Genomic DNA, 515,550 nt, shown 5'->3' with positions numbered 1-515,550 from the left:
CAAGCCAGGACTGCTTTGCAAGCGGGGAACCCCTGAGAACTGTCTGTTCGGGGTGGGGGTCGGGTCCCTTTAAGCACAGCCCTCGGCTAGCCTGAGACAGCAGCTCCACGCTATAAGTCCTCATCTGATGCCCTGCCGGCACTGCTTCCGGCCATCCTTAACCCCGGTTCAGGGTCCACTCTGTGTGGACATGCTAGTTCGAATTAGCAAAACGCTAATTCGAACTAGTTTTTTAGTCTGGATGCGTTAGTTCGAATTAGCTTAGTTCGAATTAACTAATTCGAACTAAGTTAGTTCGAATTAACTTTGTAGGGTAGACATACCCTCACTGAGGGAGAGCAAAGCATTTGTGTGTCTGTGTGCTCTGGTTGCCCTCACTCGGGACACCACAGCACTCTGCAACATGGAGACAAAGCTTCCCGTGGACACTCTGGTACTTCTTGTGGACGCATTGCTGTCAGCATGGCTGCACTTGCTGCAGGCTGCCATCTGGGAGGTCCATCGGGGGGCTGTCAGTATCCAGGAGGCCCTGCGAGAGAACATCCACCCTGAGGAGCACTCAGAGCCTCCCTGGTTTTCCCCACTCGGGGCTTGTGCCTCATTCCTCCCTCACATCCTTCCACTTACCCATACTCCCCCCAACCCTTCTTCCTAATGTCAAATAAATAACACGTATATTCAAAAATTTAACAAAACTGAGGGGGGGGAGATGAAACTCTGGGGAGACTGTGGAAAGGAAACGGGAGAGGGGAGAAGAGAGGAGGGGAGGGGGAAACCTGGGAGGAGGGAGCTGGAAGGGGGAAGCAAGAGGAGCAAGGGGAAGCTTGGGGTAGCAGTGGGGGTCTCGCCAGGCCAACTGTCTCTGAGCACAGTGGGTGCGGGGGCCTCGACGTCCCCGAGGCATGGGGAGGAGGGTGTGGAGGCTGAGGAGGGTGTGGAGGAAGAGGCGGGAAGAGGAGGAGTGGGAGGATGAGTGGTAGCTGGGGAGGCAGCAGGTGCTGGAGCTGCACGAGGCAGCATGCTCTGCACCAGGATCTGCAGATGTTGGCAGATGGCACAACCCTGGGAAAGCAGCTCCTGCCTGTTACACTTTGGTTCGGTGATGTGGTGGAAGCCTCAAGGGTTAAAGCCGATTACCCAGTGAAAACTACTGGATGATGGTGTAAAACAAATGATCTTTATTAAGTGGAATGATTCTTTTATCAAAACCAACAATTAGAAAATGGTTTTTTTAACTAACAATTGCCCAATGCTTTTACAGGGTAGAAAACTTGAACACAACTATACATAACTGATTACAATTCCTAGATTACAATTTACTTATATTAAATCACTATCCCTAATTCGCTTAATGCAGCGCAGCATACAAACAAAAAATACAAAAAACAAAGCTAAAATAATAACAATAAAAAGACCACCTACAGCCAATCCTTCCAATGTTACTTTAGGACAGCTGGCGGAGTTAGTCATTGATTTTTTGCTGTTACAGGTTAACAACTCCTAGGTTTTTCTTCTAACACTTGTACTTAGACTAAAACATAACACTATCGCACAGCACAAAATTACACTATCTATACAATGCAACTTGCTTATACCTCACAAGATTACAAGACGAATAGTGATAGAAATGTAGCCGTGTTAGTCTGGGGTAGTTGAAGCAAAATGCAGGACAATGTAGCACTTTAAAGACTAACAAGATGGTTTATTAGATGATGAGCTTTCGTGGGCCAGACCCACTTCCTCAGATCAAATAGTGGAAGAAAGTAGTCACAACCATATATACCAAAGGATACAATTTAAAAAAAATGAACAAATATGAAAAGGACAAATCACATTGCAGAACAGAAGGGGGATGCGGGGGGGTGGGAAGGGGGAGGAAGGAAGGTAAGTGTCTGTGAATTGCTGATATTAAAGGTAGGGAGAGTGGGATGTTTGTGAGTTAATGGTATTACAGGTGATAATTGGGGAAACTGTCTTGGTAATGGGTGAGAAAGTTCAAAGACTTGTTAAGTCCTCGTTGGTAAGTGTCGAATTTTAACATGAATGACAGTTCAGAGGATTCCCTTTCAAGTGCAGATGTAAAAGGTCTTTGTAGCAGAATGCAGGTGGCTAAGTCATTTAGAGAGTGTCCTTTCTGGTTAAAGTGGCAAGAAACTGTTTTCTCTTTGTGATCTTGTCTGATATCTGTTTTGTGGGCATTAATCCTTTGGCGAAGTGTCTGAGATGTTTGTCCAATGTACATAGCAGACGGACACTTTCGGCACATGATAGCGTAGATTATATTTCTGGATGCGCAGGAATATGTGTTCTTGATCTTATAACTCACTTGGTTAGGTCCAATAATGGTATCAGCAGAATGAATATGTGGACAAAGCTGGCAACGGGGTTTGTTGCAAGGGAAGGTACCAGGGTTGGTATTAGTGTGGTATGTCCTGTGGTGGTTGGTAAGAATCATCTTGAGGTTAGGTGGTTGTCTATAGGAGACTATGGGTCTGTCTCCCAGAGCCTCTTTGAGTATGGTATCCTGTTCCAATATAGGCTGTAGTTTATTGATAATGTGTTGGACAGGTTTAAGTTGGGGGTTGTAGGTGATGACAAGTGGTGTTCTATTGTTGGTTTTCTTGGGTCTGTCTTGAAGTAGATGGTTTCTAGGTATTCGTCTGGCTCTTTCAATTTGCTTTTTTGTTTCTCTGGGTGGGTAGTTGAGATTTATAAATGCTTGGTAGAGATCCTGAAGCTTCTGGTCTCTGTCAGTGGGGTTAGAGCAGATGCGGTTGTATCGAAGGGCTTGGCTATAGACGATGGATCGTGTGGTGTGTTCTGGATGGGAGCTGGATGCATGTAGGTAACTGTATGAGTCAGTGGGTTTTCTGTAGAGAGTGGTGTCTAATTTTCCATTGTTGATTTGTACGGTGGTGTCCAGGAAGTGGAAAACCATCAAGAATGACATTTCTAACTTAGATCGTCTCATCTCAAGACAAACATCCACACCGACTGACACCTTGCAAGACTTTTGTTCCACCAGACAAGAAATCTACTATACACACTTCTATTCCCTACAACAGAGAAAAGACAATAAATTTTCTAACCTGCTCCATACCACTGGCTACAACAGCAACTGCCTCAACCCACCGGATAATATTGTTAACCTCTCCAGCTACAAACTCAATCCAGCAGAAGAGTCTGTCTTGTCCCGGGGTCTCTCTTTCTGCCCCACGTCCCCCACAAACTGGATACAATTTTGTGGTGACCTTGAGGCTTTTTTTCGCCGCCTCCGTCTCCGAGAATATTTCCAAACCACCACTGAACATCAATCTGACCTACCAGATCCCCCCTACCAACACCAAAGGAAAAATAATTCTATATGGACTCCCCCTGACGGTCGGAATTACAATCTGGATTTCTATATACACAGCTTCCGCAACAACGCACAGACTGACATTATTCGCAAACGACAACAAGCGACACACAATCTTAGCCGCGCTGAACACCATGCCATCCAGAGTCTCAAAAACAACCTGGACATTGTAATCAAACCAGCTGACAAAGGGGGTGCTGTGGTCATTATGAATAAGGCCGACTATAACCAGGAGGCAACCAGACAACTCTCGAACACCACATTTTACAAACCTCTCCCCTCTGATCCCACCTTGGACTACCAAAAGAAACTACACTGTCTCCTTAAAAGCCTCCCCACAGCTACTCGGGAACAAATCCTCACAGAATCACCTTCTGACCCCCGACCAGGATTGTTCTATCTACTTCCCAAGATCCATAAACCTGGGCACCCCGGACGTCCCATCATCTCTGGTATTGGCACGCTCACTACTGGTCTATCCAGCTATGTAGACACTCTTCTCAAACCCTTCGTAACCAATACCCCCAGCTATCTCCGAGACACTACTGACTTCCTAAGGAAACTACAAAACATCGATAACCTCCCCAATAATACCATCCTTGCCACCATGGATGTAGAAGCTCTATATACCAACATCCCACATGAAGACGGATTACAAGCAATTAGAAACACTATCCCAGAGGACACTACTGCCAACCTGATAGCAGACCTATGTAACTTTGTTCTCACCCACAATTATTTCCGGTTTGAGAACAACTTATACCTCCAGATCAGCGGCACAGCCATGGGTACACGCATGGCCCCACAGTATGCTAACATCTTTATGGCTGACCTAGAACAATGTTTCCTCAACTCCCGTCCCCTTTCACCCCTCCTCTACCTACGGTACATCGATGACATCTTTATGATCTGGACACATGGCCAAGAAACACTGGAGATATTCCACAGAGATTTCAACAACCTACACCCCACCATCAACCTCAGCCTGGACCATTCTACACGAGAGATCCACTTCCTGGACACCACCGTACAAATCAACAATGGAAAATTAGACACCACTCTCTACAGAAAACCCACTGACTCATACAGTTACCTACATGCATCCAGCTCCCATCCAGAACACACCACACGATCCATCGTCTATAGCCAAGCCCTTCGATACAACCGCATCTGCTCTAACCCCACTGACAGAGACCAGAAGCTTCAGGATCTCTACCAAGCATTTATAAATCTCAACTACCCACCCAGAGAAACAAAAAAGCAAATTGAAAGAGCCAGACGAATACCTAGAAACCATCTACTTCAAGACAGACCCAAGAAAACCAACAATAGAACACCACTTGTCATCACCTACAACCCCCAACTTAAACCTGTCCAACACATTATCAATAAACTACAGCCTATATTGGAACAGGATACCATACTCAAAGAGGCTCTGGGAGACAGACCCATAGTCTCCTATAGACAACCACCTAACCTCAAGATGATTCTTACCAACCACCACAGGACATACCACACTAATACCAACCCTGGTACCTTCCCTTGCAACAAACCCCGTTGCCAGCTTTGTCCACATATTCATTCTGCTGATACCATTATTGGACCTAACCAAGTGAGTTATAAGATCAAGAACACATATTCCTGCGCATCCAGAAATATAATCTACGCTATCATGTGCCGAAAGTGTCCGTCTGCTATGTACATTGGACAAACATCTCAGACACTTCGCCAAAGGATTAATGCCCACAAAACAGATATCAGACAAGATCACAAAGAGAAAACAGTTTCTTGCCACTTTAACCAGAAAGGACACTCTCTAAATGACTTAGCCACCTGCATTCTGCTACAAAGACCTTTTACATCTGCACTTGAAAGGGAATCCTCTGAACTGTCATTCATGTTAAAATTCGACACTTACCAACGAGGACTTAACAAGTCTTTGAACTTTCTCACCCATTACCAAGACAGTTTCCCCAATTATCACCTGTAATACCATTAACTCACAAACATCCCACTCTCCCTACCTTTAATATCAGCAATTCACAGACACTTACCTTCCTTCCTCCCCCTTCCCACCCCCCCGCATCCCCCTTCTGTTCTGCAATGTGATTTGTCCTTTTCATATTTGTTCATTTTTTTTAAATTGTATCCTTTGGTATATATGGTTGTGACTACTTTCTTCCACTATTTGATCTGAGGAAGTGGGTCTGGCCCACGAAAGCTCATCATCTAATAAACCATCTTGTTAGTCTTTAAAGTGCTACATTGTCCTGCATTTTGCTTCAAGATTACAAGACATGATTAATACAACTTAACTACTGACTAAGCTAACAATTGATAGATTTAAGTAATACTTACAAATCCAGCAATGATAACAACATGAAGACACACAAAAACTCGGATCATGCTCAGGACTCGCGCACCCCTATCTTTGACTCAAAGGGTGAGGAAGGCAGCCTCAGGGTGATCAATCCTTCAGCTGGGAAAAAAAAAAACACGTGCCCTCAATACACGGAACCTCCCCGAACAAAGGGGTTGAGGGTCTTTTATAACATAACCTGATATCCGGTACCTTATTAGGGTCAGTTCCCTGGCTGGGCCTGATAGGCTGGTAATGAGGTAACGTGAAATACTGCCCTATAGGATTTTTCATGATGACCGCCTGATGGCCCCGTGGACAGTGCTGGGTGTGGGCATGGTTAGTGTGCATGGCAATTGCATCTTATATCCCTATGCCTACCTCCCTGCCTTCAAGGACTGGTCAAGAGAGTCTTATTTATCTCTTGTAGCTGTGTTCTATTTTTTCATGCTCACCTCCCTGTTCTATGATGCCTACAAGGCCAAATTCCATTTACAGAAAGCTGCATTGTGCTTCCCATGCTTTTCTGAGTATCTTACGGTCTGTTTTCAGTGAGGGGCCTAGTGTGGCAGGATGGGCGATACGTGAAGGCCATGATCAGAAAAGGCCTGCTTTACTACACTGCCGGAACTCCCAATCGTCTTGCACCCAGAGCTCCAAGGTGCAGTGCAGGGCTCACAGGGCCCTCAGGTGCTGCTGTCGATACCCCTGCAGTGTTCGGGTGGACCTGCAGAGCCCTCGGGTGCGGGAGGATGTCCCGGGCAGAGTGGTGCACCCTGCACACGCAGCTGGTGTGGCTGTGGAGAAACAAGAGAAGTGGTCAATTCTCCCTAGGGACACAGTGGGTGAATCCCAGCCCACCTCTGCTAGGTGAGGATGACCGTGCCCTGCACCGTCAGAGTTGATGTGCTTGCACAGAGGTCATGGTCGGAATATCCGGCTATCCCCGGGAGTGGGAGCTGCCACGAGACCGCACCCATGCCCCTGTGTTGAGTATAGTGCAGCTGAGGTGGGGGGGAGATGTCCCCTGCTTCTGCGTAGAGGGGGCTTGTGAACCAAGGACATCCTGCTGTGTCCCACCCCGGGATCAGGAGCATGTCATGTTTCTTCACACATGCATGTAGCTATCAGGCCAAGGCCCCTGTGTGGCAGGCAGCTGGAGCCACCTGCCCAGGGGTCGCACGACACATGCTTACACATGCACAGGTTGCTGCGTGATCTGTGGTAAGCAAAGCCGATGCACATTGTCCCTGGTCTCCCTCCCTGCCCTTGCCCTCCTATCCCAGAAGGGGACAGTGATGTCACTCACATATTATGGCCTCCCCTGATGACCCTGGTGACTCAGCTGCTGGGACAGCTCAGGGGTCCTGGCGGCATGGCACCCTCTGTGGTGGCTCCTGCAGCTCCTCCTCCATGCCCTGGTCAGGACCCTCTGCTCCCGGATCATTGCCCCCTGGGGTGGCACAGACCGTCCTGCCCCCCATTATGCGGTCCAGGGTGTCAAAATGGGGACAGGTGTCTGCCCCTGTTTTGGGGAGCTGCCTCGTGTGGCCCTGGCGTATGCCTGCCACAGCTCTTTAATTTTCATGCGCACCTGCCCCTGGGTGCGAATGTGGCCTGTGGTGGCCATGGTGGCAGCTATGCGGCTGTACATGGCTGCGTTCCTCCATCTAGTGCGGAGACTATGGACATTGGAGGCTTCCCCCCAAACCTCAATGAATTCCTTGATCTCCGCACTAGTTCAGGAGGGCGCCTGCCATCTCCAGCCCCTGGCTGGCTCCTGGGAGCTGGGGGACTGGGCGGTGGACAGCTGGCTGGCACTGGCTGCCTGGCTCATACTGGGACCACTGGGTCAGGGTCAGTGACTGCTGGCTCTGTGTTGGCAGGCCTGTAACTAGCACATGCACTGTGGCCAGAGTCTACCCCTTTAAGGGCTCCAGGGCTGGGGGAGAGGAGAGGAGTTTTCCTGGTTTGGCCCAGAGTGGCCACCAGGGGAAACTGGGAAGGGTTGGAGGCCCCCTATTTCGAAATTAGCATCTAGTCAGCACTTATTTCGCATTAGCTATTTCAAATTTGGCGTTATTCCTCATAGAATGAGGTTTACCAAATTCGAAATAACTGCCCCACTATTTTGATTTTATATTGAAATAGCAGTTTGCCTGTGTAGATGCTAGGAAAGTTAATTCGAAATAACGGCTGTTATTTTGAATTAACTTTGATGTGTAGACATACCCAGAGAGACATGACATAAGGAGGTTCCAATAGACCTCTACTGAAGTTCTTTTAGAGTATATTTCATGCACCCCATCCAGATACAGCCAGTTGTGGTTCCTGGTATAGACCTCTATTGTGTCTTTTAAAGACACAGTCCATATGATTTCTGAAATGAATGCAATATTCCTGCTTTCTAAATAAACAGTATCTGCTCCCTTGTTTTGCTTAGCAAGCTACAGAGGTATATATGGGGGAGGGAGGCTATTGCCTCACTCTTTACCCATCATTCCATGCCCTGATAGGAGAAGTTGTGGACTAGGAGAAATTTTGTCAGGGTTCACATGCAGGTGTGCTGTAAGGGAAGGCTCATCGTACCATTTCTTCCTTATTCTGCCACTCCTCAATCCTCTGGCAGGTCCAGACAGAGTCTTGGTCTTAGTTTCCAAATATGATAGTGGCAACTTCTTTAAGAACTGCTTTGGGTAATGACTACAGTTTACTGTAAAACAAAGCAACAGTAGCCACATGAAGACAAATTTCTTCCAAGTTTTACACAAACAATGCATATATTTTATTCCTTAAACGTCCACGTTCATGTGCTGGGTTGTTTATCAATGCTCTTTTAAAAATCCTTTAGAAACACTCTGAAATGTGCTGATTTTATTTTCATAGTACTGTAATTCTAATAGTATTTAAGTTTCAATAGTAGTAAATTTTGTGATAGAAACCATGTTTTATTGAATAAAAATGATACGTGGTTCTAGCAAAAAATTTGCTGGAGAGATGGTTGAAAAAAGAGGGGGTTCTAGTAAAATCTCTTCCCCCTCCCCTGAAATGTTGGAATAAACATGGTATTACCTGCACTGCTTATACACTTTATGTGCCAGGTAGTCCCAGATGTCTAATAATAAAGTTGTAGCCTAATTAAATCCATGTCAAATGTCTCCTGTCCTTCTTTCAGGGTTACAATAACTCTCATACTATTTTTTAATAGAATATTTATTCAAGATTTTTTTAATTTACCAAACAGAAAACTGAAGTTTTTACTACTATTTCTCCCTCTTTTCTAGATTTGAATCACATTAAATCCTTTAGAGCCCAAGCAAGTCACATGCTGCTCTTCCTCCTAAGTTCCACAGCTGCTCTCAGAGATATTGTCTGATTTATGTTGGCTTTAAACTACAGGAAATGCTGTTTATCTCTCCTCCAATTTGCCCAGAATTAGTCCACAGAAACCTACTTGGATAGCAACCAGAAACAGCTAGTAAATACCAAATTCAAAACCACTGTTAGGAATACTGTTTTAGAACTAAGTTATTAATGGTTGGCAACCAGTTAAAATAATTATTTAAAAAATTTAAAGGAAACAAACCAGATACTTTTGCTGATGTAAACCAATATAATTCAATCAAGACATAATATTTACATTAGCTGTTTCTCCCATGGCGATTTAAATAACTCCAAGTCCTCATGTCACACAACTGGAAAATATATCCTTTTGTAAAATGAAAGGACTAGTCTGCCTTTGTTTTCTTAATGATACACAGATCAATAATCTGGGTGATGCATCAACTGAGTTCTTTAAAGGGTATGCTTATTATATAATGCTAGTAGTGTGAATATATTAAACAAGCCTATAAAATTCATTTGACCTCTAACTTGGTTTAACAAGTAAAATAAAGTACAGCAGTTTAATGTAACCATTTCAATGTGGTCCACAACATACCTTCTTTTAATTTATTGATTTTAAATAACCATCTCAGTCACAAAATATTCAAGTGACAAGTCTAAAGAATTGGATTCAATATCCATAGAAAAGATATAGTAGATGTAGAATCAATAAAAAACTAGCCATTAATATGCCTCAACCCTGACTTCAAAAGAACATTTCCAAGGCGAAATTATTTGCCATGACTGCTCACCCCTTAACCTCTCCTGTAAAATGATTAACTAATGCCAGTTATGACTATTGATGTAGACTGTTGAAATGAGGTATCTACTCTGGACATAGACTGCCAACCTGAGTTAGAAGATGAATCATTTGCATAGAGATAAAACTTTATATTTAGCAGTACCTGTCCTTTGTAATGTATAATATCATACTACACAAGTTCAGAAGAACAAATATCTTGGTTTTTGGAGCCAAATAGCTAGGGAAGCCTTACTTAATCTAGCTTGACATTTGGTAATGTTGGAATTTCCACTCATCAACTCCTACAGTGGAAACTGAGTGGGGAAAGATGAAAATAGAATGTAAAATAAACAGCAATGTAGGAAGTGAAAAAATATTCACACATTTCACAATTTGAAATCTTCCATCTAGCTGCCACTTCCTTTTAAAAAGTATTTTATTAAAATAAGAAGTGAAAAATATTAATATTTTACTAGTTAATGATTCTCGACATTACCACCTGCTTCTTTTTGGTTGCTAGGAGAATTATGTCTAATGCAATTCAGTCCTCCATAAATTAAGTTATTCTGAAGTAAAAACAAGCATTACAGGCCCAAATGTGTTTTATCTAAAACAAACATTTTATCTTCAGAATTTAAAAAATATATACCATTCCTGCATTTCAGCCTGTCTCTCTGACATTTCCTGCATTTTTCACCATTAATTTAAACATAACAAGCCCAAAATCAAACTTCTTGTGTTCCTTCCCAAACCTTCTCTGTTCCTCCATTTCTGATTACTATTAATACCACTGTCCACCCAGTGATTCAAGTCTTTCATCTGAAGGTCATTTTTGTTTCTTCCTTTCATTTTTGATAAACATGGCTGGGGTGTTTCCAAATTGTTTGTTCTTCTTCTGCCATATCGGCCTGAATCCTTCTAACCATACAATTCAAACTTTCAGTCAGGCCCTTATTCCCATTATGATTATTGTAATCTCCTCCTGGCCCCACTGACTTCCAGTTCTTATTAAATACTGTCACCACATCGCCCTTTTTAGAATCTCTCTGCTGGTTCCCTTGTCACCTAACCACATTCAAGATCTTTATTTTACTTTCATCTTTCCCCCTTATGTATTTGCCCTTGTCTCTTGTCAAGTGAGTCCCCCCAGCCATAAGACAATGATCCAAGTTTTAATGAGCCATATTTTAACCAACATAAGAACAGCCATATTGGGTCAAATCAAAGGACCATCTAGCCCAGTATCCTGTATTCTGACAGTGGCCAATGCCAGGTGCCCCAGAGGGAGTGAATAAAAATAGGTAATCATCAAGTGATCCCCTCTTCTGTCACACATTTCCAGCCCCTGACAAACAGAGGCTAGGAACCCCATTCCTACCTAGTCTGGCTAATAAGTATCAATGGACCTAACCTCCATGAATTTATCTAGTTCTTTTTTGAATCCTGTTAAAATCCTGAACTTTACAAGCTCCTCTGGCAAGGAGTTCCACAGGTAGACTGTGCTCTGCATGAAGAAAAACATCCTTTTGTTTCTTTTAAACATGCTACTATTAATTTCATTTGGTGACTCCTAGTTCTTATGTTATGGGAACAACTACATAACTTTTCCTTATTCACTTTCTCCATACCTGTCATGATATTATAGATGTTTCTCATATTCCACCTTGTTTTCCTCTTTTATAAGCTGAAAAGTCCAAATCTTTTTAATCTCTCTTCATATGGCATCCTTTCCAAACCCCTAATCATTTCTGTTGCCCTTTTCTGAACCTTTTCCAATGTCAAGATATCTTTTTTGAGATGAGGCAACCACATCTGTACACAGTATTCAAAATGTGGGCATACCGTGGGTTTATATAGAGGCAATACGATATTCTCTGCCTTATTCTCTATCCCTTTTTAATGATTCCTAATATTCTGTTTGCTTTTTTGACTACCACTGCACATTGAGTGGATGAACTATCCAAAATGACTCCACGATCTCTCTCTTTGAGTAGTTATAGCATAATGGGGCGGTCGATAAGAGCTTCCCTTGTCGACCGCGGAGCGTCCAGACTACCGCGCTGTGCTGCTAAAGAGTTGATCGGAACAGCGTGGCAGCCATTTTGATGTAAATGAAGCGGCGATTATTTAAATCGCCGCTTCATTTCCGTATGTCTAGAAACCTCATCTACATGGCTCTGTCAATGGAGCCATGTAGTCTAGACATACCCTAGCTGTTCACAGGATAACCCAGATTATGTGCCCCAAAGGAGCAATATATACCAGTTTACTAGTTTGACTTTAAATTACTGATTCTGTAAAATCACACAACAGTGATGAGCAATTAGAATAAAACAAAAACAGGTTTATTTAAGCAAGAGTACAGTTCTCTAGAAATGAGAGAATGTTGGAAACAACTGGTTACATTACAAAACCAAATAATAAAACTCAACGCTAGTTCTAAATGTATTAATATTTATCTTTCCTATCAAATAAAACAAATTTTCCCCAGAAACCTGAATCTATTGTAGAGCTAGCTGGCTTACATGCACCTGGGTCTAATTTTTATGAGAACCTCGTGATCCCCAGTGAACCAGATCACAGTATCTTTTCCAAGTCTCTGTTATACTGAAACAATCTATTCATAGGCAGGACAAAACTTGTCTGTTATAAACTTTTTTTTCAACCTCTAAGTGGTTTCAGTTGTTTGCAATTGTCTCTGATGGTTTTCCATTGAAAGTTTTGGCATGAAGCAAGGCTAGATGGTTGAGTTTAGCATTGGTTCACTAACCTGTGTGACTGAGCCATCACCAAGACCTATTAGCCTTTCATGGCTGACTCTAAGTCCATAAAGCATACTTTTAATACAAATATATTATTCGTTAAATATTAACCATATGTATATCTCACAATGATTATGAGTCTTGATAAATTTTCTGTAGACATCTTACATGTTACCATTTATAGATAAATATTCTACAAAATGTATTTGTAGTGAGTTTGTCAAGTCTGAAGTGAGAGGGTTGGGTTTTTTTTGTTTTTGTTTTTGTTTTTTGTTACAAAGAATAGGGGATTCTTTGCCAGGAATCCTGAGTGTCACAATCATTCCTTTTGTTTAATCTACACAGGAACCTGTTAGAGTTAATGAGATCTGATGGCATTGTCTTTATTAGGCTGTTGACATTCTATATTTCTAGCTCATCTGATCAGAATCTGGCTGGGATTGGGAGTTGGATGACAGCTAGTGGAGGTCCAATCTAGACAAAATGAAGATAAATATGTTAGATTGATACAATCATCAGTAGAAAAATCAGAGAATTCATTAACCTCTTTGACTGTGATTCATGCCCAGTACTAAGCTACTCCTGTACATGCAGACATCAGTTGTAGGCAAGGCAGCTTTTTTCCATGTGCTTGGTGAAAAGAGTGAAATTTATTTTAAAGGTAAATTTTTTATAGTTATCAATGCCACCATCAGGGTTCAGACAAGGCTGATATATGTCCACCCTCTGCACCAGTACTTCTGAGGCTGCTCTGAAGCTGTGAAGAAAATCAGAAGATGTGAACCTATGGTGTAACTAGTGCAGGGATGTCTATGTGAGTTTGAAAAGAGCTCAGGGTATGTCTAGACTACATGGCTCTGTCGCCAGAGCCATGTAGATTAGTTTATTAGACATACCCAAATGAAGCCGCAATTTAAATAATTGCCACTTCATTTAAATTAAAATGGCTGCCGCGCTGTGCCAATCAGCTGTTTGTCGGCTCAGCACTGTAGTCTGGACGCTCTGCAGTCGACATCAAAGGCATTTGTCAACCTCTCTGGTATGGTGACAGAGCCATGTAGTCTAGACACACCCTCAGTGTTGATCATGTAAATGTCAGTATTAACTATTTTATTACTTGTATCAGAAAGGACAGGATTACAGATCGGCAAGATTTACTATGAGTGATGTCTCACTTGGTTACCTAAAATGGATAGTAATTGGGAAATGTCAGCAGTCTTTCCCCTCTTCTGTCAAGAAGGAGCTGAGTTCAGAAAAGTCTGAGTATGCTCAAGAAAGAACTACTGAAAGGAGTGTAGTATCAGACAAAGTGGGTCTTTGCTCATGAAAGCTTGTGCTCCAATTCATCTGTTAGTCTATAAAGTGCCCCAGGACTCCTTATCGCTTTTGAAAGGAGTCAAGTTCAGGAAGCCCAAAGGATCTCAGAGCTGCACAATAATATTTTGGACATCTACACAATCTGCTGTGAATACTGTCTTGTTTTGGTAACTGACATGGGCACAGTTAATTTAGTGGGCAGAGCTTGAAAGAGCGCCACCACATGTTTTGGAGGTTTTTTTTCTTTCTTTCTGAATGTAATTTGGGCCTCAGTAATAAAATTGACTCTTCCACTTGCTTCTGGTTCATCATACCTCCAATGTGTTGACCTTCTCAGTAGGCAGTGAGGCTTATTTATTTGCCTGGGTGCTAGGAAAAGGATTCTCAGTCAGAGAGAAATGATGGTTGGATGAGAAATGTCACTGTTTTGTAAAGGGATTTGGAGGGAAAGGATTCCTTAAATGGAGTATGGCTTTCTACATTAGTCCTTTTATTTTAAATGTTGAGATATGGATGAGCAGTTTCTAATTTAAGTGGCTTATTTAAAGTTGGTTTTAGAAAGAAGAAAATATTTTCATTTGAAAACAGAAAATTTCTGCCTAAGAAAATTTATGATTGATTATGCAACTTTTCCAAACAGTGAAATTACACAAGCAGAGGAGTTCACATGTCTACCTGGATAAAAAGCAGAAATGTAGAAAAAGTTGGAAAGAGTCCCTCAATGTCTGCCCCTACAACCAAATGAAAATGTTTGTTTGTGTTTTATTCCTCTATATGATTCTAGCTGATGATCTCTGCTTTTTGACCTAGAAGAAGGTAGACCCCACTCCAAACTGCTTGAACAAAAATCATTTCAGACTCTGAATTTCTTTGAACCAAGTGCATTACAAAAATTCTTTATAATTAAATATTCAATTTAAATCTTAAAATATTGTTAGAACTTCAATGTTTGATCTTGTTCCCATTTAATTCCTTGGCCTTTTTGCTCAAGCTGATCAAAAATAATTATTTCTCAATTTTTTGGCCAAAAATATGTCAACAAAAAGCAGCCACTGTAAAAAGATATGTAATCAAAAACTCATTTTCTATCAAAACCCAATTTCAACAGATTTTTTTTACCAGTCCCGATTTTTGGCATTGTCTGTAATGGTAGGATGATCAGCTGCCATTTTTCTTGAATGCTAATAATGTAGAATCTGCCAATACTCTTCAAAATAGAAGCTTAAAAAAATGAGATATAAGTAAACCTGTGCTTTTAACTTATCTCATGTTTAGCTTATGTTTAAATATTGCAACTGAACTGTGCATTGATTTGGTGGTGTTTTTCATTAATCTTTCTTTTGCAGTATGGCTGCAGTACCCGTGAACTAATAATTTTGATAAAAGCACTGTCACATATTCTTCATAGCAGCCATATTCTTTATTAGCTAACAAGAATTTTTATCTCAGTTGCTGCTGGATTCAAACTACTTGATCTCTGAAACAAGAATCCCATGGAGGAATAATGAGAAATGAGAGGGATAAGAGATTAATCTCATGTGCTGTGTACACATTTGAAAATAGACAATGTCAATATGAAAGCAAAGTTAGAATGATGGGAAAGAATGTAGTTGTAAAATTTCTGGAAGTTTTTGCTGAAATACCATTATAGATGACCATTCCCAGGAGAGTGAAGTGACTGACTTTATATAGTCTCATTGTCAGTGGTTACAGATCAAATGTCAGCCTCTCTGCTGAAGGGTATTCTTTGTCTCACAGGATTCACACAAATGCTGTTGCTGTGGCATCATTCCTGAATAGTCAGTGAATCACTGCATTACTTTATTGCTGGAAAAATATAATACAATGGTGAGAAATGCAGGGTGGCCCAGTTCAGGACAACTGCACCTGTATTCCCTCTTTCTGGCCCAACAAGGGAATGCAGTTTTAGATTCCCACACCCCAGGCATTGCCTTCTTTAGGTGGAGGCTCACATCTCTCTCTCTCTCTCTCTCTCTCTCTGTCTCGCTTTGTCTCTGTCTCTGTCTCCTGACCAGAATTTTTCAAGGGCTGCACAATTTCCTGCCTACAGTGAGTTCCTCAGCAAGGTAACCTGTACAAAGAGGCCTGCTTTCTCCTCTGAGGCTATACCTATAAACAGCTTAATTGCCCACAGTTAGCAATTACTGTTCAGCCCTTTCTAAGCAAACACATATTCTTAAAGTGAAAGAATTACAGAGAAAGCCATTTTAAAATAATTAAAGAACTTGCAGACATTCTCTCTCTCACACACACACATTCACACCCTTCCTTTCTGGCATGTGATCAATCCTTCAAATCCCATCAAAAGAGCCAGATTAGCCTTTTGAGGGCTCCCATGGGGAACAAACATGGTCCCTGAATCCCACCTCCAGCCCTGCTCACTGTGGTGGAGGGCTAATAGTTCTTCTGCTGCAACTGAGGCTCAGCACTTCTCTGACCTAGAGGCTATGGTAGGGAGAGAGTAATCCTCTGGTTTCAGAGCAGTGGCAGGGGAAGGGAGCTTCTCCAGCCCCAGGTGCATAGCAGGCACTCTGCCCCCCACCACAGTCCTATGTTCAGAGGAGCTCTTTGCCCCCCACCCTATCCCCAAAGCCTGAGACATTATGATCCCCTTCCCAATGTGCTACAGTAAACTCAGTACTGACCACCAAGGGGCTTTTCTATGGTTACAGGTTCATTACAGTTAGCTCACAACAGGAACACCCATGAATCATTCATTTTTTCTTATATACAATTTGGGCCTTTTATTTGTCCTCATGTCACAGGTGATTAGAAAATAAAGGTCCCCTCCTCAGGGTGAAGCTTCAAGAGGCTGAGTTTTTGCATAACCAAAGAGAGAGGAGGGATATGTTTGCACAGATCTCCCCCTAGAGATTTCTTGGCACTTGCTGTAAAATAGTCATTGGAAGATTGTAACACTTCCCAGGCTGTAAATGTAGCTCCTGGAGAAGCTACATACAATCCTGCAAGAATACACAACTGTTTAATTGTTAATACAATGGACTCCACAGCTCTTTAAACTTAATTCAATAAGATCTCCTGGCCATACTACTCACAGAAGGAATATTCAGTAAGTATCAAAAAACGAGGGGAAAAAAAGACAGGTATAACTTTTATTTCTCTTGAGTACTCCCCTATGTCCTAATAGAATAGTAGTAACTGGTACTATTATGAAAGCCCCTTGTTAGTACAGTTACTACACAAGCCTCTTCCATCTGAGGCCTCTAGTGAAATTTATAGCCGCCTCCCCCCATCTGAGGTGTTGCAGCGATACCACTTTCCACCTTCCCTCAGTGTCAATTCCCCACATTCATCACCCTTCTCCTTACTGGAGAGAGATCAAGGGAACACGGAAAAGTGTAAGTTGCAGCTCTCTATGCCAGAATGAGTGATTCCAATCTCCAGAACCAATAATGTGGTGTATGTAATCATCAGGTATTAAGCATGACATTTTTATCCTGGTTGTATGTTGAGTACATAATTGTTTCTAATTTGTGTTACTCTACTGATTTTCTTTTTTCTAAAATAAAGGTAGGAAGGTGTGTACAGGAAAATATCTTTATGACAGAATGAGCTTTCCAATCATTGATCACTTTTAGGCTCATGAAATGTTTAGAAAGCATGTCAGTGAGGTGTTAAAGAATATAACTGTGTCTTCAATATTTGCCCAGATGATACTTGGATTTTTCTCTTTTGAAAGACATAAATAAGGGTACGTCTAGACTACCGCGTTTTGTTGACGGAAGTTTTGTCAACAGATACTGTCGACAAAACTTCCGTCGACAAAGAGCGTCCAGACACATTGAGTTCTGTCAACAAAGCAAGCTGCTTTGTCGACAGAACTCCGTAGTCTGGACGCAATGTTACAGAGTTCTGTCGACAGAAGTTGTTATGCCTCGTAAAATGAGGAATACCAGCATCGACAAAACTGCTGAGTTCTGTCGACGTTATGTCGACAGAACTCAGCGGTAGTGTAGACGCTGGTATAGTTTTGTCGACAAAAGTCCACTTTTGTCGACAAAACTAGGTAGTCTAGACACACCCTAAGACTACTGTTTTAAAAAATCCCACTTCTTTCATATAGGCAAATCTACTTACAAAAGATTATCTCCTTGGACTTTTTCCTTTTATAATGGGATAGGTGAGAACAACAGGGATGCAATTTTTACAGTTGTGTTCTACACAATGAATCTATATCTATATATGAGAGAGTAAAAATTCTGTGAGCACTTCAGTGATGGTTTTATAATCATAGCCATTTCATTGGTCTCTCTTTGAAAGTCTCCATCATCTCATAGGCATCTATATTCTGATAACTGCAAGAGAGAAGAAGGTCCACAGGAAGCTTCAGTATAATGAGTCATATAGCTAGTGGTGGGTGTATGTGTGGGAATCTGTTTCTTGGTAATGAATAGTAGAGGTCACAGTCCATGCAGAAATGAAACACTATTCTTTTAGATCCTGATTAAATATTTCAGATTCAGATAAAAATTAGTTACAAGGCAAACAAGCTTTTAGAATTTTCCCTGATAGCACTTAAATTATTTTTCTAAACCAAACCACGATGAAATTAATATACAAATAATCTTTAATTTAGTTAGCTTAATGCCTGCATTAAAACTTCTTGTTCTACTTCTCTTTATCTAAACTTTTCAAATAAATACGTTTTATAAGATCTAGCAGAAGAATTTTTATGCATATAGGTCCCAATCCAATTCCCAGGCTATGTCTACACTAGGATCGGAGGTATCCCAGAAAAACTGCGCTGCATCAAGGGAATGCGTCTGCTCTTCCACTTTTTCTTTGCAGAAGAGCAGTGCGTTCTTTCTGAAACCCTGTTTTCCTCCTTCCATGAGGAAGAAGGGCTCTTCTGAAAGAGGAGGCTTTTCCAAACTTTGGCCCAGTGTAGACAGGCCAAATTTCAGAAAGCCTCTTCTGAAAAAACTATCAGAAAAAGCACAATTTGTATACCTTTTTGCAATAGACCGGTGTAGTCTAGACATAACCCCATTGACTTAAGCAAAACCTGGATAAGACTGCAACTTTTGGAGTGTGTCGTGTCTGTTTACAGGCTCATGTTATAACTTTGTTCATTTTACTCTAAAAAATATTTTAACACACTGAGTAATCTGTTACATCACAGTCACAGGAATAGCGAGTTAGGTGAATATCTGGAAAAGGAAACAGAGTGCACTAAAAAAAATCCAACAGCAGCCAAGTGTATCTGCTTCCCAAACCACAGAGCAATTATATAAATACAGACAAAAAGGATAATCTTATAAATACCAGGCACAAAAAAGGTACAAAGCAATGCAATTTTCAAACTTTTTACTAAAACAGTATCATACAAATTTAGCTCAGTTTAGGGTTTCCAATGAGGAAGTAGAAAAAGAAGAAGGAGAGTTTAAGAATAGTTTCTATAATTAAGACTCTGTCATGGAACTGTTGTGAAATATTTCAACCTTTTTTTGTCAGGAAAAGATCAAGTTCTCAAAAGGGAAGTTTTCTGAGAGTCAATGAAAGCATTTTCTCAGGTCAAAGATGGAACTTTATGAAGGAGGGAGCAAGGAAAGAAACACACCAAATCCACCCAAGAATAGCTAATAGCCTGCTGGTTGGGACAGTTTGCTTAACTCTGAGCAATGACATGAAGCTGGGTCCCAGCATCCCAGATGAGACCAATAGCCTGTTGGTTAGAGCAGTTTGAGGTGGAGATTCTCTTAATGTCCCTGACTGGAGGGCTATGTCTACACTGGCCCCTTTTCCGAAAGGGGCATGCTAATTTTAAACTTCGTAATAGGGAAATCCGCGGGGGATTTAAATATCCCCCGCGGGATTTAAATAAAGATGTCCGCCGCTTTTTTCCGGCTTGTAGAAAAGCCGGAAAAGAGCGTCTAGACTGGCCCGATCCTCAGGAATAAAGCCCTATTCCGGAGGATCTCTTATTCCTACTTCGAAGTAGGAATAAGAGATCCTCCGGAATAGGGCTTTATTCCTGAGGATCGGGCCAGTCTAGACGCTCTTTTCCGGCTTTTCTACAAGCCGGAAAAAAGCGGCGGACATCTTTATTTAAATCCCGCGGGGGATATTTAAATCCCCCGCGGATTTCCCTATTACGAAGTTTAAAATTAGCATGCCCCTTTCGGAAAAGGGGCCAGTGTAGACGTAGCCGGAGCTGTTCCATTTCATATAAATAATTAAATTATAGGTAGGGCACCTCCAGCGGGTTGGCTGCATGTGGATTAGCCGCTGGCAGAGTTCCAGTTTGTTTACCTGAGTGTTTGCAGGCATGAAGCCACACAGCTCCCAGGCCATGTCTAGACTGCATCTCTCTGCCCACAGAGGGATGCAAATCAAGCACTTCAGAAGTGCAAATAAGCCCGGGATTTAAATATCCCGGGCTTCATTTGCATACTCACGTTTGGGTGCTGTGCTGATTACGCGCCCCTTTGAAAGTGAAAGTAAAGTGTAGCCGCGGCTCTGCCAACAGCAGAGAGCTTTTTCAGCAGATCCTGAACTCCTCATTTTTTGCATTTCTTTTTCCAATTTAGCATTGCAGTGTAGACCTAGCCTCTGTAGCCCTTGACTTTTTCAGACTACTCTACCCTTTCAAGAATCTGATTTGTCTTGCATAACCCCACATTTCATCTCATTTTAAAACTACTTGCTTACAAAAATCAGACATAAAAATACAAAAGTGTCAAGCCTACTATTCCTGAAAAATTGCTTACTTTTTAATTTTTATCGCATAATATAAATTAATTATGATATAAATATCTTATTTACTTTTCAGTGTATAGAGCACTTTTCTGTGTGAAATTTTAGTTTATACTGAGTTCTCCAGTGCTTTTTAGGTAGCCTGCTGTAAAATTAGGCAAATATATAAATGAGTTGATGTACTCCCTGGAAGACCTATACATACCCCAAGGAATGGGGTATTTCTGATTCAGAAGCACTGATTTAAATAGTGTTGCAGGTGTGAACAATGCTTTATGGGCAAATATGAAACAGCAATATCCCTTCATTAAGGCAGGTGCCTACAAATTATATCAAAATCTGACAACAGATATGGGAGGTCTGAGTAAATCTGCAGTAAACTGAAGGGACATAATTCTTGGAGGCATAGTTATCTACAATGGGCAGGAGGCAGAAGCTCAGTTCATTGTGGATTTCAAGTAAGTTCCTTTGTTTTGTGTATTTACAATACAGTAAGGAACAGGCTGCATTACTACCCAGTTATAAGGCTTTTCTGCTGGATATAATTTGAAATCTTCATTTAGGATACATGGGAGTGTCCGAGCAGCTCACAATTCTTAATGTATTTGTCCTCACAATACCCCTGTGATATTGGGAAGTGCTGTTATAGTGTATGAGTATGTACAGCACCTAGCACAGTGGGGTCCTTAGATTGATTGGGGGACTCTAGGTACTGTTGTAATACATGTAATGAATAATATAAGATAGTAAATAACTCATAGGTGAAACCACTCAGAATCAACCTTTAAGATTTGTCACTTGAAACATTTGATGTAAGCAAAGTTGAGGGGCTACAGAGCCAAATATGTTCATTAATAAATCATCCTGATCAGAGTCATATTGAATGCAACCTCCTACCAGTTTCTGTACATAGATCACAGCAGATGAAGAATAGGGTAGTTCATAATTCCAGAACAGAGGTATTCTATCTTCCTTGAAATTTTAGTGCCTCAAAAGTTGTAGTGACTATATTCCAAGAATATAGCAATACACATACCAGATCAGACCAGTCTCTGATAGTATCTAGTACCAGCTGCTTCAGAAGATGTAAAACCCCACAATAAACAATTCTGAAATCCCAGCCCACGCCACTTCCTGTGGCTTCCCTTGGCTGCAAGGGACAAAATGGAGCCAATGGGAGCCACGAGGCTCTGTGGCCGCTGCACCGGTAAATAAACAAACCGGGGCGGCCAATTAATGTGTTTCTGAGAGTGATTCTGCAGAATACTTTCAGAAACACTGCACTAGACCATACAATCCCAGTGATTATTTTTACTCTCTTGATGTTCAATGTCTTTTCCTCTCCATCCTGAGTTTATTATCAGGAGTATTTATGTGTTATTGGAGACACAAGTCTTATAGACTTTCTGGTTTTGACTTTTTTTTCTGAATGTTCCATTGATCTTGCTACACATTTGTTTTTTCATCTTCAAGTTTTTTGAAAAAGGTGAGCTAAAATTTTACATGCAACTTGTAGATATATTTTCAGTGAATTATTATTACATGGGGAGTCATGGAAGAACATATTGTAAATGGTTTAGGATACATAGCCCAAACTTCAATAAAATATATATTTCTACTGTTTTCATGAGAACAAATCTACCCTGTACCTGGCTGTGTCTAGACTGGCAAGATTTTGCGCAAAAGCAAGTGTTTTTGCGCAAAAAGTTGCCGCCTGTCTACACTAGCCGTGAGTATTTGCGCAAGAGCATTAACGTTCTAATGTATGAAATCAGGGCTTCTTGCGCAAATACTCTGACGCTCCTGCTCAGGAATAAGCCCTCTTGCGCAAGTGTTCTTGCGCAAGAGGGCCAATGTAGACAGGCAGCTAAGACATTTTGCGCAAAAGCAGGCTAAATGGAAAAAAGCCTAGTGGCCACTTGGATGCTCCGTACCTGCAAGCCAGCTCCTGACTTCCTGGTAACCCGAGACCCCTTAAAGGCAGACGCAACCTGCAGAGGCCACGAGAGGCCTGCAGAGAGCTCTGCCACACGCCCCCACCCCAACAGCCACCCCAGAGCACGATGGCAGCTCCGGGGGGGAACAGCCACCCGCACTCCCAGCCCAGGAGGTCCCAAGGGGCCAAAAATGGAGGGCCCTGTCCTGGTCCCTGGGGGAGCTGGAGGCCCTTTTGGACCTCTGGGAAGAAGAGGAGACCCTCCACGTCACCCACTCACGTCGCCGCAATGCAGACATTTTCCACCGCATGGCCCAGGCGTTCGCCCACCAGGGCCATCCAGCCCGGACCCACAAGCAAGTCCGGGCTAAGGTAAAAGAACTGCGCCTGGGCTATGTCCGGGCCAGCAAGGGCCAGGGGGCAGGAGCCGACACCTGCCCCCACTACCGGAAGCTCTACCACATCCTGGGCCAGCCAGAACCTCAGGGACCGTCCATCCCTGTGGGCACCAGCATGCGCCCCCCCTCCCCCGTCACCAGGACCAGCGAGGCGGGGGAAGAAGGAGACACTGCCAGCAGGTTGGAGGATGAGGCCAGCACCAGGACCCTCCATGTGGAGGCCCCCTCCGGCAGCCTTGACGTCTCCCATGCATCCTCGGAGGCTGGGGAAGGATCCACCAGTGAGTTTGGCACTTTGCACTCACAAGGGTGGGGGGGAGCCAGGCACCCGGAGGGGGGAGGGAGATAGCACGTCACTCAGGCCATGTGAGCTGAACGCTGTGTATCATTACCAGTATGCAGCACATGCAACCACGTGCAGCCTGGAGACCAAGCGGCATGTGGCCATGGCAGGCACCTCCAGGGCATGCCTGGGACCATGCTGCTCACACACATCTGGTGGGACCAGGGGGGAAGGGTAGATGCCTGCTGGAACCAGCCAGGGCCCCAGGGGCTCAGGCCAGAGCCCACACCTCCTCAAGGGTGCAACACACAGAACGGCACACTGTCCCATGCCTGACTGTGAGGCACAGCCAGCTGCTCCTGGGAAAACCGCAGTATCACAGCCCTGTGAGCATGGCCCCCACTGAGACCCTCGACTGCTCCCAGTGCTTTGGCTGGCCCCCTAAGGGAAGTCCCCACTGCAGCCACACATGTCCTAGGGCTACTGTGTGTGGTGGCCAGTGGGAGGGGGAGAAGGGAAGTGCTCAGGCCGGCCCTAGGGCCACCTGAGTTTTGCTGCAAGGATGGTACACTCCGCAGTCACTCTCCTGGTTCCATCCAGGAGACATCCCATGTGATGGGGATCTGAGAGCCCAGACCATGTCTGCCAGATGTGCTGCCAGGCACTGTGTGGGGATTCATCTCGCTTCCTGTCAAACACCATTGATTAGCCCAAAGCCTCACAGCCTCTACCGGCAGGGAGTTCCACAGGTTAACACAACACAAGCGCCCTCCCACCCTCCATGGGGCCAGGACACAGACCGGTGCTTACAATACATGGAGGAGGTCCCTACTCCAGGGGCAGTCCTGTATGCAAACATACAACACGGGGGAGGGAGGAGGGTAACTGAGTGGGCCCAAGCCACACTACCGTGGTGTCACCTGGGCTCAGGGGGGAGGGCACGGGGTGTGGGGACAGTGGCCGGGCTGCCTGACTGACCCATCTTTTCTTCTGTTCCCTGCAGCAGGACCAAGCACAAGCGGGAGACCCTCTAGCCTTGCGGCAGCAGCAGCAGCAGCACCCCCCAGCCGCCCAACCACCAAGGTGGCGGGTCCAGCAGCGGGACCAGCTCCTTCGGCACCACATGCAGGCCGTCGAATGCGTGGAGGCAGCCATCACGTGGCGGGTGGAGGCGGACCTGGAGTGGTGCCAGGAGGCCTGGGGCGCCTTCCAGGCCCAGTGCGTGTGCATGGCGGATGCCATATCCATGCTTATCACACACATTGGCCATGCCATTCACTTTGGCATGGCCTTGCCCTATGCACCCGCCATCCCTCCCCTAGCACTGCCCATGCCCCCTCCTGCCCCTGCCCCTCCTGCAATCAGGGCCGTCCTTAGGATTTATGGTGCCCTATGATTATTAAACTGGTGCCCCTATGACTGACTTGCTCTTCCATCCCTACTCCCTCCCCTTCCCAGAAACCCCAGCAGCCAATCCCTTCCCTCAGATTGTGCTGCAGGCAGTGCATTCAGCTCTCTAGGACCCAGCCCTACATGCTCTACTGCTCTACTGCTTCCTGTCATAGGCATGCACAGCACATTTCATTAGGGTGTGCACCCAAAGAATTTTTTTTAAATGTACTCTTTGACCCCCCCCCCCATTAGCCACACCTCTGACCCCCGTTAGCCACGCCTCTGGAGGCAGCACTCTCGGGGCAAGATGGACACATGACCAAAAGTAAAAGGTGTCATGTGAAACCCCCCCACCAAAGGACTTTTCCCACCATCCTCCTATGAAATCCCCCCTCATGCGACTATCCTGCAATTGCATTAACCCAATGTGTGTGACATTAACCTCAGGGGCGGAGAGGCTGGGGGAAGTGTTCCATCTCAGGCTGTGTCTAAATTGGTGTGATCTTGCGCAAAAGTAGTCGCTTTTGCGCCAAAACTTGCTGCCTGTCTACACTGGCTGCAAGTTCTTGCACAAGAACACAGTAGGCATCCTACATCTCCCCCCTCGCCATTGTAAATAAAACATTCCAAGTTTGTGTTTAAAAAAAACTGTGTTGTATTTTATTGGGAGGTAAGGGGAGGGGAGGAGGAAAGGAAGGAGATGGGAGGGAGTTGTAAAGGGAGACAGAGACAGAGGCCTACTATGGGGCCTGGGAGAACATGTCTGTCAGAGCCTCCCGGATGCGGCGGATGGCAGCTGTGCAGGGCTGTTCGTAGGCCTGGCCCTCACTTGCCATCCATGCCAGGAGGAAGGCTTCCCCCCTCTGCTCCACAAGATTGTGGAGCACACAGCACGTGGCCACTAACTCCGGGACATTCCGCTCACCCATCTCAAGATGGGTGAGCAAGCAACGGAACTGGGCTTTCCCGAAGGCACACTTGACTTGGTTGCGGGCCCGGTTGAGGCTGTCGTTGAACCAGGCCCAGTTGTGGTCCCCGACCCGTGTAGGGCCACATTAGCCAGGGCAGCAGGGGGTAGGCCATGTCCCCCACAACACAGGTGGGCATGGGCACGTCCCTGACAGTAAATTCCCATCAGAGGAAGTAAGTGCCAGCCTCCAGCCTGAGAAACAGGCGGGAGTTGCGGAGGATGCAGGAGTCATATGCCCTGCTGGACCTGCCCACATAAACGTCCAGGAAGCGGCCACGGTGGTCCACGAGGGCCTGGAGTACAATGGAGAAGTACCCCTTTTGGTTAATAAAATGGGCCACTCGATGATCCGGGGCACGGACGGGGATGTGGGTTGCATCCAGGGCTCCTCTGCAGTGGGGGAACCCGAGGGCAGTGAAGCCGGCCACTGTAGCCTCCACGTTGTGCAGGAGGATGACTCTCGGGAGCAGGACGTCATTGATGGCATGGAGGACCTGCAGAGAGGTGAATAAAAACACAGGGGAACACATCACATAAGGTGGGGTGAGTGTGTGCTCCCTTGGCCCCCGCCCTCCCGTGATGCCCTCTGTCCTCATGCACACCAGGGTCCCCTCACCCCACGGCCCATCGCCCACCAGCAGGCCTGTGCAAGGGAGGGACGGCCCAAACCCCTGGGTGACCCAGCCTGGAGTCTTGCCTGTCCCTGAGCGTGGAGTGCAGCACCCTCTCCCCACCCCATTCCCCACTTCCTCTGGGGCTTACCTCTAACACGACGGCACCAACGGTTGATTTGCCCACCCCGAACTGGTGTGCCACCCATCAGTAGCAGTCGGGGGTGGCCAGCTGCCACAGCACGATGGCGACCTTCTTGTCGACAGGGATGGGTGCCCGCAGCCAAGTGGTGATTCTCTGGAGCACAGGGGTAAGCCAGGCACATAGCTCCAGGAATGTCTGCTTTCGCATGCAAAAGTTCTGGAGCCATTGGTGGTCATCCTATTGCCCCAGGACCAGCCAGTCCCACCAGTTCGTACTGGCGTCCAGTCTCCGCTGTGGCCTCTCCACGCTGGGGTGGAGATGCCACAGGGGTGCCATGGCCTCCCTGGTGAGGGTGTCCAGAGTGATCTGCACCTCCAGGAATGCAGCAGCCTGGAGCACCAGCTGCAGGCACTCCAAAATGGCCGGAAGGGGCTAGAGCAGGCACATGGCCACCCCTGGCTCCATGGCATAAAAAACAAAGTAGATAAAAAAAAATAGGCAAAGGCACTAAAAGGCACAAGGCAGTGGTGTCCAAAAAGGCAGAGGGCAACCACAAAAACTGCTCCGGCTGTCAGTCCCTGCAAGAGGTCCTATAGCACGCAGCAGGAGAGAAACAGCTGTCCAGGGAGATCCCTTTAAGCATGTGTCTCAAAGGAGCTCTAGCCCCCACCCCCGGAAAGGGCTGGTGCCCTTTTGCCCTCTTCAAAATGGTTCCGGGCTTCTGCTTTTGCGCAAAAGCGTCCCGCCAATATAGACGCGCTTTTGCGCAAAAGTGCATCGTTCTAACGATGACTCCGGGACCAATCTAGACGCTCTCTTGCGCAAATGCTTTTAACAGAAAAACTTTGCCGTTAAAAGTATTTGCGCAAAATCATGCCAGTCTAGACGCAGCCCTTCTGTTTACATTAAATGTTTTGCTGCTGCTTCACAAAGTGGAGGGAGGTGGGTCAAAGACGCACACGATTGCATGCAAAGTAAGGATGTTAAGGACTAGTCAACTATCCAATAAGCAAATGCTTATCCCTCCCCCGCCCCCACTGCCTCTATCAGATAGAGGCAGCAAAGGAGGGAGAGGGAAGGGGGAGTACACAGAAACTTCTCCTCTGCTCTAGGGATCTGCAAGAAGGAGTGAGAGGGAACAGTAAGCCAGAGAAGGAGTATGGGATCAGGAGGTATCAGTTGGAAGAGACAAAGGAGGGAAGACCTCTATGTATTGGTAGATCAAAAGATAACTGTGAGCTGCGAATGTGATGCAGACATGAAAAAAATTAATGCAGTACTCAGCTGCAACAGGTGAAATGTATCCAGTAGCAGCAGTGGATATAGGGCAGGGCGAGTGGGGCGGCTGCCGAGGGCCCCGCGCTTCAATAGGCCCCACGCACATGCCCCGCGCACACTACTTACGGTCAGCTGCTGCCAAGGTGTATGCGCAAAACATTACTTCCGGTCAGCTGCTGCCAAGGCACATGCGTGAAATTGTGCCGCCCCGGGCAACCACGGCACTGCCCTGGGCCCTGCAAAATTATCATCCGCCCCTGTAAGTTGGACTCCATTCGTAAGTTGGACTCCATTCATTTAAATGTGACCACCCTGTTCATAAGCGCGGATCGCACATTCGTAACTCGGGGACCAGCTGTAATGAGCTTAATAGGAGGTTGGTGGTAAGTACGAATGGTTGTAAGTCAATGTGTTCGTAACTCGGAGACCACCTGTATGAGGTACTGGTATGAGCTCATCTGGAATTCTGAGTGCAACTCTGGTTTCCCATGTTTAAGAAAGATGGATTTTAACTGGAAAAAGTGCAGAGAAGGGTTACTAAATGATCTGAGAATGGAAAATGTATCTTGTGAGAAGAGATTCAAAGAGCTTGGCTTGTTTATTCTAACCATAAGAAGGCTGATGGAAAGTATGACAACTTACTAAAAATACATTAGAGTGATAAATGCCAGTAAGTGACAGGAGTTATTTAAGTTAAACACCAATGTGGACACAAGAACAGGATATATTCTGGCCATCAACAAGTATAGGCTTGAAAGATGAAGATTTTAAACCATCTGAGGAGTGATGTTCTGGAGCAACCTTCCAAGAGACTTAGTGGAGACAAAAAAAAACATATTACTGGCTTGATCGATTGACCATGATAAGTTATGGAGGGAACGATATGATAAGATTGCCTCTTTAGAGGGAGAGCCCTGTGGCAGTTTTAGCAACAGGAGAACCTGGCAATGCAACTATACTGAAGCTGAACAATCGGGCAGGATGTTTTGAGCCAGCAAGGAAGGAAAGACCTGAATGCAGAAAGGCCAGAGTTCATGCTGCTCCCCAGGAGGATCCCTTGGGTATGAAAATGGTTCCTTCAGACTGTTCTGTGGCTGGGCAAATCTTTCCCCTGAAGACATATTTACTGGGATAAAATTTTGCAAGGTTCCCTGAAGTATTCTGCACCTTATGCTCTCTTGTGAGTTCCACTGTGAGGAGAAGAGAGCCCATTCCAGAATTAGGACCTAGGTAACATTTCTGCATTCTTCAGACTCTAAGCTGCCTTTTAAAGGAAAGGTGTATTTTATATGAGGACATCTCATTGCCACATGAAAATCATTATAGTATATGAAAATTAACCACCTTAAATCCAAAGGAAAAAATGAGGAATCTACCACCTTCATAATCTGATGATGTAGTTGGAGAACTATAAAATTTAACTCAGCTTTTGAATACCTGAGAAAAGCATTTCCGGAAAATCATGCCAGTCTAGACATAGCCGATGTGTGTCTGGGGCAATTGAACTTCAAGCTTGTATCAAGATTGTTTGCAATGTTTACATTAAAATTTACTCCCAATGTAACTTTGCCAACCTTTCTTCAATGCTAATGATTCTACAGTATGTATCCATAATTTTATGTTTGCATTTAGTTTATTAATGCTGGAGTCAATATGTTCTTTAGCCTGCTTGGTAAATTGAATGAACTGTTCTATGTGTCCAATTTTAATGTGATCAACTATTGCAGATTGTTGATTTTAGTCCCTTGTGTATATTTTTGTCTCTTGCTATATAAATATTTTTACAAAATCTTGCTAGGTTCTGAACTATATAGAAACAGTACTAGTCCAATGCAAAACAACCAACACATGTACTGAGCAGATTATCCCAGTGAAGATGTGTTTAAAGGGTTCTGGTTAATTTTTGTATTTACTTTACTGACCACAAGATGGCATCATTTAGTTTTAATAATTTGGAAATGCTCATCCAACAAAACATCAAAGTCAAAACTATTTCTTAAGCCCACAGATTTGGGAAATTAATTAAAACACGTTTATTTAAAAATGAAAACAAATAAGCTTTCAAAGCAAATCATTGGGAAGGAATGGACTTTGAAAACAGTAAGTTTTATTAAACCAGTACGTCTAAACATTAGATAAGTAAACTGGAGGCAAAAACCTAAGAACCAACAACAACCAGGAACTCAAACCTCTTTAAGTTAAGAACTGTCACGCATGATATTTAATGTGTATTAAAGGAAACCTCAGCAGTAGAATATGTTGTTATATGACTGTGAGGGGGATGTATTCCTCACACTGGCCCTGAAAGTGTTGAATTAGGTCAGGCCAACCCAATCAGCCCATTAAGCTGCAAATGGAGGAAATTTAGGCTGAATGGAAGGCACTGACTGATTAGGTAGAAGCTCACCTGTGAGGAAATTGTTGCAGCTTGTATAAAGCCAGACGGCTGTAAGGCTGAAGAAAGTGGTGGGGGGAGGGAGAAAGGAGTCCTTTAGAGAGAATTTAAGCAAGCCTGATAAGGATTAGTTTGGACTAGTGGCATGGATACATTTTGCACTTGTCTCCTAAGATGTCTCTCAGTCACAGGTTTGGGTAAAATGGCAGCTCTTTGAGACATACAAGCCTTCTGAGACAGTAGCACTTACATAGGAAAATAGATGCCTGTTCTGAGTCAGAAGGGAAGATAGAGAGGGAAAGATACTGTTAGAGGTCAGGAAAAGAGAAGGAAATGGTCACATAAAAAGGAGAAGGGAGGAAAACAGGATGTGGAGAAGGAGCTGATGGTGAAACAAGGAAGATTTCAGTTGCTGAAAATAACCATCCAAACATTCAGGGCTTATCCACACCGCAAACTGTTGGAATCTCCTCTGTGATAAGGTGGCTATGCTGGCTAAACAAAATTTCTACCTTCAAGAATCACTAAAAATCTTTCTGAAAATAATACTTATGAACAATGGAAACCTGATTAAATCCTAGACTTCTCTGAAAAATCTTTAGAAAATGTTGTTTAAATGTTCTCTGTTAATCATTGTGTAACCTGCTTTTCATCTCACACGTTTTATACCACTAAAATCCCATTGGGTATACAGTATTTAACAGGTACTGATCCTTTGTGAAAGGATTGTGTGATTCAGTTTCCCTGATGCCATATTAGCGTATACTAGAGGTGGGAGTTTCTCTACAGATAAAGAGCCTAGGGCTGTGTCTACATTGGCAAGATTTAGCGCAAAAGCAGTCACCTGTCTGTCTACACTGTCCGCAAGTATTTGTGCAAGTGCACTTACTTTCTACTGTATGAAATCAGTGCTTCTTGCTCAAATACTCTGATGCTCCTGCTCAGGGATAAGTCCTCTTGCGCAAGTGTTCTTGAGGAAGAGGCCAGTGTAGATAGGTAACATCAATTTCTTGCGCAAGAAAGCCCGATGGCTAAAATGGCCATTGGAGCTTTCTTGTGCAAGAAAGCGTCCACACTGGCATGGATGCTTTTGCGCAAAGGCATATGCCAGTATAGACGCTCTCTTGCACAAATACTTTTAACGCAAAAACACTTGCGTTAAAAGTATTTGCGCAAACTCATGCCAGCGTAGACATAGCCTATGGGTTGAGAAATCCCAAACATGGAAGGAAGGCTAATGTAAAATATTTTAGCGATGAGTTCTTGGTTAATAAAGGCAAACCGAGAAAGGGGATGAGTTTCGATACCACAGTGCATATGCAGTGTTCCTAGAGCAGGTTGTGAAGGGAGCCTGTCTCCCCACATGCTTTATTTCTGATAATGCAGTAATAATAAACAAGCTGATGTGTATGTGCACCATTGTCTACTAATAGTGTGCTCAGCTATGTGCAATAGAGTTTAGGGACATCATTTTCCTGACAGCTATACTGGTGAAAACCCTCTTTGAAGTCGATCGGGTATGTCTATATTTAGTGTAAACCCAAATTCTGTCTCAGGTGTGAGCTTAAGCCTCACTACTGTCCATATACAAATCTGTGTGACTTGGCTCATCAACAAGCACTAGCTCACAAATCCAAGGCCCATTCATGGGGAATAGTTCTAAGCCAGTATCCCACTAACACTCTTGTTCACGTCCTGTCATTCTGAAACATGTATAGCTCAGGACCTCAGTCAGAAGATCTGTGTAGTACAGTATGGATGAATTAGCATCGTAGTGAGCCTTGGATCCAGTAAAAAAGAAAAGCATTTCCGGAAAATCATGCCACTGTAGACGTAGCCGATGAGATTTTAGTGGTTTAAAACTGGTATAAGAGACAAATCAGGTTACACTATTGTCAATAGCTAATATTTTAAACACAACATTTTCTAAATATAAAGTTTATCAAGGAACATCTCCCCTGAATGGTTTCTATTATTCATAGGTATTATTTTCAGAAAGATTTTTAGTGAGTCTACAAGGGAATAATTCTGTTTAACCTCAAATTAAAAATGGTGAGGAGTATCCCTTTATTCTTGTAGCTACAAGCTAGCTTCCTTTTCAGGAAATGCCTTTCAGCCATCCAGTTCTACCTTTTCTATACTATATTACAGTACGATGGGGGAAATTTCAGATAAATATGTTCTCTGAAAAATGCTATATATGACTGACCTGAAACTATACATGAATTGACACACTGAATAGTTTTAGCCCAAAAAAATGTGAGGGGATTCATTCACAAAGCGACTTAGACACTGTTCATGATAGCAGTGGTGGTAGTGCCAAGCTGTTGCCCTTGCAACTCCTAGCCCCATAATTAAAGTACTTACCTATATGTGAGAGACCAGGGATTCAAGCCCCAACATTAGAGCAAGGACTTGCAGTTAGTTAGATCTTCCATGTCCCAGAGAAGTGTTCATCTTTCTTAATCTCTTTTAGTGAACCTGTGGATTTTATAAGTAATGAAATATTCTTTAGCCCAGACAGAAGTAGTATTGGAAAATTATTATAACGTGGTGGTTAGGTGGCTTATCTGAGTTCCAGTCCCTGCTCCAATTAACATGTAATTAATACAAAGTGGAACAGCATCAACAAGAGACATTCTTTAGTTTGTGCACTCATTTGCTATGTAGGAGGCTCAAGTATAAGTCCTTCCTCTGAATCACAGAGAGAGGATCTGAGGGCACTAACCACAGGGCTACAGGACCAGGGAACCTCTCCCTTCTCTTTTATGAATGGCATTTCCAGATCTCTGTTGCTTTTAAAATAAAGAATCAATTAAAATGCCTGAAACCAAAATGAAATATTTTGTTTTGGGTTGACCTTTCCTACTTTGAGCAGTGAACCAAAACAGCTAATTAGCCACATAGCTTTATATTACAGCTTAAGTTTAGACAAAGCCCTAAAAGTATCGGCCTACATGAAATAAAGTGGCTCAGAGGAGGCCCTCCAAATTGGTTTCCTGGATAAGATGATAGAATGACTCTCACTGGGAAAGGGAGTATTTGTGGCTGATCTTCCAAGTGGCTCCTGGGAAACAAAACACTCAGCGTGAGAGAGTAGAAGAGAATAGTAAATGCCAAGAGATTGTCAGAAGATTCAAAAGGCTTCAGATGTCTGACGAGTTTTACCGTATCATTCCCTAAAGAAGCAATGCAGGTATTAGCTTTAGGCAACAGATAGCCATAATAACTAAGCAAAACTACACAGAAATATTATAGTGCTTTAACTCTCTTTTAATGTGTGTGCAAGTCATCATTTGCATGAATAAATAATATTTCTCAAAGATACTTTGGGATATCTATATTGAAGGTATCATCCAATGCAATGCTCAGTTGTATCTTGCATTTCTTTCAGTATATGACAATGGATTCTAAGGTGTGGAAGAGAGAAAACAAAAGAGGTTATCTGATTTATATCCAACTTTTGAATTGAAAACACGTTTTTTCCTATTGGTCTCTGGTGAAATGTCTGTTCTTAAAAGCTCTTTAAGAGTGGCCTTTGTCTAAAACAGCTTTGAATGGATTTTGGAGGATAATGCTTTGTGTGATAGCATTAGGTCAAAATGCAATAAAGAAAATTTATATTGCAAATAAGACCATTTTTAATCCAGTGGGTCAAGCCAGATGCAGTGATGCAATCATTTTAGATAATGCAATCTCTCTTGTCATTGAATCCACAATAAATATTGTGTTACTTGGTTTGCTTAACAGAACAGGAACATAATTCTCACTATTTAAAGTTCCACTGGGAACAAAAAAGCTAATTGCAATTCTCATAATCAAATAGCTAGCAGAATGCAATGTATTTATTGCATCTAGATAAAAAAAATCAATAGACTGATTGATTGTTAATTCTCTGCCAAAGCACTATATATATTATCCAAAACAGTATAAAAGTACAAAAGAAATAATTCAATACCCTGTACTGAATTCTGAGTTAGATTTAATTCTGTTCCTATTGAAATCAATGGGAACTTTGCTATTGCCTTCTATTAGAACAGGATTGGATCCATTGTGTCTTAGTGAGTTATAAAATGTCCAGAGAGGAGCAGATTGCCGTGGTGATCTGCAGAGACTGCTGTTTTGAATTACAGAGTCAGCCATGCAGTTCAGCTTGGAAATAAGACAGACACAGTGTTCACCATTAGAATCTATCTGCTATTTTAATTAAGAGATAATGTCACTGGACTATAACTCTGTTCCGGGATAAGTCTCCTGTTGCTGGATGATGCCAAAAAGCCAAATGCATTTACTGAACATAAACACTGAGAGGCAAAATCTTCCAAACTTCGAGACATTTTTCCTTAGGATATCAGTCCATTTCAATGTTTCTGTTACAGCAGGAGCTCAGAAAATAGGCTAGATCAGTGAATATGGATGCATCATAGTGACAGTTGTTTATCATGGACCAGTCTGTGTCTTCCCATGGTAAAATCCACAGGAGAATTCCTCACATTCTTTCATCAGAGCATTATGCAATTGCCTCTCCCCTCCCTAAGAAAAGGTCTGACTCCAAGCCTCATGGTTTGTTAAAGGCCAGGTTCATTTGCACAAAGACTGCAGCTCTGGACCCCTTCGTGAATGATTCTACTATGTAGAAAGGATCCACTGAAAAGGTGGTAGGACCTGGGCTGTTTTTATCTCAGCAGAATTCTTATGTTCCTGCTGAGTGTCATGAGGTACACAAGTCATGTCTCTGCAATTCTGTCCAACCTGTCATCGTCCTCTTCCCTTCCACTCATTATAAACAAAGACTCCAGTTCAGAAAATCACTTAAGCATATGATGAACTTTAAGCTTTTTAAATGTTTCTAGGTCCTGTCCTGAATAGGGGATGTTTTCCTGAGTTGGGTCAAATTCCTAGAACCATTGAAGAACTTATACTGGGATCAGTATAGTGAGGACCAGTGTCACTAATGGACATTGCCATACATGGAACTACGGGAAACAATCCTTCTCATACTAATATTAAGAAGCTTCATTCTAATGTGTTTAAAGAACAAACAGATTTCAAGGCCAGAAGGGACTATTTTGATGATCTGATTTGACCTCTAGCCTACGCGGGCCATAGCACTATCCCAAAATAATTCCTAGAGTGTATTTTTTAGAAAGACAGAAAATCTTAACTTTGAAAATTGTTACTAATGGAGAACCTACCAGGTCCAATAAGTTGTTCCAATGGTTAATTATTCTCGCTGTTAAAAGTATATACCTTATTTGCAGTACAAATGTGTCTAGCTTCAACTTACATCCATTAGATGGTGTTATAGCTTTCGCCACTATCACTAGAATGAAGAGCCCATGTGCATACTTATAGACTATAATCAAGTCACCCCATAGCCTTCTCTTTGATAAGCTAAATAGATTGAGCTCCTTGAGTTTATCACTACAAGGCATGTTTTCTAATCTTTTAATCTTTCATGTGTCTCTTTTCTGAGCCTTCTCCAAATGTAGAAACCAGATATAGACACAGTATTCCAGGAGAAGTCATACCAGTTTACCAAGTAATTAAGATCACTCTTTAAGTGACCTGTCCTCTTTGCTATTTACCATCTGAAAACTTTGTTAGTGAGGATTTTTATGTTTTCTTCCAGGTCATTAATAAAAATGGTAAATAGCATATGGCCAAGAATTGATCCCTGTGTGACCCCTGTAGAAACACTATCTATTAACTAACGTTTAATGTGTGCCATACTAATTTTACATACATTTTAGAGTTTTTTAATCAGTGTCATGTAGTACCAAAACAAATGCCTTGCAGAAAGAAAAGAAAATTACATCCCTATTACTTTTATTTTCAAAACTTGTAATCACATAAAAAAAGATATCAAATTAATCTGACATTCTACTTGAAATACAACCTTTCTGACTGGCATTACTTACATTTCCCTCCTTTCCTTCTTTATTGATTGAGTCATATATGATCCCAGTCAAGATAATGGAGTGGCAGTACAGTTCTATAATTACTCGGGTCATCCCATTTACCCTTTTTAAAATATTGGCACAACATTAGCTTTATTCAGGTCTTCTGGAACATCGCTAAGTATACCAAGGCTTGTTGAAAATCAACATTAAAGGTTCAGGAAGCTCCTCAGATAGTATTTTAAAATTTTTGAAGTCAAGTTATCCCAATTTCTTTATTAAAAATCTCTAATTGTAGTAGCTGCTTCACAACTCCTGAGATACTAGTGAAATGGAAAGAGCATTGTCATGATATAACAGCATCATTTTTTTTCCAAAATACACAACAGAAATAATGTATTGAACGCTTCTGCCTTTTCTACATTATAATTGATAATTCTACCATTTACATCGAGTAATGGACCGATATTATCGTTAGGGTTCTTTTTTCCCTAATATACTTAAACTTCTTTCTTAAGTCTGCTGAACATAGATTTCATTGCATCTCCTTGCTTTACTTACCAATTTTCTATAATTCCCACTTTGTGATATATCTTCATTACTATCAGCTTCCACTTTTTTTTCAATGTTATGCCTTCTTCTTCAATTATAAGATTCTGGCTTTCGGGTCACCTAAAATGTTCTGAAACAATTCCCAGTTATCATTGAAACATGTTTTATACTTTGTCCATTCAGAAACAGACCCATATTATTAGCAGTTATTTGTATTATTGTAGCACCTAGAAACCCCAGTCATGGACTAGTGGCTAATTATATTAAGTGCTGCATAAATACAGAAAATACAATCCCTGTCCCCAAGGAGCTTACTGACTAAGTAAAGCTGCACTCTGGGGCCTGGTCTATACTAGACCAGGAAGGTCGGTTTAAGGTATGCAACTCCAGCTATGCAAAATAAGTAGCTAGAGTTGGCTTACCTTAAGCCGAGCTGTGATGGCATCCACACAGTAGGAAGACAATGGGAGCATATGCTCCTGTCAGCTTCCCTTACTCCTTGAAGAATGAGGAGTACTGGACACCAGCAGGGGTTGCCCTCAGCATTCGATTTACAGGGCTACAGTAAACCTACTGAATTGAATGCTAGAAAATTGACCTCCAGAGGGTTGATCTTCTCACTAGTATAGACATGCCCTAAGTAAACAGAGGGATAGCTCAGTGGTTTGAGCATTGGCCTGTTAGTTCTAGGGTTGTGAGTTCAATCCTTGAGGGGACTATTTAGGGAGTTGGGGAAAATCTGTCAGGGCTGGTCCTGGGTCTTGTTGTGAAGGCATGGCTCTGGACTTAATGATCTCTCAAGGTCCTTTCCAGCTCTGTGAGATGGTATATCTCCATATGTTATAAAGCTTATGGTTATCACACTTTTTGAAAAAATATACAAGTCAGATTTTTTCCAAGAGGCTGTGCTCTTGTATGTGATTACACTTTTAATCTGTAAATATGCCTAAGTATTCAAGAATCTAATTGGTGGACACCAGTTTCAACTGGTATGAAAAAATGTGTCTATTTGTATATTAAAGAATGTAAAACCCCAACACAAAAGGGAACACTGCAGCAGGAACACTGTTGAACAAAAAGACAAATTATCTGTTTCTAAACACTATTATGGGCTGGTATTGTCAAAGATGTCTAAGATATTGAGGCCCTCAGTTTCCTTTGATAGAATACCAAAATAATAGAATAGTTATGGGAATTGCCCTTAGCCATCTTTGAAAATACTGACCAATGATATTTCATGTTTTCTTTAAATGTCAATTAAAGCAGGGTTTTATAAAAATAAACAGTCTTTTATAATTCTTATAGATCAATCAATTTCAAGACAATGAAAATGTTTGCAATGCCAGAGCACAAACAAATTATAAATTTCAGAAAATTACTAGAAAAACTTTATAATGGTGAGATTTATAAGGCTGTGAAATAATCTTCCTATGGAAACATTTGAAGCTGCATTCTATTAGACATTTAAAATTGAACTGGAGAATGCATTAGGAAATGTACAATTGGGTCTCACTAAAGCAAGATTGGTCCACACTTGGAGCCTGATTCTGAAAAAAATAGATTTTTTATAATGTATCATTTTTTATCATGCTCAAATGTTAACTACTAAGGTAATTTTTAAGGGATAATATTGAATCTAATCTTGTGTCTTGAACAGTGATTGCAAAAGACAAAAGTTGTGAAGGAAAAAAGTAAAGATGCTAATGGGAACATTCTTTTCTTTCTACCCTGAATAACTGTGATTTGTTTGATGAATGTAAAGACTAATAGAAAAACTGAATTGGCCTGAATCTTATTTACACTATAACTAGAGCCCTGCAAACCCGCAGAAATCTGCTTTATATTTTCAGGTATCCACATCTGCAGATGTGAATGCAGATATCCATGGTTCATTTTCACGGTTATGGATGTGGATACAAATTTTGTATCTATAACCCTGCAAATTTGCAGCTATCTGCTTTATGTGTTTTATATCCTCAGCTCATTTTTGCACATACAGATGTGGATACAAAATATTGTATCCGCACAGGACTCTGACTATGGCCCCTTTATGTTATGCTGGCAGTGTAAAGAAGCCTTAATATTGGGGTAAATTTTCTGAGTGAGATAAAGGGTCTTTACTGTAAATGAGAATCAGACTCATTGTGTTCAAAGAAAACAGAGTAAAATGAGCACAATATGAAGAAAATGAAGTGCATTTTTCTGAAATAAATGCTAATACTATAGAAAAGAGAAAGGTCAAATGTGACATTTAGTCAATAGACAATGCATAGGAGGCCAACTTTGAACATGAGTCAGGTATCATTGAAACTTACCAATTAGTCTTAAAACTGATAAGCAGGTCCCAGGTCTATAGGTCTACTATTCCTATAGCTAAGATCTTTCTGTTACATATATTTTAGATACAAAAACTCAGATCTAGTATCCTCAGACTATTTAAGTCATCAAGGCACTAAATGCATTCTTAACTGCACTGTTGAAAAAATGGAAATCACACCAGACACTCTAAAAGCGAGGGAAGAATACATACTGAATCCAGTATGACATTTTCCCCTTCTCATGCAAATTCAAAATACAAAAGAAATAGCAAATATTAATAGTTATTATTAGCTTGCCTGAATGTCCAGATGGGACAAAAATGACAATTCAAGGTAATAGAGAATTTTTATGAATGTAGCTAAGATGTGTTATTAGACAAAATAATAACTGTTGAATGCCCAGGAACCAGAGTACAGTAGAAACTGACACCATTTAAAGAATTTCCCCAGAAATATTACAGAAGCTGGCAGGCATACTAGTTCATTTGTTGCAAATAAATTGGCTGTCTTGTGTTTGAATTTGGGCTGCCCTATTCACTTAAACTGAGGTGTTTCAAATGCTAGAAAAAATGGTGTTAAATAATAATTAAAGGTAAAATGTTCTTGATTATTGTGAATGAAGCTAAGAATATAAAGATTTCGGTAATGATGAGCTAAAACTATAATGTCAAGATTTATTAGAGTGTAATTTTCTTTCTTTCATAATGGTAGACCAGTGTAATGCAAACATCTCTGAAGAGTCTAAATTATGTTCACAGCCTTTGGCCACAGACTTAAAAACCGAACAATTAATTGATCTAAGCTTTGGAAAAGCCTCAGTTTTACAAAGAAATGAATGTTAAAATAGTATCATCAGTAGCCTTGATTTCTTCTTGCTTCTTTAGCACACTTGTGTTAATGATATATAGTTTGCTTACAATAACACAAATAAGTGAATAACAAAATCAGAGCTTAAATTAAATGAAATTAATCCAGCCATGCTCAAAAGGGCACTTCCTGTATATTTACTGCAACAAGAGGGTAGAAGGTCAGGCATGGAGAAAGTATATCAGATATAGAGCCAGGATTGCAAGTGTGTGGACGTTTTAAATGTGAATTTAGTGTTAATGAAAGGTGTCAGTCTATTTGACCTCAAGAGAGGAACTGGTAATGCCCAGTGAGTACAGTAACTCGTCCCACCCTGGGGAAATACCAAGCAAATCTATGGTCAACTAAGCACACGTGTGAAGAAAGAAAATGAGAGGAGCCATATACTCAGCAATCAACTAAATGCAAAAACAACAAAAAGTAGGAATAGGGTCAGGCAGAAGAACAATGGTAGAGTGCCATTGGAAAACACCAGTCAAATAATTTCAAAGGGAAAGGTGTGTAATTGACAGCCCTAGCAAAAATGATCATCTGAGTCACAAAACAGGTAGCCAGTGGCAGTGCAAACTCCCCACATATTGTCCCATTAATGAGGTTTAGAGTTATTCCAAAATCTATTGAAGTCAATGGGAGGTGATAACCAGGCTCCTGGAAAACGTGGAGAGGTTAGTTCCTCCTCCATAGTCTATTTAATCCTAAACCACAAGACAGGCAACAAGGGTGTCATTAGACTTAATTGTTCTGGTATTTGTTATATAGGCACCTGACCATTAGAAACTGGTGGGAGATAATTCATTTCACATAGGCCAAAAGTACAGCTTTTTGTATTCAACCCTTGACTGTGTGGTTTGTGAAGTGAGCTATTCAGCTCTTTGTAATTAACGAAGTATCATTCAGTCAACCCAAACATACACATGTTCACTTGCATGAATTTTATCAATGTCTTTACATAAAGAGTACTCTGATAGTACACAGTACTGTTCCTGTGAACTTCCCTGTGATCACTGCTTACTGAACTGAAAACAAAGAATCCACACAACATACACGGTTAGATTTCATTTTTATTTCATATTGAACGGTCTATGAATAAAGTTATTTATTAGACTTCACTTGTATCATCTGTGACATACTGAAGTATCTATCAGAGCCTTCTCCTCTGAAGAGTGTTAAAGATTTAACATACTGAGTGACAGCATGCTCATTAAATAATAGAAGGGTTTGGATGACTTAATCCAAATAAACAAAGTTTTCAAATGTTTTTGTAGAAAATGTTGCAAAACAAATCCCCACAGGAACTCTAGTATTCTGATGTTTTCTCTTTGCTAGGTTATTAATGAATATGTGCAGTTGGTTCACATGAGTCATGCAGAGTTGCAGTAGATTCTTGTTTTCTTAAATGCCTCCTTGAAGTGTGTGTCAATACAGCAAGGTTATAACTACCAGACACAGAGAGAAAATAGCACTGACAAAGATACATTAACATTTGAAGTTCAGCAATAATATTTGGTGCTCTAAATATTTAATACACAGTGTGCTTTCTCACTCTAAAATGAAATATTACTTTTATTGCATTATAACAATGCATTCCATTATGTGAGGCTCAATTTGTGGAACTTCACCATATTAAAATTACCATAAACTGGAATTATGTTTAAAGGTTTCCAGAACAAACATTAAAATGAATCCTTGATTACCCAGGAAAGCCTCATTTTGATTGTTTCAAAATATTATTTTCTACAGAAAAAAAGAAGTCTAGACTTTTGAAGGGACTACCTTTTATTCACTCACATCATAAAAATCCATCTTTTAAAAGTAAAATAAAATTGAAATGTAGTTTTTAAATAGCCACATTTCAACAAGCATATCAGTAGGAAAAATACTGGACAAGCTAGTAGAGGAATGGTTAAGCTAAGAGATTTTCAAAAGACAGCAGTACTGTGTGATATGCAAAATACTATCATTGACAATCTCCCAGCATCAAGGCATGCTAAACAGTGGCTCTATCTATTTCATAAGATGTTCTTTTCTGCAAATGTGTGAGGGGAAAATTAAATTAGTGAATAAATGTACTCTGTTTACAAATATGGAGAGAAAAAATAGCATTATTACACCCAGTGGAACAACATCCCCTCCCTCAGTACAGACATTTAATATTCCCTTCTTAATCCTTTTAGAAAGCAAGAGAACCCCAAGAGATCTCACACATGAAACATTAAAATGCCTAGGATTATTTTCTTTAGATATATATTTTAAAACCTCACTTTCATAAAGAATAACTGAACATGTAAGATATGATTTAACTATGGTATTGTTTTCATTTAAGGAAGATAGTGCTTCAGAGGACCTAATACATTTGAGGGAAAACATAAGGATTAACATCTCATTTGGTAACAAAATCTAACATAACAAATTTATGGTACTTGTACTCTAATCTACCAACACAAGAGTTCAAAATATCAAATGAATGATATATGCCTCAGATTATTTGGAAGTTGTAATTCTACAAGAAATTCAGGAAACAATCTCCCTGCATACATTATTTATTAATTTCAAATGACTGAATCCTTCAATTTAACTAATAATTAGCCCGAAATAAATGTATTTAAATGATATTTCAAAGATATCTATTTTAACTGTATAGAAATCTGAAGCAAGTCAGATTTTTAAAAAAATGTTTCAAAATGCTATGACTTTCAATTAATGTATGGTGAATACAGTGGGTACCAGAGTCAGTTCTAGTTGCCATGACAACAGACACTGAAAATTTAAACATCCAGCGGCAGGCTGAATTCCCTGCAAGAGAGCTATACCACATTAAAATTATATACTATTGAAACATTAAACAGATATACGTGCAAACTGTTTTTAAATAGACAGCTTAATTACAGTTTATAAACAATAGGGGTATTTAGACACCCTGTTTATTATTTCAATTTAAAAAGTGAACTGAAATTTGCTTAATAAAAAAAATCAAGATGCTAATTACCAAAAGGTACTTGAAAGAAGAATATAGATATTATTTTAAATTATGCATTTAAAAAGGTGCAGTTAAACTGACAATCCATCATTCTTACTGAATAAGAGAGTTACTAAATTAGGGTTAGATATTATTCACATACAAAAAAGGAAATCTATAGTGTAGGTAGTCAGGCTAATGCACATTTCTAATATGCAGTGATTTCTGAACCCTGATGATGAATAATGATTCCTCAGAAGGTTTTTTAACAAGCTATAAAATTACAGCATTTAAATGAGTGCACTTTGTACTCCATACAATTTTGATGTAGTCAAGCCTCATCAGCATTTCCTCAGATACACTTCTCCATTTTTTCCAGTCAGGAAGATACAAATAATGTATATTAACTAAATGAAAGTAAAGTATTTCACTAGATATTGCCAAATTTTCCAGTAAAACAGGCAAAGAGATATCCATAAAACCTGGTCACTATCCATATTTTGTATTCTGGAAATACCTAAACCTTTTACTGCACATGGTCTCTTCGAGACAATTTGGTTTAAGTGGTTGTCCTTTAAGTAGATCACATCAGTGTGGGCCACTACCTCACAAAGCTTATATAATATCCATTCGGTAACAGCTGAAACCAAAGAAGGTTTAATTAACTGTACTCACTTCTTGATGCCTTCAGTGCACACATTAATTCTAATGAAAATATTACCTTGATTTACCATCCTGCTGGTTTACTATCTCCTGTTTTAAAATTCCTGAGAGAACTCTCATCAGTATTTTGACACCTTCAGCCGTAGCTGGTGTCCCTCAAGTTGTAGGACTGGGGCTTCATTTAGCAATGTTTGGTTTTTCTAACTTAAACCGTATCTCAGTTTAAATGATCAGAAATATATGATAAATGTAATAATACTTTACACTAATATTGTACCTTTCTTTCAAAGATTTTCAGTCTCTTTAAAGAAATTAATGAATTTCATGACACACACCCAGGAGGTGGTACACACACAAATCCCTTATGTATAAATTCAGTCTTTATTCATGCAAGAAATGTGGCCAGAAACGTGTAGATACTTGCTTCCATACAGTAGTGTTGGAAATAGGGATACTGGGACTATTGCCACACCCCCTGGTTTGAAGAAATAATAACAAACCCAAATACATTGTTTCCCTCATCAGCATGCCACTATCACAATTGTTTCAGTACCCCTGCCTGCACAGCTTGCCAATCTAAACTCTCACTTCTGCAAACAGCCACAGACCTCTAGTTCCTTTAAGAGCAATAGTTGTTATTATTTACTAATGTATGCAGAGCAGGATTGGGACCTCACTTAAGCAGCAGTACAAAACAGTAATGGAGTATTAGCAGTAATGTTAACCCAAAGTATTAAAAAATCATGAGTTTGACTTTCAAATTGTGAAATTGAAAACAAACCAATGTCCCTTTTTGTTGTTTAGGCATGGAGCTTTTAGGGTACCAGGTTTTCTTGCTTTTCTCCACAAGTATGAGAGTTAGAAAGTTACTATTTTTAAAAGATGGAATCTGATATCCTCACATAATCACAGGATTCCAAGCACTGGGGCTCTGTGGACTCATGATAACATTGTGGCAATGCTGCATGAGCTTAACTGTATTGAGCTAATTATTTGAATTGGGTGCACTAGCATTGGGGATGAGAGAAGCCTTTGCAGGGCTGCTGCATCCATCCCCATCTACATATGCAAGGCACCACTCCCTGTCCCCAAACACATTGACTAGCTATACAGGGAGGAGTAGCCTACTCCAGCTATAGGCCCTCATGAAAAGTACATCCCCCAAAGAGCAGTGGGAAACTGAGAAGCAGATTGTGATTCCAAGTCACCATCTGGACTGCTCCTGGGGCAGCATGACAGCATGTTGCATAATGTGCCTTTCATTAATCTCTCAATGAACATTCAGAACATGAGGATAACAGTTTGTAAATGCAGTCTTATCTTAAATGTACCGATAAAGAAACTGGTGGGATTTTTAGAAATGTCTGAGCAAGTTAGGAGCACAAATCCCATTGGTCTTCAAAGTAATTCGCTGACATTTTTGAAACCTCCACTCACTGAATTTTATAGAGGAGGAAGCACAGATCAGTTAATACTTACATTGCAAGTTCTTTGCAGCAAGGGACTTTTAGTGTTAGATATTTATTTGGCACAATAGGGCACTAGCCCCTAAGCGAAAGAAAGATCATAATAATGTCAACACTTCACCCTTTGTTACATAAGACATGGGGAGAACTGGAAAGAGAAGCCACATGTGCTGTGTCTCCATTCACAATTTTAGCCCAAAGTACTCTTTTACAAGAATCTTTCAAACAATCAAGCATGCACTGAGGACACTCTTCAAATACAGCCAACATGCTAAGTTTTACATGGATAGCACAAGCCTTCAAAGAGTTAGCTACAAAGGACAACAGTTCACCAGATCCTGCCTTCTGCGATCACAAGAAATTGATGACAATGGTTGTGCCAATCTAATCCCTGTAAGAACGTAAGAACAGCCATACTGGGTCAGACCAAAGGTTTGTCTAGCCCAGTATCCTGTCTTCCGACAGTGACCAATGCTAGAATGCCCTAGAGGGAGTTAACAGGTAATCATCAACTGATCCCTTTCCTGTCATCCATTTCCATCCTCTGACAACAGAGGCTAGGGACATCATTCCTACTCATTCTGGCTAATAAGTATTGATAGACCTAACTTCCATGAATTTATCTAGTTCTTTTTTGAACCTTGTTAATGTCTTGGTCTTCACAATATCCTCTGGCAAGGAGTTCCACAGGTTGACTGGGTGCTCCATGAAGAAGAACTCCCTTTTGTCTGTTTTAAATGTGCTACCTATTAATTTCATTTGGTGACCCCTAGTTCTTATGTTATGGGGTGAACCTTACCTAATCAGTGGAAATGAAGTGGAAGATACATTTAACCTCCCCCCGCAACTCCTGCTAGTAACTAATCTTCCACATGGAAGCAATATCTCATTATCCTTCTTTCCCCAACAATGAATTTTATATACACATAATACTTACGCTGAAATCCATCAGCATTTTCATTGAGCACTCTATTGAGCTTAATTTTTTAAATGATCTCTGTCACTAAAGGCATTCGGAATGTTTCCATGGTTTGGTGTCATTAACAATATTTTGTCTTGCAGGTGCAGGCCTTCTCTATAAATCATTCATTAATAAACAAATTGGAACTGTCAGCATTTCTTCCACAGAGTCATGTTTTCATAGAATATATAGATCATAACTAAAATTTAATTCTGTTTTTAACTTGTCAAAGATTAAGTCTTCCAATGCTTTTCAGTAGTCTTTTAATTATACAAGTACACAAAGCTATACAAATTTTAAAACACTTTTGCAGCAACAGATCCTATTGGCATACTGAGTCAACTCTCTTCCCTCCTTTCCATAGCCAGCTCTCACATTCCTGTCTCTAAATAAAAACACATTTTAATAGCGTCATAAATTAACATAAGCTCCCATTCTACCTCTCTAGACTGTAAGCAAGCATACCATTGCCTTGACAATCATTTATGACTTCAAATATCTAGTGACAAAATTAAGTAGCACATACAGAATAGTAAGGGCGATTTTTTAATTAAGACAAGAAGAAGAAAAGTGGATTCTGCAATGCAGTAATGAAACTTGTATCTCTGAAAACTAGGCTATCATCAGCCACTCTTACAACACCTTTTCAAAGCTGTTATTCTAGGGACACTAAATCCTCTCCTTTAGGAGGTCTATGGGACCTACTCGCTAACATACTAGCCAAAAATTTGTGCCTTCCACTCCAAAAATAGAGCCTAATTTTTAAGAATGTGCCTCTCTGCATTAAGGGGCTCTTAATTCTTATTTATAGAACTGGGCCAAATGTATGAAGTTGGGTGATAAATTAGCCCAATATTGTGACATTGGGGAGGAGGTTAATGCTGAGTATATTTTCTCTCCAGTTTTCTGGACCAGTTCCAGAGTTTCTTCTGAATAACAAAAGAATGTATTAGTCAGACTGTTAAGAGAGGATGATGATTCAGTCTAGCTCACAAATAAGCCTGTGCTAAAACAATGCAAGAGTAAGAGTGTTTTCTGTATGCAGAGTTCTGGAGACCTGTTACACAGAGATTACATACATACCATAAAACCATATCATTTTGAATGGGACTACATCAAAGCACAAGTAATAATAGCAACAACCTGCATTGTACATATTCTAGTGAATGATTCCAATTATTCCAAAGTTCATTACATATGAATCACTAACTCATCACTAAAATGGATCCATTTCAAGGGTGGAAAACAGCAGTCTTTCTGCACTAGCTGTATTCCATAACCATTATATGTTGTCAATGTCTTACAAAAATAAATGTTCTTTTTGATAAAAGACATAGTAGAAATATTACGTGCTTACAGCAGAAATGGAGATAGAAACAAAAACAATGTCCTTTTTGTAATTATTTTTATTTTGAACAAGAATGTACTGCAGGAATTCTCTAAGTTTACGTACAATTTATTAAAATCTTTCTCAAAATTAAATTTAAAATTCCTACCTTCTTTATATTTACTTCTGCTCAAAATGTTGCCCAGTTTCTTCCTATTGTTCTATCTGGCCTAGTGCCATCTTGCACACACTGCAAATATTTAATATGAAGACTATGAAAGAGGCTAAAGAGAGGCCTCGAGACAGGAAGAATCCAGGAGCTCTGTGATTAAGTCACAGAATTTTATTTCATTCGCTGTGTTGCCGAATGATGTAATTATTAAATAAAAGCACATCCTTGAAACTGAAACTCTCTTTGTCCTCAAAATTATTAAAAATGCAGCAATACACTTTGACTCCAAGGTCTCATATTGCAGCCACCGTTCCTTTGGCAAAGAACAACTGGTCCCTGGCAATACTGCTTCTTAATCATCCAGAAGGTTTGCAATTAACCAAAGAAAGACACTCCATCCCAACTACTTCCCCGGAGGCTGAGTGCATTATATCTGGTGTATGTCCAACCTCCGCTGCTGGCCACTTTTATAGCAGCACTTTGTTAAGAATAAATAATGGAACAGAATATTGTTCTAGGAGAGTGCCAAAATATTTATGGACAAATGTTGCTGAGGTCAAGCCAAGATGCTTATCCTCTAAGATGTGGAAAGATTGATCTGCAACAGCATTCTATGGAATCCTTTGGGTCATTCTGATGAAATATGCATTTCTTTATACTTGATGGAAATAATGTGTTTATGTTTATTATGTGGGTAGCATAGGATTTAATATTCATTTCCTTGCTCTTAAGTGCTTGGACTTTCTAAATGATGTAAAAGGTAAATACATTGTTGTCAATGTGTACCATTAACTCATTTTTAAACACATCTTTTGGGGGTGGGATGGTCTATAGCTATTTATTTACATATTTCCCTTTGTGTAGGTAAATGATGATAGTGTTAAAATTTGGAATAAATGGGATTAACGGATCATTAACTTGTTAAATTAGAGAAATGAATTGTGCTGACCAAATCCAATAATGTCTCCTGATGAGCTCTGCCTTGTTCAATATGCCTCTGACAATATATGTATAATCACTACATGGCCAACTTAGCCACACGTGTGTCCAGCTCAGCAAATGGAAAAAGCACTGCTAAAATAAACTAAAAATTTAGCTGTTAATGTGTCACACATACTGCAGTGTTTTTCATCTTCAGAACTCAAAGCTCTTTACAAACAAAAGTCAATATCATTAACTCAGTTTTACAACTGGTTTAACAAGTACAGATATCCAAAACAATTTTCAGTGAGAGACACTATGCCTTGGTGGATGAGGAATGAACATGTCAGATCAAGATTCTGATTCTGGTTCTGCCACCAACTTCTTATGTAACTTTTGGCAAATCACTTAAATGCTGTTCCTCATTCAATTGTATTTATACTTCAGGAGCACCAAAGGGCACGTCTACACAGCAGGGCAAAAGTCAGATTAAGCACATAACTTCAGCTACATCAATTGTGTAGCTGAAGTCGAAATAGCTTAACTTGACTTTTGGCACTGTCTACGCATCAGGAAGTCAAAGGAAGAACACTCTTCTTTTGACTTTCTTTACTCCTTGTGAAATGAGGATTAAAGGAGTCGGAGTAAGAAGTTATCCAGCTCGCCATTATTTCAAAATAGTGGCTTGATGTGCAGATGCACTCTTTGTTATTTTGGAATAGCTGCTGTGTAGACATAGCTTAAGAGACCCATTCATAGATCAGGACCCCACTGTGCGAGGCACTATACAAACACAGAACAAAAAGACAATCCTTGTCCTCAAACCCTTAAAAAGAGAATTTTTGTTTTCTAAGCACAATCAGACAATAGCAGGTAACTTGAATCCTCTGTACACACACAGGTACTTGTTTAAAGTCTATTGCTGTCATGGGAGTTTCTTGTAGGAATCTGATCCAAAGTCTATTGAAATCATTGGAAGAACTCCCATTCGACTTCACAAGGTTGTGAGTGTGTGACTGTGGATCTGTGATGGAATACACAACCTCCATGCTATATCTGAAGAGCAATACTGTGCTCAGGTAGTCCTCCTTTCTGAGGATGCTCTAGCAAGGAAACAAGTTAACAGAAGCTCTTGAGACTCAACCAAAGGGTTCTGAGCGGACTACAGGAAAGATGAATCCCTTCTCTAGGAAGCCAGTCAGAAGGTTGAACCTGAGAAAGGACCACAGAGCAGGTATAGTCCACAGCAGTGCCTTCTTCAAACACTACTCCTTTGAGAATCAGCTGGTCCTGTAGGGCTTTGCTCAGTTGGATATTTTGGCAAGCTATTGACTGTTTAAGCTATAAGGGCCATGTCAGAAACTAGAGAAGCGCATAGCTAGGAAGTGGCCAAAGGTGGCAGATTTAAGCTCTATTCAGGGCCTTCGGATGGAACTTTGTGGAAAAGGAGGACCTGGCTCCCCTCACTATACCTTTAGGCTGTGTGTAGACTGGCAAGCTTTTCCACAAAATCATTTGATTTTGCAGAAAAACTTGCCAGCTGTCTACACTGGCCTCTTGAATTTCTGGGAAAGCACTGACGATCTCATGTAAGATCGTCAGTGCTTTTCTGGAAATACTATGCTGCTCCCATTTGGGCAAAAGTCTTTTTCCGAAAGACTTTTGTGCAAAAGGGCCAGTTTAAACAGCACGGTAGTGTTTTCCACAAAAAAGCCCCGATCGCGAAAATGGCGATTGGGGCTTTTTTTGCGGAAAACTGCGTCTAGATTGGCCACGGACACTTTTCCGCAAAAAGTGCTTTTGCGGAAAAGCATCCTGCCAATCTAGACATGCTTTTCCGAAAATGCTTTTAACAAAAAACTTTTCCATTAAAAGCATTTTCAGAAAATCATGCCAGTGTAGACGTAGCCCTATAGTGCTTAGCAACAAGCCATTCCTGAACAAGGAATTGCTGAACAAGTCAGAAGAAGTAATTGGTCAAATAACTATTTATTGTGAATATCAGATGGACAAGGAGGGTGGGGTAATATCTTGTACTGAACCAACTTCAAACTCATTGTGAATATGATGATAGTAAATAAGGGAGAGAGAGTCTAATTAAACTAAGTATGTGGATATGTTATAGTAAAGTAGGCAAGAAACACCCTGAATGAATAAGCTTGCCTTACCCAATCTGCAAAAGTGATTTGTCTATATGCACTCTGCAAAGCAATTGGTCTTCACAGGTAAGAAGTATGGATGTTAGTAGCTAGGTATGTAAACAGTGTTGTGTGTGACATGATCTAGAAATGTGGTATCACCGAGTACTCAGCCCCCTGCAACTGGCCCTGTCCAGCATGGGCAAAGAGCTATTACATGCTTAAGAAAATATCTTGAGTGACTAGCTGGAGTCAAACTGAGTTTTCAGGATCCCAGAGAACTGGATAAAGTGCTTTTCCAGAACTGGTGATTAAGAGGACAAGCCAAGGGGAAAGGTCTCAGAAGGTATCCCAAAAGCTCCCTTAAAGACAAAGCCCTAGATGCAGCTAGAGGTCAAAACACTACTGGCCTAACCTCTACAGTTCCTCTCCCATGGAGACAAGAGGCTGGAAGTCAAGTATTCTAACTACTAGACCATTAAGCTCTTTGAGTTCCCAGCCCAGTACTGCTGTAACTCAAGCTGCTAACCTGAGTTAGGCTGTGTCTACACTGGGCCACTTATTCCGGAAAATCAGCCGTTTTTCCGGAATAAGCTGTGAGCTGTCTACACTGGCCCTTGAATTTCCGGAAAAGCAACGATGCTCTACTGTACAAAATCAGCCGCTATTCCGGAAAAACTATTCTGCTCCCGCTCGGGCATAAGTCCTTATTCCGGAACACTGTTCCAGAAAAGGGCCAGTGTAGACAGCCCAGTAGTCTTTTCTGGAAAAAAAGCCCCGATCGTGAAAATGGCCATCGGGGCTCTTTTCCGGAAAAACGCGTCTACATTGGCCACAGACGCTTTTCCGGAAAAGCAGCCTGCCAATGTAGACGCTCCTTTTCCGGAAAAACTGAAAACGGAATAGTATTCCGTTTTAAGCATTTCCGGAAATTCATGCCAGTGTAGACACAGCTTTACTGTGCCTTTACTGCTAGTGCAGTCAGCCATGCTACCACTTAAGTCAATGGCAAAAGTCTCTGTTTGACATTAGTGGAGGCATTCCTACTGAAATCAGTGGGTGGAAGTGGACATCAAATTTCCCATGCAAGATAAAATTAAGAAAGTTTAACTAAATAGCATCTATTTTCTTTAAATATAAATGGTTCATGAGTATTGCTGGAGATTTAAAAACATGGAAAGCTTAAATGGTAGTGAAAAGCAAGTCACCTTAGCTAGAGAGAAATAATGAAATATTAGACAAAGGATAATTTTCAAATCAGGTTAAATTCAAAAACATGTTGATAAGTTTTCTTCAAATGTTGCAGGTCCATTCTCCTTTTCTTTCAGTGGAACTCCGGTATCCCGAAATAGTGCTGCAGTGTAGATGTAGCCAAGAAGAATGAAGCAAAGAGACATGGTGTCTCTAGTATTACTCCTTGGGGAATTCTGCATACACACACAATTCAACACAATATTTTAAAATTTTGCAAAATTCTGCATATTTTATTTCTTAAAATAACACAATATAATCATGCTGGCTTCAATTATTTTGATAATTTATTTAAACCACAGTACAATGGATGGAGAATGGGATTGGAGAACATTGGTAGAAATCCCCAAAGCCTGCCCCTCTGTCTGATAGTACTGTAGATAGTATTGACTTTAGTTATGAGTCTCCAAATATATGCAGCCATATGCTCAGTGTTATATCATAGTCAACTGTGGAGAAAATGAGGACTGGAAGCTCAGACTCACAATTTATATTGACTACTGACCATCTACAGAAAGGTTGGTTAGCCAACAGTTCATGGACCATATTTTTCAGCCTAAAAATTAGACTAGTTCTAATACATTAAGCAATTTATAAGATCATTCTGTCCTTTACATCACTCTGGCAATGTAATGGAGCCTTAACATCCCATCTCCTAGGTATCCCGCCTTCCTAATTCCAGATCCTGTTCCATCACTGGAGAAACTGGTGTTGGCTGACTGGCTGCTACACAGGAACACAAGGGATTTGGGGGGGAGGGGAAGGAAAGGGAAGAGAATAAACAGGACTCCAACCCACCACCTTAAAATCCCCAGGCAAATGCACAATCCATAGGCCATTCCAGAACTCATCACAGCTTCCTTTAGTCAGGACATCCCTTATCCTGCCTTCCTAATACCAGAGCCTGCTGCATCCCTGGGGAAACTGGTGTTGGCTGGCATGTTTTATACTCTTCACTAAGAACAATGGGAATAATTCACTAAGCAAGCAGGCTGCTACATTCTACTCTGCCTGAGGGGACAATGTGCCCTGTGCCTGCTGCCTCAGAAATACCCGAAAGCCCTGTCCCTCCACAGCAAACATGTTGCAAGCATAGTTTCTCTTTCTCTCACACACATACAAGGCTGCCCAGCCTTTCTTCCCTGGCAGTGATTTTACATTTGTTGCCTGCTCTCAGTGCCCAAGCCAACCTTCCTGCACTGCTGGGGAGGGACTCCTAATCACTCTCGTGGTTTCCCTTTACTTCCTATCAAAAGTCATTTTTCTGAAGCAAAGCAAATATATCTGTGGTGGACATAAATTCTGCACAGGCACAATGATGCAGAATTCCCCCAGAAGTACCAGCATGCAGATTCACCTTCTCATGTAGTCTCCTTCTGCAGAAAGGGGGTAAGTAGTGAATGCAGTTGCAGTTCACTGAGAAAAATAAAACACAGTTTACGTGAGGAAAATGTTTGAGGTGAAGTAGCTGAAGAAAAAACTGCAAACACTGTTCCAGCCCTTAGCAAAAGTCACTGGTGTTAGCAATAGCCTGAATACATCTTAGAGAATTTCAGATTTACTATAACATTTGAGTTGAAAATTAATCTAACCAATTAATCATGTATTTCGCATTTTTGATACGGAGTCTTTGAGGCTAGCAATGCAACATTTTTTTTAAATGAGTGTTGGTGAAGATGCAGTCATGATGGCTCTGCAGACAGATTTTGTTTTCCACGAAACAATGTGCCACAAAATACGTCAAACCTGTCCTGCATGAACCACCTCTCTGTGTTAAAAGATTATTCAGTTTCTATATGTTATTATCCAAGATGAAGCAGGGACATGTCCAGATATAGACCTGGATCAGGTTTAAAATGAGGCTTACTGTTTGGGCTTGTGGCCAAATGTGGATATGGTAAGATTCATAGGCACATAAATCTGGGAAGTTGTTGTCACAAGATTTCAGCTAAAAAAAACAGCCAGTGAAAATCTCAAAAGTTCAGTCAAACATAAGTGCTGCGTAAGAAGTGTATTCCCATCAAACAGCGAAGAGGTTTAAGTTTGCTCAGAGCTTTGTCCCTGCATCAACGAAGAATTTAAACAAATACTTAAGTGAAAACATGCATTTGAGTTTGTGTTTTTTCTGAATAGAAATGGATGTAAGCATGTGCTTAAGTGCTTTGCTGAGTAATGGCCTGATAAGGGAAAAACAATCCAGAGGCTTCCTATGTTTTAGTGGTTTTTGATAGATACACACAAATAGTATCTGCTGTCTATAGAAAGATTTATATCTTTCATGCTAGCTTCTGAATAATGGATAATGAACATGGTAATTTATGCAAGGTAACGAGGACAAGTGTAACAATTTATTTTGAGACTGCTGAACAATCAGAGTGAAAGAACTGTGTACAGCATAATGCTTATATTGTAGCTCAGAGACCTACTGATATTAATGGCATTTCCAAAGTATTGTAACTTATCCCCAAGTTTCTTCATACCTTATACTGAGTATTCACATTTTCTATCTGTGGTTGTGATAGACTGCACGTAATATGCTTGCATTATTTGCAGATACTGGGCCATGTGGATCTAGGCCCACCCAAAGCTAAAGGTCCATCCTCTCAAACTGAGGGGAAGGAGCCATTAGACTCAGGCCACATTAGACTCAGGCCATGACTAAATTCTGGGGATAATGAAAGAAAAAGAGACAGGATTAAGATCAAAGGTTTAAAATCAGGATTCCAGAGGGGAACACACAGCAGAGAATCCCAACAGCACCTATCCCGCCTCAAAACCATCTAAAGAGTCCAGGAACACTATCCAGAGGAACTCTCCATGAAGTATTGATTGGACAAAGGACCCAAAATAGGCATCACAGTCATAGAGCAACTGCCATCCAGCTTCCTCCTCCTGGAGTGAAGGATGTCTAGCTTGGCCAGCACCAGGAGGAGGTTGATTCCTAGATATTGTGACTTTGTGGGGCTGCTGACAGGGTATGCCTAAATGAGAAAGTGAGGGAAGAAACGGAGCCAGAACCTTAGTTAGGGATTGTAGTGGAACTGTAAGAGGGACTGCAACCTAATGCACCCTGCAGAGATGGGCTTCGGGATCTCCATCTCACCACTGAAGGAACAGGTGTCTGGGGAGTTTGTGGACTATGTCAGATACACAGTCATGCTTATAGCTCCTTAGAGAAGCTGCCAACTATTATGTGAGCAGAGAAGCTCATGGGCCATGGGTAAGGTGGTCTGGAGGGCCCAGATAAGGATCAGTGGGGACCACCCTCCCTGCAGTATCCTCTTTAAGAAAGCAAGAGAAGAAGGGTTGCCCTCACCTCCTAGAGCACATGAAGGGGATGCCCCATGAGCTGGCCAACCACTGTAGAGCCTGCCCAGTCCCTCTGATCATAGTTTAGGAGCTTGCCAACTCTGGTGACACCAGGCAGGACCATTCTCTGCCATACCAAGGGGGACGCCACCACCTGCATACTAAGCTATGGATTATGTAACAGGGATTCTGCAAGATCGTTGTCCTCGGTAGCTGCTATGGAATCAATCATGGAGCTAGCTTGCAGATCCTGAGGAAGTCCTGATAGTAGACAAGCAATTTGGAGAGTTTGGGGGAAGGCCTCTGTCAGCCGAAATGGTCAGGGCAGTGTGTGTGTGTGTGTTACACCCAAGTCTTCAACTGCTGAGACGCAAAGTCTCGTTTCAGTGGGCAGCCTAGGAGGCTGGAGGGCGCCCCGAAAAATAGTTTAACGTCTGTGACTTTACTGCTAGGACCGGGGTCCCGTCGCAGAGGGCAGCCAACAGGCTCTCAGGCGCCCCGGTGTGTGTGTGCGCTATACACCCGAGACTTCAACTGCTGAGACCGGGGTCCCTTGCAGTGGGCAACCTGGAGGAGGTTGATGGGTACCCCAATAAGTTTATAGGGAGAGCTTATAACACCTCAGATTTTAGCTGCTAGAATCCAAGATTCCTTCGCAGCGGGCAGCCTTAGGGAAAGACTGAGAAGTGCCCCAATGGATCTGCCACCGGGGAGTGACACAATCCAAAACACCCAAGCTCTCCCTATACCTGTCCCTTTGACCAGCTGAAGTTCTTTTGTTTGTGTTCGGTTCAGGTACAGCAGCATGGGTTCAAGTCAGAAGCTTGACACTCACTGGCTTATTATAGGAGAAAGAAAGAGAAAATAAAATAAAAGAAACTTGGTTCAATATATATATATTTTATAAGTGAATGAGGGCATCCCACTTATTCCCAAAGTTTATAGCTAAATCACCTTACCAAAGGCAGTTTACAATAGGAATGAAGCAGTTTGCCTTAAGAAACTATAATAAAGTAACTAAACTTATAACAGAGAGACAATTAAAATGTACACATAAAGAAAACACATTGCAGGTACAATTCTCACCCCTGCATTCCAGACTTGGTGTGGCCAGCGTCTTTCTCTCAATCCCCTGGGAAGAAGTAGGGCGAGGTTGGGCATCCCACGGACCTCAGGAGACAATCAATACCTGCCAGCAGGTGTAGGTGATTGGAGCTCAAATGGGGTGGGCAACTAAACCCTCTTTATACCCCTTGGGTCACATGGGCTTCTTCCTGGTCTCAAGTGGCAAATTAGGAAAAATGGCTTTGAATGCCAAGTTTCCCACGAAGGGTGCAAAGCATAATTCACACCTGGGAAGATGCAGACAATGGGCACCTCTGGTATGTGATGGGCAAAGATTCCTCTCCTGAGACAGTGCAGGCGTGTCAACTACTGATACTAGCCATCACGGCGATGGGAGGCCTCCCAATCATCAGCTAGCCCATTTACTGTCTGGTTTCTGTTTATGGTAGAGTCAGGGACAGGCACCACACCTGCGTTCTCAGGGCATCAAAGGCTGACTGCCTTTCTGTTGCTCTCTGGGGGGGGGGGGAAACAAGATAGGGTTAGTGGAAAAACAAGATGGGGTTTGTGTCTGGCTACAGCCTCTTACATGGAGATAAGAGCTGCCAGTTATAATGGAGCCCTTGATTGAGAAAGTCAGGCATCAGCACCCTCTGCTCTGGACTAGCTGCACTGTAATAAAGTGCCTGGAGATGTACCTGGCTGCACATGCAGACCATGCCCTGTCTGCCCTTTCCCAGGAGGCAGCTCAGAGCACCAGCAGTTTCCAGGGGCAGGCTCAGTATGTTTAACCAATACTAGAACATGGATGGGACCAGCACTCTCCCCTGAAGTGAAAAACACTGGAGCAGCCCCATCCAACTTGGTCAATTCAGTTCTCCAGCTGGGAGGGATCAGTGGTGGAAAGGTTTATACCCAGATAGAGCTATGGACCTGTGCCCCATCAGATCATGCAGAATAGAGGTGGAAAGGTGCCCCCCTGTCAAACATCCCCAACCATTAGACTAATTTCTGACCCACTTGACCCAAGTGGCAGGTTACATGCTTATGCTGCCTTACTTCTGAAATCATCTGAATGAGGAATAATATTTAATGACACCAACCATAATAATTTTATATTAATTACAGGTAGTTGCAAATTTGAAATCTGGATTTAGATCCAAATCCAATTTTTTCAAATGAAGGAGTGTTTGGATTTGTTAGTGGTGGTCAGCCTGTTACAGGAAGAAGCCTGTGATAAAGCACAAAAACTGCCCATCAGCATAGAAGGCATTAGAAAGAGCTTTGGGGCCCAGCTAGCCCCACCCCATCGCTAGCCTGCCTGCCAAGACATCTGCCGGGAACCAAGCACTGTCTTCCAGGCCAAAAAGGGCTGAGGGGCACCCAGCCTAAGAGAAACAGGTGTGACTGAAGCATAAAGACATTGCAGGGTTCTGACCCCTTCAAAGTTATGGCCCCCAGGATCCATAAGGGGGCACTTCTCTTCTTGTGGTAGCTTGTTTCTAGGACTATAGGTCTGTGCCCCAAAACTGAAAGGGCAACAATAGGAAATAGCCCACAGCAGTGGATCTAGATTCTGATCAGGGGAGTTCCCAGCAGGGAGATTGACTTACACAAAGCCTTTGGGCTGGGACCCTGTGACTGGATGTTTGCCCTGCACTGGCCATTTAAGGACAAAACCCCAGCCCTGAGCAAGGGCTGAGAGCAAAGCCCCAGCTGAGGCAGTTCTGCTAATGAGGGCACAGCTGGGGACTATATAAAGGACTTCTGGAGGGGACGAGAACTGAATGCTGCTCTGGACAGAGTAGTAGGGACCTGACTGCTAGGGAAGCAGGTGGCTTCTTGGAGCTAGTGCAGTGCAAAGGAAGGCCAGCACAGCACAGCACAGCAGCTCTGGCCAGGCAAGCTCCCAGGCTGCAGAACTTGAAGAAAGGCCTGAAGCTACTGGGGCTGTGAGGGGTGGCTATGGTAGGCAGGGGCATCAGGTCCATACCCTCTTGCCAGTGATGAGTGGCCATTACAGACTGCAGCTTGCCCCAGAGGTAGGGGCTAAATGAAGACTGGCAGTGAGTCACTGAGGTGAGGTGGGTGCAGGGTAACTGGGTGTTCCCTGGGAAGAATAAACACCCTCTAGAAGGGGATGCAGAGAGACCTGAGTGGGCACAGCCAGAGGGCAGTGTCCTGAGGAGGATGCAGTGGACAAGAGAAACAAGGGGAGACACCACCTAGAGGGAGGCACTCAGCAAGGAAGATGAGCTAATTCCCAGGACTGCCGCCTGGAGGTGCCAGGGTGATGAGTCAGACCCATATCCCACCACTGCCTTAAAGACTGGAAAGACCTCAACCATAGGGGCAGGAAGTCAAGCTCTCCAATCACTGGGCCAGTTGCCATTCCAAACTCCTTGGCTACGTCTACACTGGCATGATTTTCCAAAAATGCTTTTAACGGAAAAGTTTTCCATTAAAAGCATTTTTGGAAAAGCGCGTCTAGATTGGCAGGATGCTTTTCTGCAAAAGCACTTTCTGTGGAAAAGCGTCCGTGGCCAATCTAGACATGCTTTTCCGCAAAAAAGCCCCGGTTGCCATTTTTGAGATCGGGGCTTTTTTGCAGAAAACAGTACTGTGCTGTCTACACTGGCTCTTTTGCACAAAAGTCTTTCAGAAAAAGACTTTTGCCTGAACGGGAGCAGCATAGTATTTCCGGAAAAGCACTGACAATCTTACATGAGATTGTCAGTGCTTTTCTGGAAATTCAAGTGGCCAGTGTAGACAGCTGGCAAGTTTTTCCGGAAAAGCGGCTGATTTTCCGGAAAAGCTTGCCAGTCTAGACACAGCCCTTGGTTACAAGACCCATGAAGTTCAAATCAGTCTGTGGATCTGCACCTGAAGGTCCACATAGTTCAATGGCTGGGGCAATGAGTGTGTTATTTGGGTCAATATCTAATATTACTTTTATATATTTATAGCAAAAGAGATATCAAAGTACCATACGAGATGTGACACAGCCCCATAACTTACCTTTATGAAGAGTAAAGACTGTTTCTATATTTCTATCTGCAGAAACCAAGCTGACTTTCTCAATAACATAAGACGACATGCAATTCCAAAAAGCATTATAAACAAGTGCAGATTCATACAGAATAGTTTAAAAATAGAATAACAAAATAAATGATGGGGTTTTCACACACAACAAATCGTGCTAAAAAAAGAGTACAAGAGAAAAAAACATACCAGAAAGCTGTGCTGATTAGGAAGTGGGCAATTTAATTTCTTGAAGAGTAAAAAACTCCAGCACCAATTAATTTGCTTCATGCAGAGCCCTGCTGTTTTCTCTTCTGTCCTCAATCACTGTTTACTTCATAAAATAGCCACCCACCTAGCTCCTTTGAGTATTTAATTTCAGCAGGATTTTCTTTTCACAAGGTTGTTTGTACAGCTAAGTCTTATTCTGCATTTTATATGTAAACACATTGCTTTGGCCCATAGGAGCAATGGGATATTTCAAGTCAGAAACAATATTGTTTCACTATTTGACCTTTTTACTGAACAAATCATTTCATTGTCTTTTGTTGAGCTAGCATGCATGCTCAGGGCCTGATCTTCCTTTCCTTTTCCAGCCATCTCTCTCAATGTCTTCAGAGAGTATTGAGCACATAAGAAATGGAAAACTATGGGTACATCTACACTGTGGAGCTATTTTGGAAAACCTGAAATAGCTATTCTCCATCTACTGAGCAGCCTGTTATTTCAAAAAAGATTTTGAAATAACAGGCAGCTTATTCTGACATCCTCTTAACCCTCATGGAACAAGGGTTACCAGGAATTTTAGAAGAGCGAGTTATTTTGAAATTTGGCACTGTGTAGACAGTGCCAAACTAGGAAGTAAGCTATTTTGAAATACACTTGAAATAAGCTACATTATTTGAGTAGCTTAAATTGCGTAGCTTATATTGAGCTAAGGCTGCTGTGTAGATGCACCCTTTGAAACCAGTGCTTGTGTATGCAGGATGCAGTACTAAGCAACATAGGAGGAGTCTAGAGAACTAGACTGTGCTTTTAGGATGAGGTTGCCAGAACGAATTAGTGCTAGATTAGTATGGAGACACACACAGGCAGAGTACTAACAGGCACTGTACTTGAGAGCGGTGTAAGTAGCGTCAGCTCATTATGAGGAATTAGTCAGTCCAATGTCTACGCCAGATTGACAGAAGTTCTGGAACCCACATGACTGACTGAAAGAAAATTCCAACATAGCTTCAGCATGAAACAACTTCTAACAGTGTGGCTGCTTGGTCACCAGTGATGGGAGGATTATAGGGCAGATCTAGCTCAGAATTCCCTCAGCATCCCCAGAAGGCTGAGAACTTGGTCCCAGTACCATCACCTTGCCAGCAGGCATAAGGAAGCGTTCTGTGGATTAGGAGGGCTGTACAGGCAGCATGTATGGAGTGTCTTGCGCTCTGGTTATTCTCACCATTAGCTGATGCATATTACATCAGCCCCGAGGCTGCTTTACCCTATATCTGAAATTGGGGCTGAACAAGAAAATAGACAACTGGCACAAAGCTGACACATGGTGAGTTCTGTAGAAAGTGTGGTCCAAAGTACTTTTATACTTTATTTTACACAAGATGAGTAATACTTTAAATTTATCATTGTATAATGTCCAGACTTTTCAGGCTAAAGGTTTTATAATAAATTGCCAGCTTCAGAAGCAGAAGTTGAAAACAGTCACCCTTTTCCAAAATGCCATGACTTTCTCAGGTTAGCTGGCAGAGGCAGATTGGGTGGTAGAGCCATGACTCAGTCTGAGACAGGAGGGTTGGTAGTACCCAGTGCTTTTTTTTATGATGTTGCTGCCTGGTACGCAGTACCGGCGCTTCTAGTCAGAGCTCAGCAACTTTTCCCTTGGAGTACCAGAACCTTTTTTTTTTAACGAAAAAAGCACTGGTAGGTCCAATAGTTGCATTTTTTACAGAAGTGCTTGACCATGAGGCATTACAAGGGTGCACAAAGAGGAGGAATGCCTCCAGCTCCATTTCAGCCATCTTAAATTAGAGCAGCTCCATTGATTAGCACCATCTTTGCATACACACAAATAAAAATAGAACATAATCAAGTAATGAAACACCATGTAAATAATGCACATGCACACGCAGGGATGCAACTAGCTGTTTGGGCGGGAGGAATGAAAGATCATTTTGGACCGGACCCTCCCCCTCCCCGTCATTGCTCACCTCTTGAGCATTACTACTTAGCGAATGATAATTATTTTTCTTCATCTTCTCAGTGTATGAAAGAGTGATTAAATAAGCTTGTGTAGTTTTAATTGTGCCTAGACTCAGGGCAGAAAGGTTTGGGAGGATCAGAAATAGGGGCAGGGCGGCTGGAGGCTCAGGGAAGGGGGATTTAGGGTTCAAGAATCAGGGGCAGGGATCTGAGACTGAGTATGGGGGGGGCAGCAAGAGTAGTATTTTAGGGAGGAGTGCAACCACGTACACCAGGATGTTGCTGCACTTCCTGATCAGGGAACAACAGGAAGTGTGCAGCTTGTATGAAGTCTACTCTGCCACTCGGCTGGGTAGCCAGAAGCAAGAGGAAGGTGCGCACACTGCACACTTGCCCTTGCTCTCTCGTTGATGGTTTGGGGAAGAAGAGCAGTAGAGTTCTGGCTAGGGAAGGTGGGCTAGACTGCAGCTTCATGTAAAGGGGGGGAGGGTCTAGAGGCTGGGGCAGCTCAGGAGTGGGCAGGCTCTCCCCAGTAGCCTGCGGGAGAGCCCTGGGAGCAGTTGCATCTGAGCTTCCCTGTGGCCATACGCCTGCAAGCACTGCATGTCCTGCGTGCCCCCTAGTTTCGCCCTTGCACATGCATGGGGGGCTACGTCTACATTGACGTGATCTTGTGCAAATGCTCTTTAATTCGAGAGTTCTTGCGTTAAAATAGTTGCGCAAGAGAGCCTCTATATTAACCGGGACTCATTGTAATAACGATGCGCTTTCGCACAAGAGAGCATCTACATTGGCGGGACGCTGGCTCCATGGCACAAGAGGAGAGTTGAGGTCAAAAAATTAGCTAATGGCACTAAGGCGCAAGGCTGTGGTGTCCAACCCCTGGTTAATGCATTCCATGCCCAGGGGCAGGCAAGACTCCAGCCTGGGGTGATGGGGAATGCCCCGTCACCCAGGGGTTTGGGCCATCCCTCTCTTGCACAGGCTTGTTGGTGGGGGGGAGGGCTGTAGGGTGAGGAGGCCCTGGTGTGTGTAAGTGTGAGGACAGAGGACATCACGGGGAGGCGGGAAACCCCCCATGGGAGCACGCACTCACCTTGCCTTATTTGATGCGTTCCCCGGTGTTTCTGTGCACCCTTCTGCAGATTGTCTGTGCCATCAATGACATCCTGCTCCAGCGAGTCATCCGCCTGCAGGACATGGAGGCTACAGTGGCCGGCTTCGCTGCCCTGCGGTACCCCAACTGCGGGGGAGCCCTGGATGCAACCCACATCCCCGTCTGTGCCCCGGAGCATTGAGTGGCCCATTTTATAAACCGAAAGGGGTACTTCTCCATTGTACTCCAGGCCCTCATGGACCACCGTGGCCGCTTCCTGGACATTTATGCGGGCTGGTCCAGCAGGGCACATGACACCCGCATTCTATGAAACTCTGGCCTGTTTGGCAGACTGGAGGCAGGCACTTACTTCCCTCAGTGGGAATTTACTGTCGGGGACGTGTGTTGTGGGGGATGTAGCCTACCCCCTGCTGCCCTGGTTAATGTGGCCCTACACAGGGCAGACAGACCACAACTGGGCACGGTTCAACAACCACCTCAACCAGGCCCACAACCAGGTGGAGTGTGCCTTCAGCCCCCTGAAAGCCCAGTTTTGCTGTTTGCTCACCCATCTGGAGATGGGTGAGCGGAATGTCCCCAAGGTAGTGGCCACGCGCATTGTGGAGCGGAAGGGGGAGGCCTTCCTCCCGGCATGGGTGGTAGGCAATGGCCAGGCCTTCGAACATCCCCGCACAGCTGCCATCCTCCGGGTGCTTATCTGGGAGGCCCTGAAGGAGATGTTCTCCCAGACCCCACAGTAGGGTCACCTCTGTCTCCCTTGACATCTCTCTCCTATCCCCCAACCCTTCCCTTCTCCCCTCCCCTTACCTCCCAATAAACAACCAAAACAGTTTTTTTGGGAAAACAATGTTTGGAACTTTATTTACAATGGGGGGGACGGACGTAGGGTGGGAGGAGGCTCTGAACGGGGAGTGGGGGGAGCTACTGCTAGGGGGGGTGGCCCCTGCGACTGCCTCTGCGGGGGCAGACCAGGACGTGTGGGTCAGGCTGCATTGGGGCACGAGGAAGTAGGCAGGAGGGGACATTGCGGGAGCAGGAGGGGGCCTGGGCATTGCCATGAAAGGGATGGTGGGTGCATGGGGCAATGCCATGCCATAATGCACCATGTGCCCAATGTGTGTGGTGAGGGCAGTGATGGCATCTGCCATGCGCACACACTGGGCCTGGAAGCAGCCCCAGGCCTGCTGGCGCTACTCCAGGTCCGCCTCCACCTGGTGTGTGATGGCCACCTCAATGAGTTCAATGGCCTGGACGTGCCACTGAAGCAGTTGGTCCCACTGCTGGACCCGCCGGCTTGGTGCCTGGGCGGTTGAGGGTGTTGCCGCTGTCACAGGGCTGGAGGGTCCCCCGCTCCTGCTTGGTCCCACTGCACAAAACAGAGGAAAGTATGGGTCAGTCAGGCAGCCACTATCCCCATGCCCTCCACCCCTGAGCCCAGGTGACACCACAGTACTGTGGCTTGAGCTCACTTGTTCTCTTCCCGCCCCCCATTGTATATTTGCATACAGGACCGCCCCCGGAGAAGGGTGCTTCTCCATGTATTGTAACCACCGGTCTGTGTCCTGGCCCCTTGAGGGACTGGGGGGAAGGGGAAGGGCAAGGGCACGTGTGTTGTGTTAACCTGTGGAACTCCCTGCTGGGGGAGGCTGTGAGGCTTTGGGCTAATCAATGGTGTCTGACAGGGAGCAAGATGAATCCCCACAACGGTGCCTGGGAGGACATCTGGTAGACGTGATCTGGGCCTCAGATCCCCATCACGTGGGATGTCTCCTGGACGGAACCGGGGGTGACTGGGGAGTGTACCATCCTTGCAGCAAAACTCAGGTGGCCCTAAGGCTGGCCCGAGCGCTTCCTCCCTTTGCTAGCCCTCACACACATAGGCCGGGGACATGTGTGGCCACAGTGGGGACTTCTCTCAGGGGGCCAGCCAAGGCACTAGGAGCAGGTGAGGAGCTCAGTGGGTGTGTAGCTGCGGTTTTCCCAGGAGCAGCTGGCTGTGCCACACAGCCAGGCATGGAACAGTGTGCTGTTCTGTGTGCTACACCCTTTCCCGGAAGGTGTAGGCTCTGGCCTGAGCCCCTGGGGCCCTGGCTGGTTCCAGCCGGCATCCACCCTTCCCCCCCCCCCCCAGTCCCACCAGATGTGTGTGAGCAACACGGTCTCAGGCGTGCCCTGGAGCTGCCTGCTGTGGCCACATGCCGCTCGGTCACCAGGCTGCACATGATTGCACATGCTGCTTACTGGTAATGCTACACAACGTGTAGCTCGTGCAGCCTGAGTGACGCTCCCTCCCCCTCGGTCACCTGGCTCCCCCCTGTCCTTGTGAGAGCAAAGTGCAACACTCACCAGTGGATCCTTCCCCGGCCTCCAATGACGCACAGGAGACATCCGGGCTGCCTGAGAGGACCTCAAGCTGCAGGGTCATGGTGCTGCCTTGGTCATTGTCCTCCTCTGACCCACTAGGTAGCTCTGGGTCATCCCCCACCTCGCTGGGCCTGGTGAGAGGGCGCCTGCTTGTGTCAACTGGCACCAATGGTCCCTGGGGTGCTGCCTCGCCCAGGATGGCATGGAGCCCTGGTAATGGGGGCAGCTGTCAGCTCCTTCCCCCTGTCCCTCACTGGCCCGCACATAGCCCAGGCGTAGCTACTTGACCTTAGCCCGGACCTGTTCTAGGGTCTGGGCTGGATGACCCTGGTCGGAGAGCACCTGGGCCATTCGGCAGAAGATGTCCGCATTCCACCGATGGGCACAGACACTGTGGAGGGCCTCTTCATCAGCCCAGAGGTCCAGGAGGGCCTCTATCTCCCCTAGGGACCAAGAAGGGGTGCACTACTTTGTGCCTCTTGGGGCCTCCTGCACTGGGAGTGCAGATTGTTCCCCTACTGGAGCAGCCATCCTGGGTGGTCTGGTGGCTGTTGGAGGGAGCAGAGCCGTGCAGCAGAGCTGGGTGGCAGAGGTGCCAAAAGTGCTTCTGCCTCATGGTCTCTGCAGGCTGCGTCTGCCTTTAAGGGGGCTCGGGTTACCAGGAAGTCCGGAGCTGCCTGTGCGTACGGAACGTCCAAGTGGCAGATAGGCCTTTTTTCCGTTTGGATGGCTCCTGTGCAAAATCTCTTGGCTGCCTGTCTACACTGGCCTCTTGCACAAGAACAGTTGCACAAGAGGGCTTCTTCCTGAGTGCAAGCGTCAGAATTCTTGCGCAAGAAGCACTGATTTCATACATTAGAACGTCAGTGTTCTTGTGCAAGAACTCATGGCCAGTGCAGACACAGCCAGGGATAGAATTAAAATGACACAATCTTAATTCTGACACACAACTTTTGAGTGCTTGACTTTGCAGTCCAAATGTCCTTCAAATGCAGACTTTTTAAAATGTAACTATATATATACACCTTTTAAACAATTAATCACTGAAAATGAACTATCTGCTAGGTCCATTTCTAATTCTCTGCTAGAAGGTTTATTCTGAACTTCAGAACTCACTTTCAGCAAAAAAACAAAAAAAACAACACCCACACCCTAGGAATTATGATGGGTCCATTTGTTTCACCCCAAAAATGAGGTGTATGAATAAACACTTGATAATTTTAGAGGTTATGACATGACTCAGGAGTGTGTTTACTCTTTAGTCATTTTGCTTGTTTTATTCTCCAAGTGGAAAGAGGAAAAATAATTCACTTGAGGAATCCAGCTGTTAGGATGTCAAAGCAATTGCCAAAGAAGTATTAACAAACTCCTAAAAATCAGCAAATTAACTACATCTGCCTAAAAGAGAACCCTTGTAGAAATGATACATTATACCATGTTTTCAGGTAACTCATTGGCCCACAGAATATCTTGTGAGTCTGGAAAAGCAGACAACCACTGATTGCTTTGTGGGGTAGGGGGGGACACTGCCAACTCCAGCATTGAAATCCATGTCTCTGTACACCTTGCTTTTTTTTTATCAAACTCCACTCCTTTGATTTTTACACCATAATAATTCTAATGGTTTCTGACCAAATATAAGATTCTCTATTATATACCAGTTTGTATAACTTGTTTATAAACAATAACAGAACTGTCAATTTTAATATCTGACAGGGACTCTGCAGACTTTCTTTGTGTATCTTGATTATATTGGGAATTTCATCATAATCTCTGACTTCATCCTTACCCTGTACCCAAAACCAAGGACATTTCAAAAATTGAACACCCTGATACTTAGTGAGTTAAAGCCTAATATGTCAAATGGCATTCAAAGAGTTATTTGAAGGCCATCCTAAAAATTAAGCCAATCATTGTATTAATTATATTGGTTATCCACTTGCTTATCTTTTGTTAGCGATTATGTGATATATACGACCCATTAAATACCTGATGAAATACACTTAGGCCGTTACCATTTTACATGAGGTAAGTTCACTTAATCATTGTCTTACCTCTTTATAATGCTTTAAGGTGATCCAAAAGAGCAGGTGAGTATCTTCTTGCCATCTATTGGCCTCCTAACTCTAGAATCCTTGAAAGTCACAAATGTATTATACACTGAATGAGAAATTATATTGCATGAAGCAAGGACCACACAAAAAGAGATGAAATACTGTTTCTTAGGTGGTTGTTGTGCAAAGTCTTCTGTTGCAACATATCAAGATTTTCCTCACAAGCTCTTACAGGTCTTTCCAAAGAAACACTACAATTTTGAGTAACTTCCCTTTCTTTATGGCTTACAAAACAGAGGTTTGTCAGTTAGTCTTCCATTGAGTTACTGTTTAACAGACATGCCTCAAGGAAGGGAGAAGAAGAGAATAAATTGGGGTTATATCTTCAGCTGTTCTGCTATTGTTGGGTCACTGTATCAGGTGAGCATATTGTTTTCAACAAGTAATCAAGCCCGCCAAACCTGTGCACATTCCTATAACCATACACAGGGTGCAGTACACACATCTTGTATCAGATCTGCAAAATTCCTTGAGACAATCTTTTTCTCCCATGGCAGAGTGGTCCCTCAAAAGCCATGCTCCCATGCTACCTTTCCTCCTCCTCCCCCACACACATACTTATCTTCAAAATCCTTTGCTGCAGTTTGCTAAAAAAAAGGAGAGACAAGAATCCTCATTATCTTATGCCTCACAGCTCAAGCAGGGTCATGAAAGGGAGATGCTGCCTCAGGACAGCTGCTATCCCTGTGATTTCACCCCTCCCAACTCAGTCCTCTCCCTGAAATGCACCTGGCTTCCAGGGATTTTGTGACAGAGTAACTATTTCCATATTCCAGGGGTATGTCTAGACACTACATGCCTCTGCCAACAAAGGCATGTAAAATAGGCTACCCGACATAGTCAATGAAGCCGGGATTTAAATATCCCCAGCTTCATTAAAATAAAAATGGCTGCCGCGCTGTACCGACTCAGCTGATCACTGGCACAGCGTGTGAGTCAAGACATGGATCAGTGGATAAGGGAAGCCTTTGTTGACCGCTCCCTTATGCCTCATGAAACGAGGTTTTCAGGGGCGGTCGACAAAGGCTTCCCTTGTCGACCGATCCGCATCGATCAGCTGGGCCAGCACAGGGTGGCAGCCATTTTTATTTTAATGAAGCCGGGGATATTTAAAGCCCGGCTTCATTGACTATGTCGGGTAGCCTATTTTACATGCCTGTGTTGGCAGAGGCATGTAGTCTAGATATACTCTCTGTGTAGTCCATTTCAGTATTTGTAACCACTATCTGGCAGTGCAGTGAGGCCTAAACCACAGATTATAGCCTTTTGAGATCCTCAAAGATAGTTGAGCAAGTATGATGTGAGAAGTATTTGTCGGTAAACTGTAGAGTTGGCTAGAAAATGGAAATAACTTCTGAGAAATATTAGTATTTTAAAAAAAAAAACCCTGCCCCAAACTTGGTTGAACCATTAAAACTGCATAGGAAGGGTTTTCAAGAAACATTCCATTTCATGGGTGAAATTAATAAAGTAGTTCTATCCCTCTTTCTGGAGAGGGAGAGTACCCCACAGCTCAGCTCAGAGCCAGTTTTCTTTCTCCAGAGCCAGAGAGGCTGAGAGGGATAGTCAGGAGGCTAAGCAGCCTTGGCAACATTTAGGAAAACTTTTGTCAATTTCACTGGCGAACCATGAAATTGGCAACAGTCTTCCAGGAAAGCAGCTGAGGATCTATCATTTTGTTTTTTTCCAAAATGAAAATAGAATTTTTTCAGCAAAACTAATTTTTTTTATTTTTCAAAAAGATCACTTTTCATTGGGAAATTGTTCTGATATTTTATTTTTAGAAATCAAATATTTTATCATATGCTTTATTTCTCTGCTAGCATAAATCTGACTCTTAGACTGTTTTTGGTTCTTATGTGGTTTTCGTTTGAAGCCAAAGAATCATATTTGTGCTTCCTGATTAATTTGTTTTTGCCTATTCAATTGTAAATCTAGTTCTTTTACATGATGTCTGAGCTGAGAAGCCTACAAAAATACATATGTTCCTTTTTTCACCTGCTGTGATAAAGTTAGCTGGGTAAATGGAATGTGAGGTCTGTGGGATCATGTCATTTGGGCTATGTGTTCAGTGCATTCTTTTTTTGGAAAAAGATACGCAAATTGCGAACTGCAATTTATGTACTTTTTTCTGGTTTTTTTTTTTTTTCAGAAGAGGCTTTTCTGACATTTAGCCAGTCTACATGGGCTCAACTGTGAGGAAAACCTCCTCTTTTGGAAGATCCCTTATTCTTCATAAAATGAGGAATACGGGGCTTCCAAAAGAACGTGCCCACTTTTTCGGTAACTGTTCTGGAAAATTGGATGTGTTCCCTGGACACGGCAGAGTTTTTCATCCCACAAAAACTCTGTAGTGGAGACATAACTGTGGTGTGTGAGGATGCTACATACTTAGCATCTAAATTTGCTTCGGTCTTACTTAGCATGGAACATCTTATTCCAGTATTTAATTAAAACATTTATTTAAAATGTAAACATTTGGTATTCAATTTAAAATGTTAATTACTAACGCCTCTACCTTGCAAAGACTTAGGCTATGTCTAGACTATGCTAAAGTTTTGAAAGAGGATTTTGCATATCTTCTTCCGATCTCACTTTTGAAAGCAGAGCTAACGAAAGCAAAAGTAGTTTGGACGCGGGTTTTTTGACACCCCCCCTTTTTTTTCAAAAAGCTGCGAAAGTGAGATCAGAAGAAGATATGCAAACTCTTTGAAACTTCAGCATAGTCTAGATGAACCCCTAGGCATATGCTTAACTTTACTGCTCAACTTCACATGCCTAAGCATTTTGGGGACTGGTTCATGAAAGGGTCTGTTCATGTCCTTTTATTAGTAGTAAAGACCTGAAGAATTTTATGTATTAAAAATGTTTATTTCTGATGGGGAGCGTATCTGAAACCATTGTGACTAGAAATCTTTTTCACAGATCCCTGCTGTGGCTGCCCTAGCTTCTACTAGATGGAGTCTTTGGCCAGATGGTGTCTGTAGTTCCCTCCCCGCCAAGTCGACATACTTGTCAGTTCATCTCATTTATTACCTGTATTCACTGTTAGCTGCTTCCAGAGCTGACTAGAAAATGGATTTTCTGCCCCAAGAAAAATTTCAAGATTCCGTTCCCCCCCCCCCGCCCCAGATTCTTTCAGTTTAGTCAAAACAGCATTTTCCACAGGAAAGCTGTTTTGATTAACATTTTCTGACCAGACCTAGTTCCATACTAAAGCCAGTCCTGTTCCAATCATACATGTGTTAATAGGTTTGTTTTACTGGCCACGGCATTAGGCACTATATTAAAATGACCAGATTTATTTCTGGGAAGGAGGTTGAAATTGTGACTAACATTGCCACCAGGCATCGGGAATTCTGGGTTCTAATCACAAACCCTCACACTGTTTTGCTGAGACATTTAAACAACACACCAACAGTCCATGTTTTTAAAAAATGTGTTCAATTTTTATGTGCGGATGTGGATTGGACGTCATTGCTGGCTGCCCAGCTCCCATCCAGAGGCTACTCTTGTACAACTCCATGTTCTACTGACCATGCTTTTATCCCCTTTCACTAAATATTACACTCACACTTCTTTCTGATTTCAAGCACTACAACACCCTTCTCACAGGTTGTCTTTAGCCGAGTGTAGCCTGTCAAGGACCACAATGGCAACTGCCATGAAAGAAATCCCCAATAAGAGGAAGTGAAGCTAATGAATTCTGTTTGTGTGGTATGGTGAATTACTGCATTGTCAAGTATTTGCCTTGTTGTTGTAGGCAGTTATTTCCAGAATGACCCCACAGTGTTACTTTTTGAATACATATTCTCAAAACATCCTTTGCTCCTGTCCATGAGAAGCCACAGCACCTCAGCTTTTCAGGACATGGAGCTCTCCTAGTCATGGAGAACAGCACATTCCACCTGCAGCAGCATTCTATTTGTGAGGGCAGAGGTGGCGAATGCACGGTAGAAAGCAAGACAGGTAAGGCCCTCATGCCAGCACTCTTTCTCTAGATACCTTATGGGGAAAACGGTATATCAAACAGATACAGCACTGGACAACACAGATCTGAGTCTGTCCCTAACAAACAAATGCCTGGCCAGAGTGTCAAATGCTCTTTGAAATAATCACTGGAGGTATCCAGGTAGATGACACCCCCTGCCATTATACACCAACAGAGGGAGATCACCTGTTTTTAGACAACAGAGAAAATCTTTTTTCTCAGGAGATAGGGGCCATGCTGGAACAATGGATTTCTGAAGGCTCTGTAACCTTAAAAACTTCACCCAGAAGCAAAATTAGAGGCACAATAAAGAGATGAGGGTGGATGGGTCCTTAGCCCAGCTTCTTTTGAATTATGACAAACATGTAGAGAAGTCAATGGAGGGCTGCTCACTGACAAGCTTCACTTGCACTTCTTAACTTTGCTATGCTTTCATTACTGCTAAACTGAGGGCAGCAGGATCTGCCTGTTTATCCCATTTCCACCACACGCCTGAAAAAAACAAACTTTAAATCAGACCATCAACCAGACCACAGCTTCCACTCAGCCGCTCAGAGCATTCAAGCCCAAGAGTGATACGGAAACCTAGATGCCCAACGCTACCCCATTTGAAGATCCTCAATATGGTCATCCCCTTCTTACCCCCCAGATGTCTCTTCAAATGACCATTTGCATCCAGACACATTTTTTGAAAATTTTGGCATTATGTTTATGAAATGTTTTTACATATTTGGATGGAAAAAATCATTGTGAAAGTTTCCAGAAATGAAAGGCAAAGTATTAATCCACTGCATTGTCTAATGCCCTCGTCTAAAAATGAATAAAGAATATACACTTCTGAGCATCAAAATCAAGTTTCTGCTTGCAGAGAATTTTTATAGACAAGTTATTAACTTCAGAAAAATGTGCTTGAAAACAAAAACACAGACAGATCCTTAAAAGAAGCAGTCTGGCAGATGCCCATATATTTATGTTAGTGGTGTCAAATTACAAAATTAAATCAATTGAAAACCTACCAATTTACACATAAGAGTTTCCTGCTTTGATGTCCAATGCCTTCTTTACTTGCATCATTTTCTCAGACTGTTTTAAAAATCAGTTACTCATTTTTGTCAGGATGAGAGTCACTTTGTGTTGTAGGTTTTTGTGAATGTCAGGAACTGAACTTGTCAGCTTTAGCTATGAAGTTTTGCTATTTGCAAGAAAGCCTATTTGTTCCTTGGCTATCAGCCTGCTGTGCCTAGTTTTGCCCTTATATACAGGTAGTTCTTTCAGCTGCCAAAGGTGATACAGTATATGTTCATGGATAAGGGGAAGAAAGAATTCTGTGGCTAAGAAGCGTACACTGTTAGAAGAAGTACTATTGGATGCCAGACTTTCATTGGCTTGACTTTGTTACATAATCATCTCCTTGCAACTGTCTTCTGTTACTGAAATTTTATGCAACCTGACAGCCTTGATGGGGTTGAAGTAATAAATGCATGCTGCCAATGCTTAAGGAAATTTTATCTTATCATCATATTTATCAGACTAAATGTGATGCCAGATATAGTCTTCTTCCCAGGCTGATACCAGCACAGCAGCAGAAATGTCACTCCCTCTGCCTCCAGGGACTATTCTGTAGCACACATTTGGCATTTTAAAAATTTGTGTCACATGGCTCAGTGAGTCCAGACGCATTCTATAATGTGAGGCAGCAAGTTGGGTAACTTACAGCATAGTGGGTTTCGTATAATAATATTGTTCATAGATATTGTACATATGGAACTGCCTCCTACTCCTGAGTGATAAGTAAACACATGGGCAGCCAAACCAGGCATGTTCCTAGAGTCCAAGCTACCTGTAAAATTAGGCTCCATGTTCTACTGGAAAAAAGCAAGATGCCAAGTTAAGGAAAAATCTCATGAGTATATAAAGCTGTCACACACAAAACTTTCCTAATGCAAACAGGGCAAGCATATTATGAAGGAAAAATTCGTAATACTCAGCAAGAATCACAACTAGAACCCAGCAACCCTACAGATAATATTGCCATTTTGGGGTATGGTCCAGTATATTTAAATACTGTGAAAAGCTCATCTATTCCACTCTGTTTGCTAACAAAGACTAACCCCTTGTTAAAAAAAACAGTATTTAACTTTATTTGTTTATTTCAATTTATTCAAAAAAAAAAAAAAAAGCTTGCTTCTACTCTAGTTTTATATCAATTACTGATCATTGTTGGCCCAACTGAAACAGAGCTTTATATAAAGGTCAACTTCAATACAGTTATAAATATTCTGAGTTAGAATTCCACATAACTTATTATTTTATGGATATGTGTATTTATTTAAATATACCATGGTAACACTTAGAAGCCCCAACCAAAATCAAACCTCCATTGTACTAGATGTTATACAAACACATAGTAAAAGATTATTTTTACCCAGCAGTAGCTGTAGTTTAAAGAGACATGATAAACAAAGACAGAGAGAGAGAAAATATCACAATTTTACAAATGAGGCAACAAGATAGAGAGAAAAGGTCACAGCAAAAATCCATAGCAGAGCTAGGAACTGAATGTAGTTCTTCAGTGTCAAGTCCAGTGCCTTAACCACAAGACCATCCTTTATCTCTGAAACACATTAGTTAAGTTGACTGTAGTGCAGAATTATTACATTGGTCACTGAAATAATAGCAAAGACGAATGGTAAAAATTATGATTTCTTCAGCAATGGAAAAATTCTCTCATTTCATTCAGCTTCTCCCCAGTTCTGGGTTCCAGATGAATCTTTTACATGTGCTTCACCACAACCAGGGTGTAAAGCTTACTAAACCAGTCTTTTTCATATGAGATTTCCCTTGCAGGGTCAAGAATAAAGGTCTGTTTGAGGCATGGCTGGGGTTAGGGATGTGGGCAGAGCACCTCCACATTCCAGCCATTCTTGTCTGATATAACTGGACTGTGAAGCCTTTTCAGCCAAGCACAATTTACAGTAGCTCTCAGGCTGCTCTAGTTTAAGTCCCATGGGGTATGTCTACACTAGCTCGCTAGTTTGAGCTAGGTAGGCAAATGAGGGCAACCGGAGTTGCAAAGGAAGCCCAGGATTTAAATATTCCGGGCTCCATTTGCATGTTCCCGGGCGCCACCATTTTTAAATCCCCCTTAGTCCGAACTCTGTGCCTGCGGCTACACGCAGCACGGAGTAGGTAGTTCGAATTAGAGATCCTAATTCAAACTACCTACTCTGTGCTGCGTGTAGCTGCGGGCACGGAGTTTGCACTAAGAGGGATTTAAAAATGTCGGCGCCCGGGAACATGCAAATATTTAAATCCCGGGCTTCATTTGCAATTCCGGTTGCCCTCATTTGCCTACCTAGCTCGAACTAACGAGCTAGTGTAGACATACCCTAGCTGACCACAGGATCCAGAAATCTGAAAAAGTGGAATACATCTCTTCTGTTTTGTCCCTCCTCCTAAGCAGTACTGAGCTTAGTTTGGCCTTAGCTAACATCTGCAATTTCTATTCTTGTTTTCTTGTTAAATAGATATCTTATTGAATTATTCTTTGGTGTTTAATGCATACTAATATATGTATCTATAGCCCTTCCCTGGCTGGAGAGGCCAAGGTAGAAGAATTACTATTTAGCCATTAACTTGTCTTTGTACTGACATGCACATTGGAAAACATAATCCCAACGGGTACGTCTACACTACAGCGCTAGTTCGAACTAACTTAGTTCGAATTAGTTAATTCGAACTAAGCTAGTTCGAACTAACGCATCTAGAACTAAAAACTAGTTCGAATTAGCGTTTTGCTAATTCGAACTAGCAAGTCCACATTGAGTGGACTCTGAACAGGGCTTAAGGATGGCCGGAAGCAGTGCCGGCAGGGCATCAGAGGAGGACTTAGAGCGTGGAGATGCTGTCTCAGGCTAGCCGAGGGCTGCGCTTAAAGGGTCCCGACCCCCACCCCGGACAGACAGTTCTCAGGGGTGCCCCGCTTACAAACCAGTCCTGGCTTGGAGTGCCCGAAGTACCCACACTGGGCACATCACACCACTCGGCCATCACCCCGGCTGCATCTCCCCTGGGAGAGGGGAAGAGAGAGGCTGGGAGAGGGGAGGGGGAAAACTGGGAGGAGGGAGCTGAAAAGGGGAAGCAAGGGAAAGGAGGGGGTGGGGAAACTGAAGGATCAGGGATGGGGGTCTCGCCGGGCCGACCGCCTCCCAGTACAGCGAGGGAGGGGGCCTCGGCGTCCCCGGGGGGATGGGGTGGAGGGTGCGGAGGTTGAGGTGGGGGGTGTGGACATTGAGGAAGAGGTTGTGGGGGTTGAGGAGGGAGAGGTGGGAGGGGGAGCAGGAGTGGGAGGAGGGACAGCAGTTGGGGGGACAGCTGGTGCAGGATCAGCACGGGGCACCATGCTCTGCAGCAGGAGCTGCAGGTTGGTGCTCAGCCCTCGGAGCTCAGACAGCAGCTCGTGGCAGACCTGTAGGTCTTCCCACATCCACGACCGTAGTGTGCGGTGCACGGCTTGCAGGGCCCCAAGGTGCTGGTCCCCGTATTCCTGCTCCGTGCTGGCAGTCCGGAGCAGGCCGCGGGTGCGGGAGCATGTCCCGGGCGGGGTGGTGCGCCCTGCACGAGCAGCTGGTGCAGCTGTAGAGAAAGAAGAGAAGGGGTCAGTTCTCCCTGGGGACGCAGAGGATGATGCCCAGCCCCCTCCCCAACTCCGCAACGTGAGGGTGACCATGTCCTGCACCATCACAGCCGCTGTGCTTGTACAGAGGCCATGGTCAGGATGTCTGGCTCTTCCCGGGACTGGGAGCTGCCCCAAGACCGCACCCATGTCCCTGTGCCATGTATAGTGTGGCCGGGGCAGCGGGGGGGGGGGGAAGGAGAGATGTCCCCTGCCTCCGTGTAGAGGGGACATGTGAAGGGAAATCATCCTGCTGGGTCCTGCCCCGGGGTCGGGAGCATGTCACGTCTCTTTGCACAAGCATGTGCCTATTGGGCAAAGGCCCCTGGGTGTCACGTAGCTGGAGCCACCTGCCCAAGGGTGGTATGGCACGTGCTCGCACGTGCACAGGTGTCTGCGTGATCCGTGGAAGGCATGGCCCACGCACGCGGTCCCTGGTCTCCCTCCCACCTCCCCCCCCGAACTACTTAATTCAAACTACTTACCTGGTACAGTCTCCCTGGACGACGCTGCTGGCGGTGACCCTTCTGGTGTGCTCAGGTCAGGGCCCTCTGGTCCCGACTCGATGTCCCCCGGGCTGGCACGGACCGCCCTGCCCCCCAAGACTTGGTGGAGGGCAGTGAAGTAGGGGCAGGTGGCAGCCCCTGCAGTGGCACCGCCTCTTGTGGCCCTGGCGTACGCCTGGCGCAGCTTTTTAATTTTAATGCGCACCTGCTCCTGGGTGCGCCTGTGTCTCCTGGTGGCCAAGGCGGCTGCTATGCGCCCATAGACGGCCGCATTCCTCCTCCTAGTGCGGAGATCATGGACGTTGGGGGCCTGCCCCCAAACCTCAATGAGGTCCATGACCTCCACACTAGTCCAGGAGGCCGCGCACCGTCTACGGCCCCTGGCTGGCCCCTGGGTGCTGGGGGACTGGGCAGGGGACGTGTCACTCGCACTGGCTGCCTGGCTCATGGTGGGGCCACTGGTTCGGGGCAGAGACTCCTGGCAGGGCTGGCTGACTCTAGTGCCGTCTGGCCAGAGTCTACCCCTTTAAGGGCCCGGGGCTGGGGGAGAGGAGAAGAGTTTTCCTGGTTGTGCCCAGAGAGGCCACCAGGGGCAACCTGGGAAGGGCTAGCCTCCCACTAGTTCGAACTAAAGGGCTACACAGCCCTTAGTTCGAACTAGCTAGTTCGAACTAGGCGTTAGTCCTCGTAAAATGAGGTTTACCTAGTTCGAACTAAGCGCTCCGCTAGTTCGATTCAAATTCGAACTAGCGGAGCGCTAGTGTAGCACCTATTAAAGTTAGTTCGAACTAACGTCCGTTAGTTCGAACTAACTTTGTAGTGTAGACATACCCAACTATATATACAATACGATGGTGACTAATTTGGCTACAACCACTCAAGAGAGAGATCTTGGAGTCATTGTGGATAATTCTCTGAAAACATCCACTCAGTGTGCAGCGACAGTGAAAAAACCAAATAGACTGTTAGGAGTCATTAAAAAAGGGACAGAGAATAAGACAGAAAATATCTTATTGCCTCTATATAAAACCATGGTACACCCACATCTTGAATACTGCATACAGATGTGGCCACCTCATCTCAAAAAAGATATATTGGCATTGGAAAAGGTTCAGAAAAGGGCAACAAAAATTATTAGGGGCTTGGAACGGGTATCATATGAAGAAAGATTAAAAAGACTCATCTTAGAAAAGAGGAGACTAAGGTGCGATATGATAGAGGTCTATAAAATCATGACTGGAAAAATTAAATAAGGAAAAGTTATTTACTCATTCCCACAATATAAGAACTAGGGGTCACCAAATGAAATTGATAGGCAGCAGATTTAAAAGAAACAAAAGTAAATTTTTCTTCACTCGGTGCACAGTCAACCTAATGTCCTAGTTTCCTAATGTCCAATGTAAAGCTCCTTTTGTGCAATTTAAGCCCATTGCTGCTTCTCCTTTTATCAGAGATTAAGGAGAATAATTTTTCTCCCTGCTCCTTGTAACAAACTTTTAGCTTCTGGAAACTGTTATCATGTCCCCTCTCAATCTTCTGCTTTTCAGACTAAACAACCCCAATTCTTTCAATCTTCCCTCATAGGCCTTGTTTTCTAGACCATTAATCACTTTTGTTGCTCTTCTCTGGAGTCTCTAATTTGTTCACGTTTCCTGAAATGTGGTATCCAGAACTGGACACAATGCTCCAGTTGAGGCAAGGTGGGTATAGGGTGCTGTGGTTCCCTGGGAGGGGAGGACGCCAGAGTGCAAGGGCATTGTAGACCAGTACCCAGAGGAAAGAACTCTGTGGACAGGAAGGAACACAATGCCTGCACCAGTGTAACAAACAAGTAGCTGAAGGTGAGACACCAGCCAACAGAGGTGCTGAGAGGATTTCCTCAAGTGACCAGCAGGAAGCAGTACATTAGTGAGTCATGACCCTGTTACAGTACTGTACACCCAAAGCCCTATACCATGTACATGAACCAAGGAAAATTCACAAGGTTACCATGAAGGAAACTTATATCTATACCTTACAATTGGATTGCATGGGGAAACCCCTGCACTGCATGGAGTCCAACAGATCCAGCTGTAGGATCAGGGCCTAAGTGTATGTATGTGTGTGCTTATTACAATCCCACCACCACACAATGAGTTACTTGTAGGGCTAGATAGCAAATGCAGGTTGGGGAAGGAGGAAATGAAACAGGTCATCACTGAACACTTTTCTACTTTCATACAATTCCTGTATCTCTGAAGAGCTGGAACATCCCTGAGTCTCAGGGCTTATCCAGATGTCTCAAAACAACAAAACCCAATATTATGTACCAGTTTTTGTAAACCACTGTAGCCTTTCATTGTAGGTGAAACTGATAACAGAATGGCTAAGTATTTCAGGGATAATGGACTATTAGGCCTGAAATTCACTCTGCCTGCAAGCATTGCAACACAGGGTGAATGAATAGACAGCTTGGCCACACTACTTCCATATGCCAAAGCGACTGACCCAGCTTAGGCTCATATTCAAATGTCTACTCATTTCTGATTCATCAGGGGTCACATCAGATTATGTCATCACTCAGGAAGAAGATAAGGACTTTATTTCTGAAAGAGTGGATGAAGGAATCAAGGAGGAAGGAAGAAGGGAAGATGAGAGGACCAGCTATGGGAGTGAGACAACGAATAAAAATGATCTTGGCAGTTTTTATACAATTCTATAGACTTATACAAGTTTATTTATGATAGCTAGCTGCTTTCATGCAAAACAGACCTAGGATTATGACAGAAATATATAATAGGTTCTTTCTTCTGCACTTACCTTGACTGACATTTGGATTACTCTTGTGACTACAGTGTAAGTATTATTAAAGATCCAGTCAATCAGACCACGTTATGTCATACTACACAGAAACAAACAGAAATGGTCTAAACAATTACCTGAATTATCTAAAACAGAAAGAATGGTGACTAAGTAAAGCCCTACATTACTGTTAACTAAGGTAAGCCCATATCTAGTATTGTCTGAATTACTTATGTTTTCACATCTTACATCTTATATAAGATCCATTTGTTTCTGCTGTACTTTGTGGGGTATGAGGACTATTGGGGTACATCTACACTGCAACACTATTTTGAAATAACTAGCACTATTCCGAAATAACTTAGTCCGCATGTACACAGAAGGCAGTTATTTCGAAGTAAAGTCAAAATACTGTCAAGCTGGAGGACTTCTTACTCTGACTCCTGTAACCCTCATTGTATGAGGAATAATGGAAGTGTTTTGTAGACACTCCCTATTTCAAAATAACCTTAAGATACGCAATTGACGTAGCTAAATTTGCATAGCTTATTTCGAGTTAAGCCCTGCAGTGTAGACACACCCTTGGGCTGGAATTGAAAACTATAACTTTAAGGCTACGTCTAGACTGGCATGAATTTCCGAAAATGCTTTTAACGGAAAAGTTTTCCGTTAAAAGCATTTTCGGAAAAGCACGTCTAGATTGGCAGGATGCTTTTCTGCAAAAGCACTTTTTGCGGAAAAGTGTCCGTGGCCAATCTAGATGCGGTTTTCCGCAAAAAAGCCCCCATCGCCATTTTCGCGATCGGAGCTTTTTTGAGGAAAACAGTACTGTGCTCTCTACACTGGCCCTTTTGGGCAAAAGTCTTTTGGAAAAAGAATTTTGCCCAAATGGGAGCAGCATAGTTTTTCCGGAAAAATCACTGACGATCTTACATGAGATCGTCAGTGCTTTTCCGGAAATTCAAATGGCCAGTGTAGACAGCTGGCAAGTTTTTCCGCAAAATCAAATGATTTTACAGAAAAACTTGCCGTTCTAGACACAGCCCAAGAGTATACTAGTGTCCTCATCCTCCTTGTGTAATCCACATGTCTAAGGAGCGCATCTACACAATTATTTCGAAACAACAATATGATTGTCTACACAGCAGTTCCATTATTTTGAAATACATTAAAAATAACAGACAGCTTATTCCAACTTCTGTAAACCTCATTGTCATGATCCGCACCTCCCCTCAGGCTTACAGCCATGTGTGTCATCATTGGGGTTAGAGGCGTGACCTACCACCCGAGTGCTCCCTCTTTCCCGTGTCCCAGTCCTTACTTATCCAGTCTCAACACTACCTGCCGTTAAATGTCCTGGGTTAACCCTGTCAGTAGGGCTTCTGCCCCCGAGATATCGCCCCACGGATGGGAGGGATACCTGGGCCCACCCTCACTCCACGTCCCGACCCAGGACCCTAAGGACAGGGATGTATCTCCCTGTTCAGTTGGTGGGGCTGATGCCGTAACTCGAGCTGCCTGTCAGCTCCAGCACTCATTCCTGGGTCACTTCCTCCCTCTGACGCATCACCCGACTAGCCAGACTCCTGGCAACCCTCCGGTCTTTCTGGTTTCCAGCTCTCCCCACCAACAGCTTCTGCTCCTCCTTCCGCAGCCCCTATCTTTCTCTCTCCTGTTTGTTTCCCCTCCTTCTTCTTCTCTCGTTTCCCTTCCGACTTCCTCTCCCATCTCTCCTGGGCCCTTCTGACCCTCTTTTGTACTTCCCACGTCCTTTCCGGCATCCCCCTGATGTCAGCTTCCCTGCGTCACTTCTGGGGGCTGCGGCAGAACAAGCGGCGCATGGCCGCCGAGAGGCTGCGCCTTCCCCAGAAAATGCCTCGCCGGGGTTTTCGGGAGTGCGGGGCTTGGGGAACTCTGCAGTGGCCGCTGCTGCCATACCCACGGCCCCATCACGTTCATTCCATGAGGAATAACACCTATTCCGAAACAGGTATTTCGAAATAGCTGTAGTGTGGACTCTCCATTGCTGCTATTTTGAAATAACTCCTCCCTAGGAACATTCAAACTAATTACTCCCCAGTGCCTCCTGAGTCTCTAAATCAAGGCACATCCACATTAGGAAAGCCTGCCTTGAATTAATTTTGAGGCTTCCCTGTAGTGTAGATGTGCTACTTTGAAATAAGCTATTCAGAGTATTTCTTCTGGAATAGCTTATTTTGAAGTAAGTGTGCAGTGTAGATGTACTTCTAGTGTGGTTCACTGTCCTGTGTATGGTACTTACACCACTTACAGTGAGTGATAAGAACAAGGGAGCTCTCCAGCCTAAGGTGAGAGCCAGTTGGTTTTATAGCTCAAGCTGTAGAAGATCCTACACCAGTGGTCTCTAACCTTTTTAAGCACAAGATCACTTTTTTAATTTAAGTCAGTGCAGGATCTACCTCAAGCCCAAATACTCCTGTCCTACCCCTTCTCCAAGGCCCGGTCCCTGTTCCACCCCTTCACCAAGGCCCTGCCCTCCTCACTGTGCGAAGATGAGTACAGGAGAGGGGGACAGAGTGACATCAGTGCCCCCTACCTCAATCTGCCCCACCCTGCACAACAAGCAGGAGGCTCCCAGGGGCAGGAATTTGAAGGGCTGGTATTTGATAGCCTCCCAAACAGACCAGTCAGGATCACCTGTCAGAGGCTCCAAGATCTACCGGTAGATCCTGATCTACTTGTTTGTGACCTACGGTACTCCACGAGGAGTACAGCTAGTTCGGATTAGGAAGCCTAATCCGAACTAGCTACTCTGTGCCGCGTGTAGCTGCGCGGCACGGGGTTCGAACTGCCGGCATTTAAAAATGGCGCTGGCCGGCTTTATGCAAATGAAGCCCGGGAAATTCAAATCCCGGGCTTCACTTGCAATTGCGGTATGACTACATTACCCTCCTCTTTCGAATTAGGAGGGTAGTGTAGACATACCCTATTAGAATAATTTAAGAGCATGGCAATAAAAATAAAAGCAGCAGATTGCAGCCAAAGTGCAACACTCTCCAACCCCTGTCATTCAGCAACAAAACAGTAATTTTCATCCTCCTTCATGTTCCATTCCATTCAACTGACCCCTCTCTGAACATTACTTTGAATAGATCAGCTTTGCAACTTTTACTAGTCAATTCCATGTTTTCTTCCATGCCTCAGAACTGGCAATATTATTCCCGGGTGTAAGAACTGGTGAGTTTTAGGATCAGCTGTAAAATCAGTTGAGGTTGCAGAGGGTGGGGGATGAGTCAGCAGACCCCTTCCACATAGGAAGTGAGGGCTCCAAATGTAAGGATGCCCTTTTGTGCAAATCTAGGGTGAGAGAGAGTCAAACACTATCTACATAACATTTACTGATTTATCCTTATCCATTACTGAAATAGTATAATACAACCCAATTTTATTTTGAATAGTTTTTCAAACACACTGAATCCCAAAAATGCTTTATAAGTGCTGTATTATATTCAGAGTACAGTAGTAGGCTAAGTATGAGCACTCTTCATTCATTTTTACAAGTGTCCTTTCTTTATGCTTCTTTGTGTCCTTTAAGATAGTGTCCAAGATTTTCCTCAGAACACATCTTTAAGTAACTCTTCTGCGCTTTCCTACTCTTTCACTTGAGTCTTTTTAAAATAATGGAGTAATGTGTTCTACTTTCCTATCCTCTGGAACAAATCCCATAGCAAATTAACTTTTAAAAATGTCAGTTAAAGCTTTGCTTATTTCTCTGTTTATGTCCTTAAACACTCATGGGCTACGTCTAGACTGGCCACAAATTCCGGAAAAGGGATGCAAATCAGGTAAGTCAGCATAGGGAAACCCGTGGGGGATTTAAATATCCCCCGCAGATTTAAATAAACATGTCCGCCGCTTTTTTTCCGGCTTGGGGAAAAGCCGGAAAAAAGCATCTAGACTGGCATGATCCTCCGAAATAAAGCCCTTTTCCGGAGGATCTCTTATTCCTACTTGAATGGGGTGCTTTGTCTGTACTAAGTGTACCTAAGCTTTTAAGAACCAATTCTCTAATCTCTACATGGTCTAGTTCTTCCACTGTCATTACTAGTAAACTGATCTCTGACTTGCGCTGATCTGTACTGTGTTACTCTGTAAATAGAGACTAGAGCAACTGTTGAACAACTCTGCCATTACATTATCTCCTGCTTATAAACTCTCCGGTATCAATTTTAAGTGGCCAAGTGGTTTCTTTAATCATTTATTGATTTAATCCTTTCCAGATAAAATTTCAAAACATAGAGAGGGCCATGTCCATATGCAAACATACGCCTGCCAGTCTGTTTGCATTAAGCACAATTATATACACAAAGCAACCACACTGGTGTATAAATGGCTATGTGTAAAAATATCTTGTTTTCCATGCAAAATTGTGGCTGCACTTATGCAAACTGTTTCAGTATCTGTGGTATCCAGTGGCAACCTTTTTTTTATTGACCTTCAATGTCCATTCTGTAAATATCATTAGTAAGGACCTTAATTTCATTTGTAGCTGTTGCCTGAGATCTAGACATACATACAGCTATAGATACAAGAAAGCTGCTGCAATGAAGCATCAGAATCAGAGTCAGAGTGAAATCATACCTTATGCACTTGTTCTGAATGTGATTTGGCTAAATTGCACTGCACTGCAGAATTTTTCTGTAAAAAAGGCAATTTGTCCAGAAAAACAATACTTGCATCCACACTGCCATTGAGTTCTTTCGATAGAAAGTCGAAAGAACGGAGAGGTTTTTCCAACGATGGTAAACCTCTTTCTATGTGGAAGAAGCCTTTTTCTGAAAAATATTTTTCTGAAAAAGGCATGTGTGGACGTAAAAGAGGGAGTTCTTTTGAAAGAAGAGGGCTCCAGGAAATAACACAGATGCCTTGGTGGCTACTCTGTCCATACTAATCACAACTTACATGTGAGAGAGCATCCAATCAGTGTGGTTTCACGAGGCTTACCTGTGTCGATGAAGAAAGGCTTCTTTGTCGGGGCATCGCGTCCAGACTCCCCCGATCTGCCGACAAACAGCTGATCGGCAGATCGGGGCAGCCATTTAAATTTAAATGAAGCCGCGATTATTTTAATCGCGGCTTCATTTCCCTCTTCCGATCTGGCTAATCTACATGCCTCCGTCGAAGGAGGCATGTAGTCTAGACACACCCTTAGAGTAGACCTTTGTTATTCCCCTCTCTGTGTGTGCCGCCCTTCTCCCCAATCTACAAAAGTGTAGTTTAGAGAAACTGTGTTCTCAGAAAGCAGAGACACACATACCGCTGGTTCTACCCCAGCTCATTCATAAATGTTTCTTCTATTTTCTAACAAGGCCATGTTCTTAAACTCTTAAAAAGGGAAAATTCTCTTTCCTTCTTCTCTTTGACCTTTTGCATCTGTGAATTATACTGGTGATTTAGTAGTGTAATGATTAGAGAGCATCTGCACCAGTAGATGGTTCTGTATCTTTATATTAATGTTAAGTTGCTGCCTTGTATGTTATGTTGTTGATCTAACCTGAGAGGCTATCATGAAATTTAGTCCAGTCTGTGTATACTAGAGTTGGTATTTGTAATGTCACAGTAAATCTTTGTAATTTTATAAGGATAGCCTCTCAGATTGTGCTATGAAAAAAAAGCAAGCCACTTGAATTCTGGTATTGGCTGTAATCTTTATTTTGCTGCAGAATGATCTGCTGTAAGTCAGTGTGATATTAAATGTCTTGCCCTTTATAGTTGAGCCTTCTTATTTGGAAATTGGGATTGTGAAATGATTTTAATTCCCTGTTGGGCAGTCTCTTCCTATGTTCTCTGGAATATATTTCATTAAGTGAAAAGTTCCATATACAGTATTTGGCATTTGTGCTACATTTTCTATCATATTTTTGTGCTCTACAAGACTGAAATGGTTCTTGCTTCATAGAGAGCCAGGGTCTGGCATGTATTCTGCAATACCCAAAATACAGCATCTGTAACACTTTGTGCATAATAAACATATTTGCATAACAAAAAGTAAATGGATCAACACATGACTGCCAGAGCACAGGGAGTGACATTTCAGAAACTACTGGCACTGAAATTTTAAAATAAGTTTGAATCTGTATTGAATTTTTATGAAGTTAACAGAACAGACGTGTCATATCTCTAAAGTTTTGAAGTTCTGGTTTTATTACCCTGCTAAAGAGAGCCAATGTTGAAATAACAGTGCAAGAAAACAAGCTATCATTCGTGGCATATTCTGTATATTTTATCAGGATAACTGGAGCTTTAATAAGAGCATTGAAAAGTAACCTTTTGAAAAATGCAAAATCTTTGCAAAATATAGTTGACCAAGACAGACATAAAGATTTAAGAACAAGGTGCTCAAAACTTGTACGCAAATTACAAATCAGATTCTCCAAAATACTAAGTGTGGTTGGATTTGCACCTGACTGAATAGCCACTGAAATACACAGAATTGGGACTCTGTCTGTATGGAGCAGTTTTCAGAGCTGTAGTGGAAAACAGAGGAGTGCCTTTTCATAAGAAAACAGTTTTTAACAGGATGAAACGTATGTAGAATTGTAATCCAGATGCTAAAGTTTCCTCTGAAGATTTGTTAACTCCTTGTTTTGAGTTTTGTAGCTTTCAAAAGAGTAATACCACAACACCACTGAAAACTGGGCAGTTACTCATAAACCCATCTCTTATAAAGCATATTTTTTACTATATGGGGCTAAAATAATTCTTCTCTGAAGCGAGCAGACACTTTATATACAAATACATCAGCAGCTGTGACTGTTTCCTACATGACAATGTCCTCATGTCACATCACAGCAAAGCTTGAGCCAAAGTTTTAAATGTATGCAGATTGGCTTTATTAAAAAAAACAAAACAAAAAACCTGCTGAATAAATAATCAGATCTGCAGAGCAAAACACAACTAACATGGAAGAGAATGATTGTGATGAGGGGGCAAACCATTCAAAAAAGTAATAAATCCTGTTTCCAGAAACTTCTCTGTAAGTTGTTGAGCCAGAGCTTAGAAGTATAAAACTGAAGGTGAAAACATCCAGCAATACACAGGCCCTTTTTTAGTGGCAGCCAACTTGAATAAGAATAAAACAGTAGCAGTGTGACAAAGATGCTTTTTGCATGCCGCTTTGAGACAAAAAGTACAGAAATGTAGTGTGAGATTCTGGGTCAGACTAACCAAGTAAGATAATGTAAGTAAGGGGCTTACCTAGGATCAGCATGTGTCTCTGATCATCATGATTGTCCTTTAATGTCTGTTTTATGAAAGTCAGTGTTTTTCCCTGATCACCTGCACAAAGAGAGCTGCCAGGCATCCAAATAGTGACACTGATTGCAGCTGGCTGCATGCATGTGTGACCCACAAGGCCACCCATTTAACCTTCCTCCTTTCAGCATCAGACCTTATTAACTGTTATTAGTAGAAGAAGTATTATTGAACCATGTAGGAGCTCAAGTCATATACCAGTACCTCATTGTGCTAGGGGCTGTATAAACATAGAAAGTCCTTTGCCTAGATTAAGGTCTAAGACAAGAGAAAACAGGTGGAAATGGACTGGGGTGTGCAAGGAAATAGTGGTACTGAGCCTGCTTACATGTTTCTGCCCACCTCCCCGGTACAAGAAGTGAGCTTTGCATTGGGCCAGGGCACAAAGGATAAAAGGAAGTCTGATTTCTCATCTTAGGGGTTAGGCAATAAAGGGCATATGTTTCTCTTTTGAATGTCTTCTTTAAATAGCATTCAAGGATAAATTTAAAAGAAAAAACATGCAAACATACGTTGATGTAAGAGCAGTTGTCAATATTTTGAAAAAAATTAACCCCTACTGGCTTTCATGCATTGTTCCTCAGCTAAGAATCTATAAAGACCCCTGTTTTGCATCCTTTATTCACGGCTCATTAATACCACTGAGAATGTCATTACTACCTTATGATACTGTCTATATACTCACAACAGAAAATGACAAAAAAATCATATACTGTGCAGTAAGTAAATATGGTAACTAATCTTCCAGAAGGTGCTGCTATACTTCCTGACTTTGACTGATGAGCATTATACTATGTAAATTGAAGATGACAGGCTACGCTGTCAAAAAGAATCCTATGAACATTAATGCACACACACTTCCACCTGCCGTTGGCACGATAGCACCAATTAAACTCTGGAAATGACCACATAAAATAATGAGACCATACCCCTGTATTATATAATTATTTTATATTTAACAAAGGCTTGCTCATTTGGTTTCCTCCTGCCCTTTTAATTCATAAAGGAGCCCTCCAGATCTTGATGGGAAAGCCATCTCTGCACAGAAGCATGTCATCCTCTCTACTAGGGCATGTCCTCACATCCTTATAAATGTTGTTCAGGTTTTGCAAGCTACCCTAACCAACTATTGATGCCCGGGGCTCTTGAATACTTGTATTAAATCCTGATTTGGATGCTAGACAAATCTTTTGAAGGCAGAACTCCTGGAGAGTAGGTGTTATGGGTAATTCTCCTTTTGTCTTGTGTGAGGAGAAAAACATTTAGACTCCTGATTAAACCATTCATTTAGGATAGGCAATAGTACTGCCTTAATTAAACAGATCAATTAAGGTAAACTCTAAAAGAAATATCTGAGAAGGGGTAAAAAGAAATAGAAAGCTCAGACAGTTCCAGGAAATTGAACTGTGGACAGATTTTTTTTTCTTTGCTTCACTTCTAGATTTTGGGAAAATTGTATAGGGAATATAGCCCATGACTGCACAGCGCTACACTTTATTTTTAGGTCATTCACGCTGTGAATAAAGCAAGAAATCCTGCAGAGGGTTGTACTTGTATTTTTCAAAGTTGGTCTCCTAATAGTAAAATATTTCTGTCCAACTCTGCTGATGTGGGCTTTCCATAGGACTCTATATTTGGTTCCATTTATTTGATTACAGGAAATGTTATTGGATTTAGAACAATGCATAGCAGCTGTCATAAATAGCATTTAAGGGAAAGAGAGGGGGGATTTGAGAAAACCCAGACAAATTATCAAGTTAGAAATGATCAGTTAAGAGTATCCTATGTGATAAGGAAAGAGTGATTTGGCCCCCGACTTCACCAGTCTTGGTGCATGTTACTTCGCGTGACATAACCCTTCATATCTGTGACTAGCAGAAGGTACCACTGAGTTTTTCTTGGCTGTTTTTCGCTATTATTAGATGGCCTAATTTATCGCCTCCTCTGAAATTCTCCATTGCTTTTAATTTTGCAAATGTGGCTTTTTTTTTTTACTAGTAATAATAAATAAATAATTGTAATAATAAATAAATAAAAAGATTAGGTAATTTTGTCAGCTTCACCTAGAGGTATAATTACTAGGGATGGGTGAATCATGTATGACAGAAATCTAACTGGGTGTCAAGTTTGAAAAGGAAGAAGCTGGAATTGTTTGCTGTAGACTTCTAAAATGTAAGGGGGAGCAATGTCATGACAACATCAGAAAGTAAACGGAAGACGGGTCTTGTCTCAGACACCTTTTTTAATATGGTACAAAAAACTAATAAAACATTTAAATAACAAAAGCAGGACGACAAGAATAACTTCCATCTCCATATATTAAAACACCAGAGTAAAATTGTCAGAAAATCTTTATACCTCAGTGTCTCCCCAACTTCATCCTGTAGGTCAGTGGTGGCTGTATGAATCAGTGTCATCTAACTTTTTTCACATTACAACAGTCTCTGCTGCTACCAATAGCAATGATGGAGGATGCAAAACAAAGCATACTGGTTCACATATTCTGGTATACATACCAAGTGTAAGAAACACAAATAAAATGTAATTTTAGCGATGTTTTATATGGATGACATTTTTTGGACCCACTGCTCCATGTACACATAAGGGCATGTTCCATCTGATAATGTATAGATTTTATTTGATATAGCTGTTTATATCTATGATATTACTATCTTGAGACACTTCTTCGTCTAGGACTAGGTAACTATTGATAGGTCCTTATGCAGGGGCATGGGGGTGAGGAGAAAGATCACAGGTCTCTCTTCACTTTTGGTGCTCCTTGGTGCCCATAAAAAAGCTGTCACAGCTGGGCTCTTGGAAGTCTAACTATGGGCTCAAGAAAATGCAGAGACTTCAATGTACTCCCAACCATTACATGACCAAAAGGGGTCAGAAGAGCCTGGGCCCTGACCTTGCCAGGACCACCATTCTGCTGCTGCAGTCTACCTAGTGTCCCTTTGCACAGGGACTCACAGCACCATCCCTCTCTGAGCTTTATAAGAAGGCAGTGCAGCTCTCTATTGCACCCTCCTCAGGCCTGTGGATAAATGCTACTGCTTAACATATATGTGTAAAATTACTTGGAAAACAAAAAATGCTCCAATTCCACAGCTTGGAAAATGTGTTAGCTGGCTAGCACCCTAATTTCCATCCCATCTGCATTCTATGAGGATCCTGTTCAGTTCTAACTTCATTTATTAAAACCTTACTTGTGACTCTTCTTTAATTCTTATGTTTCTTTTAATTTTTCATCTCTTATTACTCTCCCCACCCCAGATCCCCGCCCCTTAGAACAGTCTTTGTTTTGTTCTATAGCAGCATGTGGTTTGGACTGATCCCTAGAAGCAATGTACTGATATGATTCTCATTGTCAGTGTCCAGAACGAGAAATGACTCCTGATTTCTCCGGAGATCAATGCCTTGCACACAAGCTGGTATAACTGCAACATTTGCAGTCCTCTTGAGGGCAGCCCTCTTTGTCATACTGGCCACAAGCTCTAATTTGGTTGATACAATGGGCTTTGTCCCACTGAAAACGAGGTAACATTTGATGGTTGAAGTAAGGTTTTAATTTGCTTTTTGGCTGCAATCTGTCACTAAATATTGTGCAGTTTCAGCAATGATTAATTTCAAGTTATTTCTGAATCCCTGATATATATTAGGAGACCAGAGGTTTTTAAAATTAGAATTTCTTTCCAAACACTATGGCTGTGTCTACATTGGCATGATCTTGCACAAAAACGCTTTAACGCAAGAGTTCTTGTGTTAAAGTATTTGTGGAAAAGAGCGTCTACACTAGCATGTGCCTTTGCGCAAGAGATGTGCTTTGCGCAAGAGCATCCATGCCGGTGTAGATGCTCTCTTGCGCAAGAAAGCTCTGATGGCCATTTTAGCCATTGGGCTTTCTTGCGCAAGAAATTCATGTTGCCGGTCTACACTGGTCTCTTGCGCAAGATCAGTTGCGCAAAAGGGCTTCTTCCTGAGTGCAAGCATCATAGTTCTTGCGCAAGAAGCACTGATTTCACACATTAGAATGTCAGTGTTCTTGCGCAAGAACTCCCCGCCAGTTTAGACAGGCAGCATGTTTTTGCACAAAAGCGGCCGCTTTGGCACAAGATCACGCCAATGTAGACACAGCCTACAGGCATACCAACAATATTACAGGGACATAATTACTTGGGATTCAAATGTATGTATTATACCAATCACTTTTCTAGATTATTCAAACTATGCTCCCATATGATAAAATCCATTTAAATAATAGTAGTAAAGACAGTGAAAGCTTTAACTGGTATTCATGGGAAATGGGGATTGCCAGATACTGGCACTCCTGGGAAATGGGGGTTGCACTCAATGGGCTATATCTACACTGGCAGTTTCTTGCGCAAGATGTTCTTGTGCAAGAAGTCTCATGCGAGAACACGTCCACACTGCCACGTGCGAGCTGTGCTTTTGCGCAAGAGCGCCCATAGCTGTGTGAACGCTCTCTTGTGCAAGAAAGCTCTGATGGCCATTTTAGCCACTGGGCTTTCTTGTGCAAGAAACCCTGCCGAACATCTACACTGCCCTCTTGTGCAAGAGTTCCTGCGAAAGAGGGCTTACACCTGATAAAAAAGAGTGTAGCGCTTGCGCAAGAAGCCCTCTCTTACCATGCCATACTGTAAATTTCCTTGCACAAGAGTGGGCGGGCAGTGTGGATGCTCTGCAGATTCTTGCGCAAGAATGCCTGTATGTGCGCAAGAAGCCACGAGTGTACACATAGCCATGGGGAATGGTGATACTAGGTACTCAAGCTTATTGCTGTGCCCCTGCTCCCTACCCCTTGGGAATATCTGGTGACTCTTCCCCTTGCCACAGAGCCATCCTAAGAGGCTGGCAGAAGAGTGGCCAGCTGCCCAGGAGCCCTCCAATAGATATGGCTCCTATCAGCTTGAGACAGGCCAGGGGGAAGAAAGCACCTGATGATGACAGCAGATGGCAGTGCCGGCTGTCAGAAGCCCCACAATGGCCAGAGGTATCAAGCTGGCTGACTAGACAGGCAGCAGTCAGGCATGTATACCTGAAGATGTGGGGGTATATTGGCTGGGGATAATGCCAGTTAACAAAGTTTTCTGGATATTCAAGTACCAGATAATAGAGCGTTCACTATAAAAGCTATTACATTTTTATAGAACTAAACCTCACATGTAGGATCAATCCTTCGGGGTTTGATTTAGCGGGTCTAGTAAAGACTCGCTAAATTGAATGCTGAGGGTGTCCCTGTTGGCACTGCTACTTCTTGCTGCCATGAGGAGTAAGGGAAGTTGATGGGAGCATTTCTCCTGGCCACCATATTGCTGGAGTTGCGTATCTTGCATTGATTTTCTCCACCAGTGTAGACCTGGCCTCAGTGAGTAAATCTGCTGAGTATTCATATATTGCAATACATATAACTTTGTGATTATATCATTAAGGTTGAGAATGTATTCTCCTTAAAATCAATGTTAATAGAATATTTGTTAAAGGTTAAACTTCAAATTTTCTGAGAATCTAGCATCATATTACCATCCAAATGCCAACTTTAAGTCTGCCCTTATACTCCATTCACCTTCTTGTAACAGGACAGTGTACCATAACATGGGCTAGTGCAATGGTTTTCAAACTCTTTTTCTCATGATCCAGTTGAAGAAAATGGTTGATGCCCATGACCCAACATAATTTGACTAGAGTGTGGGCTCTGGGGTGGGGCTGAGAATAAGAGCTTTGCAGGGGGGCCAGGGCTGGGGCAAGAAGGGCTTACCTTGAGTAGGCTCCCAATTAGCAGTGCAGCAGGGTGCTAAGGCAGGCTTCCGGCCTCTCCTGGCACAGCAGATCACGCTGTGCTCCAGAAGCCATGGGAGTGTGGAGCTAGTTTCCAGAGTAGGGGCAGTGTGCAGACCCCTATGCACTCTCCCCCCATCCTACCTAGAAGCTGGGACTGTTGCTGGCCACTTCTTGGGTGTAACACAGTCTGTGATGCCAGAACAGGCAGGTAGCCTGCCTTAGAACCCCCACTGGTCACCTCATACCTCTGCAGCAATGAAACCCAGTGCCCAACAGCCCATGACCCAGTAATGGGTCGCAACCCGTAGTTTCAAAACCACTGTGCAGATGTGGTACATTTAACACTTGCCCACATTTTCCTATTGTTCTTCCTTTTCAATAAAAGGTATTGTTTTTCTCAACTGCATGTACTCTACTAAAGAGCAGTGTGGCCAGGCCTCCCTGACCATGAGGCGGCCTAGTTGTTAGGCCCCCAATTTAGAAGGGGGGAAAGAGGTGCAGCTCCTTGCTGTTGTTGCCCCAGGCCTGGGAACTCCAGCCTTTTATCTGGGTATAGTTCTTAACTTTGGGGAATGGCCCCAAGGGTCCTAATTTCCCCCTCCTTCACAAGGGTTCCTCATAGGTTTCCCCTCCATTGCCCCAGGGAGTATGGTTGGAAGCTTATGTGCTCTGGCAGGTTCTTGCTCAGGTCCTGCAGACAGTAAAACCCACTTCTGTCTCATCACTAGTCAGCCCCAACTGAGACAGGCCCCTTCCTTTTAATCTCCCTCCAGGTCTGGCATTGGCTGCAGGTAAAGTGGGGAAGGGCTAGCTGGGTAAAAAGGCCTTGTATAGCCCCTGCACTGCTAGGCCCTCTGCTCACTCCTTCACAAACAGTTGAAAATCCTGCATTCCTTTAAGAAGTTATATCCTGAAAAGCTGTGGTATGAAAATCAGCACTCCAGAACTGCACCAGTTTCAATAAATGGAAAACCTTCTATTCACACTAATGGGAGCAGGAGCTACATCCAAACAAGCTCCAAAGATTTTAACATTAATATACACAGCTTTGTAGGCATATTGAATTGTCTATCATAAGCAATAGCCATTTCAGTTCCAGAATGAAAGCAGATGATGAGTCCATCTAGTAAAACATATTTTTAAAATTTGCATTTTCTAATTTGATATCTTGTAAATACAAAATACATTGCTTGTTAGTCAATGTGCCATGTGCAAATGTATTTGAGGGGTGAAACAGAAAACCCCCCTATCTTATGAAGTTTTACTATACTGAAAAATACTCAAAAGAATCATTGGTTTCATATTAGCCTCAGAAATATAGAGCAGATCACTGTATTTTGTTCATGACCAAGTCTTTTGTATACATCTATGAAATCACTGTTTGTGATCAGGCTCCTCCCAGTCTTGTGGTATGTTTCATTCAAGATTTTCCAATTGCAATGAATCAGCTGTGGTGAAGGAAAGAAGATAAAATTAGGTAATTTAATTTCATCCCTGGATCCCTTGTTAATGCTGATTAAGCTTATTATTTAACATTCATAAATCATAGTACTCTACGACTCAGATCAGGGCTAGGGCTATGCATGATATAAATATAGAGCTAATGAGGGAGTCGGGGGAGGAGGATGGACAAAACAAAGTAGATATCTAGTACAGGCAGTCCCCGGGTTACATACAAGATAGGGACTGTAGGTTTGTTCTTAAGTTGAATTTGTATGTAAGTCGGAACTGGTACATATTGTAGGGGAAACTCTAGCCAAACATTTCTCCAGAGCTCAGTTTTATTCTCCCACACTTCACTTCCCTCCGTCCTTTATTCTCAAGCTGAGGTGTCTGCTGAGAAAAGCCGCTCCTCATCTCCCTGATCTACTGACGGGGGCGCTAGCTTCGCGTCTCCCTGGTCTGCTGGGGGGAAGCAGCTAGTGCGGAGTTGCCTCACCCCGTTTGTAAGTAGGGATCCGATGTAAGTCGGATCCATGTAACCCGGGGACTGCCTGTACTGTACATAATGCTGTGGGCTCTGCTGTTGTAGTCCCCAGTTTTAATTTGGAACAATAAGCCAATTTAAGACTGAGCATTCTAATGCTAGCCCCTAAGATGTAAAATGTTGCAAACAAAATATAATCAAGTTAACTTGCTTCTCTAGTACTTCCTGGCACATTGTAGCCCAAAATGTTAATGGCATAACCAAAATTGATATCGCTGAGTCATTTCCAAAAATGCATTTTTTTTGCGCTCACTTATATTGAAGGAAGACAACAGCTTTTTCACTGTTTTGCCATTTCAGTTATTTTTAGATGTAGATTTCAGAAAACAAGCACATTGTCCCTTTGATTCTAAAATAAATGTGCCTGATCTTTAGGAAACAAAATGTCATTTCCAAATAAAGTCACCAGGTGTGAAAAATCACTACAAAACTGTAGAAATCTACTTATCCATGCTTCAATTAAACTCCTATGTAGAAGCAGTTTCTTCTCAACTAACAGAGCTGTTCACTGGTGTACAACTGGCAAAATTCCAAAAGCAGAAATATTCCCAGCTGAAATGATAAAAGGACTATTTAATCCTAGTTCAGGTTCATGAGTAGTTTGAATTTTGGTCTTGTACACCATAATCTAGCGGTTTTAATCAACGCAGGCTGCTGTTCTTTGGTTCTGTCATGGCCTTAATTCTCTGAGAAGCTTTTAGGCCTATTCAGGTCAATGTTCAACTTCTCAAGGAGACTAAGTCCCCCAGATCTGTTTGCCTGTTTTATAGGAGAAAATATCTTCACACCAGGCAAAAAGAATTGGAAACAAGAAGTTTCACCTTTCAAGGTGCAGTGTATGGTCTCTATTTATACCAGCAGGAAATTGCATGTGTAGCTTTCGTAGGCTGCTTACTAGGGCCAGTCCTAAGGGGACTCCAAACAAGCTCTTGTGAAGGTAGAAAGGCTCTCATGGGTGCAGGTTTGCTCTGGACTCATTTGTCACTCTCAAAAGTTACTGCTTATTTCTGTTCCTTTAAATTTCAGATAGCTTCTGTCCTCTTGCACTTGCCTAAATATTTGCATTTCGAACTACACACATTCAAGCCTCTAGCATCCTGTGCTTGCATGTCAATTATGCTATTAGTATTTCTGCCTGCTAATGTGGCAAAGTAAAGATGTGCTTTTCTTAGCACATTTCCTGGGAAATTAAATTAAAAACAAAAGCTCATATTTTGTTGATGAAACTTGAGAAAAAATCTCCTATATTTGACTACATATGGGGCATTAGTCTGTGTTGGTGCAACAAAATGAATAACTAGCACAGTTGTAGTTAGAATAAAAACCACAATTATGTTTGGGGAATCATAAAGCATTAAGAACATTTATTCAAAAGACTGGGATTTTTTTATGATTATAAAGAATGGCATTATGAATGATAGAAACATTTTTCTTATTCCTGGATTCACCATTATTTGTCATTTTGTTAGCTGCATTAAAATAATTGAATCCAAAATTACCATTGGACCTCCCAAGTCCAGTTTTAATGGTAAGACACATTCTATTTGAATCTAGAACAGTCATCATTCAGCCAAAAAAACCCCACTTCATTCTAGAATTAAACTTTAACTGAATTATCTCACCTATACACTTTCCTAACTAGAAATCAGAAAGTCGGTTCAAATACAAACAACTATTAGATTTTTTATTAACTGGTGAAGTAGAAATTGAGAAATGGTGTGTAGGAACTGATGAAAAATCTGAAATGGGATATGTAGGAATGAACAATTATTGGGGGGGAAATAAAGATGCGAGGTGAAATGTAAGAAAATGTAAAAGATGGGGTGATGTGGTGAGCAAACAAGAGGTTGGTAGTAGACTTATGGAGTATGTCCACACTGCAGGCTTCTTGTGCAAGAACTGTTTAGCACAAGAGTTCTTGTGCAAAAGGTCTTGCGCAAGAGTGTATCCACACTGCCCATGTGCTTTTGTGTAAGAGATGTGCTTTTGCACAAGAGTGTCCATGGCAGTGTGGATGCTCTCTTGTGCAAGACAGCTTTGATGGCCATTTTATCCAGAGGGGTTTCTTGAGCAAGAAACCCCTGTTGCCTGTCCACACTGCCTTCTTGCACAAGAGTTCTTGTGCAAGAGGGCTTATTCCTCATGGGGAGAGGAATAACTCTTGTACAAGAAGCCTTCTCTTCCGACGCTTTACTGTAAATTTACTTGTGCAAGAACGCATGGGCAATGCAGACACTCCGCAAGTTTTTGTGCAAGAACGGCTGTTCTTGCACAAGAAGCCTGCAGTGTAGATGTAGCCAGGCTGTTTAACAGAAAGGTTCATTTTCCCGTGCCATTATTTCTGTTTGGTGCTTCATGTTTCTTATTGTATTATTGGAGGTACACTTTGCCTCTCTGTAGGGAGTATTTTGTCTTTTCATTTTGCACTGGAGTGAAAATTATATTTCCACTTATTTAGGAGAGGGCTTAGGACTTTGATTGCAGAAAGTGTTTTACCTCTGCCAACCTGTATCTGTGAACATTCCAGTTGTATTTTTTTTCTTTTATTTTTATTGAGAATTTTATTTGTATTTACAAACATGCAAGTCACTTGGACAATGAAACAGGAAAAAAAGTTAAAAACCCAGAGATAGAAAATAATTCATTGAAAAGCGAAAACTATATGGAGTTAGGAAAAAGTAAAAAAGAAATGGATGTTTGAATTATGCAAAACTTCCTTACAGTTATAATACATGCATTTTCCCCACATACTTCCAAAAATTCTTCTATAGCTCCTGAAACCATTAAACTGATGTATCAGCATCTCAAAATAAGTTATTTCTCTATGCACTGAAACAAATCTTTAATATTGGTAGATCTAGATTTCACTATTTCCATAGTAAATGTTTTTCACCCATTATGGACCAGAATTATAGCACCTCTAAAACAATGCAGCTCCACTGAGGACAGGAGAGCTTGTCTACACTGCAGCATAGTGTTGGCAGTATTTAAAAGACGCCTTATTAAAGGCACAGGAACAAACCATCCCAACGTGCAGTAAGAAAAGCAAAAATGGTAGGTGACCAGATTGGCTTACCAGGGAAATCCTTGGTGATCTTAAACACAAAAAGGAAGCTTACAAGATGTGGAAACTTGGACAGATGACTAGGGAGGAGTATAAATATTATATTGCTCGAGAATGCAGGGGAGCAATCAGGAAGGAGAAAGCACAATTGGTATTGCAGCTAGTAATTCCAAAGCAGCTATCAAAGTATGTGAAGGATAACAAGAAAGGTTTCTACAGGCATGTTAGCAATAGGAGGGTGATCAGACAAGGTGTGGGGCCCTTACTGGATGAGGGAGGCAACTTAGGGTAGGTCTAGACTACATGCCTCTGCCAACACAGGCATATAAAATAGGCTACCTGATATAGTCAATGAAGCGGGGATTTAAATATTCCCGGCTTCATTAAAATAAAAATGGCCACCGTGCTGTGCCAGCTCAGCTGATTGTCGGCACAGCGCGGTACTCAAGATGTGGATCAGTCGACAGGGGAAGCCTTTGTCAACTGCTCCTGTAAACCTCATTTCACAAGGCATAAGGGAGCGGTCGACAAAGGCTTCCCTTGTCGACCGATCCGTGTCTTAAGTGCCGCGCTGTGCCAACAATCAGCTGAGCTGGCACAGCGCGGCGGCCATTTTTATTTTAAAGAAGCTGGGGATATTTAAATCCCTGATTCATTGACTATGTCAGGTAGTCTATTTTACATGCCTCTGTTGGCAGAGGCATGTAGTTTAGACATACCCCTAGTGACATATGATGCAGGAAATGCTGAAGTACTCAATGCTTTTTTTGCCCCTGTCTTCACAGACAAGGTCAGCTTCCAGACTACTGAGCTAGGCAACACAATATGGAAAGGAGGTGGCAGCCCTTAGTGGAGAAAGAACAGGTTAAGAACTATTTAGAAAAGCTAGACATACACAAATCCATGGGACCAGATTTAATGCATCCAAGAGTACTGAGGGAGTTTGCAAATGTCATTGCAGAGCCTTTGGCCATTATCTTTGAAAACTCATGGAGATCAGGAGAGGTACCAGATGATTGGAAAAGACAAATGTAGTGCACATCTTTTAAAAGGGAAGGATAATCCAGGGAACTATAGACAAGTCAGCCTTACCTCAGTTCCCAGAAAAATCATGGAGGGGATCCTCAAGGAATCCATTTTGAAACACTTGGAAGAGGGGAAAGTGATCAGGAATAGTCAACACTGATTCACCAAGGACAAGTCATGCCTGACCAACCTGATTAGCTTCTATGATGAGGTAACTGGCTCTGTGGATATGGGAAGTCGGTGGATGTGATATACCTTGACTTTAGCAAAGCTTTTGTTACCGTCTCCCACAATATTCTTGCCAGCAAGTTAAGAAAGTATGGATTGGATAAATATACCGTAAGGTGGATAGAAAGCTGGCTAGATCGTCAGGCCCAACGGGTAGTGATCAATGGTTTTATGTCTGGTTGGTGACTAGTTTCAAGTGGAGTGCCCCAAGAATCAGTTCTAGGGCAGGTTTTGTTCAACATCTTTATTAATTACCTGGATGAGGGAATGGATAATACCCTCAGCAAGTTTGTGGATGACATTATAATGGGGGTGGGGGAGATAGAGAGATGTTGGAGGGTAGGGATAGGGTCCAGAATGATTTAGACAAATTGGAGGACTGGGCCAAAATAAATCTGATGAAGTTCAAAAAGGACAAGTGCAGAGTCCTGCACTTGGGACAGAAGAATCCCAAGCACTGTTATGGGCTGGGGACCAACTGGCTAAGTAGTGGTTTAGCAGAAAAGGACCTGGGGACTACAGAGGATGAGAAGCTGAATATGAGTCAACAGTGTGCCCGTGTAGCCAAGAAGGCTAATGGCAGATTAGGGTGCATTAGGAGGAGCAGATCTAGAAAAGCTATTATTCTCCTTTGTTTAGCACTGGTAAGGCCACACCTGAAGTATTGCATCCAGTTCTGGGCCCCCCATTACAGAAAGGATGTGGACACATTGGAGAGGGTCCAGCGGAGGGCAACCAAAATGATTAGGGGGCTGGAGCGCAGAGAAGGGGGGGGCGAGATTTGATAGCAGCCTTCAACTTCCTGAAAGGAGGTTCCAGAGAGGATGGAGAGAGCTGTTCTCAGTAGTGACAGAAGGCAGAACAGGAGATGTGGACCAATCGTGGCTGAATTTGTTGTCCTGGGGTTCCCAAACTGCGATGGAGCCATAGATGGGACCCACATACCGATCCTCACACCTGAGCATCAAGTGGCCCAGTATATTAATCAAAACGGCTACTTCTCCATGGTGCTGCAGGCTATGGTTGACCACCATAGACATTGCACAGACATTTTTGTCAGGTGGTTGGGCACAGCACACAATGCCCGCGTCTTTTGGAACTCTAGCCCGCTTACCCCTTGTGCACAGAGCTAGCGAGGCTCCCCACGGGACATCTGTGCCCCTGCAGGAAAGGGCCCACTGTCCAGGCCTCAGATGGCCTTGCTCGAAGCACATCACCTTCATCTGACCCAAGATCTTTTAGTGTTGGCTCAGAGATGAGGGCTAGGCTTCAGACACAGTTTTCTCCTGGGATGACTGTCCTTATCTCTGTTCTTCAAACCTTGACCAGCTGCAGGTGGGGCACAAGCCACATCTGCCACGCCAGCCTCCCGACCCTGCAAGACCCACAGGCGTTGCAGACCCCGCAATGACCTCAAACATATAGCCCACCTCCATTCCCTATAGTGGTCTCTGGAACAGCAGGACCATAGGTTGGACATGGACCTGGAGGAGCACCCTGCTGACTGGGAGCTGCGCTGCACCACATGGCAGGAGCTGTCCCAGGAGGCCCAGAGCATGTGTGCTATATATAGTACCACCAACTGCCTAGTCACCATGATTAAATGGGTCAGTGGCCACCCCCTTGCACCTGCTCCTTCCCAAGTCCCTCCCCCGCACCCATTCCTGCTCCTCTGAATTTTCCCTGATGAGAGGAGAGGGAGCTGTGTTCCCTCCCTCTGGGGCATCTGGCATTGGCCACTGTTGGCAGACAGGATACTGGGCTAGATGGACCTTTGGTGTGACCCAGTATGGCCATTCTTATGTTCACCCTAGCCCTCCACCAGGCCTGGCCTTTGGGCAAAGTGAGCGAGGTGATCACCTTGGGCCCTGTGCATTCAGGGCCCTACCACTCCGTACATTGAGGGCTCTGTGCTGCCTAGCTCCCGGCCCCGCCCACCCAGCCATGAGATGCACAGCTCAGCATGCTGCCTTGGGCCCCACACACTCTTTGGCTGGGCCCTCCACCATGGCCACTGAGGGCTCTGCAAATGAGGCTATAGGGCCACCCAAGGCAGGCACCAGTCCCAGCCCCATCCCTGAGCCCCACCTTCCCCTTCCTCTCTTTCCCCAGTCCTTCCCCAGTTCTAGATTTCCCAAATAAAAACCAGACAGTTCATTCTTTCAACAGAAAAAGGTCTTGTTTATTTTATCAGCAGTGGAGGGGGGCAGGGAGAAAGGTGGGAAGGAAGGTCAGGGGAAGGGAGTGTTGTGGGAGGAAAGGCCCATTGGGGCACGGCAGAGATCCTTTGTGGGGAGGCCCGAGGGAAAGTGTCATAGATGTCCTTGTCTGAAACTCACCCTAAGAGCCTCTCAGATGCACACAGCCCCCTGATGGGTCTGTTGTATGGCAGCCATGCACAGCTGTTGAAAAGGCCTTGCAAGCTCCCCCCCCCCCTTCCCCTGGCACGAATCCCACCACTACTTGGGGGATATTACACTTGCTGAGGTCCAGCCAGATGAGGAGACAACGAAACCTTCCTTTGCAGGCCCTGCTGAGCCTGGCATTTAAAAGTTCTTTGCTGTGGTCAAGGTGTCCAGTGTAGGGCTTCATAAGCCAGGGGAGCAGAGAGTAGGCTGTGTCCCCCACAATGCACATGGGCATGACCACATCCCTGGCCCTGATGGTGCGGTCAGGGACAAAGTGTCATTGTGCATCCTTTGGAAGAAGCTGGAGTTGCAGAATATGTGGGTGTTGTGCACCTTCCCCAAGCACCTGATGATGATGTTGGTAAACCGGCCTCAGTGGTCCACGACAACCTGCAGGACCATGGAAAAGTACCCCTTCTGGTTGATATAATCCAATGCCTGGTGGTTGGGGGCCCGGATGGAGATGTGGGTGCCATCAATGCCCCCCACAATTGGGGAAGCCCATGGTGGCAAAGCCAGAGACAATGGGGTCTACGTTGCCCAGGATGATAGCCCTCACCATTGTAGAAGACGACAGAGAATCACAGGGTTGCTAGAGCCCTCGGGATGCCCCCAAGTCCAACCTTCCTTCCCACACCCAGGACCAACCCCTACTTACCCCATCCCCTGGCAGGACTTTGTGAAGACAGGACTGAAAAAGCTTCCACCCCCACTTCCTTAGGGAACCCCATTCCTGTAGTTCACCACCCTCCTAGGACAATAGCAAGAGAGTCATACCTGCATAAGCATGGCCCCGATGGTCAATCTCCCCACCCCAAACTGGTTTCCAACAGACTGGTAGCTGTCCGGCATGGCAAGATTCCAAAGTGCGAGGGCTACCTGCTTCTGGAGAGGGGTGGCAAGTCACATATAGGTGACCCATCACCTGAGGGTAGGGGTGAGTCACTCATACAGCTCCAGGAAGGTGTGTGCACATGAAGAAGTTCTGGAGCCACTGATGGTCATTCCACTGCTCCATGATGATCCAGTTGGAACTGATGTTCTCTCACCAGAAGTGGTGGTGCACAATGTGCAGGGGAGAGTGGGAGGGGCTGTGCTGCATGAGCAGCACATGGAGAGAGGAGAGGAAGTGCCCTGCAGGGAGCAGCGGCTCCTGTTCCTGCAGAGCCATGAGGGCAGCCTGCAGTAACTGCACCAGGAGGTGCAACAGCATGTCTAAGGTCTGGCTCCATGCCTGGGAGTGCTGCGGCATCTGCAAGGGTAACCAGAGCATGCAATGAGATGAGTTTACTGTCCTAAAGAAGGTAGGCAAAGGTGAAGAGTCTGAGACACAATTATGCAGGGGGGGGGGGTCCCTTTTAGCATGAGCCTCAGATAGCCTGAGGCAGCAGTTACAAAAAGTGATTGATGCCCTGACTGAAGTGCTTCCTGACTGAATTAAATGCTGTTCAGTCTCCAATCAGTATGGTCTCTCTATTTCAAAATAGCTATTTCTGGAATTTTCATTATGAAATAGCTTATTTCAAAATAAGTGCATAGTGTAGACATACCCTCACTTTACACTTGCTCAGGGTCTGGCTCTATATCACTGCCTGCATTTCACTTCAGTTGTGATTTGTTCTGAATTTCAGTGAAATCAAGCAGGAGTATTAGTAAAAAATGTTGGAATCTTTAATTTTCCTTGTGTTAGTATCCCTGTTGTAGTGAACAAAAGAACTTGCATGAGCAAGGATTTCACAGTTGGATCCTTAGTTTTCTAGGCTGAGAAATTACTGTTCCTACTACTATTTCCATTATCTGTACTATTTTATGCCAAATAACCTATATTATCAGGTATATCCACAGCACATGCCCAATACCAGAAACATCTGCCCAGTCCTCTGTTGTAGATCATCTTCAGAAAGGCTATGTTTTAACAAATCCAATATACAATTTTGAACTAGTCTTTCTCCAGCTAAATTCTGAGGGCATGTCTGCATTAGAAAACTATTTTGAAATAACTAAAATTGATTTAATAACTCAAAGTAACAAAAAATCAAAATAGCAGGTCCACACTTGGGGAAACCTCAAACTTAGTCCGAGGCAGGCTCCATTAATGTGGATACGCTATCTTGACTTAGAATCCTAGGAAGCACTGGGGAGTAATTAGTTCAAATTGCTTTGGGGAGTAGTTATTTCAAAATAGTGGCACTGAAGCGTTCACACTATTGCTATTTTGAAATAACTATTTTGAAATTAGTATTATTCCCCAAGGAAAGCAGGAGTACAGATTTCAAAATAACCAGCCTCTTATTTCAAAATAATGGGTTTGGTAGTGTGGACACTCTGCTTATTAATTCAACCTGAGGGGTTATTTCTAAATAAAGCCGTAGCTTAGATCAAGGTTGAAGTGTTTGCAGAAATCTTTCCCACTCTTTGCTAGTGAAAGTTATATTTAAAAAAGTTTCAAATTGAAGTCTTCTATTAATCATGTTGGTGTTCATAACTTAATTTTGCAATGTGCTTCAAAGGAACTGTGTTCCCCAAACTGCACTTTTGTAACAGTGCTGAACAAAAGACTGTCTAGTTTGGTGCAAAGTTATATATATGATGACATAGCAAAATTTGAAATATGATTGCGGGGGGCTGTGTACATATATGTTTCTTTTGCAAGTTTGACCTAGAGGCATTAATAGATTGTGAACTGTGTAGTCCCAATGGTGAGCTCATTAGAAGTAGTCTGAAAAGAGACTTCTGGCAACATCAAACAACTCAGAAATCAATGACAATGCAATTCTAGTGGAGTCACATTTTCAGTGAACAGCAAGGGCAGTCTGGAAATAGAACTGCTGCCCATTTTATATGAAGAAAGTATGTTCCCCGCCTTTATGAAAAACTCAAGAACCTTAAAGATCTTCAGAAAGGCTACATCTAAACTACAAGGTTTTTGTGCAAAAATGGCCGTTTTTGTGCAAAAACCCATGGAGCGTCCACACCTCAAGCGTGTTTTTGTGCAAGAAAATCTACAGTCAATCGACAGAACAGAGGGCTTTTTGTGGTGTAAGTATACCTCCTTTTACGAGGCATAACTCCTTTTTGTGCTACAGCTCTTGCACAAAAAGGCATGTGTGGATGCTATGCAGGGATTTCTTGGGCAAAAAGAGCCTATCCGAAAAAGCACAGGTGCTCTGATTGCCATTCACAGAATAGCCATCAGATATTTCTTATGCCAGAGTGTCCATGCAGTGTAGACTTAGCCAAAGATTTTTCCTCCAAAGATCTTGTGGAGGAAGGTGGTTCAGCATTTGGTAAGGATTCACAAATGTAATACTGTTCAAAAATAATTTCAAGGATTTCATATTTGCCAGAACATTGTCAGTAATTACGCTTTACAATGTTTCTTCCCCTCTATTCTCTGGGGTTTGTTTTAACTTTCTGAGGACTAGTTCTGGATTGAAAAATTGTGTAATGAAGACACTAGAATATATGAGAGTCAACACTAGATGAGTTTCTTTTGCTCTATTTCACATATGCTAGCTGGCATAATTGTTGGCTATGAATAATAATATCCATTCTACAACATATTTCCCACTGCCCTTCCCCTGCTGTTAAAATGGAGAGTTTAATGATAGCTTGTTTTAATTATGTTACTCCACCCCTGCTGTTAGCCACTTTGGTGTTTTAAGATATATAGCATCTAGCTCACAAAGGGACTGATTATTTTGGAACTCTATTACTGTGCCATACCAAATAGGTGCACTCTTAGAAGGGGTGGTTTTCACAGCATTAATATTATTGTTCCTAAAATTCCAATTACATTGTAGTGTAATTAAAAAGTTGAGGTGAATTGAAGGCTGGAGAGGAACATGCATGTATGTTATTTTATGGGCTTAATCACTTGCATTTGGGGATATCTGATACCTGTGGGTAGAAACAACAACTCTGATCCTGAAAGTAATTCTGCGCTCCATTACACCATTTTTGAAGTCACAGGAGCCACACCAGCAGAAAACCACTGTGGAGTGGAGTGGAGTGGAGTGGAGTGGAGTGGAGTGGAGATTCAGGCCCAAGAATCACAAACTGCAACCCAGGAGGACTTGTGGGAAAGCAGCCTACATGGGCTATGTCTATACTATGGAGTCTGGGAACATGTCTGCTCTTCTCACATTTTTTGTGGAAGAGCAGATGCGCTCTTTCGGAATCCCTGTAAACCTTGTTTACACGAGGAAGAAGGGCTCTTCGGAAAGAGGAGGTTTTTCTGAAATTTGGCCCATTGTAGACTGCAATTTGTTTTTCCAAAAAAAGAAGTGTAGTGTAGACATAGCCTCAGACACAACTGGGCCCAAGAGATTGTAACTGGAGCTGGAGCAAAAGGAAGTCCTGACTTCCCCTTATGTGCTGGCTTCAGCTTGGAGGAGTGGTATAGACTTTATTGCACTGGCTCTCTACTTATAATTTTGAGATTATAAAAAAGTTTTACATCCATAGCAAACTTTCTATACAATATTTTACTTCTGGTTGTTTTTTTTGCTGATGGATCTGAATGTTGAGCTATGAACTCTAACCTTGAAACAAGCTATTCAAAGTTCTCAGTTTTGCCTCTCTTCTATCTCCTTCATCCATGAATCTGGGCAAACACTAACATAGCTTTTCACTCTTGAGTCAAGACTTTGTAAAGGAGTCTACTCTGCTCTCCACTCTGTGATGGGTGCAGGTGGTTACTCCATTGAAATATAATATACTCAGGGCTTTCCTCATGACACTCACTGACAGAGAAACCCTAAACACAAAAGGCTACGTCTACACTGGCCCCTCTTCCGGAAGGGGCATGTAAATTTCACTAGTCGTCGTAGGGAAATCCGCGGGGGATTTAAATATCCCCCGCGGCATTTAAATAAAAATGTCCGCCGCTTTTTTCCGGCTTTTAAAAAAGCTGGAAAAGAGCGTCTAGACTGGCCCCGATCCTCCGGAAAAAGTGCCCTTTTCCGGAGGCTCTTATTCTTACTTCAAAGAATAAGAATAAGAGCCTTATTCTTACTTCAAAGTAAGAATAAGAGCCTCCGGAAAAGGGCACTTTTTCCGGAGGATCGGGGCCAGTCTAGACGCTCTTTTCCGGCTTTTTTAAAAGCCGGAAAAAAGCGGCGGACATTTTTATTTAAATGCCGCGGGGGATATTTAAATATACCCCGCGGATTTCCCTACGACGACTAGTGAAATTTACATGCCCCTTCCGGAAAAGGGGCCAGTGTAGACGTAGCCAAAGGCTGTGTCTAGACTGGCAAGTTTTTCTGCAAAATCATCTGTTTTTGTGGAAAAACTTGCCAGCTGTCTACACTGGCAGCTTGAATTTCCGCAAAAGCACTGACGATCTCATTTAAGATTGTCAGTGTTTTTGCGGAAATACTATGCTGCTCCTGTTCGGGCAAAAGTCTTTTTCCAAAAAACTTTTGCGCAAGAGGGCCAGTGTAGACAGCAGAGATTTGTTTTCCGCAAAAAAGCCCTGATCGCGAAAATGGCTATCAGGGCTTTTTTGCGGAAAAGCGCGTCTAGATTGGCCACGGACACTTTTCTGCAAAAAGTGCTTTCGTGGAAAAGCGTCCTGCCAATCTAGACACGCTTTCCGAAAATGCTTTTAATGGAAAACTTTTCCGTTAAAAGCATTTCCGGAAAATCATGCCAATCTAGACGTAGCCAAAAGGTACATGTACACTCCTTATGGCAGGAATCAGCATGTACTGGACATACACTACATACCCCAGTGTGCATATAAATAGAATTTTACAATGCCATACTGCTTAGGCAACTAAAGCCATGCCTGAACTACAGGGTATGTACCCTACACTGCTTTCTACACACCCAACCAATATCTTCCCCATCTACACTATCTTTTTTAGCAGTGCCGTGTCCTGCTGCCTCCCTGCTAACTGAGCCTTTCCTCACCACATTTCCCCTGCTAATGTCTTTCACTGCTACGCAGTACAATATAGACATACTTCGCTCTATGCTGTGACGGGTAGATAGAATCATAGAATCATAGAATAATAGGACTGGAAGGGACCTCAAGAGGTCATCGAGTCCAGCCCCCCGCCCTCAAGGCAGGACCAAGCTCCGTCTACACCATCCCTGACAGATGTCTATCAAACCTGTTCTTAAATATCTCCAGAGAGGGAGATTCCACCACCTCCCTTGGCAATTTATTCCAATATTTGACCACCCTGACAGTTAGGAATTTTTTCCTAATGTCCAATCTAAACCTCCCCTGCTGCACTTTAAGCCCATTACTCCTTGTCCTGTCCTCAGAAACCAAGAGGAACAAATTTTCTCCTTCCTCCTTGTGACACCCTTTTAGATATTTGAAAACCGCTATCATGTCCCCCCTTAATCTTCTTTTTTCCAAACTAAACAAGCCCAGTTCATGAAGCCTGGCTTCATAGGTCATGTTCTCTAAACCTTTAATCATTCTTGTCGCTCTTCTCTGCACCCTTTCCAATTTCTCCACATCTTTCTTGAAATGTGGCGCCCAGAACTGGACACAGTACTCCAGCTGAGGCCTAACTAGCGCAGAGTAGAGCGGCAGAATGACTTCACGAGTTTTGCTTACAACACACCTGTTGATACAACCTAGAATCATATTTGCTTTTTTTGCAACAGCATCACACTGTTGACTCATATTCAACTTGTGGTCCACTATGACCCCTAGATCCCTTTCCGCCATGCTCCTTCCTAGACAGTCGCTTCCCATCTTGTATGTATGGAACTGATTGTTCCTTCCTAAGTGGAGCACTTTGCATTTCTCTTTATTAAACCTCATCCTGTTTACCTCTGACCATTTCTCTAACTTGCTAAGGTCATTTTGAATTATGTCCCTATCCTCCAAAGAAGTCGCAACCCCACCCGGTTTGGTATCATCTGCAAACTTAATAAGCGTACTCTCTATCCCAATATCTACATCATTGATGAAGATATTGAACAGTACAGGTCCCAAAACAGACCCTTGAGGAACTCCACTTGTTATCCCTTTCCAGCAGGATTTAGAACCGTTAACAACAAAACTCTGACTACGGTTATCCAGCCAATTATGCACCCACCTTATCGTGGCCCTATCTAAGTTATATTTGCCTAGTTTATCAATAAGAATATCATGCGAGACCATATCAAATGCCTTACTAAAGTCTAGGTATATGACATCCACTGCTTCTCCCTTATCCACAAGGCTCGTTATCCTATCAAAGAAAGCTATCAGATTAGTTTGGCATGACTTGTTCTTCATAAACCCATGCTGGCTATTCCCTATTACTTTATTACCTTCCAAGTGTTTGCATAGGATTTCCTTAATTACCTGCTCCATTATCTTCCCTGGGACAGACATTAAACTGACCGGTCTGTAGTTTCCTGGGTTGTTCTTATTCCCCTTTTTATAGATGGGCACAATATTTGCCCTTTTCCAGTCTTCTGGAATCTCCCCTGTCTGCCATGATTTTTCAAAGATCATAGCTAAAGGCTCAGATACCTCCTCTATCAGCTCCTTGAGTATCCTGGGATGCATTTCATCAGGACCTGGTGACTTGCTGACATCTAACTTTCCTAAGTGATTTTTAACTTGTTCTTTTTGTATCCTATCTTCTAAACTTACCCTCTCTCTGCTTGTATTCACTACGTTAGGCACACCTCCAGACTTCTCGGTGAAGACCGAAACAAAGAAGTCATTGAGCATCTCCGCCATTTCCAAGTTCCAAGATGTGTGTGTGTGTGTGTGTGTGTGTGTGTGTGTGTGTGTATGTGTGTGTATACGGGCAGAGTGTTTGCACCTTTCACGCTACCACTGCTGCCATTGTAGATGAGGCCTAACTGTAGCAGATGCTCAGGCCTGTAAAAGAACAATAAAAGATCATTAAAAGTTTTTAAAAAAATCTTCCTTTTTCATAAACAAGTCTAGGACTATTAAAAATAAACCCGATGTGTATATAGTGACCTATGATTCTGCCCTGCAGCTCTTACTCATAGGTTGTTTGTGTAAGGGCTGCAGAATTGAACAATGAGCTGGGTTCATAACAGTAGTCACTATTAATATAATTCTGTTCAGTGGGTCAATAGTCTACTTATTTTTTACACTTCAAATTCTTAAGTCTAAGATAGATAATTTCCCAGAAAGAGTTCTGTTTGGGTTGGCACATATAATAAACCCATAACTAACTGATCTGGATTTGGATCCCAAAATGCTCTCCTATTTGTTGTTTAGTTTATGTAAATGAAGAAATGAAGTTAAGGTTTAAAACAGTATACATTTCTTTTATACTGTAAGACCAATGTACATACAAGACATCGTGAATGTGAAACAAATATTTACTGTTTTGATATTATACATTATTGGAATTCATTATCAGATGTATTTGAACATGGTATATCTTCAAACAATATACTGGTAAAGTATAACATACCCTTATAATATGGATTCAATGTTATTTATTAATTTTTAAGTGAATTTTGCATTGGATTGAGAGTTGAAGATGCATGAAAAAAGTATTGCATAGGCAACAAAAATGCAAAACATTGCACAGGCAAGAACAATGCAAGCTTCTCTCAAACTTCCCCACGATTTTATCTCACTCATGATGCAAAGATCACTTCTACAGTACTGAGGAAATAAAGTAAAGTCTATTGCATTCAATGATAAGAATGCCAGTATTGGTAACTGTATTTATTTAATCCTCTGTTTACTAAGACCACCAATTTGATTTTTAATATATCTGTTCTGCTGCATTTTTATGTATAAAATGTTTAAGTATTAATTACTGTAGATATACATTACATACCAATATACACAGCTTACTGAGACTATTTTTTAACTTGGAATGTATTTTGGTGAATGGGTGAGAAAAATACTTGGAAATAATGATGAATAAGATTGCAGCCTAAAGGAGTTAATGGGCTGATTTCCATTTTCAAAAGAGCTCTTCAAAGACTTTTATCCTTTATCCTGCCAGCATGCTTTTCCATTTGCAAAGTAAAATCCCCATGCATATCTCCAGATGCAGACTTTGCTTTCTACACACTAGAGGAAAAGGGAAGGCTAGCATTCAGCTTAGCCTATGAAACAAAAAACCGAAATAACTGTCAGGAGCAAATGATACACATTTCAAATAAGCAAGGAGTCAAAAGGCTTACAAAATATCTTTTCAAATATTTAGTTACCCAAGAATCTGCAAGTGTTTTGAAATAGTGCTATATATAAGTGGCCTGCCAGTGAAGGTTCTATTGTATTGTGCAACTATGTGCAAGCAACAGAAGGATGTGATCCAAAAGCTATTTATCGAGTGCACAAAATGCTTTTAATTCTGTCTGAAAACAGCTAGTGACAACTGCATGGGTAGTGAGAGCAAAATCTTCAAAGTATATGAGCAAATACCATAAAATGAGAGCATGGGACTGGAAACTGAGCCTCTGTTTGCTACACAACAATATAGTGCTTTACTGTATTACTAGATCTGAATACCAGCCCTAACAAACATTTGAATTCAGTATTTAAAATAATCAACTGTTTCATTTCTAAGTCCCCCAGTTTAACAGAGTACCTAAGAATGTGCCTAATTTCAAGAATGTTATTTGTCCCAGTTCTTATATACATTAAACTTCCAATAATTCGGCACCTTTGGAACCCATGCGGTGCCGGATTATCAGATATGCCGGACTATCGGAAGGGGGACCTATGAGAGGTCTGGGTGGGGGAGGTGCCACCCCAGACCCCTCATAGCCCCTTCTTCCGATAGTCTGACTCTGCCCCAAGCGTCCCTGATTCAGCCGCTGCTGAAACTGAACAGCAGCGGCTGAATCGGAGACGCCTGGGGCAGAGCAGCTGGAGTGCTGCCGGGTTGGTCGGGGTAATGCCGACCCTTGGCGCGGTGAGACCAACCAGGCAGCACCCCAGCTGATCTTGGGAACGCCTGGGGCAGAGCAGCTGGGGTGCTGCTGGGTTGGTCCTGCAGCGCCGCTCCTTGGCGCTACTGGATCAACCCAGCAGCACCCCAGCTGCTCTGCCTCAGGAGTCCCCAAGTCAGACGTTGCTGATACTGATCAGCAGCTGACTCCAGGAAGCCCGAAGCAGAGCTGCTCTACCCCGGGCTTCCTGGAGTCAGCTCTTGGTCAATTTCAGCAGCGGCTGACTTGGGGACGCCTGGGGCAGAGCAGCTGGGGTGCTGCCGGGTTGATCCCGTAGCGCCGAGGAGCGGCAGTGAGGGGCCAACCCAGCAGCACCCCAGCTGCTCTGCCCCAAGCGTCCCCAAGTCAGCCGCTGCTGAACTTGACGAAGAGCTGACTCCAGGAAGCCTGAGGCAGAGCAGCTCTGCCCCGGGCTTCCCGGAATCAGCCGCTGGTCAATTTCAGCAGCGGCTGAATCGGGGACGCCTGGGGTGCTGCCGGGTTGGTCCCGCAGCCCCCAGGGGCAGCGCTAGGGGACCTACCCTGCAGCGCCTCAGCTGTTCTGCCTCCGGCTTCCCCGATTCAGCCGCTGGTCAGTTTTAGCAGCGGCTGAATAGGGAAAGCTGGAGGCAGAGCAGCTCCAATGGTCCGGCTGCGGAGCACTTCTGGGTTCCTGATGGTGCCGGACCGTCAGGAGTGCCGGACCGTCAGATGCCGGACCAATGGAGTTTTACTGTACCTTACTGTATTAAGAGTTAACAGCAGTTTGTAGAGTTAAAAGTGATTTTCCAAAAATAATACTAAAAACGCCCACCTTCTCCCTCCTTCATAACACTTTAATGTTTTTGTATAAAGGCCATACCCTTAGATGAATCATCTTGTTATGAAAAAGAACATGAAGAAACACTTCATTCTTACAGATACTCATTAAACCAGGGATCATGCAAGATGCCAAATCCCTTAGTAAAGCCTGTTTTGCAGAAGGTGCTCAGCAACTCAGGTGTATTTATTTTTCCATACTTTATGCCAAGAGGCTACAGCTTAATAATAAATGAACCGAGTTTCCTTTAACTGTGCTACACAAGGAACTGCCAGGTTATGCTGCCATTATTATCTTCTTACATAAGTCTGATGTGAGAAGGGCAAAGGAGCAGCAGATGTAAATTAAACTCCACCTATATATCTGTCCATTTTCATTGGGTTTGTGAATTGGTGTGTGATCACTTAGCTCGCAGATCACCAGATGAAAAGAAAGTGAAATAAATTTCAAGAGAACCTTCAAACACTCAGAATAACAGAAACCATTAGGTGGATATAAATACAGTACAAGACGGAACAGTGTTAAATATAAAAGCAAGTAAATGTCTACTGTAATAGAAGAAAAATAAAGAAAGCAACTGATTAATATCTTCATTACTACTGAACCATAGCAAAAATGTAAGATTTTTTTCTCTGTCCATGAAGTCAAGATTATTTTGAAATGAACAAAATTTTAAAGAGACTATATCATTACTTGCTAAATGTAAGTCTTGATCTACAGTACCTTGTTTTGCTAAATCTTTTTGAAAAATCCATGTTTTTAATTAATTATGTACTGGTTGAACCTGTCTTGACCTTTGGGACCCGACTGGTGTCCAACCAGGGAATTTGACAAACCATGGGAGGTCAATATTGCCTAGCAACATTACCAACACTTCCACTGCTTACTGGGCTCTTAAAAGATATAGGGGTAAATTAGACTTAAGTAACAGAACAGAGCAAAGCGGCGGAACACGCGGCTCTGCTCTGCTCTGCTCCCCGTCCCCCTGGTCTGCAGTCTGGGCTGTCAGCTGGCCGCGTGCTCCGCAACTTTGCTCTGCTCTGCTCTGCTTCCCGTCCCCCTGGTCTGCAGACGCGTCTGGGCTGGCAGCTGGCCGTGTGTTCCGCCGCTTTGCTCTGCTCTGCTCTGTTCTGCTCCCCGTCCCCCTGGTCTGCAGACCAGGGGGACGGAGAGCAAAGCAGAGCAAAGCCACGGAGCCCGAGGGCAGCAGGATAGCCACGGCGCGTTTGGGCTGTCCCGCTGCCCCCGTGCTCCGCTGCTTTGCTCCGGACGCGTGGTAGAGCAGCTGGGGCGCTGCCGGTTGATCCCGTAGTGCCGCTCTGGGCGCCACTGGACCAACCCAGCAGCACCCCAGCTGCTCTGCCCCAGGTGTCCCCAAGTCAGCTGCTGCTGAAACTGACCAGTGGCTGACTACAGGAAGCCCCTGCCCCGGGCTTCCTGGAATCAGCTGCTGATCAGTTTCAGCAGCAGCTGACTTGGGGATGCCTGGGGTTCTTAAGTTGAATCTGTATGTAAGTCAGAACTGGCCTCCAGATTCAGCCGCTGTTGAAACTGATCAGTTTCAGCAGTGGCTGAATCTGGACGCCAGTTCCGACTTACATACAGATTCAACTTAAGAACAAACCTACAGTCCCTATCTTGTACGTAACCCGGGGACTGCCTGTACTCACAAGCATGGCCTTTTCATCCCCACAATCTCCATTAGAAAGGGGTTCCCCTAATATGAGGAAGTTCGAAATGTTAAAACAAAATTGTAGCTTTTTTAATGTTTCTAGTCTAATGTTTTTTAATGTTTCTTAGCAAGATTGCCTTGAAAATGTAAACTGATGTAACCCAATTATGTTGAAAAGTAGTTGGGCTCTGCTTGTGCAGCAGGAATTGGCAGGGAAGATATAATGATTACCACTTCATACAAGCACTTTTGAGTCAGTTAAATTTGGAACCTATTCCAAAGAAACACTTCTCTCTCTCTCTCTCTCTCTCTCTGCCAGGCATTAGATAAGTTATACTGGGGGAGCATAACAAAACACTGTTCTACAGGGTCACTCAATGATAAGCAGCTCTAAAATAAATACTGTGTTGCCTCTGAAAGTCAGCAGGAGCTACTGGGTACACCCTAATCTTGAAAAGCAGGACATCTAGTTAATTATTCAATATAGTTTTGTGTAAAAGAACGAGATTTTGAGGCTTCATAATTTTACAGTCATTTTTGTTTATACTTATTGGACACTTGAAATCAGTTTCATCATTATAGGTTAGTGGGGTTGTCACCATCTGTTGGGCGTACGATTTCTTCAGTGAAGGACTCTTGGAGAGTCAATCTCATCAGATTTGGATGGGCTTGTATAATAATGGGAGCTACTGGGGTCTCAGTACTTTTGAAAACCAGTCCATTTATTTAGAAGCCTAAACACAGACACCTTTTAGACACCTTTTTAAAAAAATATACACATGATCAATAGAACACACTTTGGTATTATTTCTGAGACAGCTGAGCTGAAATATATGTAATCAAAAATGAGGAAAATCACCCCCTTCTTTCGGAGAGATCCTAAAATACAGTAAAAGGGCATAATCCAGCAACCTTCATTCAAATCAGCAGGACCATTTGAACAGCTCGTGTGACAATGAGCTTGTTGTGCAAGACAACATTGCAAAATCAGGTTCAAGGTACTGTCCTCATTAAAACTGTAAACGAAAATATTAATGTTAATAAAATGGTAGAATTAAATTTTGATTACAATTTTGGTGTAAACATTTTTGTTAAACTCTCACCAGCAGCAGCAATTTCTATTTCAGAACAGAATGTTTTCCTTTTCATTAATGGCATATTTAGAGAAAATTAAGAGATCCTAGCTGTCCTTATTGTTTTGATTTTAGATCTCAGACATCACAGAAGAAATTATGTCTCTTTTTTCTACTATGTAGTGCAGTGCTGGACAACATGCAGCTCAGGAGCTGGATCCTGCCTGCCTAACAGTTGGATCTGGCCCACAGACTTCATCTGGGTGCTTTCTATTTATATCCTGCTGCCTGTGCCACCAAATTTCCAGGCAGTGGCTCAGGCAGTAGGATCCTATTTAAATGGCTCCCAGTCGCGGGGCTACACGGCAGGGGCCAGAGCCACATACCTTTTAAATAGCTGCAGCAACCCCAGCAGCTGCTAGGCAATGCGGTAGTGGTAGGGCCAGGAGTCAGGAGCCCTTTACTGTGTTTTTAATTTAAAGACTCCAGCCCCAGACAACTCTGGGGGGAGACTTGTCCCCAGCCCTGTCCCTTCTACCACAGGCTCCACCCCTTCTGCGGGTGGAGCTGGCCCATGTCCACATAGCAAAATTCATTAAGTGGCCCCCCTGGAAAAAGTATTGCCCAACCCTCATATAGGGTATTAGCTTGAGAGTATTACTTGTAGGAATCTTGTAACAGAGACTCTGATTAAATTATTTCAACTTCTATTAATTTGTAATGATTTATGATCTTCCATTTTGTGTTAGCTCAACAAAACGATGGTAGATTGCGTAACTTGGTTTTGTAGCAGCCAAGCTAATTTTGATGGTATGTCTGAATTGTTTGTAATACAGGCAGTCCCCGGGTTACTCTGTAGTCAGCCGCTGGTCAGTTTCAGCAGCGGCTGACTTGGGGACCCCTGGGGCAGAGCAGCTCGGGTGCTGCTGGGTTGGTCCAGTAGCACGGCCGCTCCTCGGCGCTACCGGACCAACCCAGCAGCACCCCAGCTGCTCTGCCCCAGGCGTCCTGATTCAGCCGCTGCTGAAACTGATCAGAAGCGGCTGAATCAGGACTCCTGGGGCAGAGCAGCTGGGGTGCTGGGTTGGGGTGCCGGGTTGGTCCAGTAGCGCCAAGGAGTGGTGCTGCGGGACCAACCGGCAGCGCCCCACCTGCTCTACCACAGGCCCCTGGCTTTGCTCCGCGTCTCCCTGGTCTGCTGGCGGGGGGGCACTAGCTGCGTCCCCCCCCCAGAGACCAGGGAGACGCGGAGCAAAGCGGCGGAGGACCCGGGCCGGACCCGCGGCGCTTTCAGATCAGCTGGAAGCGCCGCGGTCCGGCCCGGGTCCTCCACCGCTTTGCTCCCCGTCTCCCTGGTCTGCTGGCTCTCCCAGCAGACCAGGGAGACGGGGAGCAGCTTTTCTCGCCCCGGAGGAGGTGGGCGGCAGGACCAGGCATCCCACCGCTCCAGTCCTCCGGGGCGAGAAAATACCTGTTCGTAACTGCGGATCCGACATAAGTCGGATCCGCGTAACTCGGCGACTGCCTGTAGTGGAGAGTAAATTGCATATAAATGAATCCTTGCACACACATTCAACACTCTGCCTGATTTGTTATTGTTGTACTTGGACCTCCATAGTATTTGTTTCTTATAATTAAAAACAAATACACCCTTAGCATGGATTAATTTTTATTTGCTGCATCAGGTTTATTTATTCAGATCTTCACCTTCCAAAGAAAGGGGATGCAAAATTTAAAACAAAAAAGTCTATCAATATACCTTAATCATTGAAACATGAATTATGATTAGGCTCTAGAAGTGTCAATTCATGGAGTCTGAACAGCTGGTACCTAGGGAGCCAAGAATTTTAGATGAATAAGTCCCTTAGTAATGATAATATAACTGCTCTCTGTAGAGTCATTGAAATATTCATTATGCAACCTTCACACACACTGAAGTCAAGAGGGCTACATATGGAGTTAGGAACTACTCAATGTAAGGTACTGAATTTAAGGAATGATGCTCCAGAAATACCAAAAAAAGTACAATTTTAAATGGCATAAAACAGTTTCACACAGGGCACGCACACTGCACTAGAATATCTCTGGGATGTAATGGAAACATAGATTCCAATCCTCCAAATATGAAGATGGACCCCTACAGAATTGTAGTGAGGCTTCACACAGGTGTAAAGGTCTGCTTGTATGAACCACTTTCAGGATTAAGGCGTTAGCCACTCACCTACTTATTGCTTTGTGTGGCAAGCTAAAGCGATTTCATTTTAAAATACATGCTAAATGCAAACACTTATGCATGTGCATAACTTTACTACTCTGAAAAGACCTTTTGAAATTAATATCTGTATTCTCTAGTACAGTGACTGTATTCTAGTTCAGCAAGCCTCTGAGATAAATTTAAGCAACACATTTCTGAAATTTTAGTTTGAATTATCAGCAATTCATTAGAAATGATTTAAGAATTAAGTGTGCACTGCCCCTCCCTCCCCATTTATTATCCAAAGGCACATTATTCTTATTTTGTGTGGATTGGTTTACAATCTATTCTACACTACAGCAAAATCCAAAAGTAATCTCAGACCTGCCAACATTTACTTATTTGGTGAGAACTATACCCATTTGGGTTGAAATTGTGCAACACTTAACTCATACTGGTGAGCACTTACTAATATTATGCCTATTTAATTTCATAGCACAATTTAGGTAAGTATTCACCCAGTATAAGGTTTGCAAAATCTAGCTGTTTGCATTACATTTAAATCAGCTTTTTTAAAAAAAACCCTCATAAGGGATTTAGTAGAATGTCTCACCCAGTTAAAACCATACTGAGTAACAGCTGGATCATCCCTCTAGACAGTCTTCCCCATCAGCTTGCCAATTACCAACCAAAGCTACTTTTCTCTGTAAGATTTGAAAATTACAGTTAATTTTATTCTAAATGCATGACATCAGAGCCAGCATCTAGAGGATCTCTAGCTCTTCTTTGCATGTTGCCATAACAAATCTGCTTTCAGTGATTGACGCTGTTAACTGTCCAGGCGCTCTTCCTGTGAGAGCAATGTTCTTTCTTTGCCTCTAGTGTAATTTGTCCCCTTTTTCTCTAGTCTGTTTACAATGAGAATTCCTCCTGCAAAAGCACTAAATGGTCGGGCAGGATTTTCAGAGACAGAAAAAGGACTCTCTTCACTGGTTGTATCCTGCTACAGACCGGGTATCTGAAAAGAAAATTCGTCCTCCTCCTCCTCTCAGACGGGGTAGCTGAAGAAAACTCTTCCAAAAAAATCAAAGACAGAGAGGCTTACGCCTTCAAATACATCTTCCCCCTAGCAAACTCTCTTTCTCTCTCTCATCTCCTATGACAGCTCAGAAGGATTTCCCCGATAAATGCACCCTTCCCACCAACACTGGTAGTTACTGGTTCTTCCCTAGAGAAACACTCAAGCCCCAACACACGGGGTGTTTTTTTATTGCATATGTTGTCCACTCCCCTCCCCCGTTTCAAGCACTCCGCCCTCCCGAAACCTACCTCGCAGTACCGCGTGGGGACACTCTACTCCCCCCAACTCACCCTGTAGCTCGGGGCACGGACACTGCGCACCCTACAGCCCCGCGTGGGGACACAGTGCCCCGCACCAACCACACTACTCGGCGTGGGGACACTGTCCCTCCTCATCTACCCCACAGCGCCGCGTAGGGACACGCTGCCCCCGCTAAGCCACCCCACAGCCCCGCGTAGGGACACGCTGCCCCCGCTAAGCCACCCCACAGCCCCGCGTGGGGACACGGCTGCCCACCCCACCGCTCAGCCGGGTGCGGGGACGCTGCCCGCCCCACGGAGTCTCTCAGCCCAGGCTGCCCCGGGCGGGCGGGGTTCTCCGGGAGACGTGAGAGGCGGCTCGTCCGGCCTCTGGGAAGGCGGCTCCGCGGGCGGGTGGCTCCAGAGCTCGGCGCTGAGGGGCGGGCCGAGAGGCGGAGCCGCGGCCGGGGCGGGTGGCTCTGCCTAGAGGAGGGAAGGGCTCAGCGTCAGGCAGGGGGGACGCGTCGGGCAAAGCAGCGGCCGCGGCCAGGAGGAGCCGCCAATGTCGGAGCCGCCGCGAGCAGCGGGTGAGTGCGCGGGGCTGCGGGCCTCGGGGACTTGTGTCGTTTCCTCCTTTCCCGGGGCTGGGCGCGGCCACCCCCGTCCTCCCTGCCCCGGGCATCTGCGGCGTCCTCCCCCGCTGCCGGGCACAAGCGCCCCTGCCCAGGTGCCCCGGGCACGTGTTTGCTGACGGCAGGGAAGGGGGCACTTGCCCCGCGCCCCGCCTGGGCTACTGCATGGGCGCAACTTTTCCCGGGTGCTGCCTCCCGAGCGCCTGGCAGCGGCCCCGGGCTCGGCGTGGACGCGGGGAGAGCGAGAGTCGCCCCCGAGGCTCGGAAACCACCGGCTGCTTCGCTCTGTCCCGGGCTAGGGCTTCCCAGCTGGTTTCCGGGCCGAGGGTCAGTGGGGCAGGAGGAGGCTCCTCCTCGCCACCCCTCCTTCCCCTCTCCACGGCTCCGGCTCCTTCTGCTCGTGCTGGCGGAGGTGGCAGTTCAGTTGGGGGGGGGGGGGGGGTCTCCATTGTCGCCCCTCTTGCTTCGCGGGTTGTGGCTCCTACGCATGTAGCGCGGAAGAAGTGACCATGTTTGTATTTTCCTGGCTGCTTCGGGGCTTAGAAAGTCGTTTTGTGGCTTCCCGTTTAATGGACGACTCACACCCCTTCCTGTCTCTGGAGCGGCGCTGCTTGACAAGTGCGCGTTTCTCATCCTCGAGCTGTCCCTGGATATCGTGTTCGTTCTTCCTTGCCTGGGAAATACTTAGGCTTCCCTTTTCCCAAAGTTTCCTGTGCTGCATTGCTTTATAGTCTCACACAGTATATCTGTAAGGTGATGGTAACACAACAAACCTCGTAGTACTTGTTTTGGGATGAGAGGAAGAGGAATCCTTCGCAGTTAGATATTTTAAAGGTGGTGGGCGGTGCACCTTCTTGAATTGAAGTTGTGAGTAATGCCGTTTTGTTTATCCTGGAACTGATTTATCCGCTAATTAAAGTGCTTTTCGTTCTCACACTTTACATATTTGAAATCGTTTATGCTCTGACTTTTTTGCACCTATACATCGAGCAATGAAAATCAGATGAAATGTATGCTTTTGATTATAGCTCCTTTCACTGTAAGCTGCCCAAGCACTACTGTGTTTTGCATTCTGTCAGTACTGCAGGATACGTGTGTGTGTTTGGGTTTGTTTTTTTTAATCCACATTCTTCATGTAAATCATGAAGAAGTAGAAATCTTCTGGTTTTAGATTTTATGGAAGTTTGTTTTGCAAAACATAAACATTAGGCCAAAATGCAAATTGAAGCTATCCCTGTAACATTTTGCATCCATATTTTGGATAACTAGAGATAATATGAGGACATAAAGATGCTCACATGCTAAATAATGAGTTACAAATGCCCACACCAACTCCCACTCTCCAGCAAAGCATAGTTTACATTACAAAATTTAATCTGCAGTTTAACTCAACAATAGGCATTAAAATGGAAATGCTCATTATCAAATCTGCTTATTCAAAACAAATCTCCCCCCACAAAACCACATATAGCTTGGTATTCTGAATCCTTCCAGCACTGCTAGATCTCAAACAAGCCTCCACCATTCTTATCTACCCATGGCCATTCTTTACATCTCCTGGCGGGTAGTGTAATGCATAAAATATAACTAATCTTCTATGCTCCAAGCTTCCAGAAGCCAAGTGCTGACTTCCCAGAAATTTTAACCACAATTAGCACTTTTTGGTCAATTTAGACTTATTTAAAAACAAACTACAAAATTCCTACCTGATAATTTAAAATTCACAATACAAAATAAATTATAAATGACTAATCATATCACCTTGTTAATATCATAATTAATTATCTAATTCCTAGATAATAAACTCAAAAAAGGCCTCCAGGTTAGAGGATATGGTGATTAAAACATTCCTGGCTACCTGGCACCATCCCTTCTTAGGTGCTCCCACCATAGAAGTTACACCAGTCATGAAAAGATGAGAAATTTTAGGGAAAAGGCTAATAGCGCACATGCTAAATAATGAGTTACGAACGCACACATACACACACCATGTCCCACTCTCCAGCAAGTGTGTAATAACCGTGTCTTGCTCCTGCAGGTGGAGACTTGCACAGAACTAATTAGTTCTGGAATCCAAATCCACAGATCAACTTGCAAAAACAAGGCCTTAAATTGTATTTATTAGTCTGTTAAATTGGTTTATGAAGCAAGAGATTGAGATTCAAACCACGGGATTGGAAAAAGGGGTTTAATCTGACACAGTTTACTTCATCTATTATTTTGGGAGTGACTTCAGCATGCTGAATGTGTATCATGGTGTTTAGACAGAAACAAAGTTTGGTCTCGAATAAGCATCTGTAGTTATGGTTCAAAAAATTATACCCAAGCATGTAAGGGTGGATCTTGGCCATTTATGGTTAGACTATACATTCCTTGTTAAGTCCTGTTAGGACTCAAAGGAAAACAACAGGTTATAATATCTCAGGTTGTTGTTGTAATACAGTGCAAAAACTGAAGGGTAGCAAATTCAAAATTGTAAATGAAGAAAATATTTTCTGTTAACACGTAATTGGACAGTGAAACACATTCTCACAGGATATCATTAGAACTCGTTGAACTACTAAGCTTCACAGAGGGATTGGATTTACTAAAATTCATAAAGGGATTTGTTGTCAATTGTTATATTGATAACAAATATATCTAAAGATATAACTGATAATGTAGACAAAACTTGGGACCTGAAACACTTCATTCCTCAGGGATAACATAAATCCATGACATAAATTCTCACTGTATATTTCCCAGAAACTCGGGGCTTCAAGGCTCTGGGCTTCTGCTTTGTAGATTTGAAAAAGTTTACCAGAAGTCTGCTCTGGACAGATCCAGATGAATTTAAGATCAGGTTAAAGCCAATATCTAACTTTTAGGATGACAGGCTTCAAGTTTTGGATATAAGCTTTTGTGGACTGGAACCCACTTTGTCATATGCAGGGATTGACAAATACAATCTCCTTGCCACGGGCAAGTAGATCGTAACCTGAAAGAGCCGGGTTCGGGCGATCTGTGCATGCGCAGGGCGATCTGTGCATGTGCAGATTGCCGGACAGTGCAGCTGGCGAGCGGGGCTCACCGCGGTTCGGCGAGCCCTGGCCATATGCATGACATGGAAACTTCAGTTTGGCAAGTATGTATTAAAAGCTGGCTCCCCCCAGCACCAGCTCCCTGGTGCCACCTCCCCCTCCCACACTGCAGCCTCTATTAGAGGCAGTAGCATGGAGGAGGGTGGGGCGGGAAAAGCTGCTGTAAAGCTTGTGAATGCTGTGGAGAGCTCGGACCTTCACCCCTCACGGAGCTGCTATTGGACTAGTCTCTGTCCATGGCTGGCCCAGGCTTGCTGCGGACAGAGGCTGCTCTGTGTGAGGTGGAGTAACCTCTGTCTGTGGGGAGCTCAGACCCCCTGCAGACAGAGGCTGCTGCTGGACCAGCCTCTGTCTGTGGGGAACTTGACCCCCCCACAGACGGGTGCTGCTGCAGACCAGCCTCTGTCTGAGGCCTGCCCCCTCCCTCAGCCGCCTCTGGCCTCGGGGAGCTCAGACCCCCCAATGGACAGGGGCTACTGCCACCCTGTGCTGCTCCCTCTGTATCAGAGATACGAGCGTGGGGCAACAGGCAGCCGGTCTGTGTGGGGAGCTGTTTTTTAAACTGGCTCCCCTTGCAGACAGGATTCTGCCTGCTACAGATGCAGCAGCGCATGGTGGCAGAAGTCTCCTCAGGAGTGGGGCTGGGAGTGCACTAGCTGCCGGCTCCACCCCTGGGAACTATGAGATAGTCATGTAACTGATAAGATTTCATGCAGTTACACAACTATTTAGTTACACCATATCTTACACCCCTAATTGTGATGCTTGTGCTTTTGGCTATTAGAAGGCGTTTGGGAAGCTGGACCTGGTCGGTGATAACAATCTTATGGTTATAGCTGCATGCTGTACCCACCTTAATATTTGTGAAGTAAAGGATGAAAGCTTCACTCAGGGCTGGACCACCGTTACACAGATCCTGAAAGCTGAGTGTGAACAGCCTGAGACCAGGGCCATTAGAGGAGCACAGCATGGGGCCATACATTTCAGGGATGCTTTGAGGCAGCAATTTGAGGCTGAAAGTCAGTAATATTTGTTGCCATGCACGCGAGTACAGTGACTGCATTGCTGTAGGTTACTCTGATTGGTCTGTGCAATGCATTTAGTGTGAAAGTGCCTTTGCTTTGTTGGGTTTTGCTTGCTTGCTTGCTTGTTTGCTTTCATGTCATGGAAAAACAGATTGTTTTGAAACAAAAGGATTTAATGAAACAAAAGGATTTAATGTATTAAAAGTAACAGGTATTGAATACACATGAAGCATGACACATCTGCACTTGGTGGATGAAAGGAAGAGAGTCATGGTGAGGGATAGGAGGGAGGGAAGAAGACAGAAGGTGAGGTAGACCCCGAAAGCTTGGCAGATTTGTGTAGGTCCAGATTTCATATGTAGCCCTGCCATCTCCTTTGCTGTGTAATGGGAACTGCAGTTAATCAGAGCTAAACTGCACGGGGATGGGTGTTGAGTTTATCGGGTGCCTGTGGGAGTCTGCATGGATGTAGTCTGAGGATGGTAGGTGCAACCCAGGGTGAGGGCAGTTGCCAAATTGGGTGGCGGTGATGGGGGAGATCTATGGAAAACAGTTTTGGGACACTGGCCGAAGGGGACAGGTCAGTCAATAGCTGCTCTGTCTGAAGTGCTATGCGCTTGGCACGCCATAATGTTTAGGAGACACTCCGTGTTCTTCTTCCTTTCAGTATTCCTCCACTCCTTCAATTCTTTTTTTCAGCAGCAGCCTGACTCATGATATCACACAAACTCTTCAACTACATCAAGGCCGTTTTCTGGTCCTGCACAGCCTTCTTAGCAGGTGATATCAGTGACTGCCATCCCAAGATTAAGTCTCTGAAGGCAAATTGCAACATGTTACACAGGGTCCATTGTTAACACTAGACACAGCACTACCACAACCCATATTAAACACACGTACTGTTCACAAACCTAGCACTGACTGGTTGCTCGGGGGTGAGTGCACATAAGATACAAGATTAGGGGCCAGTTAGAATGCAGTACAACACCACGGTGTCTGCGCTGGCACCCGAGCTTTGTATCCAGAGAACAGTGAGCGCTATGCTTCTCATTGAGGCGGTTTTCCTGGAGCACAGCAACTGCAAAGCTAGTGTGCATTAAGTGCCTTGCCAGTGTGGATATCTCAGAAGTTACAATCCTGGGAGTTGATTTACTGCACAGTAACTTTCCAGCATAGACATGGCTCCAGTCTGATAGTGTCAAGTTTGCATATGAATTCCACTTCTGCAGATGTATGCTGCAGTCTGTTTTTTGAAGGGTTGTTTGCTGAAGTATGGCAACTTTCAAGTCTGTTACTGAGTGTCCAGGGAGATTGAAGTCCTCTCTTACTGGTTTTTGAATATTACAATTCATGATGTCTAATTTTGTGTCCATTTATTCTTTTGCATAGAGACAGTCCGATTTGGCCAGGGTACCTGGTTGAAGGCCATTGCTGGCACATAATGGCATATGTTAATTAGTCAATGTGCAGGTGAATGAGCCCCATGATGGTGTGGCTTCTATGGTTAGGTCCTGTGATGGTGTAATTTGTATAGATACATGTGGACAGAATTGGCCATGGGTTTTATGTTTCTGTTATGCAGTGTGTAGTTGCTGGTGAGTATTTAGAATCATAGAACCACAGAGCTGGAAGAGACCTTAGAAGGTCATCAAGTCCAGCCCCCTGCCCTAGGCAGGAGCAATCCCAACTAAATCAACCCAGCCAGGGGTTTGTCTAGCTGAGACTTAAAAATCTCTAGGGATGGAGACTCCACTAATTCCCTAGGTAACCCATTCCAGTGCTTCACCACTCTTCTAGTGAAATAGTTTTTGCTAATATCCAACCTGGACCTCTCCCACCACAACTTGAGACCATTGCTCCTTGTTCTGCAGTCTGTCACTACTGAGAACAGCCTTTCTCCAGCCTCTTTGGAACCTCCCTTCAGGAAGTTGAAAGCTGCTGTCAAATCCCCCCTCACTCTTCTCTTCTGCAGACTAAACAGATCCAACTCCCTCAGTCTCTCCTTGTAGGTCATATGCTTCAGCCGCCTAATCATTTTGGTTTCCCTCCACTGGACCCTCTCCAATGCATCTACATCCTTTTTGTAGGGCCTCACCAGAGCCAAATAAAGGGGAATAATCCTAGCTTTGGATCTGCTGTCAATGCTCCTCTCTGACCCTATCTCTGCCCTGAAGTGTATCTACCTCTCCCCCTAGCTTAGTGTCCTTCTTCCCTTTTTTGAAGATGGGCACTACATTTGCCTTTTTCCAGTTATCCAGGATCTCTCCCGATTTCCATGACTTTTAAAAAATAATGGCCAAAGGCTCCTCAATGACATTTGCCAACTCCCTCAGTACCCTTGGATGCATTAAGTCCGGACCTATGGATTTATGTATGTTTAGCTTTTCTAAATAGTTCCTAATCTGTTCTTTACTCACCAAGGGCTTTCCATCTTCATCCCATCTTGTGTCTCTTAGCACATTACTCTGGAAGCCCACCTTGTCCATGAATACAGAGGCAAAGAAAGCATTGAGTACTTCAGCTTTCCCCACATCATCTGCCACTAGGTTACCTCCTTCATCCACTAGGGGTCCCACACCCTCTCTGATCACCTTCTTCTTTCTAACATGCCTGTAGAAACCTTTCTTGTCTGGTCATTTGTCCAAGTTTCAACTTTTTGTAAACTCCCTTCTTGTGCTTAAGTTCACCAAGGATTTCCCCTGTAAGCCAATCCGGTCTCCTACCATATTTGCTTCTCTTGCTATGCCTCAGGATAGTTTCTTCCTGTGCCTTCAATAAGGCTTCTTTAAAATACTTCCAGCTCTGCTGGACTCCTTTCCCCTTCATGTAAGCATCCCAGGGAATCCTGCCCATCAGGTCTCTGAGGGAGTCAAATTTTGCTTTTCTGAAGTCCAAGGTGTATATTTTACTACTCTCTTTTCTTCCTTTGGTCAGGATCCTGAAATCCACCATCTCATGATCACTGCTTCCGAGGTTGTCACCCACTGCTACTTCCCCTATTAGTTCCTCCCTGTTTCTGAGCAGAAGGTCAAGCATTATTTCATGTTGGAGGGCTGCCTGTAAACAAGAATTGATCTGCCTTCTATGAGAATGAAGGATCACACTTCAAGGATAAGTTGTAGACCAGGAGTGGGCAATAATTTTTGAGTGGGGGCCACTTAAAAATGTTTCAAGTGGTCGAGGGGTGCCCCAGAAAGGGTGGGTCCTTTAAATAGAGGGAGTTGAAAGGGCTTGCTTCTCCCCGGCTGCTCCCAGGCATCATGTTAGCCAGAGACAGGAGCTGCAAGCCCTTTCAGTTCCTGCTATTTAAAGGGCTCTCTGATCCTGGGCTCACTGCTACCATGTTTCCTGGGAGCTGGGGACACATGAGCTCTTTCAACTGCTTGTGTTTAAAGGGTTTGCGCCTTCCATGGGGGTGTTGCCTGCCAGCCACAGAGAAGGCACAAGCCCTTAAAACAGAAGCAGTTGAAAGAGTTTTCATGGCTCCCGCTCCCAGGCAACACACTAGGGGGCAGGGCCTGGAACAGACACACGGGCCAGATCAAAGCCGTAGGTGGGTTGGATGCGGCCGCTGAGTGGCTTTTGCCCACCCCTGTTGTAACTCCTTGATGATATGCTTTTTTGGGGCCTGTCCTGTGCTAGGTGACTTCTGGGTACCCGTCTGGCTCTTTCAACCTGTTTCTTCAAGTTTTAAGAATGCTTCATAAAGATCCCTGGGATTCTTTGCCTCTAGTTGAGAGATAGGAGCAAATGTAGTTGTTTATTAGGGATTGGCTGTCAGCAATGGATCATATAATGTGTTCTGTATGTAAGCTGAAGGTATGTAGTTAACTACAGCTCTCAGTAGGTTTCTGGTGTATGATGGTACTTATGTGACCATCACTTATTTGCATTGTAGTACAGGAAGTGGATTTACAATTTTGTCTTTAAGTACCTACTAAATGGCTAACCTCATATTTTGGATATGAATGTTCTCAAAACATAGGATTTTGAGTGGAGTTTATCAGTGGTCAGTTTTCCTTACAATGAGAGGAGTTGAAGCAGCTTGTTCATCACTTGGTTGCATGTAAGGCTATTTCTGGCCAGTTTTGTTCAGTGTCAAATATTTCTGCTTAGTTTTTTCAAATCTCTATTCTACATTCTTTTAATTCTATTTTAATATTGTTTTGGATTGTGGTCTAGTAAGGTACTCTGTGCAGATAAATAATTTGTAAATTGTTTCTAAAAGGATGCAAGTAGATAATGTGCAAAAAGCCTTCTATTAGAATCTTTCTTTTTCATAACAGTGAATAGAAATAAGATGCTTGGCCTCTGTCTAAGGAAAAGGCTCTGCAGTTGTCAGTTTAGAAGAGCTTTCTCTTCACAGCAGGTGTCAAGTTATAGACCCTGGTGGCTATAATAATGTCTGATAACTATAGCTCACTATCTTTTCCTTCCTTAGCATTGATTTGCTTCAATATTGTTATATAAGGATATTAAATTAGATTAATCCACAGGTCTAGGTAACGGAGATATAGTCCTCAGAGGAAAAAATACATGTAGACAACTTGTAGTTTGTTTCTGTTACTTTATTCTGTGTTTTACCTGACATGTTTTGGCAACTGACAAATTTAAGTAGTCTGTTAAATGAAATGACTTGGTTGCAAAGCTTCGTGTATCTTATTTCTGTTTTTAAAGTTCATATAAATAAGTATATTGAAATGCTCCTTGTTTTCGTTTGCATAAAATCAGTTCTATGCAGTCAGTCCTATGCAATTCCTTCTCACTTAGGCAGTGATTGTGATGGTGGTAGATGTGGGGGCAGAGAGTGCTAAGAATCTCACAGTATTGAGACTGTCCATTTGTACAATTTATAGGTTGGGCACACTTAATGTGCAACCCCTCTCAAGTGATGAACAAGTCGATACATTACTAGAAGCTTTGCATCATATTCACATTGATATTCTTGCCATACTGAAACCAGAAGGAAAAAGGAAGCCATGGCAAAGTGGAAGGATGGATCACAAGTTCTCCTGGGAGCAATGGAAGGAAAAGTCGGTGGCATTGGATTTATTGTACACCCAAAGGTGGCAGGAAACATCATTTCATGGATAATTTTATCATTTCGTTTCGGAGTGCTCATGATGAGCATAAGCAAATGGACCACCATGAAAATAATTGTAGCCTACGCACCGACATCCACTGCAGAAGATGAAGAAGTGGAAAGGGTCTATGAAGAACTTGATAGAATTCTTCAGATGAAAAAAACATGCACAGTGGTGCTTGGCAACTTCAGTGCCATGGTGGGTACAGGGGAAGATTGAGAAAACAACATAGGACAATATGCTTCAGGTATGAGAAATGAAAGAGGCGAAAGGCTAATCAGTTATACAGAAGCCTCACGTCTACATATTAAGAACACATTCTTCAAGAAGAGGGTTGGAAGGCGATGGGTTTGGTGAGCATTGAATGACATAATAGGAAATTAAATCAGTCATGTCTTGGTTGACAAGAAGCGGCTGGTTACAGATGTAACACTCATTTCAGAATTGGCCGTCTGTATACAGTCAAATCATTGAGAGGTTAGAGCGAGAATCAAAATGAACATCATATGGGAAGAAAGGATACAGGTGACAATTAGGCAGTGCATGCAGGTACAACAGTTCCTCTTAGATCTGTTTAAGTATGTAGTCAACTCTGAGTCATGGGAAATGGATAAAACCGAAGATATTGATTCCAGTCACTACTGTTTTCTAGCGAAGTTGACAGATGTAAAATTGCTGCCACTGCGAAGAAGCCAAAAGGACTCCAGAAATTGTCTTACTGAACAAATCCTCGATCTTCTTGCCAAGTGGAGCAACATGGCAGCTAAGGGCGATACCAGCCTGGGGTGTAAGCTTGTGTGTAAAATGTTGAGAAGGAAGATGATAGAAGATTATGAGTAGTATTGCCGTGCAGACCAGGAAAAGGTAATTGAAGAAAAAATGAGTTATCTGAATTTTATGCCGAGCTCTCTGCAAAGTCAAACTCTTCCAAGAACATTTGCTGATGAAGATGATAGAAGAATGACAAACAGACGAGTAAGGGAACAGATTTGCTAGCGCTTTTACATCAAACTATTTTCATCAGCAACAGCAGTGGAACCATTTTACCTGGGCTCCATCACTCCTGAATCTGATGTGCTCCACAAAGAAGTGGCAGAACCCTTCAGAAGATGAGTTGGGAAGAGAGGCAGGATTAGATCAAGTATATGTAGAAGAACTTTGCACAGGAGGCGATACATGTTGCATAAGAAAGCCTCTGCCTGAGCTTATTTGATTTATACACATGCGTTTTCTGAAAGTACGCTAAACATTAAGGTCTTAAACTACAACTCATTGTGATCTTTGTTAAACCTTGCAACTCGTGATCTTTGTCAAACTTTGTAATCTTTGTAACTCTCAGAAACTTACTGTAAGATGCAACTTTGTAATCTTTTGTAACTCTCAGCTACCTTGCTTGTAACTTTATCTAAATTGCATTCTCCCCTGAGTGTGAGTGTGTTTGTGTTTGCAGAAGACTGGGAACAGTGGAGCACATGGCGATGAGTCATCACAGACTGTTGCTTTTGCTGGATAAAGAGGAGTCTGGGCATGCTCCCTGATGACAAGGTGAAGGAGTCACGGGAGCCGTTCACTATATAAAGAGAGGGAGCACATGTGAGACTCTCTCTTTCTTCCCCTGCTCCTGAGAATCTTTCTTCCCCTGCTCCTGAGAAACTCCTCTCCAGTGTCTCTCCTCCTGACCAGCTTCCCCAGCCATGATGAGCAGACAGACCTTCCAGGATCCAGATGCCTTGGCTCCTTCTGCAACCTGTATGCCTGTGTAAGTGTGTGAGTGCCTGAGGGCAGGAATGAATGTGTGTGAATGAATGGAGGGTGTGTGTGCTTGTCTGTGTGTGTGTGAGAGAGATAGCTCTATCTTTGGTGGCTGCTCTCTCCTCTTTAGTTTTACCTAGTGGCAATAAACCCATTCTAGTGTAACCCTGGGTGGTCTCTAGTGAGAATATTTTTGGGGTAATAATGCATTCCTAAAAGCACTTAGTGAGAGATTCTTAAGATACTAAAGAGGGGAGAATTCTGAAAAATTGGAAGAGATTGCAAACTGTTCTTCTGCCAAAAAAAGGCGACTAAGAAGACATTCACAACTATCGACCCATTTGCCTGCTTTCTCATCTTTATAAGGTCTTTATGGGAATGATCTGTGCCCATATTGAGGGTGTCCTTGAGGAAAACATAAGAAGGGAACAGGCAGGCTTTCATAGGAGATTCTCCACAGTGGACTTCATTTTTGTGATCAAGCAGATAACTGAAAGGATACAAGATCCCACAATGTTTGTTGTTTATTTACTTTTAAAAAAAACGTGGTGGAACAAAATACAGCTCTAAATGCTCTCCTATTGCTATAATGGACGCAGCTACAGAAATTACACATTCTGATGATTCCTTGATCATTGAATGTAAGCGAGGTGTAAAGCAGGGGGACGTTGTTTGCCAGAATTGTTTGCCAGTGTCCTGGAAGTCGTTCTGCAGAGGATTGAAGTGAAAGATAGATTTCAGATTGATGTCATTTTGCCAATGACATAGTTTTGTCATGTTTTGGCTTTCAATGCAATTATATCCTCCTCGGTGACATCAGTAAGGATGCGAAGGAGATTGGCCTGACCATCCACACTGGAAAAACAAAGTGAATGAAAAATGCATATTGGTCAGAGTATGTCATGCGGATGGATGGACAGTCCGTTGAGCTGGTGGCTCAATATGTATATTTTGGACAAGCATTGCAGATGGACTATGAATTGGGCCTGGAGCTGAGCGGGAGGAGGCGGTCAAGTTGGATTTTCTTTGGGAATCTGTGCAATGTTTTTGCTGATTGCAAACTTTCCACCACCGCGAAAGCCCATCTCTTTAACAACAGTACAGGCAGTCCCCGACTTACGCAGATCCGACTTATGTCGGATCCGCACTTACGAACGGAGCTTTCTCGCCCCGGAAGTCGGGGCGAGAAAGCCCCGTTCGTAAGCTGCTCCGGCGCCCCTGGTCTGCTGGAGACCGTCTCCAGCAGACCAGGGGCACCGGGCGGGTTCCCGCGCTTCTGAGGCTTTGCCAGAGCAAAGCCTCGGAAGCGCGGGAACCGCTGCTGCTGCCACTTGGGTGCCGGTGCCTGTGGTCTGCTGGGGACCGTCCCCAGCAGACCACAGGCACCGGGACCCAAGCGGCAGCAGCGGGCAGGTTCCCGCGCTTCTGAGGCTTTGCCAGAGCAAAGCCTCAGAAGCGCGGGAACCCCCGCTGCTGCCGCATGAGACCCGGTGCCTGTGGTCTGCTGGGGACGGTCCCCAGCAGACCACAGGCACCGGGTCTCATGCGGCAGCAGCGGGGGTTCCCGTGCTTCTGAGGCTTTGCCAGAGCAAAGCCTCAGAGGCGCGGGGAACCGCCGCTGCTGCCGCTCCAGTCTGGGTGCCTGTGGTCTGCTGGGGACGGTCCCCAGCAGACCACAGGCACCCTGACTGAAGCCGCAGCCGCGGGGGGGTCCCGCGCCTCTGAGGCTTTGCCAGAGCAAAGCCTCAGAGGCGCGGCACCCCGCTGCCGCTGCGGCTCTGCTCCCCGTGTCCCTGGTCTGCTGGGGCGCAGCTAGTGTGCCCCCCCCCCTGCAGACCAGGCTTTTGTTTTGGACTCTGGGGCAGAGCAGCTGGGGCGCTGCCGATTGGTCCTGCAGCGCCCGTGGGCACTACTGGACCAACCCGGCAGCACCCCAGCTGCTCTGCCCCAGGTCCTGATTCAGCCGCTGCTGGTCAGTTTCAGCAGCGGCTGAATCAGGACGTCTGGGGCAGAGCAGCTGGGGTGCTGCCGGGTTGGTCCAGTAGCACCCCAGCTGCTCTGCCCCAGGCGTCCCCAAGTCAGCTTCTGCTGAAACTGACCAGCGCTGACTACAGGAAGCCCGAGGCAGAGTTGCTCTGCCCCGGGCTTCCTGGAATCAGCTGCTGATCAGTTTCAGCAGCAGCTGACTTGGGACGCCTGGGGTTCTTAAGTTGATTCTCTATGTAAGTCAGAACTGGCGGTCAGTTTCAGCAGTGTCTGAATCTGGACGCCAGTTCCGACTTACATACAGATTCAACTTAAGAACAAACCTACAGTCCCTATCTTGTACGTAACCCGGGGACTGCCTGTATCCTCCCAGTATTGCTGTTTGGCTGCAAAAACTTAGAGAAGAATCCTAGCTGCAAACCACCCAAAGAGCAATGGAAGGACGCATGGTGGGTGTAAGTAGGCTACAGCATGTTACCATTGACTATTTGCATGCAAGAAGTGGTGCCTATCATATCATCCAAGTTATGTATGATTGTAAAAGGAGATGGGCTGGCTATGTAGTAAGATTGAGAGACAAAAGATGGATAGCGCGTATACTCCATTGGTATCCATGAGACATGAAAAGAACAAGAGGAAGGCCCCCAGCATGTTGGATGGATCCTTTATGGAGGATTTCTGGAAGGACATGGACAAGAACCACACAAAACAGGACGGTGTGGAAAAATTGTGATCTGCATTGGTGGCAAGATAATTCGCATCAATGAAAGCACGGGTCTTCCAAGTATTCTGAGTAAAATCAGTTTGAGAGGTTCAATGACAAGCCAGACAAAAGCAAAATTATCTGTAAAATAGTACAGTTGGACCTCGCTGGTCTAGCACCCTCAGGACCTGACTGGTACCAAACGAGGGAATTTACTGGACCAGGGAATATCCGTCCCCTCCTGCCACCTGGTTAGAGCTCCAGCCTGGCCTGCTGCTGCCCCAGCTCTCCAGGACTTGCTAGATGCTGCTGGCCACTGTGCTGCTGGGGCAGAGTGCCACAGCTGGAGTTGCGTAGCCTGGGCACAGCTCAGCAGCTTCCTGGCTCCGTGGCCAGGGCCGGAGCTCTGCAGCTGAGGCGGAACTCAGATGCTGCCTGGCTCTGCAACTGGATCTGTGCAGCAGGGGCAGAGCTCAGCAGCTGCCTAGCTGTGCAGCCTGGGCTGGGACAGAGGACTGGGTCTGGGTCTGGGGCCGGACCTCTGTGACCAGGAACAGAGCTTCCTGGCTGCTGCTGGAGCCAGACCTCCACAGCCACTGCTAGGGTTGCCAGATGGTTGAAACAAAAATACTGAATGCCTCTTCCCCTCTCATGCCCCCCCCAAAAAAGCATCGGGAAAAAATTCTGTTGAAGGAAAAAAAGGGAGGGCGGGGAGAGACCAAAGTTGTTGAGGAAAAGAAAAAAAAAAAAAAAGGACTCCAAGACTTATTAAGAAAAAAAAATTACAATAAAGCGTCATGTCCCCTTTAAGAGTGAGTGCAGGGATAGGAACAGGGCGAGTGGTTGAGCACTATTGCTTCCCCTTGGTCCACAGCCATTTTGTGCTGGCAGCCTTGTGGAACCAGGTAAGCATGGGGGCTGGGATTGGGTGGCTGGGGGTGTTGGGAGGTTCGGGGGGAAGAGGGGGACATTTATTGTTTATAGGGTTGCCAGATGCCCAGCATTTTTGCCTCCTGGCCGGGGAAAATATCAGAAAATATCGGACATTTTAGGTGTCCGGTAGTCTCTTAATTTTTTTACCGGACAGGAGGCGAAAATACCAGACCGTCCAGGTGAATACCAGACACATGGCAACCCTAGCCACTGCTGGGGCCAGAACTCTGTGCTGTACAGTCCATTCCCCCCTCAATATGGATACAGTAAACTTCCGATAATCCGGCACTTTTAGGACCCAGGGGGTGCTAGAGTATCAGATTTGCCGGACAATCGGAAGGGGGGGCTATGAGGGGTCTGGGGTGGGGGGGGGGGGATGCCACTCCAGACCCTTCATAGCCCTCCCTTCCGATAGTCCGGCTCTGCCCTGATAGTCCGGATCTATCCCTGATTCAGCCACTGCTGGTCAGTTTCAGCAGCAGTTGGAGTGCTGCCTGGTTGGTCAGGTAGCGCCGACCCTTGGTGCGGCGAGACCAACCCTGCAGCACCCCAGCCGCTCTTGGGGACACCTGGGGCAGAGCAGCTGGGGTGCTGCCAGGTTGGTCCCGCAGCGCCACTCCTCGGCGCTACTGGACCAACCCGGCAGCCCTCCAGCTGCTCTGCCCCAGGTGTCCCCAAGTCAGCCGCTGGTCAGTTTCAGCAGCGGCTGAATCAGGACGCCTGAGGCAGAGCAGCTGGGGGGCTGCCGGGTTGGTCTGGTAGCACCAACCCTTGGCGCTGTGAGACCAACCCAGGAGCACCCCAGCTGCTCTGTCCCAGGTGTACCCAAGTCAGCTGCTGCTGAAACTGATCAGGGGCTGATTCCAGGAAGCCTGGAGCAGAGCTGTTCTGCCTCGGGCTTCCTGGACTCAGCCACTGGTCAGTTTCAGCAGCGGCTGAATTGGGGACAGTTGGGGTGCTGTTGGGTTGGGTCCCGTAGCCCCAAGGGGCAACGCTACGGGACCTACCCGGCAGCACTCCAGCTGCTCTGCCCTAGGCGTCCCCGATTCAGCCGCTGTTCAGTTTTAGCAGAGGCTGAATCGGGTAAGCTGGGGGCAGAGTAGCTCCAATGGTCCGGCTGACCGGAGCACTTCCGGGTTCCTGATGGTGCCGGACCATCAGATGCTGGACCATCGGAGTTTTACTGTACTTGGTTGCTGGTACCCCCTACCTGCTGCCAAACCTCCCTGTTCCTGGGCTCTGTGGTCCAGGAACATCTGTGGTCCATGCTGGACCAGGAAGTACTGGTTAAGGAATTAGAAGAGAGGGAGGAATTCTTAACTCCAGGACTTTCAAAATGTTCATGCAGTGAGTGAGTTCAATAAATGTCAGATTAAGAATCTTAGGTGTTAAAAAAATCCTCATGTATTGTACTAAAACACCATACATTATTAAACTGTACTTTAAAATCTGGTTTTGCTACTTATTCTGTTCAGTTTATTGTTTTCACTCAACAACTCTGACAGGGAAGACTAATTAGTTTTAGTATCTCCAACACTATCACAATGCTATAGATTCAAATGCTTCAGTAGCAGGAATTTACTATAAACAAGTGGGCTTTGTCTACACTGGCATGAATTTCCGGAAATGCTTAAAACAGAATACTATTCTGTTTTCCGTTTTTCCGGAAAAGGAGCATCTACATTGGCAGACTGCTTTTCCGGAAAAGCCCTTTTCCTGGAAAAGCGTCTGTGGCCAATGTAGACGCGCTTTTCCGGAAAAGAGCCCCAATCGCCATTTTCGCGATCGGGGCTTTTTTCCGGAAAAGACTACTGGGCTGTCTACACTGGCCCTTTACCGGAACAGTGTTCCGGAATAAGGACTTATGCCCGAGCGGGAGCAGAATAGTTTTTCCGGAATAGCGGCTGATTTTGTACAGTAGAGCATCGTTGCTTTTCCGGAAATTCAAGGGCCAGTGTAGATAGCTCGCAGCTTATTCCGGAAAATCAGCCGCTTTTCCGGAATAAAAGTGGCCCAGTGTAGACACAGCCGTGGGGTTTTTTATTGGGTTGGGGTTTGGGCTTAGTTTTCATGAAGCCTTACTTTTACAATCATGATATGCGTATGGAGTAAATATATGCCTAAATGAGTTTACAAAGCATAAGGACAGTGAATTAAATGACTGGCGACTTCTAGATAACTTAGATATTTATATTTATTTAAAATCTATGCTACTAACTGGCTTTAAGTATATACTTCCTGTCTCCAGCGGGCTTTTTGAAATTGAGGTGTCTTTGTTTGAAGTCAGTTTTACCCCAGTTGGTTTTATCTTTGCACACACATGTACCCTTTGAAGTCTGAGATGCCGACTAGAATTGGAATCAGAACTCTTCTCACTGTGGTGCAAGCTGGAGGTTAGCAATATCACTGCGAGGTTTGATGTTTTAGGTATTAAATACATTTTTCTTATACCTCTAATAATACATACTTGATATTTGCTTTTTCCTTATGTGTGTTCATATAGGAAAACGGTGTCTAGATAACTTGTTCCAATATTAAAGGTTGTTCTTCTATTCCATGTTACTGCATCTGAAAAAAAGGGACTATTTGCAACATTTAACTGTGGAGAGGCTTTCTCTCTCCACTACTTGTATGATATAAAGTACACAAGCATTGCTCAGTATGTCCTTGGGTGACAAGTTCGTGTGTATTAATTGAGCGAAAGTCAAACGTGCATTTCTGGCTTTCTTGACTCTTTTTTTAATAGAAAGAGAGAGCGCATGTTCATCAGTTCAGGGTCCCTTTAACATTCTGATCTCTTTAAAGAGGTGGTATTCTTGCTGAATACATTAGTTAAGAAATAAGAAGTAGTCAGTAATTTTATTCTAAAATTATTTTAAATTATAATTATTAATACTAACCTAGTTGCAATTCTGGAAATGGAAAGAAATGGTGGGTCCTCTTCAAGTGGTCTGCCAGTGATTGACAGCTTTGATTGTCTCTTGTGCTACGCAATAAAGGCCCCAACCTGTATGAATAGATTAATGAATGTGCCATTTCTGATGTGTCACAGATATGAAAAGATTTCCTTTATGACACAAACACAAATCTAAAGTGTGTTTAAATTGTTTATTAATAAGGCACCATGATTAATGTAACAGTACCCTTTAATTTCTTAATAAAAATGCCCATATAATTTACTTGGGAAGGGCAGTTATCTTTCATATTATCCATAACTCTCAAGCTATGATGATGGTAGCAGTGAGTTATTATGGTCTCTGCCTTCTGTGAAGGAGCTTAATAAGGTTATCATGCCAAAGGTGTGTTAAAGTTATAGATCATATGAAAAATAATAACTCTTCTGGTGAGAACAATCTGTATTTCTCTCTAAGTGGTCAGTAATTCACAGCAGTGGATGCAGAATGATCACTTGATGTTGCTGGGGTAGGAGAGAAATGTCTGTGCAACATCAGTCTTTTCTGAACATAGACTGAGATCACTTGTTCATTTGAATCCTAGTTATATTTTCTTAAAGTTGATGAATAAAATGTATTCAGTGTTTTACTGTTTATTCCAGATATGGTGCAGTAAAACCTGTAACAGTGGACTGCACTTGCAGATCTTCTTTGTGATGTGCATGGAGCAGCTTTGTAATTTATTAATATTGTATGTTCACATGGTTATTGAGATGACTGTTCTGTTTTAGTACAAGAGACTTTTGGGGGGGAAAACAGGCAAGAATGGAAAGCTCAAAAGAAGCTACCTCTTTGCATCTGTAAGCTGTTATGGGACAATGCTAGGACTATTGGCTATGGAAATCTTTCCCTTCTCTGCAGATTACTGACAAAACTGGCTTAAACGGTACAGAAAAAGGCTCTACAATGCAAGTGATTAGAAGAACTGGGGCAGGCTTGAGGGAAACACAGTAGGGAAGGTATTTTTCTGGAGAGTCAGGCTGAGGCATGGGATGGATGTCTGAAAAAGTTCAGGCTGGCTAAATTATTAGGGGATGGTAAGGTTTTAGGTAAGATAGACAAGTGTAAGCTGTGTATTTTAAAATCCTTTTTCTTGAAATGGTTTTTCCCTTCAGCTAAATAATCAATATTATTATTTTCAGGTCATGGTACACCACTGGTCACAAACTCTTGAGGGGAAAAACATCAGGTTTGCAAAAACAGCCAGACCTTCTGGATAGGAATTATTGATACCGAGGGTACTCAAGCATTGGAGAATTTCTAAATTTTATCCTACGATACTAAAGGTCTGATACCTGTGTGCACTGGGGGAGACCAGAAAGGGATAATGGTGAAGCTACCCGGAACGTTAAAACTCTTGAGAAACATCCTCAAGCTATCCCTAAATGTAGTGGATAGTTTTATAATTCACCTTTTCTGGAGGATGCCCTTTTGCTGCTGTTGGGTTTGTTTTGTTTGTGCCCATCAAGTTGCTGCGTAAGGCAGGTTTCAGTTCTTCTTTTGAGTAAAATCTTAACTTTTCATGTGAAGATGTATTCTGTCCAGAAGTAATGTTTGTCTCAATATTTAAGTTTAAATTACTGATTAAAAATATTCTTAACAGTGTATACAATAGTATTAAAAATAAAAGATTCAGAGGGGTAGCTGAGTTTATCCTGTACAGACTAACTTAAAAAATAACAAGTAGTATGGTAGAACTTTAAAGACTAACAAAATATGTAGATACTCTGATACTTGAAAACACCATCCACATGTTTTCAAGTATCAGAGTATCTACATGTTTTGTTAGTTTTTAAAGTGCTACCATACTATTTTTTTATTTTTTAAGTTTATTAAAAATAAGACACTCAAGAATACATAAAGCAAATAAAAATTTGAAAATATCTAAAAATATGCAATCCTAGAACAGCAAAGCGAAGACAAAGGAAACCTGGCAATTAGGAGAGGAAATTTACAGTCTTTCATATTCTTAGGTATCTTTTCTTCTTTTTTTAAAAAAAGCAGGTAAGAAGTTGCAAGTGCAGTGTACATAAGTAGTAAATATTTCAGGTGTACAGTGCACAGATGTAACACAGGATTTACATTTTGAATATTTTAACATTTGTTATGCAACTGATGTAGTTCTGCCCAGGGCTAGGTTGTCAATAAACTAGTTGAAGGCTATTATATCACATTGTCTGAAGTGCTTGACTTTCTGGCTTTTGTCCATAGCTTGTCTTTATCAATACAGAAGATCTCATGGTTAAATAATAACTTGCATTTAAAATATCCGAACCAGAGGTGCAAGAGGAGATGGCATACGATCTTTTGAAAATTAGGCAGATGTCTTTATAGACATCATTTATGCAAGCTTCTATGAGCACTGTTCTTGAGACTAGAAATAGGTACAGCAAGTAGTTAGCCATAGATGATGTGCGACGGTAAATCAGATGTAGCTGAAATATCTCTAGCTTCAGACAAACCTACTGTAAATCAGACAGGTGACAATATACCATGTGGTAAGCCTAATAGAAAAACCTGGATAGAGTGTATCTCTAAGAATTTTTTGGCTTTCTGTGTAGAGAAGATTAGTCAGGTAAGAACATCCTGTTTGAGTTTATGGATCATCTTTTTCTTCTCTTCCTGGCCTGAGAAGAGTGATATCAATCCTCGTTTCTCATTTGAGATACATAGGGCTTGCCAGATCTTCTTTTCCCCATTATAAAAGGTGAGTTTTAAATGAGCTTTAAACTGATCAGAATGAGAACAGTCACAAGGGAATCCACAGGTTTGTGTTTTTTGTGTTTTTTTTTTTTTTTTTACCAATCCAGATGATACTTTAAAAATGGATTTAAAAAAGTGACAAGGGGTCAGTTTGAGTCTACATCCCAAATGTTGTCTTGTGATATGATGCAGAATTATGTAATTTCCCTACTCATGTTGTTCGATGTTAAGTGAAACCTTTGGGCAAAATGATTGAAGCCAAGGAGTTAGTTTCATTGACTAATTTCATCAAGCTGTCTAATTGCTGTTATGCTCACAATACGTAGCAGTCTATAGGGCAAGGAGCCTATGTGGATGGAAATTTGAACTAAATTAGTCAGAGCTGACTGTTGAGCCTAATCAAGGTAGAAGTGAAATGATGTGTTCTGGATTTGTCTTTGTGTGTGTAGGATACAACCAGATCTTGTAATGTGTTGATAATTTGGAGGTGGTTCTTGGCTAAGATTAAGGTTAACTGCTTGCCCATCAGTTTTGTGAGGAAGTCAGAATGTTTCTATGAGACTTGTAACCTGTCAGTATTCTTCCTCACAGTGGTATATGTAGTTCTTGTCATGCAGGATTTTGCCATGAAACTCCTTCTGGTGTGAGCCACCAGCAGGACATCTACATCACTGACAGAATATGGCAATTCGTTTAGTCATTAACATGACCATTTGTGAACATTTTTTGCACTGACTGCCAGTAGAAAAATGAGTGAATTGCAAATACGATTTGTGGAAGTGCAAAGACAAAAAAAAGCTGAATCCAGCCTATCTGATGCAACTTGTTACTCTGAAGGTATGTTGGCCTTTCCAGATCTGTGCTCGTCCTCAGACCACCACTTGATGGTGCTGTCTGCTCACCTTATTTGGAGAGGTGGTACCAGAGCTATAAGGGAGCCCACAACTGGAGATCTGTGTTAGTCTATCAGAACGAGGAGAGAAATGTGACCAATAAAACCTACTTTATTTTGTAGGTTGAATGGTGCTTAAGATACTACTGCTATTTTTGTTATTGGAGTGTTTCTTACCTATCTAATTGTGTTTTTAATAGTAAAGCATTCAGTACATAAAAATAATATTGATTTTTGCCTGTTCATAAATATTTTAGTGCTCTAGTTTGATTTAACTTATGTGGGAAAAGAATTTCAGACACTTATTCAGTCAGTTCATTTTTTGGCTTTATCAGTGTGTCAGTCATTTACAAAAACTACATTTTAATTTTTATCTATTTTGGTCTAAAATTTGATAACTATGCAACACTTTCTCTGATGAGCCCATAACAACTTTCTTAATTTCAATTATGCTTTATCCTATAATTGGTAAATCATTTGGAATATTGTTAGTGGGTCAATAAATAAGATTGCATTCACTCCTGCCCCCACTAACATTAGGTTTTAATGTTTCTTGAGAATGAAAATAAGTGTGCATCATCACAAGAAAGAATATGTATTTTTAGGGTTCAAAATACATATAATTCAAAGTTAATCTCTTCAGTAATTTAAGTTGGAAGGAGATTTGGATTTTTTTGTTTAGTAGATTCAAATTTCATGGAGTGTCGGATGGTCTTTATTTTCCTCCCCTCTTCCTCCAACTTAGAAATGGCTTTGTTTAGCTCCGTAGAAATAGTTATCAAATAACTGATTAATAGGTTCACTTTTCAGAAGAGAAACGTCCACATTTATGATAACTATGACTATTTACATCAGGCAAACTGATGGGAAATACATTAAAAGTTGACAAATTAAATTATGTTAAATACTGACATTACATTTTATTTCAAGGCTCTCATGTTCATAATTGCTCACATCAGCCTTTTTATCAAAGTTCACATAGTTGAAGAAACAGGGTTCATGTTGATATATAGGCAAGGAGCTCTGTTGGGCTGGCACTTTCCCCAACAGGGTGATTGCAGATGTTGAAAAATCAACTACCAGGAACCTGTGAAGGTATAGCTCACTAGAAGCTATAGGTATGCCAGCGAACATAGTTACAGTTAGCAAGTGTCTTTTAGGTCACATTTACGTTTTGTAGCACTAGCAAAGCAACAAGCATCTTGCTTTCTATATCTCAAGTACTTCCATCAATTTAGTAGTGTAAAAGGACGCCACAAAGCTGTGACGCTCCTTGGACTACTAAAATGTGCCACTGCTGCTTAGGAATTCTATAGGGCAGTAAAAGGTAAAGCTAGGAAAGCAGAGTGTGGGTAATGGCCTTAGTGAGTTTTTAAAATTAGTCATCATTAGGAGATGAACTGAAACAAATGGTAACACAACTTGGAAAAAAATAAATATTTAAGTCATTTTTCTCTTAAGATTTGTTTTTATTTTATAAATATAAAGCAATGTTGAACAAATGTAAATCCTCTTAAACATTCAGGATGACCTGTATGGAATAACTAACATGTGGTACTTTCCTCAAGCCAAGCTGAAGTATTTGTCTTTTGAAAATAAGTTACAGCAGGCAGGCTTAGTGATTTCATTAACCTTGAAGCCAACTCTTTATTTTTATGAGTGTAGTTTACTGTCATCTTGAGTCGAGTTGCAGATTTTTGCATCTATAAATAGTGAGGTTGAAACAGTTAGAAACTCTTTGCAATCATTTTTATTCAGATTGCATTCTGAACCTCTATATTATGTGTGTTGATATTGAAAGCAAGTAGCAAGATAATTATTTTTAACCTGATATCACATATTTAAAATATTGTTAAAGTTCTTCAGTTCAATGTAATGTCAACCTGAGGAAATGTTTATATTGTTCCTTTGGAGGGTGGCAGATTCAGTTTGAAAAGATGAAATTTGTCAATTGCTGAGACGAGTTTGCAAATGCGGGGCCGGGGATGGAGTGTGGGGGAGGGGGGGGGAGAAAATGTGGTTTTGTCACCTTTTGGCTTCCCATATTTTTGTCCCTATCAGAGCCTTATCCAACTCAAGTTAGAGCAGCCTGTTGGATGTAGTTACACAACGACTGCTTGCTCATGTTTCTTTTCTTCTCTTGCTCTCTGTCCCAGTTTTTCTTCCTGGGCTCCTCATTCAATCACAGTGTGGGGCTCTCAGACACTTGGTCTCAGTCTCTTTGACCAGCCAAGGCAAGACAACCTCCTTCACCTTAACTGTTCATTAGATTTATCTTCCCTGTCTCGGTGGTATTCATTCCCAATTTGACCTCAGTTTCTTGCCTGATTTCAGATTTCTGTTCTTCCTCCTGCATTTCCCTTTCTGGATCCCAAACTCTCCTTATCACCCCAATTTCCAATCTCGTCACCCTCTAGGCTCCTTCCTAGACTTTTGGTCTCCGTCTGCTTTCTTCTTTTGTCCCACCTACATTTAAACCATTCCTCCTCAATGTTTCCTCAACCCAGCAAAGAGGTCACTGAGAACACAGGAGAGAATACCTGCTTTCATTTCTCATTAACTGGAGTGTTGTGAGCAAGACACGAGAAGTAATTCTTCCTCTCTACTCTGTGCTGATTAGGCCTTAATTGGAGTATGGTTTCCAGTTCTGGGCACCACATTTTGAGAAAGATTGGGAGAAATTGTAGAAGGTCCAGAGAAGAGCAACAAAAATGTTTAAAGGTCTAGAAAACTTGGCATATGAGGGAAGACTGAAAGAAATGGGCTTGTTTAATGTATAAAAAAGAAGAGTGAGAGGGGACATGATAGCAATTTTCAGTTATCTAAAAGGGTGTTACGAGGAGGAGAAGGCAGAAAAATTGTTCTCTTTGGCCTCTGATGACAGGATAAGAAGCAATGGGTTTAAACTATAGCAAGGGAGGTTTAGGTTGGACATGAGGAAAAACTTCCTGTCAGGGTACATCTAGACTTACTTTCACTTTTGAAAGAAGATATGCAAATTTGGTGATAATTTGCATATCTTCTTCTGATCGCTTTTTCAAAAGTTTTTTTTTTTTCTAAAAAGCAAGCAGTTTAGACGCAGTTCTTTTGAAAAAAAATAACCCTTTTTTCAAAAGAACCTGTAAACTCCAATTTTTGAGGAAGAAGGTTATTTTGGAAAAAGGGATTTTTTTTTTAAGAACCGCATCTAAACTGTTTGCTTTTTCAAAAAAATTATTTCAAAAAAGCAATTGGAAGAAGATATGCAAATTACCACCAAATTTGCATATCTTCTTTCGAAAGTGAAAGTAAGTCTAGCTGTACCCTCAGGGTGGTTGAACACTGGAATAAATTGCCTAGGGAAGTTGTGGAATCTCCATCACTAGAGATATTTAAGAGCAGGGTGGATAGACATCAGGGATGATCTAGATGGTGCTTGGTCCTGCTGTGAGGGCAGGGGACTGAACTTGATGATCTCTCGAGGTCCCTTCCAGTTCTGATATTCTATGATTCTATAATATCAGCTGTCTGGACCAGATCCAGCAGAGCCCACCAAAGTGCAGGAGAATGCCTTCTCAGCTGTGGGATTCAGCATGCCCAATATGAAAGAATCTACACGGAATATAGTAGTCCAAGTGGTGTCTACTAAGCATGTGTGAACTTTCATTATTTCCCCCCTAACGGCTTATAATTTAGCCAAATTGGGGCTCACTTTCATGGGGGCATTGCATCTGCCACATTTCTAGTTTCTTTTCTAAAACATTGGGGAATGAGAATTGTTCAAAGGAAAAAGGAATGGTTGCTAACATTTTTTTATGTCAGGAAAAACACATTTTTCTCTAGCTTTGTTCTTGGAAATGGCTTAACAGTTTTGGATGAAATGTTTTCAAACAAATTCACTTCATCCCAAATTGTTAAAGTATGATAAAGTTTTATAACTGAAAACAGACCACTTTTTTTATAGTGGGAAGTATCAGACTGTGACAGATTTTTGTTACCAATCTGCCTGGAGTGTCAGGTGATTGGGCTGAGGCCACAGGATTGTTAGGGAAGGAGATGATGGAACACACCAAGTGTCTAAATTTTAAAGCTTTATTGATAAAATAATAAAATAACAGCGGAGAGTGATGGGTGCTTCCCACGTCACTCAGAGGAAGGAAGAAAATGTTAGCATCCTGAGCCCTAATCCACTTTCATTCTCTCATACTCACTACCCGAGGCTGGCCAGGTCTGGGTGTAACTAAAGAAGAAGAGGGGGAAGGGTGGATGGTAGTTTAGTCCTGTGCGTTCTGGTCGTCCAGGGTCCGCTGAGTTCTCTCCGAATTACTCCAGCTCTCAGGAGAGTTTTAAGTCCTGGGCTCTTTTGGGGGTGTTCTATTCCACGACCTCTCATCCTGGTGCTCTTTGTGACAGTCCAGACCTGCTTTCTGTGGTCTCCTTGACTTTCCCAAAATACAGTAGCTAGACTTTGTTGTTCTCTTTGCTTTCCTCCGTGCTGGCCTTTGCTTTTCTTGCTTGTTATGGGCTGGCACTGCAGATTTGTTCTGTAGAATCTGTCTGTCTTATGGCTGGTTGGTGGATTCCAGGCCCTCCTCTTTCTTGGCTGGCAGCCAAGAGTCAGATGTGTGCTGTAGTCTTGAGCTGTCTAGAGTCAACATCTTATCTTTGGGCCTAGCAGAAGTGTGGAGTTACTCATTCACTGCTCTCTTCATCCCATCCCTCTCCGCCCCCCCCCCCCCCTCCGGCCTCTCGCGACCTGCAAAGGAATCCTTCATTCACTCCACACTCACACCTTTGACCCTTCCCCAAAATGCCCTGTGATGCTTGCAACACTGTTAGCAATATTCAGTGCTGATCTGTCTCCCTGGAGGACCCCTGGAGGGACCATTAATATGTGGTATCACCAGCACCATGAGTCATTAATTAAAAAAAAACCGTTGAGAATCTCATTTTACCTTGGTAGCTTAATTTTCTCCTTTTTTATAACGCCCCCCCCGTAGCCATATCATCAAAATATGAATTACCTACCGGTGCTTGTTTATAGTTGGCTCTTTTATATCTGAGCATTTTCCTACAAGTGTATTTTTTAAATTGAGTTTCCAATGGATGATCATTTGTGATTTCTGCACCTTTTCTTGTATTAGATTTACTTTTGTCACATGGCTTTTAGTATGCCTAATTGACTGTTAATGATTTTCAGTTACTTAAGCAAATTAGGGAAGTCAACACTGAAGTGTTGCTTTATTGGGATTTAGAAACCTTCTATCTCAGAATGCAAGTTTCTCCACTTTATTACTTACCTTAAACCATGTATTCTTTTTCTGAATCATATTTTTATTAGATGAAGTCTGCTTGACTGAAGTTATTAATCACAGATCAGATTAGTATAGAATGGTACATGCTTCATGATGGCATGTAAGACTCAGCGCTGTTGAGAGATTTGTAGGCAGGACAAGACTCTCTCCCTATAATTACTATGAATTTCCAGTAGAACAGTAAGCTTAAGTTCTTAGATGAGGTAAAGGTCTTTCTTCAGAGGAGACTTTTCAACATTGGATTCTTTGGGTTCTAACATGATAACATTGGTTGTGTTAAACAGTGATTTATACTTCCATTGTTACCTTTCTTTCGTGCATATGAAGACTAACCTGACCTGCCTGGTATCTAGGTCAGTTTGTGGTTGAACATGCTGGCAGTTCAAAAACTTGAATTGAATAAGACAATTGAAAACATCAGCTGAGCACTGTGATAATACCTTAATTATTTTAGGCCTGAAATCCTACAGTATTAAAAGCTGTTGTAATTTGGTATATTAGCTTTCATTAGATTCGAATCTTCATTGCATACGCTTTTATAGAGGGCTGGGAATTTTGTCAAGGATTGTTATACCTATTGATTTTAAAATTGTGGTACTTCTCAAATTTCACAAAAAAGACTGTTTGATTAATGTCACTTCTGAAGTTAGATTGCTTAAATGTAGTTTTGTTGTTCAGTGAACTCAAGAAAGTTTATTGATTGCCTGACACACTGATAGATCAATGTGGACATGTCTTGGTGATATCTTTCTGTCTGTTTGTTTAAATTTGTGTTGCAGAGAGTTAGACTGACATAGCATTATTTCCACTAGCTAAGGCCAGGTCTATACCACCAATGTGCGTCAGTAAAATTGTATTGCTCGGTGGGGGAGTGAAAAATCTACACCCAAATGATGTAATTATACTAGCCTAGCTCCTGGTGTAGAACAATGCTATTTTGCTAGGAGAATGCCTCCCATTGACGTAGCTACTGCTTCTCACAGAGTCTGATTAAGTAGTAGAGATGTCAATGTCAATGTGTATCCGAGGCAGCCAGGGGGAGAGCCGGGGAGCTGGTACCCATGAGGAGCTGGCTTTAAGCAGGTATCCCCTGAGGACTAGATCCACCTGCCCCCACTCCCACGCTGCTGCCTCAGTGTGGAGAATGAAGAGGGCAATCTGGAGCCGATACGCATGGGGAGTCAGCTTTCAGGCAGGCTCCCTTGCGTGTGCTGGATCCATGGACTTGCCCAGCCCCCTCCCTTGTTGCCTCCTACAGAGGGGTGGGGGCAGGCAGGAGCCCATGCTGGGGAGATCCTCCTTAAAAGCCTGTTCCCCCCCAGCACCAGCTCCATGGTGCAGCCTGCCCCCTCACTGCACACTGCTGTCTCTGTCAGAGGCAGCAGTGCTGCGGGGGGGAGGGGAGAGCCTGCTGCAGATCAGCCTCTGCCTCAGTGGACAGGGGCGGCTGCTGCTCTGTGCTGCTGCTTCTTTATTTGAGGCAGCAGTGCGGGGTGGCAGGCTGGAACCGGTTTGCACAGGAAACTGATTTTTAAACTCCCTCCCCTCCAGCCTGCCACCTGATACAGAAGCAGTACTGCGAGCCCCCAGGGACTATTGAATAGTTGTGTAACTGCTAATATTTCATGCAGTTACATGACTATTCAATTACACAATGTCTTATATCCCTATTAAGTACACTAACTGGAGAAGCTCTACCAACACAGGAGTGTCTTCACTTAAGTGCTTCAGTGGAATAGTTGCATCGGTGTTGATGCATTCTTTTAGGTGAAGACCTGCCTTGCAAGCAGGTATTCAGTTCTGTTTTATATTCTGAAGCATTTGTTTATATGTGGATTATATGTGCAAAATAAAGTCATACGTTGCAATTATCTACAGATACCAAATTTTGCATAAACAATCCTTCCACTTAAATTAGCTGAATGCACTACTTTTTTTTAAACTGGGATATGCTGGGTGAAAGGTTTAAATCAGTGTGGTCCACTTTTTGCAAACCACACCAGTGGGAGCTGCTAGACTCCGTGGCTGCAGAGCTGGTAAGTAAACAAACCAGAGGGGCCCGGAAGCAGCTTTCTCAGAGTGGGTCCACGGACCACTTTGTGAAACACTAGTTTAAATAATTATTTTTGTTTTTCATTGGAAGAAAGTCATGAATAGTATGATTAGAGATCATAAAAAATATTTGCTAAACAAAAATTAAAATTGAGTCACCTATTCAACAGTCATTTACGAGTTTCTGATTCAAATTTACTGTGTATGGTAATTATTCAATAAAATGAATAATGTTTGAATTTAAAATCCTACAAATTTAATATTGTTCTTTTACTTCCCTTTTGCAAGCACATTAATAAAAAATATTTAATTTCTTGAACTTTCCTCAATGTAATCTATGCAAAATGACTTTGCCCAGTCAATGACTAGCCTCACCTGCTAGTATTCCATAACTTCCTTTAACTTTTTTTTTAAATTTTGTGGGTCAGTATTTTACTGTGTGTCAGTAATCCATGTGTTGCTAGTAAATGCACCCCGCTGTTGAGGTTATTTACTAAAAAACTAGCTGGCTGTTTGATTTTTTTTTTTAACTTACTGAGAATTTTCTCTTTTCCTTCAAGTTTTTAAGAGTGGCAAATTAATCAGCTGGTCCATTTCTGAGTTGTATAGAACTGCTTGTATACCTGTCCACAGGACTATTAACCATTGTACACCCATAAGTTAGCAGTTATTTGTTTAAGTGGCTGCCAGTGGTACCAATCAGTGCTTTGCCCACGGGTTGCGTTCTTGCTTCTGATGTATAACTGCAGTCAACTGTATACTTTGGAGGTGTGATTCATCATGTTGATCCAGTGTCAATCTGAGAACAGAGGAAATTGCTTTAAAAGAAAAAGTATGTTGGCCAAAATATCCAGTGTAGGTGAATAGGTAGTTACTTCCACCCTAGCAGCTCTTGTCATCTTCCATTTAACCTGAATAATGGAATTGCTCATCTGGGGATTAAAATATATATTATATTTGTGTGTACTTAGATGTGTCATCTTGAATTTAATATATCCACTAGAAAAGAGGACACTAATGTAGATCTTGCAAATAAGCTAACAGGGTAGCATCTCCGAACATTCTAGTTTCTTAGAGTACGTCTAGACTACAGGCTTTTGTCGACAGAAGTTTTGTTGACAAAGCTTCTGTCGACAAGGGCGTCTAGACTACATCCAGTTCTGTCGACAAAGCAAGCCGCTTTGTCGACATGAGAGTGTAGACGGAAAGGACAGTGTAGATGCAATAACGCATCTACAAAAGGCGTTACTCTTCGTAGAATGAGGTTTACAGCCATCGACAAAACTGCTGAGTTCAGTCGACATTATGTTGACAGAACTCGGCGGAAGTGTAGACGCAGGTATAGTTTTCTCGACAAAAGTTCACTTTTGTCGACAAAACCCTGTAGTCTAGACACACACCCTTAGATATCTTAATCTTCTGGGTCTCTTTTGCAGTGCATGAGCTATCAGTTTCTTTCTTATCCTCAAAAGTTGAGTATAGATAGTGGATACAAAATGTATGCTGTACATACTTCCATTGAAATAAATCCTTTAGTTAATCTTGCTGTAAAAGCAAAATACATTTTGGCACAGTTTGACAAAAACATGAAGGAGAGGAGAGAGGGAAGAAAATAGACTGATTAGTTGGCCTAGATACTCTTTGTTTTACAGCACATGAAATAAGGAAAGCAAATACATTTCTTTCTCTTCCCGATAATAAGTTATTTAGAAAGGACTCCTTTAGTCTTGCTTGAGTCTGCAAGTTAGGCATTACCTACCAGTCTGCTATCTTCTGGAGTTCATTTCCCAGATTATAGATTTTTTTTTTCTCAAAAGGCAATTCCAAGAATTTTCAAGAAAGACAGCATCACAACAGTCAAATGGGGAAGATGACTGTCTATGCTAATTTGGCACACCAAAATTGTTATAAATCTTGTACAAAGTATGCCTCATGAGGTATCATTCTGAAAATTATATCCTGAGTATTATTTTTATAACGTGTATGGATATTCCATGAGGAGTTATGAAATTTTTCCTTATATTTTGTGATTCAAACATAGTGTGAGTCTGGGAAACACCCACAGGTTAGCTTTTCAGAAATAACAAAAGAAGTGGAAGCAAGGGCATCTGCACATCATCCAAGACACCTCAGAGCACCTATGCAAAAGTGCAAACTACAATTCATAGAAAGGACTAATGGCCGAGTATGAAAGCCATGGCTTGACCCATGACACAGTTGGTATTTTCCAGCAAAAATGGGCAGATAAGCTCAGAGAACTTGTAGGTAAGGTCCCATGGGAAGCAAGACTGAAGGGAAAAACAACTGAGGAGAGTTGGAAGTATTTCAAAGGGACGTTGTTAAGGGCCCAAAAGCAAACAATTCCGCTGTGTAGGAAAGATAGAAAATATGGCAAAAGACCAGCTTGGCTTAACAAGGAGATCTTGCATGATCTCAAAATAAAAAAGGAGTCATATAAAAAATGGAAACTAGGACAACTAACAAAGGATGAATATAGGCAAGCAACACGGGAATGCAGGGGCAAGATTAGAAAGGCAAAGGCACAAAATGAGATCAAACTAGCTACAGGCATAAAGGGAAACAAGAAGACCTTTTATAAATACATTAAAAGCAAGAGGAAGACCAAGGACAGGGTAGGCCCACTGCTTAGCGAGGAGGGAGAAGCAGTAACAGGGAACTTGGAAATGGCGGAGATGCTCAATGACTTCTTTGTTTCGGTCTTCACCGAGAAGTCTGGAGGTGTGCCTAACGTAGTGAATACAAGCAGAGAGAGGGTAAGTTTAGAAGATAGGATACACAAAGAACAAGTTAAAAATCACTTAGGAAAGTTAGATGTCAGCAAGTCACCAGGTCCTGATGAAATGCATCCCAGGATACTCAAGGAGCTGATAGAGGAGGTATCTGAGCCTTTAGCTATGATCTTTGAAAAATCATGGCAGACAGGGGAGATTCCAGAAGACTGGAAAAGGGCAAATATTGTGCCCATCTATAAAAAGGGGAATAAGAACAACCCAGGAAATTATAGACCGGTCAGTTTAACGTCTGTCCCAGGGAAGATAATGGAGCAGGTAATTAAGGAAATCGTATGCAAACACTTGGAAAGTAATAAAGTGATAGGGAATAGCCAGCATGGGTGTGTGAAGAACAAGTCATGCCAAACTAATCTGATAGCTTTCTTTGATAAGATAACGAGCCTTGTGGATAAGGGAGAAGCGGTGGATGTCATATACCTAGACTTTAGTAAGGCATTTGATACGGTCTCGCATGATATTCTTATTGATAAACTAGGCAAATATAACTTAGATAGGGCCACGATAAGGCGGGTGCATAATTGGCTGGATAACCGTAGTCAGAGAGTTGTTGTTAACGGTTCTAAATCCTGCTGGAAAGGGATAACAAGTGGAGTTCCTCAAGGGTCTGTTTTGGGACCCGTACTATTCAATATCTTCATCAATGATGTAGATATTGGGATAGAGAGTACTCTTATTAAGTTTGCAGATGATACCAAACTGGGTGGGGTTGCGACTTCTTTGGAGGATAGGGACATAATTCAAAATGACCTTAGCAAGTTAGAGAAATGGTCAGAGGTAAACAGGATGAGGTTTAATAAAGAGAAATGCAAAGTGCTCCACTTAGGAAGGAACAATCAGTTCCATACATACAAGATGGGAAGCGACTGTCTAGGAAGGAGCATGGCGGAAAGGGATCTAGGGGTCATAGTGGACCACAAGTTGAATATGAGTCAACAGTGTGATGCTGTTGCAAAAAAAGCAAATATGATTCTAGGTTGTATCAACAGGTGTGTTGTAAGCAAAACTCGTGAAGTCATTCTGCCGCTCTATTCTGCACTAGTTAGGCCTCAGCTGGAGTACTGTGTTCAGTTCTGGGCGCCACATTTCAAGAAAGATGTGGAGAAATTGGAAAGGGTACAGAGAAGAGCGACAAGAATGATTAAAGGTCTAGAGAACATGACCTATGAAGCCAGGCTTCATGAACTGGGCTTGTTTAGTTTGGAAAAAAGAAGATTAAGGGGGGACATGATAGCGGTTTTCAAATATCTAAAAGGGTGTCACAAGGAGGAAGGCGAAAATTTGTTCCTCTTGGTTTCTGCGGACAGGACAAGGAGTAATGGGCTTAAAGTGCAGCAGGGGAGGTTTAGATTGGACATTAGGAAAAAATTCCTAACTGTCAGGGTGGTCAAATATTGGAATAAATTGCCAAGGGAGGTGGTGGAATCTCCCTCTCTGGAGATATTTAAGAACAGGTTAGATAGACATCTGTCAGGGATGGTGTAGACGGAGCTTGATCCTGCCTTGAGGGCGGGGGGCTGGACTCGATGACCTCTCGAGGTCCCTTCCAGTCCTATTATTCTATGATTCTATGATTCTAGGTGTAAAAAGGGGAAACAAAGGCTCCTTGCCTCCTCTTTCCAGCCCCATCTCTAGATTGGTGAATTCTGGCAAGGGGAAATTGCAGATAGTTTGAGGTCCACCAAAATTATTTGGGCAAACCAGAGAGACTTAATGGGAAACAAGCAGGTTTAATATTCCTGCTATCATTTTGGACTATATACTTTGATCTACCAGTATTGTTTTATTTGCTTTAACCTTTTAGTAGCTCCTACTTCTTTTTCTTAGTTAATAAATCTTTAGTACGTTTACTTAATCATTGGCTACATCATTGTCTGTGGTGTAAGTGTTTGAACAACCATTGATCTGGGTGAGTAACTGGTCCCTGGGAGACTGGAAGAATTTAAGCTTTCATCACAGAAGTCCAGTTTGTCAGGTTGGAGTGTTTAAGGTGAGGGTGGGTTAACTATGGACCATTTTCAACCCATCAGAGCTTTTAATCCAGCCCTTGAGCTGCACTGCCCTGTTCTGGTACTCCAGCCAGGAAGTGAGATGGGGTTTTTTACCCACTCTGCCCATCCAATGTCCCGCTCCCCCTCCCCCTCAGCAATTGCCACTAATGGTATTGCCACTAATGTGGGATCTTAGAAATGAAATTAGCACTTGTGTAGATGCTGGGGAAAGATAATGATTTCCCTGAATTAAAGAATTCAGACTGGGTGTGTGATCTTGCTTTTGATGTGGATATCTTGGCATATTTAAATCAACTTAATATAATCTGTTTGTACATGAATCGTATTGTAGTGTCTCAGAGGGGTAGCCATATTAGTCTGTAACTGAAAAAACTTTTAAAAAAAACAATGAATGGTCCTGTAGCACCTTATAGACTAAGAAAAATGTAGATGGTATCATGAGCTTTTGTGGGCACATCCCACTTCTTCAGATGAATGAGGCAAAAGGGTCCAGAGGTACAAATAAATAGCATCCCTCTCTATCCCCTCTTTTTCTGCTATTTATTTGTACCCCTGGACCCTTTGCTCCATTCATCTGAAGAAGTGGGATGTGCCCACAAAAGCTCATAACACTATCTACATTTTTGTTGTTGACCATTAATTGTTTGTGTATTTTAGTGAGACAGCTTTCAGAGTCAAGTTATTCTTGTTTTGAAAACAAATTAAAGTGTGTTTTCTCACATTCCAACACTGAAAATACCTAGAAGTATCAGCAGAGCAGATAGAGAAGCAAAATGAAGGAAAAAACAGCAACATTTGGAATGATTTGTACAGAGCATTTTCTTGTAGATTCTCTGACTGTGAGGGTGTGTCTAGATTACACGTCTCTGCCGACAGAGGCATGTAAAATAGGCTACCCGATATAGTCAATGAAGCTGGGATTTAAATATCCTCAGCTTCATTAAAATAAAAATGGCCGCCGTGCTGTGCCAGCTCAGTTGATCGTTGGCACAGCGTGCGAGTCAAGACGCGGACCGGTCGACAGGGGAAGCCTTTGTTGACAGCTCCTGTGAACCTCGTTTCACGAGGCATAATGGAGCGGTCGACAAAGGCTTCCCTTGTCAACTGATCCGTGTCTTGACTCACGCGCTGTGCTGGTCAAATGTCCCCACTTCCAGATTTATTTATTTTTGATGGGGAAAAAAATCCCAGTTCAAATATTTTTGAGGTGATAATTCTATTTTTAAGGTGCATTTGTGGTGATACTACTTATCCTTGGAACATCAATTTTTCTAACTCCAATCTCACTTATTTAAACACATACATTTTATTTGAATTAATTAAAGGGAGGATGGGCAAGGTTTTTTTGTTTCAGCAAAACAAGCAAACAAAATTTGGGCATCTTGAAACATCCTTTCTAATAAAAACCCAAGAAAATAGTCCCTTCAGTACATTTTGAAAGTGATCAAACTTAGGTCATGTTGGATCAAAATGAGGAAGCAATTTCCAGAGTTGAGCACCCTTCATTGGGAGCTGCCTGTTTCAGGTGAAGAAATCTATAGACTGTTGCCACCCTGCTAATCTAGGCTGCAAGATGCCTAGGAATCAAATAATAAAGTCCTCTATTGATCAAAACTAACCCTTGTAATTTACAGATGGAAGTTATTCGGTAGTAAATGCATGGACAGGTACAACATGCTCCATGTATGAAACACTGCACTATTTATAAAACACTGTAAACCAGTAAAGAGTTTTGACATTTAAAAAAAAAAACATGTCATATGATCTGATTGCCTTTTACAATGATCTTTGGGAATGGTATCTCTTGGTCTTAGGAAACAGTTAACAGACATTAAAATTTGACACAAAATACTCTTTAGTTTGGGTTTCTTCCCTACAGCAACAGCTTATGGGCTTAGAAAATGGCCTTATCTCAAGCAGTCTCTCCTTACTTGTTCTTGGAGCAGCTGTTATAACCCCTCCCTGGAGTATGAGTATGAATTAAGAAGAGGTTAGACATTAGTGTATCTGTACTCTGTCGCAAATGAATTTTAAATCTCTGCAGAAATAAAATCCGGAGGTGTCTAGAGGAATGGATAATGAAGAGAAGGTCTGCTGCACCCTGGGGGAAAGTTCTCAACCTCCCTGCTAAATGTAGATATAAAAAGCACTCTTGGCCACTGACACTTCTTTGAATCTCCAGAAGCAGTAGGGAATTCAACAGAAGCCCTCAGAACAAGAGTGGGCAATAATTTTTGATGGAGAAGCCACTTCAAAAATTTGGAACGTGGTCAAGGGCCACACTCTTCCATATTAATGGAGGAGGTGCGCGATCTGCGTTGAAGGTTGGGAGAAGGAGGCAGTTGTGACTTGGGTTAGGGGACTAGAGTGCAGGGGTTTGGATTATGGCCTGGGGCAGGGGATTAGGGTGTAGGATCTGGAAGGGCATATGGTTGCAGTAGCGGGGAGCAGAAGGTTTGGATTGTGATCTGGAGCAAGGGATTGGAGAGCAGGATCTGGGAGGGGTTATGGGGCAGAACTGGGGAGAGGCTTTTGGTTATGTGGGGTAGGGGACAAAGGGTTGGGGTGCCAGAGGCAGGCTCTGGCTGGGAGACTTACTTGCTTGACTCCTAGCCAGCAGCCTTATCAAGCAGACTCCCTGCCTGCCCCACACCTGTCTGCTTACAGGAGTCATGTGGTTTGTGAACACCTATGAGCCTGAGAGTAGAATGCTTCCCAAGCTGCCTGCTGACAACAGGCCACTCCCATTGGCTGGAAACCAACCAGTAGGATTGTGCTGATGGCAGGAGCAGCAGTGAACCTACTTCCTCCCTCCCCTGGGCTCACAGCTGTTCAAACAGAACCCCACAATGGCCACAATTCTCAGTGTGGGAGGCAGGCAGGGAGTCTGCATGAGATTTCCCGCTGCATCTGTGGGCTGGATCTCTGGCAGCTTGGCAGGCTTGACAGACTGGATCCAGCCCACAGAGGGTATTTTGCCTAGATCTACCTTAGAATATGAACTTGAACAAAGTGGGTATATTGAAAGGAGCAAATACTCATTTTTGCCCTTCCCTCTGGTTTTCCCTAAAGCTCACCAGTATTCCCTTTTTGTTCTGTTGTGAGCTTTAGATAGTTGTCCGCCTTCCAAGTTTCAGCCAGATGGTAGGAAAAACTAAACAACTTCACTTTAGAAGCAAAAGTATTAATTCAGATCGTTTGCTTTTTGTCTACCTCCCCCCGCCACTCTCTTAGCTATTGAGGAGAGACACAAGCCACCTACAGATCCTAACTGAAGTGGTGCATATTTTGAAAAATCAAAAAAATACAGACTCTTCCCTCCCCCAGATACTTCCTTCACCCAAAAGTTGATCCACAGGTGTGAACTATAAAATGATAAACTAAGGATTGGAATAACTGAATGAAAATCGCATCATATTAACTGGTGTGATTTGGGATATTTGATCATGCTTTGAGGAAGGCTTTGTTTCTAGTATTGTAGGTGAATTATCCGATTGTGTTCTGTTAGGTGAAGGCTTTCACAAAGAGGTTACTTTGAGTTAAGAAAGAACAATGAAATAATATTTCCAGGGTTGAATGTGTGTTTCACAATTGTGGAACATCTATGCAACATTGGTATGTGCAGGAAGAAGTGGAAGTACTGCCCATTTAAATCTGGTACTGGCCCTGAAGAGGCTTAGGAGCACTGTTGTCAAATTACATTGGCAAAGGTCTGTCTAGCAGAGCCTATTCTTTTTAAAGGAAAAAGGCAAATGTTTGGCACTATAGGTCCAGACCAGGTAAATGAAATATATGTGCTACTTTTAAGTGATTGGGCATGTAGTCCACATGCACATATCTTTCATGACACAAGACATACTTAGGTATTTATGCAGGAATGGGACACTACTTTTCCATACCTACGTTATAAGTGATTTTTTTTTTGAACTATTGCACTGACATTTATAAAGACTGCAACTCTAGTACCCTATCACTTAGCAGTTCATTGAGGAAACCCTTCAGTTGAAGAATACATCAGAATTAACATGCAGTCTCATGTTTTAGTTTTTTTTCTTTAGCCCAGCCGTTGCTTGATTCATCCCAGTTTATATAATAGGTAAGATAAGTTTTATAAATGTCTTTTATATTCTCATGAGGTGGCAAATATATTTTGTCCTTTTACATCAATGTTTAGTTCTGAATATGGAACATGTTGCGTAGCACTTTCTGTATGGCAGAATACAATAATTCCTAGCTTTAACGATCCCTTTAGATTCTCCAAATTAGCTATTGACGTGATTCTTTTTTTTTTTTTTTTTTTGAAAAACAAACCATGTTCTTATTGTAAGTATTTCAATACTTTTGAATATTTCAATGTTCAAAATCTTACAGAATTATAATTATATCCATTTCTACAGAAATCTTTTGTGGTTTTACATGCAGATAAATCTCCCGTGTGTTCATGATTTCCTATGTGATTGGCTAAAATTGTGATAGTGATCAAGATTATTCTGTCCTCCATAGACTTGTTGTCTCCTTCAGACACTTAATAGATATGTTAATCTTGAATGATGAGGTAAAGTGAATCCCAAACTGTGCTGCTGGAATGTGGTATGGTGGGGGCCATTTCCAAAGCAGTAGTGCAGACACTACAACAGTTTGTTCTCTGCACACAAAGATGCTGTTTACATGCTGGAGAGAAAGCCTTGAATGAGCTACTTAATGACATACCATGTAGTTTGTGCAGTATACCTGCTAAACTTCTTGTAGGGCATGTAGATTAACTTTTTTCAATGTAAATGACCTTTATGTCTCTTTGTGTTTATATACACATATCTTTTTTAAGAGATTAGTGCATGTGATAGTGTTGTAACTTTGTTCTAATTATGAAATATCAAATGTGATATTAAAGGTATAGCACTGAATTCTGCTCCATTATTGCAAATAATTTATAAGTATACATAGTGTTCAGTGAAAAGTTGTCGTGTGTGTGTGTGTGTGTGGCAAAGTACTGAATTTTGTTACCTGGATTCACGAGGGAAGCATTCCAGCAAAGAACTACAAAAACATCATGTCATGATATGCACAAATGCTACATGACTACATGGAGAAGAATTCTCACTTTTATCTGCAAACTTAAGAAGCCTTTCTATTTTTAACCATTCAAGATATTGTAAACTTTTTGTGGTGAATCAGATCTGTTAGAATTTGTTCTTGGACAGTGTAAGAAATCTGATTAATTGCATTTAACGAAAAGAGCAGAGTTCAGATTTAGTAGTTAGGCCAACAGTGAACTTTGAATATGGGATGTTTGTATGTGGGAGGCTACCCACAATGCTTTTAAATGTGAGCATTATTTTAAGTGGGGTATTGCTATGATAGAGGAATTGTTGCATCCCATATCACTTCCCAATGTTTATATGCAGTGTAATAGAAACAGTTGCAATGCATAACTACTCTTCTAGATTAAAAAAAGTGACTGATAGTAGGCTCTTGGAATGCTAAGGCACTGATTCATAGGGTACGTCTACACAGTGTGTTATTTCGGAATAACGACGAATAATAGTCCACATCTACATTATGAGCAGTTATTTTGACATAATGTCAAAATAATGTTGAGAGGGAGGACTTCTTAAAATGAGATGGACCCTCATTTTAGAAGGAGGAAGGGAAGTTGGAAGAAGAGTGTTCTTTCTCACGTTTCCTTCTGTGTAGACCGTGCCAAATGCTGAATTGGTTATTTCAACTTAAGCTACGCAATTGACATAGCTTAAGACGTGCCCATAGGGTCCAAAGCCAGAAGGGACCATTGTGATCATCTCATCTGACTTCCTGAATATCACAGGCCATAGAATTTTCCCAGAATAACTACCACTGCCAGTGATTCAGTGGAATACTGTTACTTCACAGACTACAGCTACCAATTCCAAATTATGTACAGTGTAACATGTTTAAAATTAAATCAGCCTTTACTGACTTTGGCGTTTTGCCTTTTGCCTTAGCCTCTTTGAGACTTAGAGACGTCCAACTAGTTAATGCAAAACATGCTTGCTTTGTGGAGAATCAATTTAATTATTCATGTATAGTGTGGAGAATATACATAAGGAGGTGCAATTTACTCCTTCACAGAACACAAGAACCAGAGATCATCCTATGAAATTAATAGGCAACAAGTTTAAAATGAATATAAGAAAATAATTCTTTACATAACAGCTTTGACTTATTTACAGTCCGTGGAACTTGTTGCTATGATATACCTTGAAGGCCAAAAAAGAATTACAGAAGTTCATGGCAAATAAGTAACTATTCCCAAGGTGGTTGGGAATGCTATCCTCTGTCCTCACAGTCCCTAAACATCTGACTGCCAGGAGCTAGGACTGGAAGGTTGGATGGGGTCACTTAATTGCCTTGTTGCTTTCACTACTGAAAGCACTTTCAGTTCTGAAGCAGCTGGAACTGGTCATTGTTGGAAGAAAAGAGACTGGTCTAGATGGACCCAGTATGGCCATTCTTATGTATATTTCATCCACATTCTATAGATGAAAGAATACTTGGTTTGTTTTTGCAACAAATTCGCCCTTTTGTCTTGTTCAGAGAAAACATTTCATTGACATGGTTCAATCATTATGACCAGCCAACACTTCACCCAGCTTAGCAGACATGGTTAGAAGGTTGATAGAACGTGAGAAGGAAATTAGGTAGTGTGCACAAAAAGTTGACGAGAAATTTGTTAGTCTTGATAAGTATAGCAATGTACACAATGATTCAGTAATGTGCTTGTTTGACAAAAAAATGTGGGATTCTCTGTCTTAAATAAGTGATATATCAGGAAATGTCTATACAGCAGAATATTTAGCAGCAGTAGTATAAGCTATAATAAAGTTTGAACAACAATTCAAGTGTCAGGTATGTAGTTTGACAAACAATGCTGCACCTGTAGTAAGAAAGAATGTAAAGGGTTAACCAAATACTCCGTAAGCATGCCCCTTACTGTCATGCTTACAGGGGTAACCTACAGGCTGGAGCAGCCCTCTGCCGTGGGATCAAGGTTAGCCAGTTAAATGTTAGGTTTAAACATTGTTTAACTGGTTAACTTTTTAACTAGGATTTTATATCCCTAGTAGTAACGATGAGAAGAAATGTATAAGATGATAATGAAGGGAACCACAACACATGGGTGTAGTATTTATTAGATACTACTTTTAGCCAAAGATGTGAGTATAATTATCTATTAACTGGAAATCTTGTGTTTTCCCTAGCTCTAGGAGTGGCATTTGAAAACTGTCTGATTTCCAAGTTAACTCAATTAAGGCAGATTTCTTAATCATCTCAACCCTAAGATGCTTTTGTAACTTGACTAAAATATATAGAATGCCTGTACAGATCCATTTTGTAAGAAAAATGTAGGTTCTTAAACATTTAGCTAGTAACACTGTCATATGTTTGCAGCTCTTAGCTTTTTGGGGTTGGTAGGACTTTCCTTAGCACCTCCTTGTGTTTGTCAACATGCATAGGGTCCTTATGTCCAGAGAGATGTATTTATCTGGCTTAAAGGCTTACTTTATTTTCTCTGTCTTGTATATTATTTTAAACATTTTATCTAGAAATACTTCAAAAAGTGTCTTATTTGTTTCACTTCTGTACATAAATTTGGTATTATAATCAAAGATTTAAGGATAGTTAAGCTATTAGAATTTAGTGTGAGATACTAAAATTGGGACTTGATTCCCTCAATTTTAAAGGAATGCATTTGGCAAAGGTCGCTGCTGATGTCCTATAGTTCTAAAAAAGGAATGAGATTTGATCAGTGCTAACGTGATATGAATCTGATACTGAGAGTCATAAAAAAACTGAACATGAGTAACTGAGAGTGATTGTTTTCAATGAAATTAACATTTTACCTTTTGCTATAGCTATACAGATTTTGTTTCCTCCGTGTTTAGATTGAAATTTTAGATGTGAAATTATGCAGAAACCTTTGATTTCATTTCTTTAGTCTTATTTCTACTCCTTTGGTTTGTGTTTCAGAGCCCTCCTCCTCTCTCTCTCCTGGGTTCCCAACAATAGATGATTAGGCCTTTATCCCTACATATATTCTCCAAGTTTGAGACAAGCTGTACAGAATTGCAGTACCTCTGGGAAAGTGCTGTATGCTGAGTCTTTTGTGTTAACAATATTCTATGGGAAGTGTATGTGATCATTTCATATGGAAGAAGGCTGTGGCAAGCAGATGATGGTTGGGAAGGATTTCTATGTTTATTAGATATTTTCAAGGGACAGTTTATTGCTGGACCATTCAAGGAAGAAATATTGATCTTATGTTTAAGATGCTTTATTGGGATTTAGGAGAAATGTATTCTGTTCCTTCTAGGGATGGATGCTAATGGGTATCTATTTAAATGGTAAGCATCACCGTTAACGAATTAGATTACCACCTTAATTCTTAATAGGTGATGCTTACCAGGTAATGGTTAACTGATAACCAGGAAGCAGTCCTTTCCTTCCTTCCTCCCTCCCTCTCCCCGCTGCTCCCACTTTGCTGGGCCCGAGCACAGGAATGCTGGCACTGGAAGTAACCAGGCTAGAACAGTCCCTGTCTGTGGCATGTGGGAGGAAGGGGGGTGGAAGGAGAGGAGGAAGTTAAGCTGGAGCGCCCCCGCCCCTGTTCAATCAGTTAACCGGTTTCAGCCCTACCAGACTTCAGTTGTGATCTTTTGAAAATTAATTTCCCTGTGCTTCTGTTTTCCAATATTTACTTAATTCTAAGAGATCTTGTGAAGATGAATCCATAGATATTTGGCAGGTGCTCAGATACTACAGAGAAGGAGTCATATATTGGAGGATTGCTACATGCTAGATGCACAGTTGTAATCTAAAATGCATACTTATATTGATGCTTTTGGAACTTTTGGTATTATTGGCTACAGCAGACTACAGTATGAATATTTTATAACTTTATTTTAATGATCAGGACCCATTTTACAAGGTGCTGCAGGAATATAGGTTCCTTACCCCAGAAACATTATAATCTAAGACAAGCAGTATTAAAGGGAAAGAACATAAGGATACAATCATATATAGATATAGATTTGTATTTTTTAACTCTAAATAGATACAATAATTTTAAGTAACTTTCAATTCTTTTTCAACCCAGGCATCATCCATGGGGCTGATTTTCCATAAGCATTACAACAGAAGTGGGTCTTGAGCAGGAAACTGGTAGCTTTGAGGATCGTTTCAGGAAAGATCATACCATACAAAGGACGGTATGGAAGATGGAATAAAGACCATAGTCATTAGGTGAAAAAAGGGCTGTTGAGATTATTGTTGGTGGAATATGAAGTGTGAGAAAACATGGTGGGAGTTAAATAAGAAAAGTAGTGGGGCAGAGTTATGAAAGGCTTTGACAATGAAGACAAGAACCTTGAATGTGTTGTCAGCTGCCAAAGTATCAACTGCAAAATTATAGCACTATATTGGTGAATGTGTATTGTTGTTCCCCATTTTAAAGACTTTCAGGGTATAAAGAAAGATCTGTGCTCTAAGTACTGATTGATAAAGACATTTTAGTGCTTTGTGACTTCATTTTTCAGTCCATTTCTCAATTGACTACATATTTAAACAAAAATAATGCATGATTTGAAATTCTTGGTTTTTAATCTGTGTATTCCCTTGTAGGAGATGAAAATGTAATTCCTGGCAGTTCTTATTTAAAACATAATTTAATCTTAGGAAACTCTGTAAACTAATTTATTGATGTAGAAATACATTCTTAAACTTATATTGGTGTAATAGTGAAATTAGCAAAATTCCAAAGCTGTTTTATAACTTGCTAATCTAGTATAAAAACCCTAAAACAGCAATGCATATTCTGTACCCTGCAACAGAAGATGATGTTGTCATCTGTAATATAAATTCCATTTATTATCAGAGCTCTTATATTTTTTTAATGGTAGCACAGGTATTTCCTATATTCACTGTATTTAACAATCTTTGAGAAAGCTGGAACTAAAATTTTTTTCTTACTAGTTCTCCCTGGCAATTGCATTGGAGGAAATAAGTTGGCTTTGAAAGTCTGTGCATATAGGGTACAATACACATGTCTTTTAAACCTCCCCCTTTTGGAATTGGAATGGTCAACAATTTTAGGGCTCATTATGACAAATGTTTGGTTTTTTACAAAGCCATTTGATTCAGTCTTTAAACTGAAGAGTTGAACATTTAGTATGCAATCTACTCTACTGAAGTTCTTCAACTTGTGCCAACCAGTATTGCTTCTACAGTGGGAGAAACAGGGAGGGTAATTAATATGACAGGAAGGCAACGAGGAGTATATCTTTGGGTATTTGCTGTAAAATTCACAAACCTATTTAATAAATAAATATGATCAATAAATTGTCTTCAGCAAGAATTGTCAAATGTATCTTGTGAAGGAATTATAAACAGAGAGGTGTGAGAGAATTCAGTAATGTGATCTTCAACTGTTAGACATGCTTATCCATGAGCTCGAACTCTGGATTTAGGTCAGGAGGGGAACATTGGCTTGTCACATACTGATGGCACTTGTGCTTCCACTTATGACTACTGATCTACTGCAGCTAAGTTAATAACTTTGTGAAGCTGAAATAAAGCTGTATGTTATGGTCATGAACATCTGGCACTGTGGACTGCCGCTATCTAAATGGTTATGTTGGTCAGGCATATATCATGTTGAAGATCTTCTTTAAAAAAACATTTGTGTAGTCTCTTGCTCTTCTCTATGGTCTCATAACACTTGTAGTGGGGAGAAATTTAGGTTTCAGAACTGTTGAAACCCTGTTTAACATTAAGAGAAAATGTTAATTTAAAATAATGTTAGATTAAATGTAATTTGCTTGGCGCAAAAATACTGGTGCAAACAGCTACTTTACTATTAATAAATAGGTAGATTTTGAAAATGTACCACTTAAACATGGATTAATATTAAAAAGTGAATTATGTCATAGTTGCTAAAACTAGAAATATGTAAATAGTGTAAAAATATATTTGGCCTTCAGTTTGCAGATTGAATTAAAAACAAACACAGATCCAAGTTTTTATGTTAAAAATAGAAATAGAAAGGGATTTTGAATTGTTTACTTGTGCTCAAGCAGAGCAGTAGTTTACGAAGTAGCATGGGAGGGAGCATGTGTGAGTGCCTCACATAGAGTAAATAATTAAAAGATTTATGTAAACTGTCATTATTGTTTTTAGATCAGTATGGCTATGTCTATACAGCAACATTATTTTGGAATAACTAATATTATTCTGAAATAACATAGTCCTCTTCTACGCACAAGCAATTATTTTGACATGTCAAAATAAAGTTGAGCTGAAGGGCTCCTTACTCTGACTCCTGTAACCCTGATTATATGAGGAGTAAGGGAAGTCAGGGGAAGAGTGCTCTATCTTGAAATAACTATTGTGTAGACAGCACCAAAAGTCGAAATAGCTTATTATGTCATAGCTAATTGCGTAGCTTAAGTTGTGTGGCTTATTTCGAGTGTAGACCTTTTGGGTAAATGTGCCCTATTTTAATAGTCAGAAGATAATAAAACTGATTTTAGATCAAACTGTGTCACAATTTAGACAAAGCTTATTTTTCTAAGAAACTAAAGCAAGCTGTCCAGCACAGACCACCTAAAATACTTTGTGTGTGTGCAGTGTGCGCATGTACACCCATGGGAGTTTTAAACAAAACTCCTGAAAATCAGGTTGAATTCTTTGTGGTATGATGTGAAGTGACATTAATGGATTCACTAGAAATGTCTACCAAAGAAACCTTGTTGCATAGGCTTCTTTTGATATCATGTCATGATGCATTTCTCTCTGTTAACTTGAGCTTTGTCCTTCCAGGGTAACGTATTGGCAGATTAGTCATCAAAGCTTAGATGTGAATGTAGGATAAATATAATGTAACAGCACATAGAAGCTTAGAGAATACCTGACCTATAAGTAATTGAGAGATTCATTTTCTGTTGCTACCAGTATGCTTGACCCTCAAAAACATACATATTCATCCTATTACAACAGTGCCTTCACTTGTAGAAAAGGACATCTGCCTTAATGTAATAATAGTGATATGTACTAACTGAGAAAACAATACTGGAATGTTTTATGAAATGGATATCTGACAGTATTTTTACTTGACCTGTGACTTTACTAGGTGTTGGAAGAATATCAGTAATGGCTTCAAGCTATGTCTCCTATCATTAAAAATCACATCACAATTAATAGATTCAGGATTCATTGAGTTCTTTCCTCTCAGTGTCACATACAGTGCCTCTGTGACAACCTTCATTTCCTACTTAGCAAATTGAAGCCTGGTAGCTAGAGCCCCAGGAAGTTGTTAAAGCAATTAAAGGGTTCTCTCTCTCAGCACATTGCATGGTTACCATAGTATCCTGTGCCTCCAAGTCTTTACTGATGATGTCAGTGTGCATACAGGGGTTATTCAGAGCATCTACATGAAGATGATTCACCCCTCGTGAAAGATCATAAGCCCCACTCCATATGCTGTATCTTCTAGCATCATTCTGGAAATTCATAAGCTTGGAAGGTAAGTGGATTCTGCTTCATATTTAACCATTTAAAATATCTTTATGCTGTGTGAAGTAGGAGAATAGTTTTTCTCATTGCATCATTAGTTTAAATTCAGATTGTGTCTGTCTGTGGTAATTGAACCAGTTTCCTAGAACCAGCACTTAAATTTAGCAAAGCTTTCATAACCTTTATAAAAGGTACAGGAATGCAAACTAAAAACAAGCTTAAAGTTGGAAATTTGTCTGCACCCCAGGTAGTAAGCAAATATTAAAAAAAATAATCCTCGTTGACTTCACTTTGTTTAGTGGTTACAATAAATGCAAACATTTGATATAAAGTTCTGCTTTTAGGACAGTCTGTGTCTTCATAAGCAACAAAAGCACACTGTTTACAAACAAAATCTTAAACATAACTCTATTACTGCATGTTCAGGCAGAACCTCCCCTCTCCCAATAAAAGTTTTTAAGTTTAATGGGGATGCTTAGATGCTCCCTGTAGACTCGTGATAACTTTCCTGTAGATTGTAAAAATCAAGATTGCACATTTGTTAGATTTCTGGTTTTAAAACCTGAAAAAACATAAACATGTGATGTTTTCTTTAAACACCTGCCTACTTTCTGTACAGACTTTCTAAATGTCAAACTAAGAGGAATAGAACTAGCAGAATCTTATTTGGGGGATAAGGCAATATGCCACTTCTGTTGTCAATTCAGAATTCATTTACTATCCCTAGCTTCTAAAGTTATCCACCACACACGCTCAAATACAGAGTTCTATGGATGGGATATAATTAGGAGCCTCAACTGCTCATGCTAGTCCACTGGCTAGGGACTAGATATGAGGAGGGGAACTGGGTTGTGTCAGTGCACGCTGATGCTCCTGCAGGATGATAGGAGAAGCTCCTGGAGGATGATCAGAGAACCAAAAGACATAACCCTATAGTTATAACACCCATCTTTTTATATTTTTTTGTCCATAGAACCTTTTCTGTCCCACTTCCCCAGGGCACTATATGAGAATGAGTCATCAATTAACAACAGACTTTCAATCTTTTCTTGATGAAGCTTTTGTCGTTCTCTTGGGTGGGTTCCTTTGCAGGGCTCATTCCCATTGTTCTTTATCTGTCAAGGTGGGGCTGGCAGCTGGTCATTGAGACCTAGGTTGGGACAGATCCCATTGCCCACACACCCACATTTACACGTTTAAATGAGATTACAGGACCCCCTCCCCAACTTTAAACAGAGTTAAGGCAGTACAAAGTTTAAAAGGGGTTTCAGTTACAATAACAGATTCTTCAAGGCAGTTGTCAAGGTTTTTCCCCACTCTTGCACTCCGAATGCACAAGATGGGAGCCTGCGAAGAGAGCGTCAAAAGCTTGCCTCTACAGGCACTGGTTACAAAAACTTCCCCCAAAAATCCTATTTTGGGGAATTTGCTGCCCCCATCAAGTGCTTTTGATCCCTAAAACAGGGGTGAACACTTGAAACCACCTCAAGGGGTACCCCAAGCACTTTTGCCCCAAAAGAGCTTGAAAAAGAAAAGAGAAAAATAAGCTGCAGTCACTGGAAGCTGACCCCTCAGTCAGAGGCAGACGTTCCAGGACACAAGAATCAAACTGTCTCCTTAAAAAAATGATGTTTATTATAAAACAAAAGATAAACTTGATAAAGCATATTTGGTTGTTAGATGTACAGAACAACTAAGGAAAACAAATTAAAAACCAGAGAAAAAAGTCTTGGTGCAATGCTTAGATGGTATTAAATGGGGAGAGGAGGTATAGATTCACACAGAGCAGTTCAAACCAAACCACAAAATAAAGAAAAATTACCCTGAACACTATGAGACTCTCATTCCCTGGTACTCACTTCTAATTTTGTCTTTGTTCAGTCCACTCCCATGCCCTGGATTCCGTGGCGGGGGGCATGGTAGTCCTGCCTAGGTTTAAACCATTCTGTGTCTGTCAGCTCCTTGTGTAACTCTCCCACACGAAGGCAGCAGAGAACCTATATCCAATTCAAATTTCAACACCGTATGCCCCATTGGTTCTGTAGGTCCCCTGACCGACACCTTTGCTAGGTACCTGAGTTAACTCGTTAGTCATTGGGTGCTGGTCAGCACTCCTCCTGTTCATGATAGCAATTATTTGAATTGAAGTGTCATTAGAGGAGATTTTGGAACAAATTGATAAACTTAACAGTAACAAGTTACTGGGACTAAATGGCATTCACCCAAGAATTCTGGAATGTAAAATTGCAGAACTAACAACTGTGCTTTGTAATCTATCCTTTAAATAATCTGTGTACCTAATGACTGGAAGATAGCTAATGTGATGCCAATATTTAAAAAGGGCTTTAGAGGTGATCCTGACAATTACAGACAGGTAAATCTAATGTCAATACTGAACAAATTAGTTGAAAGAATAAAATGATCAGATAAGAACATAAGAATGGCCATACTGGGTCAGACCAAAGGTCCATCTAGTCCAGTATCCTGTCTGCTGACAGTGGCCAGCACCAGGTGCCCCAGAGAGGGTGGACGGAAGACAATGATCAAGCGATTTGTCTCCTGCCATCCCTCTCCAACCTCTGACAAACAGAGGCCAGGGATACCAAGGCTACGTCTAGACTGCAAGCCTCTTTCGAAAGAGGCTTTTTCGAAAGATACTTTCGAAAAAGCCTCTTTTGAAAAAGAGCGTCTAGACTGCAAGCAGTACTTTCGAAAAATCAAGCCGCTTTTTCGAAAGAGAGCACCCAGGCAGTCTGGACGTTCTCTTTCGGAAAAAGCCCTGTTTGCATTCAAGAAGGCCTTTCTTCGAAAGAGCACTTTCGAAAAAAGGCATTCTTCCTCGTGAAATTAGGTTTTCCACCGTCAAAAAAAAAAGCCGCGTTCTTTCGATTTAATTTCGAAAGAACGCAGCTGTAGTCTAGACGCAGGAGAAGTTTTTTCGAAAAAAGGCTACTTTTTTTGAAAAAACCCTCGAGTCTGGACACAGCCCAATTCTATCCCCTGGCTAATAGCCTTTTATGGACCTAACCTCAATGAAATTATCTAGCTTCTCTTTAAACGCTGTTATAATCCTAGCCTTCACAGCCTCCTCTGGCAAGGAGTTCCACAGGCTGACTACACGCTGTGTGAAGAAGAACTTTCTTTTACTAGTTCTAAACCTGCTACCCATTAATTTCCTTTGTTGTCCTCTAATTCTTCTATTATGGGAACTAATAAATAACTTTTCTTTATCTGCCCTCTCCACACCACTCATGATTTTATATACCTCTATCATATCCCCCCTCAGTCTCCTCTTTTCTAAACTGAAAAGTCCCAGTCGCTTTAACCTCTCCTCATATGGGACCCGTTCCAAACCCCTAATCATTTTAGTTTCCCTTTTCTGAACCCTTTCCAAGGTCAAAATATCTTTTTTGAGGTGAGGAGACCACATCTGTACACAGTATTCAAGATGTGGGCGTACCATAGTTTTATACAGGGACAGTAAGATATTCTGTGTCTTATTTTCTATCCCTTTCTTAATAATTCCTAGCATCCAATTTGCCTTTTTGACCGCCGCTGCACACTGTGTGGAAGTTTCCAGAGAACTATCCACGATAACTCCAAGATCTCTTTCCTGATTTGTCATAGCCAAATTAGCCCCCATCATAGTTGGGGTTATTTTTCCCAATGTGCATTACTTTACACTTATCCACATTAAATTTCATTTGCCATTTTGAACATAGATGACTTTTCCCCAGTTAATTATGTTCAACGTGGTTTCTGTAAAGGGAAATCATGCCTTCCTAATCTGCCAGAGTTCTCTGAGGTGGTCAACAAACATGTAGACAAAGGGGATCCAGTGAATATAATGTACAGTAGACTTCTGATAATCCGGCACCTTTGGGACCTAGGTGGTGCCGGATTATTGGAAATGTGGGAGTATCGGGAGGTACTCTGGCGGGGGGGCTGTGATGGGTCTGCCGGACCCACACTGCGTCTGCGGGCTGGGTGGGGAACAGCGTGGCAAGGGGAGAACTGTCTGCTGTTTTGCAGGAAGGCGGGGGAAGCCGAGAGTTTCTGGGAAGGGAGGGGAGCGGGCTCCCCACACCTCAGACTGCTGTAGTTATACCCGAGCAGGGGAGTGATGGGCAATGCTGCAGGACAAACCCGGTAGTACCCGAGCTGGTCTGCTCTGCAGCTTCCCCAAGTCTGCCACTCGTCAGTTTCAGCAGTGGCAGACTTGGGGAAGTGGCGCGGAGCAGAGTAGCTGAGGTGCTGCCAGGTTGGTCTTGCAGCTCCGCCCCTCACCTCCTTGCTCGGCGCCTCAGTGAAATGAGGTGTACAGATAGTTCGGAATGGCTAGCTAGTCCGAACTATCTAGCCCGTGCCGCGTGTAGGCGCGCGGCACGGGGTTCGAACAAGCCGGCATTTAAAAATGGCGCCGGCCAGCTTATGCAAATAAAGCCCGGGAAATTCAAATCCCGGGCTTCATTTGCACATTCAGTATGCATACATTACCCCGCTAGTTCGCACTAGCGGGGTAGTGTAGACATACCCATAGAGATTATCTTATTGCCACTATATAAAACCATGGTACGCCCACATTTTGAATACTGCGTACAGATGAGGTCTCCTCAATTTAAAAAAAGATATGTTGGCATCGGAAAAGGTTCAGAAAAGGACAACAAAAATGAGTAGGGGTTTGGAACGGGTCCCATTTGAAGAGAGATTAAAAAGACTGGAACTTTTAATCTTAGAAAAGAGGAGTTGAAGTGGGAATATGATAGAGGTCTATTAAATCATGACTGGTGTAGAAAAAGTGAATGAGGAAAAGTTATTTACTTGTTCCCATAATATAAGAACAAGGGATCACCAAATGAAATTAATAGGTATCAGGTTTAAAACAAACAAAAGGAAGCTTTTCTTCATGCAGTGCACAGTCAACCTGTGAAACTCCTTGCCAGAGGATGTTGTGAAGACCAAGGCTCTATTAGGGTCCAAAAAAGAACTAGATACATTCATGGAGGTTAGGTCCATCAACGGCTATTCATTAGGATGAGTAGAAATGGTGTCCCTAACCTCTGTTTGTCAGATTCTGGAAATGGATGACAGGAGAAGGATCACATGACAGTTACCTGTTCTGTTCACTCCCTCTGGGGCATCTGGTATTGGCCACTGTTGGAAGACAGGATACTGGGCTAGATGGACCTTTGGTCTGACCCAGTATGGCCATTCTTATGTTTTATTCTTAACAGATTGAGAATAAATTCATCCAAAAGTGGTTAACATGGTTTCATTTATAAAATCCCAGTCGTAAAAAAATGTTATACAATTCATGAGTTTATGTAGCATCATATTGGTAGATATAATTCATTGAGGGTGATTTCATCCTTAAGCTGTACATGCATGCCTCGTTTGTTTTATACAGTGATGATGTAGCTGTGTTGGTCCTAGGATATTTGTGAGAGAAGAACTTCTGTTGGTAAAAGACAGGTTTTCAATTTTTTGCAGAGCGATTCTTCAGGTCTGGAGAACTTCAGCATGTCACAGCTAAATGTAGGGTAGAACGGATTATTTGGCTTAAGTAGCTGATACATGCATGTATCCTAGATTTTCATATTGGCTATCATCAGACAACTATAGTCAAACAACTTCGATGCCACCCTTAAAGAAATCTTTCCTGAACTCCCTTTTCTGGCCTTCAAACAACCCCCTAACCTCTCCAAGTTGATAATCCAAATCAAACTCCCCACAGAGCAGCACACACAAACTCAAAGCAGTACCAGATCCTGCCAAATTAACAGATGCAAAATCTGCAGGCTATCACAACATGTGGTATACCACACCCAGTGCTTGACATGCCGTGATAGCAGCTATGTGAGAGAAACCAGACGATCACTGTGCTCTTGAATGAATTTGCACAAGAAAATGATAACACAAAGCACCATGTGTGGATAATAAACGTTTTTCCAAAGTGAAGTCCTTTAGCACCTTAGAGACGAACACAAAATATATATGTAGTATCATGAGTTTTCGTGGACAAAACCACTTCCTCAGATTAATGGACACACCATATCTGATATCCAGCTTGTGTTTCTTAATATTAGGAAGTGGGTTTTGCCCATGTAAGCTCATGATTTCTCTCTCTCTCTCTCTCTCTCTCTCTCGAATCTAAGATGCTACAGGACTATTTGTTGTTTTTTTAAAGTTGCAGACTGACACAGCTGAGATTTTTCCAAAGTGATCGCTTTATATTTGACCTCTTAGTCTTCATCCTTAATGGAGACCTGCACACCTTAAAATAGGGCTGGGCAAAATACAGTCCGGGGGCTGGATCCGGACCATCAAGCCACTGCATCCAGCCTGTGGACCACCCTACTGGCACCCTCTGGCACGCAGCTGCGCCGTTTAAAGCACAGTCTGTGGAGCTCTCTGCTCTGCAGGAAAGGGGAAGCTTTGTGGAATCTCCCTGTCCCCTACCCAATTCTCGGCTCTTCTAGGACAGAAACTACTCGCCAGTAGGAACTGACCCCAGCCAATCTCTCAGCTCCTATTGGCTGGAAATAGCCAGCCAATAGGAGCTGAGAGATTGGCCTGGGGGGATGGGAGCAGCACAAATCTCTTTTCCCTTCCCAGAGCTGAGAGCCACGTGAAGGGAGTAGGGCTGCAGTAGGCAGGGAGCCCAGCATGCCTTGGGGGTGCTGCAGGCTTAGGTAAGCACCTCCCAGCCAGAGCCTGCCCCGGGCATCCTAACCCCTCCTGTATCCCAACTCCCCCCGTCCCCCAGTCACCTTTCAAACCCTCTGCCTCCCCCCCCCCCCGCCCCAGGTCACAACTCCCTCCCTGACTATACCCTCTCTTAGACCCCCTTCCCCAGCCCAGAATCCTCTCCTACACCCAAACACCTTCCCAGACTCTGCACCCTATTCACCTGCCCCAAGTTACCACCCATACCTTCTGCAGTTGGCACCCCCTTTTCCCTTTCTTCCAGGTCACAGCTTCCTCCCAGACTTTGAACCCTCTCCTAGTGCCCCTCCTCCAGGCCAGAAACCTCTGCTGAACCCATTCCCCCTCCTTAACCCTACATTTTAGTCTCATGACCCCAGTTACAACCCCTCCATTGCCGAAACGCCCTCTCAGATCTCGCACCCTCTCCTGCACTCCAGTCCCTTACCCCATGTGCCCTTCTGTGCCCAACCTCCATCCTAGTCCCCACACCCACTCCACAGAAAAGCGTGGGCCTTGACTACTTTCCAAAAACTTGGCGTGGTACCTCACCATAAATTACTGCCCACCCCTGCTGTAGAGACTTCTGACGTCAGGATGAAGCCTGGGCTCTAGGATCTTCCTGCCCCATGGGGTCCTGGAGCCCAGGGTCCAGCTCAAGCTCAGAAATGTACACAGAAGAGAAAAAGCTTGAGCCCAAGCTGACTGGCATGGGCCAGCTTTGTGTTTTTCTCTGCTGAGTAGACATATTTTTTTAATAAGTGTCCCTGAAGAAGAGCTCTTCGTGACTCAAAGGCTTGTCTCTGTCAGGAAATAAGAGATTCTTTCATATACTTTCTCTCTTTTTTTGCCATTTTTATATTAACTCCAGCCTTCCTATCTGAGTGAAAGTTATTACTGAAAGCTGTTATACTTGTCCTGATGAACAGAAATATTTTTATTGTGTACCTTGTGTTACCCGGAAGGCAGAGGTAAACTATTGCTGTGGGAAATTAATTAGAGCCTAATGCGCCTCCCCCACAGAAGCCAAATTCGACCTGGTATCCCGTATCTATCACCGGTAGAAAGGTTCATAAACAGGCCACAAATTTAGGGCCAAACCATATATTTTTAAAAGGAATAAACATGCATCATCAACACAGTCAACAACAGTAATTGTCCCACCCTAACCCAGAAGAGAAAGAGAAGATAGAAAAGGTCCCGTAAACAAAAGGCTATACTTTACAATAGATCGGCGATTGATGGCTGTGACCTACTACCTTTCGGCTATTTGAAAGCCTCAAGGGAGGACTACAGGGAGATCCCTCGACGGTATGCTGGTCGGAGCTGTCTGGATCGTCACCGTCCACGTGCTGATGCTCAGAGTCAGTTAGACACCAGTCCTTGTCTGAATGTCCATATGAGTGAACTAGTGATGGTAATCCCAAAATCCAAAGTGTTGAATGGGAGGAGGCTTCCCTCACCGCTAAAGATGACACTTCCAGATAAGGATAGTCTTGATCAGGTCACATGACAGTGGATGGTTGGACTCCTCGGGGAAGACAACGATGCACACAGAACACAGATGGACCAAGGAGAGCCAAGCAACATGAATGCTCCTCCGGGGGAGGCTTATAAAGAAGTCGAGGCGAGAAAGTGGGTTAGTGAGATGGGTGCAACTAGAGTGAGCGGTGTGCACAAGAAAAGAGGGTCAGGTGCAGAGAAAAGATGCACACGCATGACGTAGTGCGGGGTGCAAAGGCCTGGAGCCGTGTGCGTAGGTGACAGGGATGAGTGCAAAGCCTTCTTCCCTGCAGGTTTTGGCGGGAAAAGCTGTTTGAGGGAGAAGGGCTCCTTAAGACTCCATTTTGGATCTCTGCCTAGGGCAACACTTGAACAAAATGTTAGAGGAGCTCATCTTGAACAAAATGTACAAAATGTTAGAGGAGCTCTACTCCTCTGAGGAGGCATTTGAATGACTTCTAAATAGGGATGTAAGTGACTAGTTGACTAGTCGACTACCTGATAAAGCATATGCTTATCGGGTAGTCGAGTAGTGACTTAACTAGTGGTTCCCCCTCCCCACTTGCTGCTTCTATCAGAGAGAGGCAGCAAGCAGGGGATCAGGAGCCAGTGCTTGGGGGGAACCTGCTTAAAAGCCGGTTTTCCTCCCCAGCACCGTCTCTGGGGGTGGGTGTGTGTGGGCAGAAAAAGTAGAGGTGCAGCGGGGAAGTGGCATGAGCAGGGACTGAAGCAGCCCCAACTTGTGCCAGTCTCACTGCTATACCTCTCCTTTTGAAATGTAGCAAGAGCCCTGTGGGCTTTAGTCCCCTGCTTGAATCCCTGCTCCCCCTGGGTTACCCGCATTGCCTCTCCCTTTGATATATAGCAAGAGACCGGGGGGGGGGGGGGAAGGGGGAGGGCCTCTTGCTATGTTTCAAAGGGAGAGACGGAACCTCAGGTGAGCAGGGACGGTTTGGGTATATTTAGAATACATGGCTCCATCGACGGAGCCATGTAGATGAGTTTACTAGACAGAAGAAATGGCCGCCGCGCTGTGCCAATCAGCTGTTTGGTGGCACAGCGAGGCAGTCTGGATGCACCGCAGTTGACAAGGGAAGTCTTTGTTGACCGCTCCGGTATGCCTCATGAAATGAGTACCATCAGTACCATCTTCCTCTCCTTTTATTTTTAAAAGACTGTAGCTTTTTGTAATTTTTTAGTTTGATGTATTCTCTTCCATTTCTTTGCCCTGAAGTATTCTGTGAATTTTTGTGTATATTATAGTTATTAAAATGTTAATGGTTTTTACATTGTAGAAACTTTAACTTTTTAAAAGCTGAAATGTAACAAACTTGAACAGAGGATGTTGCATATTACCATAAGGCGAATCTGGGTAGCTATGTGTTTTTTCCCCTTCATTAAAAAAAATCTTCATATGTTTTTACTTTAATTTGATGTGAAGGATGAAAAAAAAATCTCTCCTGTACTCATTATTTTGATAAATGTATAATATTTTTCATTCTACAACTTCCATTGGTCTGTTTAATCGTAAATATTTTAGTACAGGGACTTGTGCCTGTCTGCATCTTTTATTATAAAGTGCCTAGTATGCTGCTTGTTTTTCTTTCATATGGCAGTGTGAAAAACCACATTAAAGGTAGACATCCAAGATAGTCACCTATTCGATGGTTTCCATTGACACACAGTGAATAAAGACTGTCCCTCTGGAGAAGGACTTTAGAGGGTACGGTGTCACTAGGGTTGCATGGTTTGGATTTCTTTTCCATATTTGCATTTTGAGATGTCTTTCAAGTTCCATTTGTGTAGAAGATAATGGCAATGCCAATGCATGAGAACATCCATCTTCCGTTAGTATAGCAGCTTGGTCAAGTAATTGTATTTTGTAGTGATGAGGCTTTCTTTGTTGAGTTGGCATACAGAGAGAGATGGGTCTCTTTCAATGTATGTTTGCCCTGTAAAAGATGATTTTATTTGTTTGTCACTTAGTCGCTTATAGATCACTAGGCGGTTGATTAGCATTTAGTTGCCATGTTGATGACATTGGTCATGATGAAGCCCTTAACAGGGAGGACCATGTGAAAGTTGCCATCTTTTTCCTTCTAGTATATTTAGGATGGTATATGAACAATAAAGGAACACAGCCACCCCTTCTCATACACATTAAAAGTTGAGAGATGCAAACCATATTAAAATGACACTAGAGATGATATCTTGGTTTAAAGACAGTTGTTTCCATATCCCTTTCAGTTTTTTAAATGAATGCAGAGAGGATCTTTCTTTCATAAAAGTAAGTATGGTGTGTCTGCTTATTCTCCCATGGAAAATCTAGTCCTTTGTTAGATGATAATGATGCAGCGAACAATCCAGTCTCCTTTAAAGGCAAAAAATAAGATTGCAATTCAGTTTTTTCATAGCCTTAATCTCTTTGACTTTTTGTTAAATGAAGAAAACAACATAAAGCTTGGTTCATTACACTTTTTGTATGTTCAGTGACTTTATGATCCTATTAAATGGAAAGATATACCAACCTGTACTTGTTCCCTGAAAAGTAGATTATGCCAAATACTAACATGTATGCAAAATGAGTTTAAGTAGCTATTGGAACATTAACTGTTGTCCTCCACGATTAGAGTAGGGTATTTTTAAAAACACAGAATTTTGAAAAATAACGTTCACCTGTGTTCATGACTTTGTGATTGAAAGTGTTAGCTTGGTATTGTATTAACACGTCTATAAATTTTTCTTGTTATTTAAAAAAGGAAAATAAAGTATGAGAAGAATTATTTCTCACTGTTGCTTTTGAATACAGGAAAAATTTGTAGCAACCCCAAATTAAGATCCCCTTCTTCTGCACTTTCTGTTTTTTCCTGGTCCTCATGGAAAAGGCAGAGGAGTTCTGTGTTTGAGAATTTCATTTTGTGCACATTTTCCACTCAAGCTCCTTTTAAAATTGTGTTCTATTATATCTATGCATGTAACTAATTAAGGATGTGGATGTGTTTTGCATATGCAGACCAAAGATTACATTTGTTTCTATATCCAGTAAGATCGGAGCAAAGCTTACTTAATGGAGTTCCATATTACAAAAAATGTGGAAATGCTTATCAAGTGTTGTGTATATAAAGGTCTAGGATTTGGTCACCTCCTTCTGAAATTAATTGATGTTGATTTCAATACAGACAGGATTGTCCTTTGGATTATTGGAAATAAATTCTTAAAGCCAAACTGGTAAGATATTTTTGAAAAAATGCAGATCCAAGTGAAAATCAATATATACTATTCAGTCTCTCTCTCTCATTCTGTGTAGACTGTGTCAGATAGTTGGTATGATATAAATTAGGGATGTAGAATCCCATTTAATTAACCAATTAAACATTAACTGATTAAATGGGGGGCAGGCAGGAGGGCTGTTCCAACGCACCATAGACTCATAGATTTTAAGGTCAGAAGGGACTATTATGATCACCTAGTCTGACCCCCCTGCTCAGTGCAGGCCACAGAATCTCACCCACCCACTGCTAGAATAATCCTCTCAGCTATATCTCAGATATTGAAGTCCTCAAACGATGTTTTAAAGACCCCAAGATGCAGAGAATCCTCCCGCAAGTGACCCGTTCCCCATGCTACAGAGGAAGGCAAAATACCTTCCAGTTCCTCTGCCAATCTACCCTGGAGGAAAATGCCTTCCCGACCCCAAATTTGGCAATCAGCTGAACCATGTGAGCAAGACTCACCAACCAGACACCCAGGAAGAAAGTTCTCTATAGTAACTCCTATCTTCCCAGCTTTGGCCTATTTACCACTGATAGTGAAAGGTCAATTAATTGCCAAAATAATGTTATCTCATCAAATCATCTCCTTCATAATCTTGAAGCCAGATAGGTCTTTTTCCCCCACTACTTCCCTTGGAAGGCTGTTCCAGAACTTCACTCCTCGGATGGTTAGAAACCTTTGCCTAATTTCGAGTCTAAACTTCCTAATAGCCAGCTTATATCCATTTGTTCTTGTGTCCACATTGATATTGAGCTTAAATAATTCCTCTCTCCCTGACATTTATCCCTCTAATATATTTAAAGAGAGCAATCATATCTCCCTTCAGCCTTCTTTTGGTTAAGGTAAACAAGCCAAGTTCCTTGAGTCTCCTTTCATAAGACAGGTTTTCCATTCCTCGGATAATCCTAATGGCCCTTATAGAATCATAGGACTGGAAGGGACCTCGAGAGGTCATCGAGTCCAGCTCCCCGCCCTCAAGGCAGGACCAAGCTCTGTCTACACCATCCCTGACAGATGTCTATCTAACCTGTTCTTAAATATCTCCAGAGAGGGAAATTCTACCACCTCCCTTGGCAATTTATTCCAATATTTGACCACCCTGACAGTTAGGAATTTTTTCCTAATGTCCAATCTAAACCTCCCTTGCTGCACTTTAAGCCCATTACTCCTTGTCCTGTCCTAAGAAACCAAGAGGAACAAATTTTCTCCTTCCTCCTTGTGACACCCTTTTAGATATTTGAAAACCGCTATCATGTCCCCCCTTAATCTTCTTTTTTCCAAACTAAACAAGCCCAGTTCATGAAGCCTGGCTTCATAGGTCATATTCTCTAGACCTTTAATCATTCTTGTCGCTCTTCTCTGTACCCTTTCCAATTTTTCCACATCTTTCTTGAAATGTGGCGCCCAGAACTGGACACAGTACTCCAGCTGAGGCCTAACTAGTGCAGAGTAGAGCGGTAGAATGACTTCACAAGTTTTGCTTACAACACACCTTCTTTGTACCTGTTCCAGTTTGAATTCATCCTCCTTACACCAGACTGGAGTAGCCCCCGCTTTAATGAATGAAGGCTAACAGTAAAATATTACCAAGAAGTAAAGATCCAGGTTGCTACAAACAAAAATCTTATACTAAATATAGTCTCAGAATGTTAATTTATCAAAAAAATCATAGTAACTTTATTCTTAAATCATCATATGATAGAAAAGTTATCCTAAAATCTCTCATACCTAAGTTGGCAATTTTGGTAACCATATGGAACTATGGATTTTCAGTATAGATACTTCAGTTTTGCCAATCCAGTTGTATGTAAATCAGTAATTTAACAGTTTTGAGAACTTTTCAATTACTGACTGATTGAACATTATTCTTGAACCTTTGGGTTAAAATGCTTTGTTGGCAGAACGCAAATATTTTACTTCTAAATAATTCGCAAACATTACTTAAGGTTTATAGTACATGAGTACTTAAATCAGTGAAGCACAACTGTTGCTGGTTCAAAATAGAAACATTATGCTAGAAGACTTACCTCTTTAAACCTGATGATATAATTTATCATAGCCTCTAACCAGCAAGGATAGGAAAGAAGACCTGTCAACGACAAAGACTTCAAACACCCAATTTTAAAAAAAATTGCTGTATTATAATCCATTCTTCAAAAGGCTGCCTAAGTGTGTTAAGACTGTTTTACACAGACGAACTAAAGGAGAATGGACAGAGATAAATATTTTGCCATCTCTCTCTTAAAAAAAAAAAAATTAAAAATGTACATTATATGGGCCTTCTCTCTACTAGATTAATTACAATGGAGAAATTGTTCAATCTTCAGTTTATTTTAAAGATGTTTGCTTGTCCACCTAACTGATTGTTTTAACTTGGAGTCAGGGGACTGAAATTTGCAGCTCGCTTTTTTTAAGAGTCAATAGATAAAGGAATTAGGTCCCAGTCTTGCACAGATGCATACACTTAATGTATATTGTTCTATTTAAAGTCAGTGAGATGACTTGTACTTAAAGGTAAACGAATGCATAAATCTTGAATGATTGGGGCCTATTGGAAGGGTCATTGGATTAGAAATTAATATGAAAATGTGTTTTTATCTTTTCATAATTCAGAAAATGGTTCCACATCTCCCCACTGTTTAAATGAAAGTTTGGGACCTAGCATGGTGGAATGGGGGCAGTATATCCAAAGTTGTGGGATTTGGAGTTTTTTGTTTAATTGTGTTTCTTTCATGCTGGCTTTTCGCCAGATTAGTTTGTAGCAGAATGATGATCTAATACAAACCTAGAACAGATTTTACAAGTGGTTTTGATAGTGCTAATGATTGATAGTGCTTCTAGTATATATTGATTGCTGGCTGATGTTCCTTTACATAGCGCAAGTCAATGTCATAATGCTATTTTCCTGTTCTAAAACTAGAATATTCAGGGGTTTGCAATTCAACAGGCATACTATGGACAAGGATTTATCTTGTGTTTATATTTTTTTTAAATAAATAAAGTTCAATACAAGATTTTTCCACAAGGAAGTAGGTATATTTCAAAGGAGGGTTTCTTGAGATAACTAAATGTTTTGAATGAAGATTTACTTGACTATATTTTGTAGTCGATGTATTGCCATTTGCAGAGACATTGTATACTTTCAATTTAGAAACAGTATTGAAAGTAGGGTTGGGTTCAGGAGCAAGGGAGTAAGCTTGATAACTACAGGCAGTCTCCGGGTTATGTACAAGATAGGGACTGTAGGTTTGTTCTTAAGTTGAATTTGTATGTAAGTCGGAACTGGTACATATTGTAGGGGAAACTCTAGCCGAACATTTCTGCAGAGCTCAGTTTTATTCTCCCACACCTCACTTCCCTCAGTCCTTTATTCTCAAGCTGAGGCGTCTGCTGAGAAAAGCCGCTCCGCATCTCCCTGGTCTGCTGGGGGGGCGCTAGCTTCGCGTCTCCCTGGTCTGCTGGGGGGAAGCAGCTGGTGCAGGGTTGCCTCACCCCGTTTGTAAGTAGGGATCCGATGTAAGTTGGATCCATGTAACCCGGGGACTGCCTGTATATCATTTAATTCCTGCCTCTCTCTCTCTCTCTCTCTCTTTTCCTTCCTGTGTGTGTGTCTGTGTCCCTCTGCCCTTTTGATTTGAACATGATTTCCATTCTCAACAAAACAAAATCTTTTCAATAAACAAGCAATTAATATCATAAAAATTATACTATGCTATATGTGAAACTGAGGTATTAGCTAAATTGATAAGCACTGTATTTCATGTCCATCCTTCGTAACAGAAATACTTAATTTTTAAACAAACGAAAAAGTAGAGTAACATCAGGCTTGTTCCTGTTTACCCTTTGTGAATAGACACCATAAGAGTAAAAATTAAATAGTTTGTGAAATCCTCCTCCAGTTATTAATGGAAATTAGTGATACACTATACGAGCAAGTATGAATTGTTAAAATGTATATTTTTCATTCTTCTGGTAATACATATGCATAGTATCTGCAACTTTATTTTTAAACTATTTGTGAAAACTATAAGCTGTTTCTTATAGTTCAATTATACATGTTCAGAAAAAGGTGAAACACTTTCCAAATTAATTACATTATTTGTTTGCCACTGTAGTATTGATAAGTGACTATCTAGGAGTAAGTAAGATGACTTAAACAGTATGTCACTACACTGGGATTCATGAAACCTGTCTTCAGTTCTCAGTTCAGCTGCAAGGTACCTTGCATGTTACTTAGTTTACATGGTGACTCACTTCCCAATCTGTAAAATGAAGACAGTGCTTTCAAAAATCACAGAGGTGTTAATGATAAAATCTGTTAATGACTGTGAGAAACCTAGATATTAGTGATAACACAAACTACCTAGATACACAATGAAACAGAAACAAAGCTTTTGTTTTATAAGTGAAAATGTACCTCTTTTAATCTAATCCTTCTGCACTGTTCTCTAGGAATAATTTTGTAACTGTGATAACAGTAGACATACAGTAGATTTATTTTTTTTATTGATACACAAGGTTGTAATTGTTACTTTGGTGCTTTGTCATGTGTGTGTTTTTTCCCAAGCATGCAGCTTTTCTGTTCCATCTAATGAAAACTGATCAACTTTTTTCTGTTTTTTTTTTGTTTTTTTTTTATATATAGTTATGCTCATACATATAGGACACAGCACAGTAGTGTTCACTGTTACTAAGTATTTAGAAGTTTTATGCTGAATTAAGAGTAGAATTTTCCAAGTATAGGATACAAAAAATAAATCTTTTTTGCAAGCATATTATTTCCTTTCAGTTTATTTTGATGGAAAATATGAAAATAAGTAAAAACTTTTGTTTAAACCTCTCTTTTAATGTGTGGCATTTACAGAAAATATTAACACTTTCAAAAAGCTGTTTTACCTTAAATAAGGTAATCAATAACTTAATTTTTTTTGTCAATTTTAAATCTTATTTTTACCAGAAACACTGAACACAGTAATTGAATTGAAAAAAGTTTGAGCCACTTTTCCAAAAGTGTGAAAATATGGTGCTGTGGCCCTTAGAGTGAATGGTTTTGCTGTGGTAATTAAAATACAGATGGAGCCCATTTCTTTCGCAAATGTTTGATTGTCAGATACTGTGGTCAGCATTAGTCTATGTGGAACACATAGGCACCATCTGTCTTCAGTCTGTTTACATCAGGTGGTCTCAGTAGAATTTTTATGATAATCACATGAGCTAATTTTAGCCTTCCCATTTCAGCTAACTATCCATCTCCTTCATGAGTGTATCAAAGATGTTGAAAAACTAGAGAGTTCAAGATTGCAGTATCGACAAAGATGACAATTAAAGGGGTTTCACCAATAGGAAGGTCTCACATCTGAAAATGTTGTGTCCTTTATAATTACAAATGATATCAAGGTTTACTATAATTCAAAAAAATTAGCGACTATGTGAGTATATATTCTTCTTTTTCTTTTATTAAAATGGGCTGGCTCATGGAAACCTTAAGAAAACAATCACGGGAAAAATAAGATGGATTGGAAATGGTCTCAAATGGAATTTAGCTGGATACGAGGGAAATCAGGAGATAGGGTGGGATGAGGTGGCTGGCACAAGCAGTAGAGAGATTAGAGGAGCAAAGCCGACCAACTGACAGGAAGGAGGAGGAGAAAATTCTAGGCGGGGAAGGTAAGTCAAAATAAAGGGAGGGGGGAGGCTACATATATAATAACCTTTCTGTGGAAGAAATTGGTGAGATCTTGTGCAGAGAAATGGAGGAAGAGGGGATATCTGAGGAGTATCTTGGGTGGCAAAATCTATCTAGGATTGTGGCTGTGAGATTCAGTGAAGTTGGAGGAGGAGAGTTGTTTATTTAGGAAGATTGCAAAACTTAAGGAAGAGAGGATGAATTGTAGCAGAGTAAGATGGACAAGAGATGGGCATTTCACCAGAGATAATCTGCAGTGAGAAAGCTGGAACTGAAAAAGCAGATTTTAGGGATGAGTGAGGGTTGTGGGTTGGCAGGGCTTATCTTGAGGTGGGAGAAAGGGCAAGAGAGTTAAGGATGGTATAAAGTGAATCATTAAGAGAATTAACAAACCATATCAGTGGGGAATACAACGGTTGGGGGGAAGTGAGAAATCAACATCACTGATGATCTAGAAGTCACTGAAAGTCACTGACAGGGAAGGAATGTGAGGCTGTCAAATCAACCTTTTTTCCCTTGCTTAAAGCATCTGTGGCAGAACATAGTATCCTTGGATTTCCTCAAGTCTTCTCAGTCTGTTTTTGGATCAGTGTATGGGTCAGAAGTTACATTGATATAATTGGATGATTATTTTCTAGCACCTGATGGAAATAATTTGTGTTGGTGTTTTTAGATGTATCAGTTTTGAGCATGAGTTGTATTGGTATGTTCATAGCCTCCAGCACTAGATGCAATCTCTCTGGAGTTGGTCTGCATTTACTTACATGAGTACCGGTTAACTAATCAATTAACTTCATTAATTCTTATCGGTTACTTGACTATTCTATAGTCCATGGGGGTGGGGCCAACAGCCAGTTCACTCCAGCCCTGCTCCGAAGGAGCTCCCTGCCACTCCACGCTGCTGCCTCTGTATCAGCAGCAGTGGGGGAGATGAAATGCATGTAGTCTATCCCATTAACCTATAAGCTTTTGCTAATTGGTTGATGGACTACACTATTACATCTCTAGTACCGGGAGAATGTTAATGGATGGCTGTAAGGCATACGGATTCATTCTGTCCATAGTTGGGTATGTGGAGTCTATCAAGCTTACTAAGGGTATATCTAGACTACATGCCTCTGGCGACAGAGGCATGTAGATTAGACTACCCGGCATAGGAAAATGAAGCGGCGATTTAAATAATCGCCGCTTCATTTAAATTTACATGGCTGCCGCTCTGAGCCGATCAGCTGTTTGTCGGCTCAGCGCGGTAGTCTGGACGTTCCGCGGTCGACATCAAAGGCATTTGTCGACCTCCCAGGTATGCCTGGGTATGTCGACCTCCTGGGATGAGGCATACCTGGGAGGTCGACAAATGCCTTTGATGTCGACCGCGGAATGTCCAGACTACCGCGCTGATCCGACAAACAGCTGATCGGCTCAGAGCGGCAGCCATGTAAATTTAAATGAAGCGGCGATTTATTTAAATCGCCGCTTCATTTTCCTATGCCGGGTAGTCTAATCTACATGCCTCTGTCGCCAGAGGCATGTAGTCTAGACATACCCTAGGGCAGTGTGGTCAGTGTACAGCAGTTTGTTACTTCTCTAGCTGTATTGAGACAGTGGGGAATAAGCATTATAGTTTGGTTTTTTTCTGTTGTATTATGTTTACATCTGAACTTCCTAGCTAAAGACTTGTGACACGTATGTTTAGAATTGGTACTCTTATGTTAAATCTCTTGTCTTAGAATAGGGAAATTAAATCTGTTCCAAGATTAGCAACGTGCTTTATGAATTACAAGTCTGTCTTTATATTGTTAAGAGAACTAATTTAACTCTGTCTTCTACCTTTATTTTCTAAGTTACTGCCCCATTTTGGTTGTTCATTCTTTGACGTGATTATTCAGAAGAGCAAGAAAACATATCTATCTCCATAATCTGATTTATTTTCCAGAGATAATTAAATATTTCCTTCCTTAGTTTGAGACAGATTATTGTAATTTTTAAATATGGGAAGAGTAGAAAATATATTGACCTTCATTCTGTCATGCATGGTGACAAGTATCAGAGAGCCAGCCATGTTAGTCTGAATCTGCAAGAACAAAGAGAAGTCCTGTGGCAACTTATAGACTAACAGATTTATTGGAGCATAAGCTTTCGTGGGAAAAGACCCACTTCATCAGATGCATGTAGTGAAAATTCCAGAGGCAGGTATAAATATATAGGCATAAGAAAAGAGTTCCAATCAAGAGTAAGGCTAGAGATAACGAAATCAATTCAGTCAGGGAGGATGAGGCCCACTTCTAGCAGCTGATGTGGAGGTGTGAACACCAAGAGAGGAGAAACTGCTTTTGTAGCTGGCTAGCCATTCACAGTCTTTGTTTAATCCTAAAACGATAGTATCAAATTTGCAGATGAATTGTAGCTCTGCAGTTTCTCTTTGAAGTCTGTTCTTGAAGTTTTTTTGTTGCAGAATGGCTACTTTTAAATCTGCTGCTGTGTGTGTCCAGAGAGATTGAAGTTATCTAAGCTCCTACTTGCCACATGGGGCCACGATAGTGTTACCCTCAACTCACCCAGCAATATCTTCAATCTATCCAAGTATGCCGTCAGCCCAGCAGAAGAGTCTGTCCTATCTCAGGGACTTTCTTTTTGCCCCACCACTCCCACAAACATGATATAGTTCTGTGGTGATCTGGAAGCCTGCTTTCGCCGTCAAGGAATACTTTTAACACTATACTGAGCAGCGCACTGACAGACAGATACCCTCCCACCAACAGTACAAGAAAATTTCTGCATGGACTCCTCCTGAGGGTTGAAATGACAGACTGGACCTATACATAGAATGCTTTCGCCGACATGCACAGGCAGAGATTGTGGGAAAACAGCATCGCTTGCCCCATAACCTCAGCTGTGTGGAACGCAGTGCCATCCACACCCTCAGAAACAACTCTGACATCATAATCAAAGAGGCTAACAAAGGAGGTGCTGTTGTCATCATGAATAGGTCAGACTACCAAAAGGAGGCTACCAGACAACTCTCCAATACCACATTCTACAGGCCTCTTTCCTCAGAGCTCACTGCGGAATACACTAAGAAACTGCACCATCTGCTCAAGATACTCTCTACACAAGCACAGGAACAAATCTACACAGACACACCCCTAGAGCCCTGACCAAGGTTATTCTATCTACTACCCAAGATCCATAAACCTGGAAATCTTGGATGCCCCACCATCTCAGGCACTGGCACTCTCACTGCAGGATTTTCTGGATATGTGGACTCTCTACTCCACCAGCATCCCCACCTATCTCCAAGACACCATGGACTTTCTGAGAAAACTACAATGCACTGATGATCTTCCAGAAAACCCCATTCTAGCCACCATGAATGTAGAGTCTCTCTACACCAACATCCCACACGTAGATGGAATACAAGTTGTCAGGAACAGTATCCTTGATGATGGCATGGCATAATTGGTGGCCGAACTCTGTGACTTTATCCTCACACACAACTGTTTCAGATTTGGGGACAATTTGACACTTCCTCAGCTCTTGTCCACTAACGCCCCTCCTCTACTTATGCTACATTGATGACATCTTCATCATCTGGACTCCCAGGAAGGAGGCTCTGGAAGAATTTCACCATGATTTCAACAATTTCTACCCCACCATCAACCTCAGCCTGGACCAGTCTACACAAAAGATCCACTTCCTGGACACTAGAGTACAAATAAGTGATGGTGACCTAAACTTCACCCTATACCGAAAATCTACAGACCGCTGTGCCTACCTACATGTCTCCAGCTTCCATCCAGGACACACCACACTATCCATTGTTTACAGCCAAGCACTAAGGTATAACAGCATTTGCTCCAACCCTTCCGACAGAGACAAACACCTATAAGATCTACACCAAGCATTCTTGAAACTACAATACCCACCTGAGGAAGTGAGGAAACCGATCAACAGAGCCAGACGTATTTCCAGAAGCCTCCTGCTACAAGATAGGCCCAACAAAGAAAATATCAGAACACTACTGGCCATCACCTACAGTCCCCAGCTAAAACCTCTCCAACGCATCATCAGTGATATACAACCCATCCTGGACAATAATTCTCCACTCCCACAGATCTTGGGAGGTAGGCCAGTCCTTGCCCACAGACAACCCACCAACCTGAAGCAAATTCTCACCAGCAACTATACACCTCACCACAGTAACTCTAAGTCAGGAACCAATCCATGCAACAAACCTTGGTGCCAATTCTGCCCTCATAGCTACACCAGCGACACCATCACAGGACCTAACCACATCAGTCACACCATTACGGGCTCATTTACTTGCACATCTACCAATGTAATATATGCAATCATGTGCCAGCAATGCCCCTCTGCCATGTACATTGGCCAAACTGGACAGTCCTTACCTGATTTGTGTCCATTTATTCTTTTACATATCAGGAATGGTAATACACAAAAACCTGTAGGAGCACACTTCATTCTCCCTGGATGCACAGTAGCAGATTTAAAAGTAGCCATCCTGCAACAAAAAAACTTCAAGAACAGACTTCAAAGAGAAACTGCAGAGCTACAATTCATCTGCAAATTTAATACTATCGTTTTAGGATTAAACAAAGACTGTGAATGGCTAGCCAACTACAAAAGCAGTTTCTCCTCTCTTGGTGTTCACACCTCCACATCAGCTGCTAGAAGTGGGCCTCAGTCTCCCTGACAGAATTGACCTCATTATCTTTAGTCTTACTCTTGATTGGAACTCTTTTCTTATACCTCTGAAATTTTCATGACATGCATCTGACGAAGTGGGTCTTTGCCCACGAAAGCTTATGCTCCAATAAATCTGTTAGTCTGTAAGTTGCCACAGGACTTCTCGTTGTTCTTTCCTTCTGTCTGTTTTGAGAGCTTATTGATAAATTGTAGGCATTAAAAATAGCTGTAATCTTGTCTGCCTGTGTTTCAGATATCACTTTTGTCTGCCTTTCAAATTCTTCCCAAAGCTTTGTTTCACAGAAAGTAGGAGGAAACCTATCTCCACTGGAGTGTTTTCTCATAAAACACTATAATCTCAATGGTACCACTAGCACATATTCAGCATGATGGCTACCATGTCAGCCCAGTTTATTCTAAGAATGTTGGATTTATTTGTTCAGGTTTATAGGTAGGAATCTAAGAGTTGGCTTTAACCTTAATTTGATTAGATAGAAAGGAGACATTACTTCTAATGCTACTACAGTAAGAAAGTGTGTCTCAGACGTCTCTGTATTATGAATAATAAAGTTTGGAAGATGGAGACTGGCTCTCCTGGTTACTTTTATAAATTAAATATGAGGCAAGGTTTTTTCTTCCAGATAGCCAAAATCATAAAACTTACATTAAAATTTAAGTAATGTTTATATTTTATAAGTTAAGATGTGAAAGACCTCCTGGTTAATGGGACTGGAAATGTCTAGGTACAACAATTGAAAATATTTAAAGAATGTTTTTTAAAATAGCCTGTGTTGGCAATGGGAAAACTCAAATCTATAACCAGAAGCAATATTTGATTTTTATCTTAATCCTCCAAGTGAGATTATCATGTGAACTGTCTGTTCATCTTGCTAAAGAATGTTTTTGAGATACATGTAAGATTGCCCATTTTTTTGTGTCTGACCTTTTGAAAGGTAACAGTATTAGTAAATCCGTATAAAAATATAAATTAATCTCTTGATCTGGCTGGTAATCCTGTGCTTCTTGGAAAGTTTTACACAATGATTGACACGTAAAAGAAAGGTTCAGACTGTTTCCTGACTACTAGTTACATATAAGATGTACAAAAGCCCAGTTAGCTAAATAAAATTACTTTTCATTATCTACAGCCTGGGTGGTATATTTGTTTGAATCCATTTATTTTCTATAAAATATAATTACACATTTTGAAACAGGTTTGTGGAATAGGACTGTATAAGAAGCACTGACTTGGTAGAGGAATGAAACTAATGTGATGTGAAAGACATCTGACTATAGGTGAGAATGGTAAATCTCTGCCAAATCAAAAGAGCCACTTTTCACTTGTCTCAAATAGTTAATTTTACTCTAGCAAGGGTAATCAGATATCAGGAAGCTGGTTTCTGAAAAACAGTGCCATTCATACTTTTGATAGTCCTTCCCCTATGACTCTCAAAGTATATCTGCATTTAGAAATGGGCTTTATATACTTACATGCACACATTTTTATGTAAGGGCTATATCTATTATAATTGAAATCCTCTGTAAATCTCATGCAATTTACATGTAGGTTCTTGACATTTTGCCAGTGCAAGTTTTGCTGCTTTCTTGTAAATAAATATAATATAAAATAATTATAATAAATTACTAATAATTAAAAATAGTTTCCAGTGCTGCTACTTCAGGTATCTTGCACTGTAAAACTGTTATGGGATGCCTTGGATATGGAGAGCAAGATTTGCAGACAGAATCTAAGTTAATAGAGGATATTTTATTTTCAGTGTTCTCTAAGTTTAAATAAAGCTCAATTTAAAAGACAAAACAGACATTCTCTCTCCATTGATCAAAGATGTTTGAGAAGGCAAAGACAAATAATTATTTTCATTACTGAAAGAAAACTGATCAGTTACTATTCCAGTTTGGATTTGGAACCTGTTATGGAGGACTTGGGTGTATTTATCAGTGGCACGTCTAAGTAGAACCTTCACTTTTTCCATCTTGGTGGCAGCTCCTGCAGTATTATGATGGCCTATGGTGCATGCTGATTTTTATCCCTTGGCTGGGTCACCAATGTGGTCTCTCTCTTCTAAGATAACAAAGTCCAAAGTAGCATGGCTGATCCTCATCCTAGGATTTTCTTGTCCTCTTTATTCTCTCCTCACTCTTGAACGGAAAAGTGGGAAAAGTTTATCTCTCTTCAATAATAAGGATGGCTGGTAGTCAAGATTGGGCCTTGACTGTGGCCCCTCGCTCAATGAGAGGCAACAATATGAGGTGTTGAGGAGTGCCCCAAGGCTGCCTCCTGTGGCCCCTTCCGACTGTTGTCCTCTTCCCAGTCTCAAACTCTAACATAAGACAGCAACAACAAAAAATACAAAGACAAATTTGGAACTTCAGAGGCTAACTACCTTCCTTTTAGTAAAGATTTCTGTGACATGGTTGTTGAGGAGCTTTCAAGGTCTGTCTTCCAGTCCTGTCTGCCCCATTTAGCTTCTTTGTCTCCCTTTTTTAAACTCCTCCTCCAGTTGGAGCATGCACTGCAGGTGTGGTGAGAGGAGCCCAGAATTGTTCCTTAATCCATCAGTTCTAGTGTGAGGTTTATATGTGCCATCATAGATCCATTTAAACTATGGTTAGTCAAATTCTGCTTAAGCACAGCTGGTAAGCCATCTGAATGTTTAGGGCTTAGAGCTGTGAAAAACAGTATAATAAAGATTTTGATGTTCTTTAATAACTGTGCATATATAATTCAACTTAAAGCATTCCAACTTTTACATACAATAAGAGTAGAAGAAACTGAATGGAAATGTATTAATAGACATTTTCTGTGTGTGGTGGTGTCTTTTTGTTGCTGGATTTATTGGGAAGCGACTTGGTCAGGAGGGATAGGTTCTGGAATATCACTTCTCTCCATTACCCACAGAAACAAAAAACTATTAAGAACACAATTGTTGTTTGGTTCAAAATATGAATTAGATTATTTTGGTATCTTTAAAGCAGTGACAAAATTGTGTGTTTCTTTGATGTTTGCTCTTTTTCTTTTTGAAAACATATTCAAATGTATTTAATATTAAAATATCTCAGAAGAATTTATTATAGCTGCAGCTCATGTTTCATGGGTGAGTAATGTATGAGCTCTCTTCTGTATAGAACAGAGTTTTCTCTCTCAAATACTTTAGTCTTGTTAGACAATACAGGGCAGAAACCAAGCACTAGGTGATCTGTAGTATCTGTCACAAAGTAGTGTAGTTTTAAATAATTAAGGCACTCTTTCACTACTAATCCACCATACAAGGAAAACTAGAAAAGTAGGGTGTCAGGAGGGATTTGGAGATTGGAAGTGTGATCTGCGATGGTGAGGCATTGCATGTAATGAGGGAGGTAAATACTGAGGTTTTCAACCTATAATTCTGAGGAACAATGTGTTGTTGGAGCTGTTTATTTTAATAGGCAGATGGACATGCACCTACCTCTTCCTTATCACCAATAATCCCTTCCACCCTACTATGACAAAGTACTATGGATCTTCTTTCTCTTTCTCTATCTCTATTCTTTCTGTCTCCTTTCTCTTTGTTTTCACTTTTGGGGTGCATTTAGGTATCATACTGCTCAGGTTAGAGAATCTGTCGGTGGTGTTGTGTGATCAGTACTTACTTTCTCACAAATCATGAGCCAATGAGCTGCTTCTTAAGCGTATAGACCTTGTGTCCATGAACTTCTATAAGGATCACTGCAGCATCAGGGAAGAAGTTAGATTCAAATATGCTACCCAAGGCTTTGCTCATGAAGCACAAGTGGGGAGTCAGAATGGGCCAGCATTATTCAGCTCTCTGTATTTCTTCGGTGCCTCTCACCTGCACTTTTCCTTCTCTCTCTCCCGGTCTTCTAGTCTGTGTACTTGTGTGGTGCCTTTAAATTTTCCAAATGTTGGTAAATAGTATCTTAATGCTATTGCAACTTGCATTAAAATGAACTGTATGAAATATATATTTATTTTTTCTTCTAAACAAATTACATCTAATTATATTAGGGGATTAGATCTATTATTAATCAATTCTTCAGAAAATAAAGCAATCACATATTTTGGAAAGTGATATTACAAGAATATTTATGCTTCTCAAAAAACTGTGATAGGGAGGAATTTGACCCTGTTTCCTACAGTATGCCCCAAACTGGTTGGCTATTTGTTGTAGGTTGTTCAAGTAATAAACCAAAATAAATCATTTACTGCAGAATCATGATAATTTAGTAATGTTTTTCAAGTGAAACAAATAGGTAAATATATTTGACATTTTTTAATGTTTAAGCAAGAGAACACAAATACCAATGTGAAAGTTACATATGCACATCTTTCGAGGCTGTCCTAAAAACTTAGCTCTTCTAATGTTTTACATTTCCCAATACCTGTTTTTAAATCTGCACACTTTCAACTTCTTGCATAAATATATGTAGACTCTTGAGAAGATTATTTTGAATAATTTATTTTTGTAGCAACAAACTACACACAGAGCTTTTAAAGTAAGAGTAATATTTCTGTACTAAAAAGTTATAGAACATTTTTTCTTTTGTTTAGAGCTAGAGGTTGGTAAGATTTGTAATAAGTGCAAAAATAATCAAGATGTTGTTCACTTATTTACAATGTCAATTTTAGTAAAAATTTTACATTTTGAATTATTTCTGTAAAAATGACTCTGTATTTGAGCCAAAAAGACTTTAGCAGCAGGAAAAAAAATCTGTATTTTTATGGGAAATAGCTATTTGTACACATTTGAAATAGTTTAACTTGAAGGGATATGAAGTATAATGGTGAAAACTTGTTTGAAATTCTCAGAAAATATGTGAATTTTGCATAGATTTAACTAGTATTTTCACATCCATACCTACATTTGTTTCCACATCTAGATTTGTGTTTTAGTAAATCAGTTTTCCATTATCAAAAAATATGTAGGTTGTCTTTAAATAAAGATTAGCCTGCTTTTAATACTTAATTCTATTTAAGAACAAAGTTTTTCATGTGCTGATGTTGGATGGGAAACTTCAATGTTCTATAGGCCAATTACAGGGAAAAAAAATAAAACACCCCCCCCCCCCGAAACTCTGCGAACAAAAGCCTTTTGCAAAGTTATTTCAGAAACAGCTGTTTTATTTAAATATCTTGTATATTGAGCATGTATATTTTAAGATACAAATATAGTTACAATAATAAATGAGTAAATTTTATATGAAAGCACTGCATTTTTTCCATTACTAAAAATTTAGATTTCTTGAACTAATATTAGTGACAGAAAATGTTTTCACGCTAACTTAACCTTCTTGTTCTTACAGTTATAATATGAAATAAACATAATTAGTAATTTGATTATGATATATTGTTTCTGGTTTTCAAATAGTCAGATGCACATTTGTGTGCATCTTTTTCTGATCATTACAGAACTTGGACCAGGATTTAGGTTTTCAAGTATTTGAGCACACAAACAATTCTACTAAATTCAAGGGACTATTCATGTGGGGAAAGTCAAGTGTTTGTTGGATTAGGCTCAGTGACTGTATTTTTAAATATTCTGTATCCACTATTCAACTCTTCTGCAAATGTGACTGCTTGCATTTGGTGAGGAAATGGAAGCTGAATTCTTCTAAAAAATCTGGCCACCACTGGGGGTGTTGAGCACTTCTGAAATCTGGTCCTTTGTAATTGGATCAGGTTAATAGAATACCTCAGTTTTGCACTTCCCCATCTCCTTACCCTAACTTGTAAAGGAAGTAACCAAAAAAAGGTATTAATAACTGTTTATAAGAAGAATTCCAATTTTGTGGTGACAAGTCTATGAAAATATTGTATTTTCTGTTTTGCACTTCTGGGTTAGATGAGACAGGGGTCCCTTTGTTTTGAAAAATTTAAATAAGTCACACAGAAAAGTGAATTTTTTTCCCTCCAGAAAATGCAGATTTAGGACAACCAACGTATTTTGCAAATTTTGGATCAATTTGTCAAATTTTGGATTAAATGGATTTAGGAGTAAGTTGATATTTAGGAGGGCTATAAATGAGGAGGTTAGCTTAATATGGGGTGGGCAGATACTGACCCACAGGCTGGATCCAGTTCCCCAGGGTTAGCCCTTGGTGGGCCGCCACTTTTGTATTTACCAGCTCCTCGATAGGTCCAGTAGATTGTGGCTCTGGTTGGCTGCGGATCATCATTCCTGGCTGATGGGAGCTAAGGGAAGCAGTATCCCAGTCTACACCATGTCCTGCAGGTCCCATTGTCTGGCAGTAGTGATCCGTAGCCAACGGGAGCTGCAATCACCCTTGCAGCCGGTCCACAAGGGGAGCTGTTTTTTTTTAAACTGGCTCACCTCACAGACCAGCTCCTGCCTGTCACCCTGCGCTGCTGCGTTTGATACAACAGCACAGAGAGGCAACAGCATGGAGTGGCAGGGGGCTCATTGGGAGTGAGGCGCACTGGCTATTGGCCCTGCCCCCAGGGACTATAGAATAGTTGACTACCTGTTAAGAATTCACGAGGTTACTTGACTATTCAATTAACCGATATTTAACATCCCTAATTATAATATCTGGAACAAAGCAGGAATGGATTTAAACAGCAATAGCAACACAATTAGCTCAAGTTATCCAACTAACTTATTGTCTTTTTCACTGAAGGACAGTTACAAACTGTCAAACAAGGGGGTTTTCCTTTCTCTTTCCTAAAATTTTCTCCAGAAAAAGGGAAAGGAAAGTAGGTGTGTTGTTAAAATGAAACCTTAATTTAACATTTTACATTTCAAACACTTCACCAGTTTTTTTAATCTTTTATAAAAAGATAAACTGACTTTTAATGATATGTTTGCTATGGCTTTGAGCAGGCTGACATCTCTGTACACCAACACCCAGATCTTGTTTAACACTGTTTAAAGTTGGACAGATACTTGAGTTGTTAGCATGTTTGGGGTTCTATATTCTATCTAGATCAATACAATAGTGTTGGTGAGACCAGTGAGGAAGAATTAGTTTGCAGCTGCAGATTGTAGTTCCCTAAACTGGGACTCTGTTGTCCGGCAACATCTGTGGTACACTTGCACCAGAGAGCCCAGGAATAGGGAGTCTGGCAGCAGGATGGGAGCTTGGTGCGAGGGAGCCTGTGACTTAGCAAGGAGCCCCATGTTAGAGCAGGGGGCACACGGATGTCAATGCAGGGAGTTCTGGCCCCAGCGGCTGGGGAGCTCTGGTCCCAGCGAGGGAGCTCCAGCCCAGGCAGCAGTGGGACCGATGGCAGCTGGAGAGCCCCAGGAAGCTGAGGCAGCAGTGAGACCAGGCAGAAGCCCTAGCTAAGGGGCATGGCAGGTCCCGAGGGTGCCGGACCAGGGAGGACCAACCTATACTCAAATTTGTATGATTGTAGACATGATTCATGATCTAATCTGCAGTCATTTGGTCATACATTGGTCTTATGCATAGTGATCACAGCAAATGTCTGAAATCTTGGTGGAGAAGATTTCAGAAACAGCTCATTTTAGATAGTTACCAAGGAAGACATTTAAAATCCTCCTCCTTGTTTCCTGCTTACTACTGACTAAATTTATAAGTGTTTGTACCATTTCTTGTAGTGTCCAAAAAAGCAAAATGGTAGTAAATCTATTTGGAATATTACTTGGAAACTAGTTCTCGAACACAAGAAATGAGAAAAAAGGGGGAATTGGTAATGCAAGGCTGTTTGCCTACAATAAAGGGAGGGGGAAAGACAAAAGTCTCTCAGAGAGCTGGAAATTTTTTGTCGCCGTAACTGGGCATTTTTCCCAACAAAAGTTGCATTGCAGTGTAAATACTCTCACTGTTTTATCACCAAAAGGTAGTTTTTGGTGACAAAATGTGCCAGTGTAGACAAACCCTAAGGAAGGGGTTGTCTTATGCTTAAAGATGCAGAACTGAGTTTTCATATGGCTGTATGACTTACGCATCTCACTTATTTTGCCTGTACCTCAGTTTTCTTGTATGTAAAAGTCGGATACACTTCCTTACCATACAGGAGTGTTTTGGGGATTAGTTATCATGAATTACATCAAGATATTCAGGTGAAACCTATTATACATATGCAAAATTGTCATGTTTTATTCCCATTTATTTTGTGTTGCAGGATCAAAGTGTCTGTTAGTACCTGCTCTACATTGATTCCATCCGAGCATGGAAATGGGAGTTAGGAACTCATGCATTCTAATGTCAGATCCTCTAGTGTATTTAATAGCACTGCTTGTTGGAAAAGTAATTTGTTATATAGTAATCTTTCTCTTTGTATACTAAATACAAAGGAATTTTCTGTTTGTATAAACTTCTGCAGAGAGTTTGCTAGTCTGACATGTCTGAGCTTTTTTCAAAGATGTAGTACTGTTCATGAATAGTACATTTATCTATCTGTGATGTTGTTACAAGCAAGTGATCAAGGACACTTTGTAATCTCAACACATTTTTTTCATTTCTGTAAGGATTTTAATTGTAAAAGTGGAAAATTATAGGCTCTTGAGTATAATAAAATGTTGTGTTTAATTTCATCACAGTACTACAAAGTTGGAGTTCAAGGATTTTGTATTTTAAATATTCTAGTAGTGATAGCCCAGCAAAAATATGTACCTTTACTGCAGATTACCTGTAGAACTTCTCCTATGAAAAGGGCATAGTTTACATGAATTATTTTGGGATAATTTATCACAGTAAAATAGAATGTTATTGTTAGTAAACATTAGCAAACTGGTTGTAGTGGTAGATAGGACTTACTGGCAGGAAAAAAAAAAGATGTGCTCATTTTTCCAGTGTTGAACTCGTGCTGTGTCTGTGCTGTTGATGGTTATTGGCAAAATAAAATATAATCAAGACTTAAAAATTGAAGAATAGATTATGCAGGGGAAAGATAAAATGGACAAGCTGAGATACATAATAAACTTTTATTGTAGTTCACAAACAGTAGTAAAGCTGTTAAGTGCAGAGCATCTTCAGTGATGTCATAGGCTACATCTAAATGGATGTGCATACATTTGTACATATTATATACAGGCAGTCCCCGGGTTACATACAAGATAGGGACTGTAGGTTTGTTCTTAAGTTGAATTTGTATGTAAGTCGGAACTGGTACATATTGTAGGGGAAACTCTAGCCAAACATTTCTCCAGAGCTCAGTTTTATTCTCCCACACCTCACTTCCCTCAGTCCTTTATTCTCAAGCTGAGGTGACTGCTGAGAAAAGCTGCTCCTCATCTCCCTGGTCTGCTGGAGGGGGGTACTAGCTTTGCGTCTCCCTGGTCTGCTGGGGGGAAGCAGCTAGTGCGGGGTTGCCTCACCCCGTTTGTAAGTAGGGAACCGATGTAAGTCGGATCCATGTAACCCGGGGACTGCCTGTACTCATGCATTTACTCCCATATCCATGGTGTTTCCACATGTGTTGTGCTAAACATGAGTACAAGCTGTATACCTATGGGCACTCTGCCTCTTTTTTGTATGTGCATTTGGCATTAGCACTTCAGGGATAGTGTGCAGCCCTGTGCATTACAGGGCACTCTAGCCTTGGAAGACAAACCACAAATAATGGGTGGGTTACATGACCAGCTCTTCTTCACCTCAGTGGGCTGCAGCAGCCCATGACACACTGGAGATCCACCTGTGGCCTCTTGCACATTGGGGCACCAGAGCCTCACTTCCTACTCCTTCCCCCGCCCTCCTAGCACTTTCTCAGGGCACAAATTGCCTAATTCACACTCTGTCCCTACTCCTGCTCCTCTCTCCCAGACCTGGAACAACATGAATCAGCTGTTTGACATGTTTCTACTCTGGGAGGGAGGGAGAGGAGTAGGGATGGAGCATGGATCAACTGACTTGCATGCTCCAAAAGGGCTGGAAGGGAGAGAAAGGCATAGGAAGTGTGGAACTCCAGTGCACTGATGTACAAGAGGTGCATGGGGAAGGAAGTCATGCAGATTGCCCACAACTGCTCTACAAACTCTCTTGCAGTGTGGAGTAGGTAATGTCCACTGCCTTTCACATATTTATTGGTAACAGTTCCTGCTCACTCATCTCTCCTCCCCAACTTGGTGGAAAACATAGAACAATGACAGAAGGTGTGTTTCTCCTTGTACTCCTTGTGGGATAAATGAGTGCACATTATAGTACGCAACTGGTCAGAATCTTGGTTGAGTGGACTTAGACCTTTCTCACAAATAGAAGACAGGTGACTAGGACAGTGGCTGATCTACTGCCATTCCATGGCAAAGAAATACAGGAGACTGCCAGAACTGTAAGCGTATATCAGTGGTTCTCAATAGGGATGTTAAGGACTAGTCGACTATCAGATAAGCAAATGCTTTCAGACAGTCGACAGGATAGTCGTCTAGTTGCTTCCTCACCCCCTCGCTGCCTCTATCAGAGGCAGCAAGGGGGGGAGAAGAAAGGTATACTTCAAAGCAGCAGGGCTGCATGGAACCTGGGGTCAGCTGCTCCATGCAGTGCTGCCGCATTGAAAAGCAATAGGAACAAATACTGATTTTACTTCTGCAGTACGTGAGACTCAGCTGGAATTCATAATTTACTTTGTAGATGCTCTAATGGCTGGAAAAGTTGTGGCAATGGCCCACACGGAGGCTAAGTACAGGGAAATGAGTGCTTTGAACAGGAATGAAGAGAAGCAAATTCTTAGCAGATAGCTCTTAAAGCACTTACTGAAGACGAAGTATGGGATATGAATGTAGTTTTTAATAATCCTAGCTGCAGAAATGAGTCACAGTGTATCTCCTTAAAAGCGCCAAAAGATGTGGAGTTATCAAAATTGGAGTAAAGAGCTGATGTCAACAGTAATATGCAAACACTTTGCAGCTGCTAAATTATTATGGAAATGCAGACATATCACTGTTTGTCTCTTTGGCTGTGTCCTGACTACATCCTTCTTTCGACAGAGGGATGTAAATTAGACACTTCGAAAGTGCAAATGAAGTGGGGATTTGAATTTCCTGTGCTTCATTTGCATAATTGCATTATGGCTCAGGGGTACAGGATCTTTTGAAAAAGCCTTTCATTTTTGAAAGAACCGCGTCTAGACCATAATTTTACTTTCAAAATGGCGCTTTTTTAAAACGCGATTATGCAAATGAAGCACGGGAAATTCAAATCCCTGCTTCATTTGTACTTTTGAAGTGTCTAATTTACATCCCTTTGTCCAAAGATGGTTGTAGTCTAGACACAGCCTTTGTTGTTTACAGATCTCAGAATGATGTTAAGCTACATGAAACTTGGGGAAAATGTGAGTGCTCTGTAGTACCAAAATCGATGTTTGAGTGTGATAGAAAAGTGCATATATGCCAGGTGAAAAGGAAACTAATGCATATTTTACAAGTTTTGCCTAAGCCAGCACCTACTGATAATGTGGCTGGTATCTTATGCTAGCAAGGCCTTTCAGCATAGTTGTCAGAGATGGCATGGCTGAGGTACAAGCTCTCGACAAACCAGAAACTGTTAATATCTACTGATGTTTAGCTGGACACCTCATGATGACACTGCAGAGAAAATACTGAACCTATGACAAAGTCCACTTCATGTGATATGTATAAAGAAGAATTAATTAAAAATATTACCAGAAAGTTGAACTCCATGCTATTGCACTTGCCCAGTACAACCTCATTGACTCCACAAACATCTTGAGTGTCACAGTGAAGAAGCTTGTCTCATATTCACACGAAGAAAGAGTTTTCTGTACATCTTGCAGGAAAAAAGCTGTATCATGATGCAAATTGCTCTAAGAATTCTGTCGTCATATGACAAAAGCTTTAGAATATGCTATACAAAATTGTACATGTAGCTCTTCAAGTGAATCTACCCTGATTTGTCTTCCCTACACTTGTGCTAACTGCAGTTCCAGACCAGTCAAAAATAGAGGTTGTTGTCTGTGTTGCCATGGGAGTTATTTATTTGATGTCAACCATATATCCATCAGGAACTGAAATGAACTACGAGTAATTTTCTTTTGATAGAGTGAATGTGCATTAACACTTTGTGCTCATCTACTCCTCTGAGCAGGTTTTTCCTGTACCTTTTTCCTTTCATAATGTAAAACCATTCCAGGCCAAAGTCACTCATTACATTTTGTTTCCATGGATTTAAGTGTTTTATAGAAGCATGGTGTCCAGCTCTCTAGCCGCTAGCCACATGTGGCTGTTTGGCCGGTTGAGGTGTGCCTAGTTGGCTTGAACAATGTGGCTATTTGGACAGTTGAGTGTGGCTAGTTCGCTATAGCAGTAGGCCCTATAGTGGCTACTGCTTCAGAACTGGTTGGACACCACAGTTATAGAAGGTAGACTTCCTTTAAAAGACAATGCTAATCTTTAGTTTGGAGATGTTTACTTTTGATCTGAGTTAACTGATTCCTGTCCATTGTAATCCCAACACTAGGCCTACTTCAAAATTTTGGCCCAGTGAATTTTGTGCATAGGATAAGTAATGTACATTTGGAACTCCTAAATATCAAGTAATAGTAGGCCACAGATTGCCTGTGATGGAAGTTTTACATGACCTGTGACTGCAGGGAAACATTTCAGCTGTAGCAGTTGGCATGAAAATATATTCATTTTCATCATGGAAGGAACCTTAAAAACTGACTTTTAATACTAGGATTAGCCTTAATTTTTAGAGTTTTCTAAAAATCAAGCTGAATTAAATGCATTACATGCTTTAGAGTAGTATTTGAGGATGGTGTGGTTTCTTCCATTAAACTTTCTACTGTGTTGTTGGCCTTGGTATGTGGGGGCTAATATATTAGTATCTGGCTTACTTCCATTGAGCAAAGTAGAAAGTAGAGTGGCCTCTTGTCCTTACTTAAGGTCTTACATCTGAGAAAATACAAGGAATAAGGACAATCAGAAAATAATATTTCTCACCTCAGAAGATTGAACATTACTGTGCAATGTACTTAACTAGAGAATAGTTATAGGAAAGCCTCAGTCTTAAGTCAGAGTTTTTCTGCCTCTTGTGTTTATGCAGTGGAAAATTAGATCTCATTTGAGCAGTTATTGAAGTGATTTGTGAAGACTTTTCTATCCTCCATAGAAAAAAAGTTTCATTTCTTCAAATTTGGGTCTGATACCAAGCTCTGTTTAAATCCCATTATCCAGATGAAATAAGCTACCTCCCTCATTCCTTGGTAGTTAATGTGATTAATATCCATGTATTTCCCCCCAGCTTCTGTACTTCATGTGCAGCCCAGTGATTCTGTTCATCTAGGGACTTCATTATATGCACATAGAATTCACAGAGGTTTCATATGGAAAAAGAAAACACTCAGCATTTAGTTCATTGAAGTTATTTACCAAAGAAACATAGGCACCGACAGCTGAGAAAAATAGAGGTAGCACATTACCCACAGGGCCAGGTTAATCTATTGTGGTCACGCTCCAAGACCCTGCCCCCAGTCTGCTCTAAGGCCTGTTCCCCCTACTCCCTCCCTCTCCCCCAGGGGCTCACTGCTGCTCGAAAAGGTGTGAGAGGCAAAGAACACCCACCCAAAAAAAACACCTGTGCATTGAACAGTCTGCCTTGGTGGTTAACAGTGAAGAAGAGAAGGATAAAATGTATCCTTTCTGAGAATATGGCTGTACAACTGGGTAGTATTATTTTAATCTGATTCACAATTTCAGGGAATGATCTTCAGTGAATTTGAGAACCTCTGTGGATATGTAAGAGCTAATCTTATATCTGTGATACAGAAGACCATTGATTAACTAGGTAATGGAAATGCAGTGACAGCTTAATTCCTTAAATAATTCAATAGATAACTCTCTTTTGCTTTTATTAAAATAAAAACAGAACAACTTACCTAACATTAGAAAGTTGGAGATCTAAGTATATCATTTATAACTATAGCAGACCTGGAAAACCATATAGCATCATAGTAGCATTTTAAGACCTATAGTCAACTATTCTATAGTCTGTTATTCTTTAGGAATTCAGTAAATTTAAATCCACTTAGGTTTCTAAAACTAAGATTAGATTTTATCTCAAAGCACTACTATTGTATTTCTTCCTTTCTCAGAAATGTAGCTTGCTGTCTTTTGAGCATTGGTATGCAGTTACCTATGTGTCTGATTATAAGTGTTTCTTTGATAAGCCAGTCAGTCATGCTTTGTTTTAGGAATTTGCATTAGAACCTCTTAGAATTTTTACCCTTCCAAATTCAGTCTTGACCTATTATTTTAAAATTAGTTACCATCATAAAAATTTAGTGATATCAATTCCTTCCTGTCTAGTTCATTATTTTTTTTTGTTTACTAAGATCTTTATGACCCACTTGTAAATTTTTTCCACTTTGTCATTGTGTCACTCATGATCCAAACAGATAAGGCAAAACAAAATGCCCAGAATGCTTTGTGTTCATACCAAAAGGGTGGCAGGGTGAGGATGTAGTAGGGTTTAAATGTAGTAAGGTTTAAATGCAAGAATATGGTAGTAGTTCTATATAAACATACAGCACAAACCTGAAAATAAGAATTTGTTATACTATGTCTGTTGTGTGTATCCCTGTTTACTATATCTTCCCATTTATCTAAGGGAAAATTTCTTGTGGGTTTCTGTTTAAAAAAAAGTCTACTACCTTTATAGACTACAGGCAGTCCCCGGGTTACGTACAAGATAGGGACTGTAGGTTTGTTCTTAAGTTGAATCTGTATGTAAGTCGGAACTGGCGTCCAGATTCAGCCGCTGCTGAAACTGACCGCCATTTCTGACTTACATACAGATTCAACTTAAGAACCCCAAGTCAGCTGCTGCTGAAACTCATCAGCAGCTGATTCCAGGAAGCCCCGGGGCAGAGCAACTGTGCCTCGGGCTTCCTGTAGTCAGCGCTGGTCAGTTTCAGCAACAGCTGACTTGGGGACGTCTGGGGCAGAGCAGCTGGGGTACTGCCGGGTTGGTCCAGTAGTGCCCAGAGTGGCGCTGCGGGACCAACCGGCAGCGCCCCAGCTGCTCTGCCCCAGGGTCCACAACAAAAGCCTGGTCTGCTGGGGGGAGGGGGGCACACTAGCTGCGCCTCCCCCAGCAGACCAGGGACACAGGGAGCAAAGCGGCAGCGGGGGGTGCCTCGCCTCTGAGGCTTTGCTTTGGCGCCGGACCGCTTTGCTCCCGGTGCCCCTGGTTTGCTGGAGACAGTCCCCAGCAGACCAGGGGCACCGGGAGTAAACCTGCAGCCGTGGCGGGGTCCCCGCGCTTCTGAGGCTTTGCCAGAGCAAAGCCTCAGAAGCACGGGACCCCCCGCGGCTGCGGGTTTGTTCGCAGTGTCCCTGGTCTGCTGGAGACGGTCCCCAGCAGACCAGGGGCACCGCGAACAAACCCGCAGCTGCGGAGGATTCCCCCGCTTCTGAGGCTTTGCTCTGGCAAAGCCTCAGAGGCGCGGGGACCCCGCCACGGCTGCGGGTTTGCTCGCGGTGCCCCTGGTCTGCTGGGGACCGTCTCCAGCAGACCAGGGGCACCGCGAGCAAACCCGCCGGGGCTGCAGTTTTGCTCCCGATGCCCCTGGTCTGCTGGAGACGGTCCCCAGCAGACCAGGGGCACCGGGAGCAGCTTTTCTCGCCCCGGAGGTCAAGGTGGCTGACGGCTGCCTGTGAGCTCCGGGGCGAGAGAGCCCCGTTCGTAAGTGCGGATCTGACGTAAGTCGGATCCGCGTAAGTCGGGGACTGCCTGTACTAAATAGAGGGGGGAATAAAAAATCTTATCTAAATTCCATTGGAAGCAGTTGTCTTTGTTTGTGCAGAGGATGAAAATATTTGATGTGCTATAACTATTTATTTCATTTAACCTCTGTTTTTTTCAGACTGCTTTTGGTGTAATGATGATTTTTGTAAGGATGCTATGCATTTTATATTCCTTTTATAAAAATATAAGAACAAATAAGGCCAATCAGTGCCTGATGGCATGCTGAGTAATAGCATGTGGGTAGGACATGTTTCAGAGCCAATTTGGAATTCTTGTCCTTTATGCTAGCTAGGAACATCCAAAATACATCATGAACCTATTAATTGGCAAAGGCGAAGGGCACAACATAAACTTCACCCTTGCAATCTGTATCCACTGGCTATAGAATGGTTAGTATAACCTCAACAAGAATTGTTGCTTCTTTGTGACCTTATTACTGCAGATCTGTGGTGGAGCAGTCTCTTGCCCTGCTTTTTGTGCCTTGCTTTTTGTGCCTTGGAACACTTGGCAAAGTATTCAATAGGGGGTAGAGGCACTAACCATGAGGTAAAACATTCTGGGAAGTGAGCACGTGAAAGCATCATGCCATCAATATTCCCAATTCCTTTCTTTCTTGTTAGTCCAGTGAGTCTTGCACTGATCCCAAAATCTTTTTGTGCTGAATTACTAGTATAAAAATTCTTTTTCTAACATCTGGTCTAAAGATCACATTTGTAGAACAACTTCCCCTTTATAAGGGCATGCCCTTTATTCTCCTAAGCACAAAACTATTGTCTCAGAAGGAACTCTTGCCAGTTTAATAGATGTTTATTTGATAGTCCAGTTTCTGAGTTATTTGAGCAAATTTTGCATTTCTCTGAGAAGTCAGATCTTTGTTTTAGGAATATAGATCCCTTCCACTCATCATTCACATATTTTAAGTAGAAGAGTATTCAACTTTTTAAATTATTTTTTTCCATATCCTTGGTGCACTTGGGATTATCTTTGCTTATGGCTGAAAAAGCACACTTATCAGCCATCTCTGCCTACTGTATCCATTGACGAGGCTTGGTTCTCCTCGTTCTTTAATATTACTATTTGTATATATTTCCTCAAATTTGTAAATTTACAATCTGTGGGATTAAATCTATTCCTAACAAGACTCATGATGGCTTTCTCTGAGCTTCGTTCTTGTTCTGTCTTAAGAGTCAAGGTTAATTTCTTGGGTTCTGTAACATCAGACATTTTGTGAGTGTTAGGCTTTGTTGAACATTTTTAAAAAACTCTTAAGGATAATACTGCTTTTAGACCCAACTGTGCTGTTAAGTTTAAGAATTCAAAAATCATAAATAAAGAATGAGATTTTACAAATACACCTTGTGTTTTATTTGCTATTTGTTGTTTGTGCCTCTAGGATTTATATTTTCAAATTTATCCCCACAATCATGAAGGCTAGAAATTTCATGTATTTTAAACGAAACCTGAGATTGTCATGTAGTGGTATGACTCAGGACCCAAGAAAAGATTATGTATGATATTCACTTACAAAAGTTGACCAACATTGACCTTATCCAGAAATTCTTGACAATTATACTTTCCAAATTGCATATAAATCTGTTAGTTTGTCTGTATTTGTATCTGTATTTGTATTGCCTTTTAGAGGCAATGTGGTTATATCTTGGTTGTTAAATGAGCAAATAGTTGTTAGCTAGATGGAATCAAGTTGTTAGAGAAGTCTTCTATTTATTTGTTACTTTTGATACAAAGATTAAGGGCCAAAGATATTTCAGATCCAGGACTAGACTAAACTTAAGTAAATTATGCACTCTTTTGTGTTATGACTATGATGTTCTTCCTTACTGGTAGATTTTAGAAACTGTTCTACTGTTGTGATGGCATAGTCTTTGCAACTTGTAATTACCAGTTTTGCATAATTGAAATCTGTAAAGCTGATGTCTGAAGTTCATTTCAGACTCATGAAGAATTCTCTCAAAGTTGAGCCCGGAGTGGTGGATCCATTTTCCTGCCTTTTCTGCCTTTAATTATAATACACCCAAGCCATCCACCTGTGGACTGTTACTCTTGGTTTGTCTATAGTGGGGATTTGCAGAACTCTTGTATCATGAAGGAGACCGTTTATTTAATAGTATATGTTTACTTCTCTTAATGTATTGTCTTTTCAGTTCAGTGCTTAATACTCTTCTTTATGAATCTTAGATTTAAGTCTGCATATGGAGTTTGAAAGTAACTGGAAATAATTAGAGGACACACCTGTATTGTGGTTTCCAAAGTGCTAGATGTGAGGCACACATGTATGAACTCTTCTTATGGACTAGAATGTCTCTTTGAGTGGACTTAGTTTCTAGCTATGTAAAAGAGCAATGTTGAAAGGAAAATGCTTTTTGCAAGAATAAATCAAGTGCATATGTGCGACATATTTTAAATTAAAATTTCTTTACTAATATTGGCCTGAAATATAACTTTTCAGAACAAGAAACAACTGGTTGAATATGACAAGTTAAGAATTTAAATCATGAATGGTGTTGCACAAAATCAAAGAATATTATCGGCTTTTTAACCAGGGGAAAATTCTTTGATCCAGAATGATACAGAGGAGTGAAGGTATAAATTGATAATTCAAGTATAGCGTAGGCTCTTGATGGAAAAAGTAGTACAAAGTATATTGATAATAGAATACCTAAGGACAATATGACAAGATGTTCCAGTTACTGAATATTTGGAATCCTGTACTCAATTGTGCTGCAAAGCTCTAATTATATAAAGCTAGCAGATGTACCTGGTGTTACTCAGGTCCTTAACTATCTTAATTTTTTTTTAAATTAAAAGGAAAATGTACATGCTTTGTTTAAATGATCAGCTCAGGGCAGGAGATGGGAGGCTCAGAACTCAAGGCAGGGAGTGTAAGGTGTGTGTGGGGGGGGCTGAGGACTGGAAGTGGGGTGGAGGAGTCAGGGTAGGGATTGAGGGGGCGGGGTCCAGACATTGAGAGAGGGAGGAGTCAGGGCAGGGGGCTGGAAGGTGCCAGAGTCAGGGCAGGGGATGGGGTGCTCTGAGAAAAGTGGGGAGCTCAGGGCAGGGGGTGTACTGAGTCAGGGCAAGAGGTGGAGGCATTAGCGTAATGGGGGTACAGGAGTCAGTCAAAGGGGTGTTGGGTGTCGGATTCAGGGCAGGAGGTTGAGAGTTAGGAGAGTATCAGGACCAGGGATATGAGGGGGTGGAGGTGTAGCAGTGAGGTTTGGGGGTGAGGAGAGAGTTGACAGGGCTCAGGGAAGGTGGAGGAAGTACAGGAATCGGGCAATGGGTGGGCAGAGGCTCAGAATTCACGGCAGGGGGTGGAAGGTTTGTGTGTGGGGGGGCTCAGTGCAGGGGTTGGGGGGGCTGAGAACTGGAAGTGGGGTGAAGGAGTCAGGGCAGGGGGTGGGGTGCTCTGGGAAAAGTGGGGAGCTCAGGGATGGGCTCATGGCAGGGGGGCTTACTGAGGCTGTCCGTAGCATCGGGAGTTTGTCACTGCTCAAGTGGTGGCTCCTCCTGGGAGCCCAGGGTTGTACTCCCCACTGGCAGCTTCTCCCAGGGGAGGGACTGCATGGGCGAGTCTTGTCCTCCAGCTTGTCTTGGGCGGGGGGCTTGGCCCTGGCCTCTTGCTCTCCCCTGCCCTCCAGTGGGTGCAGGGTGGGACATGGCTCCAGGAGCTGCAGCTGCCCCCCATGTTCTCCAGCGGGTATTGGGACAGGGTGGGCTTCAGTTCCCAACCTCTCCTGTGGCAGGGGCAATGTGTGGATAATGGGAGCCATGTATCCAGTTCAGTGGCCAGCACTGTGGAAAGCCCCATCCGCAGCTTGACACTCTCTTGCTGGTGTGGCTGTCCCATGTGGTCACTCTGCAATATACCTGACTCCCATGCTTGCTGCCCCCATGATCTCTCTGCAGTCTAGCTGTTCCCCTGATCAGCCCCCTCCCTTTGCACGTTATGGGAAAACTGTCCCATGCTAGACACTTCCCATTTTCATGACACAACCAACTCCTGACCTTGCTTTAAGTCAGGATAACAGGAGGCAGCATATCAAAAATCGTGGCTGTAGCTCTTACCATTTAGGCGAAGTTCTTGAATAAGTGGACTTGCAGACAGGTGAACTCACAGACAGACACTCTAAACACTCTAAACTCACAGACAGATACTCAGAAACAAACTCTCTAAAATATATGTAATATTTATAAATGCTCCCATCATATGATTTTAATTTTATAAATGCATACTTAAGACATTTTAAAAATGCAAATGCTATCTGCCTTTAATGAGTATCAAAGTATTTGACATATTGGGGATGGCAATGCAATATGCTCTAGGAATGCCTATTCTGGTGGTAATACCTATTTTAAATTTACCTAAACTACTTTTCCTATAAAAACTGTGTCCTTCTTGTAAGAGAGTTCTGTGATCATTCTCATGGCATTCTGGGTTGTGCATCACCTTGTTTTCCCTGGCCTCTAGTGTGAGGTAGTTGTCTGTATTTAGTTGGATATCCAACTCCCTAATACCACCAGCCTTTTATCCATTTCAGCACTCTCTTCTGGGCTGTGCTTGTCCTGTCTTCAAGTTGTACGTGCCAGGCCAGGAATCTCTTTGAAGCAGTCCTCTGATGTCTGGTTTCCTCCCCCCCCCCCCTCCCACCTCACCCCAACACTCGGTATTTTAGAAGGGCCATTTTCTGAAGGAGGAGGTTATGATCTGGGTAAGGGGTTTGGGGTGCAGGATCCAGGAGGGGTTATGGATGTAGGAGAGGATTCTGGCTTTTGGGAGGGTTGTAGAAGGGGGTGCAGGGTCTGGGAGGGAGATGTGACCTGGAGGAGGTAGGGAGAAGGGATACAGTCTTGTTGTAGAATTCCTTCTTCTTCTTCTTTTCTTTTTAAACTTGAAGTGGTTTGATTGTTTGTGGTCGCCTGTGATGGTTTTCCATTGAAAGTTTTAATATTGTACAAGATTGAACAGTGGAACCTTGTATAACATTGTGGACTAAACAGCTCCCTTTACCCGTATGGACCATCACTGAGAGATGATATCTCCTGGCAACTAATTTAACATCCAGAAATGGAAACAATTTCATCTCCAGTGTAATTGTCTTCAACTTTCACCTGGTACAGTCATGGTTTTCACAATCTTAGATTACTTGTTGAAACTGAGGACATTAGAGAGCTGTCTGGGAATTCCATCAAGGTTCACATAGATCAAAAATAGTGCTCACTAGTAGTTTTCTTGATTTTTTTTTTCATATATCCAACTATAGCAAGGTTCCTGAAAGGTCTTACGAATCTTTCTGCAAATTAGAGATGACAATCTTGTTCTTCATTGTCTTATGGAACAGCTGTTTGAACCACCAACTGTGTGCTCGCTGTTACATTTATCTATTAAGAGTGTCAATTAAGAGATCCTTTTTGATGGCCATTGCTTCTCAAAGGGGTAGTGATCTTGTGGTTTAACGGTAGTACCTCTATTCACTGCATTCTCTGGGGAGAAGGTATTGTTGAGACCATATCCCAATTTTTTATGCAACTTTTCTTCTGAGTTTCATATTAATCAGACTATTCTTCTTTCAGTTTTCTTTATAAAGTTGCATCAGACTATACAGGAAGACTTCCATATATTTGACATCAGGAAAGCTCTAGGCTTTTCTTTGGACAAAACCAGACTATTTAGAAAGTCCCTTGGACTTTGTATGTCTATTGTAGATAGGTCCAAGGGACCTACTCCAAGCAAAGATACACTAAATAGAACTGGGTATGTTAGTACCTTTTGGCTCATGCCCAACATTTTCAACAAGTGACTGCACCTTCTTCTAGATCTCTGTCTTTATCAAGGATGTACTCTGCAGATCTGCAACAGAGACCTTGGTTTATACTGTTTCTAACCATTAGACTTTGTTTCACACATCTCAAAGAAATCCAGATACTGCGCGAGGTGAATTGCTTGTTCTAGTAGTTTTTAGACTCCAAATCTATTCACATCCACATGACTCTCTGAAAGAAGCATTTATTTCAGTCATTGTCTTTGCTCTTGGCTATGCTATGTGCTGTATAGGGTAACACATTGTTTTTGTGTATTATATGTAGTTCAATATTTCTATTCACCTGCCTCATTTAATGGGTAACCATTCCTTTATTGCTGCACACCATCGAAATTCAAAACTGAATGTAGAATTGATTTTCTCCTGGGGTTTTCCATGGCACTCATCATTGTCATATCTAAGTACTTCATAAGTACTAACGATTTTATCTTTATAACTGCTCCAGGACAAAAAGAGAGGCACATTTATCGGATGGGGAAAAATTGCGAAAAAAGACCAAGTTATTTGCCTGAGCCTGTACAGTGATTTAGTGGCAAACTCATGATTAGAACTTAGGGCCTGCTGATTTTGCACCTGTTACAGTTTCACCTAGACATGCTTCAGAAGTACTATATATCCATGATTCCTATTAAACTGTGTTTCAGTTGCAAGTGCTCAGCATTAAAAAATCTAGCCCTAGGCATCTTAAGTTGGGCAGCTAGGAAACAAGGAATCACAGTGAGTAGATACTAGTTACAATTTTGGTTTAAGTTGCTTGCATAATATTGCATAGGAATCTCAGTCAGGAGTAGAGGCCAGTTCTCCTGTAGCATCAAAAATGTATGGCTGAAAGAGACCTTAAGAAGTTGACTCCAGCTCCTGCACTGAGGCAGATCAAGTAAACATAGAGTGTCATGATATTTATCCAGCCTGTTTTTAGAAATCTCAATTGATGGGGATTCCATAATCTTGGAAGCACATTCCAGGGCTTAATTACTCTTCTAAATAAAGAAGAGTGGTTTTCCCCTCCTAATATAGACTCATAGACTTTAAGGTCAGAAGGGACCATTATGATCATCTAGTCTGACCCCTGCACAGTACAGGCCACAGAATCTCACCCACCCCTCCTAGAGTAATCCTCTCACCTATATCTCAGATATTGAAGCCTTCAAATACTTTGAAGACCCCAAGATGCAGAGATCCTCCAGCTGTGATCTGTACCCCATGCTATAGAGGAAGGCGAAAAACCTCCAGGATCTCTGCCAATCTACCCTGGAGGAAAATTCCTTCCCGACCCCAAATATGGCGATCAGCTAAACCCTGAGCATGTGGGCAAGACTCACCAGCCAGACACCCAGTAAGTTCTCTATAGTAACTCCTATCATCCCTCCATTGACCTATTTCCCACTGATAATGAATGGTCAATTAGTTACCAAGATCATGTTATCTCATCAAACCATCCCCTTCATAAACCCATCTAGCTTAATCTTGAAACCAGATAGATCTTTTGCCCCCACTACTTCCCTTGGAAGGCTGTTCCAGAACTTCACTCCTCTAATGGTTAGAAACCTTCATCTAATCTCAAGTCTAAACTTCCTACTAGCCAGCTTATATCCATTTGTTCTTGTGTCCACATTGGTATTAAGCTTAAATAATTCCTCTCCCTCCCTGGTATTTATCCCTCTAATATATTTAAAGAGTGCAGTCATGTGCCCCCTCAGCCTTCTTTTGGTTAAGGTAAACAAGCCAAGCTCCTTAAGTGTCCTTTCATAAGGCAAGTTTTCCATTTCTCGGATCATCCTAGTAGCCCTTCTTTGTATCTGTTCCTCACTCTCCTTTACTGCATATGGAGCCAATTACTTTCATGGACATGGCATTCAAATGATCATGATCCTCTATACAAAAGCCCGTAAATGTATCTTAAAGATGGTTATCAGGAACTCCCTCAGTCTGCTTTTCTGGAGACTGAACATGCTCAGTTCTTTTGACCTTGCCTCAAGTTTTCTAAATAATTTTCGTTGTTGTTGTTGTTTTCTTCTAATACCTCCAATTTGTCCACATCTTCCTTAAAGTGTGGTACCTAAAACTGGGCATACAATTCCAGCTGAGGCCTCACCATTGCCAAGAAGTGCAGAACTGCTACCTCCTGGGCCTTACGTGATACATTTTTTAATATATCCCACAATGATATTTTCTCAGCTGCATTACGTTGTTGCCTTGTGTTCGATTTGTGATTCACTATGACTTAGTCAGTTATTCCCTGTTTTGTATTTGTGCATCTGATTTTTTCTTTTTGCATTTTGCTTTATTGAATTTCATCTTGTTGATTTCAGAATAATTCTCCAATTTGTCAAACTTGTTTTGAATTCTTATACAGCCCTTCAAAGTTCTAGCAATCCCTCCCAGCATGGGAGATCTGAAGATTTAATAAGCATACTCTCCACTCCACTATCCAAGTCACTAACGAAAATATTGAATAGTACTGGATGCAGGACTGACCTCTGTGACACCTCACTGGATATGCACTCCTAGTTTGACAATGAAGAATTGATAACTAACTGTTCTTTGAGTACAGCCAGCTTTGCCCCACGTTAAAGCAATTTCATCTAGACCATATTTTCCTCGTTTGCTTTGAGAATGTCATGTGGGAATGTGGGGCTGTGTCAAAAGCCTTACTAAAATCAATAGATCACTTCTGTTGTTTCCTCTTCATCCACTAGTCCTGAAAAGAGGTTAGTTTAGCATCATTTAGATCCTTTACATTCTTACAAATTGACTTTTAATAATTTGTTCCAGTACCTTTCTAGGGAACAATGTTAGGCTGACTGGTCTCTAATTTCTCATGTTGTCTTTATTCCCCTTTTTAAAGATAGGTACTATATTTGCCCTTCTCCAAACCTCTTCTACCTCACCTGTCCTCCATGAGTTCCTGAAAGTGATTACTTCAGCTAGTTCAAGTACCCTAGAATGGATTTGTTAAGGCCATGTCAACTTGAAGACAGCTAATTTATCTATTCATTAACCTGATGTTTCCCTGTTTTGGCTTGCGTTTCCTTCTCCTTGTTGTTAATATTAATTATGTTGAGTATCCAGACACTATTAATATTTTTAGTGCAGATTTTAGGTATAAAAGATATAAAACATCTCAGCTTTCTTGTTGTTGTTAGCTATTAGCTCTTCTTCACTGTCATATAGCAGGCCTTTCCCTTGCTATGTGTTACTCATTTTGTGCCTTAGACCTTCTGGTTCGTCCCTCTGTGCTTGAGCTGTTCTTTTGTGATCCTCTTCAGCAGTTTGTTCATGTTTCCACTTTTTATATGATTCCTTTATAATTCTGAGGTCATTAAAGAGCTCTTAGTAGACCCATATTGCTCTCTCACTTTCTTCATATTTCTCTGTTGCATCAAAATAGTTGGCACTTATGCATAGAAAAGATAGGAAGTATGCAAGATAATTCTCTGGGTTAACCAGGATACTTTCAATAATCTAAACATCAAAAAAGAGCCATATTAAAAATGGAAACTTGGTCAGATTACAAAGGACAAAGATAAATGCATATTACAAGTATGTAGGGGCAAAATTAGAAAGGTCAAGGCACAAAATGAGATGAAACTAGCTGAAGATATAAAGAATAATGAGAAACGTTCTACAAATACATTAGAAGCAAGAGGACAACCATCGACAGAATAGGCCTGTTATTCAATGAAGAGGGAAAAACAATAACAATGTCTCTGTGATGCCAGTTAAGTCATAATCTATTTTATGTGCTAATACTTCCTGTTTTTCCTGTTTATTGTCCTCACAGTAAGGTTGTAGACAAATCCCAGTTCTTTCCTCCACCCTGTGTTCCATCCCAGAGATGAGGTGGTTAAGTTCTGTCTCATCATACTTTTGGCTTCTTCGTTAGTCTATTTCCTAAGTTCCTACCTCCTTCCTTGTTCTCATGGGCGCACATTCTTATTGGGAGTCTACCCTAGAGTCAGACCCTTAGCCCCAGTTTTCAAGGTAATAAAGCAGAGGAAACTAAATTAACAGAAAGAAAGAGTAGCATTAGCTCCTTTGCCCTACCTCTCTGTGCTTCCCAGAAACCAAATGAAGTTTGGATCTCTGCTGGTGCCTTTCTGTGAGCCGTGGATGAAAGAGGTCTGTCCACCTCCCCGGGCTAGACTCTTCTTAACTGGACTTTTGTCTTCCTAAGGGTCTTCCTCCAAGACTGGCATTTTACACAAGTGAGATCAGGCAGGCTGCCTAAGCCCCAGCTGCTCTTGAATTCTTTTTTTGCCTGGTGCAGGGTTTGTACCCTCTGGTGGTTTTCCCTGTGGTAATTTTTTTTATTATTTTTTTTCTCTTAACATTCAGAAATAGAGGAGAGAAATAGTTTTGTGTTTTTTAAAAAACCGATTGTAAGCCCTTAAGATTAGAAGAGGACAGCATGTTTTCCACAGTACTAGAAACCGTTCCTAGCTTCTTTTTTTTTTATGACAGTGCTTTGTAATGGTAGTCTACAAAGTATAAGCATTATCTGTCTTTGAAATAAAAGTCTGATGCTGTGGGAAAAACTGCTACACATTTGGTTAGAGGTAGTACAACAGTATGTATAACTCACTCTAAAGCATGTAAGAATTCTAATTTTATAAGATATTTCATTTTATTTTCATCTTTTCTGCACATATATTAAAGCAAATCCCCAGCTGGGGACTGCATTTCTAAATGTGCAGATTTTTTACACATTATTTCAAAATGTGTGAGCTGCATAATACATATACTTTTTAGAACCCATTTGCCAGTTGGGCTGGAATGATCAAGTGAAAGAAAATTCATGGTGAGCTGTGCTCTTTGCACATAATTTTCTTGTGATTTTCTTCCTCTTAAATGTGGACATCTGGAATTATAGATTCTCTTTCGGGATGTTGCTTCACTTGTTAATCATGTTTGTACTATTTGTTAAATGGAGCATTTATTGCATGTTTCCTGGTGGGAAAATTAGGGTTGCCAGATGATGTAACCAAAAATACCAACCCCCCTCAAAAAAAAAAAAATCCAACAACTACAAAAAGCCATTGGGGAAAAAAATCTGTTGAGGAAAAAAGAGGGGAGACCAAAGTTGTTGGGGGGGGAAGGGGAGGAAAAGAAGGACCCTGAGAGTTGTTGAACAAAAAAATAAAAAAACAGTGTCGCCCCTTAAAAAATGCTTTTGAGGCTTTTTTTACCTAACAGGCTGCTGGAGGCCGTCTGCCATCTTGTCTCCCTGCTCCAGGCTGGACAGCTCCCCTGCGGAACCCAGTAAGCACCCAGGATTTTTGCCTCCTGGCCAGGAAAAAATCAGACAATACCGGACATTTTAGGTGTCCGGTATCTTCTGAATTTTTTTTTACCGGACAGGAGGCGAAAATACTGGACTGTCTGGGTCAATGCTGGACTGTCCAGGTCAATATCAGACACCTGGCAACCCTAGGTAAAATGGAGTAGCTTTAGAACAGGACATAACTGGATAGTGTACCTGAGAAGTCTGTTGCACTATCATCAACCAGTAAATGCTTTCCAGTGCAGTATGAAATTCTCTTGAGGATTGTAGAATGCAAACTCATGATTTAAAAGTAAGATATGATGCATGCTGCTAAAAAGATTGTGTCATCTTGGGTATAACCCACAAATATTGAACTTTTTACATATGGTGTGAAGTAGAAGAACATCTGATAATGTTGGTCAAGCATTAAAGTTTTCAGGAAAAAATGTGTTTTGATAACACAAAAGTAAAAAAAACCCAGCTTTGAACACCAAATTCATTGAAATGTATCACTGGTAAAATAGACTTTATATAGGTATAGAAAGATATAGATGTGTTATGAGGGAGTACCAGGGATTTCTATAGATAAATATAGATAGTCTCTCTATCCTTATTCTCTGTCCCCTTGAAAGTGATTCCTAACATTGTTTGCTTTTTCTACTGCTGCTGTGCACTGAGTGGATGTTTTCAGAGAACTATCCGCAATGACTTAAGATCTCTCTTCAGTGGTAACAGATAATTTAGTTCCCAATCATTCTATACATTATTGAGTTTTTATTTTTATAGCCTCTCTAATCTTCCTTACCATATCACAGTCACTATCACCATCCTGGTCAGGTGGTTGGTAATATATCCCTACTACTGTGTTTATATTCAAGTAGGGAATTATTGTCCACAGAGTTTCTATGGAACAGTTTGGTTCATTTAAGATTTTTAATTCATTTGATTCTACACTTTCATATACAGTGCCACTCCCCCACCAGCACAATCTGCTCTGGTATATTTTGTACCCTTGTATTACTCTGTCTCATTGATTATCTGCATTCCACCAAGTTTCTGTGATGCCTATTATATCAATGTCCTCATTTTTAATATAAGGCACTCTAGTTCATCCATTTCAGTAGTTAGTCTTCTACTATTTGTATATAAGCACTTGAAAAACTTGTCATTATTTAGCTATCTGCCGTTACATGATGTGATTGAATGGGATTCTTTTTTTATTTGACTGTTTCTTATCAGATCTTACCCAAATCTTATCATCCTCTTCCCTTTATTAGGACATAGAGAATCTATATTAATTGACCTTCCCCTAAGGGATAGCTCTGTCTGATCCATGTACTTCTCTGTATCTGTCAGCTTCCCCCCAGCCCTTTGTTTAAAAATGCCTCTATGACCTTTTTAATTTTAAGTCCCGGCAATCTGGTTCCATTTTGGTTTAGTTGGAACCCATCCTTCCTGTATAGGTTCTCCCTTTCCCAAAAGTTTCCCCACTTCTTAATCAATCTAAATCCCTCCTCCTTACGCTATTGTCTCTTGCACGCATTGAGACCCTGCAGTTCTGCTTGTTTACCTGGCCCTGTACATAAGACTGGAAGCACTTCAGAGAACGCTACCATTGAGGTCCTGGGTTTCAGTTTCTTTCCTAACAACCTAAATATGGCTCCCAGGATCTCTCTCCTATTCTTTCCTGTGTCATTAGTATCTACATTTACTACTAGTAAAGTGTCCGTCTGCTATGTACATTGGACAAACATCTCAGACACTTCGCCAAAGGATTAATGCCCACAAAACAGATATCAGACAAGATCACAAAGAGAAAACAGTTTCTTGCCACTTTAACCAGAAAGGACACTCTCTAAATGACTTAGCCACCTGCATTCTGCTACAAAGACCTTTTACATCTGCACTTGAAAGGGAATCCTCTGAACTGTCATTCATGTTAAAATTCGACACTTGCCAACAAGGACTTAACAAGAATTTGAACTATCTCACCCATTACCAAGACAGTTTCCCCAATTATCACCTGTAATACCATTAACTCACAAACATCCCACTCTCCCTACCTTTAATATCATCTAGTCACAGACACTAACCTTCCTTCCTCCCCCTCCCCCCCCCGCATCCCCCTTCTGTTCTGCAGTGTGATTTGTCCTTTTCATATTTGTTCATTTTTTTAATTGTATCCTTTGGTATATATGGTTGTGACTACTTTCTTCCACTATTTGATCTGAGGAAGTGGGTCTGGCCCACGAAAGCTCATCATCTAATAAACCATCTTGTTAGTCTTTAAAGTGCTACATTGTCCTGCATTTTGCTTCAACTACCCCAGACTAACACGGCTACATTTCTATCACTATTCTACATTTACTACGACCACCAGATCCTCCCAGAACTACATATAAGTCTATCTAGATGTCTCGAGAGTTGCACAACCTTTGCAAAAGGCAGTCAGGTCACCATATAGTTCTCCTAGGCATCGGAAACCCAACTGCCTATGTTTCTAATGATCAAATCCCCCATTACTAACACCTGCCTTTTCCTAATGACTGGAGTTCTCTCCCCGAGAGAGGTATCCTCAGTATGAGAAGATACCACTATCATTTGAGAGGAGAGTCCCAACTACAGGATCATTTCCCTCTGCTTCAGTTGGATATTTTCCTTCCCTGAGCCTTTTGCCCTTCTCAACTGCACAGATACTGTCTGACTTGGCGAGGGGGGGGGGGGAGAGACCGTTCTACTTTGTCCTGAAAAGTCTTATCTGTGTAATGTGATCTTTAAACGCGAGAAGCTCCTTGTACCAAAGGCACACGTACGCCATCTGTCCATAGGGTCGGTAATCATGCACGGTGCATTGGATTGCCTCCTCTCTGCTGCTGGGCTTCTCCCTGCATTCTCTTTTTACTCCTAGAGCTAATTCCCTTCTTGATTTTATTTTTTTTATTATAAAGATCATAAGTTTACATAAGTTTAAAGAATGTAAAGTGTACCTACCCCCCTTCAAACTCCTCTAAACTTCGTGGACAAATTCCCCTGTTAGCTGCTCCTGTTTGTCAGTGCCTTTGGTCACATAGAAGAGGGCTTTTTAAAGCCCTGGCATTCCTGAGTAACTCTGTCTCCTGGTTAAGGCTTGATGGGTGTAAAAGGGATTAGGTATCAAAGCCTTGTTAAGAAGCTCACAGCCTTGCCTAGCATGCTGCTAGCCTCAGCACACAGGTCTCCAAACAGACAAGCTCAGGCTAGCTGTAAGCACACCACAAACACACACACACACACTCCTAGGGATGTTAAATTGCGGTTATATGACTAATCGTGTATTTTTATAGAGTTTGTATCAACTACACAATTGGTTGATAAGGACTGCTCTACAGAGCTGTAGTAGTAGTTGCTACAGTAGCTGACTCAAGACAGGATTGAACAGTCCCGGTTCATGTTGGCCCCAGAAGCCACCCACACTGCTGCTCTGCATTTTAAAATTAGTAAGAGCAGCCTTTGTTGGTGGAGGCCAGTCCCATCTGCCACGAACAGAGGCTGCTCCAGATGGAGACCCCCCCCCCCCCCCCCGCAGGCAGGGGCTGCTGCCGGAGCAGCCTCCCTCATTCAGCCTCCCTCGTCCCCCGCTAATAGAGGCAGCAGGGGAAGAGGTGGCAACACAGAGCCAGTGCTGGGGGGGACCAGCTTTGAAATTGGCTACCCCCCCCAGCACTGGCTCCTGTCCTTCCCTCCCCACCCTCCCCCCCCGCTGCCTCTCATAGAGGCAGCAAGGGGGTGTGTGGGGGGGGAAGCAAATAGTTGTCAGTTCTCCAGTCGACTGCTTGCTAACATCCCTACATGCTACAGACAGCCATTTACCCCAAGAGCCACATAATCACTTCTTCTTCACCTGAAGAATTCCCTTGCCAAACTCCGGTTAGCTGCTCCTGTTGGCTAAAATTCAAAGAGAGATTTGAGAAATGGAAAATGCTGTGCTTTGCAAAATATCATCCAGTTTTGACAGATGAAAAAGCTCTGAAAGAGCAGAAAGAATGCCTTTGCTTCCCCACCCCCAAATAGAAAAAATTGTATGTGATGGCCTGAGATACAGATGCAGATGAATGCTTTGCAACTAGCCATTCTGCTATTTAACTATCATATTATGTTTTATAAAGTTCCTTAATTTCATATGCTCCCGGTGTAGTAGGCAAGTGTCATTCAATACCCACATTTTACTGATGCAGCAGTGTGAGTTGCACAGGTTAAATATTTTGTCGAAGATCATACATCCAGTTTGTGGTGGAGCAGCAAAAAGAATCCAAATGGTATTACTCAGTTGTGTGCATTTAATAGTTATGAAACAAGAAGACCAATAAATAGTATTAAGAAGTGGAAACGGCGCTATGTAAACTACTCATATAAAGATTTATCAGTTTACTGAAAAGCATTGACTGTGATAATCTGCTTTTCTTTGTATCCTTGTCAAAGAAGAGCTTAGTAGTTGTGCTGAATTGTTTGGTGGTTTTGTGTTGTGGGCGAATGGTTTTATGGTCTAAATTGAGACCACCAGACACAATTTTTTTCAGATGTGTTCTTGTAGTTGACACTGAACTACTGGGGTGAGAGAGTTCCCATCTGCTCTTCTATTTTTCAGCATTGATCATTTATTCCTTACTTGTTGCTCCTTTGAACTGCTTGTTTTGGATCCTTATAAACTTGCAATCTGATAAAATAGTTAATCTGCTGTGTATTTTATCATTATGGAATTCTAGCTTCTTGGACACTTTTTCAACTTAATCTATCGGGATTCTCTTCCTTCTCTAGGGTTGCCAAATTTTGGGTTGCAGAAAACTGAGCATACTAGACTCACCCCTGACCCATCCATTCTTCAAGGTCCTGCCCCCACTTACTCCATCCCTCCTCCTTCCATCACTCACTCACCCCACATCCTCATGTGTTCATTTTCAACGGGGTGGGGCAGGGTGTTGGTATGGGTGGAGGTGGGCTCTGGTGTAGGGTTAGGGATGAGGAGTATAGGGTGCAGGAGAGGTCTCAGGGGGTGGGCTGTTGGTAGTGCTTACCTCAGGTAGCTCCTAGAAGTGGCCAGGAGCAGCCAGAGGGCTCTGTGTGCTGCCCTCACCCATAAGCACTGTCCCCTCAGCTTCTATTGTCTTTGGTTCCTAGCCAATGGGAGCTGCAGAACCAGTGCCTCATGGTCATGCTGGCTACCTCTGGGAGCCACGCAGAGCTAGGGTAGTCAGGGAGCCTGCTTTAAGCTCACTGTGTTGCCAACTGGACTTTTAAAGGTTTGGTCAGCGGTGCTGACCGGGACTACCAGGGTCCCTTTTGGATCATATGACTGGTAACCCTATTCTCATGACTGTTCTTTCGTTTTCTCACATTTCCCCTCCTGCCCTAAATATATTATTTTTCCTTTTTATCCCTGGATTCTAGTTTCACTAATATTATTTCCATCCTTTTATTTCTTTTCCCTTGTGCCCTCTGGAGCACCCACTGCAATTTGAAAGCAAAACCACAGTTATCAAGATGTGCATATAATGAACCTAACTTACAGTATAATCTTACCTTCGTGTCACTTGTTCTCACTTTTCTCTCCCTTACTGTCTTGTATTCACTCATTGAATCATCTCTGAAATTAAACTGAAATCTTCACAGGATTGGGCATATCCTTTTTGCTCTTTAAAGTATATAATATGCTTTGGCACTGTATATATTTTTTAAAACCTAGTAATTTATTGGTGTAATTCAGCCAAGGCCTGGTATTAAATATAAAGTACATGCAGTTTGCATGTGCAGTTATGACATTTGTGAGTACGGTTACTGCAAGGGTTACAGTTTTTGCAGGTTCTTCACTTTTCTTTAAGTAGAAATACATAATAGTTGGCTGCAGATGTAATTGTCTCTGGTCATCTTTCATTTAATTTGTTAGCTTTGTCAGAGAGCAGTAGATTATCTTTCTAGATCTTGTGGGTGCTCTACTACCGGAAGTGAATCATCTGACTTTTAGTGCATATTTTCTTGAAAAGTAAAGTTATTCTGATTTGCATAGCCTATGACTATACATAATTGTGCAATGAACACGGAAAGCTACAGAATGTAGCAGAATTGAACATTTCAGTTTGCTGAGTGTCTCAGTAATGGGAGACACAATTAACTGTTAAGTTTCAGTAGCCTGTTGTATTGTGGCTATAACTTTATAGGGTATTCAGCTGCAAGGAAAAATTCATTCTTTCCCCAATATGATATTACCCAGTCTCTGTTAAGTAATTTGGGTTTTTTTTGTTTTGTAAATTGTATAGTCTCATAAGAACATAAGAGTGGCCACACTGCGGCAGACCAATGATCTGTCTAGCCCAATATCCTGTCTTTCTAAAGCAGCTGGTGTCAGGTGCTTCAAAGGGAATGTACAGAACAGGGCAGTCATCAAGTGATCGATCCCATCATGCAGTCCCAGCATCTGGCAGTCAGTCAGAAGCTTAGGGATACTCTGAGCATGGTTGCATCCATGACCATCCTAGGTAATAGCCATTTCTGGATCTGTCCTCCATAAACTCCCCTGATTCTTTTTAAAATCTATTTACTTTGGGTCTTCCAATAGTTTTAGAGCAGTGAAAGGTAATAATAGCTTAAGTTTCTCTAATTTACAAAAGGCTGAAATACCTATTTAGTATAGGTTGAACCTCACAGGTCCAGCACCCTCGGGACCAGAACGGTCCCAAATGAGAGAATTTGCTAGCCGGAGTGATGTAGACTCTGGCTTCAGCCCCGCACTGTTGAAGGTTGTCATGGGCCTCCAGCCCCATGTTGCCGTGAGCTGCTATGGAGTTCAAACCCAGGCCCTGCACTGCCTCCAGCCAGTCTGCCAGCCAGCCCCTGCATCCCCCTGAGCCTGCTGGCCTTCCTGCAATTATGCTCCTGGGCTCTCTGGTCCAGGAGCATCTATGGTCCAGAGACGAAAGACCAGAGAATGCCAGTTTTCAGAGATGCAAACTGTAGTTGAAATATCATGTTCTGCTATCACATGCTTGTTAAATTATTTCCTTTAAATGATTTTCAATTCAAATTCTGTCTCTATTCATAGGTAATTGTTAATTACAGTACCTGAAGTATAAACACTTAAGTAATGTGTACTTCTGTATGGATATTATTTCAATGATATATTGAATAAACAATATGCCATTTTGCTATAATTGTATAAAAATATTTTATTGAAGTTTGAATAATTTTATTATTTGAATTTTAAAATAGATGCATTTTTTTCATTATAATAAATAATTTCTTCTTCATTTACAGTATTACTTGCAAGCCTTGATGTATGTCATTTATATTTCCCCCCAATATACTGAATGTATTTGTGTGTGTGTAAACATGCTTTGTCCTTTAAAGGTATCTTCCTTATCTCATATACTGCTGGGTCCTAAGCACTATTTATTTCTCTTCTCATGTGCTACTTAGCCATCTTACATTTGAATAACTTTCCCAATATATCATGTAGGAATTGTAAGAGGTTTTGTGCATTTATGATGATTGAAGGGCTGTAAGAGACTTGGTGCATTCTTCACTGGGTTGGGCTAAAGCTTATGAAAGTACTAATGTATTAAAAAGCTTCAACAGGGATTTGCTGAGGACTAATGCTGTAATGTGTTAGTCATCCTTTATCTGCTTCTATTTTTACAGGTTCTGAAGGATGACTGACGTTGGTTTGTGTGATGCCTCTCAGAGCCTCTGTCACTGTGGACTGATAAGTAACCTGCAGGTTTAACAATACATCAGGAGGAAAGCATCAGAAATACCACTTGCTTCACCTCCTAACTGGACAAAAGTACAATTTAGCCTCTATGCTAAGGGAGAGTCTTCGACTGATTTATTTTTTGCAACTAATAATAAAGACAGCCTAACATCATCCACCTTCCTGGTTTACCTTCCAAGACAGATGATGTGTCAAAAGCTGTAAGATGCCTGCAGAACACAAAATAACGAAGTGAGCTGCTGCTGCCTGACTGTCAAGAACACAACCGACAGAGCTGCACTACCCTTTTTCTGCTCCCTTAATCGGTCCAGGAACAGCAGGGTGGACATGGCTGGCCTCATTAATAACCTGCTAATACTGTTGCTTGTTTTTCAAAATAGCTGTTTGGGTTTTAGAAACCCACTTTCTGTCTTTAAGAGGTGGGTTAAGCAGAAAACATTGTTTGGTATTTTCAATGCATGTCGCTTAGTGATGCTTTCACTTTGATGCAAGTGCTATAAAGATTAAAAAGTATGTATTAGCTAAAATTATTTACAGAGAAGACACATTTTTATGTAGCTAGCCTCCTTTTAAATGAGATCCTTTGCCTAGTTTGGAAAGACATTCTTTTGTTGTATTTTGGAGTATTGAAAAAGAACCTGTGGGTGAACCATTATATTGCTCTTTGAAATATGACACTATTTCAAAGAACAATTTAGTATTTCCTTAGCAATACGATGTGATTAAATAATAATAAAAAAATAACAGATTTGTGTATAGTTCCACTAGTGCACTTAATGCTATATATGTTGTACATGACTCCATGAGCTTACTAGCTAATCGGCTACTACTTCATAAATAGTTTCAACTAATTTGTAACTAGGGATCTTGTATATGGGGAAAATCCACAGTATTAGCACATCAGAAAACATAGCATTTTATATGGGGGGGGAGGAGTACACAGCTTACCAGATCTCATTTATGAATTGATGTATTTAGAATTTACTTTACATTTAATGTTTTTGACATGCAATCCTGTTAATAACAAGCTGAATATTTACTTTATTTCTTTGGTTATGTATAGCACTCACTGCAAACCCCCTAACCGCTATATACTAAGTTACTTTGCTGGTATGTAGTTGGAAGATACCTAGGGGAGATATGAGACGTATTTAATTATAATCAAATAATATCTCTGGAATCTAAAATCAGAAAGTTTTTAATATCTTGTATAAATTGAATTCTATATAAAATATGAACTTAAAAAAAGTTACCATTTTCCCTCAGCTGAGAACATATATTTTGGCCTATTAAGGAAAAATAACCATGTATGTCTACCTTAAACTGTACTTAATATGAAACGCTTATTTTAGCAGTAAACTTTTTTTTTGCTAGTACTTCATAGTTCAGTTTATTTTAAGTCCCATGAAAACCTTCAATATATTCACTAACATTTTTCAAACTATCATAAGGAAATTAGACTCCCAAATTACATGCAGAGAAACTGGGTGTCTAGTTCCCTTACTAACTACTGATAGTTCTCGTTTATGGAAACAACTTTTTACGGTAATATAAAAATACAAATTCTTGATCAGTAAATTGGGAATTTTTTTTTTTTTGTTAAGGTATAAAGATACTACTAGATCTTTTTCCAGTGAATGCCTTGGAAACAACAGGCCAGTGATTTCGCTTGGTCTAACAGATGTTGCACTGGATATTCGCATGCCTGGGGTGACTCCTAAGCAGGTGAGAATAATGTATTGTCCCTGTCCATTTGCACAATACACACAGAGAAAATTAATTTTTATTATAACATTACTAATTTTATAAAAAAAAAACCAGGTAAAATTTTCTCCTCCTCTGAAAACAGACAGAGCCATAGACTCCTACAGGAAGAGTCTAAAATATTGAGCAAAATAAGTGATTATAACTTTAAAATTACATTAAATTGTGTTATCTGATTAATGTTATTTAGATTATATTTGTTTTATATACTGAATTCTTGAAGCCTAATTGTTTTCTGTTTTCAATAGTAAAATATTCACAGTGGTGCGTTTGTGAATAAGGAAATTCACATAAGGAAAATGACTCTCTTAAAATTAAAACTTCACCTGTGCCTTAACACATTAGTTTATATAGGCTACAATTAGATACATCAAGATATACCCATTGGCTCCAGTGAGGGAGGAAAGGTTGTTCAGGAGGCTCACATTACAAAGATCTAGCCCTTGAATTGCTATTTCAAGCAATTGTACCAATGCCAAACAGAAAGGAAGTAGAATGCATGCAGTGCACAAACCCCTATTTACGTTGCAATATTTATGACACTAAAAACAATGAAAAGTCCTGTGGCACCTCAGACTAACAGGTCATACACTTTCACGAGTAAAATCCTCTTCATCAGATGAGCCAAGTGGAAATTACAGAATGTGGGGTATATATATCAGCAAAAGAAGTTTCCTGTCAATTATAGGACCTGTGTTAATGAAGCTAATTAAATCAGGGTTGGATGTGTCTCATTTACAGCATTTGATCTTGAGATGTGACTATCAAAGACAGAGAAATTACCTTTGTAGTGTGTTGACCAGTTAAGATCTTTATTCAACTTAAATTGATAATGTTGAACTTGTAAATGAACTCCAGTTCAGCTGTCTCCTTCTGTAATCTGGTGATAAAATTCTGTTGTAGAAGGATGGCTACTTTTAAATCCATTATTGAGTGTTCAGGCAGGTTAAAAATGTTCCCCTACAGATTTGTGTGTTTGACCATTCCTGATGTCTGATTTGTGTCCATTTATCCTTTGAAAGGAGACTGTCCGCTTTAGCCAATATACAGTAGACTTCCGATAACCCGGCACCTTTGGGATGTAGGTGATGCCAGATTATTGGATATGCCAGATTATCAGAAGGTACTATAAGGGGGCATACTCCCAACCCAATCCCCCTCCCTCTGCTCTAACCTAATTCTTGGGTCCTGGAGCTGCCGGTACAGCCCTGCGTCTCCCTCCAGGCATTGGGGCACGTGCGCTGAGCGCCAGGCTGGCTTTGAGCATGAGCTGGCTGAGATGCCATGTGCAACCCAATTCCCTTCCCCTCCCCCCGTTCCCATCCCCAGAGCCAAACACCTCCCCTCCCTGCTGTAACCAAATCCCCCTCCCAACCTTATGCTCGGGTTCCGGAACCAGAACTGCTGCGCCGCATCTGGGAAGCCATGCACACTGCTCCTCTCTCTCCTCTCCCCTGGTGCCCCTCTCCTTCTCCAGAGCCAGGCATCATTCCCCACCAACCTTATGTCCAGGTCCTGAAGCAGCTGCCTGCGCTCAGCGGCTGGCTGCTAGCACGTGCAGGCTGGAACGTTGTGTGCAACCTGCCATGCATGTGCAGGGTACGACGCAGTGCGCTGGGGGCCGTGAGTGGAAAGGTGTGGGCCGTGAGCATGCATGAGGCTCACAGCGGCTCGGCCATGAGAGTGGCTGACCTGAGCGATTCTGGGTTCTGTCCCGGTTCTGTCAGGAACCGCAGTTTTTTTCCTTCAGGAGCCTCGGGTTGGCCACCCCTGCACTAGGCTCTTGCCATTTTGATGCCGGACTATCGAGAGTGCTGGACAATTGGATGCTGGACTATTGGAGTTTTACTGTATATAGTAGAGGAGCATTGATGGCACTTGATGGCAAATATCGAATTAGTGGATGTGCATGTATATGAGCCCCTGATATTGTAGCTTATATAACTTCAACACTATCAACTTAGGCTTGAATAAATATCCTAACTGGTTAACACATTACAAAAGCAATTTCCCCACCTTTGATATTCACATTTCCACTCAAAATTATGTGAATGAGACACACCTACCCTGACTTAATTAGCTTCATTAACACTGGTCCTACTATTGACTGGGAAGTTTTTGCTGTTGCATATACCCCAGACTCTGTAATTTCCACTCCAGCTCATCTGATGAAGTGGATTTTATCCAAGAAAGCTCATGGCCTAATAAATTCGTTAGTCTCAAAGGTGCCACTCGTTGCTTTTACAGTTAGAGACTAACACGGCTACCCCTCTGAGACTGACAACACTAAAGTTAGTTCAGGAAAACTATTCGAATGTAGTTCATTGTATAGTTTTCACAGCATGGTTTTCTTTCCATTTCCTGGGCAAAGATAGTATGATAGATTGTTGACAGGGAATGCTAAGCAAGTTAATGTATACATCTTCAGAAAGTACTTTATTTTTAAGATGCATATAAAATAGCCAAACTTTCTACTGTCTCATATACATTTAGTTTAATTAAGCATGATAAACTGTGATTAATTATTGTTTGAAGCCATGCAATGCCTAGAATTATGTCTTTTATTAAAAAAATAGTACTTTTCCTTTTAAAGGGCTGCAGAGGCATGAAAAGAATAGGATGTTGTGCTGCAGTAGATGACTCATTGTTGCAGATAGCACTTCTAGAAAAACTATTGAGGAAATATAAGAATTTAAATTATCAGGGAGCACTCCTTTGGGCATATAATTTTGAGCCAGCTGTAGCATTTTAATGATTGCAAAATAGAAATAAAATTGTTGCTTTTTTGGAGTTTGTGACTGCATCAAAATATTTTAAAAACTTCTTTTAGAATTCTGAGCTGTGTGTATGGAATTTTGCAGGTATTTGCTATTGAAACACAAGACCCATTAGTCGAAGATGTGACTAACTCTGTTTAGCTGTTTCTACTTTACTCATGTAAAATCCATTAGTGTTAATGGAGAAAGAATGATGATAATTAAGTTTAAGATTCTGTCACGGGTATTTTTAGTAGAAGTCAGGGATAGATTGTGAGCAATAAAAACAAATTCACAGAAGCGCACAACCTACACCTGATTTTTACTTAAAATAATCTGGGAAGGGTAGGTGGTGATAGAGGAGACTAACCCAACCCTGGCTGCTGGTTGAGACTACAGCCATTGCTCCAGCTGTCCCAAGGACTGAGAGCTGCTCCTGCTCTGCCCTGTAAGAAGTCCTGGAAGTCCCAGAAAGTCATGGATTCTGTGACAAGGCTGTACCCTTAATGATCATCATTAAACCTCCCTGGTTCAGGACTCTCTGGTCTGGCAATAGTCATGATCCAGCTGGATCAGAGAGCCCTGATATCTGGGAGTGGAGAATGGCTGGGAGTCAGAGGAACCAAGATCTGGGAATGGAGTTGAGTCACTGGCCAGCGGGCCAGCAGCTGGGAGGCTGGCCAAGTTTGAGGGGTAGCTGGCCTGGAAGCAGGGGGGCCAATAGTTGGGAGCCCAGATAGGGCTGGGAGCAGAGCCTGGCTAGGGCCAACAGCGGGGTTGGTGGCCAGGAGGGAAAAGTAAGAGCTGTGGCTGGTGGAGGAAGGAGAACCTGAGTGGCAGGCTGATGGCTGCAGTTGGGCCAGCATTCACCTCCTCTTGTAATGCAAATTCCTTTGTTTAGGATCAGTCAGGTCTCGACAGTGCTGAGATAGGGCAGTCCAGCTATATTATTTCATGCCCATCTACAAGAGCCTTTAGGCATTTATTAAAAATATAATTTCAATGTAAAATTTAAGCCAAACAAAAAGAGAGAGAGAGAACCTTGCCCAATTCCCATACATGAAAAAAGCAAAGATGCTTACCATAACTAAATCTAAAATACAGGCAGTCCCCGAGTTACGTACAAGACAGGGACTGTAGGTTTGTTCTTAAGTTGAATTTGTATGTAAGTCGGAACTGGTACATATTGTAGGGGAAACTCTAGCCAAACATTTCTCCAGTGCTCAGTTTTATTCTCCCCCACCTCACTTCCCTCAGTCCTTTATTCTCAAGCTGAGGTGTCTGCTGAGAAAAGCTGCTCCGCATCTTCCTGGTCTGCTGGGGGGAAGCAGCTAGTGCAGGGTTGCCTCACCCCGTTTGTAAGTAGGGATCCGATGTAAGTCGGATCCATGTAACCCGGGGACTGCCTGTAAACAAATCCTTTACAGTTTGGAAAGGAAACTTAGCCTTTGTCTTTGATCAGAATATCATAGATAAACTTCATAAGTCTTCCCCAGACTGAGATGTTAGTTCCCATCTTCTCAAGGTAACTATGTGGGATGGTGAGCTGCATCTTAACTCCAGAATGCTTAGCTATCATAACAGGGCAGAACACTGGTGGAGGGTAGAAGTCTATTCATTGCATATGTGTGGGAAAGGGAGTCTCTTTTCTGCCTTATGATCTCTGTCCTCCAAGTGCCAGGAGACACTTGCTCCTGGTGTTGCTGATGTATGCTTCTTAAACATGGCTGTACTGGAGACCTCTCTATTAAAGTCATTAATCTTGCTGGATAATTTAATCTGCAACGTTAAAAGCATCATTATTTCCCATCCTTTGGGTCAAAGTAGGAAGAGAAAAAGTGGTGCTTTTTCAAAGCTCTGCCCATATGAGTTGCCAAAGTGAGATGCTATTCTTAGTAGATCGTGCAGATAGTCCTTGATCAAGAAGAAAAAATAAGTAGTGATACCACTCAAACTCCTCTAGTATGCCAAAATGGGGCTTAACTTGCAGTAAACTCTATGATATTCTGATTCACCATCTTTCTTCTTACACGGGGAATTAAAATGTCAACATGGTTAATTATTTAAGTTATTATAGGCATTATAGGTATGGTTCACATTTCTTAAGAGCCATTGTTATGAGCTCTTTGGCTTGTCCCTGATTTGGTTACATAGAGTTTACATTTTTGAGGGCTTTTTTTCCCCAACCATAACTGTTGGACTTTTAAAAAAAAAAAAAAAAAAAAAAAAAAAGTGCTGAGATTCAGGAGAGCAAGTTAGTTACTTTAGAGAAGTGGTAGAGTGCATACCTTCTGTTTCTGAGTCTCGCTTTTCTCTTCAAAGAAAAATGTGTTGTCACATTATATTGTTGTAATACTGATGCAAAGAAACATAAAAGTTCATAGTCCTAACCAGTAAGTGCAGTATAATTTGAGAACATAGTTCTGGGTAATAGATGAGCAGCTATATACACCTAGTGTCAATGACAAAGAAATAAGACAACGGCATTTTGATTATTGGAAATTAAACTGGTTTTAAAAGCTAAAGAAATCTAATTTGTAAAAGTAGGAAAAAAACCCCTTCCTCTTGATTAAAAATCAACCTGATAATTTCTCCTCTACATCCTAAAGATTTTTCATTTATATGTTTTTAGAAGAATTTATAAATACAAAGTTACTGCATCTTCTTGTAGTAGAATATTTTGCTATAACTACAGGTGTGGAATTAAAAAACAATACATGTTAATTAAGCACAAGACATTGTGGTGTTTAAATCAAATATGCATGGATTATAATTCCAGAAGGGACTGTTATGATGATCTAATCTGACTTCCTGCATGACTCATCTTGTTGAATTTCACCCACCAATTCCTGTTTTGAACTTGATAATTTGTGTTTGAACTAAAACAAATCTCAGGAAGGCATCCTTTTTCATCTGAATACATCAAGTAATGGAAAATCTACTATACCATTCAACACTGTTAAAATGATCATTTACCTTCACTGTCTTTATTTTATTTTTTAAGTTTTTCTCTTTATTTCATGTTAGGGTTTTTGTGTGTGTTTGTTTTTAGTTTCAGCACCCAGCATTTGTTACGATTCTGTGATCTCGCTGAGAAATCTAGAAATCTTTTCACTGCTTCTAGTTACTTATATATATGTTCAAGTTGCCTCATGCCCTTTGATAAGCTAAATGAATGAGTGACTTAAGTTTCTCACTATCAGGTATTTTCTCTAGTGCTGCTTTGAATGCTTTCCAATGTTAGCCTCCTTTTTGACACCAGAACAGGGCATTGTATTCTAGTAGTAAAATCATCAATGCTATATAAATAGGTTCCTGTTCTTGTTTGATATTCATCTATTTGTACATCCAAAGATGGTGTTAGCCCTTTTTGCCATAATGGGAAGTCATATTCAGTTGGTTATGTATTGTGATCCCTGGTGCTTTTTAGAAGTCACTGCTCTGTAGTATCCTATACCTCACATTTTCAATTTGACCTATTTGTTTTCTTCCTACAAATAGGACCTTGGATTTAGACAATAGCCTCTGTATTTTGAGCTACTGAAATTCTACTAAAGCCAGGAGATCTCTTGAATTCGTTTGACAGCATCTCATGATCAACAAACATTTTGTCAGACCACTGACAAAATTTTAAACTCTGCTAGCCTGTGATGAAAAGTGCTCAGGTTCCAGCCCATAGGGTAGATAAGGTTGAAAGGAAGTTTGAAATCCCAGTTTCTCTTAAAATTTCCATATAGACACAAATATTGAAATCAAATGACTAAAACTAATTACAGCTTATAGGTCAAACAACATTCTAAAAAACCACAACTGTTTTCATAGAGAAAAGCACTTCAAAAAATTCTGAGCTTTGAAATGCCTTGTTAGAGTAACTTGGACACATGTTTCTCCCCTTTCATCACTTTCCCAGTCAAATATTTTCCCCCCTGTAAAAGAGTATATATGGGAAATGTAATCTTAAATTTTCTGAGGAATTTAAGGGGGATGATGAGGATTACCAGAATCAGGTTTATATCAATGAGAACCTTTTGGAAAGGAGCTTTTGTTTCTGCGGGAATTTTGTGTATTGGGAGTAAAGTATGGTCAAAGCAGATACCAGATATACACTCAGAGTGGTGTTTGGAGTCACACACACATCTGATTTAGCAGTTTTGGAAAGCAGGAGCAGATGAGGTGCAAAGATTTTTGCACATGTCCCATCTTTGTGAGAATACTGCTGGGTTCGCTTGCCCTCAGACATTCACTTACTGTGTCACTTGTTTTAGGTGTAGGGGGGGCACTTTGAGGGGAAACACAATGTCTGATAAAAGCAGAAATTCTATCATGTTTTACATACTTCTATGGCATTTTGGTTAGGTTTCACTAGCTTTTCATTCAATAAGAGTTCAGTAAATTTCTGTGACAGTCTTCTTGGAGACCAGCAATGAACTACCATTTCTGGAAAAAAAGAGTGTCTTTAATTAAGACCTTTACTTTTAGGTTTGTGTTGAGTTATGTTGTCTCTTTTGGAGGGCTAATTTTACAGAGTCCTGCTAATCAGATTCTTTCCCCTCAACTGGCTTTGCCTGTGGCAGTGTGTTATGTGGGCTTTTTCTTGAACCTCTGGAAAAGATGCTGCTACTTATCAGTTTTCACCACCTGCCTTCTGGAGTGCATTTACTGTGTTAGATGTGTAGGTGAGTTCAACATGTTAAACTTACCTCAACTACATATGTTGTGAACTGACTTGAGTTTTTTATGTCTAGCTTTCATATAGTATTTTACTGACTTTCAGTTTACTCTTACGTGTAGAAACTGTCTAGTCTAGATGTTAGTATATCGTGGACTCACTTGGCTCAGCTGGGCTACTGGGCATGGCACCAGAAAGCCCAGGGGGAGGTAGGGCGAGATCAGGGGGCCTGAAATGCTCTCCCCTGATCTTCTGTCATCCATGACCAGTCAGGTTCTGAGGGTGATGGACCAGGGAAGTCCAACCCCTGCTTCCAGTCTGCTCCTGCATCCTTCCTCCTGGCAAGACTATGACCCCTCCCTCCTGGCCAGACACCCTACCTCCACCCTGTTCCTGCATCCACAGTTGCTCCTGCACCCTCCCTCCTGACCACACACTGCACCCTCCCATGCTCCTGCTCACTCCCCCTGGCCAGATAACTACTCCCAGTCTGCTTCTGCACCCTACCTCCTACCCAGACCTTGCAACCTCTCCCGCTTCTACCCCCACCTCCCTCCCAGATCCTGCACCCCATCCCTATCCCACTCACTGGCAGCCTTGTCCCACACACTGAACCCCTCATTTTTGTCCTCACTGCAGAATTTAAGGGGTGATCTATAAAATCCACCAGAAAAGTAAATCTGACCTATGCAAAGACCTTAACCTCATCCATGTCACTTCCCCTCACCCCTTGGGGCTGGAGCACCAGAGGAATGAAGTGTCTCAGTTGGGGGCCTCCTCAGTGAGATTTGGGGGTTTTGGGAGGAGTTTTTTTGCTTTCACTTGTGTGGTTCCCCACTGATTTTTTTTTTTTGTGGGTCAGTGGCCCCCAACCCCAAAAAAGTTCCCCACACCTGCCATAAAGAAAGAAAACATTGAAACCTTTTGTGTTGGACATAAATTAAGATTTTACATTATTTAAAATGAAGTTTGATAAATAACATTTGAGTTAAAATGCTTAATCTGTTTAATAATTTAGATTAAACCATTCTCCCCAGCTGCAGCACTAGCAAAATGGCTCAGGTGTAATTATGTAATTAACGGTGAGTTTCAATTAGCAACTGGTGGTCTGTGGAAAGGTTTACATTTTGCCAGGTGGTCCACAGGTCAGAAAGGTTGAGAATCACTGAAATAGCGGCACCCTTGGCCTCTCCCTCCAGAGAGACCTCCCCAGGCTCCCTGCTGCTGCACAAGAGGCCACAATTGGGGGAAGGGTGGGGGAAAAAGAAGAAGACTTCTTGTCCTACTCCAGGCCAATCAAGGTGTGGGGGTGGGGGGGGGGAGCACAAGAAGTCTCCTGGCCCTGCTCCTTTTATCCAAGGCTGTACCCCTTTTGGGGTGGGCCAGGACCACTTCAGAAATTTCTCAAGTGACTCTCTTTTTAAAATTATTGGCCACCCCTGATCTAGTGGCACTTGGACCAGGTACAGAGAGAGAGAGAATTAGTTTGCTTTACAGCCTTTGCTGAGAATCAGCTGGCTTTTAGCTCATGAGGTAGTGGCTCATACACTGTGTTCCAGAGGTCCTAGGTTCAGTTCTCCCTGTTGGTGCTACACTAGCATGTTGCAATATAGTAGAAGCCAGCAGGTGTTACTTCTAGAGACCCAGTCTTAAAAATATAGCTAAAGTTATATCTGAATATCTGCTTCTTGTGGCTGTCCACTGGATGCATACAACTATAATCTTTCTGATGGTTTTTAAGGTAAATTTTGTGGGTCACCTTTTCAAAACATAAATTAATGTTATGTACTAGAATTTGGTGTGACAAATCATTTAAGAAAAAAGGTATTTTGTATTTTAAAAGTGCTATTTATGCTATGTAAAGCAAAGGTTACCATGATAAACCTACATTTGTTTTAACTGAATACCAAGAATAAGAGCAAGAAAATTTATGTAACATATTGGCACTTGAGAGAGTGCAGCCCTGCAGTATCTGAAGTGCCATCTTTTAAATAATGTTTTCAATTTTTTTCTGGATTATTGAATATGGTGACCTTTTTTACATACTAGAACTACAAATGTTCCTTATTGAATCACTCAGAACTGTCCATTTATGTGTGATTTAAGGAAAGTATATTAACTGTGAAAAGCAGTCTTTGAGTTGGGAGAGCATCATCTGCACTTTTGTGTAAAGAATGCAATATTCAAATGGAATAGTTCCAAGCAGTTCTTATGAACAGGGTCATTGAAATACAAAGTCAGGCAATATAAATGTGGAAGAAAATGAAATAGAATAATCTGTTTGTTAAATAAACGTGAAATGGTATAATTTCTATATCATTTTAACAAGAAATTTAATAGGAGACATTGAGTAGTACATTAACTGAAATATGTAGAGAAAATAAACCCCCATAGTATATAAATCTCTGCTGGTATTTATTACTCACTATATCAAAACTCTCAGATGGCATTAGTCCCAGTAGTTCTGTATAGCAGAGTTGTTACGTGAGGAGAAGGGCAAGTAAAATATGTAACATAAAGAATGGCTTCAGTATATCTTACTGCTGTAGGTTCAATATCTAATGGGTTACATCTGGGAGGCATACTGGGCATTTTATTTAATTTTTAGGAGGTTGTTCTTTAATCTTTTTGTCTTCAGTAAATTGTTACAGAAGTGGTAGCAATACAAGAAAATGATATATTAAGAGCTATGTGGAGCTTTTAGATATAGAATGAAAATAGATGTGTAAGTATGAGGGTGAATATGGATAGGGAAAATGAATTTAAAACATTTGGTCAAGATGAAAGATGAAAACAATGATAGAATCATAAAATACTAGAAATAGAAGAGACCTCGAGAGATCATTAAATTCAGTCCCCTGCTCTCATGGCAAGACCATCTATATCAGAGATTCCCAACCTTTTCCAGATGGGGACCTATTTTGACAATTCAGGAAGACTTGGTGACCCAGGGCAATTCAAAAAATGTATGAATGGCTCCTTAAGAGCCACCTGGGGAGACACCTGGCGACCCTTTTGATATATAATGGCAACCCATATTTGGGTCCCGACCCATAGATTGGGAAACCATGATCTAGATCATCCCTGATAGATGTCTATCCAACCTGCTCTTAAATATTTCCAGTGATAGAGATTCTACAACCTCCCTAAGCAATTTATTCCAATGTTTAACCACCCTGACAGTTAGGAAGTTTTTCCTAATGTCCAACCTAAACCTCCCTTGCTGCAATTTAAGCCCATCACTTGTCCTACCCTCAGAGGCCAAGGAGAACTATTTTTCTTCCTCTTCCTTCTGACACCCTTTTAGATACTTGAAAACCACTATCATGTCCCCTCACAGTCTTCTCTTTTCTAAACTAAACAAGCCAATTCTTTCAGTCTTCCCCTCACAGGTTATGATTTCTAAACCTTTAATCATTTTTGTTGCTGTTTTCTGGTCCTTCCCCAATTTCTCCACATCTTTCTTGAACTGTGATGCCCAGAACTGGACACAGTACTCCAGTTGAGGCCTAATCAGCACAGATTAGAGCAGAAGAATCACTTCTCGTGTCTTACTCACAACACTCCTGTACAGTTAATGCATCCCAGAATCATGTTTGCTTTTTTTGCAACAGTGTCACACTGTTGACTCATATTTAACTTGTGGTCCACTAGAACCCCTAAAGCCCTTTCAGCAATACTCTTTCCTAGACAATCACTTGCCATTCTGTATGTATGAAACTGATTGTTCCTTCCTAAGTGGGATACTTTGAGATACTTTATTAAATTTCATCCTATTTACCTAAGACCATTTCTCCAGTTTATCCTGAATTTTGACCCTATCCTCTGAAGCATTTACAACCTCTCCCAGCTTGGTCTCACCTGCAAACTTAATAAATCGTACTCTCTGTGCTATCATCTAAATAATTGATGGAGATATTGAACTGAACCGGTCCCAAAACAGACCCTTGCGGAACCCCACTTGTTATGCAGTTCTAGCATGACCGTGAACTGTTAATAACTACTCTTTAAGAATGGTTATGCAGCCAGTTATGCACCCACCTAGATTGTATTTCCCTAGTTTATTGATAAGAAGGTCATGTGAGACTATGTAAAATGCCTTACTAAAGTCCAAGTATACCGCGTCCACTGCCTCCCCTTATCCACAAGACCTGTTATCTTATCAAATAAAGCTTATCAGATTGGTTTTACATGATTTGTTCTTTACAAATTAATCCTGGCTATTACCTATCACCTTATCTTCCAGATGTTTGCAGATGAATTCCTTAATTACTTGCTCCATTTTCTTCCCTGGCACAGAAGTTAAACTGACTTGTTTGCAATTTCCTGGGTTTTTCTTATTTCCCTTTTTTGTAGATGGACACTATATTTGCCCTATTCCAGTCTTCTGGAATCTCTCCTAACTTCCATTATTTTTCAAAGATGTTAACTAAAGCCTCAGATACCTATCAGCTCCTTGAGTATTCTAGGATGCATTTCATCAGGCCCTGGTGACTTGAATGATATCTGTCAAGTTGAAGGCTGTTTATGAAAGTGTTTTTCAGTATTCAGACAATACTGAAATAAATATGTTCAGTTAGTACACTAACAGTAAGCCTTAGCAAACCAATGATGCTGTTGCTCTTGTGAACATACATATAATGCTTCTTTTTAAACTAATATGAAATAATGACACAAGACTGCTGGGCAATTGACATTTGCCTTTCTGAAGCTGTATTGTTCATTAATAGCTGTGCCTCCATTAACTGAGAGATCAGTATCAACCACTGACAATCTGGAAGATGGATAAAGAGAAATAGTGTAAGTCATCTGTTTCTCTGAATTATTCACTATGAACTGATGAAGTGGGCAAAAATACAGTAGCATTAATTTGAATTTGTGGTTATACTTTTCAAGGGCTTAAAGAACAGATCACTGCCCTAGAGCTAGTAATAATTGATACTTTCTTCAAAGTACATCACAAACTTAGAACTTAATGAATCCTTACAACATCCTTGGGTAGCAGGGAAGTAAACATATTATACCAGTATTACATGTGAGAAAACTGACATAAATAGATGGCTTACAAAAATACACAGGCATTCATACATTTTGTGTGATTATAGGGTGAGGCCCACAGTACAGGAGGCTGCATTTCAGAGGAAGGAGCAGCAGCATCACCCAGACACCACTTAGACAAGGTGGCTCCCTTCTATTGGTCTGTCAAAATAATTGTGTAACAAACACCAGTATTGGCTGGTTTTACTGACAGGAAGTGGGCTTCCTGCTTCACCTACAAAAAATGCTCTTATTGGTAATATAGATCAACTTCATTAATAGAAGCTTTTTTTTTTTTTGGTGCTCAGTCCTAAAATGATGTAAATAAAAATACTTTCATTAGTTTAAAGGAAGCTATGTCAGCTTACACCAGCAGAGAACCCAACCCATTACTTTTATTTTAAGTCTGAACCAAGTTTTGGAGTAACTTCTTAAATAAAATAGTTTAGTTCCTTTTTGGAGGACACCATTGTTTCCATATTGTGGTACAGCCTTAAAGGAAATAATCTTTCTGTTCATTTAACCAGTGAATTCTAAAATTCCTCATTTAGGCCGATAATATATCGTTCTCAGAAGCAGTCATGTCCTCAAATTCTTAAAATGGAATCTTTCTTCCCCACACAGGATGTCAGAAGTAAGTGCTGTATTGATGGCGGACCAATGCTATACATTCAGCAGTGATGTAGTATTAAAAACAGACCAAGTCTATATTCCAGAATCTGACTCTTGCCAGTTTGAAGCAGTAATAATATCTTATCCAAATCCTAAACCAAAAAGAAATTCTGGTTGTAGTTGGATGTAAGAAAAATCATCAACATGTTTTTAAAATGCACTCAGAATTTTACTAAGACTGTATCATACTGTTACTGTTTGTTATCAATTAGTAAAAGGGAAATAATGTATTTAAAGACTCAGTGGGTAGATATCAACTTAGTTATTGGAGATCTCTAAAGTAGTCGAGCCATTTTTAACAGTGCACTTCGATAGATAAATAACAACTTCTTTGGCAGCATGGGTAGAATTCATGAGTAGAAGAAAAATGAGTCTTAATCATGGGTTTAGGAGAAACTGAAAACTTGACCAGTTGCTGGTTAATACAGCTTCTGACAGTAGTGACCTGAATTTAGTAATATCTTTCTAAATAAATCTGTAAGGAAATATTCCTTAAGTTTTTCCTTCCCTGACTATTTTTACTCACTTATTGCAAAATGTGCATAACATGAACTAAGTAACAAAATAAGAAATGTTCATATAAGACAAGAACATATTTTCCATTTTGTATCCACACTTGGATAAGCCAGACATAAATGATAGTAATATACAAAAATACTTCATTTAAAAAAAGCATTATTTACACAGACAAAACTGCATATTATCTGATGCATCACAAACTTGGCAAACATATTTCGGATGCTTACTATTAAAAATAGTGTTATTGCAGGGAATGTGGGAGCAATGACAGATTTTTTTCTTCCAAATAGAAGTTAATTTTCAGTTTCTGGAGCATATCTAATTTATCTCTGGAATGTCATTCTCTCTGCTTTGAGTGTCCTGTTACCCACCCACTTCTACAATCTTGATGAGCATTCATACTTTTAGTTTCTCAGACTAACAGGGAATGAAGCATGTGTGTGTACTTGTTAACATAGACACTTGTCAGCTATAGTGTAGTAACTAGAAACACTTTCCTATTGGCCCACCTAATATCCATTTTAAAATATTTTACTTTTTTATTTATTTCCTTTTATTCTAACATGTCTTTATAAACTATTGTAATCCTAATTTTAATTAAATGGGCCCATTGAGTCAAAGGTGTTAACATGATCTGGAAATTTCCAAACATTCTCTGGGGTTTCGTATATGGAGACCTCAGTCTGCTTAGTATCATAACAAACACCCCATTAAACATCTTTTTGCCTTTATATGAAAGATTCAGAAAAGAAAGGGAGAAAGTTAACACATTTATAAGTCTATTTTAACAACATTCTTTGTCCCCTTTGCCTTTTGTTGTAGAAAACATTTAGAAGAGGGAAGAGACCTAAAAAGAGTCACCGTGGCTTAACCACCATATAAAAGAAGCAGTGAGGGACAAAAAGGCATCTTTTAAGAAGTGGAAGTCCAATCCTAGTGAGATAAATAGAAAGGAACATAAACACTGTCAAATCAAGCGTAAAAATGTAATAAGAAAAGCAAAATAAGATTTTGAGGAACAGCTAGCCAAAAACTCAAAAAGAAATAACAAAATGTTTTTTAAGTACATTAGAAGCAGGAAGCCTGCTAAAAAAACCTGTGGGTCCCCTAGACGATCGAGATATAAAAGGAGCAATCAAGGATGATAAAGCTATAAACTAAATGATTTCTTGGCTTCAGTCTTCATGGCTGAGGATGTTAGGGAAATTCCCAGATCTGCACCGTCCTTTGTGGGTGATGAATCTGAGGAACTGTCCCGGATTGAAGTGTCATTAGAGGAGGTTTTGGAACAAATAGAAAAACTTAGTGTTAACAGATCTCCTGGATCGGATGGCATTCATCCAAGGGTTCTAAAAGAACTCAAATGGGAAATTGCTGAACTATTATCTGTGGTTTGTAACCTATCCTTTAAATCAGCTTCCGTACCTAATGACTGGAATTTAGCCAACGTGACACCAATATTTAAAAAGGGCTCTTGAAGCGATCCTGGCAATTACAGACCGGTAAGTCTAACTTCAGTACCGGGCAAATTAGTTGAAACAATAGTAAAGAATAAAATTGTGAGGCATGTAGAAGAACATAATTTGTTGGACAAAAGTCAAGATGTTTCTGTAAAGGGATATCATGTCTTACTAATCTATTAGAGTTCTTTGAAGGGGTTAACAAAAATGCAGACAAGGGGAATCCAGTAGATATAGTATACTTAGATTTTCAGAAAGCCTTTGACAAGGTCCATCACCAAAGGCTCTTGTGTAAATTACATGGGTAGGAATAAATGGTAAATTTTCAGAATGGAGATGGGTAACTAGTGGTGCCCCCCAAGGGTCAGTCCTGGGACCAATCCTTTTCAACTTATTCATAAATGATCTGGAGAAAGGGGTAAGCAGTGAGGTGGTAAAGTTTGCGGATGATACCAAACTGTTTAGGATAGTCAAGACAGAAGCAGACTGTGAGGGACTCCAAAAAGATCTCACCAAACTGAGTGATTGGACAACAAAATGGCAAATGAAATTTAATGTGGATAAGTGTAAAGTAATGCCCATCGGGGAAAAATAACCCCAACTATATGTACAGTATGATGGGGACTAATTTGGCTATGACAAATCAGGAAAGAGATCTTGGAGTTATCGTGGATAGTTCTCTGAAAACTTCCGCACAGTGTGCAGCGGTGGTCAAAAAGGCAAATTGGATGCTAGGAATTATTAAGAAAGTGATAGAAAATAAGACACAGAATATCTTACTGCCCCTGTATAAAACTATGGTATGCCCACATCTTGAATACTGTGTACAGATGTGGTCTCCTCACCTCAAAAAAATATTTTGGCCTTGGAAAGGGTTCAGAAAAGGGAAACTAAAATGATTAGGGGTTTGGAATGGGTCCCATAGGAAGAGAGGCTAAAGCGACTGGGACTTTTCAGTTTAGAAAAGAGGAGACTGAGGGCGGATATGATAGAGCTATATAAAATCACGAGTGGTGTGCAGAGGGCGGATAAAGAAACGTTATTTATTTGTTCCCATAGTAGAAGAACTAGAGGACACCAAATGAAATTAATGGGTAGCAGGCTTAAAACTAATAAAAGAAAGTTCTTCTTCACGCAGCTTGTAGTCAACCTGTGGAACGCCTTGCCAAAGGAGGCTGTGAAGGCTAGGACTATAACATATAGTTTAAAGAAAAGCTAGATAATTTCATTGAGGTTAGGTCCATAAAAGGCTATTAGCCAGGGGATAGAATTGGTGTCCCTGGCCTCTGTTTGTCAGAGGCTGGAGAGGGATGGCAGGAGACAAATTGCTTGATCATTGTCTTCGGTCCACCCTCTCTGGGGCACCTTGTGCTGGCCACTGTCAGCAGACAGGGTACTGGGCTAGATGGACCTTTGGTCTGACCCAGTACGGCCATTCTTATGTTCCTGGTAAATTAATTTAAAACTATAATTGCAAATTGCAGGAGTTCTTATAGTGTGAGTGCTGCATCTGTTCACAGCAGGTTTCCCAACCACAGAATAATTGAATACTGGGCTTGATCCTGGGACAAAAAACCTGTCAGTCCTAAAGGTGATAACTGGAAATGTATAAGCAATCTTAGATCAGGGAGCAGTGGACCTACTGTAGATGTGCGGATCCCAGAGACAGTAGAAGTAGCAGACATGATGATGAAGCTTGTGCCTTCTTCTTTCACTCAACAGTTGTTGCACTTGCAATTCATTGATTTTTCTCCTAACAATCTCTTCTTTTAAGGACTTTAAATTTTGGTTCATTGATTTCCAATCCCACACTTCTTTTGTTTGAGACATGATCTTAAGAGTCGTTAAGTTGTATCAGTAGGCCTTTTACTATGGACTAATTCAGTTTTTATCTTCCTTTTGCATTTTTATCATCAGCATTTATTGAAACAGATTACTTAACCATTTTGTAAACTTACATCCATTTTCCCAGTGTTGAGCTCACAATTAGGATACATTTGTAGGCCCAATTATAGTAGTATAACGCTAGCTACATATAAAATACATGAAGGTCAACCACTTCTGAGACAGGTAGTAGCAGCCAAGCAGCCAGATAATGCACAGTTAACCCAAATAACATGAAACACATCTGAATGTTAATTTTCTGAATTAATTAGTTTGAGATTAGACAAAGTATTTCTCATCCGAATTCAGCAGTGCTGCCCACCAACTCCATTGGTATGGAGACACTGCCTGAGTGTCTTCAACACTCATAACCTACTCCATAAATTTTACTGAACAGTTACGGTGGAACATAAGACATGTAATTATGGTGATGTGGTGTGGGGTTTTTTTTTTCCAGTGAATTTTCCAATGACTGTCTGTAAAGTATCTGGTATGCGAAACTGCAAGTAGGTTACCAGTGACTCTAATAGCTATGTGTTAGTTTGTTCAACTTTAGCTTCGCATGCTAGTAGTGTATTAATCTTTTGAGATTATTGTAAATAGTTGTGCTCCATCATCCCTGTTTCCTTCCTTTGCAATGTGTACTCTGGGTTAGAAGTCAAATGTATACGGTTTCAGTCAGAATAAGAATTTTTAAGATCCTTGAAAAATGACCATCTTAAAAACAAATATAAGAGGTATATCAAGCCATATTACAGTAAACTTCCGATAATCCGGCACCTTTAGGACCCAGGGGGTGCCGGATTATCAGATATGCCGAACTATCAGAAGGGGGGCTATGAGGGGTCTGGAGTGGGGTGGGAGGGGATGCCACCCCAGGCCCCTCATAGCCCCCCCTTACGATAGTCCCGCTCTGCCCCAGGAGTCCCTGATTCAGCCGCTGCTAGTCAGTTTCAGCAGCAGCTGAATCGGGGATGCCTGCAATAGAGCAGCTGGGGTGCTGCCTGGTTGGTCCTGCAGCGCCGAGGGGCGGCACTGTGGCACCAACCCAGCAGGTCTCCAGCTGCTCTTGGGGACGCCTGGGACAGAGCAGCTGGGGTACTGCCTGGTTGGTCCCGTAGCGCTGCCCCTTGGGGCTGTGGGTCCAACCCGGCAGCACCCCAGCTGCTTTTGGGAACGCCTGGGGCAGAGCAGCTGGAGTGCTGCCGGGTTGGTCCCACAGCGCCAAAGGACGGCACTGCGGGACCAATCCGGCAGGACCCCAGCTGCTCTGCCCCAGGGGTCCCCGATTCAGCCGCTGCTGAAACAGATCAGCGGCTGATTCCAGGAAGCCCGGGGCAGAGCTGCTCTGACCGGGCATCCTGGAATAAGCCGCTGATCTGTTTCAGCAGCGGCTGAATCGGGGACCTCTGAGGCAGAGCAGCTGGGGTCCTGCCGGGTTGGTCCCGCAGTGCCGTCCTTCAGCGCTGCGGGACCAACCCGGCAGCACCCCAGCTGCTCTGCTTCCGGCTTCCCCAATTCAGCTGCTGGTCAGTTTCAGCAGCAGCTGAATGGGGGAAGCCTGTCCGGCTGCCCCAGCACTTCCGGGTTCCTGATGGTGCCGGACCATCAGGAGTCCCAGAGCATTGGATGCCAGACTAATGGAGTTTTACTGTAGTTTGATATTCTGTATTTCCCATTAATAGCAAAATACACAGTTGTGAACACTTTCAATACATGGTATCCCAGGGTTCACATCAGCATTGGGGGGGAAAACAGCAAAGAGAACATAGTGATGGAGTATCACAAATAATATAATGACCTTTAATATTTACAGATTTACATTTGCTATCTTAATAGTAAATTGAGGTGGCTGTAAAAGTTGAAGTTTCTTTTCTAAAGAGATAACAAGCAAAGTAAAATATATTTTATGTCTAATTTATTTTAAAATGAATGAGAACAAAATAGTGTGTTTTCCCAAATTGTTTATGTAAGATGGACTTTCGTACTTTCTTCTATTGGCCTTTTGCTTTCCTGGATTTGTGGGGGGTTTGTTTGTTTGTTTTTGGTAACATTCTGGCTATACTTTGGATACTGAGAGAAGCTACTCTTTCTTTTTATTTATGTAAACCATCTTGCATTGTTTTGGTGATACATAAATAATGAAAGTAATAGTTTCCTTCTGCATCCTTCACAGATCTTGTTAGAAGAGAGGCACATGTATGCATGCACACACCCTACTTTCAGTAGAGAGAGAGGAAACAAACATAGAAGGACAGAATTATTGGTGTTCATCCTAAAATTAATATCCCATGCAACTTTGTTTGTGGAGAAGAATATGGGATATCAACATCTGGAGCTTTGTTAGGACATATGTGGAGCAAAGAAATAGAAAGCTGAAAGGAGGAGGAGGATCATCCAAGGAGCACACTGATGGAGAAATTAGAGAGAAAGGAGGAAAACTGAGAAAGTACGGAGTAACAGAAGGCAAGGTAGGACAAAATTTCAAGAAGAGTGTAGTGGTGGACTGTGTTGAAGACAGCTGACATGTCTAGGAGGATGAGGATGGAGTACTGGTTGTGAGACATGACTAAGGTGCCACTAGAGATTTTTAATAGAGCAGTTCTAGTTGAGTGTGAGGGGTGGAACCTGAACTGTAGCGTGTTCAGTATGCAATTGCAGAAGAGGTCTACAAATGCAAACAGTGCTTTCAGTGAGCTTAGAGATAAAAAGGAAGAAGAAAAGTAGGATGGCAGATGGAGAGGCAAGTGGGGTCAAGGATTTTTAACATGACAGAGACACTAAAGTAAGTTTGCATTGTTGGGAAAAGAGCTAGAGGAGAGTGAGAGGTTAAGGAGAAGAGGAAGGGAGGGGATGAAGGAGCCTGGAGTAGATAAGGGGATAGAATCAGTGGTACCATTCTATCTCCCTAGAACATGTTAGGTTGTGCTCCTAACAGCACATTATCTTCAGCAAACATTCTTCATCTGAACAGTTCCCAGTGATGCTTTATCTTGCAAAAAGAGAGAAGTTGTACAATATTCTGGCAAAACACAAAATATTCCAGAACTTGTTGCAACTTATCAGTGACAACATTTTTGTCTCAGAACAAATACAAATTAACCAGGGGACAGCCATTTTAGACTTGATTCCGATTAACAAAGAGGAATTGGTTGCAAATATAAATGCTGGAGGTAATTTGGATATGATGATAAAATGGAAGCTATCTTGATTCTGAGGAAAGGAAAAAGTGAGTGCAGCAGAATAAAGACAATGGACTCCAAAAAAGCAGACTTGAATAAATTTAGAGATTTGGTAGGTAAGGTTTTGGGAAGTATCCCCAAGACAAAAAGAAGTTCGGGAGAGCTGGCAGTTTTTCAAGGAGAAAATATGAAATGCAAAACTGCTAGCTATTATGATGTGAAAAATAGTTAGAGGGCAATGTGGCTCCTTTAGAAACTCTCTTTAATGACCTGAAAATCCCACAAAGAGCAGGAACATGGACAGATTGCTGGGAGGAGCACAAATGACTAGCACAAACATTTTGAGAAAAAATCAGAAGGGCTAAGGCACAAAATAAGTTACTCCTCTGTCAGGGGGTTATAAAAAAGCTATATAAAGTGAGTCTTGACATAAATTGGAAGAAAGAGGCAAAGAAAAGCTAAGGTCTTCTATTTAGCATGAAAGGAGAGCTACTCATAGAAGACATCAGAAAGGCTGAGGCGTGACTGATTTGCTTCAGCAAATCAGATAATGAACACAATCAATGTTAACAAAAAGAGCAGTATAGAAATGTAATAGATATGTAGCCATGTTAGTCTGGTCTAGCTGAAACAAAAAACAGGACTATGTAGCACTTTAAAGACTAACAAGATGGTTTATTAGCTTTCGTGGGCCAGATCCACTTCCCACAATTTGATCTGAGGAAGTGGATCTGGCCCATGAAAGCTCATCACCTATAGAAATGTAGACTTGCGCTGGTGCCTGAGTTCTCACACTCTTCTGTTGTTGGGCGTCGGAACCTGGGCTCTAGCCCCAACGTAAACATCTACACTGATATTTTTAGCTTTGTAGCCCTAACTCCACAAGCCCAAGTCAATTGTTCCAATCTCTGAGAGTCCTCGCCAAATATTTTTCTTTGCAATGTAGACTTACAATGTGGTAAAAAATTGCCAAGAAAAGTAGTATCATTCTGAAATGTATTAACCGGAGTGTCTCATGTGAGACCCAGGAAGTAATTGTCCTGCTCTGTATGGCACTGGTGAGGTTTCAGATGCAATACTGTATGCAGTTTTTCACATACATTAAGAAAGATATAGACAAATAGAAGAGTCCAGATCAGAAAAATAAAAACATTAAAAGGTTTAGAAATCCTGATTTAGGACAGAAGATTAAAAAAACTGGGTGTTCCTGTTATAAAGAGGACAATTATGCATTGTTCTCCATGTTCACTGAAGGTAAAATAAAAAGTAATGCACATAATCGGCAGCAGGAGTGATTTAGGTTAAATGGTGGTGGTGGGGGGGGGGGGGGATTCTAACTATGAGGGGAATTAAGCACTGGAATATGCTTCCAAAGGAGGTTTTGGAAACCCCATCAGTAGATGGATTTTAATAACAAGTCGGACAAACACCTGTCGGGGTGATCTAGGTTTACTTGGTCTGACTCATCACTTGAGGGGTCTGATGAGATGATCTCTCGAGGTTCCCTCCAGCCCTCATTTCTATGGTTTTAGGATTCCAGGATCTTCAAATTTGGCAGGTGCTTTAGGACTGGCAGAGTACCAGATTGGGAAACCCTAAAGCAATGGCTGTGATTAATTCCTTCCTTTACTGTGTCATCTTTCATTAGGTTAGAGCCTGAGCTTTCTGACAGACTACTTAGGAGCTTGTGGCAATATGCTAAGATATAGAATACTTGTTGTTATGAGAGTAAGTGTTCAAAAAGAGTGGGTGTGAATGTGTGTGGTGATAGATTGCATTGTGTGTAGAATAACGAAAACCTTTCCAGGACATTGCACTGCTTGGTAACATACTGTAATAGCAAGGCAGAGAATCACATTGGTGATTTAGCAATAGGTAAAACAAATGCACATCAAACCACCTCATTTAATGCCCCTAAATTTCCAATGATATTCATGTTTTTCATCCAGAAGGGGACCACTAGAACTACCTCCTGTGTAACACAGGCCATAGAATTTCTCCTATGTACAGAGCCCAATAACTTGTGTTTGGCTAAAGCATATCTTCTGGAAAGCATCCAGTGTTGATTTGTAGAATCCAGGAGACACGGAATCCACCACTTCCATTGGTACTTTGTTGCACCAGTTATTCACCCTCATTGTTAAAATGTTGTGCCTTTTTTCAAATTTTAATTTGTGTGACTTTTAATTTTCACTGGTTAAAGTCTAGTTGACTTTCAAAACACCGAATAAAGTTTGCCTCTTAACTGACTTGATGGTTTTTTTAAACCATGCTGTTAATGATCCCAAGGATTTAATGAAAAAAAAGGTGAAGTGTTGTTCTTTCTGTTTTTTTAAGTTGTGTTTTCAGTATCGACTCCAGAAAGGCACCTAATTAGAATATATGACTACACACAATATCAGCTATATCATCCACCCTTCTCTTCTTTTTTGTAGCTCCTGGCAAAAAACAAAGCAACTTAGCATATTGCTTTTTCTTATATATAATAGCTGATCTATATAACAGTATTACAAGCTGTCCTCCCTCCTCAATTATATCTGATTATTATTTAAGCATTTTCAATGCATCTTGTCTGAAATTATATTGTAAGCTCTTTGGGATAGGCACGTTATCTTTCTATAAGTATTGGACAGTGCTTATCACCATGGTTGCCTTGTCCTACTAAAGTTTGTGGCCACTCTTCTAATAAAAACATCAACGATCTCTCTTGTAAAGAAATTAGGACCTATAAAATATTCAATTTAAGGTGCTGTACTGAATGGTATTTTTCCCCTCCCCCCCATGATACCATAATATAAATATGATATTGCTGGCTTCAGAGACAAACTACAGGTAGTCCCCGGGTTACATGGATCCGACTTACATCAGATTCCTACTTACAAACGGGGTGAGGCAACCCCGCACTAGCTGCTTCCCCCCAGAAGACCAGGGAGACGCGAAGCTAGCGCCCCCCTCCAGCAGACCAGGGAGGTGCGGAGCGGCTTTTCTCAGCAGACACCTCAGCTTGAGAATAAAAGACTGAGGGAAGTGAGGTGTGGGAGAATAAAACTGAGCTCTGGAGAAATGTTTGGCTAGAGTTTCCCCTACAATATGTACCAGTTCCGACTTACATACAAATTCAACTTAAGAACAAACCTACAGTCCCTATCTTGTACGTAACCCGGGGACTGCCTGTAATACGTTGCGATATAAAGAAATCATGGTAACAAGCTAATTTACTATAGCAGCAACTCATATATCATACAGTCTCTTTGGCCAAGCTCTTACAGAAAAGCATTGCTATTAATTGTGACTTTTGATGGACAGTTTTTATTTTTATGGCACCTGTCCCATAACCAGCAGGCAAAGACAGGATTGACTATTTAATTCACTTTGGGTCTAGTCCAGTCCATCACATCATTATTCTGTGTTCTAGCATAATTCACATGTGATAGCAAGCATACACCATGCTCAGAATTAGTAGGCTATTGCCCATTCCACTGATGGAATGGTATTTTGATGGAATATTCCACTGATGGAATCCTGATATTATCGGATTGACAGGAATCTAAAAATTTCCATTTAATTCAGGCCACTTAAAGTCCTATCTCAACCCTCAGGATAAACAGCAGATTTGGCAGACTCCCTTTAATATTTTAGTCCTTTTGAGGTAAAGCAATTTTTTAGTGCTTTTTGGAAGCTTTAAGTTTTTACAGAAAACCCAACTTTCCTTTAGCATTGTTCTTGTTCATTCTTTCCACCCTATCCTTCCCTACCAGTGAATTCGTTTGGAGCTGTGGGTACTCAGCAACGTTGAAAATATAGCTTAAGGTGCTCATAGCAGCACAAGCAGTTGCTGATATTTGACCTTGGTCACTATCTTGGGTTCATTATGACTGCAACTGAAGTTTTAATAGTTCGTTTAATTTTAAAGTGTCTACTTGAGCACTTAGTTTTTAAGTGATTGGCATTTAATGCTAAAACAAAGGTTTTAGAGTCCCAAAAGCATCAGTAGAGACTTGAAGATGGTAACCATGAATTACATGTGATGGTTGGACTTACTATAACATTTCATGGGACTAGTCTCATTATGTCTCAAGGGAGCAGCGACCTAATTGCTCTTGGAAAGTGATGGTATCGTACAATTAACGGGTGAAGAGAACTACAAATAATATTTTATGCTGCTTCTGTTCTTGTCCTGATGCCCTGGCATAATTCCAGTTCATTCTAATTGGAGTGAGACACATGCATTAAAAAGCACATATAGTTTTTAGATTGCTGCTGCACATGTTTTCAATATTAATGTGCTTCATGGCTGAAAGAGACCACTTTTATATAAGTCTAGGAACAAGGAAAGAATTACTGATTCAAGTAGATGTGTACTCAGCCATGACTTAGTGGGGTTTTTTTAAACTACAGTAAGTTATAGATTACAGAAAATAGAGAAAAATTATTCAAAAGTCCAATAACATGTCATTTTATTTGGTATGTTTCTTCAATTTACTTTGGCTGAATAAGAAGGCAACAATTTGAAATTCTTAGGTGCATGGGTTGTTGGTTTTTTTTGGGGGGGATGGAGGGGTAGGCTTAGTAAATAATTTCTATGGCCAGGTTTCTGAGGATATAAATGTGGGTAATTGCTTGTTTCCCATGTATCAATAAAGCAGATTATGAATGTTAGAATTCTTTTTCACAAGATACAATTTTAAGATAATTTTTATTCTTTTGTTTCTTTAATAGTCTGATACCTACCTCTGCATGTCATTACATCTGCCAATGGATGAGGAAGCCTATGTAGGTGAGTATGAGCTATGTGGAAAAACCTGATCAAACCTTTTTTAAATCATTCCACAGCTATCTTTTGACTTATAAGTGCTTAATCTTTTACTGTCAGAGTTTCTAAAATGCATTCATCATACCTAATGCAGAAACAAACTAGAGAGAGCCACTTAGAGTCAAGATACCAAACTGTATCTGGGGAGATTCATGAGTAATAGTAGTTAAGGAGCTGCATGCAGATGCCTATGGCAGCTAATACCAAGCAGTCCCATTTGTAAAGTATTGGCTTTCTGTCTGTGGCTAGATACTTAATTCCGCTCTGCTGAATAGACTGTTTATTTACCTACTGGTACAGGTGGTAAATCCTCTGCACTTACCACCAACAATGTGAATAGTAAGATTTTACTTGTCTGCAAAACATTTTTAGTTTTATTTTTTTATATATATTCTGGCATGAATTAGATGACAAGTAAATTGACAGGACCTACTACAGCAGTGCATCAATGTTTAAATCAAATAAGTACTTCAGTGAAGTAAGCACCATCTGTTCAGTATGTCGTCTTGGGTAGCTTTAATTTTATTTCACTCTCCTTCTAAACAATCTAGTTATTCAGGAAAGGGAGGAGACAAGCAAATGGTTCATTTGACTGAAGTTGGTTTCATTTTTATGATGCATTGTAAGCACCAGGAGATTAAAACAATTGCAAAGATAAAGTACCTTTCTTTTTCCACTTCCTTTTGCCCAAAGGTGTCTTAGTGCACTATCTGAGGTGATAGTACATTGGTTGAAAAATATGTATAGTTGCTGGTGTCATATTTTTAGAATTCATTTTCATATGGCATTCCCTACTACAGGAACTGATCCACAAATCTGCAGTACAGCAGTACACTGATATTTTTCACCTTATAAGTTTCTAACTGCCATAGCAAAAGTAAAAGTAAAGTAGGAACTGTCAATAAATGAAGCAGCTCATGACCACAGCATTATTTTTTGGCTGTGAGATCAATGCCTATAAAGAAAAACCATGAAAGGAGTAGTTAATTTTTTTATAATCTATTACTTGCCATACAGTGCATGTAGTAGACTGTGTTGCTTGAGTTTGATTAGAAAGATGTGTATTAACTTGTCTTAGATTATAGGCAAATGTATGTGTAGTACTTAAAAGAATTTCCTTCCTTAGGAAATGTATAGTTAAAATCATTTATATTGTGCAGTACTTTTTTGTAATTTTGTATTTACAACATTAAATATGCGTGAAATGCTTTATTGTTTGTCCTTTGAGAGTGACTTACCAAAGAAGCTTGGTTTAAAACACCCCACAAATATAGGCGAATTCACAGTATTTGTGACTCATGTAAGGCAACAATCATAATACAGATGAATCCCTTCCCATCTGTGAAAAGGGAGAGGCATAGCTTTTTGGGTATCTGTGTTTCCTGAGAAGTTGCTCTATTAGATGGTTTAAACCCTTTGTATCACTTGTTCCATAACATACATCATTTACAAATGGATGTGTAATGGCTGAGTGATTTTAGGTGAGTTAGAAATTCCAATTTCCAGCATTTAGAATGATTCACTGTGCTTCAGTCAAAGTATATATGGGAGATTTTAACAACCCTGCAATATTCCTATATTTTGCCCTGTATTGATGTTTCAGGCATCTTAGGTCTCTAGTGCTCTTGCCTCCACAGACATTGTCATTCTAATTTTCCTTAAAATGACTTCTTTTTCTTTCCTTTTAGTTCTGTTAGCTACCAGTAGACAGCAAAGAGCAGAGACTCTTTATTCCCTCTTCCTCACATGTGGTTTTGGTTTAATATCAGAATCTTGGGGATGTTCCTTTGTGCAAAAAAATGGCCAATTTATTCCTATTTCTAGGGGAATATTCCTATTTCTAGGGAAAACAGACAAAAGTATGTTTGCAGTCCAGCCTTCAATCTAGACACTATTTGAGACTAGGCAAATTAGCATTGAAATTTTAATATCATGGGCTTCAACATTGGCTAGCCATTTGAGTACTTTCCCAATGTCCCAGGTATACTTGAACAACCCACACTGTCTGTGGTGCCATATTTTCACTGCCTTGTTTGGGCATATTGGCTAGGTTACAGCTAAAACTGGTATGCCAACCTCTGCTGCCATCACATCTTCAACTGCAGTATAGGCATTCCCTGAGACAGATAGTTCATCCAAATAACTCATAGATTAATATTTCACAGCTCTTTCTGGAGAAGGAATGTTGCTTACCTCCATACTAGGTGCTCTGGATGATTATTAATAATGCAACAGTTAATATTATATAGACTCAGTGACATAGAGTGTGAGGCAAGGCAAAGCTCATATAGATCCAAAAAGAAACTGCTCTAGTTATCAATCGATACTTAGGAGAACAAGAGAGAATGGTTCAACAGAAATAAAATTCTCAAACTGCAATTATCGTAATTTAGGATCCCAAAATAGAATATTATATTTTACAAGCAGAAGAGTTTGTTCTAAAAATAAAATGTGATATACTCTATTTGCTATTTACAGTGGTGTTGTAGTCATGTTGGTCCCAGGATATGGAAGACACGAGGATCTAAAGAAGAGCTCTGTGGAGCTCAAAAACATGTCTCTCTCACCAACAGAAGTTGGTCTGATAAGATATTACCTCACCACCATGTCTCATTCTAAAAATAAAACATTTGGAAACAATAGTGTCACACTTGCAGCTATATCTAGAGAATGTTGTGCATAGATAAAAGCCACAAGAGTCCTCTATCAAAATTGAACAAGCTGATTCAGAGCCAGTCCACAGAATATATTGAGTAGCAATTATAAATTAACTCTTCGTCAGCTGCTGTTAGAAGAGGAACTTTACAATTAGCTGCTAAAAAGTCTCAGAAGAGTAGCTGTGTTAACTGTAACTTTAAAAACAATGAGCAGTCCTGTGCACCTTATAGACTAACAAATTTCATGGGTAAAGCCACAAAGGTTCATGACCTAAAAAATTTGTTCATCTCTAAGAACTGCTTGTTTGTGTAATTGGCTGGTGTGAGTGTTACTCTAATGGCCTTTTTTTAGGGACAGTTATGTATATTCCGGTAGATGCTGCCCATTTACTGTATGATGCTCTTGGAATAGAGTCAAAATGTCAAGTTTGGATTTTTAGTGGTACTTGTCGAGGTTCCACCTTTACCTCTCTTCCAGGCCCATGCATCTTGACGAAAGCCCATTTCTCTTTTTGTTGGGTAGATCTTACCATTCATTTTAATGTTGAGCTGAGAAAAATAAGCATCATGTAAAATGAAATTAAATGCTTGTCAGGTAAATTACAGGTGAGGAGAATTGTCTTGAAGGGTAAAGTAACATTCACTTTAATGATGTTAAGGACTAGTCAACTGTCGAATAAGCAAATGCTTATCGGATAGTCAGTCAACTAGTCGATTTCCCCCCTGTTTTGGTGCCTCTATCAGCTAGAGGCAGCAATGTGGGGGAGGGGGGGAAAGAAGGGGTACTTCAAAGCAGCAGCACCACATAGCTGAGCCAGGGGATCAGCTGTGCGGCACTGCCCCTTTGAAACACGGAAGTGGCATGTTTCCCCAGTTCTGGAGAAATGCCGTGCGGAACCTGGGATTACCTCGGGAGTCCCCCGCTGACCCCAGGCTCCATGAGGGCAGTGTGGCTTTGAAATGCACAAGAGCCCCCTTTGGGACTTTTGTACATTTCAAAGCAGGCACATCCGCATGCATCCTGGAGTTAGGAGGACTTCCTGCTGGCCCCCAGCTGCCTGCGGACAGGGTTGGATTACCCAATAGGCAGACTAAGCACGTGCTTAGGGCACCAAGAAAGCAGGGACACCCCCCCAAAAATGAGATTTTACGGTATAGTATTGTTTTTATTTTGAATTACATATGCCGGGGGACCATAATCTTTTCAGTGCTTTGGGCATCTAAAGGTCTTAATCCAGCCCTGACTGCAGAGTTCCGCATTCCTCCTTTGAAATGTACAAGAGCCGCAGAAGGGGCTCTTGTACATTTCAAAGGAGGAATGCGGAAGTGCCTATCGAGTAGTCGATGGAAATTCCACTTGACTAGTCAATTAACTGCAATTTAACATCCTTATCACTAATACACTTAAAAATCATATGTATTTTCTCTAAGTATCTTCATAAATGCTTGATTGTTTTTATCTGAACAAATAGAAAGTGTCTTCACTCCATGACTGGTGCTGGCATTGCTACAATCTGTTTTTGACTACTGAATTATAGTCATAGCTGAAGGGTATTCTACAGACACTCAGAGGAATTGAGTCTGACAGCAAGCCACTCAGCCAAGAAATTTGACTGTCATCTTCATCCCTTTTCTTTTGCTCACATGGCTGACCAGTAAATAAATGTCTTTTTCTTATTGACTGGTGGTAAGCCTTTATCTCTCAAGCTGCACTATACAAATGTGATGGAGCCTATTTGCAGATGGAAATCATTTGACTGACTGATTTTTGTCCATACTCAGCTCCTGAATAGTGCTGATTTGTTACCATATGTGGCTTGGTGTCCCAGGCAGTGGGGTGGGCCTAGTGGTTAGGTCCCCGACTTTCCTGGTGGCAAAGGGGTGTAGCCCCTGCCGCTGAGGCCTGGGAATTCCAGGTTCTTTTTTGAGGCCTGGCCCCAAGGGTCCAATTTCCCCCTCCTCAGTGAGGGTTCCTCGTAGGTTCTCCCCCTTAGAATCCGGGGAGGGGTTGGTAGGCTTACGTGCTCCTGTGGCTGACCCAGCAGACGACTCTGGCTCAGGTCCTGCAGACAGCAGAACCAGCTCGTGTCTCTTCACTGGTCAGCCCCTAGCTGAGCCAGCTTCCTCTCTTTTATCCTCTCTCCAGACCTGGCATTGGCTGCAGGTAAAAGAGGGAAGGGCTAGTTGGGCAAAAAGGCTTTGTTTAGCCCCTGCACTGCCAGGCCCTCTGCTCACTCCCTCACACCATAGTATTGCATGTTTAAATATGCTTATTGCTCAGGTAACAAACCTAGGTTCCTTTTTAATTCATCAGTGACAGTTCATATATCCAGGCCAGTCTTGTTTACATTCCTGAAAAATATGATCCAAAATTAGTAGTAGTAGGAGATTATGTAAATGAAGGATGAGAGTTATAAATTTAATATTTTTAAAGATTAGGAAAGGATTGGTTATTTAAATTGTTAAACTAGCCACAATTAGGATCAACTCCACCACGTCTCTCACAGTTCATAATACCATTGATGGGAGCTTTGTTTTGGGAAAGGAGGCACGGTTTCTTTATATAAATACAGATATTCAGTATATGTCCCCTTTATTAGTCATTTTAGTAAGCAAATTAAGAAAGACACTCTCTGGAGCAAAATGTGCCACTGAATCTAATGCATATTTTGCAAAACTGTCTCTGAAACATAGGCAAGCTTTGGTTAGAAATCTGATGGTGTTCCAGTGCCCAGATATAACCATATCTCTGGAGGCCATTAGACTTCCTGCTGCGTGGCAGGGATCCTGTGCTGGAATGGCAGTTTCCTGGGGCTGCTAGGCTCCCTATGTGACCCAGGGTTCTAGAGGCTTCAAGGGACACTGTCAAGAGCTGGGAGCCTGGAAATCCTGGTACCATCTCCCAAGGTCCTCAGCTCTGGGGCTGCCCACCATATAGACTGCCCGAGGTTGGGGACTTTCACACTCCAGAGCCAACTAGCTCCCTGGGTTGCCTGCTTAGGAGTAATGTGGTTGGAGTTGGAAAGAGACCTAACTTAGTAGGATGACTTTATGATCATAGCAAGGTAAAGGCATAGGTGTGATGGTTTTCCTCCTCCATCTTGTGATCATCTGCAAATATCATTGCTCCTATTTCCTTGTGCTATACAAACTCTATCCAAGGCTATGTCTACACTCGCGGCTTCTTGCGCGAGTAATATGCAAATGAGGCTAAGCGTGGAATATTGCCGAGCCTCATTTGTATACCTAATGAGCCACCATTTTTTTCAGAAGAGGCTCTTGCGCAAGAAAGAGCGTCTACACTGCCCCTTCTTGCGCAAGAAAAACCCTCTTGCGCAATGCCGTACTAATGTTTAACAATTTTGCCTAAAGTGCAGATCTGTGGTTTAAAACTGTGATTGGATGCACGAGAGGTCAAAGAAGGGCAGTAGATGTAGATGTATCTGTGTAGAGGCTGGTGATTTCCTGATGTTTCTCATGCTTCTAGTGCCCAGGATTTAGTGCAGGGTGCAGCTGGAACACTGAACTGCAGGTCAGCAGTTTAGAGAGCTTCCTTTGTGGGCTTATACATTCTTTTCTCACCATAAGGTGGGCTTGCAAAATTTATAAACCCCTTCAGCCAGAAAATCCACTTAACGTCCAGACCAAAGTACATTGAGGTCAATGGGAGCCCTTCAGATAACATTGTATCAGGTTGTTGCTCTAGATATGCATGTTTACCTAATTATCAATTATTTTCAACTTTAGACATAAATAAACTTTTTACTTAATGTTCTCAGCATGAAGTGTTTTAATAGTTGGTTCTGTGGCTTAAATCAAAACATGCCCAACAGAGGACTGAGACAAAACATCAAAGAAAAAATAATTCCAGTCCTACAGGCAGTCCCCGGGTTACGTACAAGATAGGGACTGTAGGTTTGTTCTTAAGTTGAATCTGTATGTAAGTCGGAACTGGCGTCCAGATTCAGCCGCTGCTGAAACTGATCAGTTTCAACAGTGGCTGAATCTGGACGCCAGTTCTGACTTACGTACAGATTCAACTTAAGAACCCCAGGCATCCCCAAGTCAGCTGCTGCTGCTGAAACTGATCAGCGGCTGATTCCAGGAAGCCCGGGGCAGGGGCTTCCTGTAGTCAGCCACTGGTCATTTTCAGCAGCTGCTGACTTGGAGACACCAGGGGCAGAGCAGCTGGGGTGCTGCTGGGTTGGTCCAGTGGCGCCCAGAGCGGCGCTACGGGACCAACCGGCAGCACCCCAGCTGCTGTACCACAGGCGTCCGGAGCAAAGCCGTGGAGCACGGGGGCAGCGGGACAGCCCAGACGCGCCGTGGCTATCCTGCTGCCCTCGGGCTCCGCGGCTTTGCTCTGCTCTGCTCCCCGTCCTCCAGGTCTGCAGACCAGGGGGAGGGGGAGCAGAGCAGAGCGGAGCAGAGCAGAGCGGCCAAACGCGCGGCCAGCTGACAGCCCAGACGCGTCTGGGCTGTCAGCTAGCTGCGCGTTCCGCCGCTCTGCTCTGCTCCACTCTGCTCCCCCTCCCCGTGGTCTGCAGACCAGGGGTGGGGGGAGCAGAGCGGAGCACGCGGCCAGCTGACAGCCCAGACGCGTCTGGGCTGTCAGCTGGCCGCGCGTTCCGCCGCTTTGCTTCCTCTCCCTGGTCTGCTGGAGACCAGGGAGAGGAAATGCCCCGTTCGTAACTGTGGATCCGACATAAGTCGGATCCGCGTAACTCGGGGACTGCCTGTATTGATATCAGACCAGCAAGTAGTTAGGACACCTATTGGTACCAGACCAATATCGCTACCATTCTCTTCAGTGTATAACATAACATTCAATTTCAAACTGTTCATTATTGTGAGAATTTAAAATCAGGTATCAAATATGATAGACTCTAATCAATTAAAAAAAAGTTAAAAGCAATTACAGATATTATACTTGCCATAAACCTCCTATTAATTTTTATGATTTTGCAGTTATATTTTCCTATTTAAAAAAAATCTCTTAAAATTTTAATTGTAGTTATTATAGATATTAATTAAAATGCCAGGTTAAAAAAAAATGTACCGAGAAGTCTGATGCGTGTTTCTTGGTTAGTTTTTATTTTTAACTATGTTGCCTTTAATTTTTATGTTCTTAAACCCAGGCCTTTCTATATATTACTCAGATTATACTTTCTACATATATCAGGGTGTGTCTACACTGCACCCTTAGCTCGAAATAAAATAGGCTATTTCAAAATGTGGTACATCTACACAGCACCAAATTTTGAAATAACACAGTATTTCGAGACATCCCTTATCCCTTGTGGAACGAGGTTTACAGGGATGGTGAAATATCACGTCCACTATACTATGCAATAGTGAATGCATTCAAAAGATGCGGGGTAGCTGTTTTGGGATACCTCTGGTATCCCTTAATAGCCTTGCAGTGTAGACATACCCTCAGATTCTACAATAAAGATTATCCTGTTTATACAAAGATAATCCTGTTTCACAGTTATAAACCATTTATGACCACCTTTAATTATCAGTAACACTTTAAAATGCTTATGAACCAAGTTTAGAATGCCACATAAATGGCACATGGCCTCATTAAAGAGTTAATTATAATTTCACTGTTCAGCCCCATGATAAAAAAGTAGGAAAAAAGGTCTTTAATACAGAATTGTTCTATGATTATGTAATGAGTAAAATTTGCTGGCAAAAATATTGTATGTTATTGCTTTGGACATTTGTCGTGCTGGCAAATGGTCTATAGATAAAAATAAAACTAACAGCACCGAATACATATTTTTAATGTACCCATTACACTGTGATCTGGATGCTCTCTATGCATGGCTTAAATGAGATCACTAGCATTTCAAATGTGAAGAGGAAACACACAATGCTATTAGACAAAGACTGGAGAAATTTGAGCATTGACCTTCACACTCCTATCCAGGGTTTCGAGGCAGTCAGTTACAGAAAACCTTGGGCAAGGTGGCCATATTCACTTTTAAACATATCAGTAGTTTAGAAAGAGTAAATTCTGTATATCTAGACCTACTGATGAGCATGTTCTGTAGGTCTTGAAACCTTCCCCCTAGAATACTTACAGCATTCTGTCTAAGTGTAAGCTATATATCTGGTGTTTTGCAAGGAGTGATGGTCTTAGCTAATTTTGTAAAGCTATTTATTTATAGAATCATAGAATACTAGGACTGGAAGGGACCTCAAGAGGTCATCGAGTCCAGTCCCCTGCCCTCATGGCAGGACCAAATACTGACTAGGCAGATCCATATTTAAAAATATATTTCTGGCTTCTTAATTCTGTCTGGAAAATATTAATTTTTAGCAGTCCCCCAATCACAGTACAAAGGAGTTTAGACTGGGATTTTGAAAGAATTTAAAGGGCATCAGACACCCAACTCCCATTGCACTTAATTGGGTTTAATTCTTTTTGGTCTCTTAGAAAAATCCCAGTTTTAGACTATATTCCCATATGCATGTAGTGCCCAATAGACCTTTTTCATAGAGTCATATTTCACTTGAATGATATTTGGTAAATTGGGAGGAGTGGAACCCAGAGCATGAGAATTTGACCTGTGTTTGAGCTGACAAGGGCACTTAGATTTCTGTTTCTCCATGAACTAAACCCTTAAAAGCAGCTCCAATGTAAGAAAAGATGTTTTTTGTTTTGTTTCATTTTGGTTTCTTTAACTTCTCCCTTCCTCTTCTGTGACTCATAGAAAATACATACTATAGTCTATATCCTATCCTTTCAGAAAATGAAGCAAATAGCTGGTCTCTTTCCTCTAAAGTCCATTAAATGTCTACCAATAATTTATCATTTAATTGAGGTCCTTCCGGCAAAATATGTTTTGATTAAATAAGCTTTGAAGTCAAGGGATGATCTCAAGAGATTTTACCTCACCACTACTGAAAATAAAGATTTGTAGCAATTAATTGTGATTATCAGCAACTGTCTTACATGGAGAGCAAAACCAGTGTTCAGTCTTTTCAAGACAGGTGGCTAATGAGGAGGAAACCATGAAAATGTTTGGATGTTAAAGGCAAATACAGGGAGACACAGCATGGACGAAAAAGACATTGTTAACAGGGCTTCTCAAGAAATTCTAGTGTTCATAAAAGCAAGCTAATTCTTTATTTTTGAGGTATAGCTTGCCTTGATGCATTTTTAGTTTCATAGTTTAAGGCTGAAAGGCATCCATCAGGTTACTTCATTTGACTTCCTATATATAACAGGCCGTTAGATTTTACTGATCTATCCCTAGATATTGCCAAATAATTTAGTTAGACCAAAAGATTCTATATTCAATACTTCCTTTCCCTTTCTACTGTCTTACAAGACTGTAATATTTTCCTCTTTGGAAAAAATAAGTATGTAGACATTTTACTTCATGCTTTGGGTTGTTTTGGTGCTACTGTGCTGTCAGATTAAGTATCGCAGCGCACAAATGATTTTGTAGCATCCTGAGGGAATTGTAAAACTCCAGATGTTATCTTGGAATTGCAGCTTATGTTATTCCTTTGCTGAATGCTTTATAGCTTTGTTTTCCGATGCAGAAACATAACTAAAATATTTAAATATTATTTTGTAATATTAAACAAAGCTTTAAAAGTATAAATGGGCCCCCGGCATTCTTCTCCAGGAGACTACCTGGCTGTAAACTGCTGTTGAACAGTCTTGTGACTCCTCTGGAGCAATGCTTTTAAAATGTCAATTTTCAAAGTTTTAGTATTGCCTGAGATTGGTTTTTCCCTTCCCAGTTATTAAATGGTTAAGTACTTAATATATTACTATAAAAGAAGATGGGGCAATCATCTAAAAGGTACTCATTTCTTTAAATCATAACATTAAATTAAGGATAAGATAGTTTACATCTGTTGCCAGCAAAAGTAAGTCTCAGGTCTGACACTGGGTTCTCAAAGTACAAAGACATGCTACACAGGTATTTGTCAAACACAAGCAGTTTATTTTCTGACAGCTATGAGCTTGTGCCGCTTGGCTAAAAAAACAACTTGATAGGAAAAGCGGCATTCTTACATCCCTTCTGCTAGCGGGGGAACCCTATTTTGGCTGTGGATGAAGCGGAGGACTATCTCAGCTTCCAAGGGGCCGGTACCCAAAGCCCATCGGTGAGGTCCAAATTGCTGTGCTCTGATGCAGCTTTAAATACAATGTCTCTACCTTGTTTGTGACAGTTTGGAAACTTCTGGGGATTACTCATTGCTTGTTACAGTATGGCTCAGCTGTACTGCTTGTCCTTTGACTTTGTTTACATGATCAGTACATTTAGGTAAACAAGATTGTTATGTTCCCACCCTTTTCTACAATTCGTTCATGCTGCAATGGTGTATGTTCCTAGAGCCTTGCTTCTGGCTCGTTAGTAGTAGGGAAGAAGGAGGATGGGAAGGGGGGGGGCGGATGCAGGCCTCGCCACCCCTATACTTCACACATGTACAGAGTTCTTCCACAGTTGACCCCTACATTCCATCCCCTACATTTTACCCCGGTATTCCCCTTAATTAGGGTGTCAGCCATTGGAGGATGACCTGGTGTTTTATTTGTTGCATTTTATTAAGGGAATGGAATCTGATCCCACACTGTTTACCATTTTGGCCCAAGGGAAAGAGACCATTTTGGGGAAAACATTTTTGCTGAAACCTCAGGTTGCTAATACATTGGCTTGGCATAAATGTGGCTTCCAGCTTCTTAGGGCAGAGGCATTGCACCTGTATTCACAGATGGGGGGTAAACTGGGTATCTGGTCACTCCAGGTGACAGGTGTATAGATACCACACACAAGCACCCCACATGATTAGTGAGCACATAACACACTCTCCCACTGTATCCATTTCTATTCTACAAGGATCCAGAAGGGACACATCCATTCATTCCAGGGCGTTTACATAAGCGTGCCTCTCTTCGGATGTCAGTCTCCAGCTCCTGATTAGCTCACTAGCTTGGATCCTGGGACAAGGCCCCATATTCTGATTGGAATGCATAGGAGTGGTAACGGTGTCTTCCCGATAGGTGATAGGTGTGGTCCATAGCTTCTTGTCTAGGGGTATAAAGCAAAAACAAAACAAAGAAAGATACACAGCAGCAATTGTTTATAATATATCTTTGGTAAATTACCAAGTTGGGCTCGAGAAAGGGGGGGGGGCGCTATTTCTAGTTCCTTAGCAACAATTTGTGGTTGGCCTTAAGAGGGCAGACGGGTGTCTCTCTCCCTTGCAGACTGTGGGGCACCTCGCAGGGCCATAAACTTGAGTGTATATGTGTGAAATTCATGACAGTGGTATTCAATTATGGCTGTCCGTTTGGTGTTGTGCTTCCTAGCTTATAAACAGACAAGGCTGCTTTTCTGTGTCCAACTTGTTTTTTCCAAGTGCCCTATTATCTGTTTTGACTTCAGCTAGGCCTGCTAGCCTTGTCTCTTTGCTCCAACTGAACACCAGGTTTCTGGGGAGGACAGCTTAGCCACAGATCATAGTGTTAGGTTTTACCTGTATATCAAAGGGCTACTGGTTTCAGTGGGTTAAAAACCTGTTCCTACATTCCCTTCTCTTAACCTAGGGTTCTTTAACACACCAGGTTAAATACAGCAATTTAAATGTTTTTAGCTTACTTTGGAATCGTTGGTAGAGCACTAGTACCAGTAGGAATGTTATAATCGATACACCCCACATAATTTGGCAAAACAACACCCAAGTTCATTCCCAGGGTATTCCATCCCCCAAGATAGCACTGCCTATGATTATAGCTTTAACCTCCACTGCCTGGTTTAGGGCCTTGGAATACTTGAAATAAGCCTGGTCCACCATTTCCCATATCTGAGTGTACCTCAGTTGGCCTTCCTGAATGTGTCTCTGGCCCTTGGCCACCAACTCCTCGATCTTTGCCTGCAGGGTCACTAGGCTCTCCTCTAGGTACTTACTGCCGTAGTGCCTTTCCAGATGCCATGTTAGGTTACCCATCATTGGTGGAGTACGGTAGAACCATGCCCCATCAACAGTCAGGATTGCCCTGAGAGGGACTGTCATGCACATGGATAGGTGTGTTGAGGGGCAGGGCTTTCTATTTAACTCGATGGAGTGGTTCTGGGCAGTCACATACCAGTAGGTACCGTTTATTTGGACCAACTTTGCATGTGTTAGTTGCTTGGTAACTGCCACTTCGAACCTAGACAGATTCATTAAAGCATTATATGGATATGTACATAGAGTCTCTTTGTTGGAGTGGGTGCAACATTCACTTTCCAGCAACTTCGGAGTATGCCACACCTTCTATTCTGGTAACATGACCTCGCCTTAACACTAACAGGGAGGTCACCATTCTCACTAGTTGAGTGTGAGGGATGTTCATGGGTGCTCTCCCACATTGTGCGCCAGGTGCTAGAAGGGTAAAGATCATGCTATGGCCCATCCATATCAGCCTTTGTATTTTCATGGATTCTCTGTTTCCCCATTTCCACGGAGGGGTACTGGGGAGATGTTTCTCTCATCACTTACATAACGCTGAGTGGACTCGGCCATCTAAAAGGTCTGTTACAATTCCTTGTGTGCTGATAGCTAGAGGTTGCCCCATTCTTACCTTTTTCCTGAGAACTCGGTTAATCGTTCTCAGCTGAGGGCACTTCAACATAGGCCATTGCTTCACAAAGATTTACCATGCTTCCGAGATGACCTCTGTCTGTGCTTTAAGTGGGAGGCCCCATCCGGAGTCAGCAGGCCTGACTTCCAGGGGCACTATGCCGGTGTAATTAATGCATGTCTTGATTTCAGTGTTTAGTTAGTTTCCTACGAGATTACACTCAAGTTTTAGTACAGAGGATTGTGTGGTTCTTTCAATACCAGTGTTGTTACAGTATTGCAAAACAGTTGTGTTTAAATGAGGGGTAGCCCAGTGCCTTGTATTTTCCTTGGCTGTCAGTATGCAGCTGTCCTCCTTTACAGGTGATTTGGATGCTGGGTGCATTAATTGCAAATACTGTCCCCCTAAGAGGACCACAGCATGTTTTAAGAATATCTTTCATTATTAATGGGGAACCCATGCAATTCCATGATTCTCTTCAGGTATTTCTGAGGCCTTTTAAGGCATCAGGCACCTGGAACCAGAGTAACTGGGCAATTGGCTATTATTACAATGGTGACATCACTAGTTTCCCTATTGTTCTGAGCATTGTTGCATTATTTTACCCAAAATTTCTAATGTTCCACTTGCAGATTTATTGTTACCTCTGGCCAAGCCCCTTTCACGGTTAGTGTGCAAAAGTTCTGCAAAAGCTAAATATTTCATTAGTGTGGCAATTAAAGCAAAGCAAACCCAATGGAAGGAGGTTGGTACCGCACTCCCAGTCCTTCTTTTTAAATGGCACACTCCTTGCTCCCTCAGTCAGGCTCCATAGGGGTAGCAGGAGCTGCAGCAGGAACAGTCTCGTGGTTAACTTTTAGTTCCTTTTTTTGTTCATCTGTGGAGACATTGTTAGCATTCAACTAGCTTAAATGATTACCAAACTATTATCCTTTCACTAAGTTTTTTAGAGTTGCTGTTTGATTGGGCCCAATCCTTTTTCTTTCCTTTTCTCTTGCTGAACAGTTTTTTTTTCTAGCTCACGCTTTTGCTTTACTTAGAATGTCCTTTCATTTAAAAAACAATGTACAACAAACCAGCTGACAAAGGTGGTGCTGTGGTCATTATGAATAAGGCCGACTATAACCAGGAGGCAACCAGACAACTCTCCAACACCACATTTTACAAACCTCTCTCCTCTGATCCCACCTCGGAATACCAAAAGAAACTACACTGTGGGTATGTCTACACTACCCCGCTAGTTCGAACTAGCGGGGTAATGTAGGCATACCGCACTTGCTAATGAAGCCCGGGATTTGAATTTCCCGGGCTTCATTAGCATAAGCGGGGAGCCGCCATTTTTAAATCCCCGCTGCTTCGAACCCCGTGTAGCGCGGCTACACGGGGCTCGAACTAGGTAGTTCGGACTAGGGTGCCTATTCCGAACTACCGTTACTCCTCGTTTCACGAGGCACCCTAGTCCGAACTACCTAGTTCGAGCCCCGTGTAGCCGCGCTACACGGGGTTCGAAGCAGCGGGGATTTAAAAATGGCGGCTCCCCGCTTATGCTAATGAAGCCCGGGAAATTCAAATCCCGGGCTTCATTAGCAAGTGCGGTATGCCTACATTACCCTCCTAGTTCGAACTAGGAGGGTAGTGTAGACATACCCTGTCTCCTTAAAAGCCTCCCTACAGCTACTCGGGAACAAATCCACACAGAAACACCTTCTGACCCCCGACCAGGATTGTTCTATCTGCTTCCCAAGATCCATAAACCTGGACACCGCGGACGTCCCATCATCTCTGGTATTGGCACTCTCGCTACAGGTCTATCCAGCTATGTAGACTCTCTCCTCAAACCCTACGCAACCAACACCCCCAGCTATCTCCGAGACACTACTGACTTCCTAAGGAAACTACAAAACATTGATAACCTCCCCAATAACACCATCCTTGCCACCATGGATGTAGCAGCTCTATACACCAACATCCCACATGAAGACGGATTACAAGCAATTAGAAACACTATCCCAGAGGACACCACTGCCAACCTGGTAGCAGACCTATGTAACTTTGTTCTCACCCACAATTATTTCCAGTTTGAGAACAACTTATACCTCCAGATCAGCGGCACAGCCATGGGTACACGCATGGCCACACAGTATGCTAACATCTTTATGGCTGACCTAGAACAAAGTTTCCTCAATTCCCATCCCCTTTCAGCCCTTCTCTACCTACGGTACATCGATGACATCTTTATGATCTGGACGCATGGCCAAGAAACACTGGAGACATTCCACAGAGATTTCAACAACCTACACCCCACCATCAACCTCAGCCTGGACCATTCTACACGAGAGATCCATTTCCTGGACACCACAGTACAAATCAACAATGGAAAATTAGACACCACCCTCTACAGAAAACCCACTGACTCATACAGTTACCTACATGCTTCCAGCTCCCATCCAGCACACACCATACGATCCATCATCTATAGCCAAAGCTTTCGATACAACCGCATCTGCTCTAATCCCACTGACAGAGACCAGAAACTTCAGGATCTCTACCAAATATTTATAAACCTCAACTACCCACCCAGAGAAATAAAAAAGCAAATTGAAAGAGCCAGACGAATACCTAGAAACCATCTACTTCAAGACAGACCCAAAAAAACCCACTTGTCATCACCTACAGCCCCCAACTTAAACCTGTCCAACATATTATCAATAAACTACAGCCTATACTGGAACAGGATACTAAACTCCAAGAGGCTCTGGGAGACAGACCCATAGTCTCCTATAGACAACCACCTAACCTTAAGATGATTCTTACCAACAACCACAGGACATACCACACTAATACCAACCCTGGTACCTTCCCTTGCAACAAACCCCGTTGCCAGCTTTGTCCACATATCCACTCTGCTGATACCATTATTGGACCTAACCAAGTGAGTTATAAGATCAAGAATACATATTCCTGTGCATCCAGAAATATAATTTATGCTATCATGTGCCGAAAGTGTCTGTCTGCTTTGTACATTGGACAAACGTCTCAGACACTTCGCCAAATGATCAATGCCTACAAAACAGATATTAAACAGGATCACAAAGAAAAACCAGTTTCTTGCCATTTCAACCAGAAAGAACACTGTCTCAATGACTTAATTATCTGCATCCTGCTTCAGAAGCCTTTTAAATCTGCACTTGAAAGGGAATCCTCTGAACTGTCATTCATGCTAAAAATTCGACACTCTATGCGTGGGTCTCAACAAAGACCCTAGCTATCTTACCCATTACAAAGATAGCTTCCCCAATTATTACCTCTAATACCATTAGCTCACAGACATTTACCTTTTTCCCCCCTACCCTCCCCACCGCATCCCTCTTCTGTTCTGAAATTTGATTTGTCCTTTTCATATGTGTTCATTTTTTTAAATTGTATCCTTTGATAAATATGGTTGTGACTATTTTCTTCCACTATTTGATCTGAGGAAGTGGGTCTGGCCCATGAAAGCTCATCACCTAATAAACCATCTTGTTAGTCTTTAAAGTGCTACATAGTCCTGTATTTTGTTTCAGCTACACCAGACTAACACGGCTACATTTCTATCACTAATGTACAACAACATTTGCAATACATGTGCCACAAGACAAACTTAGACAGAACACAAAACACAACCTGTTATGTCACGACAGTAGAACCATGTTTTTTTTTCTTCAGTTGCTTTTCAGCTGGTACCAGCTCTTTCTAATGTTCTGAAAGACAAAAGAACAATTTTCTACCCCCATGGGGGTGGCACATCATATTTTAAAATGCGTCTTTCTGTTACAAATATTCTTGCTGATTTTCTTATCAGCCTACTGTTACCCAATAATTACTTATGCTTTCGTAAGCCAGCATTTGAGGGTTTGGGTAAAGTACTTCACTGCTCACTTATTAAGTTAAAGGTGATATGCCTCAGTTTCCCTTATTTACTTTTAGCAAATTTAACAAAAGTGTCCATAGCCAACTATTTAAATTAGATTGTTTATTTGCCTGTATTATTTACGCATTGCTTAGGAAAGAGGTCGCAAAGAAACAAGGAGTCTTTTATAGCAGGTTTTCTTCTCACACATTACAACAATTGTTTAATTCCTTCCACACTTCACAAAGTCAACTCCCACCTTCTCATACTCTTAATCACTTGCATTATCCCTGAAATGAAAACTTTCCTTATTTCCAGTAATTTAACTTTCCAGTGCACTACTGCTTTCCTTATTTTTTCTATTATGCCCACACGGGGCCCCAAGCTCCTTACTCCCCTTTCACATGCTTCTTTCCTTCTTATGGTCTGTACCTAATTCTGCTTTTCCTAAATGGCTCCTTTCCATGGACACAGGTTTTGTCTATTACTAATTTAGTAAGAAGGATAGGTTCCTTGATTAGCCATCGTACCTTCTGATTCCTTTACATGGGTAAATCCAAATGTTCATTTTTACAGTCAGCTAGTTTTTTAAAAAATTCCTCAGTACAGGGTTTTTCATAACAGCCAGACTGCAGCAGTCCTTTGAGTGAGATTAAGGGTTGGTAAACATTTGCCAATTTGCTTTCAAGGTCTGCATAATATAAACATAAACTAAAAACATAGTTTACTGCTTCTTTTCACATACATTGAAGAATGCATTTAGGAATAGCCATTGGGGCCTGACATACCCCCTTATCCTTCTTATGCACTTCCAACGCCTCCAGCACCTTTTGGATACCAGCGGGACTAACCCCATCAGCTAGCTCCCCCTCAAACCGCATGGCAGGTGTTACATCATACCAGATTTGAACAACTGAACCCCAGGCCGATGTGCATGGCCAGCTGGGAATTTGGCGCTCTCCCCTACTCCCTCACCCATCTGCTTCCACTTCTTCCACATCCTGAGTGATTTGTACCAAGAGAACCCTGCTCGCTGCGCCAAATGTTGCCGGCAAGAGTAAGTCTCAGGTCCGACACTGGGTTCTCAAAGTACAAAGACATGCTACGCAGGTATCTGTCAAACACAAGCAGTTTATTTCCCGACAGCTAACAGCTGCGCCTCTTAACTAAAAGAACAACATGATAGGAAAGGTGGCGTTCTTACATCCCTTCTGCTAGCCGGGGAACCCCGTTTTGGCTGTGGATGAAGTGGGAAACTGTCTCCGCTTCTGAGGCGCTGGTATCCAAAACACATTGGTGAAGTCCAAATTGCTGTGCTCTGATGCAGCCTTAAATACGATATCAACCTTGTTTGTGGCAGTTTGGAAATTTCTGGGGATTACTCGTTGCTTGTTACAGTATGGCTCAGCTGTACTGCTTGTCCTTTGGCTTTGTTTAAATAGTCAGTACATTTAGGTAAACAAGATTATGTTCCCACCCTTATCTATAATTTGTTCATGCTACAATGGAGTATGTTCCTAGAGGCTTGCTTCTGGCTCATCAGTATTAGGGAAGGAGGGGGAGAATAGGAAAGGGGGTGGAATGCAGGCCTCACCACCCCTATACTTCACACATACAGAGTTCTTCTGCAGTTGAGCCCCTACAACATCTTGGGTTTTTAAGTGAGTCTATGAAGTTAGAAATCATGTTAAAAATGTTCTCCCTTGTACTCGTAAAACATTGAGCTTACAAAATGAACGTTTTAAGAAAAAGCTGAAGAAGTATGTGTCTTGAAAGAAGCTGTTCTTTCTAACAAATTTATTTGTCCTATAGTAAGAAATTGACAAAATCACAGTTTGCAGTATATAGATCTTCTCTGTTGCTTAAACACTACTGCAGTTTTGAGCTACCACATCAGCATGAACACAAAAACCAAAAAATTGTCCCTGTTCATGATACCATGAACAAATGATGTCACAATAGTATCTTCACTGTGCACATTGACAATCCCAATCTGTTGTAGTGAGGATAAAACTCTCATTTATGCTTGTTGTTTATCTATTTATCTTTCAGTTGACTTCAGGCCTCAAGCCAGCATGGATACAGTCCATCACATGTTACTCTTTGGATGTAACGTGCCTTCTTCTACTGATAATTACTGGTAAGAGTTACAGACTCATATTGATTTTTACTTTAATATGGCACTAATGCTGACGTCTCTTCATGCATACATGTTATAAGGCTTTCACACATTTTAACTGAGGAAAAAAGAAGGGAATGGAGAAGAAACACATTCAATTTTATTCTTTCCAGAACTTATTGAATGTGTTTTTATTAAATGTTAGATACAGATATAACCTTACATGTTTGGGCAGTAGCAATACTATGAAAATATCACATTCTGAGTGAATGTTTTTGTCATTGTGATGGATAGTGTGAACTTCATAGATTACATCAATATGTTGCTCTTTTTGTGAAATATAGAAGACACTAAGGATTAGATAATGTTTATGAAGTGAAACTAGAAATTAAAATTACAGCTCTTGAAATAAAATATCTGAGAAAATATAAGTGAAGCATAACCTTTAAAAACTATTTTTAAATTTAAATACACATTTTTAGATAAATAATGAATTTTTATGTTTGTGATCTTTTTTGTTAATGTATTGGCACTTGCACCAATTTTTAAAATTTATTCTCTGTAATCACAGTATGTGCTCTCTCTCTCACTCTTGCTCTCTCCCTTCCCTTCCCTCCCCTCCCCCTCCATTCTAGTCCAGGGACATTTACAAGACTTACTGATTCTCAACAGTGAAGAAATTTTTGCCAACCCCAGATTTTGAATTTTCCCTTTTTTGTGCTGTTATGTGTAGTATTCAAGATACTGAGAGTACCTTAATTTGAAGTACAGGCAGTCCCCGAGTTACGCGGATCCTCCGAGTCCCCGAGTTATGAACGGGGTTTGCTGCCCGTCTCCCTGGTCTGCTGGAGACCAGCAGACCAGGGAGACGGGAAGCAAAGCCTCTGAGGACGCCGGCAGCGGGACAGCCGCAGCGCGTCTGGGCTGTCCCCTGCCCGCGTGCTCCGCGGCTTTGCTCCCCATCTCCCCAGACCAGGGAGACGGGGAGCAAAGCCGGGGAGCACGCAGGGAGCGGACAGCCCAGACGTGCCGCTGCTGTCCCGCTGCCGGCTTCCTCAGAGGCTTTGCTCCCCGTCTCCCTGGTCTGCTGGTCTCCAGCAGACCAGGGAGACGCGGAGCACGCGGGCAGCGGACAGCCCAGACGCGCCGCGGCTGTCCCGCTGCCCCCGTGCTCCGCGGCTTTGCTCCGCTTTGCTCTCCGTCTCCCTGGTCTGCTGGAGACCAGCAGACCAGGGAGACGGAGAGCAAAGCGGAGCAAAGCCGCGGAGCACGGGGGCAGCGGGACAGCCGCGGCGCGTCTGGGTTGTCCCACTGCCCCCGTGCTCTGCGGCTTTGGTCCGGACGCCTGTGGTACAGCAGGGGGCGCTGCCGGTTGGTCCCGTAGCACCGCTCTGGGTGCTACTGGACCAACCTAGCAGCACCCAAGCTGCTCTGCCCCAGGCGTCCTGATTCAGCCGCTGCTGGTCAGTTTCAGCAGCGGCTGACTCAGGACGCCTGGGGCAGAGCAGCTTGGGTGCTGCTGGGTTGGTCCAGTAGCGCCGAGGAGCGGCGCTACTGGAGCAACCCAGCAGCACCCAAGCTGCTCTGCCCCAGGCGTCCCCAAGTCAGCCGCTGCTGAAACTGACCAGCGCTGACTACAGGAAGCCCGAGGCAGAGTTGCTTTGCCCTGGGCTTCCTGGAATCAGCCGCTGGTCAATTTCAGCAGCGGCTGAATCTGGATGCCAGTTCCGACTTACATACAGATTCAACTTAAGAACAAACCTACAGTCCCTATCTTGTATGTAACCCGGGGACTGCCTGTACTGAAACTCAATAGTGAGGCATGGAGGGCCAGATTTTTTAAAAGGTGAACCCAAAATTTAGGTTCCTGAGGTCATATTTAAGCAGCTAACTAAGTGGTCTCACTTTAAAAATGCTGATCATCCAGATGCTTTGAATTATAGCAAATAGTTACTTAACTGTGGGAATAAGAAGATCAGGATGTGACCCTTTAATCTGGAAGGTTCCTCATTATGATAGTTTGGAAAATTGGTTGGTTTGTTTCAAAAATTTCAAGTTACCCCTAAAATTAAATTCAGCTGCTGTTCCTCTAAGCAAAAACTATAAATAGAAATGAGGTGAAGTTGAGTACAGGAAGAAAGAAAAGCAAAGAAACCCCCATGAAAATAAATTCAGCCATTTAAAATTAATGGATGCAATTTTCTCCTATATTATCAAAATTTAGTTCAGATTTTACTTTGTTTAAACTGAAAAAAATAAAACAAAGTGCCAATTATGGCCATTCAGTGAACACACTGCAAAATAATTATAAAGTCATATACATTTAATGGATACATTCATTAAATTTTTATCAACAAACACTAATAAATACCCTCCACCACAAGAAAAAAAATCAGATCCCTTTTCAAGATACAGTTGGAAAAAGCCTAAGTAAACAGAACATGTTGCAAAAACTATGTGCTCTTAGGCTTAAGGAGGTAAGCAAATTCCCAAACTGAGAACCCACCATTGAGAACATTTTCAGCCAATGTTCACATTGATCAATCGACTCTACCAATAACCATGATGAATGCTGCATTCTTGTCTTAAAATATAAAGCTCTGCTGTGCTCGTATGCTTAGGTAAAGCAATTAATTTAAAAGTACAACATTTCCATTGATTCCTCTTCCAAGCCCCAGTAAACACTTTTCTTTGTCCTCAGTAACTGCCCCTTCAGTCATTTTATTAAAATATATTTACAGTTAGTAAATTTACATGAAAAGATATACAGAGCATGAAAGAGTTCCTAAAATGTCACCATTTCCAGTTAGTTTGTGCCTTCCCATGCTACAGCTTTTTATGTCTTTTTTAAAACAGGTAGATTGCATTAATAATTTATCTTTAGCGACAAGAATGATTAAAGGTCTAGAGAACATGACCTATGAAGCCAGGCTTCATGAACTGGGCTTGTTTAGTTTGGAAAAAAGAAGATTAAGGGGGGACATGATAGCGGTTTTCAAATATCTAAAAGGGTGTCACAAGGAGGAAGGAGAAAATTTGTTCCTCTTGGTTTCTGAGGACAGGACAAGGAGTAATGGGCTTAAAGTGCAGCAGGGGAGGTTTAGATTGGACATTAGGAAAAAATTCCTAACTGTCAGGGTGGTCAAATATTGGAATAAATTGCCAAGGGAGGTGGTGGAATCTCCCTCTCTGGAGATATTTAAGAACAGGTTAGATAGACATCTGTCAGGGATGGTGTAGGTGGAGCTTGGTCCTGCCTTGAGGGCGGGGGGCTGGACTCGATGACCTCTTGAGGTCCCTTCCAGTCCTATGATTCTATGATTCTATGATTCTATCTAGTTGTTTGATATACATACATGAAAACCTCATACATTTGTATGAACCTGTTATCAGTATTTTAACATATTGTTGTGTGGTCATTTTTTAGGTTGGCTTGGTGCTCAGTTCAAAATAATAGACTGTGAGGAAGTGATTTTCTGTTTCGATGTAAACTATGGATATGATTATTGTACTAGAAAATCGCTTGTAGCTCTTGTTCAGTTAATAGTATTTGTATACCTTTTCCTAAATCTTTGTCCACTAGAGAAAAATCTGGCAGTGCTTGAGAAACTATATAAAGTTTTAGGCCCCTCTATCCCATCACAAGGTATGCCCTGCTAACCAGGACCCTTGGCTCTAGTATCCACTTCCTCTGTTCCTGCTCTTGCATGTGGATTGTCTCTGGTGAAAATACAATGAGAAGTCCTGTGGCACCTCAGACCCTATGGGTATATCTACACAGCCGTATTATTCCAAAATAATAAATGTATCAAGTGTAGGACCAGGCCAATTCGGTCAGGGTAGATGTGGCTCGCTCTGGTGAAAATTCCAAAGACAGGCCAACTTTCTACAAATTTGTTCTTTCAGCTTTTTTGCCATCTAGTTCTGCCAGCTTTTTAGCTAAATAATTCTACCTCTCCAGCTTAATTGATTCCTGTGTCCTCAGTCCTAATTGCCTTTTTGGGCGCTTTGGCTGAAACTCTCTCCATATTCTCCCTTTCTGCTGCCTCCATTTGTCTCTGCACACAAGAACTTGCTGATTTTGTTTCCAAGAGAAGATTGAAATATGACAAATCTTACTCCACTCATCAGCTTCCCTTCCCACATTTCTGTGCCTGAAATAAGGGAGAAAGAGAGATTTTCATCTGTTCGTCTCCTCCAATGCCTTTGTTTGGCCTCCTAATCCCATCCCCTGATTTATTTTGTGCCAACTCTCACCCCTCATGCTTCTCCTTAACCTTTTCCTCTTCTGTAGTCTTTCTCCTCACGATGTAAAAATGTTTTAGTTTCTCCCATCTTAAAAGACGACAAATCACTTTACAAGCTTCTTCAGCTACCACCTTGCCTTTCAATTCTAATCTCATTGAACATACTGTTTACAGTTGATGTTTGGAGTCCCTGTCCTCCATTTCTATCCTAGACTCCTGTTTGACTTGTCAGCTACCTACCATCAGCCATCTTCCTCTTCTTGAAATCTTACCCTTCATTGGCTTTCTTAGTTATCCTTTCCTGGTGCTCCTCTTACTTGCTAATCATTCTTTCAGTGTGTCCTTCAAAAGGTCTTCTCCATCTCCTAGTCTCCTGTGGTAAGCATATAGGGCTTTTTCCTTAGTCCCTTTCTTCTGCCTCTACATCCTCTCTCTGGGTAATTTCATCTGAAAACAAAAATTCAACTGCTAATTCTGAGGGTGACTTAAAGCTCTATCTCTCTAATTTAGAACCGCCTCCTATCCATACTAAACTCTCAGCTTGTGTATCTGACATCTCATGGATGTCTAGCCATCCATTTAAGCTCAACATGGTTCAAACAGAGGTATAATCTTTCTTCCTGTTACTTCCTTCCTCAGTCACTAAGGACAACTTGTGCTGCTTGGTGCTCAGGCCCATAACTTGAGTGTCCTCATCTATTTGGACTTCTGTCAAACTCCTCACATGCAGGCTATGTGGTGCATCTAAGGGTGCATCTAAAGTAGTGTTATTCCGAAATAACAATGTGAGTGTCTACACAGAAATTCCATTATTTTGAAATAATATCGAAATAACAGATGGCTTATTCTGACTTCTGTAAACTTCATTTCACAAGGAATAACTCCTCTTCTGAAATAGCTATTTCGAAATAGCTGTAGTATGGATGCTCCACTGCTGCTATTTCAAAATAGCTCCTTATCAGGACCATTCTAAGTAATTTCTTCCCAGTGCTTCCTGGGCTCTAAATCAAGATAGCGCATCCACAAAAGGGAGTCTGCCTCGGACTAATTTTGAGGCTTCTCTGTAGTGTGGATGCTCTATTTTGAAATAAGTTATTTCAGAATATATCTTCCAGAATAGGTTTTTCCAAAATAAGCGTGCAGTGTAGACGTACCCTAAGTTTTTATTATTCTTTGTGTAACATTTCTAAGAAGCAGTCTTTCCTATCCATTCACAGCTGAAACGCTAATTAAGGCACTTCTTATGTCATGCTTTAATTACTGTAACATCCTTCTCTCTGACATTGAGAAATACAGCCTTGTATTGCCCATGTCAACTCAGAAGGTTGAGGCAAAGACCACTTTTTTAACCTGCCAGTTTGACCACGTCATCCATCTTTTTGCCTCCCTCAGCTGGCTTTCCCTGCTCTATCACATCAAACATAAGCTACTTGACTTTACTTTCAAAGTCTTTTATCTTAACTCTTCCACTTCTCTCTGATTCACTATGAAGGTTTCAACTCCAATAAGCCTATGATGACAGCCTACATTACCTTCTTATTAAATTTTGTGGGTTTTTTTCCTCAAGCTGTGGAAGAACTTCTATAAAACCTAAAGTATTAAATCCTTCCTTAAAAGTCTCCTTTTCCATGATCCCTACAGAAAACTTGAGAATAGCTGGTGTGCTGAGGACCAGTGTTAACCATTTTACCCAAGATAGTCTCCTTTTTTGTTCACTCCACTGTCATTCAGTTTATATTTATCTCTTGTCTCATCTTACACTTAGATCATAGGTGTGCGCACAGGGTGTGCTGGGTGTGCCCAGGCACACCCTAATGTCTCGGGCTGGCTAGCAGCTGCTGGAGGAGGATTTGAGACTGGGTACTACAGCCCGTCACTTTCCCCGCGGCCATCTACGGGGCACTTTGGGTCAAAGAGCGCATGTACACAGCGGATGCAGCTGGGGCCGGACCAAAGATGCCAGCTTGAGCCATTTTTTTTCGCCCCGAGCCCCGCCCAGCCTGGCAGCACCGCGTGGCGCCCTTTCTGCGGTTGGGGGCACAGCTCCAATCCCAGCCCTGGCCCCGTCCTCAGCCCTGACCCCGGCCTTGGCCCCAGCCCCAGCCCAGCAGCAACACGCGGCGCCCCTTCTGCCCCTGGGCCCACAGCCCTGGCCCCGCCCATCCCGGCAGCACTACACGGCGCCCCTTCTGCGTCTGGGGGTGCCCCTGCTCGGCCCAGCCTGGCCGCACTGTGCAGTGGCCCTTCTGCACCCAGGGCCTCGTCCTTGGCCCCGCCTGACCCAGCAGCACCACGTGGTGCCCCTTAAAGTGAGGCACCCCAGGCTAGGGCCCAGCCAGCCTGCAGCTTGGGCTGGCTCTGACTCCAGCCCGGCAAGCTGGGAGGCAGAAGCTGGCTTAGCCTAAGGTAAGGGAAAGGGAGAGGGGGAAAATAGGCAGGGGTGGAGGAGGAAGAGGCCTGTGCTGAGGGGAGGGGGGAGATCAGGAAAAGAAAGGGAAAGGCACCAAGGGACAGGGTGGAGGAGGGACAAATGCCAGGGGCCAAGTGCAGACTATGAGGAAAAGGGCAGGAAGGGAGGTGTCTCAGGGAGGGGGGACAGGGTGATGCTGGGAGAGGAGAGGGGAAGGACATTGTGGGTTTGAGGGGGTGGGAGGTGCTGGGAGAAGGCATGAAAGAAGGGGTGGGCATGAGGAAGGCAGGGATGGAGCAAGACAAGTGAGGGCACAGGGGCATGAGGGGAACGGAGGCAGAGGGTGGTGAGGGGATGGACATCAGGGAAAAGTAGGGCAAAGGGGGAAGAGGCAGTGAGGGAAGGGGGAGCACCAGGAGGGTGCAGGGCTAAGGGAAGTTGCAGGTGCCAGGAGATTCTGGGGATGAAGCAGAAGGGCAGACACCTGCAGGGGAGGGACCAGCACCAGAGGAGAGAGGCAGGGCAGGTGTGTAGAGGGAGGTGTTAGGAGAGGGGATGAGGAGGGATAGCTCACATGATCAGAGTGGGGTGACCTGGAGGAGTGGGCACAGGGGGGAGAGAAGGGCTGGTGAAGGGGGGCAGGTCTCAGGAAGGCTGAGGACAGTGAGAAGGGTAGGAGTCAGGAGAGCAGAGGAGGGTGAGGGGTTGGGGGGCAGCAGGCACGAGGGGAGCTGATGGAGCAAGGGGAGATTCGGCAGAAGAAGGAAAAGGTAGCGGTTTACAAGATATTTATTAATAACAGTGGCACATCGAAACAAGCCACATGAACTCAGTACTGGTGCACAACAGAAAATTCATTCTGCTCATGGGAGGAAACTCTTAGAGGGAACACTTCCCCCAGCCTCTCTGCCCCTGAGTTAATGTCACACATATTGAGTTAATGCAACTGCAGGATAGTTGAATAAGGGGGGTTTGGTGGAGTCCAAACGAATTCCTATTGGTAGGAGGATAGTGGGAAAAGTCCTTGGGAGGGGGGGGTCACATGACACCTTTTACTTCTGGTCATGTGTCCATCTTGCCCCGAGAGTGATACCACTAGAGGTGGGGCCAATGGGAGTCGGTGCATGGCCAATGGGAGTCAAAGTACATTTTTAAAAAATTCTTCGGGTGTACACCCTAATGAAATGTGCTGCGCATGCCTGTGACTTAGATTGTAAGCTCATTGGGACAGGGGCCCAATATTTTAGGTGTGTGTTTGAACAGCTCCTACCTCAACAGGAACCTGGTCCATGCCTGGGGCTCTTAGGTGCTGTGGAAACTGTACCACAAACAACAAACACTTTTCTCCCCCTGATGACTAAGGAATGACTAAGGAACATGGGTGGTGATGGGCTCTGGAATAGTATTGTTTTCATTTCTTAGCCAAACAGTGTGGACTGTGAAGAAAGTTTAAGAATAATCAAATGTCAGGAAAGAGACATAATCAGAGATCATTATTATAAAATGTAACAAGCTTATCTTAAAAACAGTCACATTTGTTGACCGTAACAAAAATTAGGAGAAGCTATACCTATGTCTTTTCTCTCCTTCTGAACATCCCAGAAGTACAAATCAAAGTATAGTCTACAAGTTCACAAGGACTCGTAGACTTCAGTGTCAGAGAAGGCCATTATGGTCACCTGTCACATCTGACCACTTTCATAATACAGACCATAGAATTTCACCCAATAATTGCTGCATTCCACCTATAACTTCTGTTTGAGCTAAAAAGTGCTTTTTTAGAAACGTACAGTTACTGTAGATTCAGGTCTTCTAATCTGAGATGAATCTATACTCTGACAGATGCAGATAGGCAAAACAAATGAAGTTTATTCTCTTGATTTATTGGAATATTATCCTAAACCCGTAAACAGTTGAAATCCCAGAAATAATAGCATCAGTAGCCCCAATTATAGCTAGAAGAACAATGATAGTTACTACTTGACAAAAATAGAATTATTTACCTTTTCAGGTGCTATTTCTGGTTGTAATTTGTCTGCAAAGTGGCCATCCTTGAGTGCAACATACTAGAATGAAGCTGATTAGTTCATGTTATATATAGGATTGTGTGAATTCAGATCAGCTTTTCTTTCTGTTATGAGGTCTTTTTGAAAATTATTTTTGGGGAAGCATACTCACACATAAATAGTCCAAATAGAATGTGTAACTTCTCTTTATTTTGGTTTGAATAACATTCTGGGTTTCAGATTTGTGCATTTGAATGTCAGCACCAGTTGAAATTGGATATAATTATAGGACAGTTCATACTTCATGCAGAGAAAATGAAAGTTTTCCCGTACTGAATTGTTTGAATTGTATCTAATACAGCTGGTGGGGGGAGAAGCCATTGGATAAAATAAAGAGAGAAATCTGAGAGTTCTCCAAAACAACTGTGCCAATATCCATTGACTTGAACAGAAATTATGGAATTCTTGTTGGAATGTCATATTTGTTTTCTCTGGTTTGCCTAATAGTATATTTATGTTTATTTGTTAATAACCAGATACTATTGTAAGTCACAAATAAAGTCATTCAGAAATCTTTAAACAGCAGGATTATTAAATAAATCATCCTTTTTAGCTGCCTTTCCGACCTTTATCAGCCTGTGCATTCCAGTGATAGTCCCCTATGCAGAGCTCGATGGATTAATCCAGAGTTTAGAATGACTAGATAAAAGCTTAAGATCTACTTATGAAGTAATTTGTTAAAGATAAAAGATGACTGCCCCAGTTTAAAAAAAATTAAGAGTGGGATGTTGAAGATACTTCTAATTTTGTAATCTTGGAAAGATTTGAAAGATAGCCATTTGAACTCTACACTGCTAAAATATGTTCTAAAAATTAGATTTTTGTTCTAGTTCTCTTCGGACATTTCTAGGATAACCTTGGAACTTGAATGTATTTTAATAAAATACAAGAAGAGTCTGCTTTAACATGCTGTCCCTCGGTGTTAGGATAATTCAAAATGACAGTCTAGCACTGTCCAGTCAGTGACTGGCCCAGCTGAAGGCACTTATGCTATAGAATGGTTCCCTTACAAGTAGGTGGTTAAGAGGTTGTCAAAGAGGATATTAAAGGTTCAAGAACTCAATACAGTTAAAGTTGCAGACATTCATTTTCATCAATACGGTATGAATATTAATAAGTCAAAAGGGGGCATTGAAACACATTTTAAATTTTGATTGGGACATTAATATTTGAAAAGGGCAATCTAAATGAGAATTCCATGAGGACTAACCTGAAATAGTAACCTAGCTTCTATGAATGAACTGCTAGGAACTCCCATTTTTCTGATCTTCTAAAGCCCACGTGTAATGTGTACCAAAAGTTTAAAATATATGCACAAATCTGCACACTTTAGAGAATTCAGAAAACTGAGAACACTTTGAGTACAGCTCTTGGATTTTTTTGTCAGTGTTTTGAAAACTTTGTTTTGTTTTGCAGGCACTGTAATATTAATTTTTCTTCTTTTTTTAAAGAAAACAATCTCTTGTTGTTTTCCAGTTTCTCAAACAACACATTTATTCCCAAATTTGTGTTCTCCATATTTTTTCTTTCATTATTAGGAAGGTAGCTAATGTGTGGTTGCACATGCATACCAAAGTAAATTCAATGGCAAAAAATATATAGAGAAATGCATTGGTAAGGTTGTTTGGTGAAATGTCATCCCCTGACAGCATGTTCAGTTGACCAAAACACATAACTTTTGAAAGCCAGGAAACTTCAAATTTGGATCACAGATGTGTCCCAGAAGTTCTACCAGATTTCATAGAAATCTGAGTAATCATTTGGATTTTATAACCTTACAAGAGTTGAGTTTAAAGCATGTAAAATGGCAGAAATGGAAAATTCCTAGACATCTTTTTCTGTATTGGTACATGTGCAGTATAAAATAGGATGTTTATTAAAAATACCATTCTCAGGTTGAGGTCCTCAAAGATTTAATTGATGCCATGCCTACCTTGGGTAAAACTCAAGAGATTAAGGCCATTTTGACCCACATCATATCAATAGTTTGATATCAGAGCACTAGGAAGAAAAAAAAACATCTAGACATTTATTTAAATGGCTGTCTCAATAGTAGGGGATTCTATCCCCATCCCTTCTGGTTTAACTGACTCCAAATCTGGGTCACTAACCTTGCCCTGCACACTATCAAGGCACAAGAAATTTTAAAGAAATCTAAGAATGTTGATTTTAGGGAATTTTACACATATAATAATGCAACTTTAACTATAGAGATGCTGTCATGAAGCTATAATTATAGAATCTTATCTATATACTTATTTGTAGAACAAAACACAGGGTACAAAGAACTGGAAGAATTCATTTATAGCAGCAAGATACACGTAATCAATATTTTTATTGTGTGACGTATTTTGAAATAGTAGTTCCGTGTAACCCTTTAGAATTTCACCAATTGGAGTAAGGAAGTGGTCAATTTCAGCACCAGATTGCAAGTTATTTAGGGCTTATCTGCATGGCATTGGCAAAGCACATTAGAGAGGTGAGACTCATAAAGAGTTCTAGCAACCTTGTGAAGACTTGTAGGACTATGTTAATGTGATGTAGGCACCTTTTAGAACAAGCCAGTAGGATGTATGCATAGTGGCTAGAAAACTGTACCAATCACATCTGTCTGATGTATATTGCTGAACTGTATAGACAAGCATTTATTTTAATGATGTGTTCAAGTATTTTCTTGGGGGAAAAAATACCAATTAATCAACTCCTCAGTTGTCCTAACACCTACACAAAAATTTCCACTGACATTAAGGTTTCGGGGTAAAAAGGCATAGCTGCATGAAAGGTTTGGGTATTTTTTTTATATCAACTTTTGTGGCAACCCATATATAATGAAAAAAGCATACTATATACTGATTTCTTCTTCCAGCCCCCACCTCCATCACAAAACACAGATTTCTGAATGCCTAAAAACAGAAAAGACATATATGTTTGGATTATCCATGCAATTAATAATTTTCCTGGGCATAAATGCCTGATCCCACTTAAAGAAGAATTTGCTAATCAGGTTACTTGAATTTGCCCCGAGGTGGGTACAATATGCTGCTAACAAGATGTATCGGATTGCAAGGTAGTTGCAAAATGTTTTTCACCTGTTAGAAAAAACATTTCTATAATTATTAGGACCGACATTGAGAAGTATTTTTTTATTGTTGCACTTGAGAAAATAAATTACGTGCTCGCTCTTAGGCACTACTTCTACAAACTATCTATTTTTGAAGAAGTGATAATGGATTACAAAAATATTTTGTGATGGTTTTGATGTAATTCAGATAATTTTTTCAAGCAAGAATCTAATTCTAGAGGGATTTCAGAACAAGTTCTTTCTAGGACTTTTAGCCCAAGAAGAAAATTAAAAGCTATTCTAGTGAAAGGAAGCAGTGTTCAATCCCGTTAACTCCATGGCGCTGAAGATGATTTCTTCAGGTGTCAAAAAAAGATCTCCAACCAGGAATATGTAAGAGAGTGTAAGAGAGAAAGAGAGATAACAAAATAGTTTTGCTGGACAAAAATATATGCAATTTATGTCTGTCATACAAAAAGCTAAGGATTATATCCAACTATGGAAGAGATTGCAGACTACCTGTTGTCTAAATGTCAAAAATGCATTGTAATCTTTAGCTTTGTAGGGCCTACAGATTTCTGATAGGATCTGAAGTAACTTCTTATACAGAAAATTCATAAGAAGGACCAAAAAAGTAGAAAATAGAACACTATTTGGAGAGGAACAGACATTTTTAAGATAAATTAAGAATTTTAACAAAGGGATATTGTTAAGATTGTAGAGAGTTTGAACATTTTACATACTATTTTAACAATGATTTTACAGTGTTGACACCTCATTATCATCCTGACTGGATTATGATTGTAAAACTTCAATTAAGTTGCTTTTCTGGGCAGGTGCTGCCTGATCAGACCCAAATACAAAATTATATTTATTCTTTTAGATCTATTAGCTGTATTTGATTTATGCCGACCAAAGTGGGTGTGTAGGGTATAATTGTAGCAGGGGTCAATGTGGGTGTCCTAATGATTCTGCTCTTTGCATACTGAGGAATTCCAGGAGATATGGGTACTTGTTTTTCTCCTTGACAGTACTGTCTGTTTTGTTCTTTCTTGTTAGGTCTCTTATTTCATGTATAAGAACCCTCTATATAAGGCTTATTCTGGCTGTATAGATAATGCTCTCTTTAGTATGTGGATTGTGGCCAACTATATATTTCATAGAATAATAGAACTGGAAGGAACCTCAAGAGGTCATCAAATCCAGTCCCTTGCATTCATGGTAGGATCGAGCACCATTAAGAACAGGGGGTCTCAAACTCCTGGCCCATGGGCCAGTCTGGGCCAGAGCAATTGCTCAGTTCAGCCTGGGACTCCTTGCAGGCAAGAGGGGGGACTATCCATTACCAAACCCCGTCTCTTCCCATCATCACCCTGCCCTCTCCCTGTCATGGTACCCCCATCCTCTGAGCATGTATTTCTGGGGATTGCCGGAGATATGGGGGTCTGGTACCGCATGGCCTCACAGTTTCCTCCCCACCCCCACATTTCCTGTTGTGACAGGAGCCACAAGGGAAATGGAGCATATTAGGCGGGCACACTCACTGTGCAACTCTCCATTTTTCCCCATGGCTCCTGCTACTATAAGGAGTGTGGAGAGGCATGACCTCTGCCGCTGCATGGCACTCAGCCCACCAGTGAACCCCAAAGCTGCATGCCATGATGAGAAGACAGGGTGATGGTGAAAATGGGCATGGCTTGGGAGCCAGAATGTACAGTTCCAGCCCACACAATTACTTCAAGCCTAACTGGAGTTTTATGCCCTTGATCTATTCTAGACCATCCCTGACAGGTGTTTGACTAAGCAGCTCTTGAAATTTCCAATAATGGAGATTCCACAACTTTTCAAGACATTTTAATTCCAGTGTTTAGCCACACTAATAGGAAGTTTTCCTTAATGTCCAGCCTAAACCTCCTTTGCTGCACAGTAAGCCCATTGCTTCTTGTCCTATTATCAGAGGTTAAGGAGAACCATTTTTCTCCCTCCTCCTTGTACCATCTTTAGGTGCTTGAAAGCTGTTGTTATATCCCCTCTCAGTCTTGTTTTCCAGACTAAAGAATCCATTTGTTTTCAATCTTCTCTCATAGTTCATGTTTCCTAAACCTTTAAGCATTTTGTTGCTCTTCTCTGGACTTTATCCAATTTGTCCTTACCATTCCTGAAATGTGGCACCCAGAACTGGACACAATACTCCAGTTGAGGCCTAATCTGTGCAGAATAGAGAAAAGAATTACTTCTCGTGTCTTGCTTACAATACTTTTGTTAATATATCCCAGAATGATACTTGCTTTTTCTGCATCAGTGTCACACCAGTTGACTCATATTTAGCTTGTGGTCCACTATAACCCCTCAATACCTTTCCACAGTACTCTTACCTAATCGTTAATTTCCTAACTTATATGTGTGCAACTAATTCTTCCTTCCTAATAGGAATGCTTTGCACTTTTTCTTACTGAATTTCATTTTATTTACCTCAAACCATTTCTCCACTTTATCCAGATCAGTTTGAATTATAATCATATCCTCCAAAGTATTTGCAACCCCTCCAAGCTTGGAATCATCTGCAAACTTTATAAGTGTACTCTCCATGCCATTATTTAAATTGTTGCTGAAGATATTGAACAGAGCCAATCACACAACTGGTCCCTGTGGAGCCCCACCTAATAAGCCTTCCCACCAATACTATTGACCCATTGATACCTACTTTTTGGAAATGATTATCCAACTCAGGAAATGTGCTAGAAATCTCCCACAAATGAATAAAATACAGCCACTGTCCTGGAAAGCATATAGTCATCTAAAATAAACCTGACATGTAAAAATGATATAGGTAGGTTGAGGGAAAAGGCAGTAAGTTCATGTTATTCTTTGAGTGTTATTCTTTGAATGCATTGCTATTTTTCTTATCAGTTGCTTTCTACTCCCTACCCTTGCTTTCTACTCCCTACCCTATGTTGTAGGCAAACTTCTGTCTGCATCCTGCACTTGTTGATAGTGCATTTCTGGGGTAAATTTAAGGTTTTAATCTGAAATTCTGATTTGTCATCTTTCTATGTGGAACTTCATGGCTTCTTACCCCACATGCTACTTTGTTAGCTGCCACTTGAGCTAACAGCCTCTTGGTGAAATCACATAGGAGTGCTTTCTTTTTAAGGATTCATCGGCCATGGAACTCACTTCTCACCTTGATTTCTCGGATGGACAGTTTGGTGACAATCAAATCATGTTGCAATACACTTCTGTTCCCCCAGTCTTTTTCCTGAAGGAGAGCAAAGGAGGTTGTGGTGTATGCTGTGAAGGTGGCCTGGAAAGTTTTCTTTGTTCGAGTATTGCATTTAAGATTAATTAGACATAGTTTGGTAAAATTAGCATTTCAATATACATAGACCACCTGGAGCTTGAGAGAGATGCAGATGGCAAAATCAAAATGTAATAAATCATATTTTCATTTCTCTGTGGTTTTAGGGACTGTGATGAAGGAACGTGCACAGACAAGTCCAACATTTTATATGCTTGGGCAAGAAATGCTCCACCCACCAGACTACCCAAAGGTACGGTGCTCTTTATGGAGTTCCCTTTGTGGGAAGAGCGGGTAGGAAAGGAGGAGTAGCTCCCTGCTTCCTCTTGCAATCTCTTTTTCTCTCTTTCATTAGTGATTTCAATGGGGTGTAAATGTACATGCTTCAGTCTCCTTAATTAACATTACTTACTTTTTTGGAGCTGATGAACATATTTGATTATCTTATTCCATGAAACATTATGGATTATAAATAAGGACTAAAGGAGAATAATATAATCATTAGCTCTTCATCAACACTTTTCATACATAGGTCTCTAAATGGATCTACAGTACATTTCAATGATGTGAAAGCATCATTATACCCATTTCACAGAAGGGAAACTGGGCAAAGTGAGAGGAAGTAACTTCCAGTGTTCCACAGTAGATCAGTGGTGGATCTGGGAAGAGAATGCAGGTTTTTTTACTTGTACTTTAGTGCCTTCTCCACTAGAATGCAATGCACTTCATTACAACATGGAGGGAGGGTGAGGGACTAGCTTGTTTCTTAGTTTTATTTTTAAGAAAAAAAGAGAGTATAAATACACAGTTAGAAACCCTTCACCTCTTAAGTGAGAGTTACAAGATTTTTGTATAGGCACATCTAGTAGTAGGATCGGTCCATGAGAAATAGTCTGGTGTCTACTTTCACCTTTTGCATTCCTCTGGAAGCAGTACTTGTATAAGGTAGAAATTGTGAACTCGTTGTTTTCATGTCCCCAGCTGGTTTTATTTGTTGTCTGTCCCCTTTGCCTTACTAGATTCTTCTGTAGTGTTCTATATATGCTCGTTTGGGCGGGTGGTAAGAGGAGGGCTGTTAGGGATGTATACATGGCGCCACTGAGGTCAGTGGTCTGAACCAGGCACCTTTGAGGTATCTTGTAATTGCAACATTTTAAATTGTTATTGTTTAAATAAGCTGTGGGCTGGGGACTTACTGGAGAATTTGATGTACATCTCACAAATTTACTTTTTAATATCATGATTGAAACATTTAATGTTTTAGGATTCATATAAGCATGCTAGCTAAATCTGTTCTGTTGCATTGCCTCCAAAATCCTGCGATTTTTCTAGCCCTAACCCCATTTCCCATAGTGGGTGATCTAGACCTAAAGTTCTGGGACTTTATTTTGTAGAAATCAACTGGAAGCCTAGAACTGGGAACATAAGACTGGGAACCTTCCAGGACAGGCATCAGAAAACTCGAGACAGTCACAGCCATAAAGATATGATTGACAGCCATGCCTTTGTGACAAATACATGGTGTCATTCTTTTCTTTTTTATTCTTCTTTCCCATGTTTTAGGTGCACTACACATACTTAAAATCACAGATTAAAAAGATTATGAAATGAAAAGAAAAGAGAACACCATCACAGCAACAATAGCTTCTGCTGTAATCTCCCTTACAGATTCAGTTCTATTTTCCTCCAGTTGTGCCATCCTTTCTCATCTGTGTCCCTGACCTCTGAGGAAAAGCTTGGGAGAATAGGTTCATTTTGTAGTGTTGCCTAAGGACTATCAAAATTCCCTCTGGATTAAGTGGAGAAGGTTGAGGAAGATTTTGGTAAACTTCCACAACTTAAAAAGAATTTAACTTGGAAAAGAAAAAATTGGAAACAGTTTTACAGGGAGTTGACAATCTTTAAAATTCCAGTTCTGATTCCTTACAAGATACACCAGACAAGCCACCAAAAGAGAGACATACTATCTGATTAGAAGTTATAGTGAGGGTTCCAGCTAAATGTATTTTGGGGTTGGAAACTTACAGATCTGTAAAGGCTTTCTGTACCCAGTCCCTTTCACAGCTTGATGTTCTCAAACAATCGAAGAGCAAATATATGCCTTTATTTTTATATGGCATTTTCCTTTGGATAAATCCCATCAGATTTTCAGTGGAACATTTTCAGTATACTGTACTATGTGACATTATTCCAGGACAATCTTTGGAAAATAAATGTATGGAAAGTGCAACTTTAAGGATATTTTTATTTTATTGCAGTCCCTTTAAAATTAATCACCTTTCTTCTTAATCCTCCAGCTTCATTCCCATAGCTAAGAACAGTATGTAATATCAGAGACTAGTTTTTCTAGAAATCTTGTTATATTAAGCAGCAGGGACATTAATTGAGAATACTCACTTGGATGAAAAACGTTAATTGTAGCTACAGTTCACAAAACTGTACAATCCAGGGAGCCAAGAGCTACTAAGTACATGTCAAACTCCGGCCAACAATTTGTTGCTGTCTCTTAACCACTCAAAACTGCAGATGTTTAAATGAGACTTGTTTTCCTTATTTTTTTTCTTATTGATATTATGATTGTGCACAGAGATTCTGCAACCCTCTTCACAGAAAAGCTTTGACACTGGCAGTTACTAATCTAGTGAGATTCACAGGATGAATAGGCAGAGATTGCTTTTTCTGCTTCTCTCTAGTTTCATTGTTGGGCAAGGTGTGGAAAGGTCCTTATCCGTGAGGCTGATGCTCTGTAATTTATGTTCATTCTTGTTCCTCTGTAATATCTATTACTAATTTGTCACCCCGTTGTTGTTTTACTTTGAAACTGGCACATTTCAACAAGTTTCAGGAAAATAATGGTTTTTGCTTTGTTGAACATTTTGGGGTGGAAAATTAAGTTTATGTTCAGATTTAAGTGTTTCATGCATACCGCTAATTCATTGCCATTTATATCTTGAACTGTTAAAATGAGAAATAAAAATAAGCATTAAATCAGGATGCTCTGTGGATAATAAAGAACATGTGAATCTTTGTATATTATAATCTTACCTAATACGCATTCAGCTCCTTGGAATGAAGGAATTATTTGCCTACATCAGTCATCTCTCTTCATTGATGATTGTGATTGAAACTGATGGGTATCAAAAGTTTAATGTTCAGTGACACTAGAAGGGCTATATTTTATTTTTGGATTTATTTTATAACTGGTAGCTTTTTCACTGAACTCTTACAGTTAAATTTTCCTCCTCCTCTATTTCCAGTCTTAAACATTCAGTCTTGGACTTTGATGTGGTGTTACCAGTGACTGTTTATAACATATTTATTGTTTCCACAATCCTAATTCATCCTCTTTGTTTTAAGGTGTTGGATTCAAAGTTGGAGGAGAAACAGGTAGCAAATATTTTGTACTCCAAGTACATTATGGGGATATCAGTGCATTCAAAGGTATGTGTTTTGGAAATTGTAGTCTACAAATACAATTTCAAATATTCCTTTTTAAAACAATATTTGATTGTTCCAAAAAAGATCATTTGTTAACTATTTAAATTATTTCCATTCAAACATCCACTAGTGTGGATAGAAGAAGACAACATGGTAAGCATCTAAAAACTTTAAAATATAAGCTTGACTTAAAGTTTTCAAAAGAGGTTTGGAAAGGAGATAGACAAGGTTATTTTTAAATAAAATTTCAAAGAAAACAACAACTGGCAACCTTATTCATCTTCATGTTGGATTTGTAAACAAAGATAGACTCAGAACAACTTAACACTGTCTTTTTTAATTTGTGTCTCTTTCAAGTTTATATTTTAGTGTAAAATACTTATATATTATATATCATATTAGAATTCATTTTGTATTCATAAATCTTGATTTTTTTCAGTTTGCTAATGAGTGCTGTAAATCAATGCAAATAGCTATCCCAGTATCTGGATTGAATATTGGGTAAAAAGTGATATACATTAATCAGCATTCAAAGAAGCATTGAAATAACAGTGAACTTATTTTGGGAGTAAGAAAATATATAAATATTACTCTTTGGTTTGTTTTTCCTACTGAAAGTGGATATATTCCACAGTCAGAACATGTTGTGGTATTTTTCTTCACTAATGTACGTATCTAAAACAGGGCTGTTCAACTTTGGAAGCCCCAGGGGCCACAGTGATACCCACAGCACATGCCGAGGGCTGCAACTTAAGTATGGTTGTATATGTATGCAAATATTTATGCAAATATATGCAAATAGTTCCATTCACACTGACAGGCATGAATACAAAGATTAAGGCAAGACTACACAACACATGGGCCCCATTTAAGTCAGTTCTGCTGATACTAATAAAATGCAATATTTACCCAATTTCCACCCATATGACAGCACTTTTAATGAGCTGTGACAGTTCAGCAATTTAACTACTAAAACACATACCAACAGAAGATCATTATATTGATTACTTTTTTGTTTTGGCTTCACAGTTTTAACAAATCAAACAAAAATTGCCAATACAGTATTTACTGAAATATAAGTACAATCAGTGTGAAGTTAAAGGCACCAAGGGGAGAAGTGGCATGCCTAGAAAAGGAACTCAGGAATCCTGCTTCCCAGAATCCCTTCCTTTCCCCTGCCTGCCCCACCAAGCACCAGCTCCCACAGAGCAGAGACTGGAACCCCCAAATCTAACCAACGGGCCCACTGCCCACCTACAGGAAAGGAAAGAAAGCTTCTGACTTAACACCCAGTTCTTTGCTCTAACCCAGTGCCCCTGCCCTCTTCCAGAACCAGGCACCCTCCAGCCTTCCCGTTCCAACCCAATGCCCTTCCTCTCCACTAGAACCAGGTACCCCCAGCTCCAACCCAGTGTCCCTTCCCTCCACCAGCCTTCCTACTCTAACTCCATGCCCTTTCCCTCTCACAGAGCCAGGGACATAAATCTCGCAGGATGGAGGATAACGCCCTGGGTCTCACTGGAGCCATACGCTTTTCCCTCTAGGCGCTGGGACCCGTGCGCAGAGTGGCTATGAATGGTCCGGGCACGTGACTCCGAACGTTCTATTGAAGGCACGTGCTGCTGCCCTCACCCTGATCCCCTTTGCAGGGCAAAAAATCCCAGACATTTTTTGCCTTTTAAAAAAACCTGACGGTGATTTAACATGTGAAAACAAGGACATGTCCAGGAAAAACCAGACGTATGGTAACCCTACCCAAGCCCCAGTGCAGACCTTTCTCGCCCCAGCCTCACTGCCTGGCTCCGCCGCAGCCTTGCTCTCTCACTGCCCACCTCTGCCACTGCCTTGCTACATGCCTCTCTGCCTAGCTCTCTCGCAGCCTCTAGCCACCGCTGGCAGCTCTGGACATGCACTGGCAAGGCCTGGCTCGGGGAGGCACCGCCGCTGTGGCAGACACGGCAAGCGTGCTTTGCTGCCACCTCTTGCCACCCCCTCTGCTGGCTGGCAGCTCATGCAAAGGTGTCTTGACTCAAAGCTGCATGGCTTGGTTCATGGCTTGATGCTGCTGCTGGAGCCCCAGCAGTGAGGCACGCAGGCGGCAAAGGAAGCAGCTCAAGGCACTGCAGGCCACATGCAGCCCGTGGGCCACATGTTGAGTAGCCCTGATCTAAAATACACACTAATCCTATAAGCATCTATGAGACTTGGAGGACCATTAATACAGAGGATACATTGGAGGATACATTAATATTTGTTATTGTGACGGGGCACTCCCGCCCCGCACTCAGGAGGACCGAGGCGAGGGGCTTATGAGTCCCTGGGGGGGAGAAGCAGGCCCATCGCGGGGAACCGAGAGCCGGCCATGGACCCCTGGGCCGGCCCCACGGGATGTGGGGAGCACAGAGTGCCAACAGGGAACGTCCCGGGAGGTGGGGCTAGCGCGGCACGGGTGGATGACGTCCCCGGGGGGGGGGGGGGTACCCAGGTCGCAGATGCGGTGACGCCCGGAGCCCCGCCGGCGCGGGGTTTAAAAGGAAAGCTTGCCAGCCAGGAAGGAGAGAGAAGACTGCAAGGTGCTGGAAGGACCATATGGTGAGGAGAGGGCACCCGGGGGGACCGGCCCTAGAGGGGGCGGAGTAGGAAGCGGCCCAGGGCAGGGTCGTGGAGCCCGTGAGCGGGTGGGTTTAGGGTCAGTACCCCATCCACTGAGCAGGGACAAGCAGTCCCTGCCTTAGGGCCCTGAGCCGGGGTTCGCAGAGAGGGAGGGATAGCCCGAACCCCCCTACTCCACCCGCCGGAGCAGAGCAAGTCGCACCAGAGAGACGGGCAGTCCAGGTCACCATCGAAATCACAGGGAGTCTGGGACCTTCGTGGCGAGGCACTGGACTATTTTGGGGGCACATAGCCATAAGGGGTGCACAATAAAGAGAGTGATGGTAGCCAACAAACTATCTGGGTAGCGTGGCCTTTTTACAGTTATACTTTTTGTGAATTTATGTAATATGGGAGACAGATACCCACCTTGCAAGCCTCCTGTTTTTCTGAATTAGGAGTTTTGTTCTCTAGTCACTAATCAAAAAACCAGATAGTGACTTACCTGTTTACCAGTACCTAAATGGGTAAACTGTTTTTGATACACTTATCTAAACAGCACAAAAACCCAATTCATGTGAGGCATTAGTACAACTAGCTATTCAAATATTAATCTTTGTCAAAACAGAGCTACGATGGGTCTTGATTAGGTAGTACAGCTACGATCAAATTCAATAAGTAAGTAAGTTATTTATAAAAGCTTTGAGGAAGGCTCATGATTTTGTTGTTTGGGTATGTCAAGTGCTATTTATGCTTACTTTAAAAATCCTTAAAACATTCATCTTTGCTAAATTGGATCGACGTGTATTTAAAACTGTCAATTTTTTATGTTAACTACATGCTTTAGGTTGAACGATTTCCCTTTTTAACTGGTAAATCAAAGTTATTTTTCTTTTTGGTGAAGCATTACAATCTCTCTTTCTCTTCTCCCCCTCCTGCCTCTCACTCTCTTCCGCTCTCCTCTGTCTCAGCTGGGCCCCGGCACCGGAGCAAGCGGAGAAAACGGATTCTCTCTCTCTTCTCCTCCTACTGCCTCATCCTCTCTCTCTCTCTCTCTCTCTCAGCTCTCATCCACCTCCTTCCTCTCTCTCCGTCTCTGTCTTTCTATTCTCCCCTTACTGCCTCTCACTCTGTTTCTTTTCTCCTCTTCCTGCTGTGTCTCTCTCACTCCCTCTCTCTCTCTCTCTCTCTCTCTCTCTCTCTCTTGCTGTCCTTCGCCTCCTCCGTTCTCCTTTGTCTTCTCCATGTCCTCTGTGTCTGCTCCGCTTTCCTCCTTTTGTATCCGGTGCCCTTTCCTGACGTTAGAGACGCACGCTCATTCAGGCTGTTCCCTCTGGGCGATGCTGTTGCCTCCCACCGTGGTGCTCGGCTGACTTCTGCGCTGCTCAGCCAGGCCACCACATGGGAGCAAGCGGCCGTTTGGGCCCTGTGCTGCATGGGGAGCGCGGACCCCAGACAGCCGCTTGTACTGCTTTCTGCTGGGTGGCACAGAAGTCAGCCGAGCGCCACAGCGGGAGGCAACAGCGCCGCCCAGAGGGAACAGCCAGCATTTCAGTGTTACAGAGTCACAGACATTGGGCTAATATATATATGACATTAACAAGGACTTTAGACTCTTCAGTACTGGATCATGAGATCAAAAGCAAACTAACTTGAACCTGCCAAGATGAATACCAATTTCAGAAACAGTTTGAAATGTTACCCTCTTGCTTTACAGTAGAATACTTAGCAATCTTCCTCCTCCCCATTCATTATATTTCTGGTGACAATTATATGGTTTTTAATAGAAAATCTGTGACTATAGTTGTAAAAAAGGTTTTGATTATTTCTTTTTTGTAATCTCAAGCATAGCTAATGTATTGTTAACTGGTATCAGTAAGCATTTGGATTTCATTTTTATAAATCACTGATTAATTTGTTTTCTGGACAAGATGAAATATCTATAGTAGCAGAGTAACTAAGGCAAAACTTCAAAAAGAACCCCCTTCTTCTGATATCTTTCAGATATGCATTTATTTTTCCACACTTGAGGACTGCTTGCAGTATAGGATGGCTTCATTAGCCATATGGACTTCTGTTATCCTTGCACAAACCAAACTGTACAGCATTATACTGCTAGGTTTTAGCTATGATGTATTACCATGTAGATTCTGAACATGGATATGAATGGGAAGATGGGAAATACAAATATTTGTAGGTTCTAAAGCAGAAAACTTGAATTAGGTGAATTGCATAAATGCATACAGCATAAAAGAGTAAAACTAGTTGCTTAGGAACAAAAAAAAAGTTTATGCAACAGGAATGGGGGAAAATTCTAACAACAAGATATAGTAATTTATAAAATCAAATATTCTCCCAAAAGTGAAAACTCTGTCACTTCTAGCACTTAAGAATGGATTTCAGTATACAAAGCTTTTGGAAACTGTACTATAGAAAACCATTCTGCATATGCAGGGAGATGTACTCAGTGATTTAGTAAATTCCTAGTATTTCTACGTATGTACGTACATGTGTGTGCGTGTGTGTGTGTGTGTGTGTAAAAATAGTTGTGATATGAAGGGATATAAGGATTTAAAACCTCATAATTACTTGACAAAAAAAAAAGTCTGCACAAATGGAGAGTGCAGTAACTGTTTTACTGTTATGTGGACAATGGGAGAGTATATTACACAACTGTGTCTTCTCTTTCCTATCTGTGCCCAGAAGGAATCTGTTTCTACCTCCAACAGTATAGGTGAGCTAGTGCAAACCTTTGGGAATCATCACTTGCCAAAAAGAACTTATTATTAAAATCACAGCCCTCTGAAGAGAGTCTGCCCTTCGTTATTGCTTAGGGAAGCTGAGAGTTCTATTTCAGCATTAGGTACAAGTCACATGTGGGATTTTTTTTTAACTTCTAATAATAAAGCATGTGTGTGGGGTTTTTTTAATGGAAAGCAATGAACACCTGAAGTTACTTGTCTGTTACATGCTAATTTAACTTCCTTCAATCAGGGAACGAATATGCTAGTTTAATATCACATTTAATAAGATTTTTGTTCCTCTTCTTTTCCTGCTCATGGACGACACAGCTGCTGGTGCCCCTTGACAATTCTGACATGGTGCAAGGGACAATAGGTTCTTTTGGGAGAATGGGGCTTTACTTGTTGAGGCTATTCTACAAGAAGCCATTGGGAGATTTCTGGGAACCCAGCTGGATTGGTGAGGAAGGTGGCAGCCAAGCAAATTGCAGATGCCTCCTTGTGGCAGATATTCAGTGCGTATATTCCATAGGGAAATCATCCAGGGAGCAGATAAATGAACTAAAAAGGACTTAAAAGGGAGGACTGATGAAGGAACAGCACAGAGAGTAGGCTTGGGGACATCTATGATTGTTACACAGGAAGCCAACACTCCTGCATTCGTACAGCCCTACTTAACCCTCCTAAAGGGGAGGTGGATATTAAGGTACTAGCCATGAATTGTCTGGGGGGTGGACCTGGATGGAAAATGCAGGGGGCCTGGTGGAAGTCTCAGGTAATGTTTTGCATGAAAATTGATTTTCCTGCCCAATACATTTTATCTGTTGAATAGTTCCAATCATCTATATAGTAAAGTTGCAGTCTGGTTAAAATCCATATCAGGTGTTTCCTGTCCTCCTTTTAGCATACCCAGACAATAAGATTTTTGTTCTTCTTCTGTTCTTTGTCACATAAATCATCACCACAATGAATTTAACATGTACAACCCATTTTTTCAAATTTCTGGTGTAAGGTAGCTGAACATGTTTGGGGGAAAGATTATCCGTATTTCTGTTAACCTCAGTAGCTCTACTTTTTATCAATTGCTGATGGGATTGATGGGTACTTCTGAAGTTTTTAGAAGAGAGAGATTAAAATAAGTATGACCAAGTAGCATCTGTTCTGTCTTTAGTACTTGTACTGTGTGCTCCAACCTTTTATTTTTAACAAGCAAAATATTTAATTTTTCCTCAGTGAGCAAAAAAGACTTCTAATTTAGCTTGCTTGTGATAAACCCATTTTGAGTAGGGAAAAATGTAATCTGATATAATTCCTACTAAACCTTGATTGCTCTTTTCAAGCAGATTTAGTGATGAGCTTCATGAAAAGCTTTAGAAATATATTTAGCACTTCAGAAATGACCCAAAAGAAACTTGTCTTCTATGTGCCAAGATTTTAACTGGTAAGAGAGAGATTTCCAATTTAAAGACTCTAATAGTTGCACTTTTTTACAAAGTAGTGCACATATAATGTGTCATAATTCAGCATGAAGGATGAAGTGTATTCATTTAATTCATGTCATCTGGCGCTTTCTCAGTAATGAGAATAATAGGAACAGACCACGGATTCAGTATCAGTATTCAGAGTTGAGTGTACTGTGATATAAGACATTACAAATATACTTTTTTACTGGCTATATAAACATTAAATATTTGGTTCTAAATGTAGTAATGAATGACACATATTGTAATTATTAAATTGGGCACCCATTTATACTTTCACTCTTTTCTTTCAAAATACATGTATGTACCTGTACTGTAATTTTCAACCGATTTTCAACTATAAAAGAGTTTCTGATTTCATGTTACTAATTAATAAAAAATTATGCTGCTTTGCTCAGAAAAACCCAAATGATAATGTTGCTATATTTAATTTTTTCTTCAAGTGCTTGTTCATATCTCTTCTAATTAGGTGTGGATGTCTGCAGGAAAATTTTACCCTAGCTGCTACCCATCGGGTTGGCTGTAAAGCAGTTTGAATGGTGCTGATGTGACACCCTATGTATGACTTTTTCAGCCTGACCACCCCTCAGTTCCTTCTTACGGCTGTTGGAACTCTGTCATTCTTGCATTTCAAGTGCCATTTATACCTAGCATTAATAGTTTAACAACAGTTAATAATTAGTTTCTGTGTAACAGCAGGAGCGAAAGGATTTCCCCTTTTCACCTGTGTCCCTTAAGGGGCAAGCCAAAGTCCCAGGGCTTCAAGCCACACAGTTCTTGCCTTAAATCTATGCCAACAAGTGACCTCCACCCTCAGTACTCATGTCTTTGGTGCCTGGGGAAAGCTCATCAAGCAGACGACCGTAAGATCTGCAAGGCCTTTAAAACTCAAACCAGAAAGGAGTGGGTATTTCAAATAAAGCAGCTCCTGATGGAATCTGCTTTGAGACTACAGAGGCAGGACCTGTCACTGAGTGCCTCGGTCTGTAGTGCACTGCTGTTGGTCCTGGGACTGGCACCAATGAAGGATTCTCAGTACACTTGGTCCCCGAAGACCTCTACCTGATGCCGATTGCATTCCCTGGTGCAGTCATCCAGCATGGCCAAAGCCTCCTCGTTAGTGCCTCTCTGTCATCTGCGTCTGTGGGTCCTGATGGTCTTCAACCCCGAGGCACAGGGGTGCCAGGCTCCTCTTGTCCCCAAGCACAATCACCTTAGACTCCCCAAGGTCAAAGGCAGGCCTGTCGTCCACACTGGATACGTTCAAGACTGCTTGGGGCCTCATTTTGATGACCCAGTCTCCTCCTTGGAACAGGCCTTCTATACCCTTCTGACCATGCTGGGGCCCCATGCTCCAGCGCATCTCTGTTTGGAGACCCAGCAGTGCACAGTCATACTTGCAGATGGTCCTCCCAGAGCCATTCTCACTCAGGAATTTCTGTGGTAAGCCAATCCTGGTCTGGTTCAGTGTTGTGTCACTCTGACCATTCCTGCAGTGACCGGTGCTGAAGGAGCTCATGACACCAGAGATGCCAGTGCCACTGAAGTTCTAGTTCATTTGAGCACCAACAGTGCAGCCAGAGCCCTTCTCTGAACCATCCTGCAAACCAGCACTGCTCTATGGAGCATCGTTCTTTCGAGTGTGGCATCGCCACAGCACCATCCTTTGCCTCAGCACTTTTGGCAACGGTCCCACTCATGATCTCACTGGTTCTGCTCTTCTCACCGGTCCCACTCCCAACACTGGTACCGCTCCCAGCACCGGTCCAGGTCTCTATCTCTATATTGTTCCAGATATTGATGCCAGCGTTTGTCCACGTCCAGGCATCTTCCGTCTTCTGAGCAACCCATGTGGTCTCCATACTAGTTTTATGGTCCCTTTAGCAATTCCGATCCCTATGAACAGCACTGCATGAACGTTGAAATCTGGCATCGAGCACTTCTTTCAATTTCTGGCTCAGACCCACCCTGACCTTCCTGCTCAGGTTCTCAGCCATCTTTCTAGAGGGAAGTGTCCATGGTCTCAGATTGGACCATTCCAGCAAACCCTCATCTCCCCAGTGATCGAGGGGCATCCCAGTGGTCTTCCCAGTAGCAATTCTGGACTCAATGGGTGTTTCACCAGGCCCAGGGCACATTGCCTGCTGGCCCTCCTTCATCTCCTTTCAAATCCAGGGACCCAGAGGCAACTATTAGCTACCCTCCATGGCCAGATCCTGAATCTCCAGTTACACCTCCTGCAGCACTCCATAGCCCCTCGGCCCAAACTCAGGATCAGTCAGGGATAGGCATGATGCAGGCCCACTGGTGGCCTCTTAGTCATCTTTACCAGATGTGGCGGTGGCAGGCACCTCCAATACAAGCCTTCCCTCCATAGACTACAGGGCTTTACAGGACCTGCTCCAGAATGTTGTCTTTAGTCTAAACCTTCAGGTACAGGAAGTAATAGAGCAGGATGACAGCATGGCGGATATACTGGCTCTTGAAGGCCTTTCCCAGGTGCCCGTTCCAATTAAGTCCATCCTGATCTCGACTAGGACCATCTGGCAGACCCCTGCCTCTATTCCCCCAATGGCCAAGAGGGTTTGAAAAAAGTACTTTGTCCCTATTAAGTGCTTTGAATACCTGTTTATCCACCCTCCACTGTTCTCCCTGGTGGTGTAGGTGATGAACAAGAACGAGTGTCAGGGCCACCATGCTCTGGTACCCAAATCTAAGAACACAAAGCACCTCAACATATTTGACTGGAAGTTCTACTGTATGGGAGGACTGCTACTCTGGGTAGTGAATCAGCAAGCTATCCTGATCCGCTATAATTACAACTCCTGGTCCTCTCTACTCAAGTTTAAAGACCTGCTGCCTCAGGAGTCTTGGGAGGAGTTTGCAGCCTTGGTCCAGGATAGCAAGGCAGTCTCCTGCACTTGCCTCCAAGCTTGGTTGGACGCTGGAGATTCAACAGCACACATCTTGTCCTCCAGCATTGCAGTGCAGTGGATTGCCTGGCTACAGCCTTCAGGCTTTCCCCTGAGGGCTAGCAAACTATTCAGGACCTTCCCTTTGATGGAGTGGGTCTCTTCATGGCCCTAATAAACTCACAGCTGCATAGCCTCAAGGACTCTTGTAATACGATGAAGTTCTTGGGCATGCACACAGCCACTACTCACATTTATTCCATATCAACTCTCCTTCTCCCACTGTCAGAGTAGCTAGCAAGAAGGAACTGAGGGGCAGTCAGGTTGGCAGGGTCATATATAGGGTGTCGCTCTGGCGCCTCTCCTGGGACTCCACAGCCACCCCACAGGTAGCAGTGAGGGTAAAACTTTCTGGCAGCCATGCACGCAGCATGCATATGCATAATTGGAATACATATGAGCAACACTTCTCAAACAACAACTGTTACAAAGACGAGTAACTGTTTTTTAAACATTATTGTTTTGTGGCAAGACACCAAAACTAGGGACTACCACATGTAGGTTAAAAAATAAAGTTTATCTGTGAAAAGCATAAACTTAACTATACAGAGTAAGATACGTAAAAACAGTCATGTTTAATAAAAGGTTATCAAATTAAATCTGGGGAGGGGAGTGGTTTTTTGTTTGAATGCTATTTATGCTCCTAAGCAAAAAAATACATTAAGGTGGCGTTACGGTTGTGAAAGTATATATGATTAAATTAAGGGTAAAAAAATTACAGGAATGTCAATTATTCCAAATACAAGCATTATGAAACCAGGACATTTGTTTATCCACTATGACCTCATGTCTCTTTTATAGTCATACTTTCTCAGTATAGAACTGTTCATTCTGTATTTATGGCTTACATTTGTTGTTCCTAGATTGATGACCTTACATTTAACCATATTGAAATGCACATTGTGTGCCTGTGCACAGCTTACCAAACACTCCAGATCTCTTTGTATAAATGACTTGCTCTCTTCCTTATTTACCACTCTCCCAATTTTTTTGTCATCTGCAGTGCATCGCCAGTGACAACTTTATGGTTTCTTTCACAATCATTAATAAAGGTGTGAAACTGCACTAGAAACAGTCACTTGACCATGATTTCTCATTTAGAAATACATTTTAACACACATTGTTTAACCGCTTCTAATCATGTAATGTTTGCCATCTTGATTTTCTGTTGTTCTTGATTATTAATCATGATATCCTAACCACTGGTCTGGCTGTTATGGGGTGGTAGGTTTTTCCTCTCCCCAATAAAAAAAACCAATCAAGAGATCTCAGTTTTATCCTGATGTGAAACAGGAAAAACGTTTGAACTCTCAAAATACTCACACAATGGGAAAATAGTTTCCTACCTGGCTCTACTGTGAAGCTGAGATTACTTTGGATTCTCTGGCTTTATTGACTAGACACCCACACACGCTTCTTTTTGCAGTGGCCATCTCACACATCCAGCATGTTTTATGTTGTTCACGTTCCTTCTTGAGTGTAACACTATTCTGTAGATTTTTTTCCATGGAAAGAGTTTGATGGTGTACTACAGTGCTATCACTCTTAGAAGTACAGCAGATAGATGTAGTCCTTGGTTGATGTGCATGTGGTTTGTGAAATGCCATTTGGGCACCAAAGACCTACCATAATTTTCCACTAAAAACATAAGTAACTGTAGAATTTACAGTAGATTATCTGTTGATTTTGTTGATAAGGTTAAAATGAGAGACATTCTCAGCTTCTTGCGAAAATCTTCATGATGATTGACTAGCAGTTGAAAAAATTATATACTTGTGCAGTCTATTCGGATTTAGTAGTGTTTTGACTATTAAGGTTTTATGCTATTCAAAATTCAAAAGAGTGACTGTAAAATTGCATCATGGAATTTCATGTTTGCATGTCATTATTTTCCATATCTAATGTTCTCTGCTCACAAGATGAAAAGACTGACAATCTTGCAAGCTTAACTTAGTAACTAAAATCAAGCTAGGTTTCTTCTTTTCATACATCTTCATGACTTAAAAAAAATCTGTAGGCTAAATTATGACCTCACAGATACCTGTGCAACTTTAATTGCTTTAATTCTGTTTTGCATAGGTGAAAATGGGAAAGTAAAGTAAATAATGTTAGTGATTGATAAGAAGGAATAGGATCTAGCTGTGTTAAATCTGCAGAGTTGACAGAAACAAAGAAAAAGGGGAAAAAAACCAATATGGTCACATTTTTATCACTGTAGTGACCATATGTGGCTCTGAGTACACATAGGAATGAGATCTGTTGAACATTTTTACAACATTACTTTAACAGAGTATGACTACAATTTAAGTGCCGAAAATGACTTTGATGTGATGCAGAGAAAATGAATATGAAGAGCTTTTATCAAAAATATAAACTTTACAGGATTTCTGCTTACTATGATCCAAATATAAGGCAACTATTTTCATTACTAAGCTAGAGTCTCTCTTGACTAATATAAAAGAAAATTCATAGCTGTTAAATTATTGAATAGAAAAAACACAAATTGTACTATGAATAAAGTAGGAACACATTGGAAATTACAAAGAAAAAAATAAGCATTTTATCCAAAGGCAGCTGAGTTCAAAGTGAATTCCATAGAGAATTTCATAAACCTCTTTTTCGAAAAATGTAATGCAAAACAAATGTATATTGAATTTTATTTTTAAATGAATTTTAAGTATTTTAATTAGATGCTGAGTGTTTTGGATGAAGAGCATGATTCTCTTAAAAATGTACTGGTCTGCCTGATTATGAAAGCAGAAAAATAAGAATTTTTAATAAATAGTCCTGACAAGGTTGAAGTCTAAAGAAGGCAATTAACCAAAACAGTGTATCAAAAAGGATATGTATGTAAATGTATAGGTATTAAATTGCCTCTTACAACTTCCCGTACTGTTCCCTGAATCCTATGTGAATATTAGAAATACATAGAATAAAATAATGAAAATGGTGAAGATAGATTTTGGGCCAGGTTTCATAGTTCATACCAATACCTGTGTATGCTAAATGCACTAAAAATAGACATTTTTTGTTTCCAACAATAGATAAGAGCTAGAGGAAGGATTTCCTTAAGTATTCAGTAGATTTGGCTGAGAAACAGAATTTCTTGTCAAATTTTTAATAACATTTTGGAAACCTTTTCAGCCTCATTCAGGATGACATTCCAAAAACTTTAACTTTTTTATGGAAGTGAAATTCTTCAATATTTTGTTTTGAAAACCCCAAAACAATCCCAGAAGTTCTGGGAGCTTTGGCTCTGTGTCAACCCTTCTGGTTGTATACAGCCAGGGAAGAGGTCAGGAAAGTGACTTGTCAGGAAACTATCGGAAATTTTGCCTACATTGACATATCCTTTCATAATATTTTAAATTTTGACAAATCAGTGTTTTCTGAAGCAATATCCTTCTATCAGAACATTTCCAACCAGCTCTTATTTAGTAACAATTTCTCTATAAAACCTCGTGAATGGTGACATGAATCATGCACAATATATTTTCTTTGCTGAATTAAGCACACATTGGCTATTGGATTTAGTTTTAACTGTACATTTTTAGAAAATTAATTGTGATGTGATGATAAAGCAAATGGTCTCCGTTTATATTTCAAACCATACTGTTGCATTTTCAACCTGCACCATTGATAAAAGAAATAAGCAGAGGCAGAATTCTTCTTGTTTTGATCTCTGCGGGAAATCCAGGATAGAGAATCATCGTGAAAGAAACCTGCTTCTGAAGTGGATGAATGTATTTTCTTGTATTTGCTATAGGGCAAATGGAAGCTAATAATTTATTTATCCTAGAGCAATGTGTACTTGCTCTGTAGCTGAAAAGCAAAATCAAAGGAGTTAGACTAGCCAGAGTGACAGGTTGGAAAGATGATTTTAAGATTTTGTTAGATTTGTGCAATATTTCACCACAGTTTCCTAGCTGTAACAGCATTTATTAGAAAAGCTCTTTTGGAGATTGTGACACGCACTGTCATTTGCTTCATTCTTTTCAGCTGTGCTGAACTGAGCGCTCAACAGCTTTGATAGTTTCAAGGATGTGCATTGTGGGGAGGGAAAGCAGTTAACGTTTATCTGTGCAGATATTTTGAGGCTATTTAGCACAAGTGGTTGTATTGAAATACAAAAATTAAAGACCTCTCCAGATGATCACTTGTGCAAGTCTGGAATCTACCCTATCTTTATATTAATTTGCTCTTGCTGTAGTGCACTGTAAGTCAACTTGCTATTATCTACAACAGTGTTTCTTAAACCTTTTAAGACTGAGGAACACCAAACAATTTTTTTTTAATGAGGAACACCAAGGATTTTTTTGTTGAGGGGAAAAAAAAGGGGGCTGAAGGGGGAGCTATTGAACAAAAATAAAGGGAAGGGGGTCGGGGAAAAGTTATTGAGCAAAAAAAAAAAATCACCAGCCCCTTTAGGGGCAGCCATTTTGAACTCTGTTCTCCGCAGCACACCTCTGACTGCCTTGTGTCACACCAGTGTACCATGGAACACAGTTTAAGAAACACTGATCTACAGTGTGGTGTTGGGAGTTGAGTAACATGAGCACTTTTATCTTGTGGCAGTATGAAGGTCAATTTGTTTGTTGATAGTTGTGAATTTACTTAGGTATTGCTAAATTGAGATTAAAGGGAAACTTCACCTATTGACTCAACACACTGAAAGTTGCGAAGGTAGAAGGCATTTGAGCGTGAATAGACTGAAATATTTTTGACAGGTTTACATAGGAAAATACCTGTGCCTTAAAGGTGAAAGCCAAGATTTTCAAAAGTGCTGAGTAATTTGTGTCACCTCTGTTTTGGGGGTCAACTACAAATAGCGCTTTCCCAAGATTTTTGGTGCTTCCTGAAAATCAACCCCCTAAAAGTGTCTCTGAGGTTGGAGCCCCAATCTGAAGTGTAAAAATTACTAAATATACTTGAATATTTGGCCCTGTGTAACAAAGGATATATCCAAAACTTTCTCTGTGGAAACAAACATTTTCAAACCTTTATTATATCTGATGCATAATAATCTATTATACAGTTTCAGCCTTGTACAAGCCGAGGATTATAGCAGTTCAGTCATTGCCTTGACGAACAAAATAGCTAGATTTTTAACACAAATTTTTGAAGTTGGGAAGGTGAAATAGTCTACTTCAAGAAAGAATTGAATCATAAAAATTGAGATTGTGGGACAAATGAAGTTGCTGTTAATTAAGGGGATGAGGCCAGGCAAGGTAGGTACTTGCTCTTGAAGATTGTCAGAAAAAATAGAACAGTTTTAATGCTCTAGACATGAAATGATCTTTCTGTCTGTCTCTCTGTCTCTCTCTTTCTCCCCTTTATTTTATTTATTTTTTCTTCATTTCTCCTAAACATGATCAAGTAACTTTCCTTCCCTAGTGTTTTTGTGATCTCTGACTTGGTTCTTTTGAAGGCAGCATTTATTTTCTTGTGATTGACAAGTATTGCTTCTTTCTGACATGAAGTATCTTCACCATTTTTCTTTTTCTTTTTTTTTTTTCTTCTTTTTTTCCTGGACCTCTACCCCGTAGCTGCTTACTGCATTTTCCCCTCATCTCTAGCTTTCAGTCTCGCCTTTATATCTAAATTGTGTGTTCAGATTTACCTAACAATATGGAAAATAAATTCTCACTTTCAGTGGAGGCTCCCCTCCAATATTTATATCAAAATCTTGAGGGGAAGGAGGATTTTTTTTTTTTTTAAAGAAAAGATCAGTAGATCGGGGGAAAGACTTCCATGTGTCATCACTCAGTTTAATAGGACAAGTTAATTTTTAAGAGAGTGTTTCATCATTTGTGAATGTATTTGTGTATTGCTTCCTTATTTGAATGCACTTCATACACAAAGTAGTTCAGTACTCATCCTGTTCTAAGTGTATTGATGAATATGCTTGTTGCAATAAAATATGAAACATCTGGAGTAAAGCAGTTTTACCCAGGTTTAAAATTCACATGTAATCCAATAATGTAATAGTTCAAAATATGTTTGGAAGGCTATTCTTTTCAAAGCATACATGCTAGTGATTTGTATTTTTCCTGCGTTTTACAATTCCCAGAAAATAAGATGTGGTTACAATCAGTATTATATAGCACATCTTTCATTGCAACAAGTAGGGCTATCAAGTGATTAAAGAAATTAATCATGATAAATTGGACGATTAAAAAAATTAATTGTGATTAATCACACAATTAATTGCATGCCCTGCTCCTTTGAAACGCTGCGGCAGTGTTTCAAAGGGGTAGCACTGCGGAAGCCCGGGATCAGCTGACCCCAGGCTAAGTGCAGCTATCCCCTGGAAAGGCTGCCCTGGCGTTTCCAAGTGGCAGCCCCACCGGAGCCCAGGATCAGCTGCAGTCCCCAGCTGACCCCGGTTCCGTGCTTCGCTGCTCCTTTTAGGCACCACCCCAGCGCCTCAAAGGGGCAGTGCATTAGGAGCCGGGGATCAGCTGGACTGCCCAGCAGATCCCCGGCTCCACATTGCACTGCCCCTTGGAAATGCCAGACCGGACTGGACTGGGGACCACTGGACCAGACTGGGGACGCCAGCTGATCCCAGGCTCCTAATGCACTGTGCCTTTGAAGTGCTGGAGCAACACTTCAAAGGGGTAGTGCAGCATTAATGCCTGTGATTAAGGCGTTAATACTTCCCTAGGTTAATGGCAGGCTTTAACACACATCAGCTGACAGCCCTAATAACAAAACCTTTGTTTTATAAGTCTCTCAGTGGTAAAGTACTGTTTTACTCTCCCTGGGCATTATGATTATCTTACCTAAAGCTTTGTTTAAAAGATTAGTACTAAACCAGTCATGATTCATAAATGTGTATGCTATTTTTAAAAGAATAACCTCCCATCAAAAGTCTTCATTTCCCATTGTTCAAACTGAACCATGCATATTTGGCAGGTTGTTTTCCTGCTTTGTAAAATGGAGAAAGATGGACCAACAATAATGGCTGATTTTCAGAATGTTGTGGTGGTTTACAGGATTGTTACTTTAAATGAAATTGTACCTGTGGTGTCTGCTAAAACCCTATTTCATCCACTCTAAACAAGCATTAGGAGTTACAGAATTCTCTCTATTTCAGGTCTTTCTCCACATTGGTTATGAGATGCAGTCTGAGGTTCCATTTGTAGTGGAAGGTTCTGCTTTTCTTATCTGTGTTGCCACTTGAGTTTTCAGATGTTTCTGTTTCCGCTTCAATACACTTTTTTTCCAAGAAGCCTCATTAGACATGGCTTCCTGAACATTTGATGTGACTACAGCAAAAGGGTCTTATCTGGTTGAGAAGCGTGATCAAGATAAGAAAGCTGCATTCAGTTTTTTTCCTTTAAACATATCCAGAAGAGGTTTTTTTGCTTTGTTGCTGTGTGTTAAAGATTCAGCACCAATGACTTGCAGCTATAGTTTGCAATAGAAATGCCTGTTGGAAAAATGAAACTACAGAAACATACATGCTCATATACCATGGTGATAGGAATAACTAAGAATCTAGAGAGATTGTTTAGGCAACTTTCTTTACTGATGTAGCATTTTTAATAATTCTTGAGTACACATTACTACAAAAAGAGTTAGTTACTTTTCAACACTGTCCATTTTATACTTTCTCTTACTTTGTATTTTATTTAAGGCAAACTCAAATGTTAGTGAAATAAACCTGAAGTAAAGCTCATCAGTTAATAGTGAGATGTTGTCTGCAATGCAAAATCTAGTTATAAAAAAGGCTATAGACACTTTCATTATCTCACTGTAGCCAGTTTCTATCTAAAACATTTTCTGTGATAAGAATATATGACTGTAAAAGCAAAACAAAAGTTAAGTTGGCTAAATACCTCAAACCACTAGATATCAAATTAGTGGGGGGGGGGGATTAGATGAAATGTTATGCTTATTAAGCAATGATTATATAAGTTAACAATGTTGGACTTTTTATAGGATGGTGAATCATTCAGTAGTTCTATGAATATACACTTATTTTTCTTCAAGTACAGTATGTTACTGCAAATTGTGACTTTATAATGAGGCACCATGGCCATTTCTGTCAATGAATTCTCTTTTAATGGATAAAAAGTTGAGGTTCTATTCTACAAAATTATTCATTTTCAGTCGTCTTTGCCAAATGTAAATTAGTTCGTTGGGCAGCAAAACAGCTGCTTTTGGGCTTTATAAAATGCCTTCTCCCTCACCACACACACATATTTCAAGGCAACAAAGTTCTGCATTTTTAAATTCCTGCTAAAAAAAACCTGTTACTGATTCAGGCTTGAGATCACTTCTGCTTTTGCTTTAAAATCTAAGCATAGCACTCTGACTTTCAGGCTCCTGTAGTTCTGAACAGTAAATAAAATTATTCTAATATTTGCATAGTTCCGAGAATTATGATGAAAATACAGTTTCATCAGGAAGACTGCTTGGAGAATAAGTATAACATGTATAGCAAAGACGTCTCTTATCTTTGACTTTTTTAATCCACTAAGTAAAAATCACTAAACACTTACACTTTCAGTTAAAATCACTGAAAATAAGCTGTTAAACTCCTGTTTCATTTTTTATGCAGATAAACACAAGGATTGCTCTGGTGTAACTTTACATCTGACACGTCAAAGGTAAGTACTTTTAATAAGTTTCATGCAGTTTATCCAAATTTAATCTAGGGATTCCCTATTGCCATGAAAGTAGATATGAATTTTTCACTTATTTCATTGTCATCAGGTTCAAAATTCTTTTTCACAGCCTGAAATGAACACACTTGAACACGAGTTTGAATGACATTTTAGTTTTACAATAAAATGAATCATTTATTGTCTAACAGTCATCCTTTTACATTATATAATTTTCTTTTTATGCTACACCTAAAGCTAAAAGTTAAATAAACAAGTTGAGTGTCTTTAGGTTGCCATGACCTGAAAAAATACATCATAGAATGCTAAAGGAGTGGACTAAAGAGATATCTGAGCCATTAGCAATTATCTTTGGAAACTCAGGGAAGATGGAAGACATTCCAGAGGATTGCAATAGGACAAATATTGTGCTCATCTATAAAAAGGAAAATAAGGACAACCAAGGGAATTACAAACTAATCTGCTTAACTTCAGTACCTCGAAAGATAAGGGAACAAATAATTAAGCAACCAATTTGCAAACACCTGGAAGATAATAGGGTGATAAGTAACAGTCAGCATGGATTTGTCAAGAACAAATCATGTCACATCAACCTGATAGTTTTCTTTGAAATGGTAACAAGGCTCCCATCCCAGCCTTATCGATAGGGGAGAAGAGGTAGATGTAGTATGTCTATACTTCAGTAAAGCTTTTGATGCTGTCTTGCATATCCTTCTCATAAACAAACAAGGGAAATACAACTTAGATGGAGCCACTATAAAGTGAGTACAAAACTGGTTGGATAACCATTTTCAGAGAGTAGTCATCAGTGTTTCAGAGTCTTGCTGGAAGGGCATATCTAGCAGGGTTTGTCAGGGATCAATTCTGGGACCAATTCTGTTCAATATCTTCATCAATTTAGCTTATAAACTTTTCTGATGATACCAAGCTATGAGGGATAAGATTAGAATTCAAAATGATCTGGATAAAGTGGAGAAATGGTCTGAGGGAAATAGGATGAAATTCGATAAGGACAAATGCAAAGTACTCCACGTAGGAAGGAATCAGTTGCACACATACAAAATGGTAAATGACTGCCTAGGAAAGAGTTCTGCAGAAAAGATCTAGGGGTCATAGATTCATAGAACACTAACACTGGAAGGGACCACAAAAGGTCATTAAGTCCAGTCCTCTGCCCTCACAGCAGGACCAAGCACTGTCTAGACCATCCCTGATAGATGTCTGTCTAATCTGCTATTAAATATCTCCAGTAATGAAGATTCCACAACCTTCCTAGGCAATTTATTCCAGTGTTTAACCATCCTGACAGTTAGGAAGTTTTTCCTAATGTCAAACCTAAACTTCCCTTGCTGCAGTTTAAGTCTATTGCTTCTTGTTGTATCCTCATAGGCCAAGGAGAACAATTTTTCTCTCTTTTCTTTGGAACACTCTTTTAGGTACTTGAAAAGTGCTATCATGTCCCCTCTCAATTTTCTCTTTTCTAAACTAAACAAGCCCAGTTCTTTCAGCCTTCTCTCATAGCTCATGTTCTTTAGACCTTTAATCATTCTTGTTGCTCTTCTCCAATTTCTCCACATCTTTCTTGAAATGTGGTGCCCAGAACTAGACACAATACTGCAATTGAGGCCTAATCAGCAAAGAATAGAGCCGAAGAATGACTTCTCATGTCTTGCTCACAACACTCCTATTAATGCATCCCAGAATCATGTTTGCTTTTTTTGCAACACCGTCACACTGTTGACTTATATGTAGCTTGTGGTCCACTATGACTCCTAGATCTTTCTGCAGTACTCCTTCCTAGACAATTGCGTCCCATTCTATATGTGTGAAACTGATTGTTCCTTCCTCAGTGGAGTACTTTGCATTTGTCCTTATTAAACTTCATCCTATTTACCTCAGACCGTTTCTCCAGTTTGTCCAGATCGTTTTGAATTATGACTTTTGTATTTAGCTTGTGGTTCACTATTCAAAACAAAAGTGTGACACTGTTGCAAAAAATGCAACACCATTCTGGGATGTATTAAAAGGAGTGTCGTAAGTAATACATGAGAAGTAATTCTTTTGTTCTACTCTGTGATAATTACACCTCAGCTGGAGTATTTTGTATCCAGTTTTGGACAACATCGTTCAGGACAAATTGGAAAAAGTCCAGAGAAGAGCAGCAAAGATGATGAAAGGTCTAGAAAATCTAAACAATGAGGCAATATTTTTTTTTAAATAGGTTTGTTTAGTCTGGAGAAAAGAAGACTATGGAGGTAGACATAACAGTTTTCAAGTACATAAATGATTGTTACATGGACAAGTGGGAAAAATTGTCCTCTATAACCACAGAGTGTAGAAAGAAGCAATTGATGGTTTAGATTGAACTTTAGGAAAAAAATAATAAATGGGACATTAAGCCCTGAAATAAATTGGTTAGGAAGGTTATGCAATCTCTGTATTCGGCGATATTTAAGAGCACGTTAAGCAAACACCTGTTGAGATGGTCTAGATCAGTGGTTCCAGCCTAAGACCCACTACATGGGTCGGAAGTCCTGCATCCTAAGCCCCACCATCCTGAGTTGAAGCCAGAACAACTGGCTTTTTCAAGAAAGCATTTGCAAGTATTTTCTCATGTTGATTCCATTCTAGATGTTCATTTGCCCATATGAATGGTTGTCAGAGACTTTTGTCTTAGCGGTATCCATAAGGCCAGCTGTGGTGCCCCTCTGTAGTGCCATATACATGCCATGGTGTATTAGATTCTGCCAGCCCCTCACCCTCTCAGTTCCTTTTTATTGCACCAGCCATCTGCCCAGATTCTTCCCGCCCTTTCCTTGATTCCTTTTTCCTTACCACTTGGCCTGTTCCTGGATTATGTCAGACGGTTCTCACAAGCAGCTCCTCATTCTGGATACTGAAAAGTTTCTGGGCTTGGGGGTCTGTGGAGAAGGTTTCTTGGTACATGGTAGGGAAAGGATTCTGTTCCCACTACTTCCTAACCCAAAGGGCAAAGGAGGCCTCAGACCCTTTCTGGAGCTGTCTAGATTCAGCAAGTCTTAAGAAATTTAAATTCTGCATGGTCTCCCTGGACTTCATCATCCCACCCCGGATCCAGGGGACTGGTACACTGCTCTTGATTTAAAGGATGCTTACTTCCATGTCTCCATATTCCCAGGACGCAGACGGTTCCGGTACTTCACAGTGGCTAAACACCACTTCCAGTTCATAGCATTACCCTTTGGCCTATTCTCATCCCCAAGGGTGTTCATAAAATGCATAGCATCAGTGGTAGCTGGTCGCAAACATCAGTGGGTCCTGATCATTTTGTATCTTGACTATTGGTTTATCAAGGAAGATCTCTGGAGCTGGGCAAAGGAATCTTGATTGGTTGTATTCTTCCTACAGAGATCTTGGCCTGTTAAGAAACACAGAAGAGTCAAGTTAAAGTTAGGCCAGCATGTTGTTTACTGGAGTAGTTCTCTCTGCCACTTTGTCCAGGGCTTTACTTCCTAAAGCACATTTTCAGGCCATGGCAGACTTAATCTCCCAGATAAAAGCGCACCTGTTCACCATGGCCTACAGGAGTCTGGGACTGTTAAGCCGCATGGCCGTATTCACGTATGTAGACAGCCATGCTTGACTTCATCTGAGGCCTCTACGACTATGCCTGGCCTCAATTTACATTCCCAGCAGGTACCCCCTAGACCAATCAGTCACAGTACAGAGCCATATCCTAATATTGCTACTACAAGGAGTTCCTTTCATGCCCCATTCCCATGTCTCACCTTCGTCTCGGATGCTTTAGATCTAGACTGAGGAGCCCTCCTGGGCAAACTTAACACCAAAGAGAGTTGGTTGCAACTCAACCTGGCCCTTCACATCTATGTCAGGGAGCTCAAAATGTTTAATCTGACCTGAAGGACAAGGTGGTGCAGGTCCTGATGGACAATATGGCCATGATAGATTATCAGCAGGCAGGGGAACAGCAGGTCCTTGGCCCTTTGTCAGGAAGTGCTCAGCCTCTGGGACATTTCTATGTGGCACAACATTCATTTGATGGCCACCCAACAGCCTGTAACCAAAAATGTCCTAGTGGATCACATCAGCAGGACTTCATTTCGCCATGAATAGTCACCCCATCCAGAGGTGTTAGACTTAATCTTCTGCAGGTGTGAGATCTCCCCAGGTAGACCTTTTTGCATCCCAGGAAGTGCCATGTATTCTGCTTTCTGCAGAGACAATGGATCCCTCTCATATACCTTCCTGATACCATGGTCAGGAGTACTGATGTACTCCTTTCCATCAGTGCCCTGGATCCAGAGGGTCCTGCTAAAAGAGAAGCAAGACAAAGGCATGGTCATCCTTGTGGCCTCAGTATTGCCTTGTCAATGCTGGTTTGGAGCATGCTGTTGAGTCTGTTCTCTGCTCTCCTGGTGCTACCTCTTTGGCTGGATCTGATACAGAACCTTGACAATCTGCTGTTGAACAGCACTGCATGTGACAACCTGCCTGCTGTGTGGCTAAGTGGTGGTGAACAAGTGTTCTGCTGGCATCCAGCAAGTCCTGCTAGACATCAGAAAGCCCTTCATTGCAGTTATCTATGTGGGTAAATGGAAGCAATTTACATATTGGGTCATGAATCTTCATGTCCATGCAGAAGAAGTCCTACTGTAAAATGTCCTAGACTATTTTCTGCACCTTAAGCTCCAGCTTCTATTGCTGTCTTTGGTCGAGGTGCACCCCACAGCCATCAGTTCCTTCCTGCTTTGCTGTTAGGTATCCTTCCAAGTCACTACAGCTTCAACTTGTTGGCTATCCAAAATCAAAGCATGAACATCTGAACTGCTTTACATAGTCTTCTATAAGGACAAGATCCAGCAGTGTTCACACCTAGCCCTTCTGCCAAAAATCATCTCCCAGTTCCATACTGGTCAAGACATATACTTGCTGGTCCTTTGTACAAAGCCTCACACAAAGGATGGAGAAGTCAGGCTGCATACCCTGGATGTCAGACAGGCATTGGCCTTTTACGTAGGTAGAACAAAGCAATTCCATGGGATAAAAGGTATTTGTGATGGTTGCGAACAGAATGAAAGGTTGCCCAGTGTTTGCCCAAAGATTATCATTGTGGATCATGGCCTGCATCTGCTACTTTTATGAGCTAGTGAAGCTGCCTGTCCCACTGTGGATAGAAATGGCTTGCTCAATCAGGGTGCAGGCAGCCTTCCTTGCTCAGGTGCCAGTCCAAGAAATCTGTCAGGCCATATTCTGATCACCCATTCACACTTTTGCTTCTCACTGTGCACTGACCAGCAAGCTCAAAATGATGCTGGCTTTGGCAGAGCAGTGGTCCTATCTCCAATCTTTGAACTCTGAGCCCACCTCCAAGGATTCTGATTTTGAGTCACTTAGAATGGAGTTGACATGAGCACGCATTTAAAGAAGAAAAAGTGGTTACCTACCTTTTGTATTGGTTGTTCTTCAAGATATGTTGCTCATGTCCATTTCATTACTCACTCTCCTACCCTTCTGTTGGTGTTGTCAGCAAGAAAAACCAGAGGGGCCCTATGGCCAGAAGCGCCTGATATACTGCAGTATGAGTGCAGCATTCTGGGGGCACTAAAGCAAGCCCTTCAGAGACCACCAAGGCAAACATTTCTGACAGCTGTGCACATGAGTGCCATGCACCTAGAATGGAATGGAAATGATCAATACATCTTGAAGAACAATAGTTATGAAAGGTAGATAACCATTTTCCCCCTTGTGGAATGGAGCCCTGCGCAATTGCTGTGCTTGCTAAATGCTGGCTCTGTCTTTTACATGCAGAAAAACAGTTGTGGCAAAGCTGGGCCATAGAGATTTTTTAGCAAGTTGTGCAGGCCTCAGAAAGAAAAAGGGTTGAGAAACCCCTGGTCTAGATAATATTTGATCCTTTCTTGAGAAGATGGGACTGAAACAAAACATCTCTTGAGGTCCCTTTCAGTCCTATGATTTTTCCACCTTGGAAACTGATTTTTTAATAGTAATACAACATTTTACTTTTGATATCTAAGGGGCTTTTTTAATTGTTATAGATATTATAGCCTGCAGAGGACCATTTTAACAATTAATTGGCTTATGGAGCTGTGAGGTAAATGTGATTATTTTTCTGCAGGCAACCTTTGATTGCTGGCATGTATCTTATGATGTCTGTGAATACTGTTATACCACCAGGGGAGAAAGGTAAGAGAGAAACCTATAAAGTAATCTGTAATTTTCATCTTCTGATGTTCAACTGTCAAACATGGAAAATAATTTCACAGAGACTCTGAACTGTAAAATCGTAGGTGAGTTTATTCCTAAAATAAATAAACAATTACCTGTACTCTTCAATTTATATTGATGTTCCATCAGATTAGGTTCAGAGAGCCTAATAATATGGCGTGGAAGAATAATCATCACTGTAATATAATCTGAAAGTTGTTTTAGATTTTATTTTTACATAACCAGTGAGCAACTATTACAGATATTTTTATCAGCTTAATTCTTACCCTTAACAAAACAAACATGTAACTTACCAATAAAAAGTCTACTTCTTTGGGATAAAAAAATAGGTGACTTTATTTCTTTAAAAATGTAATAGAGGTTGGACTTCCCTTGTCCAGCGCCTCAGGACCTGACTGGTCCTGAATAGGGGAGTTTCTGGACTAAGGGAGGCCAGTTCCACTCCTCTGCTGATGGACTCTCTTGGGATCAGTCAGCAGACACAGCAGAACTCCCTTCCCAGCCACAGGGCTCCATTGCACTCCAACCCCTGGGCTCCCGGCAATGTGACCAACCCTGAAGCCAAAGGGCTCCCACTGTCAGAGCCCAAGTCCCAGGAACTTCCAGAGAGCTGAAGCCAGGAGCCATGGAATTGAAGCCCTGATTTTCTGCATCCCCAGTGGATCTGAAGCCTGAAGCAGCAGAGATGAATTCTGGAGCCTCAAACCTTGAATCTTGTCACAGAGCAGAAGCACTAAGCACATGGCAGAGTTGAGAGAATACACAGTGTTACCCCCAAAATAAATATGATGAAAGAGCAGGGCAGTCCTGGGAAGATCCCTCCTCCCATTTCCTTTGCTCCCTGTTCTCAGCCAGATCAGAGTCAGGAAGCCAGAACTAGGTTATGCCGAACAGCTGCTGTTCTCTGGCTGGTACCATGGAGCAGACATCCCCGGCTCATCTCCTGCAGGTGCCCTAGATTGCAGCTACTCATCAGCTCCAAGCCTCCTTTGATCATACAGCCAGTAAGAGCCTGTTGGGTGGGGAGACCTGGTTCTGTGGCTGGCAGAGCCCTTGGGGAACAGGAACCAGGAGCCCTCCCAGTATTCTTCTATCTCTCTCTCCCTGCACCCTGAGCTACCCCTGTGCCTGCAGGCCACTCGCTGCCTTTCTCCCTGCATCAAGAGCTACCCCTGTGCCAGCACACAACCCCTGCTTACTCTTCTCCCTGCACCTTGAACTGCACCCCTTAGTGCACACATCCCTTAGATACTCTGTACTCTGAGCTGTTGCCAGACTCTTTTTGAGCTGGGAGTTGTAACCTTGTGTTATAATTTTTGGTTGCAGTGCCCTCCCCTTGCTCAGTTAGGCGGGTGGCCTTGTGAAGGGAATCTGGGTGGAGGTGGCATTTTCTTCCGAGACTGTGCCAGGGAAAATTGGCTCAAGCCCCACTGGCTCCTGCCCACCCAAAATAGAAGTCAAGCTATACTTATGCCTAACCTTCCCCTGTCAACCCAGATCTCTAATTTTCCCCCCTCCCTCAGTGTGCCCTTGGACATGTTGTGACAGGCCTCAGAAAGAAAAAGTTTGAGAACCCCTGGTTTACAGAAGGACCCTGTAGAAGAGCTGTCTGCTAGGGAGATCATGTATGCTATTTCCAAACTTGTATGTTTCAGTGAAGTACAGTAAAAATCACTTTCCTTAGTTGCATAAGGAGCATTTTCAGATGTTTTATTACTATTTGTTTTAACAGTGGTTGATGCAGATATCGCCTGCCGTTATCAACAGTATCCAATGCACCTCTTTGCCTACAGAGTTCATACACACAGATTAGGTAAGAGTTTGTTACTGCTGTTATATCAAGTATTTGCCTCTGTTTTACAACTAATATAGCTAAAATGGTTTAAAAATTGGAATTAAATATAGATCTAATATCTTATTACATTATTTATACTTGAGTAGAAAATTTACATAATTGTTTAAAATATTTCTTCCTTTAATACATCATGATGTTAATTTAAGTAATACATGTTTAATAAAAATAACAAATACAAAATGTTGATTTTTCCTAAACTATTTATAGCTGACATTCATGCACTCATACATGTTTATTGTAGGTAAGGTGGTAAGTGGATACAGAGTGAGGAATGGTCAGTGGACTTTGATTGGTAGACAAAGTCCGCAGCTACCACAGGTTTGTTTATTTTTTTTCTTGTTTTGCTGCAATATTATGATGCAGACATCACAACATAATACATTTGAACCACCGTAGTCTGGATGCCCCTAATCCAGAAACCCCCACGATACAGAGGAGGAAGTATCTCTACGTGCTGCTGGTCCCCCTCTCCGTAGCTGGGAGAACAGCAGCACAGTGAGGCACTTCCCCTGTGGTTTTTCCCCTGCTGCTCCTATAGCATCAGAGGGTGTGGAGGAGGGTGCAGAGCCACGTATGCCCCAAGAAGTGCGGTGGCGAGTGAGCACTTCCCTCAAATCCAGACCCTTCAGTGCCCTTCCTGGCCTCGCAAAACCTCCAGCATACTCTGTCTCCCAGGGTTACCAAATTAAAGAGGTTTAAGTGTTTTTTTTTTTTTTATTACACACATTGATTGCTTTTGGCTATTATGACACTTGTGCCGCCGTTCTTTCCTCATCCCGTGTTACTGGCAGGAAAGGAAATAAAAATGATAGAAAAGTTTCCCTTTTATCTCTTTACTTCTCCACTCAGTCACTTCTTCACAAAGGAAAAGAGCTCTGGCACTGACAGGCTGCTTTCTCAGCACTGCCTTGCACATATCAAGTAATGCAGGGAGCAATCTTTTGAGCAAGATTCATAATTCATTGTTTTTATACCTTTGGCACATTTTTACCTTTTAAAACATTGTGAAGTTGTCTCAGAGAGTAGAACAAACAAAACTACCAATTGTTTATTCACCAGTAAGCTAATACATTGTGTTCAAGTTTTTTGCTAATGAATGTCACTAGCATGATTTCTGCTGAGACCCCCATAGTGAGAATCACTGAGAGATAGGTGCAGCACTTAAAGTCGTTTTAGTTTTTAAGGGGGTTTAATGTTCTGTTTGTTACTTTCCCTAACACTGGTTTGTCATGATAGAATTATGTTAATTGTTTTGTAGATCACTTTTGAAACATTTTAATTTGAAGAATGTTGTTAGGCTTGGTCCTGCTTTGGGCAGGGGCATGGACTCAATAACCTCCTGGGGTCTCTTCCAGCCCTGGAATTCTAGGATTCTATGAATTTCTGACTCTTAACATTCTTTTGTGTGCATGCATTTTAATATAAAAAATGAAATTATATATATTAAAAATGTTTAGCAGATAAAATAAAAAAAGAGAGGACGTCACTAATTGAGAATGTTCACTAATTGTAATTGTACCATTTTCCTTGGATTCCCTTTCAGGCCTTCTATCCTGTGGAACACCCTGTAGACATTAGCTTTGGTGATACCTTAGCAGCTCGGTGTGTTTTCACTGGTGAAGGTAGAACTACAGACACACACATAGGGTATGTTTTTATACTGGCTTTATTCGAAAAATACCTCTTTTGCCATTGTACTGCTTGTGTAGAACATGCATTCGTGTTTTCAGTACCCTCAAAGGTATCCTAACAAGCTGCTTCATTCTGTTGGATTTGTTTGGCTTGCTCCCAAGACTGTTAGGAATTTAAACATAGTCAGGAAAAGGCCATTCTGGCTTACAAAATTGCCTGTACTTTGGCTAATAATTCTCCTTCAAACCATGATGCTAAATACCTGATTTAGTAGTATGTCTAGAAGGACTATTTTACAGAAGTACTTTTTAAAAAAATGCAAGTTAAAAATATTTTCTGTTATTTCACCTTCGAGATGATTTAAGGACAACATAGCACATGTTTAACTACACCTTATGAATGTTCTTATATTTTCTCCCAGGAGTAATTATTACCTACATTTATTATTTCAGTTTACAATTGAAATTGTAAGTACCAAAAAGGAAAAATAGTGTTGCTGGATTTAAAAAAAATTGAGTATTTCTTTCATATATAAGCTGGCAGACAACAATACTTAATTTTTTTTTTCTGAACACATTTATAATTTACAACTTTTCAGACTCGAGGGACCTTCACCACGACCTTACCCAAATCTCTGGTTCCCTTCCTTTTCCTGATCCTCCCCTCCCACCCCGTTCACGCCCTTGGTCCCGATCCCACCCTTTATGAATCAATTTCCAGCCCTGAGTCCTCCCCCGTTCCCGATCCCCCTCCTGCCATTACCGTTACCCTCCCCTCCGCTCCTGATCCACCATCCAGCCCTGAGTCCACCCCTCGTCCCGTCCCTTCCGCGATACCTGCTCCCCCACTACTGGCCCTATCCTACCCCCCCTTCTGCCCCCACTGTGATGCCTGCCCCCCACAACTGCCCTCACATCCCACTGTTATTGCCACCCCCGTGAGGGCTGCCTCGTTCCTGCTAACTGCTGCGGCCCTCTGGGGGTGGTATTTTAAAAAAAAAAAAAAAAAGCTTTTCAGTTGTGCTATTCAGCAGGAAGTAATGCCAGGGCTCTAAACTGTCTATTTTACTATGTATATATGTTATTTAAGATTATTTCTTGCTTCATCCTGTGAGATAGTAGGAAAAGGAATATGTAGAGGTTGAATCTTCCACTTCTAGGCTACGTCTACATTGGCATCCCTTTCCGGAAAAGGGATGCTAATGAGACGAGTCGGAATTGCAAATCCGCGGGGGATTTAAATATCCCCTACGGCATTTGCATTTACATGGCTGCCGCTTTTTTCCAGCTTGGGGATAAGCCGGAGAAAAGCGCCAGTCTAGACGCAATTCTCCGGAAAATAAGCCCTTTTCCGGAGGATTTCTTATTCCTACTTGAAAGTAGGAAAGTAGGGATTCTTTTCCGGAGAATCGCATCTAGACTGGCGCTTTTCTCCGGCTTATCCCCAAGCTGGAAAAAAGCGGCAGCCATGTAAATGCAAATGCCGCGAGGGATATTTAAATCCCCCGCGGATTTGCAATTCCGACTCGTCTCATTAGCATCCCTTTTCCGGAAAGGGATGCCAATGTAGACGTAGCCCTAGAGTTAGATATTGCAGCTGTCTAAGGGACTAATCCTTCAATGTGCTGGGCACCACTCAGCACCCATGACTTTAGCATAGTTTTGATGTTCAGCACTTGATATTCATATTTCTTTCAGTAAGTAGATAAAATACTTATATGAGTAATGGAAAGTGAAGGAAAAATGAGAGGGAATATGTTTTAAAATTGGTTTTACAAATACATTCAAATGTAAGCTACAAACTGAAATGTTGTTTAAAAAAGAAATGTAAAAATTTCACGATGGATAAAATGTTCCCCATGATAGAATAATCTGTAAGACTATTATTGAACATTAATATGGTTTTTAATGGTAGAGGATATCTTTTGGGGGGAAGATTTTCTGTGTGTGTTAATGTCCTTTCAGCGAGTAAGAGTAATTTGTATCTCATGCTAACTTCTGCTAATTCCTTTATTTTAGGAATTGGAATTATTTCTCATTGTGTACATCTGTCCAAGCAGATATTGTAGCCATTTTATATAATTTCTTTGATATCGCATATGAAAAATTGTAATTCAGGACGTTATTCAGTTCAAGAAAACGTTGGAATATTTCTTGTATGTGAAAGCTAGAAATAAATATTGGGACACTAATGCTAAATATTTAATATACATAAACTTAAAAATTCATTATGTGGTTTGTACTTGGCATCCATTAAACTGGAGCAAAACCACAAGCACATTAAGTAATTACACAGAAGGCAAAAACAGGAAGTAGTACAACTATAGTAATAAGTATTAAAAAATCCTAGATGAAAATCATATAATTAGATTCATAATTAACATTGCCGAATATTACATTGGTTATCTGGAAAGTTACTACTAATACAATTAAACAACTGTAAAGAATGTACATCTTCAAAACAAATGAAAATGTTGTGAAACTGAAAATAGTCCACCTGTTTATTATAATAAATTAGTCTTTGAGGGTATGTCTACACTACAAAATTAATTTGAAATAACAGCTGTTATTTCGAATTAACTTTAATAGTGTCTACACATACAAACCGCTATTTCAAAATAAATTCAAAATAGTGGAGCCCTTATTTCAAATTTGGTAAACCTCATTCTACGAGGAATAACACCAAATTCAAGAAGCCGTACAGGAGGTCGTCATGAACTGTCGCAGACCTCCAGCGAGAGAGACATGTAAGCACAAGTGGCACAATTTTACAGTATGGTGCTCGGAGCATAACTACACTCCAGCAGCTACAGGCGTATCACATATTCTCAACTGCTTACTAAGCCTACACCAGAGTGGTTTATCCCTTAGCTCTAAGGTACACCTTGCCACCATCGCAGCTCTACATCCCCCATTACAAGTTTACTCTGCCTTTTCTTACCATTCTATCAAACAATTTTTCAGGGGCCTCCACAATATGTTTCTACCATTAAGGGATCCAACACCTGCATGGGACTTAAACCTGGGGCTCAAGGCAATAATAGGCAAGCCCTTCGAGCCCCTTGCTACCTGCTTCCTACTGCATCTCTCGATGAAGGTTACTTTCCTTGTTGCAATTACCTCAGCAAGAAGAGTGGGCAAGCTAGGAGCCTTGATGTCATTCCCCCCATATACAATTTTTCATAAGGACAGAGTGGTCCTACGTACACAACCCAAGTTTCTCCCCAAAGTACTTACGTCATTCCATTACATCAAAATCATACTTACCTGTCTTCTTCCTGAAAGCCTACAAGGATAGCAGGGGGGTTACATTGCATACCTTAGACATCCACAGGGCAATTGTATTCTCCTTACAACACATGAAATCCTTTTGCAGAACTCCAAGACGCTTTGTCTCAACTGCAGAGAGAGCTCAAGGTTTTCCCATTTCAAAACAGAGATTACACTGGTGTACAATTTTTTAGAAGTTGTCTGCTTCAGAGATAAAATGTGCTATTTATTATGTATTTTGATGTGCTGAATTCAAATATGACAATTAAAACAACTGATTGGCTACTGTTTCCAAGATATTTAAGTTTTTACATTTTACGTCTATGTATATTGTGTAGATAGTAGAGTTTTAATCATAAATTGTAAACCTAGGTCTTTTCATGTGTTTATGGTTGCTTTACATGATAATATTTCACCTGTCCTGTTTATGTAACACTTTAAAAATTAGCCAAAGGGTTATATAAATAAAATTTATTATGAAACAAAAGGCAAAAAACTATTATGTACATAGTTTAGTCCTATTCAGTGTCTACTTGGCGCTTCTTGGCATGTCTCTTGTATTCATTAAATGGAGCATCTCTTGTCACTGTCCAGCAATAGTCTGCAAGCATTGATGGGCTCCATTTGCCCTGATAGCATTTCTCCATTGTTGCAATGTCCTGATGAAATCGCTCGCCGTGCTCATCGCTCACTGCTCCGCAGTTCGGTGGAAAAAAATCTAGATGAGAGTGCAAAAAATGTATCTTTAGTGACATGTTGCAACCAAGGCTTTTGTAAGCCTTGAGAAGGTTTTCCACCGACAACCTGTAGTTGTCTGCCTTGTTGTTTCCGAGATAATTTATTGCCACTAACTGGAAGGCTTTCCATGCCGTCTTTTCCTTGCCACGCTGTGCATGGTCAAATGCATCGTCTCGAAGAAGTTCACGAATCTGAGGACCAACAAAGACACCTTCCTTTATCTTAGCTTCACTTAACCTTGGAAATTTTCCACAGAGGTACTTGAAAGCTGCTTGTGTTTTGTCCATGGCCTTGACAAAGTTCTTCATCAGACCCAGCTTGATGTGTAAGGGTGGTAACAAAGTCTTCCTTGATTCAACAAGTGGTGGATGCTGAACACTTTTCCTCCGAGGCTCCAATGACTGTCGGAGTGGCCAATCTATCTTGATGTAGTGGGAATCTCTTGCACAACTATCCCATTTGCAGAGAAAACAGCACTACTTTGTGTATCCAGTCTGCAGACCAAGCAAGAGAGCAACAACCTTCAAATCGCCACAAAGCTGCCACTGATGTTGGTCATAGTTTATGCATCTCAAAAGTTGTTTCATGTTGTCATAGGTTTTCTTCATATGGACTGTATGACCAACTGGAATTGATGGCAAAACATTGCCATTATGCAGCGAAACATCCATGACTTCTAGTAATAACTTGATGCAATTAATATCATGTATGATGCAATACCAGCTTCAGATTGCATCGTTCATTGTTTTGCCTAAAAAGCAAGTACTGTCCATACCCAGTCATAGATTTATTCATAGATCCAGTCAAAGATGTATTTTAGTCATTTCTGGTTTAAATTGAGATCCCTTCCCTTTATAACTCACTTATCCTCCGCCATTCGCAAGTCAAGGGTCGTATATACTGACCCAATAGCATATCTTGAAAACTAGAGCCAATCAACAATTTTAAGCATCATTTTTGTTCTCAGTTACCCAGAATTAGTAAAGTTTGACTACATTTATTTCAGAAGCATTTTGGCTGTAGAGCAGTGTTATCCAAATGGATCTCTGTCTGCATACACCTGACCTATACTATATTTCAGAAAGAGCCCCCAACAACCATACGGGCTCTCTCCACAAGAGCGATGGCAACATCGACTGCATTTCTCCAGGGCATATGCAGCAATGGAGGAAATCTGCAGAGTTGCCACATGGGCTTTGGAACACACATTCATACAGCATTATGCCATTTAGACTTTTGCAGCTTCTGATATCCGCTTTGGCCGAACAATACAGGCAGTCCCCGGGTTATGTACAAGATAGGGACTGTAGGTTTGTTCTTAAGTTGAATCTGTATGTAAGTCGGAACTGGCATCCAGATTCAGCCGCTGAATCTGGACACCAGTTCTGACTTACATACAGATTCAACTTAAGAACCCCAGGCGTCCCCAAGTCAGCTGCTGCTGAAACTGATCAGCAGCTGATTCCAGGAAGCCTGGGGCAGAGCAACTCTGCCTTGGGCTTCCTGTAGTCAGCCGCTGGTCAGTTTCAGCAGCGGCTAACTTGGGGACACCTGAGGTAGAGCAGCTCGGGTGCTGCTGGGTTGGTCCAGTAGCGCGGCCGCTCCTCGGCGCTACTGGACCACCCCAGCTGCTCTGCCCCAGGCGTCCTGATTCAGCCACTGCTGAAACTGATCAGCAGTAGCTGAATCAGGACTCCTGGGGCAGAGCAGCTGGGGTGCTGCCAGGTTGGTCCAGTAGCGCCAAGGAGCGGTGCTGCGGGACCAACCGGCAGCGCCCCACCTGCTCTACCACAGGCCCCGGGCTTTGCTCCACATCTCCCTGGTCTGCTGGGGGGGGCACTAGCTGCGTTCCCCCCCCGCCCCGCCCCAGCAGACCAGGGAGACGCGGAGCAAAGCCGCGGAGGACCCGGGCCGGACCGCGGCGCTTCTAGATCAGCTGATCTGGAAATGGCCGCGGGTCCGGCCTCGGGTCCTGCGCCGCTTTGCTTAGCGTCTCCCTGGTCTGCAGGCCAGGGAGACGCTGAGCAAAGCCGCGCAGGACCCCCCCGACCCGCGGCGCTTCCAGCTGATCTGGAAGCGGCCGCGGATCCGGCCCCGGGTCCTCCGCCGCTTTGCTCCCCGTCTCCCTGGTCTGCTGGCTCCCGCAGCAGACCAGGGAGATGGGGAGTAGCTTTTCTCGTCCCGGAGGAGGTGGGCGGCGGGACCAGGCGTCCCGCCGCTCGAGTCCTCCGGGGCGAGAAAATCCCCGTTCGTAACTACGGATCCGACATAAGTCGGATCCGCGTAACTCGGGGACTACCTGTACTCTTGGTCACCAGTTCATATCTGGGGGCAGGGTAACATTTTGTTGGACTGGTAACATTTTATATGCATATTTGTATATTAATTATTTGCATAATTAATATGCAAATGTGTAAGTAAAATGTTACCAGTCCACCAAAAGTTGGTGAATGGGTTTGCCAGTCCCCAGTATAAAAAAAGGTTGGGAATCACCATCCTGTATAATACAGACCATAATAGGACTTTCCCAAAATAATTTCTTCAGCATATTTATTATAAAACCAACCAATTTTTATTTAAAAACATTCAGTCATGGAGAATCCAGTGGCTAAACTACTCTCGGAAAAATATATGCCTTAGTTCAGTCTAAGTTTTCTAGCTTCAAACTTCCACTCAATGGATCTGTGTTATTCCTTGCTCTGTTAGAAGAAAAACCCATTATTAAATATTTGTTCCCCAGGAGGAGGCACCAAGGGAGGCAGTTGAGTTTCAGAGCCTGAGCTCCACCCCAAGTTTGAACACACTTACTTCTAGTGTGGAATCATGAGCCCAAGTCTGTGGACCCAGGCTCTGAGGCTCATAGCTGTGGGCTTTGCCATGTAGATGTACTGCTAGAATCTGTTAATTTAAGGCACTTTTTCCAGTTCTTTAATAATTCTCATGTCTCTTCTTTGAACATCTGCATTTTATCAACATCCTTCTTTAACTGTGGGTAGTAGAACTTGACACAGTTATTCCATCAGTGCTAGCACTAGTGCCAGATGTACAGGTAAAGTAACTTCTCTATTCCAGCTCAAGATTCCTTGTTTATGCATCCCAGGTTTGCCTTAGCTCTTTCAGCTACAGTTTCACACTGGGAGGTCATGTTCAGGTGGTTATCCACCAATCCTCCAAATGCTTTCTCAGGTCTTTGTTTGTTTGTTTGTTTTTTGGGGAGAGGAGAGGGTTTTTCTGTATGTATACATTTACAGTTATCCATATTAAAATGTATATTATTTGCTTGTGCCCAGTTTACCAAGCAATCAAGATTATTCTGTATCAGTGCCCTGTCCTCTTCATTATTTGCCATTGCCCCAGTGTTTGTGTCATCGGCAAACTTTCAGTAATAATTTTATATTTTCTTTCAGGATATTAATAAAAGTATTAAATAGCATAGGACCAGAGCTTTTACTAAAAACACAACTGTTTGATGATTTCCCGTTTATGATTACATTTTGAGATCTATTTGTTATCCAGCTTTTAACCCAAATATGTTTGCCATGTTAATTTTACATCTTTCTAGTTTTTTAATCAAAAAGTCACACATTACCAAGTCTCATACTTTACAGAATTCTAAGAATATTATGTTAACGCTATTATCTTTATCAACCAAACTTGTAATCTAATTTTAAAAATTATTGAGTTAGTTTGCTCCTGTTCATTTTCCATAAACCCAAGTTGGTTTGCATTAATTCCTTTAATTCTTTATTCAGCTGCTCTGTGATCTTGTCCCGAGATTGATATCACTTGAACAGGTCTATAGTTAGGAACGTAACATAGACCTTTTCCGCTTAACAGAGTAATCAATGGCAGTAGTAGACTGTCATCCTCTATTGGGCTAGCTACTAGCGTGAGATGTGATAGACATTTGAAATACAGTGGGTTTCAAAGCTATTTGCCGAGGGCAGTGCAATATTGACTCATAAATCCTGGGTTCTAAGGGCTGTGTACTTCACTGGTTAGACCCTAGTTTCCTCCAATTTGTCCTTGTCTCAGTCTCATCATCTCATCCCAGACCCCTCTTCCTCCCTAAGCATTCTAGTCAGGCTACATACATCCTTCTTTTCCTTGAAGCAAAAGAACCAACAGGGAGAAAATTTGTTGTCCTATTTTAGCTGAAATATTCCAAAATACTTCAGCCTGAGGCACACTATAATTAAAGTTTGGAAAAAATATAAACAAATGAAAGCTTAAAATGGATTGTGTCAGACAGTTTTAACTTGTAATCCTCACTTCCCATGCCTCCTGTGCAAGTCCTTTGTAACAATTTAGGAAATATTAAGTTATAATAATGATATAAATACCATTTTACATCAGTATTGTGTTATCCCAACACACACATAATATGAACCCCAGCTCAAAATCTCAATGACAAACTGAACTGTCTTCCCGCTAATTTTCATGCACATGTCGATCGAGTAAGTAAAGATGTTAGACCCCTGTGATACCCTGCAAGAAAACATTCTTGGGCTGTACTCTCATGTGCCCATAGCAAAACTATCCTGCATGTTATTAAAGATGGCTTTATTGAATCATGAATACATGAATTCATTACATCTGTACCTGTCCACTTGACAAAATTATAGCTAGAAATCCCTCTGATAACTGTTGGCTGTGCAAGCCAAGAGTGTGAATCAAAGCCCTTGAATCTCTGTATCAGTTCTTGTATTCGTTAATAACGCTTTCATTCATAAAACTGAATATTTCTCAGAAGTCTGAATATTTGAATGTAAGATTCAGTATATTAACTAAAACTTACTATTAGCAAATTATTTCCTTAATTTCCTAAATAGTATCCAGTATATTACATTTTATTTCTTCGAAATATTGTTTTGACACTGTCAAGATATGTCAAGTGAACCAGAGTTCAGTTGAGTTGCACATCACCATTTTACTTACGTTTTTAAAAGGAGGCAATTATACTTGCAGTTATCAGAATTACACTGAGAAAGTGAATGATTTTTAAAAGCTTAAACGGAGCTTGCCAAGGCAGAAGCTAGTATCTGTGGTCCCCAAAGGACGCTAAATTTCCAAAGCATGGAGAAACCAATTCCCCTTTTGGAATATTTTTTTCTTGTCTCTTCCTCTCTGACTGGTGTCGTTATTGTTGCTATGGTGAATAAATGAATGCTTCATGATGCCACTAGAAAAGTTAGCATTGACGTCTTTTGCAAACGTTAATAGTCCACCCCCATTCCTTTTTTATGAGCGTAGTCTGTCTGGCTAATTGTGCAAGCTAATTAAAAAATGTTTCTTAATGTAAACTACCTTTTGTGAACCTCCCATTAAAAAAGCCTGCTTATTCAATTGTCAGGAATACTGAAGAATGTATCTACAAACATGCAGCTATAAATAAAGTATATAGCAGCCTGTATGGCTTGAAGCAAAAATCAGGCCTATGTAACAAAAGGCCGTTTATTTAAATCATAATGTGTTTTTTTTTTCTGAAAAGCTTGCTCTTCATAATGAGTGGATTTCTCTTGAAGTAATGTAGTAATACTGAATAGCCCACATCTTCCTGAAGCCCAGGAGTAGTATTTATTGTTGAATAGTATTTTGCATCATTCATGCGATACAGGCTGCTTTCTCTCAGACACTTGTGATTAAGTTTTCTGAGGGAGCACGTAGTGGCCCTGTAGGACCTCAACAGGACCCTTCAGCAGAGGATGGAGGCAGAGGCCAAGTGGTGCACCAGGCTGCTGGACGAGCTGGTCCAGCAGCACACTTCCATCTGTGCCACAATGTCACGGGCACCGCTCCTCCTGTACGCCAGGCCTCTGCTCCTCCAGCCTCCCCTTCTCCTCCAGCCCCTCCAGCTTCCCCTTCCCCTCCTGTTCCTGAGCCCTCACAGGCCCAACAGCTGCCTCCCCACCGCCCTTATCCCCCCCGTCCATGCCAGGACTAGCTCTTGCTCCACCCGATCCTAAGGCCGGGGTGGTGCCAGGACGCAGGAAGGTGGCAGGACCCTGCGATCAGGGAAGCAGCTGCCTATTTAAGCCCCCTCCCCCCTCCAGGTTTCTAGTCCCCTATCACTCCAGTTAAAGGACATTTCAGTTATGTTACAAAATCTTTATTTTTGAGTGACAGATTTACTTTGTTTATAAATAGTTCAACAGTAAAAAAAAAAGAAAGTTTTGTTACACAGTTCACACATTTTCTTTACTGCTAGTGTGTCTAATAAAAAAAAATTCTGTTTACAAAGAAAACCAGGTCTTGTATGTCTTCTTAATGGGAAGAGCATGACGGTTGTGGAGGGAAAGGTAGGTGTGGGCAGGCCAAACCCCCATCGGGGAGGCCCTGGGGAGAGTCAGTGGGCTCCTTCCAAGAATCTCTCCCTCAGGGCCTCTTGGATTTGGACACCAGTCTGGTGAGCCTGGCGGATGGCAGCCATCCAGGGCTGCTGAAATTGCCTCTCCTCACCATCAGGACCTGTCCCCCACCCCAGCAGGAAGGCCTCCCCTTTCCTCTCCACTAGGTTATGGAGGGCACAACATGCGGCCACCACCTCCGGGATGTTGCTTTCGCCCATCTCCAGACATGTGAGGAGGCAACCTCCCTTTCAGCCGGCCGAAGGCGCATTCCACCTGGATGCAAGCCTGGCTAAGATGCATGGTGAAAAGCTCCTCGGTCGCATCTAGGTGGCATCCAGGTGTAGGGCTTCATGAGCCACTGAATCAGGGGGTAGGCCATGTCGGCCACTATGCACACTGGCATCTGCACATCCCCGAGTGCAAGGTGCCGCTGGGGGAAAAATGTTCCTGCCTGCAACCTGCAGTACAGGTAGGAGTTGCGGAATATGTGGGCATCATGTGCCCGCCCCGCCCACCCGACACAAATGTCCATAAAGTGTCCCCAGTGGTTGACAAGAGCCTGCAGCACCATAGAATAGTAGCCCTTCCTGTTTATACACTGGGCTGCTCGATGGGCGGTGCACGGATTGCGATGTGTGTCCCATTGAGGGCTCCTTCACAGTTCGGGAAGCCAAGGGCAGCAAACCCGGCAAAGATGTTGTCCAGGTCCCTGAGACAGACTAGCCTCTTCAGCAGCTCTTCATTGATGGCTTCATCACCTGCAGCATGAGACAAATAGACAGACAGAAACCAGGGAGTTAAGTTATGTAAGCGCTTGCGGGGGGACCCTCCCAACCCACCTCTCCCCTTGTCAGGACGTCCCCCACCCCTGCATCAGTGCAGGGGTGGCCGAGGAGCGTCCTCCAAGTGCCACTCCATCCCCTACTCCTGCTTGCCCTTGCCTGGTAGTCCTCCAGTATGGGGGCAAGGGTCTCCTCAGTGTGGTCTGGGTTCGTATGGGGCAAGAGATTCATAACAGAGTCATACAGATGCAGCAGAAGCTGCAGCATGGCAGTGTGGGGCCATCGCCTGCCCATGGGCAGCTCAGGCTCAATGGCCAAAAACAGTGAAAAGCAGCAAAAAAAACCTGCAAATAAACTGCTGTGGTGTCAGGAAACAAGATAAGCAGAGCAAGCACTGCAGCAGCTTTGCTTTCCCTCTTGGAGGTAAGCAAGCCAGAAGCAGGAGCAGAGCAATGGCTGTCCAGGGGGATCCCTTTAAGCACGCATCTCTGCAAAGGGCATGCAGCAGCACCTGGAAATAAAGGCTGCCCCCATGCCCTGCCGAAAGCACTTCTGGGTGCCTTCTTTTTTTGTCTGGATGCTCTTTTTCGAAAAAGCGTATCGATTTTTCAATCCGCATAATGTAATCTAGACACTCTTTTTCGACAGAGGCTTTGTCAACAGTATCTGTCAACAAAGCCTCTGTCGAAAAAGGCATGCAGTTTAGACGAAGCCATTGAGACTGCAGTACCACCTTATCTGTCTAGAAAGTGTCTTATTATGTAGTGAACCTGACTCTGGTGCTGCATTACACCTCTCATGCTTGGCAATAAATGGAAAAATTAGATTCTGAAAAAGATAATAGCATTGAATGCTAGGTACTGAAATTAAACATAAATTATTTGTGATGGTTTGTAAATAAGACTTAGCATCTAGGTTGAAAGAGACTGCAGCAAAGAATCTTTAAGGTATGGAATAAGTGGTTGATAATTGGTTAACTCCTTTCAACAAAACAAACTCACTGTGCTAAGAGAGACAAGGAGAGCAGGGAGAAGAGGAGCTGTCTAAACACGTGCTAACTTAATGCCATTTTGTTTATATTCAAAACACAAACCAAAGTATTCTCAAATATTTTCTTGGATGGTTAAGGAATTTCTGCATTCTGGTATACCACAGTGTAAACAGAAAGAGGCTTTATATATTTAAAAAGCTGTGGTGCATATTGTAATGGGAATTTCATAAAAAAAAAGCCTCAGTTCAACTTTTTTATCGGTTGCTGGAAGACTAAAAGAAGTTTTTTCTTGCATTTGGTAGGATCTGTATGCACAGCTCACATTTTACTCTCTCTTAAAATACATTCTATATTGTTTTGCTTTAGGGGCACAGCCAGCGATGAAATGTGCAATTTCTACATTATGTATTATATGGAGGCCAAACATGCTGTGTCATATATGACTTGTACCCAGAATATAAACCCAGATATGTTCAGAAACATTCCACAGGAGGCAAATATTCCTATTCCAGTCAAATCTGATATGATCATGATGACACATGGACATCATGAAGGTAAAAATAATAATGTCTGAGATCAGTTTTACTCTTAGCTTGCTATATGAGAGAGATGCTTAACTATACAATTTGTTTATAAGGATTTTTTTAAAAGAATCTAGATTGTTTTGAAATACGTGAAATGCATAGGTCTTAGATGTATTGTTAGTAAATGCTGACTTGTTGGAAGAAGTGACTTGTGGAAGTTTGCTTTATTATTCTTTTATTTACTTCTTCATTCAGGATTGCAATGTTTCCTTCCTCCCATAGTGCAGCCTTAGTTTTATCGTTACATTGAGTGGCCTGTGCAACTACGATGTCTCTTAGTCTTCCCAAAATATCATATCCTATACTGCCGATAAAATAAGTGTTTCGTATTGTAATTTGCCTGTCCCATTTTCTGTGGGTTACAATACATCATGTCCATGATATTTTTAGCTACTGCTGGCTTGACATAAGAGAAGATTGTGCCACACAGTTGAGCTCCCTCATGCATTACTCCCACCCTAAACTGTCTGTCAGGCGTTCATAAATGAGGATGTGTTGTCTGCTGAGTTAGAACATTGACTAGAAGCTGGGTATCCTGAATTCTGTTTCAAGCTACCAGTTCATTGTAGTCTGAAATCTAGTCCAGAGTCTTAACTGGAAAGCAACTTTAACGTCTCTCTGAATTACACATTTTTAAAATTGAGGTAATGAAAATCTACCTCAGAAAGTTTTTGTGAAACTTAATTTTTCTAAAACACATCTGTCTTACAATCGCAAAGTAATATATTGTAATGTCACTGGTTCTTCCTGCTTTAATTTTAGAATAATTATAGTGGTCAGTTGTATGAAACTTAATATATTATATATTTTAATAATCTCATGCATATGTTTCATTTACTGTACTGTGCTTTATCTATTTTCCTTGAGCAATACATATAGAAAGCAAATCTAGAGTACATTAAAAAATTATAGGAAAATATTACATTCAGTCCACATACAAAGAAGTTATTGGTATATTCTTAACCTTCTTCAGAAACAGAGAAAACAGATGATAGTTCTTCACTGAAGCAGCCAAAAAGAGAAGAGGAAGAGGTTTTAGATCAGGGTATGTATAATGAACTCTAGCGATATCCAAAAAAAGATTTATTAACTTAAATCAGGAGTAAAGTATATCCTGATTATGTTATGAATTAACGTTTGTAATGTATATTTCCTTTTATCATCTAAACTGTATTGCATTCTTTACAACTATGTTGCTGTGCTTTATATAATGAATAATTCAAGAGGAATTGGTCAATTACCGGTCTCCAGCCTTGCAGGTAAAATTCATTAGTGCAATTTAATCTCATTAGACTTCCCTGTTCCTGGTTTAATTTGCTAACGCCATTCTAATTTATCTGTCTATTCAGGGTGCCATAGCATGGGTTCAAAAGAGGGTGATTGTCCTACAGAATGATAATTCAGTAATTTGTTCTGTTATATTTTTATATCTTTAATATGAACATATCTATTAAATTAACACAATCTGTATTTGATATACTTTTAGAAAACCATTTTAACAAAATCAGGAAAATTAAAATTTAAAATTGAATTAAAAATGGCATAGCAATTTGACACTTTGTGGAATAATATGGAAAGAAAACCTTTGTATTGATGCAATATGTAATGAGTTAAGCATAGTGTATAAGGCTTAATACTGATATACTTTGTACAGCTGCTATCAATCTTTCCCTTTTGTAATTCTTCTCAGTAAATATTGCATTTGATTAGATACTATGTCACATCAGACATTGAGAGAAATATTACAGTTTGCCGGTATTTTTGGTTCATTTGGACCATATATAATACCAGGGCAACTGTTAAGAATATTGATTTGATATTGCATTTTCCCCAAGGAGACACTATGATGTCAAACTTCACTGATGTATTTTTTCTTGAACTTAGCTGGTCTTTACATCTTGGAAGCGAACATTAAAGATCTAAGTGGAACTGCTAGATTCCTGTAATGAGTTAAGTGTGGGTATGTCTACACTACCACCCTAGGGTGTAGCCGCGGGCACGGAGTCCGAACTACCGGGGATTAAAAATGGCGGCGCCCGGCAAGATGCAAATGAAGCCCAGGATATTTAAATCCCGGGCTTCATTTGCAACTTCAATTGACTACATTAACCACCCTAGTTCGAACTAGGGTGGTAGCGTAGACATACCCTGTGTCAGTTACAGCAAATTGTAACCTCATATTACAGGATGGGATTTTTCAAAACTGCTCTCAGAATTAGCCTTTCTGGTGTCATTGAAGACAATGGTGAAAATTCCCTTTGACTTCATTGGCCACAGAGTTAGGAAATTGCTGATGACTTTTGAGTAACTTATCCAAAATGATGAATGTACCACATGCACGAAAAACACTTTTTGTAAAATTAAATACTTCAGATCACTAAAAGTAACAATTAAATAAAAAATTGGAATTCATAAAATCACAAATTTTAGAGTAGCTTGACTAAAAGTACTTTAAATTACGAAATCCTGTTTTTACAAGTGCATATTTAAAACACATCTTAAAGTATGTATACAGTGGAGCTGGCCTCGTAATTTCCACTTCAAGAAAAAATCCCCACAATAAGTCTGATGAAGCTTGTGTGCTAAATATCAGAACAGCCAGAGTGGCATGAGACACAAGATGGATTGACCATCTAAGTGTGTACATATATAGGGCTTCCGATGAGATCATACTCTGGGCAGCTTAATCATCCTCCCACTTGAACTGCTGCAGATTCACTTGTATTTTTAAAACACAAGTTCTGTTAGCCAGCATGGATATTTCTACCCAAACTGAAAATTACATTTCTAGCTCCAGAGCAGATGCATCATTAGTCTACTCCAGATGTATATTTCTATAAAGTAGTAAATTCAGACTGATCATGCTTATTTGATGTTCCAGTGCAATGCTAAATAAACAAGTCATGTTATAAACACCTACCAAGATTTACTTTGAGAAGTGACTTATATCTTGATCATGGCTATGTTAGCAATGAATACTATAATATGTGGGAAGGTTGTTTTGTTTTCTGTTTGATAGCATTCATTAATGTTAAGAAAAATAAATGTGTTCTGAAAGAGGGGGTTTGAAATACTTCCAGTTGTTTTCAAAGGACAATCTCTGCAATGCAGTCTTGTTTGCTATGAGACTACTATTTGGTGTGCACATCTTCATCTAATGTGTTTCTATGGAAACCAGATCTCGGTTGTCTTGTCCATTTGAAGTTGTGTTTTAAGACATCAAACCCGTTGAAAAGTCTAGAAAAAGGAATGTTGTATTCTTAAATGTTGATTGGGTCCCAGTTTTCCACTATCATAGAGTCATTGACTTCAGCAGAGTTATTCCATTTTACATGGGTACAATGAAGGGAGAATCAGACCCACTCATTTTGCTTTTTTAGGTAAGATTTTTCCTCTTACTCATAGCTGTTGAGTATTTGTATTGATACAAATAATGTGTTTCTTTGTATTTGTCAGTTAGTGCTCCAGTCGGGCACACAGAAATTATACAAAAATTAGTGCTAAAACAGGAGAAAATTCCATGTTTCTTTGCAGTTCAAACGGAGACATCTGTGGACGCACAAGCGCACCAAGCACTGTCCAGCGTCACACAATGCCAGTGACAGACTGACTCGGTCCTGTCCGGTTTCTCTCAGTTCAGCTGCTGCCGCTGCTGCCTTGTGACTCGTTTTTTGCCAAAACTCACTCACTAGGCTCTTGCCATTTTGATGCCGGACTATTGGGAGTGCCGTACAATTGGATATCGGACTATTGGAGTTTTACTGTATATAGATAATGTGTATATAAAACTGTAGTGAATATTCTGATTTAGACATGCTCAGAGTCTTGAGTGCTTTCTGCCATTACTAAACCAAATATAGTACTATATCCTTTGCCAGTCATAGGGGAAAGTCAAAGCAAATAATTATTACTCAGATTTTTTTGTCTACAGTAACTTAGACAAATTAGTACATGTATAGCACTGAGAACACTATTATCTGTTCATACCATTCACCACAGTGTCTATTAAGCATCTTTTCTCCTCTTGTGGGAAAAGGCCTTAATGTGTTTCATTCTGTTTGTTCAAAATTGTCCCTGTTGTAGTCTTTGTGGCACAGTATAATCAATCTTTCAGCTCAAAGGTTAACACAAACTGCTGTATTCCCAGGACAGAAAGGATATGACAAAAATACAATTTGTAGAGGGAAAACACTGTATGACCTCTGGTAGTGAAAGGTCTTCCAACACCTTCTGTGAAACAGAATAATTTAACAAGTGTTTTATGCTAACTAAAATGAATTACTATTGATGTCTTTAATCATACAAAAAGGGGGAATTGAAGTGCGGAATAGTTGTAATCATTTTTAATAAAAGAATAGGAAGAGTATAGGTATGTGTGACGGGGCAGGCGCCTTGTCCGCGCTCCCCCGCACTGAACTGGGCACCAGGGCAGAGAGCGGGTCCCCGGGAAGGCGGGCGGACGGGAGAGGTCCGGCCACGGGGAACCCGGAAGCCAGGATAGGAGGAGGGACGGCCGGCAGCCGAGAGGACGGTCCAGCGCGGCCGGATGACATCATAGAAAGCGCCGAACGGGACGCACAGAAGGGCAGGGTCCCGGACGCCGAGGGGGAGCCCGCCCAGGTGGTGGTGGAGAGGGAGATTCAAAAGGGCAAAAGCCCAAGCCAAAGGGGGGACTCTAGGAGGTAGAAGGAGGCCAGACCCCTGCCAGGAGAGCGGAGCGTGAGAGAACCCCTGCACACGGACCCCCGCCGGAGGAAGGGACTCAGGGTGAGTCTATCCCCCAGCTGGGGAATCCATGGGGATTGAGCCGGGAAGAAGAGACCCAGGGCGGGGCCGCGGACCCCGCGAGTGGAGGGTTTGGGGGACCCGACCCCCTCCACTGTTAGGGACAGATGTCCCTGTCTTAGGGCCCTGGGTCGGGGCTCGGAGTGTGGGAGGGCCCAAGCCCCCTTCCCGGCCCCCTCAGGCCCATTGAAGTCCGGGGGCGCCGGAGCTTTAAGCCTCGGACCGCGATCAGGCGGTCAGTCACTAGACAAGTACGCCCCTAGCGGAACGTGGGCTCACCCGAACTCGAGGTGACCACAGGGAACACGGTAACAGTATGAAATTTATGTTCTCTTATAAGTTTCTTTAATATATTAGCTGTCATATTATGGATACTCCAATGACTACACAATTGACCAAAGTCATTTTAATAGCACTAGTTTTCTTCATAAGTTTATTTAATTAGCATTTTATTAGGTGTTTATGTATTTCACATAAGAAAAACATAACAATGACCCTACCATGTCAGACCGATGGTCCAACTAGCCAAATATCCTGTCTTCTGACGGTAGTGAGAGCCAGATACTTCAGAAGGAATGAACAGAACATTTTATCCATCCCCTATTGTCCAGTTTCATCTTTTGGCAACCAGATGCTTAAGGACACGCAAGTATTAGGGTTCATCCCTGATGTTCTTTGCTAACAGTTCCATAGTTATATTTTTTGTCTTTGCAACTTCCCATGGTAATGAGTTCTACCGATTGTCTGTACTGTGTGAGAAGAAATTCCCTTAGTGATTTTAAACTTGCCGTCTATTTAATTTTATTGGGTTACTTCTGGTTCTTGTGTTCTGTGGAGGGATAAATAATATTTCCATATTCACTTTCTAAACATCCACCAATTACAGTTTTATAGACCTCTTTCATATCCCCTTTTAATCCTTTCTTTTCAAAGCAGAACAGTACCAGTCTTTTTAATCTCTCACCAGATGGAAGTTGTCCCATACCCTTATCATTTTTGTTGCTCCGCAGTATAGTTTTTTCAGTTCTAATATATCTTTTTTGAGATGGGACAACCAGAACTGAATGCAGTATTCAAAGTGTGAGGCCACTATGCATTTTATAGTGGCATGATAAACCTTTTTATCATTTATTTCTTTCCTAATGGTTCTTAACTTTTGGTGAGCTCTTCTGATTGCCACTGTACATTGAGCAGATGTTTTCAAAGAAATAGCCACGGTGACTCAAAGATTTCTTGCTTAAATAGTAACGGTTAATTTAGACCCCCACTATTTTACATGTATGTTTGGTATTTTATTTTCCAATGTGCATTACTTTGCGCTTAACAATATTGACTTTCATCTGCCATCTTGTTACAGTCACCCGTTTTGTGACATCCCTTTGTAACTCTTCACAGTAAGTTTTAGGCTTAATTTTTCTGAGTAATCTGCAAACTTTGCCACCTCACTGTTTACCCCATTTTTCAGATAATTTCTGACTGTTGATCAGCATTGATCTCAGTACAGATCTTTGGGGGACCCTGCTATTTACCTGTCTCCACTGTGAAAATTGATCATCTTCCTATTCTTTTTTTCCTATCTTTTAATCAGTAACTCAGGTATTCTCAAACTTTGTAATACCGTGACCCCCTAAAATTCTAAATGAATTTGTGTGACACTCCCTCCCCCCCCCCCCCCCCCCCCACTGCTCCATGAGTAAAGGGGAAGTTGGGGGCAGCGGGGCTGGCTGGAGGAGATCAGGCGGGGGAACTGGCCAGTGGGAAGCAGGACTAGTGGGAGAGGGGGAAGTTGGGGGCAGCAGGGCTGGCCAAGAAAACCGGCCAGCAGGAAGCAGGGCTGGGGGGGGGGAGGGCATGCAGCAGGGCTGGCCTGGGGACATCAGGAGAAGGAGAGGAGAACTGGCTGCCGGAAGCAGGGCTGGCGGGGCAGTGGGGCTGGCCGGGGAAGATAGGGAGGAGAAGTGGGGGGAGAACCGGCCAGACGGAAGGGTGGTGGAGGGAGCGCAAATTGGCCGGCAGGGAGCGGGACTGACCCGGGCACATGCAGATCCCAGGGCTCTGCCCGTCCCACGCACAGTCTCGATGACGTGCAAGTGAGTTCTGCTTCAGCTCCACCACGCGCTGGAACAGCGCTCAGGAGCACGTACAAGTAGGGCTTCCCTTCCTCCCCAAGGCATCACACGCAACCAGAGGCTCTCAGCGCTGATCATGCCCTGCCTCCCAGCCCCTACCCTGCCCCTGCCAGGCTTCCATCGGGCGCCTAGCTGGAAAACTAGAAAATACTGGACATTGCACATGTCCGGTATTTTCTCAAATTTTTTTACCGGACTGTCCCAAAACCCCCCAAAAATGGACTGTCCTGCGACCCCCTTTAAGTTGCTCGTGACCCTCTTGGGGGTCGCGACCCACAGTTTGAGAATTGCTGCAGTAACTGATACTTAGAGAACCTTTCTTTTTATCCCATGACTGCCTGCTTTGCTTAAGACCTTTTGGTGAGGGACCTTATCAAAACTTTGTGAAACTCAAGTTAATTATATCCACTTGATCAACCTTGTCCGTACTTTATGACCTCTCTATGGATTGTAATAGATTAGTGAGGTATGAGTTCCCTTTACAAAAGGCATGTTTATTTTTCCTCAACATATTGTGTTCATCTATGTGTCTGATAGTTCTATTCTTTATTGTGTCAGTTAGTTTGTGTGGTAAAGAAGTTAGGCTTACTGGCTTGTAATTGCCAGAATTGCCTAAGGAGTCTTTTTTAAAGATCAGTATTACATTAGTTATCCTCCAGTCATCTAGTACTGAGACTGATTTAAGCAATAGCTTACATACTGCAATTAATAGTTCTGAAATTTCAGATTACTTTGGTGAATACCATCTGGTCCTGGTTACTTACTACTGTTTATAATTCATCATTTTTTCCAAAACCACCTCTCCTGATGCCTCAATCTAAGACAGTTCTTCAGATTTGTCACCTAAAAAGAATGGCTAAGGTATAGGAAGCTCCATTCTTCTTCATTGAAGACTAATGCAGAGAATTAATTTAGTGTCTTCACAATGGCCTTGTCTTCCTTGCATGCTTGTTAGGACCTTGGGTGTCCAATGGCCCAATTGATTGTCAGATTTCCTGCCTCTGCTATACTTTAAAAAATGGTTTCTTACCTAATTGGTCTTAAAATGCATTTTTTTTGGCCTGACTAATTATACATTTACACTTTATTTGCCAGCGTTTATATTTTTTTCTATTTCAATTAGTAGGATTTGACTTTCAATTGTTAAGATACCAATTTGTGTCTAACTGCCTCTTATTCTGTTGCCACGATGGGTGTATAGTTTTTTTTGGTTTTTTTTTTAACCTCTTACTGCTCTTTCTTTTAGGGGTAGGGGAAGATGGGGTACATTTAGTTTGAGCCACTATTATGGTACAGTATGGTTTCCATGCAGCTTGCAGGCATTTCAGTCTTGTGACTGTTCCTTTTAATTTCCATTTAACTCAGCTCCTCATCTTTGTGTTCTTCTTTTTCAAGTTAAATATTGCTGTGGGGAATTTAATTACATTATGGTTGTTATTTCTGATTGGTTCAGTTAAATTCACCTCTTGGATCTGACCCTGTGTGCCACATAGGACTAAATAAAAAATTGTCTCTTCCCTTATGGATTCCAGGATCCCAAGAAGCAATCATTAATGAAATCTGGAAATTTTATCTCTGTATCCCATCCTGAGGTGACATGTTCAGAGTTAATATGAGGATAGTTGAAATCCCCCATTATTATTGGGGTTTCTGCTTTTGTAACTTACCTAATCTTCCTGAGTATTTCATGGTCACCAGCCCTATTCTGATCAGGTGATTAGTAGTCTAAGGGTACAGTTTAGGGAAAGTTACACGCAAAGTGGCTGCATGTTACAAAGATTACAAAGTTGCAGTTTACAGTAAATTTGAGAGTTACACAGATTACAAAGATTGGCAAGGATCACACTAAATTGCATTTTAAAACCTTAGACCTTACAGTTTGGTGTAGCTTTAGAAAATCTATGTATATAAATCTAGTGAGCTGAGGCGGAGGCTTTTTTATGCAACACATTTCATCAGGGTAGTACAGAAGCCAGGAAAGTTCCCCACAATAGCAGGACCATTCGCCCGCTTACATAAGTAGACTTGCTCCAGGTCAGCGTTTCTCAACCTTTTTCTTTCTGAGGCCATAACATGCTATAAAAACTCCACAGCTCACCTGTCCCACAACTGTTTTTCTGCATATAAAAGCCAGAGCTGGCATTAGGGATTAGCAAACAGGGCAATTGTCCAGGACTCCGCACCACTGGGGGCTCTATGAAGCTAAGCTACTCAGGCTTCAGCTTGAAGCCTGGGTGGTAAGACTTGGGTCAGAGGGACTTTGGAATTCTGCCCTTATCCTCAGTGAGTTTATTGCCAGCTCTTCTTGGTGGACCCCCTGAAATCTGCTCCTGGGCACCCAGGAGGCCCCTAACCCCTGACTTAGAACTGTTGCCTCAGGCAATCCCTACTGCAGAGCAGAAACCAAAAGAAAACTACTCAAATCTGACTCAGAATTATTAGGAGCGCCGGGCTTTTCTTTTAGTCAGAAATAAAGCCCTTCTTTCTGTTTGCCTGAGATTCTAGCAACTTGAGCCCTTTTCACCTTCACAGAATACAATATGATGGACACAAATGTCTGGGGTAGTGGGTTTATGAATCTGTGTTTGGACAAGTTTGTTGAATTTAGCAGTAGGCTGCTATTTAGAATGGGTTTTTCTGTGGCATTCAAGCATAGATAGCATAACAAATTTTGTTTGGGTCTAATTTGCTTTGTTCATTTTGCTGAAATTGGCCCTCTTACTTCATCTATCATTATCTGACAGAAGTTTTCACCTGGGATATTCTTTTTCAAAGTCCAGGGATTAGAAGCCTAGTTGAAATCATTGAACCAGGACTGTTTATAAACATGACAGAATCTCTTTGGGTTTTTTTAAAGACTTAATTTTCCCCATACCAGGTTAATGATGATGAATTATCCATGAACAAGTGAAGCTTAGTTATCTTTCTGACTTCTTACTACTTAATATAAAACTTTTAAAATATATATATGGTACTATAAAGGTAATTTAAAATTAAATAATGAATTCCTTAATCATAATTTATCTCTTCATTAGGTGTATATAAAGGGCTCCTCACTATGTATTTACCACAAGTGGCCCTGATCCAAAAAAGGTTCCCCACTCCTGGTTTACAGGATTAAACATGAATCAGGCTGGTTAAAACCACTTCAGACTGGTCTAATTTTGGCAGGAAAATATACATTTTACACTTAGAATAATTTTTCGTTTTCTGTGTTCTTGATCCAACATTATAGAGAGAGCTTGCTGGAGGCATGATAGATTATGAGACTGCATGCTGACTTGTTACAATGCTATAGGTACAATTGCTTCCTGTTTGCTTGGGAAGTGATTTTTAGGAAAGAGTCTTCTGAAATAATGGATTGAAGAATGCTACTATGTCTAGTTAAAAATTGTCTGTAAATATATCTTGTAGATAGGGAGTCTGCTTTCTGCAGCACGTTATGTTGAAATTATTGCAGATTAGGTTTTCTTTCTTGTAGCTTGGGGCAACAATACTTTTCAAAAAAGATGTTTTGAAATGTATGCCTATTATCATTGACTTCAGAAATGATGAAATTGACAAGGCTACAAAATTCTCATCTTTCTTTTATAAGTCTGCAGTTCTTTTGCTTTTAAATCCAGCAGAGTGCTCTGTAAATATTTTTATTGAAATTCTTGTTGAAATATGGATGCATTCTTTTATTCCTAAGAAACTCTTTAGAGAGGTGATGTGCTCTTTTTTGGTTCTGAAATGTCAGGAAAAAATTGGCATTATTATGTAAATTAAAGATTATAAAGGGTTGATATCTCTTCATTGCCATAGGCTCTTCATTCAGATTGATGAAAGAGAGAAAACAGTTCACTTACACTAGCCATACCAATGACTGTATGAATACTTTCTTTGGTTAAACTGTATAAGACTTTATAATCTTTCATAATCTCCTTCCTCCCCCCCACCCCATCTTTTCTCTTTTTTTGTACAGGTGATTTCTATTCTCTCATTTCCAAGCTGCTAGGAGAAAGGGAAGATGTTGTTCATGTGCATAAGTATAACCCTACCGAAAAGGCAGAATCAGATCTTGTAGTTGAGATTGCTAATGTAGTGCAAAAGAAGGATCTTGGCTGGTTTGATGGCAGAGAGGTTACAAATCATGATGAAAGGGCCAATACTAGTCTCGCCAGAGACAGGATTCACAAATTTCACAGACTAGAATCCACCCTGAGGCCACCAGAAAACAGGCATTTCTCTTTACAGCGTGGTGAGGGAAGTTGGGAAAAAGAACATACAGAAGGTGGGTTAGGGGTTCATTTTAAGTAATGTACTACAAAGTAAGAGCTGTGATCCACATTAGCAAAATCTGAAGGGAATGTAAGTTGATGCTTGAAATAATTTCACAAAAATATCAAATTATTAAAATTTTGACATATCTTGGTGATTACATAAATCATAAACTATTCCCTCCCATTATAAAAAGAGTCTATAATCTGCTGAAAATTTGAGTTAAAATAATCAGATACAAATAGTTTATTTTGGGGGCTGTTAAACTGAAACACTGAGAGTTGAACAAACTGGTTAATTTGGCATTCTGCTAAATTGAAGTAAACGCACATTGCATATCACAGTGAATTCAGGTGTTTATTTTTCCATTTATGCAACTAGCTTCATTTGAAATGACTATTAATGAAGGTGATCTTTACACCCTTGTTGACTCTTTCAACTGACTTGTCTGGTCACACATCAAGATTTTACAAGCTTTATTGCTTGTCGTTCCCTTCCCCTAAATGAGGAAGTAGTTATTATTGAGGAGTACTCCAGAAAGTCAATATTTATTTCTGTATTTCAAACCAGGATTAGCAACTCTAACTCATGGATTAAAACACGTTCCCTTCAGGTTTCTATGACAGCAAAAGCCATAAAGGCATATTTGTTTTACTTATGTTGTGGTCTCTGTGATATTGATTGTGTTTAGTCTTGCTAATGTGGAAAGGCAAATATAACAGCATGTGAAGAGTATCTCTTAAAAGTATCTGCTATGTATGTGTGGCAGCCATTTGTGTGTGTCAGAGCTGTAGCAGCACTGGCTGCCTTTATGTTGCAAATAGCCAGCTTGCTGATTCAAAATACATTTTCCTTACCAACATAAATTATTCATCATCCATTTGTTTTTTATTTGCAGTTTAAAATATTAGCATGTAATGACTTCTGCTTACATGCACTTCAAATGCAATATAATAATCTCTATCTATAAGATTTAGAATTTAATAGAAAACCCAAGAAGTGGACTTATAACATTGGGTGTTGCTATTTGCTTTAAATAAAATACAGCCACAGTTATTGGCCAGAAAGGCAGGGAGGAAAGGATGAGGAATATTCATTACTATGGGCCTGAATTTCTTTTCCTGTATACAAGTCTAATAAATCAGGAATATTACTATTAAAGACAGTGAAGTTCAACTGCTAGCACACAGAAAATCAAGCCCTATAACCAAGAAGTACATATTTTCCTGCAAAATTAATTCTCTAGGTCCAGAAGGTTAAGCAATATGATTTTGAAAAGAATATATTTGGGTAAGTTCCTTTCTATTTTAACTGATTGAGTGGGTGAATGTCAGGTAACTTAATAAAATCCTGACTTGCTGCACCATTTGCTGCAGACTATTCATTTTTTTAAGTATTTTCAGTTACAGACTAACATGGCTACCCCTCTGAAACTTTTGTCCCATTTGGTATGAAATCTTAATTACGGAAAGAAGCAGCAGCTTGTTTTCATTAGTGGTGTGGTGTCAGTATTTTTGTTTGCAAGCAAAGGAGTTGGTTGCAAATTTTTGAAACAAGAAAGGCAAAATTGAAAATTTTTCTTTAAATATTTTAAAATTGAAGTTTATTTTCCCTTTTTAATCTGTATAGCACTGCTTATTCACAGAAATTCTGGACAACAAGGAAGTTATCAGCGCCACCTTTTGGCAAAAAAATGATTATAATAAAGTGGAAAATCTTCAGTCACACATTACTTTCTAGAAGGGAAAATATGCATACTAACATATGTGTGGGTTCTTATGTTTGGAAAAAAAACTAGATATGTTGAATGCAAAATTAATTTAATTGTTTTACTTATGTAGATTTTATTAAATAATAATGGTACCATCCTGTTCTATGGCTGCAGATGAAGATAGGAAAAATAAAACAATCTCAAATTTCACATTCTTAGTTGCCAGTTCCTGTTGTCAAGTTTGTGATTCTTAAAGTTGAAACGCCTAAGGTTTCCTAGCACTAGATTCACTTTCTATTTAAGTTTCTAATTTCAGTTATATTTCACTTTTGTTTTTTTCAATATCTACATCTCAACATTTTTCTTACCTAAATTGGTAAATAACTTCCATGTGTGTATTTGTATACATATGTATGTGTATGCACCCACGTACCATTACATTCATCTTCAACTAGTATACCTATGAGTGCTGCACATCAGGATGCCCATGCAATCCTGCACTCTTTCTGAGGGCATGTTTACACTAGGGAATTATTTTAAATTAAATCCCCTTATTTCGAAAGAACAAGGTGAGCGCCCACCATACCAAGCCTGTTGTTTCAAAATGATTGGCTTGTTATTTCAAAATAACTCCTGCTTGTGAAGAGGAATTATTTCAAAATAGTTATTTCAGGAGTTATTATTCTGAAATAAATAACTTGATAGTGTAGACATAGCCTCAGAGATTTAAGTCAGCAGTATCTGCAGGTCTGTGCCTGTGCTCTGGACATCCTTGTGTGCTGCTACAAGGGAATGAAGGGAGGGGGCAGACCCACTGCCATTCCAGCCTTCTTGTCCCAATATGGGCTCCCCTCACCATTAATACCAAGACCATGGCACCAGTTAAGATGACCATACCAAAAATCCATTAGGAAAACAACCTTGAATGGCCTTTGAAACTAAGACTCTAAACCCAGCTAAAGTAGTCACCGGGTACAGTTTTTTGTATCCAGGCCTGAAGGGTACCCCCATTGCACTTTGGTAACCATCTTACAGCAACTCCTGGGGTCCCTATGCAGAGTAACTAGAACCAGACAAGCTCTTATTCTATGAGAACCACTGAATTTCAGAAGAGCGTGAATCACCATTATGGAGTGATAACAAGAGACTCTCCACAAGTATTAACTAACCTCCCAGAGCTGCTTACCCTCTTACCATGCCACCTTCAATGATACTTGTCCTCTGGTACAGACATGGTCACCAGTCCCTGTAGAGTCATTACCTAACCCACCATTGACCTTCATTACCAGTACAATAATAAGACATTCTTTGGGCCTCAGTACTGACTCTACTACTGGTACCAACACCATGTGTCCGTTTGATAGGTATGATGATGGCCTCTCCAATTCTGACGTGTCTAACCAAGATTCCTCCACATTATAGTCTCCTGGAGGTGGAAACTCCCAGCAGAAGATTAACCCATCAACCCTGGCAAGGACGGCCTTGGGTCCTACCCTCTTCTTTTATGTCCCGGCACCGAGAACTTATTGCAGCACCTTATGACAACCACCTTTACAAGGTCCCATCTCATAAGACATGTCTAGAGAAACATCAGCCACCCGTGGTTTCTCTTTCTGCTAGGTGAAAGAGAAGAAACACTGCCTTCCCACAAATTGTCCACCTCACCACTGTCATGCTTCCCGCATCATGTTACGTTGAGAATTTCATGGTCTTTCAAAACATTATTAAATATACACTGGTGAGCCTATGTATTCCATTGGAGAGTATACAGAAACTCCAGCATTCCCTGTCAGACATCCTGCATACATCTCCTCAAGGTTACCATCACCTTTCTCATGCATGATGCCCTCCTGGCCCTAGCACATATGATGTGGCAATACTGCTGCTATACTGCAGGCTGACAAAACAATACTACGTGCCTCCCAAGGGCATGGAGCATTGTTTTCTCTTACCCTGGCTATGGAGGCCATTAACAAAATGAACAGTCAGCTCCATCTGGCAATGAACTAAAACATCTGGACCTTCTGGGCCACAAACTATTCCTTAGTCTTTTTGCTATTTAGAGTAGCCACTTAACAAGCCCTTGTGGCATAACACAATTTTACAAACTATTCAAAGTCTTTCCATTTTTATTGACCACCTGCTTCAGTATTAGAGGGAACAGTTTCAAGCCTTCTGAAAACAAAGTGTCTCCCCAGGCCTGACTCAATGCTCTTTGAGAAGCCAAGCAGTAGATACTGTTTCATAGACCTGATTGTCTTGTTTTACAAGTAACTTTCAATTTTTATATGATGGAAAAAGAGACTTTGATTTTAAAAACACTTATCTAAACAAGCAGTAGTTATACAGAAATATCCTTACTGCGTTTATATCGACAAATAAACAAGATGGCCACAAGACCAGCCAGTATTGTTGATTCCATTGCTTCACAGCTGAAAGGCATAACTCAGATTTCTACATGGATTATGATCAGAAATTCAGGCCTGGGACACACACAAGAAATATTTCGAGCTTATTGCAAGTAGTGTGATAGTTCATACGGAAAACTCCTCAATCTCTATAGTGTTTACATTTTAAAATGAAAATGTTACATCATTTTATTTTATTTGAAAATAAGTATAGTATATATGAAGCCATTGGAAGATTGTAAATCAGAATGATTAACTGAGATTATAGCTGCCGCTACCAATGGCTTTGGTAATCTAATACACTGTAAATCCATGCTGGATGGGATGGACAAAAGATGGTTGAATTTTAGGTCTTGGGACACAAAGCTATTAGATACATTTCTAAAGTATTTTATTTTGGCCAAGCAGTCCCTGAATTCACTTAATTTCATTGCTAGAAGAATAAGGTGGAACAGCCCCCCCAAAAAATTCTTCAGTGCTGAAATAATTTTGTTACTGTGGTGTAGTGGGCACTGCTCATCCCAGACAGGCTGGAGCAGACCGTGACTTGACAGGCTGGAAAAGCCCCCTGCCATGAGTAACCAGTTGAACACTTCGTTTAACCAGTTAACCACCTACCTGAGATTTTACATGTCTACTTCCTAGCTTTATTTTTTCTTTTTGGTTTGGATATGATGATAAATGGTTTCATGGATAAGGAGATGGACTCATATTAGTAGAATGGCTCTCTTATTATATTCCTATGCTTTTGACATACATTATGAAAATCATATCTGGGTTATGTAAAAGTTAACTGATATATATGTCCTCAGAAATAAAATGGGTCATGAGATAAATGAGTACAGATCTTCCCTACCCCACTCCACTTTTTAGGTCTTTTCAGATACTACTTAATAATAATGTGTAGCTTTTTTTGTTAATAAATTATTTGGGGCTATGTAATTTGTGATCTCAGGATATGCAGGCTCTGCATAAGAAAGGAGGTGGTTGACTCCTGAAAGTGGACGAGTAAATCCAGCAAACTATTTAAAGTTTGTTTGGACCCACATCATTGTTCATTCTTTTGTGTTGCTTCCTTCGTCCCTGTGTTTTTATAGAACATTCTTGTTTTGAAAAGCATGATAGGCTCTCCCTGTTTCTTTTCAGTCACCTATTTTTATACCATTCTAAACTGGAAACTATTAAAATAATTTTACATGTTGGACCTCTCTGGTCCAGCACCCTTGGGACCTGACTGGTCCTGAACTAGAGAATTTGCCAGACCAGAGAAGGTCTGCCAACAGCCTTCAAGTCCACGCTGCTTGCAGCCTGCCCCAGCAGGCACCCTGCCTTGCTCCTCCCCCCCCCCCCCCAAACTGGCTGGGTTGCTTGCCCAGCTGCTGCCAGTTCCCTGAGCAGAACAGGCTCTGGCTCCTGCTGTGGTGCTCTGGCCCCGTTTGCCATGGGCTGCCGCTGGGCTCCAGCCTCAGTTCCCCCACTCCAGAGGACTGCTGCAGGGCTCTGGCCCTGTGTTCCTGGGTGCTGCCAAGGGACTTCAGCCCCATGCTGCCACAGGACTCTGGTCCCAGCCCCACACTCCAGGGGGTTCTGGCCCCATGCTCCTGGGGATTGCCAGAAGACTCCAGCCCCACACTGCTGTAAGACTATCGGGGGACTCTGGCCCCAGCCCTGCGCTACTGTGGGGGCTCCAGCTCCAGTCCTCCGCTGCCTCCAGCTGAGTACCAATGCTGTTTTCCCCAGTCCCAGCTGTCCCTTCTGCTCTTAGGCTCCTGGGCTCTCTGGTCCAGGAGCATCCATGGTCCTATCAGACCACGGATGTTGCTGGACCAGAGAAGGCTGGTTTCCAGAGGTACAACCTATAATAAAATGTAACTAATTTATGAATAATACAATTGTGTTTAATTAAACATGCTGATTATTTGAGATAGGTTCATATACAATTGATGATAAAACAATATGCTGTTTTTAGCAGTATGCTAAGATGGAGAAGAGAAAATCAAAGACAGGGTCTCAATTTTTCTGCCATTTTTCATAGCTCAGATGCCACTGCTTGTGCATGATATACATTTATCATAAGAAAATTACTGCTTGGAATCAAATGGCAACACATTTAACAGAAATAGTGCATGCAAGGTAATTTGCATGTCCTATCATAAAGCAGTTAATTTTCTACCAATTTCATATTGTTATATAAATACACTTCATTTAATTTCTTTTTAGATTTCCACATAGAAGAGGCTGTGGACTGGCCTGGAGTAAACCTCAAACTCGGCCAAGTTTCTGGATTGGCTCTGGACACTAAAAATAACCTGGTTATCTTTCACAGGGGTGATCACGTGTGGGATGAAAAGTAAGTGGATGTTCTGTCAAGTACAGGTTGAACCTCTCTAGTTCAGCACACTCTGGTCTGGCAACATCCATGGTCCAGCATCATTTTAGTTAGCTTGATGTCCAATCATCATGGGTGTGGACAAGTTTCCCACAGTCCCATAAAGTTTGTTTACAGCCACCAGCCCTGGCTCTCAGTGTTCTGTACTATTATTTAGCTTTAATTTACCCCTAAATGTCTTCTAAGATCCCTAAAAGCAGTGAAAGTGTTGGTAATGCTGCTAGACAATATTGACTTCCCGTGGTTTGGTTCCGCACCAATCAGGTCTCGAGGGTGCTGAACTAAAGCGATTTTAGTCTGTGGTATATTTAAATAATTGACTCTGCTATTTATTGAACATATTTTCTTTGGGCAGAGAATGGACATAGAATGTTCCTACAAATTATAGTTAGATATGGGGAGGGTGAATGGTTACATGTAATAAAAGAGTATCCCTAACACTGGGGATTTTTAGAACAGTAATAAGTTAGTGTGACGTGCTTCCCCAAAACAAATTTTGATCCACTCATTCGATAAAAACTTCACTGTGTTTTTGTGTCCCATAAAACGTATGGCTCTAAAAATTGTGATTTCTTCACTGTTTGGGATTTAAGGGAGAAATAAAATGTGATCCCAAAAGTAATAGCAACTTATTTGTAACAAAATATCTGAGAAATTTAAAAGATTAGATGTGAGCTACTATTTTGGTGTTACAGACCATAAATGTAGTTCCTCCTGCTACACTGCAAGATGTAGTCAGTACACTGGATAGACTTTTTCCAAGTGCCTGAATGACTGCCTTTCAGTAGGACTGGTGCGCATGAGTTACTTAAGTAGTATTGAAAATGCCACCCACTATCTTTCAAGCCAAATTCTACTGCTGAATGAATATTTTTGTTATGGAACTTATGTTGAAATCAATGTATATGTGCAGCTGAGAATAGAATGTAGCCTGTAAAAATATGCATTTTATTGTTGATGGCATTGATCGTGTGCATAAAACAACGTAAACAAAATGATTATATTCTAAAACATTCAGTAAAAAGAAAAAAATGCAGCATCTCTACTAGGGAGGTTGTGGAATCTCCATCTCTGGAAATATTTAAGCTCAGGTTAAATAGACATTTATCAGGGATGGTCTAGACGGTACTTGGTCCTGCCATGAGGGCAGGGGGCTGGACTTGATGATCTCTTGAGGTCCCTTCCAGTTCTAGTGTTCTATGATTCTAAACATGGCTTACTGTATCTTACGAGTAACCTGTTCTACATATAGGTACACATAAACATGACACTAAACAGTATATTTGTTTCAACTTTTTGATGAATTTTACTTTTTTCATAATTAATAGTCTCTCTAAAAGATTGTACTATTTTGATAGATTATTTTACAGCCTTCTTTGCTTGAGAGAGCTGTCTCCTGTCCCTGTAATGAAAAGAGTACATTTGATTACAGCTTTTAGCCAATAGACTACTATGATGGATAAGAAATAAATCTTTTAAGTCTCTTGTGTAGCATATCAAAGTGATCTTTCTATCTGAAGTTTATATAGACTGTGATTTGAAAGGGCAACACATACGTAGGTTGTGTTATTCAGGCTTCAACTGAGAGCTTATATTGAATTGATTTTTTTTTTATCTCCCTTCCCACACATGCACATAAATGCTTGTTTTTGTGTGATTGAAGAAAGAGTTGAATCAAAAACATTTAAAAATAATTGGCAGTTATTGTTACTGTGTGACTCCTATCATCATTTGTCTTTTCTGAAAATTGTGTTTTGAGAGTTTGGCAATTACGATACATAGACCCCAAGTCCAAAATCCACAACTGGAAAATGAGCCTAGCAATGGTGTCTGGTATATGTATAGAACAGCTTTAAAATTCCTTTCCAGCTTCTGAAAGCATGTTTCTCTTGGAAAATAATTTCTGCCACAGGTAGCATATTTTTAAATATTATATTGGATGCTGCTCATTCTACGTGGGGTCAGCCTTAACCCTGAGGATAGCTGAGGGAACTGGTTAGGACGTAATGCGGTGTTAGATGTGCCTGGAAGGGGAAACATGGAGAAGCAAAGCAGGAAAACACACACAATTCTATATTAATCTTAACCAAGTTAATGTTTATGATTGGCTGCTAATATGCAAAGCCATTAGTTGAATATAATATCCTTCATTAAATCATAAATTTGATGAATTCTGGGCCTTGAGGTTCAATTCATTTTTACTGAGGGAGTATTTCACCAGCATACTACATGAAAGAAGCAAACAAAAATGTTCAGTGCTTTAGGCATTGCACAAATGGTTCCAATGTATTATTAATCTGTGCTTTAAAACATAGTCTCCTCAGACAGCTAAATGCATCTGAGAAAGGTCTGTATGGTTTATAAGGCAAGCTCTGTATGCTTTAGAACACTAAACTAGGCAGTTTAATATTGTTGAACAATGGTAATCCCTATAATCCAGGGTGAGTTTATAAATTGTTCTGTTCCTTCTGTGAATCTGAGGTGATTTTACACTTTTTTCTTAAATGAATCAAACATCCTGTCACACAATCACTACAGATCAGCTTTTCCTGTTTTATAAAGTATGTGCTATTCAAAGTGAAAAGATTAGAGCTGTTCAGTCAATTTTATTGAGTGATTTTTACAGTTTTATAATAAAAATGCAGTCTGGTTATATGATTTCTAAAATATGTAATACAGGAATTAAATCAGATTTTTTGAACTGTAAGTCTCTTGTGATCTGAAAGCCTCTCAAAGTGGCATTCCTAATTAGCAATGGCTAGAAATATTAATTTAGAATGCTGAGCCCAATGTTACAACTATGGAGGATTCTAATCCTAAAGTGACTTCTGGAGCTATGTGTTGTAGGACAGTAGAAATCAGGTTCTCTGCAAAAATGGCTTGTCTGCTTTCTGATGGAGTAGATACCAGATTCGTCATAATATTAGGGCTTGTCTGTACAATCATTATCGCAAATTAGCACCCCTTCATTTGTATCATACACTAGCTATGGCTTGTGGACCCAGTTACTGTGCATTAAAAGTTCCCTTCTGCACTTTAATCTGTTTCTGTTTTAAAGAAGGGGTAGATCAAAATACACGAGAGAACTTGTGAAGCATGGCAGCAGGGTCTAATTCAGGTATTCAGTGCAAAAAAGACTATTGTCCAACCATACCAAAAGAAAAACAGAAAATAGAGTATTTGGATTTAATTAGTCCTCAACTTTATTAGCAGATGTCTGGGGCTACAGCAGATAAGTGTATAGAGCAGGTAACCTTCTGTTTATTCTGAAATTAACAGAACCTTACCTTGCCAGGACTTTACCATCCACCCTCCCCCCTTGTAGGAGGAGTACGGTGGGCTTGGCTCCCTACCATTGCAACCAGAGGAGCCCCAAACCTCACAGCTTTCTGTCCCTTTAACCAGCACCTCCTTTTTAAGTCCTTTGCAGACCATTTGTTGGTCAGCGGAAGCCTTCTCTATAGAGAGTACCTGCCCTGAACATCCTCCTCACACTTACCAAATAAGTTGCAACATATGGCCTAGCCATACCTTTTGCACTCGCCGTAATAAGTCTTCCCTGACCCCCACGGTGGAGTAGGTAAATAAAACCTCACTGCACTGAAACCAATATGCTGGTGAGGGGAAAAAATCATTTCCAGACCCCCCCCCCCCCCCAGAAAAAAGGGTAACTGGCACAATGCTGACAGCAGGCTCAAACTCTACCTGATCATCACTCCTCGGAGGGAAGGAAGGTGGGTGCTGCCCTGCTTTTTGTGGAAAGAAAGGGATTTCCAGCACTAGCACTTGCATTTTTAAAGTCTTCCACCCTTACATTCCCGGGGGTAAGTCAGCACTGAAAAGCTGACCACTATCCACATTTTGCAGCAGTTTCTGACCCTGCTTCTCTCCACCACCACCCCTGCCACAAAGCACCACCGCCTTCCTCTGGCAATCCTGGACATTGCCCCTGTTCCCTCCCCCCCTCCCCTAACCAATTTCATTACAGGGTGGTCAGTGTGGGAAGAGCTGTGCATTCCAGTTTGCCTCCAACTAAGTGTTCATATAGACATACTACTTTGCACTGCCCAGTAGTAGATTTTTTTTCATTAGCATTATCAGCACCATTGCTAGCAAGGAGGTTGGATTGTAATTATGGAAATACATGAAGAATGGATTTAGAGCTAACAGCATAATATGGAGGACTCCAGATATACTCTGATCTTAGGTCAGAATGCTTACTGGAAAAATCATTCTATTAAGGGTAAGCAAAGCATTTACTAGTGTGATATTAAAGTGTTATGCCTCGTGGGTTAGATTTTAGACCTAATTTAGTCTGCATGGTCAGTATTTCTGTTCCCCCTCAATAATTTAAACAAAAGAAAGTCAAACTGTGTGGTTCCATGATCACACACAAGGAAGTATAATATATTAGGCCTGAGTTTTTTTTTTTTTTAAGGAACACAAAGTTCATTTGTCAGATGCAGAGGCTAATAACTGGCTGAATGGCTTTAACAAATGGATTAGGCAGGAAACAGCCACCAGGCAGTGTGAATGGGGATGCAGCCATGGTAAGTGCTGAAGCCAGCTGTGTCCAATGCCGATAAGGATAAAAAGGAACAGTTCCCAGAGTTAAAGGAGAGCCAGGATTGCACTGCTCATCATTTAGAGCCGGGGTGTGGAACCTCAGGCCTGGGTGCCAGATGCAGCCCCCATGTTTGCCTGAATCCGGCCCCCGAGTCTCAAGACTCCAGCCTCCCCTACCATCCCACCACAGGGCAGGAGTGCACAAAATCTACTAACCTGGGCCTTCCTAGGCTCTGGTGTGCGAGGGGAATGTGGGGAGTGTCTTTCTCCTTCTCAGTCAGGGCCCACATGAATGAGGGTTTGGGGTTTTTTTTCTTTGTTTATTTGTTTTGCTGTTTGTTTTTTGCTTCTCACTTGTGTGTGGCCCTGATTGATTTTTCTGATGGTCAGCAGTCCCCAACCCAAAAAGATTCCCCACCCCTGCTTTAGAGTATGGCATAAAAGGGGAATTGATGTCTTTTTGTACTGAGATCCTTTCTTAGGAACCTCTACCCCACTGATGCAGGAGAGATGGGGAGAATTCATAAGTCAGCAGAGTCTTAGATTGTATGGTGGGCGTTGAGAGCATCGCATTGGACTTGGCTAAATTCCTGACAAGAGAGAATAGAGGACAGGACTAATAATGCCCCTCCCAGTGTTTCCCTGCATCTTGATGAATATCTTACTAGTAAGTGCCCTGCATCCATATGCAGGATTCTAGCACCTAACTTTAAGATGAAAAGAGTCTTCTAGAAACTGCCTTCCTGTTCATCATGACTGATAAGAAAAAGAAGGGATTTATTGGTGTTTTAAAAAAAAAAGACCTAGATGATTATTATGATATAACAAGTAGTGTCAGGTCATAGCATGATATACATTTTAATGACGTGGGAATATAACCCTAAAGATTTTCTATTTGTGGTTTGTGCATAAACTAAATAAACAAATCAACCAACTAATCAATAGATATGAGACACATCTGAGTAGTTTATCACCTTCCCAAATAAAAAACTGCACTGATAACTTCCCCATAACATTAAATATTTATACTGTAATGTATATAGTATTAATAGTTTTATTCACAGCCATGTCTGAAGCTTTGTAAAATACCTTCCTGTTTACCAAAATGTATTGATCTAAATTGGATTGAACTTGATAGGTACTAAGAAACAGCTTTAAAAAAAAAGTAGCAGTAATTCAAGTATGTTATATGTTTAAAGATTTTAGTCAGAAATTAAATTACATTTTCTACACCTAAATAGATTAAAATTTTGATGTGAAGAATTTCACTTTTATACACATAAGTGCTTAGCTTCCATGAATTCAGAGCACTTATTGAAATCAATTTATTAACAGAAGTGCATACGCTAATACTTTATTCTTTGTTAAGCACGTGGAATTTGATATCATAAAGTGATTCCTATGGATTTAAGAATTTTAATCTCCCTAAATTTTGAGTTAAAGTTAAAATGTTCTTGAATTTACTTTCTGTACACTTAAAATTGTTTTGGGGATGCAGTTGTAGAAAAGGGGATAATGTACATAGTATGTCATGCTTTACAATCAAACATTTTCTGAAAACTAGAAAAAGAAAGTAAAATGTAGTTGTTACTCTAATCAGCACCAGCAAGAGTATTAAAGTGCACAGGAAATTTATATAAATGAACATAGTTGAACAATTCAGTTTTAAGTCTTTCTTGGCAACTATCTACATGATTAATCTGAGAGGCATAAAACAATAAAACTACTCTTTGTCATTGCAAAGAAAATAAATTAGGTTGAAATTTTCTTTTTTTTAACACTGATTGAAAATACAGGATTGTCTTGGGTGTCTCTGTTCATTTTGATTACACACATTCACTGTCAATGGGTGCGACATCTGGGAGAAGTGCTGCCACCTAAGAAAGACTTCAGTGATAATTCAGGAGTGTAAGAAGATAAACAAAACCCTACAGAATTTAAGTGGTTTTCCCTGTTAGTCTATGAATTATACTGTAAATTATGTATCTTTGTTATGAATGGAAACTTCTAACATACTCACTTTGTATTTCAATATATCTGAATAGCTCATTTGACAGTAGCTTTGTTTATCAACAAAGAGGACTTGGACCAATTGAACAGAATACAATTCTTGTAATAGACCCAAGTAATGCAGAAGTACTTGATTCCACAGGCAAAAATCTGTAAGTCGTATTTTCTTTTATTAGTAAAACTTTTATATTTTGCGTATTATATTTCATCCTGAAGAGTTTAATCAGTATATTTGTTTATTCAGAAACTTTTGTCATGTTTTATCTCTTTCACTTTTGGGTTCATTTGTAAAAAAAAATTTAATCATCAGTCAGCATTGCCAACAACTGACAGCACATGAAAACCAAATTTGCTATTGCTACCCTCAGCTCACTAACAATGAAATACCCTTTATCTACTGACCCAAATTAACAAAAACTCATATGGAACAGACGTATTTGGCAGAGAATTGTAAAGGCTTTCCCTGGTGGCCACTCTGGCCAACACCAGAGAAACTCTATTGCCCCCCTCCTGGCCCCGGACCCCTTAAAGGGGCACGGGCTGGCTACGATGCCCGTGCCAGGGGCAAGCCTGCCAGCACCCAGCTAGCAGACCCTGCACCTGGCACGGCTTGAGCCAGCCACCCGATTCCCCCCAGCCCTCCCCCTCTTCCCGGGACCAGGCTGGTGGCTCCCGGGAGCTTGCCCGGGACCGCAAGAGGCGGGCATCCGCCTGGTCTAGTGCGGACATCGTGGACCTCGTCCACGACCTCCGCACTAGGCACAGGAAAGTGGCCGTCTAGGGCAGGAGAGCTGCCAGCCTGGCCACCCAGGAGCAGGTGTGCATGAAAATCAAAGTGGTCCACTGAGACCCCCGACCCTGAGCTTACAATGGCAGTACTGGGTTAGACCAAAGGTCCATCTAGCCCAGTAGCCTGTCAGCCGACAGCGGCCAACCCTAGGGACCCTGGAGGGGATGGACCGAAGACAGTGACCAAGCCATTTGTCTCGTGCCATCCCTCTCCAGCCTTCCACAAACTTTGGGCAGGGACACCACTCCTACCCCCTGGCTAATACCACTCCATGGACCCAACCTCCATCACTGTATCTCACTTCTCTTTAAACTCTGTTCTAGTTCTAGCCTTCACAGCCTCCTGTAGCAAGGAGTTCCACAGGTTGACTCTTTGCTTTGTGAAGAAGAACTTTCTGTTACTAGTTTGAAGCCTGCTACCCATTCCTTTCCTTTGGTGTCCTCTAGTCCTTCTATTATGGGAACTAATGAAGAACTTTTCTTTATGCACCCTCTCCACCCCACTCATGCTTTTATAGACCTCTATCCTATCCCCCCTCAGTCTCCTCTTTTTTAAACTGAAAAATCCCAGTCTCTTTAGCCTCTCTTCATATGGGACCTGTTCCAAACCTCTGATCATTGTAGTTGCCCTTCCCTCTCCCATCCTCTCTCTTCCCCTCTCCCACCTCCTTTTCCCAGTCTCCCCCAGTTTTGTTCAATAAAGAGAGATTCTATTTTTGAACACAATTGTCCTTTATTTTGTACATAAGGAAGGGGGGCTAGGGAGGGGTAAGTGGAAGGAGGTGAGGGAGGAATGGGGTACGAGCCCCCGATGGGGAGGACTGGGCTGGCTCTGTGGGCTTCTGGGGGTGGAAGCTCTCCTGCAGCCCCCCAATTGCCCCCTCTCCCCAGATGGCAGCCTGCAGCAAGTGCAGCCGGTCTGATGGCCAAGTGCTCTGATGTGGCCAGTGTGGGCACTCAGGGCACTCCGAGCCAGGACTGCTTTGCAAGCGGGGCACCCCTGAGAACTGTCTGTCCGGGGTGGGGGTCGGGTCCCTTTAAGCAAAGCCCTCGGCTAGCCTGAGCTAGCAGCTCCACGCTCGTAGTCCTCATCTGATGCCCTGCCGGCACTGCTTCCGGCCATCCTTAACCCTGGTTCAGGGTCCACTTAATGTGGACATGCTAGTTCGAATTAGCAAAACGCTAATTCGAACTAGTTTTTTAGTCTGGATCCGTTAGTTCGAATTAGCTTAGTTCAAATTAACTAATTTGAACTAAGTTAGTTCGAATTAGCGCTGTAGTGTAGACATACCCTTAGATAGCAGTAGGAGCATGGGTCATGATGAGCATAATCTTGAATTGCTCTTGGAAGAAAATTAGACATTAAGGATACGTCTACACTGCAGCACTATTTTGGGATAGTAGAGGTATCCTGAAATAGCTATTCCTCATCTTTTGACTGCGCCCGTTATTTAGAAATATAACAGGTTTTCTATTCCGACGTCCCTGTAAACCTCATTCCACGAGGAGTAGGAGATGTTTCAAAACAGCAATTTATTTCAAAATAAATGCTATGTAGACAGCACCAAATTTCAAAAATAAACAATTTCGAAATTCATTCAAAATAAGCTACACAATTTGCATAGCTCAAATTGTGTAGCTTATTCTTAGCTAAGGGTGTTGTATAGATGCACGCTAATGTAGATAATAGACCAGTCATGGATCATAAGTATCTGCCATATCACTTTCTTTTTTTAAACAAAGTTCTTTTAAATTTATGTTTGTAGATTTTATTTACCGCATGGCTTGAGTATAGATAAAGATGGTAACTACTGGGTCACTGATGTAGCTCTCCATCAGGTATGTGTAATGCTTTTCTAGAAGGACTATATGTGATTTGGCCAACAGAGAGGATGCTGGAACAAGGGAGGGTGTTGAAGCAAGCTGGGGGTGCTGGATCTTGGAGGGGGGAGGGAAGTGAGGGGATTGGAATGGGGAGGGTCTGGGCAGTAGGGGGTACCTAACCTGTTTTTGTGCCCTCGTGCAGCAATGGCCACAGCCATGCTGTCCTGGCTGCCCTGGAGGGAGGCCTCATTACCGGGGACCTTGCTGCTGCGATTGATGCAGTCTGGGGCCACCCCAGAGACCCGGCTGCCACAGTGGTCTGGGGCCAGTCCTTGAGGCCCCACTGCTGCAGCCACGAGGTCCAGGGCCAACCCCGCAAGCCGGAGGTGTGCTGCTGCCGTGGCCACACGGCCCCAGACTGTGTGGCCTCGGCAGCACACCTCCAGTCTCCGGGGTTGGCCCCGAACCTCATGGCTGTGGCAGTGGCACCTCCAGGACTGGCCCCAGACTGCAGCGGCCATGGCAGCAGTACCTCCAGTCCCACCTGAGGCACCACTGAGGAGCCTCAGTCCCAGTACTGCCTCCTCCCACCGCAGCCTAACTTGCTGCAGGGAGGAGGAAGCACTCTCCAGCAGCGGCGCAGGGGAGATGGGGCAGGGCCGAGCTCCCTTCTGCATGCTGCTGAAAATCGGCTTGTGTGCCATAGGTTGCCAGCCCCTGCACTAGAGGGCAGAGCCTGGAACTTTCTTACAAGCCGGATACAGCCCACTGAGATGCTTTGCCCTCCCCTTCACTAAAGCCTTCTGTATGTGGTGAAATTCACTGGAGAAGCTTTAGCAGATTAAGCTCTTCTGGAATAACTTCTTGCATGGACACACTATCATGGCATAAAAGTGACTTAATATTAAGATGATTATTTTGCTATTGCAGAATAACTTACACTGGTCAGTTTCCCCATATAGCCAAGCATTAAATGTTCAGCTAACTCATTAGCTGAAATAGCTGATGTCTATATTTTATGTAGGTTTTTTTTTTCCAGAATCAACACTATTACATTCTTAATTATGGATTTCTTCATTGGACAATATGTATATAATAATCCTAATAAAATAAATGTGCATGTAAAATGTCCTTTATAGAGAGTAAATGTACACACGTTCCCTAAATAATCACAAAGACACTAGGCTAGCTATCATGTGACACTCTCTATAACTTGAAATCTCTTATGTTTTCCATTGACTACAAAAGGTATTCAAATTGAGAGTACATGATAAAGAACCTTTATTGATTCTGGGAAGGTCTTTGCAACCAGGCAGTGACAAAAATCACTTCTGTCAACCAACCGATGTGGCTGTGGATCCAGTCACAGGCAACGTTTATGTGTCTGATGGCTACTGTAACAGCCGAATTGTTGTGTTCTCTCCAAACGGGATGTTCATCATGCAATGGGGAGAAGGTACTGATTAAAGTTCTTGATGTATAACTAGCTACTGAAACCGCTGTGATCGTGAACTATTAAATGTAGCATATGTGAGATTCTTTACTATCATTATTTATTACTTCTTCATGTTAGAGTAATGCTCTCGGACCCTGATTGAATATCAGGGCATTGTTATCTCTTGAATGCCATCATACGTAATTCTACACACTGACATGTTGATTTTTTTCATGTGCTTTCTTTTAAAAAGCAGAAAGAAAATATTTTTATACATTTCCAGCACAATTATGCACATGAATTTACTATGTTATCAATAAAACACCTCTATTTGCATAAACATAATTTTTAAAAATGCTTGAATAAGAACTTAAGATTCTGAGGTGTTGTAACTTCTAGTTATGCGTTGACCTAGTTCTTTCAATTCCTAAAAATAATTGAATATGTTTAACTCAAGAAATTATAAATGGAACTTTGTTCTTTGCCAAGCATTTATAGTGAAATAGATAAATTCAGTATTAACATATATGCTTGATATTTATAGCAGGGGTGGGGAACCTAAGACCCGGGGACTGGATGCACCTCTCTTCCCCCCCATCTTGCCTGGATCTGACTCCTGGGGCTCTGGATTCCTCCCCAACATTGGGGAGCCCACAAAATCTACTAGTCTGGGCCCCCCCCAGGTTTTGATGTGTGAAGAGAATGTGGGGAGTGTCTTTATCCTTCTTGGTCAGGGACCACGTAAGTGAGGGTTAAGGAGGGTTTTTCTGTAGGTCAGCAGTCCCCCGACCCCAAAAAAGTTCCCCACTCTGGTTTATGGTGATGTAAATTGATAACTCCATTTATTTTATCAGTATTAAAATTCTGGTGAATATGAGAATCATGTGTGTTCTATCCCCCACAGTTATATTGCACAATTTAGAATAATGTTGTTTCTATCCAAAGATGATTATTTCAGATTGTGAATTTGTGGGATATTTTCTTTTATAGAGACTTCAGTAGGCAAAGCCAAACCTGGTCAGTTCCAAATCCCTCACAGCTTAACACTGATACCCGAGTTTGGTCAGCTATGTGTAGCTGACAGAGAAAATGGACGAATTCAGTGTTTTAGGTCAGAAACTGGAGAATTCACAAGAGAAATCAAACACAAATTGTTTGGAAGAGAATTATTTGCAGTTTCATATACTCGAGGTAATAGCTTTTTCACATTTTTTGCACTTTAAAATATATATTTAATCTCTTTGATATCACAACACACAATATGATTTCATTAAGAGATACTATCAAATATTTTAGATTAAAATTTTGTTCAGTTTCAAAATTATAGTTTTGAGGGGGCATTATTTTGCAACTGTTTAATTTTGGACAAAAGCTTCTATTCCATTTCTGAGAAACTATGATGAAATTAGCCTCCTTAAATGTAATACCAAGAAATAGACAGTGTTGTTTGCACTTTTTTACCATAGGGATTGTACAGTCCATTAGAGAAACAGCAGAAAAGATTTTCAAAACAGCAGGAAGAGAAATTGCTAGATTTCTTAGAGAACAATAATAAAAATCAGAGAATAAACAATTGCATGATGATGTTCCTGTTCTTAAATATCAAAGCTTAAAAAGAATCATCCACTTTGATGTCTTGTGCACCTATGTTCTGTACACCTATATTCTGGGGCCTGGAAACTCAAAAGTAAAAAGTAGGCATTAATACTTTCTAAGGCTTTTAAGCAGCTTCACATTCTCAATCAGGTTTGAAATCTGTATTAGTCGCTCCTATTTGAGCACATGTTGCTTGTTTTGTATGAGGAAAAAGATGTATCTGGGAATGAAAGGAGAAAAATGTGCAGTAAAAGAAGATGACAGTGATTAGAACAAAATAACTGGAGCAGGAAGTAGAAAATAGGAGGAAAAATAAAAGGGTGCAGGGAATAGGAAGATAATAAACCAAAAGGAGGAAAGAATCCCCCATACTTAAAACAACACTTCTTGTCAGTCACTAGCAAGAAATACTGCTTCCTGAAGAGCCAGTTCAGAGATTTGGAAGTGCCAAAGTTCTAGAAAAGAGCTGAAACATCATAAATGTGTTTCTGTTCATGTTGGACACAACTGGAAGCAAGAACACTAAATGGCATGGTGATTTGAGAGGATCTTCTATGCTCTCAAGTGAGCATATTGTAACCAATCTACCATTACAGCACCTTTTGAAGTAACCAATTAGCCATTTTGCTAGACTAGCATGCCATCTTTCATCATTAGGAGTGGGGTGAGGGGTCCATTCAATGCAAAAGGTGCCTGCTGGTGAAATCTCTAGGTTAGGTCTTTACTAGGGGGCAAAGTTAAGCTAAGATAAGCAATTCCAGCTATGTGAATAGTATAGCTCAATGTTTCTCAACCAGTGGTACAAGTACCCTTAGGGGTACTTGAGAGAAGTCGGGGGGGGGGGGGGTATGTCAACAAACATGAAATTTGAAGAAAACTGAATTTTTGTGTTAAGTCTTACAGTGCTTTATTATTTTTGTACTTTTTACACTCAAAAATGTCATCTCCCACCTGGCTACGATTAAGTTGCTTAAACAAATGTGTTGCAATGGTAGAAACAAAATTTGTGTGTCTGAAAACTGTAGGTACTGGGGGTACTTATAATTTTTTTTTTAAAGGGATACTTCATAAAAAAAAGGTTGAGAAACACTGGTGTAGCTAGAATCGATACACTTTAGTTTAAATTTCCAAAGTGTCCTCACTGCAGGGGGTCAACAGGAGCACCCATTGGCTGCAGATCACCATTCCCACGAGTGAGAGCTGCAAGAAGCAGTGCGGCCTGGGACACTGCTTTTTTTTTTTTTTCTTCTTTTTTTTTTTTTTTTGCGGCTCCCATTGGCTTGGAATGGCGTTCCTTGTCCAATGGGAACTACAAGCAGCTGTACCTGTGGATGCACAGGTAAATAAACCTCCAGTGGCCTGCCAGGTCTTAACCCTAGCAAACAGTGTTCAGCCCACAGGTCATTTATTGCACACCCATGGAATAAAGGGTGCTCTTATAAATGTTGTGGTTGGTATCAAAATGTGGGGTTGGAACTGTTTTGGAGGATAGGATTGGAATTCAAAATGATCTGGATAAACTGGAAAAATGGTAAATAGGATGAAATTCTTTAAGGACAAATACTAAGTACTCCATCTAGGAAAAAATAATCCATTACACAGATATAAAATGGGAAATCACTGTCTCGGAAATAATATTGTGAAAAGGGATCCAAAGGTTATAGAGAAGCACAGCTAAATCTGAGTCAACCGTGTGACAGTGTCGGGGAAAAAAGCAAACGTTATTCTATGATGCATTAGCAAGAGTGTTGTAAACAAAGCACAAGAAGTAGTGCTTCCACCCTACTCTTTGCTGATTAGGCCTCAGCTGGAGTAGTGTTTCTAGTTCTAGGCACTATATTTGAGGAAAGATATGAACAAGTTGGAGAAGGTCCAGAGAAGAGCAACAAAAATGATTAAAAGTTTAGAAAATAAGACTAATGAGGAAAGATTGAAATAAATTGTTTGCTTAGTATGGAAAAGATAAGACAGAGAGGGGGACATCACAATTTTCAAGTATCTAAAAGACAGTTATGAGGAGGCAGGTGAAAAATTAGTCTCCTTAACATCTAAGGATGGGACAAAAAGCAATGGGTTTAAACTTCAGGGAGGGAGATTTACGTTGGATATTAGGAAAATCTTCTGTATTGTGAGGGTGGATTACCACTGGAATAAATTGCCTAAGGGTGTTGTGGAATCTCCATCATTGGAGATTTTTAAGAGAAGGTTAGACAAACAACTGTCAGGGATGGTCTATGTGGTGCTTGGTCCTGAACTGGGAAGAATGGGACTCAATGACCTGTAGAAATCCCTTCCAATTCTGTGCTCACACACAGATGCTCTAACTGTGAATAGGGTGCCAGTTGGTGTATTTTATTGTGAGGGTCTAGACCAGTGTTTCCCAAATGGGAAACTAAGGTTTCCACAAAAAAGTTTTACTCCCCCGCCCCCTGCAAAGCCTGTAGGCAGCTACCATTGGAGCTTTGCCAGCGGGAGCGGGCTTCTGGGGGCATGCGGTTCTAGTCGCTCCACAACCCACTGCAGCTGCCCCACTACTGCGCACCACATAGCTCCCTCCTCACCCCGCAGGACTGCCCCTGCCCCATGGGGCCTCTGGTGCCACACAGCTTCCTCCTCCTCCTCATGTGCAGGCAGTGGCTTGTTACAGCAGCTGCTGCTGTAGGGACGGGAGGGGTGTCTGGGTCCGAGGTGCCGAGTAGCCACTTCTGGACCTTGGCATTTTTAAACTTCTGCTTGCGCCCCGACAGGGGCTGCACGGAACTTGGCTGGGGCTCTACCGCCCCCCGGGGCATGCTTGGGCCTACTGCTCCCCGTGCGCTGCGGCTCTCTCTCCCTCGCACCCCATCCCACCCTGCTGGGGAAGTGGCAGAGTCTGGTCTGGTAGGGAAGGTCAGGCTTTCTACATCCGCACCCCCTCCCACTCCCGTGCCAGCGGGAAACCTGACCTGCTGCTGCAGCTGTGCTGAGATCCCCGCTGCATGGGGGGGGGAGCGGAACTGAGTTCCATCTCCTGCCCCCCTGATGGGGGAACAAGAGCATGTTGCTTGGAGGCTTTCCCTGCTGCAGCGGGGTACAAAGCCAAGTAAAAATCCCCTTTCGTGCCCAGACCTTACACCCAAATCCCCCTCACTCACTTCCCTTTCCCCACCAAGACACAACATTCCCAGCTTACTCTGACACCCTGCTCCATATATAAAACTGTTATTAGGGGTTCCGTGAAATTCTTTCGAGTTTAAAAGGGTTCCATGGCCAAATAAAATTGGGAAACACTGGTCTAGACCAAACCAGCCTGTATACTGAGACGAGAGGTTAAATAAGCTTTTAAAAGGAAAAGAAGCAGGGCTTCTTTACCTTGACCCCTTAATGATTATAGATGGCATTTTTCCAGGGAAGAGCTCCAGTTCATTTCTGCTAGATTTCAAATTTCTAGGGAATTAATATGGTTTTTTTTATATTTTTTCCCTTACTCTGTTTATGTTGAATCTGAGTGTGTCCAAATAAACCCTCTAAAAGGGTTTTCCTGTTTCATCCCATTGGGTTGCACAGCCTACAGCTCTCCTCAATTTAATTTAAATAAACATTTTGGTGTGTGTGGAGCACTTGTTCTTCCCTGGTTGGTTCTGATCAGGCTGTCACTAGGGGAGCACAGGGCCAGGGGCAACCCCCCCTTCCAGTGCCTCAGGTGCGGAACCAAGAGCAACCTGCCCACTTCATTGCTCACTGGGGAGGCTTCTTTGAGCCATCCTATGGAGGGGATGACACAGCTTCTGAATCTGTCTCTTTGAGGCAACTTTTTCATTTATGTTCTTTTGTACATAGAAGAAAATCATCTGTACTAAAGAATGCATGTTTATTGTTATAGGTGGCCTGCTCTTTGCAGTTAATGGAATGCCGCATCCTGGAGACATAGAACCATTGCAAGGGTTTGTGATGAACTTTTCCACTGGAGAAATAATTGACACTTTCGTTCCTGTTAGAAAGGTACAGTATTGCACAATGTTTGGTGCATTAGCACATGGGTACACTGATGTCTATCTAGCATGTACTTCATACAAACTTTAACATTTAGCAGGATGATTCATGAGTTTGAGGCTACTGAATTATACTGTATTTACTATAATTTTTCTTCATATACCCTAAAATGCCATTTGTACACTGTAGATCAGGTGAAACCCCAGAACACATGAAGTTTCAATATAACAGCTGCACCTGACATAAATTGCTATGTGAATATTGCCATTCAGAGAAGAAAATAAGTAATTTTTTTATCTGTATTGAGCCATGCCTTTCAAGTTACCGGTAGTATAAAGGAAGTAGAGGTTCCGAATTGTTCTTATTTGTATACAGTAATAATATCCTAATATAAAAAAGAATAGTGCTCCTGTCTGCGGTTATAAATGTATATAATGTGACTACATGTCGTCTTTGCAAAAGAAATAGAACTGTAGGATTACAGATTTTCACTGTAGCAATGTTGTCATTTAAAATTATTTTTAAATATGATGAAACTTCACATGGCCTGTCATAAATCAAAGTAGGTGTGTTAGAAGTTGCTAGTATTGTGTGTCTCATATCCTGATTAAATGTGTAAGAGTTGTAAATGTGTAACTGCTGAAACTTTTTGGTAGGAGTCAGCTCCCCACATGTACCACCTGCCCCCCCTCTGCACTGCTGCCCTGTACCTGCGGGGGCAGGCGGGAGCCGGGACTCACGGGGAGACTGCTTTTAAACTCAGGCTCATCAGTTAACCATTTAATCGTGTATGCTAACACAGTCCTAGTTCTCAGTGATCTTAAATTGCCATGTGTGCATGTACAATTCTATAAATGAAACAAACATTCATATTTTTTCATAAACTTGTTTAGGAAGATTCCACACTGTAATTTATACTGTTTAGTTTTTGTGTCACTTGTGTTTCCGGGGAGAGAAAGGCCTTACAAGATTGTGTAGATGTGCTTATGTTTTGAGAGGGAGCATATCTTGATAATCAGGACAAAGTTCTGAGCTGACTTCCTTAATTATATCTGCAAACTTTTCATGCACACTTAATGATTATTGCTGAAAATGTGGTTCTTCTTCCCAGGAGGTAGATGAATGGAAGCCATTTAATCTCCAAGTCAATATTTCTTCATAAAACATTTTTCAGGTTCTTAAAATAAAAACAAGTAAAGCATTCATCTGCAACCTTTCTCCTAGGAAGTGACAAATAATCTAAAGCCATTTGCCATGGGGGAGGGAGATCTTATATTTATTAGTAATTTGACAGCATAACTCAAATGCTTATAGTTAATATGTATATTCCTTCTGCATCATTCTCCACTCTGTTCCGGAGATTGAGGATAATTGTCCCATATCAGTTGATGGTCACATATATTTAATGTGACTTTTTTTCCTCTGTGTATAACAGGTCATTATTGGGATTCTCAGGTTATGGATATATTGATCAGTTCTAAAGAAATAGGTCACTTTTCAGAACTAAATGGGACCAGTTCAACCTTTCATTCAGGCTTTCTTGCTGGAAATGAAAAGTCTTGATGTGACAGTTGGTTCCTTGTTGCTGAACAGGAAGCTGATTGTAACTAGGAAGTATAAAAATCCCCAAATTAGTCTGAAAGAGAATGATTTACATCTGAAAACTGAGAGAGAGGATGTACTTACTACACTCATGTGAACACTTATCTAACAAGAGATCAGTTGACTTCTGTGCCTTGAACAATGTGAAAAATATCTGGAAAAGGCAGGAACATTTGCTTCTCTAAAGATATTTCTAAAGGATTCTTGCTTCTGCATCAATAGTTCCTCAGTGCAAGATTCATGAAACTGTCTTAGGCCAGACCCACACTATGGGAGAAAGTCAACTTAAGGTATGAAATTCCAGCTACGTAAAACTAGACTCACTAAATCAAACTCTGGAAGTTTGACTGCCGCAACGCCAGTCTTCAGAGAAGTAAAGACATGATCATAGCCCTGAGTGGGATTAATACTTGAGGGGTAGCAGAAGAGCACATAGCAGCCTCCCTGCTGAACATTCTGCAATAGTAGTATCAACTGAAAAAATATTTAATTTTCCATTTTCCCCTAAAGTAAATCAGTTTTAAATTACACAAGAAATAAATAGTGTCTTAGAATTTACTCAACACACAGCAGTTTATTGCTTCTCGTGGAAATCCTTTATTTAACTAGGTTACAGACACTAAGGATAGCATTCTGGGCAAGAAACTAGTTTGATGTTTAAAGCCAAATGGAAGAAGAAATTGATCTCTGCAGATGAAAGGGCAAATGTCCACTTTTATTATTATTTTTGCTTCTCTCTGTTTCATCTTCTTCCCTCTCATCTCCCATGATTTTTTTAACTTGGAAGAGATTACCACTTTCAGAAGACACTACCACAGTGGGTTTTATGAGAACCAGTTATAATTGAAGCTACAAGGTGGACTTGAATTAACACTTTTATGTACCTTGATATTGCCTCTGGTTTATCTTCTAGACTGTGTTATCTGGCACATGAAACAACACAGGTTTTACTGTATATTATCTGGCACGCCCAGGGATTAGAGCGTGCCTGTAATCTAAAAATTCTGGTCATCTAAGGCGGGTGGGGAGACGTGTGGGCCTACGGGGGGGGGGGGGGGGCAAGGCATGGGAGTTGTGCGGGGACCAGGATGTGGCCTGCTAGGGAGGGCCACAAGCCACAGACGGGATGCAGCCTGGTGAGGTGGGGTGGAAGCTGGGAGGCGGGGGCAGCCTTCCAGGTGGGGGGGCGGGGAAGGATGTGCGGGAACCTCAGGGGGGCAGGCCTGCCGGGGGTGCCAGGAGCCACAGGGAAGCTGGCCTGCTGGGGTGCTAGGACCTGCGGGGGGAGCCGAAATTCACTTGTCTGAGGAGCACTTAAAGGGCCCGTTTCCTTTTTTTATTTTGTTTTGTTTTGCTTTTCCCAGCATCAAAAATTTGCCAGTTTCTACAGATTGCCGGATGCTTAAGTTCCAGATAGCGCAGGTTTTACTGTATTAATAATTAGTTCTGGTAAATTATGCAACGTCATGAAGCTAAGAGTGAAAATGTTTGCTAATATGCTAACATAGGATCCCTTCATCCACCTATTCCAAGGGTTATATATGCAGTTTTTTGTACCAGTATTTAATATATTAGTATGTAAAATATTCAGCAATAATTATTTACAATAGTCAGACATAATTAGCTAGGCTTGATGACATGGTGGATGGATATCATATGCATCATGTAAGAAACAAGATCAGCCTTGTGATTCTTATTTCCACACACATAGGAAATACTCTCACTGTTCTTCACTCCCACATCTCAATCCTTGAAAACTGCAAGAGGGAGGGAAAGAGGTATGGAATTTTCCATGATGCTTAGTGTGTGCAGTAATTGGTATCATTATTGACTTGAAATATATAGAGACCTTATGAGAGAGAAGGCAAACTGATTCTGTTGACACACAACTCTTGGGCCCACTTCTTAATGTCCTAATTTTATTCTACTTTAAATTGGTGGCAGGTACGTGATTCTGTATCAATATTTGCAGTTGCTGTAGTGATGAAATACACATGCATTATGTTCCAAAACACCTACATTAAAATATCATCAAGCACTCAAAAGTTAGGAAATGCCAATTGCTCATACAAACATGTAGAGTTGTATACATGAAAAAACATTAGTGCTTATTCGATTTCTATAAAATATACATACTTATGTGATGGCAATACCTATTTGCCACTTTCTTTCCCTTTTGTCTATCTACTTCATTTATAAACAAGTTAACTTTTTATTTAATTGTATAGTACTTAATGTCCACACACAGTTCTTTAAATATTTAATCAAAATATTGACAAAAATGGACTGTGCAAAAAAGTGTCAATCATAATGTACAGCATGTCTGGTATCTAATCTAAATTCTGTATAAATCATGACAATAACTATTGTCCCTGGAGGAAGTGAATACTTGATGGAGATGTAATTCCTGTCTCTTCTCTTCTTTTTAAGATCTGACATCAATATCAGCTACAGCTCCCATTATGTGAGAGCTAAATTTGGCTCAGTATTTCAAATTTTTTAATACATTTTTGTGATCTAATTCTAATTCAGTGTGTAGTCATTCAGAAATGATTTATGGCTGTTTATCTTTACAGACCTTTGAGATGCCACATGACATTGTTGCTGCAGAAGACAAAACAGTGTATGTTGGAGATGCTCATGCCAAAACAGTATGGAAGTTCACTGCCACAGAAAGTATGTTTTGACTTGTACTTTAAAAGACACTTACCTGAATCCATGTTCTTAGTGACTGACTTCCCTTATCCATTGTCTATCCCCTGATTAATTAAAGATTAGAGTCCTTGCTTTAGCTAAACATCTGCATTTTCTTTTTCCATGTTCACCTTCACATCTCTATGCTTAAAATAAGCATATTTAGCAAAAAACAAAAAAACACAATACCACCTGTCTGCTCTTTTTACCAGTCTCAAACACTGTGATTTGGCATGTTAACTGTCTTGGCTAGAGGTGTCGTTCTCTGAGATCACAGTTTCTTTTTAAACAGAAGAATCTTATCTAATTCTTACAATTGTTTGTAACATTAATTCCTGGTCTATATCAAATATGAATCCTGGACAAATTAACTAATTGAAATTGAGTATCCTAGAGAGTATTTTTGTCACATCGTTTGAATGTATTTTACCAAATGCTTAAGATTATTCTTCCACTACTTAAATCTATCATTTCTTGACAGTGCTCACTGTTTACTTAAAGGTTCTTATACAGGTAGCTCTCAGTGGCTGAAATAAGACAGAAGCCCAAATTGAATCTATTTAAATTGCACTGGGAGTAGTTTGCTTTGGCAAATCAGTCCAGTTTAATCTAAAATAATATTTCCATTAATTCCAAATTTACTATACTCAATGTGGAGTGAATATGATTTGAGTCAGACATTGAATTTAGAAGAATTGGAAAATAATTAGGCATTTTCTAGGAATAACAATATAAGTCACCATGTGAATCACTAAATGTCATTAAAAATATACTTTCCATATCTGAGCTGGTTATTTCATGGTTATCTGTTACATTTCATGCACTTCCTCTGGAACTTGTGTAACTAACCACTATTAGTAACAATATACTGGACTAGATGGACCACAGATCTGATTGGATATGTCTCTTCTATGAGAATAACTCCAAACAGGAAGCATCTACCAACTTTCATTCATATGCAGACAGGAATAGCTAAGGTGTAAAAAACACAAAACTAACGAGTTCAGTCAACATAGCTAAGAGATTTTGTGAGAGGGACTTTGTTTATATTTTAAAGTATAAAATTATAGTAACTATCCTAATCCAGATCAAGTGATATCATTCTAGTAGATGGGACTTACAGCTAATTTATATAACATAGTTAAACTGGTCCTCACCCACCTGTACAAGATCACATTAGCATACTATCTAAGCTCTTGATTCCCATCTTCCTCTTTCCCCTTGTGGTGTTAAAAAATTGGAACTAATGAAATATTTCAGAATGTGTCTTTTCAGATATGTAAAACCTTTTAATCCACAAAGGTCTCAAAATGCTTTATAACCATATTGCAAACTACAGCCGCTGATGATATACAACCACTTCTGAGGTAGAATGTGGTGGCTTGTTTCATATTATATAGCAGCTGCAACACAGTTTTGAGAATGAAGTGAAGAATAATGTTCTTTGGAATTGTAGAATTAACTTTGGGTGGGTAAAATGGAATTGCTAAACTGGAATTTGGTCACGGCACTAGATTTAATACCCCAACTCTTATGCAAAGTGCATAAGGGTTTTGAAATAACAAGTGAACCTTAGAGTATTTATTTAATCTGAAAGACTCCACCTCCAGTAGCACGATGCCCCAAATGCCATATTGTGTTATTGAGTCAATGAAGCCCCTAATGGCAAAATACTTCCTACTATATTCCCAGCACTACTTCTTCCAGATTTCCCCCCTAGTAAAAATATAAGAACATAAGAATTTCTAATTAAATCCAACCATGTTAATCAGATGAGAGCTCTTGTTTGCTCACAAAACCACTTTTGGGACAGGAACTGGGCATTATTGAAAATTGCCTTTGTCAGTTGCACTCATAATTTCATAGGGTTCTGATGGTGCTGATAGTTGTTTGCCACACATCAGCAAAGTTCAGAAACAATGTGATACCATGTTTGTATGTTTAGTAAAGATTGCAAGAATATCCAGAGTCTTTCTAAAATGTCAGTTGACCTGAAGAACAATTTTGTGTTACAGAAATGGAGCATCGGTCAGTTAAAAAGGCTGGTATCGAGGTACAGGAAATAAAAGGTTAGTCAGATTTCTTATTGAAATGGTCACGCTAAATCTTTACTACAGTAAAACTCCGATGGTCCGGCATCTGATGGTCTGGCACTCCTGATGGTCCGGCACCATCAGGAACCTGGAAGTGCTCTGGACAACCGGACCATTGGAGCTGCTCTGCCCCCAGCTTCTCTGATTCAGCTGCTGCTAAAACTGACCAGTGGCTGAATCGGGGAAGCCGGGGGCAGAGCAGCTGGAGTGCTGCCGTGTAGGTCCCGTAGCGCTGCCCCTCGGGGCTGCAGGACCCAACCCGGCAGCACCCCAGCTGTCCCCGATTCAGCCGCTGCTGAAACTGACCAGCGGCTGACTCTGGGAAGCCCGAGGCAGAGCTGCTCTGCCCCAGGCTTCCTGGAATCAGCCCCTGATCAGTTTCAGCAGCGGCCGACTTGGGTATACCTGGGACGGAGCAGCTGTGGTGCTGCCGGGTTGATCTCGCAGCGCCAAGGGTTGGCGCTACCAGACCAACTCGGCAGCGCCCAGCTGCTCAGTCCCAGGCATCTGGATTCAGCCGCTGTTGAAACTGACCAGCGGCTGACTCCAGGAAGCCCGGGGCAGAGCAACTCTGCCTCGGGCTTCCTGGAGTCAGCCGCTGGTCAGTATCAGCAGGGGCTGAATCAGGACGCCTGGGGCAGAGCAGCTGGGGGGCTGCCGGGTTGGTCCAGTAGCGTCGAGGAGTGGTGCTGCGGGACCAACCTGGCAGCACCCCAGCTGCTCTTCCCCAGGCGTCCCCAAGAGCAGCTGGGGTGCTGCCGGGTTGGTCTCGCCGCGCCAAGGGTCGGCGCTACCGGGCCAACCCGGCTGCGCCCCAGCTGCTCTGCTGCAGGTGTCCCGATTCAGCCGCTGCTGAAACTGACCAGCAGCGGCTGAATCAGGGACGCCTGGGGCAGAGCTGGACTATTGGAAGGGGGAGCTATGAGGGGTCTGGGGTGGCATCCTCCCCACCCCAGGCCTCTCATAGCCCCCCCTTCCGATAGTCCGGCAAATCTGATAATCTGGCACCCCCTGGGTCCTAAAGGTGCCAGATTATCGGAAGTTTACTGTACAAGGTGTTTTTGTGATTTGTAAATATTCTTGCCAGAAAGTATCAGGGGGACAATGCTAACTAACCCAATATTTTTGCTGTCATTTTTTTTATAGTTCGGAGTTACAAATAACTGGAATGGGGAGGGGACATAGGGTAGAATGTTGCATTGCTGATAGACCCAATAGTATGGCAGATTCAAACACTTGACCATCACTAGTGAAAACTGTCATATAGGTTTACCCGGTGGACTGTTATTTATGACCCTCCATTATCTGTCAATTCTAGATTCAGAAGTAGCTATGGTATGCAGTTCTCTAAAATAGCCAGAAAAAAAGCAGCATATTTGAAATCGCTGTTGCTTCCATTTTACTTTTTGTTTAGATGCTGTACAGCAAATTGACAGTGCTGGTTACATTATTAATGATAGTATAAAAGCATTTTCTTTTGCTTACATTAGTTCCTCCAGATTTACTTTTTATTTTCCTTTTTTCAGAATTTCTAGCAGGGTGAAAATGAATTCAAAGAGATAAAAGTATCAAGAGAATGTAGGTACTTAAAGTAGGCAGGTAAAGAAATGTTTACAGCATGAGGTTGAAAGGGGGTAAGATAATGATTTAAGGTAGATGAGAGGAATTATTTTAAAATAATAGCAATCTGTCACAGAAGTCTCTTATATGGAAGAGGCAATTTCTCCTGAAGAAGAATTGTCTGTGGTGATTGAGGGATCTTAATGGACTGTAGTAATTCTAGTTTTACTTATTTTTCTTAGAATTCAGAGTGCCAGACTATAGACATGAACGGAAATATGTAAAACATCAAAATCACCAAATGAAAACATATTACTAAAAGTGGACTGCCTATACCACAGGATAATACTAGCATCCTTCTCTCTCATCCGTCTCACCCAAAACACTCAGGAGAAAAATCTAGGGTTTATAGTACATCTGGAAGTCCAGCAAATCCAGGCTCTGGCAGATGAGGGTGAAAAGCTCTCATAGGAGCTCTTTTGGGAAATGTACCTTGCTAGCTGCCACCTTTCATTTAATATCTAGATTAGAATACTTCAGCAGTATCACATAGATTCAGAGGTAGCTTTTCACGTAACTGCCTGCTATACAACCTAGAGGTTGTAGGTTAAAACCAATAGTTTCCAGGGAGAAAAAAAAATTAATAGGCAGAAAATGTTACACCTGGGGGAATTCTCTGCCAAAAATTCCATTCTGTGCACAATATTTTAAAATTCTGCATATTCTGTTTCTCAAAACACAACACAATATAATCATGCCAATTTCAATTACTTTGGTATTTCAAAATAGCTGTCAGCAAGTATGTCTGTAATATTACAGACAAAAAAAAGATTTGGGATTTGAAAAGATTTGACAAATAGATTTCTTTCTAGCCATAATACAGAACTTTGAGTAAATTATTTAAACTACAATACATAATTTCACATGCACTTCGGAAGCAGTGCAAATGGGGGAGAAGGAGAAAAGAAGTCTGAGAGTGAACCCAAAGTGGAGTTGTGTGGGAGAAGAATGGAACAGATTTGACAATGAGGAGAAGGGATTATAGAAAATTGGGGAGCCTCCACCAGCCATGCCCTGGCTGACCTGTAGCCTCTCCCGTTTCAGGCACATCTGCCTTCCATCTCCATGTGTCGCTGCACCCTTCTATCCCCATCCCAATGTGTCTCTTCAGCTCTCCTCTCCATAATACCTGGGGGTTTGCTGAACCCAAAGCTTTTGGTAACTTCACTCTTTGCAAGGTGGTGGCAGGAAGTGAATCAGTGGGGATAACCAATAGATAACTGATGCAAGCAAACAAAGTTGCTTTCACTCACAACTTCTACTTTATTTAGTCTCCAATACTTACACATGTCTGCAGCAGGTTAGTAGAGAACACCAAGTTAACTCAAGTTGAATGTTTACCCAAGGTCTCAAGTGGATATCTGTAGACTTTCAGTGTCCAGTTTTCCATCTGCAAGGGAATTTAAGAGGAGTCCCAAAATGTCCAAAGTATCCCAAGTATTCCAGTGTCCACTGAGTTCAGACCTCTTCCCCTTTTTTTACCCAGTTTGTTAGTATTAAGTAACTTATTTATTAAAATAATTGCTGAGCACAAGTTGTGTGGAGGGAATTTTCTCAGTGAACCAGCTGTATTTCACATAGCAATAGTTAACTAACTTAGTTAACTGAATGCTTCAGCAAAAATTCAAGTCAGGAGGGCACAGGGTCATATTTACTTCTCATTGTCACTCGCTCCTCCTCCTCCTGGTCTGTTAGTTGTGCTAAGGCAGTAGTCACTAACCAGTAGATCGGGATCTACTGGTAGATCTTGGAGCCTCTGACAGGTGATCCTCACTAGTTTGGCCAAGAGGCTCTCAAGTGCTGGCATTTCAGCTGCCCCTTCCCCTCACTGCTGCTCATCTCCTGCCCTTTGCCTTGGAGCTGCCTCCCCCCTGGGAGCCTCCTGCTTTCTGGGTAGGAAAGGGGGAGGAGGGTGCTGATGTCAGAATGCTGCTTCTCCTATCCTTTCTCCAGCAGAGAGGGGACACAACAGGACTTGGGATGGAGTTTGCAGGCTGCTTTAGGGAGTGGGCCAGAGCCAGGGCAGGGGTGAGCCTCCCTTAGCCCCATTGCACCACCAACAGTGCACAGCTGGAGCCCACATCCCAAACTCCTCCCCAGTCGTGAACCCCCTCCTACACCCCCGGCCTTGTCCTGGCCCCGAGCATCTCTGCATCCAGACGCCACCCCAGAGCCTGCACCTAGAACCCTCCTCCTACATCCCAACTGCCTGCCCCAAGAGCAGCGCAGAGCCCCTCTCACACTCCAGATCCCTTAATCCAAGACCAGAGCCTGCACCCCAACCTCTGCCCCAGCCTGATGAAAGTGAGTGAGGATGGGCAAGAGAGGGAGAATGGAGTGAGCAGGGCGGGGCCTTGGTGAAGGGGTGGGAAGGAGGCGGGGCAAGGGTATTTATATGTGAGGTAGATCTTAGATTGCGCTTAAATTCAGAAAGTGATCTCGTGCTTAAAAAGGGTGGAGACCACTGTGCTAAGGATTCAGCAGCTGCCTTTCCAGTTGCTTTCAGCAATGAGCATAACAATTGGTATGCCAACTGTGAGAAGTGGACTGGGCATATTACTGGACTGTAAGCTGCCAAAAAACTCCCCCTAAAAATGGGGTGTGTCTTGCTGTTTGGGGTGGCAGGAAGCACTACATGTGGAAATGAGGCCATACAGGGAAAACATTGGGAACTGCTGCTTTAAACTCAAGCCAGCTGGCCTGTCAGGGGCTATGGGGTTGAAGTTTAAGTGCTGCTGATTCTCCAGCTAGTAAAGCAGTGGGCATTGGTTGCTCAGAGCTGTCAATACAATCACTCTGTGTAACTCACCATTCTACTGTTCTCACCTGACTAAGGCTAATTCAAGTGTAGATAACTCATGCAAATGCCCCAGTGAAGACAAGCTCTGACAGGTTTCTGTGGCTCATTTTAGATTGGAGAGTTTCATACTGGCACCTGGTAATCATTGACTGTCACATCTCCATATAAAAGATGAAGGAGACTCTCTTCTGCATTATAGAACTCTCTGGACTTGCCTGGACTCCTCAGCCAATACTTAGGCTACCACTGGTAGAAAATACTGAACTGTACATAATGTTATTGGAGTTCATTCATAACATTACCAGCAGTACAGATTTACTAGCAATACACACACACAAGATTTCACAGCTGAAATTGTACATTTTGGGGATCATATTATCAAGCTCCTGTCTGGGTATGGCACATGTTCCTCCTTGATAACTATAGCCTACTAGTAGCATCAGCTTCCTGCTATTCATCCTCTGCTAAAATGTTCTCCTTGATTTCTGATGATAGGAAAAGAAGTGGGCATAAATTGCAGCAAGTGAGGTTTAGTAAGGAAAAACTTCCTAACTGTCAGGGTGGCTAAACACTGGAATAAGTTGCCTAGGGAGGTTATGCAATTTTCATCACTGGAGATATTTAAGAGCAGATTGGACTGACATCTATCAGGGATGATCTAGATCAGGGCTACTCGACTTCGGAAGCCCCGGGGGCTGCAGTTGTACTCACAGCATATGCCAAGGGCTGCAACTTATGTGTGGTTGCATATACATACAAATATATGTGCAAATATATGCAAATAGTTTATTTCACACTGACGGCCATGAATACAAAGATTAAGGCAAGACTATACAACACACAGGCCCCATTTAAGTCAGTTCTGCTGATATTAATAAAATGCAATATTTACCCAATTTAACAGCACTTTTAATATGAGCAATGGTAGCCCAGGAATTTAACTACTAAAATGCATATCAACAAAAGACCGTTATATTGACTACTTTTTGGTTTTGGCCCCCACAACGTAAGCCCAAATTGCGCCACGGGCCACAAACAAGCAAGCTGCGGGCTGCCTGTGGTCCGTGGGCTGCATGTTGAGTAGTCCTGATCTAGATGGTGCTTGGTCCTACTGTGAGGGCAGGAGAATGAACTTGATTATCTTTCGAGGTCCCTTCTGGTTCTAGTGTTCTGTGATTCAGGATTTTCTCATCATTCAAATATTAGAATTCTTTAGGAGTAACTCTCCCTGACATTTCTCCCATCTCCATCCTCAGACCCCCAAATATTAGAGAACTACAGTGCACACTGTAATATTATCAGACCTTTAGATAATGGTATCTCCAACACCACCTCCTCCATGGTTCTTGAGATGACACGAGCAGTTGTTAAGAAATCATGTGAGAATGTTATTTTATAGTTTTAATGGTGGTATTCATTACTGAAAATTACAGCTGTATTTTTATGTTCTTTTCAAATATGTTGCTTGAAATGTTAAAACTACCAATGTGAATTCTCTTCTTTCTTTAAAGAAGCAGAGGCAGTTTTAGAAGCCAGACTGAAAAACAAACCTGTTTCAACAGAGTCTCAAAAGAAGTGGGAAAAACATCACATGGTTGAGCAAGCCAGCCCTGGAATTTCCTTTGTTCTTATTACAACTCTTCTAATTATTCCTGTTGTTGTCCTGTTGGCAATTGCTGTACTTATTCGGTGGCGTAAGACAAGGGTCTATGGAGGTAACTATGAATAACTCTTGAATTCAAGAACAACAGACGTTATCCACAAATGACTGCATCTGCAAATACAGGTTGGACATCTCTGGTCCAGCACCCTCGAGCCCTGACTGGTTCTGAATGAGGGAATTTTCCAAACCACAGGAGGTCCCCTGCTACCATTTCCCCAGACCACTTTCCCTCCCCGCTGCTAGCCTTCTCTTCCTCCCTGCCAGGCTGCCGGGCTGCTGCAGCCCTGGCAGCCTGGACCATCTCACCCTCATTATCAAAGCTGCCATGTCCCTGACCCCGCTACCGGGGCTGCCGCATCTCCAGCCCCGGCCCTGCTATTGGGGTTGCCGCATGTTTGGCCCCAGCCTTCCTACTGCCACTGCCACGTCCCTGGCCCTGCTGTTGTGGCTGCCGTAGCCTCTGCTGCGTTACTGGGGCTCCAGCACGGGTCTCAGTCCCAGCACCTCCAGGCTTCAAGCTGCCAACCCTCTTGCTCCTGGGGCTCCCAGACAGGATCCCTGGTTCAGGAACACCTACATTATTGTATCTCAATAATTGTATTATCTACAATCTACATTATTGTATCTTTTTCAGTATTTCCTTCTAAATTTTCCTTTTAGTTGCTATCAGAGTAAAGCTGGTTCTGAAAACTCAGAGCCTTCTGATTTTAATTATTTTGATATATTTAAAAGTCAATGTATAACTTAATTACAAATTCTTTTCACATTGGGAGCTCTTGAAATATTTCTTTCTTCAGAATAAGTGCAGCTTCTTAAAAAATGTGACAGATAAATATATAAACAATATTACAGGATTTCCCTGTAATAAACAAATTGCAGACATTGACAAAAAATTGTGAGGAGTACATAAATGGAAGTTTACTTATTGTCCTATGCATTTCCTGAGTCAGACATATGTTTCCATTATGTATATGCCTTCATCCCTTTGAAATTCAGCTGTGACCTCCCTAATGTGTAGTAATAGTACTTAAAATAAGTTGTTCTTAGTTCATACTGTAGTAACCTATCATAGCACATTTTACTTTCTTCGAAACTGTCACACAAAGTAACAATTAAATATTCATTTTTCAGGTTGTCTGTATGGAGAAAAAAAGATAAAACAGAATAAAATATACCTGAACTGTGCAAATAATATAGTTCCACCACTGTTAGAGACCAAATGAAGAAATATGAAACACATAATGTGATGAGCATAATTCAGCAATCTAATACCATTAACTAATTAAAATCCTCCTACAAAATTCATAAAGTTTCAAATGCGGTGATAATGGGGTAGAAAGTCTTGTTTGGAAATCTTTAGCCTTGAAAAGTAATACTGCATGAGTGGTATATTTTTGGGGGTTAATATTGAATATGCTATGAGATCATAGAAATCACATAGGGATAAGACCTGTTCAGTCTACTTGTCCCTCTCCCAGCCTGGAGTTTTGTTCTTTACAGTGCATTTTTACTGTATTTTTACAATGGTTAAAAATTACTTTTGCAAATTCATAAATGCTCATTTATGAATTACACAAAGTAGTGTGTAGGAAAAAAAAAAACGACTTGCTTGAGGTTTTTTGTTTTCCTTTGGATTTGCAATGGGGGAATCACTATAATTTCCAATAGCTCGACATGGCGAAGTCAGGATGTGATATACCTTGACTTTAGCAAAACTTTTGATACGGTCTCCCACAATATTCTTGCCAGCAAGTTAAGGAAGTATGAATTGGATAAACAGACTGTAAGGTGGATAGAAAGCTGGCTAGATTGTTGGGCCCAATGGGTAGTGATCAACGGCTCGATGTCAGGTTGGCAGTCGGTTTCAAGTGGGGTGCCCCAAGGATCAGTTCTAAGGCCGGTTTTGTTCAACATCTTTATTAATGACCTGGATTAGGGGATGGATTGCACCCTCAGCAAATTTGTGGATTACACTAAAATAAGGGGAGAGTTAGATACGTTGGAGGACAGGGATAGGGTCCAGAGTAATCTAGACAGATGAGAGGATTGGACCAAAAGAAATCTGATGTGGTTGAACAAGGACAAGTGCAGAGTCCAGCACTTGGGACAGAAGAATCCCAAGCATTGTTACAGGCTGGGGACCGACTGGCTAAATAGCAGTTCGACAGAAAAGGACCTGGGGATTATAGTGGATGAGAAGAAGCTGGATATGAGTCAACAGTGTGCCCTTGTAGCCATGAAGGTGAATAGAATATGAGATTGCATTAGGAGGAGCATTGCCAGCAGATCTAGAGAAGTGATTATTCCCCTTTATTCGGCTCTGGTGAGGCCACATCTGGAGTATTGGGCCTCCCACTACAGAAAGGATGTGCACGCATTGGAGAGGGTCCAGCGAAGGGCAACCAAAATGATTAGGTGACAGGAGCACATAACCTATGAGAAGAGGCTGAGAGATTTGGGCTTATTTAGTCTGCAGAAGAGAAGTAAGGAGGGAAGTTCCAAGGAGGATGGAGAGAGGCTGTTCACAGGAGTGACGGATGGCAGAACAAGGAGAAATGGTCTCAAGTTACAGTGGAAGAGGTCTAGGTTGGAAATTAGGAAAAACTATTTCACTGGGAGGGTGGTGAAGTACTGGAATGGGTTACCGGGGGGGGGGGGTGAAATCTCCATCACTAGAGGTTTTTAAGTCTCAGCTTGACAAAGCTCTGACAGGGATGATTTAGTTGGGGTTGGTTCTGCTTTGGGCAGGGGGCTGGTCTCAATGACCTCCTGAGGTTTCATCCAGCCCTATGATTCTGTTATTCTAAGAAACGTGTAGATCATTGAAGTATGTGCCATGGGTCTAGAGTGTTTCAAGAGCAGACTGAACCACTTGCATGTCCAAATGAGAACAGAAGTATAGTACTGCTCGGCATGTCTTGCTGCAACTTACAGCATGCTAGAATATAATTGTCCAGGCAGTAAAATAGAAGAAACTCTTCTTCTCCAGCGATAGTCTTCACATTTCAATAGCCTGCAGCAGAGAAAGTAGTTCTCAGATCTTTGAGACTTTAATAATTTTTAATGGATGGAATGACACACAGAAAGAATGGTATAAATTGAAAATAACAGTATAACATTTTTTCCCATTCAACCATAGACATGAAATTGGATAATATTATTTTTTCTCTCAGCTGTTGATCAGCCTAGTTCAGTATCCAAAAATACGTCCGTTTCAGAATAGGGTCATTGATGCATATTTTGAAATACGCTTTATCTTTCCAGCTGATGCTGAACACAAACTTGAATCAACTTCAGGAAGAATATTGGGCAGACTTCAAGGTAAGTAAAATACAAGATATGGTTGACTTTTAAGAGTCCAGTAACATAGATTGTATTCAGATAAGTCAACACAGAAACATGTTTGAGATCAAGTGCTTAATATTTAATACACTATTATTGGGAGTGGGATTTTTCAAGAGGTGAAGTGGGGAAGGCTCTGCTTTTCAGCTTTGCTTTTACTATAAATGTATACAATGCCTTTCTCCAACCACCATTTATCTGTCCACTTAAGATATCTGCCATTCCTGCTGAGAAGTGGTAGCTGTCATAGTAAGTTATACCAGTTTCTGTTAGAGAATGAAATGACAGGCTGCCTCTGGAACTACTATGTTCAAACTGGTAAGGACACAAAAAATGCTGTTCAGACAATTGTTATAGCTGAATCCTAATGGACACTCTAAAAAAACTTTGGTTTTGTGTGCCTTCTTTCCCAAAACGGTTCATGTGCTGAACTTCTTTGAGGATTTGGGAGAAGATGCTTTTCATAGAATCATAGAATACTTAGAAATGGAGGGAACCTTGAGAAGTCATCAAGTTCTGTCCCTTGCACTCCTGGCAAGGACCAGGACCAAGCACCATCTGGATCATCGTTAACTGATGTCTGTCTAACCTGTTCTTTAAAATCTCCAATGATGGAGATTCCACAGTCTCCCTAGGCAATTTATTCCAGTGCTTAACCATCCTGACAGGATGTTTTTCCTCAGGTCCAGCCTAAACCTCCCATTCTGTAATTTAAGCCCTTTGCTTCTTGTCCCATCATAAGACGTTAAAGGAGAATAATTTTTCTCCCTGTTTGTATCATGTTTTTAGGTACTTGAAAGCTGTTATCCTGTCCTCTCTGTCTTCTCTTTTCCGGGTTAAACAAACCCAGTTCTTTTAGGCTATGTCTGGACTACACTGAAGTTTTGAAAGAGAATATGCAAATTCTGCGGGAATTTGCATATCTTCTTCCGCTTTCAAAAGTGAGATCGGAACTTTCGAAAGTGAAAGTAGTTGGGGCACATTTTTTTCTGCAACCTCCCTCCCCTTTTTCAAAAAGCAACACTTCCTCAAAAAATGAGGTTTACGCGACTTTTCAAAAAAGGGGGCGGGGTTGCCGAAAAAATCATGTCCCGATTACTTTCCTGCGGAATTTGCATATCCTCTTTAGAAACTTCAGCGTAGTCTAGACGAGCCCTCAATCTTCCTTCACAGATCATGTTTTCTATACCTTGAATCATTTTTGTTCCTTTTCTCTGGACCTTCTCCACATCTTTCCTATAATGTGGTGCCCAGAACTGGACGCAGTAGTCCAGTTGAAACCTAATCAGCACAGAGTGGAGTAGAAGAATTGCTTCTTGTGTCTTGCTCACAACATTCCTGTTAATACATCCCAGAATGATGTTTACTTTTTTGCAAGTGTCACTCATGTTTAGTTTGTGGACCAGTATGACTCCTTTCTGCAGTACTACTTCTAGACAGTCATTTCCTATTTTGTCTGAGTGTAAAGGGATGTAAAAGGGATGTAAAAGCCTGTTGAATCAGTTAACCGATTAAACATTAGAATAATCAATTAACTGTGATACCAGGCAGGGGACTGTTCCAGCCTGGCTGAAGCAGCCCACAGGGCTGCCGACTGTCAGCACACGCAGGGGTCCCAGATCCACTAGCTCCACAGGGCTGCCAGCCTGTGTGGGACTGCCACTTCCCAGCCCACGGCACAGTGGGCCCAGTGGGGCTGGAGTAGCCCTCTACCCTTAGAGGACCACAAGGTGGGAGGCTGCTCCTGGGTGCCTGTTAACTGTTACCCAGTAAGTATCACCCAGTAAGAGTGATGCTTATTGGGTAACCTGTTCACCAGTTACCTATTCACATCCTTGGTGTGCTCCTTCTTAAGTGGAGTAGTTAGCATTTGTCCTTTATTGAATTACATTGTATTTACTGTATCTCCAGTTTCCCAGAACATTTTGAAGTGTAATTCTGTCCTCCAAAGCATTTGCCACCCCTCCCAGATTGGTATCATCGACAAACTTTATAAGCATACTCTCTATGCCATTATCTAAATCAGTGTTTCCCAAATAGTGCGCCGCAGAACCCTGGGAACCCGATCACTCCTTCTCCCCCGGCTCCTCCCTCCCCCCCCCCCCAAGCAGGTCTTAGGGGCAGGAGGTCCGGGGAGTTGCCTGGAGCTGCCATTTTCAAGGGGCCGTTGGCTGCTACAATCTTAGGAGCAGGCCGGCTTTTTTTTTTTCTTGACGGTTTTTCCACCTTTGGGGGGGGGGGGGCCTCGACTAGTTCCCCCCAGTGGTTTTTTTGTTAAGTGTTCGTGGCCAAATAAAATTGGGAAACACTAATCTAAATCATTGATGAAGATTTTACATGGAACCATAAAGTGGTTCTCTGCAGAGCCCCACTTGTTGTGCCTTTCCAGCATGACTGTGAACCATTGATTATTACTCTCTGAGAATGGTTATTCAACCAGTTATGCACCCACCTTATAGTAGTCCCATGTCTATGACTTCCCCCTTATCCACAAGGCTTGTTATCCTATCAAAGAAAGCAATCAGGTTGGTTTGACATTATTTGTTCTTGATTACTCCATGCTAACTGTTATGTATCATTGTATTATCTTCCAGATGTTTGAAAATGGATTCCTTAATTATTTGCTCCATTATGTTTCTTGATCTGGGGTTTCCTGGGTTGTCCTTATTTCCCTTTTTATACATGGACACTACATTTGCCCTTTCGTAGTTGTCTGAATTCTCATCCATCTTGCATGACTTTTCAGAGATGATAGATAATCTCTGAGATACCTCCTCTGTTAACTTCATATGTATTCTATGATGCATTTCACCAGGTTGGTGACTTGCAGACATCTAACTTTTTTAAGTAATTTTTAACTTGTTATTTTCCAATTTTAATTTCTGAACCTACCTCCTTTTCTCCAGCATTCACTGTGTTAGGCATCACCACCATCCTTCATGAAAACCGAAACAAGTCATTAAGTGTCTCTGCTATTTTAATATCTTTTGTTACTGTTTTTTCCTCTTCATTGAGCAATGGACCTACTCTGTCATTGGTCTTCCTCTTGCTTCTAATATATTTGTAGAATGTTTTTTTTTTTTTGTTACCCTTTATGTCTCTCGCTAGATTGAGCTCGCTTTGTGCCTTCTCTTCTCTAATTTTTCTCCTACATATTGCATCATTCAAGATCTCCTGTAGTCTCTTGCTATACTTCCTGTCTTTTTTATGCAGTAGAATAGTGTGCTCTTGTGCCCTTAATAAAGTCCCTTTGAAAAACAGCCAGCTGTCTTCAATTGTTTTTCCTCTTAGTCTTGCTTCCCATGGCACCTTATGTACCAGTTCCCTGAGTTTGTTAGTCTCCCTTCTTGAAATCCATTATCTTTATTTTGCTGTACTTCTTTCTACTAGGGATGTCCCTGGTTAGCTGTTAAGATCACCCTTGCCAGTTGATGCTTACCGGTTAGCTGTTGGCCTGATATGGGCGGGAGCTGATACAGTCTGGCCATGCCCACTGTGCCATGGGCAGGGAGCCATTCCAGCCCAGCCAAGCCCACCATGCAGTGGGCATGGAGCAACTCACGGCACAATGCATTGGGCCCAGCTAGAACAGCTCCCCGCCCTTCCACAGCACAGCATGATGGCCCTGGCCTGGCCCAAACAGCCACACCTACGGTGGACCCCGCCTGGGTGGAGCAGCCTGCAGTGTGCCCAGCCAGGCTGGAGCAGCTCCCCATCCTCCCAGCCCGCCACAGGATTCCACTTACACGGTTAACCAACTAAATGTTACATTTAGCCAGTTAATTGATTAAATGGGATTTTATATCTCTCCTTAGAATCATGAACTCTATTATTTACCCAACCTGCCACTTTCAAATTCTCAGCCAATCCCTTCCTATTTGTGAGAATCAAATCACAAACAGTCTCCCCTTAGAAGCTTTATTCACCTTCTGAAATAAAAAAGATTGTCTTCAGTACATTCCAAGTACCTCTTGCATCATCTGTGCCTTGCTTTGTGTTACTTTCCCAATACATTTTCTTGATAGTTGCAGTCTCCCATCACCATCAAGTCCTGTACTTTGTGAGTTGTTTAAAAAAAGCCTCCTCCACCTTTTCTTCCTTGTTAGGTGGTCTGCAATAAACCCCCCTACCATGACATCACTCTTGTTTTTTACCCCTTTTATTCTTATCCAAGAGACTCAACAAGTCTGTCTCCTATGTCCATCTCAGTCCAGATGTGTATATTTTTAATATAGAAGGCAAAGCCTCCCCTTTTTTCCCTGCCTGTCCTTCCCGAGCAAGCTATACCCTTATATACCAATATTCCAGTCATGTATATTATCCCACCAAGTCTGAGAGGTACCAACTATGTTGTTGTGTTTATTTACTAGCACTTCAAGTTCTTCCTGCTTATTCCCCATACTTCTTGCATTAGAACACAGACAACTAAGATACAGATTTGATTTTGCCACTCTTTTGGAAAAAAGGTTATTGAAGTGAATAATGATTCAGTAATGGAAAGTTTACCTCTGGTATTTCCTTTCCACAGGAAAAGGTAGTGGAGGCCTTAACCTTGGGAATTTCTTTGCAAGCCGCAAAGGCTACAGTCGGAAAGGGTTTGACCGACTTAGTACTGAAGGGAGTGATCAAGAAAAAGATGAAGATGATGGTACAGACTCAGAAGAAGAGTATTCAGCTCCTCCACCTCCAGCAGTGTCGTCTTCATCCTGAAACCAGCCTTTGATTTCTACATTGACCGATTCTACCAAGAATACCAGATTCCTTTTCCCTTTCGCACGTTTAAGATTTTGTGTATTTAATTGTAAACTGTACTAGTCTGCGTGGGGCTGTACACTGGGATTTTTGGTTTTAGTTTGGTTTTAGTTTGGTTTGTTTGCTTTTTTTTAAGTGGAGGAGTGTGTGGAAGTTTCATATCAGTGCCGTTGTCTTTATGTGAACATCTTAATAAAGAAAACAATCCTCTTTTAATGGCAGTACTGATTTAAAATAGTAGTATTTTCTCTTTTTAGTTTTGGGACCTTTTCTGTATTTGTAAATAAGTCCCATGATCTGATTTAGCACAATATTTTCCTCATAACATTTTAGTTGTCAATTTCTTTCTTTCGTGCCTTTCCTGTTCAATATCCTTAAACTATTGCAGTACAGAGAAAATACAGTGCCACAAGAAAACAAAGCTGCTAAATCTTCTTCTATTTTTTTAAATCACTAACATAATATTGCATTGAGAGAGAGAAAAAAAAAAGTCTATTTAATTCTTTTTTTCTTCCTCCTTAGTTGATGTGTTTCTGAAATGTCTTATTTTTAGATAGTATTACTGTTAGAATACTATTTTCAGAGGCTGAATGTAATTTGTGTAATAAAGTGTTCGCAGAGCATTAGCTGTCAGAGTGTACTTTGGAATTTTTGCATATTTGAAGGTTTTTTTGTATACTACTTTTGTAACAACTACACAGACCACTTCATACAGAGAAAAAAGTGCTATTTTGTATGAGTTGGAAGATACTTTGTTATGTAGCAGGTTTAAAGGAAAAAAATCAAGCCTAATAACTTACATTCATGTGTAAAATCAAGCAAACATTTAAAGAAGAATCTTGCCTGTATATAAAAAATGTAGGGTATTTATTTTAATAAAACATGATCAGAGCTAAGAAGAAACCTGTGTCTCAGATTGCATATGCAAAATAATTAGTTTAGGCAACTAATTAGTTTACTTATATAACTGATGCTCTAATTTCTCTAAATTTCCTCTCCCATTCATACAATATAGTGTTCATTTCTGCAATATGACTCACTCTTTTATGCATGCTAAAGACCTGCTAGATAATTATGCTGAATGCATGCGTCATCGAAAGTGACTCATGTGTGTGACGTTGTCATGATTAGTCAGTCTCCTTTGAGGATCAGAGGCATAGATTAATTATTTTATTTAAAATATGCACATGCAGGCGAAGAGTACAGAGCAAAAAATCACTACAGGGGCCTATGAAATAACTGTCATTACATGCACTATAACAGGCTGTAACTAGTGCTTAAGGAGGTTTCTTGGGGACATATTGCTGGAACACAGAGGCTATGTCTAGACTGGCATGATTTTTCACAAATGCTTTTAACGGAAAAGTTTTCCATTAAAAGCATTTGCAGAAAAGAGCATCTAGATTAGCACGGACACTTTTCCCCAAAAAGTGCTTTTGTGGAAAAGCATCCATGCGCTTTTCCGCAAAAAAGCCCCGATCACCATTTTCGCGATTAGGGATTTTTTGCGCAAAACAAATCTGAGCTGTCTACACTGGCCCTTTTGCACAAAAGGACTTTTGCCCGAATGGGAGCAGCATAGTATTTCCGCAAGAAGCACTGATTTCAGACAGTAGGAAGTCAGTGTTCTTGCGGAAATTCAAGCGGCCAGTGTAGACAGCTGGCAAGTTTTTCCGCAAAAGCTGCTGCGTTTGCAGAAAAACTTGGCAGTCTAGACACAGCCAGACTGATTCCTCCCTAACCAGATAAGGCCTTTTACCTCTTTTCTGAGACGAAGGACAAAAAACTTAGATTACTCTTCTTAGAAAAAACAAAGGTAATGATAACTCTTCAGGTATAAACTCCCAAAATGCAACAGGTAATCAAGCCATTATAGTGCTGATGCCATAGCTTTGTGTAAGTAGTGGAGTTTTTTCCCCTAACAATGTGACTCTGTCTCATACTTGGGGCTCTGAAGAGTATTTGTATTCTTTTGGGTGAAACATTATTATAGCTGTGCAATTTGCTCCCTCCTTAAATCTGAATATAAGCAAAAACAATGAGAATTCAAGTAGGAAGAAATCTTTAAAAAAAGTACCACATAACCACTGAGGGTACCTAATTAGGTGCATAAATGTTACCTGGCTTGTGATGTAAGAGTTGAACCTCTCTAGTCCGGCACTCTCTGGTCTGGTAACATCTGTGGTCCAGCTTAATTTTAGTTAACTGGATGTGCACTTATGCTTGTTGCTAAGTTTCTTGCAGTCCCATAAACTTTGTTTACAGTTGCCAGTGTTTTGTTCTTCTGTTTGCTCTAAATTACCCCTAAATATCTTCTAAGAGCCCAGTAATCAGTAGAAGTGTTGGTAATGCCTCTAAGCGTAAGCATGGTTTTTATGCTCTACCTACTTATTTCCTTTTACCAATACAATAAAAATGTGTAACAACACTAACACTTTGTTTTGAAGAAAGCTTATAAGCCTCGAATAGGCACAGGCTTGTTTAAGGTTTATCAGAACAGTCATACATGATTAAGCAGCATTGCAAATATTGTTCCATTTATTCACCTCAGTGAAATAGAAATAGAGACCCCCTTGCTACAGTACTGACTTCCCATAGTTCAGCAAATTATCTGGTTAAGCACCAGTCATGTCCCAGGGGTGCCAGACTAGATAGGTTCAACCTGTAATAACATTAGTGAACAAGCCATGGTGTGTTCTATTTAATAATGATTGCACCTGAGCACATGCACTTTTACAATGATGCTGGTCTAAGCCTGCCTATTTTTCTGATGTTTAGATTTAGCAATTGTGAGCTCACTGTGGTGCAAGCCTCCCCCCAAATGATTGAGATCAGGCACACTATGGCTCCGCCAGCCAGTCTTGCATTGCTAGCTCTCGATGAAGACACACACACAAAGAGGTGAGTTGCGACAACAGCTGTAGCGCTGCCTAGGGAGACACTGCACTTCCACAGCTTTTCCTACTCAAGGCTGTACTTTAATAACATGGTCTAGCCTTAAATGAGTAGAGATTCAATAAAAGGAACTCTTTCTTTGTCATGGTAAAATGAAATGGAAAAGTCATGCAGGAAAACAGTGAAGTATTTTTTGTACAATTCTGTTTAATAAACCAGCAGACCCTGAATAACCATCTGTTATCTACTAGAAGAAGAATATTAGTTATTTGATGTGAAAGTAAAATTGGCTTATATAGGATGTGCCCTTTTATCTCAGTGACAACAGATGTCCACTAGTTAACAGATACTGCTTTTTTTAGTAATAAGCACTAGAGGAAATGCCAATTTCAAGCCTTCAAAAATCATGAGACTGACCATATGGTGTAATTAAAAAATGGTCTTGTGGATTCACTTTTTCAGAGCTTTTATCAGCCACTGTAAGGGTGACACATAATTAAAAAGCTCAAAAATCTCATATAATCAAATGGCTCTCTGAGCTGGGGCTTTATGAAAAATACCAAATATTTTGAGAGTTGGGAACACTAAATAGAGAAAGGTGTTGTCTGAAGAACTGCAATGATCCTCTCCCATTAGGGAATGCTGCCATAAACTTCACATAAGGCAGGGTAGAAGCCAGCTATTTGTCCCTTACTCGTGTTGGGAAGAGCTCAGAGAAGTGGACCCTCTGACTAAAGGTGGTGCACAATGAGCAAACCAGGAGGCACTTGTAGGTTTCTGGTAGAAGAGCCGACAGACCGACCAGCATGAGTCTGAAATGTGCACCCTGACCTAACCACTACTAAGTCACCTGAAGGTTTCTCAAACAAAATTACCATCCCAGTTAAGCAGCTGTCTTTTCTATCAAGTATCATTAGGTGTAAATTGGTTCCCTAGGAGGCATCTTGATTAAGAAGAGTTTTCCAATTAAGCAGTGCAGTGTAGTAGTTAATGAGGATTTATAGATCAATGCAGCAAATTGCAACAGTTTCTTGCTCTCCACTAAGCCAGATTTATTTGCATCCTTTAGAGAACTTTGTTTAGTTCCCTAGTACGGTTCCTGGCACTTTTGCCAGGGACATAAACTCATGAGGGATGGGTAGAGTTGTTAGGTACATGACATGAGGAGCCTGCAAATTTCTGTTGCCTTAACCCTGAAATTCAAATGTATAAGAAGTGTTGTATTAATAACAGTTTGTTTACCCTAATGTGCTAGCAACATTTCAACATAAAATGCCTTGGGTACAAAAACTAGGTAAGGTTAGTGCTGGATTAAATCAAACATTCAGAGACACAGTGACGTTGTTCTTTTAAATGTGCTTTTCTTATTGAAAGAATGTCCTATGACTTACTGCACAATTGTTCTGGTCTCCTGTGTGCGTAGTGGATGACTCATATCACAGGAAAAAGGAGAGAGGCTGCTTTTTCTGAATCTAGACATGGGATGCCTAAATCATCTTTGCCTCACTTGTCAAAGTCTGGCTCTTCACTTCAGGGTGGTTGCACTCCTGTGACAGATGCTACAAATAAAAGCATGTGTCATATAGGGATGTAATAGTGTAGTCAATTAACTGATAAGCAAAAGCTTATAGTTAATGCTATAGACTTCATGCATTCCCTGTCTCCCACCAGTAAATATTTTAGCAGGCTGGCAGGCAGGGCTGCTGCCACCCCTATCAGAGGCAGCAGCACAGAATAACAGGCAGCCAGTCCTCAAGGGAGCTGGTTTTTAAACTGGCTCCCCTTGCAAATCATCTGCCTGTCACCCTGCACTGCTTCCTCTGAATTTGAGGCAGCAGCGTGGAGTGACAGGGGGTTCCTTGGGAGTGAGGCTGGAGCACACTGGATGATGGCCCCACCCCCAGGGACTATAGAATAGTTGAGTAACCAATAAGAATTCATGAGGTTACTCAACTATTCAATTTAACATCTCTAGTGTGAAATGCCTGTGTTGTTTAGAACATGTTTGCTGTTTAAAATAGCAACATATAGCTCGCACAGCACAGTTTTAACATGCCATCATTTTATTTTTATATTGAACACTCTAATTCTATAATGAATACAGATAACGTCTCAGTTCATCATGAATTATCATAAAGCATTCTCTAAAATATTCAACACCTGCATGTATGAGCTGCTCAAGACTGTTCTGTGATACAGTCCCACTATTGTTCTTGTGTAACTCGGAGATTCATCTGCCAATTCAACATATGGAATGTCCAAGAGGAATTCACTATCATAGAGGAAGGGTTTGCATTCTGCAGAGATCTGTACTATTTGGCCCTGAAAAACCTGCAACTCAACTCCTTTTTTCTTTTGAAGTTTGCTGTCAGAGAACTTAACCAACCTAGATGACTTGTTTGAAGAGTTGTACAATGAAGAAAACAATAGGTGAGAACAAGGTGAAATTATTGGTACATAGATTTTAAGGAATGCACATACCTCTTAAATGTCCCCCACTTTAATTACATTTCACAGAGCTTTGGTATTCACTCACCTTTATTCTTAATACCAGAAACAAAACAGCATGAAACAGGTTCTAGAAAGAGCCATCTAATTAAAATAATCCCATGACATTTTAAGTTTGCTGCTTGAATAGGTCATGCTCCTCACTTGGGTCCTACATGTAAAATGGAGAAAGTTCAGAGGGCTTCATAACACATCTTTTATTTATACAACCATTGTAACTAAGACACATATGGATAGCAATGTGGTTTCAAGTGTGCATTTTAAAAATACATGTGCACTGTGCTGAGGAAATAGCCAAATATACATGGGCTGCATCTAGACTGGCAAGTTTTTCCGCAAAAGCATCCGCTTTTGCGGAAATACTTGCCAGCTGTCTATCCTTGCTGCTTGAATTTCCGCAAGAACACTGACGATCTCATGTAAGATTGTCAGTGTTCTTGCGGAAATACTATGCTGCTCCTGTTTGGGCAAAAGCCCTCTTGCACAAATGCTTTTGCGCAAGAGGGCCAATGTAAACAACGTGGTATTGTTTTGCGCAAAAAAGCCCCAATAATGAAAATGGTGATCTGGGCTTTCTTGCGTAAAACCGCGTCTAGATTGGCACGGACGCTTTTCCGCAAAAAGTGCTTTTGTGCAAAAGCATCCATGCCAATCTAGACGCTCTTTTCCACAAATGCTTTTAACAGAAAAACTTTTCCATTAAAAGCATTTGCAGAAAATCATGCCAGTCTAGATGTAAAATGGTGTTTGGTTCAATGTTAAGTCATCGTGTGTATTGCATAAACCAATTGCTACATAATTTTCAGATTGCTTTATATTGTATCTTCTATGTATGGTGGAATGGGTTCCTCAAAACTAAGCTTTCTGGGTACTGAAATGTCCCGTTTCAGTTTCCACCCTAGTGTTTTTCAGAACCTGTCTTGTACAGTGTTCATAAACCCTTTCAACTGCCCATTTGAAGGAGCCATATTCTGGATGAGCGAATGAATATCAGCAATCTGCATCCTTGTGCACCAACAACACACTATCTTTTCCCCACATGAGGACTCCCACTGAATCTGCCTGGGCTCTCTGAGTCCTTGACTTAGCCCTCTCCAGCATCAAATCCACTGGAGCTATGGATTTGGGAAGGACTGGGAGATGAGGGGCACCCTTTTTTCTTTCTCGTTTCTGCATGCTCATCTCTTCAGATACCCATCAGAACCATTCCCTACGTGTTCTCAGCCTCCTCCCCACCCCCTCCCGGGCCCCCTATAATGTGTACCCTGGTTTTTCATTTTGGAAAGCTGCATTGGTGTAGCGTTCTACAGAGCACACAGTTACAGCTATCAGAGAAATTTGGTGATGTCTGAATGCTCAAACTGCATTTTCAGTGACGGGAAGATTTGTTTTATGTTCTGAGATTAAGTCGCCAGATGCTGAACTGGCTTTTTTTATTTTATTTTATTTTTTTTTGTGGTGATTGACTTGTAGATTATGGCATAAAACCAAAGAAAAATTAAACTCCCTCCATTTCTTGTCAAAAATATGGTTTGGATGGGAATTGTGCAAATGGTTTCTTTCTTTGTTTACCCACTTGTTTCTAATGGTTACTATTCTTTTCATCCAGATCTATTGATTTAAGGAGTTCCTTGCTTTGCAATGGAGTTTTTATTTAAAGTATTGCAGGGAGTGACTGCCACCTGGTGGCAAAGTCTGTACGAAAGCAGAACAACCACATTTTTCATACACACACAATTTTCAAAATTACAAAAAAGGTGTGTTAGGGTTGCAAAGTCAAACACTCAGAGGTAGGCAATGCCAGAATGATGGTTGACTTTAAATTCAGCACTTTAGTGTCTGCATTATGATACAGTCAATCCTGACTTGATCAAGTACTATTCTTTCTCACAGGGCTTCTCATTCGTGTTTTATACATGAGGAACTGAAGACTCCAGCGATTATGGCAAAATTGTCAAAAGTGTCTATTAATTTTGGACACTTGAAAAGCTGAGGCCTCTAGCATTGTGTGGTACTTTTTATGTTCAAAGCACATTTCCAACTGAGTTGCAGTGGTTTTGTGAGAGCTAAGCATTGCTGCAAATCAGATCCTCAGGCCATCAAGTCAGGCACCCAGAAAAGAAGATACACCCACTTCATGACCACCTGAGGAGAGCTTTGTGTAAATGGTTTGTCCAGTATTACATAAGCCCTTTGTAGCAGAGACATAGGTAGAATCCTGTTCCCCAGGGCAGCATTCAACTAAATTAACCATGAGACCTTTCTTTGTCTTCCTGCAACCCTCTCCCTCATTCCCTGCACATCTGGAGGTGCAGCTTGCCATTGGTTCTGACAGAAGTCAGTGCTGCTGCCACCCATGCCTGCTCTGCCTGTGGAAGACCATATGCCTGCTGGACTGCTGACCTGACGGCCTCCACTTACCCCTCGTTGCAGCAGAGAATCTTTCACCTGCTTGTGGATGCAGGTATGACTTGCTCACTCCCCCACCTCAATTTGTACTGAACCAGTGGGCTGCCTTCTCCTATTTGCCCACTAGCCCTGCTTAGAATCGCCAACACCTGGACTGGCCATGAGGCTCCTGGAATCAGGCTCAATCTCCTGAAAGCCACTGAAGTAAAATTGGGAGATTTTAGGCCTCTAAAAGTCCAGTGGTACAGTAGAGCTCAACAGGCTCCTACTGGCATGGTTCCTAGAACTGACTGGCATGTGTGGCCGGTGGGGGTGGGACCTGAGGGCACAGGCAGCATGCAGATTTTCCTGGCTGTGCCTTCATCCAGGGACTACAGGAACTACTAGCTGCTTCTGAGAGTCACCAAAGGTAAGTGCTCACCCCTAGTCTGCACTCCTCACCCCCTCCCACTCCCCAGCCCTGAGACTCTTTCCACACCTCAATTCCCACCCAGAACCCACACCCCAAACTCCTGCCCCCAAACCTCCCCCCACACCCAGACCCCCACCTCTAGCCCTGAATTCTCTCCAGCACGCTAACTCCTTCTCTGAGGCTGCCCCCTTCCATCTTCCCCAGCCCTGATGCCCTCCTGCACCCAAACTCCCTCTGAGCGCCTGCGCTCCTCACCCTCCCAACCCCTGACCCAAGGCTCAGCCTGGAAACCCCTCCCACATTCCAAACCTCTCTACTTCTCCCCCCATCCTGCGCCACCTCCTGCACAACATCCCCCTGTCCCAGCCTGGTGAACGTGAGTAAGGGTGGGAGAGAGCAAGTGAGGAGGGAGAGGGGATGGAATGAGTTGGAGGCAGAGCTTTGGGGGAGGGTGTTTGGTTTGTGTGATTAGATGGTCCCTTGTGGTTTGTAACCCTTCATGCTTTGAATGGCCCCATTCTTGCAGTTTGCTGCTTCCCCTCTCCCCCACATAGTTTGCTAACTGCCTCACCACTTGGCTGCTTGTTACTTGCTTTCTCCTGTTTATTACCTGTCTCTCCTATCCTGACTACCACCACTCCCTTTACTATTTGCTACCTGCCCCACCGAGCAAGCCCCTCTCATGGCCGGTACTCCCCTTCACAGCCCAGTTCCACCTTTTTGTTGTTTGTTCTCTGTTTCTTCTGCCTCACCCAGCCCCACTTGCCCCATGTATCTGGGCTTCCCCTGTACCATTTTGTTTTAGCTCCTTTTCACTGGACCCACTCATCCTTAAAGCTGCTACTAACCCAGTGCCCCACCTTGCTTTATTTCATTAACCCCTTCCACAGCACTGGCTGCTACTGCAGTAGCCCACCATTGTCTGTGGTCCCCCATATTCTCCCCAACCCTCCCAGCAGCCGTGGGGAGCTCACTCCTCAATTCCCAGAGTGTACACCCAAATGGCCATGACCCTGCCTATCACCCCATCACAATATGCCACAGCCCCTCTTCCTGCTTCTGTCTTCACCTCCTCAACCACCAGCAGCAGCCAGGTCTCTTTCCCCATCCTGAGGGGAGGAATATCATCTATTGCCTCCTGATGGCCACCTTGTCCCACATCAAAACTTGTGTGGATGTTGGCATGGGTGGTGAGTCCCTTAGCCATTGTAGTAGCCTCCTAGACATATGGGAAGACATATGAGGCTGCTGTGCACATGGAGCCACTGCTTTACAGCATGGTACAGGGCACAAGTAAGCCTGCCATGGCTCTGCTGCTCCATCCCGGGTTGCTTGCATCTGTGAAGGAGATGGTGGAAAAAGGCATCTTGGTGGGAGGCTTTGGAGGGTTTGTGATGCCACGCACAAAGCCTCATAGGAGCCGACAGCATCCCTGGGGCTCTGGGCAAGGTCGGGGGAGGCGGCGCCGCACTCCTTGGAAGGGGCAGGACCTTGGATGGAAGGGGCAGAGCTGGGTAGCAAGCTCTCTACGCGGCCTGGATCATGGCATTTCCCTTCTCCCCGCCCCCCCTCCTCCACCCTTCATAGTGGCAGCAGTGGACAGGAGCCCTGGGCTGTTCTCAATGGCCAAGCCCCAGGATAACTGCTCAGCCAACTGGGCCTTTTCAGCCAGCTGGGCCAGGGCTACTCTCTGCCCCTTAGTGTGGGATAGATACGCCCCCCGCCACAGTGTGTAATAAAATATTAAAAAGTCACATAGGAAAAAGCGAGAACAGAAGGGTGAATATTTCCACCAAGAATAATAGACAAAGCTAAATGTTCATACCTCCAGATGGAGGTATTTGTATATTAGATTCCCTCCTGAGTCACTCTTTCCCCTTGATGGAAATTTCCTTCTGACATTGTTTATTGTTCTGTTTAGAAATGTCTAAAAGATAATGTCTTTTAAAAAAATTCTTCCTTGGCCCAGAAGTTCTTTTAATATGCTATGTAGCAACAGTATCTCTATTTCTCTGGAGACATGGTTAAATTCTTCCCAATCATTTTTGGCCTTATAATTTAAAACCATTCCTGCTATCAGAGTCCTATACTATAATAGCATTTTCTTAGACTGGATTTTGAGCAAAATATAGAAGTGCACTCAACTTGAGCCAGTAGATTGTGATGGTTGCTAATGTGCTGCCTTCCTCTGTTACCAGGGCCTGCTGAGCTTCTGGAGTTATCATCTTATTTTTAGCTAGTCCAATAATTGCCTGCACCAGCTCCCAAAAGAGAGAAATGCCATATGCCATTACCTATTTTTGAAATACCAGGAGAAGCTACTATGATAAGTTTATTATGCTAGATCATTAAAATAAGTGTATATGTCACAAAAGGTGACACAAGGTGATCTTGGCTATAAGTAAAAAATAAAGAATTAATCAGTCCTGAAGGATGACATTTCCAAAAGCTGCCTATTATGAAGAGCTCACCATGATGCATCACAACCTCCTCCACTGTGGAGTATTAAGTCTATTGCAATAAGCTAACTATCCATATATTATCTGTACTTAGTAAACAGTTTAGCATGGTATAATTAGAACCACCCTGTAGCAGGAGATATGAAAAAAGTCAAGAAGTCATTATTCTAATACTGGGTCCCTTTTTTAAACACACACCTAGGCTATGTCTACACTGTTGGCTTTTCCCTGCAGAGAGTATGCTAACGAAATGCTCATTAGCAATTTCTCATGCTTCATTTGCATAATCTCTGCCCGAGGCTTTTTGTGAAAGAGGTTTTTGCACAAAAACTAGCAGTGTAGACGGGTCCGTTTTGCGCAAAAAAACCCTTTTGTGCAAGATCTGTATACCTCCTTTTTTGAGGCATAAGGATCTTGTGCAAAACGGGGTTTCAGTGCAAAACAGATCCATCTACACTGCTTGTTTTTGTGCAAAAACCTCTTGCGCAAAAAGACTCAGGCAGAGATAATACAAATGAACCACGAGAAGTTGCTAATGAGTGCTTCATTAGCATATTCTCTGCTGGCAAAAGCCATCAGTGTAGACATAGCCCTACTGTTGAACAAAACACTCTTGTTATGGCATAGTCAATTTTCCTAACTGATTTCAACTAAGAATGCATAAGTAAATAGGGAAGTCACCAACCCCTATCTCTCTCTCTGAATTCCCTGAACATATTTGCTCCATCTTTCCCCTCTAGTTATAAAAACCACAATGTGTCACAAAATGTCCTTGAAAAAATTGAATTGGGAAGGTAAGTTTCCAATTGTCCCCTTGTAAATTAAATGCATGTGCAGATGACTGAGTGGGCAATCAGTCTTTGTGAAACAGCGTGTCTAAGTTTTCTCCTGGAAGACAGAATGCAGTGAGTGTCAGGGACTGTAGAATAGGTTTCTATAATAAGTGTATGAAGTATATGATACTTCTTTGAGTATGGCCAGTTGCCATACAGTCTACCTGTAGACTATCTTCAAATTTTGTTCCTGGTTGTTTCACCACATAGTAAATTTGAACAAGAAATTTCCAATTCTTTTTGCCAATTGGCTTAATACGACTAAACCTCTTCCTAACTATATATATCTAGAGCGGGGCCTAGTTAGCTGAACTGAAGAGCTAATGTTCAGCTGCCAATCTGCACTTATCAGGAAATACAAAGTGTTAGCATCATATTCTATTCATACCTTTTAGTGCACTCACCCCTTTACTTTCCTGTCCAATGCATAATCAGTTTGGTGCTCTCCACTTTGGGCACTGTAACTATAAAAGCACTCATTAATAATTTGTATTCTATCAGAGGCAGCAGCATGGGGTGGCAGGTGGAACTGGTCTGCTGTGGAGTCAGTTTTTAAACTGGCTCCCCATGCAGACTGGCTCACGCCCACTGCCCTGCACTCTTGTCTCTGATACAAAGCAAGCCCATACCCACTGCAGACCGAGGTTGCTCTGCAGCAGCCTTCCTTGCCTCCCCATTCCACGCTACTGCCTCTCTCAGCATGGGGGGGAAGGGGGAGGGTGGAGGCAGGTAGAGCCATGCATGTGTGGAGCCAGCTTAAAAGCTCCTGAGTGCCCCCACATGCCTCTGTTGGAGGAAGTAGTGCCGGTGGGGCAGGCAGCTCTATAAGCTCTGATACATGCAGGTAGACGGCTTGAACGCTGGCTTTCTGCGTGTACTGGCTCCCCGCCTCCATCCCACCCCTGCGCTGCTGCCGCCTCTCTATCAGAGGTAGCATAGCAGGGGTGGGGAAAGCAGACAGTTTCATGGGATCCGATGCTCATGCGGAGCACCTCATGGGCACCAGCTCCCGCCACTTGTTGCCTCTGATACAAAGTCAGCCGGGGGGGCGGGAATGTGTGCAGTCAACAGAGTAACCAAGAACCCTGGGCTTCTCGGTTAATCGTGTAGTCGTCTACACATTGACATTCCTAGTGTAGACCAGGCCTTAGTATCTGGTGAAAAACATCCAGGCCAGATGGGGAATAAAGGAGCCATCTTCCTAGTTCTCTGTCTGATCTTATTGCTAAAGCCAGAATGCACTTTATGCTATGGACACGAGGTTAAAGGAGCTGACTCTGGTAGGCTGACCACAGATGGGTGAAACGCCACCTGGAGAAATATCACAGGCAGCTGACAATGGTGCCAGCTGGCCCTCTACTTCAAAATAAGAGTCCTGTAAAAAGTAGTATTATAATTCTAGATTATATGAAAATCCACAAAAGGACAGAATGAAGGTTATAATTTCCTATTTTAGTGCTTGGCTTTTTAATATTAATAATGATGGTTTTGTAAATCAAATTTTCTAACTGTTTTTTTTAAAGCAGATTTAAGACAGAGCCAAAGAAATTGCATCATACGCCACCGTTTTCTACACAGTAGTAGGATGCTGGCTGTCAGGATTACTGGACTCTATTCTTGGTTCTCGGAGGGGAGTGTAAACCAGTGGTTCAAGAGGAGGCCTGAGATATAGATTTCTTTCTATGTATTTGTCCATGAGTGATATAGTCCTCGGTCTCAAAAGTGCTTGGTAAAGTGGGTATGTAGGAGCAGCCTTATTTTACAGACAGCATAGCCAATGACCTAGGTTTGATACATTCTTTCAAGACGACAGTTAGCAAAACTGAATTCTTCCAAGTGCAGGACCAAATTTTCAGGAGGATACTTAAGCAGTTTCTGAGAGCTAAGCCTCTTTACAGGCATCTTAAGTTGGTCACCCAGATTCACTATCAGCATTTGAAAATCTTGGTCCTAGGTTCCTTTCCTAGCTGTGCCATCAGGAAGTGGGAGGGCTGATGGAAAATTTTCAATGAAAATTGTTTATCAGTGGCAAATTAGATTTGATAAAAATAAATGTCACAAGTGTTGTCTGCTTGCTGCATATGTTTCTACTTTTTGTTCAAAAACTGATCACCTAAAAAGGCTTGGGCCACAACCCCAAAATTCTGATCCTGACTCATGCCCCCATTTACATCTGTGGACCAGGCTAACCAAGTTTCTAATGATATACCACAGTAGCTCGACAACTGGGGAGATATAGGGTGGCCAGGGAGCCTACCCCAAAAGAGAAGAATGGGGACATACATACCTGACATAACATGCCCTATGGAAATATTTCCAAAATGAAGATTTGGATATTCAGTTGAAATTCTGTGGTTTACAATTTAAAAAAATAATTCTCTATGGAAAAAAACTTCAAGCTAACTTTTAATCAAAAATTTCCCTCAGAGGGAAGAAAAATTTTCCAACCAGCTCCCTTGCTACATCTTCTAGTACTGTGGTCACCAACCAGTAGATCGCGAGCTACCAGTAGATCTCAGGGGCTCTAAGAGTAGCTCTTGAGCCCTCTCTGAACTGCGTGCCTGCGCAGTACATTTACATTATATTTCCTCATTTGAGGAGCAGCTACTCACCGAGCAACAACACAGGTGAGTAGCTGCGAGGAATGGTGGGAGCTGGGAGGTCGGGAGGGCTGAAACACCCCAGCCAGCTGACTGTGGCTTTCAGCTGAAAGAGGCTGCCCTGCGCTCCAGCTGATCGGCGGCTTCTCTTCTGCGCCTGCCCACGTGGAGTTTGGTGCACCGTGGCTGAGTGCCATGGCCAGCTGGCCGGGCAGCCACTTCTCTTCCCTCCAGCCTGGCTGCCCTGCGCTCAGCCCAGGGAGGCTGCGTCTAGCTCCAGCTGTGCTGGAGCAAGCTTCCCAGGCTGAGTGCAGGGCAGCCGGGCAGGAGCGAAGAGAAGCGGCTTCCCAGCCAGCTGGCCATGGTGCTCAGCCAGGGTGCACCAAGCTCCACGTGGGTAGGCGCAGAGGAGAAGCTGCTGATCAGCTGGAGTGTGGTTCAGCCTCCTCCAAGCTGAAGGCCACAGCCAGCTGGCCAGCCAGCTTCTCCTCTGCACCAGCCCACTTGGAGCTTGGTGCACCCTGGCTGAGCACCATGGCCAGCTGGCTGAGAAGCTGCTTCTCTTCGCTCCCGCCCGGCTGCCCTGTGCTCAGCCCGGGAAGCTTGCTGTTAGTGTTAGTATCCCAACACTGTCCAGCCTGGAGCCCCCTCCCCGAGTCAGTGTCCCCTTCTCTACCTCCTCCTGCATCCAGATTTCCTCCCAGAGCTTGCACCTCTCAACCCTTCCCACACCCAAATCCCTCATTCCCACCCCAGAGACTACACATCCTGTCTCAACACAGCAAGGGTCCAGCTAGACTGCAGGAGTTTTTCAGGATTCTGGAGATATTTCAGAAAAACTCTTCTGCATCCAGGGTTGTGTTTGTTCTTCCGCTTTTTCAGTGGAAGAGCAAACAGGCTCTTTTGGTCACCCCTATATTCCTCTTTCCACAAGGAATAAGGGGGCTTCCAAAAGAAGGGTTTTTTTCCCTGACATTTGGTCCAGTGTAGATAGGCCAAATGTTGGAAAAACCTCTTCCTACAGAATTTTTTTTTTTTAAGCAGCAGTATAAGGATTGGGGATAGCAAGTGATAGAGGAGAATAGAGAGGGCGGGGCTTCAAGGAAGGGGCGGAGCGGGGCGATAGATCTTGGCTTGGTCTGTCATTTAAAAAGTGATCTTGGGTGTAAAAAGGTTGGAGACCACTGTTCTAGTACTATTATCACAAATGCACATTAAGGGCACATCTACACAGCAGGGCTAAAGCCGAAATAAGGTACACAATTTCATAGCTTAAGTCAAAATAGCTTATTTCAGCTTTTGGTGCTGTCTACACAGCAGGAAGTCAGAGAGCACTCTTCCTCCGACTTCCCTTACTCCTCGTACAATGAGGGTCACAGGAGTCAGAGTAAGAAATTCTCCAGCTCAACCTTATTTCGACATTATATTGAAATAACTGCTTGTAGTGTAGATACGGACTGTGTTATTTAGGAATAATGTCAGTTATTCCAAAATAACACTGCTATCTAGACATAGCCTAAGAAGAAAACCACTAGAAGTATGAAGTCTTGGTCAACAACATGAATCATCACAAAGAGCAGAAAGTGAGTAATACCAGTCAGTGAAAGAGGTAACACTAGAGATCTCAGCACTGGGCTTCTTCTCCTAAGTCAAGGGGTGGTAATTATCCACTTTCATGGTTCCTGGGTCTGGCCCTATAGTGTTGCTTTGTAGTTCTGGGATGCTGCAAAGAGCACTACAGCAAGCACAAAAACACAGCTCCTGTGCACGCACACAGGGTGATTCCCCTCCCCGCAGCTCACAACTCATCTTGGCAAATTTTCAGAAAGAGAGAGAAAGTAAGATGTATGGATTTCAGTAACAGCAAGGCCCCTTCCTAGGTTTAGAACAAGTTTTTTTATGAACAGAAAAATGGTAATGGAGACTCCAGACAGATTTAGGCTATATGATCAGTGAATCACAAAATACATTTACCAAGGACTGTCCCTAGATGGTAAATCACATTAGTGCCAAAAACTTTGTGGTTTTCTTTGGGTTTTTTTAATTGTATCACCAATGATGGACACAGACTAAGCATTCAATCACGCAGTCCTAAGCACTGAGGCAGACCAGTGTGTGTGGTGTTCATGCTACAAGCAGGATGCGTCACATAGAGATTTGCTGCTTTAAAGATGATATGGAGATGAGTAGTGGTACATACTTTGGGGTTTTCTGTAGCAATGCAGCCTCACTATCTCAGACTTTATTCCAAAATAAAGTCTGCAAGCAGTTATTTTGGCATAATGTTGAAATATTGTTGAGCTGGAGGACTTCTTACTCTGACTCCTGTAACTCTCAGGCTACATCTAGACTGGCATCATTTTCCGGAAATGCTTTTAACAGAAAAGTTTTCCGGTAAAAGCATTTTCGGAAAAGAGCGTCTAGATTGGCATGGACGCTTTTCCGCAAAAGCAGTTTTTGCAGAAAAGCATCCGTGCCAATCTAGACGCGCTTTTCCGCAAAAAAGCCCCGATCGCCATTTTTGCGATCGGGGCTTTTTTGCGGAAAACAAATCTGAACTGTCTACACTGGCCCTTTTGCGCAAAAGGACTTTTGCCTGAATGGGAGGATCATAGTATTTCCGTAAGAAGCACGGATTTCTTACAGTAGGAAGTCAGTGCTGTTGCGGAAATTCAAGCAGCCAGTGTAGACAGCTGGCAAGTTTTTCCGGAAAAGTGGCTGATTTTCCAGAAAAACTGGCCAGTCTAGACACAGCCTCATTGTATGAGGAGTAAGGGAAGTCGGAAGAAGAGGGCTCTCTCAGACTTCCTGCTGTGAAGACAATGCTAAAAGCTGAAATAAGCTACGCAATTGACATAAGTTGCATAGCTTATTTTGGCTTTAGCCCTGCTGTGTGGACATACCCTAACAGACTGCAAGGAAAAGAAAGCTTTTAGAGTGTTTTGATAGGCTGCGAGTAAACTGGTGAAATTCTACACATGACAATGTAGAGCTGTTTCTCATGAAGAACAATTCTTGCACCATGCTTTGGCAGCTATGCTGCTTCACGGAGTAACATACAGCCGCTCCCCGAGTTACGACCATCCGCACTTAAGACCAAAGCGGTCGTAAATGCAGATCCGAGTTACGAACGGCAATCCGCGCTTACGAACAATGCGGTCACCATGTAACTCTATGGGATCTGAGTTACAAACACTTCGAGTTACGGATCAAGTGTTGGTCCGTAACTTGTTCGTAACTCGGAGAGCGGCTGTAGACTTGTGCCAGCAATGAAAAACAGAAGCTATGAAAAGCAGAACTCATAACTTTCCCCAAAAAGCTGGTGTAAACTACTTTGCCTTCCTGGAGCTAGAGGCAGACTTTGGTCATTCAGCTTACAGTCCTGGAATTCTCAGAGCTCTTGAACCACTCACAAGACAAGTGAAGTGGCCATAAAATGGAATGTTGTGCCATACTTTTGTGGTTAAGGACTAAGGCATGGCGGGTAAGACCACAGTGTAAATAAATATATAAACATATTACAGTCCCACTGTATAGTAGTGAAATGTGCTTTTACTCAACTATTTCCATATTTCTTGTAAAACAAACATGTTAGTGCATATATACAAACTAATTACCAGACACATACTATTATTCACAAACATATACAGTTGTAAATACAAGTATCTTAACATTTCAATATTTAAAATTTGGCTAAGCAATTTAAAGCTACTGAAGCCCTTTCAATTCCACCAGAGAAGTTTAGGACCACTTCTTCTAATGAAACATTGTAGGGTTTTATTTACTTAAGTCTCCTCTAGTTTGGTTTGAAAAGTCCAACAGGTTGAAGACCATTGTTCTTGATTTGAGTTAGCTGACAGAATGCTATGATCATCAGTAAACTCTGAATGACTTTTACTGTCTGAGGGTTCACTGTCTTTGCCAGGTGGAGGCAGCAGATTGTTTGCTGCAAGGGTATTTACTTCCCCTTCAGCAGTGCTGTCTTGTAGGCATGGCCCATATGAACTTTCCGATAAGCAAATGTAGTCATGGTCAACCACTATTGCACCTTGTAAGAGATAATGGTTGTCTGCAACAGAAAAGAATATTTTGGTTAGAGCAGCCACTTCTACTTCATTTAAAATCATCCTATCAAATAGAAATAGTCTTTCTTTATACAGAAAGACTAAAAAGGAGGATGCTGGGTGCCAACCCAATTTCAAGCAGTTTCAAAAGTATGGCTAGAACATTTTTGCATAATAAGTCTTACAATGTGGACAGAACTTCAGTTCCTAAATTTCTCTGTGCACAAAATTTTCACTGATGCCTTTCCTCTAAGGAAAGGCTTGTAAATGCCTTTGTAGTAGTGCACATTCTGTTATTTTTAATGCTTCATTTTGCTGTATGTCTGTGGACCAAACTGAGCTCTAGCATAGCTCCCCAATTAAATCAGTTTTTAATCAGTTTTTTTAAATTAGTTTTTGCATATGCTGAATTAAATCATCCGGCAACTTTTCATTTAAAAAAAAACACATTTCAGAAATGTCTGTGTGGATCCCCTAAAAGCCCAACCAAGAAAAGGCATCAAATATGGCCTAAGCTATTTCATTGTTGAAGTCTGGCAATTACTTGGAAAAGCCTGGTTAATTTCTCACCCCATTTTAATCCCTGTAAATATTTAGTCTAGGATTTTATTAGCTGTATTTCTAATTCTTTTTCCTCCTTTATATCGTGATTGTAGTCCATCTCTGAAGCACTAGTTGGGAACAGAGGAAATCTAAATTTACATGAGGTCTAAGCAGAACAGTAAATATATTAGGCCCTGATCCTATCAAGACTAATGTACTGAACATTCCACACTATGGCTCAACTGAAATCAATCAGTGAGGCTACTCATATGAATAAAGTCAAGCACATAAGTGCATCTTCACAGAATTGAGGAGCCTTAAACAGAACTCAGAGTTAACTCTTAACACTGCAACTAGTAGACAAGAAAATGTGTTATTTTTATTAAACTTCTGGGAAGAAAAATAATTAGGAAGCCAATTGTTCTTGTTGCTGTGTATAGTGGAAGCAGCCATTTGGCATAATGACCAGTTTCTCCTAAGAAAAAAAGTTCTAAGTTGCTTTCAGGTATCTTTGTGGTGTTAATTAAACACTTAGTGAGTTTAGTGCGTTTTTAACAGTGAAAACTATCACTGTATACCAGTAGTAGTATGGTAGACACACCTGGAAGAAAAAAAAAACTAGTTATGTTTTGTGGCAAAGGTCTTTGAACCTTGAGTTATTAGTTAGTGATTCAGCACTAGCATTAGTGGAAACCAAATGGCCACTATTATCTGATGACAAGGTAGTGCTACTACAGGCAGTCCCCGGGTTACGTACAAGATAGGGACTGTAGGTTTGTTCTTAAGTTGAATTTGTATGTAAGTCGGAACTGGTACATATTGTAGGGGAAACTCTAGCCAAACATTTCTCCAGAGCTCAGTTTTATTCTCCCACACCTCACTTCCCTCAGTCCTTTATTCTCAAGCTGAGGTGTCTGCTGAGAAAATCCGCTCCACGTCTCCCTGGTCTGCTGGGAGGGGTGCTAGCTTTGCGTCTCCCTGGTCTGCTGGGGGGAAGCAGCTAGTGCGGGGTTGCCTCACCCCGTTTGTAAGTAGGGATCTGATGTAAGTCGGATCCATGTAACCCGGGGACTGCCTGTATAAGGACAACAAAGATCATTTCTATTCTGCAGCTGGAAGTGTCTCAGAAGTAGTAGAAATAGACTGGAGATGTGTAGGGACACTTACAATAACTCTTCCCCTGAAGTATAAAATTTTAGGCCCAGATCCATGAAGGGATGCCAGGGTTTCAATGCTGAGGCATAGGATACCTAACTTTTGGATGCCTAGAAAAGTCACAGGAACACTATAATCTGCAAAGCCTGAGTTGAGGTGTCTCATCTCCCCATACAGTAACTGGGGAGAAATAGGTACCTAAGAATGGGATCCAAAAAACCAGCACACTTAGGGCTTGTCTACACTACAGAGAAGATCCAGGCTGCCACAGTTGGTCTTCCAGGGTTCGAATTAGCGGGTATAGTGAAGACATGCTAATTTGAATGGAGAGGGTGCTTCCGTCGGAGCTCGTAGTCTGCTCCTGCAAGGAGTAAGGGAAGTCGAAGGAAGAGTGTGCTCCCATCAACCCCTGCGGTGTGAATAGCATCAAAGTTTGAATCAAGGTACACTGACTGCAGTGACGCAACTCCAGCTACGTTAATTGTGTATCTTAATTTGAATGTATCCTCTAGTGTAGACCTAGCCTTAGTAGGCAGCCACCTTAACTACCAATAGGAGTTCTCCCCAGAGGGGTATGTGCTGTGCCCTGTGCTTCTTTTAGAAATAGGCACCTAACTCTGAACTGCATGATCCAGGAACCAGGCATGCCAATCGTCTCTTAGCTTGCACACACTGGCAGGGGAGAAGGAACTCCCTTATAACCCTAATAGATAGGGCAGACGAGGAGTGCCCTTGTGGATGTGACAGACTTCTGCTTCAATTCCCCCTTCCTCCTGAGGGCCAGAAGCATCAGCATACCCTCACTGGTAGGCTTTAGAGCCTGTCAGTCATTCTCACTTTCCTGGCGCAATTAATATTTTAAATTCCTCAATTATTTAACTAAAGGTGGAACAATCTCAATAGAGGAGATGAAGGAGATCCATACTGGAATATTCCATAGCTAGTGGGGAGGCAGGACTTCAGCTGGAGGGAGGTCTCCCATATCCTGTGTGAACACTCTGATCACTAGCTAGGCTAAGGGCATAAGGGAGGTTTATAAAAGTGGTTTTGTTTGAATTCACCTGAGGATTGCTATCCAGTAGGTTTGCTCAGAGGCTACTTACCAGATCAGGCCTGCATACAAGTTAGTTGGGCCAGATGCCTCTTTCCTGCTTTGTCACTCACTCCTACAGCGAGGCAATAGTGTTCAGATAGGAGAAACCTAGGTACTGAGTGACTTTAGACACCTTCAGGGTTTTGTGGATTGCAATGGTACCTAAAACCAGAATTTGGCATCTAGGTACCTTGTGAATCACAGCCTTAATATATATCAATATACCTAAAAGAACTCTACCCTGCGCACTACTGGTGAAAGACACCACTTCACTGGATTTTTTCTGGGAAGGTATAAAGTAGTATACTAATCTTTAAGGACAGACTAAGTTGCAGTCAAGGCGTCCCCCTACTCTGTGGTTGGGTTATTTAGAAACAAAAAGGGAAGAGGAAGCCCAGTCCTTCCTTTATTGAAAATGCACTGACTGCATGGACTACTTTACAAGGTCTTTGTTATTAACACTGAGAAATCCGCTAAGATTCTCTCTTGCTCAATAGTATACCCTTGTCTGACAAATGGAATTAGAGAAGGAACAGATTTACCTTGTCCATTAGATCTTCTTATATATGGCTTAAGGTGAGACATTTTGATGGGCCTTTTTAGTCTGGATCCTGTGTTATCTCTTAGGATTGCACATCCATTATCTGTGATGTAGTCTATAATACAGGGACCAATCCACTCTGACTGGAAACGGCCATCTTTCCACCAGTTTTTTTTTTGTCTTAGTACTTCATGTCCAACTTTAAGATGAAATGGATTTACTTGCTTTGACTTCCTTTTAACATTGACCTTGTTTCCAGTTTGCTGTTCATCAAGCCTATTTTTCACAATCTACATAGAAAAATAACATGAATTATAGCTGAGAGGAGCTGTGTGCTTTTGTAACATTGATTAAATACAATACAATGAAGCATACAGAAGTGTTATACAAAGGCCTTTGGTCATGGTGATCCGTGGATTTTTTTTTTTAATATTTGTTTCAAACCTGTTTACCTTAACTCTTTTCCATTTTCTCATGGATAACACTTAAATATGAGGTATTTACCTGGCATTTTGTAGCTTTCCTTTCCTCTAAAACTCGATCAGCTTGTTTAATTGCTTCAAGAATTTTGGCAAACATACATGTATTATCCTCATGTGCTTCCTGCAGTACATTTGAAGTCTCAGACACATAAGGGTTACGATTAAACATTTGGAAATATGGTGTGTTTTGTACTGGCTCCTATTTACAGGGCAAGAACAAAGGCAAACTTAGTACTTGTCTTAGTAGGTACTTGCATAACAACTTCAGTCAACTCCCAACAAGAGAGATACTATGTACACATACCAAACAAGTCAAATTAAAAGCATATGCAATAGCAGATAAATTATTATCCCAGTCGTTGGGGTGGTCTGAGCAGTATTTGTTCAGGAATGTTTTGATTATCTTGCATGTTTTTTCATTTCTGTCATCTTTCTGAGGGTAGGACAATACCACTTGTTTCATTCCAAAGAGCTCAAATAGTTCTCTGTTGATCTTTAAAGACAAAAACAAACAAACCACACAAAGCACAGGAACAATCAGTATTTTTATGACACTGCAGTAAATATTATGCATTAATTGAGTTTCTACCCTTTCCTACCAGCATATGACTGCCAAAATTAATTGCCTTGTATATACCTGCCTAAATCCAAGTTCCCATCTAAGCAGTACAATGTGGTCTGGAGGAATGGGCATGGGAGTAGGAGCAATGAATTGCTGAGTTCTAACTGTTTTGTTACTATATGGCCTCAAGTCTATGACAGTTTCCCCTGGAGAATAGTGAATCTAACTCTGAGGTGTTAATTAGTGTTTGTGGAGTGCTTTGAAAATGTAAAGTTCTTCAGCAACTCGATTACAGTATTTTCCACCTAGGGCAAATCTATTCTGCCAAAAAACAAGGCAAAACAACATACAGAAAAGGACAAGAGGACAACAAAAGGTTCTAATTCAGGCTGAGTAACTGACTGTGACCTTAGGAAAGTTACTTGATGTCTTTATGCTAGATAAGTGGAGAACAGGAGCAAATACATTACAATGAAAAATAGGTTTTTTTTAATATATGAAATTCAGTATAGCTATGCTTGCAAAGTGTTATAGTGTAGGCAAGACATTAGTCTTCTACAGCTCAGCCAAAAACTAGATCATAGAGGAGCTCCTCTATGATCTCCCATCATAGTGCAGCAGTCAGCTAGTGCTCCCAGCTCACACTAGAAGTACTCCTGGGACTGCAAGGGAAGTGGTGAGATGCAGCTGAAGAGGTGGTTCTGAGGAGATCCATTAAAAACCCCTTCATTTTAAAAGTAGAGGCTGTTGGCTTCTGAAATACAGGTTGAAACTCTCTAATCCAACACTCTCTGGTCCAGCAACATCCATGGTCCAGCATGATTTTAGTTAGCTGGATGTCCACTTATCATGGGTTCCGCCAAGTTTCCTACAGTCCCATAAAGTTTGTTTACAGCCAATAGTTCTAGCTCTCAATATTCTGTGTTGTTATCCATCTCTAATCTACCCCTAATATTCTTCTAAGAGCCTAGTAAGCAGTGGAAGTTTTGGTAATGCTGGTAGATAATATTGACCTCCTGTTGTCCGGGACATTTTCTGGTTCGGCACCAGTCAGGTCCCGAGGGTGCCAGACTAGAAAGGTTCAACTGTACATTTTCTATTTATAAGCAAGTACAAGTTTAGCAGAGTGGCCATTGATAGTCACAGGTTATCTTCAGGCCACAGATTGGACTCCCACTGTAATATACACTTAGGCTGTGTCTAGACTGGCAAGTTTTTCCGCAAACTCAGCTGCTTTTGCGGAAAAACTTGCCAGCTGTCTACACTGGCCGCTTGAATTTCCGCAAGAACACTGACTTCCTACTGTCTGAAATCAGTGCTTCTTGCAGAAATACTATGCTGCTCCCATTCGGGCAAAAGTCCTTTTGCGCAAAGCTTTTGCGCAAAAGGGCCAGTGTAGACAGCTCAGATTTGTTTTGCGCAAAAAAGCCCCGATCGCAAAAATGGCGATCGGGGCTTTTTTGCGGAAAAGTGCGTCTAGATTGGCCACAGACACTTTTCCGCAAAAAGTGCTTTTGCGGAAAAGCATCTGTGCCAATCTAGACGCTCTTTTCCGCAAATGCTTTTAACGGAAAACGTTTCCGTTAAAAGCATTTGCAGAAAATCATGCCAGTCTAGACGTAGCCTTAAGGTATAAGCAAACTGTAGTATAGGCAACAGGCAGAAAATACCTTACTAATACCAAGGAGACTACCTAGAGCATAAGCTCCATGGGCAAGACCTGTCTGTGTTTGTACACAAGCATCCTGGTCAATGACTGGGGTACTTAGGGGCTACAACACTACAAATAATGACGGAAAGAACAGAAGCTTCTCTCATGAGGTAAAAAGACAGTTATGATTGAAGGATGACTCTCTTCTATATGTCAGTACCATCACTCCTTCACAGAACTTTTACTTAATAGAAATACATTTTTATAACCTTATTCAACAAGACCTGTTTTATTTTTTAACATTCAATGATCAAAGAGGAGAGCTCTGGAAAAATATCTAGGGCATCATAATTAGTGCCCACCCTCAGGTAGCTTGAACCAAGCCCCAAATCATGAGAAGAAAGTTAGTGGTCACAACTTAGCAAAATGTAACTGCCCAAATACTCATTTTTAGTTAGTTACATAATTAGTTTTTATGAACAAGTACTTGTAAATTTGATACCTGAGCCTCTCAGGTAGTCTAGAATATAAGGGTATTGTAAAAATAAAAAAAAACAACAAAAAAACCCCATCTTCCCTAAAATAGTCTTTTAGCACAGATTTCTCTTACCTGATGAACAAACTCTTCTGCTTGGTCAATAATCATTTTTTGAGGTGGGCCATACAAGAAAAACACACTGACAATTGCCTTAGCAATTTCTACAGCTGAAGTGTCTTGCAATGGCAGAACTACCACCCATTTTGTGAACAAGTCTGTCATCATCATGACATGCATATGATTTCTGCTGGTGGCATTAAAAGGTCCTATTACGTCTATAGCAACTGCAGTCCATGGATCCTCTGCTTTGATAGGGTGTAATTTTGGTACTATGATGGCTGTATTCTTTGCCACCTGGCAATGCTGGCAAGCATATACCTGAGTCAGAAACAAGAAAAGAGTGACTTACAATAAATGCTGTCACTAGAATAAAAATGTAGATATCTATTATTCCAACAAGAGAAGAAATTACAGCATCTGGAACCATTCTAGGCCAAACACATTCATTTTACATTTCTTTATTCTACTGAACATTTTAGCCAGATCTTCAGCTATAGTGAAAACAAATACAACTACACAACCCAGCACAGGTTGGGAGATGGTTGTATAAAGGTAATTTACAGCTTAACTTTGAACACCACGGATCCTGGGACTCTGTGTGCAGTTTGAGACCCATCGTATCAATTAAAGCAGCCTTCTCTATCTTCCAACAACCCCAAAGGGATTAATACAGCAATTGGTCAGCAGCAGCAGCAGGTAGTGAAACCCTGGTCATGTCCCCTTTTCTCCAGTCAAGCTTCTTCCTTAGGTGGAAGGGAGATGACGTGCACAGGACCAGTTATGATGATTTTATGCCACCAGAAGACCCCCTGCACAAAGGTGATTTTCCTTTGGCTATTTACATGGGTTACATAGGCAGAATCTGACATGGCATTCCAGAGACCAGTTTTATCTGCTCAGTAGGATCTAGTCTTATGTCTGTCTAAATTACGTGTACAGAACTGTTTATTTAACATGGAAGTTATACTTATGACCTATACTTATGATCTAAGGAAATGTAGCTGACTGCAAGAGCAACAATAATTTGGCAAGTGTATGTATAGTCAGTCTCAGGATCAAATTCTGAAAGTGCACAATCTGTGTGATAAGTATCATTTTTGCAGATGTAGATACAAAGTTTGTATCTAGAACCCTGCAAATTTGCAGAGATCTGCCACCTATTTTTGCAGATACAGGTGAGGATACAAAATTTTGTATCCATGCAGGGCTCTACTGATAAGGAGTGCAAAATGATTTCCATTTGGGTGTCCCATATAAGAAATTCCCCTAGATACACCTAATGCCCAAAAGGACATAAGGATTGGCAAAGCACAACTTCTATCCTTGCTATGCCCAGGCCAGCCATTCTGAAGAAGTGTGTGTGGTCCAGGATAGTAAGCTGTATTCCACAAAAAGGTTTAACAGTGGTCTTGCAGCCTCTATTTACTTACCAGCACCCTCTTCTGCCTCCCTGAATCTGAATACTTCCTGATACTTTCACTTAGAGCAACCCCTCACCATCACTCAGTACAGGCTGTGCCCACAATACATAATTGTGCTATACATTAAAGGTACACTGGTTAAGAAAAAACAAAACTACAATGTGGCCACTTTGTACCTATGTAACCATTGTATTCTGACATTTTATTGTCTAACACTAACTTTAAAATAATTGAAAAATCTAAATACATGCATGAGGTTTGTTGAATTAAGAGTCTTAGAGTGGAGGCCTCAAGCTCAACAGAGCACTGGAAGTTTAATCCCAACAATCTAGCCCTCAAATTTAGTTTTTCTAGCATCACATTTTTACTCCATTATAACACTGAAAACAGTCTCTACTTCTGAACTGAACCCAGGTATCAACCCGAGGAGGAATTTTCAAAAGCCCTCCCAGTGACTTAAGAACACAAATCTCATACAACTCAATGGGACTTAGTTGGATTTTTCAAAAGTGTCTCCAGATAAATCCCATTGACTTTTAATGACAAGGGTGTTCTTAAGCAACTTAGGGTTTATTTTTAGCATACACTTGCACACTCATCCCCCTCCCTTGTTATTTTTAAGTTTCAGCACAATATTGTTCAGCTATTTCATTAAAAGGGAGGTTAAAGATAGGAGTCTTGTAAAAGAATTGTACAAAGCAATCAGCACTATCTCAATTAAGCTTATTTCAGAGACTAGATACAAATATTCTATAGTTATGACTCATACCCACTGTTTGACGTCATTTGTTACGGAAGTCCAGTAGTAATTAGACTCCACCAGAGTCAGAGTCCTTGATATGCCATGATGTGCACCTGCAGGGCTTTCATGGCATTTGTGTAGAACTCTCTTCTTCTCCTCATCTGAGACAATTACCAAACGCATCTGTTTCCTGTCTTTCCCCACATAGAATAATTTATTTTCTGGGAAGAAAAATAATATTATAAATGATATGGCATATTTAAGACATAACCACATAAGTCCGTTCAACTATTGGATAGTCTTAGTTATGGATTTTATTAAACTCATTATTCACTATTTTCAGCTGTGTACAATTACATACCAAATCTCTCTTTAGCAGGGAGTATTTGTTTATTGCTGTACTCCATCAACTTCAAGTACTGGGCAATGCACCCTTACCTATTCCTACAGGAGCACAAGAGAAATTGTGTTCCTCCATGAAATCTCTGAAGCATAATCTAGTAAAACTAAGAGGTCACATGCTTCACAGTTTCTGCTGGCAGAACTTGTTGCACATACTAGGGCTTATTTTGCATCTCTTACTCCCCATATAAGCACTTTGAGTCAACTTCCTATCCACTCTCTGCCTTTCCTGCCAATCCTACTATTGTGGTAAACAAAATAGTCTCTTTGTCATTAGTTAAAGATCAGCGTTTATATTTTCACCTTCCTTGAGTCATGATCAGCAGTTAGAGATTTCACTAGTAGCTAAAATGGGCTTTAATTATTAGATGGCTCTCCAGACCATGTAAATACAATTAAACATGCTAATGAAGAGGCTCATGGGGACAGATTGTTTTTAAGAATGTTCATATGCATGCTAACCTATGACACACAGATGAGTTTATTTTATAAGCAAATACAAAAATCAGACACTGGTCTCACTGTGCTATAAGCAAGTCTTCACCTTGAAAAAGAAATCAGGAAGTAATGTATTTCCCAAAAAAGAGAGAGAATATTCTAACCTTTGAAAACAAATTTTTTGGCTGCTCTTCTTATTCCACTTCTTTCACTTGCTAATGTAGTTGGATGATATTCCCCTGTTCGTTTGTAATAAGAGATCTGTTTCAGATGGAGCCCACCATTCTTTCCACTACGAACCATTGTTTGCCTAAAATGAAGATATTGTACAATATATTGCTGTGACAGTTGCTCCAACTATTGCTGGATCTCTTGCAGCCCCTTCATTCCCTTACGCTTGGGTATCAGTTCTACATATAATGTCTGACTGGCACAGCACTACTCAAACTCACCTTCCTTACCATGTTGTGTTTGTGTTCCACACACTGGACCATGTGTTTTTATGCTTTTCTGAATCTGTCAGGTATGGCCGACAGCTGAGTTTGTAGGGCAACTCTGAGAGCAGATTCTCTTCGTAGCAACGTCCTCTCTTCTCCCTCCTCAGAGCCAAAACACTGTAGTCCATCTGTATAGACCTAGAGACTAAGGCTAGCTCCCACAGACTCGCAAGTTGCTTAAGCACACCTTCTCCTAGACCTCCAGCTTTGTGAGCCTTCTGATTTACAGTTTCTCTCTTCATAGACATGTGATAGTTGACACAGACATAGGGGCTACGTCTACACTGGCCCCTTTTCCGGAAGGGGCATGTTAATTTCACCTATCGTAGTAGGTGAAAAAGCGCCCTTTTCCGGAGGCTCTTATTCCTACTTCAAAGTAGGAATAAGAGCCTCCGGAAAAGGGCGCTTTTTCCGGAGGATCGGGGCCAGTGTAGACGCTCTTTTCCGGCTTTTTTAAAAGCCGGAAAAAAACGGCGGACATTTTTATTTAAATGCCCCGGGGGATATTTAAATCCCCCGCGGATTTCCCTACTACGATAGGTGAAATTAACATGCCCCTTCCGGAAAAGGGGCCAGTGTAGACGTAGCCAGGCTTTGAAAAAGGGATTTCTAAAAACCGTTAGGGTGCATCTATACAGCAGTGTTATTTCAGAATAACGGCCGTTATTCCAAAATAACTTTGCAAGTGTCTACAAAATAATATCGAAATAATGGGTGGCTTATTCCAGAATCTGTAAACCTCAATCCATGAGGAATAACACCGCTTCCAAAATAGCTATTTCAGAATAGCAGTAGTGTGGAGGCTCCACTGCTGCTTTTTCAAAAAAGCTCCTCCCCCAGGGCCATTCAAAGTAATTATTCCCCTGTGCCTCCTGGGGCTCTAAACTGAGGTAGCACGTCCTCATTAGGAACTAATTTTGAAGCTTCCCTGTAGTGTAGGTGCACTATTTCAAAATAAGCTATGTTGGAATATTTCTTCCAGAGTAGCTTATTCAGAAATAAGTGTGCAGTGTAGACGCAGCCCTACTGTCTGCTTTGGGCAGTAGAATAGCTATGTAGATAAAAACAATAATACACCTATATGCCCTTCCCTGCTTCAGTTTCTTCACCACTCAAAGATTGGGGCTTGGTCAGAGTCTAGACTCCTCCTGCTGCAGCTCATGGCTTCTCCTCTGAATTATAGGTTCTCATCTCTCTCCTGCAACCAATTTATTTCAGCCTTGGCTAGTTCTGCAGTTTCCTCTCCTTCCAAATGATTGTCCCTTTGTTCCTCTCTCTGTCCTGCCACCTACGTTGTCTCTGTAACCCATCCAGTTGTGTTTTTAAAGGGCTTTACCAATGCATCATCTCTTTGCTCTCTTCTGAGAAAAGCCAATTCCTTCAAATCCTAGAAGTGTGCATAGAAGTTAGAAACAACTGGTTTTATCTAGGATGAAACTATTTTTTTGTTCCGCCCAGGCAAGTTCTACGCCGAGGCTGGTGATCTTTCATAATTGATCTATTTATGGACAGACTCATGTGCCATTCTCCTGAATCTTAGTCTGAGGTAAACACTTAAAACACACTTCCAACATTCTGGTCATCTGAAGTGGGTTGTGCCCACGAAAGCTCATACCACCATCTACATGTTTTGTTAGTCTTTAAAGTGCTACTAGACTACTTGTTGTTTGTTAAATTTTTCCTGTTACAGACTAACTTGGCTACCCCTCTGAAAATTTTTGTTTTAGTGATTTTTCCCATGGGTAAGTATCTGGCCATATTAACTGTTGTACTAAAAACTCTGTGCCCGTACTCAATTTTTATCGCCATCATGCTACATAATTTATCTCATCCTTTACTCAGGTCCTGTGTATATTTTTATATCATATAATGCAGTCCGTCTCTCTGCCTATACACAATGTTGTTTAGTTAATTATATTTTAAAAGAGCTAAGTGATGGGGCTTCCAACACATCCCTTAGAAAGGCAATGAAACCACAGAGGGAGATTGCTATTTCTATTTTTAAATACATATAAGGCTCTCAAACCAGAAGTACCCACAGCAACAGACATCTGGATGAACCCCCCTCCAAAAATAACCCTCCAAATAGATATTACCACAAAACCTTGTCTTGCTCATTAATGTCTCACAAATTAAATTTTGAAATCAGACTTTCCACCATAGGTAAGTGTGATAGGGTGTGGTCACAGAAGATCCCTTTGGGACTGTTCCCCAGTGTGCTGATTACGCCACTGACACTCGCCTTCTTACTCTCCTGGGATTCCTACTCCTGTTCTATTAGACCAGAATCTCTAGTCTCCCCCAGAAAAGACATAGCACTGTGATAACCGCCCCCTCTACAGAACACTGCAGACAATGAACCATTTCAGCTCTGGATGAGTTCTAGTTCTAGTGCAGTGTTTCTCAACCTTTTTTTATAAAGTACCCCTTTAAAAAAAAAAGTTATACGTACCCCCAGTATCTACACTTTTCAGACCCACCTTTTTTTTCCCCCTACCATTGCAACACATTTGTTTAACCAACTTAATGTTAGCCGGGTGGGTGATGAATGTTTTGGGTGTAAAAAGTCTAAAAATAAGAAAGCGCTATAAAACTTAACACAAAAATTCAGTTTTCTCCAAATTTCAGTTGTGTTGATGTCCTCCCCCCCCCCCGACTTCTCTCAAGTACCCCCTAATGGTACTCGTACCACTGATTGAGAAACACTGTTCTAGTGCACAGCACCCAAGAAACCAATCCCTCCCCAAAGGGATCAAAACCCCAAATAAATCCATCTTTCCCTGTGTAAAAGTTTTACACAGTTAAGAGTTAATTAAGGCAAGCCCCCTTTATCAATGAAAGAAGGAAATACATGCTGGTTGTCCCCCCCCCCAACAATTATTTACACTGGGCTTGACAGGAAACAAAAGTGTTTTTATTAAGTATAAACAGTAGAATTTAAATGGTTGCAAGTGAAAACAGAAAGATCAAAGTAAGTTAAAGAAAAATGCATGGCTTGTTCTAATACACTAAAACTTATTGCAAATAGTTGTTTACTTAAAGAACTGAACTTCTCCTAGCCATAATCTTCAGGTGGAAGGCCCTTTTTCCCTGACCCAGATCCCCAGACCTCTTTTTTGGTGTGCCATGCCAGCCAAAGACCAAGGAGCTAGATAAATTCATGAAGGTTATGTCCATAAAAGGCTATTAGCCAGGGGGTAAGGAATGGTGTCCCTGGCCTCTGTTTGTCAAAGGCTGGAGAGGGATGGCAGGAGACAAACTGCTTGATCATTGTCTTCGGTTCACCCCCTCGGGGGCACCTGACACTGGCCACTCTCGACAGACAGGACACTGAAACAGATGGACCTTTGGTCTGACCCAGTATGGACAGACTTCCCCCCGGGGTGGAAATCCTTTATTCTCCATTCCTCCTTCCATGGATCAAAATGGAATCCCAGTACATGTCACATGTCTTCCTAGAACTCACAACTGCTTAGACTTAAGAGACAAACAAGGCTGTTCATAAGTCGTTAAGTTGATCGTCTCGTTGTTAAAGCTTTAGGAGCACCATTAATGGCTCTCATTAGCACATTTAAAGCGATGAACAAATCTCATACTTCATATTTCTAATTTTACATACAAGAACGATACATGCACCAAAATAAGAGACTGATGCAACAGATTGTAACAAAATTGATAATTATATGTATAACATATTCATAAGCCATTTTCACAAAGCATATGGGGGAACTATCACAGCAACAAAGATTTCCCTATCCATATACTGACTTTCCTCTGTTCATGGTGATATATTAAAATGCCACTAATAGAATATGTCATTAGTGCAGGAAAAGTTTAGGTCTAACATTAGTAGCTTTTGAATACTTCCCAAATAATGACTCATAAAAGTTAGGGAAATGCATACGAGTTTCTAGTGTCCATTTAAAAAAAAAAAAAAAATCAGATCCTGCATTTATAAGCCAGAGTTAAAATTTTTAAAGTTTGATTCTGTTCCAGTTGACTTCAATGATAGCAAAAGCAGGCCATAACAGACTGACATGCTCTGTATATCATTCCTTAATGTAATTAGGACATTATTTTTGGTGTGTAAGCAATTTCCCCACTTATCCTTGCACTGCATCACAAGATGGATAGTGTGACAGAGCACATAATCAGAATTTTAGTTTCCATACCATGTCTGACAGGAGACATATGATTAAGAGGAACTGACACTGAACTGACACTATCTAGTAATTCTGGAAGTGATCTACTGTGTTTTTTATTGTCTCACTAATGTTTCTATTTGAACAATAAGTATGTAAATCAATGAGCGAGGTTTTGGTTTTCAGTTTACTGATTATACCTTCCTTATTAAACTCTTAGGAGAGAGTAAGTACAACCACTGTTGTGTATGCATGAATATACAGTATATTCTTGCTCAAACAATTAAATGTCATGTGTTTGCCATTAATGAGATTTCATAAATGTCAACAACTGGAGGTCTAAGTGTTGCTTTGTGGTTTTTAAGGAACCGAATAATTGTTCTTCACAGGTTAACAGAAAGACAAGGTCTTTCCTTCACAAAAGGTCTAATTTTGGATATCATGAGCCAGACTTCCATGCATATGTAAGTTCCATTTGTAATGCTTCAGAAATACAAAGGGGGAAGGCTACAGCTGTAAGGCAGGAGGGGACTCAAGAGCTAAAGGTATGGGGTAGCCAAGCTCATACCAACTGATCCTGGTCCTCCAGCATAGAGGACATTTGTGGATGGGAAAGGGCTGCATCAGGAGTGGAGCCTGAACACAATATGCTCTGATGAGCCTGGTTGGCAGAGTGGCTCTTTGGGAGGTTTAGTCTGCCAGCATACGTTGAAGCAACACAGAAGCTGTTCTGACGCAACTGGTGGAATTGGTGCATATAGGATAACAAGCAGCAGGAAGCGGATGGGGAGAAGAGAAACAGGCTACACAGCAATGAGATTATTGTTTTAATTGCTGTAAAATAACAATCAGTGATTACTCAACAGTGGAAATATTAACGGTGATACTACTACTATCAGATCAGACATGCTGGCACACCAGCTTTAAAAAGCTAAGCTGCATTAAATGGAATACATTTTTAAGGACTACGTACACCAACACACTGGAAATAGTGAATGGTGTTCACATAATACAGTATTGGTTAGACCAGCATGAATTCACACAACACTAGTTAGAATAGTTGCTATGTCTTTCTGTGCAGGAAAAGTGGTTTTTGTTTGGTTAAGTGAAAAATCTGTACTCCTCTCTTGCAATGGTAGCAACTATGTTAGTTTGGAAAACAGTGTATTATACTGTAGATTACAAATATGATGGCTAACTTAATGAACGCTGCATCAAATGCTTATTAAATATGTGCTTCGATGCTTTGCTGGGAAAAAGGGAAATAAGTTTCCTTCCTGGACACTAAGAATATCCTATGTCCCTACTGATAGTTTCGGTATTAATATTTCCTTTCCCAATGTGTTCTCTCACACCAAATTACAATAAAAATAGTAAATAATTTTGATTTTTCATATACTGATTTTACATGCCAGTCACAACACTTAATATTTACACAACACTTTATACATATTAAATCTTCAGTACCTCTGAAGAAGATGATATATCCAGGCCCCCATTGCTACCTGGAGGTTGGAGATCACCCTGCAGCCCTGCTCTCTTTCTTCCCCCGCGCCTCTCCCATATCCCTACGATACAAGCTTCTGAGAGAGGCCTGGCCCTTGCACTGCATCAGATTTGGGTGCAGCCTCACCCTGAAGCCTGAGTCCAGGGAGAGCTGCAGGGTGATGTCCTGTCTCAGATGTCATCAGCTGTGCTCCTGGCTGCCATTCTGGAGCCTCTGCATTTATTTATTGCAATACAATTTTGCAAATGTTTAAAATAGTGTGCAGAATGTTTTTGGGAGGGGGACAAGGAAATTTCAATTTTCTGGCACAGAATTCCCTATGGAGTAAAGAGGTGGGCTTTTTTAAAGCTACTTGTTAGCTAACACATGTCAAAATAATAGTGTGAATGAGGCAATTATAGTCCTAACCGGAATGAGCAGGAAGCACCTGCCACCATCATTACAGCTTTTCCCAATCTAGATGCACCCACATTGTTTACAATCCTGTTAACACTTCATCAAGAGAACATGACAAAAAACAGAAGGAAACAGAGTATCTTGAAACTCATCTGATATTACTGCTTATATGAGGCCAGATTTTTTAACCTATTGCAGCAGTGCAAAGAAGCTCTAAATCAGGCTTAGTCATATCTAAGGAGTCCCTTAACTTAGGAGAATTGACAAATGGCATGGTTTATAGCATCTACTCTTCCCTCTCTCTCACAGCGCCATGCCATGCCAGGCTGATCACCAGCTGCTAGAAAAGAACTTAGCAGCCACAGGCAGCTGGTACAATGCAACACAGCCAAGAACAAGTAGGCTAAGATCTGCCTCAATGCATGAAGTGAAATTGAGGACTAATATGGTTCTCCATGATGGAATTACTATTTGTTCAGGGATTTTTAAACAATTAAGAACTTACAACCCCAAATAGTACATTAAAACAACATTAAAGAGACAAACACTAAAAAGTTTAGGAAGTTACTGGGGATGTGAAGATTACCACTTAAGGTTAAGTGGTGGGAGATGGGAAGCCATCACACACAGGAGCAGCTCCTGCGGGGACACTGGAGTAGCCCCCTGCCTGGCCCACCTCATACAGGGGCTGCTGTGGCATCCAAAATGGTGCAGGCGCTGTCCATGGCAGGCACAGGCACCTTGCAGGCAGGGGCTGCATGCAGCCCTGTAGCAGGGAGGCCACAGGCAGGGGCTGCTCTGGCTGGGCTGGAGCAAGGGCACTCCAGCTCAGTGGTAGGAAGTGTCCCATTGGCCCCCATTTAATTAGTTAACCAGTTAAAGAATATATTTAACCTGTTAGCCCAGGGGTAGGCAAGATACCTCTCACAGGCTAGATCCAGCCTGCGGACACCCGGCCTACAGGAATCCTCAGGCACACAGCAGCCACTGTTTTAAGCACAGGGCTGCTCCATGTGATCGCCCAGCCCAATCCTCACTCCTATTGGCCAGAAACAACCAACAAATAGAAGTTGAGAGATTGGCCTGGGGTACAGGGACAGCGCAAGTCTCTTTCCTCTCCCAGAGCAGAGAGCCACATGAAGGGAGCAGTCTACAATTTTAAGCATACAGGGCTGCAGCAGGCAGGGAGCCCAGCCTGCCTTACAGGTGCTGCAGCGTTGCTGGCCAGGAGACACTTAGATAAGTACATCCCAGCCAGAGTGTGCCTCTAGCACCTCTGCCCCTCTCACACCCCAAGTCACCATCCAAACCCCCTGCACCTCCCTGCCCCAGGTCACAACTCCCACCCAGATCCTGTACCCCTCCCTCAGGCCAGAATCCTCTCCTGCACCCACTCTCCCTCCCTGACACTACATCCCAATCCCCTGACCCGGGTCACAACTGCCTCCTGCACCCAAAGTCCATCTCAGACCTCACACCTTCTCCTGCACCTGTCACTTACCCTCTCTGCCTTTCTGCACCCAAAGTCCATCTCAGACCCCACACCTCCTCCACAGAAAAGTGTGGCTTTTGACCACTGTCCAAAAAATAAATAAATAAATAAATTTGGAGTTCCCCCACCAAAAATTATTGTCCACTTCTGAGTTAGCCAATGAAGTAGGATTTTATATCCCTAGAAATTACTGGGAAATATCAAATTACAGTTGTCTGTACAATCTTAATTTATCCCTTCTTGTGCATATGCATTCCAATAGTCTTTACATGACCACCCACTAGGACCTTTCATTTTTCTGTAATCTCTTGTTTCTTTCCTAGTACACCTTTCAACTTCTAAAACAAATGAAGCAGGATATCCTATAGACAATAAGTTCACTATATACCTCTGATTTAGTTCCCTAGAGCACAGTATGTCCTATATATTAAATGAGGCAGGAGTCCCATGGGCAAAATAGTTATCTTACTGTGTAATTAAATATAATTTTAATGGGACATACAAGGAAGTGAACGAAGGCTGAATGGGCAACGGTCATTCTGATACATTTTAACTTCTGAATGCTTGATTTTGCAACATTAATGTTCTTTTAACATTTTTTGTGAGAAGAGTAAGGATGCAAACCAGATGTAGCATAACTGCTGCCCACAGAATGTTGCATAGCTACATGAAACTGAACAAAGTCTTGTTAATGTTACCTGGCTAGTGGGCAGAACTATCCAAGAGTTATGTATACTGGTTTGGGCAGACAGCACTGCTGCAGGAACCAATGGTTTTCAACTGGTGGTCTGTAGATCCCTGAGTGGTCCACAGACTATATCTAAGATTTCCAAAGGAGTCTAGCGACAAGGAAAGCTTGATGCCCACTGGTGTAGACTGTTTCTTATTTAGAATATTATGTTTGCAACTGCAAGTGTTATGGTTGGTTTTCTGCAAAGAGCAGTGATGGGAGAGCCTGAGTGGAGAGCAGGGATTTCCCGAGCTTCTCCTCCCTGAATTTCCCCAACAACCGCAAAATTGTCAACTAGTTACATTACTGTGTTGTCCAAATTATCAATTTTGGTAGCAGTTGGGTTACAAAGCACTTCAATGCCAGGGTAATGAAATGTTGTTATCCTTATTGCATGAGTAAGGACAGCAGAACTGTTTTTGGCCTGTCCTGACTGTGGATGTCTCCCTTACTTGAATGTCAATGGAATGCAAAGATATTAAATTTAGATTAACTAATGGAATAGTTAATGGGATTCCATCAATTATTCGATTAGTCTATAAGGTCGCCTCTGACTTTAAACTGCAGCGAGAGCTCTATTGTTCAAAAGCAGAAGCCTCACAGGGAGGGACTGGCCCCATGCTCCCTGCTGTGCCTGAGCCTTTGAAATGTACAAGAGCCCCAGTTGGGTTCTTGTACATTTCAAAAGCAGAATCACAGCAGAAGCAGCCTGAGCAGAGATTGCTTCAGTCCCCACTTGTGCCTCTACATCCCATGCCCACAGTGGAGACGGTTCCTTTTAAGGAAGCTCCCCCCAGCAATGGCTTCCCCCCCCCCCCATGGTGGCCTCTCTAACAGACTAGTCTACTATCCAATGAGCTTATGCTTTCCGGATAGTTGACTAGTCACTTACATCCTTAGTGGAGAGTGGTGACATATTTTGCTTGATGGTCTGTCCCATATTTTTATTATAAGAATTATTTTTTACTTGAGAATGTCCATACGGAGTCAGATCAATGGTTCATCTAGCCCAATATCCTATCTTCTAACAGGGCCAACACCAGGTACTTCAGAAGGAATGAACAGACTAGGTAATCATCTGAGACATCTCATCATCCAGTCTCAGCTTTTGACAAACAGAGGGTAGAGACATATTGCAGCATGGAGTTGCCTCCCTCACTATCCTGGTTAAGAGCCACTGATGGAGCTGTCCACTGGGAATTGACCTAGTTTTTTAATTCTCTTTTAGTTTTGGCTTTTACAGCATCCCTGGCAAAGAATTCCACAAGTCAGCTGAATGTTGTGTGCAGAAATATTTCCTTTTTTAAAACTTGCTACTTGTTAATTTCACTAGGTGATCCCTAGTTCTTGTTTAGGTGAAGAATTAAATAACATTTCCTTTTTTCACTTTCTTCATACCAGTCAAGATTTTATAGACCTTGATCATATCTCCATTTGTTTCTTTTTCCAAGCTGAAGAGTCCCACATATTTTAAGCTGTCCTCCACACCCAGTTTCATATCCGAATTATTTAGTGGCTCTTCTCTGTACATTTCCTTCCTCTCTCTATTGGGGATGGGATGACCACATTGCACACAATATTCAAGATCAGAGCATACCATGGATTTATATAGTGGGTTTACGATAGATGATATTGTGCCTATCACTTTTCTAATGGGTCTTAAAATCCCATTAGCTCTTTGGACAGCTGATGTACATTGAGTGGTTTTTTCAAAGAGTATCCACAACGACTCCATCATGTCTTTCTTGGGTGCTAAAAGCTCATTTAGACCCCCTTACTTCTTATGTACAGTTGAAATTGGTAGTGCTCCCTGGAAAACATACAGCTCACCTTCCCCCTCCCAGTCTCATTAGCCCTTTGACACTTCTCTTTACATTTCAACCCCGCCCCCAATAGCTCTTCGTGGGGAAGACACTGGTGGGCAGAGGAGTTTTCCAACCCCGATCATCCCAAATCCCAGGTGGGAGCCCTGAGCGGAGCTGGAGGAGCCCGGGGGTCACACCGCAGGGCAGGTGTAGGGCTGCGAAGAAGGGCCCAGCCCAGCCCCACCCACCTCACGCAGGGACTCACTCCGGCAGCCGGGCGGGCGCCTCGGAGCAGGAGATGCCGGGCTGCAGACTGAGCGTGGCTGCGTCCCTCCCTCAGCCCTGGGGAAGCCGGCGCCCCGCTCCCCGCCGCAGCAGCAGCAACGCGCCCCTGCCCAGCCAGCGGGAGCCGAACTCCGAGTCGCAGGGACTACGATTCCCAGCGTGCACCGCTCCGATTGTTCCCCGGCCTGCCGGCGCAGCACGTTGGAACAAGTGTCTCCACGGAGATGAAACTGGAGCGCTGCACGCTGGGAACTGTAGTCCTCGCGGGAGTAGAAGACAAGCTGGGGTCTTTGGTCTTAGACCTGCCGCGTCTAAGCGCTGCTTGCGAGAATTTGCACATGCGCAAATCAACCCCTGCGTCTTTGGGCGATATTGCCCCCCTCCAACCCTTTGCCAGGAAACAACGAGTCGGATACGCGCAGCGGCAACCAATCCCTCGCTGAATTCCTAAGCACGAACCTGACTATCGCGATATCCAGCCCCGCAGTGCGAGGTACGCTTTTCTCTGGCCTGTGGCGAGACAAAGGTAACAGCTCAGCGCGCGAGACTTATGTGGCGCCCCCGGAAGTGACGACTCCGAGGGGGTTGTTCCGCGGGAGAGGGGCGGGGCGGGGCCAGCCCGAGGGAGGGGCGTAGCGCGAGGGGAGGGACGGTTCCTGTTTCTCAATGGGCTCGGGCGGCGCGGCGCCGCTGGCAGCGAGGCCGGCATGGGTAGGTGAGGAGACCCCGTCCCGCGCCGCTCCCCCCAGCCCGGTGACGCGGCGGCAGCTGCTCCTAGGCCCGCTGCCGAGAAAGGGGCTGCCCCGCGCTGCGCGCCCGGTCTCTGCTCGGCACCCGGCGGGTGGAGCCGGGGCGCTCCCCGTCTCCGCGCTCATCTCTGCGGCGTCCGGGCGCCCGCCCTCGGGCTGCGGGGTCGGTGAGTCCCGGGACAGCCCGGGCAGGGGGGGCGCTTTGTGTCCGCGTGTGGCCGGCGCTGCTCGCGCTGCAGCGGTCCCCGCAGGACCGGGGCGGGGGTTTGGGTCCCGCTGCTGCTCTAGCTGGCCGCGTCCCCGGCGCTTTGCTCTCCAGGGCCGTGCGGGCACAGGGAGCCCGGTGTCCCTGGGCTGCTCTTCCTCCTTCCCCACGTGCGGTCGCCCTCCGATTGTGCGGCGTCCGCAGACACCCCGGTGGAAGGCGCTGTGGTGCTGCTCACTGCGGACCAAACGCTGATCTTCACCACGGGGCTAGAGGTTACTTCGGGGGGACAAAACTCACGCTTATGTGCCACCAAACGCACCTGAGGCCGCAACGGCGTGTTTGCGGTGGGTCACCCAGGGCTTTATTCCGTAAACATCAGCAGACGCAACATGTCACTCTCCTTATACCTTAATAGTCATCCTGAGGCCAGTGGAATGATGATACACCGGGGGGGTGAATGATTCACAGATTTATAGACTGAGACACTTTCTTTTTTCTCCATAAGAAAAAACAGTTTTTAAAAGACTTTTGCATGGATGTGCTTTAAAATATTTGAACTTATAGGCAATAAAATTAGACTAATAATGGATCATCAGATGATTTTTCTCAAAGTGTGTAATCAGGTAACTTGGATGCATTCCTAATATGCGTTTCCTAAACACATGCTGTCCATCATCTATCAAATTAAATTATTTTCAAACATGGTCAGTATAACCGTTAAGTGTGACTTGCAGCTCACATGTTTAGGGGTTAGCTAGCTTCAGGTATGTCTCTGCTAGGGTTAGGAGTCTCTGATCACTGCCAGTCTCTAATCACTGCAAGCGAAAGGGGGCAGGGGGAAGAGGAGGGGGCAGGCAGCAGTTTCTCATGCTGCTTCCCCCCCCCCCCCCCCGGCAGTCTCACAGCTCCCATTGGCCAGAAACTAGCCAATAGAAGCTACTTGTTTGCAAGAAGAGGCAGTTCTCTTCTCCCCTCCCTCTTCTGTCCCCTCCCCCGCCCCCCCCCCCCAGTGCTCAAAGCTGCACATGGTCCTTGCAGCAGGCTGCTTTGAGAGTCTGGTGGGGCAGGCAGGGTGTCTGCCTAAGGGACCTACCTGCTGGCTGCCTAGCAGGTGGCTCCCAGCCAAAGCCTACTTCTGGCACACCTATCTTATGTCACAACCCAAACCCTCGGCACCCCCATGCCACATAACCCAAACCTTCTGTACTCCTGTTTTCATATCTCCTCCCAGACCATGGACCCCAATCCCATGCCCCAGTCACAACCCAAACTCTTGAACCTTCTCTTGCACCCCTGTCCCAGCTCTCAACCCCTTCCCAGACCCTGCACACCTTCCTACCTACACCCTTCCCCCACATCACAATCCTCTCCTTGCATCCATACTCTTTCATACCCGGTACCCACTGCCCCAGATCACAAGCCCTTTCTTCACCCAAAGTCCCTCCCAGACCCCACAATCCTTCCTGCACCCCAATCCCTACCCCAAATCCCCTTCTGCACCCATCCTCCAACATAGACCCTAAACCTCCTACATTAATATAGAAGAGTGTAGCCCTTGACCACTTACCAAATTCTTATAGTGGCCACAGCCCTGGTCTATATTACAGACTCTCAACCATGGTACTGCAGTTGTGCTACTGTAGTGCAGACATTTGTGCGTTGCCAAAAAGGATTTGTCAATTGATGTAGATTAATGTTCACCAACCAGTCAATCGTGGGGAATCTCCCAGTTGATCTCAATCACCATTTGGCATGCTCCCTGCTTGCCTCATCCCCACACCACTGGCCCAATCCTGGGAGTTTCGGTGGGATTCTGCACCCCTGCCCTAATTCCCTCCCCTCGCTAGCACCCTGCATTCCCTCCTACATCTCCCCCCCCTCCCCCAAACCCCTGAACCAGCTGGTAAAAGTGAGTGATGTTGGGAGAGAGTGAGCTATGGAGGGAGATGGGAAGAAGAATGAAAGGAGCAAGGCTTCAGGTAAGCAGCAGGATAGATCTTGAGTTGTCTTTAAATTCAAAAAGTGATCTTGAGCATAAAAAAGTTGGAGTAATTGATGTAGACAACTTATCGACTGCCTGTTGGAGAGGTGGATTTTATCAGAAGAAATCTGTCAAGATGGTTGCATCTAATCTGGGGTTAAGTTCTAAATTTTTAACTCATTTTTACATCCCTGAGTGATGTAACTTGGTAAACTCATTTTAGGTATAGTCTGAGCCTCCTAGAGAAATATCCATGAAATTTTCATCTGTGCTGCATTTGGAGAGGTGCCCAAAGATAATTGTCTGGATTTTGCAGCATCCAGCTGGAACCCTGTTTCAGAACAACATTGTATAAGTGAATTTATATGGAGCTGTACTGGCAAATGTACAATGTGATATAGCATCAAACAGGCTAATGCCCCTTTTAGATGTGTACAGAGAAACATAGAGCAAGGAGGCAATAAATGTCCTGCGTGTAATCATACCAGGGATGTAATAGCGTAGTCGATAGACTACATGCATCACCCCCTCCCCCACCAGTAAGTTTTTTAGCAGGCTGGCTAGTAGCCTGGCTGAGTCCTGGCTTGTGCTGGGTCTAGGACCTTGCAGCTCTGCATTTAAAGTGTATTTGGAGGCAGGCAGGCCAGCTCAGTTCCGGCTCACACTCAGTCTGGGAGCTTAGTCCTCCCTCTCCCCCTGGACAGGCCTGCTGCCATCCCACGCTGTTGTCTCTGTATTGGAGGCAGCAGTACTGGGTGACAGGCAGTTGGGCTGTGAGGGGAGCTGGTTTTTAAATGCTTTCCTCATGGACTAGCTCTTGCCTAGCACCCCACTCTGCTTCCTCTGATATAAAGGCAGCAGCACAGAGTGGCAGGGGGCTCCTTGGGAGTGGGACCCTGGCTGCTGGTCCCACCCATGGGCACTATAGAATAGTCAAGTAACCGATAAGAATTCATGAGGTTAATCGACTATTCAGTTAACTGATATTTAACATCTCTAAATCATACCTCATAGTACTTTGGGTTTTGGTGCCATATTACTAAAGATTTTCACAAAGAAGAATAGATGTAGAGAAAATCAGTTGAAGATATTGGGGTTATACAGATAGATTAGAGAAAAAAATAAATGAGCTAGGCATGTCTTGGATCATGGTTAAGGAGTCATTGAGTCTGGAGGTTTTGAAGGATGGAAAAACAAAAGATAGAGAATTATTTATAGTAATACAAGATGGAGTATATTTCTGTGAGGGGACAAAATTAAGGGGGAATTGATGATAGATTTTAGGAAAAAAAGTCCAAACTTGTTATGGGCATAACCTTCCTTGATGGTTGGTGAGTGTGATGTGTTGGAGAGATTGAGCTTAGAAATCTGTTTAGAGGTTAATGAATGTGAAGGTTATCTCCATTATGAATATGGTGCAGGCATCTGCATTGTGTGCCAGACATCAGTTCATTGTAGTGTTTGGCAGCATAGCTACTAATATCTTGACTCTAATTCTTTTTAACCCTGTAAGGCTCCATGAAAATATTTTTTTCATCACATAGCTGTTTTGCCAAGCATTAAATAAAACAGTTTGTGGTAGGATTATTTTAGAGCTAGTTAATACGTAGTGTTCACTCCTTTCAGTCATAATGTACTAGCACAGAAAACCCTACATCTTATTTTTTTCTTTTCTTTAGAAACATGTCTGCATGAAGAATAAAGTTAATAAGTTGCCTTTTTATTCATAATATCAAACTGCCTCATTGATGGGTGGGGGAGGTGGGACAAATGAAAGTGGATAGATTGTAGCAGTCAAGTTTAAATCGAAGCATGCACTATCATTCGAGTCCTTCATAGATAAAAATTTTGTATCAGCATTGATCTACAAAAATGATCTGTAAATATTCACATCTATGGATATAAAGCGGGTTTCCATGGATTTGCAGGGCTCTAAGCATAGTGTACACAATGGTCAAACAGTGCATATAGGTAATCTCTTGTTTAAATTTGAATGATGTTCATCATCATCATGGCTTTTTTGTGGAATACAAAAATATATGTACAGTAGAATCTCAGAGTTACAAATTACCTCAGGAATGGAGGTAATTTGTAACTCTGAATTGTTTGTAACTGAACAAAATTTTATGGTCATTTCAAAAATTAAAGGGAAAGTTTAAAAAAATTGATAAAGTAAGGAAACTGTTTCTGTGCTTGTTTGATTTAAATTAATGCAGCTTTGAAACTTTACTATCCAGAAGAAAAATACTGCTTGTTGCATTTAAATTGAGATGTTTCCTTATCTTGTCAAGTTTTTTTTTAAACTTTCCTTTTAATTGTTAGTAGTTTACGTTTAACATTTAGCACTATGTTTTTCTGTTTGGTTTTGGTCTCTGCTGCTAAGTAATTCTGGTTTTAGATGAGTAGGGCCCTACCAAATTCATGGTCCATTTTGATCAACTTCACAGCTACAGATGTTACATGTAAATTGCATTGGTTATTCAGTTAGTCAATAAGGGCTCCTTTGCCTTTGAAATGTAGCAAGAGCCCTGCTGGCTCATGGTAGATTTCAAAGGCAAAAGCGCTGTGGGGAATCCAGCCAGCAGGTGGCTCAAGCAGTTCTCTGCTGGCGCTATGCTATGCTCCCTCCTTTTGAAATGTACAAAGCTCCGGGAAGGCTCTTGTACATGTCAAAAACAAAGCACTGCTGAGAGTGTGGGGGACTCAAACAGTCCCCCGCTGGCCCTGTGTTCCCAGCAGCACTTTGCTTTTGACATGTACAAGAGCTCTCTCAGGGCTCTTGTACATTTCAAAAGCAGGGAGCATGGGGCCGGTAGGCTGTTTGAGGTACCCGAAGTGCTTCTGCTTTTCGAAATGTAGCAAGAGCAGGGCTTTTGTTACATTTCGAGGCGGAAATGCTGCCAGTTCCTCACTGTACCCATGCCCCTTCTCCCTACAGAGATGGTGCTGGAGTGAACCGGCTTCTAAGTTGGCTCCCCCCGCACTGGATCCTGCTCCCCACCTTGCTGCCTCTCTGCGATAGAGGCAGCAACGAGGAGAGGTGGGAGAGCAACTAATTGAGTCACTAGTCAACTAGTTTCTTACATCCCTATTCATGATCATAGAATTTTTAAGATACAGGTTGAACCTCTCTAGTCCAGCATCCTTGGGATCTGACCAGTTCCGAACCAGAGAATATTCCGGACCATGGGAGGTTAGTATTGTCTAGCAGCTTTACCAACACTTTCACTGCTTACTGGGCTGTTAGAGGACATTTAGGAGTAGATTAGGGCTAATTAACAGCACAGAATACTGAGAGCTAGACTATTAGCTATAAACAGACTTTATGGGACCACAGGAAACTAGGTCACACCCATGAAAAATAGACATCTATCTAACTAAAATTGTTCTGGACAACGGATGTTTCCAGACAATGTTTCTGGACAATTGGAGCTGTGAGGATGGTGCTGGGGGCGGGGACAGGACGTATTGATCTGCTGTCCCTCTCCCCTTAAAGGTTGTGCAGATACACGCTTGCCAGTGGCTTCTGGCCATGGTGCTTTCGGAAATAGCATGGGTGGGGTTGCGGCAGGCAGCCTGCTGTGCCGCAAGACATTTTTTTCTGGCACTAGCCTAGAGGGTCACGGCAGGCTGGAGGAAAATCTTGGAATGCTTCCCTTGAGCTAACTTATACGATTACTTTGCATTTTTCCTCAACATCCACTTTTGCTATGGCACCTATAATTAATCAGCTAAATACTGATGTCTAGTTTGAGCCACAGATGGGGATAACTGATGTTCATTTATAAAAGATTACAGAGGCATTTAAGAATTTTTGAACTATCAGGTTGTGTAACAGTGTAATCTTCTTTCTATTATTCTTGTCTTCCCCTTCCTTCATTTTACACATTTTTAAGCAAGACAAAATCTAATTTGAAAGTCTTTGTCTCCAAAATTGTCTTCCTGTGTTTGTGCAGCACTTAATATGGTAGAACCCTTAGTAGAACCATAGTTTCTAATAGAACTTTAACTTCTGCATTTCTCAAGTTAGCTATTTCTTTTCAGCGTGCAATTATAACAGTGTCCAAATATTTATCCAATTTCTTTTACAAACACAGAATAAACTATTTGTATTTCATATTTATTTACTCAGGTTCTTCCTAAATCACTGAAAGGATTTTACTTAAAGCTTCCAAAATGCTACCACAGGGAAGAAATCAACCATGGAAAACTTCAATTCAAAAATTAATATTTTAAGAAAAAAGTTAACTGTAGTGGGAGCCACCAGTTGCCTTTTTAATAGTAATAGTTGTAATGCTCCTATAAACGGAACAGTTTGGAGAAATCAAAGTATTCACAATCTGTGTCCAGTGTAGACCCTTGTTTCCAAAAGAATGGAAATAATGGCTTTAAAGAATGAAAGGGGTGAATTCTGCATAGCCGTCTCCTAATATATTATTTTCCTCTGTTATGGTGTGTTTCTCAATGTTGAGCAATAATCAACAGCTCAGTGTGGATTGTTACATAATTTAATGCAGCAACAGTTTTCTTATAAGTCTGATGTCAAAGAAACTACACAGGCTTTACTAGATAGTTAGCAATTTGATTATGACCCAGGGACTTTTGGAAACAAGCTCTACTGTCTATGGAAGATGGGAATGCATTTTCAAATCTGCGTCTGATTTCTTGGCTGGTCTTATTTTTCTTTTATGAAATTTCTGTCACTTTTTAATAGTTATTGGACCTCATCTACTAGATTAATCTCATTTTATTCATTTTTCTATGTTGTAATAAATTTTACTAAGTTAACTAATTCTATATTGAAATCTCCTTTTTGTATGAAAACTGCATGTCTGAAATGCCTAAAATCAGAAGTTTGCTTGTTGGGGGTGGAGGCAGGACTTGATAGTAGGATAAGCATATTTTAATTGTTTTAAAATATACATCCCATGTCATTAATGTGTGGCAGATATTGGTCGCATCTCAAACTTTTGTAATGTGTTAAACATGTTTTGTAATGTTTTTATAGGAAGATTAATATTGAAGTGGCACAGTCAGTATTTAATTGCTGTAAATGAATCAGTTATATTAACCTCAGGTCTGTTCTTAAAATTGGGGTAAGCTAGAGGATAATAAACACCTTCTTCCTCATAGGTGACTCTTGAGAGCACTCGAGACATGCACGGTCCTGTAGTGTCCCTGCCAAAATTTGGTGTCTCTACATGCCCCCTCCCTGTCCTTCATGATGACCCTCCATGCATCCCTTTCCCTGGAGGCACCAGTTGCCCTGATATTTCTTGTTTCTAATGTGTCTTATTGCCATGTAAGAGAGATGACACTGTATAATAAATGAAGAACTGAATGTACCCTAGATGGCAATATTTTCATAACCATTTTTGTTCCATTTTGTCCTTCTTTCCATCTTGTCTTCCTCTCTCCCCTTGCAATTTTTTTCTGATTATGTTGGGCTTCAGAAGATGCTTTATTAACGGTTAAAGATGTAATTTGTGCTTTTCAATCTGGACATATAGTCTGACTTGGGTTTTATCCCTTGTAGTAAGAAGTTCTGCATCTGCAATTCTGGCACTTAAAATACTCTTAGTATTTTAAACTTGGGAGCCTTATCCTGGGCTCTTCTAGTTGAAGCTTTTCTGTGGAGTATATTTTTCTTGAGGACAAAGTTATGACTTGTCCAATCTCTACATATTATGCTGCTCTGCTCCATTCTTTGGCTCCACATCAGCAGTAACCTCACAAACCTTATCTCTATTCTTTTGTTACATCATCAACTATGTTGCAAAATCAGAATTTTTAGTCAAATAAAACTCCATTCATAGCAGTGGGGAATAAATCCTTGTGAGCCACAAGTAAGAAGAAGGAGGTGGTAAGGAAAATATTTGTTTTTTATATTTAGGGTTTTAAGAAGCTCTTGGAAACAAATGATTTAAGCAAACAATTCTTGTCATTGTCTTTCTGAATAGAGAAGTACAGAAAGTTCCAAAGGCAAACTACTAGTTGTATATTGCTGAATGCCTTTAAATACTGACAAATAGCTCAGCACAATCAATAGCTGGGTTTTGTCAGTTTGTGTGCCCTTGTTTTATTTGTGCTATCAGTAAGCTACTGTACTATGAACCTGATATGCTTTGTGTACATTCTTCATTACTCTATGAAGCAGGCTTTCTTCATAGAACATATTTGATAGGAAGTGTCAAATATTTCAAACACTTAGTTCTTGATAACAGTGTATTTGTTCCAGTGAATAGTATGCATTCTGGGTGTAGCTTTTGACAACTTATTAAGGATATTCATATAACATACTAGCCACTGATGCTGTTCTATTCTTCTCTCCTGCTTGGAATTTTGAAGCTGAAATGAGCTGAAAATAACAAATAAAATTTTTCTTTTACAGTCTTCAGACGTTGGATAGGTCTGTTAGTTGCTACATACAATTGCACGCTCTGCTTTGGTTCCTGTTCACTGGAGACATATACTTTTTTTTCCTACTAAATTTGACTGAGGAAGAACTGAAGGAAAACTCTGTAGCAGAGGTCTCAAACTCAATTTATCTTGGGGCCAGCGCTAGTTCTAGCAGGCCCCCCTCTCTAGCAAGGCTCTGGGGGGATGGGAGTAGAGGGTTTGCAAGCCAAATATGGCTCACTGGGGCTCCAAATAGGGCCCTTCTAGAGCCCCAACTCAGCACCCCTAGGTCTTCCCGCGAAGCCAAAAATGGCCTTGTGTGTGCTGCTATTTTCTCTCCCCCCCTCCCCCCGGCACAATTCCTGGAGAGTTCCCCTGCAAATCATTCCTGGAGCCTTTCTCCCAGCTAATGGGAGCAGCGGGAGGCCATGTTACACACTGCCTGTGATGTGGCATGACAAGTGTCCCCTCTCAAACCCAGACTCAGCCTACCTCCCACCCTTACCCCCTCCAACCCCCACCTTCTGTCCAGATACTGCACTCCCATCGCTTTCCCATTCACTGGCAGCCCTGTCCTGGCACACTTAACCCCTCATTTTTGGCCCCACCCCAGAGCCTAGGGAGCCCACAAAATCCATTAACCCTGGAACCTCAGAAGAGTAAATCTGGCCTGAGGCCTTGAACCTCAGTCCTCCCTGTCCCTCCCCCCACCATGGGGCCAGAACACCGGGAGAGTGAGGTGTTTCAGTTGGGAGCCACATCAGTGAGGGTTGAGGGGGTTTGGAGGGTGTGTGTGTGTGTGTGTGTGTGTGTGTGTGTGTGTGTGTGTTTTGCTTCTCGTGTGGTCCTGAACTGATTTTTCTATGGTTCAGTGGCCCCGACCCAAAAAAGGTTCCCCACTCCTGCCATAAATAAAGACAATGTCGAAACTTTGTATTGGACATATTTTACTTTATTTAAAAATGAAGCCTGGCCAACAAGCCCCCAATTGGGGCCCAGCCCCCATATAGCTGCAGCATCATAGCACTCCTGCGCCCCCACATACATCAACCCTGACCTCATCATACACATGAACCCTCTGCCCTCCTCTCAATCCCACATCCCCAATGCACCCCCACATCCCCGATCTCTTGCCATAATGCTCTTGCACTCCCACACACTCCACTCTTTTCTTGAGCCCATCATACACCTGAACCCTCTACCCTGAGCCCGTCATACCCCCACATTCCCAGACTCCTGCATCCCACAAACCCTAACCTTGTGTCCCGAGTCCACCATTCACTCAAATTCCCTCTCCTGAGCCTTTCATACGTCCCAACCAAGACTCCTGCACTCCCACGTTCCCAGCCAATGCCGTAATATTGACAGAAGACAGCTTGAATGCATGCATGAAGCTGGATTTGACCCTGGGGCTGTTGCTACATTTCAAAGGCGACTAATCGATTAGCTGATTGCATTGACTATTTGATAAGCCAATTAATCTAAATTTAACATCCCTATTATTAATCATGTCAACTATCAATAATATTAAGTTGTATATTTTCAGTCATACAAATGGGCATTCTTGTGCCACTTTGTTGACCACTTGTTTTGAATTTTGATGCAGTTTGGTCTTCGGTTTGAAAAGGCTGCTGACCCTAGTCTAGATATACAACATCTATCACTTTCCCCCTCATCCATAAATCTTGTTATCCTATTAAGGAAAACTATCAGATTGGTTTTTTTATGATTTGTTCTTTACAAATCCATGCTGATTGTTAGTTATCGCCTCATTATCTTCTAGATGTTTGCAAATGGATTCCTTAATAGATTCCTTAATCACCTTGTTTATGGCATTGGGGAAGAGTGCGAAGGGTCAGACCACTTTATCCCAGAGATTATTGTTCAGCTCAGTGCATTAGAATCTATCACCAATTGGCAGATATAACTATTCCATCAAGAACTATCATCCATTAAACTACAGCCAAGACTGCCTTTTACACAAATATTGTAGGCATTTTGATCTGAGATATGCAGAGCAGCCATTTGGGTCTCAGCCCACATCTTTATCAAATGTTATATCCTGGATCTGGTGATGCAAGCAGTTCTTAGTTAGCTGTAGTTAAGACTCTGAGGACCTTCTTCCTAGTAATGTAAAACTGATAGATTGATTCCATTTATGGAGGCTATGTAAAGGCTTGGAAAAAGAACAGTTGCTTATTTTACAGTAGTTGTGATTCTATGTGTTGTCTGTATGGATCCCAAAAGCTGCAGATTAAAACAGGGGGATTGATCATTAGGGGTCTTTGATTTTATTTACTGTTCAACTGTCTTGACAAAGTTACTTTGCTGCAGTTTGGATTTCAGTTTAAATTGGCATATTTGTCTACTTCATAAAAGCATTGAGTTTTTATAATTATATTTATAAACCATTTTGTTACTGAAATTAAAGTCACTGTAAATATTTAACTTTGTATTATCTCTTTAGTGTAGAAGTAGTATTCATTTTGCAATCTTTTTTTCTTAAATAGCCTGGAAAAAATTACACTGTTAGTAATGTTGCTGTTTGTTTCTCTATTACTGTTGAATTTTATTTGAAGATATGTTCTGCAAGACACCTAGCTGGCTTTAAAATATCTAATCATGGTGGTTCCCTTAATTAAATTTTGGCTGGCATTATTGTCAAATGTCTTTCTTTTTGTCTTTTTCTGAACACATTATACAACTAATGATGTAGAACTAGTGGAAGTAAAAAATGGGAGTTCAATTTCTGAATTTTTAAAGAGAATTGTACTAACAAAGGTGGAGAAAATATTCTCTGCACTCCATCTTTCTCAGTCACCCCTGCCAATCTTCTTTTGATTATTGTTTTTCTTTCTTTCATGATTGATGTTGTATAGAGATAAAGGTTATTTCTGAGACTAAGTCACACTTGTTCTTCAAAGAGAGACATTTCTTTAAGGCTACTTTTTAGTCTGTCTTGGGATTTTAAATTATTTTGGCACTTTTCCTTGACTGTTTGTATATTTTTGTGCCAGGTAATACATTTGAAAATTGTGATCTAAGAAATGGTTCCGTGCAATTTTTTTCCATCAATTGTTTTTTCTTTTCTTTAGGATAAAAGATTGCCACATCTCAGGGAAACCATAGGCTGTGGTGTTTGGTTTCTTTTGGAGCAACAACTCAATGAACTGATAAGTTAAAGCGTGTTTGGCAGCTGACTTTGTCAAAGTAACATGTGACTGCAAGAAGTGACAAACTGCAATGGATTTGTATGTTTCCTAGCTACTGAGAATATGTACTGGATATCAGTTATTGGAGTGGCTACAGTTTCAGCATAGATCCATTTAGTGCTTGTAATGATGTCGGTTAGTGCAACAGAGAGTGACCCTCCTAGATTCTTTGTGGGTGGTGAAGATGGAGATGAATTATTGGATTCATCCAGATCAGCTGAATTTGATCATTTCTATGATCATGCAGAAGAGGAGGATGAAGAGTATGATTCTGTAAGTACTGTAGGAAAGTATCTATTTTTAAGTTATAGTTAATGACATAACTTACTTGAAATATTAAAGGCTGAGAAATATTCTCAAAATGTACCGATACTGTGATTATATTATGGATTTGGAGTTTGAATCTATCAGTTGCTGAATGCATTAGACTCAGTCCAGCAAAATATTTGAGCACAAACTTATGAGTGGTCTACTAAATTCAAAAGCATGTGCTTAAGTACTGTGGTCAGTTGGAACCAGGCAGCTCAGCATCTTGCAGAAGTGAGTCCTTTGTGCAGCATGTAGAAATATTCATCAATAAAAATGAACATGACTTTATGGTCTTGGAATACGTATATCAACTAGCATAGTTGTAGGTATTTTCTGTTGCTGCTTCAGGACTCTTATTAACTCTTCATCTGTGAAGTATATGTGTGCCTATTCAGATTACTTAAAAATATGGGGTCTTAACTGTATTTGTTAGAGGTACATACCCATAGAAAAATACATGTATAGAAAATATTTTAATTTAGAACATCACCGATTATGGTCCTTGATTCAACTTTAATATGATGTCATATTATCTGAAGATAGTCACATCAATAACTGTTTTAAAATACTCTGAATATATTTTTTCCTTGTGTTTTGCTTCTGAGTTCACATGGATGCAGTTTTCTATACTATACTTCATTCTAAAACATCAATCTAAAATTAATATTTAGGTGATTCTTGGTCACTTGTGATGATCATAGTAGGGTAATAAGATTTGTTTCATTCTCTCAGCTATGTCTCATTTTCCAGTAATTGCTACTTTTCCACTCTCCTGTTTTTTAACCTGGTCTCTAGAAACTCACACAAGGAAGTAGGTTTTTTAAAAAAGGATGGATTATTTAAAGTATACAATAGATGGTTTTCCAGAAGGTTCTACACTTGGAGTTTTATAGTTGATACAGTTGCTAACATCTTAGCTTGACTGATAAAGCAGCTCTTACTTTGCAGTCCATCTAAATCACTTTGCTGTAACTCTTTAAAACTACAGCTCATAGATCAGCCTTTGCTTCAGAACTATACTAGCAGATGCACAGCTTCTGACTTCTCCAGGAAGTGGTCACTATTTTGTTTCCATTGATTGTAAGCATGTTTGCTTATAAGCTAAGTGCAAGAAACTATTAGTGCCTCATAAGACTGCAGAGTTAAAATCCATTAGGAAATACAAACTAAGCATCCAATAGTATTGATAAATTGGACTGAATTGTCTTTAAATATATTTTATGGTGTTCATTGAGGAAAAAGATGTACACTATACATCTTCAATAAAAAATTGCTTTCTTCTTTTGCTGTCTGAAAGACCCACTCAAAGGAGAAATCAGTACAGGCAGTCCCCGAGTTACGAACGGGGCACTTCCTCTCCCTGGTCTCGAGCAGACCAGGGAGAGGAAGCAAAGCGGTGGCGGAACGCGCGGCCAGCTGACAGCCCAGACGCGTCTGGGCTGTCAGCTGGCCGCGCGCTCCGCTCTGCTCCCCCCCCCCTCTGCAGACCAGGGGGAGGGGGAGCAGAGCGGAGCAGAGCAGAGCGGCGGAACGCGCAGCCAGCTGACAGCCCAGACGCGTCTGGGCTGTCAGCTGGCCGCGCGTTCCGCCGCTCTGCTCTGCTCCGCTCTGCTCCCCCTCCCCCTCCCCCTCCCCCTGGTCTGCAAACCATGGGGGGGGGGAAGCAGAGCAGAGCACGCGGCCAGCTGACAGCCCAGATGCGTCTGGGCTGTCAGCTGGCCGCGCGTTCTGCCGCTCTGCTCTGCTCTGCTCCGCTCTGCTCCCCCTCCCCCGGTCTGCAAACCATGAGGGGGGGAAGCAGAGCGGAGCGCGCGGCCAGCTGACAGCCCAGACGCGTCTGGGCTGTCAGCTGGCCGCGCGCTCCGCTCTGCTCCCCCCCCCCTCTGCAGACCAGGGGGAGGGGGAGCAGAGCGGAGCAGAGCAGAGCGGCGGAACGCGCAGCCAGCTGACAGCCCAGACGCGTTCCGCCGCTCTGCTCTGCTCCGCGCTGCTCCCCCTCCCCCTGGTCTGCAAACCATGCGTCTGGGCTGTCAGCTGGCCGCGCGTTCTGCCGCTCTGCTCTGCTCCGCTCTGCTCCCCCTCCCCCTGGTCTGCAAACCATGAGGGGGGGAAGCAGAGTGGAGCACGCGGCCAGCTGACAGCCCAGACGCGTCTGGGCTGTCAGCTGGCCGCGCGTTCCGCCGCTCTGCTCTACTCTGCTCTCCCTCCCCCTGGTCTGCAGACCTGGGGGACGGAGAGCAGAGCAGAGCAAAGCCGCGGAGCCCGAGGGCAGCAGGATAGCCACGGCGCGTCTGGGCTGTCCCGCTGCCCCCGTGCTCCGCGGCTTTGCTCCGGACGCCTATGGTACAGCAGCTGGGGCGCTGCCGGTTGGTCCCGTAGCGCCGCTCTGGGTTCCACTGGACCAACCCAGCAGCACCCCAGCTGCTCTGCCCCAGGTGTCCCCTAGTCAGCAGCTGCTGAAAATGACCAGTGGCTGACTACAGGAAGCCCCTACCCCGGGCTTCCTGGAATCAGCCGCTGATCAGTTTCAGCAGCAGCTGACTTGGGGATGCCTGGGGTTCTTAAGTTGAATCTGTATGTAAGTCAGAACTGGCGTCCAGATTCAGCCACTGTTGAAACTGATCAGTTTCAGCAGCGGCTGAATCTGGACGCCAGTTCCGACTTACATACAGATTCAACTTAAGAACAAACCTACAGTCCCTATCTTGTACGTAACCCGGGGACTGCCTGTATAAAGCTAGAGAGTGTAATTGACTACAGGCAGTCCCCGGGTTACATGGATCCGACTTACATCAGATCCCTACTTACAAACGGGGTGAGGCAACCCTGCACTAGCTGCTTCCCCCCAGCAGACCAGGGAGACGTGAAGCTAGCGCCCCCCTCCAGCAGACCAGAGAGACGCGGAGTGGCTTTTCTCAGCAGACACCTCAGCTTGAGAAAAAAAGACTGAGGGAAGTGAGGTGTGGGAGAATAAAACTGAGCTCTGGAGAAATGTTTGGCTAGAGTTTCCCCTACAATATGTACCAGTTCCGACTTACATACAAATTCAACTTAAGAACAAACCTACAGTCCCTATCTTGTACGTAACCCGGGGACTGCCTGTATATAGAAAGTGTTTTGAAATTAAGAAAGTAAATAGGAAAATCTAGAGATTTTTCTCTAATTTGTTAAAATAATCCTCATTTACTTATAGTAATATTGTGTATAAAAGGATGTTCCATGCTTCTAGGTATGTCTAAATTGTTTACTTTAATTTTCAAGGAATTCTTTTGCATAATCTCATTGTTTTGACATTCACAGCTGAGTTTTTTACTTCTGAGGCACAAATCTGAGAGAAAGCATACTCTGGGATTGCTGACAAGTTGTCAGGTGATTCTGTTTGTGGAAATAGTAAGGCAGATTGTCAGACTTTTTTTGTGACTACCTAATATTGCAAATTACTAGATAATAATTTAAAAGTATGATCTACAAATGTTGGAATGGAATATAATGTCCCTGTTCATCGGCTAGGAAAGCACTTATTATATACTGGGAATACTTAACCACTCTCCTTACCTCCACAAACAAACAAAAACCCAATACTCTTAATAACTTTATTTTTTTGTGTTAGCCACCAGAAAGGCAGATTGTGGTTGGAATATGTTCAATGGCAAAGAAGTCCAAGTCCAAACCAATGAATGAAATTCTGGAACGCCTCTCTATGTTTAAGTACATCACTGTGGTAATATTTGAAGAGGATGTCATTTTGAATGAATCTGTAGAAAACTGGCCTTTATGTGACTGTCTCATTTCTTTTCATTCTAAAGGTAAAGTTTGAGTGGTACAATGAACCTCTCACTTCATTTTAGACTCTCTTTTTATTTCTTTTAATTGAATATTTAGGAGAATTACAAAATAGTTTCTAGGAGCTTTTTGGTTTGGGCCTTTGGGGAAAAAATCACAATTGTAATATTTTAAATCCAGTTTTTAATATTTCATATATTACAAGTTTTAAAATTTGGAATCATCTAGTCTGGATGTGACACTTGAAATCTATTTGCAGACTGATAAATAGCATTTACTTATGAAGCTATCAAATATATGTGTTCACCTCAACCCAGTAAGCACAGGCCCATTCTCACTTAAAGAAATATTTCATCTCTTGAGGAATCTTGTTCCATAAGCAACTTTAATTCTAGAGAGCAACATCTCTCTACCTCACGTGTCTGTATACTGGCAAAATATTAAACTATGCAATGCCTGAAAATGTAGAACATAGTTTTCAAATGGTTGGAACTAAAGGGCAGTGTGCCAGAGGAAAAGAGTTTTGCTTGTTTTACCTGGCTAATGGGCTATTCTGGCTTTTGTGTTTTTGGTCAATTCAGCTGTGGATCATACTGAATAAAACAAAAATTAAAAATCCTCTATTCAGGTTGTCATGTGTCTAATACTGAAATTAAAGGGTTATTAAAGGGTTTTATTAACCATATACTTACACAATACTAGAAAGTTAATATATATTCCTTAATAAACCTTGTTTAGGGTTTCCGCTGGACAAAGCAGTTGCCTATGCAAAACTCAGGAATCCGTTTGTAATCAATGACTTGAATATGCAGTATCACATACAAGACAGGTAAGTAATAAAATCACAAGTCACTTCAGCTCTATTTTACTGAAAATCAACAAATAAAATAAATGTTTAAGACTGAAATACTGGTAGTATGTTATATCTTGGGGTTGTCATCACAATAACATCAATGTATACATCATGCTACAATAGTCTAGTAAATAAAAATGGCTGATAGTATCTCAAAAACATTGTGTGCTACGGGGTGTGGGTGTATATATATATACTAATGAACTTTCCCCACCTTGTCTGGGTACTTCAAGACAGGGCATTAGAGATGGGGGGGGGGAGCACAAGAAAATATATAGAGTCCCTCAGAACAGCAGCCCCCTTCCTTCCTTTACAAGTTATGGAAAACTGTTCTTTTCCTGGGGCTTCCAGTTGTCTTGCACGATCAAACTGTTACCTTAATTTGGGAAAAAAGGATGCTGTATTCCAAATTTGGTGGCCCTAGCTCTTACCATTTTGGAGCAGTTCTTGAATAAATGGACTCAGACAGGCGCACACTAAAATATATAGGTATAGATATGCACACACGTGTAGAAGACAGTAAATTAAAAAACAAATGACTAGTAAATAATAAATAGGTCTAAGTAGTCTATCTTATTCTAGTATTGGACTCCACTGTTTTGATCAATACTCGAAAATTATTTATAGCTTTCTGTTTAGTATCTCTCAAATGCCGGTCTATGTCAGGGACCCTTAATGCCAAGTACTGTACAAACACATAATAAACTAAAATTCCTGCCTCAAATTGTTTACAGTCTGAAAGTAAATCTAGAATCATAAGAGCTGTGCCTTTCTCTGTTTGGAAATTTAGCATATAGTGGGTATACTGAAGTTGAAATTGATAATTTAGGATTACTTGTTTAGATATGTTTTTTATGTCCTTCTGTTAAGCAGTGAGATACTGATAGGTTTTTAAATTAAATTGAGTGATTTTTTTTTTTAAACTGTCAACTTTGTTCTGTGGAGACGTTTGTAGTTGCATTCAATCTCAAAGTACTATTTCATGAGCATTTCACTTTGTGGCTGCACAAGATGTTTAATGACAAACATTGAATAATATTGGCAATGGTAGAGGCCGAAGATAGTCATTGTACAACATGACAATGGTTGTGAAGCAAAGATAGGCTTAGTTGGGTTTCTGCTAAATAGATGAATCTCGCTGAGATACCCAGAGGAATTAGTTATGTCCCAAAATATCAGATTTGTTACAGTTCATGTTCTATTTATTACATATGCATACAGTATTATTTGATTGTAGAATTCATGTGGCTTATTTGACAAGTTTTTAGCTACAAAATGTATGTAAAACAGAAGCCTGTTCAGATGTTGGTGTTCTAAGTACACATCATCAACTTTCTTCCCTCTGCATCATGAGCTAAAGAAGAGCTCTGTGTAGATCTAAAACCCATCTTCCACCAACAGAAATTGATCCAATTGAAGATATTCTCTAACCCCATCCCCATTTCCCCCCTGCATCGTGAAAAGCAAAGATTAATAAGGTAATAAAGTATACAAATACTGGAGCCTTCTGTAAATTAAAAATATTTACAATTTCAGGCATGCACCAGTTGATGTGATAAGAGTTCCCAAGCATTTCAGCATCTTTGGAATTGTTTCATGGAGCAAGTCTATCCATACTTTGCTGTCCAGTCTTGTGACAAGCAATTTGCACTGGTTCAGTGATGTTTGTGTGAAGTGCCACTGTCTGAATAGACATCCCTTCAAGCACTGCATAGTTGAACAGAATAACATAATAGTTACGATTGTATAAAATAAACACTGAGTTTCATGAACTGTAAAATGTAAACGTAGGCTGGATAAATCCAAACAAGTGACTAAACTTTTGTGCTCTTCCTTTAGGAGAGAGGTGTATAGCATCCTCAAAGCTGAAGGCATTTTACTTCCTCGTTACGCAATTCTCAACCGTGATCCAAACAATCCCAAAGGTAATAGATTTTCCTAACCTGGAGTATTTTATTAAAGACTTTGAATGGTAACTTTTAACTTGCTGAACCTTTTGCTTGCCTGCACCTACTTCTGTGTCCCTTTTCTTTGATTCAATCTGTGACTTCCTGCTCATTGCAAGAGAGAAGAAGATTGGGTGAAGCAGATGCTTACAGCATAAGTTTCCTACAAAATGTAGTTTGTTGCTCTGTTAGGAGGGCGCTTCTGACCGTTTTTGGAATTTCCATGTACTCTAAAAGCAGCCCTCTCTCGAATCACTTTACTAAGTCTTGCTGGTTGGTCTCCCTTTGCCCCACATAATGAGACCACAGAAGGCACAGGATCCTGGGAGACCGTAAGAGGAGCTAGCATTTTGAGCTGGCTGAGGGCTATTATTATGGAGAGAGCTAGAGATGAATTGGTACCAAGGAGCTTACGTAAATAGTGTGTTAAAAGTTCAACAGACTTACAATAAAGAAGTTGCTTTTGAGCTAATTGGACAAAAGTTAAATATGCAAATAACTTCATAGTGATATTAGGCTATCCAAGCTTCTGTTCTGTGACAGATATAGACCAGCTGATTGCTGCATACTAATAGAAAATTTCTTCCTTCCTTAAATAACCGCTCCAAACATCAGTAATAAAAACGTAAATGGGTGATTAAATTAAATGCATGATTTGCCCATATTTTTCTTGTCTTAAACTGAAGAGTAAAGATGTTAATAAAGAGTCAATTTTTGGAAATTGAGCAGTTGTTAACGTACAAGTTTACTTTTATCGCGTATTATTTTTGCTCATTTTTTCAGAATGCAGTTTGATTGAAGGAGAAGACCAAGTGGAAGTGAATGGGGAAGTTTTCCAAAAACCATTTGTAGAGAAGCCAGTGAGTGCCGAGGACCACAATGTTTACATTTATTATCCAACATCTGCTGGTGGTGGAAGCCAAAGGCTTTTTCGAAAGGTGAGGAAAATGTCACACTTGAATTATTTAATAAATTGTGTATTTAATAACTCTAATCTTAGTTCTGTTATAGCGACTTTTTTTAAAAGTCAAACTCTGAAGTGATAGAAATGTAGCCATGTTAGTCTGGTGTAGCTGAAACAAAAAACAGGACTATGTAGCACTTTATGCTCATCCAGAAATATAATTTATGCTATCATGTGCCGAAAGTGTCCGTCTGCTATGTGCACTGGACAAATGTCTCAGACACTTCGCCAAAGAATCAATGCCCACAAAACAGATATTAGACAGGATCACAAAGAGAAAACAGTTTCTTGCCATTTCAACCAGAAAGGACGTTGTCTCAACGACTTGATTACCTGCATCCTGCTTCAAAGATCTTTTTAAGATTACACTTGAAAGAAAATCCTCTGAACTGTCATTCATGCTTAAATTCGACACTTTACACCTAAGCTTAAACAAAGACATTAATTATCTTACCCATTACAAAGATAGCTTCCCCAATTATCACCTCTAATATCATTAACTCACAGACATTTACCCCCTACCCCATCCCCCTTCTGTTCTGAAATTTGATTTGTCCTTTTCATATATGTTCATTTTTTTTAATTGTATCCTTTGGTATATACGGTTGTGACAATTTTCTTCCACTATTTGATCTGAGGAAGTGGGTCTGGCCCACGAAAGCTCATCACCTAATAAACCATCTTGTTAGTCTTTAAAGTGCTACATAGTCCTGTTTTTTGTTCAAACCCTGAAGTATCTTTGTAGATGCAAATTTACACAAGCAAGAATCAAAAGTCCAAATTCTGTAACAGAGTTAAGGCCTCTATACCACAGAAATGGTGAAAAAGGGTCTGTAGACTACCTGCAGATGCTCAACAGAGTTTTCGTATATAGAGGAGATCTGCTTGGATATTTACTAGGCTGTTTCTCTGCCACCATCCTGTTGTGCATAAGAATGGACTCCTTTTCAAGAATACAAGTGACATAATGTTGTGATGATTTAAAACTGATGATAGGACATACACAAACTCCTCTGGAGGTGGTTGAATTTTCACCTCAAATACTCTAAAAGTTTGGGTCTGAAGCTATATTACAGGGATCTGTTCACCAGGATCTTTTAACTAAAACCAAAACAAAGTTATTTCTAATGACTACAGGTTGGACCTCTTTGGTCTAGCACCCTCAGAACCTGTCTGGTCCCGAACCTGGATTGGGGAGGTCTCCCTAGCCTGCTGCCCCTCAGTGCTGGTGGCTCTGTTGCCCTAGGTGGCTACTCTGCCTCTAGCCCCCCACTACCACAGGCCTGAGCCGGGCTGCCAGCCCTGTTACTGCCAGTACCAGACCCTGGCTGGACTGCCTGATTGGGCTGCTGATGGCAGGCTTCAGCCATTTGGGGTGGGGGTGGGGATAAAGGGCAGCGAAGCGAGTGCAGGGAGTAGATGTTGGTAGTGGTTCTGGCCTCAGTCCCACTTCTGGATGCTGGCACTCCTGCCACTCGGCTCCTGGGACTTCAGAAACATCCGTGGTCCTGCTGGACCACCAGTGTTGCCAGACCAGAGAGTGTAAAAGTATATTGAGTACACAGATAACCAATAAACTTGAATAGATAACACAACACAACACAACACTGTAAAACCAACCCCTCACCCTCTGAAATGACAGGAGATAGTACAGTAAAATGGATGACAGATATTATACTCCGTCTATCTAGGAGATGTTAGATGATAGCTGGCTGCTTCCAAGGCTCAGGACCTACGACCCTTTGGCTTGAGATAGCCTCGGGGCAGGAACACTGAGGAATTCTTGGTGTTGTTCCGTCGACGGTGTGACAGTAGTGCGACAGGCAGAGTGGTTCTCCGCTCCGCAATTAAGGGTCTTCACCACAATAATTGGAGCAGCTGGAGGATGGCTCGGTGGTGCAGGTAGCTAGAGTCCACTGCACTGGGCTTTCACCACAGTGGTGTGCTGAAGCACCCTGTGAGCAGCAGATGGTGATCTGTTCCAAGCAGGTCTCGGCCTTCGCCAGGGTCCTTTGGAGAACAGCAGACTGCTGGTATGTCACACGAACGAACTGTCCGAACCAGAGCGGGGAGAAGAATGGAGAACCCAAACTTTCCCTGAGGTCTGGGTTTATAAGCATCCCTGGGCGGGAAGGCAGCTGGAGTGCTGAGTGCAAAGGATGGTGCTGCGAGCTGGTGCGGTGTGCACAGCCACGTGCCGTGTACAAAGGGTGGTTTTGGCGGCAAAAGGCCTCTCAGTCTTTTGGGTTCCATTTTAAAATTCCATCATGCACCACAACTCCATTTTGAATTGTCCCTTCAAGCACAGTCTCCATTTTGATTTTAGTGCATTTCTAATCACATTAAATTCCTGTCAACACCACGTAGATGTTAATCTGATCTCCACAAGTGGGAGAACACGAAGCAAAGCCTCCCCAGCTGACCTCAATCCCCGGGCAGGTTCATATGGGAGAAGACGGTCCTTCAGATAAACTGGACTCAACTTGTTTAAGGCTTTATAGGTCATAACTAAAACCTTAAATTGTCCCCGGAAACATACTGGAAGCCAGTGTAGCTGCCGAAGCACTGGCATAATGTGCTCCATATAACTAGTGTTGGTTAAAACTCGAGCAGCAACATTCTGGACTAGTTGAAGTTTCCATAGGTTCTTTAGAGGCAGCCCTACATAAAGTGCATTATAGTAATCCAGTCGGGATGCAACAAGAGCATGGATCACTGTGGCCAAGTTACGTTTGTTCAGTAAGGGTCGCAGCTGGCGGATTAAACGAAGTTGCCCAAAGGCACTCCTGGCCACCGATGAAATCTGATTTTCAAATGTTAAAAAGGGTCCAGGAGGACACCCAAGCTGCATACCTGTTCTTTCAGGGGGAGAGTAACCCCATCTAGAACAGGTGCCATGCCACATTCATGCACGGATGGCTCCCTGATCCACAGGACCTCAGTCTTATCTGGGTTCAACTTCAGCTTATTTGACTTCATCCAAACCATCACTGCCTCCAGACACTGATTTAGATCAGTCATTGCCACACCTGGTTCTAATGTCACAGGGAAATAGAGTTGGGTGTCATCTGCATATTGATGGCACCGTCCTCCAAAACTCCTTATGACCTCTCCCAGTGGCTTCATGTAGATATTAAACAGCATAGGGGACAAGATTGAACCTTGCGGGACCCCATAGCACAATCACCACGGGGTCGAATAGCAGCCCCCTAGCTCCACCTTCTGAAAGCATCCTGACAGGTAAGACCGGAACCATTGCAAAACAATGCCTCCAATATCCAACTCCGCCAGGCGTCCCAGAAGGATATCATGGTCAATAGTATCAAAAGCCGCTGAGAGGTCTGGGAGAATCAAGAGGGATGCACTCCCCTTGTCTGTCTCCTGGTGTAAATCATCTACCAGGGCGATTAAGGCTATTTCAGTTTCAAAACCAGACCTAAAGCCAGACTGAAATGGATCGAAGTAGTCTGTTTCTTCCAAGAAAGTTTGGAGTTGCAGCGCAACCTCCCTCTCGAGTACCTTGCCCAAGAAGGGAATATAAGCAATTGGGCGATAGTTATTTAAGTCATGTGGGTCCAGGGAGGTCTTCTTGAGTAACGGTTTTATCACTGCCTCTTTCAAGGCAGCAGGAACCATACCAGATCTAAAAGACACATTCATAATTCCCTGGACCCAGCCAGTTATCCCTTCCTGGCTAGATTTAATAAGCCATGAAGGGCAGAGGTCAAGTGAGCACGTGGTCGGTCGCACTCCTTCAAGCACCCTGTCCACATCCTCAGTCTGCAATAGCTGAAATTGATCCAGAGAAAAAAGACTGGGGGTGCACTCAACACATTCTATGCCCCACTTACACAGCAACCAGAGGCTAAATCCAACCAGATGCGGGCGATCTTATTAGCAGAATGCTTTGCAAACAGATTGCAGCCGGGGGCCAAAGGCTCCTCTATTTCTTCATGAGTGCCACACTGCAACAGGCACCACACAACTCGAAACAATTCCGCTGGACGGCATTGTGCGGACGCGATACGGGTGGAGAAGTAGCTTTTCTTCGCTGTCAGCACTGCCACAGAGTAAGCTCGCAGTTCAGCTCTAATCCGCAGCCGATCAGACTCAGCTCTAGTTCTCCTCCAGCGGTGCTCTAGCCGTTGCACAGACTGTTTTGCTGCCATCAGCTCCCTAGAAAACCAGGGAGCAAACTTGGCTCGACTGTCCGAAGAGGGCACTTAGGAGCAATCATATCAACTGCCTAGGCTACCTCGGTGTTCCATGTATCAACTAGGGTACCTACAGGACTATTTGCCATAATGGCTGAACAATCCCTCAGGGACCTCAGAAAACCCTCCAGATCCATCAGCCTCCGAGGGCAGATCATCTTAATTGGTCCTCCGCCTCTGTGGAGGGGAAGGTCAGCAGATAGTCTAAACTTGACCAGGTAGTGATCAGTCCAAGCCAAAGGGAGTATAGCCACATCCCTTATCCCAAGAACTCTATCACCCTTAGTCCAAAAAATCAAATCGAGCATATGACCTGCTACATGTTGGGTCAGTTATTTCTTGGGATAATCGTAGGGTGGTCATGGTAGTTATTTCTTGGGATTGGATGTAATGGAACTTTTTGTGTAGCCTAAATATGAATATGAGTCAGCAGTGTGATGCTGTTGCAAAAAAAGCAAACATGATTCTGGGATGCATTAACAGGTGTGTTGTGAGCAAGACACGAGAAGTCATTCTTCTGCTCTATTCTGCGCTGGTTAGACCTCAGTTGGAGTATTGTGTCCAGTTCTGGGCAGCGCATTTCAAGAAAGATGTGGAGAAATTGGAGAAGATCCAGAGAAGAGCAACAAGAATGATTAAAGGTCTAAAGAACATGACCTATGAAAGAAAGCTGAAAGAACTGGGTTTGTTTAGTTTAGAAAAGAGAAGATTGAGGAGGGACATGAAAGCAGTTTTCAGATATCTAAAAGGGTGTCATAAGGAGGAGGGAGAAAACTTGTTCATCTTGGCCTCTGAGGATAAAACAAGAAGCAGTGGGCTTAAACTGCAGCAGGGGAGGTTTAGGTTGGACATTAGGAAAAAGTTCCTCACTGTCAGGGTAGTCAAACACTGGAATAAATTGCCCAGGGAGGTTGTGGAATCCCCATCTCCGGAGATATTTATGAGTAGGTTAGATAAATGTCTGTCAGGGATGGTCTAGACAGTATTTGGTCTTGCCGTGAGGGCAGGGGACTGGACTCGATGACCTCTCGAGGTCCAGTCCTAGTATTCTATGATTCTATGTAGGACTATGTAATTTCAGAATCTGTGCCTTCAATCTGATTGTGCTGCAGTATATTATCACAAAGGTAGCATTATACCATTTTAAGGTATTAGACCTGTGGTCATCTACTGGTAGATCTGATCATGGCATCCCTCTGGGTCGATCGCTCTAGCCAGGCAGATGCCTCTCTTTGATCCAGCCTACTTGGAACACGGTGCAGCCTCGGCAGGCTGAAAGCTGCAGCCCACGAGACTGTGCCATGCTCTAGCTGGGCTGGATCAAAGAGTGGCAGCCACCCAGCCATCTAACGATGTGGCCGCTGGCAGGGCGGCTGCCCCTCTTTGTTATCTTGCCAGCTGGGAGTGGGGAAGAGGTGTGTGGTGCGTCCCCACTCTTGCCTCCTGCTCCAGGAGGGGGCTGGGCAGCTGGCACATGTGGTGTGGTGGGGACAGGGCTATCCTGCACTGTTCCCTGTGGGCTTTGTGTGGGGTTGGAGAGCCACCTTTCCCAGTGCCCTGCTGCACTTGGCCCGGTTGAAGCCAGCACTGGGCAGCCCAGGCTCTGCCTGCCCCAGCCCCAGAGCCGCTTCCTGTAGGCAAAGGGCTGGGCTGCACAGGGAAGTGACTCTGCCCCCTCCCCCTCCTCGCCCCAGCACTGCTCCCAGGAGGCTGAGAGTCCAGGGCTGCTGTCCTGCTGGTGAGTGCGCTGGGGGCACAGGGATGTGGGGGCAACGGGGGAGGGGGGGTAGGGTAGGGTAAAGGAGGATGCAGGGGGCAGGATGGAAGGGGGCACAAGTTGCACTGAGGGGTATGGGGTGATGCAGGGGATCAGGCTGGGGGGGGGGGGGGATTCACAGGGCTAATGGGAGCGAGGCTGGTGCAGAGAGAAGATATGTGGGAGGTCCAGTTTTACTTTGCAGAAGCTGCACTTTCCTTTCCTCTCCACTTCTTTGCCTCCTTCCCCAACTAGCTGCTATTTGGCTGCATTCTCACCCTTTCACCTTTTTCTACGTTACTGCCCCAACTCCTGCCCCTAGAGTCCCCCTCGTACCTCTGCCCCTCACCCTCTCTTGCTGCCAAGCTCCCTTCCAGACCCTGCACCCTACCTCCCACCCAGATCCAGAATCCCTATCCCACTTGCTGGCAGCCCTGTCCCACACATTGAGCCTCTCATCTTTGTTCTCACTCCAGAGCCAAAGGGGGTCCACAAAATCCATGAACTCTGGAATCCCAGAAAAGTAAATCTGACCTATGGGAAGCCTTGAACCTCAGTCCTCCTTGGCCCTTCCCGTCACCCTGTGGGGGCTGGAGTGCCAGAAGTGTGAGGTGTCTCAGGTGGGGGCCTCATCGGTGAGGGTTTGGGAAGTAGTTTTTTTTGCTTCTCATTTGTGTGTGGTCCCCAACTGATTTTTCTTTGGGTCAGTGGCCCCCAATCCAAAAAAGGTTCCCCACCCATGTCATAAATAAAGAAAACATTGAAACCTTTTGTGTTGGACATGTTTTACTTTATTTAAAATGAAGTTTGATCAACTAACATGAGAAAGTTAAAATGCTTAATCTGTTTAATACTTTAAATTGAGCCATTCTCCCCAGCTGCAGCACTAGCAAAATGGCTCGGGTGTAATTAATGGTGAGTTTCCATTAGCAACTAGTAGTTCGCCGAAAAGTTTGAGAGGGTGGGGCCTCAAGAAAGGGGTCGGGTCTCGGGGAAGGGATGGGGTAGATCCTGGCATGCCCTGACATTTAAAAAGTGATCTTGGGTGTAAAAAGGTTGGAAACCACTGGTATAGACATACTGAGTCATTTGGGAAACTTTTGCTATTTTCAATCTCTGTTAAATTAGATATGAATTCATAATCAAGTCTCTAAATAATTTAATGTATTTGTATCCAGAAAACCAAGAGGAAGGAGGAAATTGTGGAAGAAAAGATAGAAATGAGTTCTGATTGTGCATACTTAAGAAGTTGAAAAGATCTGTCTTAAAGAGATGGTCTGTGGTTTCAATCGAAAAGTATTTCTGTTTCAGATTGGCAGCAGGAGCAGTGTATATTCCCCAGAAAGCAATGTGAGAAAAACAGGCTCCTACATTTATGAGGAGTTCATGCCTACAGATGGCACTGATGTAAAGGTATGACAACTACTTATTCTGATTTATATTTAGAACAGTCAAATACTGCAAGAGCTTTGGCAGTTTTTGAGATGAAAATGTGTCTTGTGAGAGTGATAAATACTGATGAGACTTTAAAATAGTTGAGAAATAATGATTTTTTTCTTCCTCTGTGGAAGAGCAGTGCCATAATGTAAAGACTCTTTTATCATTGCTGTAGTACTGCCTCCTTACCAATCACCGAGTCATTGTTTTTTGCACTGTGGTAGTGCCCAAGATGCACAAAGTACTTTCCAAACACACACACACGAACACATCATCTCTACCTTAAAGAGTTCATTTTGAAAGATAACAAAAATTGAAGTGAAGGACAAAACGAACAAGCTGTCATCTGGATGGTGGCTGGTACATACATTGGTACTAGGCTGTTTCATGACTACAGACTCTGGATATATTATAATGTGATGTTTAGCAAGTTTCTGTCGGTTTTTAAAAATAGGTATGTTTAAAAAAAACACAGAATAGTGCCTTACGGAAGGTCATACCATATAATCAATGTAAAAATTGGACTTCCCCTTTTTCTCAGTGTTTAAATAATAGATCATATAGGACATCTTCTGTTAAGATACCCGAGTTGTAATCTGACCAGACATCTTCTGTTAAGATATAGCTATTTCTATCAGATATGCTACAGTATATTTACTAATGAACCATGCTTGATTATTTATGTACACTCTTTTGGAGCAAATATACTAAAAGTACATTATAGGGTTTTTTTGTTAATCTATTTTATATATTTAGTTTTTATTAGTTTAGATTTAAAATAAGACACAACATCCTTCATGTTATTTTCAATAAAATAAAAACCCAGGTAATTATTTCATCAGGAACTTAGCTAGTTACTTACAGAAATTCCTTTCCTTCCTTTAACTTCCTTTTGGGAATAGATCCCAAAAAGTCACTAAATTCAAGTTATTTGGACCATGGGCGGGAGCAAGTTCCCGAGTGTCTGAATCCTTGCTGTGAATGTTGGATCAGTGACATCCTCTTATAATGAGGGAGATCATGCTTAAACTTTTAAGTTGACCATAACTATGGCAGTATGTCATGTGGAAAGGCAATCTTTTGAGTAGGCCTGATCGCAGGCTGGGTAGAATTTTAAAGGTCATAACTACCAACATCTTAAACTCTGCTTGGGACCAATAGACGATGGTGCAATTCAGATCTGAGATCACTGATAATGTATACTCAGAGTGAGATGACTTGCTCGGTAAGCAAACTGCTGCCTAGTTGACCACAATCACTCACTCTCCAAATGGTTCTAAGATGTAACCCTGTGTAGAATACACTGTAGTAGCTAATGTTGAGGAGATGAATGCCTGGATAATGGGGCAAGATCCACTTCCAAAAGAGGAAAAATTTGCAGCCTCCTAGTCAAATACAGATGGTAAAAGGAGGCATGGGTTGTAATTTGACCACAATTGGAATTGACCGTAATTGTGGAACTAAAATTACTCGTAAGCTGCAAACTCTCATAATGAATGGATGTATTCCAAAAATCAGAGGGACTGATTTTACCTCCACTATCTCATGCTGTTGTTTATTGCAACTCTCCTACGTGGAGCCATAGCCAGCTAACCAAATCCATTTCCTAATCTCAGTCAGATGCTGGCTGAGCTACTAAATCATGTTAGATGTGATGGAGACAAACAGTTGGGTGCCATCAGCAAGTTGAAAACACCACACCTCATGCTTTCAAGCAACCTCTGTGAACATGGTAGGTAGGATGAATACATGAGAAATTTGTAGAATGAAGGTCAATTGCCCACAACTACCTTTTAACATCTTAGAGAGGAAAAAACAAACCAATCTAAGAGACTAGTTCTGACAAATAACACCATCCTATGACCAATCGTATCAAAGGCAACTGTTGGAAATTGTGAATGTATACAGCTACTACTATCTCCATCAAGGAGAAGATTATACAAATGTAAAGAGTATGGGAAATAAGCAGGAAGAACTTGAAGTGCTAATAAATACACACAACTCTGACACAGTTGATATCACAGAAACTTGGTGGGACAAATACACACAATTGGAATATTTGTATAGAAGGGTACAGCTTGCTTAAGTAGGATAGGCAGGGGAAAAATTAAAAATGTATACACTTGGACTAAGGGTGAGATGGACATAGGAGACAGACTTGTTGAGAGTGTCTGGGTTAGGTTAAAAGGGGTAAAAAACAAGGGTGGTGTCATGCTAGGAGTCTACTCCAGACCACCTACCAAGGCAGAAGAGATGGATGAGGCTTTTTTTAAACAACTAACAAAATTATCTGAAGCACAGGATTTGATGGTGATGGGAGACTTGAACTATCCAGTCATATGTTGGGAAACTAACACAGCACGGCACTGATTATCCAATAAGTTCTTGGACTGCAATGGAGACATTTTTTTATTTCAGAAGGTTGAGAGCATTACGGGGGGCGGGGAGGAGCAGTTCTAGATTTGATTTTAACAAATCAGGAACTGGTTGAAAATATGGAAGTGGAAGGCAGCTTGGGTGAAAGTGATCGTGAAATCATAGCATTCATGAGTCTAAGGAATGGGGGAATGGTAGAAGGGTGAACATCAGAATAGAGAGTGGATTTCAGGAAGACAGATTTTAGTAAACTCAAGAGAGCTGGTAGTAAGGTCCCATGATAAGCAAGACTTCATGGAAAAAACAACTGAAGACAGTTGGCAGTTTTTCAAAGGGACGTTATTAAGGGACCAAAAGCAAACTATTCTACAGAGTAGAAAAGTATGGCAAGACAGAACCTAGGCTTAACCAGGAGATCTTATATGATCTAAAAATAAAAAAGGAATCGTATTTAAAAAGTGGAAACTAGGTCAAATTACGAAGGATGAATATAAGCAAATAACACAAGTATAAAGGGACAAGATTAGGAAAGCAAAGACAAAAAGAGCTCTAGCTAGCTAGAGACATAAAGGGTAACAAGAAGACATTCTACAAATATAGGGTACGTCTAGACTACATGCCTCTGGCGACAGAGGCATGTAATTAGACTACCCATCATAGGAAAATGAAGCGGCGATTTAAATAATCGCCGCTTCATTTAAATTTACATGGCAGCCGCGCTGAGCCGATCAGCTGTTTGTCGGCTCAGCGCGGTAGTCTGGACGTTCCTCAGTCGACATCAAAGGCATTTGTCGACCTCCCAGGTATGCATCATCCCAGGTATACCTGGGAGGTCGACAAATGTCTTTGATATCGACCGTGGAACGTCCAGACTACAGCGCTGAGCCGACAAACAGCTGATCAGTTCAGCGCGGCAGCCATGTAAATTTAAATGAAGCGGCGATTATTTAAATCGCCGCTTCATTTTCCTATGACTGGTAGTCTAATCTACATGCCTCTGTCCCCAGAGGCATGTAGTCTAGATGTACCCATATTTAGAAGCAAGAGGAAGATCAAGGAGAGGGTAGGCCCAGTACTCAGTGAAGAGGGAAAAACAAAACCAGGAACCTTGGAAATGGAAGAGGCACTTAACTTCTTTGTTTTGGTTTTCACCAAGAAAATAGATGGTGATGGGATGCCTAACATAGTGAATGCTAGTGTAACTAGGGTAGGTTTAGAAGTTAAAATAATAAAAAAATTTACTTGGAAAAGTTAGATGTCTTCAAGTCACCAGGGCCTGATGAAATGCATCCTAGAATACTCAAGGAGATGATAGAAGAAGAATCTAAGCCTTTAGCTGTCATCTTTGAAAAGTATGGAAGTCAGGAGAGATGCCAGAAAACTGGAAAGGAGCCAATAGAGTGTCCATCTATAAAAAGGGAAATAAGAACAACCAGGAAACTACAGACCAGTCAGTTTAACTTCTGTGCCAGGAAAGATAATGGAGCAAGTAATTAAGGAATCCATTTGCAAACATCTGGAAGATAATGAAGATAAGGTAACAGTTAACATCCAGCATGGACTTGTAAAGAACAAATCATGTGAAACCAATCTGATAGCTTTCTTTAATAGGATAACAAGTCTTGTGGATAAGGGAGAAGTGGTGGACATGATATATCTAGACTTGAGTAAAGCATTTGACATGGTCTTACCATGACCACCTTATCAATAAAGTAGGGAAATACAACCTAGATGGCTCTAAAAGGTGAGTGCATAACTGACTGGAAAACCATTCTCAGAGAGTAGTTATTAATGGATCAGAGTCATGCTGGAATGGTATAACAGGTAGGGTTCCACAGGGATCTATTTTGGAACCGATTCTGTTCAATATCTTCATCAGTAATGTAGACGATGGTATAGAGAGTATGCTTTTTAAATTAGCAGATGATACCAAGCTGGGAGGAGTTGCAGTGCTTGGAGGATAGGGTCATAATTCAAAATGATCTGGACTAGGAATGTTAAATTTAGTTTAATCAACTACTTGACTAGTCGATGGAATTTCCATTGACTAGTCAATAAGCAGGGGAACCGCAGCGGGGTTAGTTCCTAACCCCTGGAGCTAACTGCTGCAGCTCTGCCTTTTAATTGTTTTAAGAGCCCATCAGCTCTTAATACATTTAAAAAGCTGAAGTGCAGCAGGGGGACCCAGCGTGAGCTGGGACAGCTGATTCCCAGTTTGTGCCAGGTCCCGCCACTGCGCACCAACCGTTTACATGTATTAAGAGCTGGCAGGCACAGAGGCACATCATCTGGGACTGGGTGTGAGCTGGGAATCAGCTGATTCCCAGCTCATGCCCGGTCCCTGCTACCCTCTGCCTCCGCTGCCCATCCTGCAGAGATGGTGCTGGGGGAACCAGCTTTTAAGCCACCTCCCACAGCACGGACTCCTGCTTCCCCTTCTTGCTGCTTGTCTCTGATACAGGCAGCGGGAAGCGACCTGTCAAGGGACTAGTCAACTCCGATAAGTTGACTAGCTTATCGGATAGTCAACTAGTCGCTTACATCCTTAATCTGAACAAACTGGAGAAATGGTCTGAGGTAAATAGGATGAAGTTTAATAAGGACAAATGCAAAGTACTCCACTTAGGAAGGCACTATCAGTTTCACACTTACAGAATGGGAAGAGACTGTCCAGGAAGGAGTATTGCTGAAAGAGGCTTAAGGATCATAGTGGACCACAAGCTAACCATGAGTCAACAGTGTGACACTTGCAAAAAAAGAAACCTGTACCTCAGCAAGTATTAGTGACTGAAGTTATAGTGATTAGGAGGCCCTTGCTCTCTCAATACCAAACTCTGCCACCATGGATGCATGTCTAATGTGATCAGTTTTGTCTACAAAATATCCAGCAATTTTCTCACAACAGGAGGTACTAGGACTAGCTCCCAAACTGTGAGAGATCCATAAAACTAAATCATCTACCGCTCAAAAAAGGTTTATTTCCTGTCTGAGAGTTTGTAAATCCTATGATGGGGGAAGAGAGCTTATTCTTTGCTTCACAGCATATGGGTTTAATCAATTTTAGCATAAATATATATATTTTATTAGGGCTATCAAGCAATTAAAAAACTTAATTGCAATCACCTGTACTGCCCCTTTGAAACACTGCGGTGACGCTTCAAAGGGGCAGTGCTGCACTGAGCCAGGATCAGCTGAAGACACCAGCTGATCCCGAGCTCCTGCTGTGCTGCCTCTTTGAAATGCTGCTGCAGTGTTTCAAAGGGGCAGTGCATGCGATTAATCGCGATTACATTTTTTAATTGCTTGACAGCTCTGGAGCCTCAAAGGGGCAGCACATTAGGAGCCAGGGATCAGCTGGAGTGCCCAACTGATTCCTGGCTCCTAGTGTGCTGCCCTTATGAAGTTCTGGACTGGCACTTCAAAGGGGCATCATAATGTGGAGCTTGGGATCAGCTGGGGACTCCAGTAGATGCCATGTTCCTAACGCTCTGCCCCTTTGAAGCAGTGGAGTGGCTCCTCAAAGGGGCAGCACAGCATTAACACCTGCGATTAACAAAGGAAAGGATTAACGCGTTAATTTTTTTTAATGTGTTAAACGCATTAATTCCTTCCTTTGTTAATCGCAGGCGTTAATGCACATCAGTTGACAGCCATAATTTTTAGCTTTGGCACAAGATCACCACTACTGCTCTTGCTTAGTCTGATACTGATAATCCATCAGTCTGGATGATTTGTGAGAACGAAGTGAAAATGAAGCCCAGAAGCCACTTCATCATTGGTTAAGGGCATTAACATCTTATTCGCAGTGAGTTTCTATGACAGAGTGCTGTTAACATCTTCAAACAGAGCTCTTTGGAATCTAGCACCTTGATTACTTAGAACACATAGGGAACTGTAGTTAGGGTGTGATTAAGGTGTAAGGGAACACTTAGATGTGCAAGTATATGCCGTAGATGGAGACCTTTATTCGCCATGCAGTAATTTGCTGTGTAGACAGGCCTTACTAATGTTTTGAACTTGTGTGTGCAGCTACATGATCTGAACATAGGAGAATCTCAGTGTAACTAAGTTAATTTTTAATTTTTAAATCAAGGTGTACACAGTAGGTCCAGACTATGCACATGCTGAAGCGAGGAAGTCCCCAGCTTTGGATGGGAAGGTAGAACGAGACAGTGAAGGAAAAGAAGTGCGATACCCAGTAATCCTGAATGCAAGAGAGAAGTTGATTGCTTGGAAAGTATGCCTTGCGTTTAAGGTAAGCAGACCGCAGCTAATCAAATGTATAGTAGTAATTTTTCAGGGTTAAGATTTAATCATGGGTAACTTTAGTAAAAGTCATGAATAGGTTATGGACAATAAGCAAAAATTCATGGCCCCTTGACCATGATTTGTACTATATACTTCTGACTAAATCTTAACTATTCTCGAGTCTCCGTGATGCCTGCGTCTGGTGAAGGGCACTTACTGCTGGGTGACTTTGAGGGTTGGGAGGGGAACAGGAGCACTGTTGCTGGCCCTGGGACCACCCAAGCTATTCTTGTGGCCATAAGGTTCAGTTGCATCTGTCGACTGCAGAAGTCAGAGGTTCTGGAAAGTTATGGACTTTGTGACCTCCATGATAGACTCACACCCTTACTAATTGTGTAGTATGTGAAAATTCTCTTTAATCAGTGCTTACATATCTATAGCTATGTATTTGGAAGACTTCTGTTTTTAAACAGATCAGTTTTTTACAGTTTCCAAAGTTTTTTCTTCTTGCATACCATTAGAGGTCATAAGATACAGAAAACCTCTTCAGCAACATCTTCATGGGTTGCCCTGCCTGTACTGGAAAGAAGGTGAAATACCAGAAGAAATAAAATATGCTAATATAATCCCTCTCTATAAATAGGACCCTGCAAATTCACAGATATCCGTTTTATTTTTGAAGGTATCAGCGGATATGGATGCAGATATCCACCGCTCATTTTTGCAGCTGTGAATGTCCGTACAAAATTTTATCTGCACAGGGCTCTATCTATTTAAAAAAAAAAGTGAGAACAACATCTGTAACAATTATTGGACTTTTCCCTTAGGGTACGTCTAGACTACATGCCTCTGGCGACAGAGGCATGTAGATTAGGCTACCCGACAGAGTAAAATGAAGCGGCGATTTAAATAATCGCCGCTTCATTTAAATTTACATGGCTGCCGCGTTGAGCCGACAAACAGCTGATCAACTGTTTGTCGGCTCAGTGCGATAGTCTGGACGCTCCCCTGCCGACATCAAAGGGAGTTGTCGACAACCCAGGTATGCCTCATCCCAGGTCTGCCTGATCAGCTGTTTGTCGGCTCAACGCGGCAGCCATGTAAATTTAAATGAAGCGGCGATTATTTAAATCGCCGCTTCATTTTACTCTGTCGGGTAGCCTAATCTACATGCCTCTGTCGCCAGAGGCATGTAGTCTAGACGTACTCTTACTATGCTAGGAAAAGCCTTTGCCAGACCCCTACAGACAAAATCTGTCTTGAATCACGGTGCAGCTTCAGAGCTGAAAGGTTTGTTGTTGACACAATCTTCTTGCTGAGACAGCTATGAACAAAAAAAGGCCCCTATGTATTAGGGATATAAAATCCCATGTAATTAACCAGCTAAATGTTAAACTGATTAAACGGGGGCAAGCAAGGAGGCCACTCCAGTCTGCTGGCCACTCCTTGGCTGTGGACAGGGATTGCTCTGGATGTCTGGTTAGAGCAGCCCCTGCCTGTGGTGGGCCCCAAAGGGCTGGAGCAGCTACTTGCCCGTAGCAGGGAGTTAACCAGAACTGGTAAGCCTCACCTGTTAAAGCTCCAACGTGCTACAGTAATACAAATAATTTTCTAAAATGTGACTGTTAAAAATAGACTTACTACTCAAGCTTATAAATAGCTTAGTTTTGGTTAATTCTGAGGGATGAGAAGAGTGTGTGATATGGGTATTTCTCTCCCCTTATCACTTACCACTAACAGAAAAAGAATATTCTTCAGTCCAATTGGAGCTCTAAAGATCGTCTGGATACTCAAGTGAAACTGAAAGCAGAATTTGGCCTGCAAAATTCAGGCTGCTAGTCATGTGTGAGAAGCTAAGAACTCAAGTTGGGATGTAAGGCTAGTAATTAGGGAATGGGTGTAAAATGAGCAGATTTAATATGGAGTCACTGAAGAACAACAAATATAGAACCCATAATACCATTTTTGTGTTGCCTTTTCAGATCAGAACCATACTTAACATGCAGGTCTCGAAACACAAGACCCTTGACTGAAATAGAAACTGTATTTCTCAATGTTTATTCTTAACAGCAAACAGTTTGTGGCTTTGACTTGTTGCGTGCTAATGGACAATCTTATGTCTGTGACGTCAATGGCTTCAGTTTTGTGAAGAATTCCATGAAATATTATGATGATTGTGCGAAGATACTTGGGTAAGTGTTCATTAATTAATGTTATAGGATTGGCATATATGATAAATAATCATTTGTCTGCTATGGAAGTTTTCATCCAGTTTCCAAAGTATTGCTATCTTGCACATTTTTGAGGACTCCTTTTATTTGAGGGTTGGAACAAGTTCAAGGAATTGTCTAGATAGTGTTTTTGTTTTGTTTTTGTTTTGTTTTTTGTTAAACAGGAAAAGCCTTTGCTTTTAAAGTGAGTATTATCAAGAATAAATAGAAATTAAAAAAATGTATCCAGGTATAAGTTTGTAAAAGTCTTTAGATTTTATTTCCGTGTGCATTCCCTTATGCCGTTAGTGACAGTTGCAGAATCCAAAAGCCATTGGAGAACATATTTGCTATAGAGAAAAATAAAGAAATATGTTAACTTGTTAAATTTGCTTAACAGATTTACTAGGGTTATAGCCCAAATAAGAAGTGGAAGTTGAGGTGTACTGTACGAAGGTTGGTTGAAAGCACACCTTTTCACTGCCTTCATCCTGATGCTAATTTCATCATGTCTTTTGCTGCTTCATTGTATTAGGCAGACATCAGACTACTGTAATTCACATTGGCTACAACCCAAACAGCTGAAAATTAATGATTTGTCTACACTACCAAGTTTTGTTGCCCCCAAACTGCCTTTTGGTGACAAGTGAGTGCATACACATCGCAACTTTTTTGCCAGTCTCTGCAACAAAATACTTCCACCATTATGAGAAACTTTTTTTTTTCTTTTCCCTCCCCTTTATTATCCACAAAGTATCAGTAGGCACTGCTGTTTGTTTTGTCAACAGCAGAGGTCATAAACTAATTGATTGTGGGCCAGCTATAGCCAGAACAGTTTCATAATCCAGCCCAGGAATCCTGGTGACCCAAGTGGTATGTGTCCATATCTGTCCTCCAAGCCCTTCCTGCTACCACCTCGCCTTCTGCCTCCCATTGCATTCAGTTCCTCATTTTCCTCCTGGCTCCTATTGCCACGTTGAGTGCAGGGATGCTCAACCCTTGCTGCCACCCTGTATCAGCCCCCCCCCCCCCGCCCCAGGTCAGGTCGCTTAGGAAAATGCGGGGGAGAGAAAACTGGGGGCGGGGGAGGTCCAGGGCTTATGAAAGGGTATGGACAGATACCCTTGCTGGAACTCCCAGACAAGATTGTGAAAATGCTCTCTGGCCATAGATGGCCAATGGGTCAAGAGTTTGAAACCCCTGGTCAACAGAACTGGCTTCTGCCATTATCCCACAATGCCTGTCCTGATCTTTCTGTTCAGTGTTTTGATCTATGCTGCCCTGCATCCATGTGCCACTCTCCTTTCTAATCTTCTGGAAGTATCTGGCAGCTGAGTCTGCCACTCCCTTTGGAACAAATCATTGGAATGCTCTTGTTCTGCCCTGCACTAGGAACATAGTGACCCAGCCTGAAGTAGGGGATGAGGGGAAAGAGACCGCTGTGCTGCTTTTGACATTTTCAATCAAGGAGAGAGCACAGGGTTACTCATGATGCTGCTCCTCCTGCAGCTGAAGAGGCTGTGGGAGAATGTAGAAGGAATTGCAGAACCGTAGGCAGAATGGGCTTCTTCTGGAGAGACTGCTATGCTGAGCAATGCAGGGGGCTGACATTGAGAAGGAGGTCCCCCTTCTCCCTGCCTCAGTATAGGTCAGTCAGCCTGTTATCTGCCTGTTGAAGGCGTGATACTCTCCTCTTCCTTCTCACCCCCTGGCTTCAGTGGAAATAAGCAGTTGACAATCTACTAGGATGCCCCTGTAATGATGGAATTGAGAACTTGCATTATATGGCATTGTACCAAACCCATGAGGCATTACAAATCCTTCCCAAAGCATCCTGCAGCCAGTTGCAGTGGGATAACTACCACAGTTGATTGCCTCTTGTGTCGATGTAAGAGCTGCTGATGTGAATGCATTTCACTTGCTCAGGGAGCCAGTGACCACATGCCACAGCAGTTTTAGTTAAAGATGGACAACTTCTGCCAACAATTCTTGGTAGTGTAGACAAAGCCTTTGACCAGAATTGATGCATTATGGAAGGATCCTAACTGCCCTCCCTTCCTTCAACCAGGCTCTTTTATCTCTGCTTACCATACCACTGAATTGTTTCCCATAAACTGAAGTGATTCTGTGTTGGCCAGTTAAACTGTCCTTAAAACAAGAGTATAATAGTGGTGTAGAGCAAAAAGGCTGAATCACACAAGGTGAGAAAAGGGAAATAATTCCTGTTAAATTTAATCTTAGCTAATAACATCAATTACAGTCTTGCTGCTTAGATTTAGTGGCAGGAATTCTGAAGATCCTAGAGCACTTTTTCAATTTTACAAAGTCAACTGAGGCTAGATTCCTATCATTCTATAAACAGTTTACATCAGCATTTCTTCCTTATGTTAAAAATAAGCAATGTTATAGCAGAGCTAAATCAATAGTAGGCTTGCACTAAGTTTGGGAAACCCAGAAATCATTCTTCATAGAGTAAGGCAAGCATCTAAGATACATTATGCCATCCTGTAAAGTCCTCAAGAATCAATCCTATACAAACAGTGATAAACTTTAAATTGGTGTATTTTAACATACAGGTTGTACCTCTAAAATCCAGGGTTCTCAGGTCCAGCAACATCTATAGTTTGGCATGACCACAGATGTTCCAGGATCAGAGAGAAACGGTGTGCTGCAGGAGGATTGGGGCCTGGGAGTTGGTGCGTGGTTCAGCTGAGCTGCTGTGGGGGGAGAGAGCCAGGAATTCCGATGGTAGAAGATAGCGCAGGGGGCCAGTTAGGTCATAATGGTGCCGGACCAGGGAGCTCCAATCTGTACTTTCTAGAATAGACTAAAGGAATCTCTTATAAGAGCTTACTCTGCTAACATTATGCACATAATGTTAGGTTGTCGTCTTTGTAGCTATTGAGACCAGACTTTTCAAATATTTAAATACTATTAAAATAAAAATACACCTGTAAGTACCCATCCAGTGCTCAGTGTTGATCTAATAAACAGTTATTGATAAAAACGGACTACATTCAGTATTTCAGCATTTTAATTTAGTGGTAAATTTTTGGTTTTTGCTGTTTAGAAATATCATAATGCGAGAACTTGCTCCTCAGTTTCAAATACCTTGGTCAATACCTTTGGAAGCTGAAGATATCCCTATTGTGCCAACAACATCTGGAACAATGTAAGAAAAAAAGTAGCAGTAGCTGAATTGTGCAAAGTTCTTATATAACCTCTGTGAATTTTCTCTTCTCTCAAGGTGTTTGAGCTTTCGTCTATGAACACTTGTTGTGTGCAATGAAAACTAGAAGTCAATTGCAATTGCTGTTCCAGTAATGGAAGTTTGTTATCCTTAGTAAAGCTGAGTATAGAACAGCCGATTTTCAAGTGTAGTCTTTTCTAAAAATAGCTCGCTTCGTTGCTAATAAATATTCTAGTGTCAGCTTAACACACATTTTTAATAAACATGCTCTTTTTACTAAAGAAACCTTAAAATGGATTTGTTTAAAAAACTACTTAAAATCGCTATTCTGTAGTTAACTAAGTCATAAAAACAAAATTTATAGTAAATTACATTGCCTGACATAATTTTCAGATAACCTTAAGTTCTTTCAGTCATTTCAATATTTTGTCAAGCATTTTTTGTAGACTAAGTAACTGTCTGTCAGACTCATGCATTTAATATAAAAACCATAAGTGGTGTATAAAACTGGGAAATGTAACTTGTCCTTTTTTAAATGTTCAGGATGGAGCTGAGATGCGTTATAGCTGTAATACGTCATGGGGACCGTACTCCAAAGCAAAAAATGAAAATGGAAGTTAAACATCAGAGGTAAGCCAATTTTGGCTAAAGAGACCTTATTTACATTTGGAGTACCATGTAAAGTACATGTGCTACATGCTGCAATAAGAGGTAGGCTGTATCAACACTGTCTGCAATGTGTAGCTACATTTAGCAGTGAAAGGCTTCATTGGGGAAAGGCTCATTAATGGAACCTTTCTTCCTGCTGCCTCCACCCTGCCTGACCCTTTTTCTGTTGCTAGAGTTCTTCATTGTTGTGGTGAAAAGCTCCAGCCTGAGCCACCACCCTGCTAGAAATAATATTGTAGTATGGCATGGGCAAGTAGTGAGCCAGGTATGCTATATACCCTAAGATTCAACTATATTAGGCATTCTTCCAGTTTAAACAGTGCCTCACCGTCTGCACTGCTATTTATCCCTATGCTAGCTGTTCATTCAGTGTTTGTTTAGTTGACTACACTATTACATACCTAGTGCATATAAGAACAAACTCTTCATAATTGTGGGGTATTGAGATTGGATATTGGTGGATGTTAGTTCCATCTTTTCGGTTTGTTTTTATTGCAAATCTTCTGGTTACCTTAAAGAGCATTAATATTTGTCAACATTCTTAGTAGATGCTCCTTTAATCTGTATGTTTTCTCGTAAAGATTTTTTGATCTCTTTGAAAAATGTGATGGATATAAGTCTGGAAAGCTAAAACTGAAGAAACCAAAACAGTTACAGGCAAGTCTATCTTAATATTCTTTTTCTGAGTTCTGTAACTGATTAATAATAGAATTCCTTACTTATGTATAGTGGTGATTGGTTTTTGTTTGTTTTGTTTGTTTTTTTAGGAAGTGCTTGATATAGCAAGACAGCTCCTACTAGAGCTTGGACAAAATAATGACTCTGAAATTGAAGAAAGCAAAGCAAAACTTGAGCAGTTGAAGACTGTTTTGGAGATGTAAGGATCTACTATATAATCCTCATCATGTCAGAACTGGAATGACTTTGTTTTGATCTCATTAGCTTTCAAAACCAATTATCTTATCAGTTGATAAATTAATGTATGACAAGATTAATCTGAATTTTTCAATCTATTGAGAGAAGGGATAGTTTCGTCATTTTAAGATATTGTACTGGAATTGAGGAGGTCTGGTTTACTTACTGTGACACCTTGGACAAATGACTTAATGTAACCTGTTTCCTCAATTTCTTGTCTGTATGGTGGGGAAAATACTTCCTTTGCCTTATCCTGTCATGTATGTAGATTATAAGCTTTTGGGGAAAGTATCTGCCTCTTGCTATGTGTTTGTATAGTGTCTAACAACTGTGGCAACATGGGGCTGGAGCCTGGAGAACTGGTGACAGCAGGGCAGACAGCCTGGCTCGGAGGGGACAGGAAATAGAGAGGGCCAGAGGCAGAGAGCCAGTTGGCTTGGGGCTGGTGGCAGAGGACACCACCCATGGTCCAGAAAAGTCTCTGATTTGCCCTAGTGTTGCAGGACCAGGGAGGTCCAACCTGTAGAGGCTATCAGTATATGTCAGATCAGATCAAATCAAATCAGGACACTCATGCTACCAAAGTGGAATAAATTAATCATGCAGCTGGAAAGTGTGGATGGATGGGAGTGTTTATTTCTGGTGGGAGAGAGATGAAGTTTCTTGGGCAGCATGATTGGGAAAAAAAATAGATAGTATTTCATAATGGCAAATATGACCATATGACAAATTTTATTTCATATTTACAAATCAGCAAAATTAGAAAGTTAGTATGAAAATCAATTAAAATTCAAGAATTTGTTGTATCCTTAATTGATAGAGCAGTATGATAGTATTGATATATATTGGAAAATCTGTCAATTTATGGTAAAGAGTGTTTTTCTCCTCGCTTTAGGTATGGACATTTCTCTGGCATAAATCGCAAAGTCCAGTTAACCTATCTCCCTCATGGCTGTCAGAAAACTTCTAGTGAAGAAGAAGGTATAGTATAACCAATACATACTCCCTTGTATGAGTATGTAGAACTTAAACAATTAACCTCCTAATTGTTAATACAGTATTAAATAAAACAAGGACTTGAACTATGGCTAAATATTCAGCAACATCTTCTTGTGATGAGTTACTGTGATTAGCAATTGCTAAGTGTCTAAGTCTAAGTTTTCCATATATCTCCTAGTACTCTTAATTCTTTTCATACAGAAAAAACCCTTAAACATACAATAATGCCAAGGTATTTAAAATTCAATACTTGTGAATTTCCTGACTGCTGATTAATTTTAGTGCTTACTTTCACTTCCTTTGTTTTCACTGTAATATAAGTCTCATTTGTTTTTAAAGTATCTAAACTATAGATGTCTTCAGAATTAAGTATTAGCTTTAACTGACCAAGTGGGGTATTTTGCTATTAGAATGGCAAGAGACTCAAATGTTGAAGTCCCTTTCTTGAAGCACACAAACCTCAATGTGTCAGTTCTGATATTTCTTTAAGATTAATTTAATAATTATCTAATATTCTTTAAATAAACATTTTCATTTGTTGATAATTATTTTAACTGATTTGTCTGCATATAATTAGATAACAGAAGAAATGAACCATCCCTGCTTCTAGTTCTGAAATGGGGAGGTGAACTGACCCCTGCAGGCAGGGTCCAGGCTGAGGAGCTAGGGAGAGCTTTTAGATGCATGTACCCAGGTGGACAAGGTAATCTTCTTGTGCTATATGATTTAAATTAGCCTTTTAAACATACATGATATCATTACATTTACAAGAGTCTCTGAAAAAAAATATTTGTTTGGTAGGAGATTATGCTGGATTTCCTGGATGTGGTTTACTTAGATTACATAGTACTTATCGACATGATCTGAAAATATATGCATCTGATGAAGGACGAGTTCAGATGACTGCAGCAGCTTTTGCAAAGGTACTATGTGAAGTTGTATTTTCAACAAGGAAATGTGAAAATCTTAAGAATCTTATGTGTGTTCTCTAGCAAGTTAAGGGAAATACAGGGTTTTATTGCAACCTATGGAACAAAAAGAAAAGTTTAATTTAAAAATAAATTATTTAGTGCTCATGAAAAGAGATTCAAATTCACTTCTCTTGCATTTGAAGCCTTCCAAGCATCAGAAGGCATTTAGCCTGTTAAGCTGCAGTACAAGCTTTTATTTATGTAGCCCCTGAAGTGTTCCTTAGTTCTTTCAGTAGACCACTTTTGAGGATGAAAAGGTATCTTAATCTCCATGCCTTTTAAATATTTGTTAATCTGAAAGTTCCAACAAACTATGACAAATTATAGGCATGATTTTAGGAACTGAACTGAGATAGTAAGTGCTCTAGTTGCATGGGACCTATGTAAAGAAGACAAATTACACACCGAATACTGGGTTGCTTTTATGCTTTGATAAAACCAGAGATGTAAAATTAATATAACCTGATTTAGTTTTTTTTTAATATAGGCTATTACAAGATTGTACAATATAAACTTATTTTCTACCGGAATATCCTTTAGTAAGATTGTTAGAGCAGAAATGTCTTAACCACATCTCACCACTTACTAATTATTTTATCTGACAAAAGAAATGCTCTTAATCATTATGCTGTTCAGTTGTGCATATAGTAATTTTGTTATGCTTTAAAAGTTGTAGGGTAATTTTGTAAAATTAAAAAGTCCTGTTCCGTATCCTTGAGCCCTGTGAACTTTTAGATATGATCTGTAAAAAAAAAAAAAAAAATCTTAACAACCTCCATGCAGAATTAGAAACTTTTTTTAACCAAACTTTCACAGTTCTTTACCTATCTTTGTACCAGAAAGACTTCCCAGCCCAGAAGCTCAGTTCCTGCTTAAGTTTGCCACTCATTCTCTTTGTAGCAGAAGTTTTAGTGCTTATTCCTATTGCAAATAACAGTAATATATATTAGGTATCCTAAATATAGGGAGGAGAAAGAGAGAGAGAGAGCACATGCAGTAAGCTATACAATGATTTCATTGAGTGAGTTTTTGTAATCTCAACACTTAAGATAATGGCAAGTTACTTGAATAATATACTGTGGCATCTACATTAACATCTTAGCTTAAAATAGCTGCATTACTCCTTCTTTATGTTTGTTCATTTCTGAATAGCTGTATTCTTTTTCTCAGGGGTTACTGGCTTTAGAGGGAGAGCTGACTCCTATTCTTGTTCAAATGGTGAAAAGTGCTAATATGAATGGCTTATTGGACAGTGACAGTGATTCCTTAAGCAGCTGCCAGCATCGTGTTAAAGCAAGGCTCCATGAAATACTCCAGAGGGACAGAGAATTTACACCTGAAGACTATGAAAAGGTCAGTAGATATTAGAGAAATTATTTCCAACAGAAATGTATTAGTTTGCTACAATCCAGTGTTCACACAATTAGTCCAAAGGCCACTGAGGATTGGTAATGTCCAAAGTACCAATACAAGCATATCACATTTATAATTCTAGCAACTTTTCAGTTACACATATTGGCCAAAATATTCACAATAGGATCTTACTTGGGAGACACGATACGACACCAGAATAGTAAGGAAAAGCTCTGACAAAGAAATCCCTAAAATCTTTGTCATTGCTGGTTGTAAGACCTTACCTAAAGCCAGAGAAGGCCATTTTAAGTCTGTGCCCTACCTTTTTGTATGGTCTTAAAAAACTTAATGGTTGAGTCCCCTTTTCAAAGTTGTCATTTTCTTTCCTTCTTTTGCCATATTTCTCAACTTCAAGACTAATCATTTTTCTCTAGACAGACCACATATCTAGTTATTTGTTGAATCTGGTGCCTAGTTAACCATGTTTTCTTTATTTTGATTACCTTAACCCAAACCTGAAATAAAATAACACTGGGATTTCTAGGGTCATTACATATTTAATACAATCAATTCTCCTTTTTCATAATTTTAATTCTGTTTTGTTATATTTCATCCTATTGCTCAGGATAATATCTAAATTTCATTTTAATGCCTGAATTCACTCAAACTCATTGTAGGCCTATCTTTCTACAAGATTGTTGGCAGGATTAGTTTTCTGTGAAGCAAAATATACAAAATTTTGTCTGGGTTGTATTTGTCTAGGTTTTATTTAGGGCTGTCAATCTCAGTGAACTCTAGTAATTAATGCAAAAGTAGATTTAAAAATATAGTCATGATTAATCCGAGTTTTAATTGCACTTTTAAACAATAATTCAATAGCAATTTAAATTCATTTTAAACATTTTTAGGATATTTTTCTACATTTTCAAAAATACGTCTCCCCTACCTTCATGGCACTTAGATAACTGCTGTAGTAAGTAGGCAATTGCAAGGCAGTATGTGCTTGCTTCAGATTTTATTGCTACTTCTGGACCTGATCTCCACATATATGGGGTAAAGAACTGAATAGGGTGCTAGATTTCTTTCTGGAAAAAAAAAGGGGGGGGAAGATCCTGCAGGTGCTCCTAAAATATGAAAATATTCTGATTGGACTGCTTTTTCTTATCCTGAACTCCTTTTTAAAAAAGTGAAGGTTAATCAACAAGTGTTCAGTCACTCTCCAATGCCTTATACAGCATTACTGGCTTACTTAATGGTGATCATGCTTGGCTCCTTAAGTTAAATGATTAGTTGAGGTCTGAATGATTGATTTGGTTCCTGCTAAGTTTTGTTCTATCCTGAAAGAAATAAAAACATGACAGGAGCAGCCATGTATTATTGGCTTTTTTAGAAAATCAGTTACTGTCAGAATCCTGGTTACCTTCTCTGTCCAATCAAATTTTGTTATATAAAATTCCTTTCATGATAGATTAGGATTCATTTAGCTTAGTCTATCTACCTTTCTGATTTCTCTTGAGAAATTGTTTTTTTTCAATATTAAAGAAGTTGTTAAAAACAAAATACAATAAATCTTTAAATCTTTTCACAAAGTTTTGAACTTCCTCAGAATTCTTACTTTTGAGAATACATAATTAACATAAGAGGAAAGCTTAATTCCATTCCTGACAATGCTGCGATATTCAATGCAGAATTGTTTGTCATCTAAGCCTTCGCTTTTGACACTTGGATTAAGCTTGCTGCTTTTGATTTATATTACAGTGTAGGGATGTAAAATGTCCATTATTTGGATAATCAGATAGTTGATGCAGGAGGGGGTGTTTCAGAGCAGCAGCACAGCATGGAGTCCAGGGTCAGCGGGGGAGTCCCCCGCTGACCCCAGGCTCTACGCAGCCCTGCTGCTTTTAAACACCTAGTGGAGCCTGATTTCAGGCTCCCTGTGGCATTTCAAAGCGGCAGCACTGCGTGGAGCTGGGATCTGGCCCCAAGCTCCAGGCGGCACTGCTGCTTTGAAGCGTCCCTTCCTGCATCCCTTGCTGCCTCTATCAGAAAGAGGCAGCTAGGGAGTGAGGGGAAGAGACTAGTCATTCACATCCCTGCTACAGTGTGTTAATTCTGACTTTAAGGCAGGAGTCTCAACATAGAGCATTTTCACAATATGGCCCAGAATTCCCAGGGGGGGAAGGAAAACGTGTTGATAGTCATCCCCAAGTCCTGCTCCTTCCTGCCATCCCTCTGACCTCTTGCCCCGCATTACTCCACTTGCCCCTGAGGGGCACGACCTTGTGGATTACTGCTGGCGGCCCCTGCATACATTGCAGCATGGGGAAGTACAGCAAAATGGAGAGTGTGTGCTTACTGAGTGCACTGTGCTTTCCTCTGGCTCCTGTTGCCATGTTGAGTGTAAGGGGGCTTGACCTCTGCCGCTGCCCCATGCCACTGCCCCAGGGACCACTGAGGTCCCGTCCCTCGGGAGAAGGAGTGCAATAAGAGGAGAGGGTGGGGTAGAGACAGGAAGTGGCAGGGCTTGGGGGCTGGATATGGAACCCCACTCCTCCACGGGACTCCCAGGCCAGATTGTAAAAATGTTCCAGCTATAGATGGCTCATGTGCTGTGAGTTTGAGACTCTTGCTTTAAGGGAGTTTAGAAAGTTGAGAATCGAAAGATGTGGGGAGAGGTTGTTTTGTTAGGATTTCCTAGCTCTAGATACAACTAGTTTGGTAAGGAATGTTTTTGTTTTATCTCATACTGCAGCTTACTCCATCTGGAAGCATCTCTCTGATAAAATCAATGAAGCTGATCAGAAATCCTGTGAGAACATGTGACAAGGTTTATTCCTTGATCCAGAGTTTGACTTCTCAAATCAGGCAGCGAATGGAAGATCCCAAGTCTGCAGGTAACTGAAATATTTTTAATTGTTTTATTTGATTTCTGTTTGAGACCCCTAATTAAATACACGGGTGGGGAACCTAATCTGCTGCTTGTAGACTGTATCCAGCCTGCTGCTTCATTTCATCCAGCTGCCCACAGCAAGTTTCCGCACCATAGGCCAGAAGTCCTGAGCCTGTCTTGCTACCACTTTGTGTAACAGCAATCAGAGAAGCTCTGTACATTACCCCGGCTTCCAGTGCCAGCTTTGTGGCTCCCATTGGCTGGGGGAGACAGCCAGTGGGACCTTAAGGAGCAGTGCATGCAGGCCTGGGCAATGCACAATATACAGAGTTGCTTTGGCACTCTGCTTGGGGCCAGACATTCTGGCCTCATCTGGGAGCAGTGCAGAGTCAGGACAAGCAGGGGGCCTGCCTTAGCTCCACTGTACCACCAGTCAGTAGCCTCCTGAAGTAAATGCCACCTGGCTAGGGCCTGCATGCTGGACCTCTTCCTGCAACCCAACCCCCCACTTCTACACTCCAAACCCCTGGGCGTTAGCCTTGATCCCCTCCTAAACTCCTAACTTGCAGCCCACCTCTCTGCCCCAGTCTGAAGCCTCTTCCTGCATCCTGAACCCCTCTGGTTCTGGCCTCGCCCTGGAGCCTAATGGAAGCCCCAACACTCCATATCCCTTCTTGAGGTATATTGCCCACAACTGATTTTTTTTCTCTCCTCCCACCTTCCTCCCCGTGGGCCACTGACCCCCTGACAGAAAAAAGATTTCCTACCCCTGAAAGGATGTGCAGAAGGGAGGTGCCCTTTCCTCATTAATTTCATTATTTCACAGATTTTTGCTAATGCTACTTTAGGAACTCCTGCATCTTATAGCTTTAGATAGTATTGAAATTACAGATGAATTCCAATTCAGCTGTCTCCCTTTGTAATTGGTTTTTGAAATTCTTTTGTAGAAGGATGGCTACTTTTAAATCCATTACTGAATGTCCAGAGAGGGTGAAATGTTCCCCTACAGGTTTATGTGTTACCATTCCTGATGTCTGATTTATGTCCATTCTGCCATGTATATTGGCCGAACCAAATTGTCTCTACGCCAAAGGATAAATGGATGTTCTACCATTTACTGCTCCTTTTCCCCATCCAAGTCTCTTGTTGGTAATTTGAGGCAACATCTCTGGTGCTCTTGCCAGTCTCCTGGATCCCAGTGTTACTGGCTTTAGCACTTAGGGTGTGTGCAGAAGTAGCTGGGAAACCAGTCACATATCCTCAGAAAAATATATTTTAATCTAATTTTTTTAAGAAGACCCCAAATAGTTCATAAAACTACACTATATATAAGTAATATGGTTTGAATATCTATGATTTAGTTCTATTTGAAGACCTAGTAATGCAATTTGAAGAAGGATTTGGGGTTACAGCAGACATGATAGTAGCAGTTCCATGTTAGTAGCAGTGAAAACTGAGAGTTCAAAAGGTACCCAAACATGTCATTGTTATCTCTGAGCTCTTCAGATAATGATTTTAAGTATCTTTGTAGTAGTATTCACAGTTCTGGCAACTTTGCCTTAATGCATTTGTTCTGTGGAGTGAACTAATGTTGTTTTATCTGTAAAATACTTTGTAAGACTATAACTTAAACTGATTGTCTGATTAATATTAAATAAGAATAAAATCTTGTATCTATTTAGATATTCAACTCTACCATAGTGAAACACTAGAGTTAATGCTGCGCAGGTGGGCCAAGCTGGAAAAAGACTTTAAAACAAAGAATGGAAGATATGACATCAGCAAAATCCCTGATATATATGACTGTATAAAATACGATGTCCAACATAATGGCTCCTTAAAATTAGAAAACACAATGGAATTATACAGACTATCGAAGGCATTAGCTGACATTGTAATCCCTCAGGTAAGCACTTCATGTTAATATGTCATAGAATAAAAATATGGGGAAGATGTTTGCTGTCTCCTGTTTCTGGAAAGTTCTGTATTTTGCAGTCACTAGAGGTTCCAACATGACCTTCGGTTTACTGAAGAGATTGAATGTCAATGGTAGAGTACACCATGACTGGCTACAAAATAAATTAGTTCATAGACCATCAAATCTGTTAATGTTTAGAGTGAGTTTGTAGAAGCTTACATTAATGTGACTGGATCTTAGTTTCCATTAGCTCAATGTGCTGAAACTAAGACCTCCATAATGACTATTCTTCATAAATTACGGAGGGCAGTATAACTGAAGTAATCGAAGATGTTCATGTCTGAAGTTGGATATTTTTTGTCAGCCCTTTTGCTTACAAGACTCCTTCTCAGGCTGTTTGTAAGGGGCACAGTTAGATTTAGTTAAGTGAAATTAGGCAAAATGGTAAAGAATTTAGATCAAAATGAAGCTTTTTCTTTCTAAAATGCATTTTAGTTTTGTTTTAAATGTTATGCTATCCATTAAATACAGATACCAATTTCATTCTGTTATTTCTGACGAGAGAGACTAATCGGACAACAAAATAAAATGTTGTTAGTCATTCACATTGCTGAACAAAATAGTACAGCTTGGACCTCCCTCGTCTGGCACCCTTGCTTGCAACTGTTGGTGGTCAAATGAAAAAGTAAAATGTCTCCTCATTTCAGTTAGGACACACAAGAACAGTGTTTCAAAAATCTGATTCATCCTAGTATGATAGAGCTTGGTACTTTGCTGTTGCTGCCCAGGGAAACATGCTTTCCATTCATGCATTTCCAGTGGACTTTCTTTGTCCACATTCAGAAACTTAAAATCCATTGGTTTTCAGCCACAAGGATGGCAGATAGCTAGCTACTTTTTCGTTTGAGAATTGAATTCAAAATTCACTTCAGTGTTCTGTATAGCTTGGTTTCAAAAAGTTAATTTTTTTCTGTCCAGGAATATGGTATTTCCAAGGCTGAGAAACTAGAGATTGCCAAAGGTTATTGTACTCCTCTAGTTAGAAAAATTCGTTCTGATCTTCAGAGGACTCAGGATGACGACACTGTAAACAAGCTTCACCCTCTGTAAGTTCTGAATATAATACATGTTCTGCAAATTCTCATCAATACTTAAATGTTTCTACAACTGAGATAGATAATCCCTCAAACCATCAGTAAAGCTTTGCTTACTTAAAATTATTTATAGTAACATTATTCTAATATGGGTGTGTTTTAATGTCTTAAAGATTGTCTTAAGGCTTTGCTTGTACTTACCTGGAGATTGATTGATTTTTCTGGGGTTCGATTTATCAGTCTTGTAAAGGACCTGCTAAATTGTCTGCTGATGGCACCCTCACTGACCCCAGTACTCCACAGGATTGCAGTGTAGACTTGACCTTAGTTTTGTTTTCTCCTATATTTTTGTTTTTAGCTACTCCAGAGGTGTTATGTCTCCTGAACGTCATGTTCGCACTCGGTTATATTTCACAAGTGAGAGTCATGTCCACTCCTTATTATCTACTCTTCGTTTTGGTGCCTTATGTGATGTAAGTTGAGCATTTTCATGTTAGAGCTAAGACTGTGGCTACTATTTTCTGAAGAACCTTTGTATCAAATTCCACTAACATGACATGGGAATTAAGTGTCTCACGCTCTTAGGTTATGATTTTCCAGGTAGCCTATTTTATTAAATATATTGATTTCCAATATGGTTAATGTTAGGCACCCAAGACATATTGCCAATCTATGCCATAAAGATTGTTTTTTGTTAGCAGAAAACAAGATGGAAAGTAATTACTTTGTTTTTTGATGGAAGTTAGTAAACATTAGTATATTTGCTAACATTTGAGCTCTAAATTCCTTGTGCTCAGAAAAGACCAAACATTATCCATATACATATATTCAGATCTGAGATCAGGCTGTAATGCAAAATACTTTTTAAGAATTTTGTGCTTTCTTGTAAGTAGATTGAAACTAGAGATGTTAAAATGCATTTACTCTGATAAACATTTAAAACTTTCAGCAGTTATGTGTTGGGGTGAGGCAGCTCCCCAGGAGCTGGTGCATGTGAGGAGCTGGCTTTTAAGCTAAGTGAGCTGCTGAACCTGTGGGTATATTAATGCAACACCAACAGTAGGAACCAAATGTGGGACCTCTGGAGGTTAGTGCATGAACTTCTACAGCTTGAACTATAAAGCCAACCAGCTAGTTCTCAGCTAAGCCTGTAGAGCAAACTCATTCTTTTGTAAGTGGTCTCAGTTCTTCCAGTACATGGGACAGTGAACCACACCTATTGTACCAAAGACTGGCAAACCTCATGGGTACTAGGGAACTGAGATCATCACAGTGCCAGGCCAGCCTCTCACTGCCAATTATATTGGTACAGAAACTATACTCCGCAGGCTCTCTCTTAGGCCAGTCTTTGCTATCAGTAACACAGGAAGTCAAATACCCTATGGACTTTATAGTCTCTTCAGAGACAGTCTTCCCTATAAATGGGTGATAGACATTTGTCAGCGTCAAGACCCATTTGGTCACTACTCCTGGTATTGTATGGGGAACCATGCTCCACCTCATCTTTGCAGAAGATAGACCTCAAATGTCACCTTCTTGGAAGACATACAGATGGCCTTCCTGGGATCTGTGAATATTCTATCACCAGAAGTTCATGATGAGGTCTTCATGCCACTGGAAGGAACAGCGAAGGACCCATTCTCCTCCACCTCATGTGACAGAGTCAGGCCAGATAGCTACAGGAGAGTGGTAAAAGGCGAGTATATTAGCCCCAGATTAAATAGGTCTCTCTTTCCAAAATAAGCTAAAAGGACTAATTCAGAACAGTCAGAAACTTGCCAGAATCAATTAGAGTAGACAGGCCAATTAAGACACCTGAATTCAATCAGGAACTTTCCAGAACCAATTAAGACGGGCTAACTGGGACACTTTCAGCCAACTAAGAAACAGCTGATATCGGTTAAAAAGATGCCCCTTCCATTAGCTCATTGCGTGCAAGGACCTAGGGTAAGAAGATGCTGTGGAACGTCTTTAAAGTACAAATATCATCAGGTACCAGCAAGAAGAGCCTATGGTGGGAAAGTGGCCCAGAGAATCATAGTAGCCATGCAGCTGATACTGAGGACATAATAGATGGCTGCTATCACAAGGTCCCTGGGCTGGAAGCTGGAATTAGAGGATGAGCCTGGCTCCCTCCCTCTCCCCCCACCATTTCCTAACTCCCTATTTGCCACGAGAGAGTTGAACTGGACAATGGGACACACCATAGGAAAAGGACTAATTAGGAAAATGGTCAGTCCCATCCCTGAACCACTTGGAGGGGCAACGCAGAGTATGGGATTTGGTCTCTTTTCTTTTCCCCATGCTGGCCAAATATGAGGGTGGCTCAATAAATGGCAAGACCCTTACAAGACCTGATGACGCTAGTTCCTAATGTGCTTCAGATTCCCTTAGAGCAGTGGTTCTTAATGCAAGCAAGTTTCAGGGGTCTATTAAGCAGGATCATCACTAGACTTGCTGGAGACCAGGCCATAAAGGCAAAGCCAGAGCCTTGCTCTGGTGGGGCTGAAGCCCAAGCAGCTTAGCTTCATGAGACCCTTTTGGCATGGGGCCATGGGCAGTTACCCTGGTTGCTACTCCCATTCTGGTTTAATATTTAGAAATACCTTTTCACATGTCTAAACAATTGGTTGATAAGACAGATCCTATTGGGATGTGCTGGAAGTTAGTAAAGATCACATGTTGTCTGTTTTTTATCAGAGAATCATAGAATAGTAAGACTGGAAGGGACCTCAAGAGGTCATCAAGTCCAATCCCCTGCCCTAATGGCAAGGCCCAGCACTGTCTAGATAGACCATCTCTGATAGACATTTATCTAACCTACTCTTAAATATCTCCAGAGATGGAGATTCCACAACCTCCCTGGGCAATTTATTCCAGTGTTTAACCGCCCTGTCAGTTAGGAACTTTTTCCTAATGTCCAACCTAAACCTCCCTTGCTGCAGTTTAAGCCCATTGCTTCCTGTTCTATCCTGAGAGGCCAAAAAGAACAAGTTTTCTCCCCCCTCCTTGTGACACCCTTTTAGATACCTGAAAACTATTATCATGTCCCCTCTCAATCTTCTCTTTTCCAAGCTAAACAAGCGCAGTTCTTTCAGTCTTCATTCATAGGTCATGTTCACTAGACCTTTAATAATTCTTGTTGCTCTTCTCTGGACCTTATCCAATTTCTCCACATCTTTCTAGAAATGTGGTGCCCAGAACTGGACACAGTACTCCAACTGAGGCCTAATCAGCACAGAGTAGAGCAGAAGAATGACTTCTCATGTCTTGCTCACGACACACCTGTTAATGCATCCTAGAATTATGTTTGCTTTTTTTGCAACTGTTGACTCATATTCTACTTGTGGTCCACTATAACCCCTAGATTCCTTTCTGCCGTACTCCTTCCTAGACAGTCGCTTCCCATTCTGTATGTGTGAAACTGATTGTTCCTTCCTAAATGGAACACTTTGCATTTGTCCTTATTAAACTTCATCCTATTTACCTCAGACCATTTCTCCAATTTGTCTAGATCATTTTGAATGGTAACCCTATCCTCCAAAGCAGTTGTAACCCCTCCCAGCTTGGTATCATCTGCAAACCTAATAAGCGTAATCTCTTTGCCACTATCTAAATCATTGATGAAGATATTGAACAGAACCGGTCCCAAAACAGACCCCTGTGGAACTCCACTTGTTATGCCTTTCCAGCAGGATTGTGAACTGTTAATAATTACTCTTTGAGAACAGTTATCCAGCCACTTATGCCCCCACCTTATAGTAGCCGCATCTAAGTTGTATTTGCCTAGTCTATTGATAAGAATATCATGCGAGACCAAATCAAATGCTTTACTAAAGTCTAGGTATACCACATCCACCGCTTCTCCCTTATCCACAAGACTCATTATCCTATCAAAGAAAGCTATCAGATTGATCTGACATAATTTGTTCTTTACAAATCCATGCTGGCTGTACCCTATCACCTTATTATCTTCCAGGTGTTTGCAGATGATTTCCTTAATTACTTGCTCCATTATCTTCCCTGGCACAGAAGTTAAACTGACTGGTTTGTAGTTTCCTGGGTTGTTGTTCTTTCCCTTTTTATAGATGGGCACTATATTTGCCCCTTTCCAGTCTTCTGGAATCTCTCCTGTCTTCCATGATTTTCCAAAGATGATAGCCAAAGGCTCAGATATCTCCACTCTCAGCTCCTTGAGTATTCTAGGATGCATTTCATCAGGTCCTGGTGACTTGCAGATATCTAACTTTTCTAAGTTATTTTTAACTTGTTCTTTTTTTATTTTATCTTTTAAACCTACCCCCTTTCTACTAGCATTCACTATGTTAGGCATTCCTTCATCAGACTTCTCGGTAAAGCCCGAAACAAAGAAGTCATTAAGCATCTCTGCCATTTCCAAGTTTAAAACCTATACCTTCAAATGAATGTCAGAAAGTCTGTTTAGACCTCCTACTCCTACATTCTAGGTTTTCCAGGTGCTTCCCTGGATTCATTGACAGCATAGCACATCTAGCAACCAGCAAATTTCTCGCACTAGCAAACATTATCTCCAGATTCAGGGCAGCCCTCAGTAAGAGATTGCCTTCAACTGCTGGGATACATATCCACGTATTTCTGTGTATTGCATCATTCCTAAGGCTCCACGGTCTACATGGATGAGCTGGAAGGACCTGAACAAGACCTGCATAGGTGTTCTATTAATTCAGATTCCTACTACCATGATGATAACATCAGACACTTTGCTTTTGGGTTGGGGAGTACATATGCGTTCTCATAAGATACAGGGCAAATAATTGCCACAAGAACAACTTTTCCACCTAAACCTTTTGGAATTGGGAGCAGTCCAAAATGCTTGTCTATGCTTTCTACCTCTGATCTCAAGTCAATAAAGGTAATGACAGACAACATGACATGAGTGTATTATATTAGCTGTAGGAGAGGAGAACATTCACCAGCACTCCGTGCCACAGCAATAAAACTCTAGAATTGGTGCATAACCAGCCACATAATACCTCAGTCTATCATGGTGTTTTGAATACTTAGGTAGTAAGAAGCTGTCTCAGAAGGCCTTTTTCTAAATTATGAATAGGAACTGATCTGGGGAGTCCTTCACATGATACTCCCAGCTTGCTGGTTCTTGTAGGTGGTTCTGTTTGCTGCAGCTGCCAACAAAATACATCACTCATTGCTCAGGGGGCCGATGGGGCGGAATGTTTCAATCCTCTGTCCCTAGCAGACCCGTTTCTCAATTCATGGATGAAAGGACTTTTTTTTTTAATATATATCACCTGTTATGAAGCTTCTCAACAACATCAAACAAAACTGGGCCAGTGTCATACTAGTTACACCAATGTGGCCAAGAAAAGTTTGGTAACCTTATTGCATCAGACTTGCCTTTCACTGTTCAGGGAAGCTTTCAATCAGTCATTTACTTCTTGATTCAAGATACAGATCAAACTTCACTTCAGTTTGGTGCTAAGTGTGGTTCCTCAATGGTTCTTGGGAATAAAGAGAAAGTGTGTCTCACAGATTTTTTTTTTAATAGTAGAAAATATCTCAAGAAATACTTGCCTCCAGAAATTGAAACAATATCATCTTTGGTGTAACTGTCAAGATTTTGCCAACTTGCTCTCCTCTTCCTAGAATACTGAGTTACCTGTTGGTGCTGAAGACAGTGTGTCTTTCTATACATTCTCTTAATATTCATTTAACAGCATAAAAGTCTTTCACATGCTGCTGTGGCCTGGGGGTTGAGGGATTCTCTCTTTATTCACCCAACTGTAGCAAGATTCCTGTAAGGTTTGTCAAATATCTCCCTGCAAATTTGAGATCCTATTTCTAGCTGGGACAGAACCTGTACTCAATGGCTTTATGAAGCATCTGTTTGAACTACTAGCTAGATTTTTATTTATCTTTGAAGCCTTTTCGTGATCATTTTTGTCTGAAGGGTAGGAGAAAATTGTTTTATAATATTTTCCAAAGGGAATTCCTGTTATGGTCCTATCTAAGATTTTTACCTTAACTGTTCTTGAACTCCCCAGTCACCAGAGCTTTAATCTTCTGGTTTTTTCCCAAAACCTAATTGGACTAGTAAAGAAGCTATATTCCATACTCTGAATGTTAGAAATGCATTAGACTTCGACCTAGACAGGACCAAACCATTTAGAAAATCTTCTAGACTACTTGTAACCATTGTAGACAGAAATGAAGGGTTGGTAATTTTGAAACCGGTTGTCTGTGAATCTCCAATTGTCTTAAGATTTGATACAACAGGTAGTGATAACACGTTCTACAAGAGCATTATCTACTTCCTTACTCTGTATTGGTATGTCTACACTACCACCCTAGTTCGAACTAGGGTGGTTAATGTAGTCAACAGGAGTTGCAAATGAAGCCCGGGATTTGAATTTCCCGGGCTTCATTTGCATGTTGCCGGGCGCTGCCATTTTTAAATGTCCACTAGTACGGACTCCATGCCCGCAGCTACACTCGGCACAAACTAGGTAGTTCGGATTAGGCTTCCTATTCCGAACTATCTGTACACCTCGTTCCACAAGGAGTAACGGTAGTTCGGAATAGGAAGCCTAATCCGAACTACCTAGTTCGTGCCGCATGTAGCCGCGGGTGTGGAGTCCGAACTAGCGGACATTTAAAAATGGCGGCGCCCGGCAACATGCAAATGAAGCCCGGGAAATTCAAATTCCGGGCTTCATTTGCAACTCCGGTTGACTACATTAACCACCCTAGTTCGAACTAGGGTGGTAGTGTAGACATACCCTATCTCTGTAGAGCAAAAACTTGGTCTTCCGTTCATACCCTTTCTAATCATTATGCCCTGGTACCTGCAAGAAGATCCAGTGCAGTTCTCTTCTGTATTGGACTCTGCTTCAAACCTTCTCCCTCTTTAAGGGATTACTGCTTAGGAGTCACTTGAAGTGGAGCACCCAAAAGGGCACTACTTGAAGAAAGAAAGGGTGCCATCCTTCCCCTTTTCTCCAGAGTTAGTTACTCTTAGGGAATTTTCAGGTGAACAAGGACTGAGTATGGTTTGGCTGCACAGCCTCACATCGCCTCAGTGTGGGTCATGAGGATGTGTGGGATACATGCTTCGGCCAAATGGGTACTGCTGTAAGAAATCTTTGGTTAAAGGTGCAGGCACACCTGAAAAGGAGCATCCACAAATTCCTGTGCCAGGTAAGTAACCCCTCTTTCTATTGGCTGTGCTTGAGCCTTTGTACAATAAGGATGCACAGATCAGCATGATTCTTCAGCTTTGCCCAGTGGTGCAGAGCAGAAGGGATCTTAGTTTCTAGTGGAGTTTGTACTACTTATTAGACGTTTATCATGGGCACAGTGAGATTACGTCTACGCTGCAACGCTATTTCAGGATACCGGAGTATCCCGAAATAGCTATCCCATGTGTTCACAGCAAGCCCGTTATTTAGTGTTTGCTATTTCTATGTCCCTGTAAACCTAATTCTGTGAGGAGTAAGGGACGTTTTGGAATAGCGCTTTATTTAAAAATTTGGCGCTGTGTAGACACCGCCAAATGATGAAATAAGCTATTTCTAAGTAGCATCAAAATAAGATCTGCTATTTACAAATCTTATTTTGAGTTACAGTGCTGTGTAGACACAGCCTAAATGAGTTTAATTGACTATTTTTACAGTTAATGGCATTCTTGTGGAAGGGTACATTTCTCTGGCTCATGGGAAATTCTCTAGTCATTTCCACAGCCATAAAATAGCAGTTGCAAGATTCTAAATGTGGCCTGAACTTCAAGGACTAGACTTTGGTTTATTGCTCTAGAAAGTTTAATTTTCATTAATTTAGAGATGCTACATGAATGTAAAATTTTATTTTTTTTAAAATGACTTAAATAGTCATAAGATCGCCTTTTCTCTTTAATCACTTCAATTTTATTTTAAAAAGTTCTTTTTATTTAAAATATATTTCAAAATGTTTCCATTTCTTTAAGGAATCAAAAGATGAACAGTGGAAACGAGCTATGGATTATCTCAATATTGTCAGTGAACTCAATTACATGACCCAGATTGTTATCATGCTCTATGAAGATCCAAACAAGGTAAGCAAGCAAAATTGTAAAAATATACACAAATATGATTTGTTCAAACCCTGTTTTAAAGAGTAGATATTTACTGTCTTTAGGAACTTTCTTCAGAGGAACGTTTTCACGTGGAGCTCCACTTCAGTCCAGGAGCTAAAGGCTGTGAAGAGGATAAAAACTTACCAGCTGGTTTTGGATATAGGCCTGCATCCCGAGAGGTAATACTTCTGATATACTTTAGAACAAAAGTTTTAGGATTCTCGGTTCATAAATATGTTTCAATAATTTTGGTGTTAATTATTTGAGAACTAAAAAAATCAGTCTCTGTTTTGAAATAATTGTACTGTATGCATATAAAATAAACTAGATATTACAGATAATTATATATCACAGTTCTGACCATCTAATTTCAAAGAGATATGTTACTTGAAAAAAAAAGTATACTCCCCTCATTTGTTCTTTTACTTCCTTCATAATTGCAACCTTTTATGACTACCTAATTTGTTGGACTCACCTTGTGTAATATTCATATGGAAGAGAAGAGGCTTAATCAGATAGTCCTGTTTCTCTAGTGTTCTGAAAAATGCACAAGATGACAATTCAAAAATTAGATTAATTGGAATTTTGGGGAATATTGGCTAGAGAGATGATTGATATTTTTTTTATTTTGTATCTGTGTACAGCTATATAGTTAAATCATTTGATGTTACAAATTTTAAGATTCTGGATGCAATTTTGCCATTGACTTAAATAGGGCCAGTGGGAATTCTGTCACTAACTTCAATGACTCTATGATTTTACCCTTTGCATATTCAGTGAAAAGTGTAAAAAGACATGGTGTGAACATGTTAATTATGGCAATATTAATTATGGCAACATTGGCATGTGTGGTAGAAAATAGTTAAAGTAGCAAATTCTTGTTCTGGGTGTATAAAAACAGTATTTTTATGGTTTAAGAACCTTTATATGTCACTAAACTTCATGGATATAATTAACACTATTATACCTAGAATAATTTAAGCATTTTGCATTCTTGATTTATTTAATGGATATCTGTGTCCAAATATTACAGAGTGGGTAGCTAACTTATATAGAGCTAACTTAACTTTACTTGTAGAATGAAGGCTCAAAGAAAATTTCGCATAAAAATGATAGTGATGAGGAGTCACATGCTTCTAAAAGGGATGAAACGGATCGATCAGTAGTGATGGTCAAGCCAGTAGTGTCAGACCCAATTCACATACACAGAAAGTCGCCCCTTCCGAGATCCAGGAAGATTGGTTCTGTTGAAGTAAGTGTTTTGGTGCATGTCTACTGAAATGTATTTTTTATTTACTTCTAACAAAAAAGCAGACTATTCTGTTTTTGATTACACAAAAACAGAATGGTGTCATTTCTCTCAAAGTGATGCTTTTATTCCATGTGAAATTCTCCATGACAATGGTTGTCTGAAAGGAGTTTCAGAAACAGCAGATGATTATTTGACCATATAAATTCTTCTTTTCCTTAGTATTTCAAATCTTATTATATAACTCTTATGCTATGAAAATGAATACACACTTCTTTTTAGTCTCAACTCCTTTTCCAAGCTGACTAACATACATTGCTTGCGTATTCATTCTCACAAGACTGCGCTAATGGAAACAAAACAAACATTGAGCTTTTTCATTTGTGGGGATTGAGAGGAGTGGGGAGGAGGGAGAAGAGAGGTGACCGTAAGAAAATGTCGCCATCTACAATTAACTTTCAAAGGGAGTAACTGATTCCACTGGCACAGTGATTGAAGGGAAAGGAGCAAATTGGTAGCATGCTTTGAGGCAGGGGTCAGCAGCTTTTCCGAACTGGTATGCCAAGATTTAACCCTCCTACGTGGGCCGTGCTGCTCTCTCCACCATGCGCCCCACTTAGGCTCTGCTCCAGCATTTCCTGTGGGAAGGAGAAGAGCAGTATGTGCACTTCCCTGGAAGTTGGATGCGGTATGGCGTCTCAGGGGTTCCTCTCTTCTCCCCACAGACGCCCAGGAAGCTGGCTCTGGCTCCAATCTTATGGGGGCACAATGCTGGATAGCCCTCCACCATGCGCCCTGCTTTGGCTCCACTCTGGCTTTTCTTGTGGGGAAGGGAGGAGCAGTTGGATGCGGTGTGGCACCTCTGGACTTCCCCACCCTGCAGGAAGCCTGCACTGGCTCCAATCTTATGGATAACCACCACAGGCTGGGGTCAGGGTGGCTCAGGGGGAGGTCAGGGAAATGGGCAAGGCAGGGGTGGGTGGGTGACCCCAAGAGTGTACAACTCTGCTGGGGGGCAGGGTCCCGTAGGGGTCCGGTTCATGGTGCCCTCACCTTCCTGGTAAGGACCCAGGCGCCCAGGATCTAACGTGGCTTTGGGGTAGAGGACCCATCCCACACTTTTTCCTCTCCCCTTAGCCGCCACTGCCCAGCTCTGGAGCCGCAGCCCGGGCAGCACTTGCCCTCTAATGGGGGCCCAGCAGTGGTTGGCAGTGTGGGCGTCTGGGCACGAGTTCAGCCCCATCTTTCGCCCACTTGCCTGGGGCACTGCGAAGCAGAAACGAAGGCAAATGGAGTGGGGAGCACCAAGGTTGCAGGGCTGGGGCTGCGCAACAGGGCAGACAGCAGCATGCTGAAGAAGTAGGGGGCAGGATTCCCAGGCAAAGGTGGTGGAATGCAGCTTTGCACCTTCCTCCAAAGCAGAAAAACAGCACCCCAGAGTGAGTTCCCTCCTTCCCATGGCCATCACACCTCAACCCAGCTCCAGCCTGCCCCAGGCAGCCAGCTCAGGGGTGTCCCTCTTCCTCAGGAAGCCTAGCAGCCCCAGCTTCTGGAGCAGCCCTGCTCCTTCATGTGGGCTGACCGCCCACGGAGCAGCCTTAGCCCCCGAAGCCTGCCGGTTGGACCACATGGCTGCTACAGAGCAGGAACCAGGGCCATGGTGAGGCTGCCCCATCAGGGACAGCTTCACTCTGACTTGGCTCAAACTGTGGCACATGGGGCAGCCACCCATCATGCACCAGTCACTCAGGCTGGGCTGCGTGCCACTCAAAATTGGCTCGCGTGCCACTTTTGGCATGCGTGCCTTACGTTGCGACCCTGCTTATAGGGGTAGGGAATTTTTTTTCCAGAGTCTTCAGATAAGTGATCTAAGATTCCTTGAGATCCTTGTGTAGACCCATAACACCAAGATTTTGAGCATCTATTATAAAAGACGCTGCGCTAATATTGCAATAGTGGGCCAAGTCAGTGATGTGTCACTGAATGCCATTAATTTGGTTAAACAGTAAAGACTCTGTTGGTGCACATAAGTATCTCTGACACTGAGGGTAGATTTCTTCTAAAAATACCACAGTGGCATAGCTGCACCAGTATAGTTGCACCATTGTACTAGTGAAGATGTTATGATCCTAAGAGATGAACTACTCCTGACAGTGTGGTTAAATCACCACTGCAAAAGGGAATAGCAGGGTTATTAAAGCAAGCCCTCCAGTCGACATAGTGCTGTTGTATACATGCATTGCTCAAAGGTGAAGATTTTTCACACACTTGAGTGATATGGTTGTACCAATGTAAATTTATACTGTAGACCTGACCTGAAACTAAAACATAAGATACATAATTTACTATGTTATTCGCAGTTGCTTAAAACCTCAAAGAAATGTTTGCTCCTTCCCTGAATATTTGACTCAGGAATAGGTTTCTTATTTAGATAGAGTACCACAGTAGTAAGAATTCCAAGTAACTTGATTACATCAGTGTGCATAGAATAATATGAATGATTTTCTTTTGTTATGTTCTCTATATAATATGAATGAAAAGAGAAGTGATATTTGTGACTGAATTGCAGAGTTGCATTTCCTTTTTACCACAAGCAATGTTCAAGCCCAGAGTAATCTCAATGTTTTTGGAAGTGGCTTTCACTCTGATCATGCAAGTTCCCTCCCTAGAAAGGAGTTCACATGCACAGTTTTTTATAGTATTTCAAAACTTTAACCATTTTCATTTTTTGTAAATTTTCAGAAGCTGCTTTCAAGAGGTATTATTGATATACATTGCTAAACTTTGACTTTCAGCAGGTAAAACATTCTAGTAGAATCTGTTCCAGCATCCAGCTTTTATGGACCTTCTAAATTTTTACTTCCTATTGAGTAATAGACTTTCCTTTTGCTCAGATAGCTGTGAAACTTTGTGTGAAAAAGGTAAATGGGAAGAGCTAATATATTTGTCTGCCACACTCAAATCTGCAAAAAAGTCTCTGAAGAATTTTAACCAATTGGTATCTAAAAGTGTAGTTAGACTTGATCTTAAAAGAAATAATTCTAAGACAATTTTAAAATAACTCTTTCCACTCCAGTCCATTCATTTAAAGGGGCATTGTCAGGTAATTTAGGGGAAAAAAATTAAAACATTTATCATCTAATAAAATTAAATTCAGATTTTAAATTTTTCTTGATTATAGTCTTCAGCAGTGTCTAATATATATATGACAGTAATGTACTAGTAGTGCATAGAGACCAGAGATGAAGTTAACTTGTCTAATTTCCTTGAGTTTACAATTAAATAGAAAAGCTAAAGAATATAAATTGTGAGAAAAAATTACATTTCTGAACAGTTCAGTGCTGTTTAGTCTAGATGGTATTATCACAAGTAGAATAATAGGGCTTTTTTAAGCCTGACATTGTCCCTTGAAATCTTTCTACTCTTCGGCACCTGAAGTTTCTTCATGCTTTAAGATTAAGAAATCTTTCTTGCCACCACTAGAGGGCCAGGAAAGTAATCTCCATTCCATTCCAATATCTTCTGGCTCTTTGCAGTAAGTGGTAGTACTTTTAAATGAAAAAAATATATATGTTAAATAACTGATAGAAAAAAACTTACCGTACATTGAAGGGGGGGAAAACTATTAAACAGTATGTTCAGAGTAACAAAAGTGTTTTGTTACCATTGTTTTTTAAAAGCTGTGGACCAGTTACTGACTACCATTGTTCTTCTGTCTTGCCAGTGGTAAAATTTTTGTCCACGGGAAACTTGGTGAAAATAGTGTAATAAAAGATGTATTTTAAATGTTACTCACTGCAAATTACTGTTTAACAGTTTTAAAGCTATATATAAAAGAGTGCAAACAAACTGTATTTTTTCACTGGCTCTATGGAATCTAACTTTGCATGCTTTGCTGTTTTTTTGCCCCCTTTCTCACTTCCAGGAAGAGAGCCCCCTGAGTGTGTCTAGCCCAGAGTGTATTGGTACTTGGCTGCATTACACCAGTGGTGTGGGTACTGGGCGTCGAAGACGCAGATCAGGGGAACAAATCACTTCTTCCCCTGTCTCCCCTAAATCATTGGCTTTCACATCCAGTATTTTTGGCTCATGGCAACAGGTTTTTAAACTTTACTTCATTAAACATTATTATGCATTCCAAGCAGCAACCAACTGTCTTTAAGGACATCTAATCCCTTGTTATGGATTACATTCCAAGTAAATTCTTACACTTGTCATTAAAATGTACTTTTGAAATACTAGTAACTTCTAAGAATGGGGGAGGAAGGGGGAGAAAAGCCAATGCATGGGTTTTTGTTTTTGTTTTTTTTTCCAGAATGTTCACTGAATGCATTAGATATTTCCACAAAGAATTGGATTTTTTACAGGAATTGTAAACATTAACATGCTAGAAAAGGCATAGTCTACAGTCTAAAGAAAATGACTTCAGCTTTGGCTTAGTTGTCCTTTAAGACTTTAAAAACAGCATTGCTTAATTTGGTGGTAGGTAAATTGAAACTTTTTAAAGTAAATGACAGATTATGCCACTTAAAATAATTGATGTGGGGATCAGATATTTAACTATTTACAACTTGTTTTGTATAGAACATATTTTCAGTGGCCTGGTATTAACTGAGCAGGAAACAAACTCTAGCACTAACCATTCTTGCCTTCACTCCTGTGTCTGGAGGTATCTAATTAAAAAAACAAACACAGTACTTCATCCATTGGATTGCACAATATTTTGAAGTTTTTAAATCTAAATATTGGGAAAAGAGCAGGACAAATGACAAAATATCAAGAAAGGTCTAAAGATTGCCCAATTCAAAATATTGTCTCTACATAAGACACAATGGATGGTGTTCTGTTAACCATGCCCCTTTCTTTTCAAAGAGTTTCAATAATTTCCATTATCTTTTTGGAAATTTAAGGAACTTGCACATAGCAAAGGAGTGTATTTATTTAAAAGCAGTGAGCATTTGAAGGCTATGCTGATAGAGCCTGTGCATGGTTCAGTGATTGTATGGTGACTTCAACAGCTTGTCTGTCTTTCCTTCGCCTTCTCCTCCCTTCCCCCTCCCCCCCCCTTCAATACAGGAGAAGTTTAGGAGTGTGTATTTGGTAAAATAAAGTAAAATCTGTGTTTTCATCTTTGTCTTGATCTGTGTTCTTTTTAATTCTGAATGCCCGCTTTGCACCACCTCATTGCAAGGACTTCATATGTGAAATGGACTCCCTTCAGAGGGGGGATATTGCATGATCTTTCATATTTCTTTTTTGTATTTCTACTAACATTTATCATACAGCTTATTAACACTTGTCGGTCTGGAGCAGGCCAGTATATCAAGTTAATGGACACTCCATGCTACTGTTCTGTTTTTTCTTATTTTTCTGTTTTCTATGTGCAGGTCCTTTCAGACAGCAATAGCAATTTACGAACACCAAGAACTATTTTGGAACAAAAGCAGAGTGCTTTAGGTATGTACATGCAATTGAAGTTTTGGTTTTAAGTATGATTTTGGAGATTTTAAAATCTTGTATGAACAGGACCAAGTAATATTTTGACTATAATAGTACAATAAAACTCTAGTTGTTCCACATCCAGTGGTCTGGCACTCCTGAGAGTCTGGCACCACCTGGAACCTGGAAGTGCTCCAGGCAGCCAGACAATGGGAGCTGCTCTGCCCCGGGCTTCCCTGAGTCAGCAGCTGGTCAGTTTCAGCAGCGGCTGATTTGGGGACGCCTGGGGCAGTGAAGCTGGGGTGCTGCTGGGTTTGTCCCGCAGCGCTGCCCCACTGTCTCCCCCACCCCAACCCCCTCATAGCCCCCCCTTCCGATAGTCCGGCATATCTGATAATCCAGCACCCCCTGGGTCCTAAAGGTGCAGGATTATCGGAAGTTTACTGCATCTGCTAATTCATTGGGACAGTATAACCCACTGAATTGAGCAATATTTCAGCTGCAAAAGTTCTTTTAACAGAAACTGGATCTAAAGGAACAGAAACAGTTCAGGCTGTTCACCTATTCTTTACTATAAGCCAAATAAAGTATTCAGGGTTATTTGTAATGTAACTATATAGATAACTGATGTTAATATTTTTGCAGAATTCTTTGCAAACAAAAGATCCAATGTGGAAACTGTTAAAAACACTTCTCAAGTGATGATACATATCTTCTGGTGTGGGCAGTTGAGACAAACTGAAGAGAGATTATTGGGTGCAACTTCCTACCCTTTAAAAAAAGGGGGGGGGGGGACTTCCAACCTCTTGTCCTTCACTAAGAAATTTTAGTTTCTAACGAGTGACTGAAGTTTTTATACCTCCCTATCTCTCTCCCACCCTCAAATATCTCTATCAATAATTCATTTTAACTGTGCATCATAAATTCTCTGTTTTAATTCAGGAAATGTTCTTCTGTTACCATAGAACAGGTATTATTTTTTATAGTTAATATGTATTACATAGCAAATCTTGTGCTGCAAGTTAATTGTATTTTTTTCTGTATTTGAAAAAAAAAACACCTTGTTTTCAGAAATAACTCTGAACTCATTAAACAAAACACAGATACTTTGCATTGTGAGTTAGATTTAAAAGTTCCTCTATCTTTCCAGTTAAGGCTTTGCACTTCTTTGTATGTTTGATCATTATGATAGTCTTAAGCTTGTTAATTTTCCTAGTAAAATATATATACGTGGTGGTCTTGACACTGAAATCAAAATTTCTAACATGTTTGCTAAAATTATACTAACATTCTTTGATATGACATAATATAGTTTATAGAAGCTGTTAACTTCAATTATGCACACAAATTTATTACTTTGGTAAAAAGGCTTTTGCCACAGAGCAGGCACCAGTTTATATTTGCCGTGATTTATCACATGTGCTAGTAATGTTTCCCACTGCCGGAAGGATATAGATCACTGGTAGAGTGGCTGTTTTTAAATATATTTCCATATATATGAAATATGAACATAGAAATCTGAACTGGGCCTCCAAGTAATAATATTGGCTTTGAAGAAGAATAATGAAGATTAAAGGAAAATACAAATTCTAGACAGTAATTTCTTAATTTGGATGTAATTTTCAGAGTTTGGTGGACTGTGTAAACAGAAAATGTCTTTAGATTTAAGTATATGAAAGGTATTTCATCAGTTACTTGTTAAAACACTTCTAATGGTAAGATTGTATACAGGTTTTTAGATGGAGGTCTACTTAATATAAAGGTCTTCTCTAGGAAAGAAGTGAAGCTAAACGTCATGAAACTTCTGCTTTAAATTGCTATGGTTGTCTGTAACAGTAGCTGAAACGCTGGTACAAGAATGGATAATTTGGTTAACTTGTTTAATTATTAAATCATGAGTGATGAATAGTGAACTTTTTCTATGGAAAATCTGGGGAAAATGTGTGAGTGCTTAGATTTACAGACTGCCATTTCAAGGGGGGAAATTTCCAAGAAAGCAATTAGCAAGATTTGCCAGGTAAAATTTGTTTTGGAACTGCAGAGTTGAAAACACATAACTTTCATATGTTTTTTTAAATTTACGTTGATGCTAACTGGTAACTTTTCTTTACCAAACCTGACAACAGGAAATGAGGTCCTTTTGTTTAAGTCCAGTCCCCTTTAGTCCCATGTAGCAGAGGGTGGTCTGAGATGTGTAGAAGCACAGTAAACTATAATAGTTACAACTTACAAGTACCACTGTGACATTACAAGCATATTGTGAACCTGTCCAAGGCACTGCCAAAGGCTGCCTTTTGTGTGGTAAGAGCCGTGTGCTTGCATGCTGCATGCATCCCCAATATGAATGGAAGAGCACCTGGTTGTTGTATGTATTTTCTCTAACTTCCATTAGGGTCTCACTGTGCTGGCCTGTTTAGCACCTCAGTACTCGGGGGTTCTTCAAGCGCACCTAACCTACAGGATTATGCTCGTACTCAACGTAAAAAGCTGACTTCTTCTGGCTGCATAGATGGTATGTGCACACACTTTCAGATGCACACACAAACCCATGTGCACATATTGAAGTTGTAAAGATGAACCCTAGGCTGCTGATTCAATGGAATCATAGGCTTCTTTGCCATAGCATTAATTGTATGACTTTCTACTGCGTCTTTTGCCTTGGTTATATTGTTTAATGACACAGTTAACCCTTGTTCCTGGTTTCTCTGTTTAATATACTGTGTATACACAAGCTCAGATACATAATATTCATTGAAAAATATTCAGCATTAGAGTGTAAGAACAGGAAAGAGCAGAAAATATAGTTGGAAGTGCTCGTCACTTAAACCTGTGATTTTGATAATTATGTTTTGACATTGAATTAAGGTGTGCTGTATTGCATGCAGTATTTAGAAGGCGCCAAAAAGAAAAGACCAGATTAATATTAGTTAGTAAAATTTTAGGATTCTTTTTGTTTGGTGGGGAGGTTGGATGGATTTGAATAGAGCAGTGGTTGGTTTTAGACTTCACTTACTGCTTGGGTGGAACAGCTTTCACAGCAGGTTTCAGCATTTATAGAAAATGTGCTAATGTACTTTTTTAACACAGCGGTCAAGCAGTATTAATGCAGTTTTTCCCAAAAATCACTCTTCTTGATGTTCACCTTTAACCAGATATAACTTTGTTTGTCAAAATCACCAACTCATCCTGCTTTACTTTCATACACTTCATTAAACACCTTACGGATTTCAACAAGCCACATTTTTTTTTTACTTTTAATCTCTGTTTGGCCCCTGGCCCTTTCCTCTGGTCCTTTCTGCATGTCACTTAATTCTAACCTGTTGAACTTTATTTCTTCTTTCCTTTTTTGAAATGTGTCCCTCTTTTGGTGGTAGTTACAAATTTCAGGTACCTGTTTTTCTCTTTCTCAGACACCACACGTGGTTCTGCTGTTAAAAGATTTTCTATCTCATTTGCTCGACACCCAACCAATGGTATGTTTTGCTTTTATTTAAAAAAAAAATACTTCCTTGCTTCATCCCTTAATTTCATTTTATTTCAAACATGGGGTGTACGGTTTCATCCAATCATCTGTCCTTCCTAACTTCAGCACAGTTCCAAACATACTCATAATCACTAAATACATTGATATAGTCTTAAATACTTCCTTTATTATTCGTTTATATAAATATGATTTCAAAATTCTCTCAGAAAATCTTGTGAAAATGGAAATATTGCTTATAATCTTGAATTCCATAAGAAATTGCATTCTTTTCAATGTCTCAGTTTATCAGACTGTGTGTAGTATATAATAAAAACAGAAACTTTTCTGATCTCAAATGGCATATGCTTCTCAATAGCTTAACATTCCACTTCTTCCTCTTCCTGCTTCGGAGCCCACGGTTTCCCTGAGCCTTCTGAATCTAGATAAAAATCACTGTAATTGACCACTACTGTTTGCTTACCATCTTCTTGAAGTGTCATTAGATGTAAAGTGAATCTTCGAATCCATTTCAGCTATCTGCCAATTTTGATGATTGAACAGAAAAATTGCCACTTAACCTTGCCATACTTAATGATCAATATGTTCATCACTTATGCCAGTTACTTAAATACTTCACTAATTAAGAGTTGCCTTTGTCTTCCATTGACCTCTTGAAATCTGTGGTCTACCATATTTGAATGAAGTCTCGCTTAATTCATGCAAGTTGAAAGTATGAAATGTTACTCGTGACTTTCTAGCTCACTACATATGCCCTTTTCATAGAAACTGATTTCAATCTTCAGCATTTATCACATCTTAGTATAGATTTTTTTTTTCCAGATTTCTTAATTGCCATTCAAAAAACTGTGAACTTCCACTGACTGACACAATACAGTGGCAGGGTAATACTGTCTTGCCATTAAACTGAAGTGGAAATAGCCATAAAGATCTATGCTATTGCTCTCTAACAAATGTTTCATTTGCACAATAGTCCAAGTTAAAAAAAATAGCTCTTACTTTGTTTTATTTCTGAATAATTAAGTCATGAGGCATATTTTAAATATTAAATCCATTTGGATTTTGACAATTTTTGTACGGCTGTGGCTTCCTGAAAAAGTGTTTAGTATAAAACTGTTAGAATCACCACCAAACCTGCATTATCTACATTTATTAAAAAATTTTAAAAAGGCTGTCTTCAGTATTCTCCTTGGAAATGAGAAAGGTGGGCCTTATACTATATAAAATCAACTCAGATAATCTAAACAAAAGAACAGGTGCTGTATTTAAAAACTCAGTATTGGCGAAACATTTGGAAATTGGAAAATTAGAATTAAATTCACAGTGTAGAATCTGTGTAAGAATTTCAACAAAATGGCTAGTGCTAAAGGAGACAGCCACATTTATTGTAATTGGATACTTTTTAAATAAAAATCTGACTATTTAAACGTTACTTCTCACATTGTGTTCTGATTCATTTAATATACATATTTTTCCACATACCTTTTATAAGTTAATGCATGCCATATTTGCTCCTGTGAAGCCTTAAATGCATTCCCTGAAGTGTTCCAGGTTTCCAAGTGTTCTCTACCAACTTTTTAAGCATATGATGTTGTCTGTTTTCTGGATTTGATTCTCCCTTTTATTCTTATTTTTATAACTTTTGTGTTGTCGTTACAACCTCTAACCCATTTCACAGACACTCTCCACCTCTCTAACCCCCTTCATCTTTAGTTCAAGGAACACACTGAATCAAGTAATCTTCTGACAGTGCTTTACCTTATTTTCTGGGCCTCTGTGCAGAACATCCACACCTCTTTAGGTGCTGGTCCATTTCCTCTGTGGAATTTCTAGGCTCCAGTGGTATGTTTCTCTAAATGTAAGACAGAAGGATGGCTTTTTAAATTGCTGCGTTAACCCTTTCATTGTCTTGCATTTTAAAGGGATCAAGAGTGAATACAATGAAAACCAAAGGGCACTTGGTTTGCAGGCATATATATATATTATTTAAATGGATATATACCATCAGGCATTTTTGGCTAAAAATTGTTATATAAAGATAACCTATCGAAAGGACATAGGTAGGCAGGCTTCTATGGTGTTTTTTTTAAAAGTATTTATGGATAGAGGCAATTTCAAAAAGGAAACAGAAATAGTTAGAGAATTTAAAAGTCTTGAAATTCCCTTGGATTGTGTATAACAGCTGTTACTGTAGTAATAATAATCATTAATAGACATTGAAACCTAGGCTTGTTTTATTGTATATAAAGCATGCATCCTCATCTAACCTGTCCCAGTAAGTTGGTGCTTAGAATAAAATGTAAATATTTTGGAAACCTCTTGTGATGGTAACACTTCCATTTGGTTAAAATGAAATATTGGGGAACATTGTAATGCAAAGAAAGGGTTTGCGCTTTGCATGCATGCATAGTGTTTTTAGTTTCTTAACACTTATGCCAAACACTTTTATTTTAGTGCTTATACTGCAGCTTAACTACTGTCATACTAAAGAAAGTGTACATGAAGTGTTGTGGTGGTTTGTTTTGCATATGTCAACTGAGTTTCTAAAAACATACAACATCATAACTGTTATAGTGTAAGTGAAGCTGATTTAAGTACCTTTGAGCAGCTTGCATAGAAGAATTGGCACTCACCTGACTCCAAGGTTGGGTCCAAATACGAATGCAAAAGCTTTTGAGTTGAAATTTTGTAGAATTATTTTCTATATAAATGATTAGTAGTATTTTTTTAGGAAGGGAGTTCACGTATTGGTAACTTTGCAAAAAATTTACCTTGAACTGAAATTTTAGACATTATTGGTATTTTCATTGAAATAAACATCTTAAGAAATATACTAATTTATAATTACTATAATATACTATAATTTCTCAGGTCAATACCGTAAATTGAATGTTGCAGCTGTATATGGAATGCTAATATGGACTAGTGTCTCCTCTTTTGAAATGCTGTAGGATGCAGGTTTCATTGAACCCTGTCAAGCTTACATCAGTTTACAGAACTGCACTATTAAGCATAGAGATATAGTTTAATGCTTTTATTTACTATCTATAATAATAGAAATGTGCATGATTGGTTTATGAAATGTCAATATGACTTAATATTGAAAAACAAAGTTAAGATCATTTCTTCAATTTTGAATTGGTATAGTTTACAGTTCTAAATAGTAAAGTTTCAAGTGCTAGAAATCATTGTTTAGTAAAGGTAGGTGTAAATCTGAGTTATAAAATTAAAATATAGTCTCCAGGTACAAAAGTCCTTTTGTAGTCTTCGTGGACAGTAAGGAGGAAACATAAAGGAAAGTCTTGTTCCTGGAATACTTGAGACTAGAGAGTATATGCTACAACAGTGGTTCCTAACCTTTTTGATACCAGGGACCGGAAAACCCATTCACAAACTTTTGGCAGATTGTGCCAATGTGCAAATAAAATTTTACCATTCATTATGCAAATTAATATATACATACATACATACATATGCAAATAAAACATTACTAGTGCACCAAAAGCCCAGCCCCCAGAGCCCTCAGTGCCAGCTCTAACCCCTATTATCCCCCCGCGCCAGCCACTGACCTGAGTCCCCTGCGTCCAAACCCCCCAATGCCATCCAATCCCCCCATCCCAAAAACTTAAGTACCAGCCCCATGCCCCTCAGAGCTCCCCATCACCAGACCCACCCACCCCAGTACCAGCCTCCTGTTTCCAGAGCCCCACTGCACCTGGCCTCCCCAGAACCTCCCCCAGGCCAATCCCCAATATTAGCCCTGTCCTTAGAGCCCCCCAGTGCCAGCCCTGCCCCCATAGCGCCTCTCCCTCCACCTCCCCACACTACTAGCTCATCCTCCCAGAGCCCCCTATCATTAGCCCTCTCCTTGGAGCTCCACCACCCTCACCTAGCACTGTGCTGCTGCCTGTGCCACTGCAGCTCTGGGGGGTCAAGACTGGAATACACACCGTCCAGTGTCCTGCCCCGATTTCTCAGCCAACCAGTGCCAGGCAGAGGCAGGGTCTCCTCCGGCTGCAGAAGAGCGCTTCCCTGTGAGGTGGAAGGGCCACGGCACATGGCGTGGTGTCTCCTCCCATTTGCAGAAGAGCGCTTTCCTGCGTTTTGAGAGCGTCATGTGGAGCAGCTCCGAAGGGCTTTCCTGCCACACAGGGAAGCGCTCTTCTGAAGCCAAGGAAAGACCCTGTCCCTACCTGGAGCTGGTTGGCTGACAGGCGGAGCAGGACATGTCTCTCCCAACAGCTACAGCAAGAGCAGTGTACCCCAGCCCTGGCCCCAAGAGCCACCGAGGTCCGGCAGTCAGAGGTTTGCGCCCTAGTGCACTACAAGATGTTGTCTGGTAGGAGTGCCATTGTTTTCTTGTTCTCTCTTAGATCAACTCATTAAAAATGTTCACAGCGTGAATATGCTTCTACTCCATTTTTAATGAATTAGTTACCAATATACAATTATGAATGAAACAAAAACAAGTAGAAGTACTGACCTTTCTTGCCCTTTTTAATGATTTGTTGTTTGTCCCGTATGCTAGTTATACTTCATGTACCAAGCAAAGATTTGAGCAGAGATGTATTTTGTACACTGATTTATGTGTACATTGATTTTGTAGTATGTAGCACTCTGTCTTAAGCTTAGTGTATGAGATCTGACGTACCTTGTTCTAACTCCATATTGCATAGAATTGTACATTATGACTTCAGAGGTATTGTATGTTTGCATGTGTTGATATTAGACATCTACTTTATATTAATTGTATGCTGTTTTCTCTGTCTGTACAATAATTCCATTCTGATTTTATTTCTAATCCCTGGAAATCCTCTCTTTATTTTTGTAGGTTTTGAACTATATTCTATGGTGCCTTCAATCTGTCCTCTAGAAACCCTGCACAACTCCCTGTCTTTAAAGCAGGTGGATGAATTTCTTGCCTCCATTGCTGCTTCCTCAAGTGACAACCTACTGGAGATGTCTGCTGCTTTTTGTTGTAATTATTTTTTTTTTTACTGTAAGCCATAAACATTGATGATGATACTTGATCTATAGACCATTTGTCAAAATGAATGGACTGTAAAGATTATCAGTTTTTGGACAACTAACATAGTGAACATCAGTATAAAAGGGGTTATGAGGCTAAAATAGGGAAAGAATAAATTAAGGAAGACATTTGATTTGGCTAAGTAATTAAGTCAACAGGTCCTGATGAAATATATCCTAGACTACTTGAGGAAATGGTTTAAGAGATCTCTGAGGCATAAGCGATTCTCTTTCAGAACTCATGGAGGACAGAAGAAATCCCAGAGGTCCAGAAAAGGGCAAACATAGTGATGGCCTATAAAAAGGGGAATAAAGAAAACCCAGGGAATTATAAACCTGTCACCTTAACTTTGGTGCCCAGAAAGGTAACGGAGCAAATAATCTAACAACTACTTTCTGGGCATCTGCAAGAAAATAAACTGATAAGTAACATTCCAAATGGATTTGTCAAGAACAACAGGGTAATAAAGCTTATGAATACGGTGAAGCAGTAGATGTTGAGAATGTGCACGATTAAGTTACTTGGGAGGAGTGGAAGTGGCAGTAGAAAGGAGAGGGCCATGTGGGCTTGCGAGCATGGAGTCAGCAGCCTCACGCAGGGCAGAGCGGGGGAAGTGGCAGTAGGGGTCTCTTGGCTCCCAGAGCATACAGGCTCGTGGGCTGAGAGTAGGGAGTCTCGTGTGGCTGCTGACACTCAGTCTGCAAGGTGGCTGCGGTGTCCCCTCCATCCTGCTGCCAACTCCTGGCCCTGTGCTGGTTAGGAACCGGAAGCCCAGCATGGGTTAGAGACAGCCAGTCTGGCCCAGAAGGGAGCCACTCCAATCCAGCTGGCTGGAACAACCCTTCCCCGCTTGCCCCTGTTTAATTAGTTAACCAGTTAATGTTTCACCAATTAACTAATTAAATGGGATTTTACATTCCTAGTAGATGTGCTATATCTTGACTTTAAGGCTTTTGTTACTGGCTCACATGATCTTCTTTTAAACAAACTAGTAAAATATAGCCTTGACCAGTGTGGTCAATTATTATTTTTAGTCAAAGCCCACATTTCTTATTTAGGGTATAGTCAAAGTCCAGACTCCAGAGAAAATAATAATAATAATAATAATAAATTGTAATGAGTAAATAGTAAGATATGGAGCCATTTAAAAGCATCTGGCAGTCTGAATTTAGCCGGTGGTCCAACTACTGACTACTCTTGACCACTAGAGGAACCTATTCTTTGATATGGTAAGGGAGGTAAACAACTGATTGGAAACTCTTACTCAGAAGTAATTGTGGTTCACAGTCAAGCTGGAAAAGTATACTTAGTGGTTCCCAAAGAGATCTGTCCTGTTGTGGTTCTTGTCAGTATCTTCATAAATGGCTTGGATAATGGCATAGAAAGTATACTTTTTAAGTTTGTGGACAATTCCAAGATGTGAGGTATTGCAAGCAGCGTGGATGACAGGATTAGAATTAAAAATGATCTTGACAAACTGGAGAAATGCCCTGATATACATAAGATGAAATTCTGTAAGGACAAATGTAAAGTACAGGTTGAACCCCTCTAGTCCGGCACCTTGAAATCTGACAGATTTTGAACCACAGAATTTTCCAGGCCAGAGGAGTTCAATATTGTCTGGCAACATTACCAATACTTCCACAGCTCACAGGGCATTTAGGGGTAAATTAGAGCTAAATAACAGCACAGAACATTGACAGGTAGGACTTGTGGCTATAAACAAACTTTATGGGACCGTGGAATACTTGGTCACACCCATGAAAGTTGGACATATGGCTAACTAAAATCATTCTGGATGATGGCTATTTCTGGACTAGAGTACAAATTGAACCTCTCTCAAGTGAGACTCTCTGGTCCGGCAACATTCCTGGTTCAGAAGGACCATGGATGTTCCAGGACCAGACAGTCTCATGGAGGGCTGGTAGCCCTGCAGTGAAACCAGGAGCCCAGCAGCAGGGCTGCTGCCCAATGGCACCAGTGAAGGGGGCACTCGGTGGGGTTGCCCAGCAGTGGGGCTGGAATCCTGGCAGAAGGGCCTCCTGGCAGCACAATCAGGAGCCTGGCAACCTGCTTCCACCCAGCAGTGCAGCTGCCAGGCAGAACTAGGAAGCACTGGGGCTGCCCCATGGGGCTGGCAGCCCGACCATGAGGCTGCCTGGCAGCAGGGCCATGAACCCAGGAGTGGGGCTGCCTGCTGGTGCATCCAAAAGCCCGACAGCCCCACTGCCACCTGGTGTGGCTGCCCAGCAAGTCTGCACCCCAGGGCTAGGAGCCCAGCAGCAGGACTATGCATGCAGCAGCAGGGCTGCCATGGTTAGGGCAAGGAGCCCTGTGCGCAGAGGGTTTGGTGGCAGGGGGAAGCTGTCTTGGAGGGTGGCAGTGAGGCCATGACTGGGGGAGCCGGTGGCAGGGGACCTCAGAAATGACTTTCCTTGGTCTTGCAAAATCCCTCATCCAGAACTGGTCAGGTCCTGAGAGTACCAGACCAGGGAGGTCCAACTTGTACTACATTTAGGAAGGAATACTCAAACACTACACATCAAATGAGAAGTGGCTACCTAGAAAGGAATTCAGCAGAAAGGATCTGGGGGTTATAGCATATCACAAATTAAATATGAGTCAATAATGTAATATTGCTGTTAAAGTGAACATAATTCTGGGATGTATTAGCAGGAGTGTTGTAAGCAAGATATGAGAAGTAAATCTTCCACTCATCCTTCACTAGAGTAGTGTGTCCAGTTCTGGGCACTATACTCATGGAAAGATGTGGTCAAATTGGAGAAAATCCAGAGGAGAGCAACAGAAATTATTAAAGGTCTAGAAACCATGACCTAAGAGGAAATATTGAGGGGGAAAAGTATGTTTAGTTGGGAAAAGAGGAAATTGATGGAGGATAAGTATTCAGATACATAAAATATTGTTATAAAGAGGGTGGTGATAAATTGCTCTCCTTATTCACTGAGGACAGGACAAGAAATTTAGTGGGAAAATTAGATTAGATGTTAGGATAATCTTAATTGGAAGGGTAGTTAAACACTGGAACAAACTACCTGGGAGGGAGTGGGTGTAGAATCTCTGTCATTTTTGGGGAGGTAGGGATTGAAGAACAGGTTAGACACAGATCTGTCAGAGATAGGCTAGATAATACTTAATCCTTCCTTAGCACAGAGGACTGGACTGGATGACCTACTGAGGTCCCTTCCAGTCCTACATTTCTATAAATTTATAATTACCAATAATGTTAATCAACTTTAAGGTCTATAAAATCATGACTGGTGTGGAAAAAGTAAATAAGGAAAACTTATTTACTTGTTCCCATAATATAAGAACTAGGGTCACCAAATGAAATTAATAAGTAGCAGGTTTAAAACAAAAAAAAGGAAGCTTTTCTTCACTCAGCACACAATCAACATATGGAACTCCTTGCCAGAGGATGTTGTGAAGACTAGAACTTAACAGGGTTAAAAAAAGAGCTAGGTGGAGTCATGGAGGTTAGGTCCATCAATGACTATTAGCCAGAATGGGTAGGAATTGTGTCTCTAACATCTGTCTGGAAATGGATGACAGGAGAGGGATCATGTGATGATTACCTGCTGTGGTCACTCCCTCAAGGGCATCTGGCATTGGCCACTGCCACCAGACTGGATACTGGGCTAGATGGACCGTTGGTCTGACCCAGTATATCCGTTCTTACGTTCTAACTCTTAATGTGATTTGAAATATCTTTTCCCTTGGTTTCTCTGGAATATAGCAGCCTTGGGAACATTATCATATTTGAACCAATTTAACTATTCTCTCATTTTAGTGAGATCCTCTTCTCCACCCATATTTTGTAACTTGAATACAGGGGGAAAATCAGTTTTACTAGTATCCAATATGCAGTACTTTATGTAGCTTACACTAAATTTCCCTTTTAATTATAATTTGTTACAGGATATGTTAGTTTTCATGTTAACTAAACCAAACTCAAATGTGTGGCACATTTTTGTGTGTTTTGTGTTGTGTGTATTATAGCAAACAGATGTTAAACAACACAATTAACCAAAAATACAGGAATAGAAAATGTGACATGTTCAACCTGGCTGAGCTAATGTTACTTCTGGAACCATGATATCTGCATTTTCTGTATCTTTTAAATCAGCGTTTCCCAAACTATGGGCCGTGGCCCGGTAGCGGGCCGTGGGAAAAAAATATCGGGCCTCAGCATGGCTGCTGGGAGGGGATCAGAGCAGGGCAGGCTGGAAGGAGCAGGGGAGGAACTGGCTGCCGGGAAGCAGTGGGTGACTGTATCAAAAGCTTTGCTAACGCTGACACTGGGGGCTTTGGGACCAGAAACAACCTATTTGAATATTCATCATTTGCTTATTGAATATGTAAATATGCAAATGAATGTTATCGGTCCTCCAAAAGCTCGTGAATGGATTTACTGGTCCCTGTGTCAAAAAGTTTGGGAACCCCTGTTTTAAATTATTGAATATGAATGTTCCACATGCACAATATCATTTCATTTAATGCTTTCTCTAGGAAAGATTCTCTGTGCTACAAGTTAAATGTTTAAATGGTCCTGAATGGAACTCAAATTTGCATCTCCTTGATGTGCATGTGCTGGGGATGATTGTTTCTACTAAAAACAACAAGGAGTCCGGTGGCACTTTAAAGACTAATAGATATATAAGGGTACTAGAACATAAGCTTTTGTGAGCTGATACCCTAATAAATCTGTTAGTCTTTAAAGTGCCACTGGTTTCCTCGTTTTTGCTGAAACATACTAATATAGCTGTAGTGATAGAAATGTAGCCGTGTTAGTCTGGTGTAGCTGAAACAAAATACAGGACTATGTAGCACTTTAAAGACTAACAAGAAGGTTTATTAGGTGATGAGCTTTCGTGGGCCAGACCCACTTCCTCAGATCAAATAGTGGAAGAAAATTGTCTCAACCATATATACCAAAGGATACAATTTAAAAAATGAACACACATGAAAAGGACAAATCAAATTTCAGAACAGAAAGGGGATGGGGGGGGGGGGAGAGGCAGGTAAATATCTGTGAGTTAAATGATATTATCATTAACTATATCTATAATATAGTTAATATAGCTATATCTCTTCAATCATGCCTTCTACTGTGTCTCTGTTGCTACTTCTTTTGAAACAGTTTTCTGCAATGCCGGACTTGCAGGTGTGTGTGGTTTTTCACTGTGATTTTTGTACTTTTTACATGAGGGGAAATGCAAACTTTTGAGGGGGCATATAAAGAATGTATACGTCATGTGGGGAAAATTATACTTGTTATATCATATTGAAGAATAGCAAGATTATAGATGCTTTCCTCTTTCTAGTATTCTTACTTTAATGTAACTTTTTTCATTTTTTACCCAGTGTAGTCAATTGCCCATCTTGTTTCATGGATCTTTTGTACATGAACATCTAGAGAAGCATTTTTTGAAATAGAAAAATGGTAGTAAAATAACAGAAATCTGCAGAGAAGATCACCAACAGGCGAGCTTTGAGGGTGCGGGTGGAGGTAGATTTTAAGTTGTTAGTGTCTCTTTAAAATGGTATCTTAATTTTCAGGTTTCAATAGAAAAGTAAGAAGTGCAGACAGCCTAAAAGGTTAAGGTTAAGAGATTGCTCTGTTTTTGTAGGAAGTGTTTGGCAGTTGAAAGGAAGAGGGAATCTTTAACTGCTATGGGGAAGAGCTCCCTTATTGGTGTGGAGTTGGTTTTTATTGGTAACAAGTTTTGGTACTTTGAAGAAGTACTCTTGTTACTGACAGCATGGGAAATGAAGGCTCTTACTAGTGAAAAGAAGCATTTTGCCCCATCCTATCCCCCTCTGGGGGAGAATTTATTTGTGTGCGCACTTTATTTGTCCTTATCATACGAGTTCTTCAAGCTGTTAGAGCAGTGATCACCAAGCAATAGGTTGGGATCGGGATCTACTGGTAGATCTTGGAGCCTCTGAAAGGTGATCCTGACAGGTCTGGCCAAGGGGCTACCAAGCACAACATTTCAGCTGCCTTTCCACTCACTGTGGCACACCTCCTACCCTTTGCCTTAGAGGAGCTGCCTTCTCCCACCCCCAGCCTCCTGCTTGCCGTGCAGAGCAGGGGAGGAAGGCGTTGTACAGGGCGCTTATGTCAGGGTACTCCCCTCCCACCCTGTATTCTGTCTCCACAGAATGGAGATGGGGCACAACAGGGCTTGGGATGGAGGAAGTTCTTTGGCTGCTTTTTGGCATGCTGCAGGGCCAGGGCAGGGGTGAGCCTGTCTTAGCCCCACTGCACCACCACCCAGGAGCCACTGCGGTAAGCAGTCCCCACCTGGAGCCAGTTCCGAAACCTTGCCCCAGTCATGAACCCGCTCTGACACTCCAAGCCACTGCCCCAGCCCTGAGCCCCATGTACCCAAAGTCTCTTACAGAGCCTGTACCCTGAGCCCCCTCCTGCACTTCAACTTTTTGCCCCAGGCTCAGCTCAGAGCCCCTCTCACACTCCAGATCACTTAACCGAAGACCAGATCCTATGCCCCAAACTTCTCCTGCCTGGTGTAAGGGAAGGAGAATGGCAACGGGAGAGAGGACAGAGTGAACAGAGGCAGGGCCTTGAAGAGGCACGAAGGAGGCGGGCAGGTTATTTGAGCTTGAGGTAGATTGCGGGTTGCACTTAAATTAAAAAAGCTGATCTGGGAGTGTTTAAAAAGGTTGGAAACCACTGTGTTAGAGGCTCATTAATTAGATGTCTCAGACTAGGTACAGCAAACAAAATGCCAGTCCTTGCAGCATTCCATGCCCTGTCAAAAGTCAAGCGCACTTCTGGGAAAGCAACAATCATTATTCACGAACCTTATTATTCCCGGCAATGTGAAACTCTTGTGTTGCTTTTTGAAGATGGATCAGGCAGATTTTCCTCTCTTTGGTCTTTATCATGGCTTCTTGGTGCGCACAAAGACCCAAAATCTAGGCTGGATTCCAGATTCCATAAGTTTGGAATTTGACTTTTTTTTGTCATTTTGGTGATATGCAAATATTTTGTTAATTATAGTAAAAAAAATACCTCTTTTCCTTTTCAGCTTCTTCAGCATATATAAGTTCATCATCTGGAAGAAAAAACTCTTTAAACACATACACCCCTGCAAAAATCCAACCAACACCACTTGCATCCTTGCCTGAGAGGCTAGCAATAGAGAAACCAGACTTCTGTAAGTAGCATCTGTCACAGAGGCAGAAACACTAATTATTTTTGCTTAAATATATCCAATAAGTATTCAAGATGCAAAGATTTATTACACATTGGGATAGTGTGTTATCTATCAGTGGAATCATTTCTTCAAGAATGTTATGAAATAGCTCCCCTATCCTTGTACTTGGAATCACTCAGTCATAAAATAGATTCATTATAGCACAGCACAGATACTTTAAAAATAACACTACCGTAGTGATGGCTGAAGTCTCCCTAGACTGTAGATGTAGAGTGTTCTAGTGCACTGGTTTTCAAACTTTTTTTTCTCATGACCCAGTTGAAGAAAATTATTGATGCCCATGACCCAATATAATTTGACTAAAGTGTAGACTCTAGGGTGGGGCTGAGGATGATAGCTTCAGCTTTGGGGCTGGGTCAGAGCTGCAGAACGGAGGGGCTAACCTTGAGCAGATCCCAATAAGTGATGCAGCAGGGATGCTAAGGCAGACTTCCTGCCTGTCCTGTTACTGCAGGCCATGCTGTGTCCCAGAAGAAGCCATCAACAGGTCCTTGCCAGTGGGACTGCAGAGTTGGTGTTCAGGGCACGAGCAGTGCACGGAGCCCTGTGCGTTCTTATGCCCAATGCCCTCACTTAGGAGGTGGACCTACTGTTGGCAGCTTCAGGGGTGAAGCTCAGTCTACAGTGCCAGGACAGGCAGGAAGCTGATCGCTCTGAAGCGATGAGACCCAGTGCTTGACATTCCACGGCCCAGTACTGGGTCACAACCCATTGTTTGAAAACCGCTGCTCTAGTGGTTAAACAGACTTTCAGATTGACTGCCACCAGGTTAATGGAGTACAATCCACAGTTAGGACTGCACTTCCAGATTCCTTAGACTCATGGCAGTTGAACAGTGGTTTGGGGGTTTTTTGTTTGGGGATTTTTTTTTGTTAATACAGGCAGCACACGTGTTTTGATGATGAAGGCAGTGCAAATGTTCTATGTGTCTGTAGAAATCTAGCGTGTCTCCATGATGGTCCTAATACAAAAGTATAATCAAGCTTACAAAGGGAATTAAAACCAATAGTAAAAGGTTTTATAGCCATATAAATAGGAAGAAAACAAAAAAAGAAGTGGGACCGCTAATCACTGAGGATGGAGTGGAGGTTAAAGATAATCTAGGCATGGCCCAATACTTAAACAAATACTTTGCTTCAGTCTTTAATGAGGCTAATGAAAAGCTATGGGATAATGGCAACATAACAAATGGGAATAAGGATATGGAGGTAGATATTACCAAATCCGAGGTAGAAGCCAAACTCGAACAGCTTAATTGGAGTAAATCGGGGGGCCCAGATAATCTTCATCCAAGAATATTAAAGGAACTGTCACATGAAATTGCAAGTCCATTAGCAAAATTTTTTAATGAATCTCTAAACTCCGGGGTTGTACCATTTGACTGGAGAATTGCTAATATAGTTCCGATTTTTAAGAAAGGGGGAAAAAAGTGACCTGGGTAACTACAGGCTTGTTAATTTGACATCTGTAGTATGCAAGGTCTTGGAAAAAATTTTGAAGGAGAAAGTAGTTGGGGACATTGAGGTTAATGGCAATTGAGACAAATTACAACATGGTTTTACAAAAGGTAGATCGTGCCAAGCCAACCTGATCTCCTTCTTTGAGAAAGTAACAGATTTTTTAGATAAAGGTAATGCAGTCAATCTAATCTACCTCAATTTCAGTAAGGCATTTGATACAGTACCACATGGGGAATTGTTGGTTAAATTGGAAAAGATGGGGATCAATATGAAAATTGAGAGGTGGATAAGGAACTGGTTAAAGGGGAGACTACAGCGGGTCATACTGAAAGGTGAACTGTTAAGGTGGAGGGAGGTTACTAGCGGAGTTCCTCAGGGATCAGTTTTGGGACTAATTTTATTTAATCTTTTTATTACTGACCTCGGCACCAAAAGTGGGAGAGTGCTAATAAAGTTTGTGGATGACACAAAGTTGGGAGGTATTTCCAATTCAGAAAAGGATCGGGATATCATACAGGAAGATGTGGATGGTCTTGTAAATTGGAGTAATAGTAATAGGCTGAAATTTAATAGTGAAAAGTGTAAGGTTTATGCATTTAGGGATTAATAAAGAATTTTAGTTATAAGCTGGGGACACATCAGTTGGAAGTAACGGAAGAGGAGAAAGACCTCGGAGTCCTGGTTGATCACAGGATGACTATGAGCTGCCAATGTGACATGGCCGTGAAAAACGCTAATACGGTTTTGAGATGCATTATGCAAGGAATTTCCGGTAGAGATAAGGAGGTGTTAGTGCCATTATACAAGGCATTGGTGAGACCTCATTTGGAATACTGTGTGCAGTTCTGGTCTCCCATGTTTAAGACGGATGAATTCAAACTGGAACAGGTACAAAGAAGGGCCACTAGGATGATCTGAGGAATGGAAAACCTGTCTTATGAAAGGAGACTCAAGGAGCTTGGCTTGTTTACCTTAACCAAAAGAAGGCTGAGGGGAGATATGATTGCTCTCTTTAAATATATTAGAGGGATAAATGCCAGAGGGTGAGAGGAATTATTTAAGCTCAATACCAGTGTGGACACAAGAACAAATGGATATAAGCTGGCTATCAGGACGTTTAGACTTGAGATTAGACTACGGTTTCTAACCATTAGAGGAGTAAAGTTCTGGAACAGCCTTCCAAGGGAAGTAGTGGGGGCAAAAGACCTATCTGGCTTCAAGATTAAGCTAGATGGGTTTATGAAGGGGATGGTTTGATGAGATAACATGATCTTGGAATTAATTGACCTTTCACTATCAGTGGTAAATAGGCCAATGGTGAGATGATAGGAGTTACTATAGAGAACTTTTTTTTTGGGTGTCTGGTTGGTGAGTCTTGCCCACATGCTCAGGGTTCAGCTGATCGCCATATTTGGGGTCAGGAAGGAATTTTCCTCCAGGGTAGATTGGCAGAGGCCCTGGAGGTTTTTCGCCTTCCTCTGTAGCATGGGGCACGGGTCACTTACTGGAGGATTCTCTACATCTTGTGGTCTTTAACCCACCGTTTGAGGACTTCAGTATCTGAGATATAGGTGAGAGGATTATTCCAGGAGTGGGTGGGTGAGATTCTGTGGCCTGCATTGTGTAGGGGGTCAGACTAGAGGATCATAATGGTCCCTTCTGACCTTAAAGTCTATGAGCTACCATGTATTAAATAAATCAGGAGAGAGAAAAGGATCATTCCACCCATACAGGTGAAGGATTGAGTAGTGTTCCACTATTCCTAATAGTTCCATAAGTTTAGATTTTATTTTTGATGGGTTAGACTTGGGAAGGCTTTATCATTTGATATTGATCGAATTCGTTGTGTCCCTCTACATTCTTAAAGAGCTAAAATGTAGATGCATTAATAGCGTTAGAGCTGTGGTGGGTAACCTGCAGTCCAGTGAGGCTCCATCTGCGGCCCACCCTCTGACTGTCGTCCTCCCCCCTACTATGCCTCTCATGCACCAGAGCCCTGATCTTCCTGCTTCTCCCCCCTCTCTCTCTGTCTCTGTCTCTGTCTCTCTCTCTCACACAGCATTTTGGAAGGATCCACCAATCACCTGATTTGTGCTCCGTCCCAGCTAAAAGTACCAAACTGAAATTGCCTGATCTCTTCACTTTATACTAGAAATTTACTGCAACACACTTTTTCAGTTGTTTGGCTTAAGTGTATACATAAATCTGTTTAAAAACACTGTCAAGAACAATTTGTAAAAACTTTCCTTTATTTGTACTACAGCTCTGAGAAGTTTGAAAATATTTTTTCCTACCAACTTCCTTACCTCTTAATTAGACAGATAAAAATTGTTTTCTGTGTCTGTCAAGCCAGTTCAGATCATTGTATTTTCTAAAATGTGTTCCCTGTTCTGTCTGTCTGACTTCTACATGAGCAGATATTGGCGGTTTCTGCCAACAGTTGCTGTTGGTAGGTTTATTTTTGCCATCTGTGGCAGACTATTGAATTTCAAGAGTGAATTGCTCAGCACATTGTAACGATGTCAAAGTAGGTCTAATTTTAAACATCTCAGTAACATAGTGTTTTTGCATAGTGATTATGATGGGTAACTTCATTTCAGTTTACAGGAAAATTGATATAAATTTTAATATCGACCTTTCTTATCAGTGTGTGTTTTGTTTGTTTATCTGCAGCTATGAGTGGGCCATCCTGTGACATGCCTGATGGTACACCATCTCCTAAAGAATTTAGCTTGATGTAAAATTTGGTGATGAAACCCTTACTGAGAAGAAATGAAGCATCTTCAGACAAAATTTTTAGCATCTTCGTTAAAAACAATCTTCAGTATGCATTTATAATTGTAGAAAAGCAAACTAAGTGTTGATTCAACTCTCCAAAGACATTCATGTCTGTCTCTATCTTGGTGTACTTACCTGTATATAAATTTCAGTACTCTTAACTAGTGCACACTTTGTATATATTCTGCAGAAAGGTTTCTTCTCCTTTTCTAAAATATTTAAGACAAAGAGGATTACTCAGCAGTTTAAGGAATTGCACAACTTTAGTGAAAAAGCTGCATACCAGGATTTTCAATGTCTGTTTACTATATATGTATACTACACAAAAAACAACAACAAAAAAAACCCCACCCCAATCCCATGGTATGTATTATAGTGGCACTCATAGCAACATTGTAGTTGTCATTATAAACTCCTATTTTAAGGAGTTTATAATTTGACTGGTTTTTTTTTCCCAGGGGCTAAAATTTGCCACACCTCATCTTAGCTAGGAGCATTTTTAATTGAATACATTTCCAAAGAAATCACTTGGCTCTTTGAGTTAAAAAGTGCTGTTTGCATTTGAATTTTTAAAAGCATACATGCTGTAGTAACTAAGCACAATAGAGTGAATTAAGGATGGTGCATTTTCACTTTGAATCTCCTTGGGTTTTTTTTGTTTTACATCAGACCCCTAACATTTTAATATACATTTAATTTTGTTTAATAGCCATAGTTATATATGGCATGTCTGTATATCCTCCTACAGAAAAGATTTGTTTATATATTTTCGTATTCTGTGAAATTCTTTTGTTTACTGAAAAGATGCCTTTATTTGCTACATAGGTTTGTTTTAAAAAACAAGTTGTTTACAAAAGACCACAATAAAAAACAGGGATTTTAAGAATTAATTACAGTTGGTCTGGTAATAAATTACCCTAGAAACTAATTATCCCATCTGTAGGTGGTGCATCCTACCACCCTTTCATATTAAAGAGAAATTGTAATGTTACCAGAATGATTTCAAAGTTTATCTGAATACTTGGGCTTCAGCATTTTCTGCAGTGTTCACACCATTGTCATTCTAGTTGCAGCTGTGATCAACAGCTCTCATTAAAACGAAGACTTTATTACAGTTATGAGAAGCTTTAGCAACTCAGATTATGCTTTTAAGTGGTTAGATTTTGTAGAATAATCATCCAGGTTCAGCAGTTTTGTTCTTTCATCTGTGGCATTTAGAATTATAGTATGTTCAAAATATAATTGCTCACTTAAATTCACATGGCTGGTTATTAATAATTACTTTATAAACTGCGGGTTAGACATATTTCCAGTTTAAATTACAAGAGATTTAGCATCAAAAATATTTTATGCTATTTTTGATAGCATAAAATATCGGGTCGGGACGGCCAAAACCAGTCGGCCCCAGGGCAGGAAGGATAAGGGGCGCCCTGACAGTAAGCAATTCTTAGTGTAACTACACTTACACTATGATCTTGCCACTAAGCCTGTACAAATTTTTAAATAGGTCACATGTGAAATGGCTTTCTATAAAGTAGCCTAAGTTCTGACTAAATAAATGATACCAAAAACAGAAAGGGTTCATAGCTGTAGATTTCAAACATTTCTTTTTCTATAACATTACCATGTAGTATGGACATTGTTTGTCTTGCACACATTTGAATGTACATATCATGTTGACTTTAAAAAAATAACCCATATCATTCCAGTCAACCAAAGCTCTGATATAACAATTTTGATTAGCTCCTAAATAAAAACAAAGTCAATGGCTAATTTAATGTCTATTCTGCTTTTTCCATGAATAGATAGTATCTGGGGGTGTGTCTAGACTACAGGGTTTTGTCGACAAAAGTCCACTTTTGTCGACAAAACTATACCTGCGTCCACACTACCGCTGAGTTCTGTCGACATAACGTCGACAGAACTCAGCAGTTTTGTCGACGCTGGTAAACCTCATTTTACGAGGCATAACGCCTTCTGTCGACAGAGTTTCTGTCGACAGAAGGTGTTACTGCATGTAAACTGTCCTTTGCGTCCACACTACCATGTCGACAAAGCAGCTTGCTTTGTCGACAGAACTCAATGTAGTCTAGATGCTCTTTGTCGACAGAAGTTTTGTCGACAGAAGCCTGTAGTCTAGACGTACCCTGACTTTCAGTATATTTACCTGCTTTTCTGCTTTTATCCCAGTGCAAAAAGCTGAAATAAAATATGTTTAGAAATAGGAATTTGAGAAAGATTTGGATGCAGTCAGGTATATATATCCTCATTAAAAGCAGTCCTCTGAAACAGGCACAGGGAAAACACTTATTCCCCCTCCCTCTCTCCTCCCCCCCCCATCCCAGTCTGCAATTCATTGCATTTGAGTGCACTACTGCACCTATGCAGAGGTCCTTTGAGATACAATTGGGCACAGCAGACCCATCTTTATGTAACAGACTAAAGGATCACAGACTACAGTTGCTCAGATATGGAAAGGAAAAGCAATTAAGACAAGATATAGCCAAATCAAAAGTAAGAAAACAACTTCCAGAGAAATACATGTGTACAATTTTCTTTAGTCCAAAAGAAGGAAACGAGAGTTAAAATAAGCAAAACTTATCCAAACACTCAAACAGTCTACTTGTGAAATTTTAAAATACTTAGATAGCTTTTGCCTGGTGTAGGTGACACACACATGTTTTTAAGTAAATTGTAGGGTCAGTTACAGAACATTTGATTGCTACCTTTACTAAAATGTACATATATATATTCCAGACTCATGGTATCCTGGCATGAGATGTTGTATGTGAAACTTAGAGGTTGATTGCTTTGTTGTTTGAAGATAGAGAGAAACTGAAAATCCAGATTTATAACATAGTACATTCAGTCTTCAACTGTACGGCAGCTCTGGTCCTTCCACAAGTAAAGAACGTTTCAAAATCAGTTTTAGAAACCCCAGTCACGCACTGTTACTATCTTTAATCAGTGACTGGGGGTTTTCATCTCTTCCATAAAACTAGAAGCACGGTTTGATGTGGAGTATGACCAAAAGAATCAAAGAAAATTACTATTCCTTGTGTCTGTTTCTTGCTCCAATTTGATGGAATACAATAGCTAGAGGAAGCCAAAAGCACAAAGATGTGCTTCAGCTGTAATGAAATCTCTCAGGAGCCACAGATGGGGAGCTCCAATGTGCCTGCTCCCAGACCAGTGGGATGATGATTACTGGACTGCTTTTTTGGTGCCTTCATATCCCTTCCATAGCATACCATAACAACTCCAAGACACATGCAACAGTAGATCAGTCCTTTCAGCTCCTGGGACTCAGCAAAATGGACCATCATCACCAAGCAACAACTCTTAAGAGGTAAATCCAATATTGCCTCTGAATTTATCAATGTGATCCATCTTTAAAAAGAGGAACACAGAGAGGCCACCTATGCTAGAGCTCATTGGGACTTCATGAGAAATGAGGGGGTGGATGGTAGGGACCCCCTGAAGACACACAATTGCCAGAGGGCAGGAAGACAAGTGGGGAGTGATTAATCAAAAGCAGCAGAGGTATAGGATGATAAGATAGGGCTGACATTTGACTAAGAGGAGGTTGCTGGAGACATCCATAAGAGCAATTTCAGCGCAGGGAAGGTGTTGAAAGCCAGGATGGACGGGATTAAGTTCTGGGTTCTCTCATTCACTAGGGTTCCAATCTTGAGATTATATTCCATTTTAACCCTTAGAAAATGCCTCCTGGATAGTCCTTGGGTTATGCTCCCATATCAAGAGCTGGTAATTGGAGAGAACTTAAACTGACCTATAAGTAACTCTTTTTTTAAGAAGGAATATATTGACTGGTACTTGAACTGACTTTTGAAGGAGATTGTGGCCAGGGATTTGTTTTGTTCTGTTTCCTGGAAGACCCTGCTTTTGGATGACTGGTTTAGTTGGTAAATTCAAAAAGAGGAAGAGGAGAAGGTTTAGTTTCTTCTCTAGCTGTTTCCATTTATCCTAGAGTTTGTTTTATTTACATATGTACAGCTTCATAAGATGTACCCATAACTAAGCTCCTTTTAAGACAAAGCTTAACTTCAGTAGATATTCCTGAATTCAACTTGCACCTCCCTTAACTGGAACTCAGAGCCCAGGAAGAGGGAGGTCTGGTGGTGGGGCAGGAGTGCCATGAGAGGCACAGGCAACTCAGCCAGAAGGCCCATTAGTGGGGGGGGGGGGGAGAGGGAGGGAGAAGCATGGTGACATGGCAGGGAGTTTTGGTCCCAGCAGAGCTTCCTGGCCCCAATGGCTGGGAAGCTCTAGCCTACTTGCAGCCTTCAGCCCCAATCAGGAGCTCCGGCCCCAGTGGCAGCCAGGAAGCTCTGGCTGAGTTCTGGCTTGAGTGGCTGGGGATCTCCAGCAGCAGCCACAGAGCTCTGGCCTGGGCCACAAGCCTCCAGCCCCATCTCTCTGCCCCAGCCACACAGCTCTGGCCCCAGCCACAGAGTCAGGTGGCAGTGGAGCTTTGCCCCATCTGCACAGCTCTGGCCGTGGTGCTCCAGCCTGCTACTGCCAGGGCCAGAGCGCCTAGGGGGCTGAGGCAGCAGCTGGGGCAGGCTGGAGCCCTAGCCTGGTGGCAGCACAGCCATGAAGGGAAGAACTTTCCCTGGTTCGGCAAATCCTCTCATTCGAGTCCAGTCAGGTCCAACCTGTAGTAGTTGCTTGATTAACTTTTCTGCCTTTCCAAAAAAGAGTCCTCTGCTGTTCTGAAATATTGCAAATAATAGAATGAAAGGGTGATGTCCTGGATACATCTTTTTGGATAGCTGAAGTCTAAAAAGAGGTTCAATTTAGTGATTTATTAAATTTATTAAAATCAAAAAGTGAATTATTTTAAAAAGGCATATTCTAGGGCACCACGCTGAGTTGGTGTTGAACATGGATACTATCTTATTCTGAAATATAATGGTCCTGCAGCCTAGTGGAGTGCAATGCATTTATAGTCCATCCCCTTATGAGTCTAGCAAGATGCCAGCCAAAAATCTCAGCTACAGCGTCTAACTACGTTACCTTAACTGCATGTGTCCCTGCCTCATTCTGTGAAAGAACATAGGTCTTATTAAAAAAAAAAGTAGCATGTGTTCACACTGATTGCATTGTATGAGGGTGAAGTGTGTAGACCACCTCACACCTTTCTTTTAGGTTCTGCACTTTGCAATCTCTAATCTTTTAAGCTTTTTGTAATGTGTTCTCACTTTGTCAGATCACTGTAAAACTGTCAAATGTCTAATCATTAAACCTTCACTGCTAAGCACCTCTGTGTTGACGGTCATGGTAACTAGATATCATCCATATGTTTTTTGATTCATAGTATTTGTAGGCCCATGGACTAGTGATATATTTTAAACAATACATAAGCCTGAACCAAAATCTAAACAATTTAAACTTTGAGAGTTAAAGTACAGCTCAGAAATTAATTTTTAAACATGAGTCATGTTTAAAGAGAAGAGGTTTAGACTGAAAGCAATGGAAGAGCTACTCTATAAGGCAGGTATTTATTGCATTTGAAATAAAATTAAATAGGTGAAAAGTAGAAGCCTGGAGATCTTTACCTCATCTAGACTGAATGATATATAGTGAATCCATTGGGGGGGGGGGGGGAGCATATGGCCCCCAGGCCAGATCCAACCCACCAAGCCATTTGATCCAGCTTGCCCTGCTGAGGTGCTGAGGCTGTTCAAAACAGCTGGCGACTCCCCTCTGCCAGAGTTGCTCAGCACCTAGAATGAGCCAATTGTTTTAAATAGCGAGGCGCATCACTGGCAGGAGGGTGGGTGAGAAACTTTGCGCACTCTCTCACCCCTAGGCCACGATTGGCCTTGGGGCAGGAGAGTGCGCGGAGTCTCCTCTATCCCCTTCCCCCTCTCCCTGCTAAGGGAGTATGGAATGTAGAGGGAGTCACCAGCTGTTCTTCGTCTAGTAGTGTCCCCAAGGGTGCTCCACTCGAGGTGCTGGGCTCATCCCGGTGCCACAAACCGGAGATTTTTGCTAGCAGTAGCCCTACCAGACTGTGCGTGCATGACTGCTGCCTCGCGCCGCTCAGCTGAGTGCGGTCTGGTCCTGTTCTCGGGAGGTGAAGAACGTGCTGATTAACAGCAGGTGACACACTACTCGCAAGACTTACCTTCAGAAATGGTACCGGTTCCAGTCTTAGTGTTCAGCAAGAGATCTCGGCCCTTTCTCCTTACCTATCCAACAGGTGCTAGATTATATTCTGCACCTATAAAGGCGGCAAGGTTGGCAATTCCTTCCCTCAGAGAGCATTTGGTGGCAATTTCGATCTGTTGGGCTGCTGGCCCTTAAGGTAAGTGGCTCCCAGCTAGGAACTGTCTCCGGCACCTCTGCCCCTACCTCTTACACCCAAGCTTATCCTATTTCCCAACTCTCTGCCCAAGGTCACCACCCAAATCCTCTGGACACACATCCCACTCCAGGTCATAATTCCTTCCCAGACTACATCTGTTACACTCCTCCCCCAGATCAAAAGTCATTCCTGCATTCCTACTCCCTCTTGGACCCTGCAGCCCAATCCCCTGCCCCAGATCACAGCCCTCTCCTTCACCCAAACTCCCTTTGACCTTCATCCTCTGCTGTACCCCAGTCCCCTACCCTGAGCTCCCTTCTGCACCCAACCTCTGTCCTGAACACCGTGCTCCCTCCGTAGAGAAGTGCAGCCCTAGACTGCTTTCCAAAACCTTGGCATGCCCCCCATCAAAAAGTATTGCCTACCCCTGATCCATGATGATCCAAGCCTGTCTCATTCACTTTATGCTTCTAATGTCACTATGCACCATGTATCCTCTAGGACTTTAATAGTCTATTAAACAAAGGTAAATTTAGATTTACTCCCAATTCATACAATAATGATTGCGAACAGGAATATTGATAGTATGTCACAACACTGTAAACTGCAAGTCCATAAAAATATGGGTATGTGCTCAATATATAGGCATTATAGGGTGGCAAGGTTTTAGGAATACCTGCAGTAATTTGGCTAGATGCAATCAGAATCTGTTCGTCCTTCCATCCTGAAAACTTATAGTTGTGTGGATAATTTGTGATTTCCCCACTCTGTATTGGTGGACCTGGTACCACCTAGCAGGCCCAAGAAGGGCAAGAATACACGCTCCTCCAGACAGAACCATCAGCCACAGCTCTGTCACCAGTACCTCCCCAATTGGGATCATTGATTCTCTGCAAACCAAAGAATCAGACATCATCAGTACCTACTTAAGTACATTTAAATCTTGTACCATCTGATTTGATTGTACTGAAACAAGAAATAGGCTGTCTTTGATAGGAGTGACAGACTGAGCCCCTGCCATTCACCTGGGAAAAGGTTTCTAATCATAGTTCCTTATGCCATAGCAGAACAAAGTGTGGAGACCAAATTGAATCTGAGACTATTGCACATATTCATTAAGTCTTAAAGTTTCAGGATGGTGACCTTGGCAGATTAATTTTTGGCCCTCAATCTACAAGACACCTATTTCCATACAACAATACACACATCTTACAAAAAATATGTACTCTTTATTATATGCCTGGAATATTCCCAATCCAAGTATCTCCCTTTTGGCCTCTCCTCAACAGCAAAGGTGTCCTGAAAGGTCTTAGAAGTAGTGTCCACTTACCTTCATTAGGAGGTAATTTTAATGTCCCCATACTTCAGAGTGGCTGCTCTGGGTTGAGTTTATAAAGCAGTATTGCCATCCACTCAGATGGCTGTTTTTCTTTTCTAGGAAATGGGTCTTCGTCTCAATGCAAGAAAAACCATGTTAATGCTTGTACAGTGAATACAGTTCATAGGGCATCCTTGGATTCATTGGCAGCCATGGCCTACTTTCCCATAACCAGACTCATAAGCAAATCTAGTCGCAATCATTTAAAGGAATCCTCAGAAAGGAACTGTCTACAGGTCATGAGTCATATGGCAGCTTGCACTTTTATAACCAGTCATGCAAAATATGTCTCTATTGCTTCCAGGAGCTGGCTCAACAGATTGGTCAGCCAAATTTCAATTCATTTTCATATAAAAAACTTCCCGAACTAGTGAAAAAATCAACTTAACATTATTCTAGGAATACCTTTTGCTGACCCTACTCCAATAACAAGCATGAGAACACATACACATCCATGTTGGAATGGTGAGCTTACTTTAGTGCCTTGCCGCATGGTTCAGGTCAGATGGTCAAACCAAGAAACCCATCTCCATGTCAACCTGTTGAAACTCAGGATTGCTTACCTTCACTTCCTTCCCCTCATTGGGGAAAAAATTCAGGATCATGACTATGTGGCCTGCGTGTTTTATTTCAACAAATAAGGAAGAGCAGGTTCCTCCTCTCTGTGCACTGAAGCATTCAAATTGTGAAACTGGTGTGTAGCCCATCAGATCCAAATTTCAGCTGTCTGTCTCTGTGGCGTTCGGGATACCACTGCCACTACTCTCAGGAGATGTTCCTCCCATGACTATGAATGCAAACTGGGCTCTCAAATTCTCCATTATATTCTCCAAAATTGGGGATATCCTTCAATATTCCAGGAACAAGAAGTATCAGCTGTTTTCCTCAGTGGTTTTCAGGCTTAGAATTTACCTGCTCTGCAGAAGTACAAGTGTTGTAGAAAGAAGTTAACTTCAATTATTTACCTGCAAAAGTGGAAGAGATTCAGCCACTGGTGCTAATGCCACCAATTTGTGTCTACATTTTTGTTGCTCTCAGCTATCCTGAGTTACCCTCTGGATGTGAAAAAATCAGGGTTGTCAGCTGATTTAAAAATTCACTTTGTCGTAATATCCTCCCGCAGAAAGATTTTCTCTATTTGCTCATACTATATTTATTGAGATTGAAGGACAACAACTAGGATATTTCTGCAGTCAGCTAAAAGTTTTGTCTCAAGACAGAGTGAAGTGGAGGAGACTTGTAAATGACCCATGCTCCACTCAGAGTACAAGGGTTTAAGAAGATATCTTCAAGGTTTATTAAAGGTTTGGAGAATCACTGTTATTAAGTTGAGGGCCCCACTCCAATGAAGAAGCTAGTACTTAAAATTTCAACCTGGTACTGAAATATTTAATAAGACTGCCATTAAAAACAATGGCAACCTGTTATTTGCTTCACTTATTCAGAAGATGGCCTTTTTAGTAGCTATCAAATTTGCCCATAGTCAGAGAAACCAGTGCCTTGATGGCAGACCCTCATCCCTGTTTAGGGCATTCTTCAAGGACAAGGTCTCTTTCCACTCAGACTCTAAATTATTATCTAAGGTACTACTTGAGTTTCATCTTAACCAGTCCATCTATACCAAAGGCTTTTTCCAGAACCATGTAAGTTGCAACAGGAGACCTTTTCATAATGTATATGTTGTAGTAAGATGAAGTCCTAAAACAAAAGCGCATGTAGCACAGACTTGGTTTGAGGCCTAGCTAACAATGGACAAAACATGGCTAACATAAAGCAAAGCTAAGCTGTGAGCAAGAAGCAGGCCCCTGTTCACAGAACTTGGCACAAACAGGGCAGGGAGAGCAAAACGCTAACTGGCCCAGGCATAGAACAGTAATTAGTGCTGGTCATAAGTGGAAAGCACACTTTACCACCAACTCATTAAAAAAGATTTTGGTACACGCTCTCCACACATACAGACCCAGGTTCAGGAAAAGGTCTGAAATGATAGCATGATGGATAGAGATGATCTAATCAAACCACGAGGTACAGGGTGATGGGTGGTATCCAAGTAGCATCAGAGGGTAACCTGACACATCAGCAATGATGTGTAAGTTGTTAGTATCTGTATATAAAGTGGTATTTTGGGGGAACTGTCTCTGGATGACCTAGGGGGCAATGGAAATTTCCCATTGATTGAGTCAACCATTGTTACCAATTGCATATGCGTAGTGGTCCAGTAGAGTATTGACAATTATTACTGTACTTGTCTTAACAATAAACCTGACTGGGCACCTTCAATCCTTATCTGATTTGTGGTCTTTGGGGGCTCTCTTGGGGTCGACATGGCACACATCGTTGAGCACGCACACAAGCAGCCGTCTGGTTATCATCATCAACGGAGCCAGAGATCGGTGAGCACACCTTGGCAGTAAATCCTGACCCTACCTAACTACACATGTTAAGTGGTCATTAGCTTTTTAGCTAGATAGGACCAAGCAATTTCAGAAGCAGCCTAGGCTGTTAATTTTCATCACATACATATCCAAGGGCTCCACAATCTCTTCCCAGAGACTGTTGAAGTAGATCTGTAGGTGTAGTGTCACATGGTACAAAGCCGCTGTTGCTCAGTTCATAAAGGTCAATAATATATTCTACCAGATCTCATGCAATGCCCATATGATTACCCAAAAACCTTCCAGTAGCTGAGTTTTGTAAGGCTGCAACATGGGCTTCAGTACATACATTTTCTGAGCACTCTGGCTTGAACCAGGCCTGCAGTTCAGATACAACACTTGTTAATGCAGTACTCTCTTTAGTTCTGAAGCTTCCTCCTTCCTATGGGGATAATAGTTAGGAGTCCCCAGAAGTGTAGCACCTGTAGGGACACCTCTTCAGTGAAGAAGAGGTTACTGCCTTGTTGTAGAACTGGTTGTTCAGATGTGTGTCCTGATGGGTGTACCACTATCTCTCCCTTTGCTTCAAACTTTTCTCTGTGGGATGTTTAGATGGAAAGGAACTAAAGGTGGCACCCACACAGTCCTGAATAGCATTTAAGTATAGCATGAAATTATATAGGATGCATGCATGGGCTGAACGTACATTGCTAATGGAAAATCTGTGATTGAGGGCTGAAGAGTTGCATGTGCACCTGAAGTGGAGCACCTATCAGGACACACATCTCAAAGAACCACAGTTACTGCACCAGGGGAAGGAGGTGTGACCTCTTTTTTTTTATTCTTGTATTCTAAGTGGAGAGGAAGGACCAAATTCAGTCCCTGTTTTAGCAGCCATTTCCTCATTGTAGTCAGCTCAATTATGCTAAGTTGAATTTTGGACCAAAGAGTTTAATAAGAAGCACTTTTAATAGCTCCTTAAAAGTTGTCATCTCTAATCCATGCAAAAATGGAGTTACTCTAGATCACATGCTTGGTGCAATTATAAACAATCAATCACCATGATTTTATCAGACCTTTTTTAAAGGCCTGTTGGAAAATAATGGGTGACCTTTTAATTGTTTAGCATAATTGA

The 515,550-nt window shown here is 41.7% G+C and overlaps 3 protein-coding genes across 27 annotated transcripts; 2 read left to right on the top strand and 1 right to left on the bottom strand.

The window, feature by feature from the left end:
* Nucleotides 1-117,924: 117,924 nt before the first annotated feature.
* PAM (peptidylglycine alpha-amidating monooxygenase) lies at nucleotides 117,925-380,845 on the top strand. Of its 5 annotated transcripts, none has more exons than XM_075932068.2 (26): nucleotides 117,925-118,079; nucleotides 220,304-220,795; nucleotides 221,981-222,101; nucleotides 247,039-247,096; nucleotides 266,325-266,412; nucleotides 281,641-281,726; nucleotides 284,831-284,914; nucleotides 303,267-303,315; nucleotides 309,467-309,534; nucleotides 311,309-311,389; nucleotides 311,673-311,749; nucleotides 312,975-313,078; nucleotides 325,560-325,747; nucleotides 326,751-326,822; nucleotides 336,656-336,964; nucleotides 343,291-343,420; nucleotides 350,071-350,187; nucleotides 352,591-352,663; nucleotides 353,897-354,104; nucleotides 355,074-355,274; nucleotides 359,542-359,660; nucleotides 363,830-363,929; nucleotides 365,963-366,016; nucleotides 371,975-372,175; nucleotides 375,388-375,444; nucleotides 379,994-380,845. In XM_075932068.2, the coding sequence occupies exons 2-26, from the start codon at nucleotides 220,704-220,706 to the stop codon at nucleotides 380,173-380,175; spliced, it is 2,919 nt and encodes a 972-aa protein (XP_075788183.2). In that variant the 5' UTR covers nucleotides 117,925-118,079; nucleotides 220,304-220,703; the 3' UTR covers nucleotides 380,176-380,845. The 5 variants fall into 5 exon arrangements, with proteins under 5 accessions (XP_075788183.2, XP_075788181.2, XP_075788185.2 ...); XM_075932066.2 differs by having other exon boundaries at nucleotides 371,972-372,175; XM_075932067.2 differs by lacking the exon at nucleotides 117,925-118,079 and adding an exon at nucleotides 155,480-155,500 and having other exon boundaries at nucleotides 371,972-372,175.
* Nucleotides 380,846-397,867: 17,022 nt separating this feature from the next.
* GIN1 (gypsy retrotransposon integrase 1) lies at nucleotides 397,868-419,459 on the bottom strand. 7 transcript variants are annotated; one of them, XM_075932062.2, is made up of 8 exons: nucleotides 419,339-419,459; nucleotides 408,190-408,264; nucleotides 407,213-407,406; nucleotides 405,035-405,340; nucleotides 402,516-402,704; nucleotides 402,234-402,410; nucleotides 401,731-402,019; nucleotides 397,868-398,402 (listed from the first exon to the last, which is right to left on the bottom strand). In XM_075932062.2, the coding sequence occupies exons 3-8, from the start codon at nucleotides 407,366-407,368 to the stop codon at nucleotides 398,119-398,121; spliced, it is 1,401 nt and encodes a 466-aa protein (XP_075788177.1). In that variant the 5' UTR covers nucleotides 407,369-407,406; nucleotides 408,190-408,264; nucleotides 419,339-419,459; the 3' UTR covers nucleotides 397,868-398,118. The 7 variants fall into 7 exon arrangements, with proteins under 7 accessions (XP_075788177.1, XP_006116184.1, XP_006116185.1 ...); XM_006116122.5 differs by having other exon boundaries at nucleotides 408,190-408,335; nucleotides 419,339-419,457; XM_006116123.5 differs by lacking the exon at nucleotides 419,339-419,459 and adding an exon at nucleotides 418,843-419,074 and having other exon boundaries at nucleotides 408,190-408,335.
* PPIP5K2 (diphosphoinositol pentakisphosphate kinase 2) lies at nucleotides 419,232-509,612 on the top strand. 15 transcript variants are annotated; one of them, XM_075932058.2, is made up of 31 exons: nucleotides 419,232-419,372; nucleotides 431,312-431,701; nucleotides 435,348-435,543; nucleotides 436,259-436,349; nucleotides 438,213-438,298; nucleotides 439,103-439,257; nucleotides 446,565-446,666; nucleotides 453,160-453,321; nucleotides 455,385-455,506; nucleotides 458,595-458,696; nucleotides 459,258-459,344; nucleotides 459,965-460,040; nucleotides 460,151-460,260; nucleotides 461,194-461,279; nucleotides 461,875-462,000; nucleotides 462,099-462,220; nucleotides 463,439-463,621; nucleotides 466,374-466,515; nucleotides 468,194-468,417; nucleotides 469,408-469,535; nucleotides 469,882-469,996; nucleotides 477,502-477,609; nucleotides 477,693-477,809; nucleotides 478,709-478,882; nucleotides 482,805-482,978; nucleotides 484,267-484,336; nucleotides 486,711-486,830; nucleotides 487,729-487,791; nucleotides 492,631-492,798; nucleotides 499,902-500,030; nucleotides 504,224-509,612. In XM_075932058.2, the coding sequence occupies exons 2-31, from the start codon at nucleotides 431,555-431,557 to the stop codon at nucleotides 504,289-504,291; spliced, it is 3,753 nt and encodes a 1,250-aa protein (XP_075788173.1). In that variant the 5' UTR covers nucleotides 419,232-419,372; nucleotides 431,312-431,554; the 3' UTR covers nucleotides 504,292-509,612. The 15 variants fall into 15 exon arrangements, with proteins under 15 accessions (XP_075788173.1, XP_075788171.1, XP_006116190.1 ...); XM_075932056.2 differs by having other exon boundaries at nucleotides 419,275-419,405; XM_006116128.4 differs by lacking the exon at nucleotides 419,232-419,372 and adding an exon at nucleotides 419,484-419,590 and having other exon boundaries at nucleotides 492,631-492,777.
* The last annotated feature ends 5,938 nt before the right edge of the window (nucleotides 509,613-515,550 follow it).

Source organism: Pelodiscus sinensis, chromosome 6 (assembly GCF_052426305.1).
Source record: "Pelodiscus sinensis isolate ZL-2025 chromosome 6, ASM5242630v1, whole genome shotgun sequence".
Taxonomy (NCBI): domain Eukaryota; kingdom Metazoa; phylum Chordata; order Testudines; family Trionychidae; genus Pelodiscus; species Pelodiscus sinensis.
The sequence above is the reverse complement of the archived record's forward strand: the minus strand, read 5'-3'. Positions and strand labels throughout refer to the sequence as shown.

Excerpts from the sequence above, each read along its gene's own strand:
- PAM (XM_075932066.2), top strand. The coding sequence starts at position 220,704 with ATGGCTGGCCTCATTAATAACCTGCTAATACTGTTGCTTGTTTTTCAA. Across the intron at positions 303,316-309,466 it reads TTACATCTGACACGTCAAAG|GCAACCTTTGATTGCTGGCA; the intron begins GTAAGTACTTTT and ends ATTTTTCTGCAG. Across the intron at positions 311,750-312,974 it reads AAAGTCCGCAGCTACCACAG|GCCTTCTATCCTGTGGAACA; the intron begins GTTTGTTTATTT and ends ATTCCCTTTCAG.
- GIN1 (XM_006116122.5), bottom strand. The coding sequence starts at position 408,328 with ATGGTTCGTAGTGGAAAGAATGGTGGGCTCCATCTGAAACAGATCTCT. Across the intron at positions 402,411-402,515 it reads CTTTTAATTTGACTTGTTTG|GAGCCAGTACAAAACACACC; the intron begins GTATGTGTACAT and ends CCCTGTAAATAG. Across the intron at positions 398,403-401,730 it reads AAGAAGATCTAATGGACAAG|ACAACCATTATCTCTTACAA; the intron begins GTAAATCTGTTC and ends TTTCTGTTGCAG.
- PPIP5K2 (XM_075932058.2), top strand. The coding sequence starts at position 431,555 with ATGATGTCGGTTAGTGCAACAGAGAGTGACCCTCCTAGATTCTTTGTG. Across the intron at positions 466,516-468,193 it reads GGAAGATCCCAAGTCTGCAG|ATATTCAACTCTACCATAGT; the intron begins GTAACTGAAATA and ends GTATCTATTTAG. Across the intron at positions 469,536-469,881 it reads GTAAACAAGCTTCACCCTCT|CTACTCCAGAGGTGTTATGT; the intron begins GTAAGTTCTGAA and ends TTTTGTTTTTAG.